General features: G+C 41.2%; 18 protein-coding genes and 4 long non-coding RNA genes across 40 annotated transcripts; 16 read left to right on the forward strand and 6 right to left on the reverse strand.

The window, feature by feature from the left end:
• Positions 1-1,463: 1,463 nt before the first annotated feature.
• satb1b (SATB homeobox 1b) lies at positions 1,464-57,194 on the reverse strand. 7 transcript variants are annotated; one of them, XR_011917304.1, is made up of 14 exons: positions 56,791-57,193; positions 44,560-44,798; positions 42,022-42,198; positions 41,040-41,166; positions 37,749-37,872; positions 32,626-32,737; positions 31,513-31,590; positions 27,881-28,377; positions 25,150-25,362; positions 21,635-21,706; positions 21,062-21,217; positions 5,613-5,819; positions 3,175-3,978; positions 1,464-2,892 (listed from the first exon to the last, which is right to left on the reverse strand). XR_011917304.1 is itself a non-coding variant. In XM_072393611.1 (13 exons), exons 2-13 carry the CDS (start codon positions 44,771-44,773, stop codon positions 3,373-3,375), a joined length of 2,583 nt encoding a protein of 860 aa, XP_072249712.1. In that variant the 5' UTR covers positions 44,774-44,798; positions 56,791-57,193; the 3' UTR covers positions 1,464-3,372. The 7 variants fall into 7 exon arrangements, 6 of the variants coding, with proteins under 6 accessions (XP_072249712.1, XP_072249715.1, XP_072249713.1 ...); XM_072393611.1 differs by having other exon boundaries at positions 1,464-3,978; XM_072393614.1 differs by having other exon boundaries at positions 1,464-3,978; positions 37,824-37,872; positions 56,791-57,192.
• On the forward strand, positions 24,481-366,477 carry LOC140315989 (ubiquitin-conjugating enzyme E2 E1-like). 5 transcript variants are annotated; one of them, XM_072393632.1, is made up of 6 exons: positions 24,481-24,487; positions 357,072-357,255; positions 360,227-360,277; positions 362,605-362,737; positions 364,301-364,448; positions 366,216-366,477. In XM_072393632.1, exons 2-6 carry the CDS (start codon positions 357,101-357,103, stop codon positions 366,311-366,313), a joined length of 585 nt encoding a protein of 194 aa, XP_072249733.1. In that variant the 5' UTR covers positions 24,481-24,487; positions 357,072-357,100; the 3' UTR covers positions 366,314-366,477. The 5 variants fall into 5 exon arrangements, with proteins under 5 accessions (XP_072249733.1, XP_072249729.1, XP_072249730.1 ...); XM_072393628.1 differs by lacking the exon at positions 24,481-24,487 and adding an exon at positions 355,894-356,001 and having other exon boundaries at positions 357,069-357,255; XM_072393629.1 differs by lacking the exon at positions 24,481-24,487 and adding an exon at positions 355,907-356,001.
• LOC140315973 (m-AAA protease-interacting protein 1, mitochondrial) lies at positions 90,922-95,234 on the forward strand. The gene is made up of 5 exons (XM_072393595.1): positions 90,922-91,460; positions 91,966-92,037; positions 92,145-92,271; positions 92,608-92,752; positions 94,606-95,234. The coding sequence occupies exons 1-5, from the start codon at positions 91,056-91,058 to the stop codon at positions 94,688-94,690; spliced, it is 834 nt and encodes a 277-aa protein (XP_072249696.1). The 5' UTR covers positions 90,922-91,055; the 3' UTR covers positions 94,691-95,234.
• Positions 98,357-104,907, reverse strand: efhb (EF-hand domain family, member B). Its single transcript, XM_072393221.1, has 13 exons — positions 104,707-104,907; positions 104,537-104,596; positions 104,269-104,412; positions 103,824-103,992; positions 103,544-103,654; positions 103,291-103,420; positions 103,125-103,205; positions 102,963-103,030; positions 102,714-102,868; positions 101,251-101,458; positions 100,915-101,142; positions 100,288-100,469; positions 98,357-98,832 (listed from the first exon to the last, which is right to left on the reverse strand). The coding sequence occupies exons 1-13, from the start codon at positions 104,773-104,775 to the stop codon at positions 98,686-98,688; spliced, it is 1,752 nt and encodes a 583-aa protein (XP_072249322.1). The 5' UTR covers positions 104,776-104,907; the 3' UTR covers positions 98,357-98,685.
• On the forward strand, positions 105,222-114,726 carry rab5ab (RAB5A, member RAS oncogene family, b). 2 transcript variants are annotated; one of them, XM_072393596.1, is made up of 6 exons: positions 105,222-105,433; positions 107,005-107,231; positions 108,089-108,240; positions 110,439-110,561; positions 110,770-110,863; positions 113,122-114,726. In XM_072393596.1, the coding sequence occupies exons 2-6, from the start codon at positions 107,066-107,068 to the stop codon at positions 113,235-113,237; spliced, it is 651 nt and encodes a 216-aa protein (XP_072249697.1). In that variant the 5' UTR covers positions 105,222-105,433; positions 107,005-107,065; the 3' UTR covers positions 113,238-114,726. The 2 variants fall into 2 exon arrangements, with proteins under 2 accessions (XP_072249697.1, XP_072249698.1); XM_072393597.1 differs by lacking the exon at positions 105,222-105,433 and adding an exon at positions 105,510-105,603.
• znf385d (zinc finger protein 385D) lies at positions 135,362-220,639 on the reverse strand. 2 transcript variants are annotated; one of them, XM_072393598.1, is made up of 8 exons: positions 220,386-220,639; positions 207,310-207,452; positions 175,867-175,974; positions 167,209-167,377; positions 149,734-150,015; positions 147,075-147,256; positions 140,331-140,432; positions 135,362-136,909 (listed from the first exon to the last, which is right to left on the reverse strand). In XM_072393598.1, the coding sequence occupies exons 1-8, from the start codon at positions 220,405-220,407 to the stop codon at positions 136,661-136,663; spliced, it is 1,257 nt and encodes a 418-aa protein (XP_072249699.1). In that variant the 5' UTR covers positions 220,408-220,639; the 3' UTR covers positions 135,362-136,660. The 2 variants fall into 2 exon arrangements, with proteins under 2 accessions (XP_072249699.1, XP_072249700.1); XM_072393599.1 differs by lacking the exon at positions 175,867-175,974.
• LOC140315612 (uncharacterized) lies at positions 296,773-297,419 on the reverse strand. The gene is made up of 3 exons (XR_011917268.1): positions 297,280-297,419; positions 297,106-297,194; positions 296,773-297,027 (listed from the first exon to the last, which is right to left on the reverse strand). It is a non-coding gene; the product is annotated as an uncharacterized lncRNA (long non-coding RNA).
• On the reverse strand, positions 297,437-300,377 carry LOC140315777 (L-selectin-like; the record flags this gene model as incomplete). The annotated part of the gene is made up of 4 exons (XM_072393360.1): positions 300,340-300,377; positions 299,563-299,614; positions 298,553-298,957; positions 297,437-297,618 (listed from the first exon to the last, which is right to left on the reverse strand). Coding segments are annotated over exons 2-4 (627 nt in total), but the record flags the coding sequence as incomplete, so codon positions are not given.
• On the forward strand, positions 329,752-352,990 carry LOC140315988 (ubiquitin-conjugating enzyme E2 E2). Of its 2 annotated transcripts, none has more exons than XM_072393626.1 (6): positions 329,752-329,913; positions 331,227-331,410; positions 332,056-332,106; positions 346,573-346,705; positions 350,055-350,202; positions 352,170-352,990. In XM_072393626.1, the coding sequence occupies exons 2-6, from the start codon at positions 331,235-331,237 to the stop codon at positions 352,265-352,267; spliced, it is 606 nt and encodes a 201-aa protein (XP_072249727.1). In that variant the 5' UTR covers positions 329,752-329,913; positions 331,227-331,234; the 3' UTR covers positions 352,268-352,990. The 2 variants fall into 2 exon arrangements, with proteins under 2 accessions (XP_072249727.1, XP_072249728.1); XM_072393627.1 differs by having other exon boundaries at positions 329,777-329,960.
• A 3,800-nt stretch (positions 366,478-370,277) lies between the features above and the next one.
• nr1d2a (nuclear receptor subfamily 1, group D, member 2a) lies at positions 370,278-375,692 on the forward strand. The gene is made up of 8 exons (XM_072393600.1): positions 370,278-370,593; positions 372,162-372,386; positions 372,477-372,565; positions 372,664-372,808; positions 372,890-373,551; positions 373,644-373,829; positions 374,095-374,305; positions 374,406-375,692. The coding sequence occupies exons 1-8, from the start codon at positions 370,563-370,565 to the stop codon at positions 374,603-374,605; spliced, it is 1,749 nt and encodes a 582-aa protein (XP_072249701.1). The 5' UTR covers positions 370,278-370,562; the 3' UTR covers positions 374,606-375,692.
• An 8,324-nt stretch (positions 375,693-384,016) lies between these two features.
• LOC140315778 (C-type mannose receptor 2-like) lies at positions 384,017-387,773 on the forward strand. Its single transcript, XM_072393361.1, has 4 exons — positions 384,017-384,056; positions 385,776-386,132; positions 386,619-386,951; positions 387,766-387,773. The coding sequence occupies exons 1-4, from the start codon at positions 384,020-384,022 to the stop codon at positions 387,771-387,773; spliced, it is 735 nt and encodes a 244-aa protein (XP_072249462.1). The 5' UTR covers positions 384,017-384,019.
• Positions 387,774-388,266: 493 nt separating this feature from the next.
• On the forward strand, positions 388,267-391,355 carry LOC140315613 (uncharacterized). The gene is made up of 3 exons (XR_011917269.1): positions 388,267-388,379; positions 391,116-391,206; positions 391,282-391,355. It is a non-coding gene; the product is annotated as an uncharacterized lncRNA (long non-coding RNA).
• A 5,639-nt stretch (positions 391,356-396,994) lies between these two features.
• LOC140315987 (putative C-type lectin domain family 20 member A) lies at positions 396,995-409,755 on the forward strand. Its single transcript, XM_072393625.1, has 6 exons — positions 396,995-397,084; positions 397,383-397,787; positions 408,279-408,620; positions 408,706-408,794; positions 408,873-409,116; positions 409,538-409,755. The coding sequence occupies exons 1-5, from the start codon at positions 397,045-397,047 to the stop codon at positions 408,966-408,968; spliced, it is 972 nt and encodes a 323-aa protein (XP_072249726.1). The 5' UTR covers positions 396,995-397,044; the 3' UTR covers positions 408,969-409,116; positions 409,538-409,755.
• On the forward strand, positions 405,328-407,915 carry LOC140315614 (uncharacterized). The gene is made up of 3 exons (XR_011917270.1): positions 405,328-405,492; positions 406,171-406,224; positions 407,610-407,915. It is a non-coding gene; the product is annotated as an uncharacterized lncRNA (long non-coding RNA).
• A 1,397-nt stretch (positions 409,756-411,152) lies between the features above and the next one.
• Positions 411,153-425,959, forward strand: LOC140315991 (macrophage mannose receptor 1-like). 4 transcript variants are annotated; one of them, XR_011917306.1, is made up of 7 exons: positions 411,153-411,334; positions 412,009-412,062; positions 413,451-413,855; positions 424,483-424,824; positions 424,910-424,998; positions 425,077-425,320; positions 425,742-425,959. XR_011917306.1 is itself a non-coding variant. In XM_072393633.1 (6 exons), the coding sequence occupies exons 1-6, from the start codon at positions 411,235-411,237 to the stop codon at positions 425,170-425,172; spliced, it is 1,086 nt and encodes a 361-aa protein (XP_072249734.1). In that variant the 5' UTR covers positions 411,153-411,234; the 3' UTR covers positions 425,173-425,959. The 4 variants fall into 4 exon arrangements, 1 of the variants encoding a protein (XP_072249734.1); XR_011917305.1 differs by lacking the exons at positions 424,483-424,824; positions 424,910-424,998; positions 425,077-425,320; positions 425,742-425,959 and adding exons at positions 419,101-419,442; positions 419,528-419,616; positions 419,695-419,938; positions 420,360-420,577 and having other exon boundaries at positions 411,156-411,334; XR_011917307.1 differs by lacking the exons at positions 424,483-424,824; positions 424,910-424,998; positions 425,077-425,320; positions 425,742-425,959 and adding exons at positions 419,101-419,442; positions 419,528-419,616; positions 419,695-419,938; positions 420,360-420,577 and having other exon boundaries at positions 411,266-411,330.
• On the forward strand, positions 421,514-424,177 carry LOC140315615 (uncharacterized). The gene is made up of 3 exons (XR_011917271.1): positions 421,514-421,690; positions 422,369-422,422; positions 423,816-424,177. It is a non-coding gene; the product is annotated as an uncharacterized lncRNA (long non-coding RNA).
• A 2,084-nt stretch (positions 425,960-428,043) lies between the features above and the next one.
• On the forward strand, positions 428,044-430,909 carry LOC140315616 (putative C-type lectin domain family 20 member A). Its single transcript, XM_072393222.1, has 6 exons — positions 428,044-428,096; positions 428,821-428,872; positions 429,172-429,576; positions 430,080-430,418; positions 430,504-430,592; positions 430,671-430,909. The coding sequence occupies exons 2-6, from the start codon at positions 428,833-428,835 to the stop codon at positions 430,764-430,766; spliced, it is 969 nt and encodes a 322-aa protein (XP_072249323.1). The 5' UTR covers positions 428,044-428,096; positions 428,821-428,832; the 3' UTR covers positions 430,767-430,909.
• A 12,189-nt stretch (positions 430,910-443,098) lies between these two features.
• On the forward strand, positions 443,099-461,681 carry LOC140315617 (retinoic acid receptor beta-like). The gene is made up of 8 exons (XM_072393223.1): positions 443,099-443,465; positions 449,011-449,165; positions 450,431-450,572; positions 454,486-454,652; positions 458,271-458,447; positions 460,250-460,454; positions 460,580-460,738; positions 460,871-461,681. The coding sequence occupies exons 1-8, from the start codon at positions 443,291-443,293 to the stop codon at positions 461,002-461,004; spliced, it is 1,314 nt and encodes a 437-aa protein (XP_072249324.1). The 5' UTR covers positions 443,099-443,290; the 3' UTR covers positions 461,005-461,681.
• A 2,677-nt stretch (positions 461,682-464,358) lies between these two features.
• nek10 (NIMA-related kinase 10) lies at positions 464,359-478,332 on the reverse strand. The gene is made up of 33 exons (XM_072393399.1): positions 478,211-478,332; positions 478,041-478,101; positions 477,782-477,912; positions 476,290-476,385; positions 476,121-476,205; positions 475,973-476,014; positions 475,801-475,879; positions 475,645-475,712; positions 474,727-474,806; positions 474,570-474,656; positions 474,180-474,404; positions 473,454-473,587; positions 472,822-472,883; positions 472,674-472,745; positions 472,515-472,579; positions 472,261-472,363; positions 472,013-472,141; positions 471,770-471,907; positions 471,630-471,675; positions 471,428-471,549; positions 470,501-470,603; positions 470,339-470,414; positions 469,672-469,801; positions 469,512-469,582; positions 469,242-469,443; positions 469,041-469,128; positions 468,614-468,653; positions 468,430-468,467; positions 468,165-468,265; positions 467,858-467,968; positions 466,363-466,468; positions 466,115-466,158; positions 464,359-465,736 (listed from the first exon to the last, which is right to left on the reverse strand). Exons 1-33 carry the CDS (start codon positions 478,330-478,332, stop codon positions 465,677-465,679), a joined length of 3,117 nt encoding a protein of 1,038 aa, XP_072249500.1. The 3' UTR covers positions 464,359-465,676.
• Positions 478,333-479,137: 805 nt separating this feature from the next.
• Positions 479,138-498,807, forward strand: septin7b (septin 7b). 2 transcript variants are annotated; one of them, XM_072393634.1, is made up of 14 exons: positions 479,138-479,244; positions 481,233-481,331; positions 482,911-483,017; positions 484,416-484,516; positions 484,650-484,784; positions 488,014-488,131; positions 488,614-488,706; positions 488,811-488,907; positions 489,097-489,148; positions 489,262-489,390; positions 491,062-491,082; positions 495,414-495,549; positions 496,483-496,625; positions 497,629-498,807. In XM_072393634.1, exons 1-14 carry the CDS (start codon positions 479,235-479,237, stop codon positions 497,666-497,668), a joined length of 1,281 nt encoding a protein of 426 aa, XP_072249735.1. In that variant the 5' UTR covers positions 479,138-479,234; the 3' UTR covers positions 497,669-498,807. The 2 variants fall into 2 exon arrangements, with proteins under 2 accessions (XP_072249735.1, XP_072249736.1); XM_072393635.1 differs by lacking the exon at positions 491,062-491,082.
• A 5,068-nt stretch (positions 498,808-503,875) lies between these two features.
• LOC140315993 (uncharacterized) lies at positions 503,876-509,832 on the forward strand. The gene is made up of 2 exons (XM_072393636.1): positions 503,876-503,959; positions 505,524-509,832. The coding sequence occupies exon 2, from the start codon at positions 505,579-505,581 to the stop codon at positions 509,743-509,745; it is 4,167 nt and encodes a 1,388-aa protein (XP_072249737.1). The 5' UTR covers positions 503,876-503,959; positions 505,524-505,578; the 3' UTR covers positions 509,746-509,832.
• A 6,437-nt stretch (positions 509,833-516,269) lies between these two features.
• On the forward strand, positions 516,270-523,124 carry LOC140316011 (uncharacterized). 2 transcript variants are annotated; one of them, XM_072393670.1, is made up of 12 exons: positions 516,270-516,917; positions 517,093-517,235; positions 517,361-517,536; positions 517,795-517,955; positions 518,169-518,309; positions 518,437-518,558; positions 519,207-519,375; positions 519,543-519,688; positions 519,853-519,992; positions 520,081-520,207; positions 520,887-521,020; positions 522,904-523,124. In XM_072393670.1, the coding sequence occupies exons 1-12, from the start codon at positions 516,451-516,453 to the stop codon at positions 523,027-523,029; spliced, it is 2,052 nt and encodes a 683-aa protein (XP_072249771.1). In that variant the 5' UTR covers positions 516,270-516,450; the 3' UTR covers positions 523,030-523,124. The 2 variants fall into 2 exon arrangements, with proteins under 2 accessions (XP_072249771.1, XP_072249772.1); XM_072393671.1 differs by having other exon boundaries at positions 519,868-519,992.
• Positions 523,125-524,655: the final 1,531 nt, after the last annotated feature.

Raw genomic sequence — 524,655 nt, forward strand, 5'->3', positions numbered from 1 at the left:
TGCAACACAAAATGAGATATTTTGGGAGTTTTTCATCTGAGCTCCTTTGTCTTACATTTTTTCCACCGGTGGCAGAAAGTGGCCGTGAACATTTTTGAAGGTCCTGCACTTAAATCTAATTTTCGGGTCTTATGTCCACACCTGCAAGCTGCCCAATAAAACCACAATCTGACCTGCAGGTGGGGATGATGACCTCACTTAAGGGCACCACTTTAGCAGTTATAGGAGCAACACTACTATATCTTACTGTTTTTTATGGGCTGGGTCTTTATTACATCTGCCTGAGGGCATTATTTCCAGTCTGTGGACTTTCAGATGAGTATATTTGTGTCCACCACAAACATTTGCTTTTGGGATATTTTTCATACTCAAAGCTTGTGTCAAATATATTTCCTTTCTTCTGAGTAAATATGTCATTTTTGTTGATAAATCCTAAACAACCACAGTCACCTCATGTGTAGCATCCTCTGTCCCCCCCCCCCCCGTGGAAACCAGATGACACCTTTGAATCTCACTGGCTTAAATTTAAACTTTACTCTAACCTCAGGCGCTTCACCCAGCTCTTACCACCCGTGTGCGTCAACTGGGACCTTCATGTGGAAACTGTTTATTTGCTCTGACACTGAGGATTTCTAGAAATATCACAAGAAGATGCTGTGTCCCTTTGGTGCTTTTCGCCCCCCCCCCCCCCTCCTAAAACGTTGAGGCACCGTCTCGTCTAGTGTAGCCTGCTATTCTTTGAAAAAATACAAGAAACAGCACGAGATTCCTGGGGTGACTGTGTCAGCAATTCATCAGTCGCCATTCTTTTCGTAATTATGATTCCTGTTTCAACATCTGGGGGAGTCTTTGAAGTGCGGCCGAGGAGAGCCATGCGTCAGCCTCATTGAGCTGGAGTTTAAAACCTGTTCACTGCCAAACTTCTGAACACAGAACTTTCGACTGTGTTCGTAACCTTGCGAAACCACGGCCGCTGGAAGCCGTTTACAACTGATTTCGTGGGCGTTTTACGTCATCCCTGCACTGATATCTACTGTTCCAGAAAAGTATTAGCCATCTGCGAGGAAAACCTTTCAAAGTCTGAGGCAAACGTGGCTGATCCTTATGAAAACAGTCACATTGGTAGAATGCTGGAGCTGCTATAGTTGGCTGGCATCGGTGAACAAGACGTGACGACACTTCATGGCGCCGCTTTATCTTTTTTCACCCTTTAACGTCCCCTAAAATGAATCGTGAATGATCTGTTCTACGTGACGTCTTCGTCTTCCTCTGAACACACACAACGTTTCAGTCTGGCTTTTTATTCATGAAAAAAGAAAAAGAAGAAGAGCAGAACATCAAGGGAACGCCAGCCCAGGCAGGCTGGCACTTTTCTCGGGGTGTTAACAGGTGAGGGTAATTTCCTAAAGGGGGAGACACCTGTCCTCACCCGGGGTTCACAGAGAGGTCAGGACACCTGTGCCGTTTTATACCTCAACTCCCTGTAGAGGGCTTTGCCATTCCAGGTGTTCACACCTCACGTTTATTTATTTAAAATTTCACAGGTGTTTCAGATACACTCAGCAGAAGAAGTGAAGATGCAGTAGAAGAGCCCAGGTACAGTCGGTCTGAGAGGAAGAGGCACAACAGAACGTTGGATTCAGTTTTGTACGGTGAGCTCTTACACAAACTTCAAAGATATTTACAATAATAAACAATCAACGATTCATAAGATGTGATATTTACAGTTATTACAAACAACATGTGTTCGGTGACCACAGCCCAACGAGTCAGCTGGTATCTCCTTGCAGTAGTTTTTAAAAACAATTCACATTGTCTCATCCTTTGTTACCAGAGGCGACAAAAACCCCCCCTGGGGGCAAAAGAGTCTGGTCAAGTTAATGCCAACAAATCTGTGGTACAATACAAACAGTTTAATCGTGTAATTAACAATCAATAACCACTTCTAGTTAGAACATTTCTGCAGAGGGGAACCGAGAAACACTTATAAAACAGTCAGTCGTAACAAAATAACTGGTGTTCTCATCGAAATTAACTCATAAAAAAGAAACACTTTTGTACAGATTTATACAGGAGAAGCCTTTTGAATTGGATTGTTAACCAAAGGAAGACACATCGCAGACATCGATTTTCACACAGATTGCATATGTTTTTCTCTCTAAGGTGTTCTATAGGTTAGTCTTTTTACCTAAGCTTATTTGCATGATAGTAAAAATTGCATACAACATTAATTGTGAAGCTTGTAGCATGAGTTGCTTGACATACAGCACTTTATAGGCAACCTTTAAAGCACATTTCTCCATTTAAGACGTTTAAGACACTTTTTGTTTTTACTGCCCATTGAAATCACATTTATAAATAGAAAAAAAAATGGTGGAATTTAAAAAAAAAAGAGAGAAAAGAAAAGAAAAAGCGCCATTCGACAAAGTTTAAAACTTTAAAAAAAATTTAATTACATCAGAAACACTGCATGAACTGCAAATAAATAATGTTGAACAACATAAACATCGTGTAATTCACATTTCTAACTGTGGCAATTCAGAGAGTTACAGTGACAAAGGTTTTGCAAAAGAATCTAACATCGGCAGTGCCGTATAGTACAAGGCATTTATTGGCATAGTTTCTTTAAGACTGTATTTTTTACAGTTACAATATAATATCTATATTTATATATATATATATATGTATATATATATATTTATATATTTATATTTCTTCCCTAACAAATAATAAGTAAAGACTGAGCTATTCTCGGAGATGCACCTGGGCTTTGGAGTGATCCCATAATCACATTATGCTCTTTTTAAAAGAATAACTTATCTGCCAGCAGGCTCCAGACTTGATACCTCATAATTAAGGCCTTGACAACCACTTGGTCCTTGATTTCATTTGCTATTTTTAGAAAAAGAAAAAAGAATCCAGTTAGACATCACATACGTAAACACCTATCAAAGTCCTAGCAAACTCCAGGGGAACTTTTTTACATTTTTTTTAATCCTTTTTGAATATAATCAGTAGCTCAAAAAGATAGTTCAGTGTAAAACAACATCGAGTGCAGTCAGCAAATATCCACGGCAACATACTTAGAATATTTTTTTTTGTGCAGATTATCTAAATGATGCATCGGTCTTTACAGTGAATAATATAAGTTTTACAAAATCCAAAAAGTAGTACTTGTGGTTTTTCGGAGAGTCTGAGATGGGCTTTCCAGTGTGTGAACGTTTCATACATTTATGGACACGCCTCTCACAGTCCAGACGCTGCACCCAGAACGCTACTTTTCCTTTGCAGGGTGGTGTTTTTGTGTCGGTTCGATGCAGCACAGCCATCAGTCTGCGTGTGCACGGCTCTGAATGCGGGGGGGGGGGAGTCCTACTCCTTGACCTCGTGCTCTGACTGGGCCTCGCCGCCTCGGCCCAGCTGCTCTTCGATTTTGATGGAGAAGATGGTGCTGTTGGTCTGCGTGCTCTCGTCCAGCTCCTTCAGCAGCTCTCCGCTCTCCCTGAAGTCCGTCAGCTCCTCCTCGAAGGCCGGGCTGCTGCTGCTGCTGCTGCTGGTGTTGGTGTTGGCTGCCGTGCCGTTGTTGTTGCTGGGCTCCTTGGGCGCCTTGGCGGGGTGATTGATGTAGAAGCGCTGGTTCTGGAAGAACTTGATGATGGTGAGCTTGGGTAGGTCCAGCTGGGCTGACAGGGTGTGGATGGCCTCCTCGTCGGGGTAAAGGCCCACATCCTGGATGAAGCTCTGCAGGATGCCGAGAGCCTCCAGGGAGATCTTCCCTCCGCTGGTGCGGGACTTGATGCTCACGCCACGGCTGCCCTCGTCCTCCGTCTCGGCTGGGGACGCGGTGGAGGGCTGACGGGGTGGCAACCGGGGGCCGGTGGTGGGCTGCTGTTGCTGCAAGGGCTGCTGGGATAAAAGGGGTTGGGAGGGGTGGAGGGACAGGGAGGGCTGGTGCTGCTGTGTCTGAGGAGGCTGAGCCTGTAGTGGGAAAACGAGGGGAAGAGAAAGGAGATGGGGATGTTATCAGTGAGCCACCTTAATAAGGCCTTTCATTAAAATCAATTGAGCTGGGAGGAAAAATGGGCCTGCTGTGTGGAGAACAGGCTCTGTTGAAGGCATTTTCCATGTCATATCTCACTGAATGTAATCAGCTCTGCAGATATGACTTTTTCCCCCCTTTTTTGGTTGTGGGAGATTGCGTCTCTCATTGTGGGGAAAAGCAACACACCAGTAGAGACACTCATCAGCAGTGGGAACTCGCACTGAAACTGGTCTCTCCATTATATCCTGTGCTGCTTATCATCAGACGCTCCTGCCAGGCAGTGATAAACAAGCTCACTGTGCACAATTCACGTAGCGATGGTCTGGCTGATTTGCTGCAGTGTGAGAATGCTATCGATGGCTTTCACTTAGCCGCCAGAGTCCCGTTAGTGTAAACACATGACACAGTACTCGTAAAATGTCTCATTGTGTGGCTGGAGAGGGAGTGAGTGGGCAACTCGTGGTCCCCGTTGACCCCACAAAATGGGCGCTGTTTTATTTTCATTTCTGAGTCAGACGCTGTCGATAGGTGTTTCATAATCAAGTTTGCAAAACAGCACTTTGCAGCGACTCCGCTCGCCAGCCGCACAAATGCACCCGAAGATGTGATTTTACTGTACCAATACACTGAGCTGTGATAGCTCTTGTTGAGCAAATGTGAGATAATGTGGCTAATGTATCGCGTTAGTGAAAGAGCGGCACAGACTATTTAAACACTGCCCTTTTATGGACAGCGTTAAATCAGAAAGAATCCTATTTTATTTTCTGTTTGCATGCAAAGTATGCACAAAACTCCCTCATTCCATATCTGCTGCTGAGACTGATTTGTAAAAGAAATCCTATTACCTTATTTATATCCAGTAAATGAGAGTCTTTGTGAAACACTGGCCATGTATCCAAGTAACCAAATAACTAATCAACCAGTCAGCTGTGGCACGGACTTTTAATAGAAGTATTATTGTACTTCATTAAGATGTTTCTGCCGTTAACTGAGCCCGTGTGTTATTTTCTATTCATATGCCAGATGTCTGGTATAAAGCAGCTCTGTTAAATAAGTTCAGCCTAATCATATCTTTGAAAAAGGCTTTTGCCGAAAAGTAGGAACTTTGAAGTGTTTCTGTGGTTCTAATTTACAAGTATTCATTATAACTCCTAAGTGTTGTTTACTCGTTTTCCTGGAATATTAGCTAAGACTACGTGAAAGGAGAAAAATGATGTTTTTGGCTTATTTGTTTTTTTCAAACACAGATTTTTTGAATACGGTAAGCGGAGTATTATCCAGACAGTCTGTGTTGTGTCTCACATGAATCCTGCATACGTTCATTTAGGATCCAATTAGCATTTACTGCCAGATTCTTTTCTCTACTGTCAGATCAATTATTTAAGTCGTAAATGTCAAAGAAAAGTGAACAAGATTCCGTCTTAAAGTGGAATAAGAACGTAAATGTACCTCAGGGCACATTTTCCTCTTATTCTGCTGTTTAGAAAACAGCAGATCTGACTTCTTTGAGCATAAAAGTGTTCATTTGGCCTCGTTGTGGCTCGGCAGCTCTGAGAACATGTCCGCTCACCTGAAGCTGCTCAGTGGAAACGTGTATCAGGTGCGACGGCCGCTCGCTGTGGTGCTGCTGGCCGGCGCTGCTCTCCTGTTCGTAGATGGCGTCGCGTTCCACCTGGGAGAGGCTCAGGAAGCGTCGGATCATTGAGAGGTTCTCCCAGAGCGTCCGGTTCTCTGGAGACGGATCCTCCTTCCAACGCAACAGCTCACAGAGCCAGCCCTGAGAAGAGGGTCGAGAGCAGAGGACAGCAGAGCGTAAATGAGTAAAACGTGCTGCTCAAGGTTTGAACTAAGATGTGAATTAGCCGAGGTCAAGCAGCCCAGCAGGATGGAAGACTTGAACATGACAGGAAGCACACACACCCGCATACTGACAGCATGTTGAGCTGCACCCTTGGGAGGAAGCGAGTGACTCCCATGTTTGAAATAATCCAGCAGAGGGCCATGAAAGACAGCTGAGAGACGAGACGGGACGGTCGCATCAAAAGAGCTCCATTTTATTAAGAAAACCGACAATGAAACTAAAACCTTAAATCGGCTTTTAGTTTTATACGTCATGTCAGTAAAAGACATGACATACAACTAAATTAACAAAACATTTCAGAGTAATTTAGTCATGATAACACGATTATGCTTCCATTTTAACCGAGATCTTGTTTGTTCCTGATTTAATCTCTTAAAATGAGATGTTTTACATGTTAGTGTCAAAAGTGTATGAAGCTGAATGTTTTGCTTTAATTCGTTTAAATCTTACTAAAATAAACTTTAGAGAAAGCGAGTGAAATGTTCTTGGTGTTGCATCTGTATAAGGAAGGAAAACTAAATGTTCAGAAGAGGCTAAAGTACACGGAAACCTTCTCTGTTTGTATACTTTTCATTTATTTTCACTTCTTCTGTCGCTGGTGTGCGTGCATCGCTTTAAGTAAAACTAAATTAAAAGACATTGTCACAGTATTATTGGTGAGCCACACCGATGTTTCATCACCAAAGTCACAGGAGCCCCGCTAATTTAAACCTCCGTAAAACAGCACTTTGGTTGACTTTGTTTTACCAGGACATAGGAGGTCACATTAAACTGTTAGATCCAATCTTTAATATTTCCTGAACAACAAATGAACCAAGTCTGACGGCTAACATCTAAAAGGCATCGTTAGCCAAACTGGTACGGAGTTTAAAAACTCCAAACACTTAGGATTTTTCTTCCTAAAACCCCGTGAACCACCATCAGCACAGCTACAGACATTGATAAGCAACAACTCACCTGCACGGGCTTGTGCAGAGTTTTCTAAGTGGCTAACTTGCTATTACTGGGCAAACAAAGCTGACACTGCATAATGGTACTGGAAGCATTTACCGGACTGGAACTGGTCCCTTAAAGGGGTTTTCCTTTCCCTTTAAGTGGAGCTGGATGAAGCAGGCATCGTCTCTCTGGCAGTAAATAGCAGTTAGAGGGAGTGTAAATAGGTGGCAACACCATGTAGCAACACAAAGCTGGTTTGGTGACGCAGTGTAAAAGTCGTTTGCTCATTGAAATTCTTTGTTCTGAGCTCTTAACTTCCTTCTTCAAACCGAGAACTGCAGCTCAGACACTGACGACTCGGCGGCTGGAGCTCAGGAGCAGCCGCCCACCAATCGGTAGTCGGTGGACTGCCTATACGGGCAGCCTATATGGACCAAGACGTGCTGTACGAGTGTGCGAGTGAATGGGTGAATCTAGTGTGAAAGCGCTTTGAGTGGTCAGTTAGACTAGAAAAGTGCTATTTAAGTACAGTCCATTTAGCATTTACACCACTCTAAAATAAAATAAGTCCACTGTAGCCTGTAGGGACATATAGTGGCTGGAGTTGCTGCTCAGATGTTGGATTTAAACTGCTCGTTGTAAGGTAATAAAAACACAAAGATTCTTATTTTAGAGTGATTCCACAGTAATGAAGACACTGTTATGAATATTATATTGAAAGTGTGACACGCTGGACCTTAAATGTGTAAAAATATCGTATTTACTGGACAACTGAATCCCGATTGAAACGGGAACAGGCCTGGGATTGAGATTCATGGGTCATTTCCTGGTACATTTGTAGACTGCAGTGTAAATATAATTAGTTACCGTCCGTCCTGAAGCTCAGATTATATAAATATCTTTCACTTATACTTAAAGAACTAACTGATCAATCAACAAGCTAATGAGCGGATTAATCATGGTTATTTGCAGCAAAGATTTGAACTATAAAGGCACTTATTGTTCTTTATTTAAATAGTAACTTGAGTTTCTGGTAGTGGAGTAAAAACTAGGAGCGGAGAGAAGTTAAAGGGCACAGTTAGATTTTTGTGGAATAATAACTACAGTTACAGTAATTAAAGTAATTGATCATTGAACTGAGTGACAACCTGAGGATTGAACAGACAGAAGGACTCTTCAGAGTGACTTGGTCAGACGCGATGACCTAAACCTCAAGGTGAAACCTGAGTGAAAGGAAATAACACACCGAGGAGGTGTGTGAGAGAGCGAATGGGAGTGGGGGGGGTTGAAGTGGGCATGAGACTCTGCTGAAGCTGCAAAAGAGGTGCAAAGGAGCAGGAGTGGAGGCAGACGGAGGGATGGCCGAGGTGGAGCAGCGTCAAACAGAAGCAGCGAGGTGTGTGTGTTGGAGGGAGACTCTCTCAGCCGGGGAGTGTGTCCTGGCAGCGCGACAGTGCGGCGCTGTAATCTCCCAGCCAGTGCGCGGCAGCACCTTTCATTTCCACAGGATTACACCGTGCTGCTGGTCCGCACACACACACACACACACACACACACAGAGGGCAGAGCCACGCCGCCACACTGCATGCAAGAGATAACTCAGCAGTTTGGTCGTCCCCTGTTCCAACTCCTCCCATAAGCCACATCAAACCCAGGAGGGCTTTTGGAAGAAGCCGAGAGGGGGAGAGACATAAAGAGTAAAGGAGAATGAAGGAGAGGGAGAGGTGTGTGGGGGGTGGAGGGTGAGGAGAGGGGGCCATAAAGCCTGCGTGCCCACCTTGTTCCTTTGCCACGTTTATTGTTGCGTTTTTAATTTGCATGCAGAGGGATTTGGACGGCGCTCCATTTGGGCTGTCTGTGGTTTCAGCTGATTCGTTACTGGAGAACACACACACCCCACAGCACACGAGCAGACTCACGCAAAACACCACACACCATCTTGTCAAAGCCAGAGAAACAGTACCCCAGCCCAACGATGGAGTAATCCAACTCAAACACTCCCCAAACCAGCAGGATTAAACCCAAAGTAGCAGAGCCAATCAAACAAAAGCGCGACGTGAACTCCATTTCAATGCCAGGAAGTCCATTTGATGAAATAAAGTACGGAGTTGCGACTGCTTTTCATGTGGCGTTTTGACTTTTCTGCCCGTTTTTAATATTTCAACAGTTCCTGAGCCGGTATTTAGCTTTAACGGAGGCGACCGAAGGTAAAAATCCCGAAACATTTTTTCTGTGATGAGCAGCAGTTAGCGCTGTTAGCGCTGCTCCCAGCCAGCACTGTGGACAGTGGACAGTCAGCATTTTCCACTGCAGTTTGTTTGTGTTTGTCTAATTGCATTGCTTCCACAGGCCAGGCAGAGGCAGCGAGACAAGAGACGGGAGAGAAATTAGCACATCTCTCGCCCGTCAGTTAACTTTCAAAGAAAAAAATGGACCAAGTTAATCTATCAAATGCATCTCCTCAAGCACATTTGCTATAAACTTGTACAGCAATATCTTTCCCTAAGATTTACTACATCAACAAGACTTTATGTTCAACATTCCCGCACTCTGGTGATATTACCATACTGTTGCAAATCTGTTTTCCCCTTTATTGTTTAATGTAATTTGTTGAGCCTCTCCACCGCAGCTGACAAGCACCAACTGCTCTTGATTGGATCATGGAACTTGCTGCCCCTGCCGCTAAAGTGTTCCAATACGTTCCAGAAAACAAAAATCTAGGGCTCTTCAATCCAGTGTACTCAGTGTTTTGTTGAAGATCATTAAGGGCTCTCTATAAATAAACAGAACGAGTAGTTCAGAACAGGCAGAGAAAGCGGCACACAGAGCAGGGAGAGACTCTCCTGTGACAGTTTAAACACCCTGGCTGCAAAATACTGCAGAGATGGGAACAAAAAGTTTGGAGATATCGGCTGTGACTGAGGAGGTGGATGATGGAAGAGCAGATTTATTTTAGTCAGTGGACTGCTGAAGTCTTTGATCAACCCTCAGTCAACAGAAGGAGACGAGCCATGTTTGACAGAACTGTCCAGCAGGACCAGGGATCAAATGGGAAGAAATGTCAGTGCGAAAGGTGACAAGAGTGCTCAAAGCCCTCAAATCCTCCGTCTGAGCTGCATGTGAACGAGCGTGAATGGCCTTAAAAACGTCTTTTTTAAACAGTTTGAATCAGCTTCGTATCTAAGTTTCACCCTGGACCTCCAAAATGACTTAATCACCATTTGAACATTTAAAGGTGTGATCAATCACAACGATCAGCTCCGTCAGTCTCCTGAGCTCAACGCAGCAGAGGAGAAGCCGGTGAGTTAAACAGAATGTCATAAGAAAGACGATCGTTTCACAGCTAAAATGTCCTAAAACACATTTCTGCAGAAAACTACCAAACTGCCAGATTTGGGGGAATTAGCAGCTGGTCCCTATTTGCTCGCCCTGTTTCACCCAATCAAACAGAGAGCTGAGCAGAGAGAGGACAAGGCCCCGTAACCTCACTGATGTGTGCTGTTATTGGCTGGTGACTAAACGCTTCCTGCCCAAAGCTCGCAGCCCAGAAATGCCCCGAACAGCGAAATAACGAGACCAAAATACAGATAAACACACAGTTCTACCGGGCCACGAGGAAGGAGCAGGTTGGTAAGAATCTCCACTGAGAGGGGTCCCAAATATTTGACTATCTGGAAACGTTTTCCTGGCTCAACATGGATCTCGCTCTGCTGTTGTTGCCGTGCTTCAGTCCCCATCACCGCTACACTGGTTCTTTCCGGTGAATTTTGGGAAAATCCGTCACCAGCAGGGCTCTGTGAAACAGAGCGGCTGCTCTTCTGGAGGTCAACGTCTCAGAGGCAGAGCGGAGCGAGCGGCAGCGCCCACGAAAGAGCTGAGCTTTTGGTTTGTAACTCAGAGAGAGGCTGAGCAGCACTGTGTGAGGAAATAAAAGACTGCTTTGAAATTTAAGTATTTCCTGTCAATTATACTGTAAGTAAGGAGCTAAAGCCCCAAAAACAGCATAAAAAATGTAACCTTTAAATGAAAAGCTTGTAAATTACATTCATAACGAGCGATGAGCCTTTTATTGATCTTCAGAAGATAAGCTCAAACAGGAAGGTAGTTTATTTTGATGTGAACACACAGATGCTGCAAACATTGAAACAATACATACCGACAGGCGTAGGATTATCTGCCTTTACGGGCACACACCTGCGACAGTATTACAGTATAATCCGCTGCCCCTAATAACTTACTTCCTAATCATTAATCAGTTCCCAACAACTGGACTGGCGATACAGAAGCTTTTTCTCAGCTGGCACAGACTGGACCAGAGGCTCGCTGGGTTCTGGGGTCATGAGGTACCAAATTAAAAGGGCACCTTATGACTCAAGAGGTCAGATGAGAGCAGATCCCCATGCGCCTCAGCAGACCCTCATATAGCCTTGTTATAAATAGCAACCGGGTGTTCAGATAAAAATATTTTCCTTGCTACACAATAGTTGAATTCATGCGCAAGATTCACCCAACTATGCAATGCAGTACATGGTGTATGTGAGTGCTGCAGTCACAAGCTGCCAATGAGAGCATAGGCCTGCTCTGTCAGAGGACAGCATGGTATTCACCGCCCAACCCACCCACCCATTCACCCCTTCACCGCCAAACCGCCGCTGCAAACACCCCCGACATGCAAGCTCAGAGAAGCACCAACGAAAACAGACTTTGCTGTGAGACAGCAGACAGAAAGACAGACAGACAGAGTGTTCTGTCACACGGCCTGGACCAACACCTTCCCCCTAATCTCATTTGCTTGTTATCAGTCCCATCAAGCTGACCTCGGCCACCACGAAAATGAATAAAATAAGCCAACAGATGTCCATCAATTTGCCATTTTAGCTTTTTACCCCCCCACCCCCACCCCTCCATCTTCGGATTACTACGTGACCAGAGATAATGCTTCAGTTTCAGCCCCATGAAAAGAGCACGCTGAGCAGCATTTGGACAAAAACGGCCAAGATGACACATCAAAAATGAAAAGAAAAAAAACAACACTCGAAGGAATGATTGTGGCTATTGTTGTGACTGGCTGGTTCAGGAGAGGAGGGTTTCCGAGGCAGCGAGACAAACCTCTCCAGTGTCTGAAAAAGGCAGGGAGCTAAAAGACAATGTATTACTGTCTTTCCTCCCCCCTGAACCTGGCAGAGGCCCAACACTGGCAGACAACACTGCAGATAAACGCAGCCGATAACACGGTATGTTCAAACCTGTTTCTCCTCCCCGGGTGCGCCAAGGCAGCGGCTGCACATGCCTGTTTGACCTACAAGGTAGTCTGCGCTGTGTTCTAAACACATTACGCCACGGTGGACGCCCATCTGCTGACGACAGAGGAGTTTTGAGATGTTCCTGATGCCTGCGCATCTGTGAATCTCCCGCAACAATAAGCAGTAACTGACATTTCAGGAGCAGAGTGAGTCTTTATATGCTAACAGAGAAGCTCTGAGTGACTGTACAAATTCGCTTTGGCATGAGAAAGAAAGGGGAAAGGAAATGGGGTCAGTGGCCTTAATTGAACTCAACTGGAACGATGATAATCATGTGCGGTAAAAACATTGTAAGAACACGTTGTATCCCTCCGACATATAACCACAAAGTTGATTTATTTGATTTTATTCAATTGAGCCATTTGCAGAGCCCCAAAAAAAGTCTGTAAATCCAAAACTATGCTTCTCTGTGGTTGTGATCTCACCATCAGAGCTGGTATGGAAGGAATTCATTTCTTGTTTATCTCTGAGTTTACACGATGATTATCATCGTGATTTGTTTCCTCTGTTTGCTACAACATAAGGAAACGATCAGGATTAAAGAGAGTTTGCAGTAAAAAATGACTCCATATTCGTCTCTGGGCGGAGAAGTGAGCAGATTACAGAGCTGTCATTAAACGTATGTATGACGCTGGTGCTTTCAGGTCACTGACACACGCTTCATGCTCGTCTCCACAGGAGTTATCAAGCGGATTTAAAAGAATCTTATCAGAAAAATGAAAGAATGGAAAGATGTTCAGGAACTCTGTTAAACTAATCATTCTTTTAGAATTGGAAATGTTGGTTCTGTGGGAATGCAAAGAGCTGATTGTTCACCTGATCAGACACTTTAAACAAGCGTAAACTTCACTGCAAGGCTGAGGACGCTTGAGCTAATCGTTCCATCGATCTTTCAGAGAAGGAAAAGAACACAATGTGGCGAAGACCTGCGATATGTTACGTGGCAACAGAGTACAAAGGAAATCAACTTCTTTCTAAAAATACTTTTTTATAACGCACTAAAGGCTGTTCACCATATGGTGATCAAAGAGTTTATTGTTAGGCCACATTTTTATTTACCTCTGCATAATTTCTCATAACCTCACCATCTGATTCCAATTTGGTCCCGAGCCTCCATAAGGAGGCAAACCAGAAAACAAGTGGATCAAACGGACATCCTTCTGAAATGATAGATGGGCCCTCAGGACGGTTGGATTGCAGAGAGCAGGCACGGATGATGAAATTTCAAGCGCAGATCGTGAATGTTTTTCTCTCTCAAGGAAATCCTTTAATGATTCAAAGCTGAATCATCTAAATCATTTGGAAGTTGTCCTTTTAAATGCATTTCTTATTCTCAAATGATGCTGTGTGACTCTGATGTTGTGTCAGAGTGGGTGTCTTCCAGATCGTGGTTGCCAGATTGTGTCACTATCCTCTTTTGTGAGGATGTCAGTGGCTGAGCTTTAGGAGAGAAATTCTGAATCACACATGCCAAACACTTAATCTCTATTCGAGCTGCGACACGGAGAAGTCTTAGCCAAACAGCCAGCGTTTTCTGAGAAGGGGTCGCAACCTCTGCAGATACAATAAGCAAGTTGTCATTGTTAACAGATTGACAGCTAACACGACACGCATTGTGAGGGCAAGACATGACTGAGCAGGAAATGGCCCTCTCTGTGTCAGCACTTGCACCCAGAAACAATACCAGCGACTTCTGTGAGGCGCTTTACGTCATGGCTGCCGAACCAATAAAGCGTTCGGGGGATTTTTTTTCTTTTAGCAAGCAAATAGAGGCAGATGGAGCATAAAGAATCAGCAAAGGCAAATGACCAGTCCATCAAAAACGGAGCGCATTAAACATCTGTGTGGCTCCATCTTTTTTAGCCCACACTTTTCACTCTTTTTCGTGGCAGCTGCACACAACACGGTGACAATGGTTGAACCTGGGAGTTTCCCAGAGCGTGCTCGCGCTGCAGGACTAATGTGCTGCTCAACACCAGTAGTTAACAGACATAATTTCATACACACAAATCAAACTGCAAGACTGTTTTAAGGCTGCGCTCAGTAATTGTTTACACTACCAACTAGACGTGCACAGGCAACATGTTTTATCTCACATGACAGTAAATTTCAACTTAAAAATAATTCAATATCCCAGATAAGTAAAATTCTCTTGTCCAGTAAAGCACTACAGACTAATCACTTGGACAAAATGGCTGAAAAATGAGTCACAGCTGAGGCTCCGGTGAATGTGCCTCTTTGTATCAAATATTGGTATTGTTGAATTGCACCATAATCTAGTTTAGCCTGCTGGTGGGCTGATATTTGGGTACTTGCACTGCCTGCACAGCCACAGAGTGTTCAAACACTGTTCTCCCACCACAAATTTACCTCCTGTTTATAATCTTTTCAATTTGATACCGATGAGGCAGATGGAGGATGAACTACAGATAAACAAAAACTGCGGCTCCATCACAAACAAACACACAGAGCACCTACATGGAGTCTAATTCCATCAATTATAAGAGCTTGATTGAGATTTAATTCAAAGCTGAGGTTTAATTGCTAATATCAAAGGATAATTAAGCTGATAAATCATGACTGATCTTATTGAATTAGAGATTGAAATAGCAGAGAACCTGCAAATTGTCCATGTCAGTTAAATAAGTGATTTAATTGGTCTACAAGTTTGCTTCAGACACTAATGAAACTAAATATTCAACCTAAGAAAGTTTTGACAGAAGTTTTTATATATAGAAGCCTTTTCAGAGCGATAGCCAAGCTTTTTTTATTATAAAGAAAATTCATCTTAAACTTAGGACAGAATATTTAATCAAGTAATAACCACAGAGCCTCAAATGCCTCTCTGAACAAGGCTGGAAAAGCAGATTATATACCCTGTACGAGCTCAGTTTGGGCAGTACAGTGAAAAGGAAAACACAGTGTGGATAAAGTGATGTGGAGGGAGTCGCCTTCCTCAGAGAGAGAGAAAGGGACAGAGAGGAGATGATCATGACAGGCTGAGGGAGAACAAATAAGACCAAGCAGGATGAGGACTTGGATAGGTCCTAATATCTCCCTGTGCAATCCGCCACACACGCTTGTGCACACTCTCTCCCTCAGACTGCATCTGCTGGAGCTAGTGGCTGTAGTTAAATTGAAATATTTCCCGGCGTGTGTCAGAAGCATGCAGAATGGTAATTATGACAGATCTGATTAGGCGGGCCGAGTCGGGCGGCTCCGGGCTGCAGGTGCGACCTTGTGCATTCCTGCGTGTGTAAATAAAATTAATTACAAGCGTAGGGGGCGCGCAGCGCGTGACATCAGCGCGCGCAGGGGGGACTCCCACGGGGGGCACCCTAATGGAATATTTTCCCCGAGTCTAATAATACAGTTGGTATTGACTTGAGGTAATTAGGGGGATCATTAAAGCGCTTTTCCCGGCGTATTTGCCTGCCTGATCAGATTAGCGAGAATGGGCCTCAGAACAAGCCCTGTGTGGTCTGTCATGAGAAGTGGAGACAGTGGGAGTGGGTGAGTTTGCTATGATTTGTAGGAGAGACAAAACGAGGGAAATGCTCTCCCTGTCACCAGAATGGAAGAAACTTCTGCCAACAATAGCTAGGAAGCTTGTGGCTGTTGCAATAAGTACTACTTAGGCTGATCGAACGAGAGAGGACTAGTGAAATTAGTTCAGTTATCAAGCAAAGTGGCTAACAGCTGCTGCACAGTAGAAAACATTTATCATATAATAATGCATTAAAGGTGATGACGAAGAGTCCTGACAGCTGGGGCAGATTTCTACTTTGGACTGCAGGGTAGGAGGTAGGCGAAGAGGAGCGAGTGAGTTGCACAGTTGAAGACAGATGGGGTGAGAAGTGGCATGTAAGGCGTAAGTGAGAGAGATGGCAAGAGGGACACAAAGTGCTGTGAGCATGCTCAGTGAGACCCTGTGCCCCTGCTAAGAGGAGGATGGTTCAACCAAACAGGCGGTGGAGGGAAAAACGGGCTGCTGGGAATTCCACTGTCCATTAAACAATAAGAGAAAGGCTCATTTCAGAGGGAGGGGGAAGACTCACCGTTTGCAAGATAACTCATTCGCTAAATTAATTATTCAGACAGCTGGGTCTCCAGTTCAAGAAATTGTGTCTTTAATAAAAGAGGGGATCTGGCCTAGCCTGTTTCCCATGGCAACCTAATAACCAAGCAGGCACAGGAGATAAATAAATAAATCAATTAATAAACAGTCATGGCCCTTTTAGATCCCCAGGGGACTTGATATGCTTGCTCTGATCTGCCTAATTTGAGAGACACGGAGGTGTGGAGAAGCCCACCAACAGAAATTAAGACCTGATGCTGCCCTGCTGTAGCACATAACTTGATTGAGAAGACACGCCAAATTTCCCTGTGTACCTGAACGCAGCCTTTGATCACCTCCCCAGCACAGGTTCTGGTATGAGAAGCATCTCTTGACATCAACTATGTTAATTTTACAATCCATTTAGTAGAGTTTTGTGCACAGATCTGGATGCAAAGCTTGACTTTTAACATGCTGACCCAGAGTGGCTCCTCAGTAACAGACAAACATCTGAGCCTCGACAATCTAGAAACAGACACCGAAAAGGTCAGCCATCTGCCCCTCTTGTTAAGCAGCCCCTGGATGCAGCAGAGAGATACAGGCAGAGTGCACGTGTGTGCGCGCACGAGTGTGCAACTGCTTTGGTGTGGTTGGGCGTGTCACATGCTAAATTAAGGAAAGCGTTTCAGTCCCCAAACGATTCTCAGTGCAACAGGAAATCAGTAAGTTCTGAAACACGAAGGAAGGAATTTGCAGTTATTGTGTCACCCTCCTTTCCTTCTCTTATCGGTGTCCCCACCCACCTCCACCCATCAGCCCACATCTCCAGACCAACGTGGCACTCCCTCCCACCATCAACCATTCTCCACTCCAGGGACTGCCGTGCCAGGCGGGTGCAGGGTGACAGATGGCGTACACCAACCTCCCCCTCTCTTTCTCCTCTCCCCACTGCTGCACCAGCCCCCCTGCTTGGCCCCCCCTCCGGTGGCGCAGCGGCGGACCAGATCAGTGCCATTCTGTCTCATTAGAGCCTGGCTAATTAGTGTAGCCTCTTCCAGGGGAGAATGAGCGAGTGTGAGAGAGACAGAGCGAAAGATGAGGAGGGAGGGTGGTGTTGGTGGCGTTTTGACGGTGATCTGTACTCTACTGGTCATGGAGGAGTCAGAGGGCTTGGAGCCCCGCGGTGCGCAGGGCTCCCAGGGTGCTTGTTTTATGACAGCAGGAGCTCTGATTCCACCGATTGCACAATTCCTCTCAGGAAGTGTCGAGGATGTTTAGACATAAAAGTCGTGTCAAAGGAATGGCCCCAATCCGCTCCACCCCACCCTGCAGCTAACCTCCCATCGCTTAGTTGAACATTAGCTGCCCTTTCTGCCAGGCTGGCCAATCCCCTGTTAACAGGAATGAAAACAAAGCACTGCAGCTTGCTACATAGTGCTCTAGCCTTACTGAGCCAGTTAATAATGTTGACATCAACTCCAGGCGATCCAGATCATAGCTTGCACCTCTGCAGGCTAAAATGAAATGGGCTGTTTGGTAAATTGTGCTACTTCTGGCAGTGTCATCGCTGGATGTGAACCAGTAGCACAGAGTTGTTTTCTCCAAGTCTGACATCTCCCGAAGCTAAACGGAGATGAAGCATTCTTGGAGCATTCGATCAGTTTGAATCAGTGAGGATTGGGTCATGAATAATGGTTCCGATTTTTATCGAAGAGTAAACACAATATCTCCCCTAATAACCCAGACCGGCTGCAAGGATTATTGAAAAAAAAAAAGCCAATGTTCAGACTCGAAGTGAGTATCGGCCATTAATCTGATAAAGTAATATGACTTGGGTTATATTCACTGCCATTGGTTACTACTCTGAATATGTGGCAGTAAATGAGTGATTGAAATGCAACACTGAATATGTGGGGGGGGGGCAGTTAAGGTCTGGCAAAGGCCTGCTGTGGTTATGAGCCCTGAGAGAGGACAGAATGGCTGCGTTCCAGAAAGCTCCCGAACACACTTCCACACCAGCAGACACACCGGAGTACACAAACACTGCTCCGCACATTAAACCTCCCTGCACATAAACCTATATTTAATGCAAGAAGAGCGCACACACATCTATAAATGCTGTGAGCACACACTCAGTAGAGCGTGCACCAATCAGTAAACTCCTGTTTGCTGCTTTTCCACCCAGGGGAGCAGCGCTGCCTGTGGCTGCTTTCAGGTTCCTGTCTCCCTTCTTACTCTGCCTTCTTTTCAGATCTCATCTCCTCTGTATAATCTGTCTCTCTGTAAATAAGCTGCTGCATGTGCTGTTGCTAACGCTATGAAACACACACCCAGTGCATGTAGCCTGGTCACCTGATCCCGTGCTTGCTGGGAAATCCTGAAGAGGCAGAGTCTGAACGGCACACCGTGCTGACGGGACAGTGCCAGCTTCAGTGATGAGGCCTCTTCGTCACCCTCCCCCAACGATTATTTCCCTGGACCCCATATGGGCACCCTGCCAGTCTTGCCCATCCTCCATCTTCATCGCCAACCTCATCCATGCTGCTCTCCCAAGCTCAGTACCAACAATCTCTGCTGGCAGAGTTCTTTACCCGGGGCTTGGATGTTGTTTTTTTAGCTTTAGCGATGACACTTAACACTTTAACTAAATACAATTAGCTTTTCCTGCCACATTCTCGTAGGATCTAATAGGAGAAGGAAGTACTCAACACCCAATAGCCTGGCAAAAATGCCCTTTACCCACAGAAAAATTGTCCAGGCACATAAAGTTATTAGTGAGTAACCTAAGCAGCAATGATTAAACAAAGAGTTTGTTCTTTCTCTTATTACCTCCTTGCATGCTGATTCTAGAAGAAACCATCGAATATTTCTGTGTGTGCCTCGAAGCTGGAATCAGTAATTCTGAAATACGTGTCCTGACTCTTTCTATAACAAAACAAATTCTGTTTCATATCAGAAATTTTAAGCCAGCAGCAGCAAAATGTTATGTAGTGAGCCGTCTGAACAGAGGAAACCACAGCTGTCTGAGGCTATTATACTTGTAAATCAATTAATTATCATTAATGGTGTGTTCTCGATGAATCACTTGCTTCAGAAAAAGTCAGAGAATGACAAAAGAAAATTCCCATAATAATTTGGCAAGGACGTCAGGGATGACATTCAGAGGGAGAGCAGGGTGTGTGCTTTTGTTCCTGCTTGTACAGAACTAGTTTATATCATCCAAGTAGTTAGCAACACTTTTCAATCAGCTGATTGAGTATTTAAAATATCGTACGTTTAATCTCCACTCGTGCGTTTAGGAGACAAAAGACATCCTCGATCCTCACGTTTATTGGGTTCACATAATCAAAACTGAACCGATTTGGATCAAACAAACGCTCAATTTACTCAGCACGAAAGTCTGACTTTTGGGGTTCGGGGTCGCCATGGAGTTGGAGCGGCGACTGGTCTGGAGGTGATGGCGGCTGTGGCAATGACGGCTGGGAAGTGTGGTGGGGGGGGGGGACCAGCTGCCCGGGAAGCGCCCATTACGAGATAGAGCCAGAGATAAGTGCTCTCACAGGCCCCTTTTCAGAGGCATAATTAGCACACTTCTTATCTGCTGCTCAATTCACATTCACACCCGCCTGCCATGAATGGAACGTGAAAGAGAGGCAGAAATTGGGGGAACGGCGGAGGTAGAGGGGCAAGACGGAGAGATTGGGAGGGAGGTGGAGAAGGCACAGTGGAAACCAGTTCCCAGACAAACCATCATTTGAGAAGAGATAGACATGAGCGAGTTAATACTGCGGCTGCTTGCTCTCCCCCTTTCTCTTTTTCCATCCAACCAAGGAGTCTTTGAACTCCTTAACAAAAACAGTGGTTTGTGCATCAAACTGCAATTTGGTAAAACAAAGCTATCTGAGGGTATAATCATCCTAATCAGCAAGAAAAAAATAAAGCCTTTGCAGATATTTCGAGATTATTCCGCCCTTGGTGATCCATTTCTCCCCCCATCTTCATCATCAAGCACAATTGTGGAAATCTTTTCAAATCTGCCTGCGACAGACACATGAAAACCTTTAATAGTAAGTCCTTGGTGCTACATTTGAATTGTTTCTAATAAAGAGTTAAATTGGTGGTATGTTTTCTCTCTTAGTTTTTCTGTTTCCAACACACACAAGCTTGTATTGTGTGAGATGTGCGCTCTTTGTGAGAGGATGACGGGGGCCCCTCATCATCTTACTGCCTGGAGTTAATATAAACAGGTTTGTTTGGTGTTGAAACACCGTCGACCGCTAAACTCCAAACCCACAATAAAGAAGACATGAGACTTCATGTCGATAGCTCATGCGATGGGGCACCGAGGCAAATATTGTTACATATTTAACAGACTTCTGCTTCTTCTTTTGCACATTTTCATGCAACATAAATCAAAAAGTTTCAACACTTCTACGTGTGTGTGACTGTGTGTCTATGAGGAGCTAATCAAATGTGCCTGGGGTAAAGGATTAGCTTATTTGGATACGAACAGACCTGTCTCAAAGCTAAAAGATCTTTATTCACTTGCTTTAAATTAAAAGACGTCCATGTTTGTGTACAATTATATATGCAGGCTGGGAACTCCGGGACGGATCAGAGGGATAAACTTTATGAAAAGATTAACACTGTTAGCAAATGATGCTAGTTTATCTTAAAATAAAAGAGAGGGGGCATCTGAAATGTGTTTTTGACAAAGAGCGAGGATTTCAGACATGTTTTGAAACAGGAGAATAAACCAAAATAATTAAGAAATTTCCAAAGCAGCTGAGGGCCAATTTGCTGCAAACTTTTCTCCTTGTTTTTCTGTTCTGTCGAGTGTTTCATGAGTGTGTTTTTGGTACCTGGCTCTTGGAGGCAGCCACCTTGGCGAACAGGGCCTGGGACACTTTGGCCCTCTTCATCTCCTGCTGGATCTCATCGTAAATGGTGGAGTTGATATTGAGGATACAGCTCTCCGTCTTGCCGTTCCACTCGCTTGGCAGAGGTGACGGTTTTACCTGTTAAATGAGTGAAAATGAAGAAAAGTTTAATGCAAAGGTCCACATGCAAATCCTATTATTTTTGTGAGCCATGTATAAAATAAAATGTCCTCTGTATCAGATTGATTTCAACTGGGGGGGGGGGGGGTTGCTGCTGCTGGTTCACTAATACTGCACATCTGCACTGTATTTATTGTGCAACTGATTTATCTTTATTGTCCCAGCTTCTTTGATACCAAATTTGTCAAAAACATGCACAAAATATAAAAATCTGTTCCTAAACTTCTGTGCAGATTTCTAAAAATATTCCATTTGACCTTGCAGGATAAAGTGTTTCAACAAAAAAATGGCTGCATGTCAGAGATTGTCTTCTGAGGGTAATTGTGTGTTTGGATTGGTGGTGCTGGAGTAGAGTGGGTGAAGTTGTTTGCTCACAGGTGAAATGCCAACGGGGATCCGGGGATTCCAGTCCTCGGGCCTTACGCTGTTACAGTCTTCCCTTCGTGGCTGTAGTGTCGAGAACACAACACAGCCATGTTTGTTCAGGCTCACACGGACAAAAATAAAGGGAATCTGTCTACACCAGCGCGTACACACACTCATGCATGCTCCTACTTCACACACACTGGAGTGTCGATTACACCTACGCACAGAACCAGACTTTGCTCAAAAACCCTTAGATGTGTTGTATGAAATGTGATTATTCTTATGTCAAGCTGGTGATTAAAAAGCAAATGCAAGTCAAGTGAAATCAAATCATTTTTAATCAGAGGCTTGTTGCATCTCCACAAAAATCCTTTGACAAGGTAACAAGCATCCTAATAAAAGCATTACCCAAGAACCATTAGCATATGAATCATTCCATACGAGGCTTTTTGAAAGGAGACATCCACAGGGCTGGGTATGAGTGTAAGTGAATGGCATTCAAACAAACCATAATAACACCAACAGCGACCAACTCCTACCAAATAAAAGGCTGTGATAAAAACACATATATATTTGAGTATTTGTCTAGACACCTAATACGAGTTTTATGTGTTAAAAACAATCACATAATCCAAAAATTTGTGGTGAAATTGGAATGTCTGAGCATCCTTGGGCTTTTTATCTTCTTTTACGACACCTCGACGTGGGCAAGTCAGTCTGAGGAGGACGATACTGTGTCAAGCAAATTGTTAAGGCCGGGACGTGCACTAACTGGCTTTGGGGAGCCGCGTCGACCCATCAGCACACATGAGAGAAACATACCTCTGCATCTGTTTTTACGAGGCCAATAAAAACCCTCCTCTGTCTCTGGCTCAATTGCCACCCTGGCTGATTTATGTGCGTAAATTCACACCGCATTGCTCCATAGGAGAGGCTGGCAGATGGCCAGGTGTATGGAGTGAGCAAAACCTGTGTGTCTGTGGCGGTGTGTGAGAATTAGCTTGTTTAGGAGCAGGTCTACATGATTAATGCCAGTGTGTTTAAGTCATATGGGTGAAGCACATTAGGCCTCCAGCTATTGTACTGATGTACCTACAGCACTGAGTGACGTGAAATAAAAATCACACGCCGCCGTCTTTGAACTCTTCGTGCCTTGTTTTAGTCTTCGTCTTTACTTTCTACCTTTGCAGATCTACGCATGTCATGTTTTGCACTTTCATTGCTTTGAAAGCTGCTTTTGAATCTGCTGAAAAGGCGTTGTTAGATTTTATCTGCAGGAAAATCATGTCCTGAAAATATCCTGAAAATTTATAGCTTCTAATCAGGCTTCAGTTGCACAAATTAAAACACTCACAGCAGGTTTTTCCAGCCAATACATTTCTTTTCTTTTTATTCTTCTCTTTTACTTTAAAGTCTTGTGCAAAGGCCCCCCTCTTTGTCTCTGAATCTCTGCCCCAGCCTCTGATTATAAAGATGAGCTGTGAACTCCTTAAGTGGCCCTGCTTATGTTCAAGCACCGTCGCTTCAGAATATAGCGCTCTTTTTAGCTTTGTATGGGCTGCAACTGCCAGCATGCTGAGCCTTTTCATGAGGGAGGCTTGCTTTTGGAGACGGGTGGGCCCATGCCTCGCTCTTACTTTTCTTCTTACCTGAATAAAAGCCAAACCTTCACTGAGGACAGGACAGAGGAAGCCTTTGTCGGCCCCTCTCACCTCCCAGATGCAGCTGACCGCACTTCAAATGGGCTTAAGTGGTAGAAAGTTGCCACATACCTCTCAAATGAGGGACACTGACTTGCACAGAGGGTACAAAGTTGTGCTGTGGTATGCAGGGATTTTAAAAGAGCGACTGACTAAACGATGTTTGATCTTTCACTGAGCTCATCATCACTGAGCGAGCTTTATTTTTGAAATGGGAGGGCTGTTAGTGCTGGCTAATGCATGGTAAAAGGTCAAAATTAGCACAAAAAATTATCCATCAGTTGTGCACCAGCCTCACCTGTGTGGCGAGGACAGGGATGAAGCTCATTTACATGCTGGAAGAATGTAAAGTATGTTCTCTAGTGTGCATGTTGGCAGAGTGAATCAGCTCTTATTCATTCCACGTGTTTCCAGACCGGCTGCAGCTTGATACAACAGGAGAGAATTTGAGCTGTGCAACAAAACACCGTGTTAGCGTGGAGCTTGTATGCATACTAGCTGTTGTCACATGTAAAACAAGGCATGTTAATGAGGTGTCTGTGTTTGTACGGTATAAACGTGGAACAGGATGAATATTCTGAATGAGAAACACAACAGAAGGACGTTTTGTGGTACTGTTCCTGCGCTTATGTCATGAGCTTTGTCTTACATGTCTGGATTCAGTCTATTAAATGACAATAAGGAAATGATACACCGCTTCGTTTGCTCCACACCTGCCGTGCGTTCATTTCAGTGCCAGCATTCATCACCAACTGCAGGCAAAGACATTCATTCTTATAGTTTAGTCTTGCAACAGAAAGTTGTCTAAGTTAAAGCTAATGATGTGCTTCAGTTCTCATAAGTGTGCGATTAAAGTGTTGGGAACAAAAGTCCCTTCAGATGTGTGATGAGTTAAGACGGCAATAGTGCTAATGTTTAATTTTACGTATATTTGGGTTACTCTTGCTCTATATTTTTGGTTTCCCTTTAGATCTCTTGAGTGTGCTGATGAGACACAGTCAAGGCTTGAACCGACGTAGTTATCTCCTGAGTCGTTAGTGTCAGAATGTTCTAAAGACGAGTGGCTTGTTAAAATGGGTCCGTCATTTCATTCTGAGACTATGGAGGAAATAGAATTGCTCAGAACTTACACGCACACCCACTTCCCCTAATAGAGTGGATGGTCTCATTACCTGCTTCTAGTTTCCAAGCAGTGGCAGAAACCACATGAAACAGATACAGGAAATGACCCCTCGGTGCTCAGTCTTCAGTTTCTGAACAGTTAAAGCTACTGAAGGAAGCCGCTAATAGCAACGCTAACTGTAAAACAGAATAAAAATGTTGGCTCGCACAGTGGAAATTCACTTGTTAATCTGACTTTCTTCTTGCTTCCCAGACTTGGATTCCACAGAAGGAGCTGAAGGAGTCATTGTTCATCCGAGCACTGACACATGATGTGCAGAGGCTTACTACTGTAGCTACCTCAAGGGCAACATCTGGGCTTTTTTTCCCTCATGCACTGTTTTTTTGGGGGGTAGCTCTCTCTTTCTCATCGTTTGTTGATAATTCAGAACACTGAACAAATGCTAATCTTTTCCTTTTCAGTTGCGGCGGAGTCATTTGCATTGAGTGGATCAAAAAAAGCTTTTCCAGCTTTTCTTGCCGTGATTGTTGTTCACTTTGGAAAGCGAACAAAGGAACGTAAATACGGTCGCTTTCCGCGCATCACAGACGCGATATATTCATGTGGCGTTGCAGTGGCTGACCTCTGAAAGTCAGTTTTATGTTTACAGAGGAACACAAAAGCAGACTGCCTCAGAAGAGAGAAAGAGAACAAGGTGGTACCTGTACAGGCCGACTGGGCGGTGTGCTGATGAGTGGAGCAGAGCCCATCGCAGAGGCTGCTGTGAGGCTGCGCTCCCGTTCCTCCTGATAGATGCGGTCACGCTCAGCTTCTGGAAGCTGCAGGAAGTTCTGCATGGCGCGCAGGTTGACCAGCAGCGACTGGGACGCCGTCTTGGGGTCTTCCTCCTTACGTAGGATCTCAGACAGTAAGCCCTAGAAGAAAAAAAACAGAAGTTGTTTAAAGAAATGATGGAGAGGAGAGTAACGAAAAGGGAGAATAATCACAGACGCAGGTGGTGGTTTCACCTTCTTACACTTCTGTAGAAGCAGGTAAAGTAGGAGGATATACCGTGTTGCTGCACCATAACTTCCCCTACAGGTGGCAATCATTCCCAATCACCCCATCGAACCAAACTTCATGTTCTCCCCCTTCTCTCATCCTCTCTTCTCCTGAAGTGAAAAACTATCGCACGGCTCCATCACTCCATTTCCAGATGACAAAACCACTTCAGCCCAAACTTCTTGTTTCATGTCTAATTTTGCACATCTCTGATATGTTCTTTAAATTGCTTTGGATAAGAGTGCAGCTATTTAGGTGAAATGTCTCTTTCAGCGGGCAATCAGTGTATCCTCTGTTTACTTTTCAATAGCGCTCAATTCCATCATCATGAGACAGTGATGACTCCATTATCAGAGATGTGTGATTGGGCCTTTTCATCAGCTCTTGGCCACACACTGTGCAAACCGTCGCTCTGCTTCTCTCACCATCAATACGTGTGATTTGGTAATAAAACAAGGTGATGGGGAAAACATGCCATCTATTTCTAACATTTAAGTTCTCTTGGATTAATGAGCGGAGCTTGAAGATGTGGCGGGCGATGTATGATGACTAAAACACACGCATGTTTTGACTGGAGAAGCACTTCATGTATAGGAGTTTTCGGTGGCCTATGATTAAACTGTGCTTATCGCGGTCTACATTATTCACTGTGTGTGTGTGCTTTTCATTCTTTGGCATCCACTCCGACTGTCTGCTTGTGTATACGGTCGATCAGTTTCCTCCCCATAAAGGAAAACAACCACAGCTCCTCCCGTGTGTCTCTTCTGATCTACCTCCTGCATCGACAGCAGCCCTTTCGTGTCACTATCTGGTGCACCTCCCCCGCCTTTTATTAATGCCGGCTTGTGGAAAAAAACACAAACCTAATAAATAATCCTCTACGGGCGCACTCTCCAACCGCACATTGGGCTAATTCCTCATATCAGCCACAGATAAGAGCCGTGTGTTAGAGCTTCCACAATCTGCACAAAAACACCACTGTCTGACTCGACCATGTGACACACAAACATCTATTTTTTTTTTGGGGGGGGGCAGCAGGGACTTTGTTATACGTTCCAAATCTGATAGATTCTTATCTTTTTTCTTCCTTTTTCACACATACCAAATGAATGAAAATAGAGTATGAGCCGACTTTAGGTCTTAAAGGAACAGTGTGACTGGGAGCCACTTGTCCTTAATCAGTATATTACTGAAATGAGTATGAACCGATGTCAGCGAGGGCGCCTTGGAGAGTCGATACTCTCGAAAGAAGATGCAATAATGAGAATATTTCCGTGTCCCTTCACTTGCTGCATCAGCATCAGCGATTTAAAGGCTTTTTTGGGGTGAACATGAAGGAAAGTCACACAGTAACACAAACTAACCAGTCAAGGCAGCCATATACCAGCAACTCTCGTGTTATTTTTGTCCAAATTGTTCCAAATTGAAAAAAGGCTTTCTGATGGCAGGGAAGGTAATAAAATCATAAATATATTAAAATCTTGATGAAATAAGACAACACAAATAGCCTTGCTGCTGACCCTGTTTCTGGGCAGGCAACAGGCTGACCAGCCTAACATCAAAGAAACCAAACTACCCCTTTAAGAAATTAACACCACCATCTGTGTGTGTGTGTGTGTGTGTGTGTGTGTCAGCCGTCTGAATATGAAGAGAAGCTACATATTTTAGCAGTGAGAGAACGGATGGCACGACCAAACCTGGGATCGTTCACATGGCAGACTGCCAGCTGTCCTCAAGAACAGTAGAGATGCTATCTGGAGTGAATGATAATTATGAATGAGGCTGTAGCTTCAAACAGTAAGTCTTTCTTAACACTTCACAGCAGACCAATGAAACTTTTCTTTAAGAGTGAAGTGTGTTTCCTTTTCAAACAGCATGCTGGTGAGAAACCTTTCACAGAGAGGGAGGATTTTTCTTTAGGTTGGATGAGATGATTTAAGATTTTAATGGAAACATCAGACAATAAATGCTTAAAACATGTTAAAAAGCTTTAGCAAAGTGAATTACACCTGCCTCACTTTTCACCTGGTAGTGTTACAGCTGGGATCAACAGATGCACAGACTGACCGCTGCCACAGCTGGCTGGAGCCCCCCCCACAGGTGGGCCCACACTGCATCGCTGAATCTCATTGGTTGAATACTCGGCAGGACAAACGTGCCACAAATATGTAAGCTGCACAATCTACCAATGTCTGTAAGTTAGTCCACAGTTCAAAGAACTTATAGTAGAAAATACAAATTAAACTCTTTAAATAAGTTCCTGCATGTCCCGAATGCATGAGGCTGAATTATTTGACCTTTCTTTATAAATATGAGTGACAATGGAATCGATAGCAAAGGTCAGTTCAACTGATGCTGTTGTTTCTAAGTGAATGAAGTCTCTGTCCTCACCTGGGTTCTGTTGAAGGCCACGCGGGCAAAGACGGCCTGTGAGATGCCGGCCCGCTTCAGCTCGTCCCTCACCCACTGGTAGATTTCAGAGGACACCTCTGTGTTGGATGCGACCTGTGGCTCCATAGGCTTGGTGTGGGAGCTGCGGTTGACGGGTGGATGGTTGAGGTACTGCTGCGACAGGGACTGCTGCGCCAGCAGCCGGTTCACAGCATACTGCTGGTTGAGGATCTGCGCCATCACTAGCTGCTGGTTCACCAGCTGGGGGCTGATGGGAGTGGAGACCAAGCCTGGGTGGTGCAGACCGGGAAGCTGGGGCTGCCGTCCACCGGCCTGGCCGCTGTGTGGGGGCGGAGCATGAGAAAGAGGCGGCACTGGTGAGGAAGGAGTCTGCTCTGCTGTGCTGCCTGGGATAGGCTGCTGCTGGGAGAAACCCATGTGGTTGTGGTTGTGGTTAGAGCCAGGAGGGGATAGGTCGGACAGGCTGTCCATTTCCGCTGAAGAAAGAGGGAGGAGAAAATCTTAACATGGACTTTAGAAAACAACCATTTATCTGAGGTTTACTTAAAACACAGGGAAAGAAAAGCAGAGAGAAATACAGCAGCTTTGGAGAAGGAGATCAGTTAGGGTGACGTAAAAGTTCTCATTTCATTGACCCAGTCGTGAACATCATTTTAATGGCTCCATAACCATAGTCTCTAATCAGAAGAAAGGGAACAGACCTGGTCTGCGTCACATCAAATTTTTGCCTCGGGTGAATCTTTGCCTGTCAGTTAACATTCCTGTTTACTCTCTACGGGAAGGGAATATAGTCCTGCAACCAGCGAGTCTTCCAAAGCAAATCAAGGAAACCAAATTACTAACACAAAGTTACTGGATTTTGGTGTCCTTCCTATAACCAGCGCCGTTCAAAGGCTTCTTCCTCCCTGACTGGATACGACACAGCTGATCAGCCAGCCAGCGGTTTAAAGAAAAAAAGAAGATGGAAACGCAGATAAAAGAGCTTCATTGTGTTTGACCTGTCTTCCACAAGCCATGCCTTCAAAATTAAGTTCAGAATGTCTGTGGCCTCGTGGAAAAAAAATAAAATAATCTTGCACAGACAGTGGAGTGTGTGTGTGAAGGTAAAGGATTAATGTGTGCATGTGTGTGTATCCACAAAGGCAGAAGCAATACTGCTAAATCTGATTCTCTCTTTGCATCCTTAATTCTAAAATAAGGAACACACGCTAGCCAATATGACATTTATAGGGGAAGATGGTTTAAATATAAATGTGAAGAAGTGGATGAAGACAGAAAGAGTACACATCAGAGGGTGTAGAAGCTACCTTCTTTAAACGTACTTTAACAGATCTGAATTAAACTGTTAAAAAAGAAAAAAAAAATCCATCTGCATCATTTAATGGCACTTTTAGGAGATGTTTGTGGTATCTCTGGCTTTGGGAATCCTTAAGTCCTATAATGGCTGCTGGGGAATATTTCAAGACAAGTTTAAATTATGTGCTTAGAGGATGAAAACAATGATTAAAGATTGAAAGTACTACCCACAGTGAAGTGAATAAGCAGTTGGAACAGCCGAATGTTTTCAGGTTACCGCTTCTCTTTACAGAAATCACTAATGCTGAGGCTTTTTGCATATACTGTGCCGAATGAGTGAGGGGGCAGCGTTGAGGAATTCATACGGATGCCAGCATTAACACCTCAGAAGTGGGCTACAGCCTCCACATCCAGCATGATATTGGTGTTGGGAGGGAGGGGGAGTCTACATTTTACAGTAGATGAAAGATCAAATGCATGGCTGTTTTTTTTTAAAAATACCCGCAATAATCGTGTGTATGAACTGCTGTTTTATAACTGTCAGCCAGCACAAAACAGCCGGTCTACGACAGGTCTATTGAACGTTTGTCAAAAACAAACGATGTGGAGTGGAGGGGTGGGAAGGACAAAAAAAATCTTGGTAATAATCACATCTCTTCTCATAATCCCTGGCATTCCCTGGCTCTGATGGTATGGCATGCCTGTTCACTTATATGTGTGTGCTTGCTCACGCAGACTGCTGGGGGGCATACTCACAACACACAAACACAGAGGCACATGGAGGCATTTCCATGCAAATTGAAAAGAGAAGGGGTGACAGAAGAGCATGGCAGGCCCTGGGAGAAAAAGGCTGCCACAGAAGCGGGAGTCCTCGTGTGGAATCCTGCCACAAAAGAGCCCCGGATTAAACGCACAATGGGAATGGGATGTTGGCTGTGGGAGGGAGGGAGGGAGTGCGTGCATGTGTGTGTGTGTGTGTGTGTGTGACGGAGAGAGAGAAATGAGAAAGAGACACATTGACCCAACTCTCGCTCCTTCATTCGCCTCCCTGCACCAGCAAGGACAAGTCAAAAGAAGCCTCATCCCAGCCGCAGGCGGCAGGTAACACCACTTCAGCTGAGGAACTTGGCAGTACTTGTGATCAGGTACCGACTCCCTGTGACTTCAGCCTCCAGCTGTTTGGGAAATGCAATGTGCTGAAGCAAATGCAGAGACACGTAAGACGCCAAAGCGTAAAGACATGGCCGTGCTATTCTCTCTTCCAGCTTTCATATTTGGCATTTCACAAGCGCTTTCTCTTCCATTTGTTGCCACACGGAGCAGAAAGAAGCTCGCCCTGAATATTGAGTTTGGGGGGGTTGCCACGGGCTGTGGTGGGCACCTGAGGCTTGTGCGCCAAGTTTTGAGGTTTGGCTAAGATGTCATGTGGGTACTAGAGTTTGTGTGAATGTGAGTAAGCACTTCTTGAGATGTTATCACTGCCTCTGTGTATGAATACATAACGAGGTTAGATGCTTATCAGGACGTGATGTCCTAAACAATCACGTCTTATAAATTTAACAATACACTAAGTTTAAACGTCGTTCCCTCTTCCCTCGGTGTATCACACCTCTTTGAGTGCATGTTAAAGGTTGGCAAAGCACAGAGTCCACATCAAAAGCAGTGAAAACACCCTTCCTGAGCTGTCAGAAAGTCTGGCTTTTCTTCCCCTCACCCGTCTGCATCACCATCAAACACAAAATGCTTCCCCGATGGGACATTTTAGCACACCGAGAACATGAAATGAGCAGCTACCTGCACAGCATCTCTGACCCTTAAGCTGAGCAATCAGAGCAGACCAGATCTTTTGAGAACCTGGCCTTGAAGAAGAAGCTAAAGTTACAAATATTCCAGCATATCTGACTCTGTAAAAGGCTCATTCCAAACCAAGAATGAGCTAGATTTTCATACGTGCATATTCTAATGTGACTTTAATTGGTTTTGGGATCAAGATAAAGATTTAGGCAGGAAAGTAACTAGTAGGCATTCAGCTTATGTAATCTAGGCCCTTAAATGATTTAGTGTGTGCGCATCTTCGTCTTCTTCTTGTAACCTCAGCAGCAACTTTATGGCAACATAAACCTGGTCCAATACTTTGCATTAAGCGTTAGGTTCAGAACTGAGTTAACTTCAAGAAAATTGGGGTTAAATGTGCAGCTGTTATGGTTAAAGTTAGGTTAAATACGGAGAAAATCAATTCATACATGAACACAAAGTCATCCGTGTGTTAAGTCATCTGTGTGCACGTTTGTGTGTGCGCCCATGTTGCAACATACCTAGCGCATTGGCACGTGGGCTCTCACGGAGGACACACGTCCCCAGGTAGCCCTCCAGCTGGGAGGGTTGGCGCATGCCTGCACAGTCGGATGGAAGAGCACGCACATGCACACACACACATGCACACACACACACACACACAAACACACACAGCGCAGAGTTGTGAGGAAAGAAACAAAGGGTTAAGGATTTCCACAGATCCACACCAGCTAAGCAGGAATAAGAAATAACAATAAATTCACCAACACCAAAGGCCAGACTGGCAGCTGCAATATTTTCACTTTTGAGAAACATAAAACCAGAAAGAAATAAACTGTGACAGAAAACGTGTAGGAGTAAGCAAAAAATACACGAGAGCAGCAGGTCTGAAGTAACTAATGTTGTCACTTTAACAGCAGAAAAAGGGATCAGATAAGATATGATCACAACGCAGTATTTGCATGGAGGCTGCGGAAACATTTTGATACAGAATCTCCTCCGTCATCACAGTGAGCAATAGCACACGGGCAAAGAAAAAAAGATTAAGTTCAACAGATTGCTAAAACTAATATCTCAGCGCTGCACTCCCTTATGAGTCTCCCAACACAGAGCTGTTCTGCTTAATCAAAAGACAGGAAAATATATTGGAAGTCTATCCCCAGCCTTGGTGCTACTGGAATTACAGTATAACCCCATTTCCTGGCAGGTCAAAGGGCATTTTTTGTAGATAATGTAAGGCAATGCATTGGCTGAGGGTAGATAAGAAAACATAATTGAATTCTAGTCCAGGCGACGGCAAGTTAAAGTCATCACTGCCTGTTGTTTCGTGAAAACTTCTGTGCAAAAGCCCCTCACGCACACAATAACATTCAGAGGCCTCTCTTTGGCTCTGGCATTAGTGTTAGTTAAGGCAATAATGGATAATTCAAAGATAACACGGGGTTCAACTGCGCCGAGTGCTGTTGAATTATTAGATAACAAGATAAAAATGTATTTCTGCAGCATGCAACAGCAGGAAGACAAAGAGACGACTGGTTAGGGGACGATGACTGGTGTGAACGTGTAAACCAGTGTGTATGTGCAAAGAGACAAAAGTGTGAGCGCCATACTTTGCGCCCCTCCGTTTTGCTTACCCATCATATCTTTTGTCTTCTTGAAATGTTTATACCAGCGCCCAAATTCCTGACACTTCGCCGCCGACACATTTGCATAGTAAGTGCTGTTCACAATGGAGGAAATCATACTCTGAAAGAGAGAGATTGATTGAGACAGACGGAGAGACTTTAGATTGTCATTGTGGGAAGCATAGATATAATATAAAGGCTTGTGAAACATGCAGTAACACCGTAGCTAGTCAAAACACTTAATATAGGGATATGGTAAAACCCTTTACCACCCCCCTATTTGAAAAAAAGCCAACTGAAAAGTACAGGACATGCAGAAATTTGGGATCCTTTTTTCATACTAACAACAAATGACATCCAACAAGGCTTTATCTGTATCTGAGCTTTTTATCAAATGCCACTGAGTTTGTTTTACAGAGTGGGTACATCATAGCATCAACCGAGTTTTACATCTGTTGACATCAAGAGGAAACGGCAGGAAAGATATTTACCTTCAAACTGAGAGGCGATAGAGGCTTATTGAGCACCAGCAGCTGTGGAGTTGAGCAACGTAAACAGATAAGCTCCTTTTATTTTTCAGCTGTTTATTGAAACAATCTGTTAGAGGAGACAACTTTAAGCAGACTCAAGGCCACGGTGAGCATGTCGTTCTACCCTATCCCAACTCTCCCTATACAGCCGGCTCTGTGCCCTCTCAACGTTTACTTCAACCGTTTACCTTCACCTGAGAAAAGACAAAGAGCTGTTTTTTCCCCATCCAGTTTCATTAAAATGAATGCTTTAACACCTTGCCAGCCTCCGGGTGAATATCGAGGTTGGTGCAGGAGAAATTGTTTTTGATTGTTATAAATATTCAAAAGAACCAAACCATCTGTTTTCAAATTAAAGGTAAGCCATCTTTATCATTTTCTATAATATATGCGCTTGGAGGATGGTGGGGGAACCTTCTGGCAGAGGAGCACGGCAGCCCGAGCACGAATGAAGTGCTTCGGGATGCTTCTGGTTCTCTGGCTTCAGCTTCTCTGCACAAAAGGGGGGTAAAGGGTGACAGCTGTGCCATCGAAAAGGTCGGTCAGACTCCTGACCTCTCCGATAAAGCTGTGTGCACATCATGCAATAGCACCACTGCTAAGTCTGACGCTGAATACAACAAAAACTTTGTGCACACTCAAAGCTTTCTTTGTCAAGAAGCAGCAAACTTACAGGATGTGGAGTTCATAAAAGCTGTTGACTGCTGTGCGACCGTTCTTTAGAACTAAACCCACCAAAACCACTAATCATCCAACGCGTCATTCCTCTCATACCTGCCTGCACTGGGTGGAGTCAGATGGAGCTGCCTTTTGTTACACACATTCAGCTGCTTCTTCTTTCAGGGAAAAATAAAGACAGCTGAGGAGAGTCACATTGGTGGCTGCAGCTGGGTGTGAATCTGTGCCAACCAGGCTACGGTGCATCATCCCGTCATGATGAAAAACAGAGGGGGGTGGAGAGGTCTGCAGTTGGACTTGCACAGTATAACAAAGCAGTCTTTTATAGATATATTGAAAAGCCTTCATTCAATAAAAACCCTGATGGAGTTCAGGTTAGGGTTAGGAAGTCAGAATTAGCCTTTTAATGGGTGACTCCATGAAGCAGTTCCTTCTCTTGGATTTATGCAATATTGTTATTATGGAAAATTAACTGCTGGGTCACCCTTCTCTGCTCTTAAAATGGCAGATCCTCTCTGTTACTTATGATATACAGAACCCAGAGTGAACCAGAATGACTGATATTCTTTGTGATTTATTGCCTTGGAAAAAGTGAATATTTGGGACGACGATATGTAGATTTGGCAGCTTAACCTGGTTCTACGTAGCCAACTCCAAGCCCAAAGATCCATCAGAAAATGGAAGATATTACAAAAAGAGAGTTTTCCTTTAAGTCAGGGGGAAGATGAACTCCTCTCCTCCAGCCTGCCATGTTTTATTTACAGTATATCTGGGCTAAGGCGGCTCCAGGCAACAAACAAGAGGCCTGCAGATCTTTCTCACTCCCTTTTCCTCCGCCATCTTTGACACAGATGTTCTAATAAACGCTGCTCATTAATCAGCCCTCTCCCTCAATATATCACTCTACCTCTCACAGGGGGCCCTGTCTGTGTGTGTGTGAGGGAAACAACACACAAACCTACACTCCCTTCTCCCCACTGCTCTGTCACACACACATGCAGACCCACTAAGTGAAATCAAGCAGATAACCAGAGCCTCTGCTTCCACTGTGGTGCCAGCAGGAGGCCTGTGCTCGGGTTTGTCAACAGGTAGCAAGGCTGCGAGTGTGTGTGCACGAGTCCCAGGGTGTGCCAGTTTGTGCGCGTGAGCTTGTGTGTGGACCCTTTAAGTGATAGCCATCTGCAGCACAGAGAGCTTATCAGCAAGACCAGGAAGTGGCACTGGGCTACTATCGGTCCCCAACATCTACTCCACTCCCCAACAAGAGAGACAGGAAGAGAGAAGAGTGCACGTGTTTGTGTGTGTGAGTGTAGGAGAACAGCAGTGCAGCAGGCAGGTACTGCAGGCAACCAGCTGCCAGCATTACACTGCTACACACACCGGCACGCACACACCAAGTACAACTCCTGCAGACAAACACACGAAGCCGTTGCAAACGCACACACATTCAGCTTAGCCTGATGTCTCGAGTCAGCTGGGGAGAAAAGGTGCATCCTAATGCCATCATCTAGAAGAGCTCAATTATGGCACATATCCCCCTCAACTGGGATGACCCCCCAACCATCCAACATAACACACACTTAGAAATACACGCACCCTCACACAAACACAAACGCACTGGCAACCAGCTTGTGCCTGTGGCAGCCGAAGTGGTAAAGGCCTGCAAAGATGGCATTTTGATGACTATCTGCTGCCACACGACGCAGCAGCTGGTGCATCAGGGGCCGCCCGGTGAGAGCGAGCAGGGGGTGGGCAAGAAGCGGTGGTGGTGGCACCGGGGAAAGAGTGAGGTGGAAAGGTGGGGGGGTCTCCTTTGTTGCCATAGTTTCTGCGAACATGAGCAAAGGGGGTTGCTAGGCTTGTAGACAACATCGGTAGCTAAGAAAAAAAAAAAAAAAGCCTGATTGGTCGATCAAAGCAGGAAGGAGAAGTTTAATTTAGCAAACTCTTCACCGAGATATTAAGTGCGAGTCCTTAGGAGTGCTTCCTGTGTCTGCAGGAATCAATTCCTCCAGCAGATAGACAATAGCCATGAGTGAACGCTTTCTATTCCTCAGGACATTTGTAGGCCAAACACACAAAGCATGACTCCTCGCTACAAAAGAATCAAACTAAATGTTTGACAAAGCACCAGACAAAAGGAGCATTTCACAAACTAGCCCCCCACCGTCCCCCTCTCTGCTCTACTCCTTGGTTGTCCCCTCAGAGCCCTGTTCAGAGGTGGGCTAATTCTCTTTTGCTCTCATCTGTTAACCTCTCTTTTCGGCCTGGGATTACGCAGCAGAATATCAAGGAAACACTAATCCTAAAAAGGTGCCAATCTTCTGTTCCCTCCTGCTACGCCCCTTTCTCCTCCTACTGGCTTCACTTGTAGGGAAATCTAACGGGGAGGGCCAAAGGCAGGGAGTCCGTTTATTGAGGCAACGTGTGGACAACATTCATTTGTGACAACCAGGCTCAGCTGGGTGTAGGAGAAGCAAACCGCTGCTCTGAGTGGAGCCGGCCACATGCTGCCCCACAAAGTAGCAGATGTCAAACAACATCATGGCAGCCATCTTTCAACATTGGAAATACAGACGCATTTAGATCTGATTATGAAACAACAACAGCACAGAAAAACTACCAAGATGCATTTGAATTTATGAAACAGGATGGGCATGTTTAAGCTTTCTGTCGTGAGTTTACAGCAGCGCCGTTTAGATTCTAACTCGCTGTTAATATACAGATGAGAAAGAAGGAAATAGATCAGAGTCTAAAGTGTTTCAGAACCGCCTTTCATCCTCAGTGAGAAAGCTTAAACAATCTCTCAATTTATTTTGACGCTAGTGTGTGTGTCAGTATGGCAAATATGTGTCTGAGACAGACTGAGTGTGCTTTGTGTGTTAAATCCTCTGAGCTAGCGTGTGCTCTCCTCTGAGCCGTCTTCACATATGGACCGTAAACAGGGTGATTACCAGACCGGGCTGGGCTCCGCCTGAACGCCACCCAGGGACTCTTTACATCATCAGCGCACTGCTCATGCCCAGCTAAACACACACACACACACACTGAGAGCATCACTTGCTCGTACTCATACACACACACGGCACAAATGAGGGTCTCCAGGTGGCCATACGGTGGCCTGGGAGGAGAGCTGGCTTCATCCTGAAGGCACACACGCATACGCAAATAGCACTTTCACACATACATTCTGTACATTGACAGACGTTTCACGAGCATAGTCGAGCAAACGCACACGCACGTCTCATTGAACTGTAGCTCACACACACACACATTATCGGTCGCTGTGAGAGATATATTGCCTTTTCATTCCATTCACTCCAGAGCTGCCTCTATGATATACTGACTACTCTGCCTGTTAATACAATATCTGCACTAGTGCTTTCTATTGAACCTCCCAGCTGACAAAACAACACAGAATATAACACCTAACATGCGAATGTGCAATTTTCCAGCCCGATGCAATGAAATGTTGAGAATGAACTAAAAGAGAGAATAAGCGAAAACAATCCAGATCGTTCTGGGTTGGGTCCAATGTTTATCTAACAATAACCATATGTTCAATAACACCTCTACTTTTTGGCTGCCACTGCATACCAGTCTGTGTGTGAGTGTGTGTGTGTGTGTGTGTGTGTGTGTGTGTGTGTGTGTGTGTGTGTGTTGTGGGTGGTGAAAACAAAAAAATAATAAAAAAATCATGCGGCAAACAAATAACAATAGCCATTGATTTGGATTTTCTATGCCGATTCTCTTTCCCACTTGATCAAACTCAGGGCATTTGATAAGTGAAGGATAAAAGACGGAGGTGATGGAGATAGGGGGGTTGTTTTGTTGAGTTATGGTAGCAGGGGGAAGGGGTTGAGAATTTTTCTGTTTTCTTTTATTTCTTTTTCTTTTTTCAATAAACAGTTTGGGCTTCAGCACCTGTGATAAAGGACATTCTTTAGCCAGAGAGCTCTGATTCATGTCTTTGAGTAACTCCTTGAGGGCGTTTCTTACTGTAGAGTGGCTCCATTGCTCAGGCGGCAGGTCCTCCAGCTTAGGACAACTGTGGAGAAAGAGAGGAGACACACAAGGGTGGAGAAGGGCGGAAGAGAGCAGGGGTGAAGACGGAAAAGATAGGGATGGAGGAAGAGAGGATGGGGGACAGTGTAAATCATATGAAACAGATCAGATACATAAGTAAATGACAGCAGTCGTGCTTTTCTTTATGCACGTTTTGAATTAGAAATCCAAAAAGTAATAAGTTTTATGCTCACTTGGGGAGGTTTTAAACGTTTTAGCAATAAAGTTCATGTGCAAAGAGAGCCGCAGCTTTTCTCATGTAGCAAACATTCAGAGATGCTATTCATTTATGGCTAATTCTAGATTAAATGAGAGAAGCACACGCTGAACAACTGAAAACCTTCTGAAACGCTCGTACAGGGCAAAAACGACCGCTTTTCTTAGTTCCTTCATCACAGCCATGTGATGACAACGCAAACTAGTTTATTCTCTTCACACCATGAAAGAGAAATGTGCATATTTTGTGTGCTTATCTTCGCAACTTTTCATAAGTTTGCCTCAAATTTTCCTAACGTATAACAATATGGAAACGTGGCAACTCTGATGACATCTGGAAATGACTAAATTCTGCAAATAGGATTAAATATTCAGCAACAAAACAAGGTTTTTGAGGCAATCTTTTGCTACTTATTTGTTATCTGGTGTACAGTATTGAAGGCAATCAACAGGAGTTTAACGACAATCTCTGAGCCACGACTTCCCAGTTTGAATGATGGAAGATTTTTAAAAAAAGGTGATAAAAAGCTGAATCGTTGAGTTACTGCAACGTATTGCAGCTCTCCATCAGACATTGTAAAGCCAGAGCCTAATGCTTCATCTTACCACTGACCAGCAGTCAAACTTCAACCGGTAAAAAGTAAGCAGTTTTTTTGGTAAATATCACTGCACTTCCTGTCGATCGGCTGATCATTTCCACACTAATCAAGTGTTGAGCGACAAACCGGCAATTTGGTAGCAATTTATTTTCCCCAAAACAAAGGTGCGAAACATGTTTGTTGTGTTAGTTTAATCCTGTTTGAAGTGCATATATTGATGAATTGAACCCACATCAGACAGGCAGAGAAGAAGAGACAGAGAGGAAACCAGAGAGAAAGAGCTCCTGCTCGTTTTTCCTGCTGCAAGCGTCCCTCCAAGACAGACAGATTTCATTTGGCGCATCAAGCAGATGCATCTGGAGATTGCTCTGCCTCCTCTTTCTCTGCCTCCCTCCTCTCTCTTTCATATTCTCCCTCTCTCCCTCTTTCTCTCTCTCCTGATTGTTCTGATTAGTTAATTACTTTATACAACACATCTGCTGGATTGATGCATGAATTATACATCAGCTGCATGTGGCGACTATTATTTCGTGTTACTTCTACCTTCCTGGCTTGTTGTGCTCGGCGAAACAATTTAAGGTCCTACTGGGTAGATCTCTGCAGCAGTTGGGGTGTGGGAGCAAATCCGATAACTATACTGACCATATACAGCTAAATCAAAATGCATTCCTTTATCAAAAGCAGTGGCTTTGCCTTTAGCTGGTGCAAGAATAGTGTGCTGTAGGAATCAAGTTCCACCTGAAAACTCCTGGGTTTTGAGAATAAGAAGCACTTTAGTCGGTGGGTGAGACTGGAGGTAAGTGACCTATACAGGAGTAATACTTCACATGTGCACGACACATGTTCTGTGGTTTTTCATCACCGTTATCGCTGCATTACTTTTGGTTAAACCTGGCTTTGAATTAGACAAAAGCGAGGGGTGTTGAGTCAGTGAGTGTACGACACTGTTTGAGCGTCTGACCATAAATCTGTCCCGTGCTGTGTTGGAAATATTACCAGCAAGGATATAAGAGGAGAAGGGAATAGACACCGATGCGTTCAACGGTCGAGGCCAACATCTGCTAGTATGAAAACACACAGACTCATCCGCGCACACACTCTTATCATGCCAACAATGGATTTTCCAGAACACCTTAAACTGCTCCAGCAGCTACAAAGCCTCTGGGGAGATGGAAGTGAACAAGAGGAGGGAAAGACTGAGAGACAGGCTGGGAGAAAGGGGTAGTGGAGAAAGACAGCTATCCGTGCATTCAGAGGCTGGCAAGCCAGAAATAAACACAACCTTCTGTGTTCTGGCTGGTGGACGTGTTCACATCAGTTGGTGCATGTGTGAGTGCTTGACTGGTGAAGGTGGGAGGTGGTGTGGGAGACAGAAGGAGAGGGGAGGAAGAGGCAGAGCGAGGTAGAAAGAGAGTAGGAACAGCTCTCCAGAGAGTTGCAGAACACTGGGTTAGCATGCAGCTGGCACGAGCCTCCACACCAGCGCCACTCGAGTATCTGTGTGTCTTTGTGTCCATGAGCACATACGAGTCTGTGTCCAGGTCTATAAATGTGTGTGTGCTCTTGCTGTGTGTATAAATACAACAGAGCCACACACCTGCAGTGAAGGATTCAGCCTAAAATACGGTGAGTGATGGCAGAGGACAGCTAGCAGCATTCAGTGTCAGAACAAATATATTTGACTTAAAATATCCAGGTGCAAGCAGGTTTATTTATGGACTTATTTCAGGTGAACAAACTTGCATTCATCTGCTGGAAAGTTTAGCAGATCCACATTCTGTTTTCATCATTATTATTGTGAAAATAGATAAAGCAGCGCCTGGTTTAATAACTTCTGCTTTATTATCTTATTACCAATCTCCAAAGCAAAATGTCACTCTTATGTGCAAATAAGTTAATATCACTTAGCAGTTAAATTTAGAGCAGAACGGGAGCTAAATCTACTTAATCATGACCGTGCAAACTAAATTGTTAGCAAAGACGTAAGGACTGTTTCGCTATCTGCTCCCATCTCTTAATGGTTAAATTGACAAATAAAACAGTTTCTGTCTTTCATTACTATCAGTGAGTGGAGGAAGTTTTCATTAATCAAATGGGTTTTTCCCCATTTCCTGGGAGCGGTCAGTCTGTTGTGGGTGTGAGTAATAATGCTATTTTCAGTATCAAACACGCAGATTGGCACCTTCCGTGCTGTGCAAGTTAGCGTTTGAGTCCGGGATTAATTCGACGCTGCAGCGTATGCGTTAAAGGGAGCGTTGTTTGGAAAACTTTGGACTGTGCAGCCGGACATCTATGAGCAGCTTTGATGACGCGTCACGGCTTGTGTGTTTCTTACCTGTGCAGCTGGATCTTAAGCGTGACCACGTGGTAGACGTCCTGCAGCATGTCAGCCACTGTGGCGTCCGGTGCATCTGTCACATATGACAGGGGGACGGGGTTCCACTTCCCCACCTGAATCATACCTGTGTGATGCACATACACACATCAGCTGAGGAAATGTGGACACTCTTAGGCTAAATAACAGATGTGGACATAAGAACGAGCACATCTGAGCATCTGAGCTCGCCGTCGCTGTTTAATTTAAAACGGTAACACATGTACAGTGTGAATAACACCATGTGTAGGCACCCTAGAAGCATCTTGGTGCCATAAACACTCTTCGTTACTCTTTATTTGCTGCTGAAATCACAACAACCATGCGAGAATTTCTCCTGACAGTCTCAAAATCAGCGTCAGCCCACACAGCAGGATGTGAGAAGGAGGACTGCTTATGGGAGAGGTGGACTTGGATGTGTATTTATATACGTGTGTGTGAGTTAGTGTGATGAACAGGCTATAATAAAAGAGCATGCAAAGAGCCACCTTGAAACGGCTAACCTCGGCCTGCGTGTGCTCAAGTGCAATTAGCAGAGCCTTTCCTCCACCTACATCAACCACGTCTGTATATAAATATATATACACCATGTAAATGTGTGCGTGCACTAATATAAATGTGCATGTAAACATTTTAGCAGGCAAACCTGCACTTTTAGAGAGGGAGAGCATGCATGTGTGAGGGAATGTGTATGAGTGTGCGTGACCCTTTGGAGACTTGAGCATCTCCTGTCTGGGATCAGTGTCAGGATGTGTTACTGTGGCTTCAGATCAGCTGGCGGTGGGCTATTATGGTCACGAAGTGTGTGTGTGTGTGAGGCACAAGGAGTGTGTGCACAAGTAACAACATGTCACAGAATGCTGTAGACGAGAAGTTAGGCGGCATTAAGAGAGACGAGACAATAAAATGAAAGAAAAGTGGCTCAGTGAGCGTCAGTGGTTACCTTTGGCCTGGGCTGCTGAGCTGTGGGAGTAGCCCAGTGACAGCAGGGCCATCTCGATGAGCTGGTTGAAGAGCATGTCCTTACGCACCAGGACAAATTCGGCGTGCTCCTCCTTGCTGTCAAAGTCCATGGGGTTCTCATAGTGCTCGACCACACAGAACACAGGCAGCATGTTGCCTGATGAAGCAGAGACACAAGCGAAGACTGAGAGGGTTCACATTTCTTCACATGCAAACTCTGACCTTCAGTTTTCTACCGCTGGAAAGGATGAGATTAATATTTATTGCTGCTGATTAAGTTACACTGAGTGTCAAGAGATTATAGGGGAATGAATTAAGAGGCGCTGGATGGAAGAAATCAACTTGCACCATAAAGACATACTTCATCTCTTACAGGGCAGTTTCCATCTAAGCTTCCACCTCTTTGTCCCAAACTCTCACATCAACTAAACATTACAAAGGTGCAACATCTATTTAGCAGGTTCTGCTGAGCTTTAAGGCGTCACAAAATCGCAGAGTCGGCCACAAAAATCCTTCTACGCGTCCCTCTCTTTCAAAGTCAAGGTGCCGCAGTCACATTTGCCTTTTACACTTCCTGCCAACCCAAAATCATCTTCCCACGACGCAGCGCTTCCAATCCTGAACAAGCTCCGCAGCTTGACGTTTGCTAGTCTGTGTCAACAGCGACTCTGCAGTAAGGTGGACTGAACAATCCGGACCGTTCCACTGTGCAAACTGTCCCAATATGCTCTGTAATTGAAGAAAGTTTAAGGACAAAGAGAAGACTTGACTTTCTGAAGTTTCCCTCTGAGTGGGAAAAGGAGAAACATATGTGTTGGTGAAGAGTATTGCTTCATGAGGGGTCCCGTTGCCCCCCTTTGCCGGTGCTTCTCCGCTCCACTGTCACCTGGACAAATTTCTCTATGTTTATTGTCACTGCAGACAAAAATGATTCGTATTCTAATATTTTCAAATCCCAGGCATTCCAGAAGATGCGCACAGCTCTGGCAAAACAATCAATAAGCCGACAAATGCAATGGAATGTGCTGAAAGAGCTGCTTTTCTCTCCCCTGATTTTAATAGATAAAGATCTAACAATAAAGACTGCTGTGTAGGTTCATTTGGGGGATCAATACTGGCTTTGTTTCCAGGGAGCCCAGAGAGGGCCGCGGTAAATATTGTTTCAGGCTCGGACACAATGCCCACTGTGGGTCCTCTGCGAAGCCTCGGCGGCGGATCGCCCGACTCCCTCGGCTGCTTCACCCTCTACTAACATAAAGAGCGAGGAGTGGGAGAGGCGGAGAAGACATGGCCGACCACACGTGGTGGGAGGCCAAGAGAAAGCGAGATGATGAAGGCGAAAAATTAAACACGTAAGACAGAAAGTGGCAAAGAAGAGAAACGGCCCATCCGAGTGCACTCACAGCCACATTCCAAGAGTTCCTGCATCCCTGTTGGCCAAAGAAAATCAAACAGTTGAGCCTAAGCAGCCAAAAGCTATTACGGATCCAAACCTGCGAGTTCCGAAACTCGTTTCCACCAAGAGCTAAAAAAAACATAATCATAAAAAGGTTCATACACTGGATAGCTTTTACCCGCCGTGTTTTTCAGGAGATGACACCGGTTAAATTAAAAAGCTATGTCACAATCTCAAAGTAAAGGCTCCCTTCAAACAGCAATGGCTCTTAAAGGACTGAAACTTTCCCTCAATAAACAAATGTCAGAGCAGGAGGGCTCGGGCTGGAGAGAGCAGCAGTGGCACGGCGCTGCTGTGCAGCACGACAGGAATAATTCTCACACTGCTCTTCTGTTAGCTTTTGTCTGGGCAAATAAGTGGGAGTGTGTGCAGAATGTGTGTGTGTGTGTGTGCCCAGATGACTAAAGAAGCATTGTAAAAAGGTTTAAGAGTTTTGGAGAGCATGCAGGGTTGGTGGTGGGTGGAAGATAACGTTGCTGTGTGTGAGAGAGAGAGGGGGAGCCATTTAAACTGCATTTAGATTGCCTTCCTCCATTTACATGGATTACTTTTGTCTTGTTCCTGCACAAACGAGCACAGAACCGAGTTAAACTCTACCGTGTTCGGTAGATTTAGGTCAGTGCTGCAACTAACGGTTAACTTCTTTGTTGGTTATTGTTTTTCTTTTAAAAACTGTGATTAATTTGTGAAGCATGCGTGTCAGACATTAGGGGCTGTGAGAAATTAAATTTTTGATTATCAATTAATCTGCAGATTTTCCTCATTAATCATTTTGTCTGTGAAATTAGAGAAAAGAAGTGAAGTGTCAGAACTTCAGATGTGGACACCTCAGATCCCAAAATATACTGTTTTACCCGCAACTTTATGGTAAAATGATGGGTTTTTTTGCTGGTTAGTGAGATTGTTCCTGATTTACCTTTAAAATCTGAGGTGAAAACCAAAGAATTTATGTTTAAACCACTCTCACGTTTGATTTGCATCATCAGAATAAAATCAATTTGGCTTAAACTGACCACAGGATGGACATAGTAATCGTTTCACAGCTGGTTCAGGCTCGCCTACCTCTCTTGTGGCAGGTCTTCAGCAGGTGGTTGCTGGGTTTGTACGGGACCCCGGCGAGTTTGGCCCCGGTGCTGCCAAGCCTGGCCCGGCCCAGGGGGCTGCCGTTCTGCTCCAGCCGGGGCAGCTTGGCTGGCGGGGCCTTGCTCTCCGCCATGCTGTTGACCAGCTCAGAGTTCTCCTTGCCCAAACACGTCTCGCTGAGATGTTCCATCATTCTCAGCACCTCTGCTCACTATCACCTGAGGAGGCACAAACACAATGAGTCAGCTGTCAGCGGAGATATGTGTGTGTGCGGCATAAAAGGAGCAGGAGAATGTACAGCTGAAAAGTGATAGGAGTCGAGGAATGAACACTGCAGCTTTTGTGTTGATACTGCCGGCATGTGAAGACGTGAAGGAGCATTTTCAGAGCAAATAAAGGTGCCATGAGTAATAGAGAAGCCTGAATTCTGTCAATTCACCTCAGTTATGACAACTCAGGCCACAGTGACGTTATTGTACCACTGTAATGCTCCCATTTTCAACACATGTATTATGTATGCCTGTCCCACAAGAGATTCCCATGCAAGAAGGGGCAAACAAGCCCTGGTTTTAGTGCAAACACGTTCATTTGCTGGGAGATTCCACTTGAATGAATACAGCGGTGCCTGCACAGCGGGGGAATCTAACGTAATTCGGTTTGTGAGTCACTTCGTGTGGCTTCGCATTCATGACGCAGCTCGGAGGGAAAAGGAGGCGAAAGGCCGCAACGCCGTTTTGCTGTGACACACACACACACACACGCCATCAGCAGCCTGACTTTACAGGTGCAAATCTTATTTTTAGATTTTGCAAGTGCAGCACAATTTTCATTGCTGGCAATAAGTTTACAACTTTAGGAAGGAGGGAAAAAACAGCATGAGGAAACTCCAAAAACAGGCAGCTGCTGACTCATGAGGGCAGTCATCAAAAGTTAAAGTGGGAAAGAAAAGACCAGGGAGGAAGAGACGGACAGGAAGAATTAAGGGAGGCTCCATCGCCCACAGGTGCTTCAGTACGCAGATACGGTGCCATAAACTGAAGCAGACCATTCATTATCACAGCAATAAGGGTCAAATTTAAGATTTGATCAATTACAACCTAATGATGCATGCAGGGAAACGGGTGTTCATGGACGTGATGTGGAATGCTGTTGTCAAAATTACCCACCCCCACGCAAAAGATCATGAACTCCATCATTCATAACATGCAATGAGGCAAGTAATTCCCCACAAAAAAGAAGGGGGCCAAAGGAATCCAGACCCGGATCCAGGTCAGGATTTTTAAATGACCTTAAAACAAAAAAGAAAAACCGGAGCAGTAGTTCAAATGGACACATTAAAGGGGAGTTAAGGTGGGATAAGTTAGGTATGACACAAAAAAAAACTAAAACCAACCTGAAACGCAGCACTTCAGCACTGGAGAGCATATACCAGCCTGGATAACAAGTCTTCCTCAAGTTTGGCCAGTGTAGAAAAGAAGAAGGAAGAAAAAGAAAGCCCCGAACAGCTCCCGGTATCACTCTACGAGTGCATGACAGCGAAAGCTGATCAGAATCGGTGCCCAACAACACGCTTTCTCCTGCTCCTCTTGGCAGCGGACGGGCAGGCGGTGAGAATCAACAACAAGCCGGGTCTGTGCGAGGGACGACGCGGTCGAGATGGACCGTGACAGGCGAACATTGGTGAGCGGTTATGTGTGTGTCTGTCCGTGCGCGCGCGTCTCTCTGTGTGTGTGTTTGGCCCCGAACGTTAGCTAATTCCGGCCAACTGGAGAAAAAAAACGGCAACGGAGAGCGTTAAAACCTGCGACATTTAGCTTAAAGTGAGCGGTTAGCCGCGTCCATCGGTTACAAGTGACGGCGACTTCAGCTTTAGTTCGCACCACAACATCCAAATCAGCCGTACTGAACTGTTAGCAGCCGCCTCGGACACAGTTGTAATGATAACAACCGCCGTGAAGACCGAATAAAAAAAAAACAACCCTCGTTGTGTGTGTTCGCGGAGAGACTAACGAACACAAAAATAGCTTAACGTCGGCTTAGCTAGATGTGACTACCGGCAGACTGGGGGAGAAAAATAATAATAATAACCGACTGTGTGCGAGTCTCGCTATGGAGGCGACGTGGAGACGATATGCGGACAGCCGAAACAGGTTCGCGAAATGAAACAAGGAGAAGGGGGTCAAAAAGTGCGGTTTACTTTCCGATGTCGAGGTGGAATAAGGCTTGCTGTGGATGCATAAGAGAGCTGCCAGCGATAGTAATAGTAGGAGGCGTCCTGTTGGATGGGGATTGGCGTCCGGACGGAGCTCCTCTTTCTTTCTATCTCCCTTTCTGTCTCTCCCCTTCTCACTCCGTCTCTCCCTCTCTGTCCCCATTAAATTATTAGTTGTATTGACTCATCACTCCCCCTCTTCTCTCCGCGCTGCTGGTGCTGCCGCTGCCTGCCTGCCTGCCTGCGCTTCCCCTTTCTCCCCCTCAATTCAAATGGCGTGACAGAGGGGGTAAAAAAAAAAAAGAAAAAAGAATTGGGGTGAAATACAGGAAAAGACGGGGGTGTACTTTTGCGTGTGTGAAGTGGGGACTGTGCGAGAAGGGGAGAAATAATCCCTCCGTGTTGGAACGAAAGTGATTCTTCCGCATCTCGGGCCGAAAAGTCCAGGCGGAGACAAAAAGAAAAAGTGGAGAAAGTGGTGAGGGGGGGGGGGCAGAATCCACACACACAAACACGCGCACGCACTCATATATAAACGCACACGTGAATGAAACGCGCACGCACCCACATGCACACGGCGGTGGTGCGATTTCCGGCTGTGCGCGCAGGAATTTTTAATCAGCTTGATTAGAGTGAGGCGGTCCTGCATTTATTACCAACACACAGATGCTCACACACACACACACACACACACACACACACACGAGATACGTTAATTTATGACGTGTGTGTGTTATTTATTTATTTGTCTGTACTTTACTTTGGCCACAGTGGTTTATTTCTATTGCACTAAAGTAACAAAAAGTAAGTAGAAGTATTTGACCTCCACTCGGTGGAGTCCCAACGCCATGAAAACATCTGGAGAAACTAAAGTTGTGCAAAATAAATTTAAAAAAAGCTTCAGTGTCCTCTCTGAAACTCCAAGGTCTTCTTCTTCTTTATTCTAACAGAAATTCTAAAAGGCAGTGATAAATGGGTGGTTTAAAACTTAAAATAACACATTTTATTCTTACTAATAAATAATTGGGATGTGGGGTATTATCTTACTGTAAAAGCTTTTGTCAATATTGAGCTGCACTTATTTCTCATTATAATATTTACTTGTTGCATCCCAAGTAAGGTGACATTATATTCATCTCTTCACATGTGTTTTTCTCTTAAGTTTTATTGTCTTTTTGCGCACTTACAGGTGAAAAGAAATGGAATTAAACCTCACGATGGTTTCAAATAGAGACGTTGTCCTTATAACACCTAAAGGTGACATTTCCCACCTCAACTTTTTGGCTCCGGCACTGTCACGACTCTGCTGTTACCTCATGAACTTTACCTTCACCTCAAGCTGTGCTCTATGATGCCAAAGTAGATAATTCCAAAATATTAGACAAGCTAATCTCTGTTGATGTTGTCAACAAAACCCTGAACTGTCAAAAGGTTAGGGGAGAGGAACAGAACGTTCAGAGAGCAGCCGGATGTTGACGTGAGGCGATTGTTATTATTTTGTAGTTATTTCATGAGCTGCTCTCTGCTGGCAGTCGGCAAAAACTCTCAGACAAGATAATCTGTTGAAACTGTCAATAGAAAATAATCTGATGTGCTGAAGCAGTTTCTCTCTCAGGCCTTTTTAATGGTGGACACAGACATATACAGGGGACAGCTGTCTTCTAGCTGTTTCTGGCTCTCGATTTTTACGTCCTGTGAGGAGCCAGAGGGGGGAGTGTGTGAGGCAGAGTTGAGTGCAGAGACGACAGTGGAACTGATATTTTACACACGTGTGATGCTGTTATGTTGCAAATGGAGGATGGGGGCAGTGAAAGGTGATAAAAGACGAGATTTAACAGGTTAAACATCAAATATGCTTTCTTTTTTTCTTCCTAAACCGCGGTTAGCGTGCAGAAAAAGCAGAGCGAGTCTCTGTCATCCAACTCATCAGGCCGTTATCTGTATCAAACCAAAAAGAAACCATGTTTCTGTCCAGGTTGTGTAAGAACAAAAACAGGAAACCAACAGAAAACAGGAAGTTTGTACACCTATCGCATCGACAGCCAGAGGTTGTGAACCGACCGTAGAGGTCAGGCGTGTCTGAAATGCTACAATGCACTTCATGCTGGTTAATAAATGTTTGCAGGGCACATAAGGCTCATCCCTGGGACTGTAAATAAATGGTCTCAAACAAAGCGGCTGTTTCATAAACAATGCAGCACAGTGGATGTGAGCCGCTCGGCTCGGCTCGGCGGTAACCGCTGACGACGCCTCAGAGCAGCAGAAACCAGTCAAAGTAACAGACGCTCTTCAGTTATTTGTGAGGAGATACTACAGCGTTTAAGAAACAAGGCGAGTGGTGGGGGGTTGATCTCAAGGCAGAAGAAACGGTGCAGTTGCATCCCTCGTTCCACCGCTAGTTGTGAAACCAAATCAATGTTCCACCCACCCATCTGAGGTCAAAAGTGTTTTCATCTCAGAAGACATTTGTGTCCAAGCATTCGGAAGTGACAGCAGACGGCCGGCTGAGCCGCTTCTGATGGAAAATACAATGTGAAACTCACCTTTCGCACATCAAATGGAACAATGTCTCACAGTATAAAGACCTCGTTGGTGTAAAGTTTTGAGGGGGCGGCTGCAATGAAAAGGGTCCCACGACTGTGGTTTTCAATCAGGAAATGGAACAGTTGTTGAGTCTGCTAATCTGAGACCCCGACCAAAGGTTTGAGCTCACAAACCGACGCTGCCACACAGATTCAGCGATCAATTCTTATCTTTACCGTTCTTTGGGTTTCTGTGAACTACCAGAACTGTTATACTGTACACAGCTGCGGTGTGCATGTGGTTAAATGGCTCCTCTGCGCCTGAATAAAAGACCCAAACTGTGGAGTAATGACTGTGTTTTCAGAGATTCATTCACACTTTAGATTCTCATCATCTGTAAAATGCCACAGATTGCCAACATGAAAATAAAATGAAAGAATGAATCATTTTGAAGTGTCTGGTATATCGAACAGGAATTGTCCTGTAACCATGTTTCCTTTGAGAACGGCTCAGATTTACCCTGATATGTGGAAGCTCGACACACTGCAGCACACACACCCTTTCCTCAGCTTCACCTCCACTTGCACAGCATTGTGCACGTCGACATGTTTTCCACGTTCGACGTGTTTTACATGATGTTCTCTGCAGCTTCTGTATTTTCCTTTCATCATTTTTATTTTTGTTTGCCTTGGCTTCTGTTAGCAGCATTCGGAAAACGGGAACGATGGTGAAAGCGAGCCATTGTCGGCAAATGCTCTTTTCTATCTGGCATGACGCAAGCAGCCGCAGTCATTTCCACTGTGATTGTCGGGCACCATCAGAGAGCATCGATAACCCCTGCCAGGCCTTGGCACCGCCAACAGGTGCCGGCACTGCCAGCTAAGGTTGGCACCGACGAGGCTGTGAAAACCCTCTGACATCCAGAAGGGCACAGATTTGCTCTGAATGCACCACTGAATCAACACTGCTGATTATCAATTAACATATACCGTTTTGTATCGCACAGAAAAGAGGGAAAAATGGGTTTTGAAACCCAGAAAGCCTGTTTTAAAATACTAGCCGTGTGCTGTCCTAATCATGTGCTGAATGCAGATTTAGCTCTGTTCAAGGTGGGTTTTTACAAGCCTGTGTGTCTTTGTGTTGTGGAGATACAGTGTGTGTGATGCATGTACACAAGTGCAATTGTTCAGGCAGGATTTGGTGCCTGATGGCTACATTTGTAAAGAAATCATGAAAAATGACACGACAGCATCAAGAGCCACCTCATATTGAAATGATATTTAAATACGTTCCACCTGCAGTGTTTTTAACCATAGCACACTTGTTCAAAGTACCATATCTGACCAGCTGCTTTTTAAACCACACGTTTATGTCTCAGTGGAATTAGCCAGTATGTCTATTTCCTTAATAATCAACACACAAAAGGGGAAGAAGGAATGGAAATGAATAGAAAGATGTGTCATTGTTGGCTCAGCTTTGAGAAGTGCCTTTATGCAACGTGTCAGACGAAGCGGCGCCATCACTTACTGCACGTAGGTGTTGTGATGTCTTCATGCTCGCCACTTGTGATGCTTCTAATGGGCATTAATACGGTTATTTGGTTATTAATACAAATTAGTCAGCGCATCCAGCCTGAGCGAACACAAGCAGCATGGGAGTAAGCCCTGTCGCCGGTTCGACTTTGAGCTCTTGTTGGAAGTGTCTCCCACAATAAAAACACAACACATAAACATAATAGTATTATTAGAGGCTGCGGAGGATTTAATAATCTGTCGAGGAACGTGTCAAACACGCCCGCATCAGTGTGGGTGCACAGACGAACCTCAGCAGCGCAGAAAATGTCAGGAAAATGAAAACAAAGGTGCTGCGAAAAAACCAACACGCAGTTAAATGAGTAATAAAAGTGACAAAAATGAGATGAATATCTGGTCTCAACTAAAGCAGCGAGCTGATGAAGAGCATAAACTGTTTTGTGTTGTTTCTTTTTTTTATCGTGGGAGAATTTATGCAATAAGGGAGGCGTTTGGCTCAGTTTTTTCCTCCATTATGCGGCGAAAAAGTTTAGAAAAGCGGTCAGACGCGACACAAAAGAACACGACACGTTGAAGTCTAGCAATCTGTGATATTCTCTGATCGCTGCAGACACAATGTGTCATCTTTTTTTAATCTATTTCTTTTTTTTTTAGATCTCCTTTCGCTTTGCGCACCATCTTCTCAGAACTGTTTTTAAATCTGAGTGATTTCCCATCACAGCTGTCTCACAAAAACACAACCTACATTCATTTTCTATGAAGGATATTAACGTTTCCACTTAAGACACATGAGAGGCATGAAGACCTGTTTTATCACAGATAGACTAAATATTCCATAATGGAGATATCCTTCAGATGAAATTAGTTTTATGTTTTCCATTAACTGCTCATACAACGGCTGTGGCTTTCAATTACAGGAAAAAGAAGATGATTTCTACGTTTCTCATATGTCCGCTCTTTGGTGTGGGAGGAGGCAGAAAAGAGAGGAAGAAAGAACAAGGGGAATGTAATGAACTGAGAGTCGGCTCCTAAGTACTTAATTGTTTTATAATCACATGAAGCCGACAGAAATAGAAGCAGAGCAAGTGGTCTCCACCTCAGGTCTGCTGACAGGAAGGCCTGCTGCCAGTTCTCCTCAGCGGGTCTCTGCATTACTGTGGAAGACAAACACGGGGATGTTTTTTGTTTTCTTACACCTTCATAACGCAAGTAAGGCGACGACCGCTCCACCTTGTTCTCACACCGCAGCTCTCCACTCTCGGCAACCACGCTCACTGTGTGCGGCGTGCACTGTAGTCGATGCAACTCCTACACAGACTGACACGCCAACATCCGCTCAGTGGCGGCGAGCAGGCCTTCGTGTTGCATCTGAAAAGACCTCTGCTCCCTGGCGACAGCCCCTTCCTGAACCCCGACAGAACTGTCTGCTCCGGCGCCGTCGGCTTGAAGTCTCTGGTAATTACCACCAGGCCACGCCGGGTCATTTCAAGGCTCCTCTCAGGAATCCGCATTAATGATTTAAAACTTCATCCCCGCCTCGCTCACTAAGAGGATCCTTCACCGCCTTGTTTAGGACCTCCTCCTGCTCCTGCTCTCCTCTCCTTTATTGAATTATAAAACCAATTAGTCACTGAACAATTAGCAGGCATCAGAGGCAGAGCCATATTTAAAGAAATGACTTTTCTGTCACTGCACCCTGGACCTCGGCCATCACATGACCGAATAATTAAACTCTAATTTCTGCCTCGTGGATTGGAACAAATAAACAATTAATAGAGTCAGACAGACAGGGGTGTTTGTGTCTGAGAGTGTGTGAGCCAGAAAACAACATACTGAAGATGGCTTTGTGAGGGAGGACCGGCTGACGGGGTGAGAAAGGTTCTCGTGTCTCGCTGGGTTTTTCCTGAAGTGGCTGAGAGGCAGCAGAGGGCACAACACCCCGGCCTGGTGGGGAGCGTTTAGGAAATGAGGGCAGGTGATGGGAAGGTGCTGCTGGCCTCAGTGTGCAAGAAGTGACTGAGATGAAGGGCGAGATGGAATATAAGCATGTGTGGAAATGGATCTTAATATCCTGGCTCAGGCAGAAGTGCTGAATGAGAGGCACAGACTTAAAGATGCGCTGCTTTATCTACATATTTTTCTTTGCATTTTTAATCCCTTGTCAAAGGATGCATCATCCATCCACTGACAAACAAAGGAGTTGATAAGGCAAGTGTGTGTGTGTGTGTGTGTGTAAAGACTACAGTATCTGTTGAAATTGTTTCATTGGGGTACGTGGGTGGGTATTAACAACCTGATCTTAGCGGGATGCGCTTTCCTCTAAATCGCTCTTTTTTCTCTCTCTATGAACAAAGGATTCAGAAAAACCTACACAGATCGGATAAAGACAAGCACCGGAATAAAAGACAATAAGATTTTTTTTTCCCCTCTCAAGAAAAAAAAAAAAAAACATACGATACAACCTGTAATAATGTGATTTGAATCATGAAAACTTGAATGTATGCGCGGCTTTAAATTGTATTTGTTCCAGCTGCACGAGGCGTGTTAAATAAAAGGATCATGACAGATCACGGAAGAGCATGACAGAACTAACATGACTTCTTTTTTCCTCGCTTCTTGGGGTGGACACACCATCTTCTTCAGCACCCAAAAAACAACGTGACGCTTTAATCACTTATCCAAAGAATCTGGAGCAACACTAAGCAAAGTTTATGCCAAAATAAATGCAGTCGAACATGTTGCAACAACATAGGCTGTCGTCTATTTTTTTTAATAAATAACTTTTCAGATAATGACAAAATGAGCTGCAAGTCCTGAATCACACACTAAGTATGCACCCGGGGTGGCACGTCTGTAACTGACAGAGGAGTTTTCTTATATTTTGAGCTCTGGAATGCAGCAATCTTTATTAACTCACCAACCTTTTCTATTTCCAAACTAGTTGCAACATGCCATGCAAAAAGAAAGAAAGAAAAAGCAGGGAATCATTGTTATCTTTCTCCTCTATTAGCAGTCATAACAGAGCTATTTCATACAGAGGCAGCAGTGGGGAGTGTGCAGGGATGGAATCCCCAAAGAGCCACACATTAAAAAACGAGACAGGCCTCTTATTTACTGGCGACAGTCTAATAAATACATTTGCTGGCAGCTAAACAGGTATTTACTCCGCTCCCTACCACAGGTATAATTTCACTGTTTGCTGAGCTGTTATTTTGCTACAGCGATAATTATCGAGGTGGTAAAGAAAGACGATTAATGGTTTTAGCTGAGATATCAGTCTCAGCAAAGTGAGGCACAGCCCGGCTCTAAACTCCCAGCGAATGCTGTGCGGTCGGGGGTTTCAATAATGTGCATCTCTCGCTGCTGGAATTCAAAGAACAGCTCGAATGCAAAAAGATGGAGAAGCTGTTGCAGACAACAAGGGTCACTCTTTAGTGCATTTTGCATGTGGGGAATGCACGTTTCCCTGAACAATTTCTATTTTCCTGAAACTGATGATTCATAACATAATTTGATTTTCAAACAAAGTGATTCTTAGTGTAATTTAAGAGCAGACTGCACAGCAGACACAAGAACACACACACACAAAAATCCCATCCTGAGCTTCCCAGCGTGTCGACTAATTGGTCTCTCAGGGTCACCGGACAAACTTTGCTGTCTCCTCTCACTCTCATCTGACAACCTGCACTTCAGAGCTAGGCAACGTGCAGCCGGAGGATTATTCTTAGCTGCTATGGCCCACAACAGAGAGACGGGACGTAGAACCGGTGATACGCAGAAGCTACACTCACATCGTGAAGTGACAGTTTAAAAAGTAAAACCCTGCACTGCATGTGAAGATTACAAGACGATTTCCTGCTATTACACTACTACGATACAGTCAATGCAGCCTGCACTAGTTTCGATTAGTCGTAATGAAAACAAAACTACACTCTGAGGGGGGGGGGAAATCTGAGTATGACAAGGTTAAACCTGCAAGTTAAAAGAAGGAAGGTAGAAACACGTAATTGTTTTCCCAGCTCACCTCTTTAACTGTAAATCACAGCAGGGGTTATTGTAAGAGCTGTGAACGCCACAGAACACAGTCGAAGGATTTAATTACGCACTAATAAGCTGTGGCAGATGTTTAGGCTTCACTGCTGGATCTGTGTGACCTGACAGTCGTATGCAGCAGCGCCGCGTCGTCTTCATACTCTGATTCTTATCTTTCCTGACAAACAAGTCTACATGGAGATATTTTGCCAAACATACTGACACGTGTATGTGGATACGTATGCAAGCATTTTTGTGCCACTTTCACAACCACAAACTGATAAAAAAAAAAAAAGTGGTTGTAGAAGAAAGCTCCATGCCGAGGAGTAATACCGAGAAGTTCTGCTTCAATGTGCACAAACTGCCGTTGAGGCTTTTCTTCTTTGTCTGAAGACTTTTACAAGAAGTGACACATGGCAGCCTGAGACAGGAAAAGGGCTGTGTGTCACTGCTCTCAAAGGCACTGACCAGATAAGCCACAGCACACTGAACTGCCACAGATCTGCAAAGATAAAAGGAGAAAAATCACCGGTGCTCTGCCATAACCTGTTTCTCACATGCAAAAAATGCCATGCTTTATCTCATAACTGCATGTGAGTTCGCAGAGCACCTGACCCGATAACAACAGAATCACAAACTGTCACTGAGAAGATTATTTTCGGATAATTGCCTCTTAATAATCTGATCGACTTTCCAAAAAAACAAACCTGCCCTCACTGATTCTCACACTCCCCCGAGCCTGAATTCACAAACACAATTTTCTGTCTTCAGAAATACCTTCAACACACACTCGAGTATATATGCTGCCATCTATTTCTGAATAATCTGAAATAGCAGAGTGAAAGCCACTGGTCGAGCTGCTGTGTGAAATGTCAGCTATTTTCTAAAGGAGCAGAGAGTGAAACCTTTTAAAAACCTGTAAACCGCAGAGCATCAGTGCCCACGCACTTTTTAAGACGGTAATACATCTTCTCATAACTACTTTCTATCTCTCCATCACACACACACACACACACACACACACTCAAGTCTGGTTTTACCTGAAATTACTTTATCAGCACTGTGACAAAAGCCATAAGGCAGACCAAACAGCAGCCGTGCATCATCACATCTATCTGACTGCCTCACACCAAGTCAGGCAGAAAGAAGCTCATTAACTGTTTGCTTCCCTGTGTTTTTCCCTCACAAAAAGAGTTCCATCCTGCATCAATAAAAATGTTTCATCAAGCTGACACATAATTAAATAGTACGTGTAGGGAGAGAGAAGAAATGAAGTGGCTCTAACGGCCTAATAAAAAGTAGTAAAAGTAGATGGGCAGTTGAGCTGCAATTGATTCAGCATTTCTAACAGGCGTGTCAGCTGATGACATCCACTTTAACTTCAATTTAATGAGTAAGAAAGAAGCTAAAGGTCTGGAAAATACTTCAGATTTATATTAAGGGGAGGAAAAAGCAAGAAAGCAAAACGCACCGTGAACTCATCAGGTCAGCAGCAGCAGCAGCGGCGGCGGCTGCATCACTTCTTACTCCTTTGCTGCGCGCTGAATAAGTTGTTAAACGCATTAGAGGAGATGGATGCACTTAACCCCGCGATTATCACGAGTGCTTTGCGTATTTGTGCAGGAAAGACAGGCCCATTTCAGATGAGGTGGTAAGAAAAAGTTCGGAATGCGTGACACATTTTGCTTTCTGTGTCATTTTATTTATTAAATGTAGCTGCCACTTTTGTTTTGTGTGGCTCTTAGAAGATAAAAGTCAATAAATTGCCTTTGAGTCACGACGCAAGTAATTCATCCTTCTGATTCCAATGAGACGGAGCCTATCTCATTTTTTTCACGAGGCGTGATATCACACAGCTGCAGAGACGCTAAAAGCAGGTATGTGACAGAGGACAAACTACACTTTACGTACCTTTAAAGTCAGCAGTCGCCCGACCTCTTGTTTTCCATCAAAAGTTGAACAACCTCTTGTCAGCGCTCCACGGCGAGAGATCCAAAAATAGGCGACTGCTCTGTGGGAGGAAAAACTGTTTCAAAAAGTCAAAAGTCCGACGGATGAGGAGGAGGAGGGGGTGGTCTTTGCAGAAACCGCACCGGAGGAGGTTGAAGTTGAAGTTGAGGAACGCACACGGCGATGGAGCGCAGAAACGCGAGCAACCGTGCGCTGCGGGCAGCGGGGGTGAAGTAGAGGAGAGGAGAGTAGCGGCATGTGAGGAAGGAGGACTGCTTTGAGAGGGTGGCAGGTAAATGAACCGCCCCTCCCCGTTTCTGATGCTCAAATCGATGATTTGCCAGCTGTGGCGCAGCTTGTCTCATTGCCCCACTTTGGTTTTTACAGCCGCTCCTCTCCGACGCGCTGCTCTCCGGGGACACGCGGAGGGAGAGAGACAAGTCAGTGCCAGGAGAGCTCTCACACTCATTCATTTTCATATTTACACGCCACATGTTTGCATGTCAAGAAGAGGAAGAAGGGGGGAAAACTCTGGAAAATAGTCGATTGCGCGCAGCAGCGTGCGTTTTGCTCTGAACACAGTCAAAGCCCGTTGTTTTAACAGCGCGCGAGCAAACCTGGCAGCACACCTGAGCGGAATGTGGAAGCATGTAGCCGATAATGTGATGCTCCAAACGGCAAAGAAGGGCTGATTATTAAAGCAGCCAGAAAAGTGCGAAAGTATGTCCAAATAACTTCTGAAGAATAATAAACTGTGAACAACGACTGTAGAAAGATGCATTCCCAGCGCACACTTATTTTGCTGTTTGCCGAAAGCTATTTTTTCCAATTAATTTCGCCAATTTGAACAAGGCTTTTAGTGGGAAAATATCCTAATTATTATTCTGCCTATTCTGCACTGAGCATTTCTAATGCATCACCGCTGAACCAGAATCACCTTTAATTTATCAGCTGTTGCTTTTTTTTCCAACTTAGTTCAACTCCAACCAGAACCCAAACACACACACACACACACGCGTGCGCGCGCACACACACACACACAGACAGAGAAACGGTCCCTAAATCATTCACATGTAGGAACACAACGCAGGCCTGTCCAAAAATAAAAAATAAAAATTAAAAACTAATCGCCGAGGGGATGCAAATTTGTCAAATTTACGTGGAGAGCAGAATAATTAGATTTTCTCTTTCTTGGACATATTTTTAAGGACACAGCCTGAAGCTGAATGAGCCGAGGAACAGAGGAAAGGGACAGATAAAATAACGGAGGGAACAGCTTGTTTCCGTCCTCACAGACTTATTTGAATTGATTTTCACTTGTAACTCCATTGTCTTCTGTATTTAAAAAAAGCCTGCAGAATATATATGTATAAGTGGCTTTTTTTCCTTCTGAAATTAGACGGGAAATTCTCAAGTTTCAGAGTGATGTAAATTAAATTAAATTGTCTTAATGAAGAACATATTAAATTCAGGGAAGGGGGGAGGGAGAAGCGTCTCGTGCGTTGACTCCTATTTTCACCGTTTTGCTCAATAATGTTCTTTACAGTGAATATTCAAATTAAAACATGAAAAAAGGCGTCGTGCGTGAATTTATTCCGCACATGTGCCTGGTTTGAGTGCGGTGTGTGTGCGCCTCGCGTCGTGGTCTGCGTGCACGCTTTTATTCGCCAGATGAACTTTTGTGCAGCTTATATACACAGTTGTACACTTTTTTTGTTCATGCCCCCGTGCGCGCGAACGTTTCTGTGTGAGATGATTGACAGTTTGCATCTGCACGCGGGGTAAATGCTCTGCACTGGCAGGTGTGCAGGAGCCCACAGGTAATGCAGCTGTTTACTTACAACACGAACGTGTTTCTTTCGCCATATTTAGCACAACAACACACCGATCCATTCTGCATTTACACTTAATTTACACTTTATATTGAAAATAGAATTAGTTAGGGGGGAAGAGCTAAAATAAACCGCCACAAGACAAAGAGGAAGGTGAGAAGCGTAGGGAGAGCTTTGATTTGTAAAAGCCTGAAGTGTGTTTGCTTGTCCACAGTGAGTTTATTCTTCAGAGGAGACACAGAGAGTCTGAGTCCTTATTGTAACTGTTACGAACGAATACTTCTCAGAAAAGTTGATTTGTTGTGGTTTTGGGACTCCACAAAAGTTTCACTATGAAGTATGTGAGATCTGCATTAAAAAAAGAGGGAGGAAAGAAAAAAAAAATCACACGCACACACACTCTCACGGACAAACACACACGATCTCCGCATTTGATTTACACCAGCGCGCTCCCAGGAGACGAAATGCGAATTGTAAAGTTCCAGTAAAGAGATTCAAATTTGTTTTCTGCATAATTGCAAATTCCTGCTAAATTGGGGACGTTTTCATCTTTTGCGGACAACAGCTGGTGACTTCAATGCTGCCTCTGTTTAATGCAACAATTCATGGTGCTGCAGTCCCCACCGTAGCCACAAGGGGGACCAGTGAGCCTCATCTGTGAGAGTAAAAGACGAGGACTCCTCATGGTGACCCCGCTCTTCAGAGTCTTTTTACTACGTCAGGTTTAATATGTTCCCATCACGCTGATTGTGCCAAAATATTTCATTCAACAGCAGCAAACCCTGACCTTTGCCTTCACACACAGATCAGCAGCGACATGTGAGAGCTGTGGATGCTTTCCAAAGGCAAATTGTCAATGTGCATCCATGCTGCTGAAGCATAAAGAGGGCACGTGTAGAGCTCAAAAAGGAACCGAATATGTGTAAAGTGTAAACAAATCAAAGAAGACCTTGAGCTGAGACGTTTTAATCATCTGTACTTTTTTTTTTACCCCCCTCTGAAAACAATAAACAGCACTTGGAAAATTACAAGGGTTATACACCCCAGAATTAATCTTTCCAACCCATAACTAAATAGAGAGACTCTGTTGCCTCTCCATCAAGTGGGTATATTTTAATTACAGACTATTGACGACTGAAAGTAATTTGTCTCAGAAAGATGCCCGAGAGCAAAAAGACAGGCGTCTCGTCTAATCTTGGAATGCTCCGCCACTGCTTTCCGCTCTGGTTTTGTGGTTAGTCTTTGTAACTTTCTCCAGCAGTTCCTTTATAATTGCCGACCTTTTAAAGATTAACAAGGATCCCCGAGAAGACGAACACTTGTCTGCTGGCTTTATCCAGGATAAGCGGTGCATTTCCAGCTCTTTTCCCCCTCTGATCACCCTCGGCTGAATTAGAAGAAAAAGTTTGTGTTTCCCTGCCTTCTCGTCCTCGCTCCTCCCTTCAGCACCTGTTTGAATTCTGAATCTGAACTTCACAAAAGCTCACCTCTCTGAGAAAACATCACCAGTCCTCGTCTGTCTGCTCCCGAGGAGGAAGACGAGAGGAGATGAGAGCCACTCAGAGCAAAAGAAGCAAAGAAACAGCTTGCTCTCCTCCAGCTGCTAATGGGATGTCAGTCAGCTGGGCAGAGGAAAATAGCCCAGAAGTATAATTAACGTCTGATATGAACTCTCCCAGCAGCTCAGTGTCGCCTTGTACATGTGCAGAGCGTCAGCTGAATGTGGGTAGCAGCTGCCCAGATGTTGGAAAAGAGTTTCTTCAGGTGTGTTTCTGCAGATCACTCGGGTTATTTTTGTCACAGAGTGGGATTCCTTTACCTGTAGTGTCCTGTTAGTCGTGTCATCCATCAAACCGGTGACCTCCAATCAGGGTTATCTGTAGATAATTACTCCATCTTCAGGCTTTGGCTTTAAAATGGACTTCAAAAGCGTCCTGAAGATAAAAGTTTGATGTTTTTTGTCTGTTGGTTAATTCTGGGGCAGCAGTTGTTGCCTTAATGTAGTAATTTCTCATCCCACAGTCACGGTCCTTCAAATTTCCTGACATTAGTCAATGTTATTTCTTGGCTTAAGCCGAGGAACGATGTTGACTGTGAGATATTTCATGGCCCATCCATCCATCACAACCGTTGTTTCTTGTAAAGCGCTTGTAAGGACCGATTCAGTGCACATTTGTGCCTCAGATCAGCTCAATGGAAACAGAAAGTTAAACAAATAAAGGATAAAAAAGTGTTCGGTGGCTGTGATAATAGTTTTTCAGTTCGTCTGTCACCGGGCTTTTCATCGTTTTCATTCATTCGTGGTTCGTTTTGCTTCCTTTTTAGGTTCGTCTCGGCCTCCTTGAATTATTTTATCTCATTTGTGTTCAGTTGGCTGGAGAATTAGAATTGATTTAGATTAATCAACCCTTCTGTGATAAAGGTCGATGGAAACCCAGCTGCTGCCCCCCCACCTCGGCTTAGTTTAACTGGTGATGTCAAACTGACCAGCGTTAACTGGGATAACCTCCAGGAACGAGAGATGGATTGATTTTGTAAAAATGAGCTGGTATTTATTCACAGTTTTTTACTATCATCATAACTTTTATTTATCAATGATAAAAAAAAGTTTGCACAAATAAAACTCCATAATCTGACGGATATATTCGAACACGGTAGTGTCTGTTTTCAGCTGTTTCATTTGAACATTTAATGAACTGGAAACATATTAAAAGTTCAGACAACAACAGGTCAGTTTTTCTCTGAAGCGTTTGAAAAATAATAGATGATAACTTTCGATTTAAACCCCGTTCGAGACTCTTGATATTTAAAATGTCATTTTTAAACACAACAGATTTACATTAAAGTGTGCAGAATGTTCACATTATATCTCATGAAATAAGCAACATAAACAGTGAGCGCTGAAGAGGGTGCGTCCGACTATTTATTCCCCTTCACAGTGTTTTCTCTTTTAAATGCACTTCAAAGCTGTTTCTCAAGTTAAATCCTGAAACAAACTACTCTTACTTTTCAGTTTTTCTCGACTTAAACAAGGGACCTGAATACTTTTCGCCCTCCGATGCTTCGGTGGTTCTTATCAGTGACTGACATTGTGCGTTTAGTGTTAATTCACAGCTTATTTTACACTAAGTGCTTTTAATGCTTCCTGAAAAATCAGGCGACTGCGTTCTGTCTGTCAGGGGAGCAACCAGACAGCAGGTGTTAAGAACTTCTGCGAAAGGTTCAACAAACCTAAAGCAGTAAAGCAGGGACTTCTATGTCTGTTAATGTCACCGATTATTTACCTTAAAGATGGTAACACCTGAACAAAGCTGTCAGATTTCCTGTCGTGGTGTCAGGGAGAAAAAAGAAATCCAAATAATCCTAAGTAGACAGCTGCTGCAAAGAGAAGTTAAGACATTCCACTGGCATCCATCCACCCAGAATCTGACCTGTAGCTTGTTTGTGGCGGGTTTGCAAACATGGCCGGGTGTCGTGCACGTCATCCAGCACAGGGCCACGGGAGCTGCAGCGACTACCGAGCCTCTGTGTTTAACATGCATCTCGATGCAGCGCCGGCGTCACAGTGAGACACCCCATCTCCTGGAGAGTCTATTAGCTGTGCTTAATTAAACAAATGTGATTAGACTGATCCAAACTCACACAACTGAATCCTCGGAAAGGAATCAACCATGAGAGGAGGCTGCAGAGAGAAAGTCGAGTCACGCATGGCTTGGCTTTATTAATGGCGCCTATTACACACTAACACACGCTGCTTCAAGCTCCAGCGTTAACTCATGAGTAATGTGTGCGAGTGGCGACATTTCAAGTTCACTTCTGAAGTTTGTCAATCATAGTTTAGCGCTGACTGTCAAGTGAAAATGAAACTGGGAGAGTCTGGATAAGGCGATAACTAATAGCAGATTGATTGCTGGTAATTTAATGCAAAACTGTGGGTGGGATTTAGCCACGGCTGTCGGCTACAACCAGGTGGAGAGCAACAGGGAAATTCTCACATACTTGTAAAAGATGAATCATTGACAGAGACATGAGAGAGAAACTAAAGTCTCTGCATGTGCTAATATTTCAGGGGGATTTTAACTCTGAGTCATTTCAGTTCACCTTTAACCATAAACTGTTTCCGTCAGAAAATATTATTTGCTACTCAGCAGAACGCTACTTAAGACGGGAAGATGTGGCAGAAGGACGCAGACTTGAAGAAACTGAGTTAAAGTTTGAACTCTCTGTACCCTCTGCGTCTCCTGAATTTGATTGTGCACTCATTACTCAATCACAGACAACCTAGACATCCAGGGCAGTGCTGTTTAAAACAACCGTCTGTTTATGTCTGAGTGAGCTGATGGGCTCTGATTAGCGACTGCAGGTAATACGGCTCTGACATGTTACTGGGTCAATGCCAATTCAAACTAACGAGGTCTTCGGTTGTCTCTTAAAAAAAATCAGGAAGTTTGGTTGAGTTAAAATGTTCAACGAAACTGTCCCATTTTGAAAAAAGCCTGTTAATGTCCACTTTATTAACAGTGTTTTTATGGATCTGGGTGTTTCACAGCTTTCCACACGTTTGCACCTTTAAACCTGGTTGTATGAATTTATTTGTTTGTTTGCAGCCTTTTTACAGTATACAGAGTTCCAACAGGCCACCACAAATTACCACTTGCTAAGAATGTGACTGTCCAATCATATTTCAGCCTATGCTAGCTTGTGCTGAGTGTATAAACTGTACAGGCTTTTTTTTTTAGTTGCCTTCCTTAAAACAAAACCAGGGGAGCAGCCCTGAAACACTGAGTTGATCAGTATCAACTCAGTATTTCCAAACCTTTGCTCTGGTTTTCAACATGCAGGGTAACACCAAAGCAAGGTCTTCCAAGGTAGTGACACCACTGTTGCAGTAGTTGTCACTATGGCAACTTGGAAAATGTAAGTGGAAGTTTCTATAAATCAAACATATTTTATAGTGTATTCTAATGCCCAACGAGGATGTTTTAGCTAAATCCATCCAAGCACTTTTAATGTCAAGATTTAACCAAGTATTTACATTTTTTTTTTTTGCAGTCGACTGAAGGAGCTAAAAGAAGGAACTGTGCAGCAGCTTCCTGTGTTCCTGTCATTTTTTTGTATGTTACAACCTGTTCAGCCTGTCAAACAAGCAACATCATGAGATTTTTAGGCTACAGTGACAAACAATACACTGTAGATATCTTTATTTTTTGGTAAAATATGTCAAAAAGGCCCACAATAAAGCTGAAAATCCTTATGTACTCTGCTGCTTATAGTAAGATTTATAGTGAATATATATATATATATTTATTCTAACGTTAAGTGGATCGGGGATATTTGATGTCCTCAACAATAAAGACACAAGAAGGAAAGATGGAAGATGTGTTTACACTACTTTGTTTTGTTCGAAAACCATGTCATGCTATCCTGCATAATTACATAGGGCAGGAAGGCATGATGTAACTATGGCAACGTATGTTATGATGTGATTGAGAGATATGTGTGTGTGTGTGTGTGTTCGAAGGAGTGTGTGACCTGAACTAGTTTACAAACACAGCTGAAGTCTAAGCTTTGTTGGAGACATCTGAACACAGCCAGCAGAAAGAGTCAGTTACGTTTCTGTCCAAGTGAGTGTTGCTGCCTTTGTAATGTGGAGAATCTGTTCGGTGTGCAGTTATATTTTATGGAAAGGTTTAAATTGTATAAACACGTTTATTCCATTTCATACTGGCTGTAGTTTTGACTGCATGACCGAAACCTTTTGAGACACATATTTACTTATAAGAAATTAGCATCAATACATCTATTCAATGTAATCTGTTGCCGTTTAATGACTTTAAAGAGCCAATATAAGAATGACCTGAAAAGTTTAAGCTGCATTTCTTCACATTAACCATTTGGTTTAGCCATGTTAAAACAGAGAGGCTATCTTTTAAGGGGGTTATATCTGTACTCAACCATTTATCCAGGCCTGCAATGCCATTTTGCTCTACATCCATCACCTCACCATTAAGAATTGAAATGCCTTTAAGCTTCTTAAGCACATTTCTCTTTAGCCACCATGGCTTTTTTGATACCACTGCAACCAAAGGAATCTCTAATTCTGCATAATTTCTGGCAGAGCTCGGTTAACCTGATTGTGCTCTTAATGTCTGTTGCTGTAAGACAGTAGCTTTTGTGAGGTGAAGAATTTAGGGTAACTTATTGTTTGAAGACTAAGTTATCATGGCACCTGTGCAGGAACTGAAATAGATTTAGCACACACTGTTGTAACTGTCTTCTAGCAGCAGCCATGAATCAACCCCGAACACTGAATTCCACTGAGTGTGACTGGAAAAGGTAGGACAAATGCTAAAAATGCAACCATTGGACCAGTTTCCTGATTATAAACACTATTGTATGCAGTGAGGTCTCCTCATTATATTTTAGTCGGCATTGAGTATGCTAACTTTAAAATTCCCCTAAAATTAAAAGTATACGTTGTAATTCAGTAGAAGAAATAGTTAACAAATAGAATAGAAAACAAACTTTTAAGAGAGAAACAACAATTGTGGTGGATTTACTTTAATCTCCAGGAGCATCTGGGGTATTATATCATACTGAGTTTGCTTGCTCAGACTGGAAACAGCTGGTGAGTCATTTTCTACGTTGCCAGATCAGACAGGATTCCCAGAGTTGTTTCTATCCCCCTTAATGTGCATCAAGTCTTCTTCGAAAAAGTTAAAGGCCACCTAAAGCAAGTGGAAACATTTCAGTGGCAGTTTTTCAGATTGTTACCGTTTCTATCCACCTTTTCTTAATCACATCTTCTTAAAGCAAATCAAACATACCAATGAAAACCCGGTAAGATTAAAGAAGCAGCCCAAGCTAAGTCAGAACGTTTAATTACTGCATTGGTCTGCGGTGCAAAGTGTTGCAGGTTCACAATAAACCTCTCCACGTCCCCTCCGACTGGTGATTCCTTACAGTTCTACTGCACTTTCTCCCGTTAATTGTTAGCGTTAAAAGATAGAGATAAAAGTTCAAGGTTAGGTTTAGAATTAATGTACACGGTGAGTTATAGACGTTTATATGACAAAAATAATCTACAGGTTTAGAAGCTGTGAATCCGGTCATGTCAAATGAACGCTGCCCTACTTGGAGATACAATTGAGCTACGTTGTGCTATGATTTAACTAAATAAATGTTTCCGAAGTAATAAATCCTGTGACCTTTGTCATCCTAAAAGAATTTGGAAGACAATGGACTGTGTTTAGCTCTATGACTGGTGAGTCAATACGATAGTAATGCAATAAGGGATCTATTCGACATTTAGAATTTGGCTCAGAAGAATCATATATTAGCCAGCTAGCCTGTTGCTCACAACATTAATAGTCACTGAGGGGAACATTAGCTGCATTCGGACAGAGATGTTCTAAGAACTGCCACCTCGAATTTAGTTCCAAGAACTGCCCTTCCCCAGGGGAACCGTTTCATTTTGCATTCGCACATGAGTCGGGGACCTTGACAGGGACTGATGTGACGCAGCCGTCTGCGACAGACGTGTTACTTTAGCGCCACTCAACAACTAAACAAAACCCAGGAAAAGTAAGGAGAGAAGAAAACAACAGCAGCAAGAAGCTAACATGGAGAGCGAGGAGGCCACCGTGTTCATGGTCTGCATGACGGTGATATTAATCATGGACGATCACATCAGGCGTCTAAGATGGAGGCTGGAAGAGCGCACAGCGAGAGTCAGAAGACGAAGAATCCAGCAGCGGGCGATACTTCTTCGTTTCACGGAGGAAAGAAGGAGAGCAGAGCGCCGCAGACAAAGGAGGACAAGGGGCGGAGCTACCAGCCACCAAACACCTACGTCATGTTCCTGTGGAACCCAGAAAAGACCTCAGAGAAGGAGCTAAAATGGTTCTAGGAACTGAGGGCCGTGGTATGCACGAAAAAACGTCCCTATTCCTGAAAAGGTTCTAGGAACTGCAAAAAGGTTCCTACAGTGGGAATGCGCCTATTGTCTCCAACTTTTAAAACACCAAAAGAGGAACGACTTCGAGCTGAATTTGGTACAGAAAATCAAGGCGTTTTTGAGGGACTCCTGGATGATATAATGGAGCTCAAAAGCTTTACAGCTGGGATTGTTTGCCCTGTGAAAAATACGAGTTCTCATTCAAAAAGTTTATCACTTGGCTTGAGTTCGCTCTCATACTGTGCGAACGCAGACGTAAATAAGGTCGTTTTGTGTGCTCAGCTGTTATGAACTTTGCATCTGGGTCAGGTCATTTGGGAGCTGCATGTACATACAGCTTGTGTAAAGGTGTGATTATTGATCAGAAGGAGTGGAATTTACCCCCAAACTTGAGCTTTTTTTGATAATTAACGCGGTTTCTAAATTACACTGCCGGCCGTCACCTTAACTTTGCTTTGGAGCTGGAGCGGTTAAAGGCGACTTTTGCCGTTGTACAGCTATTTAAAAGGAGCATGGTTTGTTCCCACCGCCCAAAGAGACAGAGCGTCGGGTTCTGGGAGTCACGGGTCACTCTGCAGCCTTGGTTTGTGACACTACTACATTTTGGATAACATTACATGTTTTCTGGTGTGACCGGGCAGAAAGACGTAATAGCACCACCATAGAAACAACAACATTTCACAAACTTCTCTTAATAGTTTTAGAGACACAATCCATCTAAACACTGAACAAAATACACTGAAGAAAAGAGATTGCTGGAGTTTAATTCCTGCTCTACAAACACCTGATCCTGTTTAACATAATGGAACTAAACGTTAGTCATTAGACCTGTTTCGTCTGGTAAAAGCCTGTATTTTATAACACGATGTGGCCCACGATGTAACACAAACTTTCGTGAAGTCCCAACAGCAATAAGCAGTAATACTGACAAAAATCATCATTAACGGTAGTTTTTTTTTATCTCCAAGAGCTCCTCCAGAGATCTTCAAATGTGCAGCTTGGGCAAAAATTATTATTAAATTCACCAAAAAATCTCCCACACAGTGAGGGGGGGGGGCATTCTTATTCTTGCATTCTTATTCCTGCACATGGAAGCTCTGCTCCATTTTTAAGTGAATGTGGAAGTGTCACCGGATCATCCATCAATACGGAGACATCTCCATACGCCGCAACGCATCACTTCACTTCTAACAATCACTCATACAGTAAACCTCTAATCCAGCTCGCGCTCTCTCCGGTTGCCTTTGACAGCAGCTTAGCCACCCTGCCATCCAGCGTAACGCAGCGGGTGCGGTGAAGCCCTCAGGGGTGAGATATCCAGCGCCACCCTCGCACCCCCTCCACCTCCTCCATGGTTGCCCCCGGTGACAGTGACAGAAGTCTGTAATTGCCACCTCGTCAGACGGCTTCATTAAGACAAGCATTGTCTGCGCAGCTGAATGGTGGCGGATGGGGAAGAGAGGAGCGTGAGCTGAGGAGAGGAGAGAGCCCACAATGCAATTATTGCGTGGCTGTGACAGGTGGGGCCTCCAATCCTCTGCGTCGGTGGGGCCCTGATGCATGTTGGGGAGCTGTGGCGGGCTCACATCATTTTTCACCCCCCCCCTCTGTCATTAGTTGGTAATGATTGGATTATTTTGCAAATGAATCGCTGTATATGTCTTGCTCAAAAACATTTCCTGGCCATATTAATCAAAACCATCAAGGCAGTGCAGTCAGAAGGAATTAAAAGAACAACATGTCTAGATTAAAAATGACTGAGATCCCTCTGATTGGTGGTGTCTTGTGGGCTGTGCCATCTTTTATGCACATCTTTGACATTGTGACACTCTTTATAGATTGTCAAACAAAGATTATCAATCATTTCCACGGTTCATAACGCACTGGGAGTAGAAGCTATATTAAAATAGTTTTTAGTGTTTTGGTCTTTATGATATCTATCGTCATTGGATGATTTACATGTGACAAAAATAGCACAACCACTTACAAATTAATCCACTGCTAGGTGACCACTGCTGCTAACGAGGGATATCTCTTCTTCTTAATGCACACAATAGCAGCACCTGATATTTCTCCTGCAACTCGAGCACAGAAATTGAGAATTCAAAATCTCAAACACCAGAAATAAGTAGGTTTTAAAGCAGGGATGTCCACATCCGGTCCTCGAGGGTCCTGCAGGTTCTAGATGTTTTTCCCTGCTTCAACACACCTGATTCAGATCAGTGCATCATTAGCAGACTCATGCAGAACTTAACAATCTTTTGAACAGATCTATTTCATTTGAAGCAGGGAAACATGGACCGGATTTGGACATCCTTGTTTTAAAGTAATATATTTCCAGAAATCTTTATTTCTTCACCAAGGCAAAAGCATCAGAAGAGTAAAGAGTTTGTAGAAGAGCAGTTTGTCTTTTATGTCACTGAGATTATTTGAAAACTACCAGAGTAAATTCTTCTTTACTCTTAGTAAAGAGGTGGTAAAACTCTATCAAATTTAATCAGATTTGAATCACTTTTTTTTCTAATTGTATAAATAAATATATGCATTGGCAGAAGATATGCACTTTGAGTTGAATTTAGTATTTGGTTTCTTTCGTCCTAGCAGAGTTTTTAAAGGATCATTGTGTTAGGGCGACCGAAACAGGACTTTTAAAATGCATTTAAACGTTGATCAGAATTAAATCGTATGAAATTAATACCCAAATAATGCGGATGGGGTTCAAATCCCTCTGCCAGTATACAATCAACTAGACTCAAATGGGGTTTCCAACTTTTTGCATCTTTTTATAAAAGCAGCAAAGTATAAGTTCATATAAATACAGCTGAATTCCCATTAAAGCTGCCGTCATTCACATACTTTCTTTAGTCAGACTAAACATGTTAGATACCGACGATGCCCTCTCTGTTCCCATTTAAACACCCCAAAACAAAAAAAAAGATGAGTGCTGTGCAGAATCGTTACACCTTCAGCCCACCATCAAAGTAAGTCGTAAGCTGTAACCCAACTCAACTGTGCATGTTACCGTGTTGAGTGGTATTACCGCTGCCTGAGGTGGGACTCGACGCTCTGGTAATGAGGTATGGCTCGTCTAAACGAGCGATGTGAGCACGCCACAGCCAGTTGAGGAGAAACTTGTCACCTTTCGTGGTCATGTAATGGAGGAATGTCACGTGTTGCCTTGAAGTTGTGCTCATGTCATGTATTCCTGTGAGATCAGGTGGGATTAAATAATAAATAAATGATGATAAATGAACAGAGATGACATCAGACTTCTTATTTCAGCTGAAAAACCTGAGAACAGTTGAGATATAACATAAACACGTAAATAATGTCGAAGGGGAAGCTAACTCCATCCTCACATGGCACAAAGGCAAAAGAGAGAAATGGATGACACTGTAGTATTTTAGAAACCATGAATATTTTTCATGTTTTGGTCTTAAATTCACTGTGATTCTCATGAAGGATCCTTTCCTCTTTCTATGAGACGTGTCAGAAGCAGAGCGACTCACTCCCGCTCAGTCCACCTCCAGCGAAACGCATTCCTGTCATCCATCGAAATTTTCACATGATTGAAATTGCCCTTGGTGGAAACATATCATAGCCATCCACAGCTCTTGGATGGCTCCCATTGGGCGGTTCCACCCATGCCAAGTGCCTGGGTTGGCCGAGAGCCTCCAGGGAGGCCGGGGCTTATGTCTCCATGGGCCAGTAAGCCTCGAGGCCCAGTAGCCCTGGGAAATGTAGCAAATCATGGGTGCATGCTGGCATTGGTGTCCCCCCTCCCCTTAGCCTTAGGACTGTCACAGCTAAAAGAAGTCTAATGGTGGCCAACTGTGCAGCGAGTGAGTCTGGGGTGTTGGGGAAGCATGTCTTTAGGTTCATCTGGATTGGCGTCGATAAGGATGTGCGCTCTTCGTCCTCTGCCTATCACTCCCCTGCACAGGGTGGGAGCTGAGTGTGACGCATTTGTGTGTGTGTGTGTGAAGCAGTGGCACAATGATGGGGGACTGGCAGACCATCTCCAGAATGCCAGCAGTGACTGATGCCACACCAGACATTCCTTTCAGAGGAAGCGGCGGCATGGTCAGCACCGTGCCAGCTTTCACGGGCCCTCAGGACACCAAACCCTCCCCGCCGTCCTTGAAGCAAAGACCATGGCAGCGATGGCAACGAGCTTCCAGCGAATAAAACACAGACAAATGGAGAAGCTGTGCCTGTTCTCAACTTTTCTGTGTGATGTTACAGTTGAACTTTTCGTCTAACTTTGATCAGACAAATTGAATTACGTGCTCATCGCAGATTTCAACAATATTTACACACATATAAAATCTTAATTACCGAATTGATGATTCATGAAAGAATAAGTCGATGGCTCCCAAAATGATATGTATGCTTTCAGCAACAGCAATTATGAGCACATATATTCGTGTTTAGCTTCGTTTCGATATTCTCACTGTTTGGTTCAGACGCTAAACAACATGGACAGCTTTGGTTTAGGTTAAAATAGTAGGAAAAAGTATCTCACTTTTTGTTTTTAGGGTGATAAGGCCACAAACACACTGAACAACATGTTCTTTCTGCTGAATTATGGGCTGCTGTCATCGGATATGTGTCTGCATTCAGTGAATGGTATCATCAGTCTGCTATGTTTAATGAATTCAAAGAGTAACTGGTCATTTTCTGACACTTCTTATAGTGACAGAGGCTCCTCAGTAGCTGCACGTGCACATAATTACACGTCATGCAAAAGAAGTGACTTTAAACATGTCAATGCGTTGGCTTCTTGTTTTAATGAGTTCAGTCGAGGCTTTCTTCTCTATTACAAGTCTGCATTGCACTTTAGATAAATTATGCTATAATTATAATGTAGAAATGTGAAGAAGTGACTCTAAACTCTGCTCTCCTGTATTAATAAACCACAATCTTAGTATCATCACAACACATCCTGCGTTGGCACTGAAATCAATAAGAGAGATGCAGGATAAGACCCGATATGCTTCCAGATCCAGTAGCAAAGCTGCTGTAGCCCTTTTGTTACCGTTCTTCTTCTTCTTCTTCTTTCTCTGGTTCCTGTTTCCCCTGTTATTATTAGTAGTGAATCAGATATTCAATTCATGTGTTTAATTTACTTCCAACAAGCGCTTATGCAGCAAAAATTTAAGATTTTTCAGATTATTTCAAGGATGGCACAGCTGGGAGATCATTTAACGCATTTCTGACATCATGTCGAATCTTCAGAAACGTAGAGAAACCAGAAGTTTAAAACCTCTGCGTCAGTTATCTGTAAATTTAGTTATAACTCATGCCTCATAATTGGCTGTTTGGATTCGTATCACACTTGTTTGAGCTATCCAGGACCAAAAATGCTAGATATTCTAGATCTTCTGCCTTTCAACAAATTACTGATACGTGTTTGTGTTTCTCTGATGGATCCATGTGAGAGGATGGGTGGAAAACCATGACTCCTCACCGTTGCAATCAGCAAGTCCTCCTTTGTGAGAATAGAAATGTGCAGAGATAGCATTTCCTTTCTTTGCCTTTTATGAGAACGTGTTGCTTTCACAAATGCACACTTCGGTCAGTTCAGAAGCAGCTCAAAGTTTCACAAACCTGCTGATGCTGTCCTGATGTTTCTGAGATGGTGGAATTAAACGTCACGATGGGACCACGCAACTGAACCTGTTAAGGTCTGTTTTACTGTCAGGAGATCAAATCAATGAACTGTGACGTTTACTGATGGTCTGATTTACTTTCAATCCTGTTGGCAAACCCAACAGTGGGTCACAAACTCTTTTAAGGGTTGCAGTGACACTTTGCTTCTGTAAAAAACCTTGTTGTTTAAAACGTGTTCTTGGTATAATTTCACCAATTTAACAAGACTGTAGTTTATATCTTTTTGGAGATTTTTTTCTTTCTTTATTCACTGGAAAAGTCAAATTCAACCAGTGAAGCTGAGCTAAAATCCAGAGAACTAGACTTCCTGCACCACCCTGCTCTCTGTCACACAAGCCTCTCCACCCCGTCTCACAGATTATTGCAGAGGTTAGAAAGGTATTCAATCGCCAGCGCCCCTCATGCTCCTCCAGGGCTTAAGTGATGACACAGAATGATTATAGCACCGTTAAATACCCGGTCTAATGAGCCAATTAGCCCTATTGACATCCATAGCTGTCTCGGAGGTGGAAACGAGTACCAGGTACATGCTCCTTAATCAGAACCGATAACACCATTTAGCCTTCGAACGCTAATCCTGACTCGCAGGCTCTCTCTGGAATCCACTGTGATTCCTCTGTACTCACGCTGAGAAACTTCACGCCTGATTCATTTTCATCTCCACTCGTCCTGCACAGTTGTAGCTTCGCTGTGGTTTTACAGCCTTTATGACTGATGAGTTATGATAATTTTTGCAAATGAGGATTCCTTGCTCGATATCATTTGAAACTATTTCTACAGAGATCTTTTTTTTTCTTCTCTTCACTCTGTGTTAAAAAGATAGTCAAATTATTTTTTGGAAATATTATTTAGGGATGTTTCGAAAAGACAGACAGCGGAAAACCTCTCTACTTTGTGGATCTCGGTTTCTTGGTCTACAAAAAATGAAACTGAGAAAGCGGTAAAACAGCGCTTCAGGTAAATTTGTAGCATTTCATTAAAAGGCTGCCACAACAAAGAAAAAGAGTCAATGTTTTAGCCACGGACACTTTTTTTGAGTCATAACGGAATGGATGTTTTGGTATTATTCAAGTTACTGTAAAAAATATGCGTCCACAGCCTCACAGAACCGTGAGAATATCTTAACAAGTGCATATGAAACTGTTTTCTACTCTCAGTGTTGCACTGTTGCTCAAAATGAAGTGTGTAAAGAAAATCCGTTTGACCAAAAAGAAGCAAAAAAAAGATCCCGTTCTGCCTTCGAGATCACGCACGCATTTAAATGTCATATTCGAGGAAACTGGTTTTATATTAAGCACAGACAGGATGCAAAGCCTGGGTAAACTTCAGTTTGATATGGAATAAAGTGAGCAGCTTTTTCTGTGTCTCTGTGGTTGAGTTGAAGCGAGAGAAAAAAGAGCAGAGATGAAAGTCTGCTGTATATCTGCTCATCTTCATTTCTGATTAACAAACATCAAGGTCAGTTACTCAAACACACATCGTGTGCCACCACACTCACACAAATATTCTGCCCACACTACAATTCAGTGCATTTTCTTCTGCTACACTTGGTGCACACTTGCACAAACAAACTAAGTCCACAATTCTCACCACAACACAATCACACCTCCATATGCGACACACGCTCACACATGCACGGGCATGCCCACAACACAAACAACCTTTAAATCATCCCACACTTTTCTCTGTATCGCTCTGTCTCGACTCTAGTCTCATGTGCACAAAAACACACCATTCTTCTTGCCTTGTGTTACTTAACTATATAACTTAACTTAAAAAGCTGCAAAACTGTTTTTATTCCCCCAAAAAAATATTTTGTCTTCATGAAATGTTCCTCCGGAAATAGCCAGCTGAGAGAGTTTTAACTCTCCCAAATATCCGAAGAATACAAGACTGTCCACTTCCACCTGTTAGGGTTCAAACATCTCAGAAAGTCTTCCTAAAATCCTAAAATGCCTTCTATCATCAAGTTCCCCTCTGAGCCTCCTGAAACTGTTTTGATTTTATGTAAACAGGTTCACACTCTTGTCATACCGTGGAGGCAATAGTGTGAAAACTGTTGGAGCCTTATGAAACAAAAGGTAAGACTCAGGAGGCCGCAAACGCTTCCAGTGTTGTTAAAAGTAGTTGCGATGTGCAAATATATTAAAAAAAATCTTATATATTCCCAAAAATGACCCCACTATTTAGAGGTATCTTCCCGATATGTCCTCGCATGACTACAATTCTGGTACTGAACACAAACCAGAGGTGTTCTAAAAATGATTTATCATGAGTCCGTCTGGTCTTGATCTGTTTGTCAGTAAATCTGGAGTCCAGATGGTGAGGCAAAGAGACAGACTGATGTCCCTAAAGAAGTGATCCACAGAGCCACAGAGCCACGCAGCCAGCGTGAATTTCTTATCCACCGTTGTCCCTGTGGACCGGCAGAAGTGTCTACTGTGCCACGTCTGCCTGCCTTCCCAAGTGGCCACAGGGGAGGGCCAATTAGCAGTTCCCATGGAGAGGCGCAGTGGCCCTAATAAGAGACGGAGGGAGAAGGAGAATCAATTAAACCTGCGCTGACCCCTGGAAACAGCACAGGAGGATTTGTCTCCATACAACCTTTAAAATGAGACTGGAGGATGATGGTGGGAATTGCAGCTGGTCCTGCCGGATTTGTCTGAATTTGGCATGAACTGTGAGGGTGGGGACACATCTGTGTCAGAAAACAGCGCCGTGGAGGGAAAGTTCACCCTTTTACCTACCTAAATGTATTCTAACCTCAAGCCAAGAAGGTCCGTTAGAACCACCCAAAACACGAAAAGTATCTGCTTAACTTTGCTAAAATTTTCAGTTTTGTATCCAATCCAATCCAATCCAATCCAATCCAATCCTCTTTATTTATATAGAACAAATTTAAGATGAACACAGGGTTAAAATATAGATATAAAAATGTATTTACTTATCAAAACAGAGTGGTAGAAACTGAACAGGATGCCCCCCCCAAAAAATCTTCAACTTAATTCCGAAGAAAGAAATTAAACGATCATTTGTGCTTATTCAACTCACTGGTAAACAGTTTCTGAGCGTGGCCGTCATATCAGAAGAGCTTCAAATCACTCAGCACGGATACAGCTGGACTTATCACAGTATACACACAGTGCTCACGAGTTATTCATTGTTTGATGCTGCATCGCTGTGCAGCGTTCAAGTTTCTGCTTTCACGAAAAGATGCAACTTTGAAGCATGCACAGAGGACCCAGGTCCATTTGAGTCCAGCTGAGCATATACCGAATTTTTCGGGCTATAAAGCGCACCGCAATATCAATGATTGACTGCTAACGGGTCTATTTTCATACATAAAGCGCACCGGGTTATAAGGCGCGTTCAATTAAACAAAACTCAGATAAGTCAAAATTTATTCAACTTACTTGTTGTACTGCGTGACTGATAGAGTTGAGTTAGAAATCCGCTTCGTAAGCATGTCTCTGAACAGGAGCCACTTTTGGGGCAGCGGGTATAGAAAATGAATGAATGAATGAATGAATGCACCTTAATGTTGAAGCACAGATCGTATTACTTCGCCAGGCTCGTGACTACGGTGGCCAGTAATGCTCAATCCATCAAGCAGTGCAGCTTCGTAGCTTTCCAAGGCTGTCCTAAAAACATTTTGACAGATTTTTGAGTACCATGTACCACATAAAATCGGTTCTAGGTTAGAAAGCGCAACCAGAATTAATCCATACATTAGGCACACTGTTGATTTTTGAGAAAATTAAAAGATTTTAAGTGCGCCTTATGGTCCGAAAAATACTGTACATGCAGGAGTGATTGGATCCAAAACTGCCTTATCTTGATGTGTTAGCCTGGTGTCGAGAAGCTCAGTTTCGTATGATTTAAGTTGCTCAAACGTGTTTATATGCATTTTAAAAGTCTGCTTTTGGTTGGAGTAACTCTTCATTTCTTTGTCTTGTCCCATGTAAACATGCTTAATACTGAAATTCAAAGTGTAATCAAAGAGTTAAATGTTTTGAATCACCAAATGCTGCCGGCACACATTGACCAGTGTCTTCCCAAATATCAGTTAATATCCCCACAACCCCCCCCCCACAAAGAATGTGTTAGCCTTGTTCAGGCCACGCTCGCCATGTGTTCTGTAACCCTGATATGAGATGAAAACACGCGTCAATAAAATAAAACCGTACAGATAGTTTTATTGAATTCAGTCAGCATGATTCTGATGTTGTTTCTTATTCATTTGTTTGATATGCTGTAATTTAATTGTGGGGGCTATAAATAACTGTAACTATGCCTCATGTTCATGCATTATAGCTGCAGGAGACATTTCTGATGAGGCTTTAAAACTAGTTTCTAGAGATTCTGATGACTGTCTTTGTTTTGCACGCAGAGGTTATTAGCTGAAGTGTCGCTGATGCCGAGGCTAAATCGGCTCGATTGTATTGTTGAAGGAGAAATTGTTTGTGACAATCTGGTTGTGATCGCTGGTTGCAAACTCAGTGCTGAGACTCAGCTCAGCCATTTGAGATGAACGTCATTAATTGGTTATTAGTTCCAGGTAAATCAGGTGACTCCCCGTTTTTATTGATTTACATTAATATGTTTATTAGTGGGGATAGAAAGGAGAGCTGAGTCAGTCTATATACGTTCCAGCCCTCACTCGTGGTTAGTGACCAGCACAATGGGTCGCAAGTGCAAGCGGCTGTGCTCACGCTCAGGGATATAGGGCTGTTATCCGGGAGGTCTCGTTGTCTCTACTTCACGAGCTTTGAAACGAGCCAGTTTAGATGGACTTCTGGTCAGGATGCCTCCCTGGTGAGGTGTTTGAGGCATGTCCCAACAGGAGGAGGCCATAGGGCCGACCCAGGACCTGCTGGAGCGACTCAGTTGGCTTGGGAATGACTTGGTGTCGTCTGAAGGAGCTGCAGGAGGTGGCTGGGCAGAGGGAGGCCTGGGGATTTGACACTTGTCCCCACAACACAGACCCCGATAAAAGGCAGAAAATGGACATATCATTTACAACTAAACTACCTCATCTGCTCCAGACGTGTCTACAAGTTGAACCTTGACTTTGCTGTACAACAAAAACATTGAACAGAGGAAGCTGGTATGGGAGAAAACTACTTGGTGTGCAGTGCATTGTGGGTAGCCTCCCCTCACTTACGATAACAGTGAAACAAAGATGTGGTGCGAAGCAGTGGAGGCACCTCTGGAGGCAGGAGAGGATAATGAAAAGTTTCATTATCTGAGTTGCACTCTGTTTTCAAAAATAATTCATACCAGAAATTCAATTCTGCACACAATTCTCTTAATTTGACTTTAATTAAACAATACTCTATAAATGGTACTTTCAATGACCAAATGTTCCCATGTAGCCAAGCGGGGGGTCCCCAGCCATTAAGACTGAGAAAAAGTTGGTCTCCGGGGAGCTGGACCACAGTCTGATTTGCAAGAATGACAGCTGATGTCTTCGAAAAGTTAATTAACTTTTCAATTAGGACTGAATCTGACTTTGCAGTTGTGCCGGCTGTGGAGCAACTACACTGCTGTTCAGGGAGAAACAGAGTAGTGCAACAGATTGATGCGCTTCAGTCTTTTTAACACTTGAATAAAGGATTGTAATGTGAGACTGCTGTAGCAGAAATGGCTTTGGATTTGTTTTAATTATTCATTCAGTAAGGAGGTTTCACTCCATCACAATTAAAGCCATAAATATTCGGAGTAAGAGTCTGAATTGCACCCCAGGAAGAAGGGAATTTTTGTCTCATATATATGAATGATTTACTTAAATTTGGTTAAGAAGATGTATTAATCACCATTATCATTATTCCCCCACAAAGGCAAAGGCCAAGGTGAAATGTGATCGTTCACCTCTCTGTGTATATTTACCTCCTCGAATACTTTCAGCTGTATCACTTTGTCAGCAACTTTTGTTAAAAATGTTATTCTATAAATATGTTTGAACCTTTATTTGATCCATAAAGACTTAGAGTTATGTTGACAGACACGAGTCCATAGAAATATTATTGAGTTCCTTCATGGACCAACTTCACTGCATTTAGAAGTTAAAAACAAGATTAAAAGTTGTTCTGCAGCCATGTTCCCCATCGTGTTCCTTCAGCTTCCTTTAATGACACTTTTTAATTCTTTAGGAACTGAGGACATTGATTGTTGCAGTTTTTCAGAGGAATCTGTGTCCATTCCTGCTGAATCCAAGATTTCAGCTGCTCAACAGGCCGTTGGTTGTTGTTGTTTTCTGGTTCTCCTCTTCATGATGCTCCAACATCTGCAGCAGGAGACAGATGTGGACTGCAGGCTGGAGGTCCTGCAGAATGAGGTCTGGCATCGTCCTGCTGAAATAACCACGGACCTCCCGGGAAAAGACGGCACCTTGATGGCAGCATCTGTCTCTCCAGAACTCCAACATCCAGCTCTGCATCAGTGGTACCTTCACCCAGATGAAGCCCTCCATGCCATGGACTCTGATGCAGCCCCAGACCATCACAGACGCTGGCTTTAAACCTTTCTCTGAGAACAGCCTGGATGCTCTTTCTCAGCAGTTTTTCCCAGAAGCAGCTGAAACGTGGACTCATCTGCCCACAGAACACGTGTCCACTGTCTTTCTGTCCATCTGAGATGAGCTGGAGTCCAGAGAACTTGCTTCTGTAGAGAGTTACTTTATGTCTCTCTGCTTGTCGGGTACAGATAGCTGCAGCAGTGGGCTGTGTTGATTGAAGATGCCTTTCCATGGCACTCCTGAGCTCATCCAACAGTGGTTTCTGTCCTTGGCCTTTACACTCTGAGATGTCCCGTCTTCCTGAATATTTTCACAATATTCTGCTCTGTGAATGTAGACGAACACGTCTGCAGTGTTGCATTGAGAAGTCTTGATTTTGAACTTATTGATGATTCCCTTTGGCACAAAGTGGTGAGCCACGACCCATCCTTGATTAAAAAACCTTTGGTGGATGCTCCTTTTATACCCGATCCTGACACCCTCACCTGTCACCAGGTAATCTGTCTTTATTGTCTTTCTTTGTTTACAGTGACATTAGAATCTTTTGGCTTTGTTAATGTCCAAACTCTTTTTTTTTTTAAGTTTTTATTGTAATTTAGAAAAGGTTCCATCTTTCCTTGAAAGGAAGTTTGTATAAATGCAGATTTTACGCTGTAGGATTACAGCTGTGTTAGTGTGGCAACCATTATCCATCTGTTTCTACACGAGTATTGAAGCTTGACATGAGAGGTTGCTTCAATTAGCACTTTGACAGCAAATATCTATTATAATAAAATTATGAGGAACTATTTGCCCTTAAAGACTTCATCACGTCTGCATCCTTTAGGATTTCAGATCAAACCTTTTCACCATTTACTTTCTTTGCTTGGATACTATATTTTCAATTAATACGCAATTCCTCCATTCTTCTTTTTTTGGCTAATATTAAAAGCTCGTGACAGGATCTTACTGAAGTGGCTGTGTGCACTGATGTGGGGACAATGTGCTGCCGCGGAGCCACTCATTAGCCAGACAGTGCCTTACACCTGGGGTTCATTCAGAGCACAGGTCAGAGGGCTTGGGGATTTGTACGATAATTATTGACAAGCAGATGTTATAAAATCATTTATGGTAATGCAATCATAATAAATGGGCTTTGTGCAGCCAGGCAGATGAGTGCAAGAGGAGGAGGAGGAGGAGGAAGTTTGCACAAGAGGGAGAAAAAGAGGGGAAATTTACACCAAGCTGCTCTTTGGAGTTAAGAACACCTGCTTGCCGCACACAAACATAGAAACATACACATACAGTACATCAAGATCATGTGAATAGTAAAGATAAATTAATCAAAATCACAGGTGGAGAAATTAGCGACCATTCTGAGCAAATATTCAAATCTAAATGGAGTTTGTTCAGGAAGTGAGTGTGTGTGAGAGAGAGTGGGTCTCACTTTACATGTGTTCCTGCGTATTTTGCTACATGTCTCGCTGCTTTTGACTGAGGTGCTGCTATTTAATTATAAAAATAACCTAAATTCCCTGCACAAGAAGGCTTCTTACAAATAAAATATTAGGAACTAAAAGGGGGGAAAAGCTAGGTGTCTTTACATATATTGTCATTTGCTATAAGACACCCTATCTGTCTCTCGAAATGTGTCAGGAATTACCACCAATTCCAAAAACATGCATTAGCCCCCACCTTAGGTGCAATGGTTCTTTTTACAGCGGGCAAATATCGCAGCGAAACACGGCTGTGCGAGGCAGCTAACCTGGCAGCTGGCGGAGAATAACCCTGCACAGGAAGAAAGCAACCATGTTATCATGCACACACATGTGGCCTGGGTAAAGATTAAGCCGTATTCATCCCTGGCTGCTTCGCTCTCTCCTGCCTCAGTCCATCACAAGATATGGCAGCCGTTCAGCCAGGAAGCCAGGAGAGTTGCCATGGATTTCACGGCGTTCCCAAATCAGGCCGTCTGGAGACTCGGGCGAGATGCTCTGCAGCTCGCTTGGCTTTCCCACAGATCATAAGCTCTGTACTGATGCCGGGGGTTGGAATTTTGCTGGGAGTGCTGGTGCTAACAGAGGCTCCCCTTCACCCACTCTAACACACACATAGCCTCAATACAATCCCCTGTTGTGTGCATGGAAATGGGAATCATCTGCTGAATCATGCTTTCTGAGGACTATTGTTTGACAGCCGGTTAATATTTTTTTTCTTAGGGGAGTGGATTTACTTGAATGAAAGAAAGAGCGGAAGAATGAAAATGATCATTTAGCACGGAGAAGTGAGGGATCATTGCGTGTCCCCGCAGAGATGTACATTATCACTGAATGGGGCTGGGGGATCAGAGTGCTGTTGGCCTTGACTTGGGAGGGAGGCTTACACCCTGAGAGCTACTTAGGGGCCTCTCTGTGCTTAGCTGCTAATAATTCCTGGAGCTCCCTAAAAAAGGGCGAAACACAAAGGGGAAACAAAGTGATGAATGCAGCGTGTGGTAATGTATAAGGCCGCGCTCACAATAAACCGGAGGCGTTCACAGGGTAAAGGCCACTTTAATGGGTCAGCAATCAGGATAATGAAAAACTTGTTCAACAGCAGCTTGTGGAGCGAAGGAAAGAAATAAGTATTAATTATGGCTCCTTAAACACCGTGGCTGCAACTCGTAATTATTTTTGATTATTACCTCAAACGATTGAGTGATTTTTGTAGCGGCAAAGTCACCGAAAATACTGGAAAAGAGCCACAGATCTCATGTTTTATCAAAAGTCCAAACATTATAAGAAATAAAAAGGCAAGAAAGCTCACTTTAAATAGATGGAAAATATTAGATTTTCAGATGTTTCAGACAGGGAGCCCAACAGATCTGCTAATGTAATAAAAACTAAAGGCCAAAAGCAAAGAGGAAAATGTTTTCACGTTTCTAAGCAGGAATTATTTCACTGTTTTTAAAAGTGTGATTAAAAGACAGGAATCAAAGAACTGAGCACTAGTAACACACGAAGTGACAGTGCTGTAAAAGTCACTGAAATTTTGCTCATTTGCACCAGCTGTTAGGTGCTAAAATCATATTTCTCTCACCCATTCAAGGCACACTCATTATTGGGGGTGTTTGTCACAAAAACTGCAGACTGGTTTGCACTCTGACAGTAAACATAGGTTGTTATAGCAGAAAAAATAACATTTATTGGTACAAATTTATGCCGTGTACCGCGCTGATAAAGTCTCATTGTGTGGTCTAAAACTTTTTAATGGGAGATAATGAAAACAGAAGGCAGCTCAGAAGTGGGGCCAGGTAATAACAATGGTGTATCCAGGCATAAACAATTAGCTTACCCATCTGAATATTCAAGGTGATGCCCGAGCCATTTGTGTTGGGCTTCCTACATCCTCGCTTCAGCACACACAGATGAGGGGGGGGCAACGTGGTTTCCCTGTGTCAGTAATTTTTTATTTTCCAAAAAGCCACTGGTGCAGTGTATTAGTCATAATTCATGTTTATCATCCCTTGTACCCTTAGTGACTTCAACAAACCGTTTAACACTCTGAGTATATGTGCATATGGCTGCTTTAATAGTTATTCTGCATGGAGGAGCACTTTAAAGACTCTAAATCACTTCTTTGTACAAACACTAATGAATTATGTCGCCACAAGTGCAATTCAAAAGTGCAGGCGAACCAGTGGTAATCATTGGAAGTCTTGGAGATTTTAATTATCAGGAATGGGCTCCCTCAAAGTGTGACTAACAGGATTCAGAGGGAGGGTGACGATGGGACGAATCCGTCCGAAGCTCATCTGACAGAAAGAAGGACGATGAACGTGAAGCATTAAACGTGTTTAAGGACCAAACTCCTCACATTTTAGCTTTTTGTAACAACAAACTAATTATAATGACAATAATAATGGTTTTTAAACTGCACCATTACAGATGCAACATAAATTAAATACTTTGTTTCTCACATGCATCCTCCTTTAAATAAAACATGACCTGTCCTCCAGTCTAAAGCTGACTTATACACTCATTTTTGGGGATTTAAATGTAAGAAAGAGACCTAAAACCACAGCGTACATGTTATTATTTTTAATCAGAGCAGTTCTCCTACCTAATGATGCAGCTTTTTAACACTTTCCCGTCGCCCGTCAGAAGCAGCACCTGATTTACGAATAATGCATTTGATTCGGCTATAATGTGATATCCAGATTTTTCTCGTATTGCTGACATTTTATGGAGTTTGTTTATGAAGCCAGAGGCAGCTCTGATGGCTCTTCTCATCACACTGCGAGTATTTATGTCTGAATATGCGAGCAGGGCCATTATGAGTGTCCTGAAATCAGATTTATTCCTGTAAAAATATCCTCAATCCAAATCATTAAAAAATGGCAGCAAGCTGTGTTTCTCTTTTCTTTCTTTCTTTCTTTTTTTTTTCCACACAAAAAATAGCTGAAATATGGCATGTGAGAAATGTGCAAGGTGGCCGTCTTACAGAAGGTGTAGAGGTGGGATAAATTTAATTACAGCTTCAAATATTCATTTGGCAAATATATCAAGGTTGGAAACACAGGCCCAGAAATGGCAAGCCAGCCTGGCAGCCGTTCACAATAGTGGAAGGCAAATGACAGTAATCCATGAAAAGAGACCAGACATTTATAGAATTTATGGAGAAGGACTCGCCATTCCACATCTCTGATGTTTGTGGGATTTGCTCTTTGGCAATATAAACGCAGGGAAATGTATAAAATAATCCAAAGCTGTGTCTCTCCACTACTTTGGTGGCTAAATGTCCAAATACATTTGGGTTTAGAGACGTGTGAAACTAAGTTTTTATTATTTATTGTTACCACTCCTTCGTGGTGTTTCCACGAGCTGTTATTTGGAGTTAAATGAATAAAAACCGGCATTAATGTGACATTTTAGCTAAATAAACACAAAGTCCTAGAGTCACAGAGCAGTTAGGGATTCAGTTTAAGCAGAAATGAGCCATGTTGTCTGCTTCTTTTGTTCTGAGGCATCAGACGGTCATTCGGCACACTTACAGCAGCAGGAAACTCAACGCGTGTGCGTCTCTGCTCTCTGATCTAACCCGCTTGCTGTCTCGTCTCCAGCTGTGCAACACGTTGTAGCGGCAACACCAGCGAGGCATCAAGCACAGGTGAAGGTATACCAGGGCACTTCCTCTTCCTGTGACAGCGAGTGAAGGCGGCCTACTTTGCCTCTGTTATCTTGCTTTTGTCTTGTGTAGGTTTGATTTAATCAGCAGGTTAGGGAGGGGAAAGGGGAGTCAAGGGGGGAGAAAGCCTGCCTCGCCTTCCCAAGGCCTGGAACTGGAGAAGAGCACGGGGGCGGTAAGTGGTTCTCCGAAGACCACACAGTCACAGAGAGTCCCAGAGCTGGTGCCAAGCAGCCACCCATCTCATCATCTGCTCCTCCCACCCACAATCAAGACAGATTGGATCAAACTTCACCTTCCTCACCTCCACCTCCAGGAGGCTCCTTCTCCGCCACAGCTGAGGCTCCGAGCGGGAATCACTGTCAGGGGGCAAACGGGTGCTCTCGTTTGGGGAATGCTAATAAAAATGGGTGCAAAACAGTTGAGTGGAACGTGGAAACTGACGCTGACCTACATTGTCAAAGCCACAAACCATCTTCAGTTCACATCTTCACTGCTAGCATCGTGCTATATTCCTATTAGAGCCACACAGCGGCTGCAGAGCAGGGACCAGGCGGGACTTATTTCTACTTCTGTAGAGAGAAGTTCGCTTTTTTGTCCCTCCTTTTGCATCCGAGTTATTGTGAATAACTCTGTTTACAACAGTTTGTGTCGTTGCTTTAAAGTTCCCATAAAAACACGAGAAAAATGGCATTTAAACATCCTGTAAAAAACAGGCGAGTGAGCTGCAACCCACCCAAAACTCCCTGTGCGAGCCACCATTCTGCATCAGCTTTGCTCAAATCAGAGACTGCATATAAAGCCAAAAAGGACGTTCCTAAGAGCACAATACCACTGACAGCTGCTAGGCGCTGGTGTCACAACATCTCTGGCTCTCTTGTGAAATATTAATGCCTCCACACGATTTTGCTCACTGCACTGGCCACTGCGAGGTCAACAGAGGCGCTTCATTTCGTCTTCATCCTGAACAGCAGGTGTCGCGTCTGAGAAATGACACGCTACAGGAAAAAGTCATGCAGGAAGTATATTGTGTTTACAGTTTCTCTCTTTTATTTTAAAGTGGCATTTGATGCTTTTGTAACTCTTCCAGTTACCGTGTCTTCTTGGTTTTGATGGGTCGTGCTCTCCTATTTTCTCAAATGAGCCACTCGAGCGGAATGCAACAGGTTAAAAATCAGGAGGTGCATGATGTCAGTTTTTGGCGAGTGCCGGGTTGAACCTGGTGAGCGTGTAGGTCCATGACTCATTAGGGTGTCGACAGCTAGATTTAGTCAGTATACTGACAGTCATTATTTCCTAAATTAAATAGATCAAAGTCTTTAAATATGTGTATCTTCCAGAATAAAGCAGAATAATTCATTATTTGACCTTTTCCTCAAATCAAGTCGTCCTGATGAAGGCATCACTGAAGAGGACATGCACATGCAACTATTTGTTCTTAGATCATTTACAGATTTCCCTGTTTAGACTGTCCCACAGGAAGAAATGTACCGTTACCCTGAGGAAAAAGGCATAGGAAGCAAACCTCGCTGCAATGAGAATCCGATCACACTGAAAATTCAAATGTTCAGTAAATTTTCCACAGAAAGTGCTTCAGATACTCTGTCTACAGCACACTGTTGTGCAAAAGTCACTGCATATATTAAAGGTTATATATAATATTATGTTGTTACCAAGGCTCCTAATTGAAAAAGGAAAGATCTTGATCCTCCTGTCCTCATATTTACCGCACAAATCCCAGTTAATGCGACTGAATGAAGAATAAATGAGTGCCGCCAAAAGGAACTGTGGGAAGGAATTATTTCCTTTCTTTCACGCAGGATCCTTTGCTCAAAGAGTTTTTAAAGGAGGCATCGAAGCTCCTATTTTCTTAGAATTTAGAGAATTCGATAAGCTCTTATCATGGCTGCTCAGATACCGCCAGGTGATGTCACTCAGTTAGCAAGGTTTGAAGCGAAATACACCACTCGACCTGGACCTTACGTCTGGGATGAGACACGTGGTAACCTGTGGAGAAACAAAGAGATGAAAAAGCAAAGTGAGCGGCCAGTAAAGTGGAGACAGTTGCTAAAAGTGGAGGGATCAACTTGCAAGTTGTCAAAATGCTGCTTTTTAATCGATGTAACTCGATGAAGTGAATAAATCGGCCCTCTGCCCTCCTCCTGCATTGGAAGCTGATGTGTGGAGGTATGGGAGACTGGCAGCAGGGGTGGGACGGGCGGAGCAGAGGCAGTGGCGGAGTACAAATCAGGGAGGGAAGGAGGGATGGATGGATGGATGTAGGAGGAGAAGGGGGAAGGGAGGAGGGGCTGATAAAGCCTGATCTGTGCCACAGGGCATTTATGGCTGTTTGGGAGGCAGGGGGACGGGGATAGGGGAGAAACGGGTGGGAGGAGGCATTGTCTGCTGTGTCCGTGCGTTTATAGGATTGAGCTCAAGTTTCCTTTGTGTTTCCATTTTGTGGAGGGATTATGTTCTTTGAGAGAGTTGTGCAAGCAGGCAGGCACACAGAGTGGAGGCGGAGAGGCAGAGAGGATGGCTGAGGTGGGGGGGCACGAGGAAGGAGGGAGGATGCCTTTGTTCAGAGCGTTGATCATGAACAAGACAGATAGCAGAGGGTGCGCGTCTGCTGGAGTGTGTGCGCCCCAGTGAGTGTATCCGTGTGTCTGTAATGCCAGAGAGTGTGAGTGTGTGTCGAAGAGAGCAAAGCAAGATGTCAGGACATGAAACCAGCCATGTAACAATTTAAAATCAATTTGCCTCCCAAGAAGGAACTGCTCTGCGAGACACTTTTCCCTGCGAGCGTTTTGCAGGACTTCGCTCTATCTAAATAGATATCAGTTACATAATCCCTTTTCTTCTCTCTGGCCCTGCACAGTGTGTCACACAGTAATTATCCTGCACGTTTTCTGGTGACATTTGCGGTGTCATTGATCAAATAGGGCGCCGTTATAAAGAAGAGACAAAAAGCTCTGACTGAAGGTGAGCTTCTTGTGAACTGTGTGAACTGAAGCAACAGCTTAATGCTTGAAATCAACTCCTTTCCCTCAAACCTGAGACTCAGGCTTCATCCAAAACCCGCTTTTCCTCCCTTTAATTGATTGGTGATAGATGAAAGTCTGTGCGCTGGTGATAATCTGAGTACTTAAAGTTTTCCAGCTCCTCTCATTTTGAATATACATCCCGGAGTCTTTGCGCCGTTCCAGCCCCGCTGGGTAACCATTGTGTTTTCCTCAACTTGTTAAAACACCACATGGTGCATTTGCATAGGATAACCAACATATAGCGAATCATTTGCATGCCTGAAAGTGCACTTGAGTAACCGTAATTACACGTGACACCAATTACTCTGTTACTTTGTATTAAATTATAATGGAAAATTCCACTGGAGAATTGGAGCCTAATTGCATCTTAATTTGCATAATTTTGCATATTAATCACATCTCAGATGAATAATAAATTTCAGCTGATTTTTTTAATTTATGCATAGAAACAAAAATAAGTTGAAAATAATTTGTGGGGAGATTAAAAAAAAACTTAAGAAAGTCAGGAGCTATTACTAAGAACATTATTGTGCTAATTTATCACATTATGTAACGTTCGAGTCAAAGATATCTGTACTCTGATCATTACGCTCCCCAATTTGAAATCGAGAGTTCAGCCAAGTTTCAGTGAACAAAAGTAAGATTTTAAAATCAGTTTTCCCAAAAAACTTTGCCGTTAAAGCTCTCTCCACTGCAGACGTCTCGAACTCACTCAACGGTGATAATTTAAATCACTTTCTGCCTCTGCTTTGCTTTCTTTTCCGTTCTGTTTTTCCTGGGCAACACCTGCGCCTGCTATTGTGTGTGGCGCCCTGCCAGCGCACTCAGAAACAAATACCTGTAGCCCAGATTAAATTCAAATGTACAAAAACAACATATTTGGAGTTTTAACTCGCAATCCTACGCAGCACAAAGATGACCGACTTCTTTCCTAAACCCAGCAATGAAGGGAAGAACAACAGGGTAGAAAGATGGAACCAGAAAAATAAACCCAGTGGAAAACGTTGAAAATACCTTAATTACTTTTGTTTATATTCTTTTTTCTCCTCTTGATATACATCTGACATACTGACATACATCGCCATTTTTTCTGTACATTTTTAGTCTTTATTTTCCTGAAAAACAACACAAAGAAGCAACTGAACTCGCTCCTCATACTTTAATGTGAGATTTTAAATACATGATCACAATTCTCTGAATGTCGCCATCAATAGAAATTTCCATTTTTAATTTAGATTGTAATTTTACGCCTGCTTTTCTTATTATGGAGCCCTTTAGGTGGATTTCCACTGTGGGTAACATGGAGCATGACCTTAGATATATGTAGTTATTTAAGATTATTCATATGACGCTGAAATATATGTCATTGCTGTCTCTCCTTGAGCTCCCTGCTCTCCCTCCAGGCCTTTCAATGTTGAAATGGAGTGTAAAAAGTTGACACTGCTGACTGTCCATTTTGTGACTGTGAAATTTAGCATCTTAGATGTGATACCATCCAGAAAAAGATCCTCGTTTCACCACTACTGGCAAACCAGGCTCTAAAGATAATCTCTCCTCCACCGATGACCTGCCTCACACACGCTGGAGGTTTGCTCCACGTGACGTCTTCACTCCCCCCCCCCGTTGGTGGGTGTTACTCAGGAAGGCTCAGCTGTGGACAACAGTGCCTTTCAGTGGCACAACTGAGGAGAAAAACCAGTGAAGGGAAGAGCTGTAAAAGCTCACGCACCATGAACGCTACATGACTTTAAGGGCCTGCAGCTCCAACATGTGTCAAACACGACAAGAAGGGCAAGAAATCAGTTTAAAGAGATAAATCGCTGATATATTTTAAAAGGATTTTAAAAATACTTAGACTATCAATCTGTCGTGTCATTGTTAGGTGGAAAGAAATTTAAAATTGAATAATTTCATCTGTTTCTGGACTCAAAAAAACCCAACACAAGAGACCTGTAACTGAACGATGTCTTTCAACCCCATGAACAGCAGAAACAGGCCACAAGAGACTTTGTGGACCTCTGAAACTCGAACAAAATTAGATAAATTCACAAGTTAATTATTACAATAAATTAAACGACCAGCTGCCAATATGAGTTCATTTTCTGGCCATTTCCTTGGGACCCAAAGCCACCATCTTTAATCTTTCACTCTGCTTTGTTTCTTTCACACTGTGTCAGCAGCCTGCACTCATAACTCCTCTTCTCCTGAGAGTTTGTCTGCAGATTCTCCAACAATTAAAAGCATCCGGTGTGGAGTCGTTAATATTCTGCTCCATCCCACTCGCAGATGTAAAAAGCCTTCTCAGCTGACACATATAATTACATCCCGGAAAAGATTCCGCGTCTGAGCGCTAATTTTTGATAAATAAAATTAGTCGGGAGAATTTCAGGTGGGCGGGTCCGCGCGCAGGTGTCGGCCGCGTGCGCGAAGGCGAGCGCGCGTGAGCTGGGGTAGTGGGCTGACCTGCAATCACCAGAGAAGCGGGGACTTGATCATGTTTTGGTCTGATGATCAAATTTCAGATTTTGGGCACCTGCGCAGATGACAAGGATACAACTAGCTCTGTTTGTGCGCGTGCGTGTGTGTCGTGTACACGTGCATGCACAGGCATGTTTTACTGGCTGCTCAGATGTTCTTTGTCATTGCCTTTAAACACACGCGCCCGCAGGAGGACATAAAGTTTGTTTACTACTTTCCTCATCTTTAAAACACGTCCACGTGCACGCACGCAGACTGCACGAGACTCATACGTGGGTATTTATCTCCCTCTGCTGGACACTGTCGGTAAAACCACTCTGCTGCCTTCAAATGCTCCTTGGAAATTCCGGCTGCCGCTGATATTCACCTTTAAAAACTCCCAAACTGAACAAATCTGGTCTTTTATTTTTTCAGAAACAGTTGAATGAACGTGTAACAATACATGAAGCATAATTCTGATTTAAATGACAACCATCTGGACCAAAGACGTAAATACAGTGCTCTGCAAGTCTGGATTCAGCCTTCATTTCTTTATAATTTGCTTGCAAGCAGCCAGACTTTCTTGAAAAGTCTTCAAAGTTTTTCTTTGGCTGCTTTTTCATTCATTTTCAGTTCAGTCCTTTTACTTGATTTTCAGAGGACTGTGTTTTTTATTTGTTAACTCAAGAGAAGAACAGTGTTGTGTGAACAAATAAATAGCTTAGCTTAAAGAAGACATTATAAATGGTATCTTTAGACACTTTGTTACCAGCAGCCGGTCACAAAGACATCATTTGTTCCCATTTCTTTACTTGCATTTAAGTTAAACAAAGTTGGACAGACAGGGTGATTCCCAAAGAGCTATTAGCTGAAAACTTGGCATATCTCAGCATTTCAGTTTCAGTTTCAGGCCTAAAAAACTATCTACAGCAGATGAACAGGATCTGAAAGTGATGTCCTTAAGAAAGAGGAAAGACCTGACAGGACCTGAGAGATGCATCTGGACCTTCAGCTGATCCATCTACTGTTGGCCCAAGCCTCATCAGAAATGGTCTCCATGGAAGGGTGGCTGTCAAGAAGCACTTTGTGCTAGTGCATGAAATACCAGAAAGTATTTTGCAGGTAGAATAGGCAATAAGGTAATGTATAGGTTTATTATTGCTCGATAATCGAACAACCCAATATCATGATTGTATTTGGCTGTAGGAACAACTCTGCTAAATTATTAAAATGATAAATCTTATATCATTCTCTAACCTGCCACTGTCCAGGTTTTCTAATTTTTTTTATTTAACTATACATTTATTTAACTCCATACAGCATTCCTGGAGATAATAAAATCAATGTATTAGCATAAAATGCAAAAAAACAAACAACAATCTCCTGAAGTGAAAGAAACCCGGAGGAAAAAAACGAAAGTTTCTGACAGCACCTGAAAGCAGCAGCCGTGCGTGTATACGTCACATGTTACCAGAAGCATTGTGGGTACAACATGGGGTGAGTTGCATAAGGTTAGGAAAGGCGGTTGTGTGAATGGAAGCTGTTTCTGTCCCGGTCCGTGGTGCAGACGCAGGCTGCGCCGCTGCGCCCTCCCCGCTCTGATGCAGCGGATCACCAGCCTCACCGCACGCCGGGAGCTCCGCAGCTTCGCGGCGTGCACGTCCGGGGTCCGCGCCAGGAAGAGCGGCTCGAGCTGCTGCAGGCAGCCGGCTGGACATAGGCAGTGGTCCAGCGTGAACGTGCGTCCGGCGCGTCCTTTTACCTCGGAACCAGGCCGGAGACTGTGCCGGCGGAGGTTCGTGTTCGCCGGTGAGAAACACAGACTGTTCAGCTCGCAGCCTGGAGCCGAGGAGCCGCCGGGGGCCTCAGACCGCCAGCCTCCTGTCTCCGTGATCGGCATCCCAGACCCGCTCACATGGATCCGATGCAAAGTCATTACATCCCTGACTGATCTTTACTTTGAAACAGACATCAACTCTGCAGAGTTTGACAGAGGAGTGAAACAGGTAACTGACCGCAGACCCACAAGGACAACACGTACTGTGTGGTTGATGACGACACAAAACACGTAATCTCATCAGGGAAATGGGTTGAAAATGTCAAATGTATGAAGGATACGTTTAGATGGAGGTCACACATGAGTAAAGAAACTGTAGGTTAGCGTGTGCCTCACTAAAATCTACTTTGTTTTTTAACTAATGTCGAATTAAAATGGAGAAAAACATCCTGAAATACAGTGTAGTGTCACTTCCGAGGCATTGATCACATTTATTTATTAGATATACGCCTGTAGAACAAATAAAACTCCTCAAGGTGAGACCCTTCTCCCCCAGTTTTATTATTTTCATTTTTTAATCTTGTGATTAACTGGTTTAGAGACGATAGTTTAGACTCTTTATTGGACTCCAGTGGTGAGCAGTGCAGCACACAGACTCGCACATGTACTGGCAGGAAATGAGGCTGTCGCTTGGTGAATAAATAAACCGCTCCACTGTCCGTCATCCACCCCAGGCTTTGGTCCACGTCTCCAACACGATGTCCAGAGGGAGATACCATGAGCTGAAGGGCGTTGTGTCCAATGAGGTAACACACAAACATGAAGGACCAGAGTGGATGTTTTCTGATGAATTAAACTCTGGGTGATCCTTTTTCATCATGTTTTTAAATGATTGTCCCGCTCTTTCCTCCAGATGATGGAATATGTTGAGGAGAGGTGCAGATCTCTCACTGACGCTCAGAGGAAGCAGCTCGCTGTCAACATGGATGACATTATATTCGTTTTGCCGGAGGACGTCTCCGTTGTCTTCGATGAGTTCGGTGAGTTTTGAGTAATTGCTTTTCACACATTTTATACTCGTGTGAACTAAGAACACTTGAGGAGAAACTGATTTACTTGAACTGATAAACGTGTTCCATCAGGGTTCAAAATAGGTTTCAGCAGCCTGATTAAACCACTTGAACCTCTTAGAATCTAATTAAAAAAGCACTCTGTGAGTGAAAAGCCACGGAGCTGTCCGTGCTTTCTTCTAAAGGAGGATGCTGTTCACTCGTAACATCAGTTTCTGCGCTCAGGTGTGATTTTTGAGCTTTCTTCTCTATCTCTGACACCCACCGAGCTGCAGGAGGATCTGTTACCCGTCACTCTCCTTGCAGGTAGAAAGTTCTGCTCTGTCGTCATGAGATTTTGGCTTCTGTCGTCACACGAGGGCCCCGATGACCCCGAGGGCATCAAGATTTTCAAAGTGGCCGCTGGTGAAGAGGACGGCCCACAGAAGAAAATTGCGACTGCTGTGTATGAGTACGTTGTACAAAGCGTCTTCTCTCTTTTAGCTCTGTCAAATAAAGCAAAGGCCCAAGTTTTCATACGTAAAGAGATGGATGATCGTGTCGAAATGACTCGGCCAAATGGAGCTGCTGTGCACAAACACAGACTCATACATTTCCGACACGTTTGGAATTAGGGCTGAGTGAGTTTATCGATAACACGGTATATATCGATATTTTGTTTCCCGGTAAAGTATCGATTTTTCAGTCACAAGTATCACATTTTTAAAAAAAAAACATTTTTTTTTAGCAAACTTTATTGACAAGTCGGACGTTACAATTAGTGAAAACACAGAACATTAACTTAATAAAAAACAATGCGGGGGGGTCAGATTATACAAAACAGTGACAAATTAGTTAATAAAAATGTTATAAAGTCCATAGCTCAGAGGTTTTTGATGGCTTTTCTGTTTATAGAATATAGGATTGTTGTAATTTATTGTTTGAGCTCCTTCTCAAAAATGAAAAAAGATGGTTTGCGATTAGAGAATTTTAATTTGTGTAGATGGTATTTAGCAAGTAACAGAAGCAGGTTGATGATGTAATATTCACAACATAAACATGAGTCTGTGTACTCTGAAGATATGTTTGTTACATGTTTGTTTCCGTTTGTCTGGCGGTGTTGTTCCGGGTCAAAGGTCAGACCACCAGTCCAATCAGTGATGATTCAAATCACACTGTCCCTTTAAAATCTTTCAGAAAATGATGTGTATTAAATCGTATCAAATCGTGTATCGTATCGTGAGATTAGTGTATCGCTACAGCCCTATTTGGAATCCAAGCTTATCCCTCTCTACACGGGACTCGTTAACCACAGAATGTGATTTATTCAGTCGAGGAAAAGCTAAAATGCTGCTCATCCCAACCGAGAGTGGAGTTAATGACCAAAGTTACCATGAGATCACCGTTCCACTGCTGTTCTTCGTGTAGAAAATGGTGGTTTGCTGGTGTGTTTCATATATTATCTCCTTCCATGTTGGGTGGGAGGATTAGTAATAATTAGTTTTCTCCTTCAAGTGAAAAAAATGGTCAAAGTGGCAAATACAGGTTAATGAAAGAAGGGTTTAATGGGTAATAATGGGAGGAAAAGCCCTGAAAGAGACAATCCTGCGACTGCTTCCTGTTTAGTATTCCTCCCATATGATGGTGCAGGTCAGTTTCAGAGTGTGTTCAAGGATAATAGTTTATCTTAAGCTTAAGCTGGTGCTCAGATCGCAACTTAAAGTCACTTCTGTGGACACTTTAATGTTGTCAGATGACTGTGAACTCTGAGCGCGTGTCCTATTAAAAGCACCATGAATTAATCTCCTTCAAAACAGTAGAAACATACCACAAGAGTTCAGTTTATGTGAAATTCTCAAATAAAATTAGCTTCTTAAACAAAAGGAGGAAATGGCTGCACACCCAGTGCCAACAGTCAAAGCCTCTTTCTGCTTCCAGTCAGTAATCCAGTTAGCAGTTGGACCACACTGTGTGGCTATTCTGCCTAATACCACCTATCTAGTTAGCCAGACTGCTCTCCCTATTGTTTCTGATCTTAGAATCCTCTCTGGCAAAGCCTGCAACGCGTCAAATGTTATCCTAAAGGTGAGCAAACAGACTGTTAGCCGGGATAAAAAAGCCCCTTTCAGAATCCTCACGTCGTTATGTTCAAGGTGAGACGAGAGGGAAAAACTTAGTTTGAATGTTGGTTTGCATCGGAGCTTCAAATAGACGAATAGTCGGGCTCCTCTTCTTTGAAATAAAACAGGATTCACATCAACTGGGTAGCTTTTCGTGCATCTTTGCTCCCGTTAAACATGTCTGTCACTGCTTCTGTCTCCACAGATTCCACAGGGAGCTAACAGCTGGGGCCTCTCCCGACTGGACGGTCACGACCGTTTGGCACTGGCTCTGGAAGCTGGCTGAGTGATCTGACTGTTGAATTTACTTATTTTGGAGAACAACATTCAAAGCAGTCAGGCGTCTGAAGATTTTTCCTTTTGGATGGCATGAAAGTGGGACCTGAGGCGCTGGAGCGGTGCAGACACCTGAAAACCTCAGGACTTTACAAACGGTGTGCAGATGCACCCACTGTGCTGCTTGAATGATCCTCCGATGCCTTTAACACTCCTCTCCAGTGATTTTTCCACAGAATAAAGATTTTAATGCTCAGTGGGGAAGTCACTGGGACTTTTAAACTATCTCTGCTACGTTTTGCAGGTTCACGCACCATCTTCTCCTGGAGCTTTACAGCCAGCATGAAAACGGAGTCACATGCCAGTAGATGTCATGTGAACAATCACAGCTTGTAACCTGGTCAACTAAATGGAAGTTATCATCTATTTATTAAGAATGAATGCTGGCAGTAAAGCCAGTGAATGAACATTTAGTTTTCTTTTGGTCTAAGCTTTTATTCCAAGGTCAAGAATGTTGCTGAAATCTCTCAATAAACAGCTCAATCGTGGCACCATTTTCTACTCTCCAGCCTTTAATTTACACAGGAACCCTCTCAGTTGATGCTTAAATCACATTTCACCACACTGGTGGTTTGCCTCCTTGCAGCTTCTGACCCCTGCATCAACAAGCTAACACAAGGGCTGATCCTGCATCAGCTGAGAGCCAAAGAGTGACTTGGTGTGCACATCAGAGTCAGTTTTACAGGCCTGCAAAGCCTGTGGGGGTGAAAAGTTGTGTGAAGCTGGGAGTCGAAAAGCTTTTAGCATTAAATGTTCTCAAACAGTTTGTGGCAAAGGTGGTAACATAGGTGCCCAAATTTCTTTTATAAGATGAGACAGTCATGCAAAACTCCAAATTCCTTGTATTTTCCAGCACTTCTTTTCAACCAGTAACTCCTAAAACAAGAGAAATAAAGATTGCACCACAGTGATGTTTCCACAGCAAGCGGAAGGGGAATAAGATCGAGTGATTTAGACCGTTTTATTCCACGTGAGAATAGTTTGTCACTATTGTGTCGCTGAAAGCGTGAATAACTAATTAACGACTCATTCTGTGAAAATTCTGCAGCGTTGCTCATGTTCGTGGTCACTGCCAGCAACGTGCCTCCAGTCACAGGCTCGTGAACATCACGTGTCAGCCGGTTCGGTTAAAGCCGGCTGAAATATTATCGCTGACAACATGTACAATAACCAGATTTCCGTCATTGACAGCTGCTAATTGATCTATAATGCCAGACATGGAGGATTATTCTAATTATGCGGGGCCTCTGCGAGTTTGCGTGGGATTTTTAAAAATGTTCTGCTGGTTCCAGCGGAGCGGCTCGTAGTCTTAATGAGATTATTTGAGTGTGTTTAGCTTGGTTCGTGTCAATATGCTCACGGATGTGGTGAGAACGCAAGAAACAATTTACCACAGATGTGCGTGACTCATTTCAATGAAAAACAAGTCAAGAATATACAAAAGCTAATGTTTTCTCATAGTTATGTCACCAATTTCATATTCTGGGGATCAGTAGAAGCTGCCAACCTGTGTCACCAACCAGGCCGGTGTCCTGCAGGGTTTAGATGTTCCCCTGCTTCAACACGCCTGATCCAGATGAAGTGGATCTCTTTAAAAGATTGTTAAGTTCTGCTCGAGCCTGCTAATGACGCATTGATCTGAATCAGGTGTGTAGAAGCAGGGAAGCGTCTAAAAACCTGCGGGACAGCAGCCCAACACGCCTGATCCAGATGAAATGGATGTCTTTAAAAGATTGTTAAGTTCTGCTCGAGCCTGCTAATGACGCATTGATCTGAATCAGGTGTGTAGAAGCAGGGAACCATCTAAAACCCTGCAGGACAGCGGCCCTCGAGGGCCGGATGTGGACATCCCTGGTCTAGTTTAACATCAATTAATTAATTCTAATGTAAAAACAGGTTTTTACGTACATAGAAGCCCAGTATTAACACAGGTTCCTTACAAACATGGAGAAAGTGACTGTTGAGTCCAAACCAATCAATTAATGATATAAAGCTCCACTTTGGTGTGAGATGACACGACAGATGTATGAAATTCTTCAAAAGGTTTCATTTTGATAGAAAAAGTCATTCGCCATGAATCTGAATGATGATCAGTAATTAGAGGAGGGGAAGTTATGACCGATGAGCAACAAGTTACAAACCCCTGAGAGTGCTGCCTTCTGTTGCTGTAAAACAAAGGAAACACCTTTTTAATTCTCGATTGTGAGCCAACCTGTTGTGTTTGAACATGGTTCTGGTTGAAAAGTTGGTAAACTGGCCTCACAATTTCAGGAAAAGACCATAAAAACACACGGTGAAAAAGAAAAAATCCTACATTTGTAGCCTCTTTGAGGAATTCACAAAAGCCCTGAGATCTGAAGATTATAACATTTAGATGCTGTAAAGCAGTCATTCTGAGTCTCTCTTGCTCATGATGAAAATAGGCTGCACATAAAAGGTGGAAGTGGTCATCCAGTATCAGATTACATTTCCCCACAAATAAATTCCATCTTTAAGCTTTGATGCAATCTGTTGGTTTCCTTTACTTAACTCTGCAGCTTCTTTTTTTTTTTTTTATTGGCCTCGCATGAGTTGGACAAATGTTGATTTTAATTCATTTGACTGGGTTATGATTGTATTACAATGAATTGGATTATATTTGGCTTGTAGTGGACATTTGCTGTGGTTTGGCACTATACACTGTAAATAAAACTCAAATTGATTAAATAAATCCCATAATCAAATAGATGTCCCTTGACCAACTATGGTCACTTGTGTCTTCAGAAGAGCAGGATGGACAAATGATGAACTAATGGCTTCAAAATGATGCTCCACAAACTGATGCCTTTGTGCCTACTTCTTATAAACAGAGAGACTGTTTAGTCATTTCAGTCCTTCAGACTAAATATGCAAACAACCAACCACATATTTGTCTGTACTTAACCTTTTGAATGTGTAACCTGCTCCCGGTAAATTCATGTAACAGCTGGAAAGGTAGACTTTTAAAAAGCTTAACCCAGGTTCAGAGACAGCTCAGTTAAACACTTTTTTTATTCCAGTAAGGTTTATGTTTGAGGTCTTTTTTCTTATATAGTTGGTGTTTTAAATAAAAGTTGACCAGAATATGTAACAAACAGGTAACTGTCAAGAACGGTGGTGAGGTAGGGCCCAGATGCAGTTCTTTGTGTTCAACAAAAAGGTTTATTCCAAAAAACGGAGCAAAAGCAAGAACAAAAAGCGCGGCAGAGCCGGATTAAAAAAAACTTAAACGTGGAACAAAAATCAAGACTATGAAATATAAAAGAAGACTATGATAAACTGTGACAAGACTATGAATAAATAACTAGGACAGGACTGTGATAACAAGACTATGGCTATGAGGCAGGAACCCAGCCTTAACTTCTGTGCTAGCATGAAGGGTCGGTGAGGATTCTGCAGTGAATGAAGGGAAACCAGGAGACTAAATCCTGTGGAGGGAGTGATCAGTGAACGAGGTGCAGCTGTGAACAATGAAGCAGGTGAAGTGAGTGACTCTAGGTGGCAGAGGAAAAGCATGACCAGAACATAACCTGAAAGCATGAGAACATAACATAAACTGTGACAGTAACATGCTGATGGTGGTTAGCATGAGGAGGTCATTTACATCAGACAGACTCTGCTGGCACAGAAAAGACTGAAACTTAGCATATTGCTTTTGATTATTTATGGTGTTATTGCCAGATTAAAGCAAAGTTTGGCTCCCCAGAAGACAACTTCTACCTTCATATAACAACATAATGACAAACAGCTGCGGTTTATTACCTCAAATGCACTAAAACAGAACACAAACAGCACGTGACATCATTCAAAAACAACTATTCTGACAGGCTTTAATAAGGCAGAGCAAAATAATACGAACGAATGTTCACTCAGATCGGTTTCCACTCCCACGTGGGTTTAATTGGGTCTTTAAAAAAGCTCTTCTTGTAAATTACATCGCTTTCATTTCCTCAAGCACGTCACGGAAAACCTGGACACAAACCTCCCCGTTGGGTCGTTTCGTGGACGCCAGCTTCCAGGCCTCTTCTAGCGTCTCGTCAGAAATGCCTACGCCAACATTCCCGAAGATCTCTTTAATCTGCAATGAAGAGGTCGAAAGGTGTCGGTGACAAAGAGTCGTGTTTTCAACTTTTCTTTTCCTAAAACCAGCGATGACCAACCAAAAACGTTATACATTTAGGAAAATATTGTGACTCGTTAAAAACAGATACATCAATCAGTTAAAAATATATTTCTCTCAACATTTGGACATAAATAAGAATCCCAGTGGTACATAAGTCATGCATGTGTTCTGCAGACACCCTCGATCTGTCAGCGTCACACTAGCATAGCAAAAACACTAGCATAGCATCATGCTAGCATTGCAAAAACACTAGCATAGCAACATGCTAGCATAGCAAAAACACTAGCATAGCATCATGCTAGCATTGCAAAAACACTAGGATAGCAACATGCTAGCATTGCAAAAACACTAGCATAGCAACATGCTAGCTTAGCAAAAACAGGGAAAAAACTATTTATAGCCCCATTTATACTGGTCAAAAAATCCCACGAACACCCACTAAACCTGGCTCATGTGTGAAAATGTTTAACTGGCATTCAGAGTCCATATCTACTGCAGAGTCATTTGATGTGGGCCTGAGTGCCCATTAAAGACCTTCACATGGCACTCAATAACCAGATGTTAGCAGGTGTTGGGCAGTTTTTTGACCATTGTCAGAGACAGCTTCTAAAGCGTCTGCAGAGCTTAACCAACATCTTTCAAACATCCATGGTTCAATAAAGCTGGATACCGTGGACCGGCTGCCACAACCAAACCTTCATTCTTCAATCATCCTTCAGGCTTTTCCTTTGATCCAGACGCATTCACGTATGGAGGAAAGCCTAAAGCAACCTTTGATCCAGGTGATTTGGGCTAAATCATAGATCTTTTTTGCTTCTGTAACTGCATGGTAGGGTTACTTCCAAGGAGTGTTTTGGATAACCATCCGTTTCCCAGTTATGGTGCGATCTTCAGGGTTGACAATGCTCAGATTTACAAGCCTAAAACAGTTAAAAGCTGGTACAAAGAGCACAGCAGTGATATGGAACACCTGGACTGATTTTAACGCGATCAAACAATTGGATCACGAGGAACTGCTTCCTTCAGTCATCATCTCTGATTGATGAGAGGATTAAAATTCCCCTCGTTACTGCCTCGTGGCGCTATTGAATGATGCTATTCCTCAACATCCTGAAGCAGTTATTCCTCCAAAAGGAAGACCGACTCATTATAAAATCATAAGATTGTCATCTCACATTGTTTCCATTATTTTCCCCAACTCCTTCAAGTGGTTATTACTAAAATCTGCGTGTTATCAGTGACGTACCAGAAATACAGATATCCGAAATCCGTCTCCCTTAATCAATATACATTCATAAAAAAGGTCCAAACCTTAACAACAATCCTGCCATTCAAAGCAACCAGTAACAGCCTGTGATAAAGCAGGAAAACATCCACCATCATATTTTTCTCCTTGTGTGTAGGGCGTACCTCCTCCTTGGTGCGAGGACAGAAGAAGTGCTCCTCATGCACTCCTTTGAGGGCATAAAGTGATGGACGTAAAAGAGCTGCAGCTGTGGATAAATCACCGTAGTTGATGGTGTCACTGACTCGTTTGAAGCGCGGAGCTGGAAGGTCAGAGCGCACAGATGGGACCCCGTAGGTGCGGACATCTGAGAATAAGTCAAAAAACATCAAAATTATTCATTAAACTTATGTCAGAGAGAAATCACATGTCAGATTACTGTGATGCAACAGAAATTCAAACATTATAATGCTACAGTGCCTTGAATCGTGTCCTGATTGCGTGACGAAGAAGAGATTTGTGTTTAAGGAGTGTCTGCTTATTGTATTAGAGTTTCTGGTGATGACAATGGCTCCCAGCCACTGATCGTTTCACTGATTATTACTGCTATAAGTGTTGTTTCAATATTTACCCTCTTCTGGCCTACTTTATCAACACCATCTCTCATATCCAACTGGCAAATAAAATGTCCAATAATTTGGCCTTTTATTTGCATCAGTCGAGAGCTCAGAAATGCAGCCTTCTACGATCACATCTGTAGCTTTATCTAATGCAAATATAGCTGTTGGGACAAAGCTCTCCTTGTGACTTACCTGATGTGAGCGGCCCATTACAGACTGCCCCGATCAGTGAGGAGGAGGTCATGAAGTGATCTGGGGCTGCCTTTGGTTTCCTCATGGTCCTCGGGATCTTCAATGAGCTGCCCGGCTCAACAGGCTCCAGGTCCTCAGGCTTAATCAAAGCCGGAGTAGGAGGAAGTTGGGATGATTCTGACAGCGGCTTCCTGTCATTGTTGTCCGGAGCTGTGCTGGACAGACACTCTGAGGGAAAAATGTCACAGAATGCTGCTGAAGGTAAACCACACATAGATGTGTATTAAGCTAGAGTCACAACTGCAGGGAGTGTTAACGTGGCGTCCTTTCACTGACCTTTTGTCAGAATGCACTGCTCTTGCCTGTTGATTGGCATCATGTCCTTCCAGTTGAGAAAATTAGCAAACTCCATAAAGTTGATAAGTCCATCCTTGTCTGTATCACAGTAGTCCATCAGATGGTCCAGAACCATGTCGCTCACATCCAGCTGGAGCTGGTGACACACCGCCCGCAGGTCGTCTTTGTCAATCATTCCCTTTCCTTTCTAATAATTCCCATAAAAAAAACACACCAGTGAGGCAGTGATATTCTAACTTTTCTTTTAAAACTGTATAAACTGGCACTAATATGGTAGTATACCGGCTAATAGAGCATGAATTGACATCACTTGGTCATGTATGTTGACCTTACACGAGTGTCCACTTTTCTTGTTGCTATGACAACGCAGAAAGAACACTTGATTTGCACTAATAGCAAAATCTGCCGGAGTTTGCATGTTCCCCCCGTGTTTGCGTGGGTTCTCTCTGGGTACTCCGGCTTCCTCCCACCATCCAAAAACATGCATGTTAGGTGATGTTTTTTAGTTTTTCTAAATTGTCCCCAGGCGTGAGTGTGAGGGTGCACGGTTCTTTGTCTCGTTTGTCTCTGATGGACTGGTAACCAGTCCGGAGTGTACCCCACCTCTCACTCAATGGCAGCTGAGATAGGCTCAGACCCTGAATTGGATTAAGTGGGTATAGAAGAATGGATGGATGGACGGGTTCCCAGTCTGTCACAGGCCTATTCAGAACCCATTAATATGCAGATTAGCGCCACCTCTCCACTCCTGCTTGGATTCAGCCCTCGTCCACAGCTACGGGGAAACCAGTCTATTGCTTTGACGAGGCAAACATAATGCCTGTGAACACATTGGAAGTTTTTTAACACACATGAGAAACCGAACACTGACTGAGTCGCAGAACAGATGATGAATCTCTCCCACTGAGTTCAAAGGAAGTGTTTCTCAGAGTCAAGGAACAAGGAAGGGTCTTTGCATCTTTGATCTTCTGAATACACCCACAATCCTTTGTGCACATTGAAGATCCTGCAGGCATATGATGGATCAAGGCCCGTCCAGAGAGCATTTAAAATGTATTTTGTGAGTTGTATTGTATGTGTTGGGTGGAACTGAGAGTGGGACCATCGCTGGGACCTTCGCCCACGTTTTAGGTCTGTTCCACTAAGTTTTTTCCAAATGCAAGGAAGTTAGCCTAAGAAGGATGGAACTTGAAAGAGCCACTTCTACCAGGGCAGCGTTCTGGACGCTGAGTTTGAAAAATGTTCGATTTGACTACGTTAGAGTAAAGTTAATTAGACATGCTACATAGACCGTCCGTGGTATGTTAGAAGGCAGGGCTGAAACTTTGCTGCACTGCAGTTCCAAGGTGACAATGCTGGCACATAAATAAAATTAAAATCAGATTTTTACATCAGCAGATTAACAGTTTATCTAAACCTGGCTGTAGAGAATCCATTCCTACCTTGTCATAGTGTTGGAATGCCTTCAGCAGGGAGGAGAAGTTGTAAAAGTTGACCCTTTTCAGGTGGTGTCTCACTGCATTGACCAGACTTTGCTGCCTGTCTGGGCCTCTCAGGTATTGCCCTGGTTCTGTAGCGTGGATTATTTCCCCAACTCCTATGGAGAAAGTAAGCCAAATGTAAGTCGCTGCCTCCAACAGCAAAGTTCCAGTGTGTGTATTATTTTTCAGGAAACACCAACAAAAAACTACCAAACTGATCTGGTGGCAAGACAATTCCAAAGGTGTGCTCAGGAGGAAGATGCAAGGAATTTCTTCTCCTGCAAAGAAAAGTGGATTGAGAAAATTAAGTTAAACGCGAAGTACAAACTCACAGTGAAAGGTGATAAAATTGGTTCTAAGTAAAAAACCGACGTGCTGCTGGCTTTGCCGATTTGTTGGGCCAGTTTTTCCCTGCTTCCAGACCTCTTCCAAACAGCGTTTGGATCGGAAAACCTGCAGCAAAATAATCAGCGCAGCTTAACGAATGTTTTAGCCTTAGATACACACCAAATGGATTCAGAGCGGCAAAGAGACTTACTTCTGAGTCTCTCCTAGCCAGTGGAGAGTTTTACCAAGATTTCGGCCATCAGTGAAATGTGGTGTCGGGATCCCGAACCTGCTGTCTTTACTGTGGTGACTCCAATCGTACTTCCTATCAATTTGCTCTCCTGGAGAGGAGCAAAAACACATTGCGTTGACAGGCAGACATTCTGTGTCTAAAAGAAACATTAAATTCCACATATAGATGGCTTGCTTAAATAGTAAAGACTGTATACATCTTGTCTTTTTACCAACAAAATAGGCATTGTGGCTACGGATGTAATGATGATGTCCATCATGAGCTTCACCCTCTACCTCCTCTGTTGTCTTTGGAGGGTTAATAATCTGACGCACATCCAGCCCTGAAAAGTATGGGGCACATTCAAAAGAAAAAAGGCTCATTTTTGAAAAGGATAGCGGCCAATACAACAATTAATTGCATTAAAAAGTGACAGTAAATATTTGCATGTGAGATTTGAACTTATTTTCATTTTCATTGTTTTGGTCATGACCTTATTAGCCATTCCATACCTTTAACTGTTTTCACACCAAATGTAGTTTTGTCATCGTACAGTTCAGCCAGTTGGTCAGGTGACCGGCCGAGCGGAGCTTTCTTTTTTGAAACATACACAGATTCGCTGAAGTCTTGCAACTTCTGCTGCATGAACGTCTTTAGTGGTGGATTTAACAAGCTTCCACCCTATTGAAATCAAAAGAATATTCATTAATAGACATCATTAAATGCATGATGTATTTAAACTAAAATGTGCTCTGATGTGATGTGTAATCTCAGTGTTTTAGAGGGTGTTTCACCTCAGGTTTGAGTGAAATAAGCAATATAACATTGCATTGAGCAGGTGATTGCGAGAACCGGAGCTTGTATCTATCCACATCGTGATGCTCACACATTCAAGAGAAGTAACACTGACCAGCAGCAACACCAGCAGATACGATCATGTGCATATGTGGTACTCACAGTGAGGGGTGATTTCGTGCTGATGCCATGAACAAGAGCGCTGGCAACATCTGGATCATTTGCCTTCCCTCTGTGAACTCTGACAACTCCTGGTTCTGGTTGGTTACTGTTGCGGAATTTCCTTACCAATGGTGGGGTGGGAGGCTGTATATGGGATATAAGAGACCGGGAAATTACAAACAGAAATGGAGATACACATAGAAACGATACAATACCCAACACCTGGGGACTAGTATAGGCTCAGTCATACGTGCAAACACGGACTTACACTTGATATTTCTTCGAAGCAGCTCTTCACCGGGTCTCCTACAGGTGTTGGTTTCCCGGCCTTATTTAAAATAAAAAAAAGGTGTCGTGCACGAAGGAAAGGATCTATTAGGTCAAACCGTCTCAAGCTAACTTACCATGTTAGCTTGCTTTCTTTAAAAGTTAACTTACCCACGGTATGTTTTGGCTTTTGTCTGTATTTCTAAGCCGGTGAGAGGCATTTCCTTCCGTTAAATTCATCTTCTGTTGGCACGAAAGTCAACCCGCTTTTATCTTACCTGTAGCCTTATCAAATGTCCAGCCGTCTGGGAAAAGTTTTAACGCTGAAGGAACTTTTTTTAGCGACCAACGTTTAGTGCTTGTTTAAGTTCCGTTGCCTAGCAACAGTAGATATTAACTTGAACTGGAGACATCGTTTCACTTGTTTTAGATTTATTTTCTAATGGTGGAAAATTTTGAAAATTTAAATAACAATTAAACGGATGAATAATGAGTATATTTACACTATCATGAATTGTAGTTGTCATTCTGCTTCTTTTTTTTAAAGCTTTGAACAAATTCGCTTTTTGGACCCATTCTCTGCATGTTGTTTTTTTAATGCTCTTATATTATATTTTTGATGGAAAACACACTGTAGTGAATAAATCGTAAAATATGATTGGTCCGGGCTGCTGACACGCAGGCGATTGTCAGTTCCAGTCATACGATCTGTCATCATCCTTCGTACAATGCGAAAAGGGAAGTTGAAAGAAGTGGGAGAAGAAGACCGCGGAGCCTTATGAAATCTAACGTTACTGTAGCTGGCTGGATACTCGACACACTGTGAACTGACAGTGAAGTGCTACAAATACTGTCCTGGAAACACCATTCACATTATCCAGGCTTCTCTTTTCGGTTGGTGAGTAGCTAATATTAGCTGTAGCAGGCTAAAGGCTACCTAGAGGGCTCCTCCCGATGCGGCCGCAGCTGAACAACATTAGCCCAGCGTCTATTATCTGGCTAGCCTAACGTTAGCTAGCTGACACTCGAAGGGCCGTTCTTGTTAGCAGTCTGAGTTAACGTTGAACGGTGGGTAAGTCTGGATGAGTCGGTACCTTCAGATTAATAACACAGTAATAACCTTTTGATATAACAAACACTGCTGTTGAACCTAGTGATTGATGAGGTAGTTAACTACTTTAGTGTCAAGCAGCCAACGTTAGCTAGCTGTCATTAGCTGTACACACCCAAACCTGCATCATCTGAGTTTTGACATTCGCAGACGTTATATACATGTCATATGTAGTGTGTATAACCCTGTGGTGTGTGTTAAAAGTATAGTTACACGGACTGAATCATGCGTCATTACAGGTTGGCTTTTGGATAGACACTTTCAGCCTAGGAGCTAGCTATGTTGTCATTGCTAACAGTTGTTACTCTGCTAATTCGAGCTAGTCAGCAACAACATAACAGGTTATTTGTGGTTATCTGTGGCGTAACGCGATTTCGACGAAGTTGAAGGCAATTATTTTTGGAGTGATAGTCCGGGCACTTAGCTGTCTAAACGACAGAGAGTCTGTTGTTGTTGTCACTTGTGTGGTTAATGGTGTTGCTCTTCATAAAATTAAAGCTTGGTACTCATAAAACTGTAGCCATGGTTAATGAGCTGTTTTACCTCATATGTGCACAAATTAATACCAAAATACATCGTGTACCAGTCAGCCTCACATACCAGAAAGCCACACACATGAGTTGATAGTGGTTTGTTGTTGGAGATTTCCAACGCCACGACAGTCAGATCACATATTTTTTCTTTAGTTGCAGTACTACTCGTATTTTTGGGAACTTTACCTGAAGTTTAAATGCTCATTGTGTGACACAAGTTGCCAAAATGTCAGGCTTGCACTCAAACAGGAAACTGGCTTCATTAAGTATGTTTTTACCAAACCTGTTATTGCAGTTTTGGCTGTAAACCAACTATTTTTGGAGCAGCTTCAAAGTAACATTAGCAACGGGAAACTTTTGTTGTGTTGGTGTGTCCACAGCAAATCTTCCTCCACAGATTTTGCCAACTTTGTCTGGAAAACAAGTCTTAAAATAAATATTGTTAAAACAACCAAAGACTCGCTAATAAAACAGACATTTTTCAAAATTTCTATAGCTCTACTCAACTATCTAACAAAGTGAGGTATGTGCCCACACACTTCAGTTTGAGATCATTTTATAGCTTTGTAGTCTATAGGAATTCTAATAGGATTATACCAAGAAAAGCTTCAACTGTACACACGTGTTTAAACTGTAGACTAATCTGGTATGACACCTTAATAAATGACATTTTGGTACATTTTTGGGCTGTTCATGTCAGGTTTAGGCTATTTTTTTTAAGAAAAAAATTAATTAGTGCATCAGTAGTGACAGGCAATTATTGAACCTCTTAGATTCTTTTCATTTGTTCATGACGCTTACCTTTGTTTTCTTTCTCCTGCTCAGGTATTTTCTACAGTTTTTCCCACAGTAGCAGCATTCAGTGGAAAAGACCAGACAGAGTGACATGGCAAGTAGAGGCGGAGCCACACGACCCAATGGACCTAATGCAGGCAACAAGATTTGCCAATTCAAACTTGTGCTTTTAGGAGAGTCGGCGGTGGGAAAGTCAAGTCTCGTACTTCGTTTTGTCAAGGGTCAGTTTCATGAATTCCAAGAGAGCACAATCGGAGGTATGTATGCTGTTAAGTTCTTGTTTGACCTTTCCTTGTTTGTCTATGAGTGTTTAGGCCTGCGCACAGACAGCCGTCACACGAGTCCAGATGCCCAGACAGTTGTTTATCACAGATCTGACAACTAAGTCAAGATTTGTGGCATTAAAGAACAAGAATTTGACCCTAAAGAACGGGGTAAAAATATTGTTTTGTGCAGCCTTACCAATAGAGCTTGCAAAGAGTACAGGACTGAGAAACGATGAGTTTTTAAAGGTCACAGTTTAAGTTGAGGAATTATATTTGGATGTCTGAGCGGAACAAAGAACAGTAGAAATGTTAAGGTGAATTCCTTGACATGCACTCGTAGTTTCAGGTACGTTTCTGTGAGGTTAAAAGTGTCCTGTGTTGTGTACACAATGTAGTGAGTGGCAAATGTACTTCCTCTTGGACATTGTCTGGTTGAATCAGATTCTATCCGTTACGTTGCTTTTGTCAGAGTCTCCTCATGCCAACAAAGAGGACATTTAGAATCCAAATCCATACCGGGGTGTTTGTCATTTTTGGTTTTGGTAAACAGTTCAGAATTTGTTAGAAACAGATAGTTGTTTCCTGTGAATCTCTCTAAAGGCACCACACACTAAAAAGTGTGTTTCAGTGAATCCTTCCCTACTTTTTCCTGCAGCACCCATCCAATCTGATTGTTGGATGTTCAGTATAAACATGTTTGATATTACTAGGGCTCCATTTTGCAAATGCGGAGTAAGTCAACCAGATAATCCTCCTGTGTGTTTCCAGCACTGGCCTCCGTTGGCTTCACTGAAACGCATTTTGCGTTGCTCAGTTGTCATTGCTGTCTCTGCTTTGTGCCCCTGCAGCTGCCTTCCTGACTCAGACAGTATGTTTGGACGACACAACAGTCAAATTTGAAATCTGGGACACAGCTGGTCAGGAGCGCTACCACAGTCTGGCTCCCATGTACTACAGAGGTGCCCAAGCAGCCATTGTGGTCTATGATATAACCAATGAGGTGAGTCAGGTTTTATGTCTTGTTGTTACCTGCAGCCTCGTCTCTAATCTTTACCAGTTCGCACAAGAATGTCGAACCAGGTGAGGAAATAGTGGGGGTTTCCGTCTTAAAATTTCTTTGTAGCAGTTAAGCTAAAAACAGAAGAAGCTTTTTCTGGTACCTTGACTCATTGAAATGAGTCATCAGTCAAAACCGAAGTGTTTTGTAGGCAGTGTTTATAGACTTATTATCTATGGTGGGTCATTAATGATAAAAAGGTTACACCTCAGCACACTCCAAAGAAAGACTTTGTAGTACAAAGAGAACTTGCTGAACCCTCCATGTGGTTTAAACATTACAGATATATGGATTGTATATGCAAACAGGCTTAAAGGGTTGCAGCAGCTGATTTAGCATCACGTTTTTATCTTATTATATTAATGAAAGAGTGGGATTGTTTGAATGGTTTGGGTTTGCATGAGGATGTTGGGAAAATGTTGTTATTTCTTCCCCATCCATCCTTTTGGAAAAGCTGTGCAACTATGAATGGTCCGTGCAAAGCACCTCGTAAAAGTTGCTGCATTGAAATGAGCCAGTGGAACAACAGCTCTTTATAGACAATTATGGCAATAAATGAGTAGAAGATGAAAAGTAAGGAAGTTTTCTAACACATTAGTTGAGGTTCTGACAGGACAGTAGTTCCAGAAGTCTGGTTTTCTCCCACTTCTTTGACCCATGTAGCTCTTTATCCGTACCAGGACACCCATCATGCATCATTTCCACACAGCTGTCACTGCGATGTTTTTAAGTTATGTTAATTGCTTTCCTAAGACAGACTCTGTGGCAGCCAAGGCATTGTCTTTCATTCAGTCTCAGAGCGTCCTGCAGTGCTTAAATGCTATTTGGTGTTAACTTCAAAGCCCATCATGATAATGTATTCAGTGAACGTAGTTTTTTAACACGAATCATTATATTCAAGCTGAGCATTGGACAAATATCCTGCCGTTGTTCTTATATTTCAACAACAACAAACAGTCTCACAACAAGGGTCAGGATTTCTGCATCTTGAGGATGGACCAGAATACTGTTTCTCACAGCAAGGATTGAATATTAAGCAGTATTTGATTGGGTTTTATTCTATTTGAAACTGTTGAATATCATCACAGAGATGTGCACACAATCAGGAGGCAGAGTTCAGCAGAGCAAAGCTTCTCAGTAGAGATGACAAGGCAGTTAACTGTTCAGTGCATTTCAGCCCTTTACCAACAGCAGAGGATTGTGGGTCCAGGTCCAGAAAAAACATGGATTCTGGTCTTATGAGTCTCCGTGGGCACTTACTGTGGCAAGATGCATAAAACTGACACCATGTCATGTCTGTGCATGATAATGAATCTACTATATGACTGATATACGATCCAAGCCAGGTACTGTCCCAGCTTGAGCTGTCACTCGTGTCACCTATGGGATGTTTACAAAAGGAGTCATCTCTGTTTAAGCCTTTTCATGAACGCGTTCGCTTCTCTGAACGCATTAATAACTCAACTCCACCAAGCTTCTGAACACACGACCACCGTCTGTATTTGCACTCTGAAGTATAAAATATTGTTTTATGATTGACTTATTTCATGATAAAACGAGTAGGATGTGTCAGTTTCGTACAGTCCTGTGACTGCCACCCATGCTGTAAGGCTTGTAGGGAGGAATCCCGGCTATGACCCCCAGCTTAGACGTGGGATTAAATGTGACAGTTGATTTTCAACACCTTGCTTTCTGTACACCACCTCACTGTGAGCGTCGGCACTCTCCACCCTGCACAGGCAGCTTCTGCACAGGCAGCTTCTGCACAGGTAGACTCGTCCTCCCGGAAAGTTTGTTTACATAGATCTCAACTTTCCGTGAAGCCTCTCTCTGTTCTAATTAGGTTTGTATCCAGTGGTTATAAAGGAGGCCAAAGGTCCTGAACAAATAACCTACTTTCATCCTGTATGTGATTTAATCTTTGAATTTGTGTATTTATTTGATTTGAATGTATGACTTTGCCTCTTGTGCAGCTAAGAATGCTGCTTTCATTTGACTTTTTCGTTTCATATACCTTCTGAAGCATCGAGCTAATGATTCTTCCCTCTGGGTCTCATCATGTTCAGGCTGTTCTCCTCATGTTTTTATTGTTATTTTCACTAACTGAGGCACCCTTCTCCCCTCTCTGCTCTCTTTGCCAGGAGTCATTTGTACGGGCGAAGAATTGGGTTAAAGAGCTTCAGAGACAAGCCAGTCCAAATATTGTAATAGCCCTGGCTGGGAACAAGGCTGATCTTGCAAATAAGAGAGCTCTGGACTTCCAGGTTTGTCTTTTTCAAATCTTCTTGATTATCTTAAGGATCTGAGAAGAACTTGAGCATTTCAGACGTTTGTGTATGCTTCTGTGGAAGTTAACGTAAAACAGGCTAACTTTTAACATGTCTGTGTTCATCCCTCCATCCTGTGGACTGTTTGGAACTCTGTTGTTTGTTTTGAACTAACTAAGAATTTCCGGATGTTGAACTTTCTCAGGATGCACAGTCATACGCAGACGACAACAGCTTGCTTTTCATGGAAACATCAGCAAAGACTTCTATGAACGTGAATGAGATTTTCATGGCTATTGGTAAGTGTCCCCGCTGTAGTGTTTTACTGTAGAGTTTCCAAAATACGTTCTAAGCAGAGCTGATCACTAACACTGTGTAATCACATGCTTCACATCAGTGTGTTTATCAGGGCATGAAGCACATAAACACGCTAAAGAACTCCTGATGGTGTTTGATTTCAGGTGATTATCTGTCACTGATGTACAGAAGCAACACAAAAGCCACTGAAGGATGTGAATGAATTAGCTGCGCGTTTTGTTAGCAGCAGCTAAATGCTAATATCACAAACTTACAGATAAATAAAAAGTATTTAGCTACACACTGTGAAACATTTATTCTGATATTAACCTGATCAAGACCTCACTCTGAATAAGAAATGATCATATAAACACGAGTCTCTGATCACCGAAACCTGTACGAGGCCAGGTCCATGAAATTGGGTTTATTTTTAACCGTGAGTGTAAGTCATTAATCAGACTCTGTAACATGTAAACATGAATAGAATTGGGACATCTTGTCTGCAGCGTATGTAAGTAATTGGAATATTGTCTTCTTGATAAAGGTGAATAGTTAGAATATTGCTGTGGCGCTGACTCGAGCCACAGTCTCAGCTGAGCTCTCAGGTCCTTTCAGGGCACCGTCTCGTTTCAAAGATGCAGCCTCTAAGAGTTAATTTTTTTCTTTTAAATGGATTTCTTTCAGCTGTCAGTTCTAAATGCAGTTTGAGTTATGAACAGTTTGTCCACTAGAGAGCACTGGCTATTTGCTAATGCAGTGTGGCCTGTCTGTTCCACGCTATAACAGGCAAAATATATTTTACTGACATAAACTCAGCTTCAATGTCCACTCAAAAGAGTTCTGTTCCCGGTGACCTTGTCTCCATGTTTTCAGTGAGACAAAAGAAAAGTGTTTAGGAAAAGATAAATAATACATTTTTCTCTCTGTTTAACTGGACCAGTTAAAGCCAGAACTGACGCACCCTGAAGGTGTTTCATCGCTTGTTTTGCTTATCTGAATACGCTGCAGGAACTTACTGTCAGATATTGAATTCCTATCATAAATGAGTCGGTTCACACAAACTGGGTAAATGTCTCAAAATGATTATCAACAATACAGCTTTAACACTCTGGAGTCGACGCACACGCCGGCGCGTCCACCTCCAACCATTTAAGATGAGTTAGCAGCAGGACGCAGCCTCGCTGAGTCTCCATCTCAACGTGTGTTCAAAGTGCAGACTTCAAACTATAAACCAGTGTTTGAATTGTGTCGGTAGGCCAAGTGAAACCAGACTCACGATGAATAATTTACGCCATGTTGTCGTCACGTTTAGTGCTGGAGGAAACGGTAAAAACTGGCTTTTCTAAGGAAAGTGCCCGCTGTGGTTTTTGTGTGATTGTGCTGATACATGAAGAAAAAATAACCGTAAAGTCACACATGAGGTTCTGCTGAAAAAAAAGTGAGAGGGTTAAGGTGAGATATAAAAGGTGACATCAAAAGTAGTGAAAAACAGCCAATTATACCCATGACAGAGGGTGAAAGAGCAACTTAACTGTGTGTGTATTGTGCTAGCTTAGCTTAGCAATGCTAAGCACAGCAGGAGAAGACTGAGTCGCAGAGACGCACATCTGCCCCATCAGTAGGTTACTCAGTCAGTGCGGTTACATGAGCGCCATCGGATCGGATTAATGGCCAAATTACAATAAGACTGAGTTATTCAGCTCATGTAGACTCCTTAATCTGACAAGAAATCGGATTGGCGGGTTACTTGTGATTGAATTAAGACCCCGACATACCTCGATCCAGACGACAGTGGATCAGATCGAGCGTTCTGCGCATGCTCCAGAGTTTTTCCCGCGATCGTCACCCGGAAGTGGAAGAAGACGATATTACTGTTGTTGTCGTAAGATAGAAAGAAACAACGCGATGGAGAATGCGCCGTTGTGCATCGTCTGTGCCATAACCAGCTCATCACAGATGGAGAGGGACGCAGCTTCATCTCGCTCTGCGTTCACCATCTTTCTGAATGCCTGAGTTTGTTGTTGTTGGCGGTGAAGACGTCAACAGGAAGTGGCTCTGTTAGCGATAGCTGAAATGGGGACAGCGCCACCTATCGTACCGGGGTATGACATGCTTTGTGATTCCATTCATTCACCGCCATATATCCAAGGATAATTACCCTCAGATAAGGAGCAGAACCCAACTGTAGCTGTAATCCAGTTAATCTCATCATGTAGACCCTCTGACTGATCTAATGCACTCACTCTCATCGTCCCTGCAGCAAAGAAGCTACCCAAGAACGAGCCCCAAGCTGCCGGCACCAGCAGCGGACGGAACCGGGGAGTGGACCTGACAGAGACAGCTCAGCCCACCAGCCGCTCCTGCTGCAGTAACTAACCCAGCTCTTCCTCCTTTTTCTCCTCCTCTTCTCCACACACACGACCTCCCCCCCTCCGCTCCCACCTGTCAGCCGAACAACATCTGGACATCGGGCTTCTCGGCTTGCTGACCCGATCTTCACCCTCACTCCCCTGGAATAGCTAAAAGACTCTGTATAGCTGCATTTCTAATACCTTTTTTTGTTTATGTTCTCTTTTTTTTTAAAACTTTTTTTAAGAAGTGTATATCAGTATAACGGATGCATGTATCACTACAACCCCTAAAAAAAAAGAAAAACAAAAAAAAGCAACACATTTTTATCTCTTATTTAGTTGGAAAACTAACCCCGTTTGAGACAGACGAGCGAGCGAGAAATCTGTGAGCGTGTGATTGTGTGTGAGTTTCCAAATGACGAGAAGGCGTGGTCTCATGTGTCACTGGGCAGGGTTGACTGCTTGTTGCCTGTATTAGTGTTTTTCGGGGGGGAAACCATTTTGAAATGCACGGCCTTCTCAGACTGTCGAGCAAGTGCCAGGAAAGGACTTCCCGCCTCGAAACTGTAACAGAAGAAGACGTCTTCATCAAGGCTCCTAACGGAAAAGTGGGGAAATAAGTTTGGTAGTTGCAGTTTTTAAAGTTAAGAGAGTAGAGAAGAACGACTGTAACCAACAGCTTCATGCCTCCGTGTGGCTGGTTTTTAAATATTTAGCCGTGCGGTTTAAACACTGCCGTCATGTTGTGGTGTCTTCGCAGAAGTCCCATCTTAAATTTTGTTGTACATGGGAAGAAAAAAAAAAAAAAAGACTTCAACTTCCTGCTTTGTGAGATGTAAAATTCTTTTTCCATTCAGGCCAGTAGCCGACATCCATCAGATCGGGGGTTGTTCTTAGAATAGATCAGAAAGCACACAAACAGAATCTGGATTATTACCTGCTGTGGGAAAACAAACCAACGTATACTCTAATGTTGATATTCGGTGCAATTTTGTCTTCTTCCTTTAGTACAGCTTGCAGAGCTTATCGCTCACCGGGAAATTCATGTAGAGATTCCGAACAATTGTACAGTTCAACATCAGTCTGCTTTTTCTTTTCTTTTTTTGCCCCCCCCCCCCTCTTTCTTTCTTTTCATGCTCGACCTTGTCACAAGCTGGTCAAATGTAAAGCAGTGGTGGTCTTTTTAGGTATATGTAGTGTTATTAACTAAAATCCCTCTCTGGTGTCTTGTTACTTTTTGGTTTTCCTCAGAAAAAAAGGTCCATGGTTGTGTTTGAAAGGAACTTTTACTGCATTGCACAGTGTTGATCATGTTTTAATCATTGTTGACTGCCCTTCGATTTTATATGACGGACTGTATTGGACTTGCTAACCTATACGCAGGTAGCATAATTAACCTGACTGGTGGTCTCTCTTACAGCTCCATGAATTCTAATGATGTAAAACAGCATTACTAGTGATGGGCTGATCAGTTTTGAGTGTCTGAATACAACCTAATAAATCCAATAAAGAGGTCTCTTGTATGCTGTTTTGCTTGGAATATTTCAATGGCACCACATGTAAGTAAAGTTCAGCTGCAGAATTAGACATTAAGCTTTTAACTCCTCAAAAAGTCCTGTTACTGATTGAATACCCTCTTTAATCCAGTCTGTACAGGTCTGATCGTCAGGTGTGTCATCAGGTCTTGGGGATTAAGATGAGCTCATATGATCTGAAATTATTAGCAGATTGTTGCAGCTTTGATCTGATCTGTATGTCATGACTGCGTTTGCAATCAAGGGTTCAGCTGAAAAACAGGCAGTTCTGACCAGATGAGGGTAGATTTTGCATTTCACTCAAAGCTGCAAACATTAAGCTCACGGAGGAGGTGGATGAAGAACAGCTTGATCGCCAATATCAGTGAAAACTCTGAAATACTGTGGGAAAAGACTTGAGCCAAATATATAACAGCAGCTGACCTCAACACCTGCTCGCACCATCTTTAAGGTCATACAGCCACATGTAGTTTATTACAGTTGAAAATGGTTGTAATTATCTTTCTGATCAGAGCGGTCCCGACTGAACTAAAGTTCAAGATGTCTTTAAGCAGTTCAGAGAAATGAAGTGGTGATAATCTTCAGGTCCTGTGACAGCACATTAAAAAAGGAGACATGGTTCTAAACACCTCTGGCAGCTATTGTCGGGGAATTCAGTCCATCACAGCATGCAAAAGTTATGTTCCACCATGTGAACAAACATGACCCAGAAAGACTGGATTCTGAGCCCGAGCTCACTTGATTTGGACTAAAGAGGACTTTCCTGTGGTCGGACCAACTGAAACTTAACATTTGCTACCATGTGGGTTGTCTTCAGCACACAATTTAAAGCCTAAATCGGTGCATCAGCGCACACGACATGAGGAAACTGTATGTTTGGGAAGGTGCGAGCCAGACATTATGTACAACATGTAGCCTCCAGGTTTTTGAGCCTCTTTGCTGCCATCCAGATGCCTTCTTCAGCCAAGGCCTTGCTTATTTCAGCAAGACAATGCCAAACCACACTGTGGATGTATTCAAAGAGTCCAGGCTAAATTTAATGTACCTATTTTGGAAACAGGATTATCTGATATTTTAAAATAGAAGCAGAAACAGAAACGTCACATAGCACCACATTAACTTGCTTCCTTCATGTAACAACCACACTTTTGTGGTTTTAGTCCACAAACCCACCGCACGAACATCTGGCCAGATTTAACAACTTCTCACTTGTCCTGCTGTCAGTTCAGAGTACAGGTTCTGTACATTTCTCTCGTCTTGCCTTGTTATTCAGCTCTTTATTCAGCTCGTTATTCAGCTCATACTGACACTTGACACACTCTTCAACCTCAAAAGCCAGATCAGATTAATCTTTTGAACTCTCAACCAGCTCGATCACATGATGTCTAACACAGTTCTTACAACCTCAAACGGCTCGCTCATCCAGCACGGCCAATGCTTCCCACTGGAGGATAAAGTAGGTCAGAGATGGCAGCTGGAAAGAGGTTTCACCTCCTGCCTGTAGTCCAGACCTGTCACCTAATGAAACATTTAGAGCATTATGAAATTAAACATTTAACAAGGGAGGCCCTGAAATGTTGAGGATCTGAAATCATGTTCAGTAAGAAAAGGAAAACATTTTGCTTTCAGCTCCTCCTCAGTTCCCAAACACTTGCAACGTGTCACTGGTTAACATGTCTCAACTAAATTATACTGAAAGACTTTTCTGCACTTTCCATGAGCTTTGTGGTGAGTTCTGTTTTCTGACAGGGTTGAGAAACTCGATCACCACGAGAAGCACCAGGCGACGTTTTGCCTCTGACTGATGGCATTTTGCTGTCATCACATGGAGCTTTGTGTTGCCAGAAGGGCTTCAAACGGCTGCCACACTTTGCTAAGCTGGAAGAGATGCCCGGGTACTGCGTCCAGAAGGTTCAATCACAGCCCTTTGATGAAAAGTTCAAATTCCAATTCCAGTAAGAAAATAACCTTTCCACCGGGAGATTCTGCGCTCTGATTCTTTTCCTCAGTTAATCAGGTAGGGCCGAACATTCTGGAAATTTAATTTCTGCCAAGTAAGATAATTCAGTTTTTGTTTTGGAAGGATCAAAATGGTTTCCTTCTGTTGGTGAGATACCTTGGACGAGTTTCTGCATCTCAGCATTCCTTTGAAACGGCTCCTTAAAATGGGACTGAGGGACTTCTCTGCTGTTTTTGCCAGAGGAGGAAGTCGCTAATACTGTTAGTTTACTTGATCCGTCCATGAGGCTCTAAAGAAGCCCACTTTTAGTATTTATTCATGTAGAATTTTACATCTTTACATCTGTCACGGTCATTGTTTCTGAATATAGAGCAACAACTGCACTAGTTTCTCAAGTTTCAGAAATCTCTTGTTTTTAATGACTTTAGAGGTGACACATTTCAGTTTCTGAAGTCACCGGCTGGTGTAAAGCTCCCCAAAAACACAACCCTGGCATTTCTTCTCCCCTTCTGAATGTCATTTGATGTCATCTACTCCACCTCTGCTGCTACACCTCTGAGCCCCGCCTGCTCGCATCCACCCTGCTTGACCGATGAAGCCAGCTTCTCATGGAAATGTTCTGTTGTCATCTGTACTGAGGAGCATGCACTTTGCATCTACCACCAGCCTCAGAGGACATATCCCAGGGGATAAACTACGTTTGAGGTTAATACAGAATGTTTTGACTCAGAAATCAATGGTACACGTGCATTACTGCGACTTATGCTGTGTACATCTCTGTCTTGATCCACTACAGTTGATCAAAATGCGTTGGTTACTAGCATCTGCTGCTAACTTACAGCTACACTGCTCAACTATTTCCCTTTCAGATCAATAGAGTAACTATCTATATCTACCTACAGAGCTGGTGTGTTTTCTTTATAACAGGAGGAACAGCTTCATTGTGTTTGCGTTTACTGCATTAAATCACACAACAGATGCCCAGGTTCTGATGCCAGGTAACGTACGTAAGCACATCATAACTTGCCACAGCCTGCATGACCGTGTGTCCTTATCCTTCGTACAAACATACAGAAACTAACCCTTCCCTGATGTCCCGTTGCAGCCTTATTGGTTCAACCTTTCCAGAAGCTCCTTAACCATGTTTCAAACAGATATAACTCCACAGTTTTGTCAGAGACAGTCACCTTCAAACATCTTAATAAGACCTCAGCAAAATGTGTAAAATTGTTTAAAAAAGGGGCATAAAAAGACATGATATGTCACCTTTAAGTGCACTGCCGTCGCCACCCAGCTGCACCTGCGCAGGTGTGAGTGAGCTTTTAGGCGTCAGCCTAGATGGTCACATGACGTAGACAGGACTGAACATGATTAATCAGCATCGTGTTAAAAGAGGGCAACTAAATTTACACATAGTTTTACTCAAAACTTCATTTTAAGACCGTTTTTGACTCTCCAGTTTTGACCCTTTGACCCACTTAATGTTCAGACACTCATGTTTTCCTAAGATGGGCTTTAATTGAAAAATATCTTTGTTCCGGCTAGACTTTTGCTAGTTCTGTGCCACAGGCATAAATAGTGTAAATAAACGGCCATGAAAACGGTGGAGGCTTTGTTTACTCATTAGCTCTTCATGTCATGTCACAAACCTTTCACATAAAATGTAAATTCCTTCACAATCTTTCATGTTGCGTCTTTAAATGTTTCTGTAAACTAAAAACAACAAAGAAGTAAAGAGATTTCACTGAAATATAACTCTATATTCTGTGTAGAAATACACTCAAAGAAACAGATCACCCTGCAGGACCAGAGGTATGTTGTTCTTAAATTCAGATTTACTTTGTTCCAAACATTTAGCTTTGCTGTGAAGTAATGTACTTCAAAGTAAACATATTAAACTAAAAGCAGGCGTAAGAACACCGTATAAAGAAAAAGTGGAGCCTATTCCAGCTGACAGAAGAGGTGAGGTAATCTGGACAAGTCATCAGTCCATCTCTGCAGCAGAAGACGTACAGAAGATATAGAATCACAGGATAATTTACGCTACACGTTACTGGAGCACCCTGAGAAAGCCCAGGCAGGCACTCCAGCACAAAAGTGCTTATTGCTTTTCTTACCAGCCACACTCGAAAGCGAGGTCAAAAGCTTTCGCTGCAATGTGCAACATGTAATGGGCAATATGTTCAAACACTTTCAGACAGCACTCAGTGGTCTGCTCAGTGCACACAAGCTACGGAAAGAAATTGCTGGCTGAAACGGTCGTACTTCACGTATTTGGAAAATCTCAGATGCAGCTGCCACAGTTCTGATGCTGGAATGTACACACAGTTGAAGCTGATGGATAGATGGGTTTTGATTGACAGATATCTATTTTATAGGCTGTGCAGCAGCTCATTATTTCATCTGTAAATCAAAAATGGTGAAGTGCATCTCAGCTTGTCCGAAAATCTATTTGAGTCTCTTGTATATAAACTGCCAAACTTTCCAGTTTCCCTGGGAAAAAAGTTACTTTTTAACAGGATGTGACTCTCTGGAGTTTGTCAAAGAAACGACAGCTGTGTGTTCTGACAGTTTGTCATAATCCTGCAAACAAGGTTTTTACATGTAAACTGTGAAAGCAAAATAGGTTCTGACATGTTAAAGGATTCCATAACGCCACCTGGACTCTCACAGTGTGTTAGTATTCAGCGCCGACTGTCACAGAAAAAACTGACGAGGAGTTGGGGATCCAAATCTGGTCTTTCACACCATTTGGCAACTTTGAGTGTAAGCTTTTCCTTCAACTGAGCAATAAATCGTGTCAACACTGCTTTTGAAAACAATTTTCACACAAAACCACCCGTGAATATGTAATTATGTCGAGTCAAAAGCCTATAGTGTATATATAGTCTATAGTTCTGCTGTAACTGTAATTATAGCGACAACTTCGATCCACCAAACTCTAAATTACTCATTTTTCATCTTTGAAGGATTTGCTGAGATTTCTTGGATCATCGGTTGTTATGGTCATATATTTAATATTTGTTTGTGATTGTTTTATGAAGTCAACTCACATATTCCAAAAGGCCCGGTGGTGATGTCAACCAGAAGGAAAACCACATGTGACGAGTACTGAGGGAAGCTTTCAAAGCCTTTCAAATGTTCCACAGTTTGTTAGCTTTGTGCCCAAATTTTAAATGGATTCACTTCATTTTCCCTCCATAAATCTACATTCCCCTCTATGGCAAAGTGAAAAGTTTTTCTGTGTGTTTTCATTAAAATAAAAAGGCTGTAATATCCTGTAAACCTTTCTATACTCTCTCAGGCCTTTCTCTTGGTACTTTGTTGAATCCTTTTTGCCATCAGTCCCAGCTGCTTGCTTTATTGGGCATCATGCTGCAGAGTTGACCTGCCTTTGCTGTAAAAGTTTATTTTTGGCAGAAAGCTCAACCACGATGGAAGAGGAGTGTCGGTGATCAGCTGTTTCCGGGTCTCTCCAAAGAGGCTCAACTGGGATAAGGTCCAGTCTGTGGCTGAATGAATCCATGACTTTCAGTTCTGTTTCTCGTGTTTTCTTGCCTGTATGCTTCAGATCATCTTAACCCCAGCCTGAGGTCCTGAGCATTCAGGAGAAGGTTTTCTAACCTGACTTGTCACATGTGACACAAAAACACGTCCCCACAGAACAATGCAGCCATCACCAGGACTGACAGTAGAAATTTTATTAACAAGGTTTTGCTCGGCGCCTGGTTTTATCCATACAAGGCTTTGGGAGGAACTGAGACTGAATAGTTCCATGTTTGCTTCATGAGATTCTGTTTCTCATGGTGTGAGAATCATTCATGTGCTTTTCAAAAAACTTCCAGCAGTTTGTCATGTATTCTTAGTGCATGTTATATGTATGGCCACAATGGTCTGAATGGTGAAGGGCTGCAAAGATGGCTGTCCTTCCGTAAGATTTGCCCACCTCCACAGAACTTTGCATCTCTTTCATAATCACCATTAACTTGCATGTTACCCATCTGGTTAGGTTTCTTCATCCCATGTTGCTCCAGTCTTCTTCCATTTAAGAATGATGAAGACTACTGTACTAATGGGTCTTTAAATGCTGCAGAAATAGTCCGTAGTCCTGTACCTTTACTCAGTCCTGTTTACAAGCAGTTCTACTGATGTCATGTGTTGCACTTTCTTTGACGTAGACCTTCCACTGTGAGACCTTATACAGACAGCTGTGCCTTCCTAAATATAATTAATCAAATCAATTTAGTTCAGTATTTGTAACTGCATCACAAGTGCCTCTGTCAGAAGTGGTTTAGAAGATTGATGATAGTTTAGAAGATTGATGAAGGAAGAATGAATTGAAACCATTCTTAAATCATTCTGAAACATAACAAAATGTGGAAAACTTGAAAGAGAAACTTTCTTTCCAAAGAATCAGTGATGTTTAGTTAATGAGTAAGTGGATAACTGTTTCAGTTTTAGAGTACTTGTATCGTCCATGGGTGCTGTGATAGACCGGTGACCTGACCAGAGTGTGCTCTGCCTCTTATCCTACAGCAGCTCGGATGGAATCCAGGCCTCCCCGCTACCCTGAAACAAGTATGGAAAATGGATGGAACGTATTGTCTGTGCAGGCTCACCAGCACAATGTCATTATGGAATATTAACAACTGTTCTTTTCCCATTATGACACCAAAATTGAAGTGAAAAGGCATTTTCCATCTCTGCATCCCGCAGTTTTAAAGATGTCCCACATGGTAAAACGGTTCAGTCCGTTTAATGAAATCATCACATAAGCATCTAAAAGACATACTTTTCCACTTCCTCACATGTTCCACATGCAGGACGTCCTGCAATTCCTTTAGATACCTGAGCCAGCCTCTGTCCAAAACAACAAATTACCAAACAGATTATTTGCATTTAAGAGTTGCTCAGCTTTGCTCTCACAACTAACAACACTTCATGTAAGAGATTCCTCCTGTGAGGCTTTCAAAGCAAATAAATGCTTCTAAAATATTACTAGAGTGTAATTGCAGTTTGTGTTTAAACCACATATGTTTTACTCTTCATAAATCGTGTCAACAGCTTCTGGATTAAATACTTTGTTCAACTGCATTTCCCCCTGGTTTCCATGTGGGGGCAGCAGTGCACCATCTCTGGAGGCAATAAAGATATGTTTGTGAGTTTCAAAATAAATAAATGTGGTGGACAAATATATATTCACCTCTGACAACTAGTTGGTTCATTGTCTCTAAATCTATTCTAGTTGTGATCACTCAGGAAATGTTGAATGGAAAGTTTAACGACTATTTTCATACCACTTGTCCAGTCTATTTGACTACTCAAAGTGCATTAAAGCACACACACACACACACGAAACAATTGGTGTGTCAAGTCAATGTGGGGTTCGGTATCTTGTGCAAGGACACTGACTGTGGAAGCAGGAGATTAAACCAAAGACATTGTGATTGATGGATTAATCTAGAAGAATGTGAGTTGTTTTCTCATCCAAGAGCTCTTGCTTGCTTGACAACAAGTTCATTTTGGGATTCTACAAATAAGTGATGATCAGATGTACATGTGTTTGCTCTTAATACGTGAGTTGGATCCAGAAATGAAAAAATGTGCTGCCAGAACAAGAAGAAAAACACAGAGAGAACCAATTATATTTTGAATCATGCCCGAGGGAAGTCAATCATTACACAAGTCGTTGACCATGTTTCAGAGCAACAACATGATGCATTTTCATCTGGTTAAAGTACTTGTTGCTGTGGTATGTTAACACAATGCTCCTGATACTGCACCATGCAAAAGCTTCATGAACAGTCTACTAAGTCGATAGTTTCATGAGACCAATCATTAGGGAATAGCAGAACGAAAAGACGAGTATGTTGTGAAATTCAATCGAAACCATCTTCACCTTCTGTCAATACACAGAAATGTCAGACAGGTTACATCAAAGCGCTGTCTGCCCTGCCTGCATTTGATATGTCGAGGCAAAGCACAAGGTTAGACCTCCTGAAAGTCACGCCAGCTGTGATGTTCATAGCCGACGGCGTGTGTCACCTGTCCTGGCTGTCTCCTGTAAACCTGAGATGTCGGCAGCCTTATCAAAGTGATAACTCTGCCAGCAGAAAATATATCCGTTATATTCATCCTGTCGTGATGTGCAGTGTTCCGGTGACGTCTGCGGGGGCACTTCTGCATAGCTTTTACTCCTCAGCTGTGGGAGAGATTTCTTCCACATCCAACCTGCAAAGCTTCAGAGGGAAACAGTTACCACAGCGACAAACCACAGCAGCATCTGCTCATAAACTCATGTGGTTTATAATTGTGGGGATGATGCTTATCTCAATGTCTCCCACACTGGCTGCACACAGGGATTTTTCAGTGCAACAACAACATTTTGTAACCATCATTATTATAATGAAGTTGTAGAATAACTTTTTTTTAACCTTAGAAACAGAAATTTGTATTTACAAATGCTGCAAATTAAATATATATATATGCTTTTAGTCCACAACTAAACACTGGCGTCAGATTGGTTAATGTTTCATATTATAAGTTGCCATGATATGGTGGCTTTTCTTTTTATGCAGTTCTCAACTTAACCACTAGATGTCCCTAAAACCCACACATTGCTCCTTTAAGAAAGATACGATTAGCAAAAAACAAATAAATAAATCAAACCCAGTCGTGCAACTTCCTTAAACAGGTTTTCATTGAGTGAAGGTTAGGTTAGAATTCAACTTAAAGCAGAATCTGAATCGGTAGGCACTTAATTTAACAATTCAAATGCACTCTTGAGCTTGTTTGAGACAAATTACATATGTCAGAGTCACGTTTCAGGAATAGTTTGATCGAGTTTGATGAGAGGAATGATACGGCTCAAACCCATCTTTAATCACATGTTATATTCATTTAATGCATAATCTAAAATAGTCTCTTTTTTAAATTTCTTGAGATTCTCTTCTTCCCTTTTTCCTTACGTAAACACAGAGTTTTAACACGTGGAAGAAGCTGATTGAGGAGAGGAAGTTAAAACCACTTTTTTACTCAGCTATTGTCAGAGGGACTGCAAATCATCTCAAAGTGAGTGTGTATAATGTGAAACAATAAACATACAGAATATGTGTTTGGATACAGACCGCAAGGAAGGAGGGGTGTGAAAGGGTCCTCTTAAGGTAATGTACCATATCTTAAGTGTGCCAAAGAGAGGAAGGGTAACTTAAGCTTAAATTACTTAAGCTGATCCTCTGAAAATCAATTCAAATAGATTTGTGCTACTTTTTTATGTGGGGGAAGTTTAACAGATACTCAAACATCAAGTCTCTGCTTGAAATTAGAGTGGAGAAGAAAATCTCCTCTTGCACTTTTCTCACTGCGAAAAGTTGCACAACTTCAGCCTTTAGGTTTAGTTAGTTAAATAATAATGATGCAGTGTAATATGTGTAGTTGTGGATCTAAGGTTGCTTTATCCAGTCTTAGAACATATTAAGGACTGGATGATTTTTGAAAAAATAAGATAAATGATGACGTCCTGAAGTAAAGAAGTTGAGAATCGGCATACTTTTCTCATATGACGATTAACAGGCCAACCTGGCGGCCTAAAATGTCATGCTATTCTATTCAAGTATATCACATAAATGCATAATTATGGACATTCAAAAAGTGGTACCGTATTGTGTATGTTATTAGCTGAGAAGAACAAAAAGAACCTTCTACACAGGCACCAACAAAGACAAAAGCATTAGATGAAACCCACAGTGGTAACATTCACTCTCAGCGGGTGATTACCTTGTTAGGCAGCCATTGTTGTGAAATCATGATCAGTACCAGTAGCTTTAAGATATACAGGTCAGGGCCAAGGCCAAAGCAAAGGAGTTCATGTCAATCAGTGCTGTATGCTCACAGCTACAGGTGAGTTTTTTATGTAAGACGACAGTTAGTGATGGCAGCTCCTGAACAGGTTAGAATAAATGTTGCTATAGCTTTAATTAGTGGAAGGTGCATTTCAAACTCGTATCTGAAGAGTTTAGTCCAGATTAGTCCAGTGGAGATAAATGGTGACGGACTGAGGCTTCACCCTGCAAAATATTTTTGTCAAAGTGTCTGCTCCTTTATAGACTCTTTGCAATGACAACTTTACACATGGTTCTGCTTTAACAAGCCATCTGGTTTGAGGGGTTATGTGGTGCAAGGGTTTAATATCCCACATGTTGCTTCCATGACCCCAACAACTGTCACGATGGCTGCACAGGTCAATGACAACCATGTGATTTAAACAAACTCTGACTTTAAATGACTGGTACTCTGTACCACTCTGCGACCTCTTTGATGAGAGCTGAAATATCCTCAGAGCCCAAATCTCCATTTTCCTTGGGGGTTGGGTCACACCTGGCCCTGACTCTGGCTGTAACCCATGTCAAAGCCGGCCTATGACATTTGGGTCACATCTGGCTCATACAACAATCATCATAGCCCAAGATAGGCTCAGCTCATGACCTCTGTGCCAGCAACATTTGCCAGTGGCGCCAAATGAGCCACAAGTGCCGAAAGTAGTCCAGATTAAGCCCAGATGTGTCTACTGTCTGGAATATGAGAAAGTCTGTTGCCATTTTTTCCCCAGATTTTTATAATCTTGATATTATTTTCTTTTTAAAAATTACAGCTCAGCCTTTTGCAATCAATGAGAGAAAGTTTTCAGGAAGCTGACCGTAATCCCACAGTTTTATTCTTAAAAAGAAAGTGCTCCCATTCAACATTAAATCCCGATCCAGTAGAAATACTAAATCTAATTTAATTAAACACATTTTACTGTTATTGGTGTGTCTCAGTAATACGTATAAAATATACAATTATTGGCAAAAGGATATCTACCTTACGTAACAAACACACACACACACTTTGATGGAAACTTATCCAAACATCACAAGGAGGATAATGAACACTTTGTAACAGCAATAGTCCCAAAGCGCACAAAAGTCTGAACTCTGAGAGCTTTAGTGCAGCTGAACTGAGTGAAATAAGCTCAATAAGCCAGGCCACAAAAATAATATCACTGTCTAAGCTGAGCTTCTTTCACTCTGCGGGGCTCCATGAAGATTCTAATAAGATATTGGGATCTTCCAGCACTGACCACCTTGCATAGTAGTAGATCTTTTTAATGTAGTATTTCCAGCTTCTTAACGGATACTTTCCCTCCCATATGGCCCAAATTAAATGTGCTAATGTCTCCTACTGGAGTGCTTATTTGGTTCCTTGAGGTGAAATGGAGCAGTGTAAGTATTTATACCATCCTAGAGGCTGATATATGAGCCAGTCATTGTCATGGAAGCTCTCCTTTTACTAGTTCCCTGCCCTCAGAATTTACAACACCCCTCAAATGTGTTCATACACCAGTGCTCATGGCCGGACGGTCAGACTAACTCATTGTTTATGGTTCTGTGTTATTCACCAGGGTTAAAGTGTCCGTCTCACTTGACTGACATCTGTTCCAGCCAATAATTAATGGCTCAATAATTGATGTCCTGTCATAGAGGCAAAGAGATGACAGAGGGTTTAAGGTCAGTCAGTGCTGAATGCTAACAAGAGGTCAAACAACCTCCACAGAATTGCAGCTACACACTGAAGTGATGAATATTTCTCTGTTCATCATTAGTGCTCATTGTGTTGCCTTAAACATATGAAACAAGAGCAAATAGGAAGCTTAAAAAAGCTTTGTTTTATGAGAATTTATTTTTCTCAAAGTGTTCACACAGCAAATGCAACCCCAGCTTTTGTATGTTTGTCTGGATCGCCTCAAATCATTCATGAGAGCCAAATAATTATCACTGCCAACATCTTCTGCAGAAAGAAGATTGAATTCTATTCATTATTTTACTCTGTGTGACAACTTTTATCAACCTTAATTCGATAGTTCCTGAGGTCCTGCAACATATTTTTACAGGATAAAGCAGCAGTCAGCTAATTAGGCAGCTGTAAACAAATCTTGGGGTTTAACTTTATCTGAGTAAAGTAGCCTCGATCTCACTGAGTTCGATAAGAATAGTGCCACCGAAGCTGAAGATTGAGGTGTTAAAACAAAGCCCAAGAAATAGTTGACTGTATTCTGTAAGTAATGTCGAGTCTTGCTACAAATGCCAATATGGCCTGGGCTCAACTTCAGTGATTGGTGGTTTTACACCAAACTTTACAAATACTTATCCCCTAAAGTAGGTTGTGATACCAAGATTCAACCAGACATTACTTTAGTCCCTGAGGTGGTCATTGAAAGATTTTCCCATTTCAGATGTCTCTATGATGTTGCCTGGTTTAATTCCGTCGTCATGTAAGTGATTCGACCACAAGCATAGATTAGACAGAGTGAAAAATCTGTCGATTTAGCATTTCATGCAGAAAGTTGACTGTTTATTTTAATGATAGTCTTTTGGAACCAGAACCTAGAGGCCATCATTGGTACTGCACCTTCAAGAACTTCCAGATCAGCATTGCGTCTAACAGAAGAAGTATAGGCACCTTCAAGAGCTTCCAGATCAGCATTGCGTCTAACAGAAGAAGTATAGGCACCTTCAAGAGCTTCCAGATCAGCACTGCATCTAACAGAAGAAGTATAGGCACCTTCAAGAGCTTCCAGATCAGCATTGCGTCTAACAGAAGAAGTATAGGCACCTTCAAGAGCTTCCAGATCAGCATTGCATCTAACAGAAGAAGCATAGGCACCTTCAAGAGCTTCCAGATCAGCTTTGCATCTAACAGAAGAAGCATAGGCACCTTCAAGAGCTTCCAGATCAGCACTGCATCTAACAGAAGAAGTATAGGCACCTTCAAGAGCTTCCAGATCAGCATTGCATCTAACAGAAGAAGCATAGGCACCTTCAAGAGCTTCCAGATCAGCATTGCATCTAACAGAAGAAGCATAGGCACCTTCAAGAGCTTCCAGATCAGCACTGCATCTAACAGAAGAAGTATAGGCACCTTCAAGAGCTTCCAGATCAGCATTGCATCTAACAGAAGAAGCATAGGCACCTTCAAGAGCTTCCAGATCAGCACTGCATCTAACAGAAGAAGTATAGGCACTTTCAAGAGCTTCCAGATCAGCATTGCATCTAACAGAAGAAGCATAGGCACCTTCAAGAAGTAGCATAGGCACCTTCAAGAGCTTCCAGATCAGCATTGCATCTAACAGAAGAAGCATAGGCACCTTCAAGAGCTTCCAGATCAGCACTGCATCTAACAGAAGAAGTATAGGCACTTTCAAGAGCTTCCAGATCAGCATTGCATCTAACAGAAGAAGCATAGGCACCTTCAAGAAGTAGCATAGGCACCTTCAAGAGCTTCCAGATCAGCATTGCGTCTAACAGAAGAAGCATAGGCACCTTCAAGAGCTTCCAGATCAGCATTGCATCTAACAGACAACAGAAGAAGCATAGAAACACATGTCACCACAGTAGACATCACACATGCACAAGCAACAAGTTGCCGTTAGCTTCTAACTAAAACCACACGGTAAAACAAAAAGAATGAGGATGCCTGCTATAAATACAGTCAAACTTTGGTTTCCGTTTCTTCATTGTTTTCTTTATGTAAAACTATAGTTATTCTCTATAAAATGCATTTTTTGTTAATATTTTTGGGTGTCTGGAACAGATTAATTCGATTTACATTATTTCTTATGGGAAATATTGCGTCAGTTTTCGTACATTCGGTTTTCGTCAGACTTTCCACTGTAAACTCTGCTGTAACAAACATTTAACTCTGAATCATAATAAACAGTCAGTACTTTTGTTAGGGGGGGGTTCTTTTATCGCCTATTAATTTGTGAAATAAGGCGAAAAAGATTTGCAACGCGCAGTAAATGTAGTTAGAGGATGTATTTCAAGGCCTAACCCTAACCAATTCAATGCTTTTAAGCCTAAACTTGACCAAGCATTTTAGTTGTTTATATTTAACCAAATGGAGTGAAAGAAGAAGTAAACTGCAACTAAACACAAAAGGGCATTTTATTTAGTTATTATCTTGCTCCCACCTCGAAGCAGTTTTTTCACAGAACACTGAACTTCTCTCTAATGTTTCCCTTGAAAGACTCAACCTCTGTGAGGCTCCTTTTAATCTGACCTGCTGCCAGTTAACCTCTTTAGATCCAGCAGGTGTCTTCATGTGGCGTCAGGGTTTGTCTGTCCCACCGCTTTTAAAATGTGTTGTTGGCGTGAATTTAAAAAATGGTTAATCGCCATCCACCATTAAACAAAAGAAGAATCTCAAAATGATTCGATGATTTTTAAAGGATTCAGTCGTTAGCATTTTAATCAATGTTATAATTCTTATTGACATTTTTGTCCTATGCCTATTTTTATCTTATTCACGTTTATTTTTAACGAAATCAAGCAAAAATGGGGAAACAGCAAAAAGAGAGCACATGAAAAATGGAATGGGTTCTGTTATGTCTTCCTCTCATGAAGTTTCATGAAATTTAGCCTGGAAGTGTGTGCCTTATAGTTCATTTTTAATAAGTAAACTATGTCTTGGACTTGTTTATTCTTGGTCTCAGTCAAATCTTTACTTTGTTTCCTTTTTTCATGCATTAGTGACCCCCGGAGACTTCCTTGCTTCTTGTGAGCTTGACACCCATCACACCTGCCACTTGTTGCCAATCTGCACACCTGTTTCCTCTTACATGAACACCCTCATTCGCACTTGACCCTCAGGCTTTTAATCATTACTGGTTGGGTCTTCTGCTCTGGTTATATGTTGAAACTGGATGTTAGCGTTTTCTTAGACTTTGTCTCAGCAAATCAGTTTGTCTGCTTGTTTACTGAACTTGATTTAGTTGAACTGCACCCCACCACAGACTGTAACCATAACTCTTGGCTCTCAACTTTTGTGAATTACACAGCTCCTTGACAGTTTAAAGCAAATATCTCTACTTCAAGATGTCTTTGCCTTAAGAATGTGCCAACAATGGCCTAATATGTCGAATCCTTATCTGAACTGGTACTGACAGAATGTCATAAGTGAAATTTATAAATGTCTTCACCAGAAATCTTTCACAACAGATCGTATGATGCAACTTTTCATATCTATTCCAGATTATTCTTGTGGGTGGATTCGGATGGGTAGACATTTGTATGTATGACGTTTTTCTGTATGTTGGATTAGTTCTGTTTGTGTGAAGTTAGTCATCGTCTCTTAACTCTGAACCTGTTTTGGGCTTCAGTGAATCACCTGGATAAAAATTGCAGAAGTGTTCCAGTGACACCTCTGCACACCTCCCCTCTTGTTAAATCTTTATCTTTTTTTTACTGGAGCCTAAAAGCATTCTGCAAAAACACACAAGGCACCATAAAACCACACCGTTTTTAATGTAGGTGTTCTGTCAAATTCACAAGGAGATCGCTGGCCCGGAGCGAGGGCCTTTGTAAACTGTGAACGTCCAGATGAAGAAATATGTCTCAGCCTTAATGGACTGGAATGTTAATTGAGGCATTAGTCATGATGTTGACTCAAAGCCTTTACATGCACATACAACCGGGCTGCCTGGACCTGCCCAGCCCTGCCAGGAGTCCCCACAGAGTTGTCAGTGCAACAGAGTGTGTTTCGACATCCTGTCTGAGCGCTGCGGCCTTCAGGGGTTTCTTGTCTCAATCAAAAATGGAAAAACAGCTAGCGATAACTAATGAAAGTCAATGACTTTCCTTCTTGTTACAGTGACATAAAAGCACAAAATGATTAATCTGACAGAGGAATTTGGCCAGCACACACAGTCCAGCTGTGCCAAGCAGGTAGCCTGGTTATAAATCAACTCCCTGTACACTGAAGTAAGCACAGGGGCTGTAGAAATGAAGACCACATGGAGGCGAGTCTGAGGCAGGGAGATGAAATCATCTATTTATTGATTTCAATGACACTGAATGTTTTGTTTTTAAAGTTCACGTCCATTAATCCCATCGCTGTAATTGTGTTTAACACCTCACTTGCCTCTGAGCTTTATGTGCCGAAGCTATATATCCCATCGGTTCTTTCAAAGTTATCTGTTGCCCACTATTTCAAAACCAGATGTCAGAATGCTCTTAAATGTTACTGTGGGCTTGTAACTTTGGAAATGGTCATAAAAACTTTGTCCTGTTATTATTTTTTATTGGCTGAAAAGTCAGAGCTGCTTCTTCTTCAGTCATAACCAAGCAGACAGGTCGGTGAATTGAAGCTTTTGGTCTATTGTTCTCTTTGTGAATAAGGAAATGTCACAAGCATCACAGAAGACTGTTTTGATCACAGGAGCTGAAAATGTCACATCATTATGACTCCAGATCCGTGACTACAGACTGTCTGGCAGAGAATTCTTTTCATATTCTTGGATCATAATGAGCTGTGTGTTTGCCTGCAGCTTCATCAGGGCTGATGATAATGACGCACAGGTTTTGCCCATTAAAAACTAATGAAAGAGGAGTCTCGTGCGTCAGCTCTCTTTTTTTCCAGGTTTCATTTGTTAATTTCTGGATCTTCCAAAATGGAGAATTCTACCTGTTCACGCTCTTGTTATTCTCAGTTGATACATAAGAAGTGTCTTGATGGAATATAATCCCTGCACCTGTTTCATTTTCAACTCACGCTCTCTTTCTGTTTTGAAGCTGTTGTTTTTTCATGTGGTGTTTTTGCCAACTTTCCTCTGGCTCGAAACATGAAGTAAACATGTTCTTTTTCATAATCCTGCAAACAGAGCTCCATTTGTTCTTCTGTTCTTTTGTAGCACAACACCAGACTGTCTTAAATCTCTTTAAACATTGGAGCAGTGGGCTGAAATCTGGAAGGAGACAAATGAGAACACAGAGGTCATGTCATCCATTTTTAGTTTTATGTATTGTGGATCGGTGGGTTGACCACAAAGGGGGAGATTATTGTCATTTTAATCTAGCTGTATTATTAGACTTGTTGGGTTTCAGTCTTGGCTGCAGAGTGGTGTTCACAGCAAGAGGGTCCCTGTTGTGTGGTGTTTGTATGTTCTCCCCATGCATGTATGCAAACATACATGTTAGAGTAGTCAATGATTCAAGATTAACCCTAGAAGTGAGTGTATGTGGTTGTTAGTTCTGTGGTGGAGCGTGAACGCTGCATCTCATTTGATGGCAGCTGTGATCGGCCTTTGCATAGGGGAGAACGTCCCCTTTCTCACCAGCAGATTGTAATGTTTAGGAGTTAAAAAGTGCACTGTAAAGGTTAGAGTAAATGTACATGTCACACAGTGGTTAAACAGTTACAAAACTCTACTAGACCCGAAATTTAGATTTTCTGTGTTCTGAATCAACATTCTTGCTCTTGCTTGGCTGAACTTCCAGCTGTTCACACCACTTTCCCTGCTGACTGAGGAGGCATAAGTTACTGTTTTTCTGCTGACGCTCTCCTGACCAACAGATAGAGCTGCTCCCTATCCCACTTACAGATGTTTGGATCTTTGTTCCAGGGAGATTAAATGGAGGTAAAACGATGGCCAGAGACTGAGCTCACAGAGCAGCAGGCTGGTCTTCAGGCAGCTTGCAGTCTGTTGATTTTGGAGGGAGAAGCGCTTTGGTGGGAATAAGCTCCCTTCATCTGGCTGGAAGGCCAGCTTTCTCTTGTCAGGGAGATTGGGGGTAGATGTGCTACAAACAAGAGGTGGATGAGTGAGCTTCAGGGTTCATGGAAAAGTTCAGTGAACAACTGAGTTAAATATGTAGCAGATGAGTAATGGTGTTTTAAGGAATTTGGATCTATCCGACATTCCAAAACATTAAGACCTGCTTTGGTCAGTGATATTTCCAGGATGGATGGAAGCCATGCAAGGTTTTAGATGTCAGACTCGATCTGTGTATTTATGGTGAGTGTGCATGCGTGCATTGTCTGTAAAGTTTGTGTGCCTATTCAGTTAATATGACCTGACATTTGTCTGCCACGTGTACGTGTTTTTATAGACGGCTGCATGCCTTCTCTCCAGTTATGGATTCTCTTTGTCTGTTATTTTAATTCAAACAATTCTGCAGAAAATGTGAATGACAGGTATTTTTACTTGCTCCATCTGCTTATTTTTGGTCTCATTTCTGTTAAAGTTGTGCACAAATTCACAGTCTATCATACACGACATAGATAGAAAAGGCTTGAGTAAGAGGGTGTGAAATGGCTTCTGTCCGAACAGTTTAAAATAAACCCACCGGTAAGCCACAGGATGGCATTGGGTTAACCTGTTTTTTCATTAACATAAACACACACACTAGTTTATTTAGACTGCATCACATATTTACAGCTCTGAACAGAGAAACACTTAGAGCTCCAAATGTTTAATTATTCACAACTGAAAATAGCAGCTTATTCAGGGACTTTTTTGCTTGAAACTGCAGCATCTCTGAATGTTAACATATAAAAATGTGAATTTGTATATTTCATGGAACAACAGATGAGTGTTGTGCCTTATCATGACAACATCCAGGTCATTTATCAAGATCATTAGTACCACAGCGGCCTGTCTGCAATAAATTCACAGAATTTCTAATCACTTAAAAACTATGTGTTTTTAGCTCAACTTGCTCATTTAAAGGTAAAACAATATAAACCTATAACTAATTCCACTAACTACACTCTAAATTCATGTCACCAGCTACACCCTGTGTAGATAAGGAGAATGAACAACCTTTTGGGAACATGCAGAGAATACAGCTGTGTTTGGAGTTTTAATTCTGTATCCTCACTTTAAGTGTTTTATTCTGAAGGTGTATAATAACGGAGCTCTGTGTTGTTTCTAACTGAAGCTGAATGATTATGGACATCAGTCACATCTCAATGCATGCAGAAGGTATCTTTTTGCCTCTTTAGTATTCTTGAACGTCTCTCAGATATACTGCTTTCCATTAAGCTGACTGTGAAAGAATAGCAGTACTTTTTGTAACAAAACTTTGACTTAAAGCTTACCCTTTCAGTCATCGGAACATCCCTAGAACAAATGACTGTATCTGCTTTTCAGACGAACTTATTATGCAGTATTAAAGTTCAAATACATGATATGTTACCCTTTAATACTGCAGGAATAATTATTTGTTATGTGAATTTCTAACAATGCTTTGATGTTCCTACCGGAACATGCAGCATCTCTCCTGATTCCCCCTTTTTTCTGCTCGGTTTTTATGCTAACATGCATGCGTTTCTCTTTCGGATTAAGCAAAGTTCAAGCTTTTCCTGAACATATTAACACACTTTGCTCAGTTAAAAAGAGAAGGATATGATTCGAAAGGCTGCACCTTAGGCTGTACTGTACTCACAGTAGCTTCCTAAGGTCCTATATCCCTGATTTCATAGTGTGTGGTTTTCCTTACCATTATTTTGAGCAGCTGAGTAGTTTCAGTCTTTGAGGAAAATGAACGGAAAATGATTTGCTGTATGTTCACCACAGTGTTTCGGGACAGGCTGCTGCTCTTGCCCTTATGCAGGCACAGCAGACAGCACAAAGATGATAGTGAAGACAATGTCCTCAGGTGTCCTTCTCCTTTTGATTATATACACATTTGCAAAAGAAGCCAATTTAAGTTAGCTTTTTTATTTTATTCATTAAGTCCAAACATTTCCAGTTGATCCCATTCACTGCTACGTTCCACCGAGCTTGTCAGGCTACATGAATTTTTCTAGCAATACTTGCTTGGGTTACTTGGTAATCTTGTGTGAACTTAAATCATGCGTGTGCGCCCTGGCTTCATTGTCACTATTTGAGATTATGTCTGAAAAAGGCTGTGAAGAACACTTTTGACCAGTGTTGCTTTCACGGATCAACAAAGCCATTAATGTTATGTATGTAATGCCACCCTGCAGAGGAAACTCGTTTATGTTGCTTGTATACACGATCCCATTTCAGTCAAATCCTAGACATGGATTATGCTGACATACAACTTCATGCTAACATGCATTACATACAGTCTACCAAAGCGCACTGATGTTTGACTAATTTTAAATCTTTCACGCACTGTTGCTCTTTTTATCTTCCAGCTGGATGTTGCTCCTTGTCTCGTCAGACTCAAGCACTGGGGTCTTATTCACAAAGCTATTCTTGGTCTCGTTTATTCATTTCTGGTGATCAATTAAAGTACAGGAAGCACTTTTATTTGCTCTCAGCGAGTCATGCTGTATGATCCTGGGAGTTGGTGGAGAACGTAGGGAAACAGTATTAGTTGTCTGTACCTATTTTCTGGAATCAACAGCAAAACCACTTCAATCTTAAGTTAACCTTCAGTAAGGAAGCTCCGTTCCTTCTTGTCTGTCCTCGTTTTCATCCTGCTTCACTTTGTCACCTCAGTTTTCCCACGTTGTCAAACTCACTCCATTCTTGATTCTGCCAGATTGAATCCAAATGGTCTTGTTACCTGCTACTTCTGAAGCCAGTCTGATCTGTGTTTTTAGAGCTTCTTGTCTGTTCCATCATTCCCCCTACAGGCTGATTGCTGCTCAATCCACCCCCCCATCTCCATCTCTTCCTGAGGCCCAAGAACCTCATCAGAAATCTGCCACCTCCCATCTCTGTTCATCCACCACCAGAAGGGTCCTATTCAATCCCTTCCTTCGTTCATGGCCGTCACCGAACAGAAATACAGAAATACTACGCTTGTATAACCCAAATTCCAAAAAAGTTTAATAAAATGTAAAAAACAGAATGCAGTTATTTGCAAACTCAAACCATCATTTTATTCAAAATAGAACATAGAAAACATCAAGATGTCATGCCTGAGACATTTTACTATTTCACTTACATTTTACAGCATCCCAACTTTTTTGGAATTGGGGTTTTACATCAAAAAACTTTGTTCCATCCATCCAGTAAATCTCTCCTCAGTGAATCTAATTTGATGCAGTTTTGTGGATTAGAGGCAGCTACACTGAGGTGTAAATGTTTTCAGTAATCTGCCACAGAAGGTTTACAGGTGTTGACACGCTGTGACAAATGGCTCGGCATTTGAAAGTAAATCTCCAGAAATTCTGGAAAACTGGGTGCCGCAGGTTCTCAGCTGTACACACCGTGCACTGGTTGGTGAATGATTCATCCACATGTTTTAACCATCCATCAGTACCATGACTGCTCCCACATTATAATTACCATTGAACTACCAAGGGACACCGGCAATAACAAATTAGGTCTCTTTTATTTTAAATTTTCCACCTTTTTACACACTGACAGTTAACACAGACGAGCCTTTGTGGTCCCTCTGGCCCGAGACATAATGACAATGTGTAATGGATATCAATTCAAATGGCTTAATGGATGGAAAGCTCTCACTCTTGCACACATATATATCCTAGATGACATACTGATCCACACATACAAAGATATACACTCTCACATACATACAGATATGCAGGGACGAATACAAAAAACACACATTACAACACATACTAACCATTTAACACAGTCTAGCCATCTAATGTGGACATCAACAGAGAAGGAGCTTAAAGTGCATACAGGAACAGAGGAGAGCCTCGCTGGCTCTTATCAGTAACAACCTTTTTTAAATTATGAGTGACAATAATCCTCCACAAAAGCAATGATCTTAGTGCCACGCTGTTGCTTACAAAAAGCTTATCCCTACCACGTTTTCAGCTCAAACTGTGCCTGAATCATGATGTAATGACACTGCATAGTTCACGGGGTTAGTCTTATACATTATTGCGGTACAATGTAGGTCCAAGTCTGGCGTCCGGGCATGAGCCATGGGCTGCAGGGTGGAACAGACAACATCCAGTCCAGTGAGATTAGAGAAATAAATCCAGCACCAGAAAGCATCAAGTGCTGTGCCATTTTGAATGGATAATCCACACGAGAAGAGAGGAGAACTAAAGGTCTAAAATTGGCATGGTGATGTTGAGTATCCCAGATGCATAGTAGGAGGCTGAAAGGGCTCCTTGGCGTGGTTTGGGTGAGCCACGTGACGTGGTCCTTGAGGCAGAGCAGCTCTGCCTGGGTCAAACTGCTCAATATGGGGCAAAGAGGACTTGTGGATGGGAGGTCCTGACAGGCCCCGGGGCCCGGCGGAGCAGTGCAGCAGGGAGCGTCTGTGTCTGGAAGAGGCCAGGGCCTAGGGTGTGATTAGTGGCGTTGTTTGTGCGGGATGTGAAAGAGTTGCTAATGGCGGCGGCTGCAGCCACTGCTGCCAAATGAGCAGGTATGATCTGAGATGTTAGAGGCTGGCACCGTCGTTCCTTTCCCAAAATCAGCTTTATCTGGTCGTGAAAGACAGAATGCAATCATTACAGTCAGCACACAATACATAAAGAGGTTTAGTTTCGACTTTAGGTGTGCAGAATAAAGTAATAAGAAACCAGTCTGACAGTGTTGTTGCATTTCAAGTGTGGCAGGCAGTCGATAAAATGTTTGATATGAATAAAAATTAATAATATGCCATTTTTCCAATTTTCCCATTTGATGTAAATATTGATGGGCACAAAAATGTTTGTGGAAGGATCGATACTGAGTGAAAACGCCATGATTTGGCAGCTACTTAACAGCTACAGCGTGATAGAATGGATCAATTAAAGGCTTGTAACTGAAAGGCTCAGGTTGTTACGAGTGTCTGGCAACATAACAGAAAAGATGTCTTCTGACATTTTGGCCAGAAATCACCTGTGAGGTGAGTGGTTGCAGGAAGATGGCCTGCAAATGAGTAAGAGTTAGCTTCCCTGGGAAGACTGGCATTGCGCTACAGAGTAAACTGTAGCAACAAAATGTTGAGCATCACTAACAAAACCTGCCGTAAATTCCCGACTGTAGAGCACACCTGAATATAAGCCGCACCCTCTAATTTTAAAAACATTCACATGTCCACATTGTAATATGAGATATCTACACAGAAAGATTTTACACGTGAGGATTTTTAAACTTGGAATTAAATGCATATAGTGACATGAATAAATACATACTGTGCATGCTTTTTTCCCCCAAAGAGTGCCTATAACACAGATGGTTTTAACTTAAATACCTATCGGTAACGTACAAATACGCAGCATAAATGCTTATTTTCCCCAAAGAGTGCCTATAACACAGATGGTTTTAACTTAAATACTTATCGGTAACGCACAAATACGCAGCATAAATGCTTTTTTCCCCCAAAGAGTGCCTATAACACAGATGGTTTTAACTTAAATACCTATCAGTAACGTACTAATGTGCAGCATAAATGCTTATTTTCCCCAAAGAGTGCCTATAACACAGATGGTTTTAACTTAAATACCTATCGGTAACACACAAATACGCAGCATAAATGCTTATTTTCCCCAAAGAGTGCCTATAACACAGATGGTTTTAACTTAAATACTTAACGGTAACGCACAAATACGCAGCATAAATGCTTTTTTTCCCCAAAGAGTACCTATAACACAGATGGTTTTAACTTAAATACCTATCGGTAACACACAAATACGCAGCATAAATGCTTATTTTCCCCAAAGAGTGCCTATAACACAGATGGTTTTAACTTAAATACTTAACGGTAACGCACAAATACGCAGCATAAATGCTTATTTTCCCCAAAGAGTGCCTATAACACAGATGGTTTTAACTTAAATACTTATCGGTAACGCACAAATACGCAGCATAAGTGCTTTTTTTTCGAACAGTGACTGTAACACGGCTGGTTAAAAAAAAAAAAAGCCTACCAGGAAAAGTCACTGATCGCCTTCTTCATCTCCCTCCTGCTCACTAAAACCATCAAATTCATCTTCTTTAGTGTCAGAATTGAACAGCCTCAGAACTTCATCACTCACTGCATCATATGCAATTCTTCCTTTGTTTTCCATGTTGAGGGTGAGGACAAATTGTTTGATTTATCGTGCAATTTCATTGGACCACTGTGAACTATTCGTTAATTTTATTGGTCTAATGTTAAGAGGCATGAAAAAAAAACCCATAGTAGTTGCACCGTATTATAAACCGCGGTGCTCAAAACCTGGGAAAAAAGTAGCGGTTTATAGTCCAGAATTTCTGATCCAGCGATCCATCCGTCCACGCCGCTTAATCCATTCAATGTTGCCGGGGGACGGGAAGCCTAACCCGGATGGGTCGCCAGTCCATCACAGGGACATGCAGAAAACATTGTAATCATCATTAATGTTAAATAAATAAAAAATAGTTAAAATGTTTAGTCACGGCAAGAGTTGGAATTCTTTTGAAATCCTCACATGTGCCCCCCCCCCTCCATAATGCTGTTAGACACTTATGATAATCTGTCAGTTGCAAACACAGACACTTTTACTTTGGCACATTTAATTGGTTCGTTATATCACACTGTAGCTTTTCAGCAGTTGCCAGTCATGGGATTCTCACTACAAAGGTTATTGTGCTCCCTATTCCAGATGATTAGTAAGACATGTCAAACCCATCTTTAATTAAACACTTTACTCTGCAATCGGGACATCGAGCCTGTGGGAAGCTGTTTCCCAGTTACTGACAACTAAAGGATGAATTATAATCTAAATTTTTTAAACAGACATCAACTTCCTAATGAGAAGAATTTGGTGGCAAGTTTTCTACAGTGGAGATTAATGTTTCCGAAGTTATTCCTGTTTGCATGTGAAAGTGTGACAGTCGCTTTGAGTTTGAAGTCGTGGTGGTTTTAGATTTAAAAGGAACAAATGACAAACCGCCTCCAACCTTCAACAGCAGCCTGGTGGGGGGAAAAGGTCACCAAAGTTATCTGGCTTAATCTTGTGTATCAGTGATGGAAAATGTACATTCTCACAGCGCCAGTATAGCAGCAGTTGTCATGGGTTATCAATCACCGACTCAGGCATCGGAACCCTACGGGAAGCATTCGTTACTCTGCGCTCATCAGAGACGCTCCTCTCCGTTAACTCAGTCAATGATGGGTTTCAGGAAAAGTCATTTCCCCCACACTGGTAAACCTCCTGCTTGGTCTGGAACAGCGGGTGTGATGAATGCCGTTTTCTTATGCTCTTTGTTAAATGAAAACTAGGGTTCCCCCTTTATCTTTACCAAATTGAAACCTTGTGTCTTCTTAAACCGTCCTTCATGTGAAGCAGAAACCTGAGCTTTCTACCGTGTCCCAGAAGGTTAAATGACCCCAAGTAGGAAAGGTTACTTCAGTCCTCTCTTTTTCTCTTGGTTATCAGCTTGCCTGGCTCTAATTTGAACAGCTGTGATGGTTCAAACCAAACCATTACAGATAAATTAAACCTTATATTTATAGTCGCCACTGAACAGTAACTTACCCAAATCCACATTCCCTCTAAATGGTGGGATCAAAAGAGCCTCTATGCCATTTTTGTCAATAAAAAAAGTTTAATTTTGAAATAAAGCCATGCTGTTTGCTGCCTAGATTTTTAATAAAAGCTGGATCAAGTAATAGAAGTTGACATTTTACTGAATCCGGTGATGTCGAGTGGACAGATCATCACTTGTGAAAGATGCACCTAAAAAGAAGGATTTTTCTCCCTGATAACCAAAACACGTCTCGTCCAACATTTTCTTCCATGAAAGCTATTTGAAAACTGGAAAAACTGCAGAAACTGAAAGCAGCTGGAGGATAAAACAACAATGTACACGCAAACTGCTACTAACTGTCCCCTTAGAGGTCATTGTGTCGCCGCTGAGGCTTGTTGTTGCTGATAAGATGACAGAGTGACTCACCGGCAGCTTGGTCTGGCCTTTCTGCGGTTTGCTGTAAGGGCTGTATTTAGGTTTGGCTGGTTTACCTGCTGCTCGGTCTTTATGACGCCGACTGCTGATGTGCTGAAAATGAGACAGAAAACAAGCTTCGGATGAGGCAAAGAGGGATTCAGTGTGTCACTTTATTCCAGTTGATGCAACATATAAAAAGGTGCTTTTCACATCACAAAAGTAAAAAAAGTGAGATAAAAGTATCGTTTCCATGGTGTTTTAAGGGGTTAACGTGACTGTGTCCTTATAATTTAAAGAACTTTTTTACTCTGTAATTTAGGTGGTTTTGGAGAAAAGAAAATCTAACTATTTGTCTGCTGAGGACCACGAACATCCAGAATCTTTCAAGCAAAACAAAACTGTGAGGAAAAGAAGAAGAGAAAGGTTTAATTAGATGTTGGCGGAGCACCTCACTGCCTTGACTTCTGGATTTAATTAGACCACCTTTAAACCTGCCCTGCTTTTTGTGAAGAATCACTTTCCATAGGGCATGTTTTATGAAGCAAGTTCAACAAACCCTTAGTATCTTTTCACTATGTGGCTTCATTAAATCAAACATAAGCAATCAGAGTACAGGCAGCGTGAGAATACTGGTTATCATGTCAGGTTTAGCTCATATCACATAAAAGAATCAAGATGTCCAAGTCCAAACACTGACCCAGACAAGTGCATTTCTCAAAAGAACAAACGATGATCTTAAATTAGTTAGGAACCGAAAATAATTATCTAGACTAAAAATAGCAAAAAAACTGCTGTGTCCAAAGCCAGGGCGAAAATCTGACTGTGTGAATGAGAGTTAACAGGCTTATTAATGTCGATGCCACATCATTAAGGCATGAGCAGACCTGACTGTAATTACTGTTGTGTATTTCATTAAACTAGTGTGTAGCAGGTGTGTTCTTATATTGTGCAGAACAATTTCAGCCTTAGTCTCTCAGCCTAAATTCTAGCTGTGTTAAATGTTCTTGGCAGCAAATTGATTTCTCTTTCAAAAGGTCTTTTGTGACCGAAACATCAACCCTTTTCAAATGAATCAATGCAAAGGTGGAAAATGGCCTTTTTCATTCACTGTGGGATGCTAAGCAGGTGGTGTGGGTTGCTTTCTATTCATAGGAAAATTAAGATGGAAAAGCACAAGTCAAAGTCGTATAAAGGTACTGTTGCAAACTTCCTACTATAAGTAGACCTGCAATTTGAATAAAAATCTAAGTTAAAGTTACTTTGAAATCTAATAAATTCAACATGTACGAGGCTAAAGAGCCTTAGTGCAACCGTTTCCCATTTAGTCAAACCACAACCAATTCCCTTCACTGTCAGAGACGTTTCTAAAGATGCTCAAAGAAAGCCAGAGGGTTGAAATGATCTCAGTCTCAGGGATCTGAGTCTATCCATGCATCACTGCGTTACTTTTCCTTTCCTGTAAAATCAGGTGTAACCAGGCAGTGCTTATCTTCTTATCTTGAATGACCTGTACCTAAACAGGCTGGGTTTTGCAGTGATTAACAAACTTTACAATGAAAACTCAATTAAACCTCAAGCTAATTTGCTGAGCACCAAATCCTATCTTGTCGTACAGATTTTTGCAACATGAGCACAAACCTACAAAGCCTGTTAGAACAGTATATGTGGAAAGTAATCTGCTGTCACATCTGTTAGTTTTGTTTTAAGTTCCTGGTTTAGTCTTTAGTTTTTGCCATATTTTCCTTAGTTTCTCTTGCCCTGACATCAGGTTCACTCACATCACCTGTGCTTTTCCCCTCAGCTGCGCTCCATCACCAATCACTCTCCTCAGCATTTAGTCTCCAGGTTTCCTCATGCACTTTGACACATCCTCACCTTCACTGAAGTTACAGCAGCTAATGGCACAGCAGGTTTGGTCATGTCAAGTTCCATCCCAAAGTTTTTCATAGTTTTTTGTATTCTGGCTCAGACGCGACTTTGTGTTGTTTCTTTTAAATAAATCAAGTTTTTCTTTTGAAATATCTGCATCCGGGTCCTACCTTCATCACGCCACCACCCAACATGACACATCCCAAATCTTATAAACATATTTGCAAATTGAGACAGACGGAGAGATAAGAAAAAATAGACTATCTTTAGTTCTGTGGTTTGTAAAGACAAAAAATAAATTTTTGTAGGTTTATTCACACAAATATGAACACATGCAGCATCAGAAACAGTTCAGATGATACTCGGACACTGAAACCTGAAACAAACCATTTAATTTTGCCTCTATTTGCTGTGTTACTTTATTAAAAAATAACTTCTAAATGCCACCTTTTATTTCTCAGCCCCTAAAGAAACATTGGATGAAACAGAGAAAATGAAACCTTCTGCTTTTTGTTAATTTTTTACTTATATATATACTTTTATATAACTAAAGTTATATAAGATGTCTTGAATAAGATGTTTCATCAGGCTTGAAAGGTAGAAGTGGACACACGTTGCATTGATTTGTAATGGGTTAATCTTTGTGTTGAGGTGGAAACATGACAAACAATCACACACCTCCTTGTCTGAAGGTTTTGTTGGGATTTGAGCCCCCCATGGTGAAAATGACTGCAGAAAGCATTGACTGAATGACACATTATGTTCCCATTTTAAATACTGTTGGGAATGCGGCTTTTCTCGTGTTGAAAGACCAGAAACAGCTGGTGGATCTGAATAAACAAAAGAATCTGGATTGACACATACAGAAATATTCTCCAACCTCAAGCTAGTAATCAATTCAGTGTGGTTTCATGTTGAGATTGAGTCTAAATTTCACAAGTCCTCACAATCACACTTTTCTTCTGGTTTCAAGCTCTAAGTGAAATTTGTCGCAGTGGATTTTTTTTTCACAGAGAGTAGCTGCTGTTCAGAAGAACTCGTTTTAGGCCGGAGTGTGAAAAATTCAAAGAAAGTCTGTTTGTTTTTCATGGAGAAATCTCAAGGTTAGCTCACACAAAGCTGCTGTTTTCACATATTTCCACACATGACCGAACCACAAACTTTGTCCTTTAACTTTGTTTGCCATAGAGTTTCATACTTTAAGGAATCATATCCAAAAATCAGTGTTGTTACAGTAGCTCAGCAGGATTAAAGGAAAACCATCAGCACATGCAGTTAATCTGTGCATCCAAGTGAAATCTGACGCTAAAGTGAGATTCAAACTGGTTTGTTTTTAGTAACCAGCTGAAATATTTGTGGGAGGCACGTACACATGCCTCCTTCGTCAGTCTGAATCCTCTCAAGAAAGAGAAAAAATAAATAAACTGCAGAAATTTCACCGCTTTTAGCAGAAGCGTGTAATACAAGGTTCAGACTGTTTGCATTAGCTGGCTCAACAAAACCAAAACCACATTTATAAATAACAGGTAACAACACAGTTGTTATCAACTTTCTTTGCCATGTACATTTCTATGGTAACATGCTGATTTTTGCTACTAAGTGAGCTCTCAATGATTTCTCATTTAACGACAGCTGCTGACGAGAGCTTTTAAACTATAAACTTGCCAAATTTAAAACGGCTGATTTAGATCTGAAAGCACCATTTTTTTTGGGCCAAATCAAAATGCAACACCAGCACATAGAAAACTAATTTATCCCATGTATTTTCTGCAGATTTACCAGTTTCTGAGGCACTTTGGAGGGATTATTAAGAAGCAACTCAACAAGTTTATATGTATATAAGGCATCAGATCACTGGACAATCATTAAAAGAATATGATCAGGAAAAGAAATGGTGAAAAGGAAAGCAATTATAGACAAATAAACCTAAAACTATTAACATAACCTCTTGTATAGCACTGCACAGTGTGTTCTACCATGATGATCTGGCCTGATAGAGATAAAAAACCCTCATGAGATTAATATCTCTGACTTTAGGCTCAACACACTTCACTAACTCATTAATCCTTTCCTCAAAGTATAACTCTTAGGTTTCACATATTCCTGTGTTAAACAGGTGTTGTTCTGGTACCAGTGGAGCTTCAGTTCAGCCATCAAAAGCTTCGATTAAATGCTTTTCCACAGAGCCACATCACAATGTCACTGTAAACATCTTTTCCAAACAGCAGCTGTCTGTCCCTTGAACCTTCCTCTAATGGGGTGTTAATTTCAGTGAAGGACCACATTGCAAGTAAGCTTTTATGAATGCAAACAGCAGTTGTGTTTCTAAACATCTCTTGCAATGTGAAAGCTTTTGATGGTCCTTTTTTTAAGTAGAAAAAGTACTTTTATCTTTTCTAAAAAAACATGCAGTGGTCACTATAAATGCTGATGTAATCAGTTTTTAGATCTGGATCAGCAAAGAGCAGAAGCTTATCTAAAGCGCTTTTCAGACATGAGTTAGGAGCTATGGTTACCGCTAATCTTGGCCTTTTAACTGGATCACGAACCTTGTTCCAGTGTACATGCACAAGAGCAGAATGAAGCAGAAGTCCCTGTGTGAGGTATGTTCAACTCGGGGATGTCATGGACATTCTGCTGCCTCTAACTTTCTCTGCAGGAGATCATCCGACATGTTCGCACAGCAGAATTTACTGCACAGATGTCTTTAAGTTGCTTGAATGTTGATTTTGTCAGATAACTCTGTGGTTTTAAATTCAGAGCAGAGCAACAGTCTGGAAATGGGCTGATTTTCGGTCACAATTTCTGATGGGTTTAGCCGTCTGATAAAAGAAACGGAAAAATATTTGAATGGGAGCAGCTTTATTGAGAATTTGGCTGTATTAATATGCACTTTACTGTTTTTACAAAAAGAAGCAAAGAGATGGAACTTCGGAGCATGTGCTGAGAGCCCAGACCTATTATCCCTCATTATCTGGGTGCATTAGTTCAGTTTTGAGTAGTTTTACCATGAAAATAAATTTAATTTAAAAATCCTTTATTTCTCCCAAAGAGAAATGATATAGAAACAAAGCATGAACCAAACAAACAAGCAGCACTGTGTTATGTGTTATCAGACAGACAGCAGAAGACTCCCAACTTCATTTGGCTCAGACACAGTAAATGGAAAATGGACTGTACTTATATAGCACTTTTCTACTCTCGTTGACCACTAAAAGCCACATTTACTCATTATCGATAGCACAGCGATGGTTGGCACTGGGGTTCAGCGTCCAACTACTGACCTTCCAATGGGTAGACGACTGCACAGAAAAAAAGGATTGTGCTGCATCTAATCATAGAAACCATAGAAGAAGAGAGCTTGACCATCACTGTTTGATTCCTCTGAACAGCTGATCATATGTCAAATGAACCCACTGCTGTGTGGTGCCATGTTTCAAGTGATAATTAGGTCGAACCTTGTCTAACTGACACAGACATTGTCACAGTTTGAAGGGAAGATGTTGATGAAAGGACCCGAATGCGGATGAAGACAGGAGGATGAAGGTGAACTGAGGTAATCTATCACTTAACAAAAAGTGTGTTAGAACCGGAAATACATACAAACTAAAACTGGGAGAACAAAACCACAACAAGAAAACCACCCAGAACTAGACTAGAACTTGAAACATGTACCGGCGAGTATCTGACAAACTGAGGGTTAAACAGGGAGCTTTAACACTGTGGGAGCCTGATGAGTAAATGGATGCAGCTGAGAGGACTGAGCACAGGTGAATGAGTGGAACTAATGACCTGAACGGGAGGAAACTACAGACTAAATGTCACAATCAGATACAGAACAGAAAGCAGAAAAAGGAACACAGAACCAGACGAATAAATGATTAGCTATGAAAAAACACTAGAAACTCAAAACAAGCCACAGATCATAATACAAAACTACTAGAAAACCTCAAAATACAGGAAAAACGTAAAACCACAGATCATGACAGACATGTGCAGGTGCCACAAGAAAAATGGTAAAAAAAAACAATTTGAAAGAGACTTAAGACTGTTTAAATGCATAAAACTGATTAGACAACAGCTTTGAAACAACATTGGAACCGACAGATCTAACCTTTGTGTCTAATATGCCTGCAAACAGATTGAGTGAATGGTTGATCGCAGTTTTAATTGTCCACTTATCTTTACTTGTATGCCAAATATAGCAAAAAAAAACTGCTGCATTTTTCTGTGAAAATTAATTTTCTCCTTGCTAAACTCTCCCCAAACCTGTTACAGATGACATATCTTCATACTTTAATTTATCAGTTCAGTTTCATAGCACAGCATGTGTTTGAGTGTCAGTCATCAAAAACATAATTTGCATCAAGTGTGTGGCTGTGCTCTGATTTATCATTTCTTCCCACATCTTCCTGCTGATAGAACTGAAGATGAGGGAGGAGTGTTGGCATCCAGCAGCCCTCCAAAGCTCCATATAGACCCTTTCATCGGAGATATTTTGACACGTTATGTAAGTGTGAATAATTTATGAACGTTAGATTCCATTTAGCTATGTGCCGGACCATTTCCCGGGCTGGTGCACGACTTTAGAGGTGACTGATATGCAGGGGTATCAATCTCCTCCTGAATAAGAATATTTTCTAATGCAAAACGACTGAAGCTTTTTTTTTTTTTCTCTAAATGTCAAAAAATGATTAATGTAATTACTTTTAATGTATTATGACATTTGTACTACAAGATAACCCGGTAAAATAATGTATTAGCATTTGATTAAATGTCATTCCACGCTGGATTTGTCCTATATTTTTCCAGCTTTGATACTAAAAATGCAGAGACGAGTTAACTTGAAATCCATTAATGAGTGTCTCAGTCTACACGTCTCACCTGTTTTAGCTGAGTCTCTGAATTGACATGCACATCACACGTCTCACAGTAAAAGGTTTTGTTCTGTAGGCCTGTTGATGATTTGGTCACCGTGGCCAATTTGCTTTTGACTCCCGGTCGAGGAAAAGACTTGATGGAGCCCCCGCCGGTTCGGGCCTCAAGCATAGTCTTGTGCTTCGTACCTGTAGGTTAGAACAGAAAAGGGCCTCGTCAGAACATGATTTTTACCATGGAGATGCAGCCGAAGGTCATGATGAAATCAAAGGTTTTCTGGTTTTGTGATCTGTGAAATATGAGGGTCACTGCGAAAGGGTCAGCTTGTAAACTATAAGAGGACATTCCTGATCAAGGAGAGTTGAGAACGCTGTTAAATTCTCTGTTGAAAGTAACATATTTGACCTTTGACTGATGTTTGACACACCAGAGCCAATTACCGACACTTCTCTCACAGTCGAGTGCTGAAGGAAAGCAAAGTTGTCTACATTTTGTCTTTTTTCAGGTTCATTCCTGATTGCTTTTTCCTTCAGTCTACACACAATTCTCAACAATGATGAAGCAAAAAACGGGTACCTTTGGAGCATATCCCACTTTCACAAGTATTGAGACCCTTTGTGATACTGCTGAGCCATGGTTTGTCCTCCTTTCAGTGGTCCTTGAAATACTTCAACTCTACTTGAGTTCACCAAAGCCTAACTCAATTCATTCCACGTAATGAAAAAAGCTCACATCTGTCAACATTTGGTCTCACAGTTGTCGGAGTGAGGACCGAGGCATGTCTTTTAGAGACCTGTGAGACAGGAATGTGTAAAACGTATCTGGATTTATAACATTTAAAGAGTTCAGAGACACCAGCCTCCATCCTTTTCAAGTGGAAAGAGTTCGGCCCATCGGCAGAATTTCTCAATCTGGTTCTCAAACTGGGGGGATGGGGTAATGGGGGATCTGTGCCCTTGGCCAGACAGGTGACCAACAGGTCAGGTCAGAGGTCATTATGAATGAGATTCAGGGACAAGAACCTCACAGAAGGACAACAATCAGTGCAGACGAGCAGAAGCCTTTCCCCTCTTTATGGGTAAATGTTGAACCTCTGGGATCTCTGATCTGATTAAACAGAGGAAACCAGGCACTAAACCTATTCTTACAGTCAGACACGGCAATGGCAGCATCATCCTGTGGGGATTTTTTTCTGTGAGGGTGGCTGCCAGATCAGTCAAGATAGAGGGGAAAGCTGAAGAATATATAAATCAATCCTGAGTGAAAGTTTTTTCAAGATTTATCAGGATTAGATTCCCAGAAGACAACGTCCTGAAGCGTTCTGCCGAGAAGCCCGTTAAATTCCTGCAGTGACGGAGTCAGAATCTGGACTTTCACCCAGTGGAGCGTCTCTGCACAGACCTGGAAATGGCTATTCACTGACGCTTCAAATCCAACCCGGTAGAAATGTCTGCCAGGAAAAATGGGAGAAACGTCCAATGGAAAGGCACAGATATAATTCATCTATGTACAGTAACTAAAAAACATGACAAAGAGCAGAAACAAGGGATCAATACCAGCCTATTAAAATGCTACTTATAGCTCTGCCACCAATACTGTAAACGGGTCTCTTCAGAGATTGGTCTCCATCCAGGAGCCGGCATTCATAGCATACTTCTATAGTAATGGTTATTGTAGCATCACTATTCATAATGCTCATATATAGGAAACATGGTACCCCAATTCAAGGGCACTATTCCAGAAACTCTTTCTATTTTAAGTACAGTACTTTCTGACTGACTTGATCCTCCTGCTATTCTCCCACCAGCTGGGAGCCATTACTTTGTTCTTTATTTTGGTCCAGTGGTTGCGGCTCAGAAGAGCGATCGCTAACAGGTTGGACAGCCGAAGAAGGAGTTCCAGTGCTCGGCAAAGCTGTCTTTCTCGATTGGACTCAACCACTGGGGGAAAGAACCTGAGTCTTTCTTTATTGGAAGCAAATGGAATATTCTACAACAGCTACAGATACAGCAGTATCTGTGACAATAATGGGCTGTAAAAAACAGTCCAGCTGGCTGGTCATGAAAGGATCGCGGACCACATTTTCTCTTTTGAACGAGCTTGATCAGTGTGAGTTCACTCCTGTGATCTCGACTAACCACGATTTGGCCGGCAAACAGTTTAATGGCTGTTTCTTTCTTTTTGTGTGTGTCATCTTGGACACTGTGCAGATGAATCTTTGTGTTAAAGTGTTTCCTTCTTCAAAACTTCAGTGAAATTGCTCTAAAAAGAGCTGTCAGTCAAAAGCAGTGTGACACTGAAAAACATCTGCTGTCCCACACTGACATGACAACTGTGACACAAAAACTGAAGGCAGCAGTTTTTGTTTTTGAAATCAGTTTGTATGAATTGAGTTTTTGTCCGTCTCAGGCCTGAAACTGATTAAATTCAACGAATGTAACTTGACAGTGATGACAGAACAGTGAAGAAACCTCTGCACTGCACACTGACTCACCATGTAAATATTTTCAATACAGATGTTGGTGTATTTGTAGAGTAAATTACACAAGATGGATTGAGAAACATGCTTAGTCAGTGTTTACTGAGGAAAAACAAGTAAATAAACACCTCCTTCATACAGTGGTTTCAGTCCCTGCCGTAATGAATGAATACACTGACGTCTCACCACTGTTATGAGCCTCCAGCTGCGATGCTGAGTTGACCGCAACTTTGCAGAGCGAGCAGTAGAGAAGACGCCGAGCTTTTTCCTCCTCTGTCTCTGTTTCTGCCTCCATCTCCGGTTCCGCCTCATGCTCCGGGTCTGGTTCTGAGGGTGAGTTGAGCTTTGGCGGCCTCTCTTCTCCTCCGGCAGCCGAGGTAATCTCTGGGGTGGTGCTCGGGCCTTTCAGCGAGGATACAGGTGCTGGAGGTGGTGCGAGAAGCGTCGCCAAGGGTTGTGCCGGCCCATCTGAGGAAAAAATAGATTTTTAAAAAAAAATGACATTGCTCTGTCGGTTATTATGTCTAATTATTGTAATTTTTCCAATATGATGTTTAACAGAACAGAGAAAAGTGATAAACTATATTCATACTGATCCAGTGCTGAGTTACATGATGTTTCCATCCTTACATCGACCTCTTTGGAAGCAGCTTTCTAAAAACACTGCCAGAATCAAAGGAATAGCGTCTAAACCAGACTTAGAAAGACTAATCCATGCGTTTGTCTCCAGCAGGTCAGACTACTGTAACAGCCTCCTCACTGGGCTCTAAACGGGCTGTAAGACAGCTGCAGGACATCCAGAACGCTGCTGCTCGAGTCCTGACTAGAACCAGGAAATACGACCATATTAGTCCAGATCTCAGGTCTCTGCTCTGGCTTCCTGTCGCTCAGAGAACAGACTTTAAAACAGCTCTGCTGTGTACATCTCTGACATGTTAGAGTCATATGAACCAGCTGGGACTCTGAGAACCTCAGGGGGGGGGGTCTCCTGCTGGTGCCCAGAGTCAGGACTAAACAAGGTGAGGCTGCCTTTCAGGTTTATGCTCCTAAAATCTGGAACAGTCCTCCAGAAGATGTGAGACAGGCCTCAACTCTGTTTAAATCTAGGCTGAAAACAGTTTATTTAGCTGTGAATATGACAACTGAAAGTATCCATCTGCATGCTTCGCTTTTAATTTAATTCATTAATGATTATCTTTTATGTTTTATGTGCCTTCCTCTGATTTTATGTATCTGTAAAGCACTTTGAACGAATTGTGCTCTACAAATAAACTTTGTAACAGTAGTTTAATATTTACCAAAACAAACTATCGTTTTTCTAAAGCATTTTTTCTAAGCTTGTGTTTGGTTGCTCTGAATCAGCCACAAGGGAAAATAGCTTTGTTTTCATTTTGTCATTCAAATAAAAGAAAAGGGTCATCATAACCCATCCCTAATTTTGAAAATGATTTGCAAAATTGCTTTGATTTCGAAGCCAGAAACAGATTTTGGTTTTGAGTTGAGGCAGAAGCAACAAAAGACTTGAAGAGTGATGTGAAATCTCTTTACGAGGAGCCCAAAACTAATAACTGCCAGTTTTCTTTCAGCCTTCAGGCAGATCGTCATTAAAAACAAACACCACTCTGTAGCACAAAGCCACACATGGGCTCAGAGACGCTTTTGAAAACCACCATCAGTGAGCACACTTTGTCGCTGCACCCACAACCGCTAGTTAAACCCACCAAACACAGCTCGTTTGGGCTAAAGAGGGGACGGATCAAACGGCTTGTCATCAGCTCACAGTTAATAGTATCCTCATTCATGACGGTGGGAGGGTTCAATGGTAACTCCAGTAATGCTCTGTGAGCTCTACAGATTTTAAGAAAAGGCACCCGGCCGTAAACGATAGATGAAAGATACAAAGGACACTTTGATGTTATATCAAGAATGTGGGAAACCATTGTACTGTGTGTTCTTAAGCAGGGCATTATTGAAGATGATGTAATGCAGCACAGTGGTGACCGTGCTCCTGTATGTCCAATTAAAAAAAACCAGTTACTTTCAGTGCATTTATATGTGGTCTCTGAACTATTTCCAAGTAAATACCGGGTTGAAATGACCTCTAAGTGTCCTTTTTGTTAAGACATGTGATGCCAAAGCTGAAAAGATGGAGGAAACGATCTCACCAGAAGAAAATGTCACGTGTCAGCACAGAAAGCAACACAACGGTCTTAACCTTAAATCAAGCTGTGAGTAAACAAGCAACATAAATCCCAGTTTGGCTGAAAGACGGAACAGAGCTGTGATGTTTGCTTCTAAAAACATGTCACACGATGCAGTAAGTCATGACACACACACATACAGCCGCCTATTTGTGTTAAAAGGCTGCTGAGTTGGGTCAATTAGCCATTTTAAACAATGAAAACAACTAAGACGTGAACTCCATGGCTGTGGGAGACTGTCAGCACTTTGTTTGCAAGTTTGGGACGATCTTTGAGCTCAAACAATGTAAACTTGAAAGGTATATGTTGTTTTTAGATCTTTTTAACTTGTACTCACACACTTATTGTTGGCTGCTGACTTGAACTGCAAATTAAACTGTTTTCAATTTAAGATATAGAGCAGTGAAAGTGTGCCTAAAAACTATAAAGGGAAGTTAAATGGTAACAAAATATCATTACACGGGCTCATGTGGTAAAAACAAAAGCAAAGGGGCAGAAAAACTCAACTCCTTAAGCGAGTAGCTGATTTCTATTTATGATGATATAAATGTTAACAAGATGAGTTCTGCAGGATAAGACGGACATATCATATAGTTATCTATGAATGCATCGAATCAGAATCGGACCTCAAACCCAGCTACAGAAATCCCATTAACATGTACAAAGAGCTGCGGCATCCATCCTGAAAGAAATGTCTGCTATTTTTAGGAACAAAGACAGCGACAGATCAATATATTTGACTCATAAAACAACACCACATGTTTCAGGCTATCGAATAGAGGACTGCTGCCACATTTACGAAAATGAAATTGTGCCTTGGCGGCACCACCTGATCGATGCCAATGTCTCAGAGTTTGCCGCACTTCAGCATCATGGAATGAAGATCAGCCGGCCAGGAGAGCAAATCAATAGTGAATTATGTCACGCTATTTTTGGGGGCCATTATATATAGTTCTTATTTACCACAACGGGTGTCGGCAATTGGCACCAGAAAAAAGCCTTTTACACTGTCACAAGGATCACTTCTGTCAGAGGTTAGAGAATGTTTTTCTGCTCAGTGTGGTGAAAGAAGACATCATTTGCAGGGGAAAAAAGGGCTTTTGGTGGAAAAACTGCCTGTAATACTCTTTAATGGTAAAAAAGGATTGATGCTTTTACTTTTGCAATGACAGGTGGAATGAATGCTCCAGCTAAATGCCTCAAATGTATGTAAATATATGCGCTGTGGGTTTTTCTTTTGGTATTTCAGTGTTTGTGAGCATCAGTCCATTAACCTCTTGAAATGGATTTGAGGCACATTTATACTTATAACATATATAATTCGCTCTTTTTCCACTTGACTGACTCTAACTATGAAATTTGCTGCATGATCATAAAACTTGGTGCATGTTTTGAATGCAAACCTTTGCAGAAATGAACAGCAGCAGGTGGAGTATAAATATACAAAAATTGGATGACTTCAATGTAATACAACAAGCTAAACTTGGGAAATGAAGCAAAATCAAAACATATTTCGAGAAGTGCTTCATTTTCACAGGGTCGTGAACAACATGATAGTTCTTCTGATGCTGTCGTGATGCAGGTTTATGAGAGTAAAGGTGTTTTCTGGAGTTTTAGCAAGTGTTTGTCAGACTCTTTTAGTGGATATGAGAGTTCAACAGTAAACTTCAGTCAATGCTTTGACTTTGCTTTTTTTTGGGAAGTCCTACTTTTCATATTGAGGAAGCACCAACTGAGGATCTCCTCCCTATAGAGATCTCAAATTAGCTATTAGTGGGAGGTTTATGTGGATTTAAAGCCTGCTCTCTCAATGCAAGGTTTCAACTCATCCAATTAAAAGGGGTTCACTGCCTGCATATCTCACAGTCAAATGTAAACCTAATCTTCAGCTCTGTTTCTCCCACCTGTGAAGCGAGTGCAAGTCGAGTGATTGGACATTTGGTCACCTCTTCTGGGTTTGACCTAAACTAAGTCGTGATTAGCCAAGATTATCTTCAGTTTCTACCCAAAGGAAAAGTTATTCCATGTTTGTGAGGATCCGAGGACCTTTTATTGGATATCCAGGAAATATTAACTCAGAGGCTGCTTGGATGAAACTTATGTAGAGAGCTGTAACCTGTATTATGAGGTTTCTCAACCTTAACTGTCTATTTGGTTTTCTTTCTTTTCATTGAACGACATCTCATGACATTGTTTCTACAGCTAACGTCATTCCTGGAAAACCCTTCGGACATATCTGTCTTCATGACTCGACTCACATCTACAGTCTTCTCTGTGGAATGGCAGTTTATTGTCACAACTCTTATTACAACTAAAACTACGAAGGCTGACATTGTTACGGTTTGGTGGCGGTGGGGAGAAGAGGACCCAAACAGCAAACTGGAGGCTCAAGGAAACTTTACAAGGGGTTTACAAATGTCGCAGAGCCAGAAAACCATGAATGAAGCTTAATTACAGACAAATATCATGTCAAAAACAGACAAGAGATGAGCAGAAGTACAGAGAATTACCATGAAGACAGTTACGGCGAGGATGTGACAAGAGCTGAGATTAATCAAGGGAAATATATACAGAGGGAAACAAATGAGGAAGTGATTGGTGCTGTGGCTGATTGAGTGTAGACAGGTGTGTAGGTGCAGCTGTGGGCTAAAACAGAAGAAATTAGGATAACTCGGAGTAATGTCCAGAACAAGATTCTGAAACACGGTGCAAACAAATCACCAACTAAGAACATAGAACAGAGAGCAACCAAAGAACTAAGAAATGATTAAACCGTAGAAAAGACCAGAAACTCAAAGAGAAACACAAAAAACCCTGGATCATGATCATCTTGTTAAGATGCTCTGCTCACGGTGGTCAAGCAGCCCGTATGTCCTCCCCTGACCAGTTTGAGCAAGTGTTTGAACACCTTTCTCTACTTAAAAGATATTTCCTCTGGAAAGCATCTTCCAAACTTCCACAACTGGCTCATTTCAACACAAGAGAGCAGCAGGTCTACTCTAGTCCCTCTGGTCATTTGATCTTATCACCAACAGCCCATTTACACTTACATTACCATGCAGATGTGTGTTTTCACATGGGAACACCAGCTTAAACAAGTAATTCAATCCTTTCACATTACCAGCTGAAGTGAGGTCATCCTAAAAAAGTCCACAGGCTACACATGTTCCTACAGACTAGTTAAGTCCAGTTATTGTCTCCTGTGAGCTTCTTCATCATCATCTCTGATTAGTGCAGGGATTGAGAGAAGTGAGCTGCCATCTGCCTAATCCTCGTTAATAAAACTATAATCTATCCATCATTTTTCTTTATACCTGCTGGTTGCTGCGGTCAGTTTCAGAGCCTCCATGTGAGACACTGCAGCCCTTCTTTCTGTCAAGAACCGAGCTGTGCCCACTCCTGCAGCCCCGAGCACAGCCGGCTCAGTGAAACTTAGTGTCTGCACCCGAGTGTTGTGTTTACTTTGGTACCACCTGGAGCTGGAACCACTAAAATCCCATGACTACTGCAGTCATTTGATGTACTTGATCCATTTCCCACGGTAAACAAAAGCCAGATGTTAGCAGTTCTTAGTGAGTCTGTTTAGTCCAGAGTGAAATGGACCTAAAACTAAACACACAATTTCAACGTTGCGCAAAACAAAATCATGCTTTCCAACAACACACACGATGATCTCCCCCTCCTTCACCTACCGGGGCATTCAAAGCGTGCATCCAGTGGGAATTTAGCAATGATGTGAGGCCATAAGCTTACTCTGGAGATGAATGATGGAAAAGTTTTCATGTCAAGTCTTATCAACCTGATGTGCCAGATGTTTCTTTTTCCACATCTGGGAGGTCCTCTGTAGAAAACAGTTTGGGGGAAAGAAAATCTAAAAAATTAGATTGAGCTTCTGTATCAAAGTCAGAAGCAAAGTTCAGCCAATTAGATTAACCAAAAGTAGCATCCAGGACCAGTTAGTGAACTAAAACTAACAACTAAAACCCAGCTGCAGATGCCAGTAAAGGAGAAACTTTTGTGTTTCAGGCCACAAACTGATGGCTTAGAGCCTAGAAATGATCTTGCAAATGTTTTAAGAATCCAGCTGCTTTGAAAGGTTATTGTTTTCTCAAACTGTAACAAGTAATACTCGGTGCTTATTGTTCTATCTGTGCAGCCTGTTTGATTTCCTCTTTGATGTCTGGTCTTAAAGTACCAGGAGAACAAAATCTATTTGTACATATTTAAACTAATTATGGTCACTTATACCTGTGATCTCTTAGTTTGGGTTTGATTAGATGCAAACTCACAACCACTTGGCTGGAATGTAGTTTGACAGGTAAACTGAGAAGCTTAATCTCTCAGAATGGTTCCTTCTGTTAGTTTGGCACCAATCCAGCCACTGTTCTCAGGCGCCATCTTTACCTTCACCTACAGATAAGCCCCTAAAAAGTTGACTGAAACTCACTGTTGAGACAATGTCTTCTGTAAAGCTTAAATGAACCTACACGTGTCTTTAATAAAGTGACATGAAATGAATTCATTTTTGATTTTATAATCTAAAACTTAAAAGTGTTTGGAACTGACTTGCAGGCACAGACTAAACCAATTTTAGCAGCCGTGTTGTTTCTCTCTGATTTTCTGCTGCAGTTCTTTTTTAATATTTACAAAGTGTTCCTGACAAGATCTGTCCATCTCATGACTTTAAGTGAGGGCTCCTTTTGATTACTGTTGCCAGCAGATGATTGAGCGCTGGGGAAATAGTGGGGAGCTCCTGTGGGTAATTGACCTCTACCTGTGAGCGTTTCCTGACTTTAAGGACAAACATCTGGTATAAAAAGGGCATTTTTCCCAGCTGTTACATTCAATATCAGAGGAAATATTTATTTAACTCGAAAGAAGGAATAGTGACATCACTTATTACTGATGTCACTTTTATATACTGACTTTTTTAAGTTATTGGCAGTATGATGAAGGTTTGTTATTTGTGCCCATGAGTGTGAGTTATCATTAAATGTCATCAAGCCCAGGTGACACCTCAAGAAAAAGAAACGATTAGGGAACTTTTTATGATAAGGCTGACCTTGTCGGGTCTGATGAGTAATGTTTATGCCACAAGTAGAGCGGCCGCGACCTCTTTGCTCCCTGCAATTAACAACCACCTACTCCCATTCTGCCCTGGATTGCCAAGCATCAAAACAACCTGAAACCACAGCGATTAACTCACTCAGTGTCATCATGCTCATCAGTATCCGTTGGGCTGCCATCACACCTGCTTCTCTGGGCAGCTGTTCAGCGGCACAGTGACCAGATTGAGTGCGTTTTTAATGGAGGAGCAAGTGCAGCTTTGGAGTTCATGTGAGCTAGCAGCAGTTCTTTGCCTGTATGCTGTCACCAAGAGAAACTCTGAAAAACTTTCAGCTAATAAACAAGAATTATGTGGTCTGGGTCAGGGGCAATTTGGTTTTACACCACACTGTTTGTCCTTCATGTGTCGTTGCCTGAGAAGTATAATTTGCATCAACATGTTTCTCTCCACAATGAGTCATTGTTTTGAGGAGAAAATTCAACTTTCAAGCATACAGCTGTTCATTAAAATAAAGACAGATTCAGCTCCTTGAGGCTCCTTTCTTGTCTGTCTCCCTTTAATGTGTATTTTATATAATTATCACCAATAACACAAGGGTTAAATATGACTTCTGTATTCATTTCCCAGTTTGTTTCAGCCACTGAGTTTTGGTTTTTTTTGCTGGCAACAATACAAAACAGAAAGATGAGATCACTTCCAACACTTGAAATCAGCGAGTTTAGTTTTCACCAAACGAGCCAAACGCAAAGCTGCTACCAAGGCTGAGGCAGTGAAGGGACTTTCAGTGCATCTGCCAGCAGCTGTTGCCACTGTTTGGGCCAGCTACTGTAATGTGTGTGTGCTGGACCGAGCAGTCATGCAGCCACATGTTGAATTAAAAAATGAGTTTTTAATTCAACATGTGCCCGCATGTCTTTTTAAAGAGCAAGCCAAGAGCAGATGGAAACAAAGGAAATGGGACAAACCAAGGCACTGACTCAAGCAACTGACCTAACACGGCTAATTGGCTAAATGACCCCTTCGGCACAAAAAGGGGGAAAACGCACAAACACCTACTAAATAAACACAAATAGACCCCATTCTCATGCCATGATGTCACTAATGTGCAAATAAATCTATTCTAAACCAACAACAAACAGAGGTTCTGTTCTTTATCCTGTAACTTTTGAAGTACCTAAAAAACTATGTATTTGTGAGATGGACTGATATTACTATGTTTTATTTAAGTGGTTAGAGCTGTGGATGCAGCCATCACAGATCTATAATTCATGGTTGAAAATACATTAACCTCCCAGCAAGTCAACTGTAGCGTTCTAGTTATCTGATCACATTCGTTATTAGAAAATGCTGTTTCAATAAGCCGTGCTTCCTGTGTCTTAATGCCACTAACAGCTGATAACTTGTTGAGATCTGCAGGGACAAGGAGAGATACTGAGAACGCTGAAGCTTTGCAGCACCCTTTGCATTGATATCATAGCTGCTCTGTAACCTTGACCCATCAGGACACTAGAAGATAAGTTATTCAGTCCCTACTTTCTGGAGACCTCAGCATCTGCTTCCTTAAACAGCTCACAACCACATTATCAACAATACCAGCTTCTCAAAGGTGAACGCTTCACTGGGAGGATAATGATGAGGGATGATGATTTTAACTGAACGAGCCTGTTTTTAACTGATGAGCATGACGTGAGCGAAGCTTTCCCAAGTGGCCTTGATCAACACTGTTGTCAACAGTGAATGTTTCATGGTGGAAGTCGCAGACCTTGCAGGGATTTCTGCAGCAGTCACAGACGTGAATACCATATCCACAACGAATACAACTGCGTTAGGACAATTACAGATGTGCATATATGTAGAAGTAGCAGCAACAGCATCACAAAAACAGAAAAAAATGGAAATTTTCAGCTTTACTCTGGCATTTTTTGGCAGTCAGCTTGTTCATTTTGGCACCTCAACAGTGAAAAATGATTTTTTATTTGACAGTTTGTTAATATGGTACAGAGATGAGCCCATAATTTATTTGGCATAACATACAAATGATTGGTAGCAGAAGGAAATGCAAAGCTTCCAGAAACAGTAAATGCACTCCTTCACCCTGCACTAATATTGAAAATGACATGTCAGAGGATGGAGTCCTACATGAAAGAAAGATACATGACTAAGTCACCTGAATGTTATCAAAACATTCCTGATGAGATCATAGTGCAAACAATTAGCAAATGTTAAAGGCTCTGGACATGGTGGAGCTGTCTTGGCTGACCTGTTCAGTGTCGCATGGAAGTCTGGGACTCGGGGGTCATGGGAGTTTGACCATCCATCTTCATGTGTTTTGTAGACTTGGAAAAGGCTTACGACCCGAGGGATTCTGTACGGGGTGCTGAGGGAGTGCGGGATACCAGAATCGCTTTTACGAGCCATCCAGTCCCTTTATAACCAAAGTAACAGCCGTGTCCGCAGTCTTGGCCCAAAGTCGAACTCGTTTACAGTTCGTGTTGGACTCTGCCAGGGCTGCCCCTCGTCACCGAACCTGTTTGTGATCTTCATGGACAGGATCTCGAGGCGTAGTTGTGGAGAGGAGGGCGTCTGGCTTAGCAACCCCAGGGTTGCATCACAGGTTCTGTTGGCTTCTTCAAACTAAGACCTTCTGCACACACTGGAGAGCCAGGATGAGAGTCAGCGATACCAAATCCAAGGCCATGGTTCTCAACCAGAAAAGGGTGGAATGCATCCTCCGAGTCAAGGATGAGGCGGAGGAGTTTAAGTATCTCGGGATCTTTTTCAGTGATGAGCATGGCAGGTTTTGAGCGAGGGCTGGACAGGGCGAGGGCACTGCTCCAGTCCGTTGTGGTAAAGAGGGAGGGATGCCTCCTGGTCACCTCCCTTTGGAGGTTTTTTGGGCACATCCAACTGGAAAAGGGGCCCCGGGTCAGATTCAGAAGTTTCTGGAGGGATTATAAATCCCTTCTGCCCTTGGAATGGCTCGAGATCCCCCAGCAGGAGCTGGAGAGTGTTGCTGAGGAGAGGGATGTTTGGGTTTCTCTCCTGAACCTGATGCCTGTGTGACCTGACTTCGGTTAAGTGAAGACAATAGATGGATGGATGGCAAAAGTTTAAAAATTCTTAGCAGCCACTTTGCTTGCTTTCTTTCTTATAACCCTCTGATGTTGGTGCATTGATGAAGAAACTGGAGCCAAGTGTCTGCTTTTTTTTTTTAATCTCATTAATGTTTTCTAACAGATTAAACAGATAATGCTTAAGAGTTACTTAAGAGTTGATTTCTTTTTTTTACTTGAACTGAATCTAGTTTTTATGCTAACTGACCAATCACCCCTGAATTTAAGCTGCACACTTAATGCACAGTGATTATTTAATTCCATTTAAAGCAGCAGCAGTATGACTCACAGTTCATGCATATGCAAACCCTCAGTGTAATAATCCTGTCAGATAAAAAGCTAACTTGTCATGATCATCAATAAAGTTCTTCTGTTATCTGTGTGTTATCCACAGAACCTGGTCGGCATGAGAATTTGCCCTTGTGCTGCGGTGAACCCATCTACCACGCTATCATTAAAGGGCCATTTGCTGTTGAAGGGGCAGGTGATTAAAGTGTACTTTGGCTGGCCTCGGACACCCTGCATTCTGGGAAGCCTCCAGTAATCCATATCCCCCCTCAGAGTGACCTAACGGACTCTGCGAGGCCCAGTTAAGAACTCAATCCCCTCTCATTAATGGAGGTAATGACTGTGATCAATCTAAAGTTGGTATGGGTGAGCAGAGTCCCGACAGCAGAGTAGGAGGGAGAGAAACAAAGAGATAGAGATTAAGGCCAAGTAAAAGAGAGGATAAGAGACAAAAGATTAGATTTGGACGACAGAGAGAGACGGAACTAATGAATAGGTGAAGAGTAAATGAAAGTGAAAATAGAAAAGTAAGCTAAGTTTGAGACCAAACAAATGTAGAATAGAAAAGTGAAGGAGAAAGAATGAAAGGGCAAGAAGAAGCTGTGTAGGGACATGAGAAGGTGAAAGGATAAGATAACATTAAAGGCGGGTAATCGAATATGGGACACGATAAAAGGGGGATAAATTGAGAAGGTGGGAGAGCTGAAGACAACAGAGACAAAGAACAGAGAGACAGGCAGACCAGGACAGGTGCTGCGACCCTTGAGACAGAACACATCCTCCTTTTTTTTTACTCTGTACCTCCATCTCTCTCCCATGATACATCATGTGGAGGAGGGAGTGACGCCGCTCTGAAATCCTTCCTCTTTGCTTAAGCTTTCAGGCAATCACGAGACTCCCGAGAGATGTGGTTACCTTTCTCAATGAAGCTGGATTAGGCTCTTTAATTAAAATGATTGGGCTTCATTATATGCTGTCACAACTTAAAGGACAGAAATCCCTCATGGCTCCTGAGCTCTGTCAAATTTCATTCAACCTCAGAATTTTTCCCTCCCCCCACTTGTCAGTATTCAAAGTCAATAAATATAAAGTCACGTCTGAATAATCCACTAATAAAGGCCAGGTAAGGAGAATAATTTACATTCATAAGTAAGAACACATTAGTGCTTGCATCTTCTGTGTTGAAGGATGAAAAATACATTATGTCAGTGACAGCACCAGGTGTCATTGATTTGAATTCACTCTGATTTATCTATTTCCAGTTTCATTTCAAAGCAAATGGGCCGCACCTAATTTCTGTCGGGAAATTTCTGCGGTTGCGCATCACCATCCAAAATCCTCACAAATGAGAACATTCGCAGCTAATCTAATCACACACTCATCAGGTTTGCTGCCATCTCAGACGTCTGGAACTTTTTTTCCAACCCATCACATACGCACGCAGACTTGGGCACAAAAGCTGTTTTTTTTGGGCGGAGGACATTGGGGGAGAAGGTTGTTGGAGGGCGTCAGCTGCCGAAGGCTTCCTGTAGTGTGTAAAAAAAAAAAAAAAAGGCTTGAGCTAGCCTCCTGCCTCCCTGCAGCCTGCTCCATTGTACAGCTGCTGTCAGTGCTGGCATGGCTCCCTTGACAATCTGCTCTTTAATAGCTAATATCAGGGTACATTTCCTCAGGCACTGGACTGGAACTGAGAGATGACGGGCTGTGCTGTGGGCATTTCTCTCCACCTCTACTCTCTTTCTGGTGCTGGTGTAAGGACACACATTAAAACTTAACAGGCTGCCTCTGACTCTTCCTGTTAATGTACACCGTCTCTATGAGTCCAGGTGTTTATCCAACTCAGAAAAACATGCATGTTAATGATTAGGTAGCGAATTTGAATACATGAAAAACTAGTTAAATAATGGGTGGGGCTGCCATCTGCAGGGTAGGTTACACACAGTTTGTACAAGTGAGCATCAAAGCCGGTAATTTTAGTAAAACTACAATTATTCTCACAGCCTTAAGGGTCCATATTCAATATATCTTAAATCAAATTCAATCAAACTGCCTTCACCAGTAGATTTAATTTCCTCTACTGACATGAAAAGTCATTTGAGAACATGAGAAAACACTGACATGTGAAGTCATGTCAGTGTTTTCTCAACCTTAAAGTGAACAATATGCTGTGAATCCCAGTCCCAGCAAGAACAAGGATGATTTCAAATGAACATTTTTACGGCTGAATCACTATTTACTTGAGCTTTCAGCTGCTGTTTGGTGACTGGTTTACACATACAAACCACTTGGATAAGATTTGGCATTAAAATCTACCTTGTTAAGGTTAGAGAAACATGTTTGTCAGACGCTTTTATCTAAAGCGACTTACACTCATATCTCAGGTAGGCAGGTAGCGTAAGGGGGTCTAGCCTAAGGACCTCTACTGGAGGTGGTACCTTTCATGAAGGGGGAAGTCTCCCACATGAAGGGCATGAATATTACCACAACACTGTCCAGTCTCATCATGACATCGCTCTGCAGTGGCTGAGAGGTGTGACGTTACACACAAATCTATGTACTTGCGTCATTGGTTCTAACGTCAATTCATGACAGACAAGACACAGGAAACTGATAGGAGCCTGCTTCTAAATCTGTTTCTAGCTGATTTCAAGCACAGTACGAGTGGCATGTAGAGAAGGAACAATAAAGTTTTGGTTCACTTCACACCGTCCCAATATACACTGCACTGTGAAGTCACACCCTTCTCTTTTAGTATGCAGAGAGACTTCTCACTTTCACACATCTGTGTGGCTTAAGTTTTGTAAACTCAACTGTAATCTTGGGGCTTTTTGTCATTTGTAAGAATCTAGTTCAGCTCAACTTTTCAAGACTGCGGGGAAACGGCTGAAAAATGTTTTTTTTTATTGTATTCATGATGGGAAAGAACATTTAAAAGCAAAATATTGCTGTTTTCTTGACACAATCAAACACATTTCTAAAGAAGGAAATTAATAATGTGGTTACTTTGTTCCCATTGTGGTTTTCACTGATCTTTTAAGAGCACAAAAAGCCATTTCATTGTTCTCTCTGCAACAGCAAACTGAGCTCTGCCTCCCCCGTTTCCACCTACTCTCTCTACAACCATTACTCTCCCCTGAACTCAGCTTTTCACGAGGGCAAGCTTAGTGCCCCTGATGTCCCATCAAATTTCTCACCCGCACAGATAATGCTGCATTTATCCGCCTCGACAATTAATTCTACTGACATCTGAGCACATTAATATTCATTACCTGGTGCCACTTGTGACAAACCGCCACCCCCGTCTGCTGAAAATATGTTGGTGAGATGGTGTAGTAATGTACCGGTGTTTTTTTTAAGGACACTGAAATTATTAATATCTGCAATATCCATACATAATGTGCTCACAATTCTCCTAATATCAGAACTATGCATCTAATTTCAGGTTGAATAAGAGGGGCATTATTTAGCCCTCTGGTTTCCATGATGAGGGAACATATTTGAAACGTGTAGCCATCCAGCATGTTTTAATTTTCCCTTCACAAGACTTCAAGGTCCCACAGGCTTCTTTTTAGTTTATTCTAAGTGGGAATGAGTTACGCAGGCTAAACTGATGCAAGCACAACAAAACATACCCCCAAAAGGGCCACTTTTAGAAATGCAGTGTTTCTCAAGCCGGCGAAGCATCAGCCACGGGACATGTAACCATGGTGACGTGGAAGAGACCAGCTTTTCTGAATAAAAATGCAATACATTGAGCCTTTTAACCCCTGGCAGGATGCTCTCCTAATTTTAACCAAGTATTTTTTTATGTCTGGAGAAGTGAGACAGTAGAAGAGTGAAAGAAGTCACAATAGAAGCAGAAACTAAAGAATTGACAGCAGTCTCGAGGTCATGCTTGGGAATCAGGTGCCTGTCCCCGTCTTCCTCTCCAAACTCATGGCACGATCACTGATAATCCAGCACCGCTGAATGTTTTCCTGTCGCTGTTTTCACTTACTGCCAACGTGAAGCTAAATAGAGAAGGTCACTGTGCACCAAAAACATGAAGACGTGAAGGCTTTCAGCAAAAAGAAATTCATAGTTTCTGTCCATTTACACAAACAAGGTATTCACTTTGAAATCCAATTTAGATAGAGTTATCTGGCATGAGGATTAAGAAATAATTCTATTTGTTAGTTTGACTTTTAAGTACTGTATACATTACATTATACACATTTTATGTCTGAATCTGTGCTCATAACATTTCCTTATTTTCAAAAGAGAATACAGTAAAATACTGCAAAACATTTATAGACTTCTTGTTTTATTGAAACTCTGGCTGTTTATTTATGAAGCTTGGATACTTAAGGTTCCCACAGCACATGAACGCCCCTCAGTTCTCATCCATTATGAAGTGAAAAAGAAGCATGTAGGTCCATAATATTTTAAAGAGTGAATGGACCCATAACAGCGTAGATGTATCAAATACTTCTGTTCAGTTTTACAGCAGTATACTTCTAATTGCACAGATTGTGGGTTTTTTTCAAGGCAAATTAACATATTCTTTTAGAAATATTCTAAATTACATATCCACTTCTCAAACTCTGCGTTCTCCACCTGAAATTGCTCTGAAACTACAAGCTGAGAAACTGCAGAGCAGATTAGTTCTGGGAAAGCTAAAGTGCACATTGCTCCATTTACTGGTTTGACATTTCTATAGCAGCAAAGTAACTATGTGAGATGTGTGATAGATTGCTTCCAGCTGTACAGCTCGAGCTGCCATACAGAATATATACTGAAGCAGTTGTTTTTGTGTTTTGTAATCAAAATGATAAAGGATCATTATCATTATGGGTATTTGAGTCAAAAATCACCAAATCTGGATGTTCCCTCTCAGTATTCACATAAGTCATCTGTATCAGTCAGAAATTGCCTTCGGTAGGTTTGAGGCCAGACTCAACAAATAGCTCACAATGCAGCACGAGCTCCAGAAATGTGCTCCTAATTTAAATTCTAAAAGTCTCAAATTAACCCCAGTGTGCGATGGCTCAATGTGTTTCCAATTTAAAAAAAAAAAATGTCATTGTTACAGATAAAGGAGACAACATCATGCCCATAAGAATATTTCAGTGAAAGAGACGAAGCAGGAATCCTCAGTGGCTTTGGTTGCTAATGTGGAACATCAAGCAATCATACAGGAAGTTAGTTACGTGTTGTTTACCGTTTTAAAACATCTTTATGCATGAAAATGCCATAGAGGATATTTCTCAGAAAACACCTGGCCAAGATAACCGGATTCAAGCAGCCACCTGGCTGCAACATAATGAATTCCAAGTTACAGAATCAGCACACAACAGCGTGCACCAACAAAAATGTAATTAAAAATGGGATAATAGGCAAATGCAAAATCCCACCTCAACAGAGAAGAACGAAGGTTGGGTTTTAGAGTGAAGATTTTAGTTTACTCTAATGGTCTGGCTGGTAGACATGATTCCCGACCCTTTCTGTGTATTTACACCAGTTCTAAACCATCAAAAAAGATAAAAAGTTAGCAAAAGCAACACACATCTCCCCTGTTAACTCTCCAAGAGCTCTCAGAGGCAAAGACAGAAAAAAATGCTCAAGTTTGAACCTTATTTTGATCTTTTTCTCTCTGTGAAAACCAATGCAGTGCATACAAATAGAGCCATGTTTTCTAAGTTACTAATATCGCTAAACTAATGCAACTTACTGACAGCTGCATTATAAAACATAAACATAATTTACCCACCAGGTTGAATGAGCAGCTGGCCTCTCATCTGACATTAAAACATTGTAATCAACAAGGCTGCTTTATGCAAATAAGGGCCTCAGTGAGAGCCCTCCACCTCTGCAAAAGTCAACAAAACTTTAGTTATGTGGTGCCAATCTAAAATAAAGACACATTTAGAAACTGGATTGATTATTAATTGACTCCCAAAATCCTTTGGCTCACGTCTTTGGTGAGGAGAGAAAGTTTCCAAGCAAACCGCATGTTAGTCTGGTTAAAACCTGGAAGTGGACATCATGAAAGTTTTATGAAATGTTCTGCTTTCCAACTCCCATTAGGAGTCACAAAAATAAAGCATTAGTCATGATTCCCACAGAGGAGTTGTAGATGAATGCATTTGAAGTCTTTCCCTTGCACAACTGTTTGTCATCATGGGCCGATCAGGGCAAGAGGGGCAACAGCCTCTGAGCAGACTCTGTGCAGACTAATAAGAATTATGCACAACTTCTTACAACTATACCAATGCTGTGTTTATATATTGTGGGAAATAAAACAATTATTGATAAAATTCCAACTCGGATATTGATAAAGGGATGCAGCAATAATCCAGCAATTCTGAATTTGCTGGAAGGCAGCATGATGGATCACTCCAATTTAAACATTTAACCTGTAACGCCACCAAAGTCACATTCCTGGCAGTAATCAACTGTTTATCATCACTTCTGTTCTGCTCTGTGGCCCCAACATGGCTGCTGTCTTTGAAAATACTCGTTCCACCACTGCTGTTTGTGTTCTTATTATATGTTTGTATCCACAAATTATTTAAAGGCAAACAGCAGAATGATGCCTTTGAATATAATGACATCGCATTGCAGCCCAGGAAAAGCTGAACCCAGTTCAACATGTTTGTCGTACAATCATACATTTGTGCCAGTGTATTGCAAACAATGTTGTGGTCCCATTACAATAAAAAAGGACCACTTTGACAATTTCACAAGTGACTTATCCTTCCTGTGACTGTCCTGTCTGGACTCTCAGGTTTAAAAGTCTTATTTAAGCCAGAGAGTCAGCGGCTGGCCATTGCCAATCAAGCCAGCACAAGGTTGATATAATCAATACAAAGTACATCAACAACCTGAAGTGATTATAAACTGCGTGCAGCAAATCTCAGATGCCAGCAAAGTGGGTTTTAGAGGCCAATGTTCATCCAACAGAAAACTAGTGAGTGAGTGTTGGAATGTGTGGAGGGCAGAAAACACAGACCTTTCCTGTCGCTGCCGTTGGGGACCTGTGAGGTCTTGATGCCCTTGGCGATCTCCTGGTTGGCGGTTTCCTTGGTGACAGATGAGCCTTTGAGCTTACTCTTCGGGGTTTCCAGGGATTTTAGCTTCTTGGCATGTTTGGTGCCCTTGTAGTGGGCCAAAGCCTGGCTCTGTGAAAGGAACAAGAACCAGACTAGAATTATTATATGTGCAGCAAAAGTGCAGCTAAACACAGGGCAAGGATGAAAATACATCTGAAAACTGAGTCCATGAAGCCAACAAAACATGCTAACAGGGGGCACTTAATGTGCCTTCTGTAATCTTTGAGAAAATCATCTTTGAGCATCACACCACAGCATCAGAATCTCATGCCAAAACAAACGGATCCAAAAATGAAGGTGAAACACAACCTGAAGCCCTTTAAGCACCACATCAGTCAATCCATATTTTCCCCCTTGTTCCTGTTTTCACTTTTATAATGAAGAGATAATGCCCGAATGTCAGTGATTAAGAAACTGGATGACCCATGAAGTTTAATTTATGAAGTAGTTTGGTTTACAGTCCGAACACGTAGCGCCACCAAGATTCACCTTCACAAAAGCACATAGACGGGGGACATATGCAAAGACTTTGAGCTGCCCTTGTTTACTGCTGCACATTTCCCTGCATACTTTGCCTGTGGCAGGAAGGAAGGCATCAGGAGGGATGCAATTGTCTCTTAAAATAAATAAGTCTGCCAACCTCACGTCCCTAGAAGGTGCCGGTAGGCATTTTTATTCATGACTCATGGTGAGACACCATTCGAGGTAGTTTCTCTGTAATATGAAATAAATATTTCCCAATTTCGTTTGGGTAATTTCACCGTAATAACCTCATGATTGAGAGAAAATTCCCATAACATTTAGTTTAAGGTGCTGCATATTGTTTTCCCTATTTATCCTTAACGAATGTTTGAACTTTGAACTATGACTGAGAGGGTGTATACGACGAGCTAATAGGATGACACGAATAGTTTCATTACATGGGGGACATGAAGCTGTCATAAATCTGCAGTTCAGTCATGTTGTTGGCAAAAATTATGAAACTGCTGGACTACCTCAAACATTTCCCTTCACTCAAGAGAGCATTTTGGATGAAGCATCACTTTTTCAAACAGAGTGCACATCTTGTTCTGGCATGAAACTATTCATTTCAACCTGCATTCATCACCCTGCAGGTACCAGAGACATAACTTACACTTTGTCATGAGGCTCCTGTAATATCGATGGGTGTTTAATGCAACCGCGACCATAATTCATCTTTCATTAGAGCACTGAAGTGGAAGAATTGCCTAAATTCCAAGTCTGGCACATGCATTATTAAAACTAGGAAAGAAATCATTTGTTTTCCTACCAGGTGCTCTGTGACGAGAGTCAAACACATCATACAAACCATGTTGTTTTTGGATTCAGAGAGGCTGTTCAGAACCGAAAGGCCACAGTTTAGATCCTCATGTATCCATCAATCACCATGTGCCCACGAACAAGTTGACCTTAGTGCACCTTACATCAACCTCGCTGTGGGTTTCAGCTAAATTAAAGCTGAAAGCTTATTTAGCCGAGCCATTAAGCTGAGACTTTTGATTCTTTTGACTACACACAAATAGAGTTTGGATAAACTACTACGCTATTTCTCCACTGAAGCTCAGACGACAGTACAGGAAAACCTTAAGACAATGAACCCCTTGTAATCTCTATGATTGTGAATATGCATTTATTTCTATTCTACAACAAATATGAATGAAAAACAGATGTAACTCAGGTTAGCAGGTGATGGGAGAGGGAATGAAAGAGAAGGAGAAAATACAAGACACAATGAGTAATTATAAGAATAATATTGTTTAAAAAACTGCTCATCTGAATGTAACATTAATTTGATAGTTAAATGAATTCCTAGCATGAGTGGAATCTTTTACCCCACATCTGCAGCTTTTAAAAATTGTTTATTTGTTGTCTCCCATTTTTCTTTGCAGAATTTATGCACCATTTTCAGCCAGTAATAAATCTTTATGACCCAGATCTACAGAGTAAATATAGAGTCTCGCAGCCACTGCGGACATAAGAATGCAAATAATAGAAAGAGATTTATTCAAGGGCAAAATCTATACTGCTGCAGATCTTAGGCCTTTTTATCCTATTATGGAGAAATGGAGGTCCTTGTTGCTCATTCTTGTGGATGAATTAGGCCCAGAATGATTCAAAGTTGCTTCAAAGAACCGGTAATAACAGGTGCAACTCATGATATCCATGAGGGAGCCAGACTGGATATCATAGGAGTCACTGAGGGGCTTCAGTTGCTGTAGCTTAAAGAACGTGCAGAAACCAAATTCTAGATTGTATGGAAAAGATTAATTTATTTAACTCAGATGTTAAGCCAGGAAGGAAGTGCCCATTCAGTAAAGACACAAAGTTAACATATTTTTCTGGTGTTATGAGCTGGTTATTAGCCTTTTATTCTTTTTAATCAGTGTGCATGTGGTCCTTTAGAAAATAATCTCATAATTATGTAAATATTAGACCTCAAAGGGGTGCAATTTTAGTCCAGTCAAGTTTCAGGTATCTCCAGCTTCACCTCGTTGTTCAGACATGGTCACCAAAAAGTTCAAATTGGCACTAAATTTGAGGCAGTTGAAATCAGTTACGCTCAATATTTGAATATATATTACATTAACTCATTACAGTGGCATAGAAGCCTATCTGTGAACAAGCATTTTGGCTTGCAGAGCAATGTAGAAACGCCGCTGCTGATGTCCGAGGCTTTATTTTAGAAGCCCTGAATGCAAAATATGAGAAAAGAGAAATGCATTTCATTAAATGCAACAACGTTTGAAATGGACAAGATAATCCCACAGATGGTATAGATTCTTTAGAATAGTTTGTAGCTGTGAAAGTGCAAAAGTTGCAATTTGACCAGGTCAGTATTGTGGGCTGTACTAATAGTTCTAAACTGGTCTACAGCCGGTCGAGATTGCCTTTTACTGGCTTCACCTTTAACTGCCCAAAACTGTGAATCGGATGACAATTTAAGCATTTTTTCATAGCAAGTTGTTGTAACAACTCAAGGAAAGCTGCAAGGGCCCTTAGTTTGAGGGGCTGATGATTGGTACACACCATGAACAGGAAATTACATCAGCCTCTTGTTACAGTTTGTCACAACCAAGTTTTTCTCCTGAAATTTCGCTGCCTGTACAGAAATGTCGCTTTTTCCTCTCGTGTTGAAGTGTTCTGCACCTTTGAGCTACTTTGTGATAAAGTGATCTGCTAATTAAAATTAGGGCCTGAGTTAAAGAGTTTTAGAAGTAGTCCTTTAAAATGTCTTCAGAACAAGTAGAAGTGGAGTTAAACACTGGTCGTTACATTGATGAAGATGAGGTTTAGAGGGATAAAACGTAATTTAAAATCAGCTATATTGGTGCACCTTGTCAGAACTACCTACCATTTACATTATTGTACTGAATTGTACAAAAAGGAAAGTACATAAATAGTTGTAAAAATGATTAGGAGAGCGAGACAGAGACGTACAAAGGCTGACTCCTCTTTCACCTCTTCACAGCTGGTAAATCACAGTGTGAAGTGAGTGTGAATGTCAGATTGCTAGTTTGTGAAAATGACATATAATGGATGACGGAGAGCCCCTTATTTGAAACTGGAGAGGTGAAATTTACCAGCTGATGTGCAATCCAGACAGGCTGTAAATCCTGCTTAACACTGTGCAGCATCTTTTGAACAGTACTTTACAGTGAAAGTTCAATGGCAGGAATCCAAATAGACTAATTGGGGGAATTGGAAGAATTAGGGCAGTTAAACACCAATCACGGGCAAAGCAAAAATAATAATCAGTTTTGACTGCTGAAATATTTTGGCAATGTTTCATTTCACATATGAGACTAACACGTGTTATCAGTTAAAATAATTTTAATAAGTACACCTCATAAAATAAGACGTTAACAATATCAATGTGATAAAACAGCCTGTTGTCTGAGCTGCAAAACAGGTTTCTAGGGACATAAACAGAATATTGGGCTTTTTGTTCCCTGTATTGTTCAGCTGTAAGAAATTTATGTTTAAACATTGTAAACTGAGAGCACATCTTACAACATGCATTGTGGATTTAGTTTTTGTCACATTTTAGCAAAGAAACAATGTGATCCGCATCTTGTGTTATCCATCCATCCATTTTCTATATCTGCTTAATTCAGCTGAAGGTTTGCAGGATGAAGCCTATTCCAGCCGCCATTGGGCAAGGGCAGGGTGCACCATTGCCATCAATGGGCCACACAGAGACAAACGATTGTCCTTGGGACAACGTAGAGACACCAATTAACCTGACATGCATGCTTTTGGACAGTGGGAGGAAGCCGGAGTACCCAGAGAGAACCCACGCTTACACCCCAGCTGGGAATTGAACCTGGAACCCCTCTTGCTCTGAGGCGACGGTGCTAACCACCACATCATCTATTATTTTCGACTTTCCTTACCGTAGATCCATATCTGTTATATAACAAAGGATATGAACACTCAAGATCAAACATGTTTTAAAATCCTTAGTACAATGGTAAGAGAATTTAATCATGAAAACAGATCATTTCAGTTTAGTATCAGTATGAAATTATTAGCACTTAAATAAGGTGATGGACAGCACAGCTTGCCATTTTTTTGGTTGAGAACATGTTGTAATTAATATCTCTGCACAATGATGACAAAACTTTGATTCAAATCAGTGTAAAATTACTAATCGCCAGTATTTTCTATTTTTTTTTTATTACACTGTATCCATTCACACAAGCAGCGACTGCATTGGTAATTTCATAGTAATTTTGATATGCTAAAAATTCATTGATATTACCCACAAAATGCTATTATGGTGATTATGTCACAAAGGAAATAAAAAGAAAAACTGTTGGTAAATTACAGTTTTTACAGCCATTATGGGACCATTGTTGTAGCTCAAAAACTGCATTACCACTTACCATTAACACGTTAGACTTAAGTTTAAAATATGATTCTGTATTTTCTTCATATTTTACTAAGAATCTCTTAAATCCTGCGTCTCGGGTTGATACCGAGACTAGCCACTTCATGGCTGGGAAGTCTAAGCACATTAGCTCGCCTGATAGACTTAACACAGGTAAGAAAGCCCCAAAAACAAGCTGCAAACATTAGCAGTAGATAGCTAGCTCGCTCTGTAAACTCCTGGCTCCAGATTGCAGTTCACAGCTTCTGTACACTACTTTCGGTGCACCACATGGCCAGTTTGTTGTACACTACATTGTGAATGAAAGGTTTCAGGTGAAATAGCAAGCAGCACTACAAAATGGCCAACTCACTAAATCGTGGGCTACATAGCAATTGAGTGGACAATTCAAACACAGCCCTAGTCTCAGTTTCTGATCACCAAACCTATTGTTAAGTTCTAATTACTCCCTGCAGGATACAGTGCTGCAGCTTCCTTTGTTCAACACAAGGTCCTTGTCACTTCTGCTGGTTCCCATATCCTTCATGTCTGCCCCGCTGGAAAGCTTCTTGTATTTCTAATTTTCCTATGTGTTGGTTTTCCTGCTTCTGCAGTGCTTCTTTTTGCAGTAAGTTATTAAAGTTTATCTTTGCCGTACACCTTCTGCCTCCTGCCTGTTGTTTTTTGGTTGTCCTTCAACCACAGACCATTAGGAGGTTGCTTTAGCAGCACAGTGGTTTAATCCTAACTCAACATTTCAGACTACTATATTTTAAGCCCATTTCAAGAACATTTTAAGGAGGAAATTTTAACAAACTATCATTTGAATTAATTTTTGTCTGTTGTTCTAGTGAATTTGAACTATTTAGTTTTCAAATCTTCAACAAACTGATATGAGGTAATAAAATGTGCCCTGATGGAGTAGATCAGACTTCCTGCTAATTCTTTCCTGCAATTTACAGACTCAAGTCCAGTTTATGACCTCGGCTCATAAACACGACTGCATCCAGTAAAGTAGAAACATCTTAAAATGTTTTTTAAAAAGAGGCTTTTTACCTCTTAACGATCTTGGGCCATTAACTTCTTTACAACAGACTTTTCTCCTGAAGAAACCTTTAGTATGGCAGCTAAACACAGGCTCTGTTTCTCGATGAGTCTTTAAGATTAGCAGCTGACGAACAGTAAATATGTACACAGATAGATATCTCCATGAAAAACAAAATCTTATTCCCAGTAATCACAACCTATTAAGCAGTGGAAATGGAATGATTACTCCTTAATGAAAGGTGCCGTGACACTGGTAGTTAGGATGCTTCTGATTTAAAATGCGGCAGCAGCAGTGATTTCCTTTTAAATATTTTTGATTACATTCAAAACTTGATGGAAATTAGGTGCAGGGGTAAATCAAAACCCATATGCTCACTTAGATGCTTGTCCATCGGTTGGATTTAGCCAGTTAATATCAATGCTGTGCATTTCATTACAAAGCGAGAGCGTGTATAAGCCAATGCACGTGGAAATAATTGAATAAACTCTCCACTCTTTGTTATGTTAGTCAAACATTATGTAATGATGACAAGATCAAGGAACGGTACTATAATCAAGCTATAATGGGCTTGATTTAGAGCACATATTACAGGATTGTAGTATGGCATGAAAAGAGGACAGAACATTTTCAGATCTGAAGCTGTTCATGGGTGCAGCCTCTTCACTCGCCCCATTATGAACCCACAGGCAGCACCTGATGTCAGGTGACTGACGTCCTGCTCTTCTGAGCAGGGAGACCCCCAGCCCCTCACACCCAACCTCACTGTAGTTTTACTCTTAAAAGTACCTCTCTCATTCACCATCTTGTTCATTTACCCCCTGCATGAAGTAGAAATGCTTTTAATAGAGTTTTGGGGATGAAAAAGCAACCTGTGATGAGTGATGAAGAGGCACTTTCTTCCACAAAATGTGCTGTAGATTCTAACATGTTGTAGCCAAATGGGAGACTGACCTTGGAGATTTTGTTAATCAAGGATCTGAGCTGCTGGTGAAACATGACACTTAGATGAGACTCCTACTGCCCCCAAGTGTTCATCTTGAATGCCAGGAAACACTGGTCTCCAATAAGAGAGAAAAACCCCAACCAGTCTGCATCTGGACACTCAGATACTTTGCATGATCATTAGCTAAAGGAACTGTCTGACCTTTGAACATTAAAAGTATGTCATAGTATTGATTTTTAGAAAACTTCTTATACACAATACATGTATGCTTTTTATTTACCTGTAGTGGCAACTTCTTTGTAGGAGTTTGAACTTAAACTATAGTTTTATCTCTTCTCTGATGTGCGCTGCTTATTTGACCAGCTGTAAGTACATTGTCTGTGATGGTTGCAGCAAGAGCCGAGACCAAAGCTGAGTGCAACTGTAATAGCTAACCCAGGCTTGACTGCTGCAGATACCTGCAGCACATGAACACAAACTGAATTCGTTCTTGTCAAATAATGCCATCAAATACTGTTTGAAACAACCTTTGTTGTCAGGACTGAGGCCTGGCAACACGATGTGGCTCCAAAGCCACATGCACTGCAATTTCAAATCGAAACAACAATAAAAATAAATTATTAAAATCTTTTGAAAAATACAGTTCTTGCATTTTTCTTTCTCAGTTCACTGCTGTGTCGACTCTGTTGACTAGGGCACCGATGTTATTTAGGGTTCCTTTAGAGAACCGTGTTAAACCAAACTCTCAAGATTGCAAGTTCAAACCATGTCCAGCATAATCTTTTCCACAGTCCTTCACTCTTCCACTTTGCTCCCACCCAGAAATGGTGAGGATTAGAAAGAAAGATTATGAAATACATGGTTGGGTTAGAAAATTTAATTCTCACTGGCTGCAGCTCCCCTCGTGTTACCCAAAGTTGTCAAATCACAGTTTTTAACCCTGGATTCTGGACAAACGTATGATACTACATGTTTTCTGGTGAGATTGGCCTGAACTTGCAGTAAATGCCATGTATTTTCCTGCCATTTTCAGTTCAGGAGCTCCAGAAACTCCTTTCAGGTTCCAAAAAAATTGGTGAAAGAGCCACATACACGTGTCCCTCTGCCGCTGTGCAGTGATGTCGGTGTCGGTCGGTTTTAGTTTGGCAAAAAGAAAATTTTCATTATAGTTGAGTGAAGGCTGACACATCTGTGGAGTCATCGTTTCGAATGATACATTTTCATTTTTGTCCGTCTCATAATTGAGCTGCAAAAGGTTTCTTTTGGGGGGGGAAATGTTGCTGATATTACCGGTCTGAGTGACAGAAGACTCCTGGTTGCATGTTATAAAGTTCCCAGAGTGATTACCTGTCAGCTTTTTGATGCAGAGAACTATTTCACCTTCAGAGGACTGAATACTTTTGCTACTTTTCAGTGCTTTGTTTGTTCTTTCTCAGCATCAAGCTTAACTTTTACATGACCTTTTAGATGACTTTTTCACCTTTACCATTGATTTTTATTACTAGAATACCTTATTTGTGCACTATTTATTAAATAAACATGTGACAAACAGCATAGCTAATACAGATTAGGCTATTATATTTCCCTGCTGACGTGGCAGAGTATCAGCTAATTATTGCCTGCATACATCTCTGGCATTTGTACTCTGATTCTTGTTCAGAAGAAAACTTGCACACCTGTGAGTTGAACCTCAGCTGGCAAACGCTGCAGGACACATGCTTCCTCTTGGCTATGGGAGGCAGGCCAAGGGTGTGATGGAGGACAGCTTTCTGCACAGGGTCCATCTGGAGGACGGAGAGAGACACAGAGTGAGGCTAATTAAAATGGTGCTAAAGCTGACCTGTAGATCAGCCTCTCTGCCAAGGCTCACTGGGCTGTGAAGAGGAAACTGGTTGCTTGGGAGCTTCAAGAAACCCAGGCATCAATCTTTCACTTCAACAGGTGAATTTTAGCTTATCACAGTATCAGTATCATTGTAATGGCTGTAGGTCAACTCCTTCAATGGACCCTTTGAAGGATTCTGGTGACTCTACCATCTTTGTTTTTAATCTAATGTTCTGCTACTGTTATCCATGTCAAAGCGCTTATTCATGCTATCAACACACTGATCGTTAATACAAGCAACGCTATCTGAAGTCAGAACATTTGACAGCTAGATTGGTCCACAACGTTTAACGTTCATGGTTAATTGTTAGTACTAATGTATGGTAACCTTTCTAAAGAGAAGTTAGTAATGTGCCCACTTGGACGTTACATGTTTCATAGATGTTCACTGCTGTGATTCTAGCCAGAAAAACATGATTTTTTCCACAGTCCTTTGACTGTTCTACTTTTTTCTCACTGGCAAACAGTTAAGCATTAAAATGCAAGGTTTCGAGGAGCAGCGAATACATGTTAGGAATAATACATTTTAATGTCATGGTTTGGTGTTCCGTCATATCACAGAGACACCATCCAAAACAAAACAACAGGCTGGGGATTTGTTGCCATCTCACAGTTTCTAACCCTGGATTGGAACACTATAATGCTCCCACTAATCAGTTTCTGGTGACACCGAGCTGATGTAAGTGCCAGTCAGAGAGAGATGTATGTTCCAACAAAAGACGAAGTTATGCTCTTCAACCTAACGAGTCACAGGAAGACAAAGGAAATGGGAGTTCTGTACTCTAAATCTTTTGGATTTCAGAGGCGTAATGCACATGTTTCATGTCCTAAAGCTGTGGAGCTACAGCCAGAGAGAGTCAGGAGACATGGAGGAGAAAGAACATGACAACAAACATGATGGAGAGTGTGGTGAAGAACTAATAACCTGCTCAGGAAGCAGCAGAATTTGATTAAACGTTGGCGAGAACATTCATGCCTCTTTGATGTGTCTAGCTTCCAATATCATGACAGAGAGAGGGTGTGGAGGGAAAAACACCAGCAGCTCCTTGTATCATAATGCGATGTTAATGACAAGACAGAGACCTGAGAGCTGTAACTGCTTGATAAAGATGAAAAAGATGTGTGCAGAGTTCATTTAGACTCCTGCCTGTCAAACTGGTGAAGAAACAACAGAAGCTGTTCCAAGCATGCACTGGTGCAGAAAAAGACAAGGTAAAAACATTAGTTTTGGTTTTGTGCTGACCGGGTATCAGTACATGCAAAAAGCATCGCAGCTTGACAGCAATAACAAGCTGTTGACGCACACAGTTGCTCCTCAGGCAGCATTTCCTGTTGCCAGTTGTAGAGTTTTTATTCAATGTTGGTCAGACAAAGAGGAAGAAGAATAAAGCTTTAAAGATACTATTTTTGGCGCAGTATTAGACATTAATTTTTCAAATCCAATGTGCAAAAAAAAGAAAAACAATCAAAATATAACATGCTTTAACCACCTGTCCGTGTGAAAACTTTCTGTGAGCTTTAAACTGCACCAGGACCATCCCTGGGAGCCTGCAGCTGCACCAGCTTGTTCAAAGACAAGAGCCGAGTTTTTCTCAATGATTATATTAACTACTTATTAATCTTGTTGGAGGACGTGCTCGTGATCTCTCTGTGTTGATCACACAAATGCAACAGAAACAAATCTTTGTCAGATTGTACTGATTTTACTACTCGACAAAGCAAACAGTGGAAAGATAATAACATTTCTAACTACATCTGTTACCATTTGTAATACTGTTGAATGTTTGTTGGGATTAGAGGATGTTTAAAAATTCTTCTGTGTTTTGCTTGTGAGAATTTTTCCTCTACAGCAACAACCTATGTTCATTTATCTTGGAGACGCCGGCGGCGGTGCTGCGACTAGCAGACAATGTGTTGTACCTCAGGTCCAGTATCCCCCTCATATCTCACTCTTTCACAGCTCAGCTCATTAATCTAACAATGCAGGATAAAAACAGTGTGTAGTTGGTTTATTTCAAGTAGAGTTCCATGACGCGTATGTATTAGCGATATCAAGCTGTTGCTACATAGATAATGACTCCTGGTTGGATGGATTCATTGTTCATTTGACAAAAGAAAAAAACACCAGTGCCCAGAGCACACCAAGATACACAAAAGACCTCCTGCTGCACAGTAAATGCATACATATTTGCTTTCGGACTTGCTAGAATTGCTCATGAAACTGCAGTGTTGCACGCTGCTTGTCTGTTTGGTCTGCCTTGCACTATGAGATGGCACAGCTGTGGGAAATGAACAAACACATCTGCCTTCCTTGGAAAAAAAGGGACCACTTGGCGGGAGAAAGTGGAAAGGTGCTGGCACAGCGTGGGAGGATTAATCCACCTCGACAATTGTTCCGCAGAGGGTAGGCATGATGATGTTGCTTCCTGTGGATGCTGTTTGGCTGAAATAGAGCATCACTTAAGACTGCAGAAATATTTGAGTGCAGGAGCAGGAAAAATAATGCTAAAAGCTGTGGAACTTACCAAGAAGAACCACACAGCTGGATTTCCCTTTTTGTCAACTAGCACACAAAAAGATTATCTTTCAGTTCTTTCAGTTACTATTAGCCTGAAAGTTCCTCTGAAATTTTGATTGCCACAAGCAGTCGACATAAGACAAACATTTCTAAAAGGACGAATAATCAGGTGCAGCTGGTTAAAAAAACAGTTTTTTGAGTTGCGACTGAGTGAATGAAGAGCAGCTGAGTGGGCAAGCGACAGGGTCAGCTGTTCTCGAAAGGAGGTTATCTCACTGAGGGCAACTAGAGGCCAGGTGATGTAAGACAGGGGACAGGAAATTCCAGAGAAGACACAGTTGGAGAGGAAGAAAAAAAGCCAGAGAGAGATAGGAGGTGGGGTGCAGAGATAATCCTGACATAAATCCTACTCTCGGGACAGACACCAACATTCCTCCTGGAGACAAGATGACCTGGTTTACTGTGGTGAGACGGCACAACAAATGGCACAGAGAAGAATAAAGAAGAACCAGCTGCTTCAGAGCAGCTATCAATACTTTTTTTTACTGTTAACAAGGCTGGAGAACACATGCTGACCGTATTTGATCCCAAATTAGATACAAAGAGGGTATTGGAGTGGACAGACTCCGAAATGAGAGAAATGTTGAGGTTTAGTAAGATGTGGCGAGTTCAGAACAGAATCCACACAAACCACACAGCCTGTTGTTGAGAGGTGACACCCCATCGTAACCATCTATCATGTCATTTAATATAAATTTCTCATCCCCTTGTCTCCTCTGATCCTTTTTGCTTTTAATCTAAAACATTGCTTTTATTTCTTCTTCTATGGTTTTACCTCCAGCTTTACGTAACTAAACATGAAAATCTAAATGTAGTATTTCTTCACTTCCTATTCATTCTTTCTGGTATATATTTTGCCTTATATTCCCACTTTCTGTATTCGATTCTGTGAACATTTCTGCATTTATTTTCTTATTCTTTAACAGATGTATAACTTTGTGGCCGTCTTCTTCCACACTGAAAAATGGCTAAAATGTAATTTGATTACATCAGCACACAGCTAGTAATGTGAGGCTGGATGCTGACATTGTTCTGGATCGTGAGCCCTGATAAGCTGATGGAACTGGTTTCTCAGGCTGTTACGAACCCCAAACATTTGAATCTGTGGCGCGCTGCAGGTTAAAATTGTAATTGTGCAGTAATAGTGTTGACAACTTGTTATGTGTCATCTGAGATATAAACACATCATGTTAGAAATATAAAAAACCTCAGAGAACAGCACAAAAGTATTCCTCTACTTTGAGCGAGTGTGCTTAGTCTTTGTCATTTCAAACATTGTTATTGCCATGGTAACCTTGTCTTTCCTGCTCTTTGGCCCCTCTGTGGTGTGTGTCCGTGGGTCCGTGTAACCTCCCAGAAGCAGGCGTGGCTGCCCCAGTTTCTCCTGCACACCTGACCATCATCATTCATCTACTACAGTATTTAACCTGGACTCTCCTTCCACTCATCGCCTGATTGTTAATCTACTTTGTATGGTAGTGTGATCAAGGCCCCTCAACCATAGTAACTTGCCTTTCGACCTGTCCTTACCTTTTATTCATGCGTCCTCTTCTCCTCTGCCACAGACCCAACTCCAGTGTGCCTGCCAGCGTACTCGCTGAGGAATCCTGCTGCGCTCTCGCCTTCAAGCAACGCTCAACAAAAAACTTCTGCACTACCCGCTCTGATCACCCACTCTACCTTCTCGACCCAATTCCTAAGAATCTCCAAATCCCTTTGTGTGTGTCCAGCAATTGAGTCCTTCGCACCTTGTGACAGTTATTTCTCTTAGGTTTTCACCGTTGTCTCTTCATGTACTATTCATCTGAGATGAAGTGAACTGTACTCATATTTGTGAGATGGCTCAGCTTTACTCTATATTTCAGCCAAAAAAATTTGTTTTCTTCTTCGTTTTTTAAATCAAAGTCTCACTATAATAAGATTTTCTCTTCAGACAAAAAGAAATGGTGGCAATTAAGTTGTGTCAGAAAAGAGTTTTCATGAAATCGCTCAGCGCTTATGGCTGCAGACAGCACACAATACCCCAGTAGGTGTTTTCAGACACGTCTGATTCACTGCTGTGATCATCACCTGGGGATGTCATTGTATTTTCAGAGCTGCAGTCAAATTGCTGTGCTTTGATGCAGAACATGTCACGGTATAGTTTGATCCAGTCACAGATTACATTCCCAAAATGCAAAAAATACAGCAAAGATGCTCATGTCTTCAGCTGATTTATTCTAATGCATGAAAATAACACAGGCCTTATTCATGATTATCTCTGAGGGATAGAGTCCTCAAAACCTGGTTCCAGCAATCAGCAGCAATGGGCTCACTGAAGCAGCTGACTAGCACTCAGAAAATTAACATAATTGATGCCCATAAAGCAGAGGAAAGCTATAAGAAGATAGAGACTTTTTCAGGTAACCATTTCTCCAGTTCATAATGCAATTATAAAATGAGAGTTATCAGGAACTGCTGAGGTCACGCTGAGGTCGGCAAGACCAAGAAAACTTTTTCAGACGACCGTTCATAGGATTGCTTGGAAGACAAATAACCTGGTTTGACTTTAGAGGATTTATTTACTGCTCTGCTGCGTCAGAGGTCTGCAAAGAATTTCTTCCTTCTTCATGCTGTGGACAGAATTATGTTTTGGCCACAATGAGCAAGTCTTTGGAGAAAAAAAGAGGTAGATTTTCATGAGAAGAACTCTCACTAAGGTGTGCTGCAGCCAGTGGCACTGGGAACATTTAAATGACAACTCAATTAAATACAGTTAAATCCTGGCAAAAATAAGCAGCATGCATCTGTAAACGGTCGTGTTAAAACGCATAAATGGAGAATGGCTTCTGCGACACAATAACAACCTAAAATTTAAAAAAAGTCTCCACTGGATAAGGGCTTTGTCATGACTCAGTGTCCCAGCATGGATGTCATCAGATGAGGACAGAACTGTGTAAAAAGAGTCTAAAGTCTCTCAGAACAAGAAGCCTTAGCAGATAAAATCATCAAAAATGACTCAAACAAGAATTCAAAGATCGCTGCAAATGGGCTTTGGTGGAAGCCTCCTCCCCTTATTCTTTTTCATTCTAAAATTAGATTTTGCTCAGGATGTCTTATATATAGGCTGACTACTTTTACATGCCACTATACAACAATGGCTGTAAAATTATTATTTGAGTGGCTTTTCTTAGCAAAAGCACCCTCAGATAATGGAAAATGAAGCTTCACAGTCACTATAACGTCTATGACTTATGATTGTGCACATGCATCAGCAGAGGACTGCGAAGCATTAACTGCCTTTACAGCTTATTCTCAGCAGGTAATGACCTAACACACCTACTCAACAGATGGAAGAAATTGAGTGCATAATAAGCCTTTAATGGTTAATGCATTTATAGAAAATATTACATATATAAAGCTTGGATGTTTGGATTATTTAGAGTAGTGTGCAACCATTTGATAGTAGATTCCTGAAATGCACAGTATGAAACATGCTGTAATAGACATGTAGGCAGTGTGAAAAACAAGTTAAAGCAAGAAAGTCCCTGTTCGTCAACTGAGAAGAATACGACAATAGTGAAATCTGAAGCCTGGCAGAGAGATCAGCCTGACAACACTGAAAAGTCTGCATCACATTTCTGCAGCGGGGGCTCCTCTCTGTCTTTGCCTTGACACACTTTGTTGCTGAACCGGAGAGAAAGAAAGTGTTATGCAACAGGCTACCTTTGTTCTATGAATCTCACCCAAGTTTTTTTGTGACGAGAGAAGAGGATGACACACTAAGTTGGAGGCAGCTCGCTGGCAGGGGAAATACTACAGCAGAGATCCAGACTCGCTGAAGCCTTATGGGAAACTGAGCTATGGAAACTAACCCCAGTTAAAAACATCTGGGCCACGAGAGAATGGGTGACCTCTTCCTAGAAACATGCACTGGGCTAGAAACATGTTATTTCTTACTCACTCCAGTGCAGATGATGGGAGATGAATCTGTAGTAATGAGGCCACAAAAATGACATAATCCAGGAAAATGACCAGTAGAAAATTGAATGCCTATATGTGGAAATATCATTAATCAGAGGCAATAATGTTTAAAAAGAAAATAGCATGCATCTTTTTTAGAAATCCCCTAGTGATGTAGCATTTCATTCCTCCCTGGACTGAAACACAGTGTCTGCAGAGAGCAGCTGCAGTCCCTCCCCAAGTTCCACACTTATCAGCCACCCACCGAGCCACACAGGACACATGAGGCACGCCTTCCAGGAACTAAAATGCCATGGGAGAAAATGCAGCGTGACACAGATAAAATCCACTCAGACACACACACTCGCACACCAAAGTACATCACATATGCTTATTCTGAAGCCTGCAGCAGCGCACATTCTCAGGCTGTAGCAAATTCAGTGTCATCTCTCAAATCACTTCCTAAAGCACTAATATGCAATTTTTCCTCAGCAGGTCAAGCTCCAGCACCAAGACTTGTCAATCATCCTGATGAGCTGTCTGCTTTGAAACAGCCTCTGGCCTGAGGCAGAGGAAACAGGCAGAGAGCAGTCTGCAGGTTTACAAAAACCAATGAACAAAACGCTTTTGAGCAGGTCTCCATACTCAAGTAAATATCATTAAAATCATCAAAAAAGTGGTCGAGAGAGCTAAACATCCTGCAACTCAGGGTTACTCGTGCAGCTGTGCTGTGATTTACGTCGATCAGTTTGCCAACGTACAGTATGTGATGCAAATGCTCACAACACATGTGATCAAGGAAATGCTGCAGTTAGCACAGACAATATCAGTGCTTCAGAGGATATCCAACCCAGTCACCAGGAAAATTCGTGGCCATTCAGTTCTACACTTAGGTTTTTACGTGTTGCACAGGGTGTATGATGCACTTGTAGGTGTTTCTGTAGCCTGTCTTTGTGTCAGGCCACAGCAGCAGAACAATGTCGGTATGCTCAGATTCTCTGTGCAGCACTGCTGTCTTCCTAAGTCTGTAAGAATTCCCCCTCCCATTTATCCCTGACCTCATATTTTCTGTTGAGGAAAAGACAAAGAAAAGCAGCCAAAAAAAAAAAGGAGCATCAAAAGTCAAAAAGTAAACACAACCCCTCTTTTAACGTCCCATTTTCTATGCTCTGGTTGTCTCAGTCCCAGAGACACGAGAGCACTCAAGGTAACAGGCATTCGACAAAGTCAGTCAGCCTTGCATCAGAGCCAAGATTTTAAACAAACATGAAGAAAAAAATGACATGTTGCACAGCTGCGTCAGCTGTCCTCTGTTTTATTACAGGCCTCTCTTGTACTTTACGATTTCTGTCATAAATTAAAGAAGCTCATGACAATGCACATATTTACTTTTAATTTCGGGATATCGGCCCCTTTATACTTAATGGACGAGAAAGAGGATACACCTGTGCATATTTTGGCCAGCCTCTTTTCTTTAGCTGCATTTTACAGTTTGCCACATCTTTAAATGTGTCACTCTGAGATTGATATCCAGGTCACAGACAGAGGGAGACAATAAGACAAAAATTTAAGAAATCAGCAGAACCTCGGCTCCTCCCAGGCTGGGTACCCTACCTTTGTTATATGTGCTATAGGTTTGAGGCATTTGCTATTCTTTTGCATGTGCATTAAACTCTGCCAGAGCATAAAAAGCTATTTTACTGGAAAAGGAAGGTTTTAAGATCTTAGAAGACACACAGATTTATGTGGCTTACAGTTTCTTTGCTATGTTTATGTAAAATCATTGCCTAATGGAGCTTTTATTGCTGTGAGTACATTACATACGAGTATCACCACAATGTCTTGTCTACAGGCACAATTTAAAGCTTACAAATGAGCAATTTATCACAGTTGCCTTGCAAGATTTCTTTCAGTTAAACATATCAAACTTTAGTTACGCAAGCAATGTAAGTGAATTTCTCTCTTCCTTCCCCCCGTTTTCTGTCTCCTTTCATTCATCTGCACAACTTTGATTTCCACAGATGTGTTTCTGTCACGGGGGAACATCAGAAGAGTGTCAACAGCGAGGGAGAATAAACAGGTCATTGGGTGGATGCTATCTGACAGCCCACAGAAGGCCTGTCCATCTTAAAGTTCAGCACTGCAGCAGCTGCTGACATTCCACCGCTCAGTGCTGCCAGATACTGTGACAGAACAAGACAGTGATGAGCTGAGATGGCCAACTGTTATTGGAGATGACTGTTAAAGGGTCATAAACACACATCTGTTTTAGGCCGCACGTGACCTGGCATTGCTCCTAATCATGTGTTGTGACAGGAGTATTTAGAGCCAAACAAATAAGCTATTTCTAAAATATAAATTCCTTGACATTTAAGTGTTTTTCATCTCCCACAACTGTTTTAGGTGGATTATGATCATGCTGAAGCAGCAGAAACTCACATGTTTACTGCTGTGCATGATTAATTGACTTTAGCTAAAGTGCAGTGGGTTAACTGATCAATACCAATAACATGATAATTACCATATGGGGAGTTATGACATTCACATGAATATCTCTGTGAGCAGAAACCAGCTTCTTATCGTTTACCTACAAACTGGTTTTGAATGTTCAAATTGGAGGTTTTGTTTTTTAGGTTAATGATTGATGTTTGCTCTATACCAAAATCCCAACTCATATGGCACGTATTAACATAAATGGGCTATTTCCTACCAAAGAAAATAGGTCTTCACTGTCACATTACCTTCCAACACAAATGATTTACCTTTTTTACGGGAGATATGCTCCTGTCATGGTGTATTTACGTCAGTGAAGCAGTAAATGTGTATTTTATCTAATCATCTAGAAGGCAAACACAAAATGGTGGTTTACAGTGCTGTGTAACTCAGATCTTTTCATTATGCATGTGTACACTCATACATAATTTAAAATGTATGTTTCTAATCTTGTGTATGGCAAACTGAAATGGATCAAGGGCTGTCTGAGAGGCAGGTTTATCTTCAAAACACTGCCAGATGGTTCTTTTGACAAGACCGCAGTCGTCTGCCGTTAATGTCATTGTGACGGGAGAACGTCGAGTTTTAAATATCACCTGTTTGTTAAACAAATGACTGACGCAGGCATCCCTACTCCCTCTCCCAAAAGAAAGGCCACGCCGAGTATCTTACAATGGATATGCCTGCACAACTCGACCCACGGCAAGGTTAGGACACAGTTACAATGTGTAAGATTATTTTCTTTGAGCGTTAATGTCACATGTGAAAGAATGTTACATTCAGGTGAACATGCCCCCCTTTTGTTGGGCTTAATAAGCTCTCAGCGTATATTTTGAGAATGCTGAAGAATGTTCTTGCCACGTCACCCCTCTGTTCGTTGAGCTCCACCGGCTACCCTTAGCCTCCCTCATCAAATTCCAGTCACTGATGTTAGCCTACAAAGTGCTTAATGGAACGACTCCCTTCTACTTGAATGCTCTCGCAAAGGCTTACGTCACAACTCGGTCACTCTGGTAGTCAAAGGGTTGTAGTCCAGCAGTGCCTACACCACGCTTAAGACAATCCAGACTCTTTTCATGGGTCGTTCCACAATGGTGGAATGACCTATCAAGTGCTACAAGAACAGGGGCATCACTGTCTGTATCACTATCCTGAAGAAAACTCTTGAAGACCCAACTCTTCAGAGAGCATCTTCTACCCTGTACTTCGCTCTATGCCTGCACTGTCACCTCTGACAGCCTAACCCTGACTCATGGTTTCCTTCTATGTAGCTTATTGTTAGCTTTGATGTTAGCTGTAATGTTATATCCTCGTTTGTAAGTTGCTTTGGATAAAAGTGTCTGCTGAATGCATAAACATAAAAAAAAAATATGATATGCAATTGCATAAATCAAGCATACGCCTTTAATTTCAAGAGATATGTTCGTGTGTCATTAACCAACAAGAAATCGTGATTTTTCAAATATAGCACAGCACTTTTAGATCAGCAGATCAATCTTTTGCCTCTCCTGACCAATTTTAGGGCTGACATATTTAACATTCTGCCCCCTTTTTTTTTTTAATCAAAGAACAGGAAATCTTCTAATCCTGTTGTTTATAATTGTTAGCTGCAGGATTGCTCTCCAACTGCGAGTCACATAGCATCACGTACCAGCAAATTAAAGGCTAATACGACTTTTATTAATGGCAGATCTTTGTGTCCTTGTTTTCAGGAAAAAAACATCTATATTTGCATTGATTTCCAACCCATCTCCTTGTTATCAAAGTTCAAAATAAAACACTAATGAGACTGAAAAAAAGCCCTCACAAACAGGAAATCTATTTTCAGCAGTGGCAGATCTGGGAGCTTTTTGATGTCAAAATGAAAGTGTGATAGCACATACAACAGATTGTGCCTCTCCAACAGATTACTGCTGTCAGTGTTATATACAGTGTCGGCTATATTTGAAGAGCATGTATAACTGAAGCTGTCATGTTTATACTTGGTGTTTTTTCACACATTCCTGGGATGTGAGGAATCTAGTCTGTAATGGCAGCATCTCATTCAAAATATACCCTCATATCTGTCAAAAAGAAGGAAAGTCGCTGGTCAATGACTTCTCCACTGGTGAGGTCTAAATGCTGCATTCACGGTCACCAGACTTGCTTACCACTAAGTAAAGTGGGATGAATGACCTGTCAAATGCAATCCTCCCCTCCGTGTGTCTCACAATTACTTCCACTGCCAGACCGAGTTCTTTAGTCTATCACCAGCCGACGCCACACGTAAATGACTTTAGAAATTAGCAATTTAAATCCAAGGAGGGGTTTTTGTGCCTGTGCAAGATTCTGCTCACAATGTGCCAGAACGGGCCCCAGGTGTTCATAAAACAGAGAGCTTTACAGCACAGGAATGTGAATATCCACCAAAATAGTAAGGACAGCAAATTTATCAGATAAAAACAAGAAACCTTGAGATGGAAAGCACTAAAAACAGCGTGTAATATTTCATTAAAGCATTCTACTACTACAACAGAGGCCCAGAAGTTACAAATAAGTTATAATGGCTTAAACGAGTTGAAATTCTAATTCAATATAATATGAATATCATTAGGCATGTGATTATAATGGAGCGAAATGATCTTTTTCCTTTATCACTGCTCCTGATATGCTTGTACACACTTGTCATTAAGTGTGTTCATGGGAAATAAAAGACATTGTGGAGAGGGAAATATTCTGTGGGCAAAACAAAGTAAATAATTAAATCTGAGCCAAGACCATAATTAAATCACCTTGGCAACCTTCAAACACCACATACCCGCGGTACCTCGCGGTACAGGAACCCCAGGGATGTTAGGTGTTTATCTTTTCAGTTTTGGATGAAAAATTTGTGAAAAATTAGTAAAACAAATTGACATAATAATGTCTGAGCCAAGAGGGTTCCAGCAGAAGGCCCGACAATAGGTCTATAGGAGACAAACCCAAGTGGAAAATAAGCTTTGGTGGCGATTGTATTGACTCCTCGTGCTGAAAATGAGGCGCAGACTCAAAGCCAATGAGATCTTAGAGATTAATCTTCACACTGACGAGCTCGTGCAGGTCTAACATATACAAAACTGGTCTGTTGAGTCTTTCCTTCATCGTCTTCAGGTGATGAGTCCCATCCTGGCTGTTGGTGACATAAACCTTTGTAGTTAAACCTTAGTGACACTTACAAAATAAGTTGTTACGATCGTGTTTGATTCAATAAAACGCGGAAAGAATTACTCATGTGTCAAATTAGGCTTGATGCAACTGCAATCCACACAATTAAACCTCTTAATCAGTTATTCTATGTAGAATTGAATTAAAAAGAGCAGACGCAGTTTTCCTGTTACAGATTTATTTCAGTTTAGATCTGCCACACATTCCTGTCAAAGGCCAAACCATTATACTGTGCAGAATAAAGGCTTTAATAACAGCAGCCACGAGTACATTCTGTGAACGGCTGGTGCGGTTTGTAGATAAAGGGGGGGGGGGGGGGTTGGATTGTTAAGTGTTGCACTGAATTATGAAAATTCACACTGTGCTTTGAATTAAATTCAGGAAATTAATTCAATTCTCAAACAAAAAGTTAACTGAGCTACTTCTAAGACACATTTTTCAAACATCAAAGTGTATTTTGCTTTTTTTTTTATTAAGTGAACTTTTTCTATTTATTCTTTGAATTAGTCAGAACCAATAAAGAAGAAAGTGTCACTCAATTTAAAGCCTCTTCTAATGAACTCATCTCATAATTTTCACAGGAAGGTTGCTTTGACAGCAATTTAGTAATAAAATGGAGGCACGTGAAACTGAAAAGATGACATGTGGACAGATAGATGAGACGTGTTGTGAGGCAGGTCAAAAGCGAAACTCTCCATGTCAGCCTCTGTTTTCGACTTTATTTCTGTGAATATTTTCAACACCATCCATCACTTCATTTAAATTTCTTTCACAATTCAACCCTGAATCATTTCTACTCTTGTTGATCATCGTTTCACATGGACATGGTGTTGCTCATCAGGTATGTACTCTATTCTATTGCTCTTCCATGCTGACCCCACTCTCACACCACTGGGCTCCATCAGGATGAACTATTGAACTGGGAGAGCTCCCTAAAGCCATTTGGCAACCTCACTCACATCCCCAGTTCAGCTGAGATGAAATATTAAAAGGCAACACCATAAAATGCTCACACTCCATTTGGCACTATCATACTGTTCTGTCAGCTCTTATGGCTATCTCAGGTAATTATATGTAAATCTGATCTAATTAAAGCCACATTTGTCTTTGATATAAAACAGCTTGTCAAGCTTTCCAGTTAATTCCTCCAAAGTTCTCCAAAATGGAAAAACAAGGTTGTTTTTCTTAATTTTGACAAAAAGAAACAACCACAATCTTACCAAAATCCTGCAAGGCATATTTTATGGAATCAATCCTTAATCTTGGATCACAAAACCATGGGAGCAACAACTTAACATGGAATTCCAGTTCCAGCCATGGGACTGAAGCTCGGGTCCACGATAAAAATGCTTCGTTTCAAACCTCCAGAACCTCAGAAATGTGGTCATTAATTCCTCACCCAGCAAAATGCATTTAAATCACTGACATGGATATTGGAAATTACCAGTAGTAGGCTACCTGAGCAGTAAAATGAGAGGAAAAGGGCTCCTGGTCAAGCGTCAGAATGCGATGAGTTTGGAATATAAATGTATTAGCATGTAAAACCATGATTATGTTTGCTTGTAGCTGGAGCTCCACTTTGCTGCCACACATCAACTTCAGTCTTTTAGCATTTTTAGCATAGATTTGAGACATACAGGGAGTCTAAGCTGACGAAGGACCTAAGCATGTCACCAAAGTGTCTCCACTGCAGATGGGACTTGTTGAATACAGTTTTTCTTTTGTGATTTTAAAGTGATCTGTCAGACCTGCTGTGATGAAACAATGAAGGACTGAAACAGGTGGCAAACCAGTGGTGGAAAACTTTAAAGAAGACAAATATTATTATGAATCTGGAGTATTTCCTTTATGATAGGCCACATGCACTTAAAGAAATGTATTTAACTTGTAGCACTGACCTGAGCAAGCGTTGGAAAAGTGCAACGTCAGTAAATTGATAGTCTTTTTGCATATAAATCACCAAAATTAAACTGCTGGTTGATTGTATTTTCTAAATTCCCGCACAGGCTAATTTTTCATCCATCATTCTATCAAACAGCTGCAGCTGCACACACAGTATGGATGGGGGGGCAGGTGTCTCAACCATGACAGGGCTCAATGAAAACTAAGATTAAACGATTTATCTTTTCATAATATTGCAGCATGAATATCAAACAACCCTGATTCTGTGGTAATGAGAGAGGAGCCCGAGGAGCGTGGCTATCTATTGGATTTTCAAAATCGATGGTCTTGGATAGAAAAATGCATGAGCCACCAGCAAACACTGAATCTTAACAATGTGCATGATTCTCTGTGACGTTCCTCCTGGGCCCTGCAGCGATTCAACTTTCTAATCCTGCTCATTGGTGTTTTCAGCTTCACTTTATGCTGGAGAGGTGTGCTGAGCAAGCACACTTCTTATCACATTATCTGCTAAAGTAAAGCCTGGAACTGTTGAATGTGGACGTGCAGTCATGTGAAGCATCCTTCTCAAGACATTAACACAACAAACTGTCATTGCATAATGTCTACCAATAATTTCCCAGGAAAAGCAGGAATTCTAACAACTGACTTTCAGGGCAGTTTCTTCAACTCCGAGCAACTGGCACCCTCCTATGGGGGGCTTTTCAGCATGAATGGTTTATGGCTGATCCTTGTTTGAGTTCTATGGGAGCACAGGGGACACATTTATGTAAGCTCAGAAAGAGAAACACACTGCTCTGCAGAAAAATACATATGAGAATGCTTCTCAGAGGGGAAGTATCAGTGCAGACAAACAGGGTGTGTTCGAAGACCTCGTACCACTGGCACGCGGCTGTGTGAGCCCCAGGCTGCCTCATCCAAATAATGATTTAGTTCTTGGAGTCTGTCACTCTCGTAAATTCCTGGGTCAGCCTAGTTTCCGTACAAAAAATACAGCGCTGAACTCTCCTCTGGGTCTGGTGTGCTTTTCATTATGGGAACAATGGTGTTGCAGGTGCAAACTGCTTGGACTCACACCCCAGCTGGTTCTGCTTTGCTGGTGTAACATGGTACAGCACCACGCCAGCCTTGACACACGCACACACAATGGAGGAGATTACCGAAGGACGGGTGTCAGAGAAGAATGTTCAGTTCTGGTAAACTCAAAAACAGCTGTGTTTAGGGTAATTGTTCTCCATTACACAGTATCCATATGTTTGCAAAGTTCAGATTGTGAAAGTATCAATCATATAAACATTTCTTGGTGGGAAAAATTATTTTGGGATGAGTTAAAGCTCAATGGGTGAAGACAAACCACAGTTTTTCTGGCACAGTAACATCACTCAGGCCCCTTGTGAGAAAGGCTGCTAACATGGGATAGAACAGTATTGTGATATGAATGCAATTCTCATATAATAACATGTTATAAAACTTTATAGAGTCAGTCAGGTTATCCGGCGATCTTACAAAAATTGAGTGTCTGAGTTTATACCTGCCAGGCTATTCCCACAGTCATGTATATCAGGGATTTCCAAACTTTTAGACGGTGGCCTCTCAAAAGAAACCACTGTGAGAAGCTGAACCAGCGCTAGAAAGGCTGATTTGACTTGCCAGATGGTTTGTAACACAGAACCATCTGCAAAGTCATCCATAGAAACAGTTTGGGAAAGGACCATCTGTCTGTCACTGGCTGACTTCAACCAATCAGATCAAAGAAGCGCTGCAAAAGGAGCCAGCCAATGAGAAGAAGTTGCCATTGTAACACCTAAAACCTGGTAGGAGATGGTAGCTTAAGATGGTGATCAGTCCAAGTGGAGCCAGTTGGTCAACCAAAACAAAGAAAGCTTTGCTGGTGAAAACATGGTCTTGTGATTGTCTTCTAGTGTTTCTTGCTTTTACTGAACCCTGTGTATGCGGAGCCTCTATGAAGGCAATGTGTCATTTTGACTTGTTTATCACCCACCGGCAGGCTGTTAGTTACTTCAGTTCTTATCTTATTTTAACTAGGGCAGTTCAGTGCGTCTCCCAGAACGAGACTGCCTAAAAGAAGGATCTGTATCAATTCTCTGTGGCCTAAATGTAGAAAAGGGAAACACAAATATTTGAGGATAAAACTGTCTACATCACTTTGATGAGTGCGAGCACGAATTCTCCGGCGAAGTACTGCATGTGTGCTTCGAGGGTTGTTGTGTGTAATTTGTATTCAAACTGAGGTTTGGATGGCAGCTCACAGCTGTACAACTGATCTCAAAGAGCAGTGAGTCACTGGAGACACGTGACTCCCTGCTCGGCCTAATAGACCTGCATAACATAACTGCTTTAAAGGCCCTGTGATGGACTGGCGACCTGTCCTGGGTGTACGTCACCTTTTGCATGATGGGAGCTGGGAAAGGTTCCAGCACAGCCGCAACCCTGAACTGGATTAAGTGAGCATAGAAAATGGATGGATGGATTAGGGTATAAACATCTCCACTAGCCTCTTAAGGAGGCACCACTGTCCATTAACAACTTCCTCATGTTGAGAGGACGTGGGTTTTTCTTCTTCTGCTGTAGATGGTAACATGTCAGGGTAATTTATGTGAAATAGTTCTGAGGCCTGTTTGTTCAAAAACACCAGCTGTAATGAACCTCCCATCTGCTGCTTTGTTACATGACTGCTGATGACCTCACACAATTTCTGCAGTACATTCTTTTGATGAGGAATGTAAACAGCAGCAAAACATGGTTGTAAACTTTGTTAAGACAGTTTTGCACGTTTTTGATAGTAAAGTGTATAATTTAAGTGCATTAGTTTAATTCAATCCAAAAGCTGTTAAATTGTAATTGCATACTCAGAGATCATCAATGAGGGAGAATGCTGACCACACCAATATGCAATAAAGAGACTAAGCTCTGAGCATTCGTACTTCAACTGAGCTCTGTCAGCAGTTTGATAATTTGTGCTCATGCAACAACTGAAAGTCACAGACAGTATTTTCAGACAACACAAATCTTCAAAGCTTTCAAAACTGTTGTTTACAGCAATCTAGAAACTGTCTCCCTTGAACAAAAAAAATCTAAAACACAGTCTGCTGTTTCTAGCTGCTACATACTGTCTTGAATTCCCAAATTGAGTAGTAATCCCAGTTTTAAACTGACCAGATGGGCAGTTAAAGTTGAAATATTTTTGTTATCGCCTCAAAAGAACCTAAAGCACATGGCACCACCATCAAATCAAAAACAGATTGCCCCTGTCTCCCATTTCTCTCTCACTGATGGCAGCGAGTCTTCACAGAAAGAGCAGAAGGGTGGCTGTCTTTTCTCAAATAACGGTGTCCATTAATTATAATGCTGTGGTTGACATTTCACAGAATTCAAACAATGAAAGTTTGTTTTGTTTGACTGAATAGTACAATTCCAGCGGGGTGGGAGGAGGAGGAGGGGGGGGGGGGGGTTTGCATAACAACATCAGCTCGTCTGGGAAGCTGGCACTAAGCATCTCCATAAAAAAATCATCTTGTGCTCTGTGGATTCCACCAGAGAAAGCGCGGTGAGCTGGCAGCTTTCCAGGGAGAGTGAAATATTATCGTGGGAGAACACATCGAGATGAGCTCCGCCGACATCAAGCTTCCACTCAGTTCAGGGGGTTAAAAAGCCCCAGAGCACCGGCTAAATGATAAGGGCCGCTGCGCACACACATTAAACAGGTACACACTCAGCTCCACTCCAGCAGGTGCGACTTGCTGGAAGGAAGACGGCTGGCATCGCGGTGGTCTGCTTGTTCTCGAGCTTTGATCATTCCCTGTCGTTTTGTGAGCTCGCATGCTTCCCCTAGGAATACAATTTATAGAGTCCATTAGATGTTTATGGGACACGTGTAAATCAAATGAGTCTGCAAAGCAGCGTTGACTCACCCTTTGTTCTTATTTTTTCATCACACTTTGAGCAATTATTTGCCATTTTAAAGCAAACAGAAAAAAAACCAAATGTGTACATAAAAAGAGAGTTGTTTTGTGAGGGGCTGCACCGTCATTCCCCTTCTAAATGTTCTTGACGAATCACCAACAGCAATACAAGAAGATAAAAGACATTTTACTGTATGAAACTTTGGTTTTGTAAGACGCATTTGTTCTACAGTGTTATTAAAAATGGATTAAATTTCAAAAGCTTAATTATGTTCAGTTATAAATCAGAAGTTTAATCACTCTGTGATAAGCTGTGAACACAAATATACGATCACCTTATGAAGCACTAATATTCTAACCGGACATGTTTACATGTCATTTTTTCCAAGTCATGTCTTAAGTCTTTGAGGACCAATAACAAGTCAAGTTTCAAGTCTTTGTGTTCGAGTCCAAGTCAAGTCTCAAGTCTTTGAGGACCAATAACAAGTCAAGTCTCAAGTCTTTTGACCCAAGTCCAAGTCAAGTCTCAAGTCTTTGTGTTTGGTTCCAACTCAAGTATCAAGTCTTTTGACCCAAGTCCAAGTCAAGTTTCAAGTCTCAAATGAGTGAAGAAATTGTAACCTATATTAGGTTTTAAATAAAGACTTGGGCAGCTAAACGTAGATGAAAACTAGTCGATCTTGAATTTTATCAGGTGTCCCTGAAATTGTAAAAGTACGCTAATTTAAAACAGCAATTAGATTAACGTTAAACTACATCCACGTAGACTTGGTTGAGCAGTTAATTTGGTAACTGTTAACCTAGGCTACTTAACCAAAGTCCTTCCCAAATTTCACAGGCTGCTGCAGATAAAGCAATCAGCAGTGCTGTAATGAAGCTATAATCTGCATATAGTTTACAACACTGTTTACTTTGATTAGTTTGCTAGCGGTAGCTGTCGATCAGTGCTAAGTTTCCCTTTCACATAACAAAGAGACTGACCTGTCCTTTTTCAGGTGCCTGAAGAAGTTGGATGTAGTTGAGCCGGCATCATTTATCCTGATACCACACACTTTGCAAGTAGCCGTTCACTTGTTTGCCGTCTGCGTGAACGCTTTAAAACCAAATGTGACGACATATGGGACAGTTCCAGATGAGCTTGACGCTGCCATGGTTACAGTAATTTTGATATCAGTGGCTGCACGCATGCGTGAGGCTCCATTGCGCTCAGCCTGCCATCAGCCTTCATACATCGGAATGAATGAAATAAAGATCAGAAACAATAATTTCATGAAATGAAGATTGTTTACGAGTCCCAAACCTCGAGTCCAATTCAAGTCTCAAGTCTTTTGAGGGCAAGTCGGAAGTCAAGTCTCGAGTCCTCATCTCTGATTCTAACACTAGCAAGCACTCATTTGGAGCCATATGATCGCCAAATGCTCCATTGTCGTAACCAACATGCCACAAATTTTATTAGAGCCTAAACAAAAGATCAAAGTTGGTGATTAGATTTTTATGTTTTGTTGTTACTTTCAGGAAAACACAGTTCTATGAATGCAAATCCATCTGTTTTAATCAGAATCCAAGTTGATTCAAGGTCCCACAACAAAACTCTTCTTTAGTTACTGTAATTGCTAAATGTCTGTAGAATTCAAAACGTCTAAGACTTTCAGGATTCATCTGAATATATTCTATTCTGCAAGGCTGCTAACAAAGAAGTTTTGAAACAATGTAGTAAACTGGTGGTATGTTTAGAGCTCCCCTAAACTTTTAACGAAAGTTGGGGCCCATTTTAAAAGTGTTTGTCTCTGATGTTGATCCAGGGCCTGATCTGGATTCTTTTATTCGGCCTTGGAAGTATTTACTCTTACCCTGTTCTTGGTTTAAACGTGCATGCAATCAGTTAATGAGAACAAAACAGTCAAATGAGGCACAGAGGCATTATGTAGACCTGCATGATGTCTTTGTAGCCACAGTTTCTGACTGTCCTTCGCATAACTAAAGGCTGGATGCATACAATGAAAAAGCAATGCCACATCAGCCTGGAAACTTGCCACTTTTTCCATGTTTCTGTGGGAACTTTACCAGCAAAAATAAAAAATTGTTATTCCACTGAGTCTTTTGTTCCTCTGATGCCTCAAGTGCACAAAGACACCCACAACAGCACCTATTTTTCATGGCTGAGGCATTTTAGATTGAACAGAGGCAGTGCTACCTATATTTAAAGCCACCAAGAAGAGCTGCAAAGCAGAGCTGCTGTTAAGAGACACTTTAACGGAGAAAAAAGGAGATGAAGGGGAAGATATTTGCATTTTACTTCCTTTTTATCATGGGGACATATGTATTGTTAAAAAATAATAAAAAAAGAATGTATTTCTCCTCATATCCCTTATTTTTTTTTCTTTTTTGTTGAAAAAAATCTATTTTTTCCCCATCTTTCGAGATCCTTTTCACTAACAAAGACCACCCCACAATGTTGTCATTTATTGATTGCATGATCTGAGGCTAGTGGAGATGTTGAAGGGATGGGATAACAGAGTCAAGGGGAAGAGATGAGAGAGGCTGAGAAACGTAATGAAATTCTGGGGTACATCTGGGAAAGCTTTCAGCTCCTTGACCTCTGGTTCCTTTAAGTAAATAGGAAAGCAAGATGGAAAAGAAGGGCTTGGGATCAGGGGCTTTTGAAGACTGAGACACATGACAAATTTGTTAAGTGAGGTGTTGGCTCTGTTCCTGAATCTCAGTTTAAAAACTAAAAGATTTAATGTTTTCCTTTAAATCATCTGTCTCCTTTGTGGATTAACATGCACAAAAGACAACTGCACTTCTTCTTTTAGTTCTTGAATATTCACCTCTCATCTGAAAAGCTTCAGTTCTAACTCACTGGTGGAGAGTTTCAGGCTTATGAGCTTTTACTGTTGAGGTCACATGTGTGTCAGTGACACACCTGCCTCTTCTGTGGCTCATTTAGGTTATTGTCACCTGTGAGCCAGCACGTGCACAGTTGAGTCACGCTACAGTTACAGCACGATTAGACCATTTAACTGGCTTTCTGTCGTTTGTATGCATGGGAATAGATCGAGTTATGAACTGAATTATCTCCGACATCAACACTGTGGACTGTGTGAGATGCGTAGGTTTAGCTGCACATGTTGTGTTTAAGTTACTTGAGTGTTGTTTTTGTCGGATGACGCTTTGGTTATATAGAGTTTTATTAGAGCAGAGCAGCCATCTTGAAATACTTTACGTAGTCGTAAAGGGCTGATTTTATGTCCCAGTTTCTGCCGTGTTTAGCCAAATAGAATAATGTGTGAATTAGGGCAACTTTATTGGGAATTCAGCTGTGCTAATATACAATTCCACTTAATGATTTCCAAAAAGATGGAAGTTCGCAGCATGTACAGAGCAGCTAGGCCCATTTGAGTCTAGTTGAGTGCATACCCACAGCAGTATTTTCTGGGCGTGTTATTTTGGTTTTGAAAAGCTTGATTTCGTTGGATTTTGGTCAAATTAACATGTTTGTCTTATTTTTTTTTTTACTTACTGCTGACATAGAACTACCTCATCAATCTGTAGGATGTATTGGTCAATTTCTGAAGGATTGTAAAACTGGGGGAGGAGATTCAGGGCTGCACTGTAAATATTAGGTGATACCGAAGGCCACCTTCTGTTTGAATGTGCAAAGAGCCGCTACCCAACCATTAGTAATGAAGACTTTGAGCTGAGAGTTCCTCAGGAACCAATAAAAGAAGTCCAGTTGTCTTCTGTTCTAGTACTTAAATTTTTCTTAAACATTTTCTGTGCAGTTATTCATACATCACTACTACTGAATGAGTGAAGAACAACTTATCTGGCTGAAATGTGCTTTTCCTGCCCTTTCTGGTGGCTGCGCTGTAACATCTAAAATCTTACCTATCAGCGCTATCATCATCCCCAAGACTCCACCTGTGCCTTATCTGCAGCAAGGCCAGAAATTAAAACCACTGGAGGTCAGTAAGGATAAAAAAAAAAAAAGAGTTTCAAAGGCCGTTGAGATACTGTTTAATGCTAAATCTGCCTTGTTGCACCACCACACAAATCTGATCAATGTGCTAAGATTTAGAGGTCTGGCTTGTGTGGAAGGGCTCCAACTGTCAGTCGGCTGACATGGTTGATGCTTAGAATAAATTGGACTTTTACTCAAATGCACAAAAGAGCTCCTTCAACTCCACAGCTCACTGTGTTATAAGCTTTGTTAAAGAGCCCATTTCCATTACAGCCACTGACACCAACATTGACTTAGCGAGGGTGGGTACACATCGAAATGGACTGTGATGCTGTGGTGACTGCAGACTGAGGCCGCTGTGTCATTGCAGCTGCAGGACTACAAAGCAATTTCCCAGCGTGCAGATCTGTGCACAGAATCGATAAATCATATTCCTGATTACTCTGCAGGGGGAAATGGAGTTTGTATTGTTTCTCCAGGACAAATGTAGGTTCCAGGTGAGATAGATCTTATTTTCAGGACCAAAGAAAGACGATCCAAACACACACGCACATGCACCTCGTCCCCATGAACCTCCCTCATACCGTTAAACAGAAAAACTACTCACCCCCCCTTTCACTTTTCTTTCATCACACTGTAAAACTCTCCTGTTCCTGTTGAGCTCTCCCTCAGTTTCTTCCCCTTTTCCTCTTTGGTTAGCTCTGATTCTTTCAAGATTCAAGCAGTTTCAATAACTCTCCTGCAACTGAATCAATTGAAAGTTGCACAGCCATCTGAAAACTTCTTCAAAGCTCACTTTCTGTTTCCATTACTGCAAACTGGCTTCTGTGTGCCATCTTTGACACAACAGTAGGTCTAGATTTGAAGCAGCAGCACATCCTGGCGCATAGACTATGTTAAGTGTTGGCTTTCATTTCAAAATTTTCTGTGACATTTCCAGAATGACATTTCAGTCAAACAATGTAACGGTTGAACAGTTCCAGTGACAAGAGGAAGCGATGAAATATGACATCGTCTCTGTTTCTCGATGACATGAAAACAAAGAAGGAATGTTATCGAAGACACATCAGTGCGTTCTGATTGCTGATTTTTGCTGATTTTTGTGCTGGCCAGAGGTCCTGCAAGAAATTTCATGCATCCCAACATGTTAAGACAAGGCCCCCTGATGCTGATGTCTGCAACCCGAGGGCAAAAAACAAAAACTGGGTTTAATTTGGAAGAAAATGGTTGCATAAAACAACCAGAAAATCAATTTGTTGGAGAGCCCAGAATCTGTCTTGAGAAAGAAGCTGAAATAAGATCACAAATTAATAAATGCTCGGCATAACAAAGTGTGAAAATTGTAAAGTCATAGATAATCTACTGTAAATGAGCTGCTCAGGTAGAACATAGTTTTGTTTGGATTTTTTGGTAGATAGACATGTGGGCAAATTTAGTGTTTAGCCCACTGAAAAGAAATCCCATGCTGCTTTGTTAGACTAAAACACAGCAAGCAACTTTTAGCCTTTTTTTCTCCATTATGCAGGATTAATGCTAAAAAGGTGTATTATAAGTCAAACAATTCTAAAAACTCAACACAACACACTTTGTGGTCCACTGCAAGAACAGATATGCAGACAGTAATAATCCATAGTTTCCTGCAGTTCTTTTATCTATCTTATTGCTGTACTCCAGGGAGTTTAGCACACAACTGCACATGAAGAGAAGGGAGACTGATTAGGAATGCCCTACAGCTGTGGTAATCAGCCTCACCCAAATCACTCTGATCCACCTACCCTCCTGCAGCTGAACCAAAAGCACACCTCAGCACCACACAAGGATTTTCCTAATCCCAGCCAAGTAGGTTTTGTACCTAATAAAGTCCTTCAGTCAATTTCATGTGACTTGTTCCACCACCAGCCCTCCTCCATCCGAGTACAGGCAGTGTTCCTGTTGTGAAAGACTGCTTCAGCTGCTGTGTCACCACACTTCAGGTTCAGGGGACTTCATGCATTAAGGCTGCAACACGCTGTGATATTTAGCTACTTCAAGCCACACTATTTGACAGACATCCAATGAACTTGGCCGTGACATACATCTCAATGTATGCAGACTCTATGATGACATACCTACTGAACTGTAGTAGGTTGGGACTGAAAAGTGACACAGACTCCAAGGTTTATATTACCAAAATGTAGGTTTTATGAGCTGGCAAAGTGAACAATGACCTGTTTACTGCAGTGTGCATTTGTGTGTTCACCTGTTTCCCTCCCACCTGGGAGCCGCAGTCCCTCTGCTATTCATTTCCACGATGTGTCTTAGTTGGCATGGTCACGGCAGAAGCTCAAGGACACATCATACAGACAAAGCACTGATCAGAACATCTGCTGGGTCAGAAGACGTGGCAGCAGTCCCACTGCAGGATGAAACCGTCTTTGAGGAAGTTTGTCCCAGGCTATCTTAGGTTGCAGGATCGTCACCACAGTTTGTGGACTTCTCACTGTGCAATGCAGAACTCCATCAAAGATATCACCACGATTTATGTTTGTCAACTTACGTCTGGGAAGGCCAAAAGTTGGGTTTTATTCAGAGATGCCACCAGCTTTGACAAATCTTTGAAATCCCGGATTACACACAGTTCTGTAGCTGCTCTGCAGAAAGTGTATTTTATGTAATGTAGTTTTAGAATTTCTATAAATGATCAGAATTACACAATCAGTGCAGTATCAATATCAGAAATACTTAGGAAAATAAATGCCTCAGGCAGAATATAAAATGAATATTTAAAAGATATCTTTAAAAGATGATGTTACAAAACACGACAACTACAAAAACTACACTTATAGTGTAATATATCAATGCCGACTGTGTTTTGTCCACAGACTTCGTGGGTTTATTGCTGCTGTTTACATTCACCCTGATGAAAATAAAGAAATGCAGTGAAGAAATTGAGCTCAACAGCAGTCGTGTGACAGTTGCTGCTCTCAAGAAGTGATTAACTTCCATTCTCCAGCTTCTTTCTGGAAGCTTTTGTTCTGTGATGAAGAATATTGAACATATACAGAAATTACAGGCACTGAAAATTAAAATTTAATGTGGATTGTCACTCACAGGACAAGCCTCCAACCCCTCTATGGATGGTGACGTAAGTCCTTGCTGCAGGGAAGCTCAAGTGTCCTCGGTTGAAATATGGCAGTAAAAATGATGAAAGGAACAGTGTATGGAAACACATATGTGCCCAGATATGTAGCTAAGCAAATGCAAGCAAAATTACAGAATTAGGATCCAACTTAATCTATTGATTAGAAACAACCTTTACAATCCATGGCTGAGGTGCCCTTGAGCAAGGCACCGTACCCCCATGCTCCCCGGGCGGTGTGAATGGCCACCGCTCCCGTGTGTATGGCAGCTGTCGCCATGAGTGTGTGGCCCTGTGCATGTGCATCCGAACTGGATGGGTTAAATGCGGAGGAATAATATTGTTTATTTACATGTATCTACATGACAATAAAATCTAAATCTTAATCTCTTTATGTAACCTTTAGAATTAGATAGAATTAAACAATCAACACCACTGAAAACATACATACAAACTCTGACGAAAGATATTAAATCACCAATATCGAAGGATGTTAATAATAAATTAATGTTGTAGGTGATGGCCCTTTTTTTTTTTTTTTAGAGGAAACATTACGGACCACCTGGTAATTTGAATTTCTTAAAAAAAAACGAAATACCTGCACAAGTCTAGATATGGAAATTAATTTGCAGTTCAAATAGAGAGCTTGTAGAGCTTAATGAGCTGCTTGCATGGCTAATTGGCAGGAAACAGGGCCCCAACAAGAGAGTTGTCAGTGGAAACAATGGAAAGGATTATAAATCTCCCTCAAGAAGGTCGTTCAACTCAGTGTGGCAAAAGATGTTGGCTGTGCCTAAAGTTTGGAGTAACTACAAACTAAATGAGAAGGTTGTAAAAGGTCAACATACGGGTCGACCAAGGAAGACGTTTGTGACTGAGCTATAAGAACCTGGCTGAAGTAAAGACAGATGTAAACCATCACTAACAGCTAAAGAGAAGCAGTCATGGACTGAGGATGGTTGGAAGAAAGTGATATTTAGAGATGGATCATCAGTCTGCTTCAGACAAGGAGATGATGCTTTAGTTTGGTCCAGTGAAACATAGAAAGATGCCTGCCTGAAGAAAATAAGCATTTACACAGTCATTGATGACAGGGGAAGGACCGGGGGGGTTCATGTACTAAACACTTAAATACTGTCACTTACAAGGCAGATTACAGCAGTAATACCACGTTCTCTGATGAGGCTCCATCCGGCAAAACTGATGTCAGCCGCTGTACTAGAATCTATCAATTACTGCAATTTGGCCAAATTTGACATATTTGTTATAAAACGAAGATGCTCTTCTACAGAATAAAAACTGTTGGTGTCACATCTGTGATTTTTGTCTTTTCACTAAATAAACTGCTGACTGAACAGCTATTAGGAGTGGTGATAGGATATTTTTTGCCAGGGGTTGAAGGCTGAGACAACAACTGTTTCCGCGCTGCTCTGAGCAACTGACATCCCCTTGTCTGTCTGAATGCTCATTTTGAACGGGAAACTCCTCATAAAAGACCTCTTTACCCCATGGCTCTCTTAGCACATGTTGTAACATGCATGAAGCCTCTTTCTATGGCTCGAAGCCATATTTTCTGTTACATTTTATTGTGTTGAGGCGCCCCACTGGGTCAGAAGAGAGAGACAGAGAAGAAAACAAGCATCTCTTCTTCCCTTCTGGCTATGGACTTCCTGATTTTTGTCAGTCATTCTTCTGCAGAACAAGACTGCACAAAAACTCAACAAGAGGCCTTGGTTTTATTCCCATTTCGCGCAGGTGTGGACATGCACACACTTCCAGGATTTTTTTCTGTGCCACACATGAAAAATGCATCCAATAATGCGAATCTTGCCAAGATTAAGTATGTTCTTGCCGCTGCAATGCGTTAATGGAAGAACTGTCATCATCAGCTATAGGGTCATGTGGTATTTTTTTGAATAAGGGAGCATAAACGTTTATTGAGCCCTGGAGGCACGTAAGCAAATCTGACCTCATCTGAGCAGATATAAAGCGTCTGCTTTCAGAGGGAGTACAGATGGAAACTAGCTTCAGCTTGATCTGTAAATCACTAAATCTGCTGCACTCAGTCAAACAGCTGCTGGGTTTCTGTGCACAATTATCATCAGAGATCTTCAGCTTCTATCAAACTGCTTGCGTTGACCCATATCGGGCACATGTAGATTCATTTGTGTGGCTCTATATTCGTATTGCACGTATGTAACTTTTGTATTTTTGATGAAGATTTTAAATTTATCACATATCTATTTGGTGTGTTTCCTCTCTGGCCTGATGAAGCATTTCCAGCTGTTCATCTTTTCCCACTCTTAGCCCATCCACTCTGTGACACATAAAGAAATCCAACCAGACCTCCAAGGTGGCAAACAGAGGGCTTTGTTGCACACTTGAAACCAAACTTACACCCCTGTTAAAAGAGCTCATACAGGCTGCATAGCAGGATGTAGAACAGACACTTGCGTATGAGCTCTTTTGAAGCCTCTGGGATGAGCTCCAGCTTTTCTAAAGTGCACCACATTCTGCTGGTGATAACAATTCAGGAGCTCTGATGAAAGTTTGAGAGAATCAGTGGCAAAAAGGGAAAGAGACGTAAGCTAAGGGAGAAAAGCTGACAGTGGTGTGTGTTAGCGTGTCTGTGTGCCAGAGAGCAAGAAGTGATTACTTTGTGTTAATCAAGTATCTAGTATGCCACGATTTGAAGGCTTTCCAGTGTATTACTCATTATCTGCAGACAAGTCTGTTAAATACAGATTAGACAGGGTGAGTAAAGGGACTCAATATTCCTGAACTTTCTCATGAAACTCCCCTTACAGAAACAATCTGTCTTTTCATGGGTTATCTGGGCTTTTCTCTGCTTTCTAGCCTCTTCATGTGCATGCTTCTTCTCACTCTTAACCAGCTGTGCTCCATATTTCAGCCTTTTTCTTTCCAGCAGATTTCAAATTGAGCTATCCCCCTAATTCAAAAGAAGACAGTGAAAGAGGGTCAGGGTTTTTCTTTTTTCCAAGAGTCATGGAATTTTTATGATGACCTCGAAGATTCGAGCCGTGTGAGGGCACATACTTCCTCATAATTACTTTCTTCTAAATAAAAGACGGGAGAAAAAGAAAGAAATCGATAGATCCGTACACCGCGTCCCGGCACAGTAAGTGCACCTCGGGTGAGTGCTCCATTTAAAAGGTGGCTCATCACCTCTCATTAGTCCAGCGAGGTCTCTGCAGCCACATGTCACCACTGCATTTCAGGTAGGTGGTCACACCAGCTACTGTGACACCGTAAGGACATACATATCTAATAAATATGCAGAGTAAAGCGGATTTTATTTTGTTAAATGTCAAAAAACAAACAAAAGCAGTTTGAAATCATCCAATACAGTGAAACTCTTTCAATTTCCCACTTTTTAACTCCAAGTCATTTTAGTAATGACCCAAAAATGTGAATAATCCATGAAAAAAAGGGGTTAGCTTTATGGATATTGTGCTATCTACTGTACATGTTTGTGCCTGTAACGCCTGCAAAGTCCACACCAAGGAGAGTAATTATCTCCCACTTTATCTATCTTAATCCAGGCTTTTCTTTTTTCTTAAAGACATCTCCATAAAACCCGTTTTCATAATGCCAACCTCGTGATTAATTTGGCACCGCTCAGAAAGCAGCAGTCCTCAATTTTCGAGGAATCCGAGCAGACAAAGCCCTTTGGGAGGGACATTCTTAAAGAAACATGCACCGAAACAAAGCACCACAGACAGAGGAGGAGAGGAGCCACTGCAGCAATGTACAATTATAGACAAAAATTGTGCTTTATTTAACAGTAAAGAATGTAAAATGTCCCGGTAGACTCCCAAAATAAAACGATGAACCTGTAAAATAGCATAATATGGCCTCTTTATTACAAAGATGTGTCCGCATGGTCTTGTCTCATTGAATAACATTTGAATCACACACCAAGTGTGTGAGTGTGTCACAGTCCTTATTGCATTTTTTGTATCACTGAGATCCTGCAGTAATAGTGTAGTTATAACACGTCAAGTTTTGTATTACAACTACAAACCTTTTGTTGACATTTGTGTTATTTCACAATATATTTAGTATTAAAGGTGAAAGTATTACATGTAAATTACATGCAAAAGTGTGCCTAAATGTGATGCTGCCTATGCCATGAGATATTGGTCCACAGAAGTGTTTAGGTGTTGTATCTATTACTTGAGTTTCAATAAATCTCGTTGAAATGCGCTCCTTCAAATACAAAGTGTCTTTGAGGTGCTAACTCCCCCCTCAGGTGCCATTAAAACACTACAGAAGAAAAGCGGTGCAATGAGATCATTAAAATATCAGAAATAATAGCTTAAAATCTGCAAAATGACATGAGAATTATGGAAACATAATATTTCTGTTTGGTTTCAGCCAAGTGAAATAGCTGCAACCAGGCAATAAAGGGAAAATTTCGACAGGCGGGTCGATCACATTCACCCTGAGCTAATCTGTGTTTTTAATCAAAAATGGGCCTAAAGTTAGCTTTAGCTTTCTTTTGGGTGTTTTTTGGATGTTGCCAGAGTTGATAAACAATCACAAAAGTGGGCAGCAGTGACAACATCGTTGGAATCTGTAACACTTCTTTAAGAAAGTGTTGATGTCCTTATTTTTGCTGGGAAAGATTCCTGCAAATAGTCTTATCCCTTGGAATGTTTAGCCAACCGGCTACGCATCAAGCCAAAAAATTCTTACAATATGACGATTACTAATAGCTCAGTCAGGAGCACTTTGTCAAAGTGATGATCATAACAAAGTATAACTGTAGCAGCAATAATAAATTGCTGCTACAGTTTATAGTTGGTGGTTTATAGTTGGCTTTTTTGGGTCTGGTTTTGGGTCTTTCTGCCCCTTCGTGTGCAAACATTGTATGAGTCAGGGAGAACAGCAGCCAGGGAACCGAACCAAGAGCACTGAACAGACCAGTGTCAATGACAAAAGGAGTTTGAGAAGAAGAAATTGTGGTTAAGTTGGGTTGTAAAGCAGCTTGATGGAAGAAGGAGCCAAGATATGCAGGCATGCACAGTTAAAATAGAAAGCTCTGCATGAGGCTGATTGATCAGCTGATGTGAGCTACCAATACTCTGCAGCTGGACTATGAGGTCTGCCTGAACTAAGGTCGTGCTCAGTTTGTCAAAAATTGTACTTTTCCAATACACTGAATCCTTTTTTTTCCGTACAATTAGTACCACAATAACATAATTCTTTCCTGGAATCATTTTATAAATCGTGGACTGAACATTTGGACAGACACGTTAACTTTAGCTTTACCTCTTTATTTGTAATGCTTTGCTAGAGTCCTTAAAGCCAAACAACCTTCGAGATGCCACTCTCAAAAAACTCCAGCTCCAAGACCATTTGTCATGTTCTGGATAGTGTTATTATGTTCAACTTCAAGACATGTGGGTGCAGAGCTATATTTCAACTGTTGTTATGATAAACTATTCTGTGTATCTGATGTGAACAGATGTGAACGATGACAAAGAGATGAGTTGTGCTTTGCCGGTAAATTCCTCCTGGTGAAATACCCCGCTTTTAGTTTATGAGGTTGAATGTTAAGCTTAGAAACAGGGCTGTCTATAAATCAGCAGATATAGCGGAATATGCTAACTGTCTGAGGTGTGAGTGCACAATAGTCATGTGTTCCAGTGATGATTCTCTGCATTTTTGCATTTGTGGAAGAGAAAACACGTCTTTAACACCAGAAACTCTCAAATGATCGAAGACGAACCACAGTTTCTGTCTAATTGTCCGTGTAACAACTGTATTTTTTTTATGTAAAACATACATTCATCTCGAGTGGTGCCACAGCCACTAAACATATTCCTTCCATTTCCTGCAATTATGCAGCTATAAAAGAGTCTTAATTATATGTTTTGTGTATGTAAGAGAGAATTTGATCATATACAGACAGAGTGTAGTCTCAGGGCTGTAATTACAGCTTAAACAAAGACAAATGTGTAGATTTCAGAGACCTCTAACCAGTACATATAGAGACTATTTTCAGTGCCACAAAAAAGGAAAACCAGTCATCTCTCCTGTTGAGAAGGTGTTTGAAAGCCAGCGAGCACATCACATAGCGCACAAAGAGATAAGTATGAGACTCACTGTGCTGAATCCTGGGAAGAGGCTGACCGCTGAGGCCGAATCCAACGGAATCGGGAGAAATTGCTTCATGCCCAGTGAGGTCTGGATGGCAGGCAGGGTCGGGCGCAACAGGGCAGGCATGAGGCCATTCTGACATGTGTTACCTGTAGGAGGGAAAGCAAAAGCAACGTGTTGAACGACTGAGGGGAATGCGCTTGAGCCAAAATCTTACAGCTTGCATCAGAGCTCACTCAGTAAGCGCTTCTTTAGTCTGTGGGATTGTTACCACAATGTCCCTTGATTACATTAGTCATCATTCAAGCTACTTAGCACATTTGCCTCCAAGGCAGTCAAGGCGAGACATCCATTGCATGCAAAGCTCACAGTGAACACTGTTTAAACTTAGATTAATGCCAGGGATAAAATGTGGGAAATCCCCTGAAACCCCAGTCTGAGTGTTATGGCTTTTTAAAGCAGAAAAAAATTAAATCTTATACCCTTTAAGGGATTTCCATCATTTCAAAGTAACATTTTTCAGCCAATTTTTGAATAATTTCATTTTAAGAACTTTTCAACCACAAAAATGTTCCATTATTTCATCTATTTCAACCTTAAGGTCTATTTGCTGCCATTCTTGCTGATTAGGTCTATGGCATATCTTACAAACTACAACAAAGTTAGAAAAGTAAGCAGAGGAATAAAGGTTTGGTAGAATATTGGCTGGTTATTAAGATGTCATGTGGCGGACTGTATAGCAGATGAAATTCAACAACAACTGGACCTTCACAAGCAGAAAAAAATGTTTTTCAAAGAGTCTTTTAAAGGATCTGTACTATCTGTGGAATAATTCCATCCAGGTATTGTGGTTTTTCACCTGGTCTAAGACCCCAAAAAGACAGTTTAACGACCCTTTTCTGCTGATTTTTGTTACAGCCAGTTTCAGCGGCATGTCTTCGTATAAGTGGTGATGAAAACAGCTCACGGAGAACTGTTTAAGGGATTATCAAGTTAAAATACAACTTCTAGATTTTTTTCTCCACATTAAACAAGCAAAAAGGAACACCTAAAGGCTCCTGTTTGTCATCAAGTGTGGAGCGATATATAACTTAAGACAGACCAACACTTATTTGCCTTTGGTAACAATTAGAAATGAGCATTAGGTTGGAAACAAATACAGTCGCACACAATGTTGGCTAATGTTAATAAGCAAGTAAAGCATTAGTAAGTAAGTAAAATGTATTTAAATAGCACCTTTCTCAGACAGCAGTCACAAAGTGCTTCACAGGAAGGGCATCAGTGAGTACAATATGGACATTTAAAAATACATTACAGCAGCAAACAGTCAATATCAGAGTTAGCAGCCCGTGGGCAAGAATGCTTGTTTAAAAAAGAATCTCTTAAGTTGGTTTTTAAAAGCATCGACAGTAAAGTGGTATTTCATTCCACATTCTTGGTCCAACAGCTTGGAAAGATCTGTCTCCTCGGGTCCTAAAGCGAGTGCGAGGGGCCATCAGCAGATACTGATCAGAGGAGCTCAAGCTACGAGCTGAAGTGTAAGGCTGGATCAGATCACAGATGGAGGGAGGAGCCCATCCATGCCACGCTCTGAATGTCAAAACCAAAATTTTATAATAAATGCGGTAAAATACAGGGAGCCGGTGATGAGATTTTAAGACGAGGCTCTTCTGTCAGTGCTCAGACAGGTGAACAGGCTGTTACAAGTGATGAAATAAACGCATTCATCAGCATCTCAGGATTATTTTTAAAGACGATTGTTCTCAGTTTGAAGATGTTACGAAGCTGCAAAAAGCAGGTCTTTAGTTACTGCTTTGTGTGATGATCCAGAGACGTGGTTTCATCAAAAATGAGTCCTAAATTTCTTTGTTTCCAAAAGTAAAACATGACCCATTTCTACATTTTAAGATCAATTATTTTTTAACTAGATATCCTTTGGTTGTCCAGTGTAACACCTCTTCTAACAACGTCACAGCTTTTTAACACTTTTTCTTGCCAACTTATTTTTTTACTCACAAATTACACATTTTCGATTCATCTCTTCTGTGAGATTCTCGGGTCTTCTTGCATCCACAGCTCTAATGAGATCTGTCCACGGGTGTTGTTACTGAGCCACGGAGGTGTTCTTTTTGTTAAACTCTTCCTTATTTTTCTCTAAACACGGATTTTCTCATTACCACAAACAAATCTGTTCATCAGTCCCCAGAACTCACACCAAGAACTTTGTGTAGGAGATTTTTTCCGGGTAAATCTTCCTTGAAAATGATATTTTTAGTACTCATAGAAGCCCAACGGAGCAGTGCATCACCCCCCCAGAGCCTGATAAATCTTCCCAAAGGTCCCAAAAGGGCCTTTGATTTGCCTTTTTAGTCATCCTGTGATTCCTCGTGGACTTCAAGACCTTAACTTGACCTCCAGTGTTTGATGAATTCCTATGAAACTCCTGCTCACATAACAAACTGAGGAAAATGCAGCATGAAAATATTCTTCTCTTATAGTCTTCTCCTTTTTCGTGACCATCAATTACTTTAATTTTCAGACTGCTTGGCAGCAGCTTTGGGGATGTCAGTAGCTGCTGATTGCTTTTTACAAAATCTGGCAAATCAGAGAGTTTTAGAAAGCTTTGAAATTCCTGTTACGGGATCTTTCCTCACCACCAACACCTAACAACTGACCTCTTCAGGTGCCCACATATATACATTTTCTCCACTTTTTTCTTCTCTTTCTCCCTAAAATTGCACAAAGTCAAAGTATTACTCAAATTTTACCTAAAAAGTCATGAAAACATTCAGTCTTTGTCACCGTAAGAGGAGGCAAGTTAAGTTTTATTTCCTCTCTTGAACAAATTCAAAATGTAGACCTTTAAAGTGATGACTTTTGAGCCGCAAATTAAGCAATTACTGACCTATTTGTTCAGTTTTTAAAGAATAACGAAAAAGTGGAACACTTGGTAGAACACTTATGGAAAATAATTACTCCTTAATATATATTTTGGATTCAGAGAAAAGCTTTCATTCAACTCAGACTGCATGTTGGCACTTCACAGAAGTTGATGCTAACTTAGAAAAATGAGAGGTTGCAGGAGCTGTGTCTCACACATGTGAGACAGCTTAAAGTTAAATACTATAGTGTTTTCTCAGATCCTACTCCGATTTCAAAGAGCACATAGAGAAGATGGGTAATAAACTGCAATGTGGCAGACGTAGCAGAAAGTCAGTTACTAACGAAACATCAAGGGTGCATCTGAAGGCCTGAACAGTCGGGTGGAAAATTACCAAAACCGTCACCTTGATATTCTCAGTGCGTAGAAAATGTTGAATTGAGAGAATCTTGTGCTCGGATGTTTCGTTTGTTTTCATAGTTCACAGTACTGCACCTCCACCGCTGGAGAGACTTGTAAAACATTGCTCAGAGCAGATGACCAGAGCATAAAGGTCAACTGCTCGGTGAAGAGTCCCTCAGAGGAGCTCAGCCTTTGCACGACCGCTCCTTTCATTTTAGGCCACTGCAATGGAACGCACTCCCTGACGGTCTTTTGTGATGCTGCAAATTGATTTTACTAAACTAGTGTGCTCAACATTATCTGGACACAGACACACACATTCACGGGGATGAAATACCTTGATGGAGCAGGTAAATGTGCATGTTTTATGGCACGAATGTGTGCTGAGTTGGGAGTTAGTGGGGTTGAATCACATCATATCTATCACAGCATACATGCATTTTTTATCTGGTATGTACTATTGTTCCTACCTGTCCATGTAAGGACAGATATTCACTTTCAGTTAACAGCTAAATATGGTATAATAAATCTCTGCTGCTACGAAAAGAATGTTTTTTTTGAGCACAGACTTAGAAATATAAATAAATCTAAAAAACTTGGTTGAGATTATTTTTGTCCCACACTTTCATTCCGAAGGTTTTACATGTCAGGACATAATAATGATTTAGAGACAAGTCTTTCCCACTTAAATATAACCTCAGATGACCAACAACTAATAACTTTTGATAAGCCAAAAAATCATGACTCAGCAGCTCGTAGAACCACCTTTAGCAGCGATAACTTAAAGTAATTATTTTCTGTGTGATGTTTTCAGTCTCCCATCTCATTGTTGCAGAGGAATTTCAGCCCACTTTCCAACATTGTTTCAGTTGAAGGTCTGGACTTTGACTGGACCGTTGCAACACCTTGATTCTTTTCTTATTCACACATTCTGTTGTAGATCTGCTGCTGTGTTTGGGATCTTTGTCCTGTTGATGAGCCAGTTTCAGCCCAGCTTTAGCTGTGGGACAGATGGCCTCACATTTGACTCTAGAATACTTTGGTATCCAGAGGAGTTCATGGTGGACTCAATGACTGCAAGGTGCCCAGGTCCTGTGGCTGCAGAACCAGCCCAGATCATCAGCCCTCCACCACCGTGCTTTACAGCTGGTATGAGGTGTTTGTGCTGATATGCTGTGTTTGGTTTCCTCCAAACGTGCTGCTGTGCATTATGACCAAACATCTCCACTTTGCTCTGGTCTGTCCAAAGGACATTGTTCCAGAAGTCTTGTGCTTTGTTCAGATGCAGCTTTGCAAACCTAAGCTGTGCTGCCATGTTCTTTTTAGAGAGAAGAGGCTTTCTCCTGCAGCCCTTCCAAACAAGCCATCCTTGTTCAGTCTTTTTCTAATTGTGCTGTCATGACCTTTAACCTTTAACATGCTAACTGAGGCCTGTAGAGTCTGAGATGTAGCTCTTGAGTTTTTGACCTTGGGGTGAACCTGCTGGGACGTCCACTCCTGGGAAGATTGACGGTTGTCTTGAATGTTTTCCACTTGTGAATAATCTTCCTCACGGTAGAATGATTGGGAAATATCCTCCACTGGACTGTACAGTGATGTGTTGGTGGTTCAAATCTCGCCTGGGGCTTTCTGTGTGGAGTTTGCATACAAGTGTTCCCTGCAGGTATTGTAGCTTCCTCCCCTCCAAGGTTTGTCTCAATTGTCTCTGTGCTGGTGCTGTAATGGACTGGTAAATGTCCATGGTATAATTTCTTTTTCACATGACATTATAGGCAAAATATATTTCCTGTCATCTATTTACTGTTTCTAAAAATGAGCATCTTAACATTCTGCACATGCATTTAAGTAAATATTTAAACATGCCATCACTGGGACGTCTTCTAAAACATCTCAAAGATTATATCAGTCATTCTGTGGCATCTGACTTCTAAATTCACTGAATTCAGTTTCTTTATTCTATTTGTTTGACCTGACCTGTCTAATGAGAACAAGTTCATCTTGTAGGTGAACACTGCGTACCGCTCCGAAACAGGCAGCCTGTGTGGAGCGGCTGCACCAGGCAGCACAGCATTTCTTATAAGATGATTCAATGGCAAGAGAGGTCTGGCCCACACATCTCTAGGAAAAACAAAAGTAAATACTCCACTTTTATTGTCATGTGAGAGCGCCTCGCCAGCAGAGTGCTTTCTTAACCACCAATTGGAAACAGGACAGGGCTGATTTCAACACAGCAGGATTGAAAAAAAATGGCAGAAAAAAACTGTCACAGCCTTCCAAAACATTAGGAATTAAAGAAGGTATTTCACAAAGCTATAATGAGAACCAGAGGGTTGATTTTTTTTCTTCTTCTTTCTTTTTGACCGCTGCACATATAACAACAGTGAAACTCTGAGGCAGCAGGCTCCAAAGCGCTGGCAAATACAGCATCAAACCACCGTCAAGAGACAAATAAAAACAAGGTTTGCCACGTTTCAGTCCCCAGGCAGTGGTTAGGGGTAAATAAAAAGGAAAAGTCATAAAGACAAGCAGAGAAGTGGGAGAAACCGCAAACTGTCCCCTCCTTTCTCTCACTCCATCTTCTGTCTTCTCCCTCCAGTCGTCGGAGCGCTGCCATCTGTTGGAAAAAGAACACATGCAGTCTCTCCTGTGGAGGCATGTCCCAGTCCCAACTTTAACAAAGCATGTCCTTCTGCAAGGATCATCCAACCGTGCCATCTCTCGACATCCCGGTCTGACGTCAGCCCTCAGGCTCGCTTCACCTTGCTCCAAGCCAAATCCAGCACTCATCAGCGTGACATGCTCAGTCAAAACAGCCTGTTCAAACACACCCGGACTTGTGGGGTTTGGGCTACAGCGAGATGAAGAGTGACAAAATGAAATGTGAATTTGTTGGATGGGGTCATGTTTGGGTTGCTGATTGATAGAAGATGAAATGTGACATGCCACCACGGCTGAGGTCTGGGATTTTGTCTATTCTGCAACATCACACGTAGCTGATTTGTTCCACCAGTGAGCAAGAACTCAAAATACAGTCTCGTTATTCCTTTGACACAGTAGCAGTGTATGAGAAGGATGAATTGGATTTTTTATGCGAATATTTATTATTTCTTGTAGCCGATTGCTTATACAAACGGCAACATATGCACATATTTTTTCCAACAAATTTCAGAGAACATCAAGTACCTTCTTTAGGGAAATTAGCATTTTATTCTGCCAAGTTTTATAATGATGGCCCACTGGCTGGTGCAAACACACAATATAATGCTGTTCTCATGTGTATATACTCTGGGGAAAAGTATAAACATCCTTAAATTACATGTAAAATGTCTTCTTAGTGATATTTTCAGATATAATTGTAAACTAAAGATCCGCAATAAGAGACTTGCCAGTATTATTGTGCATCTCTCCAAACTGAAACTGAAAAAGACTTACTTGACTGGGTCCTTTAAGCATATTTTATCATTTTCATTAAATAATTCTGGATGCTGACCTGTCAGCAGAATTTTAGCATTATAGTTGGTTGTATTACAGCTGCCATTTCATTCTCTACGTTGCAACTTTACATTAAATTTCATCACTTCATCCTATGTAGTTTTATGAAGAATAAAAACCTAATTCTCATTCTAGATGTTGTGAAGTGGCTGGTAGTATAAAATGAGATGAGGAAATGGGAAAAACAAGCTAAAAAGTGAGTACGATGTTGGATTAATATTCACTTGCTTTTCGTCTTTATAAACACTGACCAAAGTTTACTAAAACAGGCAAATTAGAGTGTGTTCGCACGTCAGAAATAGCGCAGATGGGAATGTTCAGTTCTGCAGGTGAGATCCTAAAACTTTACCAACTGACAAACATAAGTAACCAGCTTATGTCACTGATGACCAAAGCAGTTCGCCAGGAGCAGTGCAAGCGAGAGTAAAGTCACAAACAAGCCGACATATTCCTAAGTGCTGCTTTAATTAACTTAATGACAACACTTATGCCCCAAAAGAATTAACCTGATTACTTGTTCAATAAAGATATTTTGGATGAACAACCGCTTGGATCGAAAGGACTGTTTTTGGGCATATTTTAATGAAATACGTCCTCCATAAGTTAAGACTTAACTCTTTAGTTTGATTACATTCACCGTGTCCTTCTATGTGCTCAATGATGCTCCAACTACAGAAGTTCTGCTATGTTCATTAAAGAAAACAGAACCTAAAACAACTGAATAACAGAACATAAAGAACTGTAAAAGGTTTTGTTGTAGCAGGCACTGTGGGACTTCTTCTGGGGTAGAGATCCCAGAAAGTGAGAATGACGTCGCTTTGCATTCAATCTTCTGGCATTCAACATGCATAAAGTTCTTGTTTCACACAATCTTCAGACTTGTGAAACACCTGTACACCCTCTGTGCTGCAACTATTGTCGACATTCCATGTGCAAAAGTTAAGACACCCTCTTTTTTATATATATATTGCACAGCTCAAAGCTTAGAAATTCAGTTAAATCTTTGAATTTTTCACCCTGAAAGGGAAAACTCGGATAAATTCATACGCAGCAGGACCAGATGCAAAGGTAACTGTTTCTACACCTTTTCGGAGTTTAATTACCACACCTGAATAGTAAACACTGAACAGAGCAACGCTAAAACAATTTGCAAGAGGCTCAAAGCCATAGTAACTCGACTCAGTGTCTGCTGCTTATCAGATGCAGGATCTTACACTGCATGTTTGTAGTACAGCTTGTGTTTCAGGAGCTTTACATGGTGTTCCTTTTAGCTAAAGCTTTGCCTCAGCTTCACAACATGCTGGTAGTAGGTTATCAACATTTACAGATCAGCACTAAACATAAAGTGCAACTGAAATTTTATGAGCTGAGTTTGTGCCACAGAAGCGGCAGAGGGAAGAAATGTGGACCACCAAATCTGCCACAATTTCTCCTGAGGGGAGCATGGATGGGAACTTTAAGGAGACACGGATCTCACAGGGAGCAGCAAACTCAGTCAGATGAATTCTCTGGGGACCATGAATTGGACCATATCCAAAATGTAAAGCAGTTACATTCCATGATTTCAGACTGGAGCGCACAGACAACCTGACAATTTCTTACATAAAGAAAGTGTAAAGATGCTGCTTCTACGACTAAAAACCTGAGGCACACGTAAAATATAACTGTCAGATCAGTATAGTGTGAAAAGTTCAATATATCCCACAGGAACGTGCTGAAGTCAAAATCTATTGTGGGGAAGAAAAATAGTGCTTATGCAAACATATAACCTCTTCAAACCCCACACACTGTGAAACCTCAGGGATTTTAATATGGAAAAAGTTAAATGAGCATGTGTTCTTTGTCCCCTGGTACGAAAGGTAACACAACAATCACAATCCAGCCAACATGCTCAAACACATGAGCACATTCCTGCAGGTCTTCTAAGCCTGAACATCTGTCACCACTAGCAGAGGGGCAGAAGATAAAGCAGAACAGGAAGACGAGTCACTGGCTGCTAAACTGAACTTTAACCCTGAAACCTGAGCACTAAACTGACCCCACAGCACTCCGTCATTCAGGCAGAAAGTGTCACGTCAGTGTCACGAGTGTGGGAACACACCCAAATATTACAAGAGGAGAAGATAAGTTTCAAAAGCTTTAATAAAGAATCTGAGCCAAAGAAACTGGAAACAAAAGACTGTCTGACAAGGAAAAGGGCGACTTACATTAAGACATACAACATGGAATAGTTTAACAAGGGATAACTGACACCCAGGAGAAAACATACTAAGGGAGTAAATCATAAATTAACAACAGGTGAGACAATCAGTCATGAAAACCAGGTGTGATGGGGAGAATACACAGGGGGAGAAGCTCAGCAAAATAAAAGAGGAAGAAAGGAAAATGATGTACAACTGACAGAAATCAACGAGAACACAGAATATAATATTACATAGAAGCTAATAAGCCAAAACACAAAGACACAGACAGTCAGTTATGGGATGCTCGTGCTGAAAAACACAGATGGCATAAAGGAATTACTAGTTTAAGAACTGTCTCTATGTAACATGCTTTGGGCTATAAATGTCTAAATCCCGACCTCACCTGGTGGGCTGCGTCGCTGCTGCTGACAGCGTCATCTACATTACATTACTGAGTCACTCAGAAAAGGTCTGCAGGTCAATGTCATTAAAATAGCTGATACGAGACTGCCTGAGCAGCTCAGGAGCTTTCTCCTCGGGATGCTTATTGCTGTCGATTTTACTGTCAAAATGATTCATTTACGTGCTAAACAAAAGTAATCTACGAAGAGAAGGCCAAACAAATAGAACACAAAGGGTTAGTAGAGTTAGAGGCCAGGTTATATGTCAGTATGTTAAGCTACAAACAACCTTTCCAGAGCTGATCTCTTTACTTAGTGAGTGGAGTCTCGTAGCCAAATGAAAACCTCTCACTGTCAGCTTCCTTTGCAGGCACTCACACAAGTATGCAATGACTACGTAGAAAATTTATAAGTAGCTGAGGTTGTCAAATGTTTGTCGATGCAAATTTTATACACAGATTTGAATTTGAGGCTGCACAGAAATCTGCGTGTGGAGCTTATTTTCCGCCTGCAGCTCACAAACAACAATCCTGAAGCCAGCTCATTTCAGATATTCAAATAAGTTATTCAGGACTTTATCGTTGCCTGATTTACCAACCAGCAAAAACAAAGACGTTGGTGACACAAGCAGTTTGTTCACTTTTTCCTATTTGGTGAGATTTGCTAATTTCAGAACATTTCTCACGCATCAAAGGCATCCATCAGGACAAGAATAATCCACCATAGAGCAGTGTATTTACAATGGGTCAAATGAAAGTCAATACCTAAGTGCATTATTAAGTTAACCAGTCCCTGCTTTAGTGTTGGATTGATTTCTGGACTCAACAGGCAGTAGTAAACCAGCTATATGTTACCTTTCCAACTGGAAATCTGAGCCAGACAATCCTGATAATTGGTTTGAGAGCATATAGCAGCTAAAGATCCATTTGCATATACACACACATTTGCATTTGTCAGGTTGTCGTGTGCCACAACTCAAATGCAATGTTGCTGTCTGTCTGCTCGTCATGTAAACACTTAATATGTTGCAGCATTGACCTCCTGGCGATGTCAGTTGATAACATCATTTAGGGGTTCACGCTGTTCAACAGGATTTCAATCAATCAAATTAAGCAAAATCCAGCTGATACATATTCCAAGTTGAATGTTTGGAGACGCATTTTGCTCACAGATGTTTTTTTGCAGCAGAACTGAGAGGAGATCTGACTTGTGGAAACATTTCAAAATGATGAGAATTGATGAAAGATTTCCTCCTCTGGCCTTTGGTAATCCATGCTCTGTGATACTGTTTAATGAGGGATCGCATACAGTAACCCTGGACAGGCTGTCCTTGGCCACAGTATCGCCCTGCGCCTCAGACTCTGACTGTCCTCTGCCTTGCCCTTCCTGAAGGATCTTTGTATCTGGACTCCAGTGATTTTTACTCCTGCGGCAGTATGCCGAGACAGGGGGAGAGTAAAAATGATGTCTGGAGGACGCCGAGTGGCATTAATAATTAATCATCTTGTGCTTGTGCTCCTCCACCTTATGCCTTCCCTTGCTGTCCAGAACCTGGCGGCTCCTCAGATAAGATCTGTCCAGAGAGGCTGAAAGTCCACGCAGCCAAAGAGCCTCATAATAAAAAGATTGCTTTCGCACAGTCATCCATTTCCCTCAGCAAATACAAATCCAATTATTAGATAAATCTGAATTCCACTGAAACTCATTTATAGTCTGATGGCATTCCAAATGTGATTAACACCTTTGTGTTTTTATGGAGTTTGCTGATTGTGTTTGTTGACCCTTAACATGCTGTGAGATCAGTGCTCCCCTTGAAACGGAGAGGATAAAATCATTTCACCCCTATTAAAACGAACAAAGTGAGTACAAAGAGGGGATTTAAAAACATTCTGAAAGCTACAGTTCCACTCATTTTCCAATTAACCTTTACAAGATAAATTCTGTGTTCTCTAAAAATTTCATGAAGCTCTCCAGCATACATTAGGCTTTTCACTACAAACCACAAACTACCTTCACATCCTTCAGATTAGCATACAGTGGCTCTCTGAGCCGTCATGAGTGTAGCTTACTAATAAACACAGCTGTCTGTGAATTAGCTCCAACAATCACTTCCCATGCACTCTGCAGTCTGAGGTTAACCCAAAAGACAAAGACAACAATGGTAGACACAGCGGATAGATTTCCTCTGGGCCCTCGACTCAACACCACGAACAGTTTATGATTTTAGAACACAGTAAACAGCTATTAGCCGGTCGCAGTTCATTTACTGCCTGGCCTTGATGTATGAGAGGTGAAAGTTTCTTTTTGTTCTGTTTTTTTCTTTTTTCTTTCAGAGAGTTGGACAGGCCGATATAAATCACGTCAAGGGATAACATGATAACATGTTCCTGTTAAACACCAGCTTTGCAGAGTCGGTGAACAAACTCTTATGAATCTTTCAAGAGATCTTATTTCCCCCCACAGTGCACTTTTGCTCTCAGGACTGCATTCGTAAATGCTAAAACACTGAACATCCAATACACAGACAGTGACCTTTACTATCCTTTTGTTTTGCTTTACACTGAGTGGTGGAGATAAGACAGGTCCTGTCCAGCTACTTTGTCTGAAAGAAAACAAGCATCAGCAGCTACAGGAACCCATCTGAATTGTTCTTTGGTTGAATGCCAGATAGCTTTTCCACTTTCACTTCTCATCATGTTGGGTTAAACGGGCCCGAGCTCAAACTCCATCCATCCAAACTGAACCGCACCACCCTCATTTTCTTTTTGCTTTCCAGCAGTTTCACACCTGAGCGACACTGGCAGTGGATCTCACAGAGCTGAAGCTGTCTCTGCACCTGACAGCTTATTCATTTATAAGCTCCCAGTTCGCTTTTCCCTTCTCCCCCCGCTCCTCTGTGTATAGCATAACAAGAGAAAATCCTTCTCGCTCTCACGAGCCACGGTCTGTAACTTCAGATCACTTTAATCCCTGGGATATTAAAAAAATGTCTTTCATTTAACAAATCACCCCCTTAGAACTCCAGATCCCTGTGTAATTATTCCTCTGATGTAAGCCAGCCATGGGAAAGCACTTGACTAGAAGGCGCACTCACATTAAATCTCCCAAAGCCTCTTCCAGTGTCCTCCATAAAAACTAACAGGAGGGGCCTTTCCTTCAATCTCTCTAAATATCTTCAATAGGACATCGAGTTGTTTTTGAGGCTGGCAGTTCCAGGCTTCATGCATTAGTTTGTTGGTTAAATAACTGAAATCCAAAGCTTCTCAAAGTCCAAGGAACCGACACATGAGCATTATGAGGGTAACCCGAGGAGCAGGTTCATTCAACATTTGTTGGAGCCCTTAGTGAGCATCTCCACGCTTTCAGCAACCGCTTCTATGCATCATTTTTATTTTCCAAAACAAATAACAGCCAGATGGAATGTATTGACATTACGGAGAGGGGAGAATGTGCACTCAGCGTTTGACTGTGATAAAGCACAGGCAGGGAACACGTACACAAAGAAAAAGACAGGTCTTCTAGGTGAGTAACTTCACGCTCTTTTTCTTTAATAGAAACCAGTGCTTCTGCTGCTCATGCTTTTAGTAGAGCACACATTCAGTATAGAAAAATCACACACATTCACACTTCGAGGAAGGACTCTGAGCAGACGCACACCTGGGGATAAGATGATGGAAGTAAACACTATGCAAACAGACATTTAACACAAACACACACACTCACCAAAGAACATGCTGCTTTCCATAGCTCCTTAAGCTCAGGGGTTTGCTGTATTTCCTCTCTGTTGCCCTGCCAGTGCGTGTGTGTCCATGGGCAGCAGCCTGTGCATGTCTCATACACTCTTCAGTTGTGTGTGTGTCTGTGCATGTGTGTTCAGTCCAGCGACAGCGTCAATGACCAGCCTGCATGCTGCACTCTGCACGCCGCTGCTGTGTGTGGAGCTCCGTTTCTGCCTCTCTGACTCTCCTCGCAGTGGTCCTCCCTTGCCTCTTTCGTCCCCTCCCCTCCGCTTTAGCTCTTCCCTTCCCTCCTCCTCCTCTTTCTTCCTCCTCCTCTTCTCTGGCCTCTCCACACACTGATTCCTTTTGGTGTCTTTCTTTTCATTTTCTGAGCTGTCTGTCTACATTTTCTAGCAACAGCCTCTTCTCCTTAAATGCCTCTTTCTGTCTCTACTTGTCTCATCTTTGTTTCATGGGTCACATAAGCCTCTCTTTCTCTTTCTTATTTCTCAGTCTCATCCACTATCACTCCTTTATTTCTCTGTTTACTGCTTTTCTGATTATTTCTGCGCTTTCTCTCAGTTCACCTTTACTATCTTTATTCTTTTCCCCTTTAGTCTCATCCTTTTTCTTTCCTTCACCATGTTTAAATGTATAAAAACTGGACGAGATGAAGGCAGTGCATCTCATTTTTCAGGGTTATGGACAAGCATCTCACAGATTGGGATATTTCAGCCACTCGGCCATGAAGAAGAATGTCTGAAACAGAGCTGTTTGATTTTAAAGCAACATTAGAGAAGAAGGAAGCCACTGTAATGTAAAACATGGCCATTACAGCTCCACACAATATCTTTCAGGTCTGTGGAGCATTTTACCATCTTTCAGCTCATTGTTTTGACTTTACAGCTGTAAATTTACAGTTGGCTGACTCCAACCTTTAACTTTTTGTGGATCTTTGCTGTTGAACACATTTCTTCGCACAATAATGTGGGTCAAGTGGAAATTATGTAACTGTTCTCTGATACTAGTCCCAGTTAAAAGCATGTAAAGGTTTGGATCTGATATTACATCAGTTTAAGATATTATATATATAGTCCATGTCCTGGACAGTTTAACTGCTTCGTTAAGTTCTTATCAGTAACAAAAGGTGTTCCACAAGGTTCAATCTTGGGTCCGGCTCAGTTTCCCATCTAGATCAATGATACTGCAGCATACTAGCACATTTTCATGATCATATTTATGATTATGCCCACAGGTTACCACACCTGTGGTAAAAATCATTGTATTTTACGTATCTATCCTCTCCATGTTACCCTCAGCTGCTCCAGTGCACAGATGAGTTTCATCAGACTCGCTCCACTGACCAGCTTCTATTTCCATGAGTCTGATCTGAGCTCGGGGTAAAAAAAGGTTTAATTCTGGTGCAACTTGAACAAAATACAGCATCTCCCTAAATTCCCTATCTTTGGACATTTGATTTCAAACCTCTCAACATCTCTTTATAATTGTTTTGTATGAACATGTTAATTTTGTTGCAGAATTTATCTATCTGTTTAACTTTTTTTTCTAGATTTTGGTCATTCTTGAATTACTGAAGTACTGCTCTCGTTTAATGACTTTATTGCTAAAAATCATTGTATCTATTGTTCCCTCCATCAGTGTAAAGTTCCTTATCCCATGAGCTACATCAAGCCCAAAGTATGATCATTGTACCACCATGTTTAGTGTTTATATGCTTTGGCTTTTGGCCCATGCCAACCAAAAATTTAAATTCAAACTTAATTTATCCACAGCACTTGTTTCTAAAACAGATGTTTATTCGCAAATTTAGATAACTGAATTGGATTTAGATATGAGGGAATGAATACTTGAAAACTATTTGCATCTCTCTTTAATCTGTAATCAATTACTTTCTTGACTCTCATGGTGCTCCTTCCTGAGAAAAATCCACTTTTCTTACTTGAAATACTTTAACTTTAAGCCTTTTGGAGATCAGTTTGGCTTTCATGCACAGAGGAAATACCAAATATACTAAATTAAATCCAAACGTTTGCAAGCCACAGAGCGTAATAGAAAGCACAAAGGCCCACAGTTCATATGGAGCAAAACTGATGTTTCTTGTCTTTTCTGTACGAAGGCGCTTGAATCAAGCATTGAATCACTGTTTCCACTGTCCATAAAACAAAATATGTCAATGGATGTTTATTTAGAAAAGACAAAAACCCAAAGGAAAGAGGTAAAAGAAAAGAGTTAAAAGCCACATATCCAGTATTTGCCTTGGGAGTTAGTGGAGATTCAAATGTTTTACCCCCTGCTGTTTCGCTCTGTTTAAATCGAACAACTGGCCTGTGCGTCCAGTTCATGTCCAGATCTTGTAACCTAGTGGAAAACATTTTTATCATCACTGCAGCTTGCCAGCAGCAACATTTCCCTCATCACAGAAAGTTCAGGGTGGTCATCGAAGGGTCTCGTGAAAGAGCATAAGTGAAGTCAAAGTTAACCCACTCTCCATGTGTTTGCTGAGCTAATAAATGTCGTTTATCATTTGTGGAAGAATGCAAGAAATGCATGAAACTGTTGCACTTGTTGCCTTACCAACGACTGACTATACCCACAGCTGCTTGAGACATAGTCAGATTCACAACACTGCTTCTTGATAATAAAATACAACATTATCATTGTCTATGACATATTCATACCTAACATATATAGCTGATAAGTTACTGCATGCTCAGATGTGTTTCACACTCCACTGGGGTCAGTTTTAATAGATCTCCACCTAAAAGTAGCCGTTTTCTTCTCCTGTCTACGTCTAAACTTTCCAAAAAGATTCATTAAGTTTGGCTTAGAATAATTCTGCCACACAGACCAACACATCACATGATCTGCAGGTGAAGGTGAACAAAAATGAGAAAATGACAAGCCTGTCAACAGTGGAGTTTCAAACGAAGCCTCAGAGCAACACAAAGAGGCAGAAAATGAAAGACTTACTCAAATATTCTTTTAAAGATGAAATCAAAGGCAGACAAACCAGGAAGCTCAGTCAAAGTCCATCCAACAAGCCAACAATAAACAGTCCCAAAACTAAACTGTGAAGGCAGAATGGGGATAAACAACAGAGGATATGGCAACAGCTTCGAGGTCTGTTAACTGGGAACAAGGGGCAGGTGAGATGAGTGGCAAGCTGGGAACAGAAGAACACTGGTCAGTAAAAAAGGACAAGAATAAGTCCAACATTAAACAACCAAGATGAGAACCTCAACCAAAGACCATGACAGAAATATGGGTGAGTAATGGTGTCACTGAGAACAATTTCAGGAACGAAGATGAAAATTTGAGAATAAAATCTTCTGGTCCATCAAATGCAGTCTGCAGGGCGACTGTATGTGTGAATATCCGCAGGATGTTGAAGTAAGTTTATGAAGTGGTACAACCGTAGGTTCATCCACACAACACGGTGACTAAGACCATCAACACAACTTTTGATAGCAGAATCATATGGCTTCAGCTTATATAAGAATTCATAGGTTATAAGTCATCGGGACCTTAGTTGTGGTCATGCTCAAGTCTTCGATGTCCATCCATCCATTTTCAATACCTGCTTAAACCAGTTTAATCGCTGGGAGGCTGGAGACCATCCCCGCTGACCCTGGACAGGCCATAAGATAAAAAATATTTGTTTGTATAACATCAAAACGTATCTGATTTACATTTTTCCTTCCCACTTACCTCAGCTGTGGCCAAGTTTTTACATCACCTAAAAAAAAAAACGCCGCTATTTCCAGAGTGTGCGTCTGCGATCGTGTTCTGTTCCCATAAACTCAACCCCACAACCAAGAAATGCACATGCAGCAGGTACATGGTCACATTTCTCCCATGACTTATTTTGGTCCACGTCCATTTGTTGTACAGTCCATTTGGACTGATGGCACCATGACAACGAGCCCACAGCTCGTCTTCACACCGTGAATTTAGCAGACAAGCGACTTTTCAAACCAGTTCACTTTGTGTTTGCTTCAGTCTTACTCAGAATTGGACCTAAATTACTTTCAGCCAAGAATTAATTTCTGTTTGTCACGATCTTCCCTTTCACCCTGCTGCTTGGCTGTCGCAATGACAAGCAGGATTATGATATAATTACCGATTACAGGTTGATTATCAACTGGATAAATCTAAATAATAAATTAAATAAATCTGATTACAGTAGTGAGGTGACAGTGACACAGTAAAGGCCCTGATTAAATCTGTCTTCTGTCTTTCCTGCCTTCTTCTGTCTCTCCTCCTTTGTCATCCTTTATTAATGGCACTGGAGTTTTTGTTTTCTCTTGAAGGCTCACAATTACATTTGCGGAACGTGTCTTTGTTGCATTTCAGTCCCTTTCTGTCTTATTTTGCTCTTATTGTGAACTTCATTTGCCTTTCAGTTTCTGTCAAGACTCAACAGGCGCTGATATCAGGCTGCGGCTCTGCTTCTGCAACCATGAGACGTGGCTGCTTCTCTTTATCTTCAGTCTTCACACACACAGAAAGACTCAAAGCATTTTAGACACAAACTGTGTGTATTGACTGCACACACTCATATCTGCTGATGCGCACATGAAGACAAACTTTCGAGACTTACACGACAGACTGCTCCAAGGCACAGATACACACACGGGCGTAACCAGAGATGACACACACATAGACACAAATTTACACAATCAGCATGCAACCAAATTTATTGTGACATTTTGCACGACAGTAAGACACGTAAGAATAAAAATGCTAAAACAACACAGACGACATCCACAGAGGACTCACACAGCTCAAGCTTTGCACCTAAAACAAATCATGAATTTGATCAAATAGGATGTTTTCGTGATTTCCAAATGAATAAATATAGTTTTGGTGATGAGCCACATCAGCAAGGACATGCATTTGCAAATGCATTATTATTATTTTTAGAGACGCATTGATACTGCAGCTCAGAGATGAGTTTGGGTGATGAGACAGGTCATAAAAAATGTCTATATTCTTCTATCCGACTGAAACATTTTACATAAAGAGATATCGATTCTACTTCCAATTGTTCAAAGACGTTTGGTAGTACAGGCGAGCTAAGCTAAGAAAAAAAACTCCCCCATAATGGGGATTATCATACACTGCTGAGTTCAAATTGCCACAGACCAATTTTTCCACTTCTGTCTATGATGCGTTGCAACACGGATATTTAAGAAACTCTAATGAGTGTATAGCAGTAAATAAATAACTGTCTGATGCAGAAGTGTACAAGTAGTAATAGTAAATAATAAGAGTAAAATTCCTCATGAAAGCTTTGCCTTGAACAGATATAGAATTTCAGGTTTTCATCTTTTTTTTAGATGGCTTCCCATGGCTCTCTTCTGGCTCTCAGGCCAGCATTCCTCCCTGCTTCTCCAGGCTGAGAGCTCTCTGACTGCAGCCTACTGCAGGCAAGACACTCAGAAGTACTTCTGACAACCCAAACAATGATGATTAGGAATATTCAAGATTGAAAAAGGAAAGTTTGGTCAATAGATTTTCAATGTAAGAAGCAATAACCAACCCAGTCTAATGGCGAGATGGGAGTGGTGACAAACCCAAACCAAATTTGTGCTGATGGATATGTATTATGCCATGTTTCATTGAGAAGTTCCATTTATATATTAAGTATATTTACTCTTTTTCAGAGGGGATGGGACTCGTACGTGTCACAGCTAGATCCTTGCTGCCTGAAAACATGAGGACTCAATAGCTGACCGGCGAGATTTAAGTGAAGGAATTTATTTACTGACAGCGGATAATGAGAGATGAGGGCTGACTGCAAGTTTTAGTCCAGGTGGGATCCAAGCTGGAGGAGAGGGTGCTGGTTGTGTTGCTTGGCTCTGAGTGGAGGCAGGGTAAAGACAGGGAACCAACCATGGAGGGTGGAACAGGTGTGATGAAGCTTGAACACTGAATGTGGACAAGGTAGATGAATGCTGGAAGATACAAACTCGGGTACGGTTATCGTTAGGAAGAAAAACTAAAAAAACCATTGGAGTGGGCTGAATTACCACTATAAAGTGAGAAAAATCTGGCAAAGACTGGTTGCTCCTGCAGCTCCTGTAAATGTGTCCTAATGAGGGCAGACGAGGAACAGGTGTGGTAGCAGGAACTATCTGGTCTCCGCTGAAGACTCCCAGGAGACCTGCTCAGGACCCAGAAACCAAAAAACAACGACAGCCAGACATGATCATGACAGTAAGTCATCTGTTTTAACACAAACCGTGATGTTTTCCCAACCCTAACCAAATAGTCTGTAACACCTGAACACTTACCTATTAATAGCTAAACCCTAACTTCGCATTGGGTAACTTAAAGTTAAACAAACAGCAGCTGTGAAACACTGAAAAGAATGTGGATGAAATATTGAGTCATACAGGAGAGGAACTCGGATCTTGAGTTTGACGAGCATGTTTATTCTTCCAATGCAGACTTTCTTGCCTGTTAAATGTGTTACATGACATGCCATAAGACCGTATTTCCTTATGGAGTTATTTTCATGACCCAAAGCTTGGTTTGACACTATTTATAGCTTTCTGATCAGGATAGCTTTGGATGGTGGAACGGGGTCCCTCACCCGCCATTCACAATGTGCTGTAAACAAAAAACAAAAGATATTATTTATCGTGTCCTTCCTCCTCTGCTACCCAGGTGCAACTCCATAATAATTCCAGCACTAAGAAGCCATCTCTGGCAGAGATTTCCTGTGGGAAGTTCATGTGAGAATGCAGCTGCAGAAATAAGCCAAATTCTGTGAACATTCTCCAGAAACTCTCCGATGTGCCTGTGTGTAGACAACTTATTGAACATTTATGACTGCAGTCTAATCAGGCTTATCACTGGACATTTCTAACAAATAAATCTTTCTCACTTCTTATCTTTAGCTAAAAGAACGAGAATTGTCAATATTTTCCTTTGATAAACGTACATTTGATGTTTATTTGTGTGTGAACGTGTGTTGAAACATGGGGAATGTGCTGTTTACAAAAGCACGTTTTTGCACCTGTTTCTGCTCATAAAGTATCATGCAAAAGACTTGAGCCACCCCTTATTTTTCATATATATTAAAAGGGAAAACAGAAAATAGGTGCAGCAATTATTTCAAACAGTATCTTCAACACAGCCTGAACCCTCTGAGACGAGCTTTCTGTCATTTCTTTAAGGACTCTTCAGGAATAGTTCTCCAGGCTTCTTGAAGGACATCCCAAAGCTCTTCTTTGGATGTGGGCTGCCTTTTGTTCCGTTCTCTGTCAGATGATCCCACACTGCTTCAATAATGTTGAGGTCCGGGCTCTGGGGAGGATTCATCCCTCCATAAGACCTGTTGCCACTGATTTTCAGTCCACTTCTTGTGTCATTTGGCATAGTTCGGCCTTTTCTCCCTGTTTCCCTTCCTTAAGAATGGCTTCTTGACAGCCACCCTTCCATGGAGACCATTTCTGATGAGGCTTGGGCCAACAGTAGATGGATCAGCTGAAGGTCCAGATGCATCTCTCAGGTCCTGTCAGGTCACAGCTGGATTTTTTCCTCTTTCTTAAGGACATCACTTTCAGATCCTGTTCATCTGCTGTAGATAGTTTTTTAGGCCTGACACTTCTTCTTTTGTCCTCCACTTGTCCAGTTTCCTCAAATGTTTTAAGGACACACTGCACACCATGCTGAGATATGCCAAGTTTTCAGCTAATAGCTCTTTGGGAATCACCTTGTTGCTGCAGAAATTCTATTTTCTGTCTGTCAAACTGTGTTTTCTTTGCTGTTTTTCATCGATGCAACTTAATAAATGGGAACAATTTATGTGTATTTGTGACTGGCAGCTACTAATAATCCATCTGGTTTTTGTTCCCTTTTAATCTAGTCATGGGGGTCACGGTCGTGGGGGGGGGGCAGGAGTCTAACCCAGCAGTCATCAAGCAAGAGGCAGAGTACACCCTGTCCATCACAGGGCCACACAGAGGCAATTTGGAGACACAAATTAACTGAACGTGCATGTTTTTGGACGTTGGGAGGAAGCCAGAGTACCCAGCGAGAACCCACACATATAAAGGGGAGAACATGTAAACTCCACTCAGAAAGGCCCCAACCGGGATTCAAACCAGGAACCCTCTTGCTGTGAAGCAATGGTGTGAACCAACACAGCACCGTGCAGCCCGAGTGCCTAAAGATACCATTCAAAATAAGACACAACGCCGCATATCTCTTGAGTTAAGTTTTTGTTTGGTTTGTTGTTTTTTTTTTTTGGGGGGGGGGGGGGGGGGGGGGTTAAGTGGTTTAACAAAAAAACAAACAACACATTCCTCTGAAAATGGTCGGGTACAAGGACTGGACAAGAATATATTCATTTTCAGTCTGACTGCTTGGAAGAAAATATAAAGAAACGAGAGTTCGCTGAAGACGTGATCGAGTCTGATGACGCAGCTTCATAAAAGAAGTTTGACTCATCTTCAGGGTGTGAGCAGGATAGTCTATGTGTGTGTTTATCTCTGCCGTGGTGTTTTGTGTGTCCTGTTTTCCCACACATCCTTAATTCTCTTCTGGGTTTTGCTTCGGCACACACACAGATACGGTCTGACTGTACTGCTGTGACTGAAGGTCAGACAGAATTGACCGCTCCTGAGCTCCGGACGCCAGTATCGACTACAAATGAGATACTGTCTTGATCAAAGTGATGTCTGCTTGCGTGCGTGCGTGCTTGCGTGCGTGCGTGCGTGCGTGCGTGCGTGCGCACTTATACACACACTGTGTCTTCAGACAGCTTGTCAGTTTGTGATATTGGCTTTCTGCTCTTAAGTTAAAAAAAAAAATTGAGATACAAAATAAAAAAATTAATACAAACTCTCAAGAGCTCTTTTAGACTCCTCTCTGCTATCATCCCCTTCAGGCTCCTCTGCTGTGGCAGTTTTGTGCATCACAGATGTTCTCAATTAATCCTTAAGTCCCTGTTCACCACCCACCACCTCTCCTGCTTCCCCCCACCAAGCCCAGTTTCAGAAATCAAGTTTATTCCTTTTCTGAAATTGAATCTCTCGCTGTCTCTACACCTTTGTCTTTGTCTTCACCCTGACTTCCATCTCCCATCCTTTTGTTCATGCTCCTTCATCCTGTCGCCGTCAAACGCACGCAGGCTGTAGAGAATGTGTTTTTTAACCTTGACTCGCAGGTGTTGGTGGCAGAATGGGGCATTATTTGTCACTATAAATAGTGGTTAAGCAGCACTGGCAGCCCTGCAGGAAAAGCACCACTGCGCCGCATGTGAGTGCAGCCCAGGATACTTCATTAATCTTGCTGTCACTTCCATGACGCTTTTCATTAGTTATAAGGCTATCTGATCAACAGGCACACTCTTGACTTTTCGAAGCCAGCCACAAGCAGCCAACAGAAGAGAGGGTGAAGAGGAGCTGGATGTTCGAAAAGACAGAGGGAAGAGTCTTCATACATCAAATAAAACATCTTATTGTATTGTCCTCACGAATAAAAGTATTATAAAGGGTCAACCCATGTGGTGCCACCAAGAACTCATCTCACCGCAATCCATCCGTCTGTTACTTTTTCAACAGCATTCGATCAAAGGTTTTTCTGTTTGGAGCATCTGTTTCCACAATTGTTTCTTTCAAAAGATCAGATTTAGAAAAGTCAAAAGTAAAATTATGACTTGTGGTATGGCTCCACGAATAACACAATTCCAGTCATCTCTGCTCCTGTTTCTGAGGTATGGTGCTGAATAAAGGCTGGACAAGGGATTTTGCAGACCATGATGTCACAAGAAAGTTTACTTCTTATACTTAGATGCACAGATGCACATTGATAATTAGCACATTCTTTCACGAGTTATGCTGAAAAACATGTAGATATGCTTTCACAAATCACAAAAAATTCTAAATGAAAAACTCTAGTCCCAAGAAAAGTGAAAAAAAAGAACAGGGCTGCAGTCTGCAATCTGCAATGATATCGCTCATACAACATGAAAAAATACTTGATTTATCCCAAAAGGAAACTATATAGTTGCAGTAATATTTTTTTAAAGCAATCATTAAAAGCTTTTAATATTAACGGTTATTGCTGCTGTCTTTCTTTTTTGCATCAGATCTGAAGAAGCCTCAAACTGATTACGCTGTAGTTTCAACATGATGAAATGAAGGGGATGGTCAGTGTCACTCTTTATATCAACCAGCTTGTGCAGCGTTCTTCTTTTTACCATCAGCTCCAGGAGCTCCAGAGCTGTCCCCAGCCTTCTGTATCAGTTTATTCAGCTCCTTTGAGTCACTGGCTCTGATGTTGCTGCCTCAATAGATGGCTGCAGAGCAGATTGTACCCTCCACAACAGACTTGTAGAAGATATGAAACATTTTGGTGCTGACTTTAAAGAACCTTAGCCTCCTTCAAAAGTGCAGTCTGTTCCAGCCTTAGTGTTGCATTTCCAGTCCAGTCTCTGTCCCGATGAAGCCTCAGGTATCCATATCCCTCAACCCACTCTACCTCTTCACCTTGGACAGCATTTGGCTTATTCCTGCTTTGCCAAAGTTTTGGGAGTTTGCAGCATTTCAAAAGATTTTCTGCTAGCTTGCAATAGCACAGAAATATATACAATGCAATATATACATTCCATTGGTATTGATTTAAAACATTTGCCACATTTGAATCTTTCCATCCATCCGTTTTCTATAACTCGCTCAATCTATCTCAGGGTAGCATGGGGGCCGGAGCCTATCCCAGCAGATACTGGGCGAGAGACAGGGCACACCCTGGACAGGTCACAGGGCCACACAGAGGCAACCGAGACAAACAACCATCAACCCTCACTCCTAGGGTCAATTTAGAGTCACCATGGAACCTTATATGCTTGTTTTGGGGAGAGGGAGGAGAGAAACCATGCATACACGGAAAGAACTTGCAAACTCCCCTGCTGAGATTTGAACCAGGAACCCATTTGCTGTGAGGCAACAGTCCTAACCACCACACCAATGTGCAGCCCTGCATTTGAATCCTTTAAAACTATAAATGAGGACAACCAAACCACATTACAAAAGAAGTAGTATATTTTGATTATTTGCTGGCTGAAACTCTGATTAAATGCTGCTCATACTCTGCTCACTGAGTGCACCACTACTGTGGTGATGATGCAACCCAATCTCACGTTTTGTTCTTGTTTTAATCCGAAATCTCAATATGTTTCAATAAAGAATTCAGAAATTGTGTCACAGCATCCATCCAGCACGCTTTAACTTCCCTATCTGTTTCCAATTACAGTACCACACTGGGCCAAAATAAGTGGGTGGTTGGATGTTGTAACCGTTGCAAAGACACTTTGAACACTTTGATCATTTTCATGGAAAAAATCAAAGAAAAACATAAAGGAATAGAATAAGATAGATGACAGATTCACGGTTTGGCAAGCAGTGGATCAGTGGTGAGCATGCAGCAGTATTTTCAGTCTTATTACCTGAAATCCTATTTCTGTTCCACTTCCAATCTAACACCAACTGCAGGTGTTCCTCCTGTGGTTTAATGTGTCAGTTTATTTCTCAGCTGCTGTGGGCATCCATTCGCCTCAACCTGGCCCTCATAGAAAAGAAAAGAATAGACTCATACCTTTAGTCAATATCTCAGAAATAAAGCTATTCTCAACAAGCAGGGTTTTGGATGACTCACTGTAACTGGGAACAGTTATATACTTTACTCTCATGCCAGGTTCTTTTCAGAGTACTGCCAGTTGTTTGAGAAGGTATATCAGATTTCAGAGTAAAAGCTCCAAAAAAGGTCTATGTTTAGCCAGTTGTGTACCCTGCAGGTATGAGCGGTCATCTCCTTTTCAAACAGTGATGTAAAACACATGGAGAGGAAATGGTGGGAAACCAGAATCAATCCCAGAAGGCTTACAGTGAGGGATGCAGGCCACAATAGCTCCAGCGCACATGTAGGTGGGTTACACACAAGCCACATTTGAAATTGCAATGCAGTTTTATGTAGCAATGCAGTTCACAAACCCTCCATCACAGTCATCAGGCAGCAGTGTAATACTCGCTCTACAAGTTTGTGGCTGAGTCAACATGGGCCAGAGCTTTCTCATCTGGTGTTCGGTTTCCTCTTGTGCACTTATGATATTTCTCCCTGCGAATGACTCATAATCGCTCCTCTAGCCCAGGCAAATAAAAACGAAGCATTTCAGCTCATTAACTTTTGTTTTATTCAGGGCTCTGTTGTCATGACATTTAAGTCCAGCACTCTTGATAGGTGTGGCGGTAATAAATATTGCATGGAATTACAACATATTGCATTACACTAAGTTGACATGGTGGACAAGTTGACACAAATGTTTGTATTACGTCAGCTGCATGAAAATAAACTGGACCGGCACACGGCACTAACCCTTGCACAGTTCTCATTCAAACTGAATCTGTGACCAGAAAAGTAATATTCTGGGTATCCTCATTTCCTTTTGTGCCTTTTTGTGGATAAATGATAAAGACAATTTCACAGATATCAACTAATTGACCCGCTGTAATTCTCGCAGTTTCAGCTCTACTTAATTAAGCAACGAGTGTGGTTACTGCTGTGGTATGCCAGCTGTGACTGAATACTACAAACACTCTTCAAGCAGCTCGATAGTCAGAGCCACAACAAAAGAGTAATCTGTGGGACTGTTAACACTACAACTATAAGCAATGGCGTGCACAGACTTTTTGAAGGGTACTTTTGCATGCGTTTTGGCTCCCAAGGGGAAACTTTAGCACGCCTTTTGGCTCCCAAGGGGAAACTTTAGCACACGTTTTGGCTCCCAAGGGGAAACTTTGGCACACATTTTGGCTCCAAAGGGAACACTTGAGCACGCGTTTTGGGTCCCAAGAGGGCACTTTACCACCCCATTTTGGCACCCAAGGGAACACTTTGCACATGTTTTGGCTCCCAAGGGGAAACTTTAGCACGCGTTTTGGCTCCCAAGGGGAAACTTTAGCACGCGTTTTGTCTCCCAAGAGGGCACTTTAGCACACGTTTTGGCTCCCAAGAGGGCACTTTAACATGCCTTTTGGCTCCCAAGAGGGCACTTTACCACCCCATTTTGGCACCCAAGGGAACACTTTGCACATGTTTTGGCTCCCAAGGGGAAACTTTAGCACGCATTTTGGCTCCCAAGAGGGCACTTTAGCACGCCTTTTGGCTCCCACGGAGAAACTTTAGCACACGTTTTGGCTCCCAAGAGGGCACTTTAGCATGCCTTTTGGCTCCCAAGGGGAAACTTTAGCACGCATTTTGGCTCCCAAGAGGGCACTTTAGCACGCCTTTTGGCTCCCACGGAGAAACTTTAGCAGGCGTTTTGGCTCCCAAGGGGAAACTTTAGCACACCTTTTGGTTCCCAAAGGGAAACTTTAGCATGTGTTTTGGCTCCCAAGGGGACACTTTGCACGCATTTTGGCTCCCAAGAGGACACTTTAGCATGCCTTTTGGCTCCCAAGAGGACACTTTAGCATGCCTTTTGGCTCCCAAGAGGGCACTTTAGCACGCGTTTTGGCAGATAACAGCCATCTTCATTACTGATGCATCTGATACTTACTTGTCTCTAATAAATATTCAGTTTAAAAAACATAAGGAAATGATGACAGAAGGCAATCATTATTCCTTATAGCTGAAAATGGTGCTTTCAAATGTGTAATTTTGTCGTGTCAGTATTAAAACTTAAATGATATTGAAGTTCCTGCCATTTAAAACTAGCACAGTGACAATAATATAAAATTTTCTTTCAAACAAATTCTAATTTCTGCACACAGCACTAGACAACTAGACATTTAGCCCTAGGCCCCCCTCAGGGTGTAACATCCAGCCAAAGGCTGTTGTGAATCAAAGCTGAGCTCAGTTGCTGATCTTCAAGAAAGACCAAACTATTCGGAGTATTTAATACTCAACACAGACTCGGTGAGTGTTCCTTGAGTGATTTGACAACTGCTTCTACCCCAGCTTGTCCTTAATTTTAGGTGCAGACATCGCGTCTTAGGCCTTTCAGTTTTAAACACCTCCATATATTTCAAGGTCAAACTCTTACTTTTTCCAACCCAGTTCAGTCCATCGCTGTTTTACACCCATAAAATGTGATGTTTTACACCACCTTTTACCAGCCTGTCCTGTCACTGACCTCTGATGAAATGGAGGTTCCACCGAGTAACTCGGTAATAAAATATAAATTTAATTTGTTCATTCAATACATTTAAGAAGGATGTGGCGTCTGCAGTGATGAAACAGAACTTAAGTGGGGCAAAAAGTTGAGAAAAAGCTCTGAATATTTAAATGACGTGCGCGAAAATGGACAGACTACACCGTTTCAGCTGATTGCTTTTATCAGACAGGGGAGGACTTTAATTATACTGGATGTTCTGGTAGTGAACCCTTCATATAAAGGCTCATCCAGAGATTCCTTATCATACAATATATGGGTCGCCCTCCCTCGACAAGCTGCAAATCTTCAAAAAGAATTGGATTAGTCTGACTTTCAAATGTCATCACATGAATCCAAGCAATGGAAACACTTAAATTTTAGTGCTTGAGAATGAAACTGGCGACATTAAAAGACAAAGCACACATTCGGCTTCAGAAATCCCTGATATTGCAGGCAAAAAAAAATTGTTTTATGGAATTACAATAGTGTAGACAGTCCGGCAACCCTGATCTGAAAACATCACACAGGCCAAGAAGAAAACATCAGGGAAGTCATGCTCCAACAATAAAACCAATTCCAGATTTACTCTGCAGCTTGGCTGTTGTGATTCCCTCCACCTCTCTTTCCTTCTCTATTTTCAATCTCCCCTTCGCTCTTTCTTTTCACTTTATCTGTCTGTACAGCTTGTAAAGCCAAACAGCCAGAAAGAGATGAGCCAAGGTATTGATCTCAGGGGGAGGGTGAACTGCTGCAGTCTAATGAACACAAATTGATGTCAAAAGCTCCTCACTCGAGAAAAAGGCAAGTTTGCCCCTGTTCCACAAGATCTGATGGAGAAGACAACATTAACCAAAGTGCTTAAACAAAAACAGACAAAGTTTAAAGATTTTTCAAAGGGAAGAGCTTTTTGAGCACAACAGAGCTGAGATCTAAATGTTTTCATCTGATCTCTAACCAGTTCTGTCTCCCTGCTCGTGTTTCGACATAATATAGGCATGCAAAGCAGTAATGAGAAACTGGGTGAGTCCAAGTCTTTTGTCATGAAGTCACTGGGTGTCGAGAGAGGAAAGTCAAAACAACAGCTCTGCAATCTATGCAAAAAACACGAGAAGCTTGGTGAATGATGGAATGATGTGATCAAGGACGTTCAAACTGAATTTTGTTAATTTGCACTTCGATGGCCAGCGCCTGTTACTCCCAAAGCCACAGCAGGGATTATCCACACTCTACAACCCTTTTGACATGAGAGCAGGAAAAAAAAGAGAAAAAAACAATGATTGGAACTCTTCTTCTGCCAAACTCTAAAGGTCCGCAGTTTTAACAGCATCTAATTGGATACTGCTGTGCTCCTGACTTCCTGACGACGTCTTCCTTCAAGTTGTCCTTTAAAAGCCATCGGTGGTACTAAATCAAGAAAATAGCAACGTGAGCAAGAGATGGCAGCTTTCTAAACATCTGTTTTTACAAGGAACAGAAAGAGTAAACTGTGGTTTTGGAAGCGGGTCTGCTGTTTGTAACCAACGGAGAAGCATTCAGAAAAGGATTACTTTGACATTGACGTGTATGATGTCATTCAGATAAAGAGCAGGCGAAGCACTCATCAAAGCACAGGTATGGCTGCACTTAAGGTATTACAGGAAGGCTGCGTGGCCACGAATCTGACTCTTCACATCTTGAAAGCCAAGAACGTATTAGCACTGGAATGCTGTGAGCTGCACAGAAACAGATTTACATGCACTCAGCATAACGAACGCCGTGGTCCTCGTGGCATTAAAAAATCAAAGGACTGTCCATGATGCTGCTTTATATCTGGCACTCTTTGCCTTGTTGCTGCTGGCCATTGTAAAACTTAATCAAACCTGCCAGGAACAAGGCGTTTCTGTGGGAATGAATCAGAAAGATCTCTGAGTAACAAACTGGGAGTAGCCTTAAAGCTGATCTATAGCCTGCCCGGCTCAACCAAGCCTTAGAGTTTCTGGGTCATTGTGAATCAGATTTGGATCAGTACTAAGAAAACTGAGTTGGGAGTTGCCTGCTAAAATCTCCAGTTGCATGTTTGGTATGACTGCTGAGTGTGCACTGGCATCCTTAAGGAGGATAGAGGAAATAAATCACATAAATAAGCGTGCAGATATGTTAAATGTCAGCTTGTTTGCTTGCTTGGTTGTTTATAGTCAACATGCATCTTGCCAAAAGACAGTTGATCCCTTTTAATGATTTCTCAGAAAAAGTTCTTCTGAACAGCCAAACGAGTTAGGTCTTTTGTCCTTTTTATCTTTTTGTTACATACTATACAACTTTTCAGGGTTTAAACATAACGAATCACAATTAAATGTGCTTTTAAACATTATAAGAAAAGACACTGCTGCTTATTATTATTGCTCCGTGTAGCAATAACTGAGTAATTGTTTACACTATTAATAAAAAGCCAGTAAAAGTCTTAGGTCGCCCATTATTTTCACAGAGATCTCGGCCCATTTTTCACACTGTGGGAATCTCTCCATGGAAAAAAAACCAAGGGGATATATTCTTCTCAAGCAGTGCAACTCCAGAGTTTAAAAGATCAATTTTCCTATCAAATCTGTCTTCATTAGCTTTTTGAGTACAGAGAATTTCCTTGACATCAGTACTGAGCAGGCCTGAGCAAGCACTTCATGCCCTATACAGGCATGTCATACATCCACTCGCCGTGCTTAAAACGCATTTGTGATTCAATCCAAAACTTTCTTGGCTGGCCAACAAAGGCTGCCTTTATAAACCATCTGAAAAAATGTTTGCTGTATTTTCCAGCATCACTGGATTAGTGAGGAGAAGAGAGAAGAGAAGCGGCTGAAAATGAATGCAGGAGGTCTGCACTACAGCAAATTATGCATCACTATGCTCATTGCAACATTTATTCCCCAACAAGATGGTATGTGTAACTGAATTCCTTTTATTCTGTCAGAACACTCATACCAAGTGGCCTCAAATTGAATTTTCTCGACTTTTATTTACTGTGTATAACAGTAAATAAACTGTGTATCAGTTTTATCACAGGTGTAACAGGGTAACTGTGTATCAGCCTTCATTAATTGTGCAAAAATGATGCAGAAATTATGTGATTGATTTTCTGGTAAATCTGTGACATATAAGGAGAAACTTTCTTATTTAAGATTGAACTTAACTAACACAAAATAGTTATGAATATGCACAAAATAATAGAATAATAAGCACAAAAGTGCTTCAGGCAGTGTTGCGCTATATGTAAACTAACACTTTGATGCAATAAAGTCCATAAAGTTTGGTAAAAAAGAAAGAAAATCATGTTTTGCAAGCTTAGCCCAGTGTGTTTATATGCTAACATTTCGAGAACAACAGAAAATGGGGTGATTACTGTCGTTATCAACCATTAAAATTCTGCTAGCTTGCTAGCGGGCCATCAGCTGAACACAAGTGTGAATAAGTAGGTGCACACGCAACATACCACAGATTCTTGTGATTAGCTTGATTTAAAGTATTCACAGGCACAATGAACACCAACAACAATAAAAATGATAATTACATTATTGAAGCGACTCACCTAGAAAGCCTCTGAGTGATCAAATGATCAATATTAGTCTTTTTTCATTGACAAGGGTCTCAATGATCCAGTTCAGTTTAACCTTTATCCTTTTATTTCTTCAATAAATACCATCAGATAGGTGCTGCATCAGTTCCAATAAACCAGCAGCTGTCCCTCGTTTTTGACAAATACTCTCTTTTAAGTCCAGTTAGCATATAAACACTCTTCAAGGTCAGGGTCACTTTATTTATAGAGCTCCTTATAATAACCTAAGTTGACCAAAGTGCTTTACATAAATAAATAACAATAAAATCCAAAAGATTAATTTCACAAAGACAACATTTGTTTCACCCAGGTCCGAAAGCCTGGGAGAAAGAGAGGATTTAAAAATGTCCAGAGTTTCTGACGACCCATTCCACAGCTTAGGGGGAACCACTGCAAAAGCTTGGTCGCCTTTAGTTTTTAGCCTGCATTTAGACACATCCAAGTATAGTTCATTAGCTGACCTCAGAGCTCTGAATGGTCTGTGAACATGTATCAGATCAGCTAAATACCCTGGGGCCAAACCATTCAAAATTTAAAAACAAACATCAGGAAGCCAGTGCAGAGAGGCCAGAACTGGGGTTATGTCCCTGTTTCTTTGTCCCTGTTAAAAGCCGAGCAGCAGCATTTTGCATAAGCTGTAGGCGCTGCAGAGAGCGCTGGTCTGAACCCACGAACAACAAGTTGCAATTGTCCAGTCTTGAAAAAATAAAGGCATGAATCACTTTCTCCAGTCACGAGGAGAGAGGTAAGGTTTTACCCTGGCCAGATACAATGAAGTCAAATTATGGCCATCTTTTTAAGCTGCTGACTGCCCCACCTCAGGCTATAGAAGCTTTTATATCACATCCTCCGGCAACAACAGCCAGGACAGGATGTGATGATCCAGAGCCATGTATACACTGAGTCAGCGGTGAAATCACTGCCTTCACACATATGTAACAGGCCAGACACAAAGATCACTATGTTCACACTTTTCAGGTGCAAAAAAGGTTTCATCTTTGGAAACTGCGTCAGGTGCAATTAGTTGGTCAGGTTCCGTGTCACTATACTGTTATAGTATTCACAACCTGTTTCTACATGTGTTTGTACGGTGTTCATGATGACTGTAGTTCACTTTTTAAGACATAATGCACCCCATAACACAGAGCAACATGGGTGTTTATCAGTTAAAGAAGTAATAACAAAGTTAAGTCAGTGGCTTGAACTGCTATGCAGTTTGTTTGGTTCGAGTTATTTCAGAAGGTGAATTTTCCCTCCCCTGTCAGACTGCTGTCTGCTGTAGATACATGAGCTACCCAGAAGTGCTTCACACAACCCCATTTATACAAAGAAAAAACACAGATGAAATATCCTTTTAAGGGCTGGATCATCAAGGTAAGCAGTGGGTGGCTCCGGTTCTCCAGCCAGCAGGAGCGAACACAACAAAATAAGACTTGGATGGCAATGCAGCTATTGTTTTATTTGTTTTTGTTCACTTGACTGTCTCCTTCTCATTGTTTTGTGTGTTACTTTTGACAGTATTTCATCACACAATCAAGCTCAAATCAGCCATTAATGATAACGTAATGGATGCTTTAAATGAGCCTCGTGGAATCAACCAAATTAATTAAGAAGCCCCATTGCTTCATTTTTGTTATGGCTCACGTCTTTTTCTTGTGATCTGTGCGATGTCATACATAGATTTATCAGAAAAGATTGTCCCATAGTCCCGGCCAGTCTATTTTTTAGTTGTTTGTGCCTGACTTTGTGCTTCAACATCACTGTTTCCATATTATCACCCACAAAGCAAGTCAAATGCACTGCCTCCAACCTCTGTTCATGCTTCAGTGGGAATTCTACTTGTATATTCTTTTATATTTCTTTCCATAGGGTCAGAATCATAAATTTAACACAGTGTATAACTCTACAAAAGACATAACCTCAGGGTTATTTACTGAGGGGCTCCAACTGGCATCATCTCGGCCCATAATGCATGGAAAGAATGTGCACCTTGTCACAGGATGACACCTAAAGCTCAATAAATCCTGCGGCCACCACTGCAACACAAGATAAATAGAAACCGCTTCCATGGGGGCAACCTGCACCCACCCTCCCCTACCCTGCCGGTCCTCCAGTAGCTGCTATATCAAGGTTATACAGAGCACAGCACTTCATGAGGGATCAGTATTCTTTACTCTTGATCATTGCATCCTGAGTCATACACAACCGAAGGAGGGGGATGGCTCCATGTGTGAAAGCAAACTAACTCAGCTTCCCTGCAGCAATCACAGAGAAAAACATTGGTGCATTTTCAATTATTAATCAATATCATGTCAAAGGTAAAATACAATCTTAAAAATACTGTGAAACTATTATTCACGTTCCACGAAATGACCAGACTTCTCTGGTTAATTCATCTCTGTCTTTCCATCGTTTCATTTTTAATCTGCACAACTGTAAATATCTCAAATACCAGCGGGTGACAGTAAATCAGCATTTCTCTTTTCATTCATTTGTTTTTCATTGTTTTGTCACGCACAATATCACAGATACAGATTGGACTTTTTGTTACACAAACACAGCTGCATTGGGAGCAGAAATAATCACATTGGCTGGTTAAACTTCAGCACACACAGCAAACAAACCTTGATCCCTTAAAAAGCTAAATGTCAACCGATGGAACCGGAACATCAATTCAACTTTGAATAAAGTCACACAAAAGGGCGGTTTGGGAGAAATGATGACATGAAAATTTATCAACCAGCTAGTTACACTCCAAAGAAGAGCTCTCTCACACTTTCACTTTTACTTAAACTGTTTATGGAGGCGTACCACCTGAACTTTCCCTTTATTTAAATGTCTAAAAGCTGATATTAGTCAGATAAAGACCTTACTCGAGAAAAAAGATTATTTTCTGATCGCCTCAGACCTTATAAGGTCTTTGTAGGAACAAATAAACATAATAAACTACATTATTACTCTTTGTCCTGGAATTTCTGCTGCAGTTTGTGACACGTTACCAACTGCTTTAAGCTAGCTATGTAGTTTATTGTTAGCTTTATATAGCTTGTTAAATCTTAATTTGTAAGTCGCTTTGGATAAAAGCGTCTGCTAAATACATAAACATAAACATAGCTAGCCCCCTCGTCCCCTAGCTTCAAGGACAAAATGCTAATCTTAATACATACCATGGAGCTAGATCACTTTTTATGGTGATCACTTCTTTTTACTTATGTTGGTTGTTATGGTGGACTTCTTCAGTTCAATATGGTCAGTAATTCAAAAGAGTTTCCAAACTCCTGTTGCAAAAATTTGAATTTCATCCACAAAATGTTGGCAGTGCACTAAGTTTAAGTCCATCAGCTAAATCATGCTAGCTTGGATATGTTTGCAGTTTCATAGTTTGGCAGCTAAGTTGTAGCTATAGTTCAATATTTTCCAGATTCAACTTTTGTTTGAAGGTTTATTAAGAATTAAGATACTTTACCACAATGTCAAAAGAAAAATAAAAGGTAAACCAAAGGGCAGCACTGCGTGAGAGTAGGTTTTCTTTACTGTTGTGTAATAACATGTCATAACACGTTTAATTTGACCCACAACTGATGCCATATGGATCTTATTAAGTCATGAGTCTGATCTTGTTTGTTCTGCAGAGACTTAATTCAGAGAATTAAGGGTACAATAGAGTAGCAAAACCAAATTATAGCAAGATTGATTTGAAGATTTGACATATTTGTTCATAATTCTGTTCTCATCTTTCCTGACAGTATTACTACAGGCTACAAACCTTAAAGCTTTCAGCACAATCCTCAGAAAAGGGAAGTTGTTTACCACGGGCTCTATCAACGCCCTACCAGAGCCAACCCAGCTCAACTGAGAAACCACACTGGATTCAGAAAAAGAGCAAATAAACAAACAAAAGCACTACAGCATAATGAGAGCAAAATAAATTAGCAGCAAGTTCATTAAAACCTTCACTTGTTCAATAGGCCGTAAAGTTTGTGTTTATCTGAGTCCAGCCAACACATCAGCCAAATGTCCTTTTACTGAAGTAATAAACCAGAAATATAATCAGCAAACTTATGCATTCTTGTCTGATTTGCTGCCAGGTTATGTCACCCAAACTCAACAAAACTCTGCTTTCATTTTGGAGGGATGTTGAGTTTAACGTGCTGCAATTTTACTGTGGAAAAGTTAATTTTGTTTAAGATTAATTTATTTTTACTATCGTTCATTCTGTAAATTATCTCAGACTTTGCAGAAAACAACAACAATGCTGTTGTTGTCCATATTCTGCACGCAACTTGTGCAAACAAGTCCCTCATGCATATATGATTCTTTGTTAGCATTGTTTAGCATTGTTAACATGGAGCTGCTTTTGAATCTGCAATGAGTTTAAATGTATTCAGATATGTAATTTCCTTATGAAGCCTGTTCAAATGCAGAGTAAATCATCTCTACAGCTGCACGCACAGGGCCACCAGACTTTTTCTTCTGTAATGGTAATCGTTATTGGTCCCCTTTTGATGTTTTTCCATCTCCGTATAGTGCTCAAAAGTGAAGCATCTTTGCACTGCGTGATGCTTTACCATGGACCTTGTATCTGCTTTTTGGTCTCATTATAGTGTGTGAGCTGTTCACAAAGTATGCAGTTTTAATCCAAAACACATTTGAAGTCTGCTTCAAAAATTATTTTCCTGCTATGTACAAGCACGTCTCCACACGACAACCAAAGCATCCCCCCATTTAACAGTGATTGATGCGTGAATCTAATTTGATAATGTCACATGTTCGTTGAAGTGACACCCAGTGAACTTTGTCCCAACCCACTTATGAGACGAGGCCCCCCGAGTTAGGAGCCATTATCGTAAGCTTAAGGCTGTTGTTTAAAATTCCACCTGAACCACATCCCCATGTTTGCACTCGTGGTCTTTACTTGATGGTGAGTGGACAAGAAAGGGGGCAGAAAGAGTGGGGGAGACCTGCAGCGAAGGACCCCAGGCCGGGACTTGAACCCGGTCCAGCTGCGTTAAGGAACTACAGACTCCGTACATGCACAGCTCCCCGCAGATGCACACATTCTTTATTCCAGCTTGCTCAGGGGCCCTTGGTGTGATGTTTGAAGTCACTGGATGCCCCATCTTGCACGGAAAATACTTAACATTTGTATTTAAAGACCATAGAGGAACGCAAGACTTAATTGATTTTTTAAATTGGCATCTTCACTTTTAGTGTTTTTCCTACTTACTGCCACTGTTTTAGCCGAAGCCTGAATAATATACATGCACCTTGTGGGGGGAAAAAGTAGGTGGGGTGGTGGATTCGTAGAAATCTTTTCATGTTGATGATATTCATACCTTTTACTGCCATCCTTTTGCTGTAACTCAAACAAATAAACTCTAATTATTCGTCTCAACTTCTGTTTAAAACTGCCGTGCTGTGCTTTTGTGCTCTATGAGTGCATGTGTAACATTGAAGGTGACATATTTTCCATGAGCTGCTTTTTTCAATGTGAACGTTAGTGTGAGTGCGGTGTGGGCATGCCTTTCTCCTCTTCTCTCTGGCAGGTTCCCGGTCCACAGCTGATTGTCATTCCCTAATGTACCGCTCTGCTTATCCACCCTGGCTTTATCTCCAGGCGTCGCCAGATCGTTTTGTTGCCCACTGAGGTAACGTTGGCCAAACTCCTCAGTCGAGGTCGTTTCCTGTATCCGGTTCTATACTTAACCTTTGTTCTCTGTGTCTTCTTAGAGGGATCCTGCTAATATCCATCAACTGTGCCAGCCCAATAATTAAATCCTGCTATCATTTCCAAACTGCCACGTCGACACCAGCCACCAGAACACAAGTTCCCTATAACACTCACCCGATCGCCTGACTCCACTGATCCACCTGGAAACCTGAGCTTCTTGTAAAGAGTCACCTGATCCTCGGACCTGCCTGGAATCCACTAGTTTTACAAAAACACTCATCTGCTCACCTGGCAATCTCACTCCAACACCATCTTGGCAGGTTTCACCTACCTGCCCGTTCCCACTACCACCCGCTTCCACTGCCTCAGTCTCTCAGAGATTGGCTGTAATTCACCAGTTCCACCACACTCCTCGAAGTTAGACTTTCCTGGACGTTATAATAAGTACATTCTCATTGCATTTTGTAAATAAACCTTTCTGTTGTTGGTCTACATTCTTGAGTCCTACTTCTACCATAATATGCCCTTAAGGCCTTATTGAGATGCATGTGACAGGCTTTGGCTGAAATAACTATTACTTTGAGCACATTGGCCTTACTCTCAGCCTTGTTTTTACAGCTGTCATTTAAAACGGTGGGACTTAGCAAGGGCTCGATTTTGTGTTGTATGACACACTGTAAAAAACTGAAACGCATGAATAAACATCAGAAGAAGGATTGAATCTGATCTGCAATGACATGTAGACTAAACATTATGCAGCCTAATTAAAATAAATAAGTTATACTGTATCAATCCACATATGTTGGCTAAACTTAAGACTATTATCAAATTCTCACGTCAAGCCAATCGTCGTAAGCATTGTGGAGGTGGCGTTTTTCCATCTGGGAAGTTCCTGTTAAACAGGAGTTGCTTGAACTCCAGGCTTCTGGTATATTGAGTCAAGCACACGCCATGTCGAAGTGGATCTCCCCTGGAAGCAGCATCTCCTGTTGGACTGAGCTCTGCTAGCTCCGTGGCTACAGCAGACTCGTTGAACCACACCGCTCTGTTGTATGATGAGATAGGCCTCTCTCTGCCATATCTCTCAGCTCCTGTTTGACGATGACAAGCGATGGTTCTGCATGAGGTGGTTTGTCAACCTCGCATATCAAACTTGCACAAACCTAATGAAGCTGCACTGAAAAGGCTGATTAGCAGAAAAATAACAAGTCACTGTGACGACAGAGATGACAAAAAGTAATGGCAGGCAAATAGAGACAAGACAGAAGCGAGGACGAACAGTCCAGATGGCAGCTGTCTCACACAAACTATTTTTATCTGACTGAAAACTGCACACTTTCTGCCTCATTGAGAAAAGGTGAACAGACTGAATAAATACACTAATAAAAAGAAAATGCACATTAATCATTTCACTTTAAGGAGATGTATGTTTGTATATCTATAGTATATACGTAATAAGGACTAACAGCTGCGTCTATAGAAATATACCTAAATGAAGATAAAGATAAATACGTACCTAATTAATTCTGTGCTTGTCTTTATCATTCACTGACTAGATGTTTGAATGATATCAACCAGAATATGACACAGTGGTTTAATAGGACTGATCTCTCTTCACTTTGAATAAAAGCTTAATCACCACATTTATACACCGACATCAATTCTTTTGCACAATAAGGAAACAATGTTCTAACATTTCTAGACTGGTGTGCATACAGCCAAACAAATCCAATCAATCCACTTTTACGATCTTCTGTTCAGATAAATCTGGGGTATGGCTCGGTTCTGATTGTTTTTTCATCTGCAGGTCTTGGAGAGTAGTTCTTTATTACATCCATCTGGTCCTTCTTATCTGATCTTTGTCTCTGCTTTGACATTCCTTATGAAGATGAGAGGATCTTTGCTTTTTGAATGTCATAAAGTCAAAGGCCCTGCACTCCTAACACAGAGAGGACTCTTGTGAACAATCAAAAATAAATTCACATAGTTTCTTATATATCCACGTGATATACCGTTCCAGTGAAAATATGACATTTCTGTTAGTTATAACCAAAATTGCCAAATTTGACAAACCCGTCAATGTATCCAGCAGATACTATTTGGCTACAATCTCAGGGCATTGACTTCACACACTGTGAGACTTCTTGTCATGGTGCAGTTTAAGGTGGTGGAGGAATAAACCAGGTTTCAGGAGCACGTTTCTGCTTGCACGGACCTATCTGTATGCATCGCTCTCAGCCCTCGTAGACAAGTATTTTTTCAACACAGACACAAAAGTCTTATGGTGCATAAGCTTAGCAGATACTAAGAATTTAACACATTAGCTCAAAATTAGCTTGAGTCGGGATGGGCTGACAACAGTTGACTGTATAACAGAATCACGACGAATCACCAAAAACAATAAATAGCAAAAAAGCAGAAATGAAAAACACAGACATAAGCTGCACTGGATAATATTAATTCTTTAACACTTAGTTTCACTGCACCAAAGATCTTTGTGCTTTTGACTTCCAACTTTTTCAAAGCTGGGCAAAAAGTAAAGAACCACTGATAGCACCAACACAAACAACAGTATCCCACAGCTGAGACTGTTCCACATATTTTTGAGACTGCCCCTAAGTGGCAGCCAAATTAGTTAACAAATAGAGATCTATTTGCGAAGCCCAGACATGGAGAGCCCGCAGAAGTGTGACAGTGATCCTTAAGTGATCCCAAAATTACAAGTTACAGTTACAGACTCAAGAAGTGGAGAAAAACACAAGTTTTAAGCACCACTAAAGGTTAACTGTCAAGTGAAAACAGATGTGCTAATTGGATGCAGTTAGTATTAGCATGCTGAAGGATCTGAGGATCTGTGGGTTGCATATTTTAGACGGAGCGATTGGCAACAACAGAAGGCCATTGTAGCTTAAATAGAAATACTTTGTCATCTTCTCTGCCTGTCATCTCATCTCAAGGCAATTTATTCACTGAAACAACAACAATAAGGAGAGACAGAGCAAAAGTACATCTAATTCTGTTGTGACATGCAGAGGTTTGATGCAGTGGGTATGCATCATCTTTGGTGAAGCATTCAGCAGGCTGACTGCTGAGGTAACAGCAGGTAAGAATACTTCTCCGTATCTTTGTTAAGAATCAACCAAAAAGCTTTTCCATTTTAACCAAGTAGTCTTACGGAGGCTTAGACTTCTTTCCATTGAAGATTAAAATATTCCTTGTGTGGTTGCCGCTGTGGGCAAACGTCCAGCAGAGCAATGAAACAGAAACGAGTGGAGGAGGGCCAGAACATCAAAATAAATAGAAAAAAATCTGATGCACTCAGAAGATGCCTCTCAGGCTGGAAACGAGGGAATTAAATAAGCATCGTATGTCAGAGACGATTCCTTTTTGTTGTGGTCCTTGGAGATGCTACAGTGTCTCTTTTATCAACTGTATATCAAATATGTGCAGTGTCATTTGTCTAAAAAGCTCGGCTGAAAAGAGGAGTCCTGCTTCTTCATGCTATCACATCCTCGAAACAAATGCAAAAAAAAAACAGGAAAAACTGATTGAGCTGAAACAACAAAGTGAATTTACAAGGAGCCTCAATGACGCTGCTGCCAAAGTCAAGGTAAGACAAAAGGAAGACTTTTTCAATATATAATATCTTTTTTCCAAGGGTCTGCATTTGCAACAGTGAGAAATCCTTTTATATCACCTTTCTGCAAGGTGTTGAACACAGCATTTACCTGATGCCTTATCTGCAGCAACACGGTAACACACTGTGCACTGCTTCACTTCAGTATCTGCAAACATATAACCTGAGACGTGTGACAGTGCCTGTGGATCCGACTGCATTTTAGTTATCACCAAAACCCTAGATAATGTGTTTAAAGTGTGCACCACTTTTTTTTTTTTAATTATCCATATCATCAGACGAATATGTTGTCAAAAGCCTGATAAATGAGTTCAATTTTCACATGAATCATGCAAAGACACATATGTGTTCACGTTACTTACAGGAGGCCTGGTAACCTCACAAATAAGATCTGACAGCAGAGAGCCTTGTTCATTTATCAGCTGAGAAAAGGTGGAAAGAAAGCTTATCGTTTTGCATACAGATTGTAAAGTCTTACAGGAAAATCACTCACCAAAGAGGCACATCTGTGCTAGTCTAACTCAAAACTTAGTGGTGCAGACAATGAGTTTCAAGCTTGGTTTATTTTCACATCAAAGAAGGCAGATGTAGAAATAAACTTTCAGCTCTTAACAGATTCTAAACTTATTCTATATCTTTAAAAAAAAACAATCTGAGAGAAAAGAACAGAGAGGAAAAGAGGTCTGTTTCACTTCTGGATGAACTGCCGCTCTATTAGACACGTTCTGTTATGGGAGCTGTATCGCATTTTCCTTATAGCTGTAACATAATATCTGTGAACATCTCATTGAGTTTGTTTTAGGATTTATTTATCTGGGGGATGTCAGCTGAACACAACATCTTCGTGAGCTCCCTCATTTACCCACTTGCACTGCTTCCCAGCACAGCTGACAGTCTGCTTTCTGCTGCTCACTGAGCAGCTCTGATGGAGCTCTTATGAAAGAGCAGCTTGTTGAAGGAGCGGGAAGCATTATTAATTTATTTCCTTATGACCACCTTTTCCCTGTCAGTACAAGAACTGGTGATAATTTCAGCGTAAAGTCTGGGCAGATGGTTTGAGGTGCATTTTGGATGAAACGGAACCTAAATTATTTTGTCTTAAGTGTGGATCTTTGAACACAGGATCTGCCTGAGCATCTTTCCTTTTTCTACAGAAACCTCTAATAGCCTATAACGATATCTATTCAAGGCATTGTCACGATTAATTACATTTTCAGAGGTTTGAGTGCAGTTATTATTTTCTATTTTACATTTGAGTCCTTTAATTGACTAATTAAGGAAATCGATAATAATGATTATAAATTACTGCTACTGTATTTCAAGTTCCCTTTAAATCAATTGGGAAGAGCTATTTGTCTGTGCATTTTGTAGATACTGACTGTAAAAACAAAAGCAAGGGAGGTTGCCCCTGAGTTATTTTAAATACTGGTGGAACTAGCTTATACGCAACTAATGGAACTGCATTAGAGCCAGGGTGAGTAGGGGTTCCAATCATTTGACCGTCAGTAAGCTCACTTATTAGTTATTAATATTGTAGGCAACTGCACCCCATTTCCGGTGCATTTTATCTACGTGTAAACCAGTGAGAATGAACATGGTAACATCTGAGTTCTGCATACCTGATGATCTTCAAAAATACAAAGATGTAGTAACTCTAACTCCCACATACATGGCATATCATTACTGAACTGCTTCTGTTAAAATGTTATGTATATTAATTACATTTTAATGACATTTAATGGAGAATTTGACATAATGGAAAATTAAACATGGTAATTATGGGCGTGCATTAGTGGTGCAACGGATCATCATTGATCCGTTCGGATCAATATCTTCGGTTCGGCATGCACGTGATCCGCGGATTGATTTATGAAAGAAAAAAAAAGTTGTGCGCATGTTCAGTCCACTCACAGCGTGGTCGTGCGAGCGGAGGAGCTTGAACGCCCCGCGTCATTTAAGTCCCCTGTATGGGGAAAAGAGGTTAGTGGATGAAACCGTGACGGTGTGTAGGCACTGTGGCACAAAAAAGTCAAATGACAGAGGAAAGACATCAAGCATGGCCACCTCTTTGAAGTAACATCACCCCGGTTTCACTGACAGGAGGGAATAGAAGGCTGCTCAACTATCTAATATCACCGCGGCAATTATGCAGCCCCTTGTTGCACAATTCGACCGGTTAAAGCGTCACAAACGCTATGGGTGTGTTTATAGGTGCAGACATGAGGCCAAATAGGCCTTTTTATGTTGCACTTTAAGTTGTTTTTCATTAATTATGTTAAAAAGAAGATATTATGCCTTGTGCACATTAAGATGATTTTATATATTTTTAATTTAGGAATTTAAAAGTGTTAATAAACAAAAAGACCAAACTTATGTTTATGTGTCTTGTCTTTTTTTTTTGCTGATCCGAAAAATGATTCAATCCGTGAGTTTTTTTTTATCCGTTGCACCCCTAGTGTGCATGTAATTATATTTCCCCACAGCAGACAGCAGGACCCAAACTGACACACAGTGGAATACAAACACAGAAGCAGGTTTCAGAAAGGAAAAATTACAAAAGTAGAAGTGAAAGTGTCATGACTATAAGTTTTCTATGTTTTGGTTCTTGGTTTAGTCATCAGTTTTGCCATGATTTCCTTTGTTTGCCCTTGCCCTGTCATTAGGTTCATCCACATCACCTGTGCTTCCCCCCTCAGCTGCACTCCATCTCTAATCACTTCAGTATTTAGTTTCCTGGTTCCAGAAAGAGACTGAGGCAAAACTGAGGCTTGCCAACGTAATCTAAAGCACTCGATAGACAAGCCAGAGAGAGCACATATAATGATAACAATAAGTGTTTATATAGCCTTGACTTAGACAGCTGCATGTGTACCGACACTGTTCACCACTGCTATTAAAGTTACCCTATGTCAGTATAATAGTCCAGAATTGATCCAGCTTACACTGGGCCTCTGTTGGCTAATGTGGTTTAATGTTGTCTAAGGTATTTGAGTGGCAGCTGGCAGAACAAGATGCAATAGAAAGGCAGGCTGCAGACTGAATAAGGAGCTTAACATTATGATGAGCAAGGCCCTCTTTGACCATTGTGAATTTGGGCCAGTTTACTCGTTACAAACCAAGACTTGATCAAGTCCTCATTTTCTTCCAAGCAGCCAGACTTTTTTTTTACTATAATCTCTTAAAGTGGTCTTCAGCAGTAGTTCTCCAGACTTTCTGAAAGTTTTTCAGAGTTAGGTCTTTGAACATTTGCGAATGTTTCACTCATTTTCAGTCTGAAAATGAAGAAAATAAAATGTTTTTGTCAAGTCACTTAACACTGATTTTGAATCATTCATGCATAAGAAGACACCAAACTCGAGGGATGAACAGGTGTTGTGCCTTCACATAACAGACAACTAAGCAAAGAACCAATTTTAAATATTATTTTTAGGCACTTTGTAACTAGCAGCCTGTCACAAACACATTTAATTGGTTCCTATTTCTTTAATTGGAGCTACAAAAAAATGCAAAGAGAACAGTTTGACAGAAATACATGTTTGCCCCAGCAAAGAAAATCTCAAAGAGCTGTTAGGTGACAAACTTTCTCAACATGGTGACCAGTGTGTCCTTTAAATTTTGAGCAGATTTGACCGAGAAGGTAGCAAAAGGCAGCCGACATCCAAAGAAGAGCTTTGGAATGTCCTTCAAGAAGCCTGGAGAACTATTCCTGAAGACTCCTTAAAGAAATGACAGAAAGCTTGTCTCAGAGGATTCAGGCTGTGTTGGAGAATAAAGGAGCTTGTGCTGGATATTTGTCAAGGTGTTTTTCTATTTTAGTTTTAACTTTTCCTTTTCCTTGCTGGTGTTCTTTGCCTTGGTTCAGCTTCCCTTGTACATTTGCTTCATATCTGCTTGAATTCTTGTGAATTCTGTTGAACTTTTAGTCTTTGTTCCAGTCCGTTTCACAGTTTGGTTTTCTCTGTTACCCGTCACTAGTTCCAGATGTCCTCAGCTGCCTCTCGTCACTTGATCACCATGTTTCCATCTGTTCCCTGTTTTCGTCACTAACCTGCTTCCACTCACTTAATCAGCCGTTGCCAGGTCATCGTTACTGTCTTGTCTCTGATCTGTCAGTCAGTCCATCCAGTGTTTTCTCTTGGGTTTAGTTACATTAGTTTTCAGTTTGGACTTTTGCTGTTTCTGCTACAGCAACATCCTTTGTTTGCTCCGGGTAAGCTCTCAGGGTACTCCGGTTTCCTTCCACCATAAAAAAACAAAAACAAAACATGCATGTTATGTTCACTGCTGATTCAAAACTGTCTCTGGGGGTGAGTGTGTGTTCATGGCTGTTTGTCTCATTTGTCACTGTGATGGACTGGCGACCCTCCTCTCCTCCAATAACAGCAGGGATAGGCTCCGGTCTCCCCGTGCCCCTGAATTAGATTAAGCGAGTATAGAAAAAAAATGGATGGATGGATTTCCCTGACCATGACTCATGGCAATCATGACTTTCAAGCTTGTTAGAAAAATCCAAACTATGTTTTTGCCTCACTTATTGTTTTACAAATTTCAATAAATGTGACTTAAGACTTTTGCACAGAACTCGAAGTGTGAGTTCGTGACTCACATGTGAATTGAGCAGAGCAAAACCTGCCTGCAGTTGAGCACTGCATGAAACAGAAGTGCTCACATTAGGCTGGATGTACTTCAGCGATAACTAGACTCACTGCTTCAAGGAGTTTAGAGTAATTTCCTCTTCCTGACTGGTGGATGCTGAGGTGCATTACAACTGTCTGCTGGAATAAAGTGTGAATCTTTAAACTAATTACTCATTCATATGTGTTAAGGGCTCTAATTTTTTGTTGCTTCTGTTAAAGTGAGATTGCATTAACGTATCATCAATGCATTATCTTTTACTACCCTAAGTAAGGCACTCAAACATTTAATTTGATTCCATGACTAATAGAAGATGCTGCTAAACGTTGTTAACACAGCATGTAACAAGCTTTGATTAACAAAAAGGATGACTGATGTTTTATTCCTTTGTTCGGTGTTGGACCACCGGAGCTCTTGTGCTGCTTGTCAGGTCAGGATTTTGGAAATAAGTTAATTTCGCAGCATTGCCTCATGGCATAGACATGCTGAACTGAGGTGGATTTTGAAAAGACAATACCAAAAAAGGCAGACAGATCCAATCTATTACAAGGCCTCTAGAATTACAGTTTCCTGAGAAGCAGTGGAGCCTTGGGAGATTCAACACACTGTGCTCCCAGAGATGGAAACAATTTATCCCATGTTGGCTAATTCTCTGAGACTATATACTCACTGACAGCAAAGGTGCAACCATTTTTTGCTAAAAAATTCTCACTAAGGGATTTTTGTGACATAACTCAGGAGCTCCTTCGCAACCATGTAGACTCGAAACATCTGGCTGTTTGACCTCTAGATGAGCAAGCTTTAACTCCCACTCTCTCTTATACTGACACAGTGCTGCAGTATTTGTCTGTCAGCAGATTGAGGCAACAAAGCAAAACGTGTACACCTTTTATTCAACGTTTCAGCTACACGGAGAAAACAGAATAGAGGGGAAAATGAATTAGGGAACAGATGGCTCCCCTTGAGAATGACTGAAAGGGGCAATTCAAATTTAATTAAAATGAATTATATGAGAATTTTCTCTGATTGAATTGTGGTTGCGTCACTACTGTGGGGCGGGGGGGACTGAGCTGTGCTGTCCATAACTATGTTTTTAATTCAGTGTTCTGGAATCTGTGGTATCAGTCGAGAGGTGAAGACAACATTACAGAGAATATAATGCTTTGATGAAATTAGCACATAAAAGTCCTTTGAAAATGCACTACTTTAATCTTATCTTGATGAACAGATATAGCATCGGAAAGGGCGTCGCTGCTCTCTGAAGGCTACCATTTCCAGGGACTTTGAACGGGCCACACTACTCGCAAGTAATTTTACTTTTGTATCAAAAGCTCAAGAGAACATCTCTATCCTGGACACGGATTTCCATCCAAGCCGACAAGTCAGGTGTGTTTTAACACTTTTAACAACAAGCTACAACCAAGTGGTGTAGACTTCCAGCCTCCTAACTGGGTGCAGTTACTTTTAGACGCTGTGTGCAGAGATACGAGTATTTTCTGTGTGCATTATATAATTCTAGTGAGATGACGAATGAATATCAAAATTCACGTGTGTGTGAGTTAGATTAGGATCATTTATTTAGTTTTTACTTTGAAAAAGTGCAGTTAAAGAAGCTCAAATTAGGTTTGTTTTCTTCTGTGTTATTGGTGTCAAAAATATCAATTAATTGCCAGAATGTTCAGACGATGTGTGGATTGTGTAAAATAGGTCAATATTTCCTTCAGAAACTGTGAGGTGAAATAATCTATTTAATAATCGGAGTCTCGGGAGCTGCTGCTGGTCTCCTGAAAGAGCGTGTACGTCATGGAAAAACATCAGAGTTAGAGGAAAAGACTGTTAAGGTCTGCCTTTGTCCCTCAACTGGATCTGATTGGTAGACCTGCTGTAAGTCCTGCTTTAAGTTAAGAACTATACCCAAAAACACATCAAGTGTACAATTTTATCTCATCTATAGATAGGTAGATATATATAGAGAGATATGAATATAAGGTCTCCTTCATGCATATGGACACAATACATTATAGTTCATTTAAATGATTAAATTACTGATTCACAAAACTGTCACAGTTTATGTCATGTCACAGTTTATGTTTAATCATGTTATGTTCTAGTCATGTTTCTCCCCTGTCACGTTCGGTTCACTCCCGTCACCTGCTTCATTGTTCACAGCTGCACCTCATTCACTGATCACTCCCTCCACAGTATTTAGCTTCCTGGTTTCCTTTCAGTCACTGCAGAATCCTCACTTACCCTTCATGTCCTCACGAAAAGTTAAATCTGGTTATGCCTCACAGTCTTGTCATTGTTAACCATAGTCTTGTTTAAAGTATGTATTCATAGTTTGGTTTTCATAGCCTGTTTATTGTTTTCCATAGTTTTTAAGTATTTTTTAATCCGGCTCTGCCGCGCCTTTTGTTCTTGTCTTTTGCTCCCTGCTTGTGGAATAAACCCTTTTTTGTGAACAAAAAGAACTGCATCTGGGTCCTACCTCTCCATCGATCGTGACAAAAACACTCTACATTAGTATTAAAAATGCCTCTCACTTACTCTGGAGGGCCTCACAAGTATTCCTGTGAATCACCTGTTGGGGGCTCACTCATGCTGGTGCTATATGTCCGTGATGGTTTCAGTCGTTTCATATCGCATCATCGAAGTCACCTGCAGTTCACACTGACCATCAAGTCAGTTGCTGTCAACCAAAGTTGCACACAAATGCAGCTAATGAGAGGAAAGACTGTTGAAGGCTGAATCAGCCATAAGTTAGTACTGCTTATGAGTCTGTGCTCATTGCTTTGTGAGCCACAGCCGGTCTTTAACCTAACAGCAGGCTAACTACCTTATTACACTTATAAGCATACATTACGGCTGAAGCTAATGGAAATGTGACCACTTTAGCAGACTGTGCTCCTCCTCACTGTCCTCTTTCGCTGCATATCTTCCTGCAGGTATCTCTGACTCCTGAGGTTTCTAGCCAGTTTATACTCCCTCTTTTTTGCCTTTTTCCCTTCACATTTTTCATGTCACCTCACCAGAAGATTGAGGTAGATGGCTGCCCTTTATTTGTCTGGCACCGGTGTAAGTTTCTTTATGTTATATGTATAAGGGTAATTTTTCTTCCCACTCTCTCCAAGCTCTTGGGTTTCTCCTCTTCAAAATATAGTTATATAATGTACCTCACAGTGCGAAATATGCTGAGATGAAATATGTTCATACTCATCATTACATAAATCATACTGAATTGACCTAAATGTCTCAACCAGATGTTGGTGCTGTGTGAAAAGAGGTCAACAAACTGATCATGCTTCATCACATGGGAACATGGCTGCCTTTGTAAACTACTTTCTACTGGTGCTTCTCTTTCTACAGAGCCTGCCGGCCACATACTACACAAACAAACAGAAAAGCTCTGTTACATGATGTTTTACCACATTTATCCAGAGTCGGTGCAGCAGCATTTTCACCTCAACAACCACATTACGTACTAAAAGCAATGTGCTGTGACTGAAGTGCAGGTGTGCCACGGGATTCTGTGACAACCATCCATTACTGCCACAAAATACAACTACACATAGAATTATAATTACCACTTTCCACAGGCTCAATTAGTAAAAGATATTTTTAAAAACTCGTGGGCATATCTGGAGCGTGACGTGTCAAAGTTTTTGATGACAACCAGGATGAAAATAAAGTCTGTGAGAGGGAAAATGGGGGAAAAAACCACCAAGTTATGAATTATGACCTAATCCACATCACAAAAGTCCACAGACCTCAGTCGAGGGTCTCCTGGTCTCCTTGGTTAATGTTAACATGGTGAGATACCTGGGAAACAACTTCCCAACTGAGTAAAAAGTAAACTTCTTCAAAAGAGACGAGCATAACCACTACAGAGGGGTCTTGCTCCCTCTATTGAATTGTCCTGAGTGCTTGAGAAGAAGGTCCTTTTTCTTAGCTGTTGGAAAACATTTCACCTTTCATCCAAAAGGCTTCTTGAGATCCAACCAAGGACAACAACTGACAGCTTTGAAGCCTGAAGCTCCCCACAAGTCTAATATATTTGATGCCAGTGGATTTTTTGGTGCACCGTCTAACTTAAACAACTGGTAGAGGTGCTCAGCATTGTGTTGTATTCTCTGACCCACCAACACAGAAGCCTCTTTATGCTCTGTGACTTTCTAGTTACAAATAAGGCATTGAAATTGAATACAAATATACAAACCCAATTCTAGACGAGATGGGGTCTAAAGTGTAAAATGTAGATAAGACAGAATGCAATGATTTGCAGTTCTCATAAGCTAATATCTTATTCAGACTAAAATTCCCTGTACATTTGCCTCAGTAAGTCATCTTTGGATCACTTACAAACGGCCCAAAATGCAGCTGCGAGGCTCCTTGCAACGTCCTCTAAGTGGTCTCATGTGACACTTATTTTAGCATCTTTACTCTGGCTCCCCATAAAGTTCAGACTTCGGTTTAAGATCTTGGTGATCACTTTCAGAGCATGCTCAAATGTCTGTTTACATTAGCACTACTTTACATTAACACTTGAATACACACACAGACACACATATATTAGGGCTCTCATAGTTAACTCGTTAATCGAGATGCGATTAATAAAAAAATTAACAGTTAAATTAATTTTTTTGATTGCAGTTAATCGCAGCCTTAGCAATTGGCTTAATAAATAGGAGAAAAGTCACGAAGAGTTCAGAGTTCTGAATCTGATGTGTCTAATAACTGCAGTTTTTCATTCATTTAACTGTCATTAGGCCCTGTTCTGTTTGTCGTTTGTTGTCTACTACCTCTTCAGTTTTAAGATCACATTGTTGTGGCACTTTATGTGCTGTGTTTTTTAAATAAACATGTCAAGTGGGTCTACAGTGCACTTTTTTATTTGAAAGAAGAAATAAAAGACATTTTTTCTTAATATAGAGATTAATCGCGAGTTAACTATGGAAAACTGCGATTAATTGCGATTAAAAAAATGTATCGTTTGACAGCCCTAATATAATATATATATATATATATATATATGGTGGCTTCTCGTTCTTGATTGAAATCTGCTGCTCCTAAATTATAGAATGCATTAACATTACATTTGAGATCTGTGGACTTTATTTAAAGAGAAGCTAAAGACTTATTTGCTTTTAATTAGTGAATATTGTTGTTGTGTTTTAAATATTTGTATTTTCTATTTGTTGGTTGTCGTTGTGAAGCACTTTGTGATCCTTATCTGGAAAGGTGCTATTTGAAAGCATATCAAATGTTGAAATGGGACATGTTTCATTATTTTATTAGAAAGATTTTATTAGATTCTTTAGTAAGTTTGCACAGCGGAGTGGTGGTTAGCACCATATGAAGCCTCACATGAAGAAGGTTCCTATTTCAAATCATGGCTGGAGCCTTTCTGTGTGCAGATTCTTTGTGCTTCTCATGCATGCATGGGTATTCCAGCTTCCTCCCACAGTACAAAAATTAGGCTAACTGAGCTAATAAATTGACTGAAGGAGTGAGATGTCTCCAGATCCCCTAAATCTTTTAACAACATGATGTATTGTAGATGATAAAATATTTAGATGTTTAACATTATTCCACAATGGTTTTTCCACAGTTTCTGCCCATCTTTACTCTGCATTTCTAAAAGTGCTCTATTTAAAGAGCCGTGTTACTGGCCTGTTGCCATTTAACTTAATTATCTGCAACATCCTCCTGCTGTTTCTTTTTAAAACCACTTCGTATTTCAGCCTTTCGTTGCCCCTGTCACAACTTCTTTGAGATGCGTTCCTACTGCGAAAATCTTTCCTTATTTATTTACACTACATTCCTGCTTATGGGGAAAAGTTATGATTATACCTGGCTGTGGATGGTGTTTTGGTGGCTTCTGAGTCGTAGGTTGGGCTGAGCAGGCTGCAGAGCCTTGCTGGCCGGAGTCTGGCCTGCTCCTGCTTCCACACCTGTGTTCCATCTAATCTCATCAGAAGCCCTTCTCAAGGACTCGCAGGAGCAGCCAGTCTTCACCCGACTGTTTACGGCTTCGGCCTGGTAATCAGGTTTCTTCTAAGGTAATTCTGAGACAGGTTGGCTACCTCTGAGCACCAGCCAGCGTATCTCCTGCGATCTTGTTTCATCTGTTTCCCTCATGCCAGTTCTGGTCAACAAACTCCTGTGGACAACTTACCTCTGTAATCTATCTGCTCACCATCCAATAGCTTAAGCTCCATTCACCACAGCCAGTGCCTCCCTTCAAGGATTCAGTTGCCTCCAGTCGAAGTAAGAAAAGTGTTCTTACTACTTCGGGTTATTCCTTTGATTTGATGTAAACTCGAACAAAGAATCATCTTTCCTCTTCCACAGACTCTTACCTTCGGTCTGGATCTCCTGTCCATGCCTCAGTTCCATCTCAGTTTTATTTACAATAAACTCATTTTTCATACTAACCATCCCTCCTTGGTGTCCTGCTTCAGAGTCCTCCTCTTGTGAATCAACGAGCCGTGACACCCACTGTGCTCTTGTTTTCTCACCCCATGTTGAGTTTAAGTTCAGTTCTCTTTGGCGTGTATCCTGGCTGTGGTTTACAGCTTCATTAGTGTTGGTTTCATAGCTTAAAAACTGTTAGAAAATAAGCACATAATAAAAGGTGCAAAGCATAGATTTCACCAGTCTTCGTTGATGCTTGCACATGCAAATAGTCTACGTGCTCAAACTGGAAACATTGCTGTGTTTACCTCCCGTTTGAACCTCATGACGAATTAAAAAGGAGATGAGTGCAGTTTCCTGTCAACCTCGTAAAAAAGCCGCACAAGTCCAATTTAACATTCCTCTCAAGTTGGACAATCCAACTATTCAACCCAGTCGAGCACAAGAATCCACTCAACAAAACAAATGTACTGTTTGATCTCAGAATTCAACTGTCCCCGTGCAAGCAGAAGCAGCACACGCAGGTATAATTGAGTGCAGAATAAGATTTTGTCTGTTTCAGCTTCAAAAAATATGTCATGTAACTTGATAAAAGATTTTCATCAGCTCACAGGGCTGGTAGTCCTCTTTTATGCAGCCTGGATCTTCATTTTTTTCATCCTCACTCTACAAATGAATAACTCTTTTTTCTTTTCCAACTGAGATATCGCCGTTTCAAGTCTCTCTTTATCAAAACACACTTTGAATTTTGAGAGATAGGTGGATGTTGTTTTTCTCCCCTCTTTTCATTAAAAAAAGTATTTTGAAATAAACCTCTTAAAAGACCACTTCAAGACTGCAACTCTGCTTGTGTTGAAAGCGTGCAAATGGTGGTCGAGTTTCATGCTGTGTTTTGAGCTGGGAAGCTTTCCAAAACCAGCAAAGATGCAGAAATGAAGGCAGTGTTAGTGGAGGAGGAGGGTGGGTGGATATGAGAGACACTATTTCCTGTAATTCTAACCAGTGCTCCATTCACCAAATCCCAGAGCTTGTCAGAGTGACGGCTCTATTGACAACACAACAGTGACACATTGAACTGAGGCGAACAAACTGAAAAATAGGCTGCTGCAGTTGTCCTCTGACAGAGAAGCCATTAAAATTCAGAGGAAACAGCAGGCTGAAAGACTTGCGAGCATTTATTTCTGAGGATGTTGCAACTGCAAAGGAAATGAAAGCATTAATCTGATATAAATCTGTACAGTTCAAGAGTTCACTATAATCATTGTCATTTTCAAATTTAATGCAGTGATATGAAAAATAAGACCCAAAGGAGCTAAGATCTGTATAAATCCATCTGTACAAATCGCTCTCTCCATTTATCTACCAAGTGTATGTCATGTAAATTTCCCTTTTTTCCCACTTTTCTTATTGAGGTCAGATCATCTCACAACTTGAATTCCAGCAGACTCTGGCCACAGGTTATTTGTCATCCCTCATTTCTTCTTTGATCCTGCTGCTTTCCAAGGCTTAGGCAATTCAAGCCATCCCCATCACCCTTTGGTAATTAATAACAGGCTCCTTTCAGGGGAATTCTGCTCATTTGTTTTCTTTTGTTCCACTTAACCATGCAGCCGTTTCTGCAGGAGTCCCACAGTTACCGCTCTTTGGGCCTCGTCAGTGCAGACCAGCAGGGAAGTACACTTAAATTCAGCGCGAGAGAACAAGGGAAGGATGGAGTAACTGTTGTGTGTTTGTGCCAGTGGGCAGGGGAAGATTGTTCTGTTGCTTTATTGCTTTACTGGCCGACCTTGGACCTCAGATGAGGTCACTCTCTATCAAAATAATTGGTCTTTATGGGTAACAGGAGATTGTTGATATTCTCTTCGTCCAAAACTATCAAACTAATTATCATTTGGGATAAAGCACTAGCTTAGCTGGGAAATTCAAACGGATATTACTTCCTGGAGGCACAAAAACTCTGTTATTGTTCACTAATCTTTTTTGCCTAATAATCAGAAACAAGGTTTAAATCAGTAAGGAGGCATTAATCGAAAATGGAATCGAGCTCAAAGAACACCAGCAGCAACAAAACATTACCCACACTGCTGTGTTGTCTGGGAAGCACGCCAGTTCGTGTAAAAGCAGGACTTCAGTTCTGTGCACGGCATGCGGTGTCGTGTCTAAGCCTTTAACCAGCTTTTGATTCCCACAAGGAAGAAAAAGGAAGGCAGCAAAAATTGCAGCTTATATTGTCGTTAATGACCACAAGTTATCTGCTGATGAGGACAAGGTCACAGTAAATTATCTAAAAAAACAATTTCCACATATCCTTGAGTCTGGACTGTGTCTCATTTATCTAAAGGTGTTAATAGGGTAATTGAGACAGATTATGCTTTCACTTATTTCACTTATTTGCAGTGTTTTAGGTTTTTTCTGCATGTAAAAAGCCTTCAAAGATTAAAACAATCATGAACTGCCAGAAACGCCTAATTTGTAATCCAAGCTTCATTTGAACTCTATTTGTCTCTATCGCTATGACACACAGTTGCATAAAGCTGGCCAACTGCCAAGCTTTGCACACGCTAACAAAGAATGACCTGCCTTTGACTCCGCCTTCTTCGTCCAATCAGAGCAGACTGGGCCTTATAGGCTTTAAAGAGATGCGTGCTAAAACAACACGGTATGAAAAAGGGAGTGAAAAAGAGTCCTTCAGTCTAAATAACAAAGCTGGTGGTTTGTTAATTTCCTTCCATATGACCCATTATAATAAGAGCAAGAGGAGGAAAATACTACTCATGACGGTTTCCACATCGGAGCAAACGTCATTCTCATGACTTGTAACAGGTGGGCTGCGTGGCACAGGTATGTTCAGCCCTGTTTTATCACCTCAGGGACACATTCAGTTAGCAAAACATTTTACTTAAACACTTTTAACTAATTGGTTGGTCAGAGAAGGATAATTAGGACTGAAATTCAGTCTCTTAACAATAGGACTGTGCATCCCATTGGTTACACGTAAACAGACCACGTCATAACATTTCCTGGTTGGGTTTAGCCAATAACATCGCTTGGTTAGGCCTAGAAATCACTTAAACTACTTGTTAGGTGAGAAAACAAACATGGTTGGAGCTAAAAAACATTTGTTTCCTTCACGAATGCCATTTTTATCATTCTGGAAGTTGCATATTCGTCTAATTATTTGTAATTTGGGTTTGCATGAGCAAACGATCCCTGGAATCGGGTTTGGGAGGAAGACGATGTTCAAATAAAATTACACTTTGACAGAAGCAAGATATGAACTTTGAGCAATGAGGCCTTTAATTTACACTGAGGAATGTTGCCAGAGGCTGAAAGGACAAATAAAGTGGAGAACAGCTGAATTTAGAAACCAGTATATACAGTATTTTTCCAGGTTGTTCTCTCTGTTGAGTCTGGTTTTATTGTCATACAGAGGTACCTCATGTCAGTTTCCTGGACAGTTTTGATAAATGGGGGAGCATATGGTTGGCATCTGGAGGGGGTTTCATAGTTAAAAAAAAAAAAAAAAGCACACATATAGCTACTGTAGCTATATTGCTGGCTTCATCAAAATAAACCTAGCTAACATCCATATCACACACAGTCCTGGAGACATTAACTGCATCTCCAGTGCACAACCTCCCAGCTGGCTGCAGGAAACAAATTTTTTCATCATTGTTTTAGTGTGTGAGTAGTTTTGTTTTTACAGAATCACACCACAAAACTACAAACTATAGCACTGCTCACAGTTTGCGTTAACTGTTGGCTCAGTATTTACAATCCACACCACAAGCCTGATATCCAGTCTGTTTAAAGGGCTTAAAGTTGGGCAAGTGAAGTGACTAGTTAGTGCATGTGTTGTGGAATCAGTGCACAAGGTAAAGTGTGTAGGAACCTGCTCTGAAAGGTCACACTCAAAGCTGGGACAAGAAGCCTGCTAACTTTGAGAAGAATGGGACATGATGGATTTTACCAGTGGGGTTAACAGCACACACTTTAAAACAATCTCTCATGTCACTGTTGTGCTCAAGGAAAGTTCAAGCCCTGACAGCTGCCTCACCCCTGCATACCCATCCAATAGATCTTTTTAATGTCAGATATTTTAACTCGTCATAGCAGGGAAACCAATGCAGAGCTTGTTTACCACCTGAACTCCCAGCCAGCATGCATATTGGTTACTGTGGGAAAAGCAGAGGTGCAGTCGTAACAGCGACAGAAAACTGGTTCCATACACTGTCCCAGTAAGTCATTCTGGTGAGACATGACGAATAATCACATGACCCTGAAACCAACTCCTTTGAACTGCCATTATTACTGTAATTAAAACTGTACATTTCCAGTTAGGGCATGTTTAACTGTTTGCTGTGAAAAAGGAGCCTGAACCAAATCTAAAGCTGTGATTTTTGATGCTTTTAATGATATCAGTTGCACACATCCTTATACTGCTGTGAAAAAAAGGCAGTGTGAAGTGAGTTTGATTGTTGGTGGACATTGTAAATTGAAGACTGAGACACAGTCTATTTAAGCATGGAACTTACTTAGCATATAGATAGACTGGAAGATGTTGGCCACTGTTTAAATCCAATAAAACCACAGTGAACCCAAGCTGAAAATAACTGTTCTCCACAGCAAATAAAACTGCAAATTTTGTTACTTCTTCCTACCGTTCAAACCCAGAGGGGGTTAATATTTTATGTTCAGAGACTCAGTTTGAGTGTTGGACCCAACCATTGCTACATTTTACAAGAAATGACATAAAACCAAGCCCAGAAGTAAAAAAAAAACTATCATGAAAACGCACACGAAAAATATCTCATGCATTCCGGCAGAAAGGCTGCCGATGATCGGTGTCAGGAGATTGGGGGTTTGCTCAGCACTGAACGCACCACAGCACAAAAAAAAACTGTCAGCAGCTGCACAATCACAGAGCAGCCGGCAGCCGACTTTTCAAGTCAAATAACTGATGATAGCACAGAAAAAACCCTGTTAGGACTCCCAAACATCTTTTATAAAAGATGCATAAACAAAAACAGGAAATCTTCCATCTGCATTTGAGATGATAAACAGTACTGAGAAAGGGGGATTTAGATACCAAAATAAAAGAAATGAGATGTGCCAAATATTAGCTCCAGCTTACAAAAGGGATTCATAACCATGCAATTTTGACCTTTTGAATTATTCCAACTCCTGCCAGTAGATTTTAACTTGCTTTTAAGGACCGTCTGTCCACAAAAAGTCTAAAAAAGTCCTATATGCTGTATATCGTTTAGTGCAATCTTACCGCCGTCACACATTAAGACAAATATTAGCTGTGCTACAATTCAATTATCAAGCAAATTTCAAACAAATTTCTTTAAAGTATCGCTAAATAGAAAATCTAAGATATGTTTACCTGATTCGAAGCTGTCTTTCCATGATGATCACTGTAAAATTCTGCCTATATAAAAGGGCTGCCCTTTAGTGCTGGCCTTTAAATGCCAACTAACCACACCAAGCCTTAATATTGGGTGAAACTCTTAAAGCTAAAGTATTCATTGTTTTTATTCAGCATATTGTATATAGCTGTAACTGCAGATCTTTGGACTTGAGGCTGTCCAATGGATGTACGAGGTATTAAATTAGTCATTTAACAATTAAATTAAATCAAAATAGAAAATAAACTGAGCTTTTGTAAGGGTATTTATTAGTTGTTGTAGGTATACGTCCAGTCCTGAGATAATCCAGCTACACACAACATGTTTTTAAATGCAACTTTGGTTGAATCAAGCCACATCCACATTTCCATAAAGGTCAGGTTTACCTTTGAAGCCCAAACATGATGATACATAGTTTTCTTGGTGCACTGACCAAAAAAAGGCAATGAATGCTAATCTGATTCCTAATACGTGTTGGATGTCCCGATGCCAAACCTAAGAGCAACATCCGACCTCTTCTCTCCAAAACTGACTGAAAACACAGCAGAATTACACTTAGTTACTGGAAATTCGGCATGTGGAAGTGTTTTGGGGGTTGGAAGGATAAGCGAGTGCATTTACTGTCAACTCCGACGTCTCCTGGGCTCAGGAGACTCCTGCTGTCAGTGAGGTCGCTCTTATTCGACTCCCACAACCTCTACATTATCTTTTAAAGACTGAGCACTCCCAGATTACAACAGTCTGACCTTGCCCTGGCTGGAAGTGAAGCGCTCATTGGGAGATCATGATGAATTATATGGTAGTGAATCAGAAGCCTCCATCATGATGTATTATTATCCCTCTCACCGGTGTCACCCTATTTCATTTCTACCTCACCGCTGACCTTCATGCAACAATGCATCCTGCTGACGTACAGATTCCTCCGTCCTTTCTGCAGGGATGAGGGACGCATCACCTGGCCTCTTTCACCCAGCACAAACACACAAGCGAGGCAGACGTCTGTGGCGGGGGTAGAGACCTATGCCACCAAGCAACAAGGACGGTCACCGCCACAGTCTTCCGGAAAGCTACTGCGGCCTCTTCAATTATTCACACTGTTGAGTAATGTCGTTTTCCATCTTTATCTGAGCTGATCCTGACCAGCGATCCTTATCTGAAGGTTGAGTAATGGCACAGTCAATGGGAGGTGGCAGGATTTCAATAGACCATTTCTCCTGTTGTTCTTGCATGTGTAAGCTGAATAATTCCACAATTTAAGGGTGAGACTGAAGATGAGATGATAAAAGGTTTTCATTTAATGGCCTTACCAGGAAATGTGAGGTAGCTACTCGAAATCAAGTCAAACACTTTAAACATGTATGTAATGGACAGCTGAACGGGCGTAACACAGGTTATGTGATGAATCTGCTTAGAGTAGCACTGGTAAGTAAATGGATTTGGCCTGTTTTTGTTTCATGGCACATTAACTGGGAGCAACCTTCACCAAACCTGCTCCAAACAGCAGCAGGCATCTGTTTTCAGTTGGAGTTGCTTTCATGCATGATCAGTGCAGTTGTCATGAAAATCTGGCCTCGTCTGCTGTGGTTATTTGGCTAAACAACCAAGTCTACTACTTTTCCTTGAATTCTAGGCCCTTACTGATAGTAGTTTCTGAATCTCATCTCCTCTCACGATCGTTCTACGTCACAGTTTAATGTTTGTATCCTTCCAGTTGTGCACCAGTCCCACGGTAAGATCAAAGCGTACGCACTCATTCGCTGCGAATTTTGCCGACAATTTCCTGCTCTTTTCACACATGGGATGAATTGGAGATCACACAGACATTTCACTGGGAGTTGGTTGAGTCTGCACAGTTTCCGGCCTGACTGATTCAGTCATTTGTATTCTTACGGGCAGCTCTTTCAAACCCCTCTTTGACAGGGCTGCAGACTGTGTCACATGGTTGTGAAGTGCACCATTAAAAAAAACAACTGTCTGGCACAGAGGTGCCGCAGTGTTCAAAGATCCCCAACAAAGCCAGCAAGTCTTTAATCCTCACCATGTATAACGGTATATTACCTTTTTCCCCCCCATTACAGCTGCTTAAAAACTAAAAAAAATCAAAGTTGGTTAGCAAAACCTTACACTCAGGGAGCAAAACATCTGGCCTGGTCTGCTCACACACTCTTACAAGAAACACAGGAATATATCACGGTGTCACTTTCAAATGACCACAGCCACAAACTAGTTGGTTAAAAACAAACAGGAGTGCAGACACACAGAGGTTTTAAATTAATACACACTAATCAAGCTCAAGCTCTATAAAAAACAACTTGATTTACGCTGACTTGAACAGAAATGGAAGGTATCAGAGGAAGGATGAGACTGAGTCTGTGGAGGAGAAGATGGAGGTCGAGGAAGAGGCAAAGGAGGATCTTAAAGAGAGGGGAGAATGTGTGCTATGATGTATTTACAGTCTTAAGGTTATGAAGACAAATACACCAAATAGATATGTCATCAGTCTGCGTTTGAGTTTTACTTGTGGACTTTAATCATCATGAAAGTAGATTGTGATTATAGTGGTTTGTAACTCATTCAGACAGAATGGAACGATATGACTCGTGCAAAGTGACGACAGAAGAGAGGTTGTGTAAATATTTGCATAGTTTTGACTGCTTTTCATTGAGCAAAAGGTCTAAAGTCTTCAGCTACTGTTGTGCGCTGTTTAGACAAAACTGTGTTAAGAATTCAAGAAATGTGAGTTTACTGGTTTAGACAGCAGAGTATGAGCTCAATTATCATGTTAAACTGGGGTTACTCTCCACGTGCATCTTGTAAAAAGCAACAATGACTTCTGCGCTGTGTAAACTATGTTTATCTTTAACATAATCAGGAAAAGTCCACCATATGATTGCTTTAAGTGTTTGGCAATTGCCTCAAGCAGGCTTTTATTTCCAATTGTGCATGTAAATGTATTTCAGGAAAGGCTGAAAGTCATTTTTATTGGTGTGTCAGCTGTGTCAAAAGGAGCTCGGTTTCCCATAAAGCAGACCAACATCACTGCAGTGATAAGTGAGAAGATTTTTAGGGCACATTATCAACCAAAAATGAGAGGCATTCTTCAATATGACAGGACAAGAAAGTACTCACTTTACCTTTTGCCCCATTTAGAGGGGACGTTGACAAGAGAGAGCAATGTCTGTGTCTCCTGAAAGACAAACTGTCAGCACATCACAAGCACTGACACTCATAAACAGATCATTACACCACTGGTTGGATGCATAAGCATACACACAATCCAGAACCAAATCGAGTATATTACCCCTTAAGAGTTTACAATGTCTGAATTAAATTTTCTAACAAGTCTGTCACAGAAATGAGTTCCCATTCCCGTTCCATTTCATCTTGAATTAAGAAGCAAACACATTTAATCAAACCACAGCTATAATAAATAACTCTGTCATTGCAAAAGGGGGACGGCAATCAGGCAACAGTAACCCACCCAAATGGCTGACATGACTCATAGCACTATAATTTAATTTTGAACGGGCATTTTTACGAAGAAAGAAACAATCAAAGACTCGAAGACTACTCAGAAGCTGAAGTTGGTGTGCATTAGATTTCAGTTGATTCTGCTCTTTGTTGTTGGCAGTGCCCCGAGACAGAGAAAGGGAGGCAGCAAATGCGTCTCGAGTCTCATGACTAATCTGTGACAGATCTGTTCTTTATAAGGATTACATAATGTGCCATCATTAGTCATGTTCCATGAGCTGTATGTTGAGCTAACTGACAATAATGGCAACACTTAGGATGAAGTGGAAAAGCTGTGGAAAGCAGCACCCTGACCAGAACAGATGTTTTTGTTTTGCTTCTATCTTTTTTCCCTCCTCACGGAGCTAAAATCAACTTGACTTTCTGTGTTTGTTTTCCACTTCAGACAGACTTATGACATTTTTGGTACCACAAGATCCTCCAGGGTTACAATCCAATTCAGCATATTTGCATCTCGTCAGGCTGGATTTGACAGAAATGTTTTAGGAGTCGGTTTACTGAGAAATATTCTCTGTCAAACAGAGTCATTTGAGTATTATGTAGAACGATTTATATCAGTCACATAATAACACAGCTCATAATGCAGGTTTATGTTACGTGGAGTAAGTATTATGTCGCTCTTTACCACTTAATGTGACTGTTGGGAAGATGAAAAAAGTCATTAATCAGTGGATTAATTGATATTATCTCAAATAAACTCTGAAAAAGACCCCATTTGAACCCAAACCATGTCATTTTTACATCCATAACCATGTTTTGGTGCAGAAGTGAAAAGAAAAAAAGTAGTGAGTGCAAATGCAATGCAGGATTACCCAAAATGATTTAAATGAAAATGTGTCATAACCAATCCCAAACTCTTCCAACCAATTTTTCCTATTTAATTTTGACCTGATGCTGCCAAACACCTTCAGAAGCCAAATAATAGGTTAATTCAAGTCAGACTGGGTACAATCCAAGAGTCACATGACTGCACTGCAGCTGTTGGGATAATCTCCAGAGTCTGCAACACCACAGAAGAAGAAGAAACTCTGCAAACAGGTCAGGACAGAGGGACAAAGGTCTGGTGAGGTACAGATTAGGCATGGGTTGGGTTAAAGAAAATATTTTTAAAAACTCTCAATATCCATAGAGCACCATTATATCGAGAATGACCAAATGGTAAGAATATGGCACCCCAATAAATCTGCCAAGTAAGGAACACTTGCTAACAGGACATGGAGTGTATTAATGATTAATTATAATGATAAACCGAGAGATGACAATGAGGTCAAAGGTAACCCTGAAGGAGCTCCACAGGAGAGACAGTCCTTAGGACCACTTTAAGTCATATAGATGGTCCTCATAGGATGATAGACATAACTTCAACAAAAACCTTGTTTGTTTACCAACCAAGGCCTTGGTGACCTTATCAGCCATAAAGAAAAACATCACAAGTGTCATAAACCCATTAATCCAAGAACACCATCCCCACAGTGAGGTATGACAGAGCAAGCATCATAATGTCCAGGACAGCACCTCGAAAGCTGGTGAGAGTTTAAGGAGGAGACTTTTGAGGAGGGTGTGTTTCGATCTTTTTGACAATTGAGACGAAGACAAACTTCACATTTCAGCACCACAACAACTCTAATAATGCAGCCAAATTAACACCTGAGTAACTTAAGGAGAAATACTTGAATGTCTTGGAATAGAGCATACAGAGTCCAGATTGAGAATCTGTGGTATGAACCCATCCATCCATCCAATTTCTATACCGGCTTATTCCGATTTAAGGGTCATGGGGGGGCTGGAGCCTATCCCAGCTGTCCTTGGGCGAGAGGCAGGGTACACCCCGGACAGGTCATCAGTCCATCACAGAGACAAAACAAGACACACGTTGCACACTCACGCTCACTCCTAGGGACAATTTAGAGTCACCAATCAACCTGCATGTTTTTGGATGGTGGAAGGAAGCCGGAAAACCTGGAGAGAACCCATGCATGGGGAGAGCATGCAAACTCCACACAGAAAGGCTGGGAATTGAACCTGGAACCTTTTGCAGTGAGTATTCCAGTGGCTAGATGTGCCATAGCAGTACGTGTCCATAAAATAAAGAGACATACCCCAAGAGTTTTGCAGCCATAACTGCAGCATGGAAACGTGGGCTCCACAAATAGTTGACTGTGAGGGGAGTGAATAGGTAAACCTTTAAAGTGGTCGGCATTGTGTGTCAGTAAAATAATGGTTGTTGGGTCATGATGCATTTCACAGAGGCCCTTTAAAAATAACAACGTAATTCAGAGTAATTGAATGTACATTGAAAGTGTTTGCGCTGCTTATAGAGAGTAAACACGTCTAAAAGAAGTTAATGTGTCTGAAAATGGTTTGGTCTGCTGTCTTTCTCACACAAACACACGTCTTGAGTGTCTCTCCATAAATTTGTCAGTGGTGGCCGAGCTCCAGAGACCTCCTTGTAAAAGCTAGTGTCAAACAAATAATTCATCACCTTTTCATTTTCCAATTCATTTTTTTGTTGTTTTTTTTTACTTCTGCCACTCAGAATAAAACAATTTTAACCAAACTGCTTTTTGTTCGCTCCATTGCATTTCAGTTGCTAACGTGTCGTATATTTTCCTCACATTTATGATGACTGTGAGCCTGTCCTCTCTCTGACATGCAAACAGACAAGTGCACGCACATCCAACATGTAGCTTTTCCTATTATTGTGTTTCATGGCAGTGCATCCTCTTAAAGTTAGAACATTCCTACACACAAGTCAATGACAACTATAATCCTGCATTGCTGAGTTTTGAATTTATTGTAAAGCTGTTTGTCTTGTTACAAATGCCAGATGTGTATCGAAGACAGAATACACAAGCTGTTTTTTTACCTCACTAAAAGGATGTTTATTAAGCTTTAAGTCGCAAAAAAGCTGCTAGATTGGACTTTTTCTACAAGAACAATACATTAGGTGTCTTCTGTAATGAAGATTTGATGCAGATAGTTTAAACTTGTTGGATCCAAAGCAGCAGCTTCAGTTTGTTTGTTAAAAATTAGCAGGCCTGTTGTTGCAGTCACTTTCCATTGATATTGCCACTAATTCATAATCTGATTATAATATAAACTGGTCTTAACATGAAACATTCAGTGGTGGAGCCAAGCACCAGTCTTGAAACTTGCAAGCCTTTGAATTACAACCAGCTTTAACTAAATGCATAAGAAACTTTTCCTGGGAGGGCCTACGGGGAGATTTCATGATCCATAATAAACATGAAAGCAAAATAAACATCAACATTGTCTTGGAGCACATCTCAAAGCTGAAATCTGAGAATGCTGCATGAAAGTGAGAAGAAAATGTGAATGATGGGGGTAAAAGCTAATTGAGGCAGATATAACTTCCCCTGAGGAAAATGCCTCCTTCCATCCCTTCATCCCTCACCATCCACAGATTAATGTCTCTAAGCCTGCTGGTTGGAAAACTCCAAGCTATCTGTTTTGATCATCAGATTTCTGACAGCACCGCTGATTGTAGATCACGTACCATGTTTGCAGTCCCAGCGTCTCCTCCTCTTCCTCCTCCACTCTTGATTTGCCTCGCTTGCAGATTTTCCTCCATATGCAGCATTTTGTGGGATGATATGCAACTCCTGATGAATTGAGGAGACCTTTTGCCCCTGCAGCAGTGTCTGAATACAAGTGGAAACCATGAAAGTTGAATGATGCTGCAGGCTACAACTAGCATCTATTAACCATAAATCATACTGAACAGACCCCCAAAAGTGTGCTAATTTTAAACGTCTCCACAGCATCAGCTGCTTTTTATTCTTCAAGCATTCACCAACTTATGATAAAAGCAAAGCATCACAAAAACCAAAAAACCTTGCAGTCACTCTGCTCACTTTCCCAGTTTTTGGGGATTTTTTTTGCCCAGAGGTTGTAAAAATCAATCTTTGGACTGTTTTCTCTTAATTTTGTTCCAAGGTAGACACACCATTCCAGATTTACTCAACCTGCATAATTAAAGCTGACCCTTATTCACTCGTGGTTTGGCGTTGTGTTTCAGCCTGACTTTGGCACAGCAGGTCAGGAGGGGAGTTTAGAAGTGCTGGTACAGTGAGGCTTTCCATCACCTCAGCTAGCTGCAGTCCTGAGAATCACCCATATGGAATCCATATGCATTGCCAGCATTATCCTGACTGGGCTCATGTTGATCATGGCCAACTCCAGCTTCACAGGCACAGACACTTTGATGGAGCAGCTTTTGGTTCAACAGCACTGCTGCCAGGAATCTGTCAGACGAGCCTGTTTCTGGAACAACTGAAGTATGTTGAGAGACTTCAAGCTGGGTCACTGTTGTGTTTCTTGACAATAACCTCAAAGAGGTTAAAGTGCAAGATGACGGCGTAATGTTTAGGTGAATTTAATGTTTTGTGATGTTTTGTATCATTGGAGTTTTAAAAAGTCAGATTTATGCTTGTGAGATCTTTCTGTGCAACTGTGTCCCTGGCACTATGCTTTCTGCTTCACAGGAGATGTGCTATAACTCTTCAAAAGAGTTCATGCGCAACAGAAAGGTCTAATGGGGTGGAAATGTGTTGACGTGTCTTTCGAGTCCAACAGTATCATGTGATTCATCCAATCAATTATTCAAAGGATTTAAGCATGAACGAGACGAAGAAACACCAACACCTCGTTGGATTTATACTGGCCTCCTGCTTCGAAAACTAAAGGTTCATTTAGAGAACTTCTGCATTCAAACTCCTCGTGTATCTTTAAACTCAAACACAGTTCATTTTGGTGACTGGTCTCATCGTGCTGAACATCTGCTCAGCTGCCAGTATGTCACTGTGCTAAAACAGAGTCATTTTAATTGTGTTAAACATGTTAAACTCACTGTACACATGGGAAAATTGGACTGTCACAGCACAGATGTTGTTTAAGGTAAAAATGAGAGCTTTGGACAGTGAGATAAATAAGTCTCAGAAAATTAGTTTTGAGCAATAGATACATTAAAAGACTTGTTTAGTAACTTAAAAACAATGCTTTTACAGGATTTTGGAATCTGATCACCTAGTTAGTAAAACATTGAACATCTCCACAGACTTAAATCTATTTCATGCTTTCAAAAAAGTAAAGCCACTGCAGAAGTGCCCAAAACTGCAATTTAAATGTGGCCATTTAAAGACTTTTATTCGAAACTGAAATATAAGTGAGGAGCAAGCTTTAGTACAGGATGAAACCCTGTCATAAGCATTACGAACTCAATCTATTTAAATGACAGAGTACAAGTAGAACAAACACAGAAGTGTGAGTTCGGGTTCAGAAGAGATTAGTCTTCAAGACCTGCTCTGATAGCTCTTAGCAGCTAGGTTTAGCGCCGTGGAACCACAAATGAAAACAGTCTGGGTCGCCTTCTGAGTCGAGATGTCAGCACCAGATGATGTTCCTAATGGGAATGCACTGGTTGAGAGGGAGCTTCAACCTGTATGTTTGAGTTTAAGCAACTGATCGCAGACGCCACAGCCTCTCTGTAGGCAGCATTAGACTTGATCAATCAGGTTCCAACTTTTTTGTTCAGCAGTTGTCAGATCAGCTGTGCAGGATGAATTTCCACCACAAATTTTCAGTCAGACTGAGATCTGGACTGTTTGCAGGCCTTGTCAGTGAGTTGATATGTGTTTCCTAAAGACATTTTTGAATGCTCCTTGAATGCTCTGTGGCAAGATGCATTATCGTCACCAAACTGCCTTTTGATTGATGGAATAAGAAAAGTGTCCACCTGTGCGAGGTAATGACTGCCATCTCCCCTGGAGCGTAGCCTGATGTCAGCCCCATATCATCAATGATTACGGAATTGTGCTTGTTTTCTCCAGGCTGTCATCTTTATATGTGTCATCGGACCTGTATCATCTCTAATACAGATTGGTGATTCATCGCAACCAACATCTTTTGCCACACGAGTTGAATTACCTCCTTAATAGAGTTTTGTAATTCTTTCTATTGTTTCCGCTGACAGGTCTATAGTTGGGGCCATGTTTATTGTTAATTAGCCAGGTATAACAGCTCATTAAGCTCTGCAAGCACTCTCTTTGAACTGCAGACTTATTTTCACATTAAAACTTCTGTCGCTATTTGTTTAAGGAATGCTAATTACAATGTGACTCCCTATTTTTCCTTATGATTGAGTGATGTCTTACATTTTTCCTCTACTTGATCTTTTTTAGAGTTTTAAACAGCCAGACTGTTAAGGTGTTTAATGAGGTAGCTTTGTGTCTTATCTCTGACAATTAGCTATCAATTTTTTCAAATTGAAATAATGAAAAAAAAGAACATCCTTCAAGTGTGTTGATTCCATCATTTTTACCAAGGGTGAAGGGTCACTTTGCATGCTGGGTGATCTACTGGAAGAGCATTACAATTGTTGCTGTAAGAGATAACCGTGGCCTGAGTAAGAAATGTTTGAGAGTCAGACACAACATGATCAGAGAAGAATAACTCTGACTACCTTTAGTAGTTATGAGAGCAACTGCGTCCGAGCCATGTTTTTTTATTATCCTGAACCAAGAGGTTTTTATTTCTATCCCTAAGCAGGTGATGTTATTGCTAAACCCAACCAGGAAGACACAAAAAGGTTTTAGTAAAGTCTAGTAAATGGACCGAACATGACACAGAAGTGAAAAAACTCTACACATCTATCTGGGTGTCGAGAGCTAATAAGTTTTCTGTGTAATCCATCCTGTCCATCCTGAACCCTGACAGCCCTCCAAAAGAGGTCCAGTTGTGGCTTGAGAATAAGAAATTCAAGTCATGACTTATTACTGGATATTTTGAGTGAGATATCCAACAGAGGTGAATAGTGTCCTTGAATCCTGGCTCTGATCCATCCCTTACCCATTGGGGTACTGCACTGGATGTAATGCTGGCATCATACTGGACTCTATAGTGAAGCTGGAGCTAATGCAGAAGGTGAGACTTTCCACTTTCCTTTCTGAGTCTCACCTATAGTCATTAGCTCTGGGTGGTGACAACCCGGGAAATGAGTTTCCTCCACAGGGTGGCTTGGCTCAGCCTTAGAGATAGGGCAAAGGACTCAGACAAGCTGGGTCCTGAGTTTAAGGAAGCCAGTGAAGATGATGCAGACATCTACTTATCTATCTCTCTTTGGCAGCTTTCCAGGAGCATCGAGCTGGATGAGGTAGACCTAGGAAGAATTTGCTGGAAGGGATATATATGTCATCTGGCCTGGGACTGCCTTAAGCAAGAACTGGAAAGCGTTCCTGGGGAAAGGAACATCTGGAATACCCTGTGTAGCTAGTTGCCAGAATAAACTAATAGATGGATGGGTCATCAACTTCTTCCACGAACAGGGAGATCTTGTAGCAGTATGACATTCTCCACCTCTTACCATTCGTTTTGTGGCCATTGCTCATACTTTTTAATTGTATATTAGTTAAACACAACTTTAAAGATATAAGAGAACGACTATCTTTCTACTGTGTCATTCACTGATTCCACAGGAAAAAAATCTATTTTTCATAAAACCCAGTTTATCGTGGAGGTCCTTTTTACGTTCAGCACCATTTCAACATCTAAAACTACATCTGATTTCAGGGCCTGATGTGAGTCACATATTTCCTCTCACTGTTCTCTATAAGCAGCATACGCCCACTGCCACATCTCCACTCCGTTTCGTCCCACAGCTGTTCCTGTCCCGTAATCTTTTGCAGAACGCTGCCCTTTAATCCTCAAGCAGCTCCTCAGATTTCAACGTATCATTAATATGCATTAATGTGAACAGCCTTCAACCATTATTCAAATAAGGCTGGTGCAGAACTGACTTTTTCTGTGGGCTCTAACCCGTTAAGCGTTTAACGCAGCATAGAAACCGGAACTGATTCCTTGGATATGATTGTCTCTGTAATCGTGATTAGAAGGAAATATAGCTATCATCAGAGAGTGTGTGAAGGATGTGTGTGTTGGGATCGGTCAAATACAGGATGCATAGTGGCAGACAGGCGGATCGGTGTGCAGGCGGGCTGACGGTGGCGTTCATTACACGCACCAGTGCACACACATAACCCTGGCTCAGACACAGTCATCACTCATGCACACACCTACAGCACACACAGTTACTTATACAGCATTCCTGCAGGCAGACAGAACGAACCGCCTGTGACTCCTGCCTGTCACACACCTCACACAGACTAACACGACGACAATTACCTGCTTTTCTTTCTTTCATAGAACTGCACATGTACATCTCTCCCTTTTATCTCTCTTTCACCTCCTTCCTCACTCCTCTCTTTCTTCCCTGAAGAGTTACATCACCCCACATATAAAAGGTCAACAGAGTTAAAGCAGACAAAATAAGTATTCATGTACCAACCACAAAACAGACCTTTTTGCCATGCAATTACCTCATGCAGTTGCTTTTAGCAGCTTGTAAAAAGCTGTGACAGCACCCCAGGCCTTTAAACACCTTAATGTCCCTGTATCTCCCTCTAAGGTTTCACAGCAAGCACAAATACACACATATTACACATATAAAGGTCTCCAAAAACAGAGAAAACTGGAGTCAGTGGATTTAAGTGTACAAGCATGAAGGTGTGTTGGACTCATTTACGAAAAGCCAAATTCACGATAAATATTTCAAATGCTTTCATGTGAATTTATCATATTTATTTCATACGTGATACTATTCTCATGCAAGATGATCTCTTCTATACATTTTACACTCTTCATGTGGTTCAGAAACAATAAATAAATAGAACCGAGACCACTAGTGCACAGCTGGATGGTTTTCAGCCGAGCGTGAAGCAACTGGGATAAGAATTAGTAAATTCCAGTCCAACGCTGTGGTCCGGAGAAGGTTGGATTTCCAACAGAGGGCCAGATGCATAGAACTGTGTGCAGTTTCATGACTAAACCAGTGAGTATGCACAGTCAAAAGTGTGCATTGGCATTATTTTCACTAAATTTATGAAGCCGTTCTAAATCATAATGAAATTATACGCATGTGCATGAATCTGATTAATTAAACTGACAAATTTGTCATTTGCACATTAAAATGTTGTTTGCACCACGACTCGATAAGCCTGATTATGACAGCAACAGTAAAGAAGAAGCACAGTTTTACCGTCTGTAAACTGAGTCTCTCGTCGGCAAAGCAGAATAAAAGCAAATCTGCCATCACGACCAGAAGAAAAATTCACTAAAAAAGTAACAACTGATCAGCTCTGGTCAGATTAGAAACCAGCAGCCAAAACCTGGATCAGCTCACACAGCACATCGGGGTAATGGTGGAGGACACAACTCCTGTTTTATCTGAACAGCCTGTACAGTCCACAGTCTGTGTGGAGATGATCAGGGCAGAGACAGAGATGGCTCATGGTATGTTTGCTGTTCTCTTTAATAAGAGAGCCTGTGAGACAATCTTGTGCCAGAAAAATTGTCCTCTTTCTTTATAGATCTCTTTTTAGAAATTTCCTCCACAGCCATTAAGCTGAATACAAGGCTACAGTTACAGTAAAGAAGAGTGTTTCGTGAATACTGAGCCGTCTCTGTGAAATTGTTTTTTTTGCTTTCATGGTAACTTATGTTGCCTCCTTTTTGTTTCCATCAGTGTCACTTTGCTATAAAAACACATGTACATATGGTTTAAATAATGTATCAGGTGTGCACATTCTTCCTTTATAAATACTAGTTTGTGTGGATGAGAAGACCTTCACATAGTTTTTGTGTGTATGTATCATTTACACATCTGACCCCAGGTTGGGAGTTAGCTGCTGCCAAGTGGGAGTGGAGTGGGAGATGGATAAGTGCATTGGGGCTGCCTTGGCAGTGATGCAAACGTTGTACAGATCTGTCATGGAGTTGTCTACTTATTAGTCGACCTACGTTCCAACCCTGAGCAATGGTCATGAACTTTTCTAGACCCGCTTAATCCAATCCAGGGTCCCCGGTAGGGCTGGAGCTGGCCTCACTCTTTGGGATAGGTTGGGGATGTGAGTCATCAGGGACAGTCTCACGATATGAGTCGCAACTCATCTGCATCAAAAGGAGCCAGAGGTGGTTCGGTGGCCTGCAGATACTTTCCAGACATCTCCCAGGGAAGGTGTTTCAGACAAATCTCACTGTGAGGAGGACTTGGGCAAGATCCAGAGCCCATTGGACAGATTTTATCTCTCAGCTGGCTTAGGAATGCCACATTGTCCTCATTAAAATTAATTATATAGATAACATATATCCGTATGTACATTTGATATTCTTCTCGTCTGGCTTTCTAGTATGTGCATATATATATGTATATGTTTCTTTTAATTCCAGAAAATGTATTGTTGCAGCCACTTTCTTGCCATTCCTGGATTATGGTGATGTTGTGTATATGAATGCCTCTGCTCACTCTCCACATCTACTGGATGCTGCATATCACGGAGCTTTGAGATTCATAACTGGTTGTAAAGCCCTCACACATCACTCCACATTGTTCTCTCTCACAGACTGGTCTTCACTTTCAATGCGCAGAACCATCTATTTGCATTGCACTACTCCCCTCCTATTTGTCCACATACATGACACGGAAACAGTGTGATCATAGCCTCCGGTCCCTGGACTATGTCACGTTTGCCATCCCCTCAGTCCGTACTGAACTTGGCAAAAAGGCGTTCTCCTACACTGCGCCTGTAGCCCGGAACAGGCTCCAGCAGAAGCTGAAGCTGTCCAGCTTTATTTCGCCAGGGGACTTCAAATTACTTGTTGAAAGGCTGGTGAGGGTCTGAACATGTACTTAACTAGTTATTTTTCTTTTCTACTTTGGTAGCTTGTATTAGTTATCCTATGTTGGTGTTTTGTTTTGTCTCTTGTGCGTTCAGTTGGTCTATCTATCCGGAGCAGGTCTGTCTTGTAAATGAGATCCTGGGTCTCAATGAGATTTTACCTGTATAAATAAAGGTTAATAAAATATATACATATATACATAGTACTATGCACAACTCAAACAGCTGTTTTGTTCGTTTCGAGTAGTTATGGTAGATAATGATCAGTTCAGCTCAGTTTGCTTCCTCTTTTCCTGCACGTCTCTGACATTGAAATTATCAGTTCAATGTGAACAACAATCGAAACGCAGAACTCTTGGAAAAAATAACTTAAAATACCTTCAGACCATAAGATATTTCTTTGAAAGTTGGTGAAACATGACCACTGTGATTATTAAGGTCGTCCATCCTCTAAGTGCCTGTAGCTCGCGGCCATCTTGAAGCTATCGTCTGTGGAAGGTTCGGGGAATTTTGTTGGTTTCCGTCAGTGCTCGCCTCCATTCGATTACAACAGATTCAGGTCAAGGAACTTGACAAATGACTGGCTGTGTCTCTGTGACCCTCTAGCCCAATCAGGGCAGGACATGTGGATTAAATTGCCGGCCAGATAATGTTGCTGGCAGACTAATCATTAATTACTGCCCTTCTATCAATATCTAATTATAGGGGCTGTCTAGCTGAGCAGAGAGGAAGATGAACCCCATACTGGAAGTCTTTATATTGGCAATATAGTCACCAAGCCGTGATGCTGTCGGTCTGAAAGCAGCTGTTACCCAGCCTGGTCATCACTGCTCAGAGCGCTGCCAGATTTATTTTAGCTGTTTAATCAGAGGCTTTTTACTCACAGGATGCAAAGTGAGTACAGTTCATTTCCATTTACCACCTGGCAGGAAATATAAAACACGTGGGTTCAAAGACGCTGCTTTGAAATCAACCCTCTCACTCACAATTCATATCTGTTCAATAAATGTTGAATTCATCCTCACCTTGTTTTTTCAACAGCATGACGAGTTTAATCTTATGTTTTTTCATTTGTAAATCACGTTGGGACTATTTTTATCCTGAAATTTATTTCTATGAGTTTGTTGTCAGCAAAAAGATGTGGAGGTAAGCTAATTCAATTAAAGTAGTGGAATATCAGCTTTGTTTAGTCACACTCTTCGTTGACTTCTTTCGTTATTCCCAAGTGGTTCTTGTGATACTTTTACAACCCGACTGGAGTCCACCGGTGTCTAATAGAATTTGTTGGACATAATTATGAAGGAAGGAAGGTGTATGTAAGAGTAGAAACGGTCAGGTCTTGTAAAAATATATGTGAGAGAGGCACAGATTTGGTTAAGTATTCCTAATCTTTCTTAAACTGAGGATGTTTGGAATAACCAACATACTTCCTGGATCTGGCTGAGTAATCAGGGTTAAATGGCCTGGTTCAGACGGGTAAACAACCAGCCAGAGGTCACTGTTAATGAGATCCAGAGGTCCTTCGTTGAGAAGATTGAACCACAGATGGACAACTAGTGCAGCCCAATAAAGCCTTCATGCCTGAATGATCAGAGAAAAGTCACTCCTCAGTAAAAGGCATGTTCCAGTCTGCTGAGAGTTTGCCAAAAGACACCTGAATGACTTTCAGACCATCAGAACAGAAATCATCTGATAGGATGTAACAAAGAAACCTCATTAAAGTCCTCCACTAAAAATCTAGTTTTTAACAGTGTTAACAAGTCTGTAATGTGTGTTTTATTTATCATAGAAAAAATAAGCGCTATCGCTGAGGATTTTTGCGAAGAATCTGCCGCAGAGTAAAAGATGAGTTCAGTGAGATATGAGTCACTGGAAGATTGGAGCATCCAATCCGGACAAGTTGCAGCATGGGGCTTAGCGAAGAATAGCTCTGAGGAGAAGTCAGTCAGAGCTAGCAAGAGTTAAAAGTCACAACTCAGCCTGTCCAGCGAGCAGCCACCAGCTGCCAGCCAATTTAAGACCATTATAGTTTTTGCTTTTTGAACATTTACAACATTTAGGAACTTTTAAAGGATTCTTCAGTGATGGAGTGGGACTTTAATACCATCACTGCAGTCAGACACAGAGATGGCAGCATCATTCTGTGGGAACGTTTTCCTGCAGCAGGGGCTGTTACATCAGTCGGGACAAACCTTTTCCAGAGAGCTCCTGATCTCAGACTAAGGTGACGGTTTTCAGATATTTATTAATATAAGACAACTGCTTAAAGCATACTGCCAAGAAATCACAGGTGTGGCTTCTGGAATAGTCATGTAGTAACTCCCCGTCCAAGCTGGTACCTGCAAAGAAAAAGGAGACATTTTCAAAAGAAGGTTGTGTCCAGCTTGCTGGATCATTTCCACGAAGACTTGAGGATGACCAATTCTGCCGAATGTGCTTTATTGTGGTATAAAATGTATATGTAAAGAGAATATTTCAGTCTCACATTCAGATTCATGAAAACACTCCAAAGACCAGTTCATGTGTTGCCATTGTTGAGCCTTATGTTTAGATTTATGAAGAGAAAAATTAATTGAATCCATTTAAGAATCATTCTGAAACTTGAAAAAGTTTGCAAATCTCGCCTCCGCTGTGCAAACGGTACGTAAACGGTTGGATTTGTCAGAAGCAGAAGTCTTTGTATACTTCATTAATAAAGGCTGAGAAGAAAGGTCCTGGCAGATAAAAGTTTGGACCTGTAACAAAAACCCCATTAAGGTTTTAATCAGCGTGTAGCGGGCAGAGACAGTGCATTAACAGAGATCCGTAACACAGGGCAGGCTGGTTATTTCGGCAGTTAGATCATTGTTGCATTAATGTGTTTCCCTCAAGAGGACAGAGCATCTGTCCTTGAGTAAAGCACTTTAATGGTTTTGCCTCAGTAAATACTCAGTGGTGGAACAACTGAAAGGACTGCAGATGGACTGACCTGCTGTTGAGGGTGGGTGAAAAACAGGGCGATAACACAATACAATAGATCTAAACTAGCCTGTAAGAATGAGCGAGCAAAGTACAAATCTCATATCACATGGCCATGTAAGATTTATAAACACCAACATGTGGTCGGCAGCTTGGTTTGCAGTCAGAGCAAACACCAGATTCTCCCAGTATGGTGTCATAGAAAGCTATAAAATAGATTTAAATAACACCAGAAACTCTGTTTAACTCACAGCAAATGTTAATGTGGTCCTACCTCTGCATACTGATGCTACAGTACCAGCAGGACATCAGCAGTAGTTCCTGTTAGGATGTATGGGTTTCATTATGATTATGGGGTTTCACTCAGGTTTATTCTTTGCCTTTTCTTCTCTTGGTTTCTCACCTTATTATCTCTTATGTTACCTGATTTTCATCGTTTTGTTCTGTGCTCTGGTTTATTTTTTCTTTGAGTCTTGGTTTAAACTGTCTTCTGTGTTTTGGTTCAGTTTCTGTTTAAGTTCTAGTAGTTTAATTTAGCTTTAAATTTGAGTATTCTGCTTTAGTATTCAGTCCTCTGGGTTAGATACTGTTTTTGTCTTCAGACTTTCTCTTCAGTCCAGTTTAGTGTCAGGCTCTCCCAGTATATATAGCTCTCCGATTCTCACAGTCTTTTCCAGTTTGTCGCTGTATCTCTTTCAAGGTTATTCGGTCTGGTTGCTTCCTTGTTCTCAGCCTTTAGTTTCTGGATTTCCTGTTTGGCACCTTCAGTGTTTTCAATTTTCAAATAAAGCCTTTGTCATTTGTCTGTTTCCAGCCTGGGTTTGCATTTAGGTCCACCAACACAGAGTAACCATGCATCACAACAAATACATCATCTTTTAGCTATAAAATACATTCTTTACATGTTATAAAGCAAATTTTATGGAAACCAACCAAACAATATTGTTTATCTTTGATGAACATTTCAATAAAGGGTCAGAGTTGGGGTCATACCATTCAGGGTTAGATTTGGGGATGCAGACAGAGGGAGTTTGAGTTAGAACTGAGGTCAGTGTAAGGGTTAAATAAATGAAGGGTCTGCAGGGGTGCCAATTTCTTCAGGTATGTATGCTTTTCTCTGTCTGTGTGCGTGTGCTTGGTTGTGTTCCTTTTGTGAGATTTACTCTGCGTGTGCGTTCCCTACACTTTGTGTCAGGTAGACACAAGGAGGTTGGTGTGTGGTTTTGGTGTCTATTAATACCTCCAAGGGTATGGTGGCTTGGACCGTTTTGATGTATGGACCAATAGATGCATAAAAAAAGAAATAGTTCAAGTTTTTCTCTTGCACTTGTGTCTAGTTGGGTTCAGCTTTGAGGCGTCACAGTCCATGAGCTCTAAAAAAAAAAAAAGCCCAGAGTGGGTTTCTTTTTCCTTGAGTTGGATGTTGTAGGCCTGTGTGGAGCCAAACTACAAGTGTGTTTCTGGTTTCCTCCACATGTTATTTATGGCAACATTTGCACCAAATGAGGTACACCATGTTTATGGTATTCCTGGTTAGACTGGGCTGTGATTAGAGGGCGCAACACAGACGATTACAGCTAACCACGTTTAACAGTTGTGTCCTGCAGAGACTCATTAATTTAGGGTCTAGTTGTGATTTGTTGTAGAGCGGGAAACCATCATTTCATGCAGAAACAATGAATGCTTCTGATCATAGAAAGTTTCTTATGAACAAATATGAAGCTGCACAAGTGTGTGAAGGTGGGATTTGTGATTTTTCCAGGGAAAATCATGAATATGGGACTGAGCAAAGGTTTTGGCGTTAGATGTTTGCAAAAAAAAAAAGAAAAAAGGAAGGTGTTTTACACAAATAAAACATGAAAACATTCAAAGGCTAGTTCCTGCAATGCTTCTGCTAAAAAAACAGATGAAATGTGTTGTGACACAGCATGTCAGTCAGATCTGAATATGTCATCCTCCTGCAGTCTTTCCAATTTAAAAGAGCAGAAAAACCTCGGGCGCCTGCAGGTCAATTATCTTCAGTGAGACTTTGTGCACAGATTCTTTGACTGAAGAATTCTGGGAGCAATAATAAGTGCTCCCGGCTGTCAGCAGGAGCTACCTCAAGTCATCACCAAGACCAGAATAACTGACTTCTTTGCCATGTCTTGCATTGTTTAAACACTAATTGTTTTGCTATTATGCCAGATTATTGTCTGTCCTGCTTACACCGTTTGCAGAGCTTCCAGAGAGGCACGAAAACAGGAATAGCAAGTCTATAGTCTTGGGAGCAAGAGATATCAGCAGTTATTTACATGTACAGACAGGTTCATGCAGTGCACATTTGCACTGACCTCTGAACAATTTTAGATTATACTTTTATGAGGCTGAACTGACTGCTGTGCAGAGAAACACAGTCAATATGGCAGCGATGAAGAAATTAGAGCTAAATAACACATTTCTGAATATCATTGCGGATGTATTGACAAGAATCTGTGATGCTTTCAGAAATCTGTTTTAAAAGAAACTTCCCAGTGATGGTGACCAACAAAAACCATTAAATAAAAAGGCACAAATCCACAGAAGGAAACTTTATTTTATTCTTTTTGTGTTTAAGAGTCTGCATGAATGTGTGCAAATGTGCCAGAGATGAACATTTGGATGTCTGCATGGAAAAACTACATAAACCTCATCGAATGTGAATGCAATTTCATCTCTTTTTGTTCTTCTTGGCCAAAACGTATATAAGCAGGGAGGATGACAAGATCTATGTTGTGCATTCTTGATCTTTAAAGTCAGTTATCTGACACCAGAGCTGCAGATCACAACTCATATTATTATGAAGTACACCTGATATACTGGAGTCCAATGTTCTTTCTCTGTCCTGTTTTTGCAATGGATCTGTCTCTGTAGCCTCTAAATGCCCCATTACGTTCACCAGGGAGTCACTATATGTTTTTGTCTGTGGTCTGGTGCTTTTTTCTACAGAAAGGAGCCACCTGCTGCGATTCTGAGTGAAGGGACAGCAAAGCAAAACAATACAACTGTAGGCTGGAGAAGTAACAGTGAGCTTAAACTTCTGATAAAACAGCATGAAGCTGCCTCTGATGAATCCCTACAAAGGATCCATTTAATAGCACCATGTGATAGACTGTTGATACAAGTGTACTGATTAAACCTGTTAGGATTATGGCAAATTAACAAGATCAAGAGACACCAGTCTCTGTGCTGTCCAATATGGGCGTGATTCTCAACATACTAGTTTGAAAGTGTCAAAAGGGGAAAATTATTTATTTAGCTAATTTTACATGATCAGGAAACCAAACTCAGACATATTTCCAACAGAAATGAGTCTTCAGTCAATATAAGCTGCAAACTTTACATGCAAAGTGGTCATCTCATGCCTGCTGTGTTTGCACAAGCCAGTTCTGAGGTATTAAGCCGCTGCAGCTAGCTCTGATTGTCTGCTGCTGTGGGATGGCTTGTAGCGGCATGTGCCGATACTGGTGGTATGCTGCTACTATTTTAACAACGCAAACCTTCCCAGCAGTGGATGTTACATAATGTTTTGTTTTAGATACATAAATCTGATGCATATAACTTTATTTATAGCACAAGGCAAGAAAATGTGAATAAATTAAACGATTATGAGGCTCTTTTGCTTTTTTTCTGATACTAACTGACATGGTTTTGGAAGGTTTAATTTTAAAGCAGCTCTATACATACCTGTTGATGCAGCAGTCAGCAGCTCAGTCACCCAGCCAGAGGGTTTAATCAAATGTGCAAATATGCTTGAGCCAGTTCACCAAAATAAATGTCAATTTGCAGTATCTGACGGCATGATCGGTAGCCAAGAGTGGACAACTGAAACCAAGCAGCTCCAAGTGGTACACCATTTAAGAAGCATCATATTCTAATGGTAGCCAGTCGCTACCATGAATGATGTGTCCATGGATTTATCCTGCTGGTTTTCCACTGACAGAAAACACTGCTTTATATTGGTTAGTCACTCAATCTGATCTTGTTTGCCTCTGTGAAGCCCTGTGATGGACTGGTGACCTGTCCAGGGTGTACCCTGCCTCTTGCTCACTGACAGCCCCTGCGACCCCGAGTTGGATTAAGCAGGTATAGAAAATGGATGTATGCACACACAGTCTATGTGTCTTGAGTAACTATTTTTGTTTCTACTAATGGGAGCAATGTATTCTTATATCTATGCATATAAATAGTTTTAGCGTGTCATTTATACACATTTCAAACTTTTGGTGTGTCATTTTACACCATTCAGATAACATGTGAAATAGCATGGTGGACGGTCCCCTCCTATCACACTACATACAAAATTGCTGCAGGATGTCATTTCCTCAAATTCTGCACCATAAAGTGACACACAAAAGTACAAAAAAGCATTGTAACAACACGCCAAACGACTTGGAGTGCAATAACTATGCCTTTTCATGAGACCAGGCTGATGGAACACATGTAAAACAAGTCTGGCGTCTAACGATACTGTTGTAAACCAACAAATGGGCCCTCATTACGAGATAGGTTGAGGTGCTTGATGGTTCTAACACATGTGTAATGCATTTCAGCTAACAGACCCATGCAGGACAGTTATTGTTCTCTTTTTGTTTTCCTCTAATATCTCAGTTCCTGCCTGATGTAAAGATATTTTCTTTGGTTTCACACTCAAACCAAAGCCCCCTAGTTAAGGTGAGGTAATAAAATGCATGGCACTAAAAGACGGCACAGTCACAGGGACATGAGGCATGTGCATGTGCAACATCCACATTACACATATTTTTGCTTTCTAGAAACATGAAATGATGGCTTTAGTAATATGTATATATATTTATTATCATCTTTACTGACAAGAAAGGGCAGCAATATCCAATAAATTGAAATGTGTAACAATCAGGAAGTGATACTCTTCTCATTCTGTTGCTGGATTATATGTAAGGTAAGCGGTACCTAATCAATAATGGAGGACGACAGCCATTTACCAACATTTTCAAGGTTTGTGGTTTTTTGTTATATTCATGGGATTTTAGTTTATTTGGTTTATTTTAGCCTTTTGAGTTCTTGATTATCATCATTGCCTTGGTTTTTGTTCTATTTCCTGGATTAGTTAGTCTTTGTGCCTTGGTTTAGTCTCTGTTCTGTGGTTTTGTTCAATTCCTGGTATATTGTTTTAGTTTTCAGTCCTCTTTATTAGATTCTGTTGTGAGAGATTGCATTCCTAGTATGTTCAGTTTAGTTTACTTTGAGTCCTCGGTTTAGTTCTGCTGTTGTTTCCAGATGTCCTCAGCTGCCTTGTCTTGTCTCTCGGTCTCCACACACCTGTATCTCACTAATCACTCACCTGTTGTCACTTTATTCGTCGAACCTCTCCTAGTATTTGTAGTTTATAGTTTTCATTCAGTCTCTCTGTTTGTGTTGTCTCTTACACCATGTTTTTCACGTCCTGCTGCATCTTTGTACATGCTTTTTGTTCATTTCATCGTTTTGGAATTTCCTCTTAAACGCTGCTCTTCGTTTGTTCTTTAAAGACTTTTTGGCACATTGTTAACTTGTCTACATTTGGGTCCACCTCTATCTCCTACAACAAAACTAGCTGTAATTTGGGGGACGAGATCTCGCGAGATTTAACTCGATTTAACTTCTATTTGTGACCTGTGGGGGGCAGTAATGCACCTTTGCTACGTCGAGCCTGCCGGAACCTAAAGAAGGAGAAGGAAAAGAAAAAGAGGAGGAGAAGGAGGGGAAGCAGCAAGCAGCCAGAATGACGTCGGAAAATACCGGTATTACCACTGAAGATGCCTCCGCCGCTTTCAAATCGTTTGTTTGGCAGCATTTTGGGTATCCAGAAATGATAAATGGCAGTAGAGTGACTGATCAGTTGTCAGTGACTTACTTGGTCAGGCTCTGTTTGCACTAATAGAATTTTGATTTGCTTTTGCGCACAATATTGTTTGCACTTGAAAAACTTTTTTTTTAATTTATTTTAGACTTTTATACATTTTAGTTTTAGTTTTGATCTCTGGGAGAAGACATTTATTAAAAGCTAATGCATCATGCATGTAAAGAATTATAATAAAACATTTCAAAATGCATGTGCAACCCGGTTGAATAATAGTCTGTTAGTCCAGTGAAATATTTTGTCATTTTAGGTTTCTTAAAATCTCGTCTCGTAACACCCCTAGCTGTAATATTAAAATTTAAAAGGGTTTATTGATGAAGCCTGTGTCATTGAAGCCTTTAAAGTATGAAATACAGTTTAGACAACTTTGACAGTTTGCTTGCTGTTTTCAACGATGATGGATTCATGATACAAAAGTTATAGAAATAGTGACTTTCTATCAAACCTCTTTTCTGGGTTGATGTGCACATGTGTGAAAAACATTAAAGTCTGTAGAATACTACTAAAATGTAAAAGTTTAAGATCGTATTTATCTCAAAATGACACCCAGGGGCGTTACATATGCATAATAATGACAGTCGCCAACCAGTATCGAGCAGTACAGCAGCTGCCACAAAAAGGGATTTTTTTTTAAAGACATACAAGCATCGCACCATAAAACAGCAGCAGCTTATAGAATCGGGATATCCTGCAGAATCATGAGGTGACTTCCTGCAGGAACACTGAAAGTCTTTGATTTAGTCACCGATGACTCTGCTAATTATTCTTCTACGAAGCAACTTCACCAAGAAATTAGTACAACAAATAGTTCCTGTTTTTCTGTCCTGTTTGAGCCTCTTTTCTCTCACAGTGCAGGCAAACTGCTGCTGATTAGTTGACCTCTCAGCTGAGAACATCGGATAAACAGAATAAAGGATTAGAAAACCTTGCTGCAGAGGGCGGGAATCCCGTGATGTGCAACAGCATGTATTAATTCTTCTGCACTGACACTTGCCACCAATCAATGCTGTGCTTTCTCTGACCAAGTATCAAAATGTGAAGAAGGAAAATTGAGAGCTGCAGCTGCAGGAGACTGAGCAGAGGATTAAGCTTTGTTGTATTTCACCGGCAGTGTAGAGAAAAATGTATGAAATAAGAGGCAGAGAATCTGCGTTTCCTCTTCTGCAGGATTATCTCAGCTGGCTGGGTTGTATTGAGCACTCAGACGTTGTGTTCCTCGGGAATGCTGCAGATACTTGACCTTAGGGGAAAAAAAACACACTTGATGCTTCAAAATCCATGTCTTTGTTAGCTGTAACGGCAATCAGAAAGGATTTAAACTAGCTCTACATATACAACAAATCTCTGTTTGATGAATTGTGGCTCCAGAGAGGATTGTCAGTTCATGAGAAAATCACTGTAATTAGTGCCTGTGGGACCTAAATACAATAAAGCTTTCATTCTTCTCAACAGTGCATTGACTTCTCTGCTCAAATGAATGTACAATTTACCTCGAATGAATGTTGATATCACTGAAGCAAAAAGTCAAATGAATGCACAAATGGGGAATTTAAAATGTGATTCTGACGATTCTGCTTTTTATTAAGTGATTTCTGACATTTGTCAGCATTGTGTGTTGTAAAACTAATAACATTTTAGTCCAAGATAAATATGAGCAATCAGCAGCTAAGACTCTCAAAGTCGTGAGAGAAGAAAGTACAACCCTCTTTCAACTCTAGCATTAAAGGCATCATTTAAAAAAATACTAACAATCTGGTTCTTACCAGCTTATGGAATTAGGTGATTAGAGCCTCAGATGCACAGCAACACAATCCAGAAACAGTGTGTGACAGCCAGGCCCGCATTAAAGCACCATGGGCTCCGGGGCTACCCACTTTCTCAAGGCCCTCCTCAGGAATACATACTTATGATAGATAAAATAATGCTTCAAGAATCACTGCAGGATAACTTTCACTGTAGCGAAACATGCTTTTAATGTCAAAGAAATTTCCATAGCTCTACATATCTCTACACAGAAACTGAATTAACATACTCATAGGACACTATGAGCGCTTTGTTAAGTCCTTCTAAAATACATAGTCAAGCCCTGCGCGGGACTGTTTTCTTCATCCCGCTCCCGCTAAATTTCTGACCATTACCGCCTGCTCCCGCAAAACTTTGAGAATTTATGCCCGCACAATGATAGAAATGCCTTGACTTTGTGTCTTCTCCCGTCCTGCAGGAGAAACACGTCATTTTATAGGCTATTAATAAAGAGATCCACGGACAATTGAGAAACTTCTCCAAATGTCAGACTTGCCTTAATTTGTGCTGTAAAGACCTTCTTTGAGCTTCCTTTCCACATCATTTATTGACATACTGTCGCTAGGATACGTCCCGATCCCGCAGTGTTTTTTTTTAGCCAGGCTTAAAAACATCCAAGTAGGCTATTACACATGTGCATGATTTTTTTTCCGGCTTTTTTTTTTCTTGAGCCTTGCGTTGGGCCCCCTACGTCGTCGGGCCCCGGGGGTAGGCCTGTGCATTAATCCGGGTTGGTGACAGCCCGCCTTTACTGCTTCCACAGGAATCAAGAGGGTAAGTAACAACCAGGCGCTGCTAATCAAATGCACGTGATTAATAGATCATCAGCAAATGTGAGCACCTCTATAAAAGCAGCTTTCTGGTCTGGAGCATTCAGGTGCTTGAAAACGTAAACGCTCATAAGACGTTTTCCTGCAGCCCATGAAGGCTGTTGTTATGTATGGGGGCGGATCGTATATGTAGACACTGTCCATGCACATTTCTGTAACCCTAAATCTGTATTTTAAAAATGTGAATACTGTTGAATCTATTGTGTCAGATGCATCTTGAACTTGTTGCACCTTGTTTAGTTAGTTAACACCATCCCTCATCTTCATATACACAAAGAGAATTGGTTGACTTTACAATTTATAATGAAAACGCAGTGTTTTGCACCAGTGTAGCTGTCAAATATTCGACCAGAAGATCTGAAGGTCCTTCATCTTTCCTTCTGGCAACTATGAGTTGTACACCGTCACAGTGTAATTACACCTTGTAAAACCTTGGGTTGGGCTCTGACAACTAGGTGGGGAATGACTGGATTAGATCTTGAGACTTGCTCTTTTTTTTTACACTGATTCTGTTTATTTATTCCTGTCCAATGGGCGCAGATCCGAACTCCAAATCGCACTGTGGAAAAAAGAAAGCAAATATTAATAAGCTTAATTATTCAAATGAATTGTAAGTGACTGTTGTGCCATGATTAGAATAACTGTAATAGGCCGTCGTTAACCTACAGTTTCCTCTAATAAACCGTAAATTTTAAAAGATAAGAGGATCAAGAAGAAAAATGAGCCTCACCCACAATGACCTAAAACTGTACTTCCTCAGCCTTATTCTCAGTCAACACTCTGAATTTATTAGTTCACAAGTTAGTGGCTCAATCTAGTACAAATTCAATGTAAATGATAATAAAAACTGGGTCCACTCTTTCATGATATAGCCTTTAATGTACAAATGAAGCGAAAGATATTTAGCAGTTCCTTGCTAGATATTCAGGCTTTGGCCTCATTTCTAAACATAGTTTTTTTTTTAAAATCCAAAAATGCTTCACATTTTACTCTAAAATTCAGAGATAGTGTATTTATTTACTGTCACATTCAGAGACTCATTACTCACCCCTCTGCATCATTTCACCTCCATTAACAGTTGCTTACAGTCAGTGCAGCAGCTTCTAATACGGTCATTAATTATTATTACTGAAGAAACATTTGGTTCAGTGTGTCAGCCTCCTTTTAATGTGCACCTGCTCTGGATGTCTAATGTACGGCTGCATGTATCACCAAGCAGACCTGCCGGCAGCCTGGTCTCTCAGAGCCCCAACTTAACAGGCCCCAAGGACAAACCAACAAGACACAAAAAGCCTGGAGCATTAATTATTCAGGAAGGAGTTGGTCGTCTGAGGCAGATAAATGTGTTTTACAATGCCGCTATTGCTTTAAACTGCAATATAAGCAGCAGGGAGGGGGGGGGGGGGGGGGGGGGGGAGCATGGTTGTCTATTATCGTGCACTTTATCATCTGAAATGAACAAACCACTCAAAACTAATGCAATTCAGTCAGAAGTGAAAGGAGAAAATTATTAGTATTTACTCTTTAATTCAGTCATCTTTAGGTTGGTGAAAGGAGCCCTAAAACACATAAAGTGATAATAGACTTCAAAGGAAGATTATTAAAATTAATCCGGTGTATGACTCAGCTCTGTCCTCATTACACATAACAGGCGTTTCTGAATAATATGTGTGTGATTGAACTGTAATTATTGATGCATTAGACTAGAGAGTAAGGAATACTCCAGTGTTGAAGGTCACTGAGGGGAAGATAATTACCTCCACTAAAGAAGTTATGTGGTTGGTTCCTAGCTAAATTTCATGACACTTGAAGGAGCGAGTGAAAAAGAAGCACCCTTTGAATTTAGGTGCAGATCAGATTTCATCAAAACTGCAACTTTGACCGATCGATTACAAGAAGCCGAAAAGACGAGCGATGCGTTTGAGTGACTTCACCATTGATAATATGTGACATGTGAGTGATGAGGCTTTGAAGCTGATCGCAGCCTTTGTGTGATGTAACTTGTGAGTACGAGAACTTGAGCTTGTCACTCACCATTTCAGCAACTTCTCTTTTCCTAGAACTTGCTCAGTGGAAGAGGAGAGTGCAACATGACCGCAAAAACCGGGTTACGGCAGCACAAAGGTTGTGTGAATGGGGAAAATATGCCGGCTGACTTAAACTGGAACTATCCTTTAAGGTCCAGGGTGTAGTGCATAGTAACATCTAACAGGAAATCTGTAGGTTAAACTGTAGTGGCCATAAAAATCTGCTTTTGAGTTTTGTTTGTCCCTCCAAGGCTACTGTAGGTGGACCATAAAAATCTGCTTTTGAGTTTTGTTTGTCCTTCGAAGGCTACTGTAGAAAGAAATGTTGATGAAACACAGTGGTTGGTTGAGGGTGTAATCTAATTATAAATGTCTCTTTTTGAGATAAAAGCAAAACAATTTTAACCTTCAGCTTACCTGAGTGATTCCACCAGCTTTATTTTCTCCAGCTTAATATAAAGAAAACTGCCTTCATTGTACAATGACACGTTCAGAACAAGTCAACTCTAATTTACATCTAAAATTCAAGTAGCTCCGCTCTATACGCTATAACTTTAATGCAGCTTTGCATACCACTGACCAATCTACATTAATGAAACATAAGAAGTGTTATGCCTCAGTTCATTCAATTGACCTTTTTAACAGAAAAAGCAACACTTTTATTAAGTTTCTATTGCATATTTATATACAAATTCTTTATATTCACAAATATTGTGTATATTTATTTTCCTCTTGCATATTTCACATTCTAATTCTGCGGTTTTACCTCTCATTTTTTGTTTTTGTATGCTTATTTCTAACTATTTTAAGGATTGTATTTCTGTATCTGCTCTTTCTATAAGCTGCTTGCTGTAATTGTGCAAATGTCCCCTCTGAGGGACACATAAAGGATTATCCTTTTTTATTATACACTATCTTATCTCAGGGATCAATTTTTGAACCGGTGCTGTTTCTCTTTTTATAAAAAAATCAAGTAATTTGTTCAGGTAACATTTCACTGTATAGCTGATGCAGCTTTATCTGAAAGCTGATTGTATGTTTATCATCAGCTCTGAGCTCCTCTAACCTGAAGCCCAGCCATTGTTCGGTCCCTCTGCACCAAATCTAAAGAGCACTTCTGAGAGATTGGGTTATCTAATCTTTCGACAAACAACAAAAAACACTGAACCGGTCATAAGTCTCAGCGAGAATCCATATATATGTTACTCAGAGTGGATTCTCCTATAATAACGCATGACTTTTATGTTCAGTACAGTTAAAGTGAGTAAGGCTGAGGCTCTCCCAGGCTGTTTACATTCTTATCTGGACGGTTTAACATGGAGTCCATAGTTGGTTTTCTTTGCAACCTTTTCACAGAGCAGAAAGCAGCCGTCATCCTGGTTTGTTTGGCGGAGTCAAACCCCTGAGCAGACATGTCAAGGGATTTAACTGTGCCAAGTGCCAAAAACAATGAATGGAAAATGTTCAGGATTCCGAGGGGATCACAGTCATTTGCCAAGAGCAGAAGAAGATTGTGGATTCAGGCAAGTAAAAGGACAGATTCTCTGCAAGGCCCATTTCATGTCTCACAACACAAAACCCTGATTCCACATCATAAGAACATAAGCTGTAAGCATCTAAAGAGTCATACACATGCAGACTTTCCTTTGTCTAAACACTGGGAGTCATGCGTGCAATTACTCACTTGAAAATGTCAAGAGTAGAGTTGGAATCTGATCACTTCTCAGATAACAAATGTACTGATGTAATCAACATAGTTCAAGCTAACAATGTAATCAGTGATAAGCAGAGACCCTGAATTCTAACTTCATGATACTGCTTCGTGTTTTTATCTTAGAGGATCAGTCATTTCTACCCTTTAAAGCCAAATGCTAAACATGCATGTAAAATACATTTTTTATGAGTTTCAACTGCAAAACACGTCTTAATTATCAATATAATGACTCAAAAAACATGACACCACAGAATAAACACCCCAATGGATGGATAGGAGGTCCGGCACAATGCCAGCTTGGTAATTATTAGCATGATTTAATTCATCCCAGTAAGGTCCAGCCTTCTTTCTCCTTTTCCTTTTGCCGTCTCTTTACTTCTCTCTGAGATATGAATGTTTTTAGCCAAACAAAACAAAAACTAACCGGGCAACAATGGTACCAAACAGACTGAGAAGGAGAACGGTCCGTAAAAGATGGCACTCCCTACCCACCATGCAAAATAGTGTGATGTGCCTTCACACCCTTTCCACTTTTAAGATTAGGCTTAAAACTTTCCTTTTTGATAAAGCTTATAGTTAGGGATGGCTTAGGTGATCCCGCAACATCCCATAGTTAAGCTGCTATAGGCCTAGACTGCTGGGGGACCTCATCTGTCACACCTTTCCTCACTTTGCTCTTTTTGACCCCCCTGTTTAATTTCTCAAATAATATTATGTGACATTATTGTGGTTATTAACTTGTGTTTCCCTGTTCCAACAGGTATCCTTTGAATGGTGTTACAGTGTTTGTTGTCCCCTCTTTTCTGTCCTCTCAACCCCAGCTGGTCGAGGCAGATGGCCACCCTTCCTGAGTCTGGTTCTGCCAGAGGTTTCTTCCTGTTAAAAGGGAGTCATTCCTTTCCACAGTCGCCTCGTGCACGCTCAGGATGGGAGATTTTGGTGCAATATGTTGGTTTCCTTAGCAATGAAATTGCTATGATACACTAATCTGACGATACAATACGATACACAGCATTCAGCCAACGGTTCGATACGATTTTATACGATACGATACGATTCGATACGATTTAATACACATCATTTTCTGAAGGATTTTAAAGGGACAGTGTGATTTCACATGAATCGTCGCTGATTGGACTGGTGGTCCGTCCTGTGAATCGGAAGGACAACACCACCAGACAAACGGAAACAAACTCACAAACTTGTCTTCAGCGTACACAGACTCATGTTTATGTTGTGAATATTACATCATCAACCTGCTTCTGTTACTTGCTAAATACCATCTACACAAATCCAAATTCTCTAATCACAAACCATCTTTTTTCATTTTTGAGAAGGAGCTCAAACATTACATTACAACAAGTGCTATGCACTTTATAAAAAAGGCAAAATCAGTTGATTTTCTTCGAAGTAGCTGCTCTTTGACGGCATTTTTCATTGTTTGAAATGTTTGTGACATTGTTAGTGGCACTGGGTTTTCAATGAACAGGTGTAAACAGATGTAAATCCCTGCTATGGCTTTGGATGCATCGGTAGTGTGGTGCCAACATAAAGAATCTGATTTAAATATGCCAAAACAGTCAGCCTGATTTTCAGTCATAAAAGTCTTAGTCTGGAAAACTGAAAAGAAAAAAAAAGTTTTTTTTACAGCATCAGTTGCTGTTTCTGTGCTTTCAGTTCCTGTTTATTCCACACTTACCGACCCACTTTGCTAAAGTTGGCACACACAGGACGCATTTTTGCCGTAAACTAATAAGTTTGAACGTGAAAACAGTCTCGATTAAACTGTTGTTTTATTAAATCTGACTTGAAATGACCTGAAATGACTTTCTGTTAAAGGCAAAAACAGACTGCAGAGTGTTGTGAAGCTGTGCAGCAAAATAGCAGGAGCATCTTTTAATGACCTTTCCCTTCTGTACCAGGCTCGTGCAGTGGAGAAGGCTCAGTCCATTTTATCTGACCCTGGTCACCCTCTTTTTAACAAGTCTGAGGTTCCTCCGTCAGGTCGTAGAAAATACTACTCTACTATTTTTATTTCAAACCTCTGTTTACATTCACTGATGTTTTATCTGCAGAAAGGCTTCATACTGTGGAATGGCCGTCTGTTTCTGCTGCTGCACACTAAATGGCCGCTAGGGGGACAATAAAGATGAACTTAAACCTTGAATGTGTAATCTGAATATAGAAAATGACATCAGATGCTGCTGATGCAGTGGTCAGATAATGTTACCATGAATATATACACGTGCAGCTCAGATAAAACTGCACAGGTATAATCACAGAGAGACACTAATCAGGGACGCATGTTTCATCTTAGTATAGACATTTTGTCTTTGCAGAAAACATGTATTCTAGAAATAAAAATTATCATAAAATGGAATGAAAAGTCATTAGCAAAAACACTGATGGATTTGAAATAGTTTTATAATAAGCAGCAGCTGTCACTGCTTTAAACTTGGAGATCTGTTGGGAATATAAAGACACGCTCAGAGCTTTATTGGTTGAAATTAATCAGACAACAAGCTCATTATTATTCAGACCATCTTTATTTATCTTAAAACATGTTCCAGGTTATCTTTAACAAAACTATTTTTTATCAAGGCTGCTGATGACAGTAATAAAGTCAAATCAATCAGTGAGAAATAAAAACACATCAAAGTTGAACAGTGTTTGAAAATATGAACTGAACTCAAGTAATTATTAAAAGAATAAAAAAAGCACAGAAATCACAGCCCTTATTTAATGAAGCCCTGTCTCTCCTTTTGTCCACGAGTTGTTGCTGTCGGTTTCTGATCCTCCAAGTGAGACATTACGGTTGCAGACGTGTTACTGTGTAGAAAATGTGAGTTGTGCACAGGTAAAATCATCATGTTCTTCAGGGTTTTGTGTTCCAACTGAAGTAGAGCTGGAACTGAATAAAAGCCACGTCTGCTGCAGAATCATTTCTCACAGAACAAAACACCAACTAAACATCTTCACATGCATTTAAGAGCCAGATGTGAGCAGATGTTAGCAGGGTTTTAGACAAGTGTAAAAAGGGCTTTACACTGATGAGGCTTAAATGTTGCTTACCTAATTTTGATAAAGGCGTCCGCTAAATGAGCAAATGTAAATGCATATTATATCACCATGTTGATGATTACTTGAACTGAAAGATGGAGGAAAAACTACTGATCTGTGTATGTTTCTAAATTCCTTCTTATGTTCAATGAGACTGACCGAATATTTGAATAAGATGCTTCATAAAACCTGCTGCTGCCAAGGTAACCATGGCTTCTACCACATCACCCGGGACTAAAATCTAATGGCATTCAGTTATCAGTTGTACCAGGGAAAACCCCTTTTCACACAAATATAGATGTGTATGTTCTTCGGTTATAAATCAAATACCACTCAAGTCAAACTACATAAAACCTTAAGTACAGATCACTACAGTGAAGAGGGACAATCAAAACTGCATTAAGAACAGTTGAGTACATGATTGTTCCTTGATTTAAATCACTGAGTTTTGTCCTTTTTTTCTGCTTTTCTGGGTGGACTCTTCCATCGCAGCTTGAAGTCAGTCAGTCCCTGACGTCTCAGCAAGTCGTTCATCTGAAGAGGAATTAAATAAGCAGTCACTAACACAACCATCATTTATGCTGAAATAAAAACGGGGACAGAAAGTTTTACCTGCTCGAGGACCTGGGTGTAAATAGCTGGATCAGTCAGGTCAGCATCAGTCTCAGTCCTTATCTTGAAAGTGGAGGTCATGCTTGGAACTGAACAGTAAACACTGAGTCAGAAATAATGGGACACATTTTTACTGAAAAAAAATATTTCTTTATATACGTTATGAATAATCACCTTGATGGCAGATGAATGGCCACTTGAGTTCACAATTGTCATCATGCCACTTATGCAAAGGACTTTCTACCACACAGTGTTGTTTACCACCAGCGTTCTTGTAGTCCTCAGGATCCCAGTTGCTGAAGGAGCTTTTGCTCTTGTCGGACCAGGTCCATGGAACTCTGTACAGACCGATCCAAGGTGTTCCAGATGGTTTTGCCCTGTTAGCCTCAGTGTTTTCTTCCTCATTTTCAATCATTGCTAAGTCTGTGTAGTGTTTCCTGCAGTACTCTTGAGCAGACGTCCATGTTCTCATACCTGAGATGTACGCATAGCTTTTATTGTTTTGCTTTGTAACTGCAACAGAAAATAAATCAGTGTAAGTTCAATTATTGCTCTTGTGCTGCATTGCAGTTTGTGTTTTTGCACCATGCTGAAGATATTGACAACAACTGCTCGGCTTTTCAGTCATCATAGTATTCACAAGTGCTTAGATAGAAGCCAACAAGAACTATTTACTGGAAGCCTGCTTGGTTGTGGTTCTCCTAGCTTGTTGAGCCATGAATTATAATTTAGAGAACGTTTGCACAAGGTTATGAAATAGCAGCTCCCTATACATTTAGAATTTTGGTAATTCTGAACTCGACCATAAGACTGTTCCTCGAATAATGTGGAAACATTGACAAGTTTAAGTTTTTTATCAGTTTTACTATATTTCAGACTTTTCAATTATTTAGTACTGAAGACAGGTTTTTCTTCATGGGTAACAAATAGTTTTTCCACAAAATCTCCTAAAAATTGAAGATCCTCTGCCACATTTAACACAAAGATGCCTTACCAGCTAAATAATCTTAGTTCACACAACACTGTTTTCGGTTGCAAGGATCTTTCAGACGTTTTTCAGACGTTTGCTGTAAGATGCAAGTTTCCCCGAATGTTAACATCTATGGCTATCGAACTTTAATCATAACTTTCTTTCATGTAGCATTTTCATGTCAAAATCAGCAGGCTTTTAAAATAAACTGTTTTTTATGCTAATAATAAGGTTTACGACTGCTGCCACATACAAAGAGCATCATGTAAATGTATATGTTTCCTTATTTAAATAGAATCTATTATAGTTATAGTCAGTAACACGTGCATAAAGTTTTATGTATTTGGCACTCAGGGTCTTCCATAGGGAGACGCATAAAGACAAGCATTGCTGCAGCGGAGGAGAAACCTTTTCTGACTATTTATTTTAAAAAATCTTTTAAAAATCACTGGATTAAATCTATCAAACATGACTTACCATTGTAGCAAATAAAGTCTCTGTTCAGGGAACAATTCATGTCAAACCATAGTCCCTGATCGTCAATCACGCCACACGTTTCCTCTCTCCCTTTGTAATCTGGTTGAGTAGAATTCCACATCTGGAAACCGGTTTTGCTCGTTTCCCCGGTTGTTGACCATCTCCAAGAGTTTCTGTCACTGCCCATGGAAGTTTTCCAGGACTTGGGATCGTCCCAGAGTCCGATCCACGCATAGGAATAAGAGAAATTGGCTTTCAGCCTGCTTATATCATCCATGCTTTCGATGGTGGCCAAGTCGGTGTATTTGTCTCTGCAGTACTGTTGAGCGTCGGTCCAATTCATTCTTAAGTTAACATAGTGGTAATAACGTGGGGGGGACTGTGAGCAGCAGCTGAGGTGAAGTCCTACATATAGATAGAGGATGTAGTTAAGTGTTTATTGAATCATTTGAATGAATTAAACTAAAGTATGCTTAAGTCCTTGATATTCCTTTTATTTTTTTATTTTCATTTATTTTATTCATCTTTTATTTTATTCCAATTATTCCTTTAAAGCTTAGATCAGAAAAATTGACAGAATGGCAGATTCAGTCACAAAATCTAATGTATGCATGCTGTCTGATGACATCAGCAAATTCGGTCAAAAAAAAAAAAAACAGTTTTCAGGTCCAGCTTTTATCTTCTTTATATTATGGCGCAGATATTATATTATGGGGGGGTACTGTGAGCAGCAGCTGAGGTGAAGTCCTACATATAGATAGAGGATGTAGTTAGTGTTTATTGAATCATTTGAATTAATTAAACTAAATTAGTATTACAGGGCAGAAAATGTTCATATAAACAGAGGTGTATTGTTATAGTGAATTGTTTAATTAATAAAGTCAGTTACTGGTTACTGGAGAAAATACTGATTTTATCTGTTTTATCTCATCACCTGTCGATGTGTTATGATTGAAGAAGAGAAACACTCATTTATTTAATCGATAATGCTGAAACATTAATGCTCTTACCAAAGAACAGTGCAGTCATCATCATCATGAACCGATCCATTTTTTATGTTTACTGCAAACAAGAAGATAATGTGACACAAAACCAGCTGTGACGCTTCTGCATGTCTATTTATTTGCAAATATTTCCAAATAAATACTTGTTGACTCTTGGTTTCTTCTGCCTGAGTGAGATCTCTACTGGTTGAAAACTGGAATAATCCAAAATTACATTAAATCAAATTTATCCAGCTTACAATCATTAAAACTAACAAAAATAACCAAGAAAAAACAGATTAGCATTAAATCCTCACATCAGAGCGACTGCAACAAAACAAAGTTCTGTCATCCTCCCTGTAGGTTTTCCAACTAACCTATCGCTTTCCACCGGAGTTTATGGCTGACGCGTGTTGTCCAAAGCGAAACCATGAAAGAAGACACAGGTGCTTACTGCCATCTGCTTCACTGAAATTATGAGAGTTTATGTACAAATGATAAGTAAATAATAATAATCATGACTTCAATTAACTTATCTTTGAATTCAATTAAATCATTAAACTGCCATGAAATCCAAATACACTCTCCATAATGAACTAAAATGTTCTATGATTTATATCAATCATATGGCACCTACACTCTCCCAGCTCATTTTCATTTGATATTTTTCATAAACTTTACACATCAGCGTTTACATTTCAGATCTTTCCTGTCGTGATTTACTTACTCTTTCAGTCACATTGTAAAGGTTTGATGATACTCTATTCATCTGATAAGTTCATTGGAAATATTAAAGTTACTTACGAGTCTGAGAACAACGGCTGGAGGTTATGAAGTCCGGTTTGAATTGAACTTGTATATATATGTGAAGCCGGATGTGAGACTGTATAAACAGTTCTTGGTGCAATTTTCATATGCAAAACTTTTTTTGGGCTGTTATTCCACTGCTTAGAGATTAATACAGTCTCTACAGTGAGGAAAAGGTCAATGGAAGACTATTTATTTAATTTGAATTTACCATTTTCAGTGTTGAAAAAATCTCTTACTGATTTTTCATTTCAAATCTCTAACCATATGCCTTTATACGTATGTATCGATCCATCCACATATATCGATCTATAGATTGATATGTTAATGTTTAACGGGGTTGAGGTCAGGACTGCAGGAAGGCCATTCCATCCTCTGCCCATCAATTAGTTCTTTTCTTCAGCAGCTACAGATCTATGATTAGCCCTTAAAGCTCTGGTTGGAACATCCTTAAAACTTTTCTTAATCTTTTGAACATTGCATCTGTGCATTAAATGTACCCATATGAATTACTTATTGAATTTGTACTTGGCTTAATTAAGTTTGCCTGCATTTTAAATCATGGTTTTACACATTACCACCCACTTGGTTATGGTTTAGATATTAACAACAACATGACTAAGGTTTGCATTAAAACAGACACTGTAATAACGCATAGCATAAAATATAATTCTCCTGGATTATAACTGCTGAGTCACACCACATTGGCCAAATAAACTAAAGGTGTTGGACACATAAACCACTCATCCTACTGAAATAGATCACTGGGGTGGCATGAAAAAAAGTCATTTGTGAAGATCAGGCTTCACAGAGACAGAAACTCTCAGGGCATTCATGTATGTTGGTATCATTCATCTCTTACAAAGAAACATATTTAATAAACTTTAGTTTAAATCTTTGTTTTCTCTGACAAAACAACTATTTCAATATGAAAAACATATGAAAATAGATGTACAGTAGGAGCACACTACTCCCACCACTATTTTCATATGCAAAGATTGACCTCAAAGGTTCTCTTTCTCTTTAAAGGTATTTTGGGCATTAGTAGCCTTCATTCAACAGTAGATAGACACAAAATGGGCCAGAGAGTGTGGGGAAGGCATATGCAGCAAAGTGTCTCGGGCTTGGCTGGCTGCTTCGAGGAACTGCAGCCTCTGTACATAATGGTTCTTTGTTGCAGTGTTTGATAGCATTGCAACACACGACTTAGTTTTTAAGAAATTTTAAAGCTGTTGTTTCAATTTCTTTGTTGAAAAATCAGGCAAATTGTCATTCAAAGTATTTTTGTACATATTAAGACTCAGATGACACATATTTTGACAAGGCTGTCAGTAATAAAGTAAAAAAGAAGCTCTTTAGAATTTATTCAAGTACAGTGTTTCATACTTTATTCCATGGAATGCAATTTAAAGTCTTAACTTCTATGGAGCAAGAAAGGAGGCATAAGTTTTGTAACTTGTATCACTATATGTGAATCTGTAATAACAAGCACAAGTTAAAAGACAAGTCTGAAGATACGAGTCAATTCTCCAAGGACAAAACTTGTGTCACACTTTTTTACCTCACCTTGCTGAGTAACCAATGGCGATGCTTGGTTAAACTCACTGGTTTAATTTGTAAAACAACAAAATAGGAACAAGGCCGGTAGTTCAGTCTGTCTGACCTCCAAATGTGGATCTTGTTGCCTGTTAAATGTGATGCATCAGTGGTTTTGTTACTATGATACAAAATGATATGACGCTGCGTTCCTCTGTGAAGTTATTGTGTCCCATAGCTGATAAAAACAGTGAAAATGGTGTCTGAACACAAACCAATAGCTTTGAGACTGGGTTGAACACACAGAAAAGAGTAAAAAGTCTTGTGGTATAATTATCATTGCAAACTAGGTGGTTCATGTCACAAGAAACCAAACAGAAGACATCCCGTGGCCTCTGTGGTGAATCTAGGCGGAGAGCCACCAGGGGTGTATTCCAGAAAGGAGGTTCATCAAACTCAGTGTCTATCCCTGAGCTCTGAGTTGACTTACTCTGAGATGGGAAACTCTTGAGTATTTGGTTCCAGAACAGCTGATCTGCGTTAGTTCAATCAACTCTGAGTATGTTCACCCTGAGTTTAGCGCATGCATGCCGATTATAAAAAGCCATCATCAATGGAGCCCCGATACCACGAGTCACCATGACAACGGAAAATAAAAGAGCAACTTATTTCACTGCGATGGAGTTGGAGGTCCTTCTGCAGGCCTACGATGAGCATGTATTTCGCCGCAAATGCAATACAGCTACAGCAGCGAAGGAGAGAAAGTGCATGGGAAAAAATTGTACTTCTAATTGTACTATTGACATAACATTTAACCGTAAGATCGTAGCAGCCTATAGTTATGAATATAAGTAGGAATCAAATCTGATTTTCATTTAGGTGCAATCTAACAGGGGAAAAAAGGACCAGGAAGCAACTAAAAATTAAACATAAAAACATGATTCAAAAAGGTAAGGCCTATTTTGCTAGGCTATGATTGCGCCTCACTTTTATTTCAATTACATTTTTTAATTGACTTAGGCTATTAAACAAAGTAAATATCAATTCAGTGGTTAGTATATAAACAGTAAATTAAACCCCTAATAAAATTTTGTTTTTACACGTCTTCTCACTTAATACCCCACTTAGGAGACACTTACAGACACATTTTTATTTCATACCAATTGAAGTCATTTAAAATGTGAGGCTGTGGCCTACACCAACACTCATTAAAATACTAATTAAAAAACAAAGAAACATTGAGTTCTGCTCAGCCAACAGAAAGAAGGCAGAGGCCCTTAAAAATGTATATAAAAACAGGTGGAGGCCTACCTCCCCATGTATCCCTGGGAGAAGCTCATCCCCTGTCACCCCCCAGGACACAAGTGCCTACATCAGATGCAAGTTTACACTTCTTTTTAAAATGTAAAACATATATATATATATATATATATATATATATATATATAGAGAGAGAGAGAGAGAGAGGATATATACTTTTTAATAAATATATTCACCAACCCAACAGTTGTGGATGCTGTCATCTGCCTCGTTCAGCCTCCTACTGAAAAAGTTGTAAACCCTGCAGCTCTAAGTATTCCATACTCAGATGGTAGTTAAAAGTATTCTGAAACACTATATTTTCCTGCATGACAGGAGGATGATGATGATGAGGAGGAAACGCTATCTGCTGCCACAGGGAGAGATCCGGAGGGGCCTACTGAAGTGTGTCTTAATATTATCTACTGGCAGTGCTCTACCCATTCACATTCTGGAGTTTGACATGTACACTGAAGTGATGAGCATAGATAATGGCTAACTGGCACATTCTGGTCCTTGAACAGAACATGGTTGGGCATCACCAGGAGGAGGGTCCATCAACGTACACATTGACATTGACTTTCGGTCAATACCATGTTAAATCTGTATGTGGAACTGTACAGATGGAATGCCGTCCATATGTTTCCATTAAAGGAGTTGTACAGGGTGAACCTGATGAAAACCATTTAAAAACAAAAAGGAGAAAGAAATGGTGTACCTGGATCAGCAGATTCAAAAAGTCGACCTTGAAATTGTATTACTGGTGAAACAGGTGAATATGTTAATGTTTGGGACTATTTTACAAATCCTAACAGTTGCTTTTGTACTTTTGGGGAATAAAGAAGAATTAAATCGCATGTGAATTTGTCTGTATTTTATTTTTTACTATAATTTCGGGTGATTAGGGCCCTTACAGCCCTTCCATCCTGGACATCTGCAGGGTGGACGGTCATACTCAGGGTCATTAGTTTGTACGGCAGGGTGTTGCTCTCCTCTAATAATTGCAATATTATAGAGAACAGCACATGCCACAATGATGCCACATGCCCTCTCTGGGGTGATCCTGAGCTTACGCAGGCACTGGAACCACGATTTGAATATGCCTATGGCCATCTCGACCCGGGCTCTTGTCCTGCAGTGGGCAGCATTAAAACGTTGGGGCCCCGGCTCAGGACCAGAGTAAGGGGTCAACAGAGAGGGCTGGCATGGATAGCCTCGATTTTCCCCAGCAGGTAGCCATCAAACTCTCCTGTAATTATAGAGGAGACATTTGAGTATGTATTTAAAAAGGGAGACAAACAACATTTGTACAAAGCTTTAGCTTCCTCATCACATGCAAATCTGTTGCTCAGACTACACTCCCGATATATCCGGGAATCATGCACAGAGCCAGGCCACTTGGCTCCTACATTTGTGATGATGTAAACTGCATCACAAATGATCTTCACAATGCAGAGAATTACCTGAGTTAGTTGTAATGTATACATTTTCATGTACATATTTTTTAAGATGGCAGGTCACATCCCTGAATAGTCCCCTTCGTCTAGTGCAGGCGCAGTAATAGGAATATATGTCCCATCTATGCATCCTATCACATTTGGAAGCCCTGCAAAATGACAGCTAATTAAGCTACTGACCCCACTCTGAGGTTGCAGCAGAATGTATATCATAATTTTATAAAAAATAGAATATATGATTTCTACATCGGTCACCTGCAATCCTTTGGCATTCGGATTTGGTAGGAATGGGCAATGCATGTCTACCAGCTTTCTTCATGTGGGAGGAGACAGGTAGAAACTCTGGGTTTGTTATAGTAAACCTGCCAGCAAGCAGGTTATGTTCACAGAGTCTGTTACCATGGTGATTGACTCAGAGTTTCAGTTATCTCTCTTTCTGAAACGGATAACTCAGCGTTTCCCTTATCTCAGGGTTAACTTACTCTGAGTTTTCACATAACCTGCTTTCTGGAATACGCCCCAGGAGCACCTGGAAGCAGACAAACAGAGTAAAAAACAAAAGAAAACAACAACAACAAAAGAAACAACAAAGAAAAAGAAAGCACAAGCAGCAACAACACAACCGGGGATACAGATGGCCCAAAACCAGTCGTCGAACTCTGATAAATATCCTGCCACGTTGCACAAAACTATCAGTAGCAAACTAGGTGTGAAGTTAACCGACTGTCACAGAGCACGGAGTAAATAAGCTGTGCTGCAGCAGCGGGCGTCAATGAAGTCGTCCCAGTACACGCGTGAGTAGAAAGCCCCCATAAACCCCCCGATAGCCCCGGATAACCACAACATGACAGCTATGAGCTAACAGTGCAATAGTACGCGTTCATTACTTCATTCATCTTAAAGTATTGATGAAATAAAGACAGATAATGCCTTATTTAGAGGCTGTATTGCCCGTTCTCTCCCTTTATATGGATATACGCGGATCTCATGTGATATAAATAGCATCTGAAGGACTCTGACTTTCACCAAGCTGTTATCGGTGAGTCGATGAACGTATTTTATGCCAGAAATAAGGTCCAGGTTTTTTTTTTCTTTCAAAAACTTCACCTTTAAGGAAGTTTACTCCAATCTTGTGATTACGGTTTTGCCCACATCCAATCCTGTTTGCATGTCAGAACCTCACCCGTAGGGACTGACCCAAGTGGTTTTTGGTGCTTCCTGTTGAATAACTTATGGACTTATGTACCTGTTTCACCAAACTCTGCTTTCTCCCTAATTTTAACCTACTGTCTTAGAATCCAGTTAGACCTTCTCCTCATGACCTAAAAAGCATCACATATCCAGGTTTCTGCTTTTAGACAGAGCCATCAGGCGCATTTTCACAGATTGGAGATCTCACCTGATAATTAGTCTTTTATGTACATTTTATACAGCTTTGCTGCGCCATCCAGCTGTGTGCTTAATGTTTGTTAATTCTTCTTTAAATCATTATATTCCTTTTCTTTTTTTTTTTTTTTAAATCACTGACTTTGTAATTCTTGTTTTTTTTTTATGTTATGCTAATAAGGAAATCATCCATTTCCATATTAAATGTGTTCCAGGATTAAAAAGAGCTATACAAAGGAAATTATTGGTATGATTATTGTTATTATTAGCTTATAATTCCTTCTAATGTTTACATTTTACTTCAGGATAATTATACTCTGACGTATTTGTCGAAGGATGAGAGCTGGAGATGATTTTATGCTTTAATCCTCAAACAGATTTATGCTTTGACCCTGACAAAAGAATCTATAAACAGACAGTTTTTTTGGCTGCTTCAAACATTTTGGGAAATAAATTTTGGGACTTTCTTTCTGACAGAAGTGGTGTGTAAATTATGCAGGCGTCTGAATATGTATGCAAGCATGTGTATGTCCCTAAGAGTTTATGTGTGTGCACCATCGGTGCTGCATCTGCAAGCTGTTTTGGTTGCTGCGTGGGCAGGAAGATCTGAGCGTCGCTACTCGCTCTCTCACAGAATGCTCCACCTAAACACCTCAACCACTTATCTTCCTCTGGGGGATTGCAAAGCATTGCAAATAAATGCCAGGCGGTGTAACTGACAACAGTCGCATTATTGTAGCACGACTGGCGATAAGGCGCTCTGTGCACCGCAGGGTATGCTGGGTGGCCTTTCTGCAGCTATCTGAGAGTGCAACACACACAGAGAAATGAGAATCTTTGCTGGATGAAAGTGCTGTGATCTGACTATTACAGCTCCTCTCAGATGATGAGTCACAATAACACTGGACTTTTTCATCCTTCTGCCTCAGGAACACAGTATAGTTTTCACTACCAGCTGCTCCTCTACATAGACTACAATTAACTCACCTCCCCTCTTTTAACACCCCTTCATCACTTTCTCCAATAACACAAAAGCTCCCCTCGGCCCGACAAAAATCCACTTCCTGGAGCGACGATGAGGAATGCCCTTACTAAAGGTTATTACAGCACATTTCTGGCAGAAGTTAAACTTCCACTGTGATCCTCAGCAGCAGGAAGCGCAGCCAGCGGGGACTTTAGAGGAGGTTAAATCTAAAACACGGGCATTTGCTTAGGTCACAATTAGCATTTTCTAACATCATTCTCTGTGGGAGGTGTTCTTTTTAAAGCCTGCGGTGGATTTTGTCAAATCTTAGAACTCCTTTTTTTTGTCCTGAGTGCTTTCAAGTCATGTAACATGGCTTTATGAGATGGTATCTTCTTCTAAGACGCCTCAATAAAAGCAAATTAAAGCAGGTGATGTATGTGCCTTTGGCTTTTTAGAAGATCGTCAACAGTTCCAGTCTGAACTTCTGCAAGTAATCCTTTTGTCTGCAACATTTCCTTATGTGGAGAGAGGCCGATAGCAGCCAGCTGCTCCAGAGGTGGAGCTGGGCAGGTTCCAGCTGAGAATGATTGCAATTGTATGAATTTGAAACAGGTTGTCCATTGGAAAACAACATGTACGCTCAGCTAAAGCCTTAGCTGGGTGACTTAAGGTTAATGGAACCTCACAGCTTCCCAGAACAAAGTCAAGAGGGAACCTTGTTCTGTACTGAAGGTTTTTTCCAATTATATGAGATTATCTGCCCTTGAATGCTGAACTTTCTGAAAGCTACTGTCCCAGATCTCAGAGAACTCGGCCTTGAAGCAGTTACCATGGCAGCCTAGTTAACTTGATGCAAATCTTAGATGTGATTTGTTGTTTTTCTTCTTTGAACCTGTCAAAGCAAAGGGCTCTGCGTGAACACAGAGTTAAGAGAGGACCTCATTTTACATGTCGCAGCTTTAAATCCGTGGGGGAAGTCAGCAGTTTTACTGGGTTGTTTTTTTTCAAGTGGGCAAAAAAAGCTCAAGGCTGGTGAGAACAGCAGCATTCGGGGGTTTGAGTTGCACCCCTCAGCATTTCAAATCTCAAAACATTATTGGGATTGTGCACAACTGTGAAAGAAATGTCGTCGGTTTTGATTGAGATTGATTTTTTTCCTCTATTGTTTTTTTTTTTTTGGTCCACGAGTAAAGATCTGCTGATGTTTTGTTTTTTTTGTGGTACAACTCACTCTGACAAAACCATTTGATTTGCAGGTTCAAGCAAAGGGGCACAGAGGAAAAGTACAAATAGTGATGAGCTGGCCGAAACTGACAGAGCAGAAGCTGAGTGTCACTTTCAGGAAACAGCTTCAACCAGAGCCGATCAAATCTTTGTAGGAGGCTGGAAAACTAAAAATTGGGCTGACTCATTCTCAACATTAAGAAAAAAGGAGGATAATATTTCACCCTTTCTCTCTTCTGTATGTTTTCTGCAGCGTTTGCATGTATTTGCATTTAAACTTGTGGCTGCTGTCACCTGCAGGGCAAACCTTGCACTGCACATCATCCTCATGCCTTGTTTTTTTCTTTGCTGTAAAAGTAAACATCATTAAAAAGCAGCTCGGGCTGAAATAGAGCAAACAGATTCTCCTCTGTCACAAATCATATTTGCATGGTTTTCCCTCCTCAAATAACCTCCACCTGGTCATTAATGACACACCAGCAAAACTCAAGCCTCCCTGCTCGGCTTCCAGGAAACACATCAGTCCCAGAGAGCAACAGGAGCAGCTTCAGTAATGATGCAAAATGTACGTTTTCAGACAATCAAGACAGTTGGAATACGGAAAAATGGAAAAAAGTCATTCCTGACCAATCAGATTGATGCTACAAGAAGAAATACAAGTCCAGGTGGGATGTGGCATTTTGATTCCAGCTGTTGGTGTGTTTCAGAGTGGTTTCACTGAGCTGCTCCAACTTTTCTTTTACAGCTTCTTCTGACCGGACACATCAGAATCCGTCATCCTGGTAGAAACACATTTACCCGACTGTTAATGCAAAGCACCAAATTGTTATAACGTTGCTCTGCTTTGATAAGAAGTTCCGTCAGGCAGCAGGACTGAGAAACTTGATCGCATCACTGTTCTCCATGTTCGACTCCAAACTTTTTTAAATAAGAAACTGCTCTACTTCCTTGGAAAACAGATCATTGCTTAATCTTCTTCTGACCTTTGCCACCAATTCAATCTTTTGATTAGAAAATGAATAATTCCTTTTGAAATGTTGACAGATGAATTTAAGACTGCAGAATAAACCATTTTTGTCCTTTATTCAAACAAATTTATTCAGTGATGTCCTCTTTCATATAACAGATAAGCCAAATTATTATCATGTAAAGCTTTTTTTTTTTTTTTTTTTTTTTTTTTTTTTTAAATCACTTCCTGTCCATCTCCTCCTTTTAACAACTGATACCAATTATGTAGGAGTTCAAAAGGGGACTGTGACCATGTTGTTGGACTTCAGAGGCTGACATCAATCTGTTCACAGGGAATTAATGTGCTAACCCACCAGCTCTCTGTGATGCATAAACAGTTATTTCCACATCTTCTCCTGCCAGAAATCTTGCTTTGCCGCAATCAGATCATCATTTTCAGAGATGATGAAACTGCTGTTGCTCACCTACCAGGACCAGAGCAGAGAGTCCAAGACTGCAGGCTCTAAAGCCCGATTGGAGCACAAGAAACCCGAAAGTGTTGTGATAGTTAAAGCACCTCAAAACATGTCCTTTAATGACAAACTTTACCACTGCTTGAAGGTTTATTATCCACCAAACATACTGATATGGAGACTAAATGTGATGAGCATCCAGTATAGTATAATCAGTTTGAAATGCTTTCCTATACATTTCATTCTTGTAATTTTTAGATTATGAGCAGCAGAGCATTTTTTCGCAATGTTTTAAGTGAACAACTGAATGTTGAGAGGCTGAAAATGAATGCATCCCCAACACAATCCTGTGGTCATATTGTGCATTTTGGGTTTTTTCTTTCATTTTGTTGTATAACTCAATGAACATCAAGGATCTACACTGTTAACATCCAACTCCAAAGCAAAAGGACTTATTCACACCCACTGGAGACACTGCTCCTCAGCAGTCTGACGTGCCTTGTTTGCAGTTTAGTCTTTTCCTCCTTTACTTGATCACGTCACCTTTAAACTCATCTGCATAATACCTGCCAGTGGCTATTCAGGCATGCCTCAGACAGAGCACGAGCAGCTGTCTTACACTCTGCCATGTTTAACTGAGCAGAGCAGACTTGAGTTTTCTGGAACTGTCTAATTGACATTAGATGTAATCATATTACAACTCTTTACACCTGTGAAAGTTTATCAGAGATACCACTAACCAGAGAAGAGAGAATCATTTTGGGTATCTGACAGGCTTTCTTTCTGCTCTAAGGTGTCTGGAGACACTTTGAATTTCTTTTCAAGTTAATGAATTTATTTCGTCTGCGGCAGGAAGCCTTCAGAAACTCATTCAAGTTTAAATGAACAAAGAAAACACTTTTCAGGGACGACTGTCTGCAAGTATTACTATAAATGGATATGAAAACACTCAATATTCCAGCAACATTTATGGTTAATTTAGGCTTTTAAAGCTTGATACAAAGGACTCTGTTCCAGACAGGTATAGTCATTTGAAAAGAAAGTACACCCTTTCACAATTCTATGGTTTTGCATGTCAAAACATTTGGATTTGACCAGATCTTAAAATTAGATAAATACAAACTCAGATGAACAACAACTGACTATAGAGCTCCCCTAAATATAAGCCGCACCCTCTAATTTTAAAAAGAAAATCCATTTTGAACTTGTATAGACCGGGTTATAAGCCGCAGGTGTCCACATCGTAATATGAGATATTTACACAGAAAGATGTTACACTTGAGGATTTTTAAACTTTTAATTAAATGCGTACGGTGACAAAAACACATAAATACTGCAAATGCTGTTTTTGCCTGTAACATCGATGGTTTTAACTTAAATACCTATCGCTAACGCACAAATATGTGGCATACACGTAAATACACGGCTGGTAGAAAAAAAAAAGCTCAGCTCTCTTAAGATCCCACCACAGCATTTCAGTCAGGCTGAGGTCTGGACTCTGACTGGACCGTTGCAACACCTTGATTCTTTTCTTTTTCACACATTCTGCTGTAGATATGCTGCTGTGTTTGGGATCTTTGTCCTGTTGATGAGCCAGTTTCAGCCCAGCTTTAGCTGTGGGACAGATGGCCTCACATTTGACTCTAGAATACTTTGGTATCCAGAGGAGTTCATGGTGGACTCAATGACTGCAAGGTGCCCAGGTCCTGTGGCTGCAGAACCAGCCCAGATCATCAGCCCTCCACCACCGTGCTTGACAGCTGGTATGAGGTGTTTGTGCTGATATGCTGTGTTTGGTTTCCTCCAAACGTGCTGCTGTGCATTATGACCAAACATCTCCACTTTGCTCTGGTCTGTCCAAAGGACATTGTTCCAGAAGTCTTGTGCTTTGTTCAGATGCAGCTTTGCAAACCTAAGCTGTGCTGCCATGTTCTTTTTAGAGAGAAGAGGCTTTCTCCTGCAGCCCTTCCAAACAAGCCATCCTTGTTCAGTCTTTTTCTAATTGTGCTGTCATGAACTTTAACCTTTAACATGCTGACTGAGGCCTGTAGAGTCTGAGATGTACTTCTCGGGTTTTTGACCTTGGGGTGAACCTGCTGGAACGTCCACTCCTGGGAAGATCGTCAGCGGTCTATGTTTTCCATTTATGAATAATCTTTTTCATCTGTAGAATGATGGACTCCAAATAGTTTGGAAATGGCCTTGTAAACTTCTGCAGATTGATTTGGCTAAAAAGCCTGTTTGAAGGGTTGCAAATTAGGTTTTTACAGTCGGTTTTTCCTCCAGGTTTCAGACTGAGATGCTACCGTTTTAGTGTTGACTATAGTTGAAAGTACAGTCCATTTACCATCTATCATATCAGATGTTCAAATATCTTTCATACTCAGAAAGTCCTAAACCACATCTCTTTGTTAAAACCTAAATATTTAGAGCACCCTTGTAATGTTTCCCAGCTCACATTTTGGGATTTAGGGGCTTGAATGACCTCAATATTCGTAAAGAGTTACGAACGTCATCTCCTGAAGCACCACTTTGGTACCTCCTGCCTCAGCACGTCACCAACTGATTGAGCACCACAGCTTGTTTGGTTGATTTTAACTGCTGTCTAGAGGTCAGAAGCTAAACTCACAATGAAATCTCCGTGATGAGAACATAAACTGTAGCTTTACAACCAGAATTCTTTTCGTAAACATTTAATTACATGGTTTCCTATCTCCCCGGAAGCATATACTCCTTCCTGCCACATTCATCTTTCATTTTATGTCCTGCATGTACACAACAGTGTGTTGCTTGGGGACTTCACGATGAACAGAATGCAAACAAACCATTAATCTCCTCCGGCCAAGCAGAAAAATTACCCACTCTGCAAACATTTCCTGAACAACTGCTCCCGCTTATTCAAGACTGTGAAGTTGACAATAAGACCACAGAGTATTTTTACTTTTAAGAACCACAAAGACGACAGGTGGTTTAAAGAATGTGGTCAAATAACTAGAAATCGCAGCAGTGCTTTGTTTGTTTTTTCTCATCCTCAGTTACGATGCCAGCATTATACTGTAAATGCCTGATCTTAGCCCATAAAGAGCCCCGATTTGACATATTTGCTGTGATTTTCTTCGGAAATAAAACTTAATTTAAATGAATTGAAGTACTTAAGCTGCCAAAGTATGAAGAAGAACATAATTAAAAAGGGAAAAGAGCAACATTTTGTATTAGCAAGTCAATATAAAAATACAAATCTAAAGGATTTATATTATTATGCTTAGGGGAAATAAACAAAGTGCCTCGCAATATGACATACTGCAGATGAATTCTACTTTGACTAAATCTGGGTGCATGGAGTAGAAATTCAGCTCCAGCACATTCAGTAAAGCAAAATAACTTTCTGGAAACTGACCAGTGCACACATGATGGGCAATTTATGTGATTGTGTTGGTAATTCTTCATTCTGATGAGGAGCTTCACAGGACAACACAGTTGATTGTGTTTGAATAGCTGCTGATTTGACGCCAGGATGCAGACGAGCCACGCACACCATGTCCCGCAAGTTAGAGAAAACTTACCTTGTAAACTGCTCCCAAGAAAAAAAAAAAGGAGTGATCCAGTGACTTTTAACACACTGACGATGCCCTTTCGGTTATAAGTTTAGTCCAACCGCAAAGGTATGTTTCCGTGGGAGTGTTATATGATGAAGAATTAAAAAGCAAGCACCAAACTGGCTCAGATACAAAAGTACAAAAAAATGATGGGATCATCACACTAGAATGGTATAAATCATGCTTTTCTTATTTTGTAAAACAACCAAAACATTGGTATAAAATAAAACTATTTTATTCAATAGCTGAACATGCTGGCTTTGTAAAGCATCCCTAAGAAATATTTTGTTTTGCTTATTTTTTAAAGCGATAAAGAAGGGAATCACCTTTTAATTTGCATTTCAAAAACAAATACCTGCACAAGTCTGAATATGCAAATAAGTTTGCAGTTCAAAGAGAGCGCCTGCAGAGCCTAATGAGCTGCTGCACCTGGCTGATTGACAGGAAACACGGCCACAACAAGAGAGCTGTCAGTGGAAACAATGGGAAGGATTATTAAACTCCTTCAAGAAGGTAGTTCAACTCAGAGTGTGGCAAAAGATGTTGGCTGTTCCCAGGCAGCTTTGTCTAAAATTTGGGACAGTTAGAAACAATATGGGAAGGTTGCAAAAGGGAAACAAGGAACGCATCAAACTGCCAGGACAGAAAACTCAAAGCAATACGCCTGAAAAGAGAAAATGTACAACGAAAGAAATGAAAGAAACTGAACTGTAAGAAGCCGCATGAATTAAATGGGATTTATCTGGTGAAAAGCCAAACATGAACCATCACTGACACCTAAAGAGAAGACAACAAGGTTACAGTGGGCTGAAGAGAAGCAGCCATGGACTGTGGATGGTTGGAAGAAAGTGATATTCAGAGATGAATCACCAAGCTGCGTTGGACAAGGAGACGATGCTGGAACTTTAGCTTGGTCCTATGAAACATAGAAAGATGCTTGGCTGAAGAATACAAGCACATTTCCACAGTCATTGATGACATGGGGTTGATAAAGAAGCAGGGTGAGACGGCAGCCTTCACCTCAGGCAGACATTCAAATATCCGTACACTTTTCTAATTTCTATTAATCAAAAGAAGGTTTGGTGATGCTGAGCTCATTTTTCAGGATGATTATGCATCATTTCAAAGAGCAAAGAGCATATGTGCAACTAGTATTCGTACCTTTTCATTGTTTGGATAGTTACACACATACAGTTACAGGTCTGCTGTTTGCCCTCATGCTGGGAGTGTACCCCCTGTTCTTAAAGATGCGCGTCCGTGTGCACTTAGGCTTAATAAACAGCTGTCTGATGCAAAAGTGATGTAATACTAGTAATAATAATGTAAAATTTTTGCTCTTCAATGGCTGTGACCGCTGTCACTGTCGCAAGTAAGACACAAACTGCTGAAAAAGGTGCTTCACACAAACCCATTGAAATAAATTAACAAATACACAGATGTTGATCGTCTAAAATCTGCATGTAGTTGCTATCTTGGCAGGAGATTGGTCAAAACGTCTCTGTTTTGGCCAAAAATGGATAGCTTGGAGGCTGGTTAGTTGGATTCTCTCAAGAATCAAACTCCATTTCACTGTAATTGAGTGAACAAATTGGACATTAAATATTAAGATACATTACATATGACATCAGAGTAGGTCTTTTCTTGCAGATCAAGCCTTTTGGAGTTTGATCCAGTTGTTTTTTGTTAGAGACAAAGGAGATCTCCCTTTTCAGGTGTGTGCGTGGCTGTGAACTGGGCTGTGATTCCAGAGGAGCTCCAAACAGGACTCTGAACTGAGTCACATTTTGGGGCTGAGTCAGTGGAAAACAGGTGGCACGGAGGAAAATTGTGTTAAGGAAGTGGTGAAATGACAGCTGAAAGCTGTAAAGTGCAGTTTCAAAGTCAGTGAGTGACAGTATAATGGGTAAATCAGATGGTTTCAAATAGTGGGAACACCAAAAGCTTCTCCCAAAGCTCAGTTGAGAGCACATCAAATGTGTAAAAGTCTGTTAAAAGCATGCATATGAACTTTTTTCTTTGGAGGAACTTGCACTAAACATTTAAACTAGTTAAAAAATATATCTTGTGCTGAAGATGCCACTAAGTTGCTGTACTACAAGATAACAGATGTTCTTGCTGGACTCTGGATCATTCTGGTTTCAATCCACCATCCAACTGCTTTCAGGAGAAGCACTTAGTGGCCACCAGGGCTGGGGAATTCCCCATTTTAGTTGTACATTGAATACATAACCTCATGAATCCCTTTCCAATGAAAAAAATAACACGTGCACTCCATCATCCAGCTCAGTAGATGCATTAAGGCGGAGGAAACAGAAAAAGCATAATTTACTGCTAATAGGGCTGCAGGGAAAAGATGGAAAATAAAAACTTATACGTCTCCCGAGAAAAGACTTGGAAATATTTCCTTGATTTTGCAGCAGAGTCTTCATCACCGAGTCAAAGTGAACCGAAATGCATCCGGTCCTGTTTGAAAAGTAAGATGCAGATTACCGAGCCAGAAAGACCCTCCCTGCAGCCATGGATGAGATATGCTTTCGTGTGTTTTTTATTATTCAAATGTTTCATACTGAAAGGACCAATAAACATTTCAGCTATTCTGGTCTATTCTGGACCCAGTTGCTCCAGAACAGAGGGCAAAAAGTCATACGAGCAAAGATTTATTTGTTTTTCTGCTGGTAAAATGTTGTTGCTTGATAGCAGAGATGTGCGCCTTGTTTTGGCAATTACCCGAGAAGTGTAACCTCTCTTCTCCCCACAGCAAAAAGCCACTTTCATGCCAACCTGGAGCTGAATTCAAGGACTCAATACCACCCGAGAAGAAGCTATAAAAGTCCACCGGGACGAAATGCCTTTCAGTGACATTTCAGAAGGGTGATTACACCTGGTCAAACAATTCAAAGCCTTGAGGGATCACTGAGCATCAAGCTTTTCTGGGCCAGGAGTTCATTTTCCCATGCTTAAGTAATTATAGGGAAAAAAGACGGCTTTCCCATGTCTCAGTGCCATGCCCCTCCCTCGGAATACAAATGACTTTGAGTGACCATGATGTGTTTTGGTTAGTCTCATCAGAAAAATGCCTGCGCAGGAGAGGGAGAACAAGAACCACAGGAGTCCACACACACCACCTCTATCCTGGTCAATCCCCCCCTCCTCACTTCACTGCCGTGACATTAAGATGACAGCGGCGCTGAGAGGAGACGGGAAACATAAGAAGGGAAAGTAATGACTTGCACAAGTCTCACAGCTCCACCATGTGTTCAAAAGCAGGAAGAGACATTCACACACGACTGAAAATACACAAAAATGATCAAGAAAACCACAAATTCCTCATTTACAGATGAATCAAGTAGAAAAACGGATACATTTAACATGTTTTATTATGCAACAGATATCTGTCCTGCAGCTGAGAACGGTTGCATGTGAAGTCATTTGTTTTTGAGACTCCTTCTTCAGGTTATTCAATGACAGTCATGGATTTGATATTATTTTTATCCTCAACAACATGCAGTTTTAAGATTATTTCTCAGCCTCTTCATCTGTTTTCCACTGGATTGAGTGTAGATTTGTGCTGCCTATCCAAAACACCCTGGGGATGATTTGCAGCTAATGCTTTGTAGAACCTTTCAAATTCATGCAAATAATATGCCAAAAATAATTAATTCATATTAAATTTCCATTTGTGTCTTAGGTGACACCTGAACTCTGTTTGTCATGAGCTAAGAAAGCATTCAGCCTCAAAGCAACAGATACATTTGTGTTGTTTCCGTTTGTTCTGTTGTGTTATATATGTTATATATTATAAGGCAGGGATGATGGATGGTGTCATCACTGGGTTTGACTAACGTGCACGGATGCTTTCTCTCTCACATATGAAAATGTTCAACTGCCTGTGGACGTGACATTTGATGCTTTTGATGAAAGACTTGTTTTTATCTGAGCCCCCATGTTTCCTCCACCTTTCTACACAAAACACGCTTAGCTTCGTCATTTAGTTGTTTTTACTGCAAATTTTTACCAGAATTTTGAATTTCTTGAAATTTTAAGTGCATATATATAAAAGATTGAAGAGGGTTGTCTTCCACCATCATTTTGAACATTTTTTTAAAATAGACAATAATACTTTTAATCGATACTGGTTTAATTTTAAATAGATGAAAGTTAATCTTAGCTATGTGTGACACTAACTGGCCACTTTGTTAAGAACAGGGGGCTCCTCTGACCATATTCATGGTTTCTGTGTATAATCCAATGTGTTCCCATTCCCAACCTGTCACATAATAATAGTTGGTCAAGAGCTCATTACCATTGCTTTCCCATACAAGAGGGAAAGCAATGCTTTTCGGGCTACATTTTGCCAGTTTTCCTTCTGCAGCGGAAAGTGACTCGCAGTAAATGCCAACAGGAGAACCTTGCTGCACAGATCTTGCTCATAAACAGAAAACACTGAACTCATCAGGAGTTGAGAACAACCTTCCGATGGCTGTTTTTCACTTCCTCCTTTTCATTCTTTTGGTCTTTATTATTTCTTTCACTTTAACAGTATCTGGTTAAGGTTGGGAAATAAAAGAAAATTTTTTTATATTTGCCAATGTTGTCTGTGTTGCCATAGTGACACATCCCGTGATTGATACTTCACTAGTTTGGAATACTTGAAGTACCCTGCACTTTTAAAACCAGTTTCTCACAAAATATAAGGATGTTACCAATACCTTTTTCTTTGTTTTTCCTACAGCCAAACTGGCTAAAAATATCAACTCACAAAGCACATTTTTTTACTTTTGCTGCAGGACTCCCCAAAGCCTGGATTTCCTGTTTAAAAACACGTGTTAGCACACAAACATTACCATTTACCTCCGATCACCGCTCACGTTCAGCCGGACTTTCTGTGCTCCCTGCCTGAGGCAGATCAAGTCCTCGGGTCTCTAAATATGCCATTAAACAGTAAAAATGTCAGAATTCCTCTTTGTGACCTGGAAGCCTGACTGAGCGCTCGACAGAGATGAGATCGTGGTGATCGACAGACGAATCCTGCGTCTGGCATGAAAAACAGTGCAGTTAGCCAACAGATGAGGAACAGATTTACTTCAGTATGAATAGTCAGTTTGTACAGAGACGGTAGAGGGGTAGTTTTTATTCCCTGACTCAGTTTATCATTTAAAAGGCTTCTTCTGTTCTCTGTTAATGTCGATGATTACAGATGGATTTCATTCTTTGGGTCTTTCTCCACCCCATCTCCCATTCCTCTCCCAACATCTGTGTCAAATCTAAAGAATACAATGAAACCCCACTTAAGCCCACTTAACACTTATGCAATAAGAGGGATCTGCCAGGCAGTCGACACAGCAGAATATCAAGTTATCAATCAATTTCTATACAGAATTATATTTCTTGTATCTCTCCTACTGAAATTCAACCTATAAACAACTGTATTATGATATATACATATGAAAAAAAATCAAGTCACCGTTAATGTGAGACTTTTACAGTATTACATAAACCACGTTGCACAAATTATTATCTCTTATCTATATCAATTATCATGTTTCAACCATCTCAAAATGAACTTAACAGGGTTCACATTAGAAAATTAGGGATAACCTTGTAAGTATACATATACACATTATATACATACAAACACACACACTATGTAATATAATATACAATATATATGACCGACAGCTGTTTTAGGACAGACAATAAACTGAGATGAGATGCAGTCATCACACAGCAAAGCTGTAAAAAAAGTCAAGTTAACCACTCACCTTTGGGAGCACCAAATGAAAAAGGTTTCCAACCTGAAAACAATCCTAACTGACAAACTGGAAACTATGTGGGATGAACACGAGATGTAGATCAGACCTCATTCTGACATCAAAATCAAATCAAGTCGTCAAAGAACAGAAACAGCGGCACGGCGGCCAACCAAAACCACAGAAGAAAAATGGCGCTTACTGGTTGTAGATCTTCAGACGTTCTGCCTGTGAAAGAAGGAAAAAGACGGTTAAGTTTTATGGCTCAACTGGGTTCAGAGGTTCATTCAAACCGAGACGTTATAAGAGTTTTTAATCTTTTCATTGGTTCTGAAGCTTCATTTTGTTAAGTGTAGTTTGCAACCATTAAGCTGCAGAGTCTGAATGTGTTCATGTTACAGCTGTAAACCTGAAAAACACTACAAGCGAGAAGACGCATTGGTTAACATGTTTATTGAGACTGGGACATCGACCAAAGTATGAAAAACTAAAACTAAGCATTTTTGAAAATAGATGAATAAAAACCAGCAAATCTACACGGAAAAAAAGTCCAAACGAAATAAAACTAAACTAAAATGAAAAATCCAAAACCCTGGTTCTTACAGCGCAGTTGTATCCTGTGCATTCAACAATGAAGCTCTTCAAGTGTCATGCAGGATGTCAGAAGGCAGGCTGTATTTGTAAATGACCATTTTAAGAAACACGTGAACTGGATTTATAAGAGAATAAGTGAAAGAGGAGGCACACCTGCCGGCCCATTGGAAATCAAGCAACATCTGAGGGAACAGATTTTGGAGGGAAAAAATTACTTTTTGAAGTCGGTTTCCTTTGTGAATGAAAAATAAGTTTATCTTTGTAACCTGCAATAATTAGTTCCAGACACTTTTAATTTATCGGCTTCTCCGTAACAAACAGGCATATTTACGCATAATGCGACCTTAAAGCTGCTGAATTAGAGGCGGATTGTGGCCCTCTGGCACGAGCTGTTAAGTTCCGTTAACACACAGCTTTAGGTGATAAACATGCACAGAAAAAACGCTTTTTTAAAATCAACACCACCCGGAAGCGACATCGTGTCCAAATAAACTGATTTCTTACCTTTTGGCATGACTTTCCAGTCCTCAGCCGAACACAACTCAGTTCGGCGTCTCTGCCGCCATCTGGGCCGAAGTGGGCCGCAGCTCACATAGGTTCCCGCTGATTGCGCGGGAGCAGCGCCATTTTCTGAGAGGGGCGGGGTTTTGTTGGGAGGGGCGGGGCAAGCACGCACCCTTATCAATAAGGATTTGATTTGAAGTTATTTTATAATAACATGCAGTTATAAGAGAACTAGAATGGATGAACACGTCTTCTTTATTGTTAAGAAAATGACACTTTGATAACTAAATGAAGCCATTTAAGTAACATAACAGCATTATTTGTATCCTTGAATGTGTTGTTTATTCAGTAGCAATACTTAACATACCCAGGCATAGCAGATAAAACACACCACGAATGAAAAAAAGAAAAGTCTGCGCTCATGACTCAGGGCTTTCATGACCTTCTCTCTTCCACTTCTCAAAAGTGGACCAGGGTCGAGAAATGGCTTTCGTCCATAAGGTCACTGTGAGCGTTCATAATGGCCAAATGTGTTAGTCTCTCCTGCGTCATGGTGTTGCGCAGCCAGGTTTTCAGCCTGCACAAGGCTGAGAAAGAGCGCTCGGATGCTGTGACAGACATGGGCAGGGCCACACAGGGCTTAATGAGCTTCTCCACCTCTGACAGCATGGAGCGGGTTTGGGGCTGCAAGGTTTGCATCCTGGATGGTGCTAACTTCTCGTCCTCTACACACATCACTCAGTATGTTCAGCTCAAGGCTTAGTCGCTCTTGTCAGTGCCGGGGAACCCACATCCACTCGTTTCCCCTGAGCCGCCTCACGAACTGCCTGCTCTCACCCTGGGCTGCTGTAGTCAGGCAGGCTGCATATCACAACAAAAACATAGATCTGTGCATTGAGTCAGACTAATTTAGTTTAAATTCAGATTCTTAATTTTTTTAAAGCGTAATGCAGTGGGTAAAGAGGCTGATGGGGGGCAGATGGGAAGGGGTCTATGCTGCCAGGGGACTTGCAGCCTGTTGCTCCTGGATTGGAGCAGGGGTGACTTGGGGGTAACTGACGAACACGGGGGACCAGGTTTTGGATTGTTGTAGGGGTTAAACTTTATCCACAGGATTTCCATCACAAAAGCCTCCTCAGCGGTGAACAGACGTGACCTTGAGGCCTGCCAGGGACAAACTGAGGAAGTGAATTCACCGAAGCGTCCCCCATTCACGTGTAGGCCTAATAGGTCGCTGTCTATCACACCAAGCACCCGACCCTTGCCACACCTCCTTCTCCTCTTAAACCGGCCTGAGTCCCTTTATTATGCTGATCTAATGACTGTGGAGGGTAATCCAAAGGACCTTCATTAGAATAAGGGTAGCGTGTTACCCGCTCAGTCAGATCTGAACTGACACTGGATCCAATACCTGCCAACTTGGATGAGCTTTAAAGACGGCAGCTGCAGTGGCAGAACTTTTTATGCTTACAACAAACTGTTGTAAACTAAATCTATGTCAAGGGTCCAAGGATGTTAATCTCATTTTTATATTGTGGAACCTTTAGGTCCATAAACTCTACAAAATACTCAGTTAAATAAGATGTGAAAATACTGATGAAATAAACTGAAATCAAGCGATAATTCACACCTTGATTCCACCAGACAGAGTTACGACATGATCATGGTCAGTGGAGTTGATCTTCCACCAGATGCATCACAGCGTGTTTCATAAGCTTCCCCGAAGCAGCTCAGTGCTCTCCAAAGCTGAAAGTACTGGCATGGTTTATTTTTGATGGAACAGTTGAGTTGGACAGGAAGCCATACACAAAGACAGCAGGAAATCCAGTCAGTTATCAAATGCATCAGTACGTTTCTATGCACAGTTAAATCGATCAATGGTTAAAGCTTGACTAGTCCATTTAATTGGACTACTATCTATTCCAATATATAAGCATGGGAGGAAAGTCAACTTATTGACCAAAGCATGTGGGATTCTGCTATAATAGGTGGTGATATGCAGCCTTTCAGCTCAGTTTTTTTCCTGTTGACCTCTTATATCACGGACCAACACAGTTGTAAAAGTGATTTAGCTGGCAGCAAATTAGTTGAAGGTGGTGAGGTGAACACATCCAAAAGTCTGTTCATCTCATACGTATTTTACTCCATGTCAATCACCACAACTGAGGAGCCTGTGCAGAGCGCCTCAGCAACTTTGAGCCACATTGAACATCGACATGCAGGAGAAATTAGGCTCCCAACCCAGTTATCTCGCTGGGTTAGTCCAGCTTTAAAAAATTCAATTTAGCTGGACTAACACTCTTAGATCTAATCTAGATCTTTTTTATTTAGACAAACCAAACATTTGTTTTTTCTATCTAAACTGACAAAAGATAAACTCATGGATGATAAGAGCTTCTGTAGCTGAAAAACACATAATGTTAAGAAGCACAACACCAGAGAAGATCAGTTGACTGCAGGATCAACGACATTCTTGTTGACTTTTGTCATGTGAGCATATGTTGTGTATGTTGATGTGAGCAGTTATCTCACAGCACTTTGCACGTCATAAATAGGTGTTATTTTAGACTCGTAGTCACACCTCCTCAGCTTGGCAGGCCATTTGGGGGGTCCACGTCTGCAAGTTCATGTTGTATCAAACCCATCCTTTTTAATTCTAGTTTAGATCCCAAAGTTTCCCGACTGGCAAGTAATTCAGACTGAATTACAGGGTAACATTGTGAAAAGATTCTATGTAATGTGATGCTGCAGCCATGAAAAATAGTCCCTAACATTAAACAGGGTGCGCAAGACAGCATCATTAAAGGATAAAAACACCAAAGTACTAAAAATAAATGCATTTTATGTTTTACAACTATGTGGAAAACATGTTTTTTTTCAGCCACCAATCAGTTTCTGGGTGAATTCAAACCAAATCAGTGTGGCTATAGAAGATGCAGTAAATGTAGCGTGTTTCATGAACCATCTGACCATTAAGTTATAGAATCAGAATCAGATAGGACTTCTTCTTTTGTACACTGGCAGTTTTCCTGCTGAGATTTGCATGTTGGCATATAAATCTGTTTTTCACCAAATTACCACAAACAGTGGGCCAACAGAGACACAGAGAAAATGCTTCCCTGGGGCCCCTGTGAGTAAATCCAGTCCAGCCACATTCTAGGTCAAGCAAAAAAAAAAAAACAACAAGCTATTCCTTCGGATTTTAAAGGATGTAGGATATCTACACGCTGCTCTTTTTGTGACTATTTGTCACCTCCCTCGGGCAACACTTATGAATAAATTTAATGCTGTGTAGGATTAAGAGCTGTGAACAGCAGCTGCACAAAGTGAACATGAATGTATCTAAAACCAATGATCTGATAGTAGATTTCAGGAAGTATCCCGCTGTCATTTCCCCTGTGGTGATTAATGATCAGGCTGTTGTGAACGTGTGCAGCAGTACACCGGAACTGACAACAAGCTGACCTCTGAGCCTTGTGTGGGTGCTTTGTGTGGTAAAAGCCATCAGTTTTAATCGGAAACTCCACAGTTTTAGTGTTGATAGAATTTTAACTCGCCATAAAAAAATCCAAACAGATTGCAGTGTTTGGTTAAAGGGTGTAATAAGATCTCTGGCACAACTTTGAATGAGCTTCATAATCTGTACAAGGTCAGAGCTTTGAAAAGGACATCCTGGGTGATCAAAGCCACCGCCTCTCAGGAAATACTGTGATTCTTCTTTATATCTGGATCTATTGTGCTTATTCCTCTGGGGATGATGATTGTTTGACTGGTAGCTGAACAACAAATTCCACCTCTGATATATTAACTGCATCCTTGAGCCTTGACTTTGACTCTGTAAGCACACCACATACACTGTGGCAATGCAGGAGGATGATTTTGCTTTACTTATATTCTACTTTCATGTCTGATGGTGTGACGTTATTCTACAAAACTAAACATCAAAGCATGACTATCTTAAAATGAATCATACGCACACCTTTCACAACTTCATACATTTTAAATTAAGACCTGGTATGCAACCCCACACCTTCAGACCGTGTGGAAAATCCTTTCACAGTGAAAACAAACACACTCTATTCAATAAATCTCTTTGCAAACAAAACATGAATAGCACAGCCGTAGTCTTTGTGTGTTTTATTGATTCTGGGACAATAATCCAAAAAGAGATGTGTGGCAGCAAAACATATTGGATCGCCACGATTCATTATTTGTCCTTATTTGTGAGAAGTAGAAAAAAATCAGCCAGGGATATGCATAACTGTAATTAACTGACATTTCACTCAGGAGGAATAAATTTCACATCAAGGACTGGTTTGGAACCAGTTATCGGGCGATTTATTCCTCATAATTTACGAGCGAGCTTGCCCTCAGGCGTTCCCACAGATCTCAGTGGACTGACTCTTGAGAAGGCAGAAGAAAGAAACAGTGCTCCCAGTAAGTCATTACCTCTGACTGTGGGGTTATTAATCCAGACAATAAAGGCTGTATCCCTCAGCAGCCCATGTTTTACATTTATTGTGTGAGCTTTTAGCTTTGAGAGTTACAGTGAATATGCAGAAAAATGATTTGGTGAGTCTGAGTAACAGTGGTAACTGTATGTCTTATAAACCAGCGGCTGAAGCTTTTGGATCCTTTACTAGTGGTGAAAATTACATGTCTAAGTCGGGCAAGTAGAAAGGAATTTACCAAAGACAAATTTCTTAAATATTTCATCTTTTACTGCTTCAAAATTTAAAACCGTGACCAAAGCAAAAGTTCAGTTAAGGAACCTCCGTGGCCTGTACTTAGAAACACACTCTTCTGCCAACATTTGGCAAACTTTTGGTCATTCTTGCTGCAAAAACAATCTCGTTCTGCGAGATTCTTGGATTCTGCATTTTTTACATCTATTTACGGAGGTTTCATGACATGAAAGTCAGTGAGGGACATGATTTACAAAGATTATCCAGCTCTAGAAGCCATCCTTTATTCATCTTCAGCTTATTTTTCTTTTTTATACATAAACTGTGTCTGCAACTCGGGCTGCAAAATGATCGGCTCTCAACTTTTTGTGAGCTTGTTGCTGGCTTCAAATTCTAAATCCTATTTATATTTTCTAAATATAACTAAGTGGGTTAGTGAAGACACAGAAAGTAATTCCCATTGTACAGAGTTGTTTTTGCTACATAGCTGTTCCCTGTTTTGTGGGCAGTAATCACTTTAAATTTCAAAGTCACAGGCATAATGTGGCCTCTGTAAGACATCAAAGGCTCAGAAGAACTGAAGAAAACCGTTTACATGGTATCATTTAAGTTGTACATAAATTTCAAGCAATCACTGTGACGTTTCATCACAACCTGGTTTCCCTTGTGTGCCTTGTCACCTAAACTAAAGATACTAACAGAACAATGTTTGACATTTACCGTGCCCCGTGGAATTGGGAGGGCCTAATCTGAAGAGGCAGTCATGTGGTTGCAGTTACCTCATTTCATCTGTTCTCTGTTAAGGATAATGATGGCCATCAAACGCCGGTAAATGAAACACCATTTGTGGAAACCTGTGAACTTTAAATGTCTGACACACTGACAAAAACAGTAGGTTGATACAAAGGTACTGGACAATCAGATTCATCTTAAAAGATCATCTGTTCAGCAGCACCTGAAAATCAAAGATAAACACAAGATAACAACCGTGGAGAACATGTTCAGGTTTATTATTATGTCCCAGTTTTGGTTTTGAGTTACTCATTTACACATTCATAGCTGGTTCAGCTTCTTTCATGTCAATTTTTCAACATAAAGTGACCATCTTTCCTTCACTTTCATCAGCTGAGGTGTACAGATGTCTGAAGTAGTCATTAGCAAGTTTAATAATGCTTCAAGGGTTTTGCCCAGTAAAGGTGTGAAACTGGCTTGTTCTGTGGCTTCCACAAACAATTAATTAGATAATCCAAAGCTGTGACTACAGATAATAATAACTACTGCCTGTATTTTATTTAGCAGTAAATTAATGCTACTGCAAACAATCACATTAAGAGTGAATAAGGCTTTCTAACTGGTGGCATTACAGACATATCACCATATGGTTGTCAGCAAATGGCAATACAAATGCCTGAAAACTGGATCCATTTACAGTTTCTGTCTCTGTGTTTTTTTAAATTTGAACATCTGGCAGATGTTTGACTGGAATCAAAAAGCAGATTAGAGCGTCTGTTTCAGATATAAAAGTAAAAAAGGGTTTTAGTGCTTTGTGGTTGAGTGGAAAGGAGAGTTTGAATGGTGAGTGAGATAACATTTGCTTTGAATATTTCATACAAGTGCTGCAGCAGCACAGATTTGTTTGAACTGAGAGAATATCTTATTCATGCATTGATTTTTCTACCACAGGTGGAACAACACAGGGCTGTTTATCGGTTTGGGAAGCTCGGCTCAGCGGCCTTCGCATCTTTCGTTGAAGACGCTCGATCCCAGCCACGTGTTTCAACAAAACCAAAGTATTGTCTTTGCTTGAGGCTTTGATGACATGAATTAATGCTATATGCATGGAAAATAGCTCAAATAACTCAAATAACGCAAGAAAAATCATCCATTGCTGGATTCTTTGAAATTTAGACTGGTGAGAGCTTCATATGAGCCACGCCCTGTGGCTGCTTCATGCTTCCCACTTAATTTTGCCCTTTTTGATTAATTCTGGGCTGTAAAAGCTACATAGGATGTATTTCCAGAATCTCAAAGGCATCATGAGAAAATCAGCTCTTCCCACCATATAAAAAGATTTAAAGCCCCACTTATTGTGAATAAGATCATGTGTCTGTTATGTATTTTGAAGCATTTGACCATTCATATTTCACTCACAACCATTTATTATTCAGTTTTTCATCTGAATCTCAAATGAATTTGACTACAGGAGTTTTTTTATCCCTTTTTTGCTCATCTGCAACTGATGTGATGTGTGTTGTAGCCTTCAACTATGCTTTACTGTCTTCTGAAATTTCAGCATGAATGATCACTCTCTGTGTTTGGACACAGTGTGTGTAACAAGCTCAAATATTCACTTAGTGTACGGCTTTTCAGCTCTTTCATGTCACAGTTATCCTCGCCACATCATGTGCTTGAGAGCTCCACAGGAAAACTACAGAGTGGATCTATCAGCTTAGATTACTTTGTGTTGTTTGACTTGAATCTGGTTGTTTTCCGCTTGACTTTCTTTTGCATTTTCTCGCGATGCTTATTCAAGTGATAAATTTCTCCTGGACTGGCTCAATGCAGGATAGATCTGTTATTACTTGTGTGCATCTTCAATGGCTAAAATGTTCGCTTCTACATCTGACTAAATGCACATCGGGGGGGCTGATGTTTTATGCCCCGCTGGGCTGCAGTCATCGAGGACACACCAAAACTTTAATGGTGTATCTTTAGATAAAACAAAGAAGGTCATCGGAGCTCCATTCAAACCAGGCTTCTTCAAGTTAGAGACGTATTGAACTTCAAATCTTAAAGCCTGTATTATCATTGCAGTATCTTTACAGCATTCCAGTTAACATTCAGGCTTTTATATAACATCTGCCAAGATAATCTGTCAAGGATACTCAGGCTTTAAGCAGAACAGTGAGTGAAAAACGAGAGGACATAATAAGGTAAGAAAATGTCAATATAAAAAAATGAAAAGTCATCATTCCCAGCTCCTCACATACTGACACTTGGTCAGAAGCCCATTGTGTCGGCTTTCAACACAGGGAGTGCCCCCAGTGTCACTTTCTGATGCACAGGGAACTGCTCTGCAGGTGCTTCCTATCAGTTATCCTTCTCCAATGGTTAGAGAAGCGCCGTTAAACCCTGAGACCGCTGTCTGCGACTAAATGCATCAAAAGTACTTGGACAAAATTAGGAAAACATCAGAGTTTGTGAATTGAAATACTAAATTATTTACAGGGGAAACTTGTGCTAACAGCTTGCACATTATCGTGCAGCATACCCTAAGACTTAGGTTACTTACTTTGTCTTAAAGTGATGGTTTGGAGGTAACCTTTGTTTTCTACGTCCATGAAATTCATGTTTATAACAAGGATCTCTCCAAGCATCAAATCTAAAGGGCAGAGCCCTTTGTGTACAGGACATCCAACCTTCACTAGTGCAGCTGCATATATGGAGACTCATGGGGGACCCCAACACGTTCTGCAGCCAAAAGAGGACGCTGGCACATATTCTGTTCGGGTTTAAAACATCTCTAACTCAGGGATGACATGATAAGGTGCTCCAGTCTCTTTATGACATCAGGAGAGTCAAGAAGAATCCATAATCTTTAAGGAGGAGGGAGCCAGGCCCAACCTGCCGCACACCATCAGATGCTGGGAGATTAGCGTAGATGTGGGAAGAAGGCTGCGGCTCCCAGTGGAGGAGCTCAGAACCCTTTTCCCAGACGTTGTACTGTGGTCAACTGAAAGCTGGAAATATTTCTGACTGAGTGGACAGAGCTGTGGGAGCAAAGCTGTGAACAAGCCCATGAGGAAAAGGTCTTGAAGTACCTGCTTTAATCCAGGAGTGCAAGGATAAAGGATGGCAGGGGTTTCTCCTCCTGTGGAGAGAGTGTCTTCAGGGGTTTCCAAGCCAGATTAGTGAGATGGTTGTTATCAGCTTTGGACAAAAGAAGCAAGAAAAAAAGCAGCCCAGAGGATGGGGGAGGAGGTTTTGCTAAATTTGGTGTAGAAAAGAGGGTTTGAAAGCTCTGGCCACCATTGCCAGCTCACCAAATGGAGAGTGTTGTGGTTAAGGGGGGAGCTTTCAGTGAAGACTGTGTTTGGGTAATGACTTATAGACAGATGGATTTACAGATCCAGAAGGGGAAACAGTTTAGTCATAGCAGCAATAACAGTACCATTATAGTAAGGTGACAGTGTGAGAGGCAAAAATAAGCTGTGAAATGTAATTATTACAGAGGAAATTAGTAATAAGAATAGAAGACAAATCATCAGGACTGTATCTACAGGTGGTCAAGTGATAAAAAATAGTTATGTACAGATGGCTTTGCATTTAAAGAAAACATTGAAGAGACAATGTGCAAGGAAAATGATCTAAACAGGAGGTAATGTAACAGATGGTAGCAGAAATTTACATATTCAAACTCGGAGTACATGAGGAGTGCAATGGTTATCACTGAAGTCATAAAAAGCAGAGTAAACAAACCACACAGCCTCATCATGCCTTAAAGGGCAGAGATACCTGCAGTTATCCCCGGACACAGCAAGGACCAAATTCTTATATTTAACGATGCAGGAAAAGCATCAAACATTAAATAGTCGTGTCAGTCAAAGCCTGCCATTCAAGGTTTTCTGGCCAAATGTCAAATTACTGTCGTCTGCACGAAATAAATACGACATACTAAAGCAGCAAAGCCAATCACGTGTTACTCTGTGTGCATGTGCTGAAAGTGGGTATTTAACACCCCTAACCTGTGTGCTTTGCAACAAGGTGGAGGTGGAGGGGCGAAGGTGGTGCATATTTTGCGTGCACCCGCGCGCACGCTGTGTAAGGTGTGACAAGCATTTAAAAGACGGTTCATATTTACTTATAAGAAGCGGATTTGGGAAATTGTAACTAATTCTCCAGGCCTCGCTGCCTTGCGCAGGATACTGAGTTCACCATTGCAGCCCACGTGCACGAGCAGTGCGCGCAGACCGGGAGCGCGCGTGGAGGCGGTCCGGGGCTGCCTCAGTTTTCTGTAATCGCTTTTCTGCTGCTGCTACCTCGAGTTAAACAGCAAGGACACGGGAGCGAGCAGACGGCCGTGAGAGGATATACTTTTTTCGGTACCTTGGGACTACGACGCGGAATTGCAGCATCGACGGCCAGCCGCCAGGTAAGGACGACACTCGTGTCCAGCCGCCGCTCGTAGAAACGTGAAAAGTAAGTAAATGTCCCGTGAAAAGTGTCGTTTTCCAGTGAAGAAGAAGAGGGAGGAGGAGGAGGAGGAGGAAAGAAGGGGGGGAGGTGGATGTGTGGGACGAGCCTCCCTTTGTGCCGAAGCAGGGTCACTGCTCTTCAACGCTCAATGTGGGCACTCCAGAAACGGCGAGGAACCGCACATTTAGCCCCCCGCGCCGCTCCGCTGGCCCTGCCGTTGACCGTCCTCCATCAGCCCCACCGCTCGCAGTTTCGGACCAGTCCGCCAGAAACGCCTTCTCCCGTACATATTTTCAATGAGTTTGGGAAAAAACGAGGCCTGATAAGCTTTTTCTCCTCTTTAAATACCCTTCAGCGGTAACCCTACTTTCCGCCTCCCCCCCCCGGCCTTGTAACGTTAGCTAGCTTCCAATAATGTTTACGGTCGCTTTTGTGAGGACGGCTCGGTTGCGGTCCCCGAGTCGACCCCTATTGTGCGTTTCATCCCCATAATTGTTGATCTACCTGGTTTGACAGAGCACTGAAGTAATGTCTCAGAACATACACTCGTCTTAACTTGTGTCTGCTGTTATTTTCGGGGTTGAAATGTCATCGTTTCGATCTTGGCACTGCCGTTGGAGCGTGTACATTTCAGCCGTTGATGTCCCTATCATTACCGTGAAACGCCCCCGGGGAAAGGCGACCTGCCCCCTACTTCACCTGATCGTTTAGGTTGACTTTTTGCCCATCAGGTGTCTTTTCTGTGTCTGCTCTTTTGTTCCATTGGGAGTACATTTCATCTCACCTATGTCTTTGTGAAGAGGGCTTCAATTAGCGTTGAACAAAACGCCATTGCGCGTCTTCACGGATCGCCTCTTCAGTTTCAAGTGTCTCTATCATCGATCTGCAATTGATGATATTTGTATTATATGTTGACAATCTGATCCCAAATTATCTTATTATCCAATTTTCATTAAAATAAAACGATAAAGCATGACACAGGACAGCTGCAAGGCTGTTCAGTGTGTCTAAATGTGAGCCACTGAAGCCATTCTTATAAAGTCTACTTAACAGCTACTTTACAATAAATATAACCACTCTTTGATTATTAGGTGAATTAATCTGTGATTTGTGCCACTACAGATTTGTAAACTCTCAGCATATCCCTCACCAATTTTGAGCTTCGCCCACATTCAGATTAAGGATTTTAAATGAACCTTCGGTCCTAAAGGTGGGACAGACCTGCCTACAGATGAACTTTTGGCTTTACCTGCTGTCCATGTTTTTCAGGGCCCACGATGTCCAGCGAAGTGCAGAGACCTGACGACAGCCCCAGCACAAGCGGGGGAAGCTCGGATATCGAACAAAGGGAAACGGTACCACCTGAGCAGGAGCGGGAGCAAGCACAGCCCAAAAAGAAGGAAACCAAGATCTCCAGTAAAACCGCTGCTAAACTTTCTACTAGTGCCAAGAGGTAAGCTGAGGGAAGGAAAAAAACCAGCCTGAATCTGAGTTTGTAGAGCAGCATTTACACAAGCACTATTTGTTAAACTGAAGGCCCCCCCCCCCTCCGTGCCTGAGGGTGTGAAGTTGTATAAAAAGACTACAGTTCCACAGGGGTTGTCATTTCAAACATCTGTGCTATTCAGCGTGACACTAAACCCACAGAAAAAGAAGGTAACACATGGCTTCGAAATGTCACCGCTGTCGTTTAAAAGAGACATTCCCATTCCTGCCTGTTTGTTTTAAGACATATGTGCTCTGCTACGCCCCCGTTTCTCCTGCTTCTGCTGTACCTCCGCCGGGCTCGGCACTTACTTCCAAAAAAAGACAGGTGATGAAAGAATTACGCAACCAGCTGAGCAGGGAGTTTGTTGAGGCTGCTGCATCTTTTTCTAAAAGTGACCGAAGCAGCGATCGCCTCCTCTTTCTGTATGTCCGCACCGCTCTGAAAAGCACTTTGTATGAGCACCGTTTGCCCTCAGTTGCTCTCCAGTGCTCTTCAGCAAAGATTTGCTTCTGCAACACAGACCATTCTTGGGTCTTTTAAACTGCTTTCATTCATAATAAACATAACGTTTAACATGAAAATCTCTTTGTCTCTCTTTTCCCTTTCCAGGATTCAGAAAGAGCTTGCAGAAATAACACTAGACCCCCCTCCAAACTGCAGGTAAGGAGATTCAGCCGTCACGTGTTTAAAGCATTTCAGTAATGACTCCTGATGCATGCACTCCTGCATGCACTGATGCTGTAATGAGTGTAGACAGCAGAACTGCGCTCCTTTCATGGCTTCTTGTCTGTTTGAAACAAAAAAGGAAGGCCACGCTGTTTTGTCTCTGTTCCCATAATGCTGGCTGTGTTTTTTGTTTGAGGTGGTAATTTCAGGTGAATGAGATCGACCGCAGCCCATACTTGCTGGTTGTTGCTGCTGCACTGTGCACGCTGCAGATGCAGCCTTTCACATGGTAGTATTACGGTGCCGCTGAAATGGTGGAAAATGAGTGGCGATGTGACTCTAAAACCTGTTTCGATTCTCGTGTGGTACCCCCCTCGCTTTGCTGGGGATTTACCACAGACAATGGTTATTGTGTGCAACCACTGCGGCTCTGAGCCCTTTGAGGAAGAGACATGGTCGCGAGCGAGTGGTATACCACATGTGCCTCAGTCTCTGTGGACAGGACAAAAGGCATACCTCTGGGGTGTTACTCAGGAGCCTGCCTTTGTCAACCTAAATAACACAAAGTGACACAGCCATTGATTATTGCTCTGTTTAGGGCAGCTCAAAGATTACTCTCTGTCTGCATTCTGCTGCAAATTAAGAGGGAAAATGGAAGCTGGTCTTTGTTGAAGACACGTGGGAGATTATGATGTTTTCTGATCATTTTAGACTGACTATACTCCTTCAGAGGCACCTGCTTAAAAATGATTAAGGAAAACAGCTTTGTGTGACTCATCTAGTGATTTGAAATTACTACACCCTAGACGGCCTTGTTTATTGCATGAATTAATCACGCCTGCTGGCTCTCATCAGAACCCCGCCATCATTAACGATAAACATTGAGCTAACCTTTTTATTTCAGCTCACAGCCCATTTTTGTTATTGTACTCGAGGCTGAAAGAGATGTTGTTTTCCTCAAGGACTCTAATCTATTTCAAACCCCCTCCCACCTCCCCAAAAAAACTAGGTTGGCTCACATGAAGGATTTAGCTTGAGGACACAAGTAAGTAATTTGAAAGTAAAATAATCGCTGGCGGATATTTCACAGTCATCGTCTTAGTGGGGGAGCTAGTTGCCTGGGAAACAATTAAGCTTCTTCAGGATTATCCTTTTCTGCGTGTGTTCCCTTTCTGTGCAAGAAAATGACACCAAAATTTAATAAAGCGCATTCTGTGATGCTCTCAAATAGATTAGACCTCTGTTAACAATGACGGGGGATCGGATGCATAAAAAATATCTCAGGAAAAACGATCACGGCACCATTTACACGCTCCCTCGAATGAGCTCAAACGTCGTTTGCATGCAGCTCAATCCTGGTCAGGTTGGCCTGAAAGGTTATTCATTTCATTCGCTGTGACAAATGGAGTCACAGGCTGTTGGCCCCCCTTCAAGGGGCACATACACAGAGTTGTGTTCAAGAGATTCTACAAATGAGGTGCTGGGGGCCAATTGATGTAGGCCTTTCCTTTCCGATCCTCTCATCATTTCGCTGTGGTCTCACAGAATGTGCCTTTCTCATCCTGGAGTTGAAATCTATAATGAATGGAAGGTCTCGCTTCGTGTATTTCAGTGAAGGAAAGTGTTGATCTAATTTGGTGAAACATTGGTGGCAGGAGTTGCCCTCCTAATAAGTGTAATAAAACACACATGCCTCTTCATCAAGCATCCATTTAAGGTTACTGCGATACCCCTTAGCCGCATTAAACACCACAATCTGTTGTTCCTGTTTCCTGCCCCTTGATAAATCACACACGGAATAAAGCTTCCTGGCTTTCTCCGACTCAAAAGTAATATTTATGCTTAAGATGTTTTAAAAAAAAATCAATTTCCACGCAGTGTGACCAAGTCTGTGTCACAGTGTGCAGGGTCGCTGCTTGGGGACTGAGAATTTCAAACTGACACAGAGCCGTATCTCTCCCGGCTTTGTGGCAGCTCGCTCGTCACTTTGGCAGTTGTCATGCATCAGAAGAACGGGAACGAGTTGGAGCCCAAAAGGATTTGACACAGCAATTATTCTCCCTGACATACACTTCAAGTATATTGTACAGGCAGCTTGTGCCTCCACACCGACCGAGTGAAGCACATGAAGCAGCTTTTGAAAGCTTTCCAGCAGGCTTCACAAATACTGCTTTAATCTAACTGAGAATAAACTTTGATTAGATGCTCTTAAAGAAGAACACGACGGGCTTATCAGTATCTGTGGGCTGAACGGCATGAAGATTTGTATGTCTGTTGTCGTCTGAACATGTGTGTGTCCACAGTTAATGTGATGCTGATGTTTGGGCTGCGTTTTAACTTGATGTTGTGAACTCGTAATGTTTATCCGTTGTAACAAAGGCTTATTGGTGAATTTGAAGATTGTTTTCTCTGTAATTTGATCATTCGGTACCTGAAATGTCACCATTTCGTAACTCTCCAGGTCACGTCTGACCACTCATTAATTTCTCACTGATGTAAAGTTCAGGATAAACAGAAAATCCCCACAACCTGAGGAGCTGGAACAAATGAACTCTTCCCATTTTTGTTTGATGATATGGTTTAAACAACACTAAAGATAGTTGTTGGTGATCATTCTGCTTTATCTTATATATAATACATCCCACTACCGCCTCCTCTGCTCTTAAAAAAAACTCCTTTATGCTTCCCAGTTCATATTTCCTTACCTATTACATGTGTGCCATTTGCATTAGATCAGAATAAATGCTTTAGCAGCATTTACTAACGACAGCATTCACTGGCATTTCGAGTAGAAATGTCCAAACGGAGATAAATATCACAGCTACTGGTGATGAACCCTGCTGCTTTGGACTCATCCTTGAGGATAGACAAACATTCATCCGTCACAGCTGCAATGGAGTGATAGCAGAGCAACGTTTCAGTGCCTAAAACATAATGGTAAATGTCAGGGTTTCGTATCAGACCATCCAAAAAGCCATTTTCAACTTCTATTGTTCAGTGATGCTCGACAGTAACCGCAGAATAATCCCCTGCTGGAGAGGTGGAGATGCCAATTTCTCCTCCTAAGGCAACTTAGAAAGATTAAATTGAATGCAGCTGCAACACATGGTGCACTTGGGTAACAAGTTCAGCCCCCCCCTCTCTGCCAGCTTGCTCCTAATCATTGTGGGAAGTGTAAGAAACCACTAACTGAAGTGGAAGTAGATAAGCCTGAAGAAAAAAAAAAGTAATTTATGAAAGTTAATCACAGAAAAGCTCCTGCGGTGATTTGAAATGGAATCTAAGGTTTATACTGAGTTTTATGGTGGGAGGGGGGTCCTTATATTTGACCAAATAAGCTATTGTAATTTGTTAGATTTCAATCAAGTAGTTTTTGGTGCAGAGGTTAGGTAAGTTCAGTGAAAACAGGTTATTAATGATGACTGAGTCTGAACAGGCCCGTTACCTGAACGCTTCCAAAGCACATAGTTGATGTGTTAGTTGGATCCGTTTCCATGTCCACCGCGCTGTCAGTTAACAAGCTTAATGTTTCTGTGTTTGAGGTGTTTCTGGGGACACCATCAGCCACTCATTTCTGTGAAACTGCACATAAATTAGCATTTTATTTGACCTTTTTACTCTGAAAAATGAGTTAGAAATGGATCTGTTTGGGTGGAAACCCACCTGTCTGCATGGGTTATGGTTCTGAATGTCATCAGCATGTTGACGTCCCCACAAAGTGAATGAATGCAGAGACATTCCTGGCAGACACGAGCGCTTTGGCTTGTTGGGCCATATTTTCCTGCTTCTCTTCCAGCGCGCTGTCTCATTAATGTTTTGGTTCAAATGCTCCGTCTTTCTTCATCTGTGGGGCTCTTTGTGGCAGAGGAGCTACATGCTGTAATTTCAGCAGTGTTCTTGACATGCAACATAACATTAGGTAATCACAGCGAGCATCGGATAGAAAATGATGAAATGTCCTTTGTTGTTGCAGATTGGTTTGGATATTTTCAGGTTAATAAAAGGCAGATAAAGATGCTTCAGATACGGAGCGATGCTCACGCTTCGCTTCCACACAGAAGGCTTCCAGGTGATCTATAAATGTTTTGCTCATCATTTGCATTTATTGCTTTTTAGCTTCTTAAACGTGAGGCTTTGACGTTAAACAAAGGTTTAAACTCTGGTCAGCCTGAAAATGCGGGTCTCGGTTCGCTCGCAGTGGGAAATGTAAATGGATTGTCCAGCGACGCAAAGAGATGAAGTGACGTTGAACGCAGTGCATGTTGGGTAGAAAAAGCAGAGTTTGAACACCGAAGTAAAAACAGAAACTCTGGTGTTGCTCCATTGTTTGTTTTTGTTGTGATTTCTGTTTTTCGGTCGCGGCCAATCAATGAGCCGGGTTTTCTTCTCCTTCTTCTTCTGGCTTCTTCTCAGCTGTTGTGACTGCGTGAGATTGTCCAAGCGGTTCGATCCGCTTTTAAAAGTGCAGTGTGAAAGTGAGCGAACCAAAGGAAGGTGTGACTTAGTTTCAGCATAAATATGTATCATCATCAAGGCTCACGGAGAAACGAGGCTGCCTTTGTTGAAGGTTCTGACCTCCAGTTCTGATGGGATCGTCTTCCTGTCTGTGGTGGCTGCTTATTAGTTTCCTGCACGCCCCTGGGGGGGGGTTGTGTGTGAGTGACACAGCTGGCGTCATTTTTCACAGCGTTACCATTAAGCACAGCAGGAAGGGCTTATCAATATTTATGAAGTGGTGCGGGGGTGTGGGCTGGAGGAAAGGGAGGGGTGAGCACCAGGAATACCTCCCGGTTATTCACGTTGATCGACTCGTGCGTGACAGCCTTGAGGAAACGTTTGTGGTTGTGAGTGAGGAAAGCACACACCTGCCTTTTTACAGTTGCTCGACAATGTCAACAGTGAAAAGATGTCAGCTTTTTGCTCCTTTCAGCCACATATCTTCCCTGACAGTCTTCCAAAGAGAAGTCTAAACACAGTGCTCACAGTGGTACAAAACACAAATATCAAGTGGGTAGTTCATTGTGATTTAAATAGTGCATTTGATTTTGTAACCTGTTGAAACGTTGCCAAAGTTAAAGATCTTTACGTAAAGATGCAGAAAAGAAGGTGGCCTTTTGGCTGTGGTTGGATGGAGCATGTGAGTCACTGCTGGAGAGAAGCAGAAAAGCAGAACTTGGCTGCAATTGAGATGCATGCCAAGAGAGGTGATTAAAATTGCTCATAATCGGAGATGATCGAGTAAATTGACTGGCCCAGGTTCTTGGATATTTTCTCTCTCTCTCTGAAATAAATGGTACCCCTGTCACCCCAGTACACATGTTGGGCAGTCGGGTTGATAAACTAAGCACATGCCACTGCAGATATACTGTCTTTAAGGTTTCTGAATGGGTATTTTGTCAAATGGGGCCATAAAATCAGGATTTTGTCGCAGTTTCTGACACATTCAACCATCCTGGAAAAGAATTATGTGAATGAAAAGGACTTAATTGTGAATTTGGCTGTTTTATCATTCACTCACACGTTGCTGTTTATACAAATATGAGCTTTTTTCCCCCCAGCTGTCACGTGAACATGCTAATTGTTTTATCTGTGATGGATATTATGCACATGAATCTCAATCTGTGCACGTGTGACACCTGCTGAAAGTAGTTTTCTCCTCAAACAAAGCCCGTTTTCCTCCTGACGCACGGATTTGATCTGAAAATAAATCCGTTTCCTGCTTTAGACTGAAGGTAGCGCACGCTGTCCCTCTGACACAGGCCTGAGTTTGATTTATCCTGAATGTCTTCCACTTGTTTGACAGTGAACACGGCCTGTTGTGATTCATGTATGTCACTGAATTCTCGATGTCCTCACTTGTGAGGTAGTTTTCTGGCAAACATTTGTCCACGGTGTTGTTAATGGTTTTGTGGCGTCGTTGAGCATGAAGCATGGCGTGTGGACATTTTGTGGCAGTGTTGCCGTAACGACACTGCTTTCACAGTCGCTCTTTGGGTCGTTGAGAATGACCAAACGGTAATCTGAGGCTGACTTAAAAGCAAACACAAAAATCTGTTGGCAAGCGGACAAACATGGTAACTCCCATTACTCTTGAGACTGGAATCTCTAAACCTAATGGCTTTTCTTCGAAAGTTGTAGCTGCTGCCAAGAAAGCTTAAAGTGTCCTTTTGACATTCTGCTGTTAGTGGTGAAATGAGGGATAACCAGTGAACAACATCCAACATGACTGCGCTTTTCTCCTTGCTGATTTGTTTAACTGGCACATTTCTCTACTTGCAAACCTTGTGGTTGAAAGGATGTCGAGAGTAAAGACGGTGAGGGGCTCCTCAGCAAATCTGGCAGCTCAGCTTGCTCTGGTCACTGACCTTTTTGGTAATAAGTCCAATCCCTCAGCCACGGTGCCAAATGGCTGCCTTGAGTGCTTTTGTTGAAGCACCACGGAGGCTGAAGAGGCTGTTTGGAATTACGGCTGAATAGACTTTGGTGGAAGGCTGTAAAATGAAGAATATTAACATCCTGCTCTTTGCTAATTTAGTTAATAAACTGCAAGAGGCTGCAGTTTTGTGTCCAAGGCACATCAGTTTTAGTCAGTTTCTTCCTGTAAACCTTTTCACATGTCAGCACAAATTCTAACTTGTTTTGTGTAATTACACCGTGACTGACACAGGTTGGTATCGGTTTGTAAGCTTCTGTGCACATTGATTATGATTTTTAGATGTGATCGTGCTGTTAGATCTGCTGTAAAATTCTGTTTTTGTGGTCATGTTCTCATTGTTTCAGTATTAGTTTTGCCATCTGTCACCTGTGCTGAGCTGCACTGTTTTGTTTGATAAGTGATATTTTTATGACTCATGAGGTGGTGTTGTTTTCTCTGTGCTAAGCTTATGTATTATGGTAATGATATATCTATATATATATATACTCTGTGGTAATCTTTGGCCTGAGGCAAACATTTGCTCTGCATCAGTCTGCTTGCATGCAGCAGCACACATGCTGGGAAGAAAAACGCTTACTACACCAGAATCTGTGCTGTACCTCTGAGGCATTTTTGCAGAATTACCATTAAACCTGGGGGTAATACACAGATTGCTTGCTATATTTACAGCTTTTGAAGATATCACTTTAAAAGTGCAAACTTCCTGAGTGTAAGGCCACTTTCCTCTCTTACAAAGTATTATTTCTCAGCTCAATACACACTGCTCTTTAGATTGACTGAGCCCAGCATGCAAGGTTGTCTCCCTGTGGGAATACAATTATATTATTCCCATTGGCTTGGAAAGCATGTATCCACCTCCTGAATCATTTCCCTCGTCGCTGGATAAACTTTCCGGTCAGTAATTGCAGTATTCATCATGTAGATAAACGGCAAAAGGCTTGATTAAAACCCAAAAAAACAAACCGTGTCATTTCAGACTAAAAGACAAGAGAGCAGAGGAAGGAGGTGTCACCTCAGCTGTTGAGCAGCACAGTAATTGGTCTTGCAGCTCTTTCACGGTTGGAGGAGAAGAAGATTGCTTCATTAAAGTTCCTCCTTTGATAACCGCAGCAGCCACACTGACAGAACAGAAGACCTTAACTGAATGACTGTGCTATTAAGAAAATATGTGCCTGTGGGGAATGAGCTGGAATGACAGAAAAATGCAGATAACGGCTTTATTTGTGCTTAGCTGTACTCACCAGCTGAAAAAACTTACTGATTTGCAGTATGTTTTATTTATAAGGCCCTTGGTGCAGATTCTGCTCACACAGCTGTTTACCTGCTACCGTGAACAGCTTCCTGTGTGACAGGCAGCTTAAAGAGAACACTGGTTTTGTGTTTTGTGGCTTTGCTCTCCCTCACACATGGCTTTGATTAGATAAATGTAACCTCATCTTTAAAGTATCAAACACCAATGTTAGTCCAGTTGGACGGTGGATGTGTAAGCTCTTGTTTCACTTATCAAAGCAGCTGTGGTGAAAAAACGTCAAACATAAAGCCTTGTATATCATTCCTGCTGCGCGTCGCAGTGCCAGCCTGTGCATGCACGGACTCACAGCTGCAGGCACCTCGGTGGCAGGACTTATAGGACGCTAACTGACAGATTCTGTAACACCTCTGGAACACCTACTTGAACAAGTGCAGATGCTGTTTTTCAGAGCTGATTTAACTTTCGAACCTTTTACAGAATCTGAGCCAGGGAGCCACAGCAGAGACACCTCATTATGTCTCAGGAGTCGTCTGTTCCAACACTGCTTTTCTTCTTCTGTTGTTGAGCATCTCTCTCATGTGTTCTGAGGAGCACCGTGCAGGGAGACGGGTCATCTCCACAATTTGTGCAGTGTTTGTCTTGTTTCCAGGCGATTTCTATAGGCTCGCGTCTAATTGGTGCCTTCTCATCTCCTCCGTCCTCCTGCCTGTGACCCTGAAGTAGATCACAGCCAGTTGTTAGGGAGGATGTTTTAGATGTTTAATTTGCATTTTAAAAGTCTGGTTAACCTGCTTATTGAAGCATGCACATACCCACACGTCTGGTTTTTCTGCGTCGTTGTCTCTGATGTCAGTTGATATATTTAACGTCTTGCATTTCATTTTGCCCTGCAGTGTCCTGAAATAACAGCAGCTGGGATGTCTACGATCATGTAACGGTTTGCTCATTTCAACAACTTGAAAAGTCTTTTCTTGAGATTTAATTATAGTCACAGGTGATGAATTTGCATGGCCTCATAAATTCACCTGTGAGAGGCAAAAGCCTATCTCATGACTACCCCTCTTTCATCAACTTAACCTGATCCCTGATGTCTGTGGGAATTGGCTCTGGGTGACAATAGCTATGAGATATGTTGGAGATGTTGCAGAGATTAGCCCAGCTCATGCTGTCAGATAAAGGTTATCTTTTGGCACCAATCTGCAGATTGCCCTGACAATGAAATAAGGCAGAATGGATGATTAAACGGGCAAAGGACATTGTGGTTTCACATACTGCACTGTATCGCGGCGAGGAAAGGTCATTCAATATATATGGAAATGATTCCTGCTGTCTGTGATTATGGGGCCTGACGTGGGTAGATTCTTAGAAACGGGGAATTAAAGTATAAAATGACAACATAAGGCTGTGGAGTAAGATCAGTGTGAGATGCAGTTGCTTGTTTTTTCTGCAGAAGCTTATGTTGGTTCCACATGTAGTGAAGAGTCTGAGCTGTTGTCTCTGTTGGAAAAAAGCAGCGTCAGAGGACAGAACAAACCTCAAAGAAAGGGAGCAGTGTGAGGCTCTGGTTAAACGCTATTTTGGTTCTCTGTTGTGGAGGAGCCAGCCCAGCTGTCAGAGTGGGTTCCTGCATGAGCATAATCTCTGAGGACAGGGCAGTGGCAAGATTCTCACAGACACCCGCACACTAATGTATCCCCCACCCCTGAAACAAATGACCCAAATACGCACTGAATTAAGGCATTAGGCTGATTTATATTGCAGATGTGCTGTTATTTACTTTGTTATTTTTGCTTAAGCAGGACCGTTTCAGTGGTTAGCGTCAATCATTTGTGATGAGCCAATCTGTCAGTCTGGAGAGAAAATGATCATCTCACACCGATAGAGCAGCAGAGGAAATATTTACGTGCCACTCTCTATTTTAGGAGGTCGGCGTGTTAGATTGTTGCTGCTTTGTTGTTCCTGGCACCCTTTGTTGACTTCATAGTGAGCATTACTTTATTTGACAGCATCAAAATGTGAACTTACAGAGCTGAAATGGACATAATACAGTGATTACCTGGTGTTTACCGAGAGCTAAATATGTCAGCAAGAAAGAACTACGAGCGCATATAGCTTTGGACCAGGGTCAAAGAAACATAAGCCTGTTAAGCCCTCATCACCAGGTTCCCTGAAGAGCTGACGTGACTCAGCTTGTGCATCTCTTGGACAACACTGCTCACCTCCTCCAAAACCAAAGCTGATGGAGAGACTGTCAGACCGGGAATGAGCTGGCCCTCAACCAGCTGCAACAAAGCACCAAAGGAACGCCTGAGCCGCTCAAGGGGGTTGGGTCTCCAAGCAACAGCCAGCGGTGGCATGCATGCTCAGTTATTGACTTAGCCTTTATCTGCAGCCCTTCTGCAGAGTGAGGGCCTATGCTATGGCTGCTCATCTCTATCTTTCCATCACGTTTAAGTTATCATCTCCTCTGCACAGTCATGAGCCTCAAAAAAAAAAAGAGCATCCTTTTGAGATACTCAGAAATGGAATAGCCTGCTTTCTCTTTCACCACAGTGTCGAGGACTCTTTAGAGTTGTGTGGGGGTATTAAAATGCTCATATTGAGGTGTGCATTGTACAGAAATGTAAGCACTGGTTTCATGGAGGAAGCATTAACACAAAAGGTGTCTTTGTGTGTCTTTTAACAGCTGTGAAATAGAGCCAGGAGGTGTTCAGGAAATATTTCCATCGGTCATGCCTGAATCAGATTCAAGCTGTAGAATAACCTATGGGGGGGGGCAACACGCACTCACAGGTAAAGGGTGAAGTTTGTGCAACGTGTCTGCATCTGAAGGGAGGACAGTTCCTATAAAAACAGGGACAGACAGATAACCACTGAGCTAACTCCAGCTGATCGGATCGAGCCGAATCGCTTGTTTTATGTAAAACTTTCTTTACTCCAGAGTCGGTTCTTGATCACATTCAAACCAACACTGAAGACAAACGTCTGCTCCCTCTGTAGTCCTTCTTGTTTCTCCGTCCTCAGTCTCCAGCTGTGTTGGTTTTTTCTTCCTGTTGTGGCTTAAGTTTCACAAATTACTGTAAAACACTGCAAGCTGCCGACAGCTTTCCGTGTTTTTTCAGTTTTTGTCCGTGAACACATAAGAATGGACATTCTTTCCCTGATCTGGAGTGTTATTTCCACCCAAACTTAAAAGCATTACTGGCCAGTTGTTTAGACTCTTGCTCATTTGTGGGGGTCTACTTTCCTCTCCGACTGTAACATTTTGTGTTAGTCTGTGAAACGTGATGTGATCTGTCGGCTTTTTGGAGGTTTTCCTCACATGCCGTCATCGTGTTGTACTTGTAAGGTGAGACGTTCTCATCCCATCACACGACCTGGCCCGTCTCTACCTGCAAAAGCCCTAAACTTTGGTTACTGTTGTCACCTTTGTGCACTGCGGCGTGCACCACAAGTGATGTTATCACTGCTGACACGAGATGGGCTGTTTTGGCTGCTCCTGCACCTCCCAGTTTATGTAACGTGGCACATGGGGTGCGGCTGGTGTTTTTCTAAAATGGATGAGATAGACCTGTGAGCAGGCGCCACCGCTGCAGTATGTGGACGCCCAGCTGCTACTGAAGCTGCAAGAATAATCAGAAAAGCTGAGAAACATTTAAGGAAGCCGTGTAAAACCCTGCTTCCTCCCTCCTGTACATTACACAGCTTTATCCTCCTCATTGGTGACGACTGTAATTTATGACAAGACTGCAGCAAGTCAAGCGTGCCCAAAGCCCACGGTTCACACCAGTGTATCAAGCGTTTTAGTAGCTTCTGGCAGCCTTTTTTATTTCGCCATTTTATCACACGTGCTGCAGCTTTTCGGTCTCTGTCTCAGCATTAACAGTCCAATGTGAGATAAATAGCTCCGGGTGAGTCAGGCTTGCTCACCTGGTTCTTTAGAAGCTGTCAGTTTCTCTCCTTGCTTTCTGTTTCTCAACTCTGTTATGATATGGGTCGTTTGAAACGTCAAAGAGGCGTGGGCATTCTTCATCAAGTAAAGCCAAATTCTGCTTAGCTTCCTTAGTCCAACCCTTTCCTGCACTTTCATTGGCTGTGAGTCTTTGCTGAGGGTTCACTGAACAAATCCTCCCCTGCCATGTTCTCCACGATATCTAGCATGCTAGATATCTGATCTGTGACATGTTCGCACGCCTCGTGAACTGCATCTTTGAAGCAGCCACACAAAGAGAGAAGGCGTAAATGCAGATTATCTTTGGATCTGGACCGTTTGTCTGCGACCTCCAAAGTCTTTCTGTGATATGAAGAGCCAGCTTTAAATCATGGCTGCTCTGGGTCGGCTTCTGTTGAAGACGCCAGTGAAAGATGCCAAAACACCTCCCAACAGTTTGTAATACTCAGAATTTTGTTTCTGGTGGTGTTTATGAGGTTAGCCTTCGGGAATACAGAGTTCACATGAGAGATGGGCCAATTAATCGGTCAGCTGAGCATTCAGGACAGTTTTTGCCACTCTGAATTCATCAGCACTGGCTGACATCTGAGTATACTAAGCAGATTAGCGGGGGGGGGGAGCACATCTGTGGGGCAGCACAGTTTTGTTGCTGTAGAAACATAGACGGTTAAGAAATGTCAGACAAAAGCCTGCTGGAAGCTGTAGCAGCTGTTGGAAAATCAGAGGATGGTTAAACGCAGTCGTGTTACAGCGAAGTCTTCAGCCACATTTATCTCAGGTCAACAGAAGCTGAGATCAGAGGAGCGGGCCGGGAAGATGAATTTAACTTTCATTAAATCACTAAGTGCACTCGAGTTAGGACCTATAGACTGTAGATGAGTAAATCAAAGGCTTTATTACACAGTGTAGCCAAGCAGATACGGGCAGCAGGTTGTGTAACGAGACTAAACCAAGTAATTAGTTTTATTTCTTCCATCACTTCCATCATTCATTTTCTCTGTTTTTCACTTTAGAGTGAGACAAAGCGATCAGGAGAGTCACTATTTCACAGCATAATGCAGCAGTCTGAGCTGCAGAACAGGCTGCAGCACTTTGTCATTCTCATTGAATGTAAATTTAATAATCGGCAATAATACTGAGTTTCATTAACATTCAACATTGATGCTTTCAAGGACCAAATCCATTACTTCCCTCATCTGCAGAGGGCCAATAAATCAACATGTTAAAAACTCCTGAGCATTTTCCTGGATGAGAAAGTCTTTCACTGAATTTGGAGACTTGACGTCTATCGAAGCTCGTTTTTGCTTCAAGTCGTGATGGAAACATTACGTTTCTCTGCTCCAATTTAATCTCCGTTAAAAAACAGCAGAATGATATCTAAATGTGAGCTGTGTGTCATACTGAGATTTGTCCAAACTGCTATCAGATGTCGACGTCTGTCTCTCTTCACCCGTGAATCCTTCTATTTTGGGGTCATTTCCTTCACTTGCTTCAGATGTTTCTCTCTGTCTGAACAAAATGGAACGATGTTTGTTTGGAGAAAAAAACAAAACCTGCAATTTTTGGGTTATTTGCTGCCTTTTAAGTTCAAACAACGCTGGTTTTTCCTGCCACAACGACTTAAACGAGTGTTGTAAAGACCCCGTAATCCAAATATACCCTCCCAACATGTGTAAGCGGTTGTACGCCATCTGTGTCCTTTGTTCAAGCACAACTTTCCGTGCACGTGTTGGAAGTTATGAGTTACCTCCGCACCTCTTTAAACGTGAAGTTTGACTCCTTCATTTTCAAAATTCTTCCAATAAAATCTGAGATTTCCTTTGAAACAGCTGAGGTCCAGAGAGGATCATTTCTTTACAGCTGTGCATTGTGCTGTAATTTCCCTGAGTGCAAGTTATCACAATTAGCCAATTAAAGAAGGCTTAAGAGCGGGGCTGTGTGAAGGGATGCAAAGTAGATTAGTGGAAATTTGCATGTGTTGACACTGAAGGAGGAAGGAAATGTCTAATATCTATTTATGGAGAATGATCTATTGTCAAGGGCATGCTTGGAGCCAGATGCTGCTCTTAACTGCTGTTGTTTGAGGCTGTTATGCTTTCAGGAAATATCTGTCCTGCATTAGTGGTTTGGATAAAAGTGAGTGGTGATATCACAGCCTGGAGTGAAAGTCAAACCCTGTGTGCCTGCAGTTCTCAGGCACACATTTGTCTGCACATCTGCCAGCAGCTGAGTTAAACACCATCCCTGGTAATTACATGAAATCAGAGGGATTGTTCATTGTCCTAAGCTTCGTGATCTGGACATTGTCCCAGTCTCTGCCTGGCTTTGTGCGACGCCAGGGCTCTGCCACGAACAACAGTGGGGGAGGGAGCTCCTAATATGGAAACGGCATTAATTACTCGGCCTATACAGCAGATGTGACCTTCAGCCTCCACTCAGCATAAATACTCACCCTATGGAAAAGATATGTGAAAATCTGGCTGCGTATAAAATCATTTTAATGATATCTAACTTTTTCCTTTTCACCCAACTCTGGGTCACACGTCGTGCAGAATCTTTCCTGGGTCCTTATGTCAGAAACAGCAGGAACCTGTGTGATCAAAATTATCAACGATAATCTAAATCCCTGTAAAATTGCCTCGATCTAAAACCCCTCAAACCTCCACCATTAACTCGTTAGGAGTTCGCTTTCAGCTGCTCTCCCCCCCCCCCCCCCCCCCCCCCCCCGACATCTCTCAGGCACGTCTGAGCACCAGGATGTCGGTTACAATGCGCCGTCCTGATTAACATATTAACCACTCCTTTGTTTCAATTTTCCAGCGCCGGGCCCAAAGGGGACAACATCTACGAGTGGAGGTCGACCATCCTGGGGCCACCGGGCTCCGTGTACGAGGGAGGGGTCTTCTTCCTGGACATCGCCTTCACACCAGACTACCCATTCAAACCCCCCAAGGTCGGTAGCTTGATGACATAACCATGAAGATATTTGGCTGTTTGAGTAGCAGAGAGACGGGACCTGATTCTTTTTCTTACTGCTTCCCACATGAGGGCCGAGAAGCACAGTTATTACATTTGTTCACTTTAACTTTGTAGAACTGAGGAGTCCGAGTCTCATATTCTTAATGCAAAATGTTACATTCTGTTAATCCATTGTTAGCAGGAACACTTTAATTCTACTTAAGCTTTTAAAAGGTCTGCAAGAAAAAAACATCATCGTATTACAGGTTTAGGTAAAAATACAGAGAAATCCGACCAGATCCAAATGAAACTGCGTGAAAGATGAAGCCATTTACCAGTGGCGAGTTCATAGATTTCCATAATGGTTCCATATCAAGAAGATGGCAGGAAACAAACCTTTAAGTGTTTCTTATTGCTCCTTGAAAATATTTCAAAGTGATTCTCAGTTTATTAGACGGTTTTAAATAATATAATATGCAACAGGCCACACGTGAGAAAATGTACTCAAGTTTTCCTGTTTTAGCTCAATGACCCCCTCATTAACCTTCCAGCGTGTTGATTGGTGCTCTGGAGCAGGGGTTGCTCCTATCGGGAGTGAGGTCTTTAGTTCTGGAGCTTGTTGACAGCTGCTCTACAGCTGGATTTGGACTCAATTTATGAATATTTGTTGAGTTTTTAGCTGAACAGCGGTGCTGCGTTAAATTGCGATCTCTGGAGCTCTCGTGTGTTAAAGTCTTGTTGTCGACGGGCCCTTTAGTGACGCTGAGTGTCGTTACTGAACAGGCATAGTGTCAGGGACAATCTCCAATTCACCCAAAAAGCCCCTCAGCAGGCCTTCGCCGCCCCCCACCTCCTCCTTTCTCGCTCTTTGTGCTGTGCAACCAGCAGCTCTGTGTTTGACAGCAGACTCTAACAAATCCACAGGCTCCGGCCCGGCTTTCTGTGGCCAGAGGGCCTGAGTGTTTCCGCCCCTTCAATACCTCAAGCCCCTCCAACACACTGTGATCTGCAGCCAGAACTCTGTGCACACACATGCTAAACCCCTCAGACAGTTGCTGCCATACCCCCCCCCCCCCCCCCCTCCCCCCTCAGTTGCACAACCCGGCCCCCTTTTTAAAATCTCTGGACTCTGAAAGCGAAACGAGTCTTCCCACTCAGTCTGACAAGTTCATCAGGTGGATGCTTCTGTGTCTGAGCCAGAGCCAGCGGGGGGGCAGCGGTGGTGGGGGTGGAGGCGTTGCTTTTTTATAACGTCCTGCCTTGCGTGATTTTTGGGAATGCCAAGGCTCATTTGAGATCTCCTCTGGAGGATCAGGGTCAGGAGGGCCAGATGTTGGTGATTGGAGCAGCAGGGCAAACAGAGGTGTCACGACCAGATGTCTGGCTCAAGTCTCAGCTGGGCTGGCAGACGCAAACAGCCCCGTGGTTGGAGGTTGTTGGCTGGAGGAGTACGTTGTGCTTCATATTATGAGTCACTCCTGGTTGGAGGAGGCTGTTTACTTTTACAAGTAAAGGAACTAATTGACACTTTGGTGGTGGACTCCAGTATTTCATGTCAAAACAGAGCAGTTATTGTTGTGGTGCTTTGATTTTACACCATGCTGCCCTCTGTTGGTCTCAGTTAAAAATCAAATACTTTGAGGAGCTTCAGTGTTTTAATTCCACCAAAAATGAACCCAGAAAAACTGAACAGATTGCAAAAAACCAAGGTGGTGATCTTCTGTTCATTTGCAGCTAAATGCACATCCAGCAACAGTGACAACTGGTGTCAGATGGCCCCCAGTGGAGAAATCCTGCAGAGCCATTATGCCACCATTGATGCTGATACATCCGTGTTAAAGTGGGAAAAAGAAAAAAGGGGAAGTGAAAGCCTGCAGCAGCTTTTAGCTGTCCCCTCTGTCTCACCTATTATTACAAAACAACACCTTTAACGTGATGGACCACACAGCAAATTATCATTCCAACATTAAACCCCCATTTTACATGCATCAGCCCCGGCCCACAGGCTGTTATTTAAGCTTTAAAAGCTGCTTCTGTCTCTTTTTCCCGCAGGACGGTAAAGTCTGTGGTCGGGTAGAACAGAATCTTACATATCCATGAAGCAATTTCATCTTTTATTCTGTTCTGTTGACATTTTTTAATGGAAAACAAAAGCAAATAGTCATTTTAAACTTTATATTATCCAACAAATACTGTAAGGATAACCTTGTTTTAATGGAAACTATTTAGAAATTTGCTTTTCTGTTGAAGAACAAACAATAAGCAGCAATCTTCATAATTAATTTCTTATATTCACCTTAAACAAATCCAAAATGTCACTAATTTAAACAATAACCAGCCTTTTAAGTCCAATAATTATTGCAGGTCTAAATAAAATCACTCGCATTATTGTTTTTATTGCAACAGGAAGTTATTTCTGCCGTTAAAACACATGAAATGAGGAATTAAATGTGGAACTGTGTTTCAGTGCACTTGTTTCGCTATGTTGAAATGAATATCTGGGTTATGAAAGGATTTATTGAACTGCTTTTATTTGATCAGTGTGTAGCTGTCGGTGTCTGTTTGGTGGGGAAGTAGAAACGGAGAGAATGGGAAGTCCACCTGATCAATTTTATAACCAAAATAGCTCAAGTTCAGACACGTTATCCCTAAAGTTTGACTGTGATTGAGAAGGAAATGTGGAGTATTATTAAGGGCAACACTGGCGTCCATCTCAACTGGGAAACGGTTTAAATGGTTGAAACTCTGCAGAATTTAGTGGTTCAGTTTAGAACTGTTAGGTTAAAGATGGTGTTTGCCGTGTAAATCGGGTGTAAAGCAGCTGCTGTTCGGTTCGACTTCTCATGACAGAACCACAGATGACACCATTGGGCCTACAACACCAGAACCCTGGGTCCAGATTACCTTCATGTGAGGTGGTCACATGCAGTGGTGTCAGCAGCATTAATGCCATTAAATGTTAGAGGTCCAACAAATATATGGGTGGTTTAGCTCAGCTTTTAGACTGGAAGCAGGGAGAATAAGCTGGCCTGGTTCTGTGGTAACAGAATCCAACAGCACCTCCAGAACCCAATTAGCACATTGTACGGTGTCTTTGAGCCGTAACTTCCTGTCGTCTCTTGTGATTGGGAACCTGGTTGCACATGTAAAGGGTGCCGGTGGGTGTATTTCTTTAACTTAAGATGATAACCAGCTGCTGCCTGTAGTTTCAATCTAATCACACAAAGGAGAAGATCAGTGAATAAGCGTAAAGACGCTCATTTGTTTAATGTCTTAAGGTATTATTTCTGTTCATCGTTTCCAGTCTCCTCCATGTCGTGACCGAAGTGTTTTTGTGTCTGCAGGTAACTTTTCGTACGAGGATCTATCACTGCAACATCAACAGTCAGGGGGTGATCTGTCTGGACATCCTGAAGGACAACTGGAGCCCCGCCCTCACCATCTCCAAGGTGCTGCTGTCCATCTGCTCCCTGCTCACAGACTGTAACCCAGGTAAGAGCATTTAAAATGTGACCTGTTCTGTGACTTCAGCAGATTCTGTCAGTCCCTGAGAGAAAACTGCCTCCTTCTCCTCTGCTGTGAATGTTGTTCACTTTAACTCGAGGCCAAATTTCAAGCTGACATGCAGTCAGAATTATGTTTCCAGACTGTTAACGGTGTATTAAGTAAAGCGTGACCAATTCAAACCCTCATTGTTTCCCAAGGCTGTCTGACACTGACAGCTCTTTGGCACAGCCCGTGCCTTGAGGTTGTAAATAATAGAACCACTTTTTCACCACAGAAAAAAGAGCAACTGACCCACCGTGTTCAATAAAAACAAATATTATTACATTCAGTGCTGTAAAAATAACACAGATGTGTCACTTGGCCTGAGAACTCAGTTCAATCCATCACTTTTCACTGTGTTTAAGCACCGCCTGCTGTTGTTCCGCAGCATCGGTGCAGAAAGGCAGAATATTCTGTACAATTTAATATGATTAAGTATAATGGAATTTAAATTATTGCTTTTCTAATCATTGAGGAGATATGATAAAGAAATAAATACAAGCTCCTCAGAGTCCTCGCTGCTCCTTGAAGCGATTTCATTCATTTCCCTGTAATTGAGACGGTGAAATCAAGTCAACTGAAGGTCAACATGATAAAATAAAAACTACATCTGAGTACACGTCCACCAAGTCAAAAAGCTAGTTTATCACGGATGGATATGATTCACATTTAAATCCAATTTAGTGTAAAATCTGTTGACAGCTGCAACACGCCACCTTTCCTGGGCTTGTTGGAGCCGTTTAGGAACGAGCTGCAGCTCCAACCTGGGCCCTGCTACCATGACGACTCTGAGCTATCAGGCGCTCCTGTGTCCGAAGGTCTTTAGTGGGAAAATCATTTGATTCAGTTGATTCATAACAGAACTGTCCCAGCTAACGAGTCTCCACTTTGATAAACCAGAGGCTCACAAACCCACGCAGCCTCCTTAACTCTCTTTCATTATGGGTCTGATCCCAACACGAGGCGTATCTTTTTCTTATAAACTCCTCCAACAAACAGTTTTTAGGCGATATGTTCTGTTTGACAGAGCAATTCAGGGCAGACAAACCCAACCAGGATGGCTTGTCTCCATTTTCTTGGTTACCAGGAAAAGACCATTTCTGTCCAAATGATTTTTTTGCTTGAAAAAATAAAACATACACTGGAAGCTGTGCTTTTTTTCTCCCTGTGGCTCTGTGAACTCTTTCCTCGGTGGAAACACTGAAAAATGCATCACGTTACTCAGGTGTTGCACTTGTGATGTATAATTTTAGTTTACTTGAAATTCCCTTCAGTCTTTTCATTTTAACCTTCTGAAAACGAAAACAGTTTATGTAACATTACAGTTTTCTACTGTTTCACTCTTTTGTTCTTTTTCTATATGATTTTGTACTAATTTACACGACTTTTCTATATGAAAACAGGACGATTAAACAAAAGTCAAAGCTGTAGATTATGTCATGGCAGAAATGTGTCTCATCATAAAAGTCCTGGTCATCGGCTCATAACATCGCTGTGGAGGCGTGCGCCTCCTTCATGGGAGTCGGGACGCTCGGGTATCGAACTGTAAATGAACTAGTCAAATCTGATCAGGTGTTTTCACTTTGTTAACTTGACTTAACTGTTCAATTTGATTGAAATGAATAGAAACGATGCAAACTTACATGGCTAAAGGAAGGCATTTCTGATTATGTGTGAAGTTTTGAATTTCTTTTCTTGTTTTTGTAGCCCGAGCTTTAACTCAGCAGATTTTAACTCAGTCGATCTGATAGAAGTTGTCTGAAAATAGAACAAAACGAATAAAAAGAATTCAGTAAACGCAGCGAAGGATTAAAGCTGAAGTACAGAGATGTAAAAATGCTGCCGTTGTTTCTGATTCAAACAAACATTGAGTGATAACACTGACTGATGTGGTGTGTTTCTGTGCCTTTCAGCTGACCCTCTGGTGGGAAACATCGCCACACAGTACCTGACCAACAGAACAGAGCACGACAGAATAGCTAAACAATGGACGAAGAGATACGCCACATAGACTCCCTGCCGTGGACCTCCCTCCTCCTTTACCTCTCTTTCCCTTCACTGAACCTCTCTCTACCTCTCACCCTTAGTCTGTCAAAGCACACTCACTAAGTGCATCGGTATACCTGCCCTCCTGTCACCCCCTCTCCTCCTTCTCCTCTTCCTCCCTGTTTTACCTTTTCTTTGCAAAAACAAAAAAAATATATCTTAAAAAAACGACAACAAAAAAAATGTCCTCTGTTCCTTGTTGACTTGAAAGCTTCTTTTTTATACAAAGAGTAGATTGGGATTTTTATTTTCCAATAACTGAATGTTGGTATTGTATTGGAGAAAAAAAACAGAATATTATAAATATCATACGCATTGTCCTCCAGCTATACAGTATGTATTCTCATTTTCTTAGTGGCACCTGGAACAAACATGCAGAAAATGCTTTTACTTTGTTTTTCCTTTCTTTTAGTATTTGTCGTCGGTATGTTATCTGCATGGAAACAGGAAGGTTTGCATCAGTGGATTCTTCATGCTTTTTAACTTCCTCTGATTTTGTTTGTACTGTATGTATTTTTTCAAAGGCTTTTGAGGCAGACCACAAAAGTATAGGTCTGCCTGTGAAAGAGGCAGGACTTGTATATTTACTGGCTACCCGCCACCTCTGCAATGGCAGAGTGGTTTGTCGTGCACTTGTATTTCTGAAGCACCCAATAAAACACACTGTGGTTGGCTTGTGAGAAAAACACTGCGCCGTCTGCCATTTGTGTTCTTCTGCAGCCTCAACATCCTTAAATATTTACTCTTGTTCAGAGGTTCTCCCTCATTCAGTTCGCCACCCCCCCACTGCTGATGTCTCCCACACACAAACACAAGCGCCTGATTCTAAAACACCGGGTTGGGAGTGGTTTATCTCGTAGTTTTTATTACCAGCACCAGGGAGGTGGGATGTTTTTAGCTGTAAGCCTTCCAGGCAGCAGCATATCTTCGAAACTCATGAATGGATTTCAGTTTGTGGCAAGATGGGCCTTTGAAAGAAGAGACTGGATATCAAATAGTTCTGAGGTCATGTTTACATGATCTTATAGATAGATTTTGTAACTTTGGTCTTAAATGATCACGAGGGGGCGGAGTTTTATCAGATGAGCTGTATGTTTTCATTCTTATTCAAGATTAATTTAGCTATATAAGTTTTTATTGTATTAATAAGTCTTGTTTTTTTCCAACAAGAAGCGAAAAATTCTCATTTTAATAACAGCTAACAATAAGATGAGTCTATGCTAATGTTCATGCTAGTCACTGCTACCTTTACGCATGTACAGTTTACATTGTTGCGATTAGCTCAGTTTTTAGCACAAACACGGTAGCAAACTTTAACGCTGTCACCATTTTCACAAATAGGTTCTGCCTTATCAGCATGAAAAAGACGCCGTCATTCACGCCGATACTCTAGTAACCTTGAACGAAGCGGATCAGCCACACATTAACGTGTGCTTACACGCCGCAAGATGGCATCATGAATTCACCTGAGAGGAGTGAAAGCTTTGAGCTCGTAGCTTTTTATTCGTCAGGAACAGCAACATTTAACCGTGTTTTAGCTCTTTTTTTTTTGTAATTTCATATATTTGCCTCTGAATATGATTTATTTGTGGAAAGTGGGGGTGAAGTAAATGTTTGCACGCCAGGAGCTTCCATCTTTGCCATAATTATGGGATTTTCACTCATTTATACCCCATTCGTTACCTTTTGTTCACGTGCTGCTGCTAACGCCGGCGACTACTTCCTCTACTTCATTCTCTGTTGGTTCTCGGGGACGCCAGACACTACGATGACTCTCATCCCATCTAGTGGTACAAACTGCTATCACACAAAAACGCGGCCCATCCCCCAAGGATCTGAGTTTTATATCTCAGCTGTATAATACATATATATATATATATATATATATATATATATATATATATTCTTAATATCACATCCTACAGGTTTTAAACTTTTAAAGGGGACATCTTCAAAAAAAAGACAAAGGAATTATATTTGCAAGGAGAGAAAGCGGCTAAAAAAGTGTTTTGAGTACATTTAAACTCCTTTTTGTCATGCTGATGTAGCTGTTAGTTTAGTTCAGACTTGACACGTTCCAGCAGCAGGTCAAATAGTTCACAAAAGTCAGTTACCGGCTTTGGGGTGAACCGATTAAAACCTTGCAGATGTGTTCTGTTCATACTATCTTTCAGGTCAGCTCTGCTGAAGCTCCACAAGGAAGTTTAACAGCACACGCTTCAATCAAAATGATAGAACTAACTTCATTTTTAATTAAATTTATTAAGAAAATAACACCTGCTTGGCAGTATTATATTGTTTCATAATGCTTTGTGTATATTTACCAAAATACAATCATCAAACATTGTTTGAAAATCAATCTTCAAAAGAGGGGGTGATCTTTGGTACAGAGGTATCCAAGGTGAGCTGGTATTCATGAGAGGAACCTGCTGAAAACAACTGAACACAATGTTTTGGTACTGTGCAATGGTTCAGGCGTACATTTATCATACAACAGAAAATGTAAGGCTGTTTCTACTGAGCAAAAGGAGCTCATGCTTTAGGCTTGTTTTTAATACAGATTTTATATTCCAGTTAGGACGCTGCTGAGCGTTTTGATTGATCAGTGGTATGTATGAATATTAATGTGTCCATAGCCTGCCAGGCACAAACGAGGTGGCTGCTCGCCAGACTGGCTGAGCTCACTGTGGCTGCATTAATTGGTGCTGAAAACAAACAGTGCATGTATTTTGTTTTTGTCAAAGATCAGTGAAGAGGATTAGATGGATCTGTTTCAGTGAAAAAATACGTTTTAATTATCCTTTGCTTGATCTTAAAACTATACTAAGGCATACTGTAGATGGATGGGCTTCATATCCAAGCATTATACTGTATGACTTGAATTAGTACAAGCACAACAGCAAAACAGCAGTATTTGTAATTTAACTAAATATCCTATTAATCTTTTAAACTTATCCACCCATCAGACAGCATGCAATGTGTGTCCAGGCCATAAAGTAACATTTCCACCGAAGAAATCTATTAATATATGATTCGTACCTAAGTGGACCAGATGCAGTATGCATTAAAATGCAGTAAAGTAAAGGGATGCCCCTCACTGCTCTCAAAAATAACATTTTCACACTGTGAAAATGTGCTCTCAGCACGATGCATGCATGCATTTTCACTTCATTAAATTATTACACCTCATGAGTAATTCTTAGATAAGTCCTCTGACATGTGGTCAATTTAAGAGGCAATTGTTTCAGTTTCTTTGGCTGATAAACACTGAACTTAGTCAAAGCTGAAGATCAGAAATTGTCTCTCAGCATTATAAACAAAATTTACCAGATTATTTAACTCATAAAGGTTTTATTTTTAAATATGTGGCCACCTTTTTATACATTTAGAGTATTTCTAGTGTTAGTTAACTGAAATATTTAACCAGTGTAAGTCAAAGTTCACAAACTAGCTCCTGTTGCAACCGCATGTGCTGTCAAAGTGTCTCTAGTGCAACATGTCGAGCTCTCAGGGGAAATAAACCGAATTAAATTACAAATGTTATTTTATGTGTAAACCACAAGATGCACGCTGTCCTGGAGGCACAGTGACCGGTGCTGTTCTGCCGAGTGAAGCCGCGGTAGGCTACTTCCGTTCCGCAGACGGCGACAGGCACCAGCCAGCCTCGACGGTGGCGGAGGTCCAGACACAATAGAGTCGGTAAGTTTTGTTCGCAAGCAAGATGGATGTTTAAAGGCCGACATGACGATGTGCAAACAGAGTAAATGTACTGGTTTGCTGCTTGTCTGTGTTTTCAATTATTTCCATGGCCAACTGTGCAGAAAAAGACAAACAAGACGATCGGGTTTAGTCGGTCGCACGGGGGAAAGGCTCTGGCTATGTGCTGGAGTGAAGCGGTTCCCGTCTATTGCCCGTGTCTCTAACGTTTCAGTCCAATGTTTACATTCTTCATTCGTACGGTTTAATTCACAACGCTGCGATGTGATACGTTAGTAAAAGTACAACCAATATCTAAATGAATGTTACTCTGTTCTCATCCCAGAAGTCAAGGGGCCGGAGTGTTATTTTGCTACTTTGAGTTGATAAAGGTGGGGGGCGTTAGCAGGTATATCTGGCGGAGGTGAACTAACTAATCCTCTAAATTTATTTTTACTTAACCCCCAATTCGCAGGCTTGACTTTAATATACAGTTATGAAACAATTGACTCCTACACGCGTTTAAAGCTAGTTAGCTTGTTGGCTAACGACATTTCGTTAACCGTCACGGAAAACGTTAGCTAACGTTAAAAAAACTCGTAGAGCCGAACCGGTACTGCGAGATCTCGCGAGAGAAAGAAACTACGAAAACAAGTTAGTTTTTAGAGATAAAAAAAAAAAGGTAAAATCTTGCTTAATTTATCTATAAATTCTGTTTGCAGTTCATAAGTAACGATGCGCTAAGCCTAATATAGTCTAATACAGTAACCCGTTAATAAATGTTGGCTTCATGAAGGTTGTAATATAGTTTATTTTATTTAAAGCCTTTAAGAGTTATTTAAACAACTTTAAATTGAACTGTTTTTGAGACTGTAGTTAGCCTTAATAGCCACATGAAGCGAGCTTTAAAGCTTTTTATTTGCCAGTTCTGTCAGGCTATTGAAATATATTATTTAAAAAATATATGGATTTATCTGGTGACTTGGAGGATGAATTGGCATCCGCGCTCGTTAGAGAGAACTGTAAAGGCGCTCCACCTTTTTCCAACTCTGCTTTTGTTTTGTTTGCAGCAGGTTCCGGCTCTTCTCCAATCCAAACCGGTATGTCGGATGAGGATTCCCGTGCCAGCACCAGCTCTTCCTCATCGCCACCTTCCTCCAGCCAAACCAGACACAGGGACACATCTTGCAAGAAGAAACGGGACAGCAAAGCCAGCATGAGCAAGGCCTCCAAGCTGCTATCCACCAGCGCCAAAAGGTACGACTTAAAACCCCCAGAACGTGTAGTGATGTTTGAACGCAGCTTGGGAAATATCTCCGTTTGCATTGAAAAATATTTAGAAAACATTTTGATTTGAAATGAACTTTGGTTTGTTTATATGAATAATAAAGAGCTCCAATAGTTTAGGGTTTGCTTGCCTCTAAACATTTATAGGGTTAAAGTGGGCCTGCTAATCTTTAAGGAAAACAGATAAAATGATAGTAGTAAGTTGTCCTTGCTGAAATAACAGATCAGGAATTTGGCTGATCTCCACTTTAATTTTTGTAAAGTCTCCTACAAAGAAAAGCTGCCACCACATATCTGTGGCTTACTTTATCCTCGCATGTTTCAGGTTTATACAAGGAGACACAATCTAAATGAGTGGCCAAATCCCAAATCTAGACCCTGTAACCTTTGAGGGGGGGAAACAAAACTTGAAGCTGTGTTCTCATGTAGTACAAAAATGACCAGAGAGTGCAATTATTAAACGGTAAAGTGAAAGTGATGAATAATTACACCCACACACACACTCGACGTGCACTCTGGTGCTTAATCCTGACAACAGCATGAGGTGTGAAACCCACTCTGTTACATTTAAGTAACACACTGAGAGCGCACACAAGCCGCTGAGCAGCCACCGGCGATCGCCAACAAGTAAAGAGATGAGGAGATTATTTATTTTAGATCAGAAGAGCAGCCTATTAAATCCACATCACATTTTGTTTAAGGTAAATATTTAATACAACCAGCAACTTGTTAAATTCATCTCTAATTAAGCACAATGGCCACATTCCCCAATACATTTGAACACATTTGTACAACACAGTGGCCTGATTAAGAGCAGTTAACACGGCTACATTTGCTATTTCTCACTACTTGGTGGTAAAACTCTCGCCCTGAACCCTTCGGTGACAGAATCCTAGCAGGATAGCACTCATCTGACTCTGTTATCCAGGAGAATTGTGCTGTAGCTGATAGTCCAAATCCTATTTTAATATTTTCATTATAAATGTATACAGAGAAAGGCTCGGCTAATAAATGAACCATCATTTTGTCCTCGCTATCACTGGCAGCTGCACAGCAGACGAGCCAAGCTGATCTTTCTGTTGTTCCGAGTCGTTCTCCAGTTAAAAGTTTCTGAAAAACCCAAAGGTAGGACTGAAGGTGTCATGAGGCGCATTCCCCCTGTAGGAACCTTTTGCAGTTCCTAGAACCTTTTCAGGAATAGTTTTTAATGCATTCGGACATACAGGAACTAGGGACCACGGCCCTCAGTTCCTAGAACCATTTTAGCTCCTTCTCCGAGGTCTTTTCTGGGTTCCATAGGAACATGACGTAGGTGTTTGGTGGCTGGTAGCTCCGCCCTTTGTCTGAAACGTTTACTCATACGACACGGACACAACCGGCGCCTGTTTAATAAGTTAAACTCAGACGTCGTCTCCTTTGTCTGCGGCGCTCTGCTCTCCTTTCCTTCATGAAACGAAGAAGTATCGCCCGCTGCTGGATTCTCCATCTCCTGACTCTCGCTGTGAGCTCTTCCAGCCTCCATCTTAGACGCCTGATGTGATCGTCCATGATTAATATCACCGTCATGCAGACCATGAACACGGTGGCCTCCTCGCTCTCCATGTTAGCTTCTTGGTGCTGTTGTTTTCTTCTCTCCTTACTTTTCCCGGGTTTTGTTTTGTTGCTGAGTGGCGCTAAAGTAACACGTCTGTCGCAGACGGCTGCGTCACATCAGTCCCTGTCCAGGTCCCCGACTCATGTGCGAATGCAAAATGAAACGGTTCCCCTGGGGAAGGGCAGAACTGCGTTCTTTGAACTCTCTGTCCAAATGCGGCTCGTAAGCTTGTAATGACACAGCCTACCTGTTCAGGGAGGACATTTGATTGGTCAGTATCTCTCCTTGAAGGATTATTGCGCTGCCCTGTAAAGCTTTCCAGCAGTTATTTCATTACCAATGACAGACCCGTTAACCTGTTAACACAAACCCGGCTCCTCGGGTAAAAAATGTCCAGCAGAAACTGAGTTAAAATGAGGAATTTTGATTAGATTATCAAAAACATTTTAGTTGTGACAACTATATGCTGCTCCAGTACCACTGAAACTTTAACTTAAAGACGACTGAGCACAGATTCCAAACTGCAGGTGGTAAAATATGCAGCTGTAATCGAGCAGCAGAAAGAAGGTTTGGAGTGAATGTGAAACCTGTGAGGGACTGGTGAAAAGCGGAGGTTAATCTTGCTGCAATGAGGACAACAAAGAAAGCTAATCGCAGGCTGAAAGCAAGATGGGCAGAGCTGGAGGAACGAGTCCACAGCTTGAACACCGTCCTGCCGGAGAGGCTCGTCAACGGTGCAGTTACGTCTCCACGCCCCGTTACCAAGGAGATGAATACAGATGACTTTACGGCTTCATGCAACGCAGCCGCCTCTCTATCAGAGCACAAATACATTTCTAAATAAGTGCGTCTTATGTTTTTTTTCCCCTTCATGACATATTTTTTGACTGATGCGACTTATAGTCCGATACCATGAATCTGATCTGTAATCTGCCTTTTTTGCTCTAAACGGTTCATATCTGGTAGAAAATCTTTTCAACACGTTGCAGCTGCAGTGAAGTTGAATGGCAGAGCTTTTGTTCAGCAGTCATATGGAAAGAAATCCACGTTGGAAGAGGAATACAGCTAATTTCTTCCCTCTTAACAGCTCTGAGTGAAAAGGTCTGCTGTGTTTTAATGGGGTGACACACAGCTTCCTTTTTTCTTTTAGAAAACTAAAACCGCCTTCACACTTTCTAAAACACACTTTCTAAAACCAGATTACTCAATCACCAAGTTTCATCACAGCGTATTGGAGAGATTAATTATTTTTGTGTGACTGTGAGTTAAGGTGGAAGCTTTTGTTTCGGTGAACCGTGATCTTGAGCTATTGTGGCTGTGATTGATTCTGCTTCTTTGTGTGTGCAGGATTCAGAAAGAGCTGGCCGACATTACTCTGGACCCCCCGCCGAACTGCAGGTGGGTTTAGCTTTTTTTTAACACCGATCACACATTGTTTTACCCTGATTTTAGCTGCTAAAATACCTAAACTCTGATACCGAATCACATCAGCTTTGATTTCTGTTTGACATAAAACAGATTTTAACTTTTTATACTCTTACATCTATTAAAACCTGTTTAAAAACGTCTGTAATTATGTACAGGCATGTGATTGTAGGACTAGTTTCTGATAGTGAGTTTATAAAGACGGCAGCTTTTCCTCTTAATCTGTTCAGTATCAGACAAACACTCAGAGTAGATTCTGACTGATGTGGCATGTTTGATGATCCGTTTTAGTTTAAAATCCATTAAGTGTGTGTCTGCTAACTTGTTCTGGTAAATGATGATATGATATATAATGTAATGTGTGTCAGGTTTGAACTGTGCAGCTTGCTGAAGCATTTTATTTATTTTTCTGTTGTGAAAATATTTGTTTTGGAAACAAATCAGATTTAATGTGAATGAACTACATACAGAAAGTATGTTTATATAACTACAACTCATCATTTCTACATTTAACGGATGTTTCCTTCACATTCAGTTAAAATATGTCGGTGTAAATAAATGTTGAACCTGGAGTTAGTTTGAGATTGATTCATCTAAAAGGGAACAATGATTAATTCGATCCTTCTGTGGTGTTTTGTTTGTTGAATATGTTTCTTTTATAGGATGAGTTTTATAGATTTGATTGGCCTGACTTTATCACTCAGAATTCTGAGAAACTGATATGAAAATGGATTCATTTGAGCAGATTAGTTGTTGTAATCCTTGAGTCATTCGAGCAAAGTTTAAGTCTGAAACGTTTACTGTAAAGTGGTAATTATGAAAATCTCAATTTACAGGGAACATTTCCCCCTTTCTTCCAAATCATTGATGCTGTTCCCGCTCCAGAAAGTTGCTCAGCTGCTCAGCCTGACCTCCACTCTTTCTATCTTTCTCTGTGAAACAAAATGCAATAATCTGTCCCATCGCGCCTTGACCTCAAGTGGAAATCTAGCTTCTGGCATCTGACCGTAACTTAAGGACAAAGGCACCCAGATAATTTGGTTTCGGGTCGATTTGAGCGTAAACATGCCAAGTTTTTGCATCTCTTTGTAAAAACAGCAAAGTACAGGTGTGTATTAACAGCTGAATTCCCAATAAAGGAGCTTTGGGCAGATAACTAAACTAAATCGGCTCATTGCGGCTACATGTCAACTCGAGGTCACTCAAACTGTCGCTCTGCTCTGATAAAAACAGGATTTTCTTATCTAGTAACTGAAAGACGGCGTCTGTGCTGCGCTTTTTCTACACGATGATCTCCGACAGACTAAGTTAGAAGCAGCAGATTGTCTTTAACTTTTCTGTCCACACAGCTACAAGGACAACGGTCCAGTTAAATGGCCATATACTCGCACATATTTTCTCACCACAGATAAGAGTTTATGGTACTTTGGGGTTGGATATCAGTGAGTGATGGAAGGGAAAGTGCAGTATCACTAAATCAGTCACTCTGGAAATGATGACCTTCACTACAGTTAAGGCCTAAACTTCAGACATTTCTTTTAACATCCTGTTAATTAGCTCAAACTTTGCATTTAGACGCTCGGTGGAAACTCCCAAACATCTGCGTCCACCAGAGTGTGAGCAATATCACGTCTTCTGTCCATGACCCCCTCTCCCAGTGGGCTTCGTGTTCTTTGTGGGCCGCTTTGAGGGAAAATCAGTACAGACTACAGGCCATGATGCACAGACGCATCTCAGGGAATCTGCTTTGAACTTTGGCCTCAGTGACTGAAGCAGGGCGAAAAAGGAACATTTTTAGCTCAACTCTTAAAGGGAAAGTGTTGTTTCATATGATCAGGGATGTGGAAACCAATAAATTTCCGCTTTGCTGATGCTTTTTCTGTAACGTGTGGAGAATAATAGAAACGTTTAACACGGCATCAACACCCACACAGCTATTGATCTTAGTGGAATTCCCTTTTTAATGACGTCAGGCAGCTATTTGTTGTCAGTTTTATTCTCTCTGAACACACGCCCACACACTCCAGCATGCTGCCAGTAAACAGCATCGATTAAATCTGTTGATGCAGGTTCACCTGTCTGTGCTCGCTGTCTTTTTCTCTCTGTCTTTACTTTATGAATTATGGTGCCATCTTTGCTGTGTTTTCTGTTTTATTTTCCTTATGTTTTTTCTTGCATCTTGAAATATCCGTTGACATATTGAGGAGATTCTGCAGATAATTCCTGCAGATTTCCTCGGTTTCGGTGCTTCTTCCAAACGTTTGTGCAGTCCTAAGTGAAGGTACTCTTTGTGACTGCAGTGCTGGCCCAAAAGGAGACAACATCTATGAGTGGAGGTCGACCATCCTGGGACCACCGGGCTCCGTGTACGAGGGAGGGGTCTTCTTCCTGGACATCGCCTTCACACCAGACTACCCATTCAAACCCCCCAAGGTACAGAGTGGAACACAGCATGCCTCAGCAGAGCAGTGGGAATGTAGATGGGTTTCCTGTATAGAAACTTTACTGGATGTGCACGTGTCCAGCTGGCAGCTGTGATAAACGTACATTTTACAGACTTGTGTTGAATGTCAGCTGCTGATACTTCTGAATGAGCTCCCCTGGTTTCTGCTCTCCTTATTTGACGATATCTGCAGCTGGAAGAGACATTAGTTTCACTCGGCTTGGCGTGTAATAATTTTCGTTTCTACTTTACAACCTGCCACATTTAACAGAGATGACACCTCAAATAATTCACGGTCGGGAATAGTGACGGGATTCAAGATGCCTTTGTTATCACCTAACGAAGTACGGTGAAATTTCGAAGCCGCTCGGGATGATGGATTTAGCAGTCGGTTAACTTAATGAGTTCCAGACTGAGGTAGCTGTCATATTTCTAAGAGAGTGATTGCATGGACTGATGCACATTAGTGAGAATGGGTTTTAAATGGATTAAAATTGAGGGATTTATTGATTTATTGGACCTCTCATTAAGGTAAACTCCCACGTTCCACTGTGACATTTCCTCTGAAGTAAAGCAGTGTGTTTGTAGCCTGATTATTTAACAGTAAAGTGCTGCATTAAAGCAGATTTCTGCAGATTCTGACTTTGAAAGGAGTTGTCCCCTCATTTTTCTTCTTCTCCTCCTCCGTGATATAGAAAATGTTTCTGAATATTTTCCTCAATATCAGCATGAAGTCATGTTTTATCTCACAAAACACCACCCTTTCACACAGACTGATCCCAGATTCTGAGTTACGGGGGAAGAATGGGGTCAAAGTTGACGTATGAGTGGAACTGAAAGTAACTGATAGAGCTCTTGGTACGATAAGGTTGTTTTTTAGAGGATAAACTGTGTTAAAAGGACTACCAAAGAAAGCGTTTCTACACAGGTATGTAGTTTTTCAGAGATCCACAGAGATGTTCAGCCTCCACACATGTGAATAATGGGTTGCTTGTTCATGCCCACAGGATTATTTGGGCCAGTTATGTAACAGCTGTGGTTTTTGTGGTTCCACTCATGGAAACACAGCTTTCTGTGTTTTAATTGATGCTCTTTTCTTTGGAAACTAGAAAAAACCAAAGTGAACATTGGATATTAATAGATGGAGAACTAGAGCTTCATGTGAAAGGTTATCTTTACTAAACAAGTGGTTAACACTGTTTGATGTGTCATGTTAACCTGCATTAAACATGCAAACTCCTGTGGTAATGTTCAACATTTGGTGCTTCAGCAGAAGATTTACAGTCATGTGACTCGCCTGCATTCAAGGTTGACGGGTAACTGATTAACAGAAGCTAACTACCTTTAGAGATAATGACTCTTAGCTGTTGAAGTACCTCTCGAGTCACCAGAGGGCGTTTATCTCCTGCACCTCCACAGCAGTCTGATATTGATGAAGCGCACAGGAGGGATTCATTGTAATCAGTTAAAAGCTTCATAAAGTGCTTTATTCAGGATTGGAAATGGTGAAGAATGTGACTTTGGGGTTGGATGAAGTGTTTTTGTGTCTGCAGGTAACTTTTCGTACGAGGATCTATCACTGCAACATCAACAGTCAGGGGGTGATCTGTCTGGACATCCTGAAGGACAACTGGAGCCCCGCCCTCACCATCTCCAAGGTGCTGCTGTCCATCTGCTCCCTGCTCACAGACTGTAACCCAGGTAAGAGCATGTTGGTTCCAGCTGGATCACCACCTGGGCAACAACAGTTTTACTGTGTGTGATGTCACAAATCAGAGTTATTGTCATGGAAACGCCACTCAGGAACGTATGAGAGGCTTTTTATCAGCTGACACAACTCTGGTTTCTGGGAGCCAAGAAAGAAGGAAAGAGGAAAGAAGGATAGAAAAGAGGACAGGATAGAAAGAAGGAAATGATCAAAAGGGAAAGAAAAGACAGGAAGGATAGAAGGAAAGGAAGGATAAAGTTATAAATCCTGATAAGGATTTGCCACAACACAGCAACAAATAAATAATTCCACCACAAGAGGGCAGCAGAAACATTGTAAAGCCACAGAGACACAAATTAAAACTAATGACAATAGATTAAACCAGTAGAATTAACACCTCCTGCCATGTTTAACTGTGAGCATTAAAATATAACAGCTGCAGGAATAAAGACTTCCTCAGGCATCTATGGGATGGCCTGTAGGTGCAGCACTCTTTTTTCACCCTATTTTCTTCCCCACAGTGACCTCTACCCAGCCCTCTTGATCAACTTATTGATCCTATTTTTGTCCTTCATAGATATGCTGCCCCCCAACCAAAGATAGCTTTATAAAAGCCATTTAGAAGCTTTGAGCTAATGTCAAAGGATCTGAGTCTTGACTGAGCCGCCTTCATTAAAACATCAGTGTTCACTATCCAAATAGACGCATAAATATTGATATGACCCAGCAATTTCTATCCGTTCACAGTTCTTTAATTTCTTAAAAGCACACTACAAATGACAGAAATGATGCACAACAAGTTTTGCTTTTATTTTGATCATCCCTGCTGGGAGTTTACCCAAATTTCACAAGCTTTGAAACATGCTCTGAAACAAGATGGCTGGCAAACAACAATGAGCCACAAACTTTGTCTCCACCACCAGGGAACTAGTTTCTCAACTTTGGGACCACATCTTAGAACATGCTTCACTTCACACTGTGCAGCTTCAAAAATAACTTCAAAAAATGTCTGTTGTGGTGGAGTTAAAGTACATTTCCAGCTTGTTAGCACATATCTGCTGAGCCCACTACAAAGAGCACCGGTGGTGCATATTAAAGGAGGAAAAAACATTTTCATAAAAGGCAGATTTGAATTAATCAAAAAAAAAGATCACCCAGCCTCACCTCCCCTCTTTTTCATTTTAAAATCAATCACCGGTTCTTTGGTCTTCCTTTCATTCGACCTCAAGAAATTTGAGTCGCACCAGCTGATTTTAAAAAGTCGTTCGCCCTGGTCAAGTAGACCCACTGGCTGCATCAACTGAGACAGTTAATACTGCCTCACAGGACAGCCGAGCATGTCTGTAGTCGGCTGTATAGAGGCGAATAAAAACAGGCTTAAAACCGTGCCCTGTGGTGCTCCTGTAGTCATTGAAATTGAGGCTGTGACAAAATGTTGCCTAAAATCCAAGCAGTGGTTGGATTATTCAGTTTAAAATTGTGTTAGCTGAAACATTTATCTGAAAGTCGAGCCTTGTGAGGGATTATGAATGTTGTCAATGTAGCCATGATGCCTTTTAGACTCTCTTTACCAGTTTATATATGAACTCGACCTCTAAGAGTTGAGGCTACTGGGAGTGTTTTTTAGTATTTGATCCTCTCATTGGAGCCACAGCAGAAAGCCAGTCCAGGACATTTTATTATCTCTCACTTTAGTTTTTAAACATTTGTTTCTGCAGATAAACTGAACTCTTAACTTTCTTCTTTTTTTCCCCGTTCAGCTGATCCCCTGGTGGGAAGCATCGCTAACCAGTACACGAATAACAGAGTGGAACATGACCGGACAGCCAAACAGTGGACAAAGCGATACGCCACATAAACCCACAGGACATCAGTGGGGTGGAGGAGGAGGGGAATGGGGCTCTGGGTTGTTGTGTCAGGAGTTATTTCTATCTCAGATTTTTAGTACTTTATTGTCTGGTATATTCTTTGCTTCCTGATTAAGTTATCTCTGCAAATAAGGTAATAAAAGGAACACAATGGCAGTCTTGTCGTCCCCTTTATTTTCTTTATTTACGTCTGATAAAGTCTGGATTTCATAAGCAAACCGACACCGACAACAATGTAGTTAAAAGCCAATATGAACATTGAATATATTCTATGAATAGGCCAAAGATTAAAGTCATGCAGGGTAACACACTCAGGGTCTCTATTTCAGACCATGTTCCGGTTTCAACGATGCGTCTTGATGCTCCTCTGTGGGCAGCCCTCTCACTCTGTAACTGTTGGGTTTGGTGCAAAAGTTATTTGAAGAAGTGGAGTTTACCCTGTTGGCAAAGTTCGAGGAGTATTTACAGCGTTGTTGACCCCGGAGTTACAAGGAGTGCTAAAGATGGAACTAGTGCTGGTAGTTACCAAATATAGCCACCCACTAATGTCTTCAGATTTCAAACCCAGGCCACCACTGGAGATGACATGTGCCTGATCGTTTGTAGTGAGAAGCCTTCATCCTCGTCATTAAAAAGGCGTTCAGCGTCTCCGAGAATGGAAATTACTTTTTTATCGAGAGACTTGAAAGGCATTAATGTCGTTATTTCAGCACTCATTCCACACGTGTGTTTAAGAGTTGCCAGCAGATGTAACCTGCAAGTGTTTGGACTGTGGAAAGACTCAGAAACCCCCCCCAGTGGGTGCAGACTCTGCACAGAGCAGCTCTGCAGTTCTGATCTCGTCACGCTCTGCTGCATCACCAAGATTAAAAAAATAAATAAAAAAGCAACCTGCTGTGAATTTGATTAAAAATCAGCTGCAGACCGCTCAGATTCCAGCTTTTGTGGTTCACGCTGCTCTAAAATGACCTTAAAGTGTTGAGCTCTCAGAAACACCGTCGATGGCCGACGTGTTTGGGTGAGCCGACTTCCTGCCGAGAGTGAATCATTCGACAGAGGCTTGAACTCAGGCCAGAAAGCTGAATCCAGTAAATGAATACTCAGGGTCCCCAAACCATGACACAGTTTCTTTTAATCATTATTTCACACGCTGGCTTTTTCTGGGAGAGGAAAAGTCTTAGAAGCCTAAGTCCTGCCGAAGTTGGTAATTAAACTCATTTAAAAAAAACCTGGCCGGTTGTCCATACTCGCCTAAATAAACTCTGTAAATGTTAATAATTAACATTTAATGCTGCTATATTTAGGCACAGCAGGCAGTTTGGGCTGCAGGCTTGAAAATAGCCAATGCGATCGGGATAAGAAGCATTTTTACATTGATCAATAAATGTCAAGGACGACCATCTGTTTTGCAGCTAAATAAAAGCAGATCAGGCCTGTTTTAGGGTATTTAGAGGTTGAGTCAGTGTTTCCATGGGCTCACACCATTATGTTCATAATGTTAATCCCACCTTCGGCTGCTGAGCAGCTTTCAGTTATCCTGTGAGCCACCTCAGGTCAGCGTGTCAGTTTTTGGCCACAAACCAAAGCGATGCAAAGAGCCACATTTTCTGATTCTTTTGATATTTCAATCTGAACCAAAGTGGCGGGTCAGAGGTGTCAAATAACGTCTGATTTAGGTGATTTTTAAGGCCGTTGACCCTCTCCAGCTGTCACTTCAGTTTGTAATGATTTCACAGTAAACGCTGCAGTTATTTATAGTATGAAACCTACAGATGTGGAAGGGTTTTTCACCTCGATGCATACCGGATCTGTTTTTGGTTATTATGGGGACTTCCTGGCTCTTCGTTTCTTAGAAGTCATATTAACCACTGAGGGCACAAACAGGACTCTGGTTAGATTGATATAAAAAAATTTGAATAGTTTCTACATTATAAATGTAAATAAAAAATTTAAAAAAACATAAAGCCTTCAAATCTCGCGCCAATGTTCAGTTAATTCAATTATAAGCTGATCATTGACCTAAAAAACATGTATTTTACTATAATAATTCAATGCAGGTTATTTTTATGCAGTTTCACTGTGACATGTTGATGTTTTGCAGTCATTATTCAGCATCTGGGAGGGAGACTGTGAGCAGCCTCCCGTCATATGGTTCATTTCTCAGTTTTTATCTAAAGTTCCCTCCCTGTCAGGTTAATGTGTTTAAAGTGTCCGTGTTACAGATAATATGCTCTGATTGAGCTCAGACAATCAGCTCAAGGAGACAGAAGCTTATTTTATTTTTTAAAAATAGCATCAGCCCAGAAGCTGGTTCGTGACATTATCCTGTTATAAATACAAACAACACAGTTGTGGTATAAATGTGAATCTATTATGCAGCTGAGTGGTAAATAAGTATGTTTATGGCATGCTTTGTGCAGGTTACTGTGACTGGAAATCCTTCATGTGTGACTTTAAAAAGCTGATCAGTTTGAACGCAGAGCAACCCGGGGAACAATGAGACACTGATACGACCTGGATGATGAAGGCTGTTATTCAATAAAACAGCATCATCGCCACCTCAGGTAGGTTTAAAATGAGTTTTTAAAGTTATCAGCACTTTCAGTCCCATGTAGAAGCAAGAGCTGCCTCATCAAGAACCAAAAGAGGCCTCCTTGGACTGGTTGACACCATGTTTTAGAATTGATTTCAAGATCATACTATTGGCTTTAAAGGCCCTCGATAACTTGTCATCTCCTTATCTGACCTTTTAGTGCCGTATATAATCAGGCAGAGGACTTTTATCTGCTCCTGAGACCACAGGGTATTTGAGCCCTTAAACTGGAATGAGACATATGAGGAGTTAATTGTCCCAGTACACATGAACGGGAGCAGAATCGAGTTATTGACTTAAATGCGTCTTAATGCCGCGATGCTGCGGACTGTAAGAAACTCAAGATGTTCTGCAGCTTCTAACTTCCTCTGTGGGAGATTCTGGTCCATGTAAGCACAGCCGGACGTTGTCTTAAAGCTACTTTAATTGTGATTTTGTGGGATGAGGCTGCGGTTATGAAGGATTTCATCAGGACTGGAAGTGACCGCCAGCTGACACGCAGTCTGTGTAGTCCCAGTTTCTGATGCGTTTAGTCAATGAGAGCAGCTTTATTGGGAATTTGCGGCATCAACATGCACTTAAGCTTTACTGTTTTTACTTTGGAGCATGTACAAAGCACCTAGGCCCGTTTTGGGTCATTGTAAAGGTCTGATTTTGGTCCGACTAGCACAAAAATGATATGCTTCGATAAAACATTTACTTATCTTATATCGCTTACCTTTTATTTAGGTTTTCATTGGCAGATTGCCCTATTTGATTATATTTCATCCTGTTTATTTATTTATTTATTTTCATTAAGTTAGCCTACTTGTTTTTCTTTTTCCACAATAAAAATGCATTTTCTTTACTCTGCATATGTTTGTAACTAATAAAAATTTAATTATTATCATGTTTTTGGCAGTAAATGGAGAGCTCTCCTTCCTGAAGACCTGAGAAAGCGTCACAGTGGTGAGAAATGGTGAAATGGGGCTTTTTTACAAACGCAAATGTTGCTGTTTTATGGAAATACTGCGGCTCAAACTGAAAGAAGTTGTTCTTTAACTTTATAAAACGGCCTTCTGTTCACCAAGCTGTATTTTATCGGGAGAGCAGGGGGCTGCAGCAGCTGGAAGGACTGATTCATTTAACAACCTGAACAACAACGCAGCCTGAGTGTGCTCAGCTGTCAGGACACCCTACACGTTGTGCTTTGCAACGTGACTGCCGTTGCCATTCCTCTGTTACGTCGACCGGCCGGTTTGGCTCCGCCCATCCGGTGTCCTGAAAGTGTGTCACTGGGTTAAAGTGGCTCGAGCGCCCGGGTGTAGGGGCGTGGCCGACAAATAGGTCACATGGGCGAGTCCTACTATTGAGAACATTTAGTCCTCTCCACTAACCCGCAGTCAAACACAACAAGGAGTTCCGCTGGTTCAGCTGCGCACACACGAGCCGCCCGCTGTCAAGAACAGTAAACCCTGCAAGAGTCGCTCTTCCATGAGTCATCGGCCAACTGGACCTGCGGATCATTTCCCGAAAAGCAGCAGTGGTATGAGCTCCAGCTCAGTCTCTGTACTCGCAGTATTTGCTCACAATTAGCCGCAGTTGTCGTGACAGGCAGTTGGAGTGACTTAAATCATCTGTTGGAGATTTTTCCTCTTCGATCCGAGATGCCTGAGGACATTGGAACAGCCAAGCCTGGTGAGAGCCACACATTTGATATATTTGCGTTCAAATAACTGGGATACAGTCGTCTACAGTGGTGCGGTGTGCAGACTTGGGCTTTGCTGCAGTGCCAATGAATGATGCGTCCTGTTTTTTCAGTCTTCCCCTCCAAAATACAGCAAATGTACTCATGCTTTTAGTTTTTTTTTTTAACAACCGAGGCGAGTAAACGCACCGAGGGCCGTAAATGTGCACAATGTGTGGAGGTAATGAGGAGATTTTGAAGGCAGCTCATTAATTGAGTGCGCGCATTCTTTGCTGTTGGTCGGATTATAATTATTGATCATGCGGCAAAAGTCGTTAACACGCGTTAAATGTTGGTTTTAGAGCGTTTTAGTTGTAATAAAAGCTGTTATTCCGGCTCTGTGAGCGCGCTTTTAAACCGGGTTAGGAGTGCCAGTGCGCCGCTGCTGCATTTACATTTGACACAACAACAGTGTTCCACTTCCCCGATTCCGCTCACATGGACGTCGTATCCTAGCCATGTGTCCGTGTGTACACGCTCTCAACAGCGCCGCTCTGATTGGTCGAGGGGTGTTCCACTGTGCGCGCACGCGTCAGCGGAATCGTTCTCCCATTGGCCGGAGCGGAGCCCGTGACGTAGAGAATTGCATAATCCGCCTTGTGCACGCTACTCCTGGCGTGAGGCTGAGCTGTGAGGTCCACGTGAGACTGGTAGAGACAGCCGCGTCTGACCTAGATTTCTCAGCTCGCGCACAGAAATGCATGACAGGTCCACGTGTGGGTGGACCGTGAACGAGAACAGTCATGGTTTTATTTAGTTAATCGTCTGTGGCCTCCACATTAAATTTGTTTTCCTAAATTAAGAAAAGCTGGCTTTAATATTCCAGTAAAAACGCATTTGTTTTATTTAACAGGAAATTGACTCGGTGTGTTCGGTATTTTAACTGAAGGGCATTCATTTCAACACTTTCCCCTGGACAGGGTTACTGTAACAGTGATATATTTATTTAATAGTTAAATTAACTGTGAATGACGTGTTTTTAAAGAGTGTGCATGGAGCCAGCTTTATAGAGCAGAGTTCTCTGGCTCTGGACAAACATGTTCTTACATAACACCGGGGACGTTTTCCCTTTGCACCATTCTGTTTCTACAAGAGTTGCCCTGGTGCTTCAATGACCTGTCTGGTTGTCATGTCAACAGAGCACACTCCTGTTGCACACAGACTGGGGCGGGTTATGTAACCGAGTTATCCAATCAGCACTGGAGGTGATTAAGCTGGTCAAAAGCAGCAGCAGCGAATGAACCAACCAGGAAACGGCAACAAACGTGTCCAAACACACAGGGGCACATGTACGCTCCATGAACATGTTTGTTTATGTGGCGTGTCCCGGCTATTTTTATTGCAGTTGCACTTTAACTCCTGTTATCTTTGGTTTGCATTTAACTAAGCTTCATGTGTGGTGGATTTAAAAAAAAAAAAAAAAAGGTTAGGGTTAACCCAAACCTGTGTTTTGATATGATAAAGAGTTAAATTAAGACAAGTTCCTCCTTTTAAGTGACCTTTCCTCTCTTCTCCACAGGAGGAGTCATCGCCTACATTTCCTCCGGCTCTGCCTCCACCTCAGAGTCCTGTTTGAGCAGCAGCCCCAGCGGCGGCTACATGTCGGCCTCGCCGGCTCTGTCCCGGCCCTCGCTGCCCAGCAGGGCCGTGGGCATGGTGGTGGATATCGCTCCGCCGGCAAAGCGTGGCCACGGCACAGAGAAGGCCGGCCGCTCCTCCACGTCTACCAAGAGCAGCATCACGAGTACGTCTGAATTCACCGCTGACGTATTTGCACACTTTGTTACTCATTAGCACGTTGGACACCACTCACACGACTTCTTTGTCTTTGCAGAAATCAACGGCATGGTGCTGCTGTGTAAGGTGTGCGGTGATGTGGCCTCGGGTTTCCACTACGGCGTCCACGCCTGCGAAGGTTGCAAGGTGAGACAAGCAGCTCGAATTGTCTCCGTGCAGCCAGCCTTCACGTCCTCTGAATCACGCTCACATGTTTAATGCTGCTCTTCGCGGGTCTCTTGCAGGGCTTCTTTAGGAGAAGCATCCAGCAGAACATCCAGTATAAGAAGTGTCTGAAGATGGAGAACTGCACCATCATGAGGATCAACAGGAACCGCTGCCAGCAGTGTCGCTTCAAGAAGTGTCTGGCTGTCGGCATGTCCAGAGATGGTGAGCGTTTGGATTCGTTTCCACCCTGAAGTTTGCTTTGTAACTCTTTGTGTGTTCTAACGCCTCCATTTTTACTCTTAGCTGTTAGATTCGGCCGCATCCCTAAAAGAGAAAAGCAGAGGATGTTGCTGGAGATGCAGAACGCCATGAACAACATGATGAGCAAAAGCAGCCAGCTGCACGGCATGCTGCACGGCCATCAGAGCACGCCGCTGTCCATGGAGGCCATGACCAGCGACGTCAGCTCCTCGTCATCCTCTTCCTCCTCTTCTTCTTCTGACTCTCCATCGTGCTCCAACCCCTCCTCCCCGCAGTGCCCCCAAGACTCAGAGTCTGTGGTTTCCATGGACACCAACTCAAGCTCGGCGTCCTCCTGCGCATCAGATAGCAGCGAGGACGAGGCCGCCGTCACAGGGAACAGGCAGCACCAGGATGTCTTCGCGTTCAGCCAACAGAGTTCGTCGACACAAGGCCAGGCTGACGCGGCCGCCCGGGAGTCGGGGTGCGACAACCGCATGGAGGGGCAGCAGGAAAGCTGGAGCAACGACGCCTCCGTGGGAGGTTACCAGCACTGTCCTTACCGCGGCTCCAACTCTGCTTACAGGGAAGAGAGGGGAGCGTACCAGCAGCACAGCAGCTGCGATCCATCAGAGGAACGCCACAGACAGCAGGAGCTTAACACACAAACTGCCCCTGGTGGTTATAACGGACCAAACAGCTGTGGGAGAAGCAGAGCACACTTGGTGAGTATTCCAACTTCTGCCATTGCTGCAACCCGCCTCGACTCTTCACCGTGACTCCAAAAGCCAACACTCCGATCACTTGTGCTTTCCAGGTTTGCCCGATGAACAATTCGCCGTTTGTGGACCCCAGCAAGCCTAGCCAAGTGATCTGGGAGGAGTTTTCTATGAACTTCACCCCCGCTGTGAGGGAGGTAGTCGAGTTCGCAAAGAGGATCCCGGGCTTCCGTGACCTCCCCGAGCACGACCAAGTCAGCCTGCTGAAAGCCGGAACATTCGAGGTGAGAGGCCAAAACGATCTAAAAATCAACACCCGTGTTATTCTGCGCTCGCTTTGAAGTCAGAAACTGCAGTTTCCTCAGAGAAAGTGAAAAAAATGTGAATAAATTCTCTCAGGGATTAGATTATACGGCGTCTGAAACCAGTGTTTAGAAGCTTATTCATACAACTCAGCCAGCTGGATCTCAGTTTTCCTCATAACATTTATTTGCACAAATAAAATCTAGATTAAAATCTTTGCCCCCCCCTTCTTATTCTGCCCCGCAGGTGTTGATGGTGAGGTTCGCCTCCCTGTTCAACATGGTCGAGCGGACGGTCACCTTTCTGAGCGGCAAGCGGTACAGCCTCGACATGCTGCGGTCGCTGGGCGCCGGCGAGCTGCTCAACTCCATGTGCGAGTTCAGCGAGAAACTGGCAGCTCTGCGGCTCGATGCAGACGAAATGAGCCTCTTCACCGCTGTGGTGCTCGTCTCAGCCGGTAAGACGATGACCTGGATTCTCAGAGCTAGAGATTTGCAACCCTTCTGCTGCGGTGACCTTCAGTGCTTACACCTTCTTGTCTGTGTTTTCTGGTTCAGATAGCTCAGGGATCCAGGACTTGAACTCAGTGGAGGCCCTGCAGGACAAACTGATCCGGGCGCTCAGAAATCTGGTGATGCAGAACCACGGCGACGAGTCGGCCACAACTTTCACCAAACTGCTTCTCAAACTTCCTGAGCTGCGCTCGCTCAACAACATGCACTCGGAGGAACTGCTCTCCTTCAAAGTGCACCCGTAAAGGCTTCCTTAAGGGGGACGTTTGTGCCCCCACCTCCTTTAAACCTCCACCCGGACCTGCCTCCCACTGGCCCCTCACACCCCCGTATTCGACCAACCCCGCTGCGTGTTTGTCTCTAGAATGTATGAGTTTATTTTTTATTCTTTCAGTTGAGGAGGTCATGTGGGGTCTGAAGAGAGAACAATTTAAAGTGTACTGTATTTATAGAAGAGATAGCTTGTTGCACACAAACACACACAAGCGCATGTGTGTCAGAGGTTTTTTGTTGTATAGACGGATGAATTTTTCTATTTTCAAGAGGAAGGAGAGTACTTCACAGGCTTTATGAAATTATAAAGTTAAAGAAACAAAATTGTCAATGATCTTGATTAGATTTGTTTTCATTTTTTAACATTTGTTTCCTCCAAAAGCCATTAATTCCAAAGTGTATTCTCTAATGAGCGGGTGAATGTGAGAGATAATGAATTGTGTACGTTACATACGTGGCTGTTTGGTCCAATAGTTTGGCTGTTCCACGTGTGGTGAGAAAGACAACTGTGACGACTGCTGCTAATGCATGGCTGTAGTTAATGCCAACACCTATAATCTGGATCTGCTCCCCTCGGCTCAGAAAGCATCAGTTCTCTGTTTTGGTGTAAATAGTGTTGTATGTTTCCTTTTTTATTTAATATTGTTTACGCGTTTTATGTCCACAAGAACTGCCAGTACTCTGCTCGGTCCTTTCAGGGGGAGTCGATGCCGCCATTTAAAGCGAAACACTATGGTTGCACAGGTTCCAGGGCAGAAAAACCAAGTATCGCAAAGTCCACAAGTAGCGCAGCACTGCATCATGTAAAGGCCATGTGTAAATGTACAACGCAAAACTGTTTTTGATCTTTTTTTTTGTGTAAAAACAAACTGTTTTCAGCATGGCACTGAATTTCGACACCTGTTTTTCTTGTTCACTTTGATGAAATATCGGCTTCTCCTACTGGCAGAACTGCCATATGTAAATAAGTATATAAATACATATGAAATATATATATATAAATCTCATGAACATAGATTATAAATACAATAGAGTATGAATAAAAGCAAGTGAAGAATGCTTTTGTGTGGTCAGTGTTTTCATTGATGTTGAACCTTTTAAGTTGCAGCGAGTCTTGTTCACCAGTAGGTGGAGCTACTTGCCAGCAACATCGTGGCAGAAACAGCATTTCATCAAGCCATCAAGTTTTGCCTGCAGAGCTGCTTTAATCAAGTGAATTCAGATAAGCTGAATTTGGATTATTTTACCAAATTCACACTTTTGAAGATTGTAAATGTCTATTTAAAAAAAAAAACGGACAAAAATATGTATAAAGCACCCTCCATAATGTTGTCTTTGAGTTTCCCGTGTGCTTCTTAGAGTAAAACACAATTTATACACAGCTCCCCTCATTTCAGAGCTCCATCATGTTTGTGACAGTGATGGTAGTGTACTGTCATGTTTCTGTCTTTTTTGCATAAGTTGTCCCTTTAAGTTTCTTCAGCATGTAGAAGGCAAGCTCAATTGGATTTAAATCAGGTGACCAGCTCAACCATTCAGGAATGTTCCATGTTTCAGCTCTGAGAAACTCGGGTGTGGCCTCAGCAGGATGTTTGGGATCATTATCTTGTTGCTGGATGAAGCTCTATTCACTGAGTTTGGAGGCATTTACTGGAACTTGAGCAGATCAGATGTTTCTGTCCAGCTCAGAATTCATTGTGCAGCTGCCATCAGCAGCTCCATCATTAGTGAAGATGTGCCAGTACCTGTGGCAGCCATACATGCCAACACCATAACACCCCCACCACTTCCTTTTGGTCCCCACACTTTCTTCTTGCCATCAGTCTGATGCAGGTTCATCTTGGTTTGGTCTGTCCAGAACACCTTTTTTCCAGAACTCTTTTAAGGACTTTCAGGTAAAATGTAATGTGTCCATCCTGTTTTTGTGGCTAACTAGTAGTTAGCATGTAGCATTGTAGTCTCTGTTCATTTCTGTTCATGAAGTCTTCTGTAGACAGTTGTCTCTGACAAAGACACACCTGCCAACTGACGATTGGTTCTGATCTGTTGGATGGGCCTTTCAGGGTTTTTCTTTACCACAGTGAGGATCTCCTCGGTGGCAGGGCCCCAGGGGTGGATGAGGTCCGTAGTTCCTCAAGGGTGCTCTGGGAGTATGAAGTGCCAGACCCCTTGATAGGGGCTGTCCGGTCTCTGTATGACCGGTCAGAGTTTGATCCGCATTGCTGGCAGTAAGTCGGACGTGTTTCCGGTGAGGGTTTGACTCCGTCAGGGCTGCCCTTTGTCACTGATTCTGTTCATAATTTTTATGGACAGAATTTCTTGGCACAGCCAGGGCGTTGAGGGGGTCCGATGTGGCGACCTCAGAATCGGGTCTCTGCTGTTTGCGGATGATGTGGTTCTGTTAGCGTCGTCAGGCCGTGACCTTCAGCTCTCACTGGAGCGATTCGCAGCCGAGTGTGAAGCGGCTGGGATGAGAATCAGCACCTCCTTATCCGAAACCATGGACCTCAGCCAGAAAAGGATGGAATGCCCTCTCCGAGTTGGGAATGAAATCCTTCCCCAAGTGGAGGAGTTCAAGTATCTCAGGGTCTTGTTCATGAGTGAGGGACGAATGGAGCGGGAGATTGACGGGCGGATCAGTGTGGTCTTCACTTATGCGGGCTCTGCACCGGGCCGTCATGGTGAAGAAGGAGCTGAGCCAGAAGGCGAAGCTCTCGATTTACCGGTCAATCTACGTTCCCATCCTCACCTATGGTCACGAGCTGTGGGTAGTGACTGAAAGAACAAGACTGTGAATATAAGCGACCGAAATGGGCTTCCTCCGCAGGGTGTCTGGGTTCTCCCTTAGAGATAGGATGAGATGCTTGGTCATCCGGGAGGGGCTCGGAGTAGAGCTGCTGCTCCTCCTCCAGATGAGGTGGCTCAGGTATCTGGTTAGGATGCCTCCTGGACGCCTCCCTGGTGAGGTGTTCCAGGCACGTCCCACTGGGGGGAGACCCCGGGGAATACCCAGGACTACGTCTCTTGGCTGGCCTGGGAACACCTCGGGGTCCCCCGGAAGAGCCAGAGGAAGTGGCCGGGGACAGGGACGTCTGGGCTTCTCTGCTCAAGCTGGTGCCCTCGCGACCCGATCCCGGGAGAAGCCGCAGATGATGGATGGATTCTTCTGTCAGCAGGGAAGGTCTTCCTTGGCCTGCCTTTGTGATTACAGAGCTCACCATTGCATTCTTTGCTCTTTGTTATATTTCAGACAGTTGGTTTTGGTAATCCTAAAATTTGATCTATGTCTTTAATGGTTTTATACTTGTATTGGCCTTATAACAGCTTCTCTCCTCACGTTGAACAACTACAGACTTCAAGGTATCTTATACCTGCACTGATGAAGCAATGAACTACACCTGAGTGATCACAAACACCTGGAAGCCAATTGTCTCAAACATTATAGAGCCCTGAAATGAGGGGGACTATGTATAAAAAGTGCTGTTATTTCTACATGCTGGAAATGAAATTGCTTTATATTTAAAGTCTTAAATGTGCCTTTTAATCACATCTGAATAGTTTGCTTTAGAGTTTTAGACTGAGGAGCAGAGGAGCAAATATTATGGAGGGTTCTGTATGTACAGAAAACATCCACAGATTTGGCTGCAGAATATATAAAGAGAATAAATACAAACTGTTTATGCATCATGCAAAGTTTTGGTGAATCTACTTATCCATGATGTAAAAGTTTGATTTAATATTCTTTATTAATTTCATTGTATAGTATTCCATTTATGACTCATAATCATCCTCTGATTAACCTTATGAGATTTACAAGTCTCTTTTCTCATGCATACACCTCAGTACCAACCCCAGCAACAAAGTGGAACCACCACACTTGGGGGATGTTCAGTCACCTTTTCCATTTTGTAAAATAACACAATGAATATGACCCAAAACAGTTTTTTTAACAGCTGAACATTCTGGCTTTGTAAAACAAACTTCATGATAATGTTTATCTATTCTTTTTTCCAGATTAAGTCGTGGAAGAAACTACAAGGTGGTTCCCACCTTGTAATTTGCATTTATAAAAACAAACAACTGAACTAGTTTAAATATGTAAATAAGTCTGCAGTTCAAAGAGAGCTTAATGAGCTGCTGTACCTGGCTGATTGGCAGGAAACGGGGCCCTAACAAGAGAGCTGTAAGTGGAAACAATGGTAAGGATTATTAAAGTGCTTCAAGAAGGTAATTCAACTCTGTGTGTGGCAAAAGATGTTGATTGTTCTGAATTAGCTGTGTCTAAAGTATGGGAAACAAAATGAAAAGGTTGGAAAAGGGAAACAAGGAAGACGTCAAAGTGTCAGGACAGACAACAGGAATCGTCAAGAAATCGACTGAAGGAATTGGGATTTATGTCCAGAAAAGCCAAACATAAACCATCAGTGACACTTAAACAGAAGAAAACAAGGTTATAGTGGGCTGAAGAGAAGCAGCCGTGGATGGTTGGATGGAAGTGATATTCAGAGATGGATCTGTGTTGGACAAGGAGATGATGTTGGAACTTTAGTTTGGTCCAATGAAACATAGAAAGATGCCTGACTGAAGAAAACAAGCACATTTCCACAGTTGGGTACCAGGGGGTGGCAGTCATTACCTCTACAGTAAATGCACGCGTGGACACTGAAACTTTCAATCAAAAGGAGGTTTTGTAATACTGAGCTAATTTTTCAGCATTCGTTCAAGACATTTACTCGATGACATGCCCAACAAACAATTCACATCTCTATCCAAATTTTTGGTTCATGCTTTCATGATTTTTTCACCTAGGAAAAAAAAAGAAGGGTGTGAGTGTTTCTACAAGTTACTGAATCATGAGGTGGAGTTCGTTCTTCACACATCACTTCTGCATTTTGGCTTAGTTTGTGTGTGTGTGTAGATAAAAACACTGAGTAATATGTCACATGTTGTTCATCTCGGGTTCTATTTACCTGAGCAGATCAGCTGGTGAGGATCAGATGATTTTCTAATATGTTCCAACATGTAGAATTTAAAGAGGATTTAATATCTTTTTCACATTTTCAACATTTAGAATAAGTAAATAAGCTGTGCTGCAGCAGCGTACGTCGATGACATCATCCCAGTAGACGAGTATGTAGAAAGCCCTCTATGAGCCCCCCGATAGCCGCCAATAACAACAACACAGCAGCTATGAGCTAACAGAGCTATAGTACACGTTCATTCATTCTTCTTAAAGTATTGGTGAAATAAAGACAGATAATGTCTTATTTAGAGGCTGCATCGTCTAAGCCCCGTTCACTCCGTTATATGGATCTCGAGGAATCTAAATATCTTCCAAAGGACGCCGACTTTCACCAAACTGTTCTCGGTGAGTAGATGAACGTATTTCATGCCAGAAATAAGGTCTAGGTTTAAAAATATCGGAGTTCCCCTTTAAAATGAAGTAAATGCAGCCTCAGATGATTCACTGTGCCAGTATTAAACTAAAACATAACCGAAATGCAGGAACACTAAGTGAAAAGCTAACCACACCCTATAATTCAGCAGCTCTAAAGAACCACCTTTACAGGCAATAAGTTGCAGTAATGGTTTCCTGTGTGACGTTATCAGTCTCTCACATAGTTGTGGAGGAACTTTGGCCCACTCTTCTTTCCATTGTTGCTTCAGCTCATTGAGGTTTGCAGCATTGGTTTTATTCAAAGCTATCTTAAGGTCCTACCACAGTATTTCAATCAGGTTGAAATATCTGACACAACCAACCTCAACATGTCTGAGCAGCAGTTTACATTGTGTGGTCCTTTGCATTTGAACGGTACATTAGGAGAGATTTGAATACAAGGTGATCTACTTATGCTTAAACTCTTGCGATAAAGAAAACAAATACCTTACAGTCACAGGAACTCACCGTCAATGATGTCTGATCCACAGACTCTACAAGTATATAGACTTCAAATTTTTGTAAATTTTATCAATTAAAATATCTTAGAATTGGATAGATACAACCTCAGATGAACAACAACATATGAAATTTGACATCATACACCCTATAATACATCAGCTTCAGGTTGAGGTCTGGACTCTGACTGGACCATTGCAACACCTTGATTCTTTTCTTTTTCAGACATTCTGCTGTAGATCTGCTGCTGTGTTTGGGATCATTGTCCTGTTGATGAGCCAGTTTCAGCCCAGCTTTAGCTGTGGGACAGATGGCCTCACATTTGACTCTATACTACTCTAGAATACTTTGGTATACAGATGAGTCCATGATGGACTCAATGACTGCAAGACGCTCAGGTCCTGTTCGAAATCTGTGGGCAGCAGGCTTCATTTATGGATAAAGAGTTTATCTCAGAAGCAGAAGTATTTTGGGGCTTTGTGCACGAGTTACCAGAAAAATTATATAAATTTGACCTATTTACCAGAACCTACTTACCTTCATCAATGAACTAGGAACTTTAAGTAATGACTAAAAAGTGGAACGTAAGTTTTCTCTGCAGGTTGGTCGGTCTTACTCACCAAGATCAGGTGAGAAAGACATCCAGATGAAACCTGTGGAGGTGTTTCAGGCACCTTATACAGCTGCGGTAACTTTCGGTTCAGAGGGTTTCCAGGCACGGCCGGCTGGGTAGAGACGCCCTGGTCGACACAACACAGAAATTCAATCCTTCTAATTTCTTCAAAATTTGTAATCACCATCTGGTTGAAAATCCGTTTACCGAGTTTGCTCTCTTTGATAATCTCATTTCCACCACTATTAAGTCAGAGTGGAGGTTGATGTTGTGCAGTCACTTACAGCATATTTGAAAGAACAATATGTGGAGCTCTGAGTCTAGGTCAACTCAGATTTGCAACTAATCCCACTGTTTCTTTAGCACTCAGGTTCAGGAAGATTTGCCTGGAGTAATGACCCAAATCACAAACAAATAAGAAGGGCCATGCAGAGGTTTTTATAATTAGTAGGAGCCTGAGGGAAATTCTAAATCGAGGATATCCACACTGACCTTCGGTGAAACTATCCGTAGGCAAAAATGTGTATAAGGAAACTCTAAAGGGGGGAAGATGTGCTTCAACTACAAAGATAAATGAATAATGCAAATAACCCAAATCCTCCAAGGACCAAGCAGAGATCTCTTCCACAAAGCTTTGATCCAAACTATTAAATCTGTCCTGTTCATACAAAGACAGAGACAAAAAATAAAATGCATTCCTCAGTGGAAATATCTGACACAACCATCCTCATCGTGCCAGAGCAGCAGTTTACATTGTGTCGTCCTTTGCATTTGAACAGTACATTAGTAGAGATTTGAATACAAAGGCGATCTACTTATGCTGTGGGACAGATGGCCTCAGAGGAGTTCATGGTGGACTCAATGACTGCAAGGTGCCCAGGTCCTGTGGCTGCAGAACCAGCCCAGATCATCAGCCCTCCACCACCGTGCTTGACAGCTGGTATGAGGTGTTTGTGCTGATATGCTGTGTTTGGTTTCCTCCAAACGTGCTGCTGTGCATTAGGACCAAACATCTCCACTTTGCTCTGGTCTGTCCAAAGGACATTGTTCCAGAAGTCTTGTGCTTTGTTCAGATGCAGCTTTGCAAACCTAAGCTGTGCTGCCATGTTTTTTTTAGAGAGAAGACGCTTTCTCCCGCAGCCCTTCCAAACAAGCCATCCTTGTTCAGTCTTTTTCTAACTGTGCTGTCATGAACTTTAACCTTTAACATGCTAACTGAGGCCTGCAGAGTCTGAGATGTAGCTCTTGAGTTCTTTAGTTTCTCTGAGCATTGCCTGCTCTGACCTTGGGGTGAACTTGCTCGGACTTCCACTCCTGAGAAGATTGTCACCTTTAATTATTTATTTATTGTCTTTAACGTTTTCCCACTTGTGAATAATTTTTCTTTCTATAAAACGACGGACAAACATCTATTGGCTCCAGACCAGCTAATTGCCAAAACATCTTCCTTTAGAGAGGTGCTCACATCTCCTGATGATCAGTTAATCAGTGCAATGATCAGCAACACCTGGCTGCTACTTACCCTCTTAATTCCTGTGAAAGCAGTAAGGGTGGAATTAGTTCTTCTCAAATTGCTTCTGCATTTTGGCTCAGTTTCTGTTCAATAAATATTGACACACTGTAATATGTCTGATGGTGCTGTTAAACAGCCTGATGGTGCAGTTTATCCAATTCTATGACTATTTTCTTAAAATATCTGTTATGTCCTGATATGTGAAATCTTTTAAACAATTAATTGTGCATTAAGTTTCTTTTTCCACACTATGCAATGAACAAGTCTCAATCGCCTACATGTAGAAGAAAAAAGGATAATCTTGTAAAAGCTGACTTCTGTAAGTCTCGAGAAAGGACACAGTTTGCATGGGTTAGTTTCGAGAAACCTTGTATAAACCTATGCTTCCCTTTTTTTCCCTCCACCTTCCCAAAGCCGGAAAGGGAGTATCAGTTTTCTCATCCAATCTCTCTCATCCAAAGTTAATCCTTCAACTGTCCACGCTGATTTGCATTAACCTATAAAAACACCATCAAACTGAACAGACGCAGGCAAACTCTGCAGAGGAGAGACAGCTGTTCGTGTTTAGCAAATCAAGACAATTCTAAATACGTAAGTTGATGTTTGATTAATATGCAGTTAACTAGTGGAGTTAAATTAACATCTGTATTTACTGAATAATTTAATTTTGCGACTGTTTTTCTCGTGTTTAAGTGCAGTGCAGCTTTATAAGAGCAGATGATCTCTGAAATTCTTGAAGAAGAAGAAGAAACGGTCTGACTTCAAAGCTTGTTATGGGATACAAAACTGATTTAAACATGTAAATGAGACTAAATTTAACACAGGACTGCACAGATCTATATCATGTTATTCAGTTTAGCTTATCACACCATGGCAGAACAACAGTTTAGATAAAGACTTAAGTCTTATCCATTGTAGCAAGTACCAGACCACTGACAGCAAACCTTTCCTTGGCACTACCTTGAGGTTCCAAGTGAGCTGAGCCGATACCAACTGGTGATGTGGAATCACTGCAGAGCGTTGATTGGTCAGAAAGACTCAGCACCTGTAGGCATGAACAAATGTTAAGTCTCTCAATCTCACAATATAAGTTGTGAATATTTTGTACCATGTAATGGAAAAATCCCATCATATGTCTGATAGATCGCTGTGAGCTGACAACATTCGAAGACGAAAATCGGTTAAAACTTCACGTCAAATGTTTAATCCATCTGTCAGAGTTAAAGCTGAGTTCATTTGTTGCCTACTTACTTGTTTGTAATAAAGCCACAGAACATGTTGGTGTAATACGTGTAAAAACCCATTGATTGTGCACATTCAGCACTCAAATCTGATCTTTGTGTTCACAGTTTACCGAAGTTGGCATGGACAAGACTTTGTTTGTGATTGTTCTGCTTGCAGGTGAGACATAATTCCTGTGATGATTGGTGGCATTTTCCAGCTGTTTATCGAGCAATTACTATGACTTCAAGAAAGAAATGATTATGTATTACTGGTCTTGACGTGAATTTAAACAAGTCCCCAGGTGATAAGTGGACCACAGAGCCAAAAACTGACACCTGAGTCCTGATGTTGCTCTAAATCAACACAATGCACTATATTGCCAAATGTATTCACTCACCCAACCAAATAATTAAATTCAGGTGTTCCAATCACTTCCATGGCCACAGGTGTATAACTTCAAGCTCCTCGGCATGCGGACTGCTTCTACAAACATCTGTGAAAGAATGGATTCGCTCTCAGGAGTTCAGTGAATTCCAGCGTGGTACCGTGATAGGATGCCAACTTCATGTGACCTTCAGATTAGCTCAAGAACAGTGCGGAGAGAGCTTCATAGAATGGGTTTCCATGGTAACTGCATCCAAGCCATACATCACCAAGTGCAATGCAAAGCGTCGGATGCAGTGGTGTAAAGCACGGCGCCACTGGACTCTAGAGCAGTGGAGACGCGTTCTCTGCAGAGACCAATCACGCTTCTCCATCTGGCAACCTGATGGAGGAGTCTGCGTTTGGCGGTTGCCAGGGGAACGGTACTTGTCTGACTGCATTGTGCCAAGTGTAAAGTTTGGTGGAGGGGGGGATTATGGTGTGGGGTTGTTCTTCAGGAGCTGGGCTTGGCCCCTTAGTTCCAGTGAAAGGAACTCTGAATGCTTCAGATACCGAGAGATTTTGCACCATTTCATGCTCCCAACTTTGTGGAAACGGTTTGGGGATGGACCCTTTCTGTTCCAACATGACTGCGCACCAGAGCACAAAGCAAGGAGGAGCCAGTTTGGTGTGGAAGAACTTGACTGTCCTGCACAGAGTCCTGACCTCAACCTGACAGAACACCTTTGGGATGAATTAGAGCGGAGACTGTGAGCCAGACCTTCTATCCAACTTCAGCGTCTGACCTCACAAATGCGCTTCTGGAAGAATGGTCAAAACTTCCCATAACCACACTCCTAAACCTTGTGGAAAGCTTGTCCAGAAGAGTTGAAGCTGTTATTGCTGCAAAGGGTGGGCGGACGTTAAGAATGGGATGCCACTTAAGTTCACATGCTTGTAAAGGCAGATGAGCTAAGATTTTTTGGCAGTATATTGTATAGTGTGGTATTAATACATAAGTTCTACTGTGGTACTTAAAGCAACTGACAAGCAATTAAAAGTACTTTGAGACTGCGTGTAGCCTACATGCATCATTACGATACTAATTTACATATTCAAAATGGACATGTACATGAGCAATAAAATTTGAAAACCAATTCTATTGTAACCCATCAAACACAACACCCGTACAGCCCATTTCATACATTGTTCAGCGTGTTTATGTGCCGGGTTGTGAAGAGGTCAAATGCAGCAAAAGATGTTACCAACAAGGTGAATTAATGTAAACTATAAAACAAAAGAAGAAGAATCTCACATTACAAATATATATTGTGACAAGTATTAGCAACACTGCTACTAGCTCATAATGCGTAGACCTCTATGGTCCGTCATTGCTATGACCATTTTTTCTATTTTAGAGCCAAAGATCATTGACAGAAGTCAAATTAAACAGACGTATTTATCACAGAAACTATAGTCTGGTAGGAAGCTGTGTACATCTTAATTATTTTGTTTTTCCACTTCTCCCCTCAGGTGTTTGTGTCACCTTTACTTCCTCTTCCTACACCTACATCTTAGTAAAAAGAAATTCGACTTGGGACTACGCAGCTGATTACTGCACAGAAAAGTACATCTCATTTGTCACAATAAAGGATGGTATATTCAACGAAAGACTGCAAAGTTTTTGGAAATACACAGGAAAGGTCTGGATAGGACTACTGGAAAGCCCATCAAAATGGACTTGGCTGAATGGAGAATCAGCTTTGTCTTTTAACTGGGGCTCCCTTCAGCCAGACAATGTGCTTTCTGACCTGTGTGTGGCCATAACTGATACTGGAGAATGGTACAATCACAACTGCTTAAAGCTGAAACAGTCTGTCTGCTCTAATGGTGGGTATAAATCCTTATTTTGTATATAAAATGTATGTATGCTAAACCAGCTTAAGTGAAAAAAAAAAAGGTTTTACTTACTACTAGAATTTTATGAGGCGGATGCTCAGTATAAATTATAACGTTTTAAACCCTAAAAATACTATATACTATAAAAATACTAATCTTTCTTCATCAAAAACAAATCTTGAAAAATTGCTAAAACTGCTGATGTGCTTTTCTGTCCTTTAGACACTCAAACATATTCCCTGACAGGTTCATTTGTATGCCTTTGCTCATTTTACTCTGAGAATCTGTCCCTTTTGTTTTGGAGATCAAAACTGGGGAAAATCTAGTCATCAAAATGGCCGTAAAAGCCTTAGATGGGTGGCTAGATGATCTTAAAAGAGAAGCAGCACCTTACCTCCATGGGTAAAAAAAAAAAGAAAAGGGGGTTTGGGCCTTAATCTTCCCCATTTCACCTCCCCACTGTCTTCATTTCAACAGGAAGCCATTTTACCATTGAGAGTGAAAGGAGTTGGATGGACGCCGCGATCAACTGTATGGACAAAAATTCAACTCTGGTCGAAATCTCTGATAAATTCACGAATGCTGAAATTGCCAAACTGCTGTCAAAAGAAACAGAAGTGTGGATTGGCCTCAACGGATCCTTAAACTGGGTCTGGTGGGACACTGAAGAAGTCAGCACATTCCTAAACTGGCGAGAGGGACAACCCGACAACCTGAAAGGAGATGAATTTTGTGTAGCCATGCAGATGGATGACGGAACCTGGAGCGATGAGCCGTGTAACATGTCTTATCCTTTCATCTGCAAAATGGGTATGAAACACAAATTGAATACTTCAAATGAATTTTCCTTAGACTTCACATTTATTGATACACTCATTACCACATCCAACACCTTCAAATTCCACTGTTTCATTCCAATAAAAACTTCAGAAGCTAATCCTGGCCAAAACCAGGACAAAAATCATTTTCATTACTGATTAAATATGTATCTCATTCTTTCATCAAATCAAAAGATTTGCTCAATGACTATCATTCAAAATATATTGAATTCACAGCACATTCTTGTGCAAATTGCATACTCAAGTTATTCAAGGTTTAGTTAAGAAAGCAATTGACCCAAACAGAGCAAGAACAAAAACACAAATCACTTGACAAGCAGCTGTACAGTGATACTCATATTTAAGATTAATATATATATATATATATATATATATAAAGAAGAGACATTAAAGTTAGGGAAGTTCAAGCTGCTCACCAGCAAAAATGTATAGCTTTTTAAGATAATATCACAGATGTATGGGCTCATTTATTTAGTTCATGCATTTGTTTTACGACCACATTGACCAAAACTAAACTAAAATTCACCCGATTTGATGGGCCACCCACACACACTCAGGCACATTTCTGAGAGGACCCGTGAAAACTTGCTCAACGCTGAGTTTGTGATACTTTTCTAAAGATGGCGTTAACAGCCAGTCAATTACTCAACGGCCTGATTATGAGGGTTAAAAAAGTAGCATCATCTAAAAGCTGTAATTTGGTGGCAGAGGAAATATATGTCACAAATGTGTTAAAGTTTGATTTTGTTATGACAGGCTTGAAATATGAATTTTGGCTTTTAAAGGGTCTTGATTGCATCTACTAAACAATCACCTGAAAAAATGTATTTGGAGTAGTTGTCAGACGACTCTACAGCCCTTCTGTTTAAGTCTTTGCAGTATCTGAATCGGCTGTGTACCAGTAATTTCTCATGGATGTTTTAATAAAGCAGCCCTGTGGATATTTTTAAATGGAAAATAACAAAGAAAACTGCTCTTTGATTGTTGTTGCAGAGACATCGCCTCAGAGTCAAGGATCAGAAAAGAAAAACCATGGTGAGAAAATCATGAAAGACCACATCTCAGCTACAATAACACACGTGTATATGGACTTTATGGATTTTTCATGTCCCTGTAGCCAATATTTTTACTTTTATCAATTATTTAATTGTTTGCCTGATATTAGCAGGAAAACAGGAGTTAATAAAGAACGTCCATGTAATATTTTGCACATTCATGCAGCAGGTTTTTATGCTCATAAGATGTCATTAAATACTACGACTGTGCTCCAATGGACTTTAACGTCTACCGATGTTTCTGCTTTGCAGTTCAGAAATCAAGGCAATCGATGGTGAAGCTGAGGATGCAGACCACAGCGAACATGGAAGATCCAGAAGCCAGAGCCAACCTCGAGTTGCAGGTTTATAATTATCATCATCATCATTATTATCTTTGTCGTGTGTGCTGTGGGGACCTGAATGTGTCATAATGGGACATGTTGTTTTACAGGGACAAAAGGGAGGTCATGCAAATGCAAGTTATTAAATCTTTATAACATCTCCAGTTTAAACGACCAAAGAGGTTGTTCACACGCTGGAATATGGGCCATCAGGGTCCCAGATGGGACAACTGTTTTTACACTGCTGGGCTACATTCAGTTAATAACACAAAAACAATCCATTTATACATTTTGAGAATAAGTACAAAGCAAACAGGCAGCTTTACAGAGCAGTCAAAGAGGGGGGTGCTCTTATATACTCTTATATAATTATATACGAGTGGATGAGGAGAATCTCCTGGCTCAGTTTCTCCTTAAGTTAAGTTATGTACCCACTGTGAAAGAAAAATGCCTGAGCAAATTTTAGGCTGTTCGGTTAGGAGGCTCCTGATTGGCCCTTGAGGGATGGTGGTAGTGACAAAGATTACATCACATGTACACACACACACACACTAACCCAACCAGAGGCATCGACGGGGAAAACAATGAAGCACAACAGAGTCATCAGGGACTTAATTTAAGCTGTTGTGATGTGTTCTGAAACCTGGGATATATGACTATATGTGGGGTAGAGAAGGGACACACATACAGTATACACACACTCATCTGGAGGGCTGAGTTACGCTATTCCTGCAGTCACACACACACACACACACACACACACACACACACACACACACACACACACACACAGCTGGGACTTTTAGCAAATAATCAGACCTGTTTATCTACGCACTGCTGCCCTTTTCATGACCACAAGTTCTGGGTGTGTTCATTTCTGGTGGGGGACTTGTGTCACTGTGAAGACAATTACTAAGGACACGTGTTTCACACTTTTGAAAAATAAAATGTAATATGACTTGTCTTCCTGGGCATTAAAACTGCCATGCTTGCATCTCTCTTTCAAAATCGCATCTCTCATGAAATAACAAAAATGGGAAATTTCTTATATTTTCAATGCCCACAAATGTTACATGCCCACGTTTTGCTTTGCAAATTGTACCATCTTTATGTTGGGCATTATGTGAAGCTGTCACAAATGTCCATAAATCATTTATGAGGACGTAGGAGGGGCGGATGGTGGTGTTGCAACACAGACTGTCACATGAAAGAACCAAGGTCAACTCCGATGAGACCCAATACTGTCCAACAAGTTTGCTTTTCAATGTTTTCTGTCTCATCTGCAGTGTTAAAATCATGTTTAATGACTTTAAACGTCACCCAAAGCTAAAATAAAGAAGGTAAACGCATTCATTCTTTTCATTCACACGTCACAGTGAGTGAGAGCCAGAATTTCCTTTACGGCAGGGATGTCCACATCTGGCCCTTAAGGCCACTGTTCTGGAGGTTTTAGATGCTCCCCTGCTTCAGCACACCTGATTCAGATCAATGCATCATTAGCAGACTTGTGCAGAACTTAACAATCTTTTTAAGAGATCCACTTCATTTGAATCAGGTGTGTTGGACTGTGGACATCCCTGATTTAAGGCAACATTTGCTCATGGGAGCAAGAAGCTGCACATTATCCACGGCTAGCTTTTTAAAGAGTTTTCAGGCTGTGATCGGCTAGTACTTTTCAGAGCACAGTACTTGTTTTTGATTCAGAGATATCTTTTTGGTTGTGAGGGCAAGCTTCACCCAGTAATCTTGGATCAGTGGATGTGATTAGTTTTTCCTGGCCAGCAAAGTTTGTATTTCTTCACTACACTTCACGGACCTCAGTTTTATGAACCAGAACAACCGTGGCTTTGTGGGGAGACTGAAGCTAAAAGTCAAGGCTGTTCCAGTAGCTGTATAAACGGATTTTAGTGCAAACATCATGATTACGTTGAGTAAAAAGGCAGCTAAAGGGGCTAACAGTACTGAGTGTTGATAAATCTGTACAAAAGACAACTAAATGCACCCATATGTTGCTAGTAAAATCGCTCAAAAACAGTTTCTCACACAAAAAGGTACTATGCACATTTACCGAACAGTGAAATTTGGCTGTAATGGTAGTGTGTTTTTCAAATTGTTTTCCTGTTTGTGTTGCTGTAGCAGGCAAGTGGAGCAGTGCGCATTTCATGAGCCACTCCCCCCTGGAAAACCTCCAGGAATTCAGCCGCTCAGAGGACAGTTTAGCTGGATCCTCTGGTTCCCAGGAGGAGGCTTCACCTAAGAGAAAGCTATCCCTCCCTCCTACTAATCACAAACTATTTGGAGTAATCGAGTGTGCAAAACTAATCTAGAGGTACCAAAGATTTAGAATGAAATTTCCTAAAAATTTCATTCTGCTTTAAGATTAGGAATGATAGAAAAAAGAACAGGTAAAAATAGAAATCTAGTAAGGGTTAGGAATAAAAAATTAATGAATACATGGTGACAGGTTTGCATCACATCATCTGAACTGTAAAAAACAATTTCTTTTTCCTTTATGGTCACACTGCCCCATTTTGGACATGTGAAAAAACAAACCCATCAGAAGTTGTGCTGTGAAATCAAGCAGTTTTAGGGTAATCACCAGAATTAAGGGTAGATGTTCATTATGCCAGTCACTCCCACTGGGAAAGCAAGACAAGGTGTGTCTGCGGGCCCAAAGATACGAGAGACGGAGCAAAAAAGGGAAGATTTAAAAAGGTAAACATTGCATTATGTTTGACCATCCTCTTCGTATTTTAGCTGCGTACAATGCTTGCTAACCGTGGTGTGACTGACTTCAGACTGGCCTGGAGGAAGCTGCCAGAGAAGGAGACGCAAAACAAAGCCAAAGGTACAAATACTGAAATAAACACACACACTGAATCTCCTCTAAATAACCAAATCACTATTTTACATTTCTTTTCAGGGGAATTTTGAACCTCCTCGAGCAACTCCCTGAAAGCTGCAACACAGCATGATGTTCAGTGATTTACTCCTAATTACACATACGCCCCTTTTTAACAAAAAAAAGTGTTTGCAGTGTAAAAATGATGCTTTTTTCTTCTCAGTTTTGCATTGTTTTCAGTTTTAGGGGGTCATATTTAACACGTAATACTGAGTGATAGTGAATGTTAATATTCCATTTAACGTCTTCAATATCGAGCTTTTGTTTCCCTGATTTTTCAACATAATGATTCCCCTTTGTTATATATCCTCATACAGCTGTGGCATTAAAACAGTCGGTAATGGTTTCCTCTAGATTCGCTTAGACCTGCACCATCTACTGTTCTGTAGCCGTGAACACTTTCTAGTGTTTATTAATCCCCAGCTGAATTTAATCTCTAACAAATGCACTTTTTCCTCCTGTTTGAGTTACATTTGCTAAAAACTAAAGTATCCATCTGTTTGAGAAACACTGAAATCCATATGCATGACATGAAATATTGTTAGTGTTGTTTACAGCAGAACTGTATCCTGTAAATCCATTCTGCAGCACCCTCTGCTGCATGCCGCTGTTTTTTCAGTATGAAACAGCTTCAACGTCAGCCATAATGACTCTACACGTGATGACATGTTCAGCAATGTTTTGTAGCAATTAAAATGTATTGCAAACTACGTTTCTATCTTCATTACAACCTAAAAGTAGCATGTCTGTAGAATATTTAATAAAGGAGAAGTTAAATGATGCTCTAATTGTATATTCCATTCAACAGTGGCAGGTTTCAAAAACATTTGCAAATGGTGTAAACAATCCTCAAAGAACGACCTAGACTTTGCATATGAAAATAACTTCAGAACAGGGTTCATTCAGGGTGTTTGTGATGTCTGCCTTCACATGTGCACAATCTTTAGATCTATCTTTTTGTGTTAAATGATAACTACACTGTCCATTGTTTCTATCAATGGGTTAAAAATTTTATTATTAAGCCAAAAAAACTAATACATTTGAGCGTAATGTTCCAGTAGAGTTAGCAACAGGCTCTGTATGTGCAGCAACCCCTTTTCAACACTGGACTGAAGAAACTGAGCCACAAGGAGGGATCAGTTCCAACTCTCAGAGCCTGAAATTCATAGCAGGGAAATGGAAGTATCTGAGAAATAATCCCTGATGGTTTATTAATTTTTTTCCTTTAGCAGTAGCTAAAGCTAACAGTTTAGGTAATGAAGATGATGCACACTAACTTCAAAGAATAAAACTAACACTATTGTTCCACCATTATTTTGGTAAATGATCCAACACCATACACATAAAAACAGATTCAAGTTATTGCTGCTGAAGGTGGCTCTCCAAGCAACCAAAAAAACGAGCATGTTGCGTAAAATGTCATGCCCTGTGTTCTTCTGAGGAGGGATTCACTCCAACTTCAGTAGGGATTATTTCCTGTAAATAAAAAGCAAATGCAGCAGCTGAGACACTTTGGATCCATTTGAATCCGTCTTTGACTAAGAAAGCAGCAAATTATGTTTTGAGACTAAATTGTTGAATTAACATCAACTAAAACATTTTTTAAATTAGACCTTTAACAAATTAACTCCTTTTAGCAGCTTTCTTCAGTTACTGATACTAAACAACCTCAAAAGAAGGATTTCTACCGAAGTCAACCTTTGCATATGAAAATCTTCTCAAGCACTGCATCTCACAAGGGTTTTGAATATCTGCCTTCACAAGTGCAAGTAAAACACTTCCCAGCTGCTGGGGGGTGTTAAAGTGAAATATAAAATCAAAACTGTCACAGTTTGTTTTTTATGTCACAGTTTATGTTTTGATCTTCATGTTTTCAGGTTATGTTCTTGCCATGTTTTTCCTCTGCCACCTAGTTTCACTCATGTCACCTGCTTCATTGTCATCAGCTGCACTTCATTCACTAATCACTCCCTCCACAGTATTTACTCTCCTGGTTTCCTTTCACTCATTGCAGAATCCTCACTTGCCCTTCATGATACAGCCCACGAACACCAAGTCTGGTTTTGCCTCACAGTCTTGCCACAGTAATTTATAGTCTTGTCATGTTATTGATCCATAGCCTTGTTTTTGTTAATGTTAAGTATTTTTGAATCTGGCTCTGTGGCGCCCTCTGTTTTGCCTTGCTCCCTGTTTTGTTGGAATAAACCTTTTTTGGACTTTTGAAAGTCCTACCTCTCCACCAATCCTGACAAAAACATACCCTTTAAGATGTGCATTTCACAGAAACTGTTTCAATGGTGAAGAAAATGCTGTTTTTTTTTTTATATCAAAAGACTCATGTACATAAGATGAGAGCTAAAATAATCTCTTTTTTCGATCAGAAACCACAAAGATTCTTTGTTTCCAGCTGCTCTGGTAGGAGAATTTGGTACCTTTCTGTTTTTTAAATCTGTGAGTTCAATAATTGGGGTTAGGAGTATTAGCCTTAATTATTGCAAAAGGCAGTTTCACTATTTTCTGACAGTTCATTCACCAAATACATCCTATTCATTATACACAGTATGTTTGCACCATTTAAAATTTACATGAATGACTTTCCTCTTTGGTAATATAATCTCTTTGGCTCTCCCTACAGTTGTGGGATATAACACCACTATCATATGAACAAATGTCCATGTGAGCCCTGCACATGTACAGCATTTTACATGGGTGTTTTGTCACATTAAAGAGGCTGCAAAGATGCCATCAAAAGCCTTCCAAGATTTTTGTTCTTCTGATTGTGGATTTGGGTTATTTTGTCAGTCTGTTTATTCTATTCCTCCCCAGCTTGGTGTCTTGCAAACATGTAGGAGATGGACTTACTAAAAGTACAAATTTTCTTCAAAATGATGTTGCTTCTGAGCGGTGGGGTGGGCCCTATACACATAACTGAGCACGGCTCATATGGGACCTTTGCTGTGTGTATTGCATGTGCATGCACCCATTTATTCACCCAGTCGCATGCTTGCTGTGTAGTTGCTGTGTCGTCCTGTGGTTTCAGGCCATCTGTATCCACGGTTGTGTTGTATGTGCTTGCTACTGCTTGCGCTTTTTTTTTCTTTGCTGTTGTTGTTTTGTTTAGTTTTTTTGTCTGTTTGTCTGCTTGCAGGTGCTCTTGGTGGTTCTCTGCCTGTATTTCCCACACAGGATGTCTTCTGTTTGGTTTCTTGTGACATTAACCTCCTAATTTGCAAAGATAATTATACCACAAGACTTTTTACTCTGTGATGTGTGTCTCAAAGCTATTGGTTTGTGTTCAGACACAATTTTCACTGTTTTTATGTTCTATTTTTATGTGAAAATTTCCTCTTTACTAAATATTCTGCAGTCAACTGTTAGTGGTATTATAACAAAGTGGTAGGCCAGGTAAAATGACAGAGCAGGGTCAGCGGATACTGAGGCACATAGTTCGCAGAGGTCGCCAACTTTCTGCAGAGTCGATCACTACAGACTTCCAAACTTAATGTGGCCTTCAGATTAGCTCAAGAACAGTGCGTAGAGAGCTTCATGGAATGGGTTTCCATGGTAACTGCATCCAAGCCATACATCACCAAGTGCAATGCAAAGCGTTGGATGCAGTGGTGTAAAGCACGCTGCCACTGGACTCTAGAGCAGTGGAGACGCGTTCTCCGGAGTGACGAATCACGCTTCTCCATCTTGCAATCTGATGGAGGAGTCTGTGTTTGGCGTTTGCCAGGAGAACAGTAACAAACAAAGACTGCAACAAAGAACCATTATGTACAGAGGCTGCAGTTCCTCGACACAGCCAGCCAAGACCAATGCCCTGTTTGTGTGTACCTACCTTTGAATGAAGGCTATTACTTCTCAAAATACCCATAAAGAGACAAAGAACCTATGAGGTCAATCTTTGCATATGAAAATAGTGGTAGGAGGAGTGTGCGCCTACTGTACGTCTATTTTCATATGTTTTTCATATTAAAATTGTTTTGTTGGAGAAAACGAAAGCAAATGAAGAATGAAACAAAGATTTGAATGATACCAACATACATGAATGCCCTGAGAGTTTCTGTCTCTGTGAAGACTGATCTTCACAAATTAAATTCACCCAGTGATCTATTTCAGTAGGACGAGTGGTTTATGTGTCCAACACCCTTAGTTTATTTTGCCAATGTGGTGTGAATGTGCGGGACGAGCAGCAGAGTCGAGTAATCGGGTTACACCCACAGATCATCTCTGCCAGTGCCACACAGCTTATTCTGTCATTGACTCTTGTTTTGAGCTTCTTGTACCCCAGGTGCAGACAATCAGTTGCCAAAAAGGCAGTGTTATGTTCAACAATGAGTCCAGATTCAGCCTATGGGCGTAAGATCGTTGGGTCAAAATGTGGAGAAGACTCTGAGAATGCTATACTGATTGCTTTCGATGGAGACAGTGATAATGTGGGCCGGCATCTTCCATGCTGAAAAACAAGGCTTGTCATCATTGGAGGCAATTAGAATCCAGAGAGGTATCGAGATGAGATTCTGCCACCAGTGGCAATCCCTTATCTACACAGTCTGGGACCGAAGTCTGTCCTCTAATATGAAAACGATGCAGAGCGGGGTTTATCAGAGTCTACCTCAAGAATTTGGGAGTGGAGAGGATGGAATGGCCTTCCTGCAGACCTGACCTCAACCCTGTTAAACATTAACATATCTATCTATCGATTTTTATATATGCAGATCGATACATACATACATATATAGGTATATGGTTAAAGGTTTGAAATGAAAAATCAGCAAGGGATTTTTTCTTAACACCCAAAATGGTGAATTGAAATGAAAAAAAATAACAAAGTCTTCTATTGGTCCTAAAATGACCTTTTTCCTCACTGTAGTCACTTTTACAGAGACTGTATTAATCTCTAAGCAGTGGAAGGACAGCCCACAAAAAATGACTTGCCCAAAGGAAAATTTTGCATATGAAAATTGTATCAAGGATTTTTCCTACAGTCACACATATGATTTCACATATACAAGTTCAATTAATACCGGACTTCATAACCTCCAGCCGTTGTACTCAGACGTAAAGTAACTTTAATATTTCCAATGAACTTATCAGATGAATAGAGTATCATCAAACCTTTACAATGTGACTGAAAGATTAAGTAAATCACGACAGGAAAAATCTTAAATGTAAACGCTGATGTGTAAAGTTTATGAAAAATATCAAATGAAAATGAGCTGGGAGAGGCTGACAGCTTCACATCGAGCTTCCACAAGTTTTTAAATCATACAGTCAACTTTTAGTTGAGTTTCATTTGGTAAAAATCTTCTTTCTCGATGACAAAATCAAAAACTTTGGTTTATAGCTGTGAAAAAGTATAGACTAAGTTAGTTACTTGGTTTACATATAAATTTGACTATCAGTCAACAGGAAACTAATCAGGCTAACAATATACTATATATATGTATATATACTATACTAACAATCTTTCATTTCTTTTGGGCTCATCTTTGTAAAGAACCACAAACTTTATTTTGTTGCAATCTGATGTGAGGATTGGATGCTAATCTGTTTTTTCTTGGTTATTTTTGTTAGTTTTAATGATTGTAAGCTGGATAAATTTGATTTAATATAATTTTGGATTATTCCAGTTTTCAACCAGTAGAGATCTCACTCGGGCAGAAGAAACCAAGAGTCAACAAGTATTTATTCGGAAATATTTGCAAATAAATAGACATGCAGAAGCGTCACAGCTGGTTTTGTGTCACATTATCTTCTTGTTTGCAGTAAACATCAAAAATGGATCGGTTCATGATGATGATGACTGCACTGTTCTTTGGTAAGAGCATTAATGTTTCAGCATTATCGATTAAATAAATGAGTGTTTCTCTTCGTCAATCATAACACATCGACAGGTGATGACAGAAAACAGTTTTCTTCTAGTGAAACACAGAAAAAGGGGATAAAATCTAACAGCATTTTCTCCAGTAACCAGTAACTGACTTTATTAATAAAACAATTCACCACAACAATACACCTCTGTTTATATGAACATTTTCTGCCTTGTAAGACAAATTTTGTTTAATTTGTTCAAATGATTCAATAAACACTTAACTACATCCTCTATCTATATGTAGGACTTCACCTCAGCTGCTGCTCACAGTCCCCCCCGCGTTATTACCACTATGTTAACTTAAAAATGAATTGGGCCGATGCTCAACAGTACTGCAGAGACAAATACACCGACTTGGCCACCATCGAAAGCATGGATGATATAAGCAGGCTGAAAGCCAATTTCTCTTATTCCTGGGCGTGGATCGGACTCTCGGACGATCCCAAGTCCTGGAAAACTTCCATGGGCAATGACAGCAACTCTTGGAGATGGTCAACAACCGGGGAAACGAGCAAAACCGGTTTCCAGATGTGGAATTCTACTCAACCAGATTACAAAGGGAGAGAGGAAACGTGTGGCGTGATTGACGATCGGGGACTATGGTTTGACATGGATTGTTCCCTGACCAGAGACTATATTTGCTACAATGGTAAGTCATGTTTGATAGATTTAATTCAAAGATTTTTAAAAGATTTTTTTACTAAATAGTCAGAAAAGGTTTCTCCTCCGGTGCAGCAATGCTTGTCTTTATGCGTCTCCCTATGGAAGACCCTGAGTGCAAAATACATAAAACTTTATGCACGTGTTACTGACTATAACTATAATAGATCCTATTTAAAAAAGGAAACATATACATTCACATGATGCTCTTTGTATGTGGCAGCAGTCGTGAACCTTATTATTAGTGTAACCCTGTTAATAAATCCCTATCTGTAAAAATAGATTATAAATAATTAATAGTTTAAATGGCTGCAGTGGTGTGGTGGTTAGCACCGTCACCTCACAGCAAGAGGGTTCCAGGTTCAATCCCGGCCTGGGGCCTTAATGTGTGGAGTTTGCATGTTCTCTCCAGGTACTCCGGCTTCCTCCCACCATCCAAAAACATGCATGTCAGGTTAATTGGTGACTCCAAATTGTCCGTAGGAGTGAGTGTGAGCATGCATGGTTTGTCTCGTTTGTCTCTATGTGGCCCTGCGATGGACTGGCGACCTGTCCAGGGTGTAACCCGCCTTTCGCGGGGTACAAATTAATTAGTGGTTCGGTATTTGTAGATATGTATAGTGTTGTTGTGTATATAATGCCTGAAGTGTGTAAATAGATAAATAATAATGTGAATACATACTTTTGAAAATTATATCAACATATTGATTTTGTGTTATACTCCATAAAATAATAGAAAAATGATAATAATGATAATAATAATAGCTCCCCCCTGAGCGGTCACCTTATCGTGGTGGGGGAGTTTGCGTGCCCCAATGAGTCTGGGAGCTATGTTGCCCGGGGCTTCAAGCCCCTGGTAGGGTCACCCAACAGATCCTAGATGAGGGACCAGACAAAGAACAGCTCAAAAGACTCCCTATGATGAACAAAAAATTTGGACCTCGTGATCCCTTGCCCGGATATGGGACACCGGGGCCTCCCTCCGGAGCTGGTGCGCGAGGCTGAGCGGTTCCGGCTAGATATAGTCGGACTCACCTCGACGCACGGCTTGGGCTCTGGAACCAGTCCCCTTGAGAGGGGTTGGACTCTCTTCCACTCTGGAGTTGCCCGTGGTGAGAGGCGCAGAGCAGGTGTGGGCATACTTATTGCCCCCCGGCTGTGTGCCAGTACATTGGGGTTTACCCCAGTGAACGAGAGGGTAGCCTCCCTCCGCCTTCGGGTGGGGGGACGAGTCCTGACTGTTGTTTGTGCCTATGTGCCAAACAGCAGTTCAGAGTACCCACCCTTTTTGGAGTCTCTGGGGGAGGCACTGGAGAATGCTCCTACCGGAGACTCTCTCGTTCTGCTGGGGGACTTCAATGCTCACGTGGGCAATGACAGTGAGACCTGGAGGGGTGTGATTGGGAGGAACGGCCCCCCCCCGATCTGAACCAGAGTGGTGTTATGTTGTTGGACTTCTGTGCCAGTCATGGACTGTCCATAACGAACACCATGTTCAGGCATAAGGGTGTCCATATGTGCACTTGGCACCAGGACACCCTTGGCCGCAGTTCGATGATCGACTTTGTGGTTGTATCATCGGACTTGCGGCCGTATGTCCTGGACACTCGGGTGAAGAGAGGGGCGGAGCTGTCAACTGATCACCACCTGGTGGTGAGTTGGCTCCGCTGGTGGGGGAGGATGCCGATCAGACCTGGCAGGCCCAAACGTATTGTGAGGGTCTGCTGGGAGCGTTTGTCAGAATCCCCCGTCAGAAGGAGCTTTAACTCCCACCTCCGGCAGAGCTTCAACCATATCCCGGGGAAGGTGGGGGACATTGAGTCCGAATGGGCCATGTTCCGTGACTCCATTGCCGAGGCAGCTGATCGGAGTTGTGGCCGTAAGGTGGTCGGTGCCTGTCGTGGCGGCAACCCTCGAACCTGCTGGTGGACACCAATGGTGAGGGAAGCCGTCAAGCTGAAGAAGGAGTCCTATCGGGCCTTTTTGGCCAGTGGGACCCTGGAAGCAGCTGATAGGTACCGACAGGCCAGACGGGCCGCGGCTTCGGCGGTTGCTAAGGCAAAAACTCGGGCCTGGGAGGAGTTCGGTGAGACCATGGAGAACGATTTCCGGACGGCCTCGAAGAGATTCTGGTCCACCATCCGGCGTCTCGGGGGGGGAAGCGGCTCACAGTCAACACTGTTTACAGTGGGGACGGGTCTTTGCTGACCTCAACTAGGGATGTTGTGAGTCGGTGGGGGGAGTACTTCGAGGAACTCCTCAATCCTACCAACACGTGCTCGGAAGAGGCAGAGTCGGAGAGCTCGGAGACGGGGCCTCCCATTTCTGGGGCTGAGGTTGCCGAGGTGGTCAAAAAGCTCCTCGGTGGCAAGGCCCCGGGGTGGATGAGGTCCATCCTGAGTTTCTCAAGGCTCTGGATGTTGTAGGGCTGTCTTGGCTGACACGCCTCTGCAGCATTGCGTGGACATCGGGGACAGTGCCTCTGGACTGGCAGATTGGGGTGGTGGTCCCCCTCTTTAAAAAGGGGGACTGGAGGGTGTGTTCCAACTATAGGGGTATCACACTCCTCAGCCTCCCTGGTAAGGTCTATTCGGGGGTATTGGAGAGGAGGATCCGTCGGATAATCGAGCCTCGGATTCAGGAGATGCAGTGTGGCTTTCGTCCTGGCCGTGGAACAGTGGACCAGCTCTATACCCTCGGCAGGATCCTGGAGGGTGCATGGGAGTTCGCCCAACCAGTCTACATGTGTTTTGTGGACTTGGAGAAAGCGTTCGACCGTGTCCCTCGTGGAGTCCTGTGGGGGGTGCTCCGGGAATATGGAGTGCCGAACCCCTTGATAGGGGCCGTTCGGTCTCTGTATGACCGGTGCCAGAGTTTGGTCCGCATTGCCGACAGTAAGTCGGATACGTTTCCGGTGAGAGTTGGACTCCGTCAGGGCTGCCCTTTGTCACCGATTCTGTTCCTAACTTTTATGGACAGAATTTCTAGGCGGAGCCAGGGCGTTGAGGGTGTCCGATTTGGCGACCTCAGAATCGGGTCTCTGCTTTTTGCAGATGATGTGGTTCTGTTAGCGTCGTCAGGCCGTGACCTTCAGCTCTCACTGGAGCGATTCGCAGCCGAGTGTGAAGCGGCTGGGATGAGAATCAGCACCTCCAAATCCGAGACCATGCTTCTCAGCCGGAAAAGGGTGGAATGCTCTCTCCGGGTCGGGAATGAGATCCTTCCCCAAGTGGAGGAGTTCAAGTATCTCGGGGTCTTGTTCACGAGTGAGGGACAAATGGAGCGGGAGATTGACGGGCGAATCGGTGCGGCGTCTGCAGTGTTGCGGGCTCTGCACCGACCCATCGTTGTGAAGAGGGAGCCGAGCCAGAAGGCGAAGCTCTCTACTTACTGGTCAATCTACGTTCCCATCCTCACCTGTGGTCACGAGTTGTGGGTAGAGACCGAAAGAACAAGATCGCGAATACAAGCGGCCGAAATGGGTTTCCTCCGCAGGGTGTCTGGGCTCTCCCATAGAGATAGAGTGAGAAGCTCAGTCATCCGGGAGGGGCTCGGAGTAGAACCGCTGCTCCTCCGCATTGAGAGGAGTCAGATGAGGTGGCTCGGGCATCTGGTTAGGATGCCTCCTGGACGCCTCCCTGGGGAGGTGTTCCGGGCACGTCCCACTGGGAGGAGACCCCGGGGGAGACCCAGGACACGTTGGAGAGACTATGTCTCTCGGCTGGCCTGGGAACGCCTCGGGGTCCCCCCGGAAGAGCTGGAGGAAGTGGCCGGGGACAGAGACGTCTGGGTTTCTCTGCTCAAGCTGCTGCCCCCGCGACCCGACCCCCGGATAAGCGGCAGATGATGGATGGATAATAATAATAATAAGAAGACACAATAAATGCACTATGTAACATTTTAGGGAACTTATTGTTACTTTTTTTCTCACTTAATTGTGTTACTAATTGTCTAAATGAATGTGAGTTTTACATTCACTTGTCCTCTACCAGCTGTCACGTGACAGGGCTGAACGATCGTTCTCGTTCGTTAATTTGTCACTTGACAGCTACTGAGTCAGTGTCGGGCTTTAAACAACAATGGCAGGGAGGATACCGACACGAGTCACCTTATTGTGTATTTGCTTTCCCAGGTTTTCACATGGTTTGAATTGTTTGTGGCATTTTGTGTATTGTATTTTGTTAGCTCAGCTGAAGCAAACTATGTTTCCTTCAGTGTTAGGTGTTTAGAACCGTGGCCGTTTTGTGCAACGCCCACAGTAGGACTACAGCGCCACCTGCTGGAAAAATGAACGAAATGATTCGTTCAAAGATTCGTTCAATTTACTGTTCGAGAGTAAATGATCCGATTCAGCCAAAAGAGTCGAACTTCCCAACACTACTTTGCTGTGCTGAACTTAAAAGGTTTTTCTGAAACATAACAATATTTTTTATGAAACTTAAACTTTTGTAGTCTGATTTTTGTGATTGAAAAGCAAGAATTTAATTTAATTTAAAGGGTATTATTTGTGGTTATATGTGTAGCTGAAATAAATGATTGATTATTTTCTAAAACAGATGTGTTATTCCTCTGCTATACTGCCCAGAGAAATATTATCATTTAGAGTATTTCGAACTTTAAAGCTGTACACAATCCTTATCTTAAAGGGAGAGAGTATGTTAAAGATATTACTTTGAGTAAACCATAGTTTGTTTTACGAACTCAGGGCCCCTAATGAGGAGAAGTGGGCTACATTAGCATACAGCAGGAGTTAAAGCGTCTTTCGTTGTCTAAATGTATAGGGAGCTGCTATTTCATGACCTTGTGCAAACGTTCTCTAAATTATAATTCCTGGCTCAACAAGCTAGGAGAACCACAACCAAGCAGGCTTCCAGTAAATAGTTATTGTTGGCTTCTATCTAAGCACTTGTGAATACGATGATGACTGAAAAGCCGAGCAGTTGTTGTCAATATCTTCAGCATTGTGCAAAAACACAAACTGCAATGCAGCACAAAAGGAATTATTAACTTACACTGATTTATTTTCTGTTGCAGTTACAAAGCAAAACAATAAAAGCTATGCATACATCTCAGGTGTGAGAACATGGACGTCTGCTCAAGAGCACTGCAGGAAATACTACACAGACTTAGCAATGATTGAAAATGAGGAAGAAAACACTAGGGCTAACAGGACAAAACCATCTGGGACTAAACCTTGGATCGGTCTGTACAGAGTTCCATGGACCTGGTCTGACAAGAGCAAAAGCTCCTTCAGCAGCAAATGGGACCCTACCGACGGAAAGAACGCTGGTGGTAAACAACACTGTGTGTTAGAAAGTCATTTGCATGAGTGGGGTGATGATCTTTGTGGTAGCAAGTGGCCATTCATCTGCCATCAAGGTGATTATTCATAACATATATAAAGAAATATTTTTTTTCAGTAAAAATGTGTCCCATTATTTCTGACTCAGTGTTTACCGTTCAGTTCCAAGCATGACCTCCACTTTCAAGATAAGGACTGAGACTGATGCTGACCTGACTGATCCAGCTATTTACACCCAGGTCCTCGAGCAGGTAAAACTTTCTGTCCCCGTTTTTATTTCAGCATAAATGATGGTTGTGTTAGTGACTGCTTATTTAATTCCTCTTCAGATGAACGACTTGCTGAGACGTCAGGGACTGACTGACTTCAAGCTGCGATGGAAGAGTCCACCCAGAAAAGCAGAAAAAAAGGACAAAACTCAGTGATTTAAATCAAGGAACAATCATGTACTCAACTGTTCTTAATGCAGTTTTGATTGTCCCTCTTCACTGTAGTGATCTGTACTTAAGGTTTTATGTAGTTTGACTTGAGTGGTATTTGATTTATAACCAAATGTTTAGTTGGTGTTTTGTTCTGTGAGAAATGATTCTGCAGCAGACATGGCTTTTATTCAGCTCCAGCTCTACTTCAGTTGGAACACAAAACCCTGAAGAACATGATGATTTTACCTGTGCACAACTCACATTTTCTACACAGTAACACGTCTGCAACCGTAATGTCTCACTTGGAGGCTCAGAAACCGACAGCAACAACTCGTGGACAAAAGGAGAGACAGGACTGATAGATTTTTAAGTTTCTTCTCCTTTCTTTTGCACTGATTTCATGACAAGTGACAGATTGTAGCAAAGTGTCCCCAACACCTAATCATATGATATGCATTTTTAACAGAGCTTCATTAAATGAGGGCTGTGATTTCTGTGCTTTTTTATTCTTTTAATAATTCAACCTGGAACATGGTTTAAGATAAATAAAGATGGTCTGAATAATAATGAGCTTGTTGTCTGATTATTTTCAACCAATAAAGCTCTGAGCGTGTCTTTATATTCCCAACAGATCTCCAAGTTTAAAGCAGTGACAGCTGCTGCTTATTATAAAACTATTTCAAATCCATCAGTGTTTTTGCTAATGACTTTTCATTCCATTTTATGATCATTTTTATTTCTAGAATACATGTTTTCTGCAAAGACAAAATGTCTATACTAAGATGAAACATGCGTCCCTGATTAGTGTCTCTCTGTGATTATTCCTGTGCAGTTTTATCTGAGCTGCACGTGTATATATTCATGGTAACATTATGTGACCACTGCATCAGCAGCATCTGATGTCATTTTCTATATTCAGATTACACATTCAAGGTTTAAGTTCATCTTTATTGTCCCCCTAGGGGCCACTTAGTGTGCAGCAGCAGAAACAGACGGCCATTCCACAGTATGAAGCCTTTCTGCAGATAAAACATCAGTGAATGTAAACAGAGGTTTGAAATAAAAATAGTAGAGTAGTATTTTCTACGACCTGACGGAGGAACCTCAGACTTGTTAAAAAGAGGGTGACCAGGGTCAGATAAAATGGACTGAGCCTTCTCCACTGCACGAGCCTGGTACAGAAGGGAAAGGTCATTAAAAGATGCTCCTGCTATTTTGCTGCACAGCTTCACAACACTCTGCAGTCTGTTTTTGCCTTTAACAGAAAGTCATTTCAGGTCATTTCAAGTCAGATTTAATAAAACAACAGTTTAATCGAGACTGTTTTCACGTTCAAACTTATTAGTTTACGGCAAAAATGCGTCCTTTAGCAAAGTGGGTCGGTAAGTGTGGAATAAACAGAAACTGAAAGCACAGAAACAGCAACTAATGCTGTAGAAACATTTTTTTTCTTTTCAGTTTTCCAGACTAAGACTTTTATGACTGAAAATCAGGCTGACTGTTTTGGCATATTTAAATCAGATTCTTTATGTTGGCACCACACTACCGATGCATCCAAAGCCATAGCAGGGATTTACATCTGTTTACACCTGTTCATTGAAAACCCAGTGCCACTAACAATGTCACAAACATTTCAAACAATGAAAAATGCCGTCAAAGAGCAGCTGCTTTGAGGAAAATCAACAGATTTTTCTGTTTTCCACTGCACTGTCGTATGTGTTCTGTTCTACTTTGGTTTCTTCCTCAGACCTATTTGGGATTTCAGGTTATATGATCTAACACCATGAGGCAAAACACATCCGCAGAGCTGACTTTGGTTAAGCTGATCATTTGGATACTTGAAAATTATCATGCAAAAACTGTGAGACCAAATAATGATGAGCAGAGAGATGAGAGGACATTTCCACGCAGATGTCAGCGACTCCTGCACCGATGCGCTGTTGCTCTGTTCAAAGGCTGGATTCATACCTGTAGGTATATCTTCTATCATCTTCACACTTTTTAACATTACTAATATGAGTCTGCTAGCATTTGTTTGATTAATCTACCTCAACCTGCTGTACTGAACACAATATTTTAGTTTTACATTATGAAATTTGAACTTTTCAGAAACTTTTCTACAGCAGCAACTCTAAATTTTTTAAATAACATCAGCAAAATCAATTTACGTTTAGAAAATTAAATCCACAAACACACACAAAACAAAAGCTTACTCAGTTCGAACAAAATAAAAGCACTGTAGGCTTCTATTAATCAAAACACCAGCAATTCCATGTGTAGAGTTTTATATTGAACATAAAATGTACACAACAACTTATCTGCAAGAAACAAAGATATAAAACTGTTTTAATTTCTACATGGAGGAACTAAAATGTATGAAAATGATTTTAAACCAAAGTCTGGACTTTGGTGCACTTTAATCATGTCTGAATCATTTGATTTAGAATTTCACAATAAGGAACAGAGAAAGAAAAATTGTGAAAGATTGTGATCCCAAACATTACAGAGGACACTATAAATATGACCAAAATAAATGTCTTTAATAACGGTGCAGCCGTAAAAGCCCAGTCAAGGTGTCTGTGAGGTGAATTTGTGTTTTAACATCTGCTCTCCTCGTGTGGTTCTAATTTCTGATATTTCTTTCCAAGTTTCAGTTAAATCTGAAATGGACAACACACTGCATCTGATCTTCCTCTTCTTTGGTAAGAGCCTCTACTGTTTGATCTTCCATTCAGTGACTGAGCTGAGAAGTGTAGACCTTTAAGAGAAGGTTAACTTTAGAACAGCGTGCTAATTCTACAGTTCAGATCACTGCTGAAATAAGACTGCTACAAAAAGGAATAAATCGAGGAAATATACACAGAAATAATGCAGGTGGAAATATGTAAAGTAGTGTTAAAACAAAATCAGCATTTATTCATTCTATATGTATCCATTTATGGCGTAATACATTTAATATATTTTATATATATTAGGGCTGGGTAAATATTAAATTCTGTAATCGCATGATTTCATGTGATTAATCATGATTAATCGCATCGTTATACGCAAAATCCAATACTGCATTCAAAAGTAGCATATGACGCACTTTTATTGGAACTGTACAGTCATATGATCGAATTACTCCGGTGATGAGACAATTCAGCGTTGCAGAGCTTACAAATAACTTTGGCTCTGTTGATGCGCCGTCTGGAAGAACTTTGAAGTGAAAATGGCCGTGTAAAAGTTCCGTAACCTTCTCCATGTTTTCTTTGCCCGCTTCACTCGCAATTCTTTTCTTTTCTGACTGTTTCCTGTGAGCGCCGCAGCAGTAAATTACACACGAGGCTCGCTCAAGATGGACCTTTTCAAAATAAAAGCCGGTGAGCAACAAACGTTTACAATAAAAATAATAAATAATAAAAACTGCGTTAATGGGAGACAAATAAATGTCAGCGATAAAGAATTCATTACTTAACGCAAAAATAACAGATCAGCCTTAATATAAATATATGCACATATACATATATATATGAATATATATGTGTGTGTATTTCTATCTTCTGTCATGAAATAGCTCAAAGTTAAGACCAGATAGGAGCAGTCACACTGAAGGGTGTATTGAAGAATGAACTTTTGTCATAAACAAAAACAACATCAGTGTGGGTATGTGAAGGTGTTTGCAAAAAAAGAATGAATAAAACGAAGTAAACACGAGCACACCACCATGCAACATTCGTGATGACAGGAAAGTTATTGACCTGTTGTTTCTGTTGGGAAGAGCATTATTGTTTTAGCATTAGCAATTCAAGAAATGTTTCTTTCCTTCTCAATTATCTCACAACAGATACTGAAACATAGACAAAGGGGATGAAATTTGCCCCATAACACACGCATACACAAAAAATAAAATCACAATTAGCAGAACATCAGACAGTTTTTTATAACTGTGAGAAGTAAATTTTGAGTTTGTATGTTCCGTTGGTCACTGAGTCATCCAATCAACAACAACAAAATTACTGTGAATATTAAAGACTTCAGCATGATTTTGTTTAATTTGTTCAAATGATTCAATAAACACTTAACTACATCCTCTATCTATATGCAGGACTTCACCTCAGCTGCTGCTCACAGTCCCCCCCGCGTTATTACCACTATGTTAACTTAGAAATGAATTGGACCGACGCCCAACAGTACTGCAGAGACAAATACACCGACTTGGCCACCTTCGAAAGCATGGATGATATAAGCAGGCTGAAAGCCGATTTCTCTTATTCCTATGCGTGGATCGGACTCTGGGACGACCCCAAGTCCTGGAAAACTTCCATGGGCAGTGACAGCAACTCTTGGAGATGGTCAACAACCGGGGAAACGAGCAAAACCGGTTTCCAGATGTGGAAATCTACTCAACCAGATAACGGTTGGAGTAATGAAACGTGTGGAGTGATTGACGATCAGGGACTATGGTTTGACATGAAATGTACCGGGTCAAAAGCAATTCTTTGCTACAATGGTAAGATTATGTTTTATACATTTAATCCACTGACTTCCTAAATGGGTGGTAACAAAAGGTTTCTCATCCAGTGCAGCAGTGCTTCTCTTTATGTCTTTCCCTATGGAAGACCCAGAGTGCCAAGTACATTAACAATTAGGAATACTATGATGACTGAAAAGTTGAGCAGTTGTTGTCAATATCTTCAGCATTGTACAAAAACACAAACTGCAATGCAGCACAAGAGCAATAATTGAACTTACACTGATTTATTTTCTGTTGCAGTTACAAAGCAAAACAAGAAAAACTATGTGCACATCTCAGGTATGAGAACATGGACGTCTGCTCAAAAGTACTGCAGGAAACACTACACAGACTTAGCAATGATTGAAAATGAGGAAGAAAACGCTGAGGCTAACAGGGCAAAACCATCTGGGACTACACCTTGGATCGGTCTGTACAGAGTTCCATGGACCTGGTCTGACAAGAGCAAAAGCTCCTTCAGCAACTGGGACCCTGAGGACTACAAGAACCCTGGTGGTAAAGAACACTGTGTGGTAGAAAGTCATTTGCATAAGTGGCACGATGACAATTGTGAATTCAAAAAGCCATTCATCTGCCATCAAGGTGATTATTCATAACATATATAAAGAAATATTTTTTTTCAGTAAAAATGTGTCCCATTATTTCTGACTCAGTGTTTACTGTTCAGTTCCAAGCATGACCTCCACTTTCAAGATAAGGACTGAGACTGATGCTGACCTGACTGATCCAGCTATTTACACCCAGGTCCTCGAGCAGGTAAAACTTTCTGTCCCCGTTTTTATTTCAGCATAAATGATGGTTGTGTTAGTGACTGCTTATTTAATTCCTCTTCAGATGAACGACTTGCTGAGACGTCAGGGACTGACTGACTTCAAGCTGCGATGGAAGAGTCCACCCAGAAAAGCAGAAAAAAAGGACAAAACTCAGTGATTTAAATCAAGGAACAATCATGTACTCAACTGTTCTTAATGCAGTTTTGATTGTCCCTCTTCACTGTAGTGATCTGTACTTAAGGTTTTATGTAGTTTGACTTGAGTGGTATTTGATTTATAACCGAAGAACATACACATCTATATTTGTGTGAAAAGGGGTTTTCCCTGGTACAGCTTATAACTGAATGCCATTAGATTTTAGTCCCGGGTGATGTGGTAGAAGCCATGGTTACCTTGGCAGCAGCAGGTTTTATGAAGCATCTTATTCAAATATTCGGTCAGTCTCATTGAACATAAGAAGGAATTTAGAAACATACACAGATCAGTAGTTTTTCCTCCATCTTTCAGTTCAAGTAATCATCAACATGGTGATATAATATGCATTTACATTTGCTCATTTAGCGGACGCCTTTATCAAAATTAGGTAAGCAACATTTAAGCCTCATCAGTGTAAAGCCCTTTTTACACTTACTAAAACCCCGCTAACATCTGCTCACATCTGGCTCTTAAATGCATGTGAAGATGTTTAGTTGGTGTTTTGTTCTGTGAGAAATGATTCTGCAGCAGACGTGGCTTTTATTCAGCTCCAGCTCTACTTCAGTTGGAACACAAAACCCTGAAGAACATGATGATTTTACCTGTGCACAACTCACATTTTCTACACAGTAACACGTCTGCAACCGTAATGTCTCACTTGGAGGCTCAGAAACCGACAGCAACAACTCGTGGACAAAAGGAGAGACAGGACTGATAGATTTTTAAGTTTCTTCTCCTTTCTTTTGCACTGATTTTATGACAAGTGACAGATTGTAGCAAAGTGTCCCCAACACCTAATCATATGATATGCATTTTTAACAGAGCTTCATTAAATGAGGGCTGTGATTTCTGTGCTTTTTTATTCTTTTAATAATTCAACCTGGAACATGGTTTAAGATAAATAAAGATGGTCTGAATAATAATGAGCTTGTTGTCTGATTATTTTCAACCAATAAAGCTCTGAGCGTGTCTTTATATTCCCAACAGATCTCCAAGTTTAAAGCAGTGACAGCTGCTGCTTATTATAAAACTATTTCAAATCCATCAGTGTTTTTGCTAATGACTTTTCATTCCATTTTATGATCATTTTTATTTCTAGAATACATGTTTTCTGCAAAGACAAAATGTCTATACTAAGATGAAACATGCGTCCCTGATTAGTGTCTCTCTGTGATTATACCTGTGCAGTTTTATCTGAGCTGCACGTGTATATATTCATGGTAACATTATCTGACCACTGCATCAGCAGCATCTGATGTCATTTTCTATATTCAGATTACACATTCAAGGTTTAAGTTCATCTTTATTGTCCCCCTAGGGGCCACTTAGTGTGCAGCAGCAGAAACAGACGGCCATTCCACAGTATGAAGCCTTTCTGCAGATAAAACAGTGAATGTAAACAGAGGTTTGAAATAAAAATAGTAGAGTAGTATTTTCTACGACCTGACGGAGGAACCTCAGACTTGTTAAAAAGAGGGTGACCAGGGTCAGATAAAATGGACTGAGCCTTCTCCACTGCACGAGCCTGGTACAGAAGGGAAAGGTCATTAAAAGATGCTCCTGCTATTTTGCTGCACAGCTTCACAACACTCTGCAGTCTGTTTTTGCCTTTAACAGAAAGTCATTTCAGGTCATTTCAAGTCAGATTTAATAAAACAACAGTTTAATCGAGACTGTTTTCACGTTCAAACTTATTAGTTTTACGGCAAAAATGCGTCCTTTAGCAAAGTGGGTCGGTAAATGTGGAATAAACAGAAACTGAAAGCACAGAAACAGCAACTAATGCTGTAGAAACATTTTTTTTCTTTTCAGTTTTCCAGACTAAGACTTTTATGACTGAAAATCAGGCTGACTGTTTTGGCATATTTAAATCAGATTCTTTATGTTGGCACCACACTACCGATGCATCCAAAGCCATAGCAGGGATTTACATCTGTTTACACCTGTTCATTGAAAACCCAGTGCCACTAACAATGTCACAAACATTTCAAACAATGAAAAATGCCGTCAAAGAGCAGCTGCTTTGAGGAAAATCAACAGATTTTTCTGTTTTCCACTGCACTGTCGTATGTGTTCTGTTCTACTTTGGTTTCTTCCTCAGACCTATTTGGGATTTCAGGTTATATGATGCAACACCATGAGGCAAAACACATCCGCAGAGCTGACTTTGGTTAAGCTGATCATTTGGATACTTGAAAATTATCATGCAAAAACTGTGAGACCAAATAATGATGAGCAGAGAGATGAGAGGACATTTCCACGCAGATGTCAGCGACTCCTGCACCGATGCGCTGTTGCTCTGTTCAAAGGCTGGATTCATACCTGTAGGTATATCTTCTATCATCTTCACACTTTTTAACATTACTAATATGAGTCTGCTAGCATTTGTTTGATTAATCTACCTCAACCTGCTGTACTGAACACAATATTTTAGTTTTACATTATGAAATTTGAACTTTTCAGAAACTTTTCTACAGCAGCAACTCTAAATTTTTTAAATAACATCAGCAAAATCAATTTACGTTTAGAAAATTAAATCCACAAACACACACAAAACAAAAGCTTACTCAGTTCGAACAAAATAAAAGCACTGTAGGCTTCTATTAATCAAAACACCAGCAATTCCATGTGTAGAGTTTTATATTGAACATAAAATGTACACAACAACTTATCTGCAAGAAACAAAGATATAAAACTGTTTTAATTTCTACATGGAGGAACTAAAATGTATGAAAATGATTTTAAACCAAAGTCTGGACTTTGGTGCACTTTAATCATGTCTGAATCATTTGATGTAGAATTTCACAATAAGGAACAGAGAAAGAAAAATTGTGAAAGATTGTGATCCCAAACATTACAGAGGGCACTATAAATATGACCAAAATAAATGTCTTTAATAACGGTGCAGCCGTAAAAGCCCAGTCAAGGTGTCTGTGAGGTGAATTTGTGTTTTAACATCTGCTCTCCTCGTGTGGTTCTAATTTCTGATATTTCTTTCCAAGTTTCAGTTAAATCTGAAATGGACAACACACTGCATCTGATCTTCCTCTTCTTTGGTAAGAGCCTCTACTGTTTGATCTTCCATTCAGTGACTGAGCTGAGAAGTGTAGACCTTTAAGAGAAGGTTAACTTTAGAACAGCGTGCTAATTCTACAGTTCAGATCACTGCTGAGATAAGACTGCTACAAAAAGGAATAAATCGAGGAAATATACACAGAAATAATGCAGGTGGAAATATGTAAAGTAGTGTTAAAACAAAATCAGCATTTATTCATTCTATATGTATCCATTTATGGCGTAATACATTTAATATATTTTATATATATTAGGGCTGGGTAAATATTAAATTCTGTAATCGCATTAATCGCATGATTTCATGTGATTAATCATGATTAATCGCATCGTTATACGCAAAATCCAATACTGCATTCAAAAGTAGCATATGACGCACTTTTATTGGAACTGTACAGTCATATGATCGAATTACTCCGGTGATGAGACAATTCAGCGTTGCAGAGCTTACAAATAACTTTGGCTCTGTTGATGCGCCGTCTGGAAGAACTTTGAAGTGAAAATGGCCGTGTAAAAGTTCCGTAACCTTCTCCATGTTTTCTTTGCCCGCTTCACTCGCAATTCTTTTCTTTTCTGACTGTTTCCTGTGAGCGCCGCAGCAGTAAATTACACACGAGGCTAGATGGACCTTTTCAAAATAAAAGCCGGTGAGCAACAAACGTTTACAATAAAAATAATAAATAATAAAAACTGCGTTAATGGGAGACAAATAAATGTCAGCGATAAAGAATTCATTACTTAACGCAAAAATAACAGATCAGCCTTAATATAAATATATGCACATATACATATATATATGAATATATATGTGTGTGTATTTCTATCTTCTGTCAAGAAATAGCTCAAAGTTAAGACCAGATAGGAGCAGTCACACTGAAGGGTGTATTGAAGAATGAACTTTTGTCATAAACAAAAACAACATCAGTGTGGGTATGTGAAGGTGTTTGCAAAAAAAGAATGAATAAAACGAAGTAAACACGAGCACACCACCATGCAACATTCGTGATGACAGGAAAGTTATTGACCTGTTGTTTCTGTTGGGAAGAGCATTATTGTTTTAGCATTAGCAATTCAAGAAATGTTTCTTTCCTTCTCAATTATCTCACAACAGATACTGAAACATAGACAAAGGGGATGAAATTTGCCCCATAACACACGCATACACAAAAAATAAAATCACAATTAGCAGAACATCAGACAGTTTTTTATAACTGTGAGAAGTAAATTTTGAGTTTGTATGTTCCGTTGGTCACTGAGTCATCCAATCAACAACAACAAAATTACTGTGAATATTAAAGACTTCAGCATGATTTTGTTTAATTTGTTCAAATGATTCAATAAACACTTAACTACATCCTCTATCTATATGCAGGACTTCACCTCAGCTGCTGCTCACAGTCCCCCCCGCGTTATTACCACTATGTTAACTTAAGAATGAATTGGACCGACGCCCAACAGTACTGCAGAGACAAATACACCGACTTGGCCACCTTCGAAAGCATGGATGATATAAGGAGGCTGAAAGCCGATTTCTCTTATTCCTGGGCGTGGATCGGACTCTCGGACGATCCCAAGTCCTGGAAAACTTCCATGGGCAATGACAGCAACTCTTGGAGATGGTCAACAACCGGGGAAACGAGCAAAACCGGTTTCCAGATGTGGAATTCTACTCAACCAGATTACAAAGGGAGAGAGGAAACGTGTGGCGTGATTGACGATCAGGGACTATGGTTTGACATGGATTGTTCCCTGACCAGAGACTATATTTGCTACAATGGTAAGTCATGTTTGATAGATTTAATTCAAAGATTTTTAAAAGATTTTTTTACTAAATAGTCAGAAAAGGTTTCTCCTCCGGTGCAGCAATGCTTGTCTTTATGCGTCTCCCTATGGAAGACCCTGAGTGCCAAATACATAAAACTTTATGCACGTGTTACTGACTATAACTATAATAGATCCTATTTAAAAAAGGAAACATATACATTCACATGATGCTCTTTGTATGTGGCAGCAGTCATGAACCTTATTATTAGTGTAACCCTGTTAATAAATCCCTATCTGTAAAAATAGATTATAAATAATTAATAGTTTAAATGGCTGCAGTGGTGTGGTGGTTAGCACCGTCACCTCACAGCAAGAGGGTTCCAGGTTCAATCCCGGCCTGGGGCCTTAATGTGTGGAGTTTGCATGTTCTCTCCAGGTACTCCGGCTTCCTCCCACCATCCAAAAACATGCATGGTTTGTCTCGTTTGTCTCTATGTGGCTCTGCGATGGACTGGCGACCTGTCCAGGGTGTACCCCGCCTTTCGCGGGGTACAAATTAATTAGTGGTTCGGTATTTGTAGATATTTATAGTGTTGTTGTGTATATAATGCCTGAAGTGTGTAAATAGATAAATAATAATGTGAATACATACTTTTGAAAATTATATCAACATATTGATTTTGTGTTATACTCCATAAAATAATAGAAAAATGATAATAATGATAATAATAATAGCTCCCCCCTGAGCGGTCACCTTATCGTGGTGGGGGAGTTTGCGTGCCCCAATGAGTCTGGGAGCTATGTTGCCCGGGGCTTCAAGCCCCTGGTAGGGTCACCCAACAGATCCTAGATGAGGGACCAGACAAAGAACAGCTCAAAAGACTCCCTATGATGAACAAAAAATTTGGACCTCGTGATCCCTTGCCCGGATATGGGACACCGGGGCCTCCCTCCGGAGCCAGGCCCGGCCACCAGGCGCCCGCTGCCGGGCCCCACCCCCGGGCCCATGGGGCTCGGTCGGGCATAGCCCGAAACGATGACGTGGGTCCCCCTTCCGACGGGCTCACCACCCGTGGGAGGGGCCAAGGGGGTCGGGTGCTATGTGAGCTGGGTAGCAGCCAAAGGCGAAGGCCTTGGCGGTCTGATCCTTGGCTACTGAAGCTAGCTCTTGGGATGTGGAACGTCACCTCTCTGTTGGGGAAGGAGCCGGAGCTGGTGCGCGAGGCTGAGCGGTTCCGGCTAGATATAGTCGGACTCACCTCGACGCACGGCTTGGGCTCTGGAACCAGTCCCCTTGAGAGGGGTTGGACTCTCTTCCACTCTGGAGTTGCCCGTGGTGAGAGGCGCAGAGCAGGTGTGGGCATACTTATTGCCCCCCGGCTGTGTGCCAGTACATTGGGGTTTACCCCAGTGAACGAGAGGGTAGCCTCCCTCCGCCTTCGGGTGGGGGGACGAGTCCTGACTGTTGTTTGTGCCTATGTGCCAAACAGCAGTTCAGAGTACCCACCCTTTTTGGAGTCTCTGGGGGAGGCACTGGAGAGTGCTCCTACCGGAGACTCTCTCGTTCTGCTGGGGGACTTCAATGCTCACGTGGGCAATGACAGTGAGACCTGGAGGGGTGTGATTGGGAGGAACGGCCCCCCCCCGATCTGAACCAGAGTGGTGTTATGTTGTTGGACTTCTGTGCCAGTCATGGACTGTCCATAACGAACACCATGTTCAGGCATAAGGGTGTCCATATGTGCACTTGGCACCAGGACACCCTTGGCCGCAGTTCGATGATCGACTTTGTGGTTGTATCATCGGACTTGCGGCCGTATGTCCTGGACACTCGGGTGAAGAGAGGGGCGGAGCTGTCAACTGATCACCACCTGGTGGTGAGTTGGCTCCGCTGGTGGGGGAGGATGCCGATCAGACCTGGCAGGCCCAAACGTATTGTGAGGATCTGCTGGGAGCGTTTGTCAGAATCCCCCGTCAGAAGGAGCTTTAACTCCCACCTCCGGCAGAGCTTCAACCATATCCCGGGGAAGGTGGGGGACATTGAGTCCGAATGGGCCATGTTCCGTGACTCCATTGCCGAGGCAGCTGATCGGAGTTGTGGCCGTAAGGTGGTCGGTGCCTGTCGTGGCGGCAACCCTCGAACCTGCTGGTGGACACCAGTGGTGAGGGAAGCCGTCAAGCTGAAGAAGGAGTCCTATCGGGCCTTTTTGGCCAGTGGGACCCTGGAAGCAGCTGATAGGTACCGACAGGCCAGACGGGCTGCGGCTTCGGCGGTTGCTGAGGCAAAAACTCGGGCCTGGGAGGAGTTCGGTGAGACCATGGAGAACGATTTCCGGACGGCCTCGAAGAGATTCTGGTCCACCATCCGGCGTCTCAGGGGGGGGAAGCGGCTCACAGTCAACACTGTTTACAGTGGGGACGGGTCTTTGCTGACCTCAACTAGGGATGTTGTGAGTCGGTGGGGGGAGTACTTCGAGGAACTCCTCAATCCTACCAACACTTGCTCGGAAGAGGCAGAGTCGGAGAGCTCGGAGACGGGGCCTCCCATTTCTGGGGCTGAGGTTGCCGAGGTGGTCAAAAAGCTCCTCGGTGGCAAGGCCCCGGGGTGGATGAGGTCCGTCCTGAGTTTCTCAAGGCTCTGGATGTTGTAGGGCTGTCTTGGCTGACACGCCTCTGCAGCATTGCGTGGACATCGGGGACAGTGCCTCTGGACTGGCAGATTGGGGTGGTGGTCCCCCTCTTTAAAAAGGGGGACCGGAGGGTGTGTTCCAACTATAGGGGTATCACACTCCTCAGCCTCCCTGGTAAGGTCTATTCGGGGGTATTGGAGAGGAGGATCCGTCGGATAATCGAGCCTCGGATTCAGGAGATGCAGTGTGGCTTTCGTCCTGGCCGTGGAACAGTGGACCAGCTCTATACCCTCGGCAGGATCCTGGAGGGTGCATGGGAGTTCGCCCAACCAGTCTACATGTGTTTTGTGGACTTGGAGAAAGCGTTCGACCGTGTCCCTCGTGGAGTCCTGTGGGGGGTGCTCCGGGAATATGGAGTGCCGAACCCCTTGATAGGGGCCGTTCGGTCTCTGTATGACCGGTGCCAGAGTTTGGTCCGCATTGCCGACAGTAAGTCGGATACGTTTCCGGTGAGAGTTGGACTCCGTCAGGGCTGCCCTTTGTCACCGATTCTGTTCCTAACTTTTATGGACAGAATTTCTAGGCGGAGCCAGGGCGTTGAGGGTGTCCGATTTGGCGACCTCAGAATCGGGTCTCTGCTTTTTGCAGATGATGTGGTTCTGTTAGCGTCGTCAGGCCGTGACCTTCAGCTCTCACTGGAGCGATTCGCAGCCGAGTGTGAAGCGGCTGGGATGAGAATCAGCACCTCCAAATCCGAGACCATGCTTCTCAGCCGGAAAAGGGTGGAATGCTCTCTCCGGGTCGGGAATGAGATCCTTCCCCAAGTGGAGGAGTTCAAGTATCTCGGGGTCTTGTTCACGAGTGAGGGACAAATGGAGCGGGAGATTGACGGGCGAATCGGTGCGGCGTCTGCAGTGTTGCGGGCTCTGCACCGACCCGTCGTTGTGAAGAGGGAGCTGAGCCAGAAGGCGAAGCTCTCTACTTACTGGTCAATCTACGTTCCCATCCTCACCTGTGGTCACGAGTTGTGGGTAGAGACCGAAAGAACAAGATCGCGAATACAAGCGGCCGAAATGGGTTTCCTCCGCAGGGTGTCTGGGCTCTCCCTTAGAGATAGAGTGAGAAGCTCAGTCATCCGGGAGGGGCTCGGAGTAGAACCGCTGCTCCTCCGCATTGAGAGGAGTCAGATGAGGTGGCTCGGGCATCTGGTTAGGATGCCTCCTGGACGCCTCCCTGGGGAGGTGTTCCGGGCACGTCCCACTGGGAGGAGACCCCGGGGGAGACCCAGGACACGTTGGAGAGACTATGTCTCTCGGCTGGCCTGGGAACGCCTCGGGGTCCCCCCGGAAGAGCTGGAGGAAGTGGCCGGGGACAGGGACGTCTGGGTTTCTCTGCTCAAGCTGCTGCCCCCGCGACCCGACCCCCGGATAAGCGGCAGATGATGGATGGATAATAATAAGAAGAAGAAGACACAATAAATGCACTATGTAACATTTTAGGGAACTTATTGTTACTTTTTTCTCACTTAATTGTGTTACTAATTGTCTAAATGAATGTGAGTTTTACATTCACTTGTCCTCTACCAGCTGTCACGTGACAGGGCTGAACGATCGTTCTCGTTCGTTAATTTGTCACTTGACAGCTACTGAGTCAGTGTCGGGCTTTAAACAACAATGGCAGGGAGGATACCGACACGAGTCACCTTATTGTGTATTTGCTTTCCCAGGTTTTCACATGGTTTGAATTGTTTGTGGCATTTTGTGTATTGTATTTTGTTAGCTCAGCTGAAGCAAACTATGTTTCCTTCAGTGTTAGGTGTTTAGAACCGTGGCCGTTTTGTGCAACGCCCACAGTAGGACTACAGCGCCACCTGCTGGAAAAATGAACGAAATGATTCGTTCAAAGATTCGTTCAATTTACTGTTCGAGAGTAAATGATCCGATTCAGCCAAAAGAGTCGAACTTCCCAACACTACTTTGCTGTGCTGAACTTAAAAGGTTTTTCTGAAACATAACAATATTTTTTATGAAACTTAAACTTTTGTAGTCTGATTTTTGTGATTGAAAAGCAAGAATTTAATTTAATTTAAAGGGTATTATTTGTGGTTATATGTGTAGCTGAAATAAATGATTGATTATTTTCTAAAACATATGTGTTATTCCTCTGCTATACTGCCCAGAGAAATATTATCATTTAGAGTATTTCGAACTTTAAAGCTGTACACAATCCTTATCTTAAAGGGAGAGAGTATGTTAAAGATATTACTTTGAGTAAACCATAGTTTGTTTTACGAACTCAGGGCCCCTAATGAGGAGAAGTGGGCTACATTAGCATACAGCAGGAGTTAAAGCGTCTTTCGTTGTCTAAATGTATAGGGAGCTGCTATTTCATGACCTTGTGCAAACGTTCTCTAAATTATAATTCCTGGCTCAACAAGCTAGGAGAACCACAACCAAGCAGGCTTCCAGTAAATAGTTCTTGTTGGCTTCTATCTAAGCACTTGTGAATACGATGATGACTGAAAAGCCGAGCAGTTGTTGTCAATATCTTCAGCATGGTGCAAAAACACAAACTGCAATGCAGCACAAAAGGAATTATTAACTTACACTGATTTATTTTCTGTTGCAGTTACAAAGCAAAACAATAAAAGCTATGCGTACATCTCAGGTGTGAGAACATGGACGTCTGCTCAAGAGCACTGCAGGAAATACTACACAGACTTAGCAATGATTGAAAATGAGGAAGAAAACACTGAGGCTAAAAGGGCAAAACCATCTAGGACTAAACCTTGGATCGGTCTGTACAGAGTTCCATGGACCTGGTCCGACAAGAGCAAAAGCTCCTTCAGCAACTGGGACCCTGAGGACTACAAGAACGCTGGTGGTAAACAACACTGTGTGGTAGAAAGTCATTTGCATAAGTGGCACGATGAAGATTGTAGTTCCAAGAAGCCATTCATCTGCCATCAAGGTGATTATTCATAACATATATAAAGAAATATTTTTTTTCAGTAAAAATGTGTCCCATTATTTCTGACTCAGTGTTTACTGTTCAGTTCCAAGCATGACCTCCACTTTCAAGATAAGGACTGAGACTGATGCTGACCTGACTGATCCAGCTATTTACACCCAGGTCCTCGAGCAGGTAAAACTTTCTGTCCCCGTTTTTATTTCAGCATAAATGATGGTTGTGTTAGTGACTGCTTATTTAATTCCTCTTCAGATGAACGACTTGCTGAGACGTCAGGGACTGACTGACTTCAAGCTGCGATGGAAGAGTCCACCCAGAAAAGCAGAAAAAAAGGACAAAACTCAGTGATTTAAATCAAGGAACAATCATGTACTCAACTGTTCTTAATGCAGTTTTGATTGTCCCTCTTCACTGTAGTGATCTGTACTTAAGGTTTTATGTAGTTTGACTTGAGTGGTATTTGATTTATAACCGAAGAACATACACATCTATATTTGTGTGAAAAGGGGTTTTCCCTGGTACAGCTTATAACTGAATGCCATTAGATTTTAGTCCCGGGTGATGTGGTAGAAGCCATGGTTACCTTGGCAGCAGCAGGTTTTATGAAGCATCTTATTCAAATATTCGGTCAGTCTCATTGAACATAAGAAGGAATTTAGAAACATACACAGATCAGTAGTTTTTCCTCCATCTTTCAGTTCAAGTAATCATCAACATGGTGATATAATATGCATTTACATTTGCTCATTTAGCGGACGCCTTTATCAAAATTAGGTAAGCAACATTTAAGCCTCATCAGTGTAAAGCCCTTTTTACACTTACTAAAACCCCGCTAACATCTGCTCACATCTGGCTCTTAAATGCATGTGAAGATGTTTAGTTGGTGTTTTGTTCTGTGAGAAATGATTCTGCAGCAGACGTGGCTTTTATTCAGCTCCAGCTCTACTTCAGTTGGAACACAAAACCCTGAAGAACATGATGATTTTACCTGTGCACAACTCACATTTTCTACACAGTAACACGTCTGCAACCGTAATGTCTCACTTGGAGGCTCAGAAACCGACAGCAACAACTCGTGGACAAAAGGAGAGACAGGACTGATAGATTTTTAAGTTTCTTCTCCTTTCTTTTGCACTGATTTCATGACAAGTGACAGATTGTAGCAAAGTGTCCCCAACACCTAATCATATGATATGCATTTTTAACAGAGCTTCATTAAATGAGGGCTGTGATTTCTGTGCTTTTTTATTCTTTTAATAATTCAACCTGGAACATGGTTTAAGATAAATAAAGATGGTCTGAATAATAATGAGCTTGTTGTCTGATTATTTTCAACCAATAAAGCTCTGAGCGTGTCTTTATATTCCCAACAGATCTCCAAGTTTAAAGCAGTGACAGCTGCTGCTTATTATAAAACTATTTCAAATCCATCAGTGTTTTTGCTAATGACTTTTCATTCCATTTTATGGTCATTAAAAGATGCTCCTGCTATTTTGCTGCACAGCTTCACAACACTCTGCAGTCTGTTTTTGCCTTTAACAGAAAGTCATTTCAGGTCATTTCAAGTCAGATTTAATAAAACAACAGTTTAATCGAGACTGTTTTCACGTTCAAACTTATTAGTTTACGGCAAAAATGCGTCCTTTAGCAAAGTGGGTTGGTAAGTGTGGAATAAACAGAAACTGAAAGCACAGAAACAGCAACTAATGCTGTAGAAACATTTTTTTTCTTTTCAGTTTTCCAGACTAAGACTTTTATGACTGAAAATCAGGCTGACTGTTTTGGCATATTTAAATCAGATTCTTTATGTTGGCACCACACTACCGATGCATCCAAAGCCATAGCAGGGATTTACATCTGTTTACACCTGTTCATTGAAAACCCAGTGCCACTAACAATGTCACAAACATTTCAAACAATGAAAAATGCCGTCAAAGAGCAGCTGCTTTGAGGAAAATCAACTGATTTTTCTGTTTTCCACTGCACTGTCGTATGTGTTCTGTTCTACTTTGGTTTCTTCCTCAGACCTATTTGGGATTTCAGGTTATATGATGCAACACCATGAGGCAAAACACATCCGCAGAGCTGACTTTGGTTAAGCTGATCATTTGGATACTTGAAAATTATCATGCAAAAACTGTGAGACCAAATAATGATGAGCAGAGAGATGAGAGGACATTTCCACGCAGATGTCAGCGACTCCTGCACCGATGCGCTGTTGCTCTGTTCAAAGGCTGGATTCATACCCGTAGGTATATCTTCTATCATCTTCACACTTTTTAACATTACTAATATGAGTCTGCTAGCATTTGTTTGATTAATCTACCTCAACCTGCTGTACTGAACACAATATTTTAGTTTTACATTATGAAATTTGAACTTTTCAGAAACTTTTCTACAGCAGCAACTCTAAATTTTTTAAATAACATCAGCAAAATCAATTTACGTTTAGAAAATTAAATCCACAAACACACACAAAACAAAAGCTTACTCAGTTCGAACAAAATAAAAGCACTGTAGGCTTCTATTAATCAAAACACCAGCAATTCCATGTGTAGAGTTTTATATTGAACATAAAATGTACACAACAACTTATCTGCAAGAAACAAAGATATAAAACTGTTTTAATTTCTACATGGAGGAACTAAAATGTATGAAAATGATTTTAAACCAAAGTCTGGACTTTGGTGCACTTTAATCATGTCTGAATCATTTGATGTAGAATTTCACAATAAGGAACAGAGAAAGAAAAATTGTGAAAGATTGTGATCCCAAACATTACAGAGGGCACTATAAATATGACCAAAATAAATGTCTTTAATAACGGTGCAGCCGTAAAAGCCCAGTCAAGGTGTCTGTGAGGTGAATTTGTGTTTTAACATCTGCTCTCCTCGTGTGGTTCTAATTTCTGATATTTCTTTCCAAGTTTCAGTTAAATCTGAAATGGACAACACACTGCATCTGATCTTCCTCTTCTTTGGTAAGAGCCTCTACTGTTTGATCTTCCATTCAGTGACTGAGCTGAGAAGTGTAGACCTTTAAGAGAAGGTTAACTTTAGAACAGCGTGCTAATTCTACAGTTCAGATCACTGCTGAGATAAGACTGCTACAAAAAGGAATAAATCGAGGAAATATACACAGAAATAATGCAGGTGGAAATATGTAAAGTAGTGTTAAAACAAAATCAGCATTTATTCATTCTATATGTATCCATTTATGGCGTAATACATTTAATATATTTTATATATATTAGGGCTGGGTAAATATTAAATTCAGTAATCGCATTAATCGCATGATTTCATGTGATTAATCATGGTTAATCGCATCGTTATACGCAAAATCCAATACTGCATTCAAAAGTAGCATATGACGCACTTTTATTGGAACTGTACAGTCATATGATCGAATTACTCCGGTGATGAGACAATTCAGCGTTGCAGAGCTTACAAATAACTTTGGCTCTGTTGATGCGCCGTCTGGAAGAACTTTGAAGTGAAAATGGCCGTGTAAAAGTTCCGTAACCTTCTCCATGTTTTCTTTGCCCGCTTCACTCGCAATTCTTTTCTTTTCTGACTGTTTCCTGTGAGCGCCGCAGCAGTAAATTACACACGAGGCTCGCTCAAGATGGACCTTTTCAAAATAAAAGCCGGTGAGCAACAAACGTTTACAATAAAAATAATAAATAATAAAAACTGCGTTAATGGGAGACAAATAAATGTCAGCGATAAAGAATTCATTACTTAACGCAAAAATAACAGATCAGCCTTAATATAAATATATGCACATATACATATATATATGAATATATATGTGTGTGTATTTCTATCTTCTGTCATGAAATAGCTCAAGTTAAGACCAGATAGGAGCAGTCACACTGAAGGGTGTATTGAAGAATGAACTTTTGTCATAAACAAAAACAACATCAGTGTGGGTATGTGAAGGTGTTTGCAAAAAAAGAATGAATAAAACGAAGTAAACACGAGCACACCACCATGCAACATTCGTGATGACAGGAAAGTTATTGACCTGTTGTTTCTGTTGGGAAGAGCATTATTGTTTTAGCATTAGCAATTCAAGAAATGTTTCTTTCCTTCTCAATTATCTCACAACAGATACTGAAACATAGACAAAGGGGATGAAATTTGCCCCATAACACACGCATACACAAAAAATAAAATCACAATTAGCAGAACATCAGACAGTTTTTTACAACTGTGAGAAGTAAATTTTGAGTTTGTATGTTCCGTTGGTCACTGAGTCATCCAATCAACAACAACAAAATTACTGTGAATATTAAAGACTTCAGCATGATTTTGTTTAATTTGTTCAAATGATTCAATAAACACTTAACTACATCCTCTATCTATATGTAGGACTTCACCTCAGCTGCTGCTCACAGTCCCCCCCGCGTTATTACCACTATGTTAACTTAGAAATGAATTGGACCGACGCCCAACAGTACTGCAGAGACAAATACACCGACTTGGCCACCTTCGAAAGCATGGATGATATAAGGAGGCTGAAAGCCGATTTCTCTTATTCCTGGGCGTGGATCGGACTCTCGGACGATCCCAAGTCCTGGAAAACTTCCATGGGCAGTGACAGCAACTCTTGGAGATGGTCAACAACCGGGGAAACGAGCAAAACCGGTTTCCAGATGTGGAATTCTACTCAACCAGATTACAAAGGGAGAGAGGAAACGTGTGGCGTGATTGACGATCAGGGACTATGGTTTGACATGAAATGTACCGGGTCAAAAGCAATTCTTTGCTACAATGGTAAGATTATGTTTTATACATTTAATCCACTGACTTCCTAAATGGGTGGTAACAAAAGGTTTCTCATCCAGTGCAGCAGTGCTTCTCTTTATGTCTTTCCCTATGGAAGACCCAGAGTGCCAAGTACATTAACAATTAGGAATACTATGATGACTGAAAAGCCGAGCAGTTGTTGTCAATATCTTCAGCATTGTGCCAAAACAAACTGCAATGAAGCACAAGAGCAATAATTGAACTTACACTGATTTATTTTCTGTTGCAGTTACAAAGCAAAACAAGAAAAACTATGTGCACATCTCAGGTATGAGAACATGGACGTCTGCTCAAGAGTACTGCAGGAAACACTACACAGACTTAGCAATGATTGAAAATGAGGAAGAAAACACTGAGGCTAAAAGGGCAAAACCATCTAGGACTAAACCTTGGATCGGTCTGTACAGAGTTCCATGGACCTGGTCCGACAAGAGCAAAAGCTCCTTCAGCAACTGGGACCCTGAGGACTACAAGAACGCTGGTGGTAAACAACACTGTGTGGTAGAAAGTCCTTTGCATAAGTGGCATGATGACAATTGTGAATTCAAGTGGCCATTCATCTGCCATCAAGGTGATTATTCATAACGTATATAAAGAAATATTTTTTTTCAGTAAAAATGTGTCCCATTATTTCTGACTCAGTGTTTACTGTTCAGTTCCAAGCATGACCTCCACTTTCAAGATAAGGACTGAGACTGATGCTGACTTGACTGATCCAGCTATTTACACCCAGGTCCTCGAGCAGGTAAAACTTTCTGTCCCCATTTTTATTTCAGCATAAATGATGGTTGTGTTAGTGACTGCTTATTTAATTCCTCTTCAGATGAACGACTTGCTGAGACGTCAGGGACTGACTGACTTCAAGCTGCGATGGAAGAGTCCACCCAGAAAAGCAGAAAAAAAGGACAAAACTCAGTGATTTAAATCAAGGAACAATCATGTACTCAACTGTTCTTAATGCAGTTTTGATTGTCCCTCTTCACTGTAGTGATCTGTACTTAAGGTTTTATGTAGTTTGACTTGAGTGGTATTTGATTTATAACCGAAGAACATACACATCTATATTTGTGTGAAAAGGGGTTTTCCCTGGTACAACTTATAACTGAATGCCATTAGATTTTAGTCCCGGGTGATGTGGTAGAAGCCATGGTTACCTTGGCAGCAGCAGGTTTTATGAAGCATCTTATTCAAATATTCGGTCAGTCTCATTGAACATAAGAAGGAATTTAGAAACATACACAGATCAGTAGTTTTTCCTCCATCTTTCAGTTCAAGTAATCATCAACATGGTGATATAATATGCATTTACATTTGCTCATTTAGCGGACGCCTTTATCAAAATTAGGTAAGCAACATTTAAGCCTCATCAGTGTAAAGCCCTTTTTACACTTACTAAAACCCTGCTAACATCTGCTCACATCTGGCTCTTAAATGCACGTGAAAATGTTCAGTTGGTGTTTTGTTCTCTGAGAAATGATTCTGCAGCAGACGTGGCTTTTATTCAGCTCCAGCTCTACTTCAGTTGGAACACAAAACCCTGAAGAACATGATGATTTTACCTGTGCACAACTCACATTTTCTACACAGTAACACGTCTGCAACCGTAATGTCTCACTTGGAGGATCAGAAACCGACAGCAACAACTCGTGGACAAAAGGAGAGACAGGACTGATAGATTTTTAAGTTTCTTCTCCTTTCTTTTGCACTGATTTCATGACAAGTGACAGATTGTAGCAAAGTGTCCCCAACACCTAATCATATGATATGCATTTTTAACAGAGCTTCATTATTTTAAGGGCCGTGATTTCTGTGCTTGTTTACTGTTTTATTCTTTTCAATAATTACTTTACTTCAATCCATATTTTTAAATGAGGGATGCACCGATCCGATATTTGGATCGGATATCGGTGACAATGGGCCTATCCATATCGGACGATTTTTCATCTTATATTTATTTTCCCTTATCCTGTCCAGCATTGGCATTCATCCAAGGGCCTTCTGCCCCTCTAGTGGTGAAAAAAAAGTTAAGTTGGGACTATCTCTAATTTTTTTTTTTAGTTTTTACCAAGCGAGAGAAGCTATTGTTTTGTTCAGATGCTTTTGTAATGGATGTTTAATTCCCATTTGCGCTAAACTATATAAAGAGCTGATTGCAATTTATATTGAAAGTCTACCAACCAAGCAAGTGAAGCTATTGTTTTATTGTCAAGTTCGACTCCTTTATTACTTAATATTTTCTTTTACATTAGATTTTCAATCCCTAATTTTACTGACTGAACCAGATATATTTTTACGGTTAAGATTATTTTACTGGTGCACATTTATTGAATAAATAAGTAATTCAGTCCATTTATATCTGTTTTTTTGTTTTTAAAAAAATAGGAAAGAAATGTTTAAGTCAAGGCTGATGTTGCCTTGCACAAAAGAATGATCCCAGTCTTTTCCACACATCAGATATCGGTATCAGTATCCGAGGAGAAAAAGTGGAGCGGTGCATTCCTATTTTAAACGCTGTTCAACTTTGATTTGTTTTTATTTCTCAATGATTGATTTGACTTTATTACTGTCATTAGCAGCCTTGATAAAAATTAATTTTGTTAAAGATAACCTGGAACATGTTTTAAGATAAATAAAGATAGTCTGAATAATAATGAGCTTGTTTTCTTATTTTTCAACCAATAAAGCTCTGAGCGTGTCTTTATATTCCCAACAGATCTCCAAGCTTCAAGCAATGACAGCTGCTGGTTAATATAAAACAATTTCAAATCCATCAGTGTTTTTGCTAATGACTTTTCATTCCATTTTATGATCATTTTTATTTCTAAAATACATGTTTTCTGCAAAGAGACCAGAGAAAGATAATCATTGAGGTCAATCTTTGCATATGGAAATAGTGGTAGGAGGAGTGTGCTCCTGCTGTATGTCTATTTTCATATGTTTTTCATATTTAAATTGTTGTTTTGTCGGAGAAAACAAAGGCAAATGAAGAATGAAACAGAGATTTAAACTAAAGCTTTTTGAATAAATTTCTTCGTAAGATTTGAATGATACCAACATACATGAATGCCCTGAGAGTTTCTGTCTCCGTGAAGCCTGATCTTCACAAATGACTTTTTTCATGCCACCCCAGTGATCTATTTCAGTAGGATGAGTGGTTTATGTGTCCAACACCTTTAGTTTATTTGGCCAATGTGGTGCGACTCAGCAGTTATAATCCAGGAGAATTATATTTGATGCGATGCGTTATTACAGTGTCTGTTTTAATGCAAACCTTAGTCATGTTGTTGTTAATATCTAAACCATAACCAAGTGGGTGGTAATGTGTAAAACCATTATTTAAAATGCAGGCAAACTTAATTAAGCCAAGTAAAAATTCAATAAGTAATTCATATGGGTACATTTAATGCACAGATGCAATGTTCAAAAGATTAAGAAAAGTTTTAAGGATGTTCCAACCAGAGCTTTAAGGGCTAATCATAGATCTGTAGCTGCTGAAGAAAAGAACTAATTGATGGGCAGAGGATGGAATGGCCTTCCTGCAGTCCTGACCTCAACCCCGTTAAACATTAACATATTAATCTATCGATTGATATATGTGGATCAGTTTTAGACCTTCTATTGGTCCTAAAATGACCTTTTTCCTCACTGTAGTCAGTTTTACAGAGACTGTATTAATCTCTAAGCAGTGGAAGGACAGCCCACAAAAAATGACTTGCCCAAAGGAAAATTTTGCATATGAAAATTGCACCAAGAACCTTTCCTACAGTCGCACATATGCTTTCACATATATACGAGTTCAATTCATACCGGACTTCATAACCTCCAGCCGTTGTACTCAGACTTGTAAGTAACTTTAATATTTCCAATGAACTTATCAGATGAATAGAGTATCATCAAACCTTTACAATGTGACTGAAAGATTAAGTAAATCACGACAGGAAAGATCTGAAATGTAAACGCTGATGCGTAAAGTTTATGAAAATTATCAAATGAAAATGAGCTGGGAGAGGATGACAGCTTCACATTGAGCTTCCACAAGTTTTTAAATCATACAGTCAACTTTTAGTTGAGTTTCATTTGGTAAAAATCTTCTTTCTCGATGACAAAATCAAAAACTTTGGTTTATAGCTGTGAAAAAGTACAGACTAAGTTAGTTACTTGGTTTACATATAAATTTGACCATCAGTCAACAGGAAACTAATCAGGCTAACAATCTAACAATATACTATATATATATACTATATATATACTATACTAACAATCTTTCATTTCTTTTGGGCTCATCTTTGTAAAGAAGCACAAACGTTGTTTTGTTGCAGTCGGTCTGATGTGAGGATTGGATGCTAATCTGTTTTTTCTTCGTTATTTTTGTTAGTTTTAATGATTGTAAGCTGGATGAATTTGATTTCATATAATTTTGGATTATTCCAGTTTTCAACCAGTAGAGATCTCACTCGGGCAGAAGAAACCAAGAGTCAACAAGTATTTATTCGGAAATATTTGCAAATAAATAGACATGCAGAAGCGTCACAGCTGGTTTTGTGTCACATTATCTTCTTGTTTGCAGTAAACATCAAAAATGGATTGGTTCATGATGATGATGACTGCACTGTTCTTTGGTAAGAGCATTAATGTTTCAGCATTATCGATTAAATAAATGAGTGTTTCTCTTCTTCAATCATAACACATCGACAGGTGATGACAGAAAACAGTTTTCTTCTAGTGAAACACAGAAAAAGGGGATAAAATCTAACAGTATTTTCTCCAGTAACCAGCAACTGACTTTAATAATTAAACAATACACCACAACAATACACCTCTGTTTATATGAACATTTTCTGCCCTGTAAGACAAATTTTGTTTAATTTGTTCAAATAATTCAATACTTAACTTAACTACATCCTCCATCTATATGTAGGACTTCACCTCAGCTGCTGCTCACAGTCCCCCCCGCGTTATTACCACTATGTTAACTTAGAAATGAATTGGGCCGACGCTCAACAGTACTGCAGAGACAAATACACCGACTTGGCCACCATCGAAAGCATGGATGATATAAGCAGGCTGAAAGCCGATTTCTCTTATTCTTGGGCATGGATTGGACTCTGGGACGACCCCAAGTCCTGGAAAACTTCCATGGGCAGTGACAGAAACTCTTGGAGATGGTCAACAACCGGGGAAACGAGCAAAACCGGTTTCCAGATGTGGAAATCTATTCAACCAGATTACAAAGGGAGAGAGGAAACGTGTGGAGTCATTGGCGATCTGGGACTATGGTTTGACGTGGATTGTTCCCTGACCAAAAACTTTATTTGCTACAATGGTAATTCATGTTTGATAGATTTAATCCAGTGATTTTTTTAAATAAATAGTCAGAAAAGGTTTCTCCTCCGGCGCAGCAATGCTTGTCTTTATGCGTCTCCCTATGGAAGACCCTGAGTGCCAAATACATAAAACTTTGTGCACGTGTTACTGACTATAACTATGATAGATTCTAGCAGTCGTGAAGCCTTATTATTAGCATACAGCAGGAGGTTATTTTAAAAGCGTCTTTAGTTGTCTAAATGTATAGGGAGCTGCTATTTCATAACCTATTTCATAACGTTCTCTAAATTATAATTCATGGCTCAACAAGCTAGGAGAACCACAACCAAGCAGGCTTCCAGTAAATAGTTATTGTTGGCTTCTATTAAGCACTTGTGAATACTATGATGACTGAAAAGTTGAGCAGTTGTTGTCAATATCTTCAGCATTGTACAAAAACACAAACTGCAATGCAGCACAAGAGCAATAATTGAACTTACACTGATTTATTTTCTGTTGCAGTTACAAAGCAAAACAATAAAAGCTATGTGCAAATCTCAGGTATGAGAACATGGACGTCTGCTCAAGAGTACTGCAGGAAACACTACACAGACTTAGCAATGATTGAAAATGAGGAAGAAAACGCTGAGGCTAACAGGGCAAAACCATCTGGAACACCTTGGATCGGTCTGTACAGAGTTCCATGGACCTGGTCCGACAAGAGCAAAAGCTCCTTCAGCAACTGGGATCCTGAGGACTACAAGAACGCTGGTGGTAAACAACACTGTGTGGTAGAAAGTCATTTGCATAAGTGGCATGATGAAGATTGTAGTTCCAAGAAGCCATTCATCTGCCATCAAGGTGATTATTCATAACGTATATAAAGAAACATTTTTTTTCAGTAAAAATGTGTCCCATTATTTCTGACTCAGTGTTTACTGTTCAGTTCCAAGCATGACCTCCACTTTCAAGATAAGGACTGAGACTGATGCTGACCTGACTGATCCAGCTATTTACACCCAGGTCCTCGAGCAGGTAAAACTTTCTGTCCCCGTTTTTATTTCAGCATAAATGATGGTTGTGTTAGTGACTGCTTATTTAATTCCTCTTCAGATGAACGACTTGCTGAGACGTCAGGGACTGACTGACTTCAAGCTGCGATGGAAGAGTCCACCCAGAAAAGCAGAAAAAAAGGACAAAACTCAGTGATTTAAATCAAGGAACAATCATGTACTCAACTGTTCTTAATGCAGTTTTGATTGTCCCTCTTCACTGTAGTGATCTGTACTTAAGGTTTTATGTAGTTTGACTTGAGTGGTATTTGATTTATAACCAAATAACATACGCATATATATTTGTGTGAAAAGGGGTTTTCCCTGGTACAACTGATAACTGAATGCCATTAGATTTTAGTCCCGGGTGATGTGGTAGAAGCCATGGATATCAGAGCTTCATTAAATAATGGCTGTGATTTCTGTGCTTGTTTATTCTTTTTAATAATTACTTTAGTTCAGTTCATATTTTTAAATACTGTTCAACTTTTATGTGTTTTGACTTTATTACTGTCATCAGCAGCCTTGATAATATTGATCTTGTAACCTGGAACATGTTTTAAGTAGGGATTCACCGATCCAATATTTGTATTGGTATCGGTACCAATATTTATGAAAAGTCTTGATCGAATATCGGTGAAAATCGTCCGATCCATATCGCAGATTTTTTTTTCTCCTTGTCCTGTCCAGCATTATGGCAACAGAATTAGAATCTGAATACTGTCAATTTCAGCTCCTTTATTATTTAATATTTATTTTGTTTTACATTTGGATTTTGAATCCCTAATTGTACTGGCTGAACCAGATACACTTTTTTTGGTTAAGATTGTTTTACTAGTGCACAATTATTAAATAAATAATAATTCAGTCCATTTATATCTGTTTATTTGTTTTTAAAGAATAGGAAAGACATTTTTAACACAAGTCTGATGTTGCCTTGCATAAAAAAAATAATTCTGCGCTGTTTTTCTGTATCGGAACAGTATCGACCGATACTAAACCTCACATATCATGGAGAAATTATCATTATCATTAAAAGTTGTTTCTGCACAACTTCACAACACTCTGCAGTTTGTTTTTTCTCTTAACAGAAAGTCACCTACACCAGCAGATGAAAAAAAGTCTGAACAGATTAAAAAAAAAAACCTTTTCATGAAGACTGTTTTGACGTTCAAACTTATTAGCTTAACGTAAAAGTGTATCCATTGTGTGCCATAAAGCCTCAGCTCTACATGATGCTCAAAGGTCACCTCATTGTCAATCACTGACCTCCACAGCTGGGCCAATTATTGCCTCTCCCCACTGCTCGTGGCTTCACCCACCTGTGGGCACGTCTTGACCCCCGGGGCACTTGGCCAGGGTCACTGGGGCATGCTCTGGCCCACTGTGCTTGGCTGGCTGGGGCGCTTGGCCCTCTCGGGTATTGGGGTTTGGGGGTGCTCTGGCTCCTGGGGCCCGGGTCCGGTGCACGGCCCATGTCTGGGTGGCTGGGGCCTGGCAGGGTCGGTGGGCTGTTGCCCCTGGTTCCCGGGGGCTTCTGCCCTATGCTTATGGGGGCTCTGTCTGGGGCTTCCTCTGCAGTCTTCTGGGTGGATGCATGGTTGTCCCTGCGGTGGGCTCCCCGGGTTCTGTGCTCCGTTGGGGCTGTTGGTGGCCTGTTGTGGCCCTCTCTGCCTGCTTCTGATTGCTGGGGGGCTGTGGATTGTGGCCCTGTACACTTATGCACGGTTATCATGTAGGACCCATGCCATGTGTATTGCATGTTTATGCACACACACGCACATTCATTAGCCAAGTAGCATGCTCGCTAAACAGTTAATGTGTTATCCTGTGGTTTGAGGTCATCTATATCCACACCTGTGTTGTATGCGATTGCCGCTACTTGTTTGTTTGTGTTTGTTTTTTGTCTGCTGGCAGGTGCTCCTGGAGGCGCTAAGGCTGGATTTCCCACAGAGGCCGTGGACTGTCTTCCGTTTTGTTTTTACAGGTGTAGCAGCTGGTTACACATAAAAGGTATTCAGATTACAATTCTGCAGCCATAATGCTGGACAGGACAAGGGGGAAAGAAAAAAAAGTATCCTGAACAGTAAACAAAAGCTCAACCTTTACCACTTATTCAAATACTTTCATAATGAGACGAGCACTTATCCACCATCAAGTATTGTGAAAGTCTTATTATGAAAGTATTTTCAGGTACTTAAACACACATAGCATAAAATCTAGTCAAATGTATCCAAGTGCACTGCAACATCCTGATGGCTTTTACACAAATCTTTATCACCACAACACATGAAACCACAGCATAGCCACATTGGTGTTAACAGAATTGACCACAAACTTCACCAACCAAAGCTGTTCAACTGTCTCTGGACATTTAACCACTGCTGATGCACAAGCTCGGGCTACATGTGGTGTAGTGGTTAGCACTGTCACCTCACAGCAAGAGGGTTTCAGGTTCAGCTCCCAGCTGGTGGCTTTCTGTGTGGAGTTTGCATGTTCTGCATGTGTGGGTTCTCTGTGGGTACTCCAGCTTCCTCCCACTTTCCAAAAACATGCATGCTGGGTTAATTGGTGTCTCTAAAATTGTTTGTGTGGACAGTTGGATGAAATGGGTATAGAAAATGGATGGATGGATAATACATGAATGACAGATTGCTCCAGAAAGTTAAACAGAGAAGGGGTCCTGGCACACATGCTATCATAAGACTGTTGTCTTTGCATATCTTCAGTAATACATATTTAAACACTTTTCTCAGCCCCCCCTCCACCAATTCTATTCAATATGACTTAAAAGTAATGTATTTCAGTCGGACATCTGGTTTGTGTACAGCCCATTTTGTGCGTTTAGTCACGGGAGGTTCGACTCGGGAAGTAATCTAGAAAAAAAAAAGGTAATTTGGATGCAAAACTTTATTACACCTTTCATTTCAACACAAGGCATCGTGCTTTCCTAACAGTAACCATGCAGTTTTTCATTTCTAATCATAAACAATTATGTTACATACTCAACTTTAACAATGTCACAAAGATCTCAAACAATGAAAAACACAGTTTGAGCTATTTTTAGGAAAATCAACAGATTTTTCTGTTTTCCACTGCACTGTCGTATGTGTTCTGTTCTACTCTGGTTTCTTCCTCAGACCTATTCAGGATTTCAGGTTATATGATGCAACACCATGAGGCAAAACACATCCGCAGAGCTGACTTTGGTTGAGCTGATCATTTGGATACATGAAAATTATCATGCAAAAACTGTGAGACCAAATAATGATGAGCAGAGAGATGAGAGGACATTTCCACGCAGATGTCAGCGACTCCTGCACCGATGCGCTGTTGCTCTGTTCAAAGGCTGGATTCATACCTGTAGGTATATCTTCTATCATCTTCACACTTTTTAACATTACTAATATGAGTCTGCTATCATTTGTTTGATTAATCTACCTCAACCTGCTCGACTGAATACCATATTTTAGTTTTACATTGTGAAATTTGAACTTTTCAGGAACTTTTCCACAGCAGCAACTCTAAATTTTTTAAATAACATCAGCAAAATCAATTTACGTTTAGAAAATTAAATCCACAAACACACACAAAACAAAAGCTTACTCAGTTCGAACAAAATAAAAGCACTGTAGGCTTCTATTAATCAAAACACCAGCAATTCCATGTGTAGAGTTTTATATTGAACATAAAATGTACACAACAACTTATCTGCAAGAAACAAAGATATAAAACTGTTTTAATTTCTACATGGAGGAACTGAAATGTATGAAAATGATTTTAAACCAAAGTCTGGACTTTGGTGCACTTTAATCATGTCTGAATCATTTGATTTAGAATTTCACAATAAGGAACAGAGAAAGAAAAATTGTGACAGATTGTGATCCCAAACATTACAGAGGGCACTATAAATATGACCAAAATAAATGTCTTTAATAACGGTGCAGCCGTAAAAGCCCAGTCAAGGTGTCTGTGAGGTGAATTTGTGTTTTAACATCTGCTCTCCTCGTGTGGTTCTAATTTCTGATATTTCTTTCCAAGTTTCAGTTAAATCTGAAATGGACAACACCCTGCATCTGATCTTCCTCTTCTTTGGTAAGAGCCTCTACTGTTTGATCTTCCATTCAGTGACCAAGCTGAGAAATGCAGACCTTGAAGAGAAGGTTAACTTTAGAACAGCGTGCTAATTCTACAGTTCAAATCACTGCTGAGATACAAGTGACTTGATCATTTAGAAATGTCTTTATAAATATAAACCAACTAAAAATCTTAAGATAACAACATCCCAGGTATTCATTACAATCCAAGGACAGCTCGTCCATATCAGACTTAAAAAGAAATAAATCTAACAACCTAAGTAGGTGGGTGATTATTTATTATTTATTTATTATTATTTAAAAATCATGTGTGGATTTTATCTATCTTCAACTTTCCTTGATTTGGCCTCAACTCCTGCTCTGATGTCACTCGTAAATATCACTATGTTAGCTTGAAAATGACCTGGACCGACGCGCAGCGTTACTGCAGAAATAGTCACACTGACCTGGCAACCATTGATAACAAGGATGATGTAAGCAGGTTAAACAAACCAGCCACAGAAACCACACCGGTGTGGATTGGCCTGAATGATCACCCACAATCCTGGAAGGGAGTTATGGGCAATGAAGCAAACTCCTGGAGATGGTCAGCGTCTGGTCAAACAAGCGCGACCGGTTACCAAAACTGGTCACCAGATCAGTCGAATTTTTCAGGAGGAAATGTCACCTGTGTGAAAGTAGACCAATATGGAAAGTGGAACAGTGTCGACTGTCACACGAAATCATATTTCATTTGCTACCAGGGTAAGAAAAAAACCCCCTCTGTGGTCATGTTTTAAAACCCCTAACAGGTGTGCTTCTAACGTTGGCGTCTCCCTTAATTTAAACTGCAGATACAAATCTTTCTGGTCAGAAAACATATATTGAGATAAAACGCCTATTAACATGGGAGAATGCCCAGACTTACTGCAGAACAAGCTACACAGACCTGGCTTCGATTGAAAACGCTCAGGAAAACACACAGATGAATTCAATCAAAACAAGCCTAGTTGTGTGGATTGGCTTGTACCGAATGCCGTGGATGTGGTCAGACAAGAGCAGCAGCTCCTTCAAAAACTGGAAGCTTGGTCAGCCAAATAACTACTCCGGGAACGAGTACTGTGTACTAGAGGATGTAGACCGCCTTTGGCACGATCACGCTTGTAACGAAAAGTTCCCCTTCTGGTGCCATGATGGTAAGAAGAAATGTAAAAATTGGTAAATTTGTTTCAATTCCTACCTTGAAATGCATCTATTTAATGTATTCGGTGGACTGTCAAGATCTAAAAGTCAAGAGGGTGGTGAGGATGAGGATTCAGACCCATGCTGATCTTTCAGATCTAGCTATCAATACCAAGCTCCTCCAGCAGGTAAAACTCACTTCTCTATATTCTCCGTTTCTCTTATGATCAAGTGAAGCAATTCTGTTCTGACCTTAGACCTCGAGCATCAGATCAATACAATCAGACTTCAGGATGAGATATTTAAATCAATTCACAGGCATCAGACTAATAACATGAAATCAGACATGAATATGATTTCATGCACCAAACCTCAGGCTTCACACATTAGACCTTAAACACCGGATCTAAAACATCAGAGACCAGAGGCATAAACAGTGCTTCCACACAAAAACCAAGGATACACCTTGTCCTCTGTGAGATATGTGCACCACCTGGATTCCTGATCTGGCTTCACACTAGGAACGTGGCATGCATTTTGTGTGTGCTTTGCTGAACCACTGCATCGTGGATGTATTGACACCAGCAACCTTTCAGCTGTGGCTGCAGCGCAGCAGCTGCCTGCACAGAGATCTTTTTCTCTGCCCCCTTAATCCAATTTCGTGTCGCACATGGGGTGGAGCCTATCCCAGCTATCCCAGCTCTGCGAGAGGCAGAGGACACCCTGGACAGGTCGCCAGTCCATCACAGAGCCACACAGAGAGAGACAAACAACCACACACTCACTCTCACTCTTAGGGACAATTTAGAGTCACCAATCAATTGGGTGGAAGCCTGAGTAGCCGGAGAGAAGCCACGCATACACGGGGTGAACATTCGAGCGCCACAAAGAAAGTCCCCAGCCGGGATTAGAACAAGGAAACCCTCTCTATGAGGCAACGGTGCTAACCACGACACCACGTGCAGCCCCGTACTCTTTATCAAAGATCTTTAAAACATTATGCATGGTGTTCCTCATGCTTTTAGAATGACAACCTGTAAAGCACTTAGAAAAAAACTGTAATTTAAGGGGCGACTTCAAATGCTTTAATGTCTGCTTTAATGTTTGGCTTTTTTGCTGTTAAAAGTTGCAGGAGTCACAATCTATTAACTATTGGATGCAATTATCGATTCCATTATTAAATATCTACAATTTACATGTGAGGAAGTGTTTTTGTGCTAACATTAAAAATCCCACCTTTATGTGTTTGTTAAAACTTTGGAGTCTAGATGAAGGCAGGTCTCCACTGACTGCATAAGCACATTTCTCAGATGATACAACAGGTATAATAACTGCAACATCACATGAGTAAACAAACCATATAAATGTCATAAAGAGAAATGTCACCAGATTTTTTTCATAATTTAGATTGTCCCAAGGCATGTCATGCACTTTGTTACAATCTAGACATGTGACTTCATGCATCATAGTGCATATCTAGATTGTAACAGAGATAGAAGCTGCGGAAAACACAAAGGCTGGCTAATGAAAAATAAAAATTATATATATTCAATATATTAATTTAATGATTTGTTATTTCTTGAACGTTTTGCCATGTTTTTGCTGCTATATGTATAAAAAACACCAGGTATCAGAAGAAGAGAGCATTTTTACTTCAGGAGAAACAACTTGATGAGACAGAATGAAACAAACATATAAATCAAGTCTTCTTTCTTCTTCTCTCATCAGATCGATGAAAAACTAAGGACGCAGGGATGGACTGATTTCAAGCTGAGATGGAAGATTCCTCCCAAAAAACAAGAGGAGAAATAATTTTTTTAAAAACAGTAAAAGCCTAGAAGTGCATTGTTGTAGAAAAACTAGTGTTGTGAAATTAAGGATTGATGTGTTCTTGAATTTAAGGTATAAATAGCATTTTTAAAAAGCCTCTGCTGTTGGGTGTTAAAGTTATGAGAGGTTTACAAATCAGCTCACGAGGAGGAAACAGCCTGCTTAGTTTTGCATTTTAAGTGCATTTGCATAGGTGAACATTTACATTGCCAAGAAATATTTCCAACCTGATGACATTTAAACAACAATATTCGCTGTTGTTTTTATTAACATCCATGAATTATAAACAACACTTTCCACGGGATGCATTTATTTGCTAATCAAATACTCAAATGACAACCTTTTATATTTTTCTTTTTAAACAAATGCCAATTTTGACTCAGAAACAGAAACACCTTAAAAATAATTGGGGCTGAGGCCTGTCCATCAGTGTGTTGCATCACCGCTTTTTTTATTTTTTAAAAAAGGTGTTTGGCTTGTTTGCAGAGCCACAGTTCTTCCTCTTCTAGCTTGGATCGTTTAGCTGGGATTAAATCGGAGCATTGGTCTGATCTGAGAACAGCATTTGCTTTAATAGCCCCACTGTAACTGGAACAATGGTTGAAAACACTACAGTTTTCAAGGCCTTGAAACCGATTTCTTCCAGCAAAATTCATAAAAACAAAATCATGATGTTAAGATTCTTAGTTTCTTATGTTACTATGAGTGGGTTTATTGTTTAGGTCTATAGTAATTATATAATAGTGAGCACCGTATACCAGGGGTTGGCTTAATCTATTCAGAGACCATCTGTGTAATTTGAAGCTGCATTTTTTGTTCCCCAAATATCTTAAAATGTCAATTACTGTAAAAACTAATAAAGTTATATGAAGATTCATTAGTTATCTGGTGTCATTGTATTTTAGTTTGAGGTTGGCTGCTCATCCTGTTGACCTCAGCTGTCCAATTATTTATTTATTCATTCATTCATTCAAAATCGAAAAAAAGATATACATATGTATAGATATCTAGATATGTGTGTGTGTGTGTATACGTATAACATGCCAAATCCTGGAAAGAGACAAAAGTTTTGTTGTCCACATAAAGTCCTTAAGAAAGTAGGATACAACTTCAAAGAGGAGTTTGACTCACAGAGGACACTTGAGACAGTAAAAATAAAGATATATTACACTAATAAACAACACCTCCATGGCGCCAAGCTCCAAGTAAAGGTTTACAACTGGCTGTAAAGAAGCAAAAGGGAGGCTGAGGATCTGTTAAGTGGGATCTAAATGGCCAATATTCCACCATTTGGTGCAATGGCATATTTGGACAAAACACTGGGAACACAAATGCACAAAATGGGTGTCATGCACCCTGTGGGACACGATTCACAACTCTGTAAAGCTGCAACCACACCTCCAAAATCTGCAGCTCATACGGTCCTCACAAACTGAGGGACATCCGCTTTAATATTTACATTACTTTACATTACGACTTACAAAAGAAAAACGCTGCTCACATTAACTTCAGATGATATGTAGGGCATTATGCAACATCAACATGGAGCAGTTTAAATTTGCATGCATTCACGTTTCTTTCCTTTTAAAAGCAAATATTCAAACCAGGTGTCTACAGCGCAAGCTATTTAAATCTTTTCCAGCGCCTTTTTTGCAGTACACTAACAAACAATAGGCATACAACGACCAAGGAATTCAGCTTTTAGGGAAACAACAGCTAATGCCTCTACATGTTCACTCATCCAACAGTTATGCTGATAATAAACTTTTGCTCCTGTTGCTGTTTTTAAATCATGGCTCGTGGTTTGTTGGCTGGCTGATTAACCAGTTTGGTACGAAGACTTTGAAGGAACAGTTACGCAGGCATTCATGGATCACATAAAAACCTTACAAAATCTGGAAATATCCGTATATTTCCTGCAGTACCACCATTAAGCCAGCATTTGAAGGTTCAAGGTAAACTATTAGATGGATTATAGTGAAATAAACACAGCCATTCCCCTCTCTGGATTAATAATAACTGTGGTGAGCCATGACTAAATGTGTGCAGAAATAATAACATTCCCATCAGTCAGGAGTGCACTGAAAGTACTAAAATACTAAAATCGGAAGCTGATTAACACAAATAGTAAGCTTTCCTTGCATCCCTCTTTGTCTATGCTTAATATAGCCTCTTACGGGCTAACTTGTCTGCTAATTTAATGCAAACAGATTGACATATACCTTGACCCTTTGCCACAAAAATCCGCAATGGATGGCTGGATACATGTGGTTCCGTCCCAAAATGAAAACAAATGACTGGATGAATATTGGATAGAGTGATCAAAAGTACAAGAGGAAGACAGTGAGTGATGGGACAGAGGAAAGATGCAGAAGAGGAGCTGGGGGAGGATGAGGAAAGTGAAAGGCAGACAGGGGAAGACTTAGCTGGGAGGGAGGTCCAGCAGCAGCAGGCTGTAGGAATGTTTCACATGTCTGTCCTCTGCATGACCTCGCCTCCCTGGAGTGTGGGAGATACTGGGAGTAATTAGCCTCTTTTAACATTGGAGCTGTGATTCCTTTCCACCTCAATGGGGTTAGCAGTGGCATTGAAGGAGATCAAGTGTATCATTTCAAACATAGCAGATTTAACTACCTTCTTGGCCACTACAATGATGCATATTCAGATTCTTTGGTGTGTCTGTTTTTGTTTAAGTTGTTTCCAGTTATTTCCAGTTGAAAAATGCTGGAAATTACTGTCATTAATTTGAGGCAGAACAGATTTCCTCCCCCCCACCCACAGACCCATCTTGCGGCTGACCTATTTTATCTTCTACTAGATTTAATTATGAATTCTCCAACTGCAAATATGTCTCACTTAAAGTCAAGGATTAGGGATTCAAGCAGATGTGAATGAAGAGAGACGGAGCCTAAAAAGTATTGATTTTGTAAAAGGTCTCATGGTTCCAATCATGAAACATCAGTGTTATCCACTTTGCTTTGATGCCTATTTGAAACAGATGAGTGTTACTTTACACCTGACTGTTCATCAGTGCACCAATACACATAGACTAATGCAAACTCTGAGGTGGTTGGCAAAAAAACCACGGTCGTATTAAAGTCATCTTCCAGTGAAACCATTCATTTTATTGGACTTTATCCGATATCCGATTAAAGGGTTTATAGATTATGTTTTGTAGTGGTGAAGGTAGAGAAAATTCTGTCTCCTGCACTAATTTATAGGTTGAAACCATGTGCATAGTTTTGTTCAGTCATCAAATCATTCAAATAATGACAGAAGCAAAATAATCTGAAGCTTTAGAGTCTGGAGTGTTGCTGAAACAAGGGTAGACTGATGGATGGGTTATAAAACCACACTGTACAGAAATTAGTAGATAAGCATGGATGGTAGATAGTTTGGATGCAACAGATTGTCTCATGTATGGTAGTTTTTTAATCAGCAGCTCATAAACTGTGCTGATCCATATTTTAAAGCTTTATTTTTATAAGCTCAGCAAAAACACCCATGAATGTGTTGACTGGATTATTTTAGATATCCAAATTCTTATCTTAAACTGAAAAATGTATGACTCATTATTGTACAATATTTTAATTAACAACTAGTATCTAAAAAAATGAAATGCTGAAAGACTTGTTGAAGCAACCATCATTCTAAACTAAGATGCATATTTTAAAGCTCACCAACTAAAAGTACAACTTTGAGTAACAGTATATGTTTTAAACTTAATGTTTTCAGTTTAGACAGTTTGTCCTCCCCTTGCTCTCAGTCTTCCTGGTATGTTAAGCTGAGCTAAAGGCTTCTTGGTTGTAGCTCTGACCCAGTACTATGTCTACTTTAGGAGTCTGTATGAAGTCTTTGGGGAGTACTACCACACATTAGTTATCGAAAGCATTTTTTGTGGTGTGACTACACTGTAACAGAAATCCATGAGTGTAACTATGAAGAAGTGAGCTTACCGTTCCTCAGTAGCCTGCCCCTTACCTCTGAAAGAGGCTACCAGTTTGAAGCATCTGGTCAGAAGTGCCACCGTGTCATAACGTCTGGAAAGAAAAAAGCATTGAACAGCAGGAGTTTATTTCCAAATAAAACTATCAACCACTTTCAGCTGTCCAAGATTAAAGATGACCACTGTGAAAACATTGTGATGACATCTTTGATCGTGGCTAATAAACTGTCGTCTCACACCAGATGCTGAAAGAGGTTCAAAAATAAACATTTGGTCTTGTGACCAAGGATAGTCAGGGACTAATTCATATCAGTGTCAAAAATTTAGGATGACCATCCTACAGCGCGACTGCTGCTTTGACCTCTGTTTTCTAACAGCCGATAGGGATGTATAATGGGATGACGTGTTGATCAATGCAACACCGGAGCTATTGTATAACAGGTCCATATTCTTCACAACTTTCTCTTTGGGATTTTCTCATACACACAAATTATTTTAACTCTTTGCTTCACTGTTCATCACTGAGCGATGCAGCTGGATGACGCGCCCTGATGACATTTGACACTTGTCGTACCGTCTCCACACATCAAACATGATGTGGCAAAGTACATTAAATGCCTGTCAAACAGTGTGGCTCGCGGTGCACTTGTAAGATTTAACACAAAAGTGTATATGGACAGATTAAAAGTGTAATGATTTCAAGTTGAAGAAATAAAACTTCCTCAACTGCTGGCATTAGTACTTTATTTCCTAATTTCTAACTGGATGCGTATGCGTTTATTTGCAAATCACTTTATCAAGACTTATTTCTCAAAATATTTGAGCCGCCCTGAATTACTGTCGATGTCTCTCAACTTCTGCTATACCGAAATGTGTCAGCAATCAGAACGAGCTTATTTCTGCTCGTTTCTAATTATGGTCAGATGACAAAACATTGGCTCCTGGGTCTCCAAACAATTGGGAACGTTTTAGAGTGCATTGTGGGTGATGTAGGCATGGGCTATTTTTACTCTTACGCTGCGAATCAACACCTAAAAAAAATGTAAAAATCTGCTGCGAAAGTTACAGTTACATCTAAAAACCAAACGTTTATGCAAAATCTGCAAAAATGCAATATCTCTTGAACTATTTCGTCTGAGATGTTTTCCAGTCGGCACTAGTCATTGAGGAACTTCAGTACTGGTTTCCAGCGCTGATGATGATGTCAGACAGCGGCTGGGTCATGTGAAGGGCAGAGGAGGAGGTTCATGTAGAGTTCAGCCGCATACATTAGGTAACACCATCGCTCGCTGTGACATAACTAGTATGCGGCAGGTTAAGTTGAGACATTTATCAATACGGAGCAGATAAGATTAAGAAGTCCTACTACAAACTTTGTTATGCAAAACAACCTGCAGACCTGGGTGTGTTGAACCGCTGGCACTACAGTCCGCTGGTTGCCAGCATGCACAGTTTATGACCGACTGTGGGAAATATAGGTCGGTTCCTGCGCGCACACGCCCATCTGAATGTAACGCAGGCATGCTTCGCTGTTAAACCCCCGATTGTAAACCATTAACTACGCTGGTGCAAACACAGGAAAAGTCGTCCTTTTTTAGGGATTTTCCATGCGGACGACATCTTCAGACGGATTCTGCTGATCAGATCATGTTTGACTTCATGGAATTTCCAGTTTTCGGTCCCGGAGAGATCATAGACTTCTACTCTGCTTCCAGCCCCGCATGCACGCTGCAGGAGCAGGAGCAAGAGCAGGAGCAGGATTTGGCAGCTTTCTTCCCGGAGCTGATCGAGTCTGACTGGCAGGAGCATCGCTGCTCACAGTGTAGGTGGAAACTGAAGATGAGTGCAGTGATGTAACTAAAGGCTTAGCCATGGTGTGCAGAATGTGGAAATATCAGCTTCTTTTCTTAAAAGAAAACAATTGTGTTGAGGAAGATCAAGTAGCCTTCATTTAATGATTTGGTTTGACCCAAAATCCAATAGCACAGATTTGTCTCACATGGCATCTAGTCTGATGTGTGAACCTCTGGTTTAAACCTTTAAAATAAAAGAATGAAGTGCCTTTGCCAATATTAAGCATTCCCACCCTGCATCTATTAACTTTATGTTTTGTATTTACATTGAAGGTCAGGATCTGTGCAGCACTGTAAGAACCATCTGTTCAGTGGAATGATATAAGGCTGTCAAGGTTAACCCGTCTGTGTTCATATATTTGCACAAATACAAGTAAGGGCTGTGGCTATCCAGTGGATCAGCCAGTCTGTTCAAAATTATTTGTAACACATCTTTTACAGAAAGTTAATGCATGCAGCTGAATCACAGTCTGATAGGATACAAGAAAAATGTAAACGGTGAAACAGCCTGAGTCTAAATAAACAGGTCCAAAGGTACAAATCAGTACAAGAGTGAGAAATAAAAAGGATGAGAAGCATTCAAACATCTTAAACATTAATTCATTAAAAAGTAATGGATTGTTTTTAATGAATTTTAATAAATATTCTAAGATTCCCCCAAAAAATGGACAATACCAGAAAAGATGAAAAAAACAAGTTACAAAAACAGTACATGCAAGGCAAATCACTAATCTAACTACTGTAAAATATATTTAATACAGTCTTTATCGAAATTGCTCCTCAGGTTAACATTCCCACGTCCCAGGTTTTAATATTGCTGGAAATGTGAGTTTTCCTCAGACTCAAAGCAAAGGTTTCCCTTATTAGCATCCACTAGAATTACATGTTTTATAACACATCATGATGAAGCCGTGAGTAATTGTAAAATATTATGTTATAATATAGAAAAGGTCTCCGTTAATGAATTGAAAACGTATGTTCACGAGCCATTAATAAATGTCTATGTGCTGCTTTTAAATGAGCATGTTTCGGTTTCAGTGAGGTGGCATCTATTCTACATTCTGCACTCTTTATCTAAAGCTTGGGATTCTTGTCGGGAGTTTTCTTTTTTAAGGGATAAATGGTATGGAGAGAGGCGGAAAACAAAGTGCTGTGTGTGAGCTCAGAGCAGCTCGTGTCCATGTGGTGGTCTGGGTTTGGGACGGCGTAGAGCCGGTCACTTTAGGGTCGCCGCGGGTTCACCGGACGGTCACCAGCTCAGGAGGACAGAGGAGAGCCAGACTGGCCAGAGGTGGAAGGAAAACTCCAGTTATGCAGTTGAAAACTGGAGAGTTATTAATATCATTATTATGCATGTTTCTGACTAAATTATTTACGTTTCTTTCCCTAAAATAATCAGTGTTTGGGCAAAATTACTTCTCCAAATGAACTTGTCTTTGTTATCTAAAAGAGGATCAAACTGTTCTGTGGTTTTTATATTTGAATAGACCTGAGATACGATTTTAAAGATGTCAAAAGTAGAAACTCAGTGGAAGACAAAAGATAAAATTAGTAGTTACTGCAAGAAAGTACTTGATCAGGAGAAAAATTTAGCTATAATGTTAATCAGTTATTGACTGTTTTTTTCTATTTCCAGCCTCTCAGACATGGAGATTTAGTGCTTTTCTGTGTGGATTATGACAGTAAATTGAATGTATTTGCGTTTTAAAATGTTAGAATTTGAATAGTTTGGACATATTTTATATTGTTTATATTTAATCAATAGGTCTTCAACGACAGAAAAAACTATCAGTGGTGCCATAAATAACTTGTGTTATTATGTAGAATATCAAAATAACTAAATTGTCTTTTACATTTATACTACACCCCTTTTTCGTCTGAACAACCAATAAAAAATCAAAGATATTTATTAAAACACTACTATTAAATGTATTAACTGAATATTTTTTTGCTTTAAAACTCGGCTTAAGTTGTTCTACCTGCTTAAGTCATCCACTTACTGCAGCTTTTACATTGACTAAAGCATATGAAATAAGTTGTGTAATGTTAGAATTTACCGGAGAAGCATAAAGAGCAATTTTATCCCAAAAGTTGTGACCTGAATTCCTCGTCTTGATTTTAGAAAGTAAACAAACATCATTTTTGGCAGCATTTTGTTTATATTAATTAGTTTTCACAAGACAATCAATCTCAAGTTGAGATGTTGGTGTTTTTTTCCGACGCATCGTATAGTTTTTTCCATCCTGTGAAACAAAATGTCAGACGTTGTCTTTTAAATCTCTAAAATCCGTTCCAACCTTAACCCTCTTTGTTGATTTTCTCACATAATGCATTTTGGCATACATCAAACAACACCACCTAATGGGGGAAACTGTTTCCCCTCTTCCCCCCGACCACATGACTTAGGCCAACCTGCCACACACACTTTCTGTCCCTCCACCCTCCCTCTCATCAGTCAGTTGGGCTTGTGGCATGCTCCTGCATTGTTTTGCACTGGGGAAACCATCGGCCTGATGGGGGTTTCCTCATTTGACCCCCGATTCCAGGTTCAACCAGAGGCCGGGGGTTCAAGGAGATGGAGATGAGCAATTTTTCTCGTTTTGTCCCCTTTTCAAAACAGCTTTCTTCGTTTTCTGTCAGGGTTGGAGCCTTAGAGGTGATCAGAGAGCCAGCAGGGAGGCAGCAAGCCTAACACACTGGAGCAAATCTCTTCCCAAAATCAATTTTCAAATAGGAGGGGAGTGTGTTGTGATTGATTCAGTGAAGTGACTCAACTGGAAAAAGCTAAAGTGGGTCAGTTTGAATCTCACCAGCTGTGGATTTTAGGTTGAATGTGGTTCAAAGGAAATTAAATGTCTGGCTTTGTCTTCACAGAGTGTGTAGCCTGCTATTTGTTTCACGGTTTGGGTCTCACTTTTTAGTTTGATCTTGTTTCTGAAGTATTTGCTGTAGATAACCTCTGAACTGAATGTGTGCAAACTGAGCTGTGCTATGCTTCAATGGGGGTAGGACTTTCTCTCCATGTCTCAGCCTCAGGATCAGAGATAAAGGCTGATAAGAGTGGTGTCGATTCACATCAAAGTCTTCCCCTTTGAGCAAAGAAAAGTGATCTTTGGCTTTACCCTGGGAGGCATCTTTATACAACTGAGCGTTTAGCAGAAAATCTCACTTTCAATATAAGTTTTATTCTTGTTTTTTTTACATTTGGTGATGTTTGGGAGTCTTTCCAGTCTTGTGTCTCATCAGCAATGTCCAGCTAGTCCTTGCATCTGTCTCCTATCAAAGCAATTATTTTGTTTTTTTGCAATTTATCAGCTCTAAATTACTTCAATAGAGCACCACGTGTCTTTAGTTATTCATAGTCATTTCATTTTCACACATTCCCGCAGGTGCAATCAGTTCTCACCATATATTCCTCCAGCATTAGATGTTCATAATGATGAATATTTTTGTCTGGTTTTTAATTTTGCTGCAAGGTTTCTGCCACACCATCATTGGTTCCATCATTTTGTGGCTACAACAGTAAAAGCTCTGTAAATAAGTTGATCTTGGGACAACTAAAAGCATCTGATCTGTAGATCTAAAGGCACATAGTTTTGAGAGGAAAGCTAAAAGGAGCTAGTCCATTAAGTGCCTTATATGTCAACAATAAAACCTTAAAATGAATCCTAATAGGGTACAGGGAACCAGTGAAGGGAAGCAGAGATATGCTGCAGCCTGGTATAAGAAGTCCGGCTAATGCCAACATACAGAGCATTGCAAAAGTCCAGCTGGGATGTGATAAAAGCATGAATCAGCCTTTCAAAATCTTTAAATGTTAAAGAATGTTTGACTGTGGATAACGTCCTCAGTTTTAAGAAACTGTTTTCGGACCCTGAGTTTATCATTACCAGGTTTTTCATATATGGCTTCACTTTATTTTTTAGGCCACCCAGATCCAAATTAGAGGCCCTACAGGCTTTTATTCCAGTTTCATCCTCATAAATATTGCAGGAAGTTGAAGGCTGTCAAGCCTCTTCGACTAAGGCATGTCATGGCTGCAACAGGCTGAATGAACCCGCTACGAACTTTCTCTCCAATCCAAATCACAAAAAATGTCAGTATTGCATCTCTGTGATCAGAGCCTTGACATTTCTAACTTGTAGCTGTAACATTTGGCTCTGTTATAAAATGGTGTAGAATCGTTAAATAAGATTTGATAAAATATCAAAACATAGTGAAGGATGCCTGCTACAACTTCTCATTAGTCAACAGTTGTAGAAATTAATCAGATAAAGACATGTAAATCATAATTTCAATAAGAGATGTTCGGGTACAAATGTTTTTTTGTGCAGCACATACGTCCATGATAAAAAATCCTGATGAGCTTTTAAAGTCCAAGTAAAACAAAAAGAAACCTGTGTTCTGAGTTTGTCACATCACACATAAAACAGTCAAACATGAACGATTAAAACAATCACCGAGTAAATAAAATGACAGAAGGTTAAAGAAGGCTTTCTGTGACATGGATTATTTAGGTTTTACTTAGAAAAACAACCAGTTCAACAAAGGCTTTGTATCTTTATTTTAAGAGGAGTGGCCTGAAACCTCATCTTTTTGTGTCCTTTATTTGATCTTCCATCACTCTGGATATTTTTATTTTTTTTCTGTAAATAAAGTTAGATTTAAAAATCTTAAAGTTATCAGAAATATCTGCTCTGAGGTGCTGGGGCATGTTTGCTGTTTGATAGATCACCTTTCAGCCATGGACTTTGTTACCAAGGTTGTTCATTTATGCAGTTTGCACATAAATTGGTGGAAATGTCGTGCCAACAATGCATCTGAGGTATCGCCTGATGTAATATGCTTGTGGCTGCTGAAGAGATTCAATCAGCCTATGATTAACTGACAGTGGTACATCAACTGATCTCGGCTTTCTCCAAAGAAAGTTTGTAAAACTGCCAAGTAAAAAAAAGAAGGCAGGTGTTGGGGGTGATCCTCAACTCTTTCCCTGCGATTCGGCTCAAAATCAATCCACTAAGCGTCCACTGACTGCAGTTATTCTTCTTACTGTGACTCTCTGTCAGTGCAAATATATACATATTTCTGAAGATGCATTTGTTGATTGTTCTGTCCAATTATTCCCAGTTTAAACTCTAATGCTGCATTCATTGGACCTCGAAAGTGGGAAGTCACAGCTCCAAATCACATGATGTCAAACCTCTGTTTGTTTAGTAAAGAAAAATATATGACTTCCTGATTGTTGGTTTCTTTGCCTTTTTGCAGAATTATACTTTTTAAAACCAGATGTTTGTAAATTTAACATCTTGTAGCATTTTTCTTTTCCTTGTTAGACATCAGAAATTCTGGGTTTTCAAGTCTCATTGAATGCAGCGTTCTACCTGTCAGTCTGTCGAGTGGATTGGTTAAATCCTGTTCTTAATGACACATCCTTTTGAATAAATCAAGATGTTACTTATTCATTCGCCTTGTAATACTTATTTATCTTTGTTTTGTGATGTTGTGTGTTTGCAGCAGTGGAAAGTCAGAGCTCCAGCTCCAGCTCGGATGACCTATTCACCAGCCCTCCTTCCCCACCTCCACCTCCGCGCACTTACAAGCCCTGCTTTGTGTGTCAAGACAAGTCTTCAGGCTACCACTATGGAGTCAGTGCCTGTGAGGGCTGCAAGGTAACATGCAAATGGTGCAGACTTATAGTATCACTTCTGTAAGCCTCCTGTATAACTTTGAATGTAGATCACGGCCTCTCAGAGGTCCTTTTATGCAGCTCATTTATGCTGCTCATAGAACAGCTCAAAAGCTCATAATGAGGTTCAATAAAAATGTTCATACATAAAACATTTTAACACAATATTGTTTTGTGTTGTATGAGATGATTAATTGCTGCACTGAAAACACCAACATAACCCGTGTCGTGATAAATCGTGTCTGTGAGCAATCTGGAGTTCAGTGGAAATCACGAAATGAGTTTTCTTTTGTAAACAGTTTCACTGAATAAAGGTTTTAGGCTGTGATATTCTTATTGAATCAAGCTGAGTTTCTACTTGAAATCAAACAATTTAAAGGTATAAACCCTCCCCCCTCCCCCCCAGGACATAAAGCAATCACTTCATCCCCCAAACTGATCAACAAGCCTTTATGTTCTAACAGCAGGAACAGTCAAAGCTTACTTATTTACACGTTTCTTTACACCATTAAGGCCTGCATACTATTAATATCTCAGCATATTATAATGAATTTCTCAACAAGTCCTCCGATCATAAGTCATTTCTTCACCCCCCTCAATACGGCACATAACACCAGCCGGTAAAGTAGCGCCTCTACAGGGGGCAGAAGGGATCTACGACTCATATGACTGTTTCCACATCTGAGCAGATATCATTCTCAAGGCTTTTGTGTCGGAGGAAGGAGGGTGGCTGGATGGAGCAGTTAAGCGTGAGATCGAGACCAACATATGTTCAACATATGTGTCAGTAACACCCCAACACTTCAGCAAAGTCAGTTCCTGGAAGGGTTTAGGCAGCAGCGTTAGTTGGTTAGAGTTAATTAGGTCTAAAATACATTATTTTCACCATTTTCTGGTTACTTTGGTTCCATGTTTACAAAACACATCATGAAGAAACAAATTACCTGGTTGACGTTAGATACCAAAACTACTTGGTTAGGGTTATAAAACATTCATTAAAAAGCAGCTGCTCTCATAAGAAGTTGCTGATTCTTTAAGAATAATTATTGACCATATCTGCCTGCATGAACACATGCCGCACATTTTGGGGAGGCCTAAATAGCTTTTCAGTGTTTTACACGGGCACATCATGTGAACTGTTCAGCGAGAAACGATAAATAAATCCCTCCAGGTTTGGTCTTTAAGTTCATATTCTTTTAACTTACATCATTGATTGCATTAATCTTTCTCCCCCTCGTTTCCCTGCAGGGCTTCTTCCGTCGCAGCGTGCAGAAAAACATGGTGTACACCTGTCACCGCGACAGAAACTGCATCATCAACAAGATCACCAGGAACCGCTGTCAGTACTGCCGCCTACAGAGGTGCTTCGCTGTGGGAATGTCCAAAGAGTGTGAGTAGGATTCAGCAGCAGGTCTTATGAGACACGTTGAAAATCATATGACATCTGTAACAGTCAAGGGCAGAAGAGCGTTGATCTGGATGGTGAATTTCAGGTAATAGGTGATGGACAGATAATGTCTTTGGTCAATGAAAGTGAGATAAAAGAGGTGATGCGAAAGGTCAGTGCAAAACTTATAAGTATGAATTATGAAACTAGCGTGTCTTCTGTGTGTTTTCTCAAGCAGATGCCTGTTTTAAAAGGCATCTGGATATGGATTCAGATTACTAAAACAAACTTTTTGCCTGCTGTAATGTGTTGAAAGATTTATTAGTTGTAATATTGTATTATTGTCCTGCAGAGGATTACATCAGGTATTTTCAGGTTTTTGGTTTTGTGTCAAGGCATTTTTGTCCAGAGGACATGAGGCTTGTATTTCTGCAGAGAAATAAACAAAAAGACCAAACCTGCTCTTGACTGACTAGCACTTTGATGCCAGTGTTTTAGTCAAAGTCAAATGTATTTGTAGCACATTTCATGTACAAAACAATCCAAAGGACTTTACATAAAATAAAAGCATTGCAGCAGGGAGCGGAAAAAGCATTAAAAATGTGTAAAAGAATATAAATATAAATAAATAAAATAACTAAAATGAATAAAAACAAGCAACAGTCTAGATAAGTTAAAATACATCATGCAGATTCCATGCATAGAGACATGAGAAAAGAAATGTTTTTAACCTGGATTTAAAAATGTCTACATTTGGTGACAGTTTAATCTCCTCTGGCAGTTTGTTCCATTTGTTTGCAGCAAAACAGCTAAATGCTGCTTCTCCATGTTTAGTCTGGACTCTGGACTGGACCAGCTGACCTGAGTCCTTGGATCTAAGAGCTCTGTTGGGTTTATATTCTCTGAACATATCACAGATGTATTTTGGGCCTAAACCGTTTTACTGTGTAAAGCACCCGTTGATTTTTTCTTTTGTTTTTTTTTTTCCAAATTAGCCATTTGGCAGGAATCATGCAAATGTTTATCATGCTGATGTCATCAAGTAAAGGAGAAAATCTTGACAAGAAACAAGGGATTTCAGGCAGTTTTTAGTGGCAAATCAATATACATGTAATATTAACTATAAATTTAGAGAAATCTTGATTTCTAGTCTTCTTTTTTTTACCCTGTGGACGCTAATTTATTCAACATCCTTGTATCTAATTTGTTAATTTGTACTGTTGGTGTAATTAACTATTCTAGTTCATTGTTGTGGTATTGTTTTCGGTCTATACTGTAAAACTTTTCAACCTTCTTGTGTTTTCTTTCTTTTTCTTAACTTCTCTCTGCCCTAAAAAGATTAATCTGTTCAGCCCTAAGGATCACTTCATCCACCTAGAAAATGTAATCCCTCCATCCCCCATCCGTTTTAAGTCATCTGAACAGTCCACTGAACTAAAAGCTGAACTGTCTCATCTGACTGAGAGCGCAAAGAAAATGTTGAGACATTCTTCTCAGTGGCCTGATTTCTACAGTGCATCCAGAGCAGGGAGGTGTCTGTGGAGCTTTTGCCCTGGGCTTCACCTCAAAGCCAGCATGAAGGCTGTCCTAGCTTCTTTTGGTGAAAATTATTGGGGCTGAATGCAACCCGACAAAAAGAGCTACATACACTATTCAGACCTGAAACATGCCGCCATGTCCTTTCTAAATTTTCCAACTAGTAATGATACATGTATGTAAAATTTCTTTGGTGGTTAGCTGAGGTTAGCTGACAATCAAATTAGTTTGAAGTAGAAAAAGATTCCACTTTTGATATTTATTTCTGAAACTCTCTCTGAAGGATCTGGGTTTCTCTGAAGTCCAGCAGCACTCTAGCGCCCCGCTTCACAATGGAAACAAAAGTTAATCTGTGTTAACCAGGAATGCAGTGACCTAGATAACTGGGAACGTGTTTAATGTTGAATGGTCAGGGGGCGGCAACAGGGCAGCACAAGAGAGTCCACCCGGCCACATGTTCTCATTGTTGCGCTTCCACATTCAGACACATACACATTACATAAACGCATCACATGTATCAGACAGATGCATGCTACGTAACAGCTCGCTGGCTTCTTCGGTCAGTGTGTAATATGATCTCACTTGGAGAGTTTACACAATGACAACAAGATGTAGGACATCCAGAGGGGGAGGAGGAAGAGGAGGAGGAGGAGGAGGAGGGGGTGGGGGGGGTATAGTGAGGTAGGCAGAGACTGAGGTGTTGCGTAATCATGAGCTCCGCTGACATGTGTGTAGCAGCCTGAGCCAAGTCAGTGGGACACTCTGAAACGTGTTGACACGGTTACCCAAGCAATTATGAAAGACTAACCTGGTTAGGCTGCTCCACATGCTCCCTGGGCTAACAGATGACCTACACAGATCACCGCCACCTGCTTTCAAGTATGTTTCACCAAAAACTTGTCTGAAAGCTCCAAAAAAATCACTCATCTCAGTTGAATTGGGGCGTAAGTGTTTGTGTGAGTGGCTGGCGTCTTGATGACACTGTATGCTGGAAGATAATATGTGACAACCCCTGTCCACATATTTCTGATCTGTTAGAGCATGCATCTTCCAGTTAAAAGAATTATTCCATTATGTTGATTTCCTGCAGGGCTTCTTGTTCTTCCTTGTTGCTGAAAATAGTTTGGTTTGATTCTGGCTGCATACCTTGACTTGTTGTTTTGCTGCAGAATTAATCTGGACCAATGAGATGCCTCTCTGACTGTGTTGCCTGGCAGATAGGAATTTATAAGTGCCTGCCATGGGCTTGTTAGCATCCGTTTTCCCTTTGCAGCAGAAAAGAACAACAGTGTCATGCAAATTTAATGGCTGTAACAGTTTAAGAGAATTTAATAGTCTGTGTTTGCTGTAATTTATATGTATCCCTCAGTCTGTTTAATACAGTTACTACAATGTTTTTTTCAATTGATTCTGATGATCTAGAACATTGTCTTGATAAAGTTCAGCATGTTGTTTAAGGTTTCCTGGACTTGTGTCCTGCTCTTTAGCATTTGAACTTGTTATCCCCCTCAGAAAAGTCAAAATCAGTGATGATCGAGATGATCTGCAAGATTGTTTCTTTCCAGGAAACAGTGGCCTCCTGAGGTGCTGTCATCACCAGTTTGTTTTCCCAAACTTTTTGTTTTTTTTCCCAAACTTCTAAAGTGTTCTTTCAAATAGAATTTCAACAAATCAATAAATCATGTTGGTGCAGGTTACAAATATGTTTGTTTAAAAGGGCTTTGAAATTAAGTCTTACTGTTTTCGTGCATTGAACATTCAACATAGGAGAGAATGGGGTAAGTTATCGCACCATTTTCCTCCTCAAGAGGTGTTTCTGCAATAATCACAACTATTTCATGTCATTATATAAGATTTGAGTAAGTAAATGTTGTTTTGAGACTTCAGGTGCAGTCCTATGATAAGCTAACGCTGACCTTTGGTTATCTTTGGCACATGTTAGTTTGGGACAACCTGTCTCAAAGACTTTTGGTCAAGTTGTCATAGACTTTAAGTAAAAGACGGACACTGTAGTCATTTGATGGTGCTTTCCAGCATCTCTGCCTCTCAGGCTCCCAATTTAAGACTCGCCTGTAATGTGAAAATTTAGTTTTTATTAGTGGATAATGTACCAGCTTACCAGCTGCAGTGGCAACTTGTCACATGCGTGCACAGTGTATGTTATTGTGTACAAATCTGTGTCTGCCCAAATCTCTTTTATAATTTGTAATGTATTTTTGCCGAGTCAGTGCAAGAAACTGTGATATGCAATGCAAAAAGCTATCTGAGGAGAAAAATGTGATACCAATGCTTAAGTCTGAGTTTAAAATTTCAACAACATTTAAACTGTTTTAATCCCCATTTCCTAATATCCTATGATCTGAATCTTACTTTTCCCCAGCGGTGAGAAACGACAGAAACAGGAGGAAGGGGAAAAAGGAAGCTGTGAAGATGACCATCATGGAGACATATGAGTTGACGGCAGAGCTCGGCCTGATCGTGGAGAAGATCTGCATGGCTCACAGGGAGACCTTTCCCTCCCTTTGCCAGCTGGGAAAATACACCACAGTGAGTCTCAACACAAGACCCCGATGCTCAAATAATATTCCTGAAATTAAGAGGACGGTCTGCGAGAAGAAAAAGATGATAGCTGTTCTCTTCAGGGTTCAGGGCAGATTACATTTTTCCAGTGTGACTCCCAGTAGAAGATCTTAAATCAGAATGCTGTCAAACATTTAAGGAATTCACACTGAAGCAGCGAAAGTGCTCGTTTTTTTGTCAGCAGTGAGTTGATGACTTTTTCACAAACTCCCACCGCTGAAATAAAACTAGCAGCAAGATGCAAAGCTTTCCACATTTGGGATCATGGGGTTTCAACAGGAAATGTTTGAATGACCCCCGTGATCCGTAGAAGGGAGCGATTTATGGAATTATTGTGAGGCGGTGGCATTTAAAGCACTTCATATCTGATCGTTACTCAGCGACTGCCTTGTTACTGAAAGGTCAGCGCTCAGCAGAACAGTGGCTGAATACATGCCTGCTCTTGTAGATCATTGTTTGAAGAAGAAATATCTGGAAACATAACATTAAGCAGTGGACGACCAACAGCTGACAGATAACCAAAGCTTCATATGCACTCAGCAGATCATGTTTTCTTACTGTAGTTGTTATTTGCTACTTTGGAGCAGAACAGCAGAACTGTTCACGGATGAACAAATAAACCTCTGGGATAATTTGCCTATTTTCCTTAGGTGGTCCAGTTGTATGCGACTATGAACAAGATGTGAGACTTATTTAGGTTAGCATTTAATAAGTTTGTTATATGTGGTTGTTGCCTGATACGAGACAGCTCGGTTTCCATCTTTGATCCCCACTATCCAATCTCTGTGGGGGAGGGGAGCCAATCCCGTCTAACCAGTCACTAAGGAACAATGGTCTTGCAAATACAATTAAGTCAGATAGACAATGATGTTAGTCGCACTCAAGTGGATGATTGATTGTTCGTTAGTACTCCAGCAGCACTCAACAGACAAACTGATGATTCATTTGAATCTATCAGCTCAGTGGAGTAAGACAGATTCACAAATCTGGACCCCAGGCAAAGGTGGGTTTTCAAAACCCAAGATAATGCTTGTTGAATAACTGATTGTTGGAAATGTTATTCCTTTAAATTAGACAGAAAGATCAGAATGTTTTTTTCAGGTCTGCCGCAACAAGGAGCAGTGCAAGAGGTCATTCCTGCCTGCACCCGTAGCCGTACACAGTGACTCTTTACCTCTATATATGACCATTTGTTCTCATTATCAGCCTTTATTAATACTGAAACAATATCATTTCAATTTGTTGTATTATTAAAAACACATTGTTGAATTGAATGAGAAAAGATATAGGATAAGTGATTTCAAGAAATACTGTATTTTTTTCCCATAGTCTGGTGCACTGACATTAAAAGCCATTTTTCCAAGTTAAGATTTAACTTATGGAAAATTAAGTTAAAGCTGGTGAAAACAAAGGGTTTAAGTTAAGATTTAATTTATGGAAAATTAAGTAAAAGCTGAGATTTAACTTATGGAAAATTAAGTAAAAGCTGGTCAAAACAAAGGGTTTAAGTTGTGATTTAATTTATGGAAAGTTAAGTAAAAGCTGGTCAAAACAAAGGGTTTAAGAAATGGGAAGAAGTTTTGTGTACAAATGAGAAGTGTAAAATTATGTACTCAAATGTCACAGTTTTACAGAGTAAAGAATCTGCATTTTTTTAACATTTTCTTGTCTTTCGACCACTCAAAGGAGTCCTTTGCACATTCTTACGCAAAGCAGGAACCAGGAATCAATCCACAGACATTCAGATTGGTGGACAGTCGCTTATCATGTGTGTGTGTAATGAAGCGTTCCCTTTTTCAGTCAAAATTATGCAAAAATAGAATGTAAATCTACACAAATTGTGGCTACATTTCAGTCAACAGACAGATTGCCTTCCCAAGCCCTGAAAACACTGCTGAACACACGACTGAAGATGATGATGATGATGCAAATTTTCCCAGTCCTCTGACAGATGAGCGGTAAACCCATAATCACAAGCTGTGGTTCATGCAAACGCTTTTTCACTAACGGTAAAACAAGCTTATCCCGTCACAACTGAAACGTCCCTGTAATTACAAGTTACCAAACAGTAAATGCTGTGACCTCGTGTTTTCCAACGTGCCCATAAAAATATTTCAGTTGTTTCACATCACGTTATCTGTGGTTTGACAAGTTGTTAGACTGATGCTTGGAAGTGTGAGAAACAACAGGAACTGAACTGAACAGGAATAAAATATCTACTGACACGTGATGATCTATTGATAAAAGAACAGGTCAGCTCTGCTCCTGCTCTGACTTTACTCTTGATTTATGTCACACTGTTCCAAATTAACTGACCCAAAATGCACCGTTTGTGTGCTTGTAGAGACTTGAAATCTTCTTTACTTGGTCACGAGTCACTGTTTTAACTGGTATTTTTTGGCCATACTTGAGCCAATATTTTTAATGAGGTTCTGTCTTATCACAGCTGCTATCATCAAATACACAAAAACTCTAAATGAAAGAGCAGTTCACATGCTTCTTTGAGTTTGAAGAACCGTGTCCTTGTGTTTTGAAAACATATCTAAAATGTTAAATCTGTGAAGTCCACCTGCAGATGTTGTCTTTTCATATTAACACCCCCCTTTTTATTTACTGCATTACAAGATCATCAGAGAATAACTTTGAGTGAAAAGAACACATAAATATGACATGAAACTAATGAACAGTAAGTATTAACTTCCTATAAACTGCAGTTTGAACATCAGAAACTTTATGCACACTCTTAGAATCAAAAGACCAATTTTGTAAAGTAGAAAGATATAACTAAATTATAGAAAAAATAAATAATTATGTCTACAGTTTTCCTAAACCCTGGAGCACAACTTGTTATCATATAATGTAGTTTTGAGGTAAGGGTCTCATAAACCTGTCTCCAGACAGTTTTAGCAAGAATTGTGCTGAAATATGTGTATAAAGCAAACACCATAGTTGGTAAAAATAACACCAGATCCAGACAAATCAGAGCTAAAAGGAGATTTGCTACATATGCTAACATGCTTAAAGGGGATATATTATGGAAAAATCCCCTTTTTTTGTTCTTTAGAGCATATATTTGGGTGTCATCAGCAAGTTGAAGTCATCAGCAACTCTCCAAAGACAAGAAACAAAAAACAAGTTCTTCATTCAAGAAGCAGAGCTGATTTTCATTTCACTTGTTAAGTTCACTCCACCTTCTCTGCTTGGCCTCGACCTCTGAGTCCTGCCCGCTCGCTGAGTAGCTCCTGACCCCACCAGACTTGCTCGCTCGCCACCTCTCAAAAGATACTTTCTTTTCTTAGATGATGGTGTTAGAACGGCTCAGAGCAGGCCCACTTTGCTTAAACCAACAGCTTTTCTGATCAAATGCATCACAATAAAACCTCAGAAAAAAAGTGCATAATATATCACCTTTATGGCGTTAGTGTGTATGTTTACTGCTCCTCACATTCATTGTAGGTTATTTGAGAGTTGAATTTAGTCAGCGTTCCTATCACACAATGAATTTCGACTTCTGTTGATATTCTTTGCAAAGCATGAGGCTGCACCATTTAGGGAGAGCTTCTTCGTGTTTTCTCCTCCAATCAGAACTCCAGTTCAGACCACCGGATCCAACTGGACCTCGGCCTGTGGGACAAGTTCAGCGAACTCGCCACAAAGTGCATCGTCAAGGTGGTGGAGTTTGCCAAGCGAGTGCCGGGCTTCACCGGCCTGACCATCGCTGACCAGATCACCCTGCTCAAAGCTGCCTGCCTCGACATCCTGGTAGGTCCATTCAGGGTATAAATAACAGCACAGCTCAAGCTGCCATTCGCACCTTTCACTTGATGTTTATTTAAACTAAACTGACGGACAGACAGCTGCACTCAGGCAGAGCATTGCATGCTTTATTTTCCTGTCACTCACTGCCAGGCCTCTCTGTCATGGCCACATCTGTGTCTGACAGTTTACCCAAACGACTGCTTATCAGTGGAGAGTCTGTGTCTGTATTTCCCCTCATGGTCCATTCCAGATCTCCGCAGTTTATGTTGATCACTTACTGCTTAGAATGTATCACACTGCAACAACAAAAAGAAAAAAGAAAGTAGAATGGGCCATGGATTCTTTCTGTATTTATATTTAAAATGCATATTGATGTAATTCTTAAGGGACAGTGCATAGCATTTAACTTTAATGGTTAAATGAACCTACCTGAAAATGGATTACATAACGGTGGCTTCATCAAATAGGAAAACCTGACTAGAGTTGAACAAATGCAGGCATCTTTGTAAAATAGTACACAATATTTTTGTTTAAGAAGGAATCTAAGAAGTTTAGAATTACCTGATAATATACAAACCTTAAGGTGTGACTCCTAACTGACTTCACAACTCTGTTACTTCGCAACTCATTTCATCCTCAAATTGCTACTTTTTTAATCTTGAATACCAACAGTTGGATTAACAAAAACCAGACAACTGTCTTTAATATAAAAAGATTAATCTTTCAGTACCACTTTAATACTCCTCAGTGAGTTTGTTTTACAAAGTAAAAATGTAAAGCTGGCAAACAAAGGTTGTGTTTATATTTGTGATCTTTTTATCTAGTTTTTCAAAGAATAAAACAGCCTCAAAGTGCCATAAAACATCTACAAATAACATGTTACGGCTACTCGACAAGATTCACTCTCAGAGTCCCTGAACTGGGCTTTAGTTTGGCCACAGAGTGCAGTTAGCTGTTTCTATAAAGTGGAGTTTGTGATGGGAGCAGATTAAACGTGGCTCTTCAACAGCTGGTGAATCCCAGGGTGGTGCTCACATTCAACGGTGGAAGTTACCACAGCTGTAGTGATTCTAAACCAGCTTCTTGTTCATTCTTGGCTGATGTGTCGAGTTGGTTGTGTTCTTTGAGGTCGCAGACTTTTGTTGTTTAGAGTGGTTTCATTTAATTTAATTTAATCATGAACTAGTAACTCTTGAGATTTAAAATCTATTTTCCAAGAGTACCACAGCTCAGGTCAGCAGAAATAAAGCAATGACACACTATGGACACCAAGCGATATGTAAAAAAGAACTATAAAATATCACACTATTAACATAACAAGTTTAAGAAACTAACAACCTCAACATAATTAACCACCACAGGTCAAACAGGAACAGATATGTCTGGTTTTAAACACATTTAAATCCAGACATATCTGCCTTCAGTAAGTGTCAAATTGAATTAACTGAATTAATTTAGTGAAACTGGTTCTTAAAACTTCAGGTGACTGGAAGAAGTAGGTTCTGTGTCTTCGATGCAGAGTCGTCCATGTCTGCATCGTGTTGCATCTTCTGTCTGAAGCGCCTCCGTCTGCAGTCAGTCTTGAGAATTATTTCTCATTTGAGAGTTTAGTCTTTCAAAATATTTTAAATCTAGCAGAACAGTTAGAATATTTGACAAACTTTTGGGTGAAACTCACATTCACTTATTAGATTTATCCTGAATGTGGAAATAAACACAAAAATAGAATTAAGAATATGAAAGAGCAGTAACTGAACGGCACATTTTTAGTCTTTCTGTCTTTTCTGTGTCTGTTCTTCCTCCAGATCCTGAGGATTTGCACTCGCTACACTCCTGATCAGGACACTATGACCTTCTCTGACGGGCTGACTCTGACCCGCACTCAGATCCACAACGCTGGATTCGGACCTCTAACGGATCAGGTTTTCACGTTTGCGGGGCAGCTGCTGCCGCTCGAGATGGACGAGACGGAAAGCGGGCTCCTCAGCGCCATCTGTCTCGTTTCTGGAGGTCCTGAGTTTGTCTTTGAAATGCAGTGACGGGATTTGACAGGGAGCACCATCAACAGCTCCACTTGTGGAGGCTAAAAAATGTCCCTGAAATGTTCATTTTCTGCCTTCTGTCTGTCTGAACAGACCGCCAGGACCTGGAGGAGCCATCTAAGGTGGAAGTGCTGCAGGAGCCACTGCTGGAGGCGCTGAAGATCTACTCCCGTAAACGGCGACCCAGCATGCCCCTCATGTTCCCCAAGGCCCTCATGAAGATCACTGATCTGCGCAGCATCAGTGCAAAAGGTCAGAATTCACCACCCAGGTGTTAGTATGTTTTACTCTAACATGCTGCACTCTTGGATCGAACCCAGCACCGAAGATCTGTCAACGAAGGTGTTAATTCTTCTGTTATTTCTTAATTCTTCTCCACGGCAGGAGCTGAGCGAGTGGTGACACTGAAGATGGAGATCCCGGGCTCCATGCCTCCGTTGATTGAGGAGATGCTGGAGGATCTGCAGAGCCTGCAGACCAGTCAGCACACACTCACAGTGTCTCCTCTCCGCACATGAACTCCTCTAGTTTCTCCCTCTGAAGCTGCGCAAAGGACTTTTCTTCTTTTCCAAGAGAGATCGCTAACAATATAAAGTGCAGATGCAGTTCAGAGGGTCACTTGTGTCTTACCTCAGTTGTTGTCCAGAAATCTGTGAGAACTGGAGCTGCAGACAATTCTTTTAAAAAAGGAGATTCAGCTGTCACATTACCAACTTTACAGGTGAAAGAGAGGCTAGTTTCTGTGAACTCAAAAGAAAGAAAAAAAATAGAATGATGCAGTATTATTTCAATCTTTGTTTCTATTTACCTGCAGCATGGTCACAAGCACCTCAGAACAACTGAGAATCCCTCAGCCTTTCATTACTATTTCTGAGTTTTACTATATTTATATTTGCATGAGTTATCATGGATTAATTTTACCTCATTAAAAGACAACTTTAGCATTAGTTCTAGAAAAAAGAGAAACATGGAAAGGATTTTTTAAAATAGCTTTTTTATGAGAATTTGTCAAAACCTACCGCTACTTGTATAAGAAGAAAAGGGAAATGCAAAAACTTGGTTAAGTTTTTCACAAGGATGAATGTTCAGAATTGGCTTTTAACAAAGTTCCCAATGTAATGTAGCTGAAATGATAGAGGAAACATGACATTTAAATAACAAATAAGAACATAAAAGATAGTATTATAAATATATATACAGGCTTGTTGCTCAGTAAATGTCTTTGATAGGGAGTATTACTGGAAATCAGTTTTACTGTAATTCAGAGTCATTAAGGTTTGTAAACTAATGATAATACACAACTTTATATCTTATTCAACTTTCTAAATGGAAACATGTAATCACAGATTATCGTGAAGCATTTTTGTCAGTCATTTTTTAAGATGTTTGAAAAGTTTCGAAAGGTAAAAAGGTGCATCTGTGTTGTTTAGTGAAGATTTTTACAGGAAGATTTATCTTAGCCATGATTGTACTGTGGCAGTGTATCAGTCGACTGTTCTACCACTCTGGTCCAGACCCTTTTACTTTTCCTTTAGCGCCATCATCAGATTTCTTTAATCATCAAATGCCGGCAGAACAAATAGCATTCCTATCCGTCTGAGCTGCACTTTATGTTTAATGCTAATCAAGTAGTTAATATAATATAACAAAGAAAGCTGAAAATCAGCATGTGAATATAGTCATCGTGAATGTGTTGACATGCTGACAATATAGCCTCAGAGAGCTGCAAGAATAGCTAAAATTAGCCAAAATCTAAAATGAAACACTGAACTCTGAGGATCTAAGGGACATTTAAACAAGATTACATCAAATTATGTAAATGTTGCGTGAATATAGTGGAAGAGTTCATCTCCACCTGACAGAGCCTGACAGCTACGGGATAAACATATCAGAAACTTATATCAGAGAGTTGTATTTATGCTTGATAAATCTTAAGTGGCTGAGCAAGCATCCTGGGGAAACTCACTCACTCGTGCCTACCATGAATGTGCCGACATTTTCCAAATCTGTCAGTTTTTACATACTTTGCAAACGTTTCAACAAGAAACAGGTGGATTTTTCTGCATTTTTGTGTCCGTCTCATCCACTGCAGTGTGACTTCTGTATGTACATAAGCTCATCTTTCATCTGTGGTATCACTAAACGTTTCATATGTTTGTGTTTGTCAATTAAAGTTCTGTTTATTCAATTTCCCTGAAGCTGCTGGCATATTTTTTCTGACATGAAACTGGTCGAAAGCAGTGTGTGTGTGTGCATGTTTTAAAAGTCACATAAATTCCTCTCAATAACAAGGTTTGTGCTGCCCCCTGTGGACATTTTAAGGAACTGCATATATCAGCACTGTAAATAGACCTTCAATTTATAGAATAAGAAGCTTTGTGATAAGCTGCTGAATAAGGGAGGCACTTGAATTATTGCATATTTCGGTGTTACGCCTCTCTGTATCCACACTAACTTGCAATGGCACCATCTTTGAGTGGTGCATAGGTTTCATTGTCTTGTATAATTGACTGAACCTGTGAACATTTGAATAAAAGGTTTGGCTTCACCGCTCTTGCTGTTTCAGATAAACATGCTCAAATTTGTTCTACAGTCTGTGCTCCATTAAAACAGCCTGTGAAAAAAACAGATTAATAAACATCCAGAGAAAGTGGACGTTTTGGGTTTTTTTCCCAGCTGTTTTAGTCTATCAACACATAGACCCATTCATATTCGCGACTTTTTGCATTCAAATGAGTGCACATTATTGTTAAAACTTGCCTTGTGGGCATCACATGTATGACGCAAAACCACTTTAAAAGATGATTTTACTGAAATTGTAAAACAGCAAATTTTTTTTTACTTAGACTCAACTGAAATAAAAGTCTCCAGCAGCTTATACAAAAAAATGCAAAAAATATAAAGGATCAGCTCTGCAAGTGCTCTCTTTGAACTACAGACTTGCTTTCATATTTAGACTTGTGCAGGTGTTTGTTTTAGAAATGCAACTATATTTTTCCCGTGCATAATCTTAAGTTTTTTTAAGAAATAATTACAACAATTAAAATTCAAACTAAAGTATGAAGCTGAATTTATATTTTCCAAGACTGTAGATTCCATTTTTCTTTGCTTTTTTTGCCAGAAGAATTATAAAGAAACTAAAGGTTGGTTGTTAATACATCTGCAGCCTCTTTTATTGTTAGAGAACTTACTAAATAGGTTCAACACCTCGTTTAGGATTAAACCACTGACCCTTGACCTTTTCGTTGTGACATTGTGACACAAGTATTTGCAAAGACAAAACATTACTTGAAAGTACAAAGAGGAGACGCTTTGTGTGCAGTCACTGATTTGTCAGGTTATGTCACAACACTAAACTGCTTCCTGTGCATTGATAAACACGGTTAATAATCTATAAGTACTTCCTTAGTTGATGCTGACAATCTGCACATTTTGATATTGAGCATTTTACTTGCGATTTGAGTTTTTGTGACAGTTCTTCCAGAAATTAACTTTCGTTTATGCAGAATAATCACAATGCGCCAAAATGAGAGTGAACACTGAATCATACCGAATCAGAAACTTTGAGAATGATTTATTATTTATACAGATCGTACATATATTGTGAAACATCAAAGTGCAGAAGACAGATAAAATATCAATGAAATTTAACAATGAAAATTTGAATTACTGTCATCTGAATACCGTAAATTCCAGACTATAGAGTGCACCTGTATATATAAGCCTGTGTATATAAGCCACACCCTCTAATTTTAAAAAGATTCACATGTCCACATTGTAATATGAGATATCTACACAGAAAGATGTTACGTGTAAACACCGATGGTTTTAACTTAAATATCTATCAATAACGCACAAATACGTGGCGTAAATGCTTTTTTCGAACAGTGCCTGTAACACGGCTGGTTAAAAAAAAAGACTACCAGGAAAAGTCATTGATCGCATTCTTCATCTTCCTCCTGTGCACTAAAACCATCAAATTCACCTTCTTCAGTGTCCGAATTGAACAGCCTCAGAACTTCGTCACTCACTGCATCATATGCATTTCTTCGTTTGGAGTGTAAGTGTGTTTGATTTATCGTACAATTTCATTGGACCACTGTGAACTATTTGTTCATTTTATTGCTCTAATGTTACGAGGCAAAATGTTTTTGGCGGCATGGAAAAAAAGAAAAAAACATATTAGCTGCACCGTATTATAAGCCGCGGTGCTCTAAGCCAGAGAAAAAAGTAGCGGTTTATAGTCCGGAATTTACGGTAGTAACAATGTGCACAAAAAGTGGCGAAAAATACCATCTCACCTGGTTTCATATCTGCCACACCAGCAGCTACACTCTGTGATAAGTTAAATTAAGGTTCTCATAAGCTCTTTGACAGTGAAGTCAGCGAGGAAATGGTGGCTTACACACGTGTAACGTGCAGCTCGGCAGCTGGGAGGTTAAACTGTCAAACCTCAGAGTCTCATCCTGAGTATTTAAAGTGCAATGAGACAGGAAGCTTGAAATGAGCACAGCGGTCAGACCACGACACAGTTTGATCTGACAGAAATAAACTGTTTCCACCTTCATTATAGGCACAAGTCAAATCATATTTGTTTCACACAGTCACATAACATTTGTTTAGAAAAACTCTGCCTGAAAGAGAAAGAGTTGGGTGGTGACATGAATGTGTCCGAGGTGGCAGAACAACACAGCCGCCAAGTTTAAGAGCAAACACACACGTTTCACTCTGTGCTTTATATTTCAATACGTTGAGTAAATATATCTATGAAGATGATTTTAATGTTCTTGCAACTTTCCAGATGAGGACAGCTTTTTCTCACTTCTTTTCTTGGTCATTTCTTTCCTCTTTGGCCCTAAAATTTACAAAAGCCATAATTTTAACTTCCATCCATGCTGAATAATGTTTAGTTGACTTTAACTATATGAGAATAGCCCCACGCTGGTTTATACGTTTTAACAGTCTGGCCTTTAACAGATCTCCTCAGTTCAGATTTTAATCTTTAAATTCAGCTGAGTTAAAAAAATAAAATAAAATCAATCGATGATCGATGTAATTAAAACAGAACACTCTAAGGACTTTATTTTAGTCTTGACTCATTGTCTGACAAGCTTATAATAATTTATAATGGCTACATTTTGCATGCCTTTCTAACAGTCATCCAAATGGTAAAATGTTCACATTTCCAGGTCACCTGCTGTGTGTTGCTTCATAGTAGCCGTTCTCTTCCAGGAGCTCCTCGATGATTCCCTGAAAAGGAATGTTTGAGGAGGAAGTCACTTCCCTGGCAGCACACATGCCATTCACACAACCAGGAAGTGTAGATTAAACCACTTTCTTCCAAAATTAGACTTATTAGACTGATTTAGTTAGCGCCTGTAACAAAACAGTACAAATCTGTAGAATCTAACACTTTAGAGGATTAAGGACAGGTATTCCTGATTTCCTGGTTTTAATAGCACAAAGATTGCAAAGATTTAGGTGAAGCTACAGTCATTGTTCAGTTAGCTTAGCTTTAAAAAAAAGAGCCATCAACGTGCCATTAATCGACCAATGAAAAAGTCAAATGAGAAATGTGTTAAGATTTAATTTGAAAGAATTCTCATTATCTGCTCTGAGAAAGCTGACCTGCATTTGCTGATATGTAACTCCATCTTTAAGATTCCCATCAGCTGTCAGAAAAAACAAGCATTAGAATTCAATTACAACTTTTGAGAACATTTCTATATACTCAACAACCAGAACCAAACTATCCAAGAATAAATCAGATTACATCCGTGTGTTCACATAAATGTATGCATGGACAGCTCCACCTAACAGCTTGCAGCCTTTTCGTACCAGATATGTCAGCTCAAGCTGTGGCAGTGGAACTCTACCTGTGCTATCGGCAGTATGAGGGTCTCCCGGGAAGTGGTGCACCAGGGGCCACCAGTCTGAGCTGGCTGAGCTCAACTCCATCAGCTCTGGAGAAGCCTGGAGGAGCTGAGAGGAAAGAAAACTCCTGGTTTAATTATTTGCTACAAATCAAACTGGTGAGATGTTGAGTGACCAGACAAATCCTGCCGGTTTTTCTTACGTCATCTGAGAAAAGCAGAGGGCTGAAACACCCGTTCAATTCTGCTGCTGTTCATCATAAAAGGTGTTACAGACATAGTTGTGAGTGCTGACTATTTCTATCATCATTTTGTGATTGCTGGGTCAGAACTAAACACAGGTTATAGGCATTTTGAGTTGAGTTTTAAGTATGTTCTTATATGCTGTTTCAATGAACGTGTAGTTTTCAAGCGATTAGATGTTAAATACTGAGATGATCTGTAGATTTATTTTGTGATTTAAAATACATTTTGAGTATTGGCCAAAGCCAGTGGGACTAAGAGGATAAAATAACAAATCTTTTGTATCTTAAGACAGTTAACTGACTAAATAAATTACAGGAATACTATTAATTTAACCACACAGACCACAGTTAAAGCAGAAACAGTCTGTTAACCAATAAATCAGTTTATCTTTCTTTTCCAAGCAAAGTCCACCAAACATTTCACAGTTTTGGCCATCTATAGTTTTTCTGCATCTTCAAATCATTTCAAACACATATTGCACTGCATATACTTTCAGTATTTTTAAGTTATTCAGCTGTACACAACAGGTACAAGAGCTTGTTTGCTTCTTAATCATTACTGTTGTAATGATTAAGTCCTCGGGTCCTCTTTCGAGGAAGAAGCAAAATGTTAGTCACAGCTGGGCAAGCCTACAAACAATGCTGTCCAGTCAACATTTATTTTCTTTGTAATCGAACAGAGAAATGAACTTTTAAATGTTATCCTTCCAGTTTTCTTGAGCTTAATACGTAAACATTTATTAGTAATGTAGCTACAGCTTCTTAAACTTCTTTATGTTTGGTACTGATGTCTGCAGAATTCGGAGCAGAAGTTCAGTGATAGCAGCAGACGCAGAGGTTACAGGACTCATGATCTGACAATGGGGCTCATACAGAGAGAAGAAAGCAACATTTTATATACAGCAGGGATGTCCACATCTGGTCCTCAAGGGCCGCTGTCCTACAGGTTTTAGATGCTTCCCTGCTTCAACGCACCTGATTCAGATTAAATGGGTCTCTTCAAAAGATTGTTACGTTCTGCATAAGCCTACTAATGATGAACTGATCTGAATCAGGTGTGTTGAAGCAGGGAAACATCTAAAACCTGCAGAACAGCGCCCTTCGAGGACCGGATGTGGATATCCCTGGCTTAAACGATATCTTGCTGAACTGCTTTTAAATTTTGGTCAGGTTTATCTTATCACATTGTCCACCACATATCTAATTCTGCTATCATTAAGTGCCATTCAAACTTGTGATTTGACTCTTCAAACCTTGCTGAGCTCCACTTTCAGGTTGTATGGATTGCTGTCAAGGTGAAAGAGGGACTTTTTAAATCTCTCAATGAGGCATCGTTTGATGTTGAAGTGCGGAGCTGGTGGAAGCTGGAAATTTAATAAAGGCGTGTTAGTACTGAAACAATGATTGAAGGTTGCAAGACAAATAAAAACAAAACATCATCCAGAGTGACGTAATGTGATGATAAAAACCTGATGTACCAACCAAATCCCCAACATGACTGTTTGTTGTGACTGCAGTACATTTCTTGACTCTAATAAGATTAAAGAAAAACTGCAGTACTTGAGTGATGCTGATGATTTTGTGCAGCTGCAGGAGAAGTCTCTGGATGGGATCATCTATTTGTCGAAGCTTCTTCTGGGACACGCAGATCCCTGAGGACACTGAGGTAAGAGCAAAACCACACACACACTTACTAACTGACATCTAAATAAACAAGACAAACACCGTTTGTTTGAGACTTTTACAGTATGACATGCAAAATGTCTGTTAGTTCTGTCTGAAAATATCTCATCAGCAGATTTAAAAGCAGATGTTGAAGCAGTACCTGGTCTTGGTTTAATCTTTGAAGCAGCAAAATCCCCACTGGGAAAAAGGGGAAATGAGAAAGGCAGGTCAGGAGGTTTTTATCTGTATAACTGTCCAGCAACATGCATCTGAAACTGTGTTCTTCAAACTAAATTGTTCATAATCCAAACATATCAAACGCTGTAAGAGCTATTGTCACTTACTGGGCTGGCAAATGATCAGGTGTGACACCGGGCTTCAAGACTTGAAATGAAGCAAAAAGGTAACAGAATAAAGCTCAGGTTAGTGTGAGTGAGCAATATTCACAACAACCAACTCTTAAAAACTGAAACAATAAGTAAATAGAAAGAAATAAGCCTGAAAGACAACCAAAGCTGAGGCGTCCACAAGCAAAATAAACATTCCTGTGAAAGTTTGCAATATCATGAAGATATTCATTTCTAATCATGAACATTTTTTTAGCCTTAATAGAACTAACCATAATATTTTCCCATAAAAGCACCAGAGCTGTTTTTGGCATCGGGCAGTTCAACACCTTCAGTGACATCATCTAACAACACATTTACAAGCTTTCGTTTTGGGTTGACAGTCTTTCACCGTGTTAACCCCTGAACACTATGAAACTGTCACCTTGATTGATTCCCTGCTCGCTGTCATTTGAACTGCAGGCTGCTGAGGGATGTTGAGCCTGGGATTCAGTCTCCATGAGAGGTTTTTCCTGCAAAATGTGCAACTCCTTTAAAAAGTGTCCCAACATTTTAATACAGAAACCTTTTTATACAACAATTATAATCTGAATAGTCCATTCAGAGTTTCAGAACCTGAGTTTACCTGGTTATAGTGACAGCAGTTCATCCTGCTTTTGTGTCTTTCCAGGAAGTACTTCTGCGCCCGCTTCCTGTCTCTCTCAGCTTTTCGTTCCAGTGCATTCTGGGAAGTGTAAAGTCCGTCCATGAGGCTCATCATGAGGTCAGAGATCCTGGAGCTGACCGCTACAATGTCCGGCCGCTGATCTGCATCTGGACTCAAACACCTTGATAAAAGAGTTTGTGATTAACAACAACACATAAGATTGATTTTCTGCCGGAAATGAAGTCTCACCATCTGATCATGTCTGTGACTCTCTCTGAGAGGGCTCCTTCTTGAACTGGCTCATAGATGGCTTCGACAATCTGTCAGCACACGATGAGAGAAAAAGAGAAATTATTAATGGCAAAAAAACAACACTGGAAGGCAGGAGTCTTTTGTGTGTTCATACAACCTTGCTTGCCAGTGACAGCATGTTGCTGCTGTAGAACGGAGGCTGTAAAGTAGCCATCTGATAGAGGATGCAGCCCAAAGCCCAGATGTCAGCTTTCTCTCCATACGGCTCATTTTTCACCACCTCCGGACTAACAACATGCACACGAGACACTTAAACACGTGCAAGTAGTCTCTTAAAATCCATCACTCATTAACCAAGATCTAATATCTATCACCTGAAACATCCCAGGTTGAACAGACAAATAGAAGGACTAACTGTCCATTGTGAGTCTGACAGTGTTGCAGAAGTTCAACCTCTAACCATCACTGTAACAAAGTCAATATGAGACCATTGTAGTATCTAACTTTCACCTGAACAGTTCGGGGCAGAATCATCGGTGCCCGAAGAGCTATATTTTGGTTTCCACTGTCAAAGTATTATCCAAGAAAGGTTCTAACACATGAAGGTCTTTTCTTTGGAGCTCTACTCAGTTCACAGAGTGGAGCGTGTGGAAAGAACTGAAACCACCACTACAGACTGCTCCAGATTGGAATGAAGCTCATTAGATGTGTTTGTGGTGCTTTTTTCCACAATCTATTAAAAGACTGTCTGCCATAGTTGAATAACTTAAGATCCTTTCATATTAGTGTTGCAGCTTCATCTTCATCTTGACTAATTTTCTTACCAGGAGTAAAGGATGGTGCCGACCACTGACGTTAGTTTGCTGTTCTCCTGTTTCTGCTTGGCGAGGCCAAAGTCAGCTTCAGGCAAAGGAAAAGCGCATTTTTAACTTCAGCGAAAGATCTGAACGTACATGTGATGTGGGAAACTGTGAATACGGACGCACTGATGGTGACTTTGTCTTGCTCCCCCAGCATGATGTTGTTTGGTGAGAGGTCGCGGTGGACTATCCTTTTCTCCTTGTGCAGATACCTCAGTGCCAGACACATCTGAAAGGACAAAGAGAAAATAAATCAGTTTGGATCTGAAGTACTGAAAGGACTTGGAAATTATCCACATCCACCTTTTATTTAAAGCTAATGTGCAACGAGCACATAGAGAAAAAACAAGCAGAAATTATCCACTGCTCATTTTTATCTTAGAATATACAGAATATATAGTACTGCACCAAAGTGTTGAACTGCCCCTAATTTCTTTATGTGTTGTCAGGAAAAGTTGCAGCTATTTAGTAAAACATGTTAAAACATAAATAGAAATACAGTATCTAGGGCAAAATCAGAGTTTGTACGAGTCTAACGAGCTTGAAAGTGAATATTTGGTCTATTCTCCAACACAGCCTGAACCCTCTGAGACAAGCTTTCTGTCATTTCTTCAAGTAGTCTTCAGGAATAGTTCTCCAGGCTTCTTGAAGGACATCCCAAAGCTCTTCTTTGGATGTTGGCTGCCTTTTGTTCCGTTCTCTGTCAGATGATCCCACACTGCTTCAATAATGTTGAGGTCCGGGCTCTGGGGAGGATTCATCCCTCCATAAGACCTGTTGCCACTGATTTTCAGTCCACTTCTTGTGTCATTTGGAATACCTTAGCCAATCAGTATTCCGTGTTTTATAATACCTAAAATATTATTACAGTTACTGCTACAAGTGGGCAAGTGATACTTAATTGAGCGTCTATATTTTATCATGCAACATTTGTCAGGACTATCCAACTAAAACAAAGTTGATATTTCTTGACACTGTGAAAATCCATGTAAAACCAGTACTTCATCAGTTAAAGGTTTACCTTTCTAAGAGGACAAAGTTCACTAGTTGTACCTGAATGAATACATTCCAAATTCTGTCCTCAGTGAACTGCTGTTGCTTCTCCTTCAACGAGTTAAAATGCTCAGCCAGCGGCACTCCCTCAATCAGCTCCATCACAATGTAAAGCTTCTCTCCTAAAATGGAGAGCGTGATTGGGATTTTTGTTTCCTTATTCACAATTCACAGGCGCTTGAAATAAATGTGTCATCCTCACCTTCCAAAAATGTTTTGTAATATTTAACAATGTTAGGGTGCGTCATCTAAAGAGGAAGAAGAACAGACAACATATTACCCACACAAAATATTCAGACAGCATGACATTAAATTCACTATGAGAAGAACTGAGCAGCGTGCCTGCTCTTTGATGATCGTGAGCTCAGAGATGATTTTCTCCACGTTGCTGTCTCTGGACTTTTTGTCTTTGCCAAACGCTGGGTTGTGCAGGTTAACCTCCTTTAGAGCCAGAAGGTTCTGGCCACTCTGCTTTTGGACCTACCATTGAGAGTATATTAACTAAAATCAGTAAAAGTATGTCAAATTAGTCAAAACTACACTACAGGTAATTAATTCTGCCAGGTTTAAGGGTGTTCATTTCACCTTAAAGACACTTCCAAAGGCTCCTGTGCCCAGATGCTCCATTACGGAGTAACCGTTGATCACTCTGACGGGAGGCCGGTTCTGATCCACAGCCTCAATGTTCTCTCTCAGACTGTCCAGTTCCTCTTCCTGCGTTGAAAATGCAATATATATCATCATGGTCATTGCGCTTAATCTGTCCATACACTCAGATATAACAGCCCAACACCAAACAAGCACACAAATCCATTTAGAAGCTGTTTTCTTACAGTGAAAAGGGAAATTTTGGTTTGCAACCCCTCATAGGCTGTGAGGTCCCGCACATAGTGTCCAACATCAATAAACAACTCAAAGAGCTCTGTGGGAAAGAGTCTGAAATGGGAAAAGAGTTGCAGTGGAAATCTCAAGTGAGATTTTTGTCAAACATCCAAGAGCAGCCAATTTTGATTTACGAATGACGTGAAAGTGAAGTTACACTTTTGTTTTTGTTGTATCTTAGAGGTTTTTAAATGTGTTGTATCACCTTTTAAACAGATGTCTGCTTCTTTCAACACTAAAAAGAAAGCGGAGCGTCCGGAATGCATAGCACTGCCAAAACAGAAGAACAAACGCTTTATTTTCTGACAATAATGCACTTTTATTCATATTATTCTATGATTTAATACATGGATAGGGCTAATACCTGCAAAGAAGTCACCTTTGGTCCGGAGTTATGTGGTAAAATTAATTTAGCAATTATAAAGATGCCATTTTCCTAAGATAAGAAAGTCAAAATTAACTGATTTACATTACAGAAACTACCACATGCTCGTCAAGTAAAGACTATTTACCTGCACAATATGGTGAGCAGATGTGTCATCTAGACTCATCTCAGTCAGTGCTGTACAGCAGGCTGAAAAATGAATTACAGGGAACATCACTCATTAACAAAACTCATACATGTAACATTCCAGGTGCAGAAAGATGTGAATATCTAGAAAACTCTCCCACAGTCACAGGACAGAACTAAGACTGGAAACACTGATGCTTTTGAAATGTAAGCTTTCTTTTTTTTAACACTTTTTGGAGGAAACATGGTGTCCTTCTTTGTACAACTTTGTGCATTTTTTAAAATCCAAATGAGCTGCAGTGTATTGCAGTCTCATCAGAGACTCAGAGACAGGAAATTTACAACCACTTCCTCTGAAATTAAAGATACACTTAGTCAAGTCTCAGTGCTCTTAACTGCCTCACTTCAGGGAAAATCTGTTTACATTCTCAGTAACTGATAAGACTCTTCCACAGAGGAAATTCTCTTTTTTGTGCAGAGGCAAGCTACAGTAAACATTTACTGCTTTTTTACATCATTTTACAACATTACCTGCACAAAAATGTATGGGATGATTTTAACATAACAAACCTTTGAGAAAATACATTATTGTTATCAAAAATGCGAGATGCCATGGAAGGTTAAGTTGCTAACCTGACATCAGGGCCAGAGTGTGGTCAGACTCCTCCAATGGGCCGACATCGTCTCTCATGTGCTCCCTCAGGATGCGACCGGCAGAGTTAGCACTGGAGAGTGTCTCAGTGGATGTGTGGTCAGAGACATACTGCCTGTTACTGAAAGAGTTAGGTTGGCCATGTATAGCACACTGATAATGTTACTAATGGCATGGCCCTGTCATTTTTTAAGCTTCACAACAAAGTTTTGTCATAGAAGATGGTGGCCGACTACAGCTGAAACTTTCACACTAAGCTACAGAAATGTTGATCGCACGGATGAAACTGAATAAATGAAACTGAAACCAAGAACATGCAGATACAGCAGTTACAAGAGCCTGCAGTCGGGGCACACTGTGGGCACATCCTGGCAGATTTATTGTAGTTATTTTGAATTTTGAGGCTGACTTTCCAAATTGATGTTTTCATAATGATGATAACTCCCGGATTTCAGTCAATTAGGTCTTGACTTCTGCTCAGTTTTGTTCTTCCTTCCTGTGAGTCCTGCAACATTATGGCATTGCAGCCATTGTTGTTAGACTCACAAATCACCTAAGTATGGACAGAAAAGTATGTTCTGTTGCTGCAGGAAAAGTTTTGGTTGAAATGCACTGCAATAAAATAAATACAGAGGCTTTCACTACAGCTGCATAAAACCAACTGAACTCATATGGTGCAGTATAATTTAAATATCAAATATGCTTACTCTTTGAGCAGCCAGAGGAGCTGCTGCACTCCACCCCAGCTTCGGATCTCTGTCCTCGTGTCAGGATCCTCGCAGAGCTGGACCAGGACCCAGGTGACACTCCAGAGCAGCTTGAGGTGACGGCCGTGCAGCAGGCTCAGCAGCACCGGCACTCCTTCCAGCTCCTTCACCTGACCCCTCACATGCTGCACCGGCGACAGGAGCCTCAGCAGCTCGGCACTCATCCTGGATGATGTTTAAACATTGTATTATGTGGGTCATATATATGTTCATAATTCTGCTCTGTCAGAGCAAATGCTTAAAAAAGATTTTCAAAAATAATCACAACAACTAAGACAAAATATTTTACTTAACAGTGTAAGAGCAACGAACAAGTTAGTGGTTTCTAACCTCTTTGACAGCAGGTCATAGTCCTGCAGTATGATAAGGAGGCTCGCTACTATGGGCAGTTCCCCAATCTCCTCCTTGTACTCGGGGCTGCAGAAAAAAATATTTCAACATATCAAATGATATGCGGGTTTAATACCTTTGTTTAAACATTACTCACCTCTCAGCCAAAGCGATGAGTGCCAGCAGAGCTCCCAGTAACACATCGCTGTCTGATGTGGCCAGGAGCTTCACCAGGGTCTAAAGAAAATCCAAAGTTGCAATTTGCTTTCCACAATGTTTAATCATTTAATGATAATGAAGTATGCGTAGGCCAATGTTGACTGCACTTATACTTTCACACATCTCTGTTGCTACAAGGACACCAAGAGTCCTTATAAATGTCCTTATATGTGTTGTGTAATCTTGCTATTTTGTCCTAGATGCTGCAAAGTTCATTATGGTCCAAAATATGAAAGCGTCAGATAAAACAAATATTAACAATGAACATTCAGGTATTCTCAGAGTTAAGTTGGTGTGTATGGTAGTCTCACAAAAATCTAACAGTGAAACAAATTTGATCGGAGAAATATAAGAATAGTCCAAGAGCTGTCTAAATGGAAAAAAATCTCTTTGTATGAAACATAAATGTGTTTAATTAATTGTTTTTGACAGAATTGAATGTTTCTCATGAACATTTATGTCAAATGTTGGTGCCACAAAGACATTTAGAGGTTAACAGACAGAATTAAATCTCCTCATCTGCTTACTTAACTGAAATACAGTTTTAGATATATTCTGATATATACTGCTTTGAATGATGGTTTCATGGGCAGATGATTAACTGTCAGACTGTACTACTATTAAAAGGGAAAAAAATCATAAAAATCACAATAGTGGGACAAATGAATACAAACTGTAAAGACTGATAATGTACATTTGTACAAATGTAACAATATATGAACAATAAATAAATACATTGCTCTTATGTAAAGTTACCTGTAATCTATAATTCCACAAAAAACATTGCCCTCCGTTGTATTTAATTCAAGCATGAAAATGATTTGCAAACAGACAGGTAATCCTATCATTTATTCACCGTGTGAGCGCCACTCTCGATGACCCAGCCCCTCTGATTTTCAGTGGCAGACAGCTTCTGAAACATGTCTGAAAAATGATTAGAAATGCCACCGCTGATAAGGACGAACACATCTCCTGTTATCAGTGTCGTTCCATCATACTACAGATTACTCACAGGTCATTGTAACAAGCTTCTGTGTTGCAAACGCCTGCTCACCACAAAATATGTACTTGTCAGTGACAGACTCCATATACTGTGGAGAAACAGAAGTGGAATGAAGGTGGTGTGTGATATAAACGAATGTATGTTGTGTTTAAACATATGGATGAAATCTAAGTATATTTACCCTGGCAAGTAAACTGATGCCTTGCAGCTGATGAAGAATTTTCTAAAGAAAAGTCATGAAATGGAACAACTGTTGTATTTGTACAGTGAAAGTATTCATTAATTACATAATAAGCACTATAAATAAAAAATACTTTTTCAGCTTGTACCTGATGGTTGGAATCTCGGATCAATAATCGTAGGCAGATGAGAACTCTAAGGACTGATTCAGATGGTGCATGGTCAATCCATTCACTGTCAAAGTAGAAAACACTGTCAATAATGTAAGCCTCATCTATCACAAGAGAAGAAAGCCGAAGTACTTCCAGGATAATTTACCTGCAGAGCCGATTCTTGACCAGAGAGGTAAGAATGTCAGAGAACAGTTTACTGAGAGGGTGACTGCTGAAACATCTTTGGTCTTTGTGTGTTATGCTGGAAAATGAAAGTATCTGTAATTAACTTTAAAAAAACTACAGACTGTTTGTGATTCTTCCAAGAAACAGTAAGTATTCAGCCTCCAACATCATTAATTAACTTAAAAAGAGCTCAAAAAGTTATCATCAGTGACATCTGCAATACTATAGAGATGTTTTGTTGACAAATAATTGCATTGTGTGCGGTGGACAGAGGAGAAGGACTTTGATTTGTTAGTCGCATTTGAGGGTTTAGAAATAAAAACTGTTAAAAATGACAAGCTACTTTTCCAGTGTCCAGATTCTGACACTGGACAATCTTTTTTACTCACACTCTGGTCAGATACAATCAAAAATCTTATCTGTTTTAGAGCATTTAACCGAGTAAGCTTCGTTTAGCATTTGTTGTTATTAATAAACAGTAAATATTCTAGCTTGATTAAATACCTGAGCTGTCACTTGTAAAGTGTTTTAATTATTAATTCTCAAAGAAAGACAGACAAATTGTATCACCACTCTGTGAGAAACTGTGTTGGAAAATATTTAAACAATTTCATGACTATTTTCAAGGCAAATATTGCAAAACTTTATGGATTTCATTGTTTACAGTACAGGGCTCGGGAGGAATTTCTGTATGTAAGACACAAGGCTGAACACTAGCATTGAATCTTATAATTGAGAGGTAAAGCCAGCATGTGGGATGACATGAAGTAACAAAAAACTTCAACATTATGTACAGCTTTTGGAGCAATATACACTGCCATCCAGGCACTTTTTTTCATTTAAGCAAGACAATGCTAAATCACATTCTGCACATTTAACAACATTGTGGCTCTGTAGTAGAAGAGTTCAGGCCTGCCTAAAGACCAGACCAGAGTGGAGTGAAGTTATCTCAGAGGTACACACGTCCCAGTTTTTTTTTTTTGCCATCAAATTCGTTATTTTCATATATTTCTAGAATGGCAGCACATGAGTGGCAGCCTCACTGTCTTTCTTTTCTTGAGATTTTATAATGAGAATTTTTCTGTGAAAACACTGATGGTTGAAGCATTTTTTATTCTGGTTTGGATGCTGTGCTCCTGGAATGATTTCTGCTGGTAATTCTGGTACGCACGTACTTACCTTACTTACCTAACCCTAACCCTGTTTTGATGCTTAATGTGAAAATGTTGCATGTGAAAAGCACTTGTTGAGCTTTCAAAGGTTTCCAGTTCATGTCTAGGATACAGAAACAAAAGAGTGGGAAGTTTAAACCACTTCATTCATTGATTGTTATGAGAAACTGTGAAGGACTGGCAGCCTGTCCAGGTGTACCCTGCCTCTCGTCCAATGACAACTGTGATACAAGTAAATAATTTCAAGTAATTTTCAGGTTAACTCTAATATGATATAATAAATTCTCTAAGAAGATGAACCTGAATTTTTCCAGTTCTGCCTCTTCATCGCTGATGTCTTTGTCACTCATGTGTTTACTGGTGTGTTTTGGAGGATGTGGGGAGCTGCTGGCTCGACTGCTGCAGGCTTTACGGTGCCTCAGCACTGCCACCTGTAACACAAGGAGTCTCAGACAACAACCTTTCACACTGGTTTGACTGAAGAAATATGAGCTAGTATGTATAGTCTCAAAATGTCTCGACACACTGCCTTAGTGTGTCCTCATATGTTATTGTTCACCTCTTGTCTGGGACTGCTTTTGGCAAGTAGGGACAGGAGTCTCTTGAGATCATAAGATGCCCTAAAAAACAGGCTTATCAGGTGGTTTCTTTAAGTCACGTCAGGGAGATGAGTTTTAAATTGTGTAATACACATTTAGCAATCTTTAAAAAGGAGATAACCCAGCTTACTTGTTGTGGATTCCTTTGGACTTCAAAGGCAATTTTTCTTCTTGTCTCACTCTCTTAACTGACATTTTCAGTATACACCCTTTCCATTTTTCACGAAGGACCTGCAAGAAGTTGAAGCACATATTTACATTTAACCTCAGATAATCAAAATAACTCATCGGAGGAAATTCTTTAAAGTAATTTCAGAGAAAACAAGGCTAGCCTACCGTGCTGCCATTTGTGAACTAAAAACACAGGATAAGTGTCTTACCTGTTTTTCCTGCCTCGCAGTAGCAGTAGACAGCTAATTAAGATAATTAAAATAGCTAAATACCAACGCCGCCTCTTTAAATGTGCTCAGTCGGGAGTACAGGTGATATAATTGTTATTCGCGCAACAAAAGACACCCGGACATTTGTAAATGAGAAAACGCAATATTAATTTCCCTGCATATCCAGTCCGAGCAAGCAGTATTGTGCAGTCTGGGTTGCCATGGATGCAACTGACGCTGTTTGCTGTGTGTGACTATTTGACCATTTTTACATTACAGGGACTTTGTTTCTCTACTTGAATGCTGTAGTTTACACTGACGTTGAGTTTAACAACTTGTCAAACACAATAACAAAAACATGCATGCTGCATATAACTGCAAATTAAGTAAATGTCAATTAATTACTAAATTCGACACTTGCATTTATAACTAAATTGTATTTTTTAATAAAAGAGAGCCGAAGTTAAAATCAGTTTTAACATTATAGAAAGGAAACTGTTCCTTTTTGTCAAAAATGTATTATCTCTTTTACGGTCGTGGTTGCTTATTCTCGTGAGACCAAGTTGTTACTCAAAGAAATTCTGAAATATCGCGAGATAAATATATACCTCTTTTCAGTATTCGTGTACACTTTACGTCTGAATGTTGGCGCAGCGCCGTTGAGTGCACGAGGCGCTGCGTGCTTCATTGTGCGCAGCTCGAGCAAAAGTAGTGAGAAGGGGAATGTCGGCTTGTGAATGATCGGTGTTAGAGGCGGCAGGGAGCGTTAACGTTATGGGTGAGACTGCCACTGTCAGCTGTTGTCACAACTTACCAGAAAACATTGTTTTAAACTGCAGTGATGATTATTTGAGTTAGCATTGGAAGCATTATTCAAACAATTGGTCGTTATTTAGCTTCAGCAGTTGTCTGAGCAACCAACGCCCAGTCCGCCTCCAGTTGGATGGGTTGCTAGCTAGCTAGTTGTTAGCTTTGGTGTGCTAGCAGGCTGCATAACCTACCGGGAGTGTCATTTCCTGTCTTTAGCTCTTTAGCAAAGTATTTCAGTAAAAGCTTTTGTGTTTTCTTTTTTTAATAACTCGTCCTATTAAATCTAGCTAACCTCCAGTTACAGTAACACACAACTGTTTTTCAAAGGTTACTCGTAAATAGCAGCAGTTTGATAGCGAGCTAACTTGGAGTATGTTGGATTAAACTGCTCACATTAATGCTAACTTTTTTCTTTGAAGTTAAGTGGAAAATCGTAAAGGAAACGCGTTTGAACCGTGGGGTTCTCTAACATTAACCCCCCCACATTATGTAATGTACAGAGAAAATCGTTAGGACTGCATCTGCTCTCGAAGACCTCCGCGAAATGCTTTTTGAAACGAAAACGATCAAGTGTTGTTCGAGTGGAAGAAATCGGTTCTCTATTAATATGTGATCAGTTATTTAATTAACTTTGCATTAGAAGAGTATTTGCGAAGGCAGTCAAAGTCAGATCTGACTATGTCAGGTTAGGCATAATGAGGTTACGGCTGCCATCTAATCTGGCTTACAGTGGATCTAGTACCTTAGAGTTAATGTTTTGACTTTAAAGTTCATTGGCTGCAGATTGTGACCTGTATGTCAGAACACTGCACCTGTTATTTGATCTTCCTCTCAAAGTGAAGCATCAGATTTTGTATTCAACTTTGAGACTAATCTTAAATTTGCACTCGCACACGAAAACTAAATTCTCCACTTGTCACCACTTCCTTTAGAAGACCTCTGAGACACTACTGGAAAGGAAACACGCAGTTGTGATTTAAATATGACAGTTCACACATCTTTTTTTCCCTTTTACTTTTAAAACTCAGCTTCTTAGGTGTCATACAATGTTTGTCGATGGTTTACAAGGTTAGATGGTATGCTAAGTCACTTATTTTGGGAGCCCAGGACACGGTATTTATTTATTTATTTAAAAACTAAAACATCATGTTGCTTGTAGAACTGTATATGAGCTGTATATCCTGTAAGCAAATCAGTATATTGAGACCTAGAACCACAAAGGAGACGTGTGGGCTGCTGTCGGCAGCCAGAAGATGCTGCAAGAAGCAGAAATCTTCTCCTAGCCACAGGCTTAAAGAAAAGGCTGCAACAGTGAATGGAGTCTGCTTTATGGTGCTACTAAAGGAGCAAGTGAAGTGGAATATGTACAACTCTGGCTAACTGTCAGCATTACAGTCACTCAGATCGTGAATCATTTTGCCTCAGGTTTCACAACATGGGGAAACTGGTTTTAGAGGCAGAATAGTTTGTCAGATGACCGTTGATTTATTTTCTGTTGCTTATTGTGCTTTCAACATCTTTCTTTCCTTGTGACCCTGGGATTACTGGATCTGCCTGCACACTGGGACCTCATTGTAATGATCGTCACAACACAGCTGTAAGTACAGAAATTTTTGGTTATGTTTAAAAAAAAAAAAAAATGTGGACAGCTTTTGAACCCATTTTAATTCTCCTATTGAGAATAAAAAAACAGAATGTGTTAATCTAGATGTAATTACATCTGGAATGTCAATTTCTTGTAATTATAGCCTCTCAAATGTAACTTTATTGTATTTTAGATGACAGTAAAAGCACTGAGGCTTAAGTTTTTAGACGATTTGTTGATCTGTATTTTGGTTTAGGAAACATGGAAGTAAGGTGGTTGAAACTTTTTTTCTTAAACTTTGTTGGTAAAGAAGAGATGCAAGATTACATTTCTTTATGGTTTCATTTTTTAAGAAAAAAATCTTGTCTTACAGCAACAAAAGAATCTGGAAGGATATGTTGGCTTTGCAAGCCTCCCCAACCAAGTGTACAGGAAGTCTGTCAAGAGGGGCTTTGAGTTCACCCTGATGGTCGTGGGTAAGAACACACGCTGCTCAGCACTCTGTTTGCCCCTGTTTTGCTTGAATCATTTCATTGTGTTCTCTGTGGTTGGCATTTGGAGTCCTTCAGCATGGTTTGTTTTTGAGAGGGAGATACACGTGCGTATGTGTGTGTGAGAAACCATATGTATACAAAGAGGACAGGCGCCCAGTTTTGTAGTGTTAATTGCTGACTCAGGGAGGTTGGGGCATTGTGTTTCTCCTCTGTTTAATCTTGATGTCAGGCACTTGACATTGTCTCACAGAAAAGAAACATTTGGTTTGGATTTATCCAGAGCTGCACTCAGCAGATCAGAAATGCAGACATTCTTTTGAAATGCTTAGATGTGGCGGTTGACACTGGGCCAAAATCCTCCTTGGCTGATCAGGCTCTGTTTGGAGGGAAAACGTGTCCCAGGGTCAAAACCATTTCCTGTGGCCGGACCAACAAAAGCGTTCTTAACATGCATATAAGAACATTGTTTTTTTTGGGGGGGGGGGTTCTAAACACACAGTTTAATCAGAGTAGCATAGCACAGTATTTAGCATTCCTTTAATCATTATAATTAGGTATTTACAGTGTAACAGAGTTTGCTTCCTCATGAACTCTGTGAACTGTTTTCTGTAAAAGTTACTGGATTGGGACCAAGTGGGTCCCGTGGGCCTCCAAAAGCTTCAATCTGTTGTCAGCAAATATCTTCATGATGGATATAATTGCAGGAAAGATTAAAAATGGCATTGCAACAAGGACACTGGAGAAGGGTCTCTGGGCTTTCTGGTTGATAAATGCATTCCATTGTTTTCACACACACAACATTTAGCTCTTCTTGGCTTTGATTAGCTGCAAGCCCACATGTCCCTGCTGCGCCTACATGCAGTTTGTCACTAGTGTGGTGTGAAAGACGAAAGGAGGAAGAGAGATTGGTATGGCATTACCATCGGTGACTGGCAGATCTATCCATAGCTCATTAAACACGTGACCCAACAGCCTGTTCCCACATTACAGTGCAGCTCTTTCAGAGTCCTGTCACATTTCATATTGCAGTAAATTTAATAAGCATTTCCCAGGACTTAGTAACCTGCCTCACATAATATGTCTGACAAACAAATTTTACAGTATAAGCACCACACATTACCCTTTAACTGTAGCTGTGGTGTAAATGTTAACTTGTTAAATATTGACTCCTGGCCATCAGCCAAGGCAGGCAGTGCCAATGGTCATTGCCACTAATGATCCTTTTCACTGGGAGCTTGGAAACAGGGCACACAATAGTCAACCAAGCTTGAGAAGCCTCCCAGACCACACAGCCAGTCAGCTGCACATAACAAGAGCCATTGTCCTCATTGTTTCTTTAGCCTTTTTAGCTGTTTAAGCCAGATAGATTGATATCTTTGGCAAAAGTCTGTTGCATCCCTTTGATTGTAGGACGGCACCAGTGTTCTTTGTATCATTATAAGACAGATGGAATCATTTGTGACATTTTATTCCAAATAATGATGCACTGCTTTACAATCGTACCACTGCATGAGAGTTTTTAAAATACTGATTTCTCTTGTTGATTTGTTTTTTTTCACAGGTGAGTCGGGACTGGGCAAATCAACTTTGATTAATTCCCTGTTCCTAACAGACCTGTATTCAGCGGAGTATCCTGGACCTTCACATAGAATCAAAAAGACTGTACAGGTATATTTGGGTCTCAGCAGTGACATGTTGCACGCAGTGTTTCAGTCTGTCAAACACACCTGTCTTGTTAGATCCTGCTGGGGTGGGTGGTGGTAAATTTTCTGCGTTGTAATACAACGCTTGATTTTTAGATTTTGGTTGAATGTGAAAATGACTGTAGCCACAGAACATAGAAAAATAGATTTTCTTCTAGCAGATGGAACAGCTGTTTTTGTGAAAATATAATGCAGGCATAAGAGGCTTTCAAGCCAAACAGTTTCAGGATTCTTGGGGAGTGTGATGGAGATTGGAGGAGTTCTCCTCAAAGTAGTACACACCTTCAAGGGCTTTTTTCGCTGGTTACATTTACAGCTCAGACAGGAAACGCTGAAGTCGCGTCAAATTTAGCTGACGATTATTTGACTCTGTAAAGGCTGTAAACGTTAAGAACTATTGTTGATATTAGCACTTTTTTCTGATTTTTACAAGTTTAGGTTCTGTCTCTTGGAACGGTATTCATGTGTAAAACCAGTCATCACACACTTATGGTGTCTGGCCCAGTCACTTTCCTGTTGTTCCTGTGATACAGGTACAACAGATACAACAGATCTATCCATGAGTTCAAGCTCCCAGGTACCTGTATCACAGGTACAAGACAGAAAGTTCCCCTGGAGCAGGGATAGTACCTTCTATGGTGTAGACGCTAAATAACATCCTACAAACGGAGTTCTATAAACTGTGATCGTACGCAGCTCATGGGGTTCACACACCTTAAACAGGGGATGCTTCCTCCTATAGTTACAAGAACTACAAAAGAATATGATTATCAATGTAAGATGAAGACAGTAATGTTGGATTGTTGGAGTTTATGGTGTTAAAATGCCAGACAACCCGTTCAGTTCAACTTAAGGGCAACAAAAATAGTTGCCCCGACTGTTTAAAAATTTCAGACATAAAGTTATGGAGAGTGGTGAAACACTTCTGATATGTTTGGATTGCTGCTCTTAACTTTCTTAAAATGGTTGAAACAAGTCAGACTCATCAGTTCAGGCCATAAATGCCTTTATCCTCATATTTCCTAATATGGTCCTGAATCTTGAATGCCTCAAGTGCAAACTCTGTCTGTCTGGCTAGCGACTGACAGCGCTGCTATCTCCAGAAGCGTGTGTTTTGCTGCTTTCTCAGCATGATTTGCTAATAGCCTCATGTGAAATGGCATGTTGCTACATGCTGCTTGCAGCTAAGTGTTTTCTGCTGTATGTCAGGCTTGCTGTCTGTGATTCTACTGAACACTGATAATGTTTTTAGTTACTCCTTCCACTTTGAGCTGATTTTTATTTTTTGTTTAAAGAAACACGATTTGCAAACACAGCGCGCTTGTCTGAGGGCTTTGCTTTTTTTCTTCTTCTCATGTGCCAGGTGGAGCAGTCGAAAGTTTTAATAAAGGAGGGCGGTGTCCAGCTGCTGCTCACAATTGTTGACACCCCAGGATTCGGAGATGCTGTTGACAACAGCAACTGGTGAGGAATGCAACAGCTGCGCCTCTGCATATGCATTATTAACTTCTTTGTAATGTTTTATCGGTGTCGAAGCTAACAGTCAAGTCTTGCGGGCATTTGTTTCTAAACTAAAGGTGTAATTTATGTTCTGCAGCTGGCAGCCTGTTATCGACCACATAGACAGTAAGTTTGAGGACTACCTGAACTCAGAGTCACGTGTGAATAGACGACAGATGCCTGACAGCCGAATCCACTGCTGCCTTTATTTCATCGCCCCGTCAGGACATGGGTGAGTCTGGAAGACTGTTTGATAAGATACCAAGTGTCATTTTCCACAAGTGCTAGTTAATCGAACTCTCAATTTGTCACAACATGTTCCACTATCAAGGCACAGGGGAATGTATGTAGGATTTAGAAAGGAAAAGGTTGAGAGGGGATGGGTGTGACGACAGCGGGAGGAAATGAGAGAAAAATAGTGTGAGGAGGGAAATGTGGGTTAGCAGTGCCTCAAAGGTCAGACATGCAAGTCTGAAGCTGAAAGTAAAAGAGGTGAGTTCAAATCAGAATCCTTTGGCATTTTCTGTAGAATTTACACTTAGTAAGGCACTGATGTCCATTCTGCATTTTGAAGAGCTCAGTTTCCAGCAACATAAAGTTGTGGTTATGCCAGGCAGCTCCTGATAAACGTATAGTTTTACTGTCTCCTGCAGCAGTTCCCCCGAGCCAGTGATAGTAGGACTAAGTCCTGCAAAATAAAGGTTAAAACTTAAGTGCCATAAAAAAAGAGGGAGTTGTTCATTCAGCTGGCAAAATGCCCAGCAGATGATACTGATCACCGAGCATTTCACGAAAAGATGACAGTGGAATTTTAATTATGTTCATTATTCACAAGCCACCAGATCTTATATGGTGCATCGACGGCTCTGAAGGGTTCATCTTGCCTTTCTTTTATGAAGCGTATATACCGTGTGATGCACATCAGTCTAAGAGCAGAAAATGTCGAAGTAGGGATATTGAGAAACCTAAGAGGTTATTTCCTTCCTTTTATAAACAAACAAACAAAAAAAAAGTAGACGGCTCATTTAAGTGCATGCAGATGGCTTTATTCCATGTTAGAAAGACCGTTTTTAAGGACAAATGGAGTGTTTATATATATTTTATCCTGCTTTATGGCTTTTCCCAGTTTGTTGATATGCAAATAAGATTATGGACTTGTGTGTTCACATGCCCGTAATCTTATTAATCTTAATCTTATGATCAGGCCTCGGGTCTCCTTGCATCGCTAGTGTCTGAACAAACAAAATAATGCATCAATACGCCGCGCAGATGACTTCGAACTGCCACCTGGGACGTCCAAACTGTGCAACAAGACCTAGCTCACGCCTGCAGAGGGCGGTGGTTTTCCAAGCGTAACAACCAAGGAAAACATAATGTGCGCTTTGTTTTTCGTTGGTATGAAGCTGAGCTGTGACTTTAGTTTCTTCTCTCCAACTTAAGGTGTCCTTCTGAAAATGTTGCTTGCAGCCAATCGAAAAGAGCTCCTTCACCAACCGCGAACACAGTGATTCTGCAAGTTGAATCAGTCTGACGATGGCGACCAGGCACACACGCCAAAAGTACCAGAGACAGATGTTCTCTGATGCTCCAGATGTGCCCGATTGTCGGTTTTGCATAAGGCCCCTTACTGTAAACAAAGCAGAAGACGCTGTCCTCCTTTGTCCCTGTCTGTTCTCCTTTCTCAGTCGGTGTTCTCTATGGGACATTGTGCCTGTACAAGCCTGTGCTCTGTACCCACACCAGCAATACTTTAGCCTTGAGGATGGGCACCGTGTGCTCTCAGACAAACACACCCGCAGACTGTGAGCACCCCCTCTTTACACCAGCTGACTGCCCTCACACAGCAGCACAATGACCGCCCGGCTGTCGCTTCTTTAGCTCAACTATGATGTCTGGCTTTGATTGGTCTAATTTGATATTTTTTAAGGCCAATTTGCTAAGAAATCCAACTGGTTGCATTCAGTCTTCACCTCAATTTTCACCTCTTTCCCGGGCATAAAAATAAAAGTTGATTGTGGTTTTATTAGCTGGTGAATTGATCTTTTTCCCTTTATTTTTATTGAGTTTTATGGAGCAACTACAGGAGCTGGGAAGCTTAATATCTCACTATGTGCAAAATGATTTTAGCAAAAACCTTGATGGACTTTTTCCACAATCAGGTTAAATTTTTTAGCGTATTAGATATCCTCAACCTTGTTTTACTGTTGTGCTTTCATACTTTAGTCGGTATGATGTATTTAACTTAATGCCGTCTGATATTAAAATGGTATTATTATTATTTTCTAAATTGGGATTTTTACATACGCTTTTGTACGTATTTTTCTGCATTTACACTTACATGAACAAACATGTCAGCCATTTTGTTTTCTCACATAACATGTGATCGTATTTGTAGACCTCAGTTTATGAAATGTGCTTGTGTGGTTTCCTGTTATTAACGGGATGAGTCTGGAACATGTTTTTAATGTAGCCAGGTAGCTCTTCAGTCTGACATGTTCCAACTCAACAAAATCACATCGGTTCGTGAGGGGGGAAAAGCGGGAAATCTGCAGACCCTCAGGTCATTTTCTGTAATTTAAACATTAGAATGACTGTGTCCTGTCTAGTTTTGTATTGACTTTGACATTGTCAATACTGTACAGCTGTGAGTGATCAATACAGTCCATAATTTAGCAAAGAAAGTGCCTGTTAGTCCCTATTAATGATTTATTATTGAATATTTTATAGTGCTACCATGCCATGTTAGTGTGAATTTTCCACCTCCATGGGCTGGCTGTCGAAGTTTAGCACTTCTACTATGACACACGATAAATATGTTTGGATCTTTATTCCAAAGTGTACCTATGAAACACATGTAAAATCCGTTAAATTGCTTTTTATTGTTGCTGCTTTTCCACCTAAGCTGATAACAGTTGTTGCTGTTTGACGGCTTTTAAAACACTGCAAACGCTGATTTAGACTCAGACAGACTTTTCTAACGTAACCTCAAATAATTGAAAGAAGATATGTTATTGAATAACACCATAAAAAAGGAAATGCAAGGCCGTAACTCAGTTAATCTGTCATGTCAAATGTTATTTATCCAGCTCAAAAACAGCCAAGAATAGCAGGGCTTTCTCATGACTCTGAGGTCATTTTCTTAGACATGACAAACATCAGTCGAGCGTCACAGATTTCTATATTTAGTTCAGCTCATTTTATCCTTGTCCTGTCTAAGGAGGAGCTTACCCAGAAACTGTCATCAAATGTAAACCCATAAGCCAGTCAGCCCTGAAATATCCCCTTTAATCCTTTAATGAGACAAAAGTCAATTCCACAACAGTTTGATTTATTTTCCAGTTTATTTAGCTACACAAGTTAAAAACAAAGCTCCAGATCCAAAAGGCCAAAGGTCCTGCACTAATTAGCACTGTTTGCGATTTGAATGCCATTCAAAGTTGTATCTTTATCTCTCGTTACAGTCTGAAACCCTTGGACATTGAATTCATGAAACGGTTGCATGAGAAAGTCAATGTCATCCCACTGATCGCCAAAGCAGACACTCTCACTCCAGAGGAATGCCAACAGTTCAAGAAGCAGGTCAGTGGTTTCCACAGCTGCATACAGCTGCAGGGAAAAAAGGCAAAGTATCTGTGAGGTCTTTTTGCGAATGTCGCGTAAGCAGAATCAGACGAAGAGCGCTAGCATCTTCTGCTGTTTGAGAGGTTTTCTCCATAGATGCGGGTGATGTGTATGTTTCAGGTACATTTTTATCAGCCGTGCTAAGGTTGTGTTTGAGTTAGTTTCAATGTGATCTAACAAAAAGTTTAACTGAGCATCAAGCTGGTTTAAAGTGAATCACTAATCTGTTTAAGCCTTATATGGATGCACGTAAACATACTCTTCATTCAGTACATTATGAGATTCAATTTCAGAGCAGTTTATTTAATATTATACGTTTCCTTTGATTAAGATAATAGGGTTTGTATGACTTTCTCTGGGTCAGTATTTGGTTGGTGCTCTGAACTAGTTCCAAACAGCAGCTCTATTTCTCACTCAAACAAACTCTCTTTTTCTGCTAGATCATGCGGGAAATCCAAGAGCATAAAATCAAGATTTACGAGTTCCCCGAGACAGACGATGAAGAAGAGAACAGGCTGGTGAAGAAGATAAAAGTATGCTGTCTGCCAAATCCAAACGCTGTGTCACAGAGCGTACTTGTGTGTTGTAAACCCAGGTTTATTTCTTTTAAAATACGCTTTTCTTGTGACCGGACCAGGACAAGCTGCCGCTGGCTGTAGTGGGAAGCAACACCATCATTGAGGTGAACAGCAAGCGAGTCAGAGGAAGACAATACCCTTGGGGGGTTGCTGAAGGTATGGATGAAGTTGAGATACAGCGGCTTATTTATCCAGCATATTTAACAGTATATTACAGTACAACAAAACGGATTATTTTCAACATGACATACATGCCCTTTATTGGGACATGTTGGACCTAAAATGTCTCGGTGCTGTATATTTTTATCCAATGATTTGCTCACTGGCTGATATTTTCCCTGCTAGTTGAGAACAGTGACCACTGTGACTTCACCATCCTGAGGGACATGCTCATCAGGTACTGGAGGATAAGACAGTGAATCCCTCAATTCACTTAACAATTAACACTGTTTAAAGGCAGCAGCACACAAGGAGTATTTCAAATCTATGTTGTTCATCTTCCACCTGTAGAACTCATATGCAGGACCTGAAAGACGTGACAAACAACGTCCATTATGAGAACTACCGCAGCAGGAAGCTGGCTGCTGTCACCTACAATGGAGTGGACAACAACAAGGCTAAAGGACAGCTGTCCACCAAGTAAGTCCTGGACAGAGAGCATTAAAGCCAGCAGCTGTGGTTAAAGTCAAACTAAAGTAAAAGGAGTTACAGTAATTGGCCCTCTGAATTGCTGGTGATCTGCATTATTACACAGTTTCACCAGAAACTGGTTGTAATGCTGATATTTATTCGATTGGAATATGGATCTGTATCAGTCTGTACAGATTCTAACATTTGGACAGGATGTGTTCGCGCCACAGGCGATTAGGCAAAATTGTTAAAGGAGAATTAAAAGTTAAATGGTTTTCTTTTTTTTATAAAAACCTGGACCTTATTTCTGGCATAAAATACACCGATGGCAGTTTGGTGAAAGCCGGCGTCCTTCGGAAGATATTTAGATTACTCGAGCCTCTAAATAAGGCATTATCTGTCTTTATTTCACCATTGCTGTATAACTGGGACGACTTCATCGACGCGCCGCTGCAGCACAGCTCATTCACTCCGGTAAGGATGTCCATCATACTCAAAGTCGTCGTCAACATCTGATAAATATCCTGCCATGTTGCACAAAACTATCAGTGAAGTTAGCCGACTGTCACAGAGCACGGAGTGAATAAACTGTGCTGCAGCAGCGGGCGTCGATGACATCATCATCCCAGTAGACACGTGTGTAGAAAGCCCCCAATAAGCCCCCACAGTAGCCCCGGATAGCAACAACACGGCAGCTATGAGCTAACAGAGCTATAGCACACGTTCATTCATTCATTCTTCTTAAAGTATTGGTGAAATAAAGACAGATAATGCCTTATTTAGAGGCTGCATCGTCTAAGCCCCGTTCACTCCTTTATATGGATATCTAAATATCTTCCAAAGGACACCGACTTTCATCAAACTGTTATCAGTGAGTAGATGAACGTATTTTATGCCAGAAACAAGGGCCATATTTAAAAAAACTTCTTACTATATTTACTTTACTTTATTTATATTACTATGATTATGCCCATCTGACCTGAAATAAATGTAGTATGAGTGCGACAGCAGAGAAGAAGGTTATTATTATTACTATTATTTATATTTTTAAGAATTGTTCTGCTCAGATTGTTAAAGGTAAATATTCAGGAGATATTTTGGGATACGTTTTTTAAAGTAGTTCAATGGACTCGTGGCCCAAACAGACGATCGCAGGAGGTTCTTCCCACACTTCCCAGTCACGTTCTAATGATGTTTGCAGTATTTGGGTGGCAGGGTAACGGAAAAGGCAGAGCGGTACCGTTATTTCATTCACTGAGGATCGTTTCTCAGTTTGAGGTGTGAAAAGCAGTGATTGACTTTTGTTGCTACCTCTCACTACTGCTTTGCATAAAATAAACTTTTACTTTTAAGTTGAAATTCAAACACGGTGTTGCTTTCTCGTTAACATAATCACAAGCAAATGGATAACTCACTGAGCTTAACTCGTAACTCTTGACACTGCTGATGCTAACACACATTTGATCACTGCTGCTAATGTGACACCCAGCTCACAAAAAAAGACTTTCCAGGATCTCATGATTCTCATTTCCCCCCATCTGCAGTAAAATAGTATCTTCATCTGTAGATCACATTTAATGACATGGTTTTATTTCAGTGCATGACCTCATCATCGCATGCTGTGTGTGTGTGTCTCTGTGTGCGCGCGTGTTTTTGTATGTATGTGTTTTTGTTTTTTAGACTTGACACAGTTGAAGGAATGTAAGTGATCATTTTTTCACGTATATTTCAGACTCTAGTTTAAAACCTCCATCTTTCCTCCTCCCTCCCCTGTTGGCTACCTTTTCCTTTGATCTGCTCCTGACTCGTCGCAGTCAGTTGATATTTTCGTGTTTTCTGGAGCTCCGCTTCCTTACAAACAGTTTTTTCTGCCAGGAGTGCAATGCTTGAATTTTTTTCACCTGCTGTAAGCCCTGCTCATGTTAACATCAGAGACCTACGCATGAGATGTTTGGAACGGTTACACATGCAGAAGAGGCATGAATGTGAGGCCTGCCTCTCATTCTGACCAGCTTTCTGTTGTGTGATGCTGAAATTGCAAAGTCCAAAGAGAGATCTGCTATGATCTATAGATAAAAAGAATAAAGCAGCTGAACCAAGCTTTACTCAAGCTAAATGATATAAGATCCATGTCAGATTTGACTAAACACCTGAACTTCTGATTCAGAGCACTACTTGGTTTTACATTCAAAGGTATCCGGCTCACTTCCTGTTATTTGGCAACTGTTTTTGATATTTCATGATTGGTCTCTGACACTTAACACTGCAACAGCCTTAATGAAACTTACTAACAGTTAACCCACAACCTCAACTAACACAAGTGCTCACAGGCTCCTTGGGCGCCTCCTGTATTTCTTTAAAAGAAAAGTACTGCTGGGTGCTTTCTGTTCCTGTCACGACCTTCTTGTAATCGGTCATCCCTAAAGCTTCACCTGTAGCTCCCTCCTTTGTTGTGTGTTCTGGAAACCTGGGGGTGGTGTTTTTGCAGGTTTTGTACAAAGTTATGGCAATCTGCTGCATGGATTTTTAAAATCATTAGCTTTCTTTCAACTGGAGAGGATAAAACGGTAACAATGATAGATTTTAATTGGTTATGATGGAAAAACACTGCTGTAGGGCTGCCTGTGAAGAAGAGAAGAACGGAGGTGAAGCGGATTACCGTGTAACTTTTTATTACTTAAATTAGCGTGTGGCATTTGCTCAGTGTTCAACTTTTGAGTGTTTGATCATTGATGGTTTTAATTTAGGTCACAGGTGACTTGGACAGCAGCAGTCTAAAGTTTGGACACATCTTCTTATTCAACAGTTTGTCTTTTTTTTTTTGCTTCTACATTGTGGATTAATACTGAAAACATCCAAACTATGAAGGAATACATATGGAATTATGTAGTAGACTAAAAAAAGTGTTAAACAAACTGGAATATGTTATATTCTAGATTATTCGAAGTAGCCACCATTTGCTTTGATGACAGTTTGGCACCCTCTTTGCATTCTCTCATTCCGCTTCATGAGGCAGTCACCAGGAATGCTGCTTCAGCAGTTTTGAAGGCGTTCCCAGATGTGCTGAGCACTTGTTGGCTGCTTTGCCTTGACTCTGTGGTCCAACTCATCCCAAACCATCTCAACTGGGTTTGGGTCAGGTGATTGGATTGTGGAGGCTTGGAGATCTGCCACAGCACTCCGTCACTGTCCTCCTTGGTCAAATAGCACTAACATGGCCTGGAGGTGTGTTTGGTGTCATTGTCCTGTTGGAAAACAAATGACGGTCCCGCTAAGCGAAAAGCACATGGAATGGCATGTCGCTGCAGAATATTGTGTTTGCTGTGCTGGCGAAGTGTGCCTTGGATTTTTAACCAATCACCAACAGCGTCATCAGCACCCCATACCATCAGACCCGCTCCTCCGTGCTCCACAGTGGGAACCATACAGGTAGAACCCATCCGCAGACCTTTTCTGCGTCTCACCAGCACCCCATACCATCACACCCCCTCCTCCGTGCTCCACAGTGGGAACCATACAGGTAGAACCCATCCGCAGACCTTTTCTGCGTCTCACCAGCACCCCATACCATCACACCCCCTCCTCCGTGCTCCACAGTGGGAACCATACAGGTAGAAACCATCCGCAGACCTTTTCTGTGTCTCACCAGCGTCACCAGCACCCCATACCATCACACCCCCTCCTCCGTGCTCCACAGTGGGAACCATACAGGTAGAAACCATCCGCAGACCTTTTCTGTGTCTCACCAGCGTCACCAGCACCCCATACCATCACACCCCCTCCTCCGTGCTCCACAGTGGGAACCATACAGGTAGAACCCATCCGCAGACCTTTTCTGCGTCTCACCAGCACCCCATACCATCACACCCCCTCCTCCGTGCTCCACAGTGGGAACCATACAGGTAGAAACCATCCGCAGACCTTTTCTGCGTCTCACCAGCACCCCATACCATCACACCCCCTCCTCCGTGCTCCACAGTGGGAACCATACAGGTAGAAACCATCCGCAGACCTTTTCTGTGTCTCACCAGCGTCACCAGCACCCCATACCATCACACCCCCTCCTCCGTGCTCCACAGTGGGAACCATACAGGTAGAACCCATCCGCAGACCTTTTCTGCGTCTCACCAGCACCCCATACCATCACACCCCCTCCTCCGTGCTCCACAGTGGGAACCATACAGGTAGAAACCATCCGCAGACCTTTTCTGTGTCTCACCAGCGTCACCAGCACCCCATACCATCACACCCCCTCCTCCGTGCTCCACAGTGGGAACCATACAGGTAGAAACCATCCGCAGACCTTTTCTGTGTCTCACCAGCGTCACCAGCACCCCATACCATCACACCCCCTCCTCCGTGCTCCACAGTGGGAACCATACAGGTAGAACCCATCTGCAGACCTTTTCTGCGTCTCACCAGCAGCCCATACCATCACACCCCCTCCTCCGTGCTCCACAGTGGGAACCATACAGGTAGAAACCATCCGCAGACCTTTTCTGTGTCTCACCAGCGTCACCAGCACCCCATACCATCACACCCCCTCCTCCGTGCTCCACAGTGGGAACCATACAGGTAGAAACCATCCGCAGACCTTTTCTGCGTCTCACAAAGACATGGCGGGTGGAACCAAAAATACCAAATTTGGGCCAATCAGACTAAAAGACAGAATTCCACTCATCTAGTGTACATTCCTTGGCCCAAGAAATTCTCTTCGTCTTGTTGTTCTTCCTCAGAAGTGGCTTCTTTGCAGCACTTGACCATTAAGGCCTGATTCACAGTCCCCTCTGAACAGGTTGAGATGTGTCTACTTCTTGAACTCGGTGAGGCTTTTATGCCAGTTTCATCATAGCGTTTGATGTTCTTTGCGACTGCACTTGAAGATGCGTTCAAAGTTCTTTAGATTTTCCAGATTGACTGACCTTCCCGTCTTAAAGTAATGATGGACTGTCGTTTCTCTTCACTTAGTTGAGTGGTTCTTGCCACAATATTCGCTGTATAGACCTTTGTACCAACCCCAGCTCTGCACAACACAGCCGATGATCTCGAACACATTAAGAAGGCAAGAAATTTCACAAATGAGCTCTTGACAAGGCACACCTGTTCACTGGAAACCATTCCAGTTGACTGCCTCATGAAGCCGATTGAGAGAATGCCAAGAGGGTGCAAAGCTGCCATCATAGTGAAAATATAGAACGTATTTTGGTTTGTTTGATGCTGCTTTTGTGTTCCTTCATAGTTTGGATGTGTTCAGTATTAACCTAGAAGGTTGAAATGAAAAAAAGATAAAATGATAAGCTGTGTCCTGACTTTTGACTGGTACTGTATGTGTAAGATGTGTCAAAGAGAGGAAAATGGATGAATAGATGTGTGGGTCGAGCAGTGGCAGAGCAGGATCAGGGCCAGAGATCATCAGCAGCTCGACCAGAGGAGAAAGTAACTGACAACAACATCGATTTATAAAGAGAAACTAGATCAGACAGTAATATCCCTTCAGCACTGAAACAGTGAGACTTAAGGGGAAAAGTAGTGAGGGGAAGAGCTGAGCAGCAGGTTTACTGTGAAATATTAAAAAAGCCTTCCTGTAAGGAATGATTTAAAGGATAAAACTGAGTTTGCTTTTCTTAATTCTTCAGTTAAAGGGTTCCACTGTTGCAGGTTTCCTTTAGTAAGGAGGCGGGTTGTGGAAACAGGAATGTTCTGCCAGAGGGGATCTGTTGTGTAGACAGGAGCATGGCTGAGTGAGACTTTAAAAGTAAAGGAGCCAGATTCAGTGTTAAGCTGCAGATATGTCTCTTTCTGTCCTCCTCCTGTCTTTATCTTCTCCTGAAAGCTTCTCCAATCTGCATGACGTGATGTAATCACATTTGTTAGCAAGACAAACTGGCTTCAGAGATGTTCAATGAGCTACCGTAAACTGGAAAATTGGTAGCATTACTGTTCTTGTTATGCGAGTACACTGATGAGCATGTCTGTGCTGCACTGCATGTATAAATGTGTGTGTGCTCCACCCCCCCATCCCACCCGTGCAGGAGTCCTCTGGCCCAGATGGAGGAGGAGAGGCGAGAGCATGTGACTAAGATGAAGAAGATGGAAATGGAGATGGAACAGGTGTTTGAAATGAAAGTCAAGGAAAAAGTGCAGAAGCTCAAAGACTCCGAAGCAGAGGTAAAACACACACACACACACACGCCTGTGTGAAATAACGCTGCAGTTCAAGTCGTTTCACAACTCTGTCTGGGCTGCTTCCGTCCTTCATTGCTGACGTGTGTTTGTGGTTCAGAGTGAGGGAGCTGTGAGAAACCAGTGTTATATAAAAAATGAGTATTCTGTTGGCTGGTTTGCTTTTTCGGACGTGCCCTGAACTCACGTGCTAACACAGCAGGTAATGCCATGTAAATGGGCTCTGCTTTCGCACAGCTACATGAAAAACTTGGCTAATTACAGATGTTGATATCAGGAGAGTAAAAAGTGCTTGTTTTTTTTGTATAATCCAACACCTAAAAATTACCCAAAGATCGAGGCCTAAAACCGCTTTTAAAACTGAGATGAGATGGCTTGTCTTAAGCCGGATTTCCATTCTCTGGCAAAGCAAATTTGAAGCCGTCTTATGAAAAGCTGTAAAAATGAAATCGACACAGTTTCTTTGACTCGTTGGAAGTGAGTAAAGTAGACTTCATAGTATCGCCAGATGGTGGCGGTACTTTGTATCAGTGGAAGTAGTTTTCCAAGATAAAAACAACCTCGATGGACATCCAAAAGACAGAAAAAGGAATGATTTTAATCTCTGGGAAGATGCTGGTCAGTCGTGTGGGTTTATTGCGCTTGGCTCCAATCAGAAGCAGCCACGTCAGAGGTTGTATCCACGCCTCATAAAGCACATAAAGCCTTCTTTGAAACGGGTAGAAACCACCTCAAGCAAGCGCGTAAACCTTTGTGTGCAGTAGTGGAAAAATGTTTCCTGTTCGTCTTTTTTTCTTCACTTCTTCTGCCAAAACAGCAATGGAAGCCCAGCTGTTTTATGATGGTTTGATAATAACCTTTAACACGCGGGTATAAAAATCTGTCAGCTGACACCTCCTCATTCCTGTTTTATTCCAGCTTCAGCGGCGTCACGAACAGATGAAGAAGAACCTGGAGGCTCAGCACAAGGAGTTGGAGGAGAAGAGACGTGTCTTTGAGGAGGAGAGAGCAAACTGGGAGACCCTACAGCGCCTGGAGCAGCAGAAGCTGGAGGCCTCCAGGTACAGCAGGAGCTCACGTCTCGCTCTTTAACAAACCTGAGCGTGTGCTTACACTCATGATCGGAGCATTCACACAGGCTGTTACAACTAATCAAAACGTTTGAAGGCTTCTGATTTCAAGCAGCAGGATAAAACCGTGTTATTCTTGCTTTTCACCAGCGTTGTTATCGGCTTATTAATAAAAGGTCCATCACGATGAGCAGCAGGTGGCACTAATTCTGCAGCCAGAACAACACGATGCATTCGAGGACCGTCAGTGAAATGTAAAAGTAAAATGATGGAGAAGCCTGTTGACAGAACAGAGCACACGTTACTGACTTTTGTGGGTCAGTAAGTTTGTTTAAAATCAGCGAGAGTTCGAGTGTTCAGAAGATTAAACTTAAACTGCAGCTCTTCAGATGAGGGATTTCCAACCTTAGAGGAGTGCTTCAAGTGTCTGCAGATACCTCCTACGCTGAGAATATACCCTCTGTTGATTACGCTTTTGCATGTTTTTGATGGCAGCCTCATCTTTATTTAAGCATGTCCTTTAAATGAAATCAGCGTGTACTAAGGGCGCAATATGGAGGCGGCCAGTAGAGGCATAGCTGGGCCAAATGTGACCTGATACACACTGTCTTTGATTCAGAGAGCTAAAATACCATCTGCAGCTGTTTTTCTTAGGTCGTAATCTTAACTTCAACCAAATATTACCCCCCTTTATTGTTTCCATATTCATTGATCAAATCTTGCAAATCCAGATGTTCTGTGTGGTGTGGGGTTGCTGGTGTGCCCCTTGTAACGAGCCCAGTACGTCAGCAAGTGTGTTAACAACTAGGCCAACAGTGGAGCACGAGGTTAAAAAGCATGCAGGGTCATTTAAGTTCTCTGCTTCAGCTGAAGCAGAGAAAGAATGTTTGTTTTAGTCTCGTTAAGACGAAAGAAGGAAGAAAAATACATGATTTATGGCAGAATCTGATTCAAAGTGAAGTTGCTGATTATTTCCGTCTTTGCTCTGTTGCAGGACTCTGGAGAAAAACAAAAAGAAAGGCAAGATCTTTTAAAGACAGTCGGCAGGACCATCCCAGCTCGAGTTGTTATTGTTTGCCAACGTTGCCGGTCAGGACACCTGTTGTGTGGCACTGACACCACCCCACCTCCCTCTTCTCTTCTCTCTCTCTCTCTCCCCCCTGTTCTCCTTCCTCTCCCCTGTGCGCCACCTGCTCACAGCCACTGGAGCGTGTACTGTGGGCAGGTGTGTGTATATGAGGGGGTGGAGGGGTCTGCTTGTACGGCCAGAACTGCTGCCACAGAGCCCCCTCCCTGCCTCGGGACTCGTCATCAAGGAATGTGTTTACCTTAAAAACAGGAAAAGTAACCCCCTTTTAGTAAGGCCAAACCCATATTATTATTTTAATTATTATTATTGTTGATGTTATTATTATTGTTGTTGTTATAACTCAATACTGTCCCCATCTACTGCTCTTTTCCCTCCCAAGGTTGCTTTTAAACGACTGGTATGTACAGAATTACAGAAAGAGAAGACGAAAAACAAAGACCCGCGAGTTGCGTCTGACGCGTACAATCAGATTCTGGATCATTTTCTGTTTACAGGAAGAATTAAAGTGACAGTATTTGAACCTGATCTCATATGTTAAAGTAAGAAGATGACCAGGCGTTAACTAATCCCGCTTGTTTGCCACCCTCATTCTGTCGGTGCAGCAGGCTATAATGAGACGTCACTAGAAAATCTGAGATGAACAGGAACGTAAAATGCACCGTGGGCCTTCTTCTAGACTATAAAAAAAATGGCTACAGCTTCTTTTATTTCTGAAATGTAACAATTTCTTCTTTCTTTTTTTTTTTCCTGTTTAGCTATTTTCACTAGCCTTGGACCACCATTTATAACGTCATAAGTGTTATATTTCACTTTAGTTTATTTTTTTATATACCGAGCCAGCTGAAGTAATGAATTTTGTATGTTTAGAGAATCCTCAGAGTCTGACGGCAGCATCTTCTTTTAAACTCATGTTACTCAAGGATGCGTTTTAAAAATATATTTGAGTCACTCTGTGGAAAACGATCAGTGGGAAAATGAAGAGTCAACATCACATTTTGCTTTGGCTATGTACTCCATCTCTGTATTTTTAATTTTATTTTTCATTTGTAATGTACAAAGTCACTTAATAAACCTGTGATGGTATTTACGAGTGAGATGCTTTGTTGTGCAAATGATGTGGGCTTTTGTGAGGTAAGGTATATTTTTTTATTTTAAAACAAAACTACATTTTATTCCACTATTGAGTTTTCCCCGCTAGATGTCACTGTTTGTCTGGAAGTGCTCAACGCTTTGGACACATACTGTGGACTGTTACATCTGATCATTTTTTATCAAATTACTGCCTGACAAAAACGGTATTCAGTCTGTAATGAAACAAAACAAATCGCTATGATAGACGTGGTTTCCCTCGGTGTTCTTCGGTCCTGCTGCTCACAGGCCTCCTGCAGGGATGAAACCAGCAGTTACCCGATAGAAATCACCTGAATCTGAAAAATCAGTGTGCCACAGTTAGATAAATCATACCATTATTATCAGAGGTCCTTTTACCCATCAAACCCACAAAGGTTTGAAATTTATGCCCTGGAGGTAAAAACAAATGTTGGAAGAGTTATTAGCGTTTAGATTAAATGCGTCCTGATAGTTTTCAAATGTACAAAATGCGAAATGATACTTGCGTTTCCGTGTTGTCTGCATTTTTTCTGTTTGGGAGGAAATACACACATCAGTGTTCGCAGCATTGTTAAACATTGCGTTTATTCGTGTGAAATGTTGACGCCATACCCGATCCTTTCCTCCCTATGACTCCGAAATACTGTCGATGTCTCGGCTTTCTGGTCATTCTCATTAACATTTCTTGAATTGCTTCGGAGTTTGGCCATTTGTTCTTGCGTTATATAAAAGAAAATGCAAAAAGGAAAACAGTTCAGTATTCACAGTCTCTTCTTGTCAACGAATTAAACTTAAATTCCACCTGCAGTTGACCCCAACAAATGATTGAAATGTTTAACGGTTCTTCCAAATTGTCATTAATTCTCTTATGAGAGTATGGTTAATGAAGCTTACCTTTCCGATTTCTGCTCTCCAGCTGTCAGCGTCCATTTCTTGACAGATGACGTTTGATAAAAGCAGCAGAAGTATGAGAGCAAGTTTAACTGTCTCCATCACTGCGGACCGCGCGTAATTTAGCACAGATTCCTCTGCACTTCAGATAATAAATATATGACCAGGTACTTCACACCTCCCAACTAGATTATTCTAAAAATCCACAGAGCGGACAATAGTGGATCCCTGGTTGTGGCCACGAGGGTCCATCAGCCCACCATTAGTGCGCTTTTACGCACAGCTGCAGTGAACCGTGGGCTGATGGTGAGTGTCGCGGGTCTGGGTTTTGACATTTGCTATTTTAAGTGCGTGATTCATCGCGTTTCTCAGATACTGTGATGTGTAGTTTAGCCTGCTACTTTAGTGAACTGATCATTTACCATCTGGTACATAAGTGACGTCCTGGTTCATTCGGAATATTACATACCAAAAACAGAGTGGAGGCGTGTCAGCCTGCGTAAACTACAGTTGGCGCACTTACCATGATGATGTTAACGGCACAGAAATAAAGCAGGCATAAAATGAACTGTTCAATGGTCTATTTCAGAGTCTTGTTTCCTGTTTACAGCGTAAATTTGGGTTCCTGTGCTATACTGATGGATAGAGGTCCAAACGGTAAACAACACACACGTGGTATTGTGTGAGGAAGCCTGAGTACCCAGAGAAAAATGAGAACCACACATTCAGTCGGGGAGAACAAGCAAACTTCACACAGAAACGCCCCAGTTGGATTTCAAACCAGGAACCGACATGGAGTAAGGCCCAAATGTCTTGTATAAAGTGAACAGATCCATTTTGCACAATGGAGCCTTGTCATGCACCAGTCTTTTCAAATGTATGCATAGATTTCAGTTGGAACGATATCTGGACTGTTTACTGGCCACTCCATTGAGTCGTTTACCTGACATCAACCCCATATCATCAATAACTGAAAATGTGCTTGTTTTTCTTCATCCAGGCATCTTTCTGCATTTCATTGGACCTGCACCAAACTAAAGTTCCAGCATCGTCTCCTTGTCACATGCAGATTGGTGATTCATCATTGAATATCACTTTCATTCAATCATCTGCAGTCCATGACAGCTTATCTTCAGCCCACTGTAACCTTGTTTTCTGTAAGCTTCTGTGTGTGTATAACGTTTTAGCTTTTCTGTCATTTTCTCATGACTCATTTTTCTGTCAGTGGTGCCTGAAGCTTTTGCAAACATAGATCAATTGTCAGGGGCTCTTTTTTCAGCTGTAAAAGGAACTGTAGTGTCAGGTGCCCTGACTTGAGCTTGTACATTCCTACACCTTTTTTAGATTAACTGGCACATCCTCATGCAGCACAGCAAACAACTGTGGATGTTGTATTCAAACAAAATGACTCTACTACTAACTCTGCACAAATTCTGATGATGTGATTACGTGCCTTTGGTAGAACCATGTTTTATGTTCAGATTTGGTCTTTTCCTATCATTAACTTTCTTTTTATACAGGCAATCTTATTGAGATACAAGGTCTAATTCTCAAAAGAGACCTGTTTAAACTAACAATTTATTAAACTACAAGCTACAAACATTATCATCAATGTAATACACGCAATGTTTCAGTAAAAGGTACCAAGTCAAAGCCCAAGAAAGGGCTAAAAACAGGAAGCTTCCAATTATTCTATCTATTTTCCTTAAAATAAATGTATAATTTCTTGATGGGCTCCAGACAATGTTGTAAGTCAATTAAAAAAAGTAGAGAGTAAGATGCCTTTTTGCCAAGCTCTGTGAACTCTGAAGGTAACAAAGAACTGTGAGTGAAAGCTTTGACTTCTCTGTCTGTGAGACATGGATACGATAAATATGTTGGCAGCAGACCAAAGATGGATCTGTAAATTAAATGATGCCAATGCAAAAGTCCGTCCATGGATCATGATGAACAGTCAACCAGAGCGTACAAAGTATGATGGTGATAAAATGTTCAAAGAACACAAGCACTCCTTCGTTTGATCGTTCACAAGCTCTTCAACAAGCTTTGCTGAGATGCAGAGTTTTTAAATAAGCCTAAAGTTGTTTAGTAGCTGGATCACCAAAATATGGAAAGATAAAAATTATACGTGACTGGTTCAGCTAAAATATCTACAGCCATGGCAGAGAAAGTAAGGTGGGAAATTGTCTGGGTCTGCAGATTTTTTTCTTTATTAGAATAAAAGGTGTGGCTACGTGAGACAAGAGTTATGAGGGGAAAAGAAGATTGCTTCCCGGCACAAACTGTTTAACAGAATGCTGGAGGCGACAGAACATCAGTTCAAATAGTTGAGCAATTCAGCTTATTTGGATGATAGATGGAGTTGACATTTAACTGAGGCGGTAACTGTCGAGAGTGAGAGTGAGAGTTGAGAGAAATTTTCTGGTTTGCCAAAAGCTTTTAGTGTCATTTAAACATTGTATGGTATGAGATGAATAAGTTTGGATTTTTCTAAATGATCTTTAATCTGAGCTGCAGGAAGTGCCATCATCTATCAATAAAATACAACCCCAGTTAAAATGATACAGATCCTGGGCAATGAACTGCATATCAGACAGCTGCATTCCCATTCAATCTTTTGAACAAAAAGGTAACTGTGAGAGTTTGTATTGTAGTAAAGGGTCCTGGTAGATACTGTCTGATTGGATATATTAAGAGAACAACAGATGCCCAAATTTGGCATTAGAATCAGCTATTGAATCAGCTATTGTATTTAACATGTATTTTACAAAACTCTTACAAATATGTGGGAAATCTATACCAGTTTACCCAAATTTAGCATTAGAATCAGCTATTGCAATCAGATCCAACCATCCTGACATGCAGAAGCACAATTTTTACCTTCCAGTGAAGAAGCTGTACAACATGTCATAACTAGCCAAGGATTCGTGAGAATGAGGCAAATATGTGGGAAATCTATACCAGTTTACACACACACACACCTGATTACACACCTAAATAGAGTATGTATTTCACATTTACATTGACTAAATAAAACTTTCTTAAAGCTGTAACTAAAGCTTAAATCATTCTAAGAACAGTTTTATGGTATTCTGCTTTAAAAAGGTGACAGATACAAATTATGCTATTTCAAAAAGTCATTGAGGCGTCTCCCCAGTGAGCCCAGTGACACCTATGTGTATGGATATGCAATTATATTTGTTTAAAGGGATCAATAAAAGACAACAAAGCTATTCATGTGTAGGTGCTTGCAACTCTGCACTCAGTCCTCAGTTCTCCACTTAATACATGAAAGATCACCTTAATACCTATCAAACTGGACAGTGCAGAGTGTTCATGTGGCTTATGACTGCGTGTGAGATCACATGTGCACATATGCTCAATTCCTCCATTTAGAAGCAAGCCTTAGGTAAGATACTTACGCTACACATTCTCATTAAGACTCTTTCTGAAGGTAAAAAAAGAGCAGGACCACTTTACCAAAACTGAAAGTTTGAGTCATAAAAGCTCCTTTTGAAAAGCTTCTTCAGGTTACAGACTAAAAATTAAAATAAAAAACTAACTTAAAATTAAAATTAACTCTGTTAATTCAATTATTGCTACCCGGTATGTAAGATCAGGGGTTGTTGCAATACTTTTGAAGTAAGCTGATTACTGATGTATTAATGTGATTAATTCAATTCAGTTCAATATAAACATACATTATTAATCCCCAAAAGGGAAATGATATTGCTGCAGTATGAGTTATTATTAAAGATATGCTGTTGTTATAGATAACAACTTACAGCTCGTAATGCGTTTGGGTAAATTGTCATCAGCATCAGTTTAATTAATAAAATAATTCTCAAGTACGGCAGCTCATGAGTTTTGTGTTCGAACAATGTCAGATATTGAAAGAATTGTTCAAATTATACACGCCTGCAAAAGTATTTCTGCCTTGAAAAACACATATTTGGACTGCAACCAATTTAATTTGAGGTGTACCTTGATATTTGAAGTAATTATTACTTAGTATCAAAACTACCACAGGTGTCAACTTTTTTAAACTGGTGGAAATATTTCTATCCCCACTGTGCCATTGTGTTCGGGGGTGTGGTCAGGTTCTACTTAGCTTTAAAAAGAGCGACTCAGCTGTGAGAGGTGCACTGATCGAGACACCTCAAGATCTGCTCAGACTGTCAAGTTCAGGCTCGCTGAGGCACAGATTGTTCTCCATCCAAGCCTTCGGATGAAGGTAATGTAACAAGATTCAAATGTGTGTGTGTATGTGTGCATCTTACTGACACGAAGATGGTTTTAAAGTGGTCAGTGTCAGATCAGTAATTTACACGAAAAAAAATCCCTGCACCTGAAGGCAGCACGGCAGTTTTAAAGTTTAAAGCCATTTTAAAGTTATTAAAACCCAGTATTAGTTAGTTAATTACTAATTCATTATTAATTACTTTGTTATTGATGAAATAATCATTTGAATCTAATTCTAATGATTAATTACTGAGTTTATAATGTAGTTATAAGTTATATATATTTATTTAGGATACCTCAGTTTAGCTTTGACTGAAAGAAAACCAATTCAATTGTTGGCTGGTGTACGTGTTGTTATGGCCTATATTTTCAGAACCATGGTCTGCACAGTTTCCTATTTGTGGGGATTTGAAATGTATGTTGGATGCGCACCGTTTTCAATGTTTTATGGTGGTAGTGGTGGATGATTATGTAACTTCCTACGCTTGCTGAGAGTATGAACCGAATATGTAATTTAGTAAGTTATGTTGTTTCTTGTTGCTAACGCCGATCTGGTTATGATGCTATCTGCATCCAATCAGTGGAACATTCTTCAATTCTGTCAATTCTGCATTTTAACTCTTTTCCAGTAACATTTTTCTTTTGAATGTTTCATTTGGGAAAATAATTTATTATTACTGTACAAACTTTATCCATAGGTTGTTAATCTGTCTCAGCCTATTTGTTTTGTTTTGCTATAGTGTGTCAGTGTTATGTGCAGCACTTTGAGGTCAGCCGTGGTTGTTTTAAACGTGCTTTACAAACAAAAAATACAATTTGATTCTGATTGTTTATTATATATATATACATTTTAGGGCTGGGAAAATAATAAAACCTTTAATCGCGTTAATCGCATGATTTCCTGTGATTAATCACGATTATTGGCATTATTATGTGCAAAATCAAATAATGAATTCAAAAGTAGCCTATAACGCACTTTTATTGGAACTTTACAGTCATATGATCGAAGTACTCTGGTGCCGAGCAACAGACGTTTACAATACAAATAAGAAATAATAAAAACTGCGTTAATGGGAGACAAATAATTGCCGGTGATAATTTATTCATTTGATAACGCGTTAATGTGCCCAGTCCTAATATATGTATACATTTATGTTGAATATTGTAATTGTTCCATGAACTCCTTCCACCTCCTAACATTAATGACTCTTCCTGTAGCTTGAAACTGATAACTTGTTACCAAATGCAATGATTATTAGCTATCTTGACAGCCTCTGTCTGCATGCATTTGCTTTATCAGTTAGCTGAATTTCATTAATTTATTTTTAAAGTAAATGCTATTAAATTCAGCCAACAGTGCAACACTCTTAAATCGGGTAGGCTTAGCTGGTAATATTATAAATGTGTGAACCATATTTGTATTAAAAAAATCTATCGTTTGTGTAAAATATCAATAGATTATAGATTAAATATGTGACGCTAAAGAATTTGATAGTCCTAATTTATCATAGATAAGACTGCTGCATATCATGTGTGCTTTTTCTTTTGTCTTTCAGGAAAACACAGATTACGCATACAAATAACAAGATAACGGCTGAATAACAAATCAAAATGGGGAATACGTTACCAAAAGAAAGTAACATGGGTAACAGGCTGAGATGCATCAAGTGTAATAAGGTCCTGCCCCCATGCCATTCCTTTGATAATTTAAAACAAACTACTATTCATGGGCGATATGTACATCAGTTCAATGGAGGTCAATACTTCAGACCAGTTGGTGACAATGAATTATATGAGTGTGAATATTGCTTTCATAAGCCAATCAGGGACCAAGAAAGGAGGCAAGAGGAGGAAAGAAAGAGGAGAGAAGAGGCAAGGAGAAGGAGAGAGGAGGAGAGGAGAAGAGAAGAAGAGGAAAGGAGAAGAGAGGAAGAAAGAAAAAGACAGGAAGGGGAGAGGAAAGAGGAAGCGAGGAGAAGGGAGGAGGAGAGGAAAAGAGAAGAGGAGAGACAAAGGAGAGAGGAGGAGAGGAAAAGAGAAGAGGAACAAATGAGGAGAGAAGAAGAGGAGATGAGAAGACAAGAGGAAAGAGAAGAACAACTGAATCAAAGACTCATAGAATCACAGCAACGAGCTAAAGAGCAGCACCACAAGCAACTAGAAATGGAAATTTCAGAGGAACAAATGTCCAAACAAAATGTTCTGAAAACTCATCTTGATGAATTTGAGAACGATTATGATGGAAGAGATGAGATTCTGCAAATCCTCTCTTTGAAATGTGATTTTGAGTTCTCAGATCTCAGTCTCACTGAGCTGACGTCTGATCAGCTGGGGAAGATCCTGTCAGCTCTGGACAAACTTCTGTTTGATGAATGGATTCATGCTCTTCCATCTCTCAGCACCCTGCAGCATGCTCAAGTGTACATCACCGAGCTGTGCGCCCTGTCTGTGGAGACAACTGAGGGAGTTTCCCTAGAGAACATCTGCAAACAAGTGCAGTCCCTGGTGGAGTCCATCAGCCAATCGTCATCTGATGTTTCTGAAAGTTTCATGCTGACTCAAGCCCTGTATCTTACCCTGATGCACTTTTTCACTGAAAAAGACGGCTCTGACACTGATGCTGTCCTGATAGCCAAACAATGGGCTGAGGTTGAGCTCTCCACTGAGCAGCTCTTTGCTACTGAATTCCTGAGCATCCTCACATCATCACTGCAGAGTGCAGTTGGCAGAACTTCTGTGTTCATTTTAAAGATGGAAATCCAGTGCTTGAAGCTTCTCTTGTCCAGTCTCACACATCTGAATCACAAGGAAACCCACACAGAATCCACTGAAATGATCCTGAAACTTGTGCAAATAAATCAGTGGACCCCAATGGAAGCACTGAGTCTGCTCAAAGCACTGTCACAGAAATATGCGCAGGATAATTCAATAACTAAAGTTCTTGTGTTGGTACAAGTGTACGACATTTCCCCAGAGTTGACAGATGGGTCCGGACGCTCTCCCATCCAGGCTCTTGACTCTGCTGAACCTGAGAGACTCCTTCAGGATTTCCAAATGATCCTCAGACGGAATGATGAGAGCAGTCTAGATGCAGCTCTGGCAGAATTACAGGTGACACAGAAGTTTGATGATTCTGTAAAGGATATGATAAAAAGCATCACCACTGGTGTTTTGCAATTTTCAGAAAACGCACCAAAAGATGCAGCACTTAAGAAAGAGTACCTAAAATGTGGAGCCTTCAATGCAGATGACTTACAGAACTGTCTGTCTCAGCTCTGCAAAGCAGTGTTTGACACGAAAGGCTGGTGGCCAACTGTGAAGCACATGTTGCAGTGGTGTGCATTGGTGCTGAAGGAGAAAACTGGTGTGCCACAGCTGGTTGGTGTAGTAGAAGACCCGTGTGCCATAGCCATGTTTTCAGCCGCACAAGTCTGCATGGGAAACAAACTGGACATTGTGTTGAGCTCTGATGATCAGTCGGAGGACCAAACTGAGGAGTGGTCTGGCTTCTACGAGACCCTTGGAATTTCTCTTAACACACGCATGAGAAAAATTGATGCATCATTCGAGGATGTCTATGGGGCAGACATTGTGTACCTTACTCTTGATGACTTTGTGTCTGACTACTTTCAGCATGGCTTAAAGGTGATGGATACAGAGATTCCTAAGCCTATTCGAGGATGCATCATTGAAGAGCAAAGTTTGAGTGCTTCTCATAATCTGGAACTTTCAAGGCTCAAGAATAATGATTCCCTGGTGTTTGCTGTGGAGGTGCTGCAAAACCTGGTGTGTAAAATCCAAAGTCAAGACATGGAAACCAAACACAGCTGGCTGAAAGCTTTGTCTCAGGTGCTCCAAAACCTGAACAAAGACACAAACACTGATCATAAAATGGTCACCATTTTAAAGAAGATTACTGGGAAGAGATTACCTGCTCATGAAAACTTCATTCTGACCTTCCTTGAGAATCTCCTCAGAGTTGTTACTGGTGAACCAAAGGCTGAGAGAAACACTGAATCTCCAGCTTACAAATGGTGTGTGGAGATTTTATTCGCCTGTGTGGAGAAATTCCAAGATTCAACAGAAGAAACTAAAGACATATTTCAGATGGTTTCGAACCTTAAAGCACAAGCAATGTGGTCACCACAGGAGATGTTGAACCTCCTTGGAGCATTAACTGACCATCATCACGACGAAGGATGCATTTCCATGATGAAGATTTTACATTTGATGGCAACGTACCAGGTTTCTTCCAAGTGGACAGATGACAGAAAGCGACCCGTCCTTGAGCTCTTAAATTCATTTACAACAGAGAATCTGATACAGCATTTAGAAAAGAGCGTAGAAGAAGATGACATCAAGGATATCGACACTCTTTTTGATGAATTACGTCAAATGAAAGACCATGATGAGGAAACACTGAGTAAAGCATACAATGTAATAACTCATGTAACAAAACTGATCGAAACTGGTGAAATTAAAAAGTACAAAGATGTACAGAGAGCTAGGAGTGTGAGTCACAGCACGGACACAAAAGACCTTCAGGAGCTCCTGGCAGTCTTGTGCAATGCTGTTCACCTGCACGTTGCTGAAGGGAAGTGGTGGCCCAGAGTCACTCAGATGATAAGCTGGTGCTTATTGGCCTTGTCTGGCTCTGGGAAGCTTCTGGAAATGGGGACTGGAGAGGGGAAGTCTTCTGTCATAGCGATGTTTGCAGCTCTGCGTGTGCTTCAAGGCGAAAAAGTGGATGTAGTGTCATCTTCCTCAGTGTTATGTCAAAGAGATGCAGAAGAATGCAGTAACTTCTACAAGTACTTAGGCATTACAGTTGACACAAACACAAACAAAACTGAAGATGGCGACAGAAAAGAATGCTACCAAAAGGATGTGATTTATGGAACTATTGAAACCTTTGCTGCAGATCACCTTCGCCAGATATTTGAGATGAAAGATGTGAGGCCTGATCGCGGCTTCCAGTGCATCATAATTGACGAGGTGGACTCACTGATGCTAGATCAAGGAGTGCAGATGACCTACCTGTCCAGCCCCATAGTTTCCATGCAGCACCTGAACACTGTTCTGGCCATGATTTGGGGCCATGTCTGCCAGTACGGCTTCCTGTCTACAGGACAGCAGACATTTGTACGGGGTCCTCCTGCTTCATTCTTCAAGGCTATCTTTGACTCCTTGAACACAGAAGAAAGTGAAATTGATGATCCAATGGATATTTTACGAATTGCAGAGGAAACCAACACAGTGCCAAATGGATTTACTGAGGAAATCTACAAAAGTGACAACAATGAACTCAAACAGAAACTGAAAACTGTGGATCAGGATGCTGTGGTTGATTTTTTTGAAGAAATGGAGAACTATGTCCCCTATGGTTTCACTGTGTACACTTTAAACGACGAAGGGTTGCTCACTCTGAGAAAGCTCAGTCCTTACAATGAACACAACATTGCACTGCTGAAATTTCTTGTCTTGGAAGATGGCTTCTGCTGTGCTCTCTATGACTCAGAGGAAATTCTCATCGGTCCCATCGCAGAGTTAATCTCAGACAAAATTCAGTACACTCCATGTACAAACGATAAAGACAAAATCAGCATTCCTGGATTCTTGAAGAATCTGGTTGAGAAAAAAAGTGTCTCTGTGGGTTCAGAATGCCTTTTTGGCCATGCAACTGAAGGAGGGACGGGACTATGTAGTGGAAAACAACAACATCTGTCCAGTGGACTTCAGATCTACTGGTATCATAGAACTGAACAAGAAATGGGGTGATGGTCTGCAGCAGTTTGTTGAGCTGAAACATCAAATCAAACTGGGCACAATGTCAACAGTGACAAACTACATCTCTAACGTCTCCCTCTTTCAAAAGTACCAGGGGAAGATTTATGGAACAACAGGGACGCTGGGCAGCAAAAGAGACATGCAGTTTTTGAATGATCTCTATCCAAATCTGTCTACCTGCAAAATACCAACATTCAACAGGAAGAAGCTGTTTGAGGTCAAAGGTATTGTGAAAAATTCCTCTGAAGAGTGGAAATCTGAAATAAAACGTCTGGTTAAGGCTCAGATTTCCCCAAATTCATACAGAGATGGACGAGCAGCCCTGGTGATCTGTGAAACAATCAACACAGCCAAAGAGATCTATGAAGAGCTAAAAAACAGTATCCCCGGTGAAATTATTCTCTACTGCCGCACTGGCAAAGACAGTTTGAGCAAAATAGACAGGAAGCTTCTTCCTGGTGATGTCATTGTTGCCACAAACCTTGCTGGTTGTGGCACAAACATTAAAGTGTCCAAACAGGTGAACAAAAATGGTGGATTATTTGTGATCCTTTCCTTCCTCTCTGAAAACACAAGGGTGGAACGACAGGCTTTCGGTCGAACAGCACGGAAAGGTCAACCTGGATCTGCACAGATAATCATGGCCACTGAACACGTGCAGCAGGATTTCAGGACAGCAAAGTCTCTGGAAGAAGCTAAGGGTACAAGGGATAGACTTGCAGCGGAAAAGATTAATATCATGTTGAACGATGTTTCTGAGATGAATCTTCGTGAGGATCTCTTTTCAGAATACTGTAAAACTCTTCAAGATATTTACAAGAGCACAGGTGGCGATGAGAGAAGGGCTGTTGTTGCCGTCATGAATGAGTTCTGGGGGATCTGGATGCAAAATAAATCAGAGGAAATCGACAAGCTGAAAAGAGATGAACTGCATCAGAGTTTGAAAGCTGATTTGGAAATGGCAAGAAGTCAGTCTCAAAGTCAGACTTCACCATGTTCTAGCATTTATCATTACATCAAGTTTGGAAACATTGCAGTGGATGAAAAAAAATGGGACCTTGGTGCCAGGCTCTTTGAAAAAGCCATGAAACAAGACGAAAGTTGGGCTTCTGTAGCTTTTTACAGTCACGCATACTGTACTATAAAGCAGCAGAAGGCAGATTACCTCAGTAATGCCAGAGAAGATCTACGAAAAGCACAAGAGTCTCTAAAGCATCTCAGTGAGGAATCCCTGATATGTTTGCACTTTGTAAAAATGGCCTCTGCACACTCAACCAAAGATGAACTAACCAGCCTTGAAAATCAGCTAACAACCAGGTGCAGCATGCTCAGCTACTTTGAAAAAAACATCAAAGAGGCCATGCAAAAGCTGTATGAAATAAAAAAGAAAGGCAGGGATGCATTGGTAAAAAAATCCCCAGTTTTTACACTGGTGTCAAAGGCTAATGAAGAACTCCAAATCGAGTCCTACAACCTCTACAATCAAGGTCTAAAATATGTATTTGCTGTGGAAGAGAAGCCTCGTTTCTCATGGGAAGGTCTACTGGTGTTCTGTCTTGGAATTGCACAGATTATTGGAGGAGCATTGGTCGCTGTATTTACATGTGGTGCATTAGCTCAAGTGGGCATGGGACTTATCACTGAAGGAATTTCAGACTGCATCACTGGCATAGAGGCCATGGTGACAGGAGAGTTCAGTTGGGAATCCTGGGCAATAAACAAAGCCATCTCTATCGGTTTATCTCTCATTGGGTTTGGAGTTGGAAAGCTTGTTGCAAAGGGCTTCAAGGCTACCAAAACGTTGATTAAAACTATAGGCAAACCGATGAAGAAGATGCCAAAGCTTCTTTCCAAGCAGGTTAAAAACGATCTAAGTATTGTCACAAAGACAAACTTGAAGACTACTATGACACACACTGCTAAACAAATGCTTGAAGAGTCCATTATGTTTGGATTTGGGAAAGCAGAAAAAGCATTAATGTCAAAAATACTAGAAATGATTAAAGCTGAAGTGAAGAAGGGAATTGTTGATGATGTGAAATCCAACATAGAAAAAGAGCCCTTGGCTGAATTGATAGACACAATTATCCTCTCACAGATTGAAGATAAAGAGCAGCTGGATGATCTCCTAAAGACATACAGAAAGCATGACCTGCTGAACATTTTCAGAAACCTAGGCAAAACTGCAGCAGGACCATTCTATGATGACCTCAGCTGGCAGAACAAACTTAACTTATCCATCATCTCAGTGATGGACAGCGCTACAGCACAGGCCAAAAAAAAAGTGCTTGTGGCTCTACAAGTCATCCAAGCTACCCACTACACGACACTGGCAGCAGACGCTGTAGCTACAGTACTCACCCTCTCTAAAGACTTCTTCTCAAAGTTTCATCAGGAGCTGAAAACCTTTAAAGAAGGAAAAGCTTTTTCAGAAAAAGTGAAAGTAAATGAGCTATCTTCCTCAGACATGGAGAAGCTGAAGGCATTCAAGAAGGATTTAGCAGACACCATCAGTGGTTTAGTTGCTGATGCTATGGTAGAAGTGTTCAACCAGAAGTTCTCCAGTCACATTTCTTCTGTAGTTCAAAGCAAAGTGGATGATTCCATCAGGAATCATGTAAGAAACGTCTTAAAGAGTGACAGCACAGAGGAAAAGCTCAGAGTTGGACAGGACAACAAGCATATCACAAACATGCCTGTAAATCTGAACTCTAAAGTTACAGGAGGAGGAGATAAACTCTCAAGATCACATGCTGAGAAGATCAAGAACCCCAAGACTGTGGGCGCCATTTTCGATGTCAAAGTCCTATCTGAAGCTACTAACACCAAGGTCGTCATCCTAAAGGAGGATAAACATGACAGTTTTACCCAAATGCAGGCGGTGACTCCAAGTACTGAACCTGCCAGTCAAACTGTGACACTGATCTACAGAGCAAAGAGTGCCCAATACCCTGACGGCCATTATGATGTGTGCATCAATAACAAGACAGTGAGCATAAACATCAAAAATGGTCTATTTCATGCTTTCGCACGAGGAATGAAACCAAAAGCCACTGAAGAAGAGATCTCTTTGGAAGCAGATCGCCTTCGTTCTGTAGAGGCAGAGGCGCTACTCAGACATCCGGGCCAATGGGAGTCTGGAATCAAACGCAAAGAGTGGACAGAAGGAATCAGAGAAGGAGACTGGTACACGGCTGAGGGCACTCCACAAAAAAAGATCATCGAAGACAACAAAACCCTACTCAAGAAAAATGTTGGTAAAATAAAATCATACAAAGAATGGCGGTCATCTGCAAAAAACATTCCAGGAATGGGGAAAGTCATCAATGCAGATCACCAGCCACCAACCAGCAGTATACTGCATGCTAGAAACTTGAAGCAGAAGAGCAAATTAGCAGAAGCCATGCTTGAAGCTGGAACAAAGTCATCTTCTCTGGATCCAAACCTGATTCCTGTGATGACTAAATCTCAAGGCCATGAACTTCCACCTGTTCATGTGCCCAAAGAAATACAATGGGAGTTTTTCGGCACAAAATCACGAGCCTTCAGGGGATTATTGGCCACTGCCATAAGTCAAGATAATGTCGTGGACACCTTCAAACTGACAGTCCTCAGTGCAATGGCAAGATGTCAGTTATATATCAGCAAGAGCTTTAGAAACAACCCAAAAAGTAAAACCAGACTTGCCATTTGTGAAGAGGGTTTTCAGAAGCACTGTGAAAATATGGTAAAGACGTGGTCTGAAATTCTTCTCCGCAAAAGTCTCATTACAACCGCCCAACTTACCACCATTACTACCTGGATCAAGGAAAAGGGCTACAAAAATGTAATCGATCCCCTCAGGAAAAAAGTCTCCAGGTTACTTCAATGAACAGGTAACATCACACTCAACAAGACGATCCAAATAATTTATATTTATTGAAAAAGTGCACATTAAGAGACCACTCATACATTGCATATTTTACATAGTGATGATTTTTAACTGTGTTCTCTTTACAGTGTGAATAACTGAGACTGTGACCAATGATGAAAAATGAAAAGAACGAAAAAAAAAAAAAACTGGGTCTCCACCTTCCTGATCAAGAGACCTTCAGGAGACCTCTCTGGACCAGTATGATGATCATCATGCTTTTCCTCTTAGGTTCATTCAGAATAAGTTTGTTTTACTAGCCAGGGGGCTCTTTAAAATTCCAAACTTCTTCTCCTGTCTCACGTCAAAAGTAAATGTTTTATTTCCTGACTTCTTCCAGTGAACTTTTTACCAGTCAGCAGTTGAAAATCCCGATTTGCCATTTGCTGTTGAATGCACCACCAGTATGGTAACAGCACAACAAACAATGATGAAACAATGTTGATGTAAGCGACCATTTTTTATTCATGAACAATTGTAAAAGCAGCTGAAAACTTAAACAAAAGACTCAAGACTTTATGGAGTCCATTTGGGATGGAGGAGCTGAAACATGAGTTCTCAGTGGTGTTATTTACTGACCAGCATTCATTACATTCTCCAGTTTTAAACAGCTTGGTAACAAATAATTGCCAGTTAGTTTGGTGTGTGGTCTGAGCTCTCGGGGTATTTTCTGCATGCTCTCTCATACCATAATAACTTGCCCCCAGGGTTATTGTGTTTGTTTGTAAGTCTGATCCCCAAATTTACCAGTGTAATAAACTGAGCGGCTAATGGGAAAAAGCTCAGTAGAAACTATGCTAAAGAAGCTAAAAGTGTGACCCCCCAAAACATTTGAACTGTCTCTCAACTGTGCTCCTATATGTGCTGCACCATGAAGTCAAAAATGTAATTTCATAAATGTTCACTGTCATAAAAGTTTGAATAGAATAAAAGATGTAAGTATGAAAATGTCTCACAAAACCAGACCGTCTGTCGGGGTCTTCGCCACCTTAAATTAGCTGACAAATCCCTTTTTTTTTTTTTTTTTAAGTATGACAAGAATACTGGATGAAAAAAAACAATCTTTACAGATTCAGACTGGATATGTGTGTCATTTAGCTTATTATTCTGTAATCAAGGTGATGGTTTTATTAGCTTGTTAGTTAGTAGCTGTATTGACATTGTGGTGTAAACTTACAATAATGATCTGTTAAAATGTTACTTTTCAGTCTTTTAAAAGCTTGTTAACAAAATTTATTTTCTCCTTTGTATTGATCATAAAACACACACACATATATATATATATATATAGACATATATACAAGTTTTTTTTAACAACCATCTATTTTCTTGTAGCTTAAGATAGGATATCTGTGGTGCATGATAAAGAATGAGGTTGAGGGTATATTAGTTTCTTGGTTATCAGTGGTATTGACATCTTGGTGGTGATCACTTAATTACTCATATGATGTGTAAAAATTATAATTTTCTGCCTTAAAAGTAGATTAACAACCATTCCTTTTGTCCTTTGTGTTGGATCAATCAGTCGGTTGTTATATATATATATATATATATATATATATATATATATATATATATATATATATATGTTTATTCTGCTGAATTAAGAATAATAAGTACTTTTACAGACATCTTTTCTTTGGTCATTCAATTGTATCAAACTTAATTCTTTTACTTTATTTGATTGATTACTTTGCCTATTGTTCACAGGTGACAGATATTATATGCATTTTCATGCACACTAAGGGTGAAATTAAATAGTTTTTGGTAAAGAGAACGTTTTTTTTCTTCTCTTTGTAATTCAACATATTCTCTAAAAAACATAACCTCTGTGAATCTCTGAGGATCAGTTTTAAACAGATGATTTTATCTTGGCTGTTTATTATCCTGATATCAGTCAAAAGCAATGTATTCTGTGGTGGTAGATCTTCAAATAAATAAATCATGTCTTAGATTTGGGAGTTTTTCTTTTTGTTCACTTACTCATGTAAGAGAGCCAGAGATGAATAGAATAATAATGAATAGAATAATCTAATTTAACACTGATTAAACCTATTTCTATCATCTGTAGCTTGAAAGTTATTATCTGTGTGTCATTGTGGATTCTTGGACTTAAAACTGAACAGTCACTTTACGTTAGTTACAAAGTCAACCAACAATCATCTCAATAATATTTTTAGAAACAAAGGACGAATGTTTCACTGTGAATTGTAGAAAATGGGTTCATGCATTTATCAGCTTAGATCTGTCCCCAGAGCAAGGACTAATAAAGGTGCTTTTAGTTTTTATACATCTTTAATGTGGAATCAAATTTCAATCTGATTTATAGCTTTTGTTTTAATTATCATTACATGCTTTACCTGTGTTATATTTGTCTATGTTTTAATTTGTCTTGTTGTCTGAACACTTTGAATGACTTGTTTAAAATATCTACGTAAATAAAGAGTTGAATCATTTATTTATTGATGTATTTATTCATGTTTTATATTGTAGTTGATCACACATGTGAATAATCTGGATTAATTAGATAATTGAAGGAGACCAACCCTTAAGAGTGCGTTTTGCGCTTTTCTAAACTTTATGTACCAGTCGGGCTGCCGTAGAAGGAAGCTCAGTCCGCCTCCAACTAAAATGTTTGGACATGGAAATTAGCTTAAGAGGAAGAAGTCTGTCAGCCTGTCTCCACAATAATAAAACCAAAGTTCGACATTTTGAATGAGAATAACCTCTGCACCGGTAATACTGGGACTGTGGTGAGTTCACGGTCTCTGGCTCTCAGCTGGAAGATGGCAATGATGCCTTCAAAGTCTGCGCTGTTGTGGTTCCTGATTGTTGTGACGAACCATGTGAGTGAAGCTGCTGGAAGACCCAAGTGGCGTTTAACGCTGGCCGAAGATGAGTCGCTCAGGAGCTGCCATGACCGCACGGTTAGCTTTAGATCCAAAGAAACCTCCAGGCCAGAGCTCGGAGCCGGGCCGGAACCGGGTGACCTCGCCGCTGCGTTTAAAGTCCCAACACTGGATGGGGAGTTCTCCTACGAGCCCAACGCCCTGAGAGCGTCATCTCTGGTCATTCACGCCTTCACCAACAAGTCAGGGTTTCTGGAGTCCCTGTGGAGCTCGGAGTCCTCTCTGTCCAGCCTGGTTGAGGGTTTGCCGGATAGAACACAAGTGCTTTTCGCGTCTCTGGACGACTCAGCGCTCAGTGATGCTCTGTGGATGAGGGAGCAGCTGCAACGGGCCGCCGCTCGCAGGTGACCGGGGAGGAATCACTGCTTTCAGGGTTGTATTGGGACTATGTATCCTCATAGAGAGCAGAGTTATCAGGATATATCAGGAATGGCTTATTATCAACATGTAACTGTTTAAATAAACTTAATCATTAGCACTTTGTCTTGAACTCTTATTTAGTGATATCTGCTTTTCCAGCAACAAAAAGGAGGTTCTGAGCCGTCTGCACTTCTCTCCAGTGCCGGTCTTTGCTCTGGGTAACTGGATCCCCAGTGTGCTTTACAACTGGGGTTGCATGGGACACAACTGTGGTCTCTCCCAGGCTGTTTTCACCTCTCACGGTACGAGTGTGGTTGATTCTGTGATTCTAGAAAGTGCTGAAGGAGTGTCTGTGAGGACCGGGGGTGTTTTTTAATGTCTAAGCTCTTGAAGACAAGATTCTTCAATGTCATGTTTCTCCTTGCAGGGTGGAAAATGCCCATAATTACCAAGAGACTAGATGCCAGGTATGATTGGCTCATGGCACGCTGGCAGCCTAAGTCCTATCAGCTGGTTGATGCAGGAGACGGGTGTCAACACTCGCCCTCAGTGGCGGGTGCAGTCGTGTGGGTGTCTGAGGGCAACTGCTCTTTCTTCACTAAGGTCTGATGAGTTAATTTTCCTTCACAGCATCTCTGTTAAGTTGGTTTATTGACAAACAGGGAGCTGTTTAACTGCACTTTTGATGGTTGATTTCAAGCAAAAATGTCAAACATTGTCTGGTTTCTACCTCTTCCATGTTAGGAATTGTTACTTTTTCTCTTGTGTATCTGTCTGATTTTTTTGGGGTTTTGTAGAAAATGGTTTGTAATCATTGTAGTAACTGGAACACGGTTTGAATCCATCGTATTTCTCCTCCAGGTACTGAACATGGCCAAATCCAACGCCTCCGGTGTCCTTGTCTGTTCCCTTCCTGGTAACCCAATCCAGGATATGAACTGTGTTGGGGATGAATGTTACACCCCGCTCAGCATCCCGGCTGCCATGGTGCATCAGGAGGTTTCCATCTCTCAGGCGCTCCGGTAAGGCCAGCTCACCTGGAGGATTAAAAGCTTCTGTAAAGCCTGGTCGAATCCTTTCTAGTTATCCCGGTTCCATTTAAAGGTCAAGATTAGTCAGGGTCTTTTTATTTGCTTAATTTGGCTAATTAAAAACCCTCTTTTTAGTTATGTAAAGTTTGACATCATACATGTGTTGCATCTCATGATGACATGAAGCTGGGGTTTGTTCTGTAGGGTTGGACAGGTGGTGAATGTTTCCTTCCAGACGACGCCGTCCCCAAACTTCTTCATCAGTATTGACCAGAAGGGGGCGCTGGCTGAGATGGGCTGGTTCCTCTACCCCACGTTCAGCTTCATAAACTGGCAGGCCCAGTGGTAAAAAAACACCTTTAGATACTTTATTCCAGGGCTGCATTATATTGTACTGGCGTGCACCGGCACACCAACAGATCATTTGTTTGTGTCTTGGCATTTTTCAGTGACTGTTTGTTTCTGTCTCCAGGTTTGAATTCTTTGCCGATCTGCAGATCAAACTCCAAAGTCCTGCAGAAGTTGTTTCTGTGTTTGACAAAATCCAAATGCAGGGTGAGAAAGGAGCGGTTGCCACAGTCGACCTGCCTTTAGGTAATCTAATCAACTGTATCTGTGAGACACTGTGACCATTGTTATTCTGGACTGTTCAGTGATCCACATGATAATGTTGCTGGACTGGTGTTAGAAAAATTCTCTTAAAATTAGGCTCAGAGTCGCTGGATACGATTAACACAAAACATTTATTTCTTGCAAGAAAGAGACAAGTCCGCACAAATCCACACAACCTGTCGGGAAGATGGCTCAGAGTTGTCTTCCCGACAAAATGGTGCTCCAGCTATTTATGTTGTTTATGCTTGCTGATCACACAATGTTATGAGAAAAGGTGCTTCTCTCCCCATTCCTTGTTATGGGAAGGAACATAAAAGGTGCTTCTCACCAGTTAATATTATGGGAAAGACTAGTACCAGAGTCAAAACACTTTTGCTTGAATCATAGAAGAGGAAAAGATGGAGGGACTCTTCTGTCATAGTATAACTATATAATTTTTCCAACAACTGGAGACAGATTTTACATTTAAGATGCAATGCAGTCTTCTTAGATTATGGTTTGACAAACATAAAACTTTCAGTTTGTGCAGTTCATATGAGGTTTCTATCCAGAACATTAGTTGTGGAATGTGCCACGGTGCACACAGCGTTTTTAATGATGCATCCTCTGGCGCTTCACGTGTGTCTGCAGGCCTGTGGGACTTTGACACTTTGGAGCTGGATGCGTCGCTGTCGTGTCCCGGCAGTAGAGACTCGTCCTGCGCTCAGTGGGATCACACGGTGCAGCTGTTTGTGTGCTGCGATCACCTCGGCCCGTACTGCAACACAGAGCTGGGCCGATGGATCACCGCTTTCCGCAGGTAACACCTGGATGTAAAACACTTTTATGGTAACAGTACAAGAGGCTGCTTATGAGACTGACATTTCATAAGAATAACCAACTTTCCTTATGGAATGAACACAAGATATTTAAAAAAGTGTTATTTTTGTTTAGGTGTATGACATGAATGTGTGCTGTTTTTGGCAGAGGTATTGGGCGCTGGTTGACGGATGTGTCCCCTCTGATTCCCCTGCTGGACAGCAATAAATGCACCTTCACTATGAAGACGGTGCCTTGGGCGAAGCCTTGGATTGTCTCCCTCAACCTCAGATTCAGTGCCAGCAATCAGACGGGTAAATGCTGAGAGGGGGTGGAAGCTGATGTCCAAAAACAGCTGGAAAAAACAAACATTGAAATGATTTGAACAGTAAAGTAATTGTAAAAAGTATTGCAGATTTTTCTTTGAATCATTTCAGTTCTTTCCCGTGTATTTATTACAAATCATGCACAAACAAAGCTTTGTGTGTCACAGGTGACAGTGTGGAAAAGCTGCGTCCGTTTAGGGTGATGTCTCTGTACAGCGGGGGAACCTTTGACAGGAACTACAACAAGAGGTACCAGCCAGTGAAATTTCCCGTGCCATCATTGACTAAGAAGGTATCAGACGCTCCTATAATCAACAAACATTCACATCCTGGCCTGTGGTGTGTGTGGAGAATCTCATTGACTGCATGTCTGGTTCCAGGTGGAGCTCTACGCCGTCATCACAGGACACGGCAGCGACGAGAACGGCTGCGGAGAGTTTTGTGTCACCTCCCACCACTTCCTGATCAACGCAGTTTTTAACAACACTCGCATTTTCGATTCTGCAGGTGAGGAGATGACCCCGTTTGAGAAGTATTTACTTCAGGTAGCTCACAAAATAATTCAACCTCAGGATCCATTTTTTTTTAGTAGATGTTTGGGTGCTTTTCATCATTAACACGATCTTCTGCTGCAAATGAAGTCAACATGTTAATAAATGATCAGAGTTCTGAACAATTTAAGCATCTCATGTGGCCACAAAGTTGAGTTGAACACTTAAAGTTGTCTGAAGAAATGGAAATGATGTATGAAGCTCCACAACCGCCACTGAAACTACTTAAATCTGAGATAGTTTACCTTTTGTAGAAATGGAGACACATTTAACATTTACATCATAAGAGGTTCAACTTCACGATCCACCTTCAGACACATCATTTCTAAATATTTCAGGCAGCTAATATGTTATTTGATTAAAGTTTCATGGCAATATTTATCAGTGGAAAATATAGTTTTTGTCAGCCAACTTGTGTGCATGTTGCATCCTTTGAAGTTTCTGTTTTAATTATTAAATTTATCTTTAATTTGTCAAAATATAATGAAAAAACAGAGACAAAGTTGTTATTTTCTAACATCTTATGAGATGTTTATCATAGAAATCTTCATAACCAGTAAAAATTCAGCCATATTTTGCTTGGAGTCACTGATTTAACGGCCCTTTCTTGCACTGATATCTGTTCGGACCAACAGGAACAGCTCTGGGTTGTACGATGCGGGTGAAAGAGGGAGCGGTACCAAACGAACACGGCACGTGGCTGTATGGCCGAGGAGGCTGGTGTGATGGACTGCAGGTCAACCCCTGGAGGACTGACGTCACCAAACAGGTAAGGATAGACCTCAAATATAGCCAAAACATCAAATATAGCCACTTGAACTACACTAACCTTTTAGTGAGAGCTGTGCAGATATTTCACTCTCACATTAGTTGAAATGAATAAATGTCATGTGAGATGTGTTACTCTGAAGAGTCAGGTGATGATTCTTCTTCAGAGTCCGTCTGCTCGGTAGAATATTCACTGGAAAAAAAAAAAAATATTCACTGGAAAACAGACTTGAAACCTGCCAGATGTGCAAATAAGCAACATTTTAGGTTGATTGCATTGTATGTTGAGGGTCAGTTGGACTATTTATTACATTTTAAACACGTCAATAAAAAGCAACACAAGCAGCTCAGTGAAGACTTATCTAACTCTGGACTAATGTAAGTATTTACTTATCATTGTGGGTTCTACTCGTTACAGAAACTGAAACCAACTGCTGCCTCAAAACTTGGAAATCCCCAAAACTGTAAACAGCTGTCGGATTATTGAGATTCATTCTCACCGGTTCCACCTCATGCAACAATGCCTGGAAAATGACTTTATTAGCACATTTCATAAAAGCTAAATGAATGTGTCTCCCACATCTTGTAAGTTCTTCTCCCAAGAACATCACTCTGCCATGAAGGTCTGAAGTAAAGCTCTACAGAGGAGTAAAACCATTAAATTAAGGAGCGCTCCATTATACTGAAGTGAGTTATTGACCCTAAAGGCTCCTCATTTAATCAGGCAGACTCCTGATTGTTTTCGGCACAAGCGCTCTCGTGTCCTCAGCAGTTCTGTGCCGCACAATTAGATTAGATTAAATTAGATTTCCTTTGGGATTTGATGGTCAAGGATATGACTGCATGTTGCTCATCATGACAGATTTGGGAAGTTTGTTGTACTTTCTCAGGTAGAATGAAAAGCTATGGACTTTAGTATTTTCTCAATCTTAATCATGTAAAAAAAAAAGGAAAATTAGTAGTGTTTCCAGGCAGTTTTGCCTGTTCTGTAGTTTGAAATGTGTTGAAGTGTTGAGCATTGCTTTCCAAGATATTTGGAGCTGACAGCTGGCTGACCTCAAAATCTACACAATCCAGTCCACAATGGCTCGATAAACATTAAATGTTAGTTTATTTCATTTATCACAGGCAGACTGAGCAACATATTTAAAGGGTTCTATCTCAGCTGTGTCTAAGGACCAATGACAAGTGTTGTATTTAACTACAGACACCTACCTGTATCTTCCACGTTAGTGCTTTTTTTTTTTTTTTTACCACTTCATTGATGTTTTTGAACTTTTGGACTATAAAAGCATACCAGGTAAATTGGCTGCAAATATCTTAACATGATAGAAATCCTTAAGAGAGCTGTGTGTAAACAGCAGAACACTGAAAACATCATACAGACAAACAATTGCTTCAACTCACCAGAAAAGTGATTTTACAAACTATTGAACCATGGAGTGCACTTGGTTTTTGGATTAGTAACACAATGTAATATGTCATGTGTTGAATTTAACTCCTTTCGATACTTGGTAAGGACCAGATTTTTATTTAATTCTTGTATGTTCTGATATTTAAAGTGGGTGCAGTTTCTCCGCCGCACATCTTTTACGGCCCTGTGATAGACTGGCCAATGACAACCCCCCCACACACCCAACCTAAAGTTGAAATAAACAGCTACAGAAACTGGATTGATGCCTTTTGCTTTTTGTTTTTTTTTGTCATGATTCGGTAGATGCAGGAGTCTGCTGATAGAAACTTCTTCTTCTTTTCAAACAGCTTTTAAAACTGTGTGTTTTGCCTTTGAAGATCCAAGCGAGACTGAAACATTCATTTGTTGACATCACATGACTTTTATTAATTCAATGTTTGGATCCTTTGTCTATCTCTGTCATCTTTCAGCTGGACATGAGCGGGCTCGAATCCAACACTGTTGTCTACTTTGGCTTATTCGACGGGAAGGATCCTAATCCAGCTCAGCAGCCAGGAAACATCATCATGTCTTCTTTTCTTGTCTTCTACAAGTGACGCCACTCTGTAAAACTCATTTTCAACATGTTGATCGGAATAAATTAATGTTACCCTGAATGTACAATCAAAGATTAAATTTCTATTTTCCCATTTCTTTTTTTGAGTGTATTTCACATTATTTCATTCTTTTTCATACAACAGTGATACAACAGTTTGTTGCCCCAAACTCAACAAGAAAAAGCTTTACAGTTTAATAGGCACTCCAAGTTTTTTTTACGTCTCAAGCTGAAGATGCATTGTTCTGAGAGCAGCCTCTCCTCCATAATTGCATGTAATCATGTCCAATTTAAACCTTTGGGCTGAAGGAGATGTTTCTCAGTGAGTCATCTCCCCGGTGGGCTTCAGATGGGAGGTGAATCTTCTGAACTTCAGGAGGAGGGAGGACAGCCCAGGACACGCTCAGCGCCCCGCACAGCGCCGGTGAGCTGCCTTTTGCTATAACTCACACAAACTTCCCACTTTCTAGTTCGTAACTCCTCGTCTCTCTGGAACTTTGTGAGGGGACACGGCCCCCCTCACTAACCTTCCACAGGGGGAATGTTTTTTTCTTTTTAATCCGGGCACTGACAACAGGCAGGAAACAAACCAGCTGCAGCTGCCAAGTTAGGGCCTCTGTGAAACCCACCAAGTCCCACTAGCACTTAGAAATGTTTTCAATCTGCATTTTTAGACCTGAAAATTCACAAGGTTTGATCTCACACCTAACAGTCTGAGAAATTCTTCCAGACACTTAAATGTCTGGAAGAATTGAACCTTCCAAGGTTCATATCAGTGCCCTCAAAGGCTTCAGAGAAACACAAACCTCTTAAGCCACAGAGCCAGAGACAGTGAAGGAGATATTTGAACATCTTTTTTCCCTTTTTAATAGGGTGCTGATCTTCAAAGTTTACTGAGCAGCACACGGATTGAATTTATGTCTGAGAATTAACTGAAGAGCTCAGTTTCATATGATTTCTTTGGATGCTGGATTTTTTAAAGACTCCCATTCCAAAAACCAACTTCTCTGATTAAATACTAAGTCCAAACCTTTTCTCCAATTATAGTCACTTCTAGCTCTACAAAGACCAACACAATGATACCTGACTGCCAACCTGGAGGCTTTAAAACCACAGTTTACAAGCCAGCCAAAAGTGGTGACTTCAATTTCTTATCATATCTGGAAAGAGGGCTTCAATGTTTTCAGCAATTGTGACTCTTCTGTGTGTTGGGAGCATGCAGACCAGCCTTCTATCCCCTCACACAAATGGTAACCTATGCTGACCATGACGTTGTTGCCAACTCACCTTTTATTCTTCCTTGAAGCCCTTTTGACAAACATGTTGAGCGTGTCACATTTATGTTTATCTGTCTCTTTATTTCAGATTCTATTCCTCGTTGTTGTCTTTTTTTGCTCCAACATTACAGCTTGTTGGATATCCAGGTGCATTTTCTTCTGAGTCAAGCACACATTTAACTAATTCACAAATATGAAATGCATTTACAAATGTGATTCTACATAAACATTATTGTTTAGGTGTGCATTGCATTTAGTTAATGTGCCTGTAGATGTGTGGATACAGAGAAATAAAGCTTGTAGATGTATAAAAATCCTGAAATGATCTCAGTAACAGAGGCAGTCAACCA

Source organism: Leuresthes tenuis, unplaced genomic scaffold (genome assembly GCF_036924035.1).
Source record: "Leuresthes tenuis unplaced genomic scaffold, fLeuTen1.0.hap1 SCAF_10, whole genome shotgun sequence".
Lineage (NCBI taxonomy): Eukaryota > Metazoa > Chordata > Actinopteri > Atheriniformes > Atherinopsidae > Leuresthes > Leuresthes tenuis.

Excerpts from the sequence above, each read along its gene's own strand:
- rab5ab (XM_072393596.1), top strand. The coding sequence starts at position 107,066 with ATGGCAAGTAGAGGCGGAGCCACACGACCCAATGGACCTAATGCAGGC. Across the intron at positions 108,241-110,438 it reads TCTATGATATAACCAATGAG|GAGTCATTTGTACGGGCGAA; the intron begins GTGAGTCAGGTT and ends TCTCTTTGCCAG. Across the intron at positions 110,562-110,769 it reads AGAGAGCTCTGGACTTCCAG|GATGCACAGTCATACGCAGA; the intron begins GTTTGTCTTTTT and ends GAACTTTCTCAG.
- LOC140315991 (XM_072393633.1), top strand. The coding sequence starts at position 411,235 with ATGATGAGCAGAGAGATGAGAGGACATTTCCACGCAGATGTCAGCGAC. Across the intron at positions 424,825-424,909 it reads GCCATTCATCTGCCATCAAG|TTCCAAGCATGACCTCCACT; the intron begins GTGATTATTCAT and ends TTTACTGTTCAG. Across the intron at positions 424,999-425,076 it reads ACACCCAGGTCCTCGAGCAG|ATGAACGACTTGCTGAGACG; the intron begins GTAAAACTTTCT and ends ATTCCTCTTCAG.
- nek10 (XM_072393399.1), bottom strand. The coding sequence starts at position 478,332 with ATGTGCTTCAACTTCTTGCAGGTCCTTCGTGAAAAATGGAAAGGGTGT. Across the intron at positions 474,807-475,644 it reads TCGAGAGTGGCGCTCACACG|ACCCTGGTGAAGCTCCTGGC; the intron begins GTGAATAAATGA and ends GATTTTCTTTAG. Across the intron at positions 472,746-472,821 it reads CTGCTCACCATATTGTGCAG|GAAAATGGCATCTTTATAAT; the intron begins GTAAATAGTCTT and ends TTCTTATCTTAG.
- LOC140315987 (XM_072393625.1), top strand. The coding sequence starts at position 397,045 with ATGGATCGGTTCATGATGATGATGACTGCACTGTTCTTTG. Across the intron at positions 397,085-397,382 it reads GATGACTGCACTGTTCTTTG|GACTTCACCTCAGCTGCTGC; the intron begins GTAAGAGCATTA and ends ATCTATATGTAG. Across the intron at positions 408,795-408,872 it reads ACACCCAGGTCCTCGAGCAG|ATGAACGACTTGCTGAGACG; the intron begins GTAAAACTTTCT and ends ATTCCTCTTCAG.
- LOC140315988 (XM_072393626.1), top strand. The coding sequence starts at position 331,235 with ATGTCCAGCGAAGTGCAGAGACCTGACGACAGCCCCAGCACAAGCGGG. Across the intron at positions 332,107-346,572 it reads GACCCCCCTCCAAACTGCAG|CGCCGGGCCCAAAGGGGACA; the intron begins GTAAGGAGATTC and ends TCAATTTTCCAG. Across the intron at positions 350,203-352,169 it reads GCTCACAGACTGTAACCCAG|CTGACCCTCTGGTGGGAAAC; the intron begins GTAAGAGCATTT and ends TGTGCCTTTCAG.
- satb1b (XM_072393611.1), bottom strand. The coding sequence starts at position 44,773 with ATGATGGAACATCTCAGCGAGACGTGTTTGGGCAAGGAGAACTCTGAG. Across the intron at positions 25,363-27,880 it reads TGGCCTTCAACAGAACCCAG|GGCTTACTGTCTGAGATCCT; the intron begins GTGAGGACAGAG and ends TTTTTCTTCTAG. Across the intron at positions 3,979-5,612 it reads TTTCCACTGAGCAGCTTCAG|GCTCAGCCTCCTCAGACACA; the intron begins GTGAGCGGACAT and ends TTCCCACTACAG.
- LOC140315973 (XM_072393595.1), top strand. The coding sequence starts at position 91,056 with ATGCAGCGGATCACCAGCCTCACCGCACGCCGGGAGCTCCGCAGCTTC. Across the intron at positions 92,038-92,144 it reads AGGGCGTTGTGTCCAATGAG|ATGATGGAATATGTTGAGGA; the intron begins GTAACACACAAA and ends TCTTTCCTCCAG. Across the intron at positions 92,753-94,605 it reads ATTGCGACTGCTGTGTATGA|ATTCCACAGGGAGCTAACAG; the intron begins GTACGTTGTACA and ends CTGTCTCCACAG.
- LOC140315993 (XM_072393636.1), top strand. The coding sequence starts at position 505,579 with ATGGGGAATACGTTACCAAAAGAAAGTAACATGGGTAACAGGCTGAGA.
- efhb (XM_072393221.1), bottom strand. The coding sequence starts at position 104,775 with ATGAATTTAACGGAAGGAAATGCCTCTCACCGGCTTAGAAATACAGAC. Across the intron at positions 103,993-104,268 it reads GCACGAAATCACCCCTCACT|GGTGGAAGCTTGTTAAATCC; the intron begins GTGAGTACCACA and ends TGATTTCAATAG. Across the intron at positions 101,459-102,713 it reads CATTCCAACACTATGACAAG|AAAGGAAAGGGAATGATTGA; the intron begins GTAGGAATGGAT and ends GGGAATTATTAG.
- LOC140315989 (XM_072393632.1), top strand. The coding sequence starts at position 357,101 with ATGTCGGATGAGGATTCCCGTGCCAGCACCAGCTCTTCCTCATCGCCA. Across the intron at positions 360,278-362,604 it reads GACCCCCCGCCGAACTGCAG|TGCTGGCCCAAAAGGAGACA; the intron begins GTGGGTTTAGCT and ends TTGTGACTGCAG. Across the intron at positions 364,449-366,215 it reads GCTCACAGACTGTAACCCAG|CTGATCCCCTGGTGGGAAGC; the intron begins GTAAGAGCATGT and ends TTCCCCGTTCAG.
- znf385d (XM_072393598.1), bottom strand. The coding sequence starts at position 220,407 with ATGGAAAGCAGCATGTTCTTTG. Across the intron at positions 207,453-220,385 it reads GGAAAGCAGCATGTTCTTTG|GTAACACATGTCAGAATGGC; the intron begins GTGAGTGTGTGT and ends TCCCTCCTACAG. Across the intron at positions 175,975-207,309 it reads TCTTCCCAGGATTCAGCACA|ATGGACCCTGTGCAGAAAGC; the intron begins GTGAGTCTCATA and ends TCCGTCCTCCAG.
- nr1d2a (XM_072393600.1), top strand. The coding sequence starts at position 370,563 with ATGCCTGAGGACATTGGAACAGCCAAGCCTG. Across the intron at positions 370,594-372,161 it reads CATTGGAACAGCCAAGCCTG|GAGGAGTCATCGCCTACATT; the intron begins GTGAGAGCCACA and ends TCTTCTCCACAG. Across the intron at positions 373,830-374,094 it reads TGAAAGCCGGAACATTCGAG|GTGTTGATGGTGAGGTTCGC; the intron begins GTGAGAGGCCAA and ends TCTGCCCCGCAG.
- LOC140316011 (XM_072393670.1), top strand. The coding sequence starts at position 516,451 with ATGGCAATGATGCCTTCAAAGTCTGCGCTGTTGTGGTTCCTGATTGTT. Across the intron at positions 517,236-517,360 it reads GGCTGTTTTCACCTCTCACG|GGTGGAAAATGCCCATAATT; the intron begins GTACGAGTGTGG and ends TTCTCCTTGCAG. Across the intron at positions 519,993-520,080 it reads TGCCATCATTGACTAAGAAG|GTGGAGCTCTACGCCGTCAT; the intron begins GTATCAGACGCT and ends GTCTGGTTCCAG.
- septin7b (XM_072393634.1), top strand. Across the intron at positions 484,785-488,013 it reads ATCGCCCCGTCAGGACATGG|TCTGAAACCCTTGGACATTG; the intron begins GTGAGTCTGGAA and ends CTCTCGTTACAG. Across the intron at positions 489,391-491,061 it reads AAAGGACAGCTGTCCACCAA|ACTTGACACAGTTGAAGGAA; the intron begins GTAAGTCCTGGA and ends TTTGTTTTTTAG.
- LOC140315778 (XM_072393361.1), top strand. The coding sequence starts at position 384,020 with ATGGACAAGACTTTGTTTGTGATTGTTCTGCTTGCAG. Across the intron at positions 384,057-385,775 it reads TGTGATTGTTCTGCTTGCAG|GTGTTTGTGTCACCTTTACT; the intron begins GTGAGACATAAT and ends TTCTCCCCTCAG. Across the intron at positions 386,133-386,618 it reads ACAGTCTGTCTGCTCTAATG|GAAGCCATTTTACCATTGAG; the intron begins GTGGGTATAAAT and ends TCATTTCAACAG.
- LOC140315617 (XM_072393223.1), top strand. The coding sequence starts at position 443,291 with ATGTTTGACTTCATGGAATTTCCAGTTTTCGGTCCCGGAGAGATCATA. Across the intron at positions 454,653-458,270 it reads AGCTGGGAAAATACACCACA|AACTCCAGTTCAGACCACCG; the intron begins GTGAGTCTCAAC and ends TCCTCCAATCAG. Across the intron at positions 460,455-460,579 it reads CATCTGTCTCGTTTCTGGAG|ACCGCCAGGACCTGGAGGAG; the intron begins GTCCTGAGTTTG and ends CTGTCTGAACAG.
- LOC140315616 (XM_072393222.1), top strand. The coding sequence starts at position 428,833 with ATGGATTGGTTCATGATGATGATGACTGCACTGTTCTTTG. Across the intron at positions 430,419-430,503 it reads GCCATTCATCTGCCATCAAG|TTCCAAGCATGACCTCCACT; the intron begins GTGATTATTCAT and ends TTTACTGTTCAG. Across the intron at positions 430,593-430,670 it reads ACACCCAGGTCCTCGAGCAG|ATGAACGACTTGCTGAGACG; the intron begins GTAAAACTTTCT and ends ATTCCTCTTCAG.